General features: G+C 42.5%; 5 protein-coding genes and 2 non-coding genes across 14 annotated transcripts in view; 3 read left to right on the top strand and 4 right to left on the bottom strand.

Annotated features, from left to right (window-relative positions):
* Positions 1 to 14,268: 14,268 nt before the first annotated feature.
* On the bottom strand, positions 14,269 to 400,491 carry fhod1 (formin homology 2 domain containing 1). 5 transcript variants are annotated; one of them, XM_068049567.1, is made up of 24 exons: positions 400,058 to 400,491; positions 355,605 to 355,711; positions 319,144 to 319,208; positions 218,941 to 219,008; positions 193,234 to 193,339; positions 186,045 to 186,139; positions 181,559 to 181,670; positions 176,772 to 176,866; positions 147,275 to 147,418; positions 111,748 to 112,115; positions 82,164 to 82,268; positions 79,997 to 80,104; positions 77,087 to 77,193; positions 62,398 to 62,538; positions 60,705 to 61,633; positions 53,021 to 53,176; positions 50,699 to 50,881; positions 48,679 to 48,798; positions 48,421 to 48,582; positions 46,624 to 46,814; positions 43,203 to 43,395; positions 24,701 to 24,854; positions 23,320 to 23,496; positions 14,269 to 19,033 (listed from the first exon to the last, which is right to left on the bottom strand). In XM_068049567.1, exons 1-24 carry the CDS (start codon positions 400,220 to 400,222, stop codon positions 18,951 to 18,953), a joined length of 4,134 nt encoding a protein of 1,377 aa, XP_067905668.1. In that variant the 5' UTR covers positions 400,223 to 400,491; the 3' UTR covers positions 14,269 to 18,950. The 5 variants fall into 5 exon arrangements, with proteins under 5 accessions (XP_067905668.1, XP_067905670.1, XP_067905669.1 ...); XM_068049569.1 differs by lacking the exon at positions 400,058 to 400,491 and adding an exon at positions 386,011 to 386,112; XM_068049568.1 differs by lacking the exon at positions 82,164 to 82,268 and having other exon boundaries at positions 400,058 to 400,487.
* Positions 400,492 to 432,300: 31,809 nt separating this feature from the next.
* On the bottom strand, positions 432,301 to 462,444 carry tgm2l (transglutaminase 2, like). Its single transcript, XM_068049927.1, has 13 exons — positions 462,365 to 462,444; positions 461,965 to 462,144; positions 461,276 to 461,518; positions 454,473 to 454,591; positions 454,241 to 454,369; positions 452,563 to 452,740; positions 450,857 to 450,998; positions 449,890 to 449,993; positions 447,099 to 447,341; positions 444,891 to 445,157; positions 443,308 to 443,468; positions 440,898 to 441,034; positions 432,301 to 434,202 (listed from the first exon to the last, which is right to left on the bottom strand). The coding sequence occupies exons 1-13, from the start codon at positions 462,375 to 462,377 to the stop codon at positions 434,052 to 434,054; spliced, it is 2,067 nt and encodes a 688-aa protein (XP_067906028.1). The 5' UTR covers positions 462,378 to 462,444; the 3' UTR covers positions 432,301 to 434,051.
* Positions 462,445 to 464,470: 2,026 nt separating this feature from the next.
* On the bottom strand, positions 464,471 to 493,499 carry tmppe (transmembrane protein with metallophosphoesterase domain). Of its 2 annotated transcripts, none has more exons than XM_068049573.1 (5): positions 492,396 to 493,499; positions 479,283 to 479,393; positions 476,467 to 476,632; positions 474,268 to 474,407; positions 464,471 to 466,465 (listed from the first exon to the last, which is right to left on the bottom strand). In XM_068049573.1, exons 1-5 carry the CDS (start codon positions 493,099 to 493,101, stop codon positions 466,344 to 466,346), a joined length of 1,245 nt encoding a protein of 414 aa, XP_067905674.1. In that variant the 5' UTR covers positions 493,102 to 493,499; the 3' UTR covers positions 464,471 to 466,343. The 2 variants fall into 2 exon arrangements, with proteins under 2 accessions (XP_067905674.1, XP_067905673.1); XM_068049572.1 differs by having other exon boundaries at positions 464,471 to 466,534.
* A 303-nt stretch (positions 493,500 to 493,802) lies between these two features.
* On the top strand, positions 493,803 to 493,885 carry trnal-cag (transfer RNA leucine (anticodon CAG)). The gene has a single exon. It is a non-coding gene; the product is annotated as a tRNA-Leu (tRNA).
* Positions 493,886 to 513,745: 19,860 nt separating this feature from the next.
* trnal-cag (transfer RNA leucine (anticodon CAG)) lies at positions 513,746 to 513,828 on the bottom strand. The gene has a single exon. It is a non-coding gene; the product is annotated as a tRNA-Leu (tRNA).
* A 142-nt stretch (positions 513,829 to 513,970) lies between these two features.
* LOC137379000 (uncharacterized) lies at positions 513,971 to 539,296 on the top strand. Of its 2 annotated transcripts, XM_068049574.1 has the most exons (4): positions 513,986 to 514,740; positions 521,223 to 521,358; positions 527,927 to 528,056; positions 536,547 to 539,296. In XM_068049574.1, the coding sequence occupies exons 1-4, from the start codon at positions 514,097 to 514,099 to the stop codon at positions 536,630 to 536,632; spliced, it is 996 nt and encodes a 331-aa protein (XP_067905675.1). In that variant the 5' UTR covers positions 513,986 to 514,096; the 3' UTR covers positions 536,633 to 539,296. The 2 variants fall into 2 exon arrangements, with proteins under 2 accessions (XP_067905676.1, XP_067905675.1); XM_068049575.1 differs by lacking the exon at positions 536,547 to 539,296 and having other exon boundaries at positions 513,971 to 514,740; positions 521,223 to 521,366; positions 527,927 to 528,017.
* A 13,210-nt stretch (positions 539,297 to 552,506) lies between these two features.
* LOC137379001 (plasmolipin-like) overlaps positions 552,507 to 576,716 on the top strand; it is a 30,640-nt gene continuing 6,430 nt past the window's right edge. The window contains exons 1-2 of one of the 2 annotated variants that reach the window (XM_068049577.1): positions 552,507 to 552,796; positions 575,145 to 575,321. In XM_068049577.1, the coding sequence (XP_067905678.1) occupies positions 552,656 to 552,796; positions 575,145 to 575,321 (318 nt within the window). In that variant the 5' untranslated portion in view covers positions 552,507 to 552,655. The remainder of the gene's footprint in view (positions 552,797 to 575,144; positions 575,322 to 576,716) is intronic. The other variant, XM_068049576.1, reaches the window with a different exon arrangement.

Genomic DNA, 576,716 nt, shown 5'->3' on the forward strand with positions numbered 1-576,716 from the left:
CCTCTCCCTTTCCTTCAAGAATTAACAAGTATTTGGCCAAAGTATTTTTTGTAAAAAGATCTTGGCAGAGAAAACTTTTTTATTTTTTCTTTAATGTGTGTGTGTGAAAGAGAGAGAGATGTGTATGTCTAATTTTAAAAGGGAACTTTCATAGTTCAATCTGTGTGTTAATACTTTGCATCTTTACTGGATAAGTTTTGTCCTATAATAAATTAATAATTTTGTTGTTTATTAAAGAAACCTGGTTGGTCGATTTTGTTCTTAAATAAAAATAGAATATATAATTGGCTGAATCAGTAACTGGACAAAACATTTAAATATATGTTGTGACCCGTGGAGAAGTGGAACTAGAGAAAGAAAGTGCGTAACATATAACTGGGGGCTCTGTGTGGGATAACCCAAAGCTGATGACGTACAGTTGTAAGTGGGATAATAATAACCAAAAAGGGGAAATGTAAACACTAGGTTTCTTGTGCATTACAGTAAAGATTAGATTACTGGAATGGCTTTGTCAGTTGCTATGACCATTCCGGGGAGGGAGGACTTATCCCTGAGTGATTTGAAAAACTTAAACCAAGCCTTAACAAAAGGAATTGGCAGAAAAGTTGATGTTAGAGTTAAAACCATGGGCTAAAATAGCACACATAATTGAAGTAATATCACAGCATTTGAAATTGGAAGGATGAAAAGGCAAGCCAGATGATAATTCAGTTGAATTAGCTAGACGTCAGATGCAGGTAAAGCAGCTTGAACAGGGAAGAGAATTGGCAATGAAGAAACTTGAACTTGAAAGAGAGGAAAGGGCAAAAGAGAGAACATTTCAAAGTAAAAGGGAGAGGCAGGAGAAAGGGAGCGAGAAAGGGAATTTGAATTTAAAAAGCTGGAGCTAAAAACAAAAGGGTGGCATTGACTCCAGTGAAAATTCTAGTGAGGAAAGAGCTGACTCCAGCCCAGGACCCAGTGGAGAACTGTTTACATTTGTGCAAGCTCTCCTGAAGTTTGAGGAAAGGGACATCGAGGCATTTTTCATTTCTTTTGAAAAGATAGCTAGACAGGTGAAATGGCCGAAGTAAAGATGGACACTGCTTATGCAAAGCAGGTTGATGGGCAGAGCTCATGAAGTTTATGTCACGCTTTCTGAGGAGGCTTCTGCAGATTATGAGATGGCAAAAAAGGCTATTCTCGCTGCTTATGAGTTAGTCCCTGAAGCTTACAGGCAAAAATTTCGGAACCTCTGGAAACAGCCTGGGCAGACTTATATAGAATTTGAGAGGGTAAAGCAAATTAATTTTGATCATTGAACGCAGGCACTAAATGTAGAAGCCATGCATGAGACTTTAGGGAAATAATTCTCATGGAAGTATTTAAAAATTCACTCCCTCCAGAAGAGGGAAGAATCCATGTATAGAACCAAAAAGTTTCAACAGCCCGACAGGCAGCTGAGATCGCTGATGATTACGAGCTTGTTTACAAGCCTAAACACTTTGTCCATCACCCCACAAACCTGAGAAGGATAGAAGATGGGAGGGTGAAAGGAAGGCAAGTAGCCAGGCAACAAGAAGTGACAGCTGGGAATGCCCCGGGGTCTCCTCCTCAGGCCAGAAAGGAAGAGGCTGAGGGTGGAAGTGAGGTCCGAAAGCATAAGTGTTTCCATTGCCACAAGTTGGGACACCTTCGTGCAGAATGCTGGAAGATGCGGGGTAAACCCATGGGACTTATTGGAGTGCACAAGGCTAATGCAGAGAAAATGGCTCTGATTGAGAGTATGACAGATCAGGCTTAGCTCTAATTGCAGCTGTAAGGCCAAGTACAAAAACCGCTATGAGTGCAGGAGATATGAACGAGATACCTGAAAGTTATAGGGAATTCCTGTCAAAAGGAAAAGCAACTCCTTATCCCTCAAGTGAGGCAGGTAAACCTATAGTTATAATTAGGGATACAGGAACCCCCAAACTCTTCTGCTGGGGAAAGGCATAACTTTTCCACCAGAGAGCACATTGAATGCCAAGGTTTTAGTGAATGGTATTGGCGGGGAGTATAAACCTGTACCTTTGTATCGGGTGCACTTGGAGTGTGACCTAATCGCTGGAACAGTAACTGTAGGAGTTGCCCATAGTTTGCCTATAGACGGCGTTGACCTACTCCTGGGGAATGATTTGGCCAGAGCAAAGATAGTAGCTTCTCCAGTAGTCACGGAAAGACCAAGTGAAGTCAAAGAGGCAGAGCAGTTGCAGGAAAAGGTTCCAGGAATTTTTCCTTCATGTGTAGTGACCCGAGCAATGGCTAAACAAGTTCCATTGTTGGAGGTCACATTGGCACCACAGACAGATACCTGCATACCTGAAACTTTCTTTGGGGATTTGGATAATCCAAAGGAAATGGTCAGTAAGTCTTCTCTGATCAAGGTTCAGCAAGCCGATCCAGAGTTAAGTAAAGTGGCACAATCGGTTTTAACTGAAGCTGAAGCAAAGAGAGTTCCAGAAGGCTATTATATTAAAAATGGGATTCTGATGAGGAAGTGGAGACCTCCTCACAGACCTGCAGATGAAGAATGCAAGGTAGTTCACCAGATAGTGGTACTGCCCAAGTATTACTGGGAAATATTAAGAATACCCATGAAATTTTTATAGCGGGACATGTGGGGATCCAGAAGACCCAATCACGTATATGTTAACATTTTTACTGGCTCGTCTTTCCAAGGACATGGTGCAGTTTTGTAAAATGTGCCATATAAAGAACAAAGAAAAGAACAAAGAAAATTACAGCACAGGAACAGGCCCTTCGGCCCTCCAAGCCTGCGCCGATCCAGATCCTCTATCTAAACATGTCGCCTATTTTCTAAGGGTCTGTATCTCTTTGCTTCCTGCCCATTCATGTGTCTGTCTAGATACATCTTAAAAGACGCTATCATGCCCGCGTCTACCACCTCCGCTGGCAACGCGTTCCAGGCACCCACCACCCTCTGCGTAAAGAAATTTCCACGCATATCCCCCCTAAACTTTTCCCCTCTCATTTTGAACTCGTGACCCCTAGTATTTGAATCCCCCACTCTGAGAAAAAGCTTCTTGCTATATATGCCAGATTGTGGGAAAACTGCAACCTGCCATAAAACCAGCACCTTTAATTCTTATACCAGTTTTTGGGGAACCATTTAGTAGGGTGTGGGACCTTTACTAAAAGCAAAAGCAGGACATCAATATATACTCACTATCATGGATGTGGCTACTCAGTTCCCAGAGGCCATTCCCTTGAGAACAATTTCTGCTAAGCTAGTGCTAGAGAAGTTAACCCAGTTCTTCACTCAATATGGATTACTGATGGAGATTCAGTTGGATCAAGGTTCCAATTTAATGTCTAACATTTTCCTGGAAGATATGAGTAATCTGGGTATCACAGTGTTACGAAAGTGCCTCTTGTTTTGTTAAATATATTTTTTGAGGATTCATTTTTGAAAGATTGAAGGAATAGTAAACTTTGGAGTTTTCAAAGGGGGTCATGTAAAGGCCACTTGACTTTGAAAAACAGCCCCTGGAAATGTTTTTTTTAAAAAGAGGCACTGAGAGGTCTTGTGAGGAAAACATGCCTTTCTAGGAAACCACCTGACTTCCAGCAACAACAAACCTTTCCGCGAAGCCACCTGACTTCCAGCTCAATAAACAACAGAGAACTTTGGACACCTGGAGAAGTTGTTTACAAACAAGTGACAGGTCAGGATTAATGGAGGTCAAAAGGTTGACCTCCTGTTGTCGGTTTCGCTTTTGAATTGTTTTGAGTTAGGGTTGAACGACATAAAAAGGAAGAGAACTTCCGAGAGCAGAGAACTTCCAAGGAGAGAAGAGAATTCCCAAAGGACAGAAGACCACAACACAGCTCAGTTTTCCAGCACCTCTCTAAAAGACCCTGAGAAGTCCACTGTGTGAACTCATCTCGTCTCCTGTCTTTGAAGAAAAGCCTACTAAATGAATTCTCAATGCCGCCTGAAAGAACTGTTCTAAAAGATCCCAGTGACCTGTCTACGTGCACTCGGAGGCCAGACTGTATGCCAGTTTTGGAACATAACACATCTCACCTGTTGTTTCTTCAAAAATGAGCAAGTATTCAGCCCAAGTGTTTTATTGTCATAATAGAGCTCTAAAAACAAAAATCCCTTTATTTTTCCAGTTAACTGGTGTATGTGTGTGTATGTGTGTGTGTGTGAGAGAGTGTGAGGGGGTGAAGGTAAAAAGGGTACTTTAATATTTCAATCTGTGTGTTTATGCTTTACTTCATTCATCAGGCATACCTCAAAATGAGATGTCAGCCTGGTGAAACTACAACACAGGACTACTTAAATGCCAAACAGCAGAAACAGCATGTAATAGACAGGGCTAAGTGATCCCACAACTTACAGATCAGATCTAAGCTCTGCAGTCCTGCCACATCTGGTCATGAATGGTGGTGGACAATTAAACAACCAGCAGGAGGAGGAGGCTCCACAAACATTCCCATCCTCTATGACGGGGGAGCCAGCAGATCAGTGCAAAAGACAAGGCTGAAGCATTTGCATCCATCTTCATCCAGAAGTGCTCTGCTGAGGTCCCCAGCATCATAGATTCCTGTCTTCAGCCAATCCGATTCACACCATGTGATATCAAGAGATGTCTGAAGGCACTGGATACTGTAAAGGCTGCAGGCCCTGACAACATTCCGGCAATAATACTGAAGACATGTGCTCCAGAACTGGCCGTGCCCCTAGCCAAGCTGTTCCAGTACAGCTAAAACACTGGCATCTTCTGGATAATGTGGAAAATTGCCCAGGTATGACCTGTGCATAAAAAGCAGGACAAATCCAACCCAGTCAATTACCACCCTATCAGTCTACTCCCGATCATCAGCAAAGTGATGGAAGGGGTCGTCAACAGTGCTATCAAGCGGCACTTACTTAGCAATAAGCTGCTCACTGATACTCAATTTGGGTTCCGCCAGGGCCACTCAGCTCCTGACCTCATTACAGCCTTTGTCCAAACATGGACAAAAGAGCTGAACTCCAGAGGTGAGGTGAGAGTGACTGCCCTTGACAGCTAGACAGCATTTGACCGAGTATGGCATCAAGGAGCCCTAGCAAAACTGGAGTCAATGGGAATCAGGGGAAAATTCTCCACTGTCATACCTAGCACAAAGGAAGATGGTTGTGGTTGTTGGAGGTCAATTATCTCAGTCCCAGGACATGACTGCAGGAGTTCCTCAGGGTAGTGTCCTCGGCCCAACCATTTCAGCTGCTTCATCAGTGACCTTCACTCCATCATAAGGTCAGAAGTGGGGATGTTCGCTGATGATTGCACAATGTTCAGCACCACTCGTGACTCCTCAGATACTGCAGCAGCCCGTGTCCAAATGCAGAAAGACCTGGACAACATTCATGCTTGGGCTGATGTGGCAAGTAACATTCACGCCACACAAGTGCCAGGCAATGGCCATCTCCAACAAGAGAGAATCTCACCATCTCCCTTGTCGTTCAATGGCATTACCATCACTGAATCCCCCACTATCAACATCCTGGGGGTCACCATTGAACAGAAACTGAACAAGACCGGCCACAAAATGCTGTGGTGACAAGAGCAGGTCAGAGGCTGGGAATTTTGTGACAAGTAATTCACCTCCTTTCTACCATCTACAAGGCACAAGTCAGGAGTGTGATGGAATACTCTTCATTTGCCTGGATGGGTGCAGCTCCAACAACATTCAAGCAGCTCGACAGCATCCAGGATAAAGCAGCCCACTTAATTGGCACCCCATCCACCACCGACCCACAGTGGCAACAGTGCATCTACAAGATGCACTGCAGCAACTCACCAAGGATCCTTCGACAGCACCTTCCAAACCCGTGGCCTCTATCACCTAGAAGGACAAGGGCAGCAGATGCATGGGAACACCACCATCTGCAAGTTCCCCTCCAAGCCACACACCATCCTGACTTGGAACTATATCACTGTTCCTTCATTGTTGCTGGGTCAAGATCCCGGCAATTCCTTCCTAACAGAACAGTTGGTGTACCTACACCACATGGACTGCAGTGCTTCAAGAAGGCAGCTCACCACCACCTTCTCAAGGGCAATAAATGCTGGCCTAGCCAGTGACTCCCACTTCTCCTGAATGAATAATTAAAAAAAAAATCACACTATTAAATATTCCATCTGAAAAGTAAATGTCCTTTACTTCATGCATTGTCTCTAACCAATGAGTGTTCTCTTTCTGACTAATCATTTCACTTTTCATGTTAATACAATGCTCTCAATCTTTTTCAGCAACAGCAACTAACAGTATCATTAATGTGGAAGAAACAACCCAAAGCATTTTATCGAGCTGTGCTTCAGTAATAAACATGTTTCTATGAGTGTCTTCTCACTAATGTTTATTCCCTTTCACAAATCACCACATATTCCCTCATTATCAAATATTTTCCCTTTCTCAACTGCATGCTTTTCCAGCAATGAACATTTTTTCTCTTGCTGAATAAGAGAAACAGTAATTAAGTCTCAGTATAATTTCTCAGATACCAATAATTATTTTCTCATCATTTATAGAAGCTTAACTACCGAATCATCTTCATTACTTAAAATAAAGTTTATTAAATTAATAATCCATATTAAGGCACCCTGGCAGGCAAGTACAAAATTTTATATCTGTGCTGGGGCCAGGTAGACAAGACCCAGTGATTGGGGGATGGTAGGATGGGATGGGTCATCCCCTCCAGCAGTAGCATCAGGGCTACGGGGCCGGCCATTGCCACCGGGGGTCCATTCTTTGGGGCCTGGGGCCTCAGGAAAACAAGGTCCCCAGGAAAGCCGCCTTGATGCAGACTCCCCGCATGGCAGGGAGCTGTTCCGAAGCTGCTGGCAGCCTGGCAAAATAGATTAATTGGCGCCTCCTGCCGATCCACTGCCATTCCCACCGCTGGGAATATCCGCTGGCAGCAGGAACATGTTGCACTTCCCTCCTGGTGCCTTACGCCACCATTTTACCACCCCTCCCACCTCCCAGCCTGTCTCCAAAGCCCTGAGTAACTCCTGGCCGAGGACTCCGCATGTTCCACATGAAGACAATGAATGAAACCATCACAACAGCAGCACACAACTAATGAAGACAAAACACAGCATCAACTTGAAATAATAGCTGATTCATCTCCATAGAGCTCTTAGCAGAAACATAAAGAGCAGAGCCCTCAGAATAAGACCATTACACATTGTGTGGTGGAGATGGTGGTCGTGGTAATGTCACTGAACTAGTAGTCCAGAGTCACAAGCTAATGTTTTGGGGACATGGATTCAAATTCCACCATGGCAGCTGGTGGAATTTAAATTCAATTAAATTATAATTAATTGAAAGCTAGCCTCAGCAATGGTGCCACGAAACTATCTTTGATTGTTGTAAAAACCCATCTGGTTCACTAATATTTTTTAGGGAAGGAAATTTGCCATCCTTACCTGGTCTGCTACATGTGACTCCAGACCCACAGCAATGTGGTTGACTCTTAACTGCTCTCTGAAATGGCATTACAAGCCACTTAGTTGTCAAAGTGATTAGGGAGGGGCAACAAATGCTGACCTGAGCAATGACGGCCACATCCAATGAAAGAATTTTAATAAATCCTCCCCTACCCTCGAAAGATAAACTGAGTAAAATAACTGGCTCTTAAACGGATTGTTTCTTACAACTAGCAGAGGGAGAAAGTTGGATCTTAGGGGAGTTGGGAGCTGCCTGAAAGGTGAAGGAGAAACAGTAATTCTGAGGATCTAATCAAAGAAGGAAGAGACTGGAGAAAACTAATCTGTTGGAAAGTGTTTCGATAAAGGTTGATTATTGATTGTTTTGTTTTGTATTCTCACTTGTAGTAATTCTCTTCTGTTTTGGTGGTATTGTTGGTTGATTTGAGTATCCATGCCTGGTTAGTTAGAAGGGTTTGGGTCTGCAGGGGAGGAGCTATGTGGGCTGAAAGGATGGAGATGGGATTTAGTAATGTGATTGATGGAGAGATAATTGTTGGGTGGCACATACTTGGCAGAGTCTTCATTGTGATGTGATTGTGGTGTATTGCTCTCTGATGCAAAGCTATGGCAGGACAAGATTTCTTGCTTAAGTACAAACTGTGGTTTTATATTATGAAGTCACTTGTCTTTTCTATATTGTGCTGTCACAAATGAGAGTGATTTGTTAATGCAACCTGACCAGAAATAACTGCTGAAATATCAATGCAGTTCTACTGTTGTAATTCAAGGTCATCTCAGGGATAAAGTCTATGAAACCACCACTGCCCCCATGTGGATCAGCTATGTCAAAGTAATCAGAAACTGGATGAGCAGAAAGTAAAAACTTGAAACCTCATACATCTTTAACATCTGATATGTATCTGTAATTATACTGATTGCAATTAACTACATTTAATAATATACACATTGTCCCCAATATGTACCAAGAACACAAAGAAGTTCCATCAGGCGCATACTTTTCACTGGACTCATCTGCATGGACCGACCTTTTCTCTCCATGTCACTTGCAAGAGGCAAATACAGAGACTGCTAGCCAGTTCAGGAATCCTCTTGTCAAAAGTTTCTCTCTGATCCCACAAAGGCGATCATGCAATCCCAATAAGGCCCCAAACCTGTTACTTATTTCCAAGAATAATTTGTCTAGCTTTTCTTCCGCCATAATCAATCCTCTTTTTAAAAATATCTTGACACCTTCTTGAAGGATTGCAAGACGATAGTCCTCCCTCCACCTCCAGGTTCCTGTATCATAGGTTGACCCACTCTCTGAGAAAGGAAAGCTTCTGACAACAACTTCACTTTCAGCTTTCTCAATTAAAATGGTTGGCTGCTAGGCTTGTCTTGCTCCATCACCTCAAACATTCTATTTACTCATGTGCCCCAAAAAATATGAAAGTCTTGTTGGTTGAGGGCAAGCAGGGAGGCAGAGTTAACTAGTGAGTGTGGTCCTGCAAAGAACCCATACTGTATTCTAATTTCTGTGAAAACTTGGATATCCAAACCAACTGTAGGACGGGCATGAGAATAGGGTGCATAATGGATGCAGCAAAAGATTTGCAAAGGAGTTTAGATTGCCCAATTAGGCAGACACAGCGCAAATAAATTAATATTGATAAATGAGAAGTATCACATTTAGCCTGAAATAACGGAGGACAATTGTATACAATGAATTGAATTAACTCTGGGACACTTAGAAAGGGGCCAAGCAGTAATAATAAACAGGCCAATTTCAATACCAAGACAATGTGCCAAAGCAAGTTGAAAAGTGAAACAGAATTCTAGCCTATATGTAGCCAGGACAGTAAAATATAAATCTATAGAGGTTATGTTACAGCATACTGGACATGCCAGAAAAATAGTGAGGACACAGAAAAGAATAAGATGATTTTGTGTAAAGAGAATGAAAGATTAAAAGCTTAAGCAACCTCATTGATACATATAGAATCTGATTTTTTTTATACAGGAAGTGGTATCAGTAAAAACTTAATAATTCAGAGCAAAAAATGTTTGGAATAATCTACCAAGCAACAATGACAACTTATATAGCGCCTTTAATGTAAATTAAGCGTCTCAAGACACTTCACAAGAGCATTATAAAACAAAATATGACACCAAACCACATATGGAGATACTAGATCAGATGACTGAAAGCTTGGTCAAAGAGGTAGGTTTTAATGAGTGTCTTAAAAGAGCAAAGCGAGGTAGAGAGGTATAGGGAGGGAATTCCAGAGCTTAGGCTCCAGGTAATTGAAGGCATGCCCAGAAATGATGGAGTGATTAAAGTCAGGGATGCTCAAGAGGGTACAGTTTGATGAGTGCAGATATCTTGGGATGGTTGTGGATCTGGAGGAGATTACAGAGATAGGAAGGGGTGAGGCCTTGGAGGGATTTGAAATCAAGGATGAGAATTTTAAAATCAAGATGTTGCTTGACTGGAAACTAATGTAGGTCAGTGAGCATAGAGGTGATGGGTGAATGGAGCTTGGTGCAAGTTAGGACATGGGCAACAGAGTTTTGGATGACCTGAAGTTTAAAGAGGAGATAGCAATAGAGTCAAAAACATTGTGTTCTAAGTATAACTAGGTGCTTTTTTGGGAGAATTAATGAAGTAGAGGCAAAATCTTGAACAACCAAATGCCCGTTTCACATCCTTGGTTTTTCTTATGCTCTCATCATCCATTAATTACTTTGCTGAGACACCTGTCCTTGTTATTGGTGACTGTCAGCACACCTTGTTCTCTTTCTATCTCATTAAAAAATGTGTTAGTTTTGATCCTATTTCATTGTTAAACCCCTATTTACAGAAGTTAGTCAACAATAACAGCAATTGCTTATGATAGACTATTCCACATCCCTACCACAAGATAACTGAGTTTAATGTGTAAATCGTCCAGCAACTTGTGGCGAGGAAGAGATACCCTGTGAGTTGCAAATCACCACAAGTGGATAGCCCTGTGAAAATGTCAGCCTGCTCTCAACCTCACTGAGGGTTTCAACAAATTGCTCCATTTGTACCATAATTGACAATTAAACTTGCCACAGGAAGTTTGGGCTGCTATTTAAAAGCCTAAGTACTTTGTTAATGAGATATATGTTCCTGACCCAGAAATGGAACAAATTAAACTGGTGTCTAATTCCTTCAGGTCGTAAATTGTTGTTGGAAAGTTTTGAGATTTAAAATTTTGAAATTTATTTCTATCTCCATTTTCTCTCTCTCAATACAGTTTTTACTTCCATCTCTTACAGAACCTGATTTTACATGATTTACCCTATTTCCTTCTCTGTTTCACAAGACCACAAGAAATAGGAGCAGGAGTAGGCCATTAAGCCCCTCGAGCCTGCTCCGCCATTCAATGAGATCATGGCTAAACTTCTACTTCAACACCATTTACCTGCATTATCCCCATAAACCTTGATGTGTTCTTTCTCTATCCTTAAATTTCATTGCCTGTATCAGGCCTGTGTCCTCAGTACCTTGCTCTACGGCAGCGAGGCCTGGACAACGTATGCCAGCCAAGAGCGACGTCTCAATTCATTCCATCTTCGCTGCCTTCGGAGAATACTTGGCATCAGGTGGCAGGACTATATCTCCAACACAGAAGTCCTTGAAGCAGCCAACACCCCCAGCTTATACACACTACTGAGTCAGCGGCGCTTGAGATGGCTTGGCCATGTGAGCCGCATGGAAGATGGCAGGATCCCCAAAGACACATTGTACAGCGAGCTCGCCACTGGTATCAGACCCACCGGCCGTCCATGTCTCCGTTATAAAGACGTCTGCAAACGCGACATGAAATCGTGTGACATTGATCACAAGTCGTGGGAGTCAGTTGCCAGTATTCGCCAGAGCTGGCGGGCAGCCATAAAGACAGGGCTAAATTGTGGCGAGTCGAAGAGACTTAGTAGTTGGCAGGAAAAAAGACAGAGGCGCAAGGGGAGAGCCAACTGTGCAACAGCCCCAACAAACAAATTTCTCTGCAGCACCTGTGGAAGAGCCTGTCACTCCAGAATTGGCCTTTATAGCCACTCCAGGCGCTGCTTCACAAACCACTGACCACCTCCAGGCGCGTATCCATTGTCTCTTGAGATAAGGAAGCCCAAAAGAAAAGAAAGAAATTTCATTGGTTAAGGAGATAGGCTTTTGGTCCCATCGTTCACCAAAGTCCTAGATGTCCCATTGCCCTTCACCGTGCTGTTATCACAGCTTGAATTTCCAGCAACTTGCAAGGCAAAAAATTTTCAAGTTGAAGCTTGAGGCTCTCAGCATCCTATTCAACACAAAGCTGAGTTTCCAACCCAACATTTTTTCCATCACAAAATCCACCCTCCATAATACTGCCTGCCTCTGCTTCAGCCCATCTACTGCTGAAACACGTCTAAGCTTTGTCATCTCCAGACTCAACTATTCTAGTGCTCTCCTGGTTGGCCTCCCATCCTTCATGCTTTGTAAGCTACAGCTCATCCAAAATTCTGCTATTCATATTCTATCCTGCACAAATTGCAGACACCAATCTTGAGAACTTTACTGAATTTAAGAAGTCCCATTGGATTGAAAATAAGTCATTTCTATATTCAGAAAAGGTGATGTATTTAGTCGAGGAGATTGCAGAAACATTAGTTTTACACCAGTGATATTAAAGTAATGGAATCAATTATTAGGAGTAACCTGATTCTAGATACAACAACCACCTGGTAAATAGCAACCAAACTGCCTGACAAACACCATTGATTACTTTTTGAGGAGCTAACATTTCAATTAGGCTCGGTGCATTTGGACTACAGGAAAATATTTTTAATAAAACTCCCTATGAAGAAGTGCTACATAAGCTCAAAACTGAGCAACTTTAGAGTAAAACATTGAAATAAAAAAGAAACTTACTGAAGAAAAGGAAACAGATGGTATTTGTTAGGGAGGTAATCTTGGAGAGGGAGCATGGGGAAGGGCCGAGTTGAGTACCTCAGGGATTGGTGCTGGAACCAGTGTCGATTCTAATTTACACCAATGACTTGGATTCATAAACTGAAAGCAATTTGGCAGATTCGCTGAGCTGAGGTGGAGGCAGATACAGTCAGAGGATGAAGCCATGAATCAAAAAGGAGTTAAATAAAATCTATAAATGGTGAAATGAGAGGTTCGGCCCATCATAAGGAAATATGGACAGCATACATAATAAATGATGCAGAAATAGCTGAATATGAGGATGAAAGAGTTGTGGATGTTAACAGACTTGGCACTTAACACATCAAGTCATTGTGCAGTAGCAACCAACAAAGTATACAAAGTACTGAACTATACTGCCAAGTAAATAAAAGTTGAATCAGAAATTGTAATGGTCTGGTCAGACTGCACCTTAAGTATTGTTTTAGATTTGGCCACCAGGGCACAATTGAAGCATTCCAGTCCTGGAGGCAGTGCCGAGGATTGCTCGAAGACTGGCCCTGAACGACAGAGGACTGAACTCTGAGGAAAGACCCAAGAACTGAGGCTGGAAGGGTGATAAGGGGAACTTTACAAAAGTATGAGATATTAAATGGTATAGAAACAGTAAACCCAGGGCACTACTTCAAGGCTAATCATAACAGTCGGATAACGGAGCACAGGCTTAAAGAATTGAAGATTGAGTTTAAGGAAACAATGCATTTGTTATTATAGTGCTTTATACATTATCAGGATTTTGCAAGGTGCTTCAAAGCCAATTAATTACTTTGAAATGCAATCACTGTTACTTTGCAGGTAGATATATGGCTAATTTACACACAACAAAGCACCATAAACATGAATGAGATGAAACTCAATTCATACAAACATACTAAAATGAGAGACAGGGAATGACCAACTGGTTCATCAAGCCCGTCCCACACTAATGATGACTGAAGCATCCTGACCAGACACTTCCTATTCCTTTACAGTCACCTACTTTTGTTTGGTGATTTGAGATTCAATGATGAATATTGATAAGTGCTTTGGGAGAACTCTCTGATCTTCAAACAAGTATTATGGTACCTTTTATGTCCTCCCTTAAAAACAGATGAGTCCTCAATTTAATGCATCATCTGAAATATGGGAGCACCTCCAATTATTTAAGACTGATGTTGGGCAGATTGAAATGGACTTAAAATGGCGGTGGAGCCAAAAAGATTAGTTATTCAAGAGCAAGTTGGATGATATAATGGGAGGAGTCTTCAGTTTTTCTTTGTAGACAGATGGTTATCATGGGTTGAATGGCTTTCCTCATCTGAATTCACCTTGTGAAATAATTGTATATCTTTGGAATGTTTTTGCTTGTGCCAGAGTTCACTTTTACAGAAATACTGCTTTGTGTTTAATCACCTGCACAATGGATAGGAGATTGGTTTCTACTTGCAATTCTTCACACAATGGGATCACAGACTTAACCAAACTGTAAAGAAGCAGCTTAGAATGCATGTGTGGTACTCCCAAACCTGGAAGAAGTAGCCAGAGTTGCTTTTGTGTACCTGCTGAAGTTATCAGCAGTTGTCCAGCAGCAGGCTACTTGCCTATTCTCTGTGCAAGAATAATGTGTAGAGCATGGAGAACCTAACAGAGCAGAGAAAATGACAAAGATTTGAAGACAAGAGAAACACTTAAATTCCCTCAATCAACCAAAACCCTCCATTTCAAATATTTATACTCAAAGCATATGGAAGAGATGGCAAAATAAACTAATAGAATCACCAATTTTCATCAACTCCAGAGTTTACAAAAAAAAGCTGAGCAACACAAGAAAATTCTGAAACATTTAATTGCTGCAACAACCCTTATACAAACATTCAAAAAAACTAAATCTTATGGATAAAAATATAAAGTTTATGAAAATACATCACACAGTTCTGAAGGACCTTTGATCTTATAGTTTATTTTAAAAGTAGAATGGTATGTATTTGTAACACTTAGTATAACTGCTTATTTCTGCAGATTTCTTTAATTCAGCAACCTTGCGAACCATTTGAAGTAAGGTACTTTGAGATCTTTATACATCGTTGTTGGAACTACCCTTCAATTAATATATTGTTTGTGTTGCCAATTAGTGGTTTTTCAAAAGTGTAATCTTAATACTGACTCTACACAGTCATTTAAAAGATAAATGTGACACCCAGTGCAAATTTGTATTCATAATGTGAAACACACACAAATATGGTGGTTTCTCGATCTCTGCCAACAGTTGTTTACTATGCTGCATAAAGACAACTCCAAATATATTTTTGTCATAGTCTGACAAATTAATATACTTGATCTGCTTTTACTGCAATGTAGTCATCATTATTATTCATATCAATCCTCCACTCTGTCAGTTTAAGATATCTTTACAACATAGTTGTTATAAACCAGTAATTTTATATAATTTAAACACTTGTGGTTAAGGGGAACAGTGGTGTAGTGGTAATGTAACTGGACTAGTAATCCAGAGGCCCCAACTAATGCTCTAGGGACATGAGTTTAAATTCCACCACGGCAGCTGATGAAATTTAAATTAAATTAATTAATAAATCTGGAATTAAAAGCCAGTCTTAGTAATGGTAACCATGAAACTACCAAATTGTTGTAAAAACCCATCTGGTTCACTAATGTCCTTTAGGGAAGGAAATCTGCTGTCCTTACCTGGTCTGGCCTACATGCGACTCCAGACCCACAGCAATGTGGTTGACTCTTAACTGCCCTCTGAAATTGCCTAGCAAGCCACTCAGTTGTACCAAACCGCTACAGAAAAGTCGAATAAGAATAAAACTGGATGGACCACTTGGCATTGATCTAGGCACTGGAAACGACAATGGCAAACCCTGTCCTGCCAACCCTGCAAAGTCCTCCTCATGAAAATCTGGAGACTTGTACCAAAATTGGGAGAGCTGTCACACAGACTAGTCAAGCAAACAGCCTGACATTGTCATACTCACTGAATTGTACCTTACAGCCAATGTCCCAGACAACTCCCTCACTATACCTGGGTATGTCCTGTCCCACCGGTAGGGCAGATCCACCAGAGGTGGTGACACAGGTGGTGTAAAGTCAGGAGGGAGCTGCCCTGGGAGTCCTCAACATTGAGCCTGGACCCCATGAAGTCTCATGGCATGAGGTCAAACATGGGCAAGGAAACCTCCTGCTAATTATCACCTATCGCCCTCCCTCAGCTGATGAGTCAGTACTCCTCCTTATTGAACATCACTTGGAAGAAGCACTGAGGGTGACAAGGGCACAGAATGTACTCTGGTTAGGGGACTTCAAAGTCCATCGCCAAGAGTGGCTCGGTAGCACCACTACTGACCGAGCTGGCCGAATCCTGAAGGACATATCTGCCTGACTGAGCCTGCGGCAGGTGGTGAGGGAACCAACAAGAGGTTAAAAACCTGCTTGACCTCGCCTTCAGCAATCTACCTGTCACCGATGCATCTGTCCGTGACAGTATTGGTGGCAGTGATCACCACACAGTCCTTGTGAAGATGAAGACCCGACGTCACACTGAGGATAACGTCCATCGTGTTGTGTGGCACTACCACCATGCTAAATGGCATAGACTCAGAAAAAAATCTAGTAGCACAAAACTGGGCAACCATAAGGTGCTGTGGACCATTAGCAGCAGCAGAATTGTAACCTCATGGCCCAGCATATCCCTCATTCTACCATTACCATCAAGCCAGGGGATCAAACCTAGTTCAATGAGGAATGCAAGAGGGCATGCCAGGAGCAGCACCAGACATACATAAAAATGAGTTGCCAACCTGGCAGCACAGAACTACATGCATGCCAAACAGCAGAAGCAGCATGTGATAGAGCTAAGCGATCCCACACTCAACCAAAGTTCTGCAGTCCTGCCACATTCAGTCGTGAACAGTGGTGCACAATTAAACAACTAACTGAGGAAAAGGCTCCACAAACATCCCCATCCTTAATGATGAGGGAGCCCAGCACGTCAGTGCAAAAGACAAGGCTGAAGCATTTGCATCCATCTTCAGCCAGAAGTGCTGAGTGGATGATCAATCTTGGCCTCCTCCTGAGGTCCCCAGCATCACTGATGCAAATCTTCATCCAGTCTGATTCACTCCATGTGATATCAAGAAACAGCTGAAAGCACTGGATACTGCAAAGGCTACAGGCCCTGACAACATTCCGGCAATAATACTGAAGACTTGTGCTCCAGAACTAGTTGCACCCCAGCAAAGCTGTTCCAGTACAGCTACAACACTGTCATCTACCCGGCAATGTGATAAATTGCCCAGGTATGTCCTGTGCACAAAAAGCAGGACAAATCAAATTCGGCCAATTACTGCCCCATCAGTCTACTCTCTCATCACCGATGCTCAGTTTGGGTTCCGCCAGAGCCACTCGGCTCCAGGCCTCATTACAGCCTTGGTCCAAACATAGACAAAAGAGCTGAATTCAAGAGTGACGTGAGAGTGACTGCCCTTCACATCAAGGGAGAATTTGACCGAGTATGGCATCAAGGAGCCCTGGCAAAGCTGGAGTTAATGGGAATCAAGGGGAAAACACTCAGCTGGTTGGAGTCATACCTAGTACAAAGGAAAATAGTTGTGGTTGTTGGAAGCCAAACATCTAAGCCTCAGGACATCACTGCAGTAGTTCCTGAGGGTAGTGGCTAGGCCCAACCATCTTCAGCTGCTTCAACAATGACCTTCTCTCCATTATAAGGTCAGAAGTGGGGATGTTCACTGATGATTGCACAATGTTCAGCACCATTCGTGACTCCTCAGATACTGAGGCAGTCCGTGTACATATGCAACAAGACCTGGAGTACATCCAGGCTTGGGCTGATAAGTGGCAAGTAACATTCACGCAACACAAGTGCCAGACAATGACCATCTCCAACAAGAGAGAATCTAACCATCTCCCCTTGACATTCCATGGCATTACCATCACTGAATTCCCCACTATCAACATCCTGGGGGTTACCATTGACCAGAAACATCACTGGACTAGCCACAGAAATACTGTGGCTACATGTGCAGGTCAGAGGTTAGGAATTCTGCAGCAAGTAACTCACCTCCTGACTCCCCAAAGACTGTCCACCATCTACAAGGCACAAGTCAGGAGTGTGATCGAATACTGTCCACTTGTCTGGATGGGTGCAGCTCCAACAACATTCAAGAAGCTCGACACCATCCAGGACAAAGCAGCCCGTTTGATTGGCACCCCATCCACCAGTTTCAACATTTTGACTCCCTCCACCACCGACCCACAGTGGCAGCAGTGTGTACCATCTACAAGATGCACTGCAGCAATGCACCAAGGCTCCTTAGACAGCACCTTCCAAACCCATGACCTCTACCACCTAGAAAGACGAGGGCAGCAGATGCATGGGAACACCACCATCTGTAAGTTCCCCTCCAAGTCACACATCATCGTGACTTGGAACTATAATGCTGTTCCTTCACCGTCGCTGGGTCAAAAACCTGGAATTCCCTTCCTAACAGCACTGTGTGTGTACCTATACCAGATGGACTGCAGCGGTTCAAGAAGACTGTTCACCACCTTCTGAATAGCAGTTAGGGATGGGCAGCAAATGCTGGCCTTGCCATCAATGCTCACATCCCATGAAAGAATTAAAAATAAAGCATGACGGTTCCACTAAACCTATAGCTAGTTCATGTCATAGTATTTAAAGTAGTTCAGTGGCATCTCCTGTTGGCTCAGTGGGTAAATGCAGCGTGTGTGGGTGATCCAAATATGCCAGGGAAGTTCCAACGTCAATCCCTGGTCTGTAGTGAATTTGCTAACGACTGACATAGCACCAGTGGGGAGGGGTCTTAGTGTCTCCGGGTTGGGGGAAGTGAAAATTTGGCCAGTGCTTCCATATCTGATCACCAGCCATTAAATCCTCCTGGAAGTGCACATGCGCACCTTGGATGAGGACAGGGTCAAGTCCAGCTGTGAAGCCCTTCATGGTCTAGTAGCTTGCTGTCACTCACTGTCCCGTTCCACACTTGGGAATGGTATTGAAGGGTGAATGACACCCGCAGAACTGACATCCAGCAAGAGTCACTGCTTTCAAGAAAGGATTGGAGGAAATTTGTTGGGAAAGAAAACAGATCTGAGTTTTCAGTTGAATACTAGCAGGTTTGAGAGAAAACATCATTCAGCCTAAATGGAGAAGGGACATTTATGATTGTTTTGGCTGAACTCTTATCTGTCCTCGGAATCCATTATCTAGAATGAATTGAGCTGTCAGATTTAGTGAGCCCTTCTCAAATGGTTTCAGTTCAATACATGATTCCTTTCAACAATGTGCTGATACAAGGCCTAGGGCCACTGTAACAATTAAAAGTATTCGTGAAGTTCTGGAACTTGTCAGGAATCTGGAGGGATATGAAAAGTCTTTCTTTATTTTTCTGTGTTGTTAGCATAGATGTCTCAGATTGTTGATGGTCACTGAGCTTCGCTCGTATCCAAGCGTCTTATACTTCTACTTCTGGTGCTTTGGACAAACCCAAGGCTTGGACGACGTCAGGAGTCAGACCACTCTTCAGAGTTCTTCGCACTGCACAGAAAGAGCAATCGCCATTAGTACAGTTAAACAGAACACTACTATCTAATACATTAGTCACTCCAGCTGAACTGGTGCAGGATAAAATCTCATCCCAGTTCCTAATGGGATGTACCCATAGCATGGCACTACCCCTGATACGGTGCCAACTGGCACAGTACCATCTCATTCAGGGAGGCGGTGAATATGGCTGTTGAGGGAGGTATTATAATTCACACTGGGGCACTGGAAACTTTCTTCCCAGATGGTGAGAAAGACATGTCACTGGGACAGAACAGAGTAGCATTTACTCTGCGCCTAGTTGTTATAGAACAAAAGAAAGAACTTGTATTTATAGAGCATTTTTCACAACCTCAGTATGTCTCAAAGTGCTTTACAGCCAATGAAATACTTTTTGAAGTGTAGTCACTGTTGTAATGTAGGAAACACAGCAGCCAATTTGCACACAGCAAACTCCCACAACAGCAAAGTGATAATGACCAGATTGTCTGTGTTTTTTTGAATGAGGTTTTTTTGAGGGATAAATGTTGATCAGGACACCTGGGAGAACTCCCCTGCTCTTCTTCAAAATAGTGCCATGGGATCTTCTCCATCCACCTGAGAGGGCAGATGGGCCTTGGTTTAACGTCCCATCCAAAAGGCAGCATCTCCGAGAGTGCAGCATTCCCTCAGTATTACACTGGAGTGTCGGGCTTGATTTTGTGCTCAAGTCGCCGGAGTGAAACTTGAACCCAGAACCTTCTGACTCAGGGGTGAGAATGCTACCCACTGCACCACTGCTGACACCTAACCTGGCATGCTGGCACTTTGTAGGGAGGGTGGAGTCGGTGGGTGGGGGGGGGGGGGGGGGGGAGGGGTGGTGGTGATAAACTACAAAAAGTGTTCCAATCCCCATCACTGACTTTTCACTTAGCGCAATGATTACATTTACCTCCCTCCCCTCTAAATAAAAGATTTTTAATCAATCATGTAACATGAACTGTTGATGCAACAAGTTTAGCAACATGTACCACACTGACAATGAAAATACTAATGAAAACAGCTTCAAGTTCTTCCCCTGCCCACAAAACAGAGGCAATAGTCTTTTCAACAGCAGCTGAAAGTTAAGAGAAAATGTATAAATTGTAAGATCACATTCAGAGAGCAAATGAAGGGCACTGCCGGAAGACTTGCATTTTCATTGTTGCAACAAGTGTAAAAATAATTTATCTGAAATTTCATTTGGGCCCAACGAAAAAAAAGTCAAAGAAAAAGAAAACTAACAATCGCCAATGGCAGGGCTCTCCTGAATGATTATTTTGCAAATCAAATTACTAGTGTATCATTATTGTACATTAGATTAATTAAACAATCTTAAAATTGGTACAGCTCACCACTGAACTGTTTGGGCACAGTGAAATTTCAGTGAAATATTGAACACCAGCTTTGTTAAATTACACCGCAAGATCTCTTGCAGCATTGTCCATGGGTAATCTGGTCACGATGTTTAGCTGATAACCTGATCTGTCCTTCAAGGTCACTGCATTGGATGGGCAGAAGTTTTCACCGTTTAAATACTAGAAAGACCGAAGTCATTGCCTTCGATCCCCATCACAAACTCTATTGCTATATACCATCGCTCTCTTCGACTGATGTCAGAGGCTGAACCAGACCGTTCACAACCTTGGTAGCCTGACTGACCCCGAACTGAGCTTCCGACACCAAAAATTCTCCATCAGCAAAATCACCTTCTTCCACCTCCGTAGCATTGCCCAACTCCGTCCCTGTCTCAGTTCATCTGCTGCTGAAACCCTCATCCAACATTTTGGAAAAGCCAAGGCGAGATCTAACAATACCCTCCTGGTCAGCCTCCCTTCTTGCACCTGTCATAAACTTGAGCTCATCTGCTGCTCGTATTCTAACTTGTGCCAAGTCCTGTTCGCCCATTGCCCCTGTGCTTGCAGACCTATATTGGCAGCTGGTCTGGCAACACCTCAATTTTAAAATTCTCATCCTTGTTTTCAAATCCTTCTGTGGCCTCATCCCTCCCTATCTCTGAAACCTCTCCAGTCCTACAACCATCTGACATCTCTGCACTCCTCCAATTCTGGCCTCTTGTGTGCCTTCAGTCACCTAGGCCCTAAAGCTATGGAATTTCCTACCTAAACCTCGCTTCCTCTTTACCTCTCTCTCCTTCTTTAAGATGCTTCATAAAACCTACCTCTTTGATCACCTGTGATCTCCTTATGTGGTTCAGTGTCAAATTCTGTCTGATAATGTTCCTGTGAAGCACCTTGAGACATTTCACTACATTAAAGATGTTATATCAATGCAAGTTGATGTATACTGCTCTCTGAGGGAATTGCAGTTGTGTGTAAATTGCTTGGGTCTATTAGGAAATTTCTTATTAATGACAGGCTCAAGGTCAATGGTTGGCTTTCTTTCTTTGTAACAATGGTGCAGTTGCATTAAATATGTCAATTTCGGTTGGCAGTTTCAAACTGATAATGAATTGGCTTGCTCCAGCAGTCAGTATTATGTCACTCATTTTAAACAAGGCTTCTTTCAAAGAAAATTGTATCATTACAATGCAACTGATTTTTTGCGTGATAAAAGCAGCGAGTGTTGCACCCATAAAACTGAGGGGTGGTTGGCAAAAGGTCACTCGTATATTATCACCAAAAGCTAGACAAAGGTGTGAGCTAGTCACTGCATGCCATGGTACTTTTCATAATCCTGAGTGACACTTTTGTGTGCCCTGAGGAATTATAGCAATATGAATAATGCAATGTGTACGTACATTTTTCATTACAAAATGCCCCACTAGGTCAGAAACTTGGACAGTACAATATCACAACCAGTAAGCCAGCAGTTCAATTCCGAGAATTGCACATCACACCAGTTCACATGCGTCAGTGAAAGGAATTTTATCCATTCATAATCAGAATCGGGAAAAAATGGATGTTGAAAGGACATATTCCACTTTAAGGGAGAGAAGATGAATAAAACAATGCTATATTCTGCCTGAATTGTGTTTTCTGCAAAATGATCACCATGTCAGTAGATAGCAAGATATTTAATAGTGAGCTGCTTGCAAGCAGAGCAAATTAACAACCTTGAAAGGAGAAAAATAGGGGATATATTCAATAAACAGTAAAGTTTAGGTATGAACATTCAGCACATATTGCACACAGGTTAACACCTGTTTAAAAATCACCCACTGAGGAGTGTTGCATGAGTGCACTGAGTGTCTGTACCTGAATTTCACCCGTTCAAAAGGAGAGTGAGTGAGAATGCAACAAAGAGGCTGAAAGCTACAAAATTCAAGAGACACTTCCTTTTGCTGCAAATTGAGAGGCATCTTTGTAACTAATATAAGGAAAATCAAGTAACACAGTAATTTAATGCAATTACACATGGTCAGCTTACAGTTATCAAACTACAAATTTTCCTACACTTTGAAACATCTTAAATCTAAAGTTTTTCACGAAAAAATTCATCTGTGATAACAACCAAAGAACAAACATGAACAAGATTCTGTATCTGGGAACCACTTTTTGGAGTCTGTGAGAATTCAATATGATTGGTTGATCAGACTGCCTGCCCTGTTGCTGATTGCCACAGACCCTCATAAATGGTGCCAAATTCAAAGCAACATTGGAATAAAGGAAATCTACACTCTAGAGTTAGTTAAATCTTTCTGCGCAACTTTTCTCAAGGTCAGCAGTGAGTGCCAACCCTTCACCATTGACTGAAAACTCTAGGCCAATATTTTGCCGCAACTGATTTTCTTTTAACAACTTACATTTATATAGTGTAACTTGCAATGATATAGCACCTTTAACAAAGAAAAATATTACAAAGCATTGCACAGAGATATAATCAGGCATAGGTGGATACCGAGCCAAACATGGTGATACCAATAGGGGCAGGAAGAGAAGCCATTGCTGAAGATGCTGTGGCTATGGTTGGATAGATCAGTGTGGAAGAAGTTCTGACAGTCTAAAATAACAGAAAAAAAACTCCTGCATTAATTTTTTCTATATGGGATATTTCAATAAAAACAATTTAATAATTTATGGGTTCAAGAATGCTTACATGGAAGTATTACCATTATTACAAGAGGCTGTTCTTATATAGTCAGGATTCTGATGAAAACAGTCTCATCCTATAAGTAATCAATGGCACAAAAGGAGATTTGCTTCAATTTCATAGTCTTACAAAGTTTTGGGGAAACATAATCACTCCTTCCATAGCTGCTCCACCCCCCAGCCCCAATCATTAAGGATAAAGATACTCACAAGATTTCCTGTTCGCTCTTGATCTCTTGCGTTCCTTGGGGGTAGATGGCCTCTGATTGGGATTCTGTGTGACGGATTTTACCAGGCGGTCCATGATTTCATCAGTAGCATCATCAGCTGGACTTGCTGCTTCATCTTTAGGGCCAGAAGGATTTGGTGGACTAACCCTCCCAATAGCTGCAAGAACCAAAAGGGAAAAAATAAACAACAGTTATGTTAAAAACAGCTACTGTACTAGACTTTTGAAATGCATATTGTGACCAACATGATGGCAAAAGTACACTTCTGCTAATCTGGGTGTTTGTAGTAGTTGTATCTTGTATTTGTTGCAAGTATGCACAAGTTTGCACAAATCTAGTGAATCCAATAAACACCAAAACAAGATTCTCATCCCTCTATAATCATCAGAAATAAAGACTACTAGTGTTAAATGATTGTGGATTTTAAAAGCAATACTATCAATGTGATAGACACCCTGAGCCTTTCTTTGCCTCATACAGTCAAAGGATGGTTACCATATATCTAGCAATCGAACCTTTGTAGAATAATTGGCTCGTAATCTTTCCTAAAAATTGATTAGGAAAGATCCTGTTCAAAAACTTCTACAGGGAGAAACCCCCACCCCCCACAATGGTTCAGTTGGGAAGACAACTATTCAATATTGAGTTGACTGAAAATAAGGTAGCTTTATTTTTCATGCTCAGTCTGCTCAGAATTAGCAAATCTGAGCCAGGGTGGCAGTAAGGAGTTACCGTTGGCCTCAGGGCCCCTGTGCTATGGAAAAGAGAAAAGCCGGCCTAGGTTCCTGCCCCGATCGCTGTCCAAGCATCCCTGTTATGAAAGTACTTGTTTGTGAATGTCAGATGAGGGAAAGATCTAGTTAGGCGATGATGCCCACCATGATCAAATAGCCAGCTAATACTCATTATCTTGACTCGAAAATGAAAAAAAAAAGCAGCAACTGCACATGATACTGGAGGGTGACCATTGTCTTTGGATTGTTATCTCAGCATGGACCAGTATTATTAGGTGAGGAAGGCAAGAATTGAGGTCTGAGGAAAATTCTACAATTGCTTGTATAGTGTGGAACTTAAATTCTACAGCTGTCAATCCCAATGGATTTTAAACTGTTCCTTGTAAGAACCCAATAAGATGCAATAGAACAGTGCTAAATTCTGAAATAAATTTTGATGGATGTTTCCAAAGGATGGAAAGCTGGGGAGAATTTCACCTATATTCACACTGTAAGTTGATAAGTCTATTTGTGTTGGATTTATACAGACCAAGATGTGAAGAATGCTGAAATGCTCTGGCTAGACAAACTGAACAAAAGCAGCATGGACTGATCCCCTCCCAATGAAAAGGTGGAAACGGAGCTCACATCTATTGCCTCTGCTCCTTCGAGTCTGTGGCTCTGGTACAGTCAAAATATTTTTCATGTTCTCATGCTCCTCATCTGCTTGTAGCTGGTGATCTGTTGTTTCAGGAGCTGGGTTGCTCTCAGTACTACCAGCTGCGGTAGAGAATTTTGCTGTCTGCAATAATTTGCAAAGAGAAACATGCCTCAGTTAGACTGTTAACTTGCTGACTTTCAACATAAAATGGGTTTCTTTCCGCTCATCGAGGCCAAAATGCTTTGTTGTCTTCCTGTCACCCAAATTTACAATGGATTAATGGCTAAAATGTATATTATACATGTATATAAAATATCAATATTTAGGCTTTGAGACCCCATAGGCTTAAATGGATGCAATGTGCAAGGTTACTTGCCCCTTCATTCATAGGTGATTCACATAAAACAGGTCACTCTGCGTTTGGACCATACATTATGAATATACCAACATACATGCTTCTTTGTTGCTGTTTTAGTATGCTTTTACAGTGCTTTTTGAGGAAAACACTTGACACTCAATATGTTCAACCAATGCAAAGCAGCAACTGGCATAGGCAACATAGAATGCTTAACTATGTAGCTAAAACAGTAGACCACAAGTCAGAGGAGATTGTGATCAAACTGCAGTACTCTGGTCAGACTCCTGGTATCCTGTTCTGGTCACCAGGTCATATGAGAAACAATTGAGTCTTGGAGAAAGTACAGAGAAGGCAGATCATGTGCCAAAAAAAAAACCCTGGGCTTTTTGGCCTTAAAAGGAGGCAACTGAGCAGTGACCTTAGAGAGTTTTTTTTTAAAGATACTTACCAGTATGGAAAAGATAAACGAGAAAACTACTTTAACTGCAAGGGTTGGACTAGGGAACACAGGCTCAAACTAACAAAGGGAAATTTAACATATCAGGAATTTCTTCACATTCACCTCTCTCTCTCACACACACACACACACACACACATACACACACACAGAGTAATTAATACATGGGTGGAGTTGTGCTGGTAAAAAACTGAGTTCTTGCAAGCCAATTGGATAATGCAAAAGAGACACGTTAGGGCCTTTCTGGATGGATGTGCCACGATGGACCAAATTGTCTCCCTCATCTACAAGTCCTATGTGAACACTGAAAATTGAAACCTAATCGCCTCTGGGCTTTTCCCTCATCACATAACCAACATCCACACATCATGTTTTAATTCACTAACCTGTTTTTTTTTAACAAAGATGTTCAGTAATGAGACTGTGTCACTCTGCATTTAACATTGACAAATTTCCAGGAAAATGACATCATCACCATTTTACTTGGATGACGATGCTCTTTTAATCTGACAGACTGCACTATTACTAGTTGCAGGATGGTTGTAGTCAATAAAAGGAGAATGGAATAATCCATTAACTATTGAGGTGAATTGTGACCTCAGCACCCCCCGCAGAATGGGAGACCATTGGTCAATCAGTGCGACAATGTTGTAGCCGTTTTCTGACGAGTGCTTCTTGCACATGTCGTTTCCACTGGAAAGACACGACCCCATTTAGTCCCTTATATATATCCATTCTGTTGGGAAGAACTGAATATGTTTGCTGTACGGCTAATGTTTTCCACATATTTGCATTCATGATATACGACTAACCAAAGGGTCAGTGTGCAGTGGACAAATGCATTTGAAATAACTGAAGCAAATCAGAAGGTAAGAGTAATTCAAAAATAATCTTGCACTGAACTAAACTCAGCCATTTAGTCTTATAAAACAAACAAACAAACACTTTCTTTTAGGTCACACTGACCTCACCAGAGTAACCCAGCCTGGAGCCAAATGTTGAAACAGAGACGGACATTTTGCTATTTAGTATCTAATTAAAAAAAGAAATCAGACAGGGCATGTATTCTTCAGTTTTAGAGCCAGAAATCCCTTGAGTGCAGCAAGGAAAGTTCAAATCCTGTGCCTGTCACCCTGACCCACACACTTACTAAAGACCCAGTAGTTCTTGTTGATATTCTCTGGTATAAAATTTAAATTGTTCAAATGCCAAACTTAATTCAAATCACACATGACAGCTGAAAAGTTATGATCATTTCTTTGATTGAGTTCTGTTGGGTAACAGTGCACAGAGTAAGAAGAAACAACTGGGAGAAAAAGCAGATGCATCGGAGCCAGATGATGGGTTGAGTTTGGGGAGAGTTGATCAACCAGACCATGAGATGAGAGCTCCAAAGAAGGTTTTAACTTGCTCCACATCAAGTTGGGAGGGAAAAGCACACAATGAATTACACGACCAAATTGCTGGTCTCTCTAACTGCTCGCCTCAGTTTGTAAAACATCCACCTTGGTTTGTAGCCCACATTGTTCTCGTGATTGTAATCCCCCCGCAAACAATGAATGAGACTTGTTAACAACTATGTACTTGTAATTGAAGAGGTTTGCTACACAGTGTTGTAATGTTCCTGCAGATTTATAAAGTGTTTTGTACATTCTTCTCACATATAACAGCACTAGAAGCTTACAGGGTAAGTTAAAGCAGAAAAAAAAAGCTTATGACGATCACAAAAATTTGATACTTAAGAAAGCCTAGAGGAGTATAGAAAGTGCAGGGGTGAAGTAAAAAAGGATATTAGAAAAGCCAAGAGAGGACATGAAAAATTGGCAGGTAAAATCAAGGAAAACCCGAAGATGTTTTATCAGTACATTAAGAGCAAGAGGATAACTAAGGAAAGGGAAGGACCTATCAGAGATGTACAAGGGATCTTATGTGTGGATGCAGAAGATGTGGGCTGGGTTCTCAATGAGTTTTATGTCTCTGTCTTCACAAAGGAGAGGGTTGATGCAGACACTGTAGTTAAAGAGGAGGAGTGTGGAATATTAGATACAATAAGCATAATGAGAGAGGAAGTACTAGAGGGTCTGACATCCTTGAAAGTTGATAAATCGCCAGGGCCGGATGGATTGCATCCCAGGTTGTGAAAGGAAGCCAGGGAGGAAATAATGGATGCGCTGAGGATCATCTTCAAATCCTCACTAGATAGAGGTGAGATACCAGACGATTGGAGGTTTGCGAACGTTGTACCATTGCTTAAAAAGGGTGCAAGGGATAGGCCAAATAATTATAGGCCGGTCAGTCTGACCTCCGTGGTGGGTAAATTATTAGAATCAATTCTGAAGGACAGGATAAACTGCCACTTAGACAGGCATGGATTAATCAGGGATAGTCAGCATGGATTTGTTAAGGGAAGGTCATGTCTTACGAACTTGATTAAGTTTTTTGAGGAAGTAACAAGGAGGAATGATGAGGGTAGTGCAGTATTAGTGGTCTACATGGATTTTAATAAGGCATTTGACAAGGTCCCACATGGCAGACTGGTCAGTAAAGTGAAAGCCCATGGGACACAGGGGAATGTGGCAGGTTGGATCCAAAACTGGTTCAGTGATAGGAAGCAAAGGGGAGTAGTCGATGGATGTTTTTGAGAATGGAAAGTGGTTTCCAGTGGCATTCCACAGGGCTGAGTGTTGGATCCCTTGCTGTTTGTGGTATATATTAATGATTTGGACTTAAATGTGGGAGGCATGATTGGGAAATTTGCTGATGACACAAAAATTGGCCTTGTAGTTGATAGTGAAGAGGATTGCCGTAGACTCTAGAAAGATATCAATGGTTTGGTTGAATGGGCGGAAAAGTGGCAAATGGAATTCAATCCAGATAGCTGTGAGGTAATGCATTTGGGGAGGGCAAACAAAGTGAGTACACAATAAATGGGAGGATATTGAGAGGGGTAGAGGAAGTGAGAGACCTTGGAGTGCATGTCCACAGTTCCCTGAAGATGGCAAGACAGGTAGATAGAATGGTGAAGAAGGCATATGGAATGCTTTCCTTTATTGGCCGAGGTATAGAATTCAAAAGCAGGAATGTAATGCTGGAACTGTATAAAACGCTGGTTAGGCCACAGTTGGAGTATTGCATACACTTCTGTTCACCACATTACAGGAAGGACATAATTGCTCTGGACAGAGTACAGAAATTTACAAGAATGTTGCCAGGGCTTGAAAATTGCAGTTATGAGGAAAGATTGGACAGGCTAGGGTTGTTTTCCTTAGAACAAAGGAGGCTGAGCGGTGACTTAATTGATGTGTCCAAAATTATGAGGGGCCTCGATAGAGTAGACAGGAAGGACCTGTTTCCACGAGCGGAGAGGTCAATTACCAGGGGGCACAGATTTAAATTGATCGGTAGAAGGATCAGAGGGGGCATGAGGAAAAGCTTTTTCACCCACAGGGTGATGGGTGTCTGGAATTCACTGCCAGGAATGGTGGTGGAGGCAGAAACCCTCAATTCTTTTAAAAGGTACCTGGACATGCACCTGAAGTGCTGTAACCGGGCAAGCTATGGATCAAGTGCTGGAACGTGGGATTAGATTGGGCGGCTAGTTTTTTTCGTCCAGCACGGACACGATGGGCTGAGTGGCCTCCTTCTGTGCCATAATTTTTCTAGGATTCTAGAATTGGATATGGAATGATAGGCTAGAATGAGAAATTATTGTAATCGTTTTATAATTTTTGTATACGTAAATGCATGGCTAATGCTTACAAAAAAAGTACAGAGAGAAATGTTGTTCGAGGGAGTATTTTTGAGCTAGTTTGACACAGCACAGTATTGTGTCTAAGCTTGTGTATGAGCAAGTACAGTGTACACTCAACTCAGAGAAAAAAAACCAACCAATTCTGGGATACCACAAAAATTTGGAAGTCTTTTTTGTTCCCTGTTAGCAAAGTAGAAACCACGACTCCACCTTTAGTATAACAGGTCAGTTGCTAATAAATCTAATAGGCTTTCTAAGCTGAGAAGTTATTTTGTGGATGGTAGATAGAAAGATCTTGCAAACTAAGAAACCTAAATCAAAGGCCTGGCTAATCAATTGTTAATGTTAAACCATTCAAAATGAATGAGTTACTGTTGGTGTTTGGTTTGGAAAATCAGGTCTGATCATATAGGACACCAACAAGATTGAAATGAGTCAGGGAGAAAATGAGGTACGTCACAATGGAGTGTCTAGGCCATGCCGAGCTTGGTTTTTAAAAGCCTGTCAACTGTAGAGGTAGGGAAGATTGAGGGAGGTAAGGATATGAATATTTACAGGTTCTGGGAAAGAATAATTACTGTTCTTGGATTGCATCAGTGAGGATAGAAGAAGAGGATGTAGAACATGACGTGTGAAGCTTGGGATGATCAAGTGAAGAAAGCTCAGAACAATGAACACAATAGTATGAATACAATAGAGAAGCCTAGAAGGGCTGCAATAGAGGGAGTTATCTAATGACCATCTTTCTCTAGTACCTGAGTCAGAAGAGTTAGAGGGGTACTAGAAGATTAATCTTGGAAATGAAAGGAATACTTATGTGTTAGAATATGGAATTTACAAACATTTCTGAGTTGCTACATGGGAAAAGCATGAAAAAGAAAACTCCAGTTTGTTGGAGGCAGTTTCAGTATTGGAGATATATGTGATGGTACCAATTGAAGACAAGGACTGCTTTAAGGCTAGTCAGAGGTTGTGACTCAGGAATAACGATAATTTTCCAGCTCACAATATATGAAGCTGCTTACATTACTCTCCAGAGCACACAGGGACAGCTTTCAGCAGTTACCACTGCTTGCATAACTTAACTTCTAAATGATGTAGCAATGGTTGCCATAGTCTTGCTGTCACTGGCTGAAATTAATCATGATGAGAGTTTTTCGGTCTTTAATATTAGCAGCTGTGTTAGCTCAACATATTTTGGAAAACAAAAAACTTTTCACTGAAAAATTGTTAGCTGAGGCAGGTTTAAAAAATAAGCATAATAAATGAGTATTTGCACATCCACTGTTTCAATTAGATGGCCGTACCGATACCCTCAAAGCAGTCAACTGGGAGGTAATAGCATTGTAATTTATGTGACTTCCTTATCCTTAGTTTAAGTCACAAAATTAGTCTTAATTTCTGTGGAAGGCTTGGCACTGAGTGTGGACACTAATCTGAAACTAATTTTCTCTGATCTTTTATGTTTATGTTACAAAATAATAGGTGGACCTAGATCATGTTGCTTAGGTTTCCAGTTGTTGCATCTCAGTTCCCTCAGCTTCTTCTTGGTGTTTATCCAAGGAATATTTCAGACTTACTACAGTGATCCTATACCTAAACCAAAATTGGCACCGAGAGGTTCAGTTTTGATGGCGTCTTGGGAGAAAAAAATAGCTTGCAATCCAGTCACAACATTGCAGTCTATGCCAGAATCTCAGAATTTGTAATTATTACATATTCCTATGACATTAACTTGCCTTTCACTGACTTTTCAGTTACCAAGACATTATAATCTGATAAGGTAACCCTGGCCTCTTGAATATATATTCAAGCCCTCAAGAGAGGAAATACAAGCCCATAATTCACCACTTAGAAGCTCACTTTGATCTGCATTGCCAAGCTACTATGCAGACCTCCCCAGTGCACATCCAGAATGTCAGTGGTACTTGGGGACTCTAAAAGATGACTTCATGCAGACCAGGAGGCCAAAGCCCTTAGAAACAGAACACTTGCATAGGTCAGCCTCCCGCATTGCACATTCATTTCTTTCAATTGCTGTTAGATTACAAAACTTTCAGAGAACTTGTCAGCATTTCCACTACAGTGGTTCAATTAATTCCAGTTACTGACAGCTAGATTGACTTCTCCAAAATGGTAAAGATTCCTCAAATGGTACTGTTGATGCTAAACTTTTCCATTTAAAGCATAGATAGCAATGAACAGTGTGGTATCTCTTCATTCTGACCTAGCTGGGCTACAATACAAACTAAATTGCATCAACATTAAAACACTTTAGATAAAAATATCATACTTCTTGTTACAAAATGATTTGTACCAGTTTTACATTCCAAATCCCAAATTGTGTGCATTTATATTACATACATTTGATCCCTCGGACTTTTGCCTTCATCCAGTCTGCAACGCCTTGCAGAGATTCTTCCAGCATGTTTCAGTTCAGTGCCTCAAGGCTTAGCCTTGAAACATCCCGGGCTAGAAGAATTTCTACAAGGCTCTGGTGATAGAAATAATACAGGAGTCACTTAAAAACTTTTCAATAATAATACCCACATTGTCTCTTCACTGGGTCTTTACTGTCACTCATAAGAAAGGAAATCAAATACTTGGGGTAGGGACATTGTTGATGTTTACAGCTACTGAAAAATTTCCATTCCTAAACAACCATAGAGCAAAAAGCAATGAAACCAAGTGAATAAACTGATCTCTCAATGTATGGAATGCAGAATTTATTCCAACTGGTTGAGGATAACAGGACATCAATTCTGCAAGTGATAGCCCTGTGGTGGTGCCTAACAGCAAATAAAAACAGAAAATGCTGGAAATACTGGCAGCATCTGTGGAGAGAGGAAAACATAGATCATGCCACTTTGTTTTCAAGGGCAATAACCTTTCATCATTGACCTTAAACGTTAACTCTGTTTCTCGCTCCAAAGATGCTGCCAGACCTGCTGAGTATTTCCACCACTTTGTCTTTATTTCAGATTTCCATCATCCGCTTATATATTGATGCCTAACAATAACTGTTTTTGCCATGATATGTATTTTCCACTCTGAAAACTACTTTTAAGGATTAATTTTAATGGTGCTTATATTTTCAATATAATGACCATACATTCCTACTTCAATTAATTTTTTTTTAAATAGCACTGATCATTTCATCAACAGGGTGCAGGAATCGTGGTAAACACCTACTATCTGGAAGCTTTGTAGCCGATATTACACTTCGGGCCTGCCTCAGTGGACAAATGTCAACATAGAATATCATTTCTTTCTCTGTTCACATCACATCAAGCCAATGAACATAACCCTCAGTCCAGCTCCATCACTCATGGAAAAAGGATCTTGTTTCAGATAAATGTACGATTTTGCACCAATTTCACCAACAGAATTTTCAAGTTTGTTTTTATTCTTTTATGGGATGTGGGCGTCGCTGGCAAGGCCAGCATTTGTTGCCCATCCCTGATTGCCCTTGAAAACTAAGTGGCTTGGTGGGCCATTTCAGAGGGCAGTTAAGAGTCAATCACATTGCTTACGGTCAGGAGTCACATATAGGCCAGACCGATAAGGAAGGCAGATTTCCTTCCCTAAAGGACATTAGTGAACCAGTTGGGTTTTTACAACAATTTCAATTCCAGATTGAATTTAAATTCCACCAGCTGCCATAGTGGGATTCGAACCCATGTTCCCAGGACATTAACCTGGGCCTCTGGATTACTAGTCCAGTGACATTACCACTACGCCACTGTCTCTCCCAGAAGGTGGCCGACCATTTATTCTTGAAAAATGTTATTGTTTATCTCAGGTGAGCATAAAGAGTGTTACAGCTCTCACTGCAGGTAGAAGCCCAAATCCTCTCTGTGAGGTTACTCAATATTTTCTGAAAGGGCAGCTATGAAGTCAACACCAATCTGGAGACTTTATCTAGAAAGTGTGAAAGGAGTCTGGACTAATCTGCCCCTTAATTTCCCCTGCTGTTTATTTAGACCAGTCAAAACGTAGCATGTAGCTGTTGAAGAGGAATCAAACCTTAAATAATCACTCATAGTGAAATTGCATTTACAGAGGGAACAATCAAACAAAACTGTTTATTTCTTTAAAGTTCTATTTATCTTCCTCATCTATATGCTGTCCCTGTGACATTACCTGCTGGATTTAGTGAGCCCGTCGTGGGACCCAGTGGCGGACCTGGAAGTGGGCACCGTCCCCTCTTGTCATGTTTGCAGCTGGCCCATTGCAATCATGCGGTGAGTGGCCAATTATTATAATGGAGGCAAAAACAAGAAACGCTGGATTCACTCAGCAGGTCCGGCAGCATCTGCGGAAAGAGAAGCAGAGTCAACGCCTCGGGTCAGTGACCCTTCTTCGGAACTCTGAGTCGGAACTGAGTTCCGAAGAAGGGTCACTGACCCGAGGCGTTGACTCTGCTTCTCTTTCCGCAGATGCTGCCGGACCTGCTGAGTGAATCCAGCGTTTCTTGTTTTTGTTTCAGGTTTCCAGCATCCGCAGTATTTTGCTTTTATTATAATGGAGGCACAGGGTTCAGCCAATCACTCAGCGGGGGTGGATGCGAGATGCCAAATACAGCATCGGATGATGCCGGAACAGGTGCTGGCACCATATTTATTTTATTTTCATTTAGAGTTACAGCACTGAAACAGGCCCTTCGGCCCACCGAGTCTGTGCCGACCAACAACCACCCAGTTATACTAACACTACACTACCCTCATATTTTCTACCACATCCCCACCATTCTCCTACCACCTACCTACACGAGGGGCAATTTATAATGGCTAATTTACCTATCAACCTGCAAGTCTTTTGGAGGTGGGAGGAAACCGGAGCACCCGGCGGAAACCCACGCAGACACAGGGAGAACTTGCAAACTCTGCACAGGCAGTATCCAGAATCGAACCCGGGTCACTGGAGCTGTGAGGCTGCGGTGCTAACCACTGCGCCACTGTGCCGCCCATTTAAAGGCCTGTCAGCCCTACATTCACTCCTGCCTGGTGTAAAATAGTGCCTTCCTGAGTGCCCTCTGCTGCCTGATAGACAAGGAGCTGTACGTGAACCTGGAGCAACCATGGCTGAAGGAAGATGCTATGTAGCTCCACAGTTTAGCGCTGCCTCCCTTCAGATTCTCTTCCAGGCTGCAAGGGAAAGGCGGGAGGTCCTCTTCCCCATTGATGGCAAGAAGAGGTCCTCCTGCTTGACCAATCAAGCCTGGAGGGAGATCGCAGAGGTGGTCAGCAGCAATGGGGTCTCTCCCAGGACACGGGTAAAGCGCCACAAGGGGGCCAACAACCTCCTTCGTTCTGCCAAGGTGAGTTCTCCTTCTCTCCTTTTTGCATGGTGGCTACATAGGAGGGTGTGGGACATGAGGAGGGAGGCACCACAAAGATGCTGGCAAAGGGGGTTAAGCGTCATGACATCCTGCCAGATGCATGGCTGTATCTCGGCCACAGGCCACCATCTTTCACAGCTCACCCTCATTAACTCCCCTGAGAGCAGACAAGAGTGTGAACTATATGTGTTACCCCAATAGGGGACGAGGGGCTGCCACTAGCAGAACTGTCATGTTGATCGCTCTGCCAAGTATGACTATCTCCCTCTTTCCACTTGCATGAGAAGAGGGCCCATAACAACAGGGAGACATCCAGGACTGGCGGAGGCATCGCAGACATCAGGCCTCTCTCCATGGCTGAGGAGGAAGCACTTGAACTAGCGGCGACCCAGGGTGGCTGCACAATGGTGGATGGTGAGACTGGAGTCTCAGCACAAGAGAGTGAGGATTGTCTTCAATCGACAGACATATCACCTCTGGAGACCCCCATCACACATGGCTGACATGTTGAGATCTTAATCCTAACCCACACATTTGTTTTCTCTCATGCAGGTTGGGGTTCTCCAGGAGATGCTAGTAGAAGGGGGACATAATTCCACATCTAAAGAGAATCCAGAGTCAGAGGATGCACTGTCCCATGGCTCTCCTGCATCTTCCACCAGTGCAGATACTTTCATCTTGGTGGGTTTCCGTTCGGCTATAGAAGCAGGGTCACATGCTGGTGAGAGCACCGCACACGCGCAAGAGCAACTGGTTGATGCTGAAATAGCCGAGGCCGCTGACAGTCAGAGGACTGTGGATGGCCAGGCCTATGATGAGCCTCTGCTGTCGACAGCACAAGGTATGCTGGAGTTGCAGAGAGAGGTTAAACAACATCTAGCGGAGGTGCCAGAGGCAATGCTCAGCCATGAGCAGACGATGGAGGAGTCCATCCATGCCATGACTACTGCCTCGTCTCAGGCATGTGAGCACATGGATTCCTCCATCAAGAGGTTGGCAACCCTCATGGACAGCTGGATCCCATAAATGCGCGCAGACCTGCACACCATGAGCTCGATGCAGCAGTAGCAAGGTAAGAGGAGGATGCGATGCCTGGAGTCTTCTCCAGTTCCTCATCCTTCTCTGGTCAGCAGGGAGGTTCAAGTGAGCCTTGAAAAGGAGGAAGAGAGACTGACCTCCATATCTGGGGGCTCCCCTCAGTGTGGTCCAAGAGTGGACACTGGCTCCTTAGCCCCTCTGCCAGTGAGCCCAGCGCCAGTAGCCGCGATGCCAGAGGAGAGTCGTGTACCTATGCAGGAAACCCCCAGGCAGCTGGGGTCCTCCAGGCCTCAGGCAGCAGAGGACAGCTGCCAAAGTCATCAAAGGCCATTGGGCTGCTGAAGATGAGATTCCTGTGTCTCGATCGATCTGGTGGAGCCCTGCAGTATGCCCCTGCGAGGGTTTCGCGTATCGTGGTGGTCTGATCAGCAGCCTGCCTCCAGCCAAGCTGCTAGCAATAGGTTCACTCCTCATAGAAGCACTCGCAAACGTATAAAGAAAATTACCTGGAGATACTTGGGGTTTCACGGGTGTTTGACTTTTGACATTTGTTTTCTCATATAAAGTTCTTTTGCTTTTGAATTAACTTCCATAGTGGAAAATGATTATTCCATCATGCCTTAATTATGAGCTGTTGACTTCTCCCTTCCTCCTTACTGAATGCCAATATGGACACAGCCCTCATTTGATTAGCATCTCCCATGGGCCATAGTGTGTGGTTCAGCTGTGCACTACACATGGAAGACAAACAGAAAGGAGGTGACAGACTACATGTATTGAGGTGAGTCTTTATTGATTTTACTCTGAGAGGCCATCATGGTGGCTGAAAGCAGGTAAGTATGAGATTGTCTCTTACTTCCTTGGCCCATCGCTCAATGTGCCTGACCTAATCATGTCCTCATCATGCAAGGGCTTGCCTCTCTGCAGTTCTAGATTGTGCAGAGCACAGCAGACCACCACGATACACAAAACCCTCACTGGGGCATACTGCAGGGCTCCACCGGATTGATTGAGGCAGCGGAATCTCATCTTCAGAAGCCCAATGGCCTGCCTGATGGTCGCTTGGGTGGAGCCGAGACAAGTGTTGTACCTCTCCTTCGCTGCATTGCGAGGGTTCTTCACAGGCATCAGAAGCCATGTCTTCAACGGGTAGCCTTTGTCACTGAGAATCCAGCCCTGAAGATAAGTGGGAGGGCCTGAAAAGCTGTGGCACCAGGGACTGCCAGAGTATGTTGGCATCATGGCTGCTTCCCAGGAAGTGGGCACACACCTTCAGAAAATGCTTTCAGTGGTCACAGACCAGTTGAACATTGATGGATTGGAAGACCTGCCTGTCGATGAAGGCGGCTGGCTGCTCCGATGGAGCCTTAATGGCCACATACGTGTAATCTATCACACCTTGAACCTGAAGGAATCTAGCGATGGCCCCAAATCAGATGGTCCTCTTGGCCTGACTGTTAGGTAGCGCACATAGTTGTAGGCCCACTTGAAAGGGCATTGGTCATCTCCTTGATGCAGTGGTGAACTGATGCCTGAGAGGTACCACACATGGCCCCAGTGGATCCTTGGAATGATCTAAATGCGTAAAAGTTAAGTGCCATGGTGATGTTCAATGCCACGGGCATAGGGTGAGCACCAAATCCCATAGGTCGTAACTCGTCCTGCATATAAGACGGTGACGGCCTCCCTGGAGAGGCGTAGTCTTTGCTGACAATGATGCTCGGACATTTAGAGGTAGCTGACTCGAGTTCAGTACACATTCCGGTGTAGATGGGCCCTTCTTGGTGTGGCTGGTTGCTGCTGCTCTCGTCATGGAGCTTCACAGGCAGGCACAGCTGAACCCTGGCCCTCCCTCCAAAGGAGACGCTGCATCACGCCACGGGGGTCTAAAAAGGTAGGGTGTATGGAACCATGCCAGGTGATCTGTAGGCTTCCAGACCACTGTCCTTGGCAGCTTTCCCTTTGCTACTTCTCTTAGCAGACTCCCTGATGGGCCTCAGTGTCTACCCTTGCTGATAGTTGACCCTCTCACCCAGCAGTATTGGCATCCAACCCTCTCACTCAACAGTTTGGCCACCCAAAAGAGCCACCCAAAACCAAGCCCCCACTTTGCAGAGCATCCGAAACCCTGCTCACTCTTGCAGGGCACACAGCACTGTAGGCCAACAATGGTCTTCGCTCTCCCCTCTTCCCCTATGCAGTGCTGGTCAAGACTGCCTACACGTCGCAGCACTGAGGCCTCGCCAACTTTCAATGGCTGGGATTCTGAAGACACACGAGGGCCACTTAATACGAAGCCCCCCCACCCCCCCATTGAATCACTTACAATTACATGCTAATGTATTCAAACTAACTGTTCTACAGTTCAAATTACACTCCTGTCTTGTCAGGGCAGCGAGGTCACCTTGGTGCTTTCCCGCCGCTGACTAAATCCAGAACCAACGTCACAACTTTGGGTTTTTGGGCAGATGCATCCGATGCCATTCTCTGGCGCCCCATGCCTCCACTCGTATTCCAAACGGCCGCACTAAATTCAGCCCACGGAGTCATTTTCCATATATACCTTAGAAATATAGCACAACCTCTATAGCTGCTCATTTGACTGTCTCACTGCATCTGTATTGTCTGGTTGTTTCTCTGCCATCAGGTTTTGGATGAATCATGGAATTGTAGTATGGTTACATAGAAGGAGGCCATTCTATCCATCATGGCCATGCCAGTTCTCGGTGAGAGCAACTCAGCTAGTCCCACTCCCCTGCCCTTTCCCCGTGGCCCCGCAATTTTTTTCTCTTCAGATGCTTATCCAATTCCCTTTTGAAAACCAAGATTCGATCTCCTCATCTCTGGAACCATTCTTGCAAATCTTTTCTGCATCCTTTCTGAAGCCTTCATGTCCTTTCTAAAGTGTGGTATCCAAAACTGAACACAATACCTCAGTTGAGACCAAACCAGTGTTTTATAAAGGTTCATCATAACTTCCTTGCTTTTGTACTCTATGCCTCTATTTATAAAGCCCAGGATCCCATATGCCTTTTTGACCGCTTTCTCAACCTGCCCTGCCACCTTCAATGATTTACGGCACATATACCCCCAGGTTCCGCTGTTACTGCACCCCCTTTAAAATTGTACCCTTTATTTTATATTGCCTTTCCTCATTCGTCCTAGCAAAATGAATCACTTCACACTTCTCTGCATTAAACTTCATCTGTCCATCCATTTCACCAGCCTGTCTATGTCCTCTTGAAGTCTATCACTATCCTCCTCACAGTTCACAATACTTCCAAGTTTTGTGTCATCTGCAAATTTTGAAATTGTGCCCAGTACACCCAAGTAAATGTCATGAATATATATCAAGAAAAGCTGTGGTCCCAGTACCAATCCCTGGGGAACCCCAGAATATAATTTCCTCCAGTCCTAACAACCACCATTCACCACTACTCTCTGTTTCTTGTCACTCAACCAACTTCATATCCATGTTGCCACTGTGCCTTTTATGCCAAGGGCTTCAACTTTGCTGGCAAGCCTATTATGGATCAAACAGCTTTTTGAAGGCCATGTACACCACAGCAATCATATTTCCCTCATCAAGCCTCTCTGTTACCTTATGAAAAAACTCAATCAAGTTAGTTAAACACAATTTGCTTTAACAAATCTGTGTTGACTTTCCTTAATTAATCCATAGTTGTCCAAGTGACCATTAATTTTGTCCCACATTATTGTTTCTAAAACCTTTCCCACCAGCCAGTTACTGGGTTTATCCTTACAACCTCTTTTGAAGGGGTGTAACATTTGCAATTCTCCAGTCCTCTGGCACCACCCCTGTATCTGAGGAGGATTGGAAGATTATGGCCAGTAACTCTGCAATTTCCAGCATCCTCGCATGCATTCTATCCAGTCCTGCTAACTTATCAAATTTAAGGACAACCTGTCTCTTTATCAATATTTGCTCATCCAGTATCTCAACTACCTCCTCTTTCACAATGACTTTGGCAGCATCTTCTTCCTTGATAAAGACAGATGCAAAGTACAGTAAAAGTGTTGTTAACTGATATTTTACCTACCAGCAAGCACTATGATCTGGAATTCCCAAAATCTCCTACAGCTTTCCTGGGCCGAGTTTTTCCTAGTGCATTCTCACGTATATTACAGGTATATTGGTGCACCGACCCCAAAGGATTAAGGGAAAATAAAAAATTGGCTTTCCCAATGGGTACCCTTCGATCCTCTGGCAATAACTTTGGGACGGAAGGCCCGATCTCCATGCAGACAACGGCAGGTGATAGGGCTCGGTAAGGTGCGGCAGGCAGTACCAGTGCCCCATGGCTTCACCTCTGCTCGGTTGAGTGACAACAGGAAAGGCAGAGACTTTCCATCTCTTGAATCTGCAATGTTGAGGCTGACCTTCCCCGTGCGTTGGTTGTTGACATTAGAGCTCAAGGGGCATTCAATGGTACCAGAACCAACCTAGTCAGACAGCAGGAAGCTGCTTGGAAGACTTCACAATCTATCAGGTTGAACCACCAAAAATTCATGGGAATTAAGGTGGGTGGAAATGCTACCTTGCCTCAGTAACTGGTTCCCCATTCACTATAATGGGATTCTTGGTCCCTGTAGTCAGATGCGTTTTGCTCCCCGATTTCCGCGTACAACTCTTGATTAACTGGAATTTTTGATTATCCAGCACCTCTCAGGTCTAGCACATGCTGGATAACAAAACTTTTACTGTACTCATTTAGCATCTCAGCTTTTCCATGCATAGATCCCCTTTTCAGTTCTTAATTGGTCCTGCCTCTCCTCTTACTATCCTTCTACTATTTATATGTCTAAAGAAGACTTTTGGTTTCCCTTTTATGTTAGCTGCCAGTCTCTTCTCATACTCTGTCTTTGCCCCCTCTTATTTTCTTTTTCACTTCCTCTCTGAAGTTTCTATATTCAGCCTAGTTCTCACTTACATTATCAACCTGATATCTGTCATACACATGCTTTTTCTGCTTCATTTTACTCTCTATTTCTTTCACCATCCAGGGATCTCTGGCTTTGGTTGCCTTAGCTTTCCCCTCATGGGAATGTACCTCAACTGTAGCTGAACCATCTCCTCTTTAAAGGCAGCCCATCCTTCCGCTACAGTTTTGCTTGCCAATCTCCCATTTAAATTTACTTGGGACAGATCTGTTCTCAACCCACTGAAATTGGTCCTCCTTCAGTTAAGAATTTTGAGTCCAGATTGTTCCTTGTCTTTTTCCATAGCTAATCTAAATCTTATGATCCTATGATCACTGTCCACTAAATATTACCCGACTGACACATGATCCACTTCATTTCCCAGTACCAGATCCAGCAATGCCTCCTTCCTCGTTGGAGTGGAAACATACTGATCAAGATAATAACTCTTCCCCCTCTCTGTTCTTTACACAATTACTACCCCAGTCTATATTAGGATAACTAAAGTCCCTCATTATCACTACTCTATAGTTTTTGCATCTTTTTGTAATTTCCCTACAAATTTGCTCCTCTGTATCTTTGCCACCAGTTAGTGGCCTATAGTATACACCCAATGGTGTTATGGTACCTCTAATGTTTCTTAACTCTAACCAACAATTTCTGCCTATGATCCCTCCAGGACATCTCCTCTCTTCAGAATACTCTTCAGTATTCTGCCAATACTGCCACCCTTCCTCCTTTCTTTCCTTCCCTATCTTTCCTGAACACCCTGTATCCTGGAATATTTAGTAACTAGTCCTGTCCTTTCTTGTGCCAGTTCTCCATTATTGCCACAGCATCATATTCCCATGTGGCTCTCTGTACCTGCAGCTCACCAACCTTATTTATCATACTTCATGCATTTACATACGTGCACTGTAAACCTAATTTAGACCTTGTTGCATTCTCCCTTTGTCTGAACCAACCTAATATCTTACTATTTCTTGCTCTAGTGCTATCTGTCTCTCCCAATCCTTTGTGCACCTTGTTTCTCCTTTATAATGCTACATCCTGCTTCCCATCCCCCTACCAAGTTAGCTTAAACCCTCCCCAAAAGCACCAGCAGACTGCTCCATGAGGGTATTGGTAACTTCTCCGGCTAAGTATTAGGAAGACCAAAGTCTTACCATCAGTCCCCCTCCTTGCACATTATGTCAGGTTGAACCTGTTTGCAATTATGCTGGCCTATTCAATCCCCAAGCTAAGCTCCCAATATCTTTTGTCTACTTCTGGAACTTTGCCCACCTCTGTTCTACCTCAGCCCATACGTTTGAGAAAACTTTATTGATGCCTTTGTCAACTTAATTACACCAATGCTTTCTTGCCAACTTCCCTTTCTCCACCTTCCAGAAACATCAGCTCCTCCAAAACTCTGTTGTATGTATCCTATTAGGCACCAAATTTGATTCACCCACCACTGCTCCCAGTCCCCCAAAGGCACAATTTAAAAAAAAAAAATTCATTCTTAGGGTGCGGGTATCACTGTCAAGAGCAGCATTTATTGCTATCCCGAGTTGCCTTTGAGACCCTGCAGTCCTTGTGGTGTAGGTATACCCAGAGTGCCGTGAAGTACCTTCCAAACCCGCGACCTCTACCACCTAGAAGGACAAGGGCAGCCAATCATGGAAACACCACCACCTGCAAGTTCCCCTCCAAGCCACACACCATCCTGACTTTGAACTATATCGCCGTTCCATTACCCATGAAACAAATAAAAAAAAGATAGGGAGTTCCAGGATTTTGATCCAGCTGTGATGAACTAACTGTGTTTTGGAGGGGAACTTGGAGGTGGTGGTGTTACTGTGCATTTTCTGCCCTTGTTCTTCTAGTGGAGGTTACAGATTTGGGAGATGCTGTCAGAAAAGCCTTGGTGAGTAGCTGCAGTGTATCCTGTAGACAGTACACACTATAGCAACAATATGGTAGTGGTGGTGGAGGGAGTGAGTGTTTAAACTGGCAGATGAGGTGCTGATCAAACTGGCTGCTTTGTCCTGTATGGTGTTGAGCTTCTTAAGTGTTGTTTTTAGCTGCACCCAACCAGGCAAGAGAAGAGTATTTCATCACACTCCTGGCTTGTGCCTTGTAGATGGTAGAGAAAATTTGGGGAGTTAGGAGGTGAACCACTCACCACAGAACACCCAACCTCTGACCTGCACTTATGCAGCTGGTCCAGTTGAGTTTCGGGTCAATGATGAACTCCCCAGGACGTTAATGGTGGGGGACTTGCTAGTCTGATACAAATGAGGCCTGAAGTCCAACATCAAATAGGCATCAAACCTATCTGTTCTAGCACAGTGATTGGTTGCTTTTAGATTGAATTTGTCTGAACTCCATATGCCATCTTCCAGCATTTACATGACCAAATCCAGCTGTCTTATCCCAGTGGCAAACTAAGACCCATTGAATAACTGGGGAGAAAAAAGCCGGACATGTGCTAGAATTTCTGTTCAATGGATGAAAAACCTAGCCCTACAAATAATGCTGAGCTTTATTAAAACTGCATTAATTTGCAGAATCCATTGTAATACTGGAGATAGAAAGTTAATCCTCTTAAATAAACATACCTCTGTGATCATTTTGCCCCTTGTCTTGTTCCTCTCTCGATAGGCAGCTCGTTTCTGCTTCTGCTGTAGTACCCGTTCTCTGGTGGTTCGATACTCTAGTGCAAACTCGCTAATTATTTTACAGAACCTGGTAATTTTCAGCTCCCGGGCAGAGTTAGAAGGATGACCCAGGTACAACAGAAAAGAATGGAACCTGTAAGAGATGGTTTATGCTTATTAGGAATTTCTGTCTACAGCTGATATTACAAAGGCTTACTTGCATCACCTTTTGACTTAGTTATTGTAGTGATGGCATATGTGCTGTGAAATAGGGCCTTGGGGCCTCAAGCAAAGTGGTTTTGCTTTCAGTAATTAGGAATATAAGTAGCAACATTTACACATGTCAGATTCCTCCACAAGGGTGCACCAAAGAACAAGAATGCACGCTGACATTTTGTGTTGTGCTTGTGTTTTCTTAGACTGGTTTGACAGCAATGCTGATTAAGTAGGGATGTGTGTCAGGGACAGGAGTTTTTTGTGAAATAAATTGCTGACTGGCAATGGCTCTGCAATGCACTGGGGCCTAAGAGTCAGCGACCACAAGTTGTTTTTTGTAAAGCACTGGCCTTTGTTGAGTTTAATCTTCAGACTGTCAACAGTTCCAAACAATTCTGTCGTCACTGGGCTGCTCATAGTTTTTTTGTTGGAATTTTTTTTATCTTCTGCTATGATTCTGCAAACTCCACTCACTTTTTGAACCCTTTTTTTAGTTGTGGAAGAGGGGGCAAACATAGAGAATAACTGTGCTCACCAAGGTGAGGGATGTTAATGCTGACAAAAGGAACACTTTTATTTGCATTTCAGGCACTTTTCAGCTTTAAACCTTCCCCTGTCTGGACACCTGCTCTCGATACACTTTTCTGAGGTTGGGGCAGTGTTACATTTCTCAACTTTGGGCGAGATTGCAAAGTTAGTGCCAATTATTCCTGAATTTGGGGGCAGTTTTGTGCACACGGGCCCAAGCAGACTAGAAACTGGGGTGAGCATATTCAGGCTACTTTCACCTCGGACCTTTAGAAACTGCAGAGGTGCGATACTTTTCATCCCATGAGATTGGACTGGATTTTACCCAATGATATTTGGAAACATGTAGTATTAAAATATTTTTGAAAAGTTTAAAACTTTCTCTAATTCATAGAGAAATTCATTCCTCAGAAAAATTCCCCTCCTTCTGTAATTTTTGCTTCCTTTTTTACCCATCTGGCGTGCCTTATGGCTGCCGAGGTGGGCACAGAACTACCACAAATGATCTCTGTAATGGGCCACCAGAAGGTGCTAGGAAACCTCTACACATGCCTGGGAGGCACTGAAACCCTTTTGCCAATCAATACTGCTTGAAGGAGGCTCATCCCTTCCTGCCCCCGCTCCGCAGCACTGATTGTTAGTGCAGCAGCTGCATCATTCCCAAAAAAGCTTTTTATTCCCCAAAATGCAATCAAGTCTATATCTGGCTCATTGCAGAAGAATCAATAATGCCACAGAACCTCTTTCGAAAAGAAATTGCAAGAGTCTTAAAAAGGTGGTTTTAGAGCAAGTTTTCTTTTGGGCCTGGAAACCTCTGAATGAATTTGCTACATGCACACTCTCCTGAAATATCCTTAATTTCTTGGAAACTTATTGTGCTTGACATTTTCTTTGTTTTTATTCATTTACGGGATGTGGGTGTCGCTGGCGAGAATTTATTGCCCATCCCTAATTATCCTTGAGAAGGTGGTGGTGAGCTGCCTTCTTGAATAGTACTGAGTGGCTTGCTAGGCCATTTCAGAGGGCAGTTTAGAATCAACCACATTATTGTGGGTCCTCAGTCCAATGTAGGCCAGAGCAGGTAAAGGTGCCAGATTCAATTCCCTAAAGGATATTAGTGAAGCAGATAGGTTTTTACAACAATTAGTAGTTTCATGGTCACCATTACTGAAACTAGCCTTTTATTCCAGATTTATTTAATTAAATTTAAATTCCCCAGCTGCCCTGGTGGGATTTGAACTCCAGATCATTAGATTACTCTGGATTACTAGTCCAGTAACATAACCACTGTGCTACTGTACCCCACCCATTCACCATTATCTCTCCTCCTCTCCTAAAGACCTTGATTCTTTGCTGGGGTAGTTTCATGGATGCTGGTTGCCCTCCAGTGGCTCACCCAAATGACGAGCCTTGACAGGGAGTATCAGTGAGCTGTTCAAACTTGGGAGCATCACGGCTGCAATTCCAGTATGAATTGCTGGCCAGCGATCAAGGGTGGGAACTCTGGCTGATTTTCCTTTCTCTGAGCAATGCTTTATTGATTGTCGTGTCCGTACAACCACTCAGAGCAAGCTCAGCTGACTCAACATATTACCAGAGATCTCCCTGTTCTGTATGGCTCAGTTACTCACCATGTCCTTGATATTTGTTGTTAAATGATTGGAAGTGAACCTTTCAGGTTCGGCAGTATGGTTTCTGTACCACATCTAAAACGTTACAAGATAGCTACAAGCTTTTCTCTGTTTTTTACAACTGTATTGTACAACATCTGTTGCTCAGGAAAAAGCAAGAATGTCTCTTAATTCTTGAACGCACTCTTCGCAAGTCATAGGCATCAGAAACAAACAATACTTCTGTTGAGGATGGTTGTGGGGAGGGAGGGTGGGGGGGACGGTTGGTGGCTGTGAGAAGAAGGTTGGAATCAGCAATAGCTAAAAATAACATTTTATGGAAATGCTACAAGTACAGCCTGTGTATTTCTAAAACTAACACACTTGTTTGTGACTTAAATTATCAAAACAGATAAAATTACGTGCAGGCAGTGGGTTGAAGTTCTAATGCATCGTGGCACAGGATACTATGATGACTTTGTGCTCACTGAGCACTGAGCGGGGCTATGAACTGAGAGAGAGAGAGAGAGAGAGAGAGACATAAACAGAGACACGGAGAATCTGACCCCAGGCTTGAATTCAGGCTGCATTTCTTCACACAAAGCATAGTGGAAATCTGGAACTTTTTGCTCCGAAAGCTGTGGATCCTGCATCAATTGGAATTTAAGAGAGCAATCAATAGATTTTTATCAGGTAAGGATAGCAATGGATACGGAGCAAAGGTGGGAAAATAGAGTTGAGGTACAAATTAACCATGATCTAATTGAATTGAAGAGCAGGCCCAAGGAGCTAAATGGCCTACTCTGAATGTTTCTAGGCTACTCTGATACATATCGCAGCAGGAGGAAAGAAAAGCAACTGAGGAGAACAGAAGCAGCCTGTGGATAAACACTTCAGTGCTAGTTCATTGACGGATACTAACTGTATTTATAGAATGTGTTTTCATTTTGTACAGGAGTCTCACCAATATAGATTTTTGATTTTATAAATCCTGGCAAGCATACAGAATCTTGAGAATGAAGTCTGACCTGTTTATAATTCTACGATGTACCACTTTGAGGATTATGATCCTTTCTGTGCTGTCCTTCAGAAATTCAGTCATTTTATTTTTTAAAACAGGCTTTGTTTCATGCTTAGCTATCACCTTCAGGTGATCCCACGAAGCTTTGCATTTTCTCTCCAGCTGAACCAGACTTTCTGCTAGTTGATCAAAGTCAATCTGTGAACACAGACAAGAGCAGCCTAGAAACAGCTCCCCATCACAAATGACACCCATGCAGTTTAAAGCAGAAAAGAAACATAAATCGGCAGCGTAAGTTATGAATTGTAGCAGCTACTATCAAATTGGCCCATCCAGTAGATTTATTAAATTGTCAGTGTAAACAGAGAAAGCTTTAATTCTGTTCAAGTTGTCCCTCTGCACTTGTAAAGACCCAAAATATACAAGACAGTCCAACTTATCACCAATTCTATTTTGTTTTAAACCTGGAAAGATAAATTCTATTTTCTAATGGGTTGTTATCCTATGCTGTTTTTACACTGCAACAACACAGACCTTTTCTCACACTGGTTTTGCTGATCAACTAAAATTCAAATAGTTATGGGGATGTAGGGCTGATCTTATGAAGAAAGGTTGAACAGGTTGGGCCTATACCCATTAGAGTTTAGAAGAATGTGAGGTGATCTTACTGAAACATATAAGATCCTGAGGGAACTTGATCGAGTGGATACCAAAAGAATGTTTCCTCTTGTGGGAGAGATTAGATTGAAGTCTCCCTTTTAAGATGGAGATGAGGAGAATTTTCTTTTCTCAAAGGGTCGTTAGTTTGTGGAATTCTCTTTCCCAGAAAGCAGTGGAGGCTGGGTCATTGAATTTACTCAAGGCTGAGTTAGATGCATTTTTGATAGACAAGGAAGTCAAGGGTAATGCGGGGGACAGACAGGAAAGTGGAGTTGAGACCACAACCAGATCAGCCATGATCTTATCGAGGAGCCCAATGGCTCGAAGGGCTGAATGGCCTACTCCTGCTCCTAAGTCCTATAGGACTTTACAAAATCTTTAACAACAAGCAATTAGTCATTTTCATAAAATGGCATTTTAGCCTCAGCTCACCCATCTTGAGGCAGGAGGGAGATTTTGTTGCTTTCATGTTTGAGCTTGACCGGTTCTGCTTTAATTCTTCATTGTCGCCTTGTCAGAAGTATAGGAACACTAGGGGACATACCACATAGATGCAAGTCCAACTGCAGTATGTACTGATGAGCTGAGAATTGCAGCACTGGGACATGCACCAGCTGCAGTGCAGTGACAACAACAATTTGTGTTTATAAGGTGCCTTTAAAACATCCCGAGTGCTTTATTAGAGCATAATCAGGCAAAAATTGACATTGAGACAACGGGGGAGACATTAGGTGACCATCTACTTGGTCAAAGAGGTGTCTTAAGTGGTGTCTTTAAGGAGGACAGAGGTGGAGAGGCGAAAGGATTGGGGAGGGAATTCCAGAGCTTAGGACGGAGATGGCTGAAGGCACAGCCACCAATGGTAGGGCGAAGGAAGTAGGGGATGCACAAAAGGCCTTGACCACAAGGATCAATATGATTATAAATCAACTACCATGTTGGCCCAGCAGTGGATGTGCATCTGAGGTGGGATTAAACCACTGATGGAGGAGTGTGGCTGGAACCTACTGTTTACCTAACCTCTATGAATCATGTCTTGGGAACATTTGATGCCACTGAGTGCATGAAGGAGAAAAGAGCAAATTTCGCAGCATTGTCATCCTGCACCAAAACTCAGCATGATGTGTGCCTTCCTGGTACTTACCTTAGCAGATCGTGTGATTGCTGCAATTTCTGAATACACGTCTGTTGTGTCTGGGAAGTTCTCCACCACAAGGTTACACGTATGATACAGCAAAGATTGCCTCTGAATAGTATCTTTCACCTCAGACACTTTCTCCAGATAACTCAGTTCAAATCCTTTGGCCTAGGGGGAAAACATCCTAAAATGTAAACTGCAATCATGGAGTCTGAGGGTTTCAATCAGTAATACCATCACCATGAAAAGAAAATGTCATCTTACACTAGAATTGTTCAGAAAATTGCCAATTGCAAGTAGAGTTGCCAAAAGCGATTTAAAGGTTTTATTCTTTGCAAGCTGCTCCATTCCAAGCTTCAAATCAAACAACGGTTCTGCAATTTCCTACAACAAAAAAAAGTTAAAACTTTGATTTCAGAAGTTTAAGTGCAAATCTTCACTTTAGAGCCAATTTTGAAGAGAATTAGTCAGTAATGTATTAAGTGAGCAATATGAAACATTTGAAAGAATATAGATTTAACAAGTAGTTAGATTCACAATCTTTTTGAATTATAGTACCCAACTAAAAACATAAGCCTGATTGTCATGAACTTTAAAGTTGAACATCCAATTGGACAAATCAGCTGAACTCAAGAGGTGAGGTGAGAGTGACTGCCCTTGATATCAAGGCAGCATTTGACTGATGTGGCATCAAGGATCCCTAGCGAAACAGGAGTCAATGGGAATCAAGGGGAAAACTTTCACTGGTTGGAGTCATACCTAGTACAAAGGAAAATGGTTATGGTTGTTGGAGGTCAATCATCTCAGTCCCAGGACGTCGCTGGAGGAGTTCCTCAGGGTAGTGTCCTAGGACCAACCATCTTCAGCTGCTTCATCAATGACCTTCCTTCCATCATAAGGTCAGAAGTGGAGATATTCACTGATGATTGGACAATGTTCAGCACCATTTGCGATTCCTCAGATACTGAAGCAGTCCATGTCCAGATGCAGCAAGACCTGGACAACATCCAGGCTTGGGCTGATAAATGGCAAATCACAGTTGTGCCACACAGGTGCCAGGCAATGACCATCTCCAACAAGAGAGAATCTAACTGTCTCCCCTTGATATTCAATGGCACTACCATCGCTGAATCCCTCACTATCAACATCCTGGGGGATTACCATTGACCAGAAACTGAACTGGATCAGCCATATAAATACTGTGGCTACAAGAGCTGGTCAGAGGCTGGGATTTCTGCAGTGAGTATCTCACCTCCTGACTCCCCAAAGCCTATCCACCAGTGCCACAAGGCACCAGTCAGGGGTGTGATGGAATACTCACCTCTTGCCTGGATGGGTGCAGCTCCAATAGTACTCAAGAAGCTCAACGCCATCCAAGACATAGCAGCCTGCTTGATTGGCTCCCCATCCATCACCTTCAACATTCACTCCCTCCGCACACAGTGACAGCAGTGTGTACCATCTACAACTTGCACTGCAGCAACTCACCAAGGCTCCTTCGACAGCACCTTCCAAACCCACGACCTGTACCATCTAGAAGGACAAAGGCCAGCAGATGCATGGGAACACCACCAACGTACAAGATCCCCTCCAAGCCACACAACATCCTGATTTGGAACTATATCGCCGATCCTTCACGGTCGCTGGGTCAAAATCCTGGAACTCCCTTCCGAGCAGCACTGTGGGTGTACCTACCCCACATGGACTGCAGTGGTTCAAGAAGGCAGCTCACCACCATCTTCTTAAAGGCAATTAGAGATGGGCAATAAATGCTGGCCTAGCCAGTGATGACCCACATCCCGAGAAAGAATAAGATCCAACTGGCAGATCAAATATCATGTTCCATATGTACTTTGTGGACTCTTTTGGCATCACTGACTATCACATGCATGTCAATTCAAATATTTCAATGTTCCTCTTAAATGGCAAGTAAAAGTTTCAGCATCTAGGATATTGCCCATTATCTGCCCCACTATCCAGAACATACCAAGGTTTGGATCCTTCACTACTGCAAATTAATGTGAAGAAATTGCATTTCATTTTCCTGCTGTTAACTTTGAATCATATATTATATATATATATATATATATATATATATATTACACACAAACAAAATATGTATTTATTTGTCTTCCACGATGAAATGGTTTTCAATTCTATACACTGCACAAAATCCAGTCCACCTTGCAGAAAATCAAGTTGTTATATATTTGAGATTATATTTCTTTTAAAAGCTGTAACATGCCTTAGCCATGTACCACAAAGACTCTTTGACAATTCACACCTTTTCCATGAGCTCGTAGTCTAGTTTGAAAGCCCACAGCTGCAACCTGGCTGTGATCCCATTGATTGAGGACAAAGTTAAAAGGAACTGCTCGGCTGTACCCAGGGGAACATCAGGATTTGCCAGCTGAGCTTCTTGGATCTTCTGCTTCTCCTCTTCTGTGGGGACCATGGTCAAGATTTTCTGTTGGAAAACAGGATGGGGAGGTGATGGGGGTCATTAGTGGAAACCACAAACAGCATAATCATTTGACATGTTGACTAAAAACTATTAAACTATTCTGAAAATGTCATCCTTCAACTTATTGAAAATAGTAGGTTTGTTTTTTGAACATATTAATTTAAAATCAAGCTCCACTGTTCCAAAATGTTTTAATGCAAACTTGCATATCTTTTAATCTCCAAAATGAACCCCTACTAATTTAAACAAAGCTTATTTTTAACAAAAATAAGTTATATAAATTAAAATTTATATGATTTTTGTTAGGTAAGGGCATTATGGGATATGGAGCCAAGATGGGGAAATGAAGGTATCAATTGAATAATAGGCTTCAGGGATTGAATGGCCTACTCCTATTCCTATGTTCCCAAATGAGTGTATTTAATCAGAATTGTGTCAATGATGTATTATGTCCCCATTAAATCACATTCACTGTATACTTTGAGAATGAATTGATAACCAAAGTAACTAAGAGTCCCCAGCAGTACACTGTTGGAGGATCAGGGAAATCTAAAATCATTTGCAGTGAGCTGGTGTACCAGTATGATGATAATGTAATTTTATAAGAGCTTGTGATTGCTAACATGCCACACTCTTACTGTTGATGTCACACTTTATCGTAAATCTATGGAGACCCAGATTTTCATTGGTCACCAGAGCTGCCATTGGGTCTTGGTTTAAAGCTAAACACATGGAGATGGATTACCTCCCTTTTAGCCACGAGATGAACAGACCTCCAGTTTCCAACCAGCCTTCATCAGGAGTGACAGCACCAACTAAAATAGGCAAGGAAGAATGGCACTTGGAGGTGAACACCATTCTACTGATGATGAAAATATAAAAATATCTATAAACAGGGTATGAGGTTCTTCACTAAATGTTTGGTCTCAGTCAGATTACAGTGGCTCCCTAATGGATGGACCTCCCTTCCTCTGCAGGATAATGGAAATTAGTAGATAATTGAGTCTCCAATTTTGGCTGTACGTGTTTGATATGTGAGGTACAGGAATGAAGATAAGCACAATACAATCAACGTAAATTTAGTTTAATTTTTTTGGGCTGTAGGGTTGACTTGTGCCCAACAGGAAGAGATTGTTGTTGGCCGATTACATCTATGAGGCAAAGGCAAGACTTTGTCCTCCTAAGATTCTGCCAGATAATTGGTCTGGCAGATATACGGAACTAGAATCACGGAGGGTTCCCTGTATCGGGGTATATTCCCAGAGGGTAGTGAGAGAGGAAGAAAAAGGAAACCACTGATTGATCCAGTTAATCCTTACCATCTCCCAATGAGGAATGGTAAGTAATATGGGGGGAAATTTCCAAGGGCGAATTCTTTTTTAGCATAAACCAAAGGAAAACCACTAGGACTATGTTCATCCTGTTTTGCTCAGGGGACTATTAATTGGCTTGGCAGATTTTGATGTATTTTTTTAAATATAAATCAGCAGTGAAATTAGTTTTAATGCAAAAAAATAAACAATTTCTGGCTGAATTTCTCGCCAGCACACCATGTTTAGTCACATTTGTCTGTATTTTTTATTTTAAAAAACACATTGATTGTTTTCCACATAGTGCTGCCAGCTTGGTAACTGCCGCAGTAAATGTTCTGGAATTTCCAAGGCAACAGTAGATATTAGTTATAAAAACAACTGAGCGTCACACAGTAAAACTGGTGAAAATATGATTTTGCTGGAGAAGCGCTATAACGTTTAAACTTTATTTGATTTCTTTGCATTTAACTTTGTTAGTTTGATGTATGATTGAAACTTAGCATGTGCATTGCTGCAAGGGGTGCTTGTGTGCAACGAGGGAGTGTTTAGTCATGATGCTTTGGCCATCATGGTGTGGGGCAGGCTTGATGGATTAGATGTTTGTTCCTGCCCATCCATTTTGTGCGTCCATATAAAACATGAATTGAAGTACTAACTGATACATGACGACACTGAGAAGGGGTGGGGGGAGGAGGGTGGTGAACTAAAATTGTCTAAGTGGAGCAAGCAACTTTTATAACCTAATGTTCCCATTTCTGTTCTTGTCCATTTTCTAAATCCATGTACACATACTAACCTGAGGCTGCAGTTTCAAGTTTGGATCCCTTACCTCAATGCCTTCTTTGTTGATTGCATATTCATCAAAGTTGAGGATGGCATTTTTGATGATATGTACTGGTGGCAATACTGTAAGACCTATGTTAATCGCATTGCTCCTCTTTGGGTCCAGCACGATTAATCCTTGCCTCTTGGCATCTCCTCCTTTCTAAAAGTTAAAACAGCAACACCGTTTTGAAGTTAACTTGTGCCATTTAAAAAAAAAAATTGAAGCGCAATTGCTGTTGTACTTTTGGGCCACCCTTAAACTTATAGCTGCAAAATGGACTCACTGTTTGTGCTTACATTCGCCATCAATATCCACTATTGCTGAATAGATTCAAACAAAACAATTACAAGCTGCATTGTGGAGAGGATGCAGGTAGGCTCTCATCTCTCACAATTCCCTGCACATCAGTTTCCTTGGATTAGATTCTTTTTGCAGATTCTTGCAGATACAGCAAGCAATTAGGAAGGCAAATGGCATGTTGGCCTTTATTGCAAGGGGATTGGAGTACAAGAATAAGAACGTCTTGCTACAATTGTATAGGGCTTTGGTGACAGCTGGAGTGCTGTGTGCAGTTTTTGTCTCCATATTTAAGGAAGGATATATTTGCATTGGAGGCGGTACAGCAAAGGTTCATTAGATTAGTTCCTGAGATGAGGGGGTTGTCCTAAGATAAGAGGCTGAGTAAATTGGGCTTATATTCTCTGGAGTTTAGAAGAATGAGAGGTGATCTCATTGAAACATACAAGATTCTGAAGGGGCTGGATAGGGTAAACACTGAGAGATTGTTTCTGCTGATCTGGGAATCCAAAACACGGGGGCACATTCTCAGGATAAGGGGCTGATAATTTAGGACTAAGACGAGGAGAAATTACTTCACTCAACGGGTTGTGAATCTATGCAATTCTCTACCCCAGACAGTTGTGGATGCTCCATTGTTCAATACATTTAAGGCTGGGATAGAGAGATTTTTGGTCTCTAGGGAATCAAGAGATATGGCACATGAGCAGGAAAGTGGAGTTGAAGCCAAAGATCAGCCATAATCATATTGAATGGCAGAGCAGGCTCGATGGGCCATATGGTCGAATGCTGCTCCTATTTATTGTGTTCCTGTCTTCTTGTGGGACCATTCTAGGAACTAGGGAATTTCTAAATTATTTAAGTTTATTTATTATTTTGATATGGCTCTTTTAATTCGTTCGAGCACTATAAAAGATTAATTGGTTAACATTTAAAACAATTATAAAGTCTGGGAGTAATTATTATGACATCTTATTGCTTCCTTGAGCATACTTGGGACCAGAAATCATAGAATTTTAATTTCCTCCAGGGGCCTGAAATAATGCATCAGAAAGATCTCCATTCCATGTTGTGGCTTTAAAAACCTTTCCTAATATAAACAGGAAATGATTCAAACAATGAAGACGTATTTGCAGTGCAGTAATTGAAGTGTGTGCGTCAACGTGTAACCCAGTTTTCTTTCATTTTACTGACAAGTTCAGGAGGATACCTTTTAGGTAGTACTCGCTAATAATGCCAGCAAAATCACACAGCAGAAAATGCAGTCTTATTTTAATGTTAGCCAACATAGCACTTTGCTTTGTTTATTTAGTTATAATCTCCTCCCTGCTCAGGCAGTAGGATTATGGGCAGCTAACCTTAGCCAAGGCCTCTGCAACAAACCTCTCAAGGTTGACCACTGTTGCAGGGTGTTTGGGGAACTGCAGACCAGTGACTCACTCTAATGAAGAAGTTTTTGATCCCCATTTGGTACCTTCCCACAGCAGGATGGTTGAAATCAGCAGCTCACTGAATCAGCAATTGCAGGCTCACTGAACCTACACTGTGGTACAGCACACTGGCATCTGGGTATGATCTGGTGCCATGCTACTATTGTACATTGTTTTGTGATTTCAGTATGATGATTCAAATGTTTACGTACCATAAGATGCTGCAATTTCTTTGCAACACAGTATATTAAGCACACAGTCAGTAATGTTGTAACGAGGGAGAAATCAATGTACCAATTACAGTGGCGCAGTGGTTAGCACCGCAGCTTCACAGCTCCAGCGACCCGGGTTCAATTCTGGTGACTGCCTGTGTGGAGTTTGCAAGTTCTCCCTGTGTCTGCGTGGGTTTTCACCAGGTGCTCCGGTTTCCTCCCACCACCAAAAGACTTGCAGTTGATAGGTAAATTGGCCATTATAAGTTGCCCCTAGTAGAGGTAGGTGGTAGGGAAATATAGGGACAGGTGGGGATGTTGTAGGAATATGAGATTAGTGTAGGATTAGTATAAATGGGTGGTTGATGGTTGGCACAGACTCGGTGGGCCGAAGGGCCTGTTTCGGTGCTGTATCTCTAAATAAAATATTAAAAAAATACCATGTGTCAGCCATGGCTCAGTGGTAAAACTCTCGCCTCTGAGTCAGATGGTCATGGGTTCATGTCCCCAATCTAGAGATTTAAGCACATGATCTAGGTTCACATTTAAGTGCATCACTGATGGAGGTGACATCTTTCGGATGAGATATTAAATTGAGGCCTGCCCAACCTTTCAAGTTGACATAACAGATCCTGTGATGCAATCTGCAGAGCAGCAGAGGAGTTCTCCCTGGTGTTCCGGTCAATATTGATCCCTTAACCTACATCACCGAAACAGATTATCTGGTCATTATAAAATTAGTGTTTGTGAGACCTTGCTGTTTGCAAATTTGCTGCTGCATTTCCTCCAATACAACAGTAACTACGCTTGAAAAATACTTAATTGGTTGTAAAATGCTTTGGGACATACTGGGGTTGTGAAAAGTGCTACATAAATGCAAGCCTTTATTTTTTTCAGTCCACTAAAGGTGGCATTAAAACAAATGACATGAAAACTGTGTAAATTTAAAGGTACCTCACTCTTGCAATTTAAGAGATTAACTCACTGAATGTATGTAGGTCCACAATGGTTAAGGGAGCAAACCTGAAGTACAACATCTGCTGGGGATGCAGAAGGGGCAAGGATGTGCTAATGGTCTATCTCCTGAGTCCAGAAAACGCCTGGAAGAAAGCTGGGGGAGTGGGGGTGGGGGAGCCCTGGAATGGAGATTGGCATATTCAAATGGACAACCTTCATGAAGCTATTCTTCTGTGGCTATTCCCTGAGGATGTAGTCATTGATAAAGATACTCGTGCTGCTGCTGATCTTGGAGAAAACGAATGGCCCTACAGGCCCGGAAATCCGATAGCCCTTTAAGCAAATCAACTCAGTGTCAAACAATAGTAAGCTGAGCCTCCCACATCTAATGGGCCAGACAGAAAAATAAAAACAAAAGTGCAGGTTCCAGGGAGGTGTGTTGTAAGAGCAGAGAAACAGATACACAAAGGAAGCCCAAACAATTACTTGATTGAACAAGATCTCCCACGTCAATACAGATGAATCCAATCATTAGATGGTGCTTAGCGAAGAGGGAGGAAAAGAGAAAAAGGACAGGCATGTACAATGGTACTGAATTTTAGCATATCTGACTATAAATTTCTTATATTGCTGTTTGTGTCAATCTAATTTTTATTAACAGCACTCTGTTATGGAAATCACAATAGACCATAATTTGCTGTGGCAGGGCATGTAACAGTGTCTGCCGTTAGTCTTGTCCTTGTATGTTTAAGTTTTAAAATGTTTTGTGTGGCAACTTGCTGAAAGTGCGAGCTGGTGATGCTTCATTGAGGGAATCTGGGCATCTGGGTCCTGAGTGAACGGGGCAAGCAACAGTGTATCTCCTTAATAATCAGATTGAAGGATCGTGACACTAACACACCAAGGACTGAGTTGCATGTGTAAATTAAAGTGGGTGAATTCAATGTCAAATCAGGTTCAGAAAGAGAAATAAAGAGCGAGGGAAATAAATACTCATTCAAGAGAGAGATGGAGAGAAAAAGAGGGACAGAAAGGAAAAGTAAAATAAAGTTTTAATTTAAAAATTTTAAAATCTCAACAATTAATGTTCAGTGCCAATGAGGTTGACTGGCAGTAATTAACAATTAACATGTCAGTAAAAGGGTAATTAGACTGAAGTGGACAAAACTTAATTTTCCATGACGAGTTTAGTTCGTAATGACTGTGCAAGTACAGCAACTTCATGCCCTTCAAAGCAATTCAATGATAAGGCAGTAAACAAAATGCCATTTTTGCAAAGCTAATGGTGGAGCAGTGCATCTCAGACAACAACTTCTGAATTTCCATGTTTAATCTCATATCTGCCCTTGCGTGAAGTTGCTGTAGCATTTGCAGATTAATAATGGAGAGTGCCATTAGCAAGATGAATACTAGTACTGCAATTCCTTACAGTTAGAAATTTCATATTTAAAGGATGATACTTTGCAGAATTATAAAGGAAATAAAAAATTGGTATTGTTTTGAAAAGGTGAGCTTTATTGTGCCTGTCCTTGGTGTTAATTATATTTAATTCTATACAGCTGGTGGATTTTAACTGGGGATTCACTTGTGCTCCTATAAATAGGAACAGATTGAAACTGTGATTGTTTGATTCGCAGGTGCATGCTTGTACTGTGTTTCTTTGTAAATAAATGCTTGTAAAAGTGTAAAAAGATTGGCTCCAGTTCTGTCCTTCACCACCTGGCTTTCCAGAATATAACACTGGGTATGGGCAGAACAGACCATCCTTACTCAAGATGCAGTGACAACATTTTAGACATTTGTGTTAAAGGGCGACTACAGCCTTGTGGTTCTAAGTAACTACTGGAATACTAATACCAAAATTAGACTGAATACAAATTATTTCTGACCTTGGTGTCAAGTTGTAACCTTCATCCCAATTAATCTAAACTTGCATATAGTCTATTAAAAAAAAAGCATCAGAATGCCATTATACAGAAAAATATACACATATATTGCCAAAAAAATTAAGTAGCCAATTTTGTGGAATTATACTGTGAATTTATTCAGATGTTGACTCCCAGTTCCTCTGGTGGTAAATATAGAAGATAGACTACACTTTGCAATGCCCTTGGGTCTGAAAGAAATCTGGAGAGATTGCCCATGGTACAGCAGACTATAGGAAACGTGACTGAGATGAAGCAAGGCAAATTCAAGCACAACAATTACATCAGATTTGGTGAGGTTTGTACAAGGGAAATACTCTGAATAGAGACAACTCAAAATGATGCAATTTTTGAATTAACCCATCTGCTGGATTACTCAGAAATGTCAAACAGCAGGTAAGAAATATTAAGTTTTCTTACGAGAAAAATGCATTTTTTCCAACCATCACAATAAACCTTTCCAGACATGTTTTGAGAGAATACAGCTTGAACATCTCATATCACGATAACATAGTAATAAACCTGGCAATGCATTTGCACCAAGTGGAATAAGACTGGAAAAAGTCAGCAACTTTATCTGGATCAAGCACTGTATTGTCTTATTCATTGTTGAATCTTCATCAGCTGGCACTGGGCTCCATTCACGTGACCTAAATATGATAATTTCCTGTACTCTCAATGAAATACATGACAGTAGCATGGCATTGTTTTGGGCAGGAGAAAATTATTGATCTATCTAGCCCACTTTCATGAACTATCAGGTTCCTGAGCTGATTCTGGATGAATAGTGCTTCACAGGCAGGAATTAATCCTATCCTTTTTTTAACCCTGTCATGGTTTTCTATTCCACCATCCCTACTGGTAATTTTTCTGACAATCTAACACTATCCTACAAGGAAAAACAAGTTGCCTCAATTTCTTATTTTGCATTGGCATCCATAACTTTATACGACATGTCTTGTCTTTGAATCCTAACTATGAACTTTCTGGGATCTTTTTTGTGTGGATCTATACCAGTATAATTAACTGTATCAAGCGGCCCCTCATTCTCCCCCTTTCAAGAGAATAAAAACCTTGTGTGGACAATCTTTCCTCATTACTCAGCCCTCATAGACCTCATGTCGCATTTTGGGATTTTCAGCCAGTTTTCCCCAAGAAGGATTTGGATAAGATTAATTTTTTAAAAAACTTTAATATAAAAGTGTGTTCACCAAAGTTTAGAACTCTTGCTGGATGCTGGAACAGTTGGGACAAAGAGAGTATTGGTATGTTAATAAACAGTCATTGAAACACGTATCCATGAGGATTAAAAATAATGGGGAAGTTATTATCTTGTATCAGATGCTTTCAGTAAACAATTGTACCTTAGGGAGGTCGAATGTTCACTGTTATTGATCCTTGCATGAAGATGGTTTCAAAATGCAAGTTATATTGACAGCCCTACTGCCCAATCCCAAGTGAGGAGGTCAGCAATCAAGCCTCCACCTTCCTGCAGAATAGGGAGTAAGGAAAAAAGACACACATACTGAAGGTCCGTTGGTGAGATCTGCTGAGAGAGGCCCAAGCAGGTTACCTTAACAATAGAACCGACTAGGGTCAATGTACACCATGGTATGATTCAATGCTAAAACTGACCAAAACCAAGTATATTTAACCCACTAACCTGCAGACAGCATCATGGTTTGTTAATTATCTTATTTGCAAGGAGGGAGACAGGTTAAATTGGATCAAGTGAAATTTGCTGTAACTGTTGCTCGATATATTTACTTAGCAATTGCAAAATAAAACATCTTGGCAACTTGCATCAGGCCTCTTCTCACTTAATTGTATATCAGTCCACTTTCCAGAAGATTGGAGAAGTCCATAAGGCACACGAGGGATACAGAATCCAATTTGTGTAACGGGCGGATGCATTGTTACCCCCTTCCCCATTCCAGGATACAGTCATTTAAGAAGATATTGAACAGCGCTAGTAAATTCTGGAATGACCAGGGCCACTGAACCTGAGAGAATTTCTATAACAGACCCAAAACGTCTAACATCTCCCTCCAAAAATCTTGCATCCTTTCAATTATAGTGACAAAGTGGCAAAAATGAACAAAGTGCTTCAGATCTGGTCCCTCCAAGGCCACTATAACTTGGACATCACTCCCTGAGACTTATAAGATGCACCCTTAGCTATGCATCTCAACATTTTATTTACTTTATAAAAAAACTCCTGTGTAAGCCAAACAGTTTTAACAATATTAGGTCTCTTTCCTACTCTCTTACCTCAAGCACATTACCATATAACTTGTACTTCATATTTCCATCTAATCTCATATCTAACCTTGATTAGTGTTGAATTCCATTTGCCTTCCCTCTGTCCACTGTTGCAGTCTCTGGATTATTGCGCATTTGTTAGCATCTTGGGCACAGTATCCAACTTACTGTCACCTGTAAATTTAGGCCCGTGGCCAGTATTTCATTCTTTAAATCATTTATGAGACCATTGATCCCTGTGGACTTCGCTCTGACATCTCCCCCTCACAGTATCACCCTTTGCCGACCATCTTTCAGTCAAATACATTGCCATCTGTCCCATGGCCATGCATCTTGTGAATCAATCTATTATGAGAGACAGTGTCAAATGTCTTTCTGAAATCAAGGCAGTAAACATCTACTGACATCTCACCCATATCCAACAGACCTGTAACATCCTCAAAGAAATCCAATAAATTGGTCAGACATAACCTCCCTCAACAGAAAGCACATTCTCATTAAATTGGAACTGGTATTATAAATTAGTCATGCAATGCTTACATATGTAATAGGAGTAATTTCTTTCCTTAGTTCTTAAATGATCAATAGGCAAGTTAATCCTTACCTTTGCAGGTAATTCCTTAGCTTTGGATTCAAACAGATGTTCCAATTTAGTGGTATCCACAGTCACTTTATCTAGCGAAGCCCAGACAGTGCCCCGGCCAAATTTACAGCTCCTGAAAGGGCCCTCTGGCTGCTTCAGTTCCTTCCAGAAGAGCTTGACAGTCTTTCTCTTCTTTGCTAATGCAGAGTCTGCACCTTGGGAAGGTGACAGGTTAGCAGGCAGAGGTGGGGGAGGTACAGGAGGGCCAGAATGTTGTCCGAAAGGTGGTGGTGGTGGTGGTGGTGGTGGTGGAGGGGGGGGAGGTGGACATCCAGGCGGTGGAGGAGGTGGTGGGATAGATGGAACCATTGGACTACCAGGTGATGATGGAGGAGGAGGAGGAGAATGTTCATGTTTAACAGCTGTCTTGACCATGGAAGAGTCTACATCTAATACATCTATGTCCTCTTCCTCACGAAGATCTGTAAAGTCTAAGTCTTTGATCTTCAGCACTCTTGGACTTGCTTCTAGTTGATCCCACATGTGTTCAGAGTCTTTCTTCATTGGCGTAATTATGGCTGTTATTTCCGCATTCTTCTCATTTAGTTCAGCCTCAATGCTAAATTGTTCCTTCAAAGCCTTGATCTGAGGTTCAGCAAATTTCTCCAATGTGGCTTTTACATTCCCAGGGATGCTTTCAATTTCAGGTTTTCTTTGGCTTTCCTCATTCTGATGGCTGGCCTGCCTGGAAAAACGTTTGATCAGACTCTCCGTAGATTCCACAAAAGCCTCTTCTGTCAATTTCGTCTCACTTGCAGTAAGGCCCTCTTCCTTGGTTGCTTGGAAGCTGCTGACCTTGTTTTTTGCATAAAGCATGTCAAGCATGAACTTCTTGTCATTGGAGATGGCACTGCACTGATCCAAACTGGACTGGCGGCTGATGCACCGACCTGCACCCAAACAAAACATCAATACTTGAATAAAACTTAATAATGCCCTGTTCATGATTTAGTAAGCCAGTTAAATGATTGAACAATTTCTCAGCAACTATTTTCTTTAAATTAGCGTTTCAAATTGAAAGACAAAACCATGGTAACAGTAAAGCAATCTGCTTACTTCTGTGGTGTCCAACATTGGAACAAACCCCTGAGTTTCCGCAAGCCACCATTCTGAATTCGAGAAAGCAAAATGATGCTACTCATCAACACAGGGAAAGTGAACTTGAAGTTTTACTGCAAGTTTCACTCTGTGCACAGTGCTGTGCAACAAAGTGATCAGCAACTAAACAGGGTACAGCATTTGTTTTGCACCAAGCGAAGAACGTGACCATCTGATCTAAACAATTTACTTTTTTTTTTACATAAACTTCAAATTACAAGTAATTTACTCTCCCCAGGCAAGGGAGTAGAAACTAAGTGTGTAGTCTGGCAAGTAGCCCAGAGTTCTTTTGATCAGATCAAAAATCATCTGGATACTTTAAAAAGCAGCCAAGTGGATTCCAACACTTCTCTCCTTATTTAACAAAGGAAGTCAAGTCAGTTTTTCTGGTGGGGTGGGGGTAAACCACCATCTTATTTATCTTTTCAGAAATAACATTTCTCGCTGTTTAGTGAGGAATGTATATCCTTTCTGTTTGTAGCACTGCTATTAGCAGATGTTCCTACAGTTTGCTCTTGGGGAATGAACGGATACTAAAAGATGCAATCTTTCTTGCCTGTCCCATTATCGCCCGCCTGTCTGTCTCCCCTTTCTTCCCTCTCCAACGTACTGCTGGTTGACGAACTGCTGGAGGCTGAACATGGCTCTCTCTCATTTAATGCTTCATTCTGTTGCTCCTTTTCACTTAGCACCTCGACTGCAAGGAATGAGAATGATTCAATTTACAGAATATTTACATGCTAATTTGTATCTGGACATATTTTCATAAATAATCATACCAAAGTTAATAGTTTGGTAAAAATTCAATCATGAGAAACATATGCAAGTCAATATCCTGGTAAGAACTAAAATGCCCCAATGGTTTCTTCATTCCAAGAAGTAATAACTCAGAAATTATTCATCTTACCAATGACTAAAATAGCTACTGACTAATTCAATGTAAACTTCCTCAATTAATAATTGCAATGTCCAGCATGGTACTGGATCATACAAACCAACAAGTTCTCAAGCTCAATCACTGCTTTTGCTAAGTTAGTTAGTCTTAGCTGTGACTACAGTTTGAGTGTAACAATTGGTCTCAGCACTCGGATTTGGGTAAGATATCAATCAGGCTTAGTCTAACAGAGTTAGGAAAAAGGCAAGGAGAAACTCCTTGTTTGGAATGCTCTGCCACGGCGAGAAGTAGAAGCAGAGACCATAAAATCGTTTAATGGAAGAGCTGATAATCATTTGTAGCAGATGATGATATAAGGCCAAGGAGCTGGAAGAAATATGATAGGCCAAATGGCCTTCTTCTGTTTGGCCTTCTGTGCTGTAAAGTTAACATGATTCTGAGTCTTCTCCCGATTACTTGATGTGTACAAATCCATAATGATCTCATTCATTTTCGTGATACAATTCCACAACTTCTCAACAGCAGATTCCACTGATTGTTTTGAGTTAGAGACACACATTTTCCTATATTTGGTACTTCCTACAATTTCAATGTGAACAGTGAACAGAAAGATTCTTATTACAATGCTTATGATGTGTAAAATGTAAGAACATAAAGCGTACAATGATTAAAGGCCTGGCAGCACCTTAAACTCACTTGTTTCATGAAGCATGTGCAATCTATCCTATTATGTAATCAGCTCCAGTAAAGTCATACAGAATGTCTCCCTGAATTCCGTAAAGGTAACTGAGCAACCTTCCGGATATTTATAGTAAAAACAGAAAATGCTGGAAATACACCGAGAGTCTGTCTCCGTTTACAGAAGTTGACAGTTAATGTACCATTTTAGAATACCAATTCTTACACTTAACCTACTTTACATGCTTCCAAAAGCACAGGAACCATAAAGAATTTAACCAGCCCTGTTTGTACTTATTCCTCAGGTGTGCTATACCCATTGGAGGAGATGTGTCCTTAAGTTTCCTGCCCCGGTCATTGGCTTGGCTCAGGCACAGTTCTGGTGGAGGCCGGTCCTTTGGCTGGGTCTTATGCTGGTATCGAAGCCTTCTGGGTGCTGCTGGAAAGCAGGGTTCAAAAGGCTCCAAGGCCTGAAGATTAACTGGGTTTGGGCCAGAGGGTGGGGTGTTCAAAAGATTTTGCAGAAATCTTGAGAAGGTCCATTTCAGCCTGCCACAGACCCTCTGCCCTGTGAGGGTCCCAGTACAATCCCAAATACCAATTTATTTTTGGTGCAGCTCCATGTGAACACCCAAAGATATCTTAGGTATTCTTAAATTTGTAAAGAATGCTCTTCATTTCTATTGGCTAATCTGAGTGGCACTTGTTCAAAAGAGTTCATGTATCTTTCTAGTGTCAATCACCTTTCACAGTTTATTTCCCTCCAAACCAAAGAACGCCAAATTTAGACATCCAAGTCACTCGCTTCCTCCCTATATTCTCAGGTCCTTACTCACAAAGGGCCCCAACACAGGTCCAGTTAGGGAAGGACATCTGATAACTGACTCCATTTTGAGGACATATTGAAGGAAATTGTTGGGGCATTTTCCCTAGAATAGACCACACCCTTTGTTTACTTAATGGTAATCCAACTTAAAGTCACAGATGTAAACCTATACAGAAAGATCCTCAAAATAAATTTCAATTCTCTTTGTAGCTGCTCAAGTTGCAGTTTGTTCTGTTTATCATCAATTTCATCTTAAAACAGAATAAAACTTTATTATTTCTATGAGCATTGATATATAGCTAATTTTGAAAACTGCCTTGAACAAAGTTTATCGATTTGTTGTCATACTTGTTAGCACGTAGACTGTTTCACATTCAAAGCCATGATAAGGCCACCAAAACTGGCACGTCACCCTTTTCTGTTCTGCTTAATTTTACTCACCCAAGTAACGTTTCCGTTGTCAACACTTCCAAACTGGAGATAAAGCAGTTACATGGGTGTGGGAGGGGGAAGGGAGTAAGGTATGGCCATCTTGTATTTTTATTTTTGACTTATGATCTATTTCTGCCTCAGTTGCTGAATTTAATCAGTAGTAACTATTTAATTATTCCGCAATTCAGAATTCAGAAGTCAGTTATCTCCATGGACATCGGTGATGAACAATTACACTCACTGAATCAGGCTCACTAGATAATTTGCATAGTTCAGAACAAAATATACATCTTTTCCAAGGTTATAATTACAACTAATGCATCCCTCAGTATGTGGCATTCATAATGAGATTCCATTCAATCATTCTCCATGATATAGACAATTTCCAGCATAGATATTGCTCCAAAGGATGAAAGAATTTCTGTGTGTATATATGAGGCACCTTTCATGACCTCAGGTCATCCCAAAGTGCTTTGTAGCCAATGAAGTACTTTTGAAGTGTAGTCACTGTGGTCATGTGTTATGAACGCTGGACTTTGTAACGTGATTATGCTTTAAAAACTGAGATCTTCAAAAGTTTAAGATGGAGTCAGAGAAGTCAGGTGACCTCACATCAACTCTTCTTAAAGACAAGACAAAAATCTTGGTTACCTGGACAACAGAGAATACAGATCAAATACTTTTTTTTGAGAAAGCAGAATCTGCAGGGGTGTAACACCTGAGGAACAATGGGTTTCACCCTCCCAGACTTTCAGATCATAAACAAGGAGTCAGTGATTCTGAGGATGCAAATGGGCATAGCAGTTGCCAACACCTGGAAACAATGGAAGGGCTAGGTGGTGCTGCTGAAACCAGACTTCTGGATTTTGCATATTTTCCAGATAAATTTAACAGATTTTATGAAGGCATACAGGCTGTACAGAAGACTAGCAGTGACAGCCTCAGAGCAGGCCGTAAGGAAAACAATCAGTGGTGGTAGCCTCAAGAGAGAGAGAGAGGGAACATCTGCTCTCGGAAGACTGACACAGCGAAAGTCTGCAAAGACTTGAACCTGTTTTGAAAATTAAGGCCTGTGGAGAAGTAAAAGACCAACTGGATCACCAGGAATTGCCTTATTCAGAGATGTCCAGGCCAAAAGTGCTGAGGGAAGTGAGTGAAGAGGACATTGACTTTGAGAAAGGTCTGGGAGATCCAACCCATTGCAACTGGGAGGAGTTTGGGACTTTTCACCATCAAAAAGGACAGTTTAATGTATAAGTGTGGTGTGAGATTTTCAAGTGTTTTACTAAGTAAAGAAAATACCTTTCTTTGTAATTTGGGTATAAGCTACTTACAAAGTACTATTTAGTTAATGGGGGTTTCTGTTTAGTTGTTATAATAAAAGTCATAAAACATGAAATCTTGTCATGTAATTCTTTAAATTGGTCTGGGGACTTCATATCTCATGTTTTAATGTTAACAGTCTCACTGAGGTCCTAAGAAATGTAGGAAACACGGCAGATTATTTGCGCACAGCAAGCTCCCACAAACAGTAGTGTGATAATGACCAGATAATTTGTTTTAGGTGTTGGTTCAGGGATAAATATTGGCTCAGCCACTTGGGTGAACTCCCTTGCTGTTCAACACGAGCCTTGAGCTCCGGGATCTTTTCCTTCCACCTGGGAGGGCAGACAAGGCCTCGGTTCAACGTCTCATCGGAAAGATGAAAGCAATATTGAATGTAGGGATAATTGGGTTATGCAGCTAAACTCTCAGAACATTGGCCCCATTAGGCATTATATACAGATTTAAATCTCTGCCTCTCAATATGTTGTTGGGAGGGGGTGGAGAGTGGTACTCGGGCAAAAAATTGGGATTGTTTGTGCCCTTTTTTGGTCACTATGAGTGTCCTTAGAGCACACAAGACAATGTATCAGTGAGGGCATTGGCACACACAAAGTGAACATCTGCCAGAAGTATGCAGGGTAGGCAGATGGTGAAGTGATTCAGCACCAGCAGTGCCACATTTTAGCTGAATGCTCCAGCTAACGCCCTCTCTTAACCCCACACAGCTGAACATGTGTTCAGCAGCAGGAAGGGCCCCTCCCCCCACACTCCAGCAGTGCTATTTAAAAAAACACCCTGGTCCACTCCTCCAGTACCCCCACCACCTCGTCCCTGTCCTATGGCACCTTCCCCTGCAATCGCAGGAGGTGTAATACCTGCCCATTTACCTCCTCTCTCCTCACTATCCCAGGCCCCAAACACTCCTTTCAGGTGAAGCAGAGATTTACTTGTACTTCTTTCAATGTATTCAATGTACTGTATTCGCTGCTCACAGTGTGGTCTCCTCTACATTGGGGAGACCAAGCGCAGACTGGGTAACCGCTTTGCGGAACATCTCTGCTCAGTCCGCAAGCAGGACCCTGAGCTTCCGGTTGCTTGCCATTTCAACACTCCCCCCTGCTCTCATGCTCACATCTCTGTCCTGGGATTGCTGCAGTGTTCCAGTGAATATCAACGCAAGCTCGAGGAACAGCATCTCATCTACCGATTAGGCACACTACAGCCTGCCGGACTGAACGTTGAGTTCAATAATTTCAGAGCATGACAGCCCCCCATTTTACTTTCATTTTTAGTTATTTTTTCTTTTTCCTTTTTACATTTTTTACAATTTTTTTTCTTTTGTTTATTTCTTCCTTTTTTTTTTACATTCTTTTTTACATTTTTTACTATTTTTTTTTTACATTTATTTCATTTCATCTTAGTTTGTTCAGTTTGCTTACCCACTGTTTTTTTTCAGGTTTGCACTTGTTGCTGTTCAATATTCAGTGCATTAACACCTAATTTGTACTAATGCTTTGCCTTTCAACACACCATTAACATATTGTTTGCCTTTGCTCCGTGATCTTTTGGTCAGCTATGTGGCCTGGTCCAATCTAGACCTCCTTTGTTATCTCTTGCCCCACCCCCACCTCATTTGCTTATAACCTGTGACTTTTCTAATATTTGTCAGTTCTGATGAAGGGTCACTGACCCGAAACGTTAACTCTGCTTCTCTTTTCACAGATGCTGCCAGACCTGCTGACTGGTTCCAGCATTTCTTGTTTTTATTTCAGATTTCCAGCATCCGCAGTATTTTGCTTTTATTTTAGTTGTTGATAGATTGCTCCTGGCTGTTGTTTTGATTCTACAATTGTTTGGTGCTTCCTGTAGTTGTTTCAAGTTGCAAAAGTTGTCAGAGAGTGGTGTGGCAGATACTGAAGGACTTTTTGCTGACTTCAAGGCTCCTTCACAAACCAGTTGTTCCTAGGCATGGGTGCACTAGTAGGCACTCTCCTTGGAATATAACAGGACTTGGAGAGGCCACACAGAGCAGAACAAGCTGCTGGAAGAGGGTGTAGGAGAGTGAGAAGGGCTCTCAGAAAGAGGGCATTCTTCTATGTGAACCTATGAGGAATATCAGGCAATGTCTGCACTTCAGTAAGGATGGCCTCACTGAAATCTGTCACCTGCTGTAGCCACAACTGCAAGCTCAGAGTAATGTAAGGATGGCACTGCCAGTGGCTGTGAAGGTGACCACGGAGATGAACTTTTATGCATCTGGCTCCTTCCAGGCTGGTGCTGCAGATATTTACAACATCTCCCAGTTTGCCATTCACTGTTGTGTAAAGGAGGCCACTGAGGTTCTCTACTCAATAACTGCTAACTACATTTCATTCTCTCTTGAAAGAAACAAGCAGGTGAAGCAAGAATAAAAGCAAAATACAGCGGATGCTGGAAATCTGAAATAAAAACAAGAAATGCTGGAAATACTCAGGAGGTCTGGCAGCATTTGAAACAGAGTTAACGTTTCAGGTCAGTGACCCTTCTTCAGAACTGGCAGATATAAGAAATGTAAAAGATTTTAAGTAAGTAAAGCAGGGGTGGGGCAAGAGATAACAAAACAGACTGTGTTGATAGGACAAGGTCACAGAATAGCTGACCAGAAGGTCGTGGAGCAAAGGCAGACAATATGTTAATGGTGTGCTGAAAGACAAAGCATTAGTACAGATAGGGTGTTAATGGACTGAAAACTGAACAACCACAAGCACAAACATGAAATAAAACAGTGGGTAGGCACAGAAGAAACAAACTGAACAAACTAAAATAAAATAAGCACAAAAAATAAAAAAGAGAAAAAATAAAAAATAACTGAAAATAAAAGTAAAATGGGGGGTTCGTCATGCTCTGAAATTATTGAACTCAATGTTCAGTCCAGCAGCTATAGTGTGCCTAATCGGAAAATGAGATGCTGTTCCTCGTGCTTGCATTGATGTTCACTGGAACACTGCAGCAATTCCAGGACAGAGATGTGAGCATGAGAGCGGGGGGTGGAGCAAGAATGGGGCTTTGCTAGAATTTCAGGCTTTCCTATGTTGTAGAGTGCCATAAACTACACACACATCGCTTTGCCAAGGACAGCAAGTCAACTCCACCATGTGTTAGAACCGAAAGGGATTCCATTCCCTCAAAGTTCAGCTGGTGTCTGACCATTGACATCACATCAAGCAAGTCAATGCCTGGAATCCTGGCTGCAGTCATGATACCGTCATTCTGCTGCAGTCTGCTGTACCAGCTGCATTTGAGCCACCATGCAGAACCAAAGGGTGGCTACTGGGTGACAAGGGATATTGCTGACAACATGCTTCATGACTCCAGTGTGCAACCTATGCACATGTGCACAGCATGTATGCAACAAAAGCCATGCTGCCACATGAAACATGATAGAGCAGACCACTGGTGTACTGAAACAATGGGCTGGATTTTATTCCGGTTACAGTGGTCTCAGGGTGGGCCAGAAGGTGAGGGGAGACACTGCCTCGGCCCTCCGTCAGGCCCCTGGTGCTATTTCATTCCAGGCAGGCAGTTAACCGTCGGGGGATGAGTTCCCACCTCCAGAGCTGCTAGCCAATCGGAGGGCCAGTGGAAGCAGCGGCCACTGCCGGTATTGCAGGAGGCCCTGCAGGTAAGAGTGATGAAGACCCCAGGATAGGTGAGTGGGGTTGGGGTCACTGGGGCTATTCAGGCAGGCCCGGGCAAATGGGTGGGGGTGCTGAGGGTCTTCCAGGGTGGTTGGGGGGGGGGGGGGGGGGCGCTGTTGGCAATCGCCACAAGGGGCCCTGGATTGCCCCAAAGGAGAGACCCCCCTCCCAAACCCTGCTACGCATCTCTACGCGATGGCAGGCCCCTCTGCCTTCCATTAAATTGAGGTGGAAGCGGGAAGAGGCCTTTAAGGAGGGATTTACTTGCATTGGAAGCAGTTCAGAGAAGGTTCACTCGGTTGATTCCTGGAATTTCCTATGAGGAAAGGTTGAGCAGGTCGGGCCTATATTTATTGGTTTAAAAGAATGAGAGGTGATCATTCGTGGGGTAATCTAGGGAATTAAGATGAAAATGAAGAGGAATTTCTTCTTTCAGGGTCATTGGAATCTTTGGAATTCTCTTCCCCAGAGAGCAGTGGAGGCTGGGTCATTGAACATATTCAAAGCTGAGTTATAGATTTTTGATTGACAAGGGAGTCAAGGGTTATGGGAAGCAGGCAGAAAAGTGGAGTTAAATCCACAGACAGATCAGTCATGATCTTATTGAATGGCGGAGCAGGCTCGAGGGCCAAATGGCCTGCTCCTGTTAGCCACTTAACAGCCTCAAGTGGCCTAGGGTAGGGTGGCCATCCTCAGCTTTCCCCACCCCGGACTAAATTGAAAGGCATTGGGAATACGATAGGCACTCCATTCCCCGTCATCCCTCACATTTTTATGGGCCCCCCTGACTCCTTTCCCGTCCCCACAGGGCCCATAAAATTCAGCCCAACATTTCCGCTGCCTGGATCACTCTGGAGGACACCTGCAATACACGGCAGAGTAGTTGTTAAGATTCCAGGTGGTCTGTTGTATGATGCACAACCTCTCCATCATGAATGGACAGCCATTGTTACCAGCTATACAGTGAGCAGGAGCACGAGGAGGTGGAGGAAGGAGGAAGCAACCAAGACAGCCCCTTTCTGGCTGAGCTGCCTGAAAACTCAGCCAGGTACAATCCCAGTAACTGTAGCTCCAACTCCCAGTCACCAACAGTCCCACACCTTACCTGCCCTCTGTCACTGACCGTCACAGCATCTGCTTTGCCACAATACAAATATAAAAGCCAACACAAAATAATCATCACAAAATGAATTTATAAATGAAATCATCCCATATTGAATACAAAAGTCAACTAATCATCCTTGTGCATTCCCTTAGTGCCTGTCTTCCGTGAGCCTTTGCCTATCCCAGTGCCACTGAGTGGCTGCAGCACAGCTGGTGGAAGGCTGCTGACTTTCTCTGGGGGAGACTGGCGATGTCCTTGCAGGAAGCCCTGGCTGCGGAATGTACCATCTTGGTATAGGCTGCAGCAGTCTGGACTGGCTGGCTGACAGGCAACAGCAAGGGCACAGGTGGAGTGGCAGAAGTGGGAGGATGAATGTCATCTTCCTGAGAGAGGACAGCAGGTCTGTACTCCACGGAATCACTGCCATTCCCCCAGGACGGTGACTTGGTGGGTGGGTGGGGAGGGACACAGGCATAGGTAAGAGTTGCATGTTTACACCATCTGCAGCTTGTAGGAAGAGGGGGAGGTAGAAAGTGAGAAGGACGATTATGTATGAGGATACCATCATGTTCAATGGTTTCAATCCTACTGCTTGCCACGGCCTCAGCAAACACCATCCCAGTAATGGCAATCCGTCCCCCCCATGGGAATTAGAAGATGCAGGTGTGCCTGTCCTGCTCCAGTTACCTGCTGCTGCCTCTGGTTTAGCACCACCTTTCCTCTCTCTTGCAGGACAAGTAAGTCAGTGAGTGTTGTGTGGGTGATGTGACTGCCATGGATGAACAGCTGGCAATGTGTGCAATCCGTGGGTATGGGTATGAGGCTTGCAGCAATGCTAAGTGTGTGAGGGTGCAATGAAGCACATAAATGTCAGCTATGTGTCCTGATTGATAGAGATTGTTGCAAGGATGGGGCTGTGGTGAATGGAACAGTCTCTGAGGCTAGTGGTGCATTTGGTAGAATGTGGCATTTGAAGATGCATCCACTGACTTTGACCACTCATGTGAGGTCATTGAATTTCTTGCGGCACTCCTCAGGGCTTGACTCCTGGGGTTAACCTCCATGGCTATCTGCCCCCTCTGCCTTCTGCACGTGAGCCTAGAGAGCCTCTTGCAGATACAGGACATCCCTACTCCTTTCCAGTTCCTCCACCATGGCCTCCAGTGCAGTGTTAGAAAGCACTTGGAGCCCGCTCTCTCTGCCAAGTTGTGTCATTCTTCACTGTTTACCTGGTTAGATTCACTTCCTGCACAACTACCAGCATGTGCTCCAGCAGCAATGCACCTCCCCTGTAAGAGGTGCAGGCTAGCTTTAAGCAGTAGGGAGCTAGCTTCAAGTGGTGCTAACCAGTCAATATATTGGTCACCTGCTGATGCGTCCAGCCAATCAACAGCCCAGTTTGCGCTGGCTGGGCGCTGAAATGATTGAAATGAGGAGGCAGCGTGAAGTTGGTGTGCTATCTACATCGCAGTAAATGGGCGCAGATTAATCATGCATTGTGATCCCTGCACCCATTTTGGGAGCAATCCAATTTAGCCCCCTCCATTTTTTTTTCTTAAATTGAAAAATGGACTGCAGGACATAGAGTTTGAAAGGTGTAGGAAAGAAAATAAAATCAAGGAGTAGCATTTAGGTAACAGCCACATTAGCTTCTATAAGTCTACAGGTTGCAGGAAGAAGGGAAGGCTGAGGGAGATAGGGAGCTCCACAGTTTAGAAACCAGTCAGAATTTCAACTAATTGAGGATTTAGGGAGGAGGAAGAGCATACAGAATGATGCATTTGGTGGTTAGGAGTAGCAAGGGTAAGAAGCTCAGAAAACAATGACTGTTGCAGTTAATGTTAGAAGTTGACTCAAAAAAGCCCCGAACACATGATCTGAATCATGTGATGTGTCACAGTGAAATTCAACTTTGAAACATTACTTATTCTCATTATTAACGCTTCTACTTTCACTGTTTTTCACTATGCCTAGCTTAGGTTTGTTAATCTGATGCATACTTCTGACAGCAGCTTGGCACATGAAAAAAGTCGTTTTATGAAGGAGCTGAAGAATGAATTATGTTCTGCCTGATGCTTACTAATGGTTAGAATATCATCTGGCTTGTTGTCCAATGGATTTATTCTGTATGTAACATTCTTCAAGATTTTGGCTCACAAATCTTTTTCTAAATAAGATAAGATTCTGTGAAAAGCAGCAGAATAACTTACAAAGCACAAGGCAGTGGCATAATTGAACTCAAATATACTTAACACAGAGGAGGAGTAAGAGCATCCATGGAAGCAGAAAGTGTGCCATCTTTCTCTCTATGACACCACACTTTGAAATCAACCTCATTTGGCAGAGGGTTTTATTTATATGACAATAAAGACATTCAGTAAAAAAGGTAATGCCATCCATGATCAGCTAAGATTGATGAACAGTTTTTTTTTACAAACCCATTGATCGTTGCTGATGAGGCCTAATGTGACAATGCTCACACCCCTGTGCTGCTGTTAAATTATCCTGTCAGGCATTCCAAGGATTTGAGGATCCCAAGTAACAGCTTAAAAACTTCATGATGCGGTTAGCTATGATAGGCTTCTGATAGGTGCGGAAAACAATTTAGACTTTGAACAGGTTTCTAGCAATTAGACACTTGTGTATCCCAGTTTGATCTGAAATAGGAGGATGGAGCAAACAAAGCAAAGCTTCGAAAACTTAGTCAAAGTTAAAGTTGAATGTTTAAGTAAAATAAGTTAAAATAATATATGATGATGGAAAGAATACAGAATAATTACTGCTGCAGAATGAAACCTGCTCCTGACTTCAGATTAGATTAGATTAGAGATACAGCACTGAAACAGGCCCTTCGGCCCACCGAGTCTGTGCCGACCATCAACCACCCATTTATACTAATCCTACACTTATCCCATATTTCTACCAAACATCCCCACCTGTCCCTATATTTCCCTACCACCTACCTATACTAGTGACAATTTATAATGGCCAAGTTACCTATCAACCTGCATGTCTTTTTGGCTTGTGGGAGGAAACCGGAGCACCCGGAGAAAACCCACACAGACACAGGGAGAACTTGCAAACTCCACACAGGCAGTACCCAGAATCGAACCCGGGTCCCTGGAGCTGTGAGGCTGCGGTGCTAACCACTGCGCCACTGTGCCGCCCAGTGACATGTTAATCAGTGACATGATTAATAGTGGTGACATAGTATTTACAGTGCAGAAACAGGCCATTTGGTCCAACTGGTCCATGTTGGTGTTTATATTCCACATGAGCCTCCTCTCACCCTACTTCATCTCATTCCAACAACATATCCTTCTATTCCTTTCTCCCTCTTGGGCTGGATTTTACAGGCCCCCTCATGTCGGAGGTCGTAGCGGGGTGGGGGGAGGGGGGTTGGAGGGCGTGCTGGAAAATGCCTCCGGGAGAGGCCCATCATAGGCCTCAACACTGGGAAGGCCCAGCCCCTTATTGTCGTGGCAGCCCCAACATTAACATAATCAAAATTGCAAATCCATGAATGAAATACTAACCTGCTCCCACCGTTTGTTCCGTTGTCATATCGGTGGTGACAGCCAGCACTACCGCGCCTTCGGATCTCCGTTTGGAGATCCAATGCAGGACACTGGTGGTGAGGGGGGAGCAGGTAAAACTATTCTGCTTGTGGTGGGGGGGGGATGGTTAAGTACATAAGGTAAGTATTTTGGGGAGGTGAGAGGGCAAGGGATGAACTAAATGGATATTAGGGGTGGGTGGGAGAGGGGATGGAAACATTTATTTAATTTTTAAAATTAAAGCTAAAGTGCCTATTCCTTTAAAAATTAAAATTAAATGTAAGGGCTGAAAGCCCTTTAAAAATGGCATTGGCACCAGCAAACTGGCGCCGGACGCCGTTGCCAGGGATGGACCGCCCGCCCATTCCACATCATCGGGGTGGGACGGTCCACCTCAGCCATTTAAATGAGCCGTCGTGTTTAATAGCGTAGTGGCTCTGTGATGAGCAGTCTGTGCGTTCAGACCGACATTGTTTATCGGCGGCAGCAATGTAAAATCCAGGCTCATGTGTTTATCCAGCCTCCCCTTAAATGCATCAATGCAATTCGCCTCAACTGCTCCATGTGGTGGATAGTTCCTTTAGAAAAGATTCAATTAATTTGTACCAATGTAAATGCCATTGATATTTGACTCTTCAATATTTTTATTTTGCTGGAACTTTTGTGCTCATCAAACTGTGGCATACTGGCATGAGAGGGGTAAAGAGTTCTACAGAACTCCAGAGAGAGCAGAGAAAACAGACAGCAACCTGCCGTCACTTTGTACCTGGGCATGGGTTTGATGGGCACTGGTCCACCCTTCAGCACCTCAACTGAGGGGACACACTCCACAGGGAGCCCAGCTGGTGGAGCAGTGGCAGGCTACTTGACCACAGAGTGCATGACAGCCAATATTGAGATTTTAGTTCAGTATCACGGTGTGTAAGGTGTGATAAGTCACTTAACCTTCCTCTGCCACCTTCCTTGATTGCATAAGTGAAACTTGAAACTGGCCATACCACAAATATCCAGTGCCAACTTAATGTCTACCACATCAGAGCACATTGCAGTGGATGAGTACAGCGCATGTTGCAAACTGCATCACTTTCTCCCACGGAATTTTAATAAGCAACAAAGCATACTTGTCCAGATGGCTGTATAATTTATTCTGTCACCTAAATGCTCATAATGGCACATGCCCACCCAACCTCCACCCCCAAAGCTAAATATTTATATTTGGGGTACTGGATGGTGCAGTGCATTTGCACGTAGGCCCCGCCCCATTCTAATGCAGTTGGTCCAATCATGGATCTGCCATTATTGGAGTTTTCTCCCAAAGCTTCAGTTCATTATTCACAACAGGTTTCCACAGAAGACTGAACCAAAACCTGCATCCTTGTCTGCCACAGTAAATATACCCATTAGTTTGATTATAAATGAGGTTGAAGTCGGAGGTAAAATGATAGGGTGTAAGACAAATAAATTGGCACAGTTAAATGATATTTGTTCCAGAGTGTTGTGAGAAACTAATCTAGAGATTATCAAGTCATTGAAAATCATCATAAGACAGTCAAAAGGACACTGGATAAATACCAGTAGATTAGAATCAGGCTAACATGGATGGTCCTCATATATAAGAAACATGAAAAAACAGATACAGACCCATTGGTCTTACTTCAATTATCAGGATTATTAGAAGATCAACCAGCTAGTCAATATGGTTTCAGATGGGGAAGACTCTGCCTGATCAGCCTCTGCATTTCTTTGAGGAAGTGGCAACTCAAGTGGACTGTGGTAAACTATATGATGTTGTCTACTTAGACTTCAAAAGGCATTTGATAAAGTTTCACACAAAAAGATTACTAATTAACGCCAAAGCTGTGGAGATTCAGGGCAAAACTTATGTATGGAAAAGAAACTGGCTGAAGGGTATAAAACAATGGGTACTGGTAAAAGGGATAATATCAGGGTGTGTGGAGGGAAGTATTGAGTGAAATGCTTTAGGGTTCAGTGTTGAGACCACTGCAGTTTCTAATTTACATCAGTGACTTGGATTCTGAAACTCAATGCAAATGAACGAATGTGCAGATGATACCAAACTAGGAAGAGCAATGGAATTGAAGGAGCCTGCACAGGAACTATAGAATGTGATAAACAACATATGTAATTGGAAAGAGCAATGGCAGATGAAATTTAACATGCATCAAGGAAGGAAAAAATGGGCAACCTTATGAATGAAGATGAAATAGCTAAGTACGAAGCTAAGAGAAATCTAGAGGTCATAGTAGACCTAACATGTCCAATCAAGGCAGGAACAGCAAATTAACAAAGCCACATGTTGAATTGCATAGTAAACACAGTAAAATAGAAGACAATGGAAATTATGACTAAACTATGCAGTGCTCTGGTCAGACTACATCTTGAGTAGTGTGTCCAGTTCTGGTCACTGAGATACAAAGGAGGCATTCAATGACCAGAGGCAGTGCATGAGGCTAATTCCTGGTGCCAATAATCTGAGTGATGAGGAAAGACTGGAGAGACTTGGGCTTTTCATCTTGGGGAAAAAAGGCAGTTGAGGTGATATTCTAGAAGTCTATCAGATAGAATACAGCAAGGAAAATGGAGATATAAACTCTGGGACGATTTAAAAAACAAATTGATGCAGCCATAGGGAACGTGTAGAGTTGTTCTGGATGGATGTATTATGATGGGTTGAATGGCCCTCCTCATCCATAAGTATCTTATAAATGAGCAAAAAGGAACAACTTACCATCAGGGGGTCTGTCCGTGGGTATAGAGGCAATGTCTCTGGGTAAATTTGACTTGCTCAAATCCCTCTCCCTTTGCGAAGCAACAAGATTTTCTAAAAAGCGATTTCTGAAAGAGTTACAGCAAAGATACAGCATTATACTTCAAGCAATCCCAAAGCCATCTTGGCAATTTGGGCTCAACTGAGGTTCCAACAAACTGATATCCCACAGCACACCACACCGCACCATGCCAAACATGCAGTTAAACAAACCAATCATATCCCACAGTAAAGCATATTTTGTTGGGACATTTCAAATCCCAAAGCACTTTGCAACAATACTTGATTTTTTTTTTTAAAGCATTTTCCCCATTTTATTACCTCAGGTGCAAACAGCCCTGAAAAGCCAAAATCAATCTGGATCAAAGTGTAGTTCAGAATTCATCTCATTGAAGGAAAATATCATCCAATTTCCAAAAATAAGATAATCACCAGCAACACACTATCCCTGCCCAGCACCACGGCCAACCACCATTCCAAATTAAGATTCTCTACTTATTATAGGCCAGTCACTTTTAAAATTGAGCACATCTAAGTATCAGGTAGCAGGCTGCTCTCTCAAAACCCTATGGTTTATTTAAAAAAAAAAATAACCAGGAATTAAAATTCAGTTTGACAATATTTCACTCAAGGTGGACAATTGGCGATTGAGTTTTTAATGTGAATTGGAACTTGGTTTAATTATAACAAAGCTTTTTTTTGGAAAAAAGTCCAAAAGTGACCTTTGTTACTGGATTTAGATACAAACCACAAGCAAACTCTAGTTTTGAGGGGGACTTGACCAGCTACCAATAAGACAGTCTTTGTTGCTCAAATGCCCAAACAACCCTCAAGCTTGTATAGGCCTATAATAAAACCTGACTCCAAAACACAGGACCTGTACAGAAGAGAAAGATCACAAAGAAAACCCAGTAGAGTCATAGAGTCATATGCGGCACAGAAGGAGGCTAGTCGGCCCATCGATCACAGATCACACACAGTCAAAATTTCCATTCCACACCCAATACTTACTCATACTTTCTCAGAACTGGTTTATCGCTAACAGAAATTCTTTCAGCCCTGAGAAAAAGATCAATTTCAGTACAACAACAACTTGTATTTATATACTGCCTTTAATGTAGTAAAACATCCCAAACCCTTAAGATGATCATTAACAAACAGAATTTTACACCAAACCACATAAGGAGATAACCGGGCAGATGACCAAAAGCTTGGTCACAGAGGTATGTTTTGAGGAGCACCTTAAAGGAGAAAAGAGACTAACTATTTGTTCAGGCTGAACCCAACAGTGCACAAATTCAGTGTCCTATTCAACCCTGCATTGAGTTTCCAGCTCTGCATTTGGCTAATCACTAAGGCCACCAACTCCACCACTGTACTTCGCCTCCCTCCATCCCCATCTCACCCCACCACCAATGAAAATCCAGACTTGATTTCTCCCCACGCTCAACCCACTGGTTACTTGAACTCTGCTCTATGCAAACTCCAACTTACCCATAACTCTGCTTCCTTAAACCTGGCCTGTCCTTAGATCTGCTCACCTATCATCTCTCTAGTCACCACCACTCCCTCCACCCTTCCCTTCTGGCTCTCTCCCTCAGATTTACTATTGCTGGCATGATCTTCAATCATCCTGTTCCTTCTATCTTAAATTCCCTCACCCACCAATCCACCAGACTACAAAACATGTCAACTGTGCTCTACTTTTAATCGTGGAAAAGATTTTTAATCATTTAGTTACTGCAGAACATAAAGATTGATATTTATTTTAATTTCTGTAAGTTTACATACTGAGGTATTTTGTGAAGCCACTAGGCTTTTTGACTGCATAATGCTGAAAGGTGAAGGGAAGTTGCAGAGAGAAATTAGATACTTTTTGTTCAAAGTGTTTCCTTTTTTATAGAAGAAAATAATTGCCTCATTATAAATTGCTTGGACTATTTAAGTCAATTTTATTGCCCAAAATGGGAGCCATCATGAGTCATCCACTCTGCAAGGCTGCCTGGCGTTGTCAATGGAACTGGAGAAAAGATAAAAGAAAATGATGGTTTTGTTTGTAAAGATAGTGGATTCATAGCAATGAAAGGTTCGCATGAAATACAATAAATTGAAGGCAAAAGTAAGGACAGAGAAGCCAGTGAAGAGTTTAGTTTTAGGGTTCTTTGAGAACTTTTAAAACTGCAAACAGAATAATTATGACAACAGATCTTAAAGTTAACATTTAAAGCTACACTCAAGCTTGAACTACATTTAGATGGAGAAAAAGAATGTACATTACCTGAACTGGCAGCTAAAATGGTAAACTAAAATATGAAATTTATAATTGGTTATGTGCAATCAGAAAGTTCACAACAACTACTTGCATTTATATAGCGCCTTTAATGGAGTAAAACGCCCCAAGGCGCTTCACTGGGGTGTTACCAAACAAAGTTTGAGTAAATGAAAGTGTAGAATGGATGTAAACTGAAGCCTCAATGACCTGCATAATGAGAAGGATTCCCTCCAACGATTAATGGAATTTTGCTGGATAATTGTTAAGCTTCGAACTTTTGTCCAAAACACATAGTGTAACTGTTCCCTGGGTATCAAAATGAAGACCAGTACAATACAAATAACAAATGTAACATTATTGCAGCTTTATCTACCAAGAAAAAAAAAGACAAAATACAAATAAAAGCTGTGCAATGGCACAATATCTTACATAAAGTTTCATCCAGTAAAAATTCAGCCAGGTAATCAGAACGGCAGATAATAGAATTGTGAATATTTAAAGTTCCACCGTGACTCCACATATTCACTTCTATTCTTGTGCCAAAATGAACGTTCATGTAAAATCAAATAACCAAATTCTCTTTCACTGATCTAACTTACTTGAAAATACTTCTTTCTCCAGGGCCTGTTTTCATTGTTTTCTCCTCTGAAGATGTGCTCAGCAGATCTGGCTTACTAAATGATGAAAATATTTTTTTGGGAGCAAGGCTGTGGGCAGATAGAAGATAGATTTTTTTTTAAATCAGGTACACTGTAACAAGTGCTCTTTTAAAAAAACAGACAACAAAATGTATTAAGATGTCCCAAAGATCTCACAGAGAAGCCCCACAGTAATCTCTCCAGTTCTGCCAGATCCAGAAAACGTCCCAATGTCATCAGTGTCTGCAGATTTCACAACTCCCTGTCAGTCTCCAACCTTCAGTATCAGGCTGATACCCTCTGAATCACTGGGATATTACAACACGGAGGAACTTTTTTTCATTTGTGCAGGGAGGCAATTTCTATTTATGCCAGTGCACATTTATACACAGGCTTCAGAAAGCCTACCTCAAGTATAATTGTATTTTAATGTGTTGAAAAGAAAAACTCAAGAAAAACTTAAAACACCAGAATTTTGCGATATTATATATCATTTATCTGTAACACATGACCTACTAATATAGTAATATGACAAAAACCAATTCAATGCTTAACAGTTTTTTTCACTTTGGAGAGATACACATTTTAAGAATGCATGCTTTTAATCAGCACCTCAGAAAATCAATTTAACAAAGATGTCTAAAATAAGGAGGCCATGAAAATCAACTTACAGACAAGCAAATGTGTTAATCTCACAAAGGATTATAGGGCTAAAGTTTTGAAGTCAACAGTTCTACTGAAAAAATTGGCCGAAGAAAAATAACGTTTTGCATTCAGTGACTATTTCTGCAAAGATTGCTGACAGGTGTAATTCCATTTCCCCATATTGAGGTTGTCAAAAGAATGAGGTATGTAATTCCCAATCTATCTAATAAATGTTGCATTTTTCTTCTAATTCTACTACAGGAAGAGCATTCTTATTTCCTCAGTGTAGCTGCCATGTTGAATATAGACAGGCTAAGTGCACAATACCTTCTCATGTGCATCAGCACTCTGCCATTCTCTGGATAGGGAGCAGAGCACAGTGATAGATATGATGATAGGGAGACAGAGCTTAGAGCATGGAACCATCTGGAGTGAGGGAATCAAGTCTCTAGCTGCTGGAAAACCACAGGAAATGAGAAGCTGTTGAAACAACCTGCTGTCAAAACTGAAACCATTAAAGAAGATTAAGTAACCAAACTATTCCAAGGCATTTGATGGGGAAAATCTAAATTCAGTCCATTATCCACTGGCTGCTGGTTTATACTGCAAAAACCTCAAGCCTCTCCTCTTTAGACAATGCTTTGTAACTAAATACACAAGGAGTGCTAGTCAGCAGTTAAAAGTGACTCCTGACAATGCAGCCCAGCGCCGACGTCATCAGAGTGCTCCCAGCTTCGCACATGTGCAGAACAGATTCTTGCTGTCAGTATGGTGCTGCACATGTGCAGCCTACGTCAGCACCCGGCTTGTCAGGACTAATTTGTGCATGCGCACGAAAACGTCATCGCGTACTGCAACGTCTGCTCGCCGCTCACTCCCCGCTTCACCCCCCTGCCTACCTGTGGGCCACTCGCTCCTGGCCTCGCCACTTCCACCCCTCTGCTTCCCTGCTCCCTCTCACTTCTGCTCCCCTCTCCCTCCTGCGATCGCCGCCTTTCTTCCCTGCATGGATAGGTATGGGAGGGGAAGGAGACTGTGAGCGGGCAGCAAGTGGCCGAGTGCGGAGAAGTGGTGAGGCGTGGAGCAAGCGGCAAGCAGACAGGCACAGGAGGCAGTGGCGATGAGAAGCGCGATGGCAGGAGGGAGTGGGGTACTGTTGAGGTTGGATGGAGGCCGTGATCGCAGCCATTGTGGGCATTTGGGTTTCATTTGTTTTTGTGATAAATTCAGCAGCGCCATCTTTACCACTGGAGCTGCCAAAAACATCGCATACAGTGACATTTCAGTGCATGAGGCTGCATTTGCGTATGTGCACGTACTGCGTTGCGTTGTCAGCCAAAAAAAAATCAACCTTTCAGCCTGTGACTGACACATACTGAAATTGGAATATAAAACTCATTTCTGGAGGTAATAGAACACCCTGAACACACTGAAAATGAGATCTTGAAAATGTTCTACCCAACAATACAAAAGTAACACAAACCTGGAGGGGTTTAGGGAGCTCTCATCTGATGCTTGCTTTGCAAGCTTAGGTCTTGATGGAAAGGTGAAAGAGGTTGCTGCATAGTAGCTGGTGTAAGAAGGAGCCCTAGCAAAAAGACCAGAGCTGTAAGAAAAAGATCTGAACAAAGAGCAGCTGGAGAAAGACATCCACCAAACAAGTCATGCAATATTAATGTAAACTACATGCTAAACAAGCCACTAAGTTGTTAAATAGCTCAATGAAAAGCACGAGAGGCAGAGTAACTTATGTTCTTTAGTAATGCAAAGAATCTGCATTTCATGTAGACTGAAGACTTTAAGAAATGCAGCTGTAATTCATTTTCCGAATTGTAGTACAGAAGTTACATAGAAGAGTCCTTTTCATATCAGCAATAATAAAATAAATTTTAAGGCACAAGAGAGGAAATTGTTGTACAATTTGTGTGCAGGTAGGTTAATTTGTGTGGAGGTAGGTTAATTTGTGTGGAGGTAGGTAAAAGAGCATCTAGTCTTCAAAGGATTACAGTGATGAGATACAAGGGTGGATTATGTGGTTGGGCGCTCCCAGCATAGATTGAGACATTTACAGAAAAGCCTCATCAGAAAATCACAGCTCAGAGATGCCTGACCTTCTGTAATGAATGGAAACTGAGCCCACAATTTTCCAACCAATGCTCTCTGTGAGCAGCATGTGCACCCCGCTCTGGAATAAGCCTTACAGGCTTGAAAGGTAAAAGCTGCCAACCTCACCAATAATGTCAAGAGTACTGTCCCAGGGACCATCTTAAAATATTTTAATCTTGTGACCAGGAGAGAGATGATTTTAAAAGCATTTCAATTTTTATTTTGCCAAAGATCTCAAAGAAACCAGTGGTCAGTCACCATCTGAGATTTTGCTCATCTTCTCATCGTACAAATAATCTATTGAACGTGAAAAAGGCCAATTGGCCCATGAAGATCATTAGTTTAATGAACTAGAACTTCCTTCAGAACACTACTCATTATCTATTCCAGATTAACTACTTTGATGTTCTCTCTGGTACTGCATAGAGATCAGTTTTTTTTTAAAAAAAACCTTTCCACAGGGCTTCTGCATGGAGCATGGTTAAGAATTTTTGAAAGCTGATGTGGAGAAGACACCAGCCAAGAAGGTCCATTCAATGTGTCACTTTACGGAATGGGGAATGTAATGTGGGTGTTTCCTGGCTCTTGGGTGTATACCTGTTGCACAATCGCTTGCTGAAATGGACATCACAGGACTCCATGAATTATGCCACACGTGAAGACTTTTGGTTGAATCTCAACTACAATCCTGATTACCTGTTTGACCCACATTACCATCCAACAAAATTCTTAATATGAAAAGAGAGGGGCGGCAATATTTTGAACTTCAAACCGACAGTAGCTGGTTGTTATTTTCATGTTTTCACACTCTTCCCTAAGTGTGAAATTGTGGAATGATTAACAGGCAGACAGGCCACAATGTGATCACCCCTTCCACGGCTGTAACCAGCATTAAACCAGTTAGTGAGTTGGTTAGTTTTGTATAGCGGGAGCGACTTTCGGGCTGTCACCGTTGAAGAGGGGGAGCTATCTACATCAAGCAGACAGGAGCATCCCAGCTTGATGTTAACCTAGAATTCAGAGTGGAGCCCTGGTCTCCAGGACTGTCTGCAGAATGGTTTGAGCCCTGCACCTACTGACTCAGAGGTGGAATGCTACCACTAAGCCTCATTAGTTGGTGTACATCTATCACTTGATTTTATTGACAAACTGCCTGCACCTCAACAGTCATCAGAGAGATTAATTTGCACTAATAGCAATGCTTCCCAGTATATTTGTACATCATAGCTAGTGGACACCTCAGAAGTGATTTTGGTGAAGTAAGAGCTGGTATCTATCCAATACCTAAGATGGATACAAGGAGCCAAGGAGAGCACGCATATCTCTCCTACATGTGTGTATGCCAAAGTTACCTTTTATGCTGTATGGGTGTGTGTCGCTGAAGGTAAGCATGCAGGTGCAACAGGAGGTAAAAAGGGCAAATGGTACGTTGGCCTTCATAGCGAGAGGATTCGAGTACCGGGATGTCTTGCTGCAATTATACAGGGCCTTGGCGAGGCCACACATGGAATATTGTGTGCAGTTTTGGTCTCCTTATCTGAGGAAGGATGTTCTTGCTATAGAGGGAGTGCAGCAAAGGTTTACCAGACTGATTCCTGGGATGGCAGGACATGTATGAGGAGAGATTGAGTTGGTTAGGATTATATTCGCTGGAGTTCAGAAGAGTGAGGGGGGATCTCATTGAAACCTATAAAATTCTAACAGAACTTGACAGGGTAGATGCAAGAAGGATGTTCCCGATGGTGGGAGAGTCCAGAAACAGGGGTCATAGTCTAAGGATACGGGGTAAACCTTTCAGGACTGAGATGAGGAGAAATTTCTTCAACCAGAGAGTGGTGAGCCTGTGAAATTCGCTACCACAGAAAGCTGTTGAGGTCAAAACATTGTATGTTTTCAAGAAGGAGTTAGATGTAGCTCTTGGGTTTAAAGGGATCAAAGGAGAGGGGGCGAAAGCGGGAACAGGTTACTGAGTTGGATGATCAGCCATGATCATAATGAATGGCGGAGCAGGCTCAAAGGGCTGAATGGTCTACTCCTGCCCCTATTTTCTCTGTTTCTATGTATACCCTAGTTGCCGAATGACCTGAAGTCTCCTGTGATGAACAGCAGATAGAGTCTTTGCAGAGAATCGTGCAGATTTCTGCACTTCCAACAACACAGGCCCACATCCTGGTACAATGTGCATGTGAGAGCACCCTCATTTGTCTCTTTAGAAAACATTTTGTCAACAAAATTGGTCAACACGTTTGATAAATTCCAATCTATGGATAGAAACATCTCCCCTGAGCTCCTGCAACAGCCTCGAGAGTAAAGTTACAACCTGATAGAACATAAAGCCATAGAGATCAGCAGGTGTCAGGTTTGATTTTCAGTCTGCACTGAGGTAGCTGATCTCAGCTGGGGAAGCAGGAGATGGTCTGAGAGAACAGGAGATTACTTGGGGGAGGAAAACTGTCCCGAGTTCTGCAATGAATACACCTCATAGATTAACATTCTCCCAAGGACATTGCTGCAGGAGTTCCTCAGGGTAGTGTCCTAGGCCCAAACATCTTCAGCTGCTTCATCAATGATCTTCCCTCCATCATAAAGTCAGAAGTGGGGATGTTCGCTGATGATTGTATGATGTTCAGTACCATTCACAACTCCTCAGATACTGAAGTCACCTGTGTAGAAATGCAGCAAGACCTGGACAACATTCAGGTATGGACTGATAAGTGGCAAGTAACATTCAATCCATACAAGTGCCAGGCAATGACCATCTCCAACAAGAGGAATCTAACCATCTTCACTTGACATTCAACAGCATTATCATCACTGAATCTCCCACTATCAACATCCTGGGGATCACCATTGACCAGAAACTTAACTGGAGTGGCCACATAAATACTGTGGCTACAAGAGCAGGTCAGAGGCTGGGAATTCTGCGGCAAGTAACCCACCTCCTGACTCTCCAAAGCCTGTCCTCTATCTACAAGACACAAGGGAGGTGTGTGATGGAATACTCTCCACTTGCCTCGATGAATGCAACTCCAACAAACAGCTTGACACCATCCAGGACAAAGCAGCCCGCTTGATTGGCACCCCACCCATGACTTTAAACATTCATTCCCCTCACCACTGATGTACAGTGGCAGCAGTGTGTACCATCTACAAGATGCACTGCAGCAACTCACCACGCCTCCTTCGACAGCACTTTCCAAACCCGTAACCTCTTCCACCTAGAAGGACAAGGGCAGCAGACGCGTGGGAACACCACCCTCTGCAAGTTCCCCTCAAAGCCACACACCATCCTGACTTGGAACTATATCATTGTTCCTTCACTGTCACTGGGTCAAATTCCTGGAACTCCCTTCCTAACAGCACTGTAGGTGTGCCTGTACCAGATGGACTGCAGCGGTTCAAGAAGGCAGCTCACCATCTTCTCAAGGGCAATTAGGGATAGGCAACAAATGCTGACCTTACCAGCAACGCCCACAACCCATGGAACGCAAAAAACAAAATCAAGCTGAACTTTTACTGCACAAGCCCTTACCTGTGTCAGCTGTGGCTCAATAATTGCACTTCTGAGTCGGAAGGTGGTGGGTTCCCTTACTATTCACAAAATTTAGGCTGACACTTGAGTACAGCATAGCGGGAGTGTACAAAGGCAATCAAATTTTTTACAAAAATATTGTACTGATGCGTTTGTATTATAAATTGAATTGTATTGCTGCTTTTGAAAAAAAAAACACATTGGTCACCTAATTGATTTATGAGAATCCATATAAGTCACAACAGTTATGAATAATGTCAGAGGTGCTGTTTTTCATGCTCTTGCATGTACATTGTACTAGGAAGTGGGCCTGTATTGTTGCAAGTGCTGAAGTCTACATGATTCTCCATCAAGACTTTATCTGCTGCTCATCATAGGAAACTTCAGGTCATTTGACAGCTAGGATATACACGCACACATACACATACAGCATAAAAGGTAACATTGGCATACACACATTAAATCGAGACTCCATTTGCCCTTGGGTGGGCTTAAGATTCACGTGGAACCATTTTGAAGAAGAGCAGAGAAGTTCTGGCCAATATTTATCCCAAAACCATCATCACTATCTGTTCCTTATCACATTGCTGTTTGTGGGAGCTTGGAATGCACAAATTGGCTGCTGTGATTATGCTTTAAAAGTGCTTAATTGGTTGTCTAGCACTTTGGGTTGTTCAGAGGTGAAAGGTGTTATTCGAATACTAGTCTTTCTTTCTCATACTGTCAATGTGTAAAACACCACACATCATCCCTGGATAGAGTTAATAGAGACAAAGTGACTTCTAGTAAGAAGTATTAGCTACTGAATCAAGCAAAAGCCGAATTAAAGGCCTACATTTTTAATTGGAATTGAAGGAAAGAAAATCTTTCTGCCTTCCGTTACTGATTGCGTTGAAATGTTAGCCGATCATAGACACTTTGCTTGTTGTGGGGTGGGGTGGTGGGAGGGGGAAGGGGGTGGAATTTGCCTGCCTGCATAAACTTGATGATTGCTTATCTGCTTCCTAAGGTCCTGGGCTACAGGAAATGAATAGTATCATGATTGCAGCCCAAGAGGTTACCACTTAATCCTTTCACATCTAGAGTTTCGTGCATAATATGGATGGAAAATACAACCACTCATCACATCAACATAAAAATATGTACTTGATACTAACTTATTATAAGTCTAATGTAAACATGCAGCATGATCATACCTCAGCTCACTGATTCAGATCCTTTTGAAATTAACTGAATATTCCTCCCTCACAAAAGTTAGGGTAACCAATTCAATTAAAAATTAAAGATTTAACATTAAAAATCATCCAAACGTAGACGCGACTTTTGCCCTCTTAAGTAAAGGATCCTTTGACACTATTTTGAAAAAGAGCATGGGAGTTCTCTCTGGTGTCCTGACAAATATTTATCCATTAATCCATCAACTAATGTCACGAAAACAGATCATCTGGTCATTATCACATTGCTGTTCGTGGGAGCTTGCTGTGCACAAATTAGTTTCCTTAGTAGTACGTTACAGCATTGAGAACACTTCAAAAGTACTTAATTGGCTGTCTAGAGCTTTGGCATCCCCTGAGGTCATGAATGGCGCTATAGAAATGCAAGTCTTAATTTTGCTTTAACAAAGCTCACAACTCTCTCTTCTACGAAGAAACCACTGCACTAGCTCGTGAAAGTAATTATTTTCTGATAAATTGCTGAACAATACATTAAATCGACATTAATGACTAAACTAATAGTTGACAGAACACAATGAGGAACAAAGAATGCTTGTAATTGGCTCTCCATCACAAGTTGATCGATGAACTGGACTGTCTCTGAATACATCTCATCGGTGATTTCAGACAGATGGAGCATGGTTCTCCCTGTTTTTATTTTTCATAATATTCTTTGATCTTCTCTAATCTGTTGGAATGTTTTTGATAAGAGTATACAATAATTATGCTGAGAAACAATTAAAGAATCTCTGCATTATACCAATTTAATCACATCAGACACATGAGGGGGGAAATTTTATGCTCTCCCCCGCGTTTATTTGGAGGAGGGAGAGGATAAAATTGGGTGGGACAGCGGTGGGGGAGATTCTCGCCAAAATTTAGTCCAGGCCAGGAAGGCCTGTGAATGGCCTTCCCACTCCGCTGCCAATTGAGGCATTTAACTGGGCAATTAATCCCAATTAAGAGCTTCATCCTGCCACCGCTGCAATTAGTCCTGCGATGGGTGGTCCTGTCGCCGCATGGAAAGCATGGCATGAAAAACCGTGTGGGCTGCATCCTGGGTGGGGGTGGGGGCGCAGGAGTGATGGTCCCTTGTTAAAAGGCACTTAGTGTCTGAACGAGGGACCCGGCATCAGGTAATGGGGGGACCGCTGAGAGCCATCAGCCACCCACCCCTGCCCTTGCTAGCGACCCCCTCCCCTCACTCTCCTGCGCAAGACCCCTTACGCCCTGATCTACCTGTGGCCTGGGTCCAGCGCCACTCCTGGGCCTCCAGTAGGTGCTCCTCTGGCAGCAGCCACCACCTCCGCAGTGGGCGCTGCTCAGTGGAAAAACTGCCAGTCTCTGATTGGCTGGCAGCTCTCCAAGGGCGGGAATTCCGGTGGTGGGGTCCTTGATCCTATGGAAGGCCTGCCGCTGTCCATTTCAGTGCCTTATTGGCACTAGATTTATTTATTTTTAAATTTTATTTAGAGAAAGGTGGCCCTTTCGGCCCACCGAGTCTGTGCCGACCAACAACCACCCATTTATACTAACCTTACAATTATCCCATATTCCCTACCACCTATCTACACTGGGGGCAATTTACAATGGCCAATTTACCTATCACCTGCAAGTCTTTGGCTGTGGGAGGAAACCGGAGCACCCGGCGAAAACCCATGCGGTCACAGGGAGAACTTGCAAACTCCGCAAAGGCAGTACTCAGAATTGAACCCGGGTCCCTGGAGCTGTGAGGCTGCGGTGCTAACCACAGCGCCACTGTGCCGCCCTTGGCAGGCCTTCTGGAGAATAGGTGACACAGGGAAATCGGTGCCGCTTTTTCCAGATGTCGAGACACCCATCGCAAGAATAAAATCCTGGTCACAGCATTCTATTAACTAGGCCTTAAAAAGCCTTATTTTATATCGGATATAAATAACCAATAAATTAACCTCAGTGGGTTCAGGTCTGCTGTCAATTTATTAGTACAATTTATTAGTGCCAGTTCTGGCTCAACCTTATCTATTTTATCAGCTTTCAGAAGTCTTACAATGATTTTGTTTTAAGTAATCCTTTGCATGTTCAATTTCTAATTCTCCCTCCGAAGACAACAAAGTATATCACAATTAAATATTCAACATTTCTAATATCAAAAGCAGAAGTTAATTATTTTCTATGGTGATCTGTTTAGCTGTCAAATTATTAATGTTGCAAGCCCACTGCAGTTCCAAGCCAAAATTACAAGTTCCCTGATTTGCTACAACCCCTTGCAACATATTTTGATGGAAGCCAGAGTGACTTTTTCCCCCAATGATAATGAACAGATATTAGTAAAGCTTGCAGAAAATAGGGTGAGAATACTGGATGAAAGACTGGCTGCTGTATGTGACAACGTACATAATCTGGCACAGTGGCGCAGTGGTTAGCACTGCAGCCTCACAGCTCCAGTGACCCGGGTTCAATTCTGGGTACTGCCTGTGTGGAGTTTGCAAGTTCTCCCTGTGTCTGCGTGTGTTTCCTCTGGGTGCTCCGGTTTCCTCCCACATGCCAAAGACTTGCAGGTTGATAGGTAAATTGGCCATTAGCAATTGCTCCTAGTATAGGTAGCTGGTAGGGAAATATAGGGACAGGTGGGGATGTGATAGGAATATGGAATTAGTGTAGGATTAGTACAAATGGGTGGTCGATGGTCGGCACAGACTCAGTGGGCCGAAGGGCCTGTTTCAGTGCTGCATCACTAAACTAAACTAAAAATTTCAGTGCAATACTGAGGGAGTGCTGCACTGTTGGATGTGCCATCCTTTGTTGGGCCTTCCCCAGGGGAGGCAACGCGGGGCTCTCGGCGGCACTTTAGCCATTGGCCAAGAACCCCGTCACCCAGATAAAATCCCGGTCCTCATTACTGTTTGTCGTAATGAAAGCTTTCTTCGATAAGGGGTACCCTGGGGCATTTTGCTATGTTAAAGTTATTATAAAAATGCAAGTTGTTGTTGTTGTGTTGCAGCTGAATGAGCAACAGGGACAAATGACTGGGGCAGCACAGTGACGCAGTGGTTAGCACCGCAGCCTCACAGCTCCAGGGACCCGGGTTCGATTCTGGGTACTGCCTGTGCGGAGTTTGCAAGTTCTCCCTGTGACCGCGTGGGTTTTCGCCGGGTGCTCCAGTTTCCTCCCACAGCCAAAGACTTGCAGGTGATAGGTAAATTGGCCATTGTAAATTGCCCCTCATGTAGGTAGGTGGTAGGGAATATGGGATTACTGTAGCGTTAGTATAAATGGATGGTTGTTGGTCGGCACAGACTCGGTGGGCCGAAGGGCCTGTTTCAGTGCTGTATCTCTAAATAAAAAATAAAATAAAAAATTTTTTTAAAAATCACTAATCAGTAAGAGGCGCCCATCCCCACAACCATTTCTGCATTGTTCATTTTTAGACATCTGTTTATCAGATTTGTGTCCACTTGTGTAACTCTACTTTTTGAGCCATCTATGCAAAAGGACTCTTTAGTTTATTTTCATTGATTTCTAACGATTCAGAAACATCTTTTTCTTTGTCCATTTATTATCACTGTAAAGATTAATCGGTGTACACAAGAAGTGTAGTTTCCTGCTTGCTTCCAATTTGGGATTAGAGATAAATTTTGCTTCACAAAACATTGCTTTGAAGCAACTACCATTGACATTGTGTGTTGATGTATCATCTTCTATTAAAGTCAGTCCGGTAGGTCTTGACTTTGTGCGATAGTGTAAAACGGGTAATAGTGAATTGCCAGTCTGTTTTTCACCTCTCCCGATTATTTCAATTGAAGTCAACGGAAATAAAATTCAGGAGAGATGTGAAACAAGCAGCCAATTCGTTGTCACCAATTTTACAGTCTCTCATAAAGTCAAAATTACCTCCAGTGAATGAAAATGTGAGGGGGAAAGCACAAGAGGAAATTGCTCTTTCTAGCAGAATTTATAACACAATAGCCATCAAATATTATTCACAGACACAATAAATACTGCAGTGGAACAGCCAGCAACTAATTCTAGCTGGGGAGAAAGCAGAAAATAATGTGGTTCATGTACCAGGAACACAGAACTCCCAGCCTTTGTGCATGGCTTTAAGACTTTGAGCACCGAATGACCATTGTGATTTTTAACTTAAATGCCTTTTCCGATCCAACTACATTTATAGATGTGTACACAACCAAAAGAAACAATCTTACATCAGATACTTTTACATTTTGTACTCTGAACAATAACAGTGTATTGTACAACATTCAGGAAGATAATCCCTGCTACACAGAGTAAAATATGTATGGGGTCATGATGAAAACAAATTGCCATTGTCATTCAATCCTCAATAATTATTTTTCCATTAACTTTAGTGTTCTTTAAAAAAAAGAACATTCCCAATTAAAAGTTTTTAAATATAATTACACACAAAGTAATTTAGTTCATAATGTGACAGAATGTTTACTGCCTCAGGGCACAAGTTAAATTGCTCAAGAAGCATTTAAGGAAGCATTTAGTTTAGGAACATAACCCCATCCCTTCACTTTTTCCCATGAAAATATAAGGCAGTTAAATATCTTGCTATCCTTAACTAGAAATGCAGAGTATACAGAGTGCAGCGTATGCTACAAGTATTCAGAAATTGTGCTACAAAGGGGCCGGTTGGTGATAGAATTGAAGGAAAACAAAGTACATTGGTTAAGCTTCATCATGACAATGAACTGGCGTGGAAAAAAAGCTTCTGTGTTGTAAGAAATCAATGAAGTTAAACTAAAGTGACTTTTGTATTAGTGCTTCAGGTTGCAAAATGGGCAAAAGTCTGATCAATGCCAGTGTATTGTACAACATTCAGGAAGATAAGCCCTGCTACACTGAGATTAAAATATGAATGGGGACATGATGAGAGCATATTGGTCCAGAATCTTCTGAAGTGGGGCATCTCACAGTGAGCCCTGTTAGTTAGACTTGTTCCTGCGCCCTTCAGCTCAAAAGATTTCTATCCATAGAGTTGCAGGAAGTGCGAGCTGATAACGATACCATGACAGCATCTGGGACCTTGTTGAATAAGGGGACAAACAGTGTATCTCTTTAACCAATGAGATAAAGCATTGATAAATAGAGAAAAGACTGAGATGGAGGGTGAATTAGAGTGGGTGAATTCAATGTCAAATCAATGTCCAGCAACTTGTGGTGATTCAATATTCACAGGGTATCTCTTCCTCACCATAAATTGCTGACTGATTTACACATTAATAATGGTGTTCATCGTTAACACACCATAATTTTTTCAGCAAATTTCAGGTTGATATACAACAACATAACTTATATTTATATAGTGCCTTTAATGTAATAAAACATCCCAAGGTGCTTCACAGGGGCATTATAATCTAAATATGGCGAAGAGCCACATAGGACGATATTTGGGAAGATGACCAAAAGCTTGCTCAAAGAGGTAAGTTTTAAGGAGTATCTTAAAGGAGGAAAGTGAGGTAGAAAGGCAGAGAGGTTTAGGGAAAATATTCAAGAGCTTAGGACCCATGCAACTGAAGCAATGGCGGAGCAATTAAAATCAGGGATGCACAAGAGGCTAGAATTATACGAGTAAAGATTACTTGGAGGGTTGTGGGGTTGGAGGAGATTGCAGATATAGGGAGGGGCGAGCCTATGGAAGGATTTGAAAACAAGGATATAATTGTAAAATCGAGGCGTTGCTTAACCAGGAGCCAATGTAAGTCAGTGAGCACAGGGGTGATTAGTAAACGGGACTTGGTGCAAGTCAGGACACAGGCGGCAGAGTTTGGATGACCTCAGGTTCACGGAGGGTAGAACATGGGAGGTTAGCCAGGTGTACATTTGAATAGTCAAGTCTAGAGGTAACAAAGGATGAGGACTTCAGCAGCAGATGAGCTGAGGTGATGCTATGCAGGTGGAAATAGGGGTCCTTCAACCAAAAAGGTTTGAGAACCACTAACTTATATGAAGGACAAAGGATGCTCACGAGGACCTGCCGCAAATTACCATAGAACAATAACTTTCATTTTTGGTGTTATCTGAGTACAGCAATAGCTTGGAAAGACATGAAACCTGAATTAAGATCTCCAGATATGAAGAAATGGTGCTACATTACTTTCATGTTTTCACATTTGTTCTGTCTTCCTAACTACCATTAAGTTAACTTTCATCTTTCTGTAATCTGCTACATTAGCCCCCATGGGACTATTATTGTGCTGTGGATTGGCGAGATACTGGTTAGTAAACAGGAAAAAAAAATTTGAGCCACACAAAGGGTCAGAGTCAGTGTCAATGATAGGTCATGCCTTATCCGTACAACTCAGAGGCTATTCATGTTTAATGTGACATAGTATAAACTGGTTCATGATTCTCAAAGCATGGTTGAGCGTTGAGTTTTAACTAGTGGGCGTACAGCTGACAGTTGCTATCCCTGTGTACAATGTACTTTCTTAAAGTCTGTCTCAATTAGTTTCTTCAGATAACGTAAACAAACTGGAGCCAAACATAGAGCAGAACGAGATGGGTAGATTGAAATTTTCTTATTCCAAAAACAATCAACTTCAATGAACTTAGAACATTACAACTGGCAATTGCTTTAATGGTGAGCACATAACAATGCTCTTTATTTTGAAGGTACCAATTTGAAACTGGTCCTTGCTTTAGAGCAAGGGACATCCGCAGGACCAGGTCCTACTGCTATCTCTACATCATTCTCTATCCAAAGAGAAGCTCTGTTAAATACACAGATGGATCGCCACTCAGGTGAAATGTTTCAAGTTGGTAAGTAGCTGACTGTCCCATCAGTTCTTTAATAACATTAAAAACAATAGCAGTGAACTGCTTGGGAAATTTCCAAACTCTATTTAAAAGCCCAAAAAGGTTTCTTCAGGTTGGTTGTAGAGTAATCAGCAGTCAGTACAAAGATGAAGTACTGGGAGGGTCCCTCTCAAAATGATATTTACACTGCTCTGATGGGCTGAATTACACCAAGATTAATGTGGAGCTATGCTCCAGATTCCATATCAGCACAGAGGGAAAACCACAATTCCACATTATAGCTGCCTATAATTTGAAGCTGTAAAACTACAAATATCACTGCTCTTCCCAGACTGCACATTTTCAAGATTTAACGCTGTGAAGATGTTTTAGCTTCTCTCTGTAAAAAGCTGATAAGCCACTGCAGCGTTCAGAGCCTAATTATGAATAAGTTTTCTAATAGGCAGACCTGTGAGGATGAATTAAAACTAAATGCTCTTAACTACTGAATGCTAAAAAAAAAACAAGCAAACATGTTCTATCTTAGGATCACTGTCCGGATTTACCAATGATTCTAATAGTGGTAGAAGACAAGAAAAAAAGCGTGAAACAAAAATGTAGCAATGGCATTGAGTACACTCCTCACACTTCTACAGTCACTGACCCAAATCTGGAATGTTCCTTTATTTTTCTCATTTCTCATCTGAGACATTAACTCCAATGTGAGAATCAAGTAGCAGCAATAGACAGAGTTCATAGTCAGTATTAGTCTAAATCTACCAAAGGTATTCCACCAGGCTACCAATTAGTAAATGCAAATAGAGCAAAGCAGACTATAGCACAAACATTACTGGTTACAGCCTCTGACCTGTATATGAAAGAGAGCTCTTCATTTTCCTAAGGGTGGTTCATGTTAATTTGAACACTAAATTGAAGCTACAAATGATGATTGTTTAATAGTCTGACTGGCCAAAGTGGGGGAGGGACAGAGAATTGATTTCAGCCCATTGTTGCCTTTCACATCCAATTGATGGTATAAGCCTACTTGACATTTGTGCCAAACTGCAGGGGATTTGTTCCACACTTGTCTGGAGTGTATACCTGTCTGAAACTGTTCCATGTCCACCTTTTGTCCTTATTACCCCCTTATATTATTAACAGCATAGAGCTGAAGTCATCATTCAGTTGTGATAGAAGAGCAATTAGAAAGAACATGGGGAGAAATAGGTATGTTACATGTGTCAGAGTTATGATAGAAAGGCAGTATTCAAGAAACCATTCCCTCCACCCTTATTCCTGGCAAACATGTTCATGACTGAAGATGATGTCACACTTGGCTCAGTTGCTGGCGCACTCATTGCTGAGTCAGGAGGCTGTGGGCCCCAGCCGCACTGAAGAGACTTGAGCACATAATTGAGGCTGACTCTTTGGTGCAGAACTGTGCAGATTGCTGCACTCTCAGAGGTACCGTCTTTCAGCTGAGACATTAAACTGAGGCCCCATCTGCCCTCACCACTGGATGTAAAAGCTCGCATGGCACTACTGGAAGAAGAGCATGGGAGTTCTCCAAGTGACCTGGTTAATATTTATCCCCCAACCAATACCAAAAAGAGATGATCTGGTCATCTATTTCATTGCTGTGACCTCACTGTGTGTAAATTGACTGCTGTGTTTCCGACAACAGCGACTACACTTCAAAAGAGATTGGGAGTAAAGCACTGTGGGATGCCTCGGGTCATGAAAGGCAATGTATAAATGCAAGTCTTTCTTTTGTTTCTTAACTACGGGAGAAAGGTAATAACATAAGGAAGGGACCGATGATAAAATATTGCAGAACTATGTTGGTTATAATAGAAAGTGCGTTTGTGAAAACTATGAAGGGCAATCAGTACCAAATGGGTTAAAGCTTTGCTCTATTGGGTTTAGCCATCATTTTCTAACTACCAATCCGATAAACATGTGTGATGGCCAGATATAATAGCTTTAGACATTCACCATGGTTCCAGCTTAGTTTGGCACCACTGCAGTCTCCTCGTGTTTATTTATTCTTGGTGTTGAATAATTACTCACAACCTCACATACGCATACTCCAGACAAGTCTCGGGAACATTTGTTCTTCTGCAGCAGCAGCAAAACTACTTAACCAACTTGTCAAGCAAAACAGCAACATTTTAAAATAGTCTTCACCTCCTCAAATATATTTCAAAAAAGGTTCAATTTCACTTAATTAACATTATCACAAGAGCATGTTGCATTAATTGTTTTGGGGGGGGGGGGCGCGGGGGAGAGAAATAATGACCCATGAACACTTGAAGAAAATTTTTTGGAGGAAGCAGAAAAGTTTTTAACCACCATTGAAATAATGATAATCTGACTCATTCGATCACATGCTCAATTAGTTTCAAAAAAGCAGCTTTCTCCCCACTGAATTAGTTCCATTTCTATGAAGAGCTAGAGGGTCCAACATGACTTGTGCTATCTGTGCTGACTTGCTATATCACGATGTGTTAGTAACAGCATCTACTGAAATACGAGAGCAAAAACATAACATGGGAGACAGACAAGTACTCTGCCGGTGCACCATGGCTGCAGTGTGCACCCTCTAGAAGATGAACTGTAGTAACTCACCAAGGCGTTTGAGACAACACCTTCCAAACCTGTGACCTCTACCACCTTGAAGGATAAGGCAGTAAGCACATGGGAACACCATTCCCTTGAAGTTCCCCTTCAGGTCCCACACCATCCCACCTTGGAAATATATCACCATTCCTTCAATGTTGCTGGGTCAAAACCCTGGGTCTCCCTACCTAACAGCAATAAGGGTGCACCTAGAGACTGCAGCAGTTCAAACCAGCAGCTCACCACCACATTCTCAAGGGCTTTTTAAAATTTTTATTTGTTTCATAGGAAGTGAGCGTCACTGGCAAGGACAGCATTTGTTGCCCTAGTTGCCCTTGAATTCAGAGGGCAGTTGAGAGTCAACCACATTTCTGTGGGTCTGAAGTCACATGTAGTCCAGACCAGGTAAGGGCATTAAATTTCCTTCCCTTAAGGACATTAGTGAACAGATAGGTTTTTATGACAACTGATGGTGGTTTCATGGTCACCATTACTGAGACTAGGTTTCAATTCCAGAATGTTTTCTCATTAATTAATTGTATTTATTAATTATTGAATTTAAATTCAGAAGAAAAGGCAGTATTTCAATTCAAAATACTGGATATCTGCTACAAATTCACTTATGACCAGAGGTCCCGTGAACAAAATGTATCCCAAATTAGAGTACTCCTCCAATGGATCAAAAACTTCCAAGTAATGAGGTCTTGACTGGAGTTGGGAGAATGGCACTGCGTAATGGAGCTTATAAATGGAGAAATCTACCAACATCAACTTGTTACAATTAACCAAACCTGCAGCAGCTATCAGAAGAACCTTTATTGACATTACCTTTTTAAATACTGAGTTGTTACTCCTGAACTCACTGCAAGCCACCTTTCAGCTCAATTCACATTACCATTCACTTTTGAGTACACCTAGTTTTAAAGCTGCTGCTGCCTTAATTCCAGGAGTAGGCCTTAGGCACTCAATATTACACACTGATAAATTAATAAACTAACACAACCACAGATAAAATGGTGATACAGGTCAACCATATGTTCTGAGAAAAGAAACAAAGAACTTGCCCTTGATACGCTACTCAACACATCTCTCAGAAAAACCCAAAACACTTCATACACAATGAATTGTTTTGAAGTGCAGTGAGCTGGTATATTCAACAGCCATGTTATGCATGTGGTCTGAAAAAACAGTGGCGGGATACTTTTTCAGTGGTGCTGGTTCAACTACTGGGAAGTGAGCTACCATTCATATTGAGCTAACATTTGTAATTAGTTACTTCAATGTAAAAAGACATAACAGGCAAACATTAAGTTTGTCACCAATAGCAGAATTCTCCAGGCAACACTGAAGAAACAACTTGTATTTATATGGTATCTTTAACATAGAAAAACTTCCCACGGCACCTCACAAAAACATTATCAGATATAAATTGACACCAAGCCAAAGGAGACATTAGGATAGGTGACCAAAAGCTTGGCCAAAGAAATCCTTTTTAGGAACCCCTTAAAGATGGAGAGGTTTACAGAATAAAGGTGACGAAGAGCACAGCGCATAGAAGGTGCAAAGTGAGTCAGCCCCGAAAGGGACAGAAATGTGCTTTGTTATTATTTTCCACTCAATCTTTTGAATTGAATGAAGGGAAATTTGCTTTAACTGTTACACTGTAAGGTCACTTAATGTACATAAAATAAAGTGGGCTAAGGATTCTTAAATCTTTATAAATCACTGTTTAGGCCTCAGTCGAAGTATTGTGTGCAATTCTGGGCACCACACTTCAGGAAGAATGTCAAGGCCTTAGAGAGGGTGCAGAGGAGATTTACTAGAATGGTACCAGGGATGAGGGACTTCAGTTATATGGAGAGACTACAGAAGCTGGGTTTGTTTTCCTTACAGCAGATAATGTTAAGGGAAGATTTAATAGAAGTGTTCAAAATTATGTAGGGTTTTGATGGAGTAAATAAGGAGAAACTATTTCCAGTGGAACCAGAGGAGACAGATTTAATGTAATTGGCAAAGGATGAGGTAAAATCTTTTTAATGCAGTGAGTTATGATGATCTGGAATGCACTGCCTGAAAGGGCGATGCAAACAGATTCAGCAATAACTTTCAAAAGGGAACTGGATAAATACTTGAATGTGAAAAATTTACAGGGTTATGGGGAAAGAGCAGGGGAATGGAACTAATTGGATAACTAGCATGATGGGCTGAATGGCCTCCTTCTGTGCTGTATCGTTCTATGATTCTAAGTGCCTTATTTCATCAAGTGTTTCAATCTCCCTTCAGAAAGATTGAAGGAACATACATAAGGACATGGGTGAAAAACACGATGTTGAGTGTGGATCAAAAGGTATTGTTCCAGCCCCTGGTTACACTGTGGTTTGATTAGATATTGGGCACACTCCTGAGTGTAAGACGCTCAGACGACTTATTGGACTGACCAACACTGCTATAGTGCTTCGTTGTAAAAGTGATTATTACGTTTCACCTCCTGACCTCTACCTGTCTTCTCCCCTCTTGGTGTTGATCAGTCATATCAAAGTCATTTCTTCTTCCTCACCTTGTCAATGCTCATGAATGGTCCTTCCTGATCTACTAATCTCTCCTCTTCCAGATGCTGCCTGACCTGCTGCCCATTCCCAGAACTTTCTGCTCTGTTGCAAATTTCTATGTGCAAAGGAAGGAAAGACAAGCTACGGATTGACCGATTCCTACAAATATTTGGTAATCATAGCAAGTACATTTTAAAAGGTACCAGATTTCCAGTTTAGCCCTAGCTGAGGCCACAGTGATTGCATGTACTTGTCAATTTTTGAGTATACAATTTGATGAGTATAATTGGAATCACATTTCAATGCTCTCTGTCAACACACTGTATGTCATTTTATAATTCTGGGAGCCTTGTTCTGATCAGAAATACTACAATCTGGATTAAAATGTGCTGAGAAAGTGAATGAGGAGTTAAATATTTTTGTGGCATAAACCATTGACAACTTTTATATGCAACACTATTAACACAGCAGTGAAATTGTAATTGATTAAATATACAAGACACACTTAGAATGTCATGTCTGATGTAGATGGGGTCTAAGGGAAATGAATATTCACCTCTGTCCCCACAATTCCTCTATTATACTCGATCATTTCAAACTATAATCACTAGAAGAATGCACCATTCCCACTCCAAGAATGGGTATCTGGCAATTCAATGGTCATTGGTTCACCATTAACATCTACCTTCCCACTTACCATCTCTTCAAATTAGAATCAGACAGGGAGTCATGAAAATCTTAACTTTGGCTCCCTTTGGCTGAGGAAGTTTCAGATTCCAAAATTGATTAACCGTGTTTCAGGTGCACCAACTACCTTCCCTTCTTGATTTAACCACTTGCAACCTGAGCATTTCCTAACAGGAAAACTGAGAGCTCGGATGAAAGCTGTAAGTTTATCTGCAGTCCTAATCTGTATCATCTAAAAGTGAGAGTTCAAGCTCGCAAAACTGTTAAAAAGTATATGGGATGCTAGGTTTTATAAATGAGGGATAAATTACAAAAGCAAAAATATACCTTTTGATCTTAACACACACGCCTGGTGGAAACAAGGCCAGGTTTGGGAGTTGGGTGGCAGTTAAACTGGAGTGGGGTACTTAATCACTTCTTTTGCACCCTGATCTGGTTGCTTGCAATATTAAATTGCAGGTAGCAAAAACACTTGCCCAAGCCAGAGTGGGTGGGGAACATCCTCTTTAAATATGCAAATAGAGCTCCGGTGACATCACTGGGGCTTGAACTGCCATTTTGAGGGCTGAATGGCCCAAAGGAAGTTTTCAACCCTGAAAAACACACTTCTGGCTAAGCAGGGCCTGGTGATAGGGACATAGACCCAAACTAGAGACTCTCAATGAGAAAGAATATTAGCAACATGAACAATTATATCTCGTGAACAGGGTTTAAACTAGAGTGGCAGGGGGATGGGAATCGAGCAGTGAGACAGAGGAGAGGGAAACAAGGATAGAAATGAAAGACAGAAAGGTAAGAAGCAAAAGTGGAAGGCAGAGAAAGCAAGGGCGAGAAACAAATGGGGCCATAGTGCAAAATAAAGCTAAGATGACTAACCGTGTTAAAAAGACAAGTCTAAAGGCATTGTGTCTTAATGCACGGAGCATTCACAATAAGGTAGATAAACTAACAGCGCAAACAGATATAAACAGTTATGATATAGTAGTGTTTATGAAGACATGGCTGCAAGGTGACCAAGGATGGGAACTGAACATCCAGGGGTATTCAATAATTCAATATTTAGGAAGGACAGGCAAAAAGGGAAAGGAGGAGGGGTAGGTTGTTAGTAAAAGAGGAAATCAATGCAACAGTGAGGAAGGATATTGGCTCGGAAAATCATGATGGGTGGAGCTAAGAAACACCAAGGGGCAGAAAACGTTGGTGGGACTTGTTTATCGGCCCCCAAATGGTAGGGGAGATGTAAGGGATGGCATTAAGTGGGATATTAGAGACACATGCAATAAGTGTACAACTGTAATCATGGGTGACTTTAATGTACATGTAGATTGGTCAAACTAAATTAGCAATAATACTGTGGAGGAGGATTTCCTGGAGTGTACACGTGACAGTTTTTTAGACCAATACGTTGAGGAACCAACTAGAGAACAGGCTATCCTAGACTAGGTCTTGTGCAATGAGAAAGGATTAATTAACTATCTTGATGTGCGGGGTCCCTTGGGGAGGAGCGACCATAACATGATAGAATTCTTCATTAAGATGAAGAATGAAGTAGTTGAATCCAAAGCTAGGGTCCTGAATCTAAATAAAGGAAACTACGAAGGTATAAGGCGCGAGTTGGCTATGGTAGGTTGGGGAACTTTACTAAAAGGGTTGACGGTGGATAGGCAATGGATAATATTTAAAGAACGTGTGCATGAATTACAACAATTATTCATTCCTGTCTGGCGCAAAAATAAAACCGGAAAGGTGGCTCAACTGTGGCTTACGAAAGAAATTTGGGATTGTATTGGATCCAAAGAGGAGGCATATAAAATTGCCAGAAAAAGCAGCAGGTCTGAGGATTGGGAGCAGTTTAGAATTCAGTAAAGGAGGACAAAGAGGTTGATTAAGTGGGGGAAAATAGAGTATGAGAGTAAACTTGCAGGGAACATAAAAAATGACTGTAAAAGCTTCTATAAATATGTGAAGAGAAAAAGATTAGTGAAAACAAATGAAGGTCCCTTATAGTCAGGAACAGGGGAAATTTTAATGGGGAACAAAGAAATGGCGGAACAATTAAACACATACTTTGGTTCTGTCTTCACAAAGGAGGACACAAATAACTTCCCAGAAATGTTAGGGAACCAAGGATCTAATGAGAGGGAGGAACTGAAGGAAATCAGTATTAGTAAAAAAAAATAGTGCTAGGGAAATTAATGGGGTTAAAGGCTGACAAATTCCCAGGGCCTGATAATCTACATCTCAGAGTACGAAAGGAAGTGGCCCTGGAAATAGTGGATGCAATAGTGGTCATCTTCCAAAATTATCTGAATGATGATAGATTGGGAAAGGGGGAGGTGCAACTAGACCTGGGTGTCCTTGTACACCAGTCGCTGAAAGCAAGCATTCAGGTGCAGCAAGCAATTAGGAAGGTGAATGGTATGTTGGCCTTCATTGCAAGATTTGAGTACCGGTGCAAGGATGTCTTACTGGAGTTATACAGGGCCTTGGTGAGACCACATCTGGAATATTGTGTGCAGTTTTGGTCTCCTTATCTGATGTTCTTGCCATGGAGGGAGTGAAAAGAAGATTTACTAGGCTGATTCCTGGGATGGCAGGATTGACATATGAGGAGAGATTGGGTCGACTAGGCCTATATTCACTAGAGTTTAGAAGAATGAGAGGGGATCTCATAGAAACCTATAAAATTTTAACAGGACTAGACAGGCTAGATGCAGGAAGGATGTTCCCGATGGTTGGGAAGTCCAGAACCAGGGGTCACAGTCTCACAAAACAGGGTATGCCATTTAGAACTGAGATGAGGAGAAATTTCTTCACTCAGAGGGTGGTGAACCTATGGAATTCTCTACCGCAGAAGGCAGTGGAGGCCAAGTCATTAAATATATTCAAGAAAGAGATAGATATATTTCTCAATGCCAAAGGGATCAAGGGATAGTGGGAGATAGTGGGAGAAAGCGGGAACGGGGTACTGAATTAGACGATCAGCCATGATCTTTTTTGAATGGCAGAGCATGCCGAAGGGCCAAATGACCTACTCCTGCTCCTATTTTCTATGTTTCTATGTAAAAGATAGAGAGATGGCTTCTTTCTTCCAAGAGAAAGATAGTGGGACACTTTGCAGTTGAAATACTCTACCAGCCTTTCTTTCTCCTTTAAATAAGGCCATCAATCAAATCTCATGACAGACACAGGCCGGAATTTTACCCCACCCCAGCGGGTCGGATGGTGATGTGGGGGCGGCGTAAAATTGAGCGGCAGGCTCCAGGAGGCCTAACCGCCCCAATTCCGCATCCGACCAAGTTTACGGAGGGCTGGCAGGGGGTGGGTGGGGGGTGAGAAGCGGCCTGCCCGCCCAAGGCCAATTAAGACCCTTAAGTGGCCACTTAACGGCCCTCGCCCACCTCCACGGGTATTTTACCCAAGGCAAGCGGGTGCGCCGGGGAAGTGAAAGGCCACCCAGCTATAGCTGTCGGCCTTTCCACACCCCAGGGAGGGGGTGGCCTGGCAATCGGGCACAGGGTGATTCCCTCGGTGAGGATGCCTGAACTTACGTTCTGTCCCGGTTCCATTGCGTCCTCCTCCATTGGCTGGGCTGCAGTCTCAGCAGTGGCCACCGCTCCCAGTGGCGCTGCTGAGACTAAGAGCTGCCGGCCCGTTGATTGGCCGGCAGCTCACTGAGGCGGGACCTCCTCCCTCAAGTGAGTGGAAGTCCCGCCTCGGGCCAATTGAAGCCTGGGGATCCGTAAAATACGGGACGGATCCCCAGGCTGGGCGGGAGCGGGATCGGCACCGACATTTACGTCGTCATTGGGCCAGATTTGCAAAGCCCACTGGGAGCGGACATAGGTGCATCAACAATTTGAAAATCACACTCACGGAGATCGGTACTGGATCCTGCCGCCTCCGGAAAGCAAAGCTATTTTTAAATGGAAGCCGGGAGGGAGGGAATGGCAAGCCCGCACGCTTCCAATTCATTACCTGTTGGTCTCATTGTGGAGCTCATTAAAAGGCTTTTCAGGAGCAGTTTGTGATTTTCAAAGGAAGGGCATAGGGAGAACGCCATGTCTGGACCACAGCAGGGTGTAGAAGACGTGAACAATGTAGAGGGCCATGAGCGCTATGGGAAAGGCTGATTAACATGGTGCAGAGGTCCAAATAAAGCTCAGCTGCTCTGAACGTGCCACAGAGTAGCCATTGCTACAGCTATAAGACTTGCTTTTCTCAGTGGTGAGTGGTAGGACTCTGAAGAGGGATGCCAGCCTGCTGGCATCACTTGGGCAGCTGGGGTTAGCAGAGGAAGTCCTGGTGAATGCACAAAGCCCAGCTGAGGGAGTTCAGATGGGAACAGGCTACCCTGGCAGTGGACAGAGCAGCCCAGGATGAGCTTCAGTAGATGCAACCTTCTGGATAGCAGGAGGCCAGAGGAGCACAGTGGGGGGTTGCAAGGGGACGAAGGCCCTATCCAAGACATCAGTTCATAGAGTCATAGAGTTTTACAGCACAGAAACAGGCCCGTCGGCCCAACGAGCCTATGTGGACCATCAAGCGCCTGTCCTAACTAATCCCATTTCCCTGCACTTGGCCCGTAGCCTTATATGTTATGGCATTTCAAGTGCTCATTTAAATATTTCTTGAATGTCGTGAGTGTTCCTGCCTCTACCACCCCTTCAGGCAGTGTGTTCCAGATTCCAACCACCCTCTGGGTGAAAAGATTCCTCCTCAACTCCCCTCTAAACCTCCTGCCCCGTACCTTAAATCTATGCCCCCTAGTTATTGACCTCTCTGCTAAGGGAAAAAGTTTCTACCTATCTATCCTATCAATGCCCCTCACAATTTTGTACACCTCAATCAGGTCCCCCCTCAGCCTTCTCCACTCCAAGGAAAACAATTCCAGTCTATCCAGTCTGTCTTCATAGCTGAAATGCTCCAGCCCAGGCAACATCCTGGTGAATCACCTCTGCACCCTCTCCAGTGCAATCACGTCCTTCCTATAGTATGGCGACCAGAATTGTACACAATACTCCAACTGTGGCCTAACCAGCGTTTTATACAGCTCCATCATAACACCCCCACTCTTATATTCTATGCCTCGGCTAATAAAGGCAAGTATCCTGTATGCCTTCCTAACCACCTTATCTACCTATGCTGCTGCCTTCAGTGATCTATGAACAAGCACCCCAAGGTCCCTCTGACCCTCTGTACTCCCTAGGGTCCTCCCATCCATTGTATATTCCATTGCTTTGTTAGACCTCCCAAAGTACATCACCTCACACTTCTCAGGATTAAACTCCATTTGCCACTGCTCCGCCCATCTTACCAGCCCATCTATATCATCCTGTAGTCTAAGGCTTTCCTCCTCACTATTTACGACACCAATTTTTGTGTCAGCTGCGAACTTACTGATCGTACCTCCTATATTCACGTCTAAATCATTAATGTACACTACAAACGGTAAGGGTCCTAGCACCGATCCCTGCGGTAGACCACTGGTCATAGGCTTCCACTCGCGGAAACAACCCTTGACCATCACCCTCTGCCTCCTGCCAATAAGCCAATTTTGAATCCAATTTGCCAAATTACCCTGGATCCCATGGGCCTTTACTTTCTTAACCAATCTCCCATGCGGGACCTTATCAAAAGCCTTACTGAAGTCCATGTTGACTATCCAAGAGCCAGATACCTGCAAATGATAGCGTGCCTGTGCCGTAAGAGGTTTTGCCTATCCAGGCAGATGGACTTGGACCTTTGTGCTCTGATCCACAAAGACCTGAGGCTTCGCACCATGACAGCCCCATACTTGCAGCCGCAAAGGTCTCCATCGCCCTGAATTTCTATGCAACTGGGTCATTCCAGGGATCAGCTGTGGACCCAGGTGGCATCTCGCAGTAAGCAGCTCATCATGCTACCAGGCAGGTCAAGGATGCCATATTCAGGAGGTTAGGTGACTACATCCACTTTGAACAGATGGGCCTGCGCAGGTACAGCGGCCAATGGGTTTCACCTCCATCACTGGATTCCCCCAGATGCAGGGCATCATTGCTTGTGGCCATCAAAGCACCCAATGACCAGCCAGTAAGATCCACCAACAGGAACAGCTTCCACTCCCTCAAGGTCCTCCATGTATGGTCTCACTTTCCTGGCAGTTGTCAAGACACCTTCATCCTCCATCAGTCCAGACAACCTCAGGTCTTCACTCCATCCTCCAAAGAGTATGGATGGATCTAAGGGGACAAGGGAAATCCCTTGAGGAGGTGGCTACAGACTCCTCTATGGGAGCCCAAGACAGAGGCACATAGGTGATAGAACCAATGCCACCTGCTCAGTAGGCAAACCATTGAGCAGACCATCAGGTTTCTGAAGAAGTGATTCCAGTGCCTAGACTGGTCAGGTGGTGCCCTCCAATGTCCTCCTGCAATGGTCTCTGTCATTGTGGTGAGATGGAGGGTGATGACACTGAACAGAGAGGTGTCCCTACTGCCTGACGAGAAGGCAACCTTTGGTGCAGTGCAAGGTTTTGGCACAAACTGCTCCCTCAGGACAACCAGCAACCTCAGTGCTGGCTGCCGCGGGATGACTACATGAATTCCACACTTGATCTGACTCACCTCCATTCCCAGTCCCACTGGCTCTGAGTGGACTGGAAACCTGGCTCCATACCAACTAAGGGCTTACCCATTTGAAAATCTGAACCTGAATCAGTTTCCCAACAGAGGTGGGTTTCCAACCCAAAACCAGACCCAGCTCCTGTTTCCCAAGTTCGAGTTCCGAAGAAGGGTCACTGACCCGAAACGTTAACTCTGCTTCTCTTTCCACAGATGCTGCCAGACCTGCTGAGTGAATCCAGCATTTCTTGTTTTTGTTCCTGTTTCCCATCTCCGTAATGAAAATCCAGCCCATTTTGCCAGATAATTGTCTTGTGGTTATTTAAACCAGTGACTTACTTTTGCATTTCCTGGCCTTTCACCTGTTTGGACCTCATCCCATTCTTTCCTTAATGTTTTATTTGTGTATGTCCCCCCAAACACAGATTCAACACGCATATAACTTGCTTTAATAGGCATTTTGGCCAAGACCAAGCAATGTGGCATTATCATCTGCTGATATAAAAATCTCTGAGTCAAAAACTTCCAGGATTTTACTGTGTACGTGAAGTGATAAATGAGGTATTAGGCACCAGATTGTAGAGGAATGTGCTCTAACATTGTTTGGAGTCCAAAAAGTTTCCCCTTAATGGATATATAGATGTTATATATATTGCTTAACAATTGTCTAGTCACAGTTAGAAAGAGCAAAAATGCGTTGGTCTTAAAAACCTATTTCCTGTAAACTAGCATTCTTATCTACATCAAGTGGTGACTCATTTTCAATTAATCTACACTAAATAACGAATTCTGAGAGCAGCATTTATAACCTAATGCCCTTGTTCTAAATGGATAACTTCTAACACTTGCTAATGGATGCTTCATGCAGATAGGACTAACATGATAAAATGGTAGCAGATGCTTTACAGTTCTGTTTGCAGAATACAGTGCACAACAGTTCAATAATGAAACACCCCTCATTTAATACACCTCCAGCAGCAACCAGCCCTACATGTACAGATTAACATAGACCACGGAGCAAAAGATCTATCTCAGTATGGACATAGAATCACACAGCACAGATGATGACCATTTGGCCCATCATGCCTTTTTGTAAATGCTATCCAATTATTTCCATTCCCCTGCTCTTTCCCCATAGTGCTGCAAAATTTTCCTATTTTAAGTATATATTCCATGCCCTTTTGCAAGTTACTATTGAATCTACTTCCACCACCCTTTCAGGCAGTGTATTCCAGATCATCACAAATAGATCATCACAACTGTATGTACCCGTTTTGTCTTGATATTATATAGGTTTCATCAAATAAAGCAGAAAACCTCTTTTTTTTTAAATCATGAAAATCATCTAATTACAACTGCCACCATTGCTATGGTCTGATATTAGCTTTTCTCTGCCAGGAGTCAAAGTTCACAGAAGACCCATGCTATGGAATATTACATAAACTACCAAATCTTTAACATGACTGAAGAGTGGTGAGCCAAATTCTCAGCCAGCATTTTCATTACCAGTGGGGTTGGAAAGGGATGTGGGCGTGATTTGAAAACCACATTCACTGAGGATGACACTGGATCCCACTGCTTCCGGAACGCAATACAATTGTCAAAGGGAAGGCGGGAGGGCGAACGGGGAACCCGCTCACCTCGAATTAACGGCCCATTAAGCTCCTTGAGGAGCTTGCTAACAGGTCAGAGTTGAAAGTTGAAATTGCCAAACCCGAACAGTCTGGTGCACGTTAGTGCACAGCTGTCAGATTCAAAGTGGGAAGAAAGTAAAGTTTTTTTTTGATGTTGAAAAATTTCTGGAACTGGGGGATCTTGCGCCAAATCAAGTGCTTTACCTTCCACTTTACTCGGCTAAGCTGCTGGCCCTCCAAGGTGCTGCCTGCTCTCTTCTGAAAGGCAGCGGCAGGCCTCATCATGGCCTTTGGCGCTCATGTTGTCCAGACATCTCCCACCTCCTGGTTACTCTCGGTGCCACTAACTGGGTGCCGAGCTCATCACCGGCCCAATTAGGGCATTTACATTTCAAGACAGCGTCATGGTGTCGGGGCACAGAAATTATCCAGGTGTCAGGTTTCTGACCCTAATTTGAAAATCAGGCCCCTAGTGTCAGCTGGAGACTGTTACTAATGTAGTTTATTTAGAGCCGCACACAGGGCGGTGATGAGACCAATGTAAAATACAAATGGAAAGTTTTTAATTACAAGATAAAAATGTGAAAGACAAATATGTACCCAGAGTCATAAGAAGGGAGCGTGGTGAGAAAAAGCTACGGTGGCTGACTGTTTATGTACAAACACAAATAGGATGTTAACAGAAAAGTTTCTATAAATTAAAGGTATCTAATACTCTGCTAAAAAGAGTTGAGTATAAGGAATAGCTAAAGAAAATGAAGGCTGATATTAGGGCAGCTAAAAGGCTAATGGAAAAGAGGATTGTAGAAAATTGTGGAAGTAATAGGAAAAGCTTTTTCAATGATGTGAAGAGTCAGAGAACTGTCAAAGTCTGTAATGGGCCATTGAAGGATGTTCAAGGGCAGGCTGCAAAGGATTTACTGAGGATGGCAGGTGAGTACTTTGCATTGGTCCTCACTTTTGACGATGATGCGCAATTACTAAAATTGACCGATTTTAATTGCAAAACAAGTATTATTAAACTAGATAAAAATATTGCTTCAGATAGAATTAAGAACTTGACAATAGATAGTGCAGCCAGGCTGGATGATATCCACCATGGGCCCCCGGGGAAATGGGACACATTCTGTAGCAGCCCCGAGCCTGTATTTTTAATAGCTCGCTGCACTCTGGGGTGGTTCCCATAGACTTGAAGGAGGCTAATGTAATCCCCATCTTTAAAAAAGATGAGAAGACAAACCCAGGTAACTATAGGCCCAAAAGTGTGACATCATTAACAGGAAAAACGCTTGAGGGACTTGGATGATTACTTGGATAGAAGGGAGCATATTAGGGATCTCCAACATGGCCTCATGAAAAGGAGGTCACATCTTACAAATTTAACTATGAATATCGCTGAAAACAGAGATATTTTGTTGAAGCTTTTCATCTTGCATTCATCAGGACAATTCGCAAGAATACTAATGTAAGTGAAAAAACAAATTTATACTGTATGAGAAGAGAATGCTGGTTGGTTGGCAAGTGGATTCTGATTGGTAGAGGCGTTGCCATGGAGAATGCATCAGTTTATGGTGACTGAAAGTTAACTGGCAAGATTTGTTTGAAATTTAAACCAGGCAGCTTGACTCTGATTGGTCAAGGCACTGCCCTGAGGAATGAACCAGTGAATGGCTGTCACTTATTTTGTTTAGCTGAAACAGGTGCAATGTGTGTACATGTTCTTTCTGTCTGCAAAGAACAGGGTTCTGTGTATTAATACATGAAGCTTTCAGTATGTGCAAATGCGCCACACTGCGAGCCCGACTGACAATCCTCAACTGGTATTGGTTGTGAGCAGACTGAGGATTATTTAGCCCAATTGCAGAATCACATCTAATGTTGGACACTGTGTTTTGAGCTTGGGTTTTTATTTTGTTTACTGCCTCTCTCAGATCACATGGTTACGGGTGGGGTATATATAGTGATACAGAAAGTATCATAATTGTGTGGGGCAGGCTGGCTGGACCAGAAGGTCTTTACCTTTCCCTGTCATCATTCACATGTTCATAACAGATCAGAGGTTGAATTTGGTACCTTCCTGATCTGTGCAGTTCAAGTGGATAAACTGGGTGGACTGCTGCGGGAGTTAGGAATCTTCATGCATCACTACAGCGATTTATAGGCCTGTCTTTTTTTTAGTGCTTGCTTCAGTGCACTGTACTTTGTTTCCTTAATAAGTTTGGACAGTTACTGCATCTGCTTTACAGATACACAATTTTTAAAACTGATTTTCATTATTTCTGTGCTCTCTGCACCAACATGGTAAAATATGGGCACTTCAATAACGTTCAAATAATTGTGGTTCCCCATGAGCTAATCCCTCATCATCCTCTTTAAATCAGGAATGCCAAGCGCTGTGGACTTTTCTCTCTTTTTGAGAAAAAGCTGCTACATGGATGAGCTGGGCAGTGTAAATGATGCTACATGACATGCCATAGGAAGGTGAGTTGAAGTTGTCACAGCTGCGTAAAAACGCACACACACGTCTGTTTTTGTTTCTGTGTTGGATTCTGGGCAACAGAGCATGAGGCAAGTATACTCAGCTCTAAAATACCTGTCAACTCCAATATAAGTTGACAAAAGAGTACCCAATTCCTCTGCTTTCAACAGAGTAAGGTTTCCTGTTGGGCCAGCACCTAATTTACCACTTGCTGTTGGATATTGCAGAACAATGGCATGCTATGGTTAAACATGTAAGAGGCCAAATATTCCAAAATCAGCACAATCACTTTAGAGACTAACTGGGATAAAAACATGTTTGTACTGTCATACTATCTCAGGTTACGTCTCTGATGCTCCACATAAAACACAACTGAAACATAATAAGTCAGCCAGCCAGTGTCATGCATCATTCCACAAATTAAAGACTTATTGAATTCTTCTTAGCTGGTAATACAAAGGAAAATAATAGACTCCTCTCTTCTTTAAGTGGAACTAAATATGTATGAAAAATGTATGATGAGCACACATTTAAACATTAACAGCTACATTGAAAAGGCCAGCTGCAATCCGGTCTTTGAAAGGAAGAAAGAACTTGCATATGTAGCGTCTTCCATGACCGCAGGACATCCCAATGTGCTTTCCAGCCAATTAAGTACTTTCTTTTAAAAAGTGTAGTTATTTTTTATGTAGGAAATGCTTCAGTACACTTAATCATCTCAGCAAAAATACCTCTGTTCACATATTTGCTATTGTTGGACCTCATCACTGTCTTCATAGAATGAAAAATGACATTCATAACTGTACAGAAAAACATAATGCAGCATACCAGCTATCTCCTAGTATCCATTATAAAACAATTCATTAATATCATTCATTTTAAACTCAATGTAATAACTTACTCTGTTGAAGATTTTACTTGGTCTACAGTTGGTGAGTTCAAGTCACTTGCAGGAGGTACAGGTGTGGTTGAATGAACTGTAGAATGGCTTTGGGAGTCAGGTTGTACTGGGTGAATGGAAATCACCTTTGAACTCTTAACATCAAAACTTGTAGGACTGCCAGGGCTCAGTCTTCCAGGGGTTGGGCTGTGCGGTCTCACGTGTGCTGGGCTGGTTGGTCTAATCACTGCTGATACCTCAGCCATGTTTTGTCCTGAAGAACGCCTGTTTTTCCGTCCATCATCCCCATTTGGGGTCAGCTTCCTCCTGTCTCTACGTGCATTTGGCATTTGTCCGTCATCTTCACCATCTTCATGCTTCAGTGCATTCTGAGTATAGGAAAATCACAGTGAGATTTGGTATTTGCATTTCATTCAAGGGGTCTTCTGGTAACATAAACCTTTATACACAAAGGGATTGGAAACCTTGGAACAGTATTTCTGCTGTCAAACCCTATATGTGAGTGAAAACAGTACATTATTTTACAATCAGTACTAAGTATTATCACTTTGATATGAAGGGAAAATCACAGTCTAAACCAGTACAGCATCTAGGTAATTCCCCACTATTAATACATCAGGATGGAAGCTTTTAGCATTCTATACTTGCTTGGGATTAACTAACAGATGTGATCTTGTGCATGCCCATTTTCCATCACTCCACTATTGGTGGCTATGTCTTCACCTGCCTCAGCCTTAAGCTCTGGAATTCCCCTCCTTCAACCTCTCCATCTCTCTCTCCTCCTTTAAGGCACTCCTTAAAACCTACCACTTTGACCAAACTTTTGGTCACCTGTCCTAATTTTTGTTGCTCGGTGTCCAACTTTGTTTGATATTGTTTCTGTGCAGCCACTTGGGATGGTTTACTACTTTAAAGATGCTGTATAAATTGTAAGTTTTTAGGTAGAATAAAGATGAAAAATTGGAGTAGCAACAGTCTAGTAAACTCAATATAAATGTCTACAGTTCTTATAATGGATGCACTGGAATATAAGTAACGGGGAATATCTGCAGACTTAAGCTCTGCCAATAAAGTTGAAGAGTCAATTTTTACAATGCATTTTTGTGTTAATGGAATCAGAAACTTTTTCAAATTAAGCCAGGATGTCTATTCTTTTTACTGGACATTTTGCCAGGTTTCCACTACAGTAGGTTGTTTTGCCCTTTACGTGCATTGAGTATGCACACTGGAGTGGACAGGAGCATCTTAGTAAGTCAGCTCTAGCAGGCCTTGCTATAAAGACGATAATAAAGGAATGAATGGAAGGGGGAAAAGATCTATGGTGGAGGGTATGTGGAGAACAACAAAAAACAGTAACAGAGAAAAGCAGATGAAGAGCAAAGCAATAAATCTAAACATTCTATATACAATTTACTTGGCCTGTAAACTACACATTTTCCCAGTATTTTTTTGTTGATTACTCATTTCTACACAGACCAGGATAGCTTGACAACTTGTTTTCATATTTATTTTTGTAATTGTGTTTGCATAAATATGAAGGGAAAAAATCCATTTCAAAACATACTTTTTAAATTGTCGTTTATATGAAAATTCTGATCATGATCTGGAACAATGACAAAGCTGTATGATTATGGATGGACTCAGCATTACCTAATACTTTCTAAATGAACTTTTAAGAAAAAAAAACTGAGATCATTCTAGAAAACTCTAAAAATAACTCAGTTATGCCTTATAAGGAAGCAGAAATCCAAGTATTGCTACACAGTTAAACTGTCCATAGCCAAAACTTCAAAAACATATCACATTACACAAACGGACAGGTTTCCTATTTTGCGAGTCCCATCTGATTTTATGTGCACTTTCTGATTTATCTGTGGGATTTTACACCCGAGTTTTGTATGACACTGAGCAATGGAAACATAAATGGAGCAAGAGAGAAATATGGAAAATTTGAGGAGTGTTGAGCATGGAGTTAATGATGGAAAAGCACATGATTTATCAAACTCTACATGTAGGCAAATCAACACGAAAATATGAAAGGAATGAAGTGGTGTACGCATTTCAAAGTAAATGAACAGTCTCCTACAGCTAATAATGGCAAACTGCTTCATCTTTTTAAATGCCATCCATTCCAAGTAAAAAAAACTGCATGAAATCATTTGTTCTTTGCTATAGTAAATACATTCCTTTGTTAAAATTAATATGTGTGTGCATTTGCAGATTGAGTTTCTATTCACAAAGGGCAGAGCCTTTACCTTGCTGTAGCACCTGCTCAATTCTTGTGCCCATCCCAGATCAAAATAATTTTATTCAGTGCCAGGACTAACAGTATTTTTGTTTTATCTCCCCAAACCACATACTAGGGACTGAGTATTTCTGCCATGTAGGGAGTAAGACTATTTGCAAAGACGGCAGATTTTGGAGTTATGCTTTCAACAGAGGACCAAAGGCCTGTTTAGGTTAACATCAACAGCAAGCTTCATATATTTTTCTAGAAAGGATGTACTGACTCTTGTTGCCGAGATGACAGGAGTCCATGATGGTGTTTTCTTTCTTCTTTTACAATTTGAGAAAAGGACTATTCAGATGTTCAGCTATTAACCTTTAGTTTTACTTTCCATCAGGTGCCACTTTCATTATAGTCAGGAAACCAGAACTCAGCTTCTAATGGCAAATGGTCTAAATAGATTAATAGGTTTTAGTTTTTTTTAGGTTTAGAAAATGAACCGTACAGAACAAGAAAAAGTGGTAAATGACATTATAAAATGGAGGAGGAACTGATAGCGTACATTAAAATGAGTGTAAATTATATTAAAACTAGACACCAGCAGGAAAAGAGCGTCCAACTCCTGTACAAGAGGGAGTGGAAACCTCAGTTTACTGAAACCCTCCCCACCACCTCTCTACCCACTGAAGGAAGCTGCCATTGAGGTTTTAAGAGCGTGGTCACAGCAAGTGATTGAGCTACTTTGCCAACTATCTCCATGCATGCAGTGTAGCAACAGCAGCGCCATGTGCCATCATGTGATCACAACAGATCTATAGCAGATTTCATCACAAAATCCACAGGAAGACCTAAAAGACAATGGGCAAGATTTTACGCATAGAGCTGAGGAGTGGCCACCAGGGCTTTAAGCAGGTGGCACTGGCATTCCTGCCCCGATCCCCGATTGCACGGCTATCTCTCACTGGCTAGGCCCATTAACTGGCAGCAGGCGGGGGGCAAGGGGGGGCAGACCATTCCGGGGATGGAGGCAGGCAATGAAGCCGCAGCCACAATGTCAGCTGATGCCAATGGATGTGCTGATACCATCTTTAAAGGCTGCCAGCACTGGAATGCAGCTGAAGCCTTCCATGACTGAAGGCCTTCTTGAAGACCTAGCCAGCAGTCCAGGACTGCCGGTGTGAGTAGGTCTACTGGTCAGTGAAGCAGGCGTTGTGAAGGCCAGAGGAACAAGGCACTTGTTGGCATAGCGGAAGTAAGATTCTGAGTGGCCCTACAGTTCAGTGATGACTCTCTGCATGCTCTCCTCTAGGTGACTCGGGAAAGGCAGGAGGTCTAACAAAGCAGGCCTGGAGGGAGGTGACAGAGGAGGTCAGTAGCCTTGGGGTCATCCAAAGAACCTGACTGCAGAACTGCAAGCGCATGAATGAACCCCAGCGGTCCCCTTAGGGGTTAACAAATGGATATGTGCGAAGGTGCAGTTGTTGGGGAGGGAGAGCCCACTCAGTCGGTAACAATGGGGTCAGGCTGCAGCCGTTCCTATAAAAGGAATGGATGCAGCTCAGTCAACAGGTGCTAATCTGTGGCCAAATACTGGCACGCATTCGAGTGCCCCCAAAATTAACAGCTAGACTGCCACCCGCTTAGGTCTTGTGCATGTTACTGTGGGGCAACTAACATTCCTTTTCCTTGTTCCTGCAGGAGAAGAGAGCCCACAATGCCAAAGAGAGGGCCCAGACCAGCAGTAGGGTGCCATTTTTTGCTATCCTCATGCCATGAAAGAGGCAGCTCTGAAATTGGCAGGGCAGCATGGCAGCCGTTCCATCGTGGATGGCGATGCAGGAGTGCGGGCGCAAGAGGGTGAGTAGCCTCATGAGCGAGCGAGAAGGACCTTAGGTGAGCACGAGGGATGGTGTTTCTGTGCCCTCTGCTGAACCTACATCAATCTGAAGACCAGCCAATTCTGGAGGCTCACGTTTGGAAAGACAAAACACTTTGATCTTTCTAGAATCTTTCTGTTGCCTCACACAGGTCATCCACAAAAACAGAGAGTTGCCATCTCTGGGGCACAGCTGTCAGCCTCTGAGGAGGAGGTAGGTGCCTCAGAGAGTATAGCAGATACTTTTACGTTGGTGGATATGCGTTTGTGCCTGCCCACTGTGGCTGATGACAGGTCTTTGGAGTTGTCAGTAAGGTAGAAGATGCTGTACCTACAGTATGAGGTGCCTGAAGATCGGTGGAGATTCCAGAGGATATGAGCACCCTGGTTCAGACAGTGGAGGAGTCCATCCAGGTCATGAGTGCTGCCATTTCTCTCTCATCTGCATGTGTGGCCTCCTCCATTGAGAGATTGGCGACTCCCACAAGGAGAGCCAGATCCCGCAGACTAGTCGGTGGATGCCAGAGATGTGCGCAGACCTGCATGCCATTGCCTTGCCCATGAGCTCAATGGAGGAGTGGCAAGGTGAGAGTTGGATGAGACACCAGGAGTCTCCACCAGACAGCAGCTCATCAGCCGCTCTGCCTGTGACATCACTGCCTCAAGTTGCCATGATGAAAGGGAAGGCTCCTGCAACTGTGCAGGAGCCCCTCAGCATGCCGGGGCCCTCCAGGCCTCAGGTAGCCAGAGGACGACAACCAAGGTCATCCCAAGCCATGGGCCGGAAAGGTCGGCAGCCTACCTCCACCATAGCTGGCAGTGAAAGGGGAGCATTGCAGAGAAGCACTCACAGGAGAATTAAGAAAATCCACTCGGCTTCACGGGTGAATAGATTGTTACACTGCTTGTGTCTGCTTACATTTGTAACAAAGGTGTTATGCATTATGTCAACATTTCCATCTATTGCTGGAGGGTCCCTGGAAGTGTAGAAGCACCATGACTCACGCCAAGGACTGTTTGGGAGGGAGCAGAGTGCCTGTGTTTGTCATATTGACCATGCAGAAGCACCAGGTGACATTGGGCCCTGGAGGCCGAGCTTGCAACTGAGGTAAATGGTAACAGTGGAGGGTGAAGGTGGATCTTTATTTGATTGGAAGAATGACATTTAAGTGCCTCCCAAGCACCGATGTCATTGAACCTTCCATGCGGGTCCATCATGTCTTTCAGGATGCTGCAGCTGGTCATCAGCTTCCTCATCATCTGAGGATGCCTCGCGCTTCACTATATCCTCATTGGCCAGGGACTCCCCGTCTCTGCAGCGCCAGATTGCGCAAAGCGCAGCAGACCACCATGATCTGGGAGACCCTTGCTTTGGAATATTGAAATGTCCCTCTCGAACGATCCAGGCACCTGAATCTCATCTTCAGGAGACCTCTGGTGTGCTTGATGGTGGCTCATGTTGCCGCGTGGCTGGTGTTGTATCTCTCCTTTGCTTCCATTCTATGGTTGCCCACTGAAGTTAGTAGCCATCTCTTTAACAGGTAGCCCTTGGCGCCAAGAATCCAACCCTGAAGGCATGTGGGTGGACTGCAAAGCTCAGGCACCTGAGAGTTTCTGAGTATGTAGGTGTCGTGGCTGCTTCCAGAGTACCGAGCACATGCCTGCAGGATCCATTGGCGGTGTTCACAGACCAGCTGCATTTTGAGGGAATGGAATCCCTTCCTATTAATGGAGACCGCTGGCTGGCCTGTGGGAGCCTTGATGGCCACATGTGTTCAGTCTATCACACATTCACCTGGGGGAATACAGTGATGGCCCCAAATCCTATGGCTCTCTCAGACTGACTGTCTAGATCAGTGCAATAATGGATGTATTGGCTGGGCTCCCTGAAGAAGGCATAGATCACCACCTTGATGCAATGATGTGCCCCTGATTAGGAGATTCCACACATCTCTCCAGTGGACCCCTGGAATGAACCGGAGGTGTAGAAGTTGAGGGCCAAGATGACCTTCACCGGCACTGGCATTGGGTGACCACCAATACCAATGGGGCTCAACATGTCCCTCATCATGGTGCACAAAGATCTGTGACGGCCTCTTGGGAGAGGCACGGTATTTGGTGACACTGCCGCTCCGACATCTGGAGGTAGCTCATCCTCTGTCTGTATACCCTCGCTACAGGGTACCTTCTTCTGTGCTGGAGCCTGCTCGCAGTTCACTCTGCAACCTTCTCCTGCTTTCCCATGCGAGGCTGCCCCTGCAGGTGGCCATGAGGTTGCTGCTGTCTGGATCCCTCTGGCTGCAGCTCCCTCCCTATCAAATTCTCCTTTTTGCTGGAAAATCGGCCTCCTGAGTGGGTGATGGCATGTGGGCACTCATGGTCTCAAGGGCCACTCTCCCAATGCTTCCTCCAACCACCCCACCCACCCCCTCTCAGCCCCCTTTCAACTGCCATATGGCACTATGGAGGTTCAACCCCATATCCTGGCACCTGAACTTCCCCTCCTCGCTGCAATATGATATGGCCGTGCTGCCCCAGCCTTCCAGTGAAGGCATGCTGCCTCACCCAAAAGCTGCTGAATTCAACACTGACCTGACCTGTCGCCTCTTTGCTGCTGTGATATACCCGCCGGGGTTCTGACGCCCCGTGGCCCCCATTTACTTTGTACAAAATTGGAATGGGTCTGTAATTTCTCAGTCAATTGGCACTTTTAAGTGCTTTAAATACCTTGTTTTCAGATCCGCATGCCATTTCCACTGGACATGCCATCTGCCGCTCGTAAAATTGGTACTTGGTGTGCTGACACCACACGAAATTTTAAGCCCCCCACTGCTTCCAAGGCCGTCCACAAAGGAGCCAGAAAATCCTAGTCAATGAGTGGCTTCAGATCAACTGCAGGCTTGCTGATTTTCTTGAATTCTTCTAATGATGGGAGCCAGAATGATTGAACTTTGGAGTAAGATGATAAAACATGAAGAAAGCCATCAACTTCTCCTGCATTTTTCCAACATGAATTGAAAATCAAGAGTTCGAATGGCGTGCAGGCACTGAGGTAAAACTATGTGTTGCAACGTTTCCATTTGCATTATGATGCAGCCTGTTGCTACTTGGCTCATTGTAATCTTCTGGATAATTAGTTTCCATCCGCTAATCTGAAATAGTGATATTCAGTGCTCCTTCTCCTTTGGCCTCTCAAGGAATCAAGGGATATGGCAAATGGGCGGGAAAGTGGAGTTGAAGCAGATCAGCCATGATCGTATTGAATGGCGGAGCAGGCTTGAAGGACTGTATGGTCTCCTGCTCCTATTTCTTATGTTATGTTCTAAATTGGGCCGAAAGATAGATATAATATTGAATAGCATTCCCTCAATGGTTGAGCAAGTCATCCTAAGTCTCTTACACTTCTGCAAATAGAAAGTGCTCACATGCTGTTCCCACCTAGCAGGGAAAAGATTCTGTACTTCGTACACAATCATTTTACGTTGAATTCAGCAGGTGTCTGTTACTTAAGAATGGGACTTCATCATCAGCACTTTTCAGGACTAAACAGCCTGTGGTTTAATACCTTGCTTACCTTTATAATAAACAATACATGGATTGTTACCGCTGCTATGAAAGGTGGATAAGAAAGAAGTAGCTCAAAAACTAAGGTAAACGGTCAACATAGTTTATTTTTTGTCCATTTCTCTAAAAGCTGATGACATCATCCAGGAGATTCCCTGAACTTCAATGTATGAGGGAGCTGAATTGACACACAGTTAAGATGTCAAACTGCCGATGCAACCTGAGGGTCTGTACAAATTAATACACCTCCTGCAGAACCTCCTCTTTCAGACAAAGCTCCTCCAATTAAATTACCTGCTTTACACGATGTTTTAAAAATTTAACCAAAATAGACAAAAAGGGCAAAGATATGAAAAATGCTGCAAATGCACAAAACACAAGACTGAAAAAAATGATCGGTTGCTGTTTCAACTGAGAGCACCATTAGAGATGAGAACTGACACTGACCGACTTGTGGGGTGTATTTCAAGCATTTTTTCCTTTTAATCTCAGACTTTCCTATTTATCAAAAGCAGGTTAAAGTTAAACCCAAATCTTTTCAGAGTTGATATAAATTATGAGAATTTCTCTTTGATAAGAAATTGTACCACTGAAACATAGCTGCACACTGATGATACATGCACTATTCTTTCAAGGATGAAAGGGGCCCCATATAACTTAGAGGCAACATAGCTGTAATGAAATGTGTGGATGTTTTCCAAGGGTGAAAGAACAATCACAGCACATCAGCACCCGGTGTGAGATTCTATTTATATTCCACAGCCTCCTGGAGGTGGTTCAGGAGGTAAATGGTCCTAAAATATACTATACTTTGTTACAGCTGTGCAACATCTGTGTAGCAGGTGTGTATGTCATGCTTTGACATGTTTTCTTCCTGGCAAGTGTGGGTCAGTGCCTTGTATGCTGATGCGATCTGTACTCTGGAGTGATTGACTTCACTGCTTGAGGAAGGACACTGTTATTGATGAAACTGCAGGCCCTTTTATACAACAGGGAGAGCAGCCTCCAAGAGCTTTGTTTGTCCTGCAAATTTACACTGTACTGGTGTCACCTCTTTATTTATTTAGCAAATGCAAATTCCCGGAGTCAAGCGATAGCCTCCTCAGTTTAAGGTAAGTAGTCCTCAACTCTGTTGAGGGAACACTCCTCGGTAATGTACAGCATTGTTTGTGTCTCTCCACAAATGTATAAGAGTTTTGTACTGAGGCCACAGTGGTGGAGGTTGGCTGCACAGGGGTCCTGGCTTGTCCTGAACTGATTTAGCAAAGACCACTCTTGCCGTGGTAGTTCAAAGCCTGCCATTCAATAGATGGGGTTTGTCACAAGGAACTTGTTAATGACTTCCCGTGTTTCCCATTCCTTGATCCAAAGAAAGTCTACTTGCTTGCTCAGGAAGGTTGCTCCATAGTGGCTGCCGAGATGGAAGGTGGGCAGTAGGTGGATTGAACATGCCATTATGGAGTGATAAGTGAGGTGCAGCACGGATGGTTTCAACCAGCTTGTGGGTTTTTTTCAGTCGGCAGATGTGTGGGGGAGTGATATTTGCGAGGAGAGGAAGCCAGGGGAGGGGTGTTGAGCAGAGGGTTCCAGTTATGATGCGCATTGGTGCATTCAGTTGAGTTGAGTGTGTGTGTGAGATGACCTAGGTCAGACAGGTACACAGTACTCTGTTGCTGAGTATGATAGGGTAAGTGCTGAGGTCTGGAATATAATGGCAGCAGTGCCCCACATAGATCCAGCAAGTTTGGTTAATAGGTTGTTTCAGGTTTTGATCTTTTCTCCCTCTGATCCAGTGGCTTATGTGGCTAATTTATACTGACTGCTCCATGCATGCTACAAAATCAGAGGAAGTCTGGTGACACCAGTGCAGTGTAAATTTGGTCTAATGGAATACAGTTTTATTAGCTATACCTGGCTACCAGTTACGAGAAACCTGAGCAACAAGAGATGACAAACAAAGACGTATAGAAAAATGGCCAGTCCTCATCAGAGGATTGTGTATTGCTGGAGCAGCTCAAGCATTGGTAATTCAGTCCCAGAAATGTTAACAGAAACAAGATCAATCCGCAAAGTGAATGAAAGCAGAATACCACTTCAAACGAACACAAAATTATCTGTACACGATGGACGGGTTGCACCTGATCCAGAACGGGACCAGCATCCTTGCTGGGAGGTTTGCTAGTGCTGTTGGGGTGGGGTTTAAACTAATTTGGCAGGGGGATGGGATACAGAGTGGAAGCACAGTAGGGGGTGATGTACAATCAAATATAAATGTGAAGCTAAGTCAGTCCGGAGGACAGAGTAAAAGTAGATCTGTTAAGGCTCAGGCAAATAATGCAAGGCTAGATTGTATATATTTTAATGCAAGGAGTCTTACTAGTAAGGCAGATGAATTGAGGGCGTTGATTAACACATGGGAATATGATATTATTGCTATTACTGAGACATGGTTGAGGGAAGGGCAGGACTGGCAGCTTAATATCCCAGGCTATAGAATCTTCAGACGTGATAGGGGAGGGCGTAAAAGAGGTGGCATTGCACTGTTGATTAAACAGACAATTACTGCAGTAAGGAGGGATGATATCTTAGAAGGTTCCTTTAATGAGGCCATATGGGTAGAACTTAAAAACAAAAAGGGGGCTATTACTTGGCTGGGAGTGTACTCCAGGCCTCCAAACAGTCAGGCAGTGGTAGAGCAGCAGTATATGTTGGCAAATCTCAGAGAGGTGCAATAATAATAGGGTAATAATAGTAGGGGATTTCAACTTCCCCTATATTAGAGGGGATAGTATGAGTGCAAAAAGCTTAAAGGGGGCAGAATTCTTCAAGTGCATTCAGGAGAGCTTTTTGAGCCAGCACGTAGAGAGTCCTACAAAAGGAGGAGCAGTACTGGACTTAATGAAGCCGGACAAGTGGTAGAAGTGGCAGTGGGGGAGCATTTCGGCAATAGTGACCATAACTGTAAGATTTAAGATTGTTATGGAAAAGGACACAGAGGGATTGGAAATAAGAGTACTGAATTGGGGGAAGGCAGATTTCAATATGATAAAACAGGACCTCGCTAAAGTGAACTGGGAGCAGCTTCTTATAGGAAAGTCTACATCAGACCAGCGAGAGTCATTTAGAAGGGAAATTGTGAGGGTTCAGGTGCAGCATGTTCCTGTAAAGGTGAAGAGTAGGACCAACAGGTCAAGGGAACCCTGGATGTCAAGGGATATAGAGGATTGGATAAGGAAAAAAAAGGAGGCGTATGGCAGATTCAGAGCGCTGAAAACAGTGGAGGCCCTACAGGAGTATCAAAAGTGTAGGGGAGTACTTAACAAAGTAATTAGGAGAGCGAAGAGGGAGCATGAAAAATCACTGGCAGACAAGATAAAGGAAAATCCTAAGGCGTTTTATAAGTAGGTTAGGGGCAAGAGGATAACCAGGGAAAAAGTGGGGCCCATTAGGGATCAAAGAGGCAATCTGTGTGTGGAGCCAGAGGACATATGTGAGGTTTTGAACGATTATTTTTTATCTGTGTTCACTATGGAGAGGAACGATGTAGGTGTAGTGATCAAGGAAGGGGATTGCGATATACTAGATCAAATTAGCATTGAAAAGGAGGAAGTATTAGCTGTATTAGCGGGCTTGAAGGTGGATAAATCCCCAGGCCCAGATGAAATGTATCCCAGGCTGCTATGTGAGGCAAGGGAGGAGATAGCGGGGGCTCTGACACAAATTTTCAAATCCTCTCTGGCCACAGGAGAGGTACCAGAGGATTGGAGGACAGCAAATGTGTTACCATTATTCAAGAAGAGTAGCAGGGATAAACCAGATAATTACACGCTGGTGAGTCTAACATCAGTGGTAGGGAAATTATTGGAAAAAATTCTGAGAGACAGGATTAATCTCCACTTGGAGAGGCAGGGATTAATCAAGGATAGTCAGCATGGCTTTGTCAGGGGGCAATCGTGTCTAACAAGTTTGATTGAATTTTTCAAGCAGCTAACTAGAGGTGTAGATGAGGGTAAAGCATCTGATGTAGTCTACATGGACTTCAGTAAGTCTTTTGATAAGGTCACCCATGGGAGATTGGTTAAGAAAGTAAAGGCCCATGGGATCCATGGTAATTTGGATCCAAAATTGGCTTATTGGCAGGAGGCAGAGGGTGATGGTAGAGGGTTGTTTCTGCGAGTGGAAGCCTGTGACCAGTGGGGTACCGCAGGGATCGGTGCTAGGACCCTTACCGTTTGTAGTGCACATTAATGATTTAGACGTGACTATAGGAGGTACGATCAGTAAGTTCGCAGACGACACAAAAATTGGTGTCGTAAATAGTGAGGAGGAAAGCCTTAGACTATAGGATGATATAGATGGGCTGGTGAGATGGGCGGAGTCGTGGCAAATGGAGTTTAATACTGAGAAGTGTGAGGTGATGCACTTTGGGAGGTCTAACAAGGCAATGGAATATACCATGGATGGTAGGACCCTAGGGAGTACAGAGGATCAGAGAGACCTTGGTGTGCTTGTCCATAGATCACTGAAGGCAGCAGCACAGGTAGATAAGGTGGTTAGGAAGGCATACAGGATACTTTCCTTTATTAGCCGAGGCATAGAATATAAGAGCAGGGGGGTTATGATGGTGCTGTATAAAACACTGGTTCGGCCACAGTTGGAGTACTGTGTACAGTTCTGGTCGCCACACCATAGGAAGGATGCGATTGCACTGGAGAAGGTGCAGAGCAGATTCACCAGGATGTTGGCCTGGGCTGGAGCATTTCAGTTATGAGGACAGACTAGATAGGCTGGGTTTGTTTTCTTTGGAGCGGAGAAGGCTGAGGGGGGCATGACTGAGGAATACAAGATTACGAGGGGCATTGATAGGATCGATAGGAAGAGACTTTTTCCCTTAACGGAGAGATCAATAACTAGGTGGGATAGATTTAAGGTAAGGGGCAGGAGGTTTAGAGGGGAGTTGAGGAAGAATTCTTTCACCCAGAGGGTGGTTGGAATCTGGAACACACTGCCTGAAGGGGTGGTAGAGGCAGGAACCATCACAACATTCAAGAAATATTTAGAGGAGAACATGAAACGCCATAACATACAAGGCTACGGGTCAAGTGCAGGGAAATGGAATTTGTTAGGACGGGTGCCTGATGGTCGGCGCAGGCGCGTTGGGCCAAAGGGCCTGTTTCTGTGCTGTAAAACTCTATGACTCTAAAATCTCACCATACAGTCACTTCAGGAATCTTGCGAACAATAGATTCGGAGTCTGTGGAAGCCATTCATTTTGTTCTAAAGGGTACAACAGTCATTCCGTTTGGGTTATCCATGCTTTTGTTACTTCCAGTCCTGACCATTCCAATGCTTTCGTGGCCAGCCTCTCATCTTCCACCCTCCGTAAACTTAAGCTCATCTAAAATACTGCTGCCTGTATCCTAACCCGCACCAAGTCATGTTCACTATCACCCCTGTGTTCGCTGATCTACTTTAGCTCATGGTGCAGCAGCACCTCAGTTTTAAAATTCTCATCTTTGTTTTCAAATCCCTTCATGGTCTCACCCCTCACTGTCTCTGCAACCTCCTTAAGCCCTACAGCCCTTCGAGCTTCCCATGAGGGGGAAAGGTAGGGTAACCAAAGCGAGAGCTCATGGATGATGAAAGAGATAAAGAGTAAGATGAAGCAGAAAAAGGGTATGTGTGACAGATGTCAGGTTGATCATATGCGAGAACCAGGCTAAATATAAAAAGGTCAGAGAGGAAGTGAAAAGGGAAATAAGAGAGGCAAAGACAGAGTAAGAGAAAGGATAAGCAGCCAACATAAAAGGGAATTCAAAAGTGTTCGATAGGCATATAAATAGTAAAAGGGTAGTAAGAGGTGTGGGCCGATTCGGGACTAAAAAAGGGATCTATGCATAGAGGCAGAGGGCATGGCTGAGGTATTAGATGAGTACTTTGTATCTGCCTTTACAAAGGAAAAGGATGCTGAAGCCATAGTGAATGAGAAAGTAGTTGAGACACTGGATGGGCTAAAAATTGATAACGAGGAGGTATTCAAAAGGCTAGCTGTACATAAAGTGAGTAAGTCACCAGGACTGGATGGGATGCATCTGAGGATGCCAAGGGAAGTAAGGAAGGAAATTGTGGAGGTTCTGGCCTTAATCTTCCAATCTTCCTTAGATACAGGGGTGTTGCCAGAGGACTGGACAATTGCAAACGTTACACACTTGTTCGATAAAGGATTTAAAGATAAACCCAGCAACTACAGGCCAGTCGGTTTAACTCGATGGTGGAAAAGCTTTTAGAAATGATAATCCAGGACAAAATTATCACTTGGATAAATGTGGATTAATTAAGGAAAGCCAGCAGGGATTTGTTAAAGGCAAATTGTGTTTAACTAACTCGATTGAGTGGTTGATGTGGTGCACATGGACTTCCAAAAGGCATTTGATAAAGTGCCTCATAATTAGCTTGCCCGCAAAGTTGAAGTTTATGGAATAAAAGGGACAGTGGCAGCATGGATATGAAGTTGGCTAAGTACCAGGAAATAGAATAGGGGTGAACAGTTGTTTTTCAGACTGGAGGAAGGTATACAGTGGGGTTCTCCAGCGATTGGTACTAAGACCACTGCTTTTCATGACATATATTGATGAACTGCACTTGGGTGTATGTACAACTTGGGTTGTATTTCAAAATCGGCAAATGTCACAAAACTTGGAAGTATTGTGAATTGTGAGGAGGATAGTGATAGACTTCAAGAAGACATAGACGGGCTGGTGGAATGGGTGGACATGTTGCAGATGAAATTTAATGCAGAGAAGTGTGAAGTGATATATTTTGCTAGGAAGAACAGGAGAGGCAACATAGGGTGCAGGAGCCGAGAGACCTGGGGGTATACGTGCACAAATCATTGAAGGTTGCAGGGCAGGTTGAGAAAGTGGTTAAAAAGACATACAGGATCCTGGATTTTGTAAACAGAGGCATAAAGCACAAAAACAAGGAAGTTATGATGAACCTTTAGAAAACACTGGTTTGGCCTCAACTGGAGTCTTGTGTCCAATTCTAGGCACCACGCCAGGAAGGTTGTGGAAGCATTAGACAGGATGCAGAAAAGATTTGAGAATCGTTCCGGGGATGAGAGACTTCAGTTAATGTGGATAGATTAGAGAAGCTGGAGTTGTTTATTAATGGTAAGTTAATGTTGTTAAGATACACAGGTGAAGGACATTGTGTAATTAAACACTTAGAGTGGATATAAAGAGCAAAAGAACTAATGGCAACGTGAGGAAAAGCTTTTTTAGGCAGAGAATTGTTACGACCAGGTGAGAAAGGTGTCTGGGGGGTTCCCTCTCAGCCTTCACCTGGTCTTACTGTGACAGGGTTTAATTTTAAACACACTGTGTTTTTAGCTCCCCCTTGGTGAATCCGTGTTCACCGTTTTCCAATTATAAGGCAAAGAAACCAGCACGAACAGGTTTTCTTAGGTTTGAAGAAAAGTTGAAATTTATTAAACTTGAACTTAAACTCTAATTGGGTTGACGCCTACGGATACACGATGCACCCATGTTAGCATGCATTCGCAATACACACATGCACATAGAGTTAGAAAAGACGCTCTGTCATGGCCACTGCAATGATTGCCAGCACGGTCTCCTCCCTGGGGGTGAGGACATGCAGCCGTGCCTGTCCCCTGCTGGTTAGGTGCTGCTGCCTCTGATTATGCAATGCTTTGTCCTGCAAGAGAGAGGAGACTGTATCAGTGAGTGGACAATGTGTTTGGGTGAGATGCCTGTCACAGTTGAATAGCTGGCAGGCGTGTGCTGTGAGATGCGAGTGTGCCGCTTACAGCAGTGCTAAGTGCGTGAGGGTGCAGTGCAGCTATGAATATTGATAGAGTTGGTACAGTAGGTGAGTGAAGGGGGCGTGATGAATGAAGCAGTGGGCGAGACCAGTGGTTCATTTGTAAGGATATAGCATGTGAAGATGCATTTACTGATCCTGTCCACTCATGTGAGGTGTTACGACCAGGTGAGAAAGGGGTCTAGGGTTCCCTCTCAGCCTTCACCTGGTCTTACCGTAACAGGGTTTAATTTTAAACACACCATGTTTTTGGTACCCCTTTGGTGAATCCTTGTTCACTGCTTTCCAATTGTAAGACAAAGAAACCAGCCAAAGAGATTTTCTTAGTTTTAAAGAAGAAAAGTTGAAATTTATTAAACTTAAACTCTAATTCAGTTAATGCCTACGGATACATGACGCGCCCATGCTAGCATGCATACATGATAAACACACATGTAGATAGAGACAGAAAAGAGCAGAAGAAATAAAGTGGAAAAGTTTGAGGCAATATCTGAAGGTGGTTTTGGGTCCAGTATTCTTCTTAAGCCTTGTTTGATGTAGGAGACTTTTCTCTCTTGAGGTTCACATCTTCAGTGGATTTGGAGTTTATTTATTTATTTAGAGATACAGCACTGAAACAGGCCCTTCGGCCCACCGAGTCTGTGCCGACCATCAACCACCCATTTATACTAATCCTACATTAATTACATATTCCTACCACATCCCCACTTGTCCCTACATTCCCCGACCACCTGCCTATACTTGGAGCAATTTATAATGGCCAATTTACCTATCAACCTGCAAGTCTTTGGCTGTGGGAGGAAACCGGAGCACCCGGCGAAAACTCACGCGGTCACAGGGAGAACGTGCAAACTCCGCACAGGCAGTACCCAGAATTGAACCCGGGTCGCTGGAGCTGTGAGGCTGCGATGCCAACTACTGCGCCACTGTGCTGCCCCAGAGAGAGAGATGGGAGCAGACAGGAGAAGTTTTTACAGTCCTGGAGCAAAAAGTCTCTCTCTCTCAAACTCTCTGTACAATTCAAAAAAACTGAGGTTGCTCAGCAGGTTAGTCATGTGACTAGCTGGTTTGACCACATCTGAAGGTGGATTCGGTCATCTTAGCAGTCATCCTGGAATGTGAGTTTCCTCACCTTCAGTGTCTGGTGATCAAAGTCCATTGTGGGTTGAATGTGTCAGGGAATGGTCCTTTGTCTCCACAAACACTGGCTGTTCATCTGTAAATGCTTTTTCCAGCCACAGCTGATCTGTTTAACAAATCATTTCCTTGCTCCAGCAACAATTTAAAATCAATGTTCATATGACAAAATTAATTTGCCTCATTCTTGGCAGGTGGGGGGGTCTGCATGACAGAGGTCATTGAACTTTTTTGTGGCACTGCATCCAGGTCCTCGGAGCTAGACTGCTGGAATTGACCGTGACGTCTATCTTCTCCCACCGCCTGCATAACGGCTGTCAGAAAGGCTTCCTGGCCCCGAGGGGAGAGGAACTCTCTCCTCCTGTACACTTCCTGCATCAAGGCCTCCTGCAAGAACCTTGGAGCATGCTCTCTGGCTTGTTACAACACTTTCACTCCTCTTTCTGCTCTTCCCTGGCTACTTGCAGCACCTGCTGCAGCCAGAATGCAGCAAATCTTTCAGAGGTGCAATCTGGCAGGTGCAGTCTAGCTTTAAGTGGTGCAGGCTACCGTTACGTAGTGCTAGCCTCGCACAAACTTGTCCCTCTGTTCAGGCATGCAGCTTAGCTCTGGGCTGCATACCACTATCATTTAAATTAGCAGGCAGCATGAAGTTTGCATGCTGCCCACATCACTATGAACAGGCAGGGGTTAATCATGCATCACAATCCCCGAAACCGACTACTGGCTTGATTTAATTTATCCCCCTGCCTCTTTGACCAAGCTTTTGGCCACCTGTCCAACTATCTCATTATGCAGCTCAGCGTCAAATTCTGTTTGATAACATTCCTGAGAAGCATCTGGGGAGATTGTGCGATGTTAATGGCATTAGATAAATACAAGTTATTGTTGTTTACAGTCCGTGGCAGGGATTCCATTTGGTTTAGTGTTTGTGGCAGGGGCCGGAATTTTATTCTGGCAACGGGAGTCTCGACATCCGGAAAAAGCGACTCCGAGATCCCTGCGTTGCGTCTTCGCTGGAATTCCCTTCGAATCTAATGCAAATCAGGCACGTAAGTGGACAGCGATGGGCCTTCCACAGGATCAAAGACCCTGTCGCCGGAAATCCTGCCCTTGGAGAGCTTCCAGCCAATCAGAGGCTGGCAGCTGTAGAGCCACCGTGGAGGCAATGGCTGCTGCTGGAGGAGCACCTACCAGAGGCCGAAGAGTATTGCTGGACCCAGGCCACAGATAGGTCAGGGTGGGTAGGGTTTCACAGGTTGGGGGTCACGGGGGAGGAGGGTCACCAGCAAGGGCAGGGGGGGATGGCTGTCAGCTGCCACCCCTCCCCCATTTCCTGATAATGGGTCCCTCATGCAGGTACTAAGTGTCGTTTAACTAGGTTCCCATCACCTCGAAGCTGGGAAGCATCCTGCACCGTTTTCCGTGCTGTCCTTCTCGTGTGACGACAGGATGGGAAGAGGTCCTTAATTGGGGTGAATTGCTCAGTTAAGGTTCTCAATCGGCGGCAGGGCAGGAAGGCCGTTCACAGGCCTTCCCACTCCAGACTAAATATTGAGAGAGGCGGGATGGTGGCAGGAAACCCCCCGCCACCATCCCACCCGATTTTATGCTCTCCCACCTCCAAACCTGATGCGGAGGGAGCATAAATTTCCCCCCAGGAATTCCGTTTGGCTGAGAGTGAGCGACAGGGATTCCATTTTGTTGAGAGTGAGCGACAGGGATTCCGTTTATTACCCCCATACAACTTGATGAAATTATGTAATAATGCCAGCAAAATGAATGTCACATCAACAGGAGTGAGTGGCTTAATCAAATTGTCTGATAAACCACTGCTGTGTTATAGTCAGCACCATGGATAGGAATGAGCTGTAGGACAGAAATCTAACAAGTATATTTTTATACCGCTCATTATCTAAGTTCTTAAATTAAAATAGTGAAAACTTGCTATAAATGTTTATCTTTGAGTGCAAACTGTAAACTGACATGCAGATAGCAGATCCATTCCAGTAATATCACAGTGAAAGACTCTCTCCCCCTCACCCTGATGGCTGCTCTAACTTGTGATGCTATTTCCATGAAAATCCAAATGTAAGTAAAAGTGTTTCTTGTCAGTAACAGGTCTAGTTATTGGTCAAGTTACAAGCAATCATGGAACCAATCTCCACAATATTTAATCAGAAAAGTGAAACATTATGGATATTCAATATGCAGCTACCTGGGATCATCTTTACACTGCAGCTACCAGTTTCAGATTGTTACCTGCTTACAGAAACAAAATCAGTTGAAACAAGTTCTACTACTCAATCTGTATCACTCTCTGATCAGGGAAAATGAATCCATTTGCATATAGCCTGTGTGAATCTGAAGCGATGCAAGATTGTCTGATGCTAATTTTCTGAAGTAGATTTGGATGATTTCATATTCTAATCACACTGCTAGGTTTGTGTTAGTGCAAATTTGAAAATGTTCTGCATTATTGAAAGCAATACAGTATAAATAGTATATAGTATTCATATTGTTGCGACCGAGGCGGGAGTTATGCACTGTCAATTCGGATAGTTGGAGGTTCAATCTGAGGATTGTCTATGCCTCCTCCTGCCTCATCCTTTTCCTTCTTAACAGTCCCCATTTCCTGACATACCCGTACCGGCTTAACCTCCTCCCTACGATAATATTGCTTTAACATATTGACGTGACTCAACCGATTCTTCTTCCGGTGATCAGGGCTGTCAAACAAGTAATCTACCTTACCCACTCTTTTAATCACTTTATATGGCCACTGAATCGTGCTTTTAATGGTTCACCCTGTAATGGTAACAGTACCAATACCTCATACCCTGGTTGAAAATTGCAGGTCTTTGCATTCTTGTCTGTCCATTTTTTCATATTGGCTTGGGATGCTTTAAGGTGTTCCTGAGCCACACTGCAAGCTTTCGTGAGCCTTTCCCGGAACACAGATACATAAGTATCCGAAGATTCAATCCTTTGTTCGAAGAATCAGTCTCTGATGAGTTTTAGAGGACCTCTTACTTCATGTCCGTAAAATAATTCGAAAGGACTGAAACCTGTAGACTCATTTGGTGAATCTCTGGTGGCAAATAAAAGTAAGTCTAGCCCTTTATCCCAGCGGATATTCATGACAATATACTCTAATCATTGTTTTGAGAGTTTGATGGTACCTCTCTAAAGCTCCCTGTGACTGTGGGTGAAATACTGAAGATTTCAACTGTCTGATACCCAAATTGCCCATGACTTCTTGAAATATCTTAGACATTAAATTAGAACCTTGATCCGATTGGACTTCAAGTGGTAATCCCTATCTCGTAAAGAATTGTGTTAACTTTTCTACTACTATTCTAGCAGTAATTGTCCTCAAAGGAATGGCCTCTGGAAATCAAGTAGCCATATCCACGATAGTATGTATTGATGTCCCGCTTTTGTTTTTGGCAAAGGTCCTACACAGTCTACTAATACTCTGTAAAATGGTTCCTCAATTACTGATATGGGATTTAATGGTGCCAGATTTATGGTAGGTTGTGTTTTTCCCACCATTTGGCATGTATGGCATGTCCTACAAAATTGCCTCAGGTCCTTTGTAAGGCCTGGCCAGTAATAATGCTGACTTATACATGATTTAGTCTTCCGACTCCCCCTATGTCCTGCAAAAGGAATGTCATGTGCTAACCTTAATAATTCCTGGCAATAGTTAGGTGGTACCACTATCTGTTCAACAACTGTCCAGTCTTCCTCCGCAGGTCTATGAGGTGGTCTCCATTTCCTCCTCAAAATCCCATTTTTCATATAATAGCCTTCTGGAATTCCTTTCACCTCAGCTTCTGTCAGAGCTGACTGTGCTATTCCGTATAACTCTGGATCAGCTTGCTGTGCTGCAATTATAGAAGATCTGTTAAATATCTCATTTGGATTACCCAAATAAGGTTTCAGATACTCGGCTATCTGTTTGTGGTGCCAATTTTACCTCCAACAATGGATCATGTTTAGCCATTGCACAGGTTACTAAGCATGCATGAAATATTCCTGGAACTTTTTCCTGTAATTGTTCCGTTTCTTTAACTTCACTTGGTTTCTCTGTAATTATAGGAAAAACTGATACTTTTGATCCAGCCAAATCATTTCCTAGGAGTAGATGAATTCCCTCTACTGGCAAACTATGGACAACTCCTACAGTTACCATCCCAGATATTAGGTCATTCTCTCGGCAAACTTTATATAAAGGTACAGGTATATACTCCCCACCAATTCCATTAACTAAAAACTTAGCATTCAGGGCGCTCTCTGGTGGAAACATTATACCTTTCCCCAGAAAAAGTGTTTGGGTTGCTCCTGTATCTGCGAGTATAATAATAGGTTTTAGTGCCTCACTTAAAGGATATGGAATCACTTTTCCCTTTGATAAGAATTCATTATAACTTTTGGATATCTTATTCTTAACCTCTACACTCACTTTAGTTTTTGTGTCTGGTTTTACAGCTACTGTTAAATCTATAGCCTGGTCTACTGTATTCTCAGACAGAACTCCTTTCTCTGCATTAGCTTTGTGTACCCCAACAAGTCCTGTGGGTTTACCTCACAATTTCCAGAATTCTGAATGAAGATGACCCATCTTGTGGCAATGATAACACTTTGGCCTGTGGACATCACTTCTACCCTCAGCACCTTCCTTTCTGGCCTGAGGTGGTGATCCTGGGGCATTCCCAGCTGTTCCTTCTTGTCCCTGGCTACTTGCCTTCCTTTCACTCTCCCACTTTCTATCCTTCTTGGGTTTATGGGAGTGACGGACAAAAGGTTTTGGCTTATTCACAAACTCAAAATCATCAGCAATTTCCACTGTTTGCCTAGCTTTTAAAACTTCCAGGTTATCTACATGAGCTCTCACTACTGAAGGGATTGCATTTTTAAACTCTTCCAAGAGAATCAATTCTCTAAGATTCTCATATGTGATTTCTATCTTTACTGCCTGTATCCAACTGTCAAAATTAATTTGCATCACCCTCTCAAATTCTACATACATCTGCCCTGCCAATCTCCATAAGTTCCGAAACTTCTGACGGTAAGCCTCAGGGACTAACTCATATGCACCGAGAGCCTTTTTTGCCATCTCATAATCTGTAGAAGCCTCTTCAGGAAGCATGGCATAACGTCATGAGCTCTGCCCATCAACCTGCTTTGCATAAGCAGTGTCCAGCTTTCCTTCAGCCATTTCATTTGTTTGTCTATTTTTCAAAAGGTTTGAAAAATGCCTCTAGGCCCCTATCCTCAGACTTAGAGAGAGCTCGTATGAATTGAAACAGCTTTTTGCTGGGTTCTGGGCTGACTTCAGATTCTTCCTAACCAGGATTTTCCCTGGAGTCAAGACTATCCCTTTGTCTTAGTTCCATCTCTTTTAATCTAAATTCCCTCTCTTCTTTTTCACTTTTTCTCTGCAGTTCAAGTTTTCTTATTGCTATTTCTTTCTCCTGTTGAAGTCTAGGTTTTTCCATTCCTAGCTGAATCTTAGCCACATCCACTGCATCACCCAGTGACTTGCTATCTTCTTCTAATTTTAAATGTTGGGCTATTTTGTCAATTATCTCTGCTTTTTCAGCACTTGATTTCAACCCTAACCCCAATTTTGCTGCCAAATCTTCTGGTTTATTCTTAGTTAAAGTTGTCAGGTCACTGAGGGACACATTTTCCTTTCCCAGAAACTCTGCAGCAACTGCTAATGCCATTCTGATGATACAGCCTTTACCCTATTCAAGAAACCTGGTTCCTTTTATTTTTCTCTTTCAAATTAATACTCCCCTTATAATTCACATAATCGGCATTGGGTTTGGATCTCTAACGATCGAGCCCCTAATTAATGAGTTGCAACTGAGAGGGGAGTAATGCACTGCCAATTCAGTCCCATTACTCCACAGGTCACAGCATATTATTAAAGTTTCCCACCTACCAGAAATTAGCCAAATTAAACACTTTATTAACCCCCAGAGTAAAACACACCAAACCAGGTATCTTTAAACAACAAAAAATTAACTAATAAACTAAATCTTAAACAATACTGAGATAAATCTATATCTGAAAAGACTTTAGAACTTCTTATTCCTCCTAACCCTCATGCACACACACATATATTCAAAAAACAAGGGTTAACTGGTTCTAAAATTATGTTTTAAACTAGAGCTGTTTCTTAGGAGTAATAAAACAACTGGGTTGTAAGTCTTGGCAGGTTATGTTCCCGATTCGATGAGGTGTCCCAGAGTCAAATAGTCAGATGCCACTCGAAGTCTCCAGGCGTGTTTGATAAACAGTCTGTAATGGATAGGCAGTCACGTACTTCGGCTGCAGTAGGCATCACACAGATGTTTCAACAAGGAATTTAACAGCAGGTCTAATTAGATTTTTAAATTAGCAGTCTATCAGTAGAAACTTTACTGAGTTTCCAGAACTCCCAGAAACATGAAAGGCAACAGAAAGTCACTCCTGAGGTAGAGACTTCTCAAAGGCTGGAAGTAAAAAGAAATTTGCTACCTCCAATAATGCAAATATTCCTTTTCAGGGGTCTTTTCCTCTTTAGCCAAAACACAGCCTGTAGGCCAATGTTGATTTTATGCTGAGAAACAAATTCTTCCTTCAAAAGCACGCTTCGTCAGTCTGTCAGTTCAAACCGGTTCCAGTCAGTCTTTACACACAGTCAAACTGATACAATACAGCAAGTGACCTCTCTCTCTCTTACTGTTCCTTAGCAAACAGGCTTGCAGTTCGCACACACTCTCAATCTTAAAGGCACACAGACCCCGTTTAGGTTTTAAACAGAAAAAAAACTTCCATGGCAGTATATCAATAAAGAATTTCACCACTTGTAGCAGGTGCTTTGGTGTTAACTCGATTTGCCTATTATACATGGTGGGTTGTGAAACCAAAAAGATAAGTGATCAGTTTTTTTTAAAGGAGAACAGGAAATCTCACTTATCACCAGCCTCTCCAAATTGTTAGCAGAATCTCAACACTGAGGTAATAGCAATTTAGCAAGGTGGAAACAACTGACTGAAACAGCTTCAGAGTCGACTTTGCCTCAAATCAGCAAAGTCTTGGAAATTAGCAAGTACTTATTGAACTGCTTGAAACAACTGGTGTGGTTAATGGACTAAAATCTGCAGTAGCAGGGCATCTAATGTCCTCACTTTCCACCCCACCAGCCTCCACATCCAAAGGATCATCCTCCACCATTTCCGCCACGTCCAGCGTGATGCCACTATCAAACGCATCTTCCCCTCCCCTGTCAGCATTCCAAAGGGATCGTTCCCTCCGCGACACCCTAGTCCACTCCTCCATTACACCCAACACCTCATCCCCTTCCCACGGCACCTTCCCATGAAATCGCAGGAGGTGTAATACCTGCCCTTTTACCTCTTCTCTCCTCATTATCCAAGGCCCCAAAAACACTCCTTTCAGGTGAATCAGCAATTTACTTGTACCTCTTTCAATTTAGTATACTGTATTCGCTGTTCACAATGTGGTCTCCTCTACATTGGGGAGACCAAACGGAGATTGGGTGACCACTTTGCCGTACACCTCCGCTCAGTCCGAAAGCATGACCCTGAGCTTCCGGTTGCTTGCCATTTCAACACACCCCCCTGCTCTCATGCCCACATATCTGTCCTGGGCTTGCTGGAGTGTTCCAGTGAACATCAACACAAGCTCAAGGAACAGCATCTCATTTAACAATCAGGCACGCTATAGCCTGCCAGACCGAACATTGAGTTCAATAGTTTCAGAGCATAACTCCCCCCCCCTTTTTTTATTTGTAGTTCTTTTTTCTTTTTATTTTCTTTTAGTTTGTTTCATCATTTTTTTTTTACCATGTGCCTGTCCACTGTTTTATTTTTAATGTTTGTGCTTTGGGCCAGGGTTGTTCATTTTTCTGTCCATTAACACCCTCTCTGCACTAATGCTTTGTCTTTCAGCACACCATTAACATACCATTTGCCTTTGCTCCTTGACCTTCTTGTCAGTTATTCTCTGTGACACTGTCCTATCAACACCTTCCCTTTTGTTATCTCTTGCCCCACCCCCACTTCATTTGCTTAAAACCTATTACATTTCTAACCTTTGCTAGTTCTGATGAAAGGTCAGTGACCTGAAATGTTAACTCTGCTTCTCTCTCCACAGATGTTGCCAGACCTGCTGAGTATTTCCAGCATTTCTTGTGTTTATATCGAATGGTATCTGCTGTTCGTTAAACTGGCCCTTGCATGTTTAGGTATAAAATGTTTTTGCATCGCAACTTGCTAAAAGTGCAAGGTGATAACATTGCAGCAAGGGAAACCAAGCATCTGGGAACCGAGTGAACAGGGATAGCGACTGCTTATCTCATTAGCCAATCAGACAAAAGGATTGTGAATTGAACAGCGCAAGAACTGAGGAGGAAGTGTAAATTAGAGTGGGTGAATTCAATGTCAAATCAGGTACAGAAAGAGAAATAAAGAGAGGGAAAGAAAGATTGGACTAAGAAAATGAGAAAAAAGAGACAGAAAAGAAAAACAAACAAAAAAAATTATACACTAAAATAAAAGCAAAATACTGTGGATGCTTGAAATTGGAAATAAAAACAGCTGGAAATACGCAGCAGGTCTGGCTGCATCTGTGGAGAGGGAAACAGAGTTAATGTTTCAAGTTGGTGACCTTTTATCAAAGGCTCTGATGAAAGGTCATCGATCTGAAACATTAACTCTGATTCTTACCTTTCTGTGGTAAGTTTAGATCATATCTAGCATGCAAATACAGCAACTTCACACCGTTCAATTAACTTTTATGCTGAAGCAGCCAGCCAGATGTTCTTTCCGTGAAGATACTGGTGGAGCGGCGCAACTGGGGCAGCAAACTTTTGGATATTCACGTTTAATCTTGCATCTTCCCCTCACCTGAAGTTTCTATAGCATTTACGCATGAATAATGGCAAGAGCCAGTAGCCTCACCATTATACTGACAGCAAATTCTGGCCCAATATGTTATAAGCGATGCACTTCTAACTGACCCTTATGGTAATGGCAAATGGTTAGCACTGTTTGCCCGATATAGGCAGCTGATAAAGTTCATCCATCCGACTGATAGGAAAGTAATTGTGAGCGAAACTGAACTGAGCTGAACTACCAGACTGCAATAGCAAACCAGACAGATTAGAACTTTTAAAAGAACAATGACAACAGGAAAACCCAGTTGAAGGTGCCCCTTTAAAGGGATCAGTATGAATGCAACAATTAGTGTCTGGTTGTTAAATACAGCAGGCAAATTGGCTTCAGTAAAATGCACAAAATTAAAACCTTGAATGAAAATCAGGTTAGATAAATAGTGGCCAATTATTGGAGAAACCATTAATTGATGAGGGACACAGAGTAGAGCAGACAACATAAATCAGCACTGTTTACAGAATGCTATATCTGTTTTTTTCAAATCCTTACTCAATAGTTAATTTAAGTTCTTTAGGATAGTAGATCACTGTAGCACTAAACCATGGTTGGCACAGCATGAAAAAAAACAGCGCATTAGCAAGTCAGTATGAGAAGATGGCTGGATTGAAAGATGCTGGCAATATCACAATTCAAAAATAGCCAAATCAAACAAAAGTGTAGCATTTAGTGACTCCCAGCCAAGACCACAACTGGAGAAAATTTAGACAGTACAGTTACAGTATGGTTAAAATTCCTCTTTGTTGGCAATTTTACACAATTACAGAAATTCATATTCAAGTCTGCATATTTCATCATTCTGCCCCCTCACGTGGTGGGTGATTATAGCGATGGTAATGCCATTGAACGTCAAGGGGAGATTGTTACGAACAAGAGAGAATCTAACCATCTCCTCTTGACATTCAATGGCATTAACATTGCTGAATCCCCCACTATCAACATCCTGGGGGTCACCATTGATCAGAAACTGAACTGGAGTAGCCATATAAATAAAAGCAAAATACTGCGGATGCTGGAAATCTGAAACAAAAACAAGAAATGCTGGAACCACTCAGCAGGTCTGGCAGCATCTGTGAAAAGAGAAGCAGGGTTAACGTTTCGGGTCAGTGACCCTTCTTCGGAAGAAGGGTCACTGACCCGAAACATTAACTCTGCTTCGCTTTTCACAGATGCTGCCAGACCTGCTGAGTGGTTCCAGCATTTCTTGTTTTTGTAGCCATATAAATGCTGTGGCTACAAGAGTAGGTCAGAGGCTGGGAATTCTGCGGAGAGTAACTCACCTCCTGTCTCCCCAATGCCTGTCCACCATCGACAAGGCATAAGTCAGGAGTGTGATGAAATACTCCCCACTTGCCTGGATGGGTGCAGCTCCAACAACACTCAAGAAACTCAACATCATCCAGGACAAAGCAGCCCGCTTGATTGGCACCCCATCCACCACCTTCAACATTCACTCCCTCCACCACAGACGCACAGTTGCAGCAGTGTGTATTATCTTCAAGGTGCACTGCAGCAACTCACCAAAACTCCTTCGACAGCACCTTCCAAACCCACGACCTCTTCCACCTAGAAGGACAAGGGCAGCAGATTCATGGGAACACCACCACCTGCTAGTTCCCCTCCAAGCCGCATGCCATCCGGACTTGGATCTATATTGCCGTTCCTTCACTGTCGCTGGGTCAAATCCAGGAACTCCCTTCCTAACAGCCCTGTGGGTGTACCTACACCCCAAGGACTGCATTGTTTCAAGATGGCAGCTCGCCACCACCTTCTCAAGGGCAATTAGGGATGGGCAATAAATGCTGGCCAAGCCAGCGATACCCACATCCTCCAAATGAATAACAAAAAATTATAGTGGCATTGCAAAAGGTTCGCAAGAGAGTCACAAGAGTGATGCCCAGCTAAAAGCACCTTAGTTACTCAGATAGGCTTAAATGGCTGGATCTATTTACTTTCGAGCAGCATATACTTACAGGCAACCTGAGAGAGGTATATAAAATAATGGAAGAGATAGATTGCGTACCTTTGATGGATTATTTCAGTTTGACAGACTGGAGAGAATCAAAGATCATGCAGTTAAACTATAGAAGAGTAGGAGCAGGCCAGATGTTAGCTGGTTCTTCTTTTCCCAGAGTGTAGTGAGACTCTGAAATACATTGCTGGCTTGTGTGGTGTGTGCTGACTCTCTGCACACCTTCGAAAGGGAGCTGGACTGATCTTGGCAGGGGCAGAGATCATATTAAAAGGTGAGTGGTTTAACAGTTAGCACATACCCAGTCAATGTGATCTCCTGGACTGGTTTTGATTACACGAGGGGATGGGAGAGGAATTTTCCAGGTTCTCTTTCCTTTTTTAGCCTTGTTTCTTCTTTCTGTTTCTTTGCCTTTCCCAGGAGATTACCTGGCTGAGGCGTTTGGGAGGTTGGGTGGGGGATGAAAGTGTCTTGTTAGGATGCTCCAGGCATCATGCATGGTGGGTAGACTTGATGGACCAGCTGGTCTTTTCTTGCCTGGTATTTTTGTTGCTCAGATGTTTTAATTTTCTTCGATTCACAACATTGTACATAATCTACAGTTAGGCTGCCTTGACAACCTAACCAACAGTTACACAGGAGAGAAGAATAAGGATATGGTGTAACATCTTCACAAGAACAATGAGTAAAAACTGAAATGTACTTAAGGAAGACTATAACCAAGAAACTTATTGGCCGAGCATATTGGGAAAGATTGCCAGATGCAAAATTCTTTTCAATCAAGAACGTTTTACCAAATCTTGTTTAAATGCTCTCAACATTCAAAGAACAGAATCAATTCAAAACAAATATTTTTTAAATCTATTTCTGCAAAATGACCAGTGAAGTAGGGTAGCCAGGACATTCATGCTCTATTGTGATCTGCCAGTTTGTACCTTTGATACCTGCATGAGGAGATGGTGTCTCAGTTGGATTGAGCGAGTGAATTTGAGCTTAGCACTTCCCCAAAACAAATCAGAGGCCAAGTCAATTAGGATATCCAGCATTGATATCTCAACTTAAATCCCAATGCAGTGGACTTGAAGGAGTCAGGGATGATTGATGTGGTTTCATTTTGGTGCTACCCCAAGACTCCTACTTAGATCCTGCACTTGGATTCCTCTGACAATCACAAGTGTTCAACAGAAGAACATAAAAAAATAGGAGCAGGAGTAGACCATATGGCCCCTCGTGCCTGCACCGTCTTTCAATACGATCATGGCTGATCTTGGGCTTCAACTCCACTTTCCCAGCTCTCCCCGTATCCCTGAGAGACCAAAAATCTATCTCAGCCTTCAATATATTCAACAATGGAGCGTAGAGAATTCCAAAGATTCACAACGGGCTGAGTGAAGAAATTTCTTCTCATCTCAGTTCTAAATGATGAGCCCCTTATCCTGAAACTGTGCCCCCTTATTCTAGATTCCCCAGCCAAGAGAAAGAACGTCTCAGTATCTACCCTGTCAAGCCTCTTCATAATCTTGAATGTTTCAATGAAATCACCTCTCATTCTCCTAAACTCCAGAGACTATAGACCCAATTTACTCAACCTCTCATCATAGAACAACCCTCTCATCCCAGAAGCAATCCAGTGAACGTTCACTGAACTGCCTCCTATGCAAGTATATTCTTCCCTCGATATGGAGACCAAAATTGCACACAATATTCTAGATGTGGTCTCACCAAAGCCCCGTACAATTGTAGTGCAGCAAGACTGGTTTATTCTTATATTTCAATCCCCTTGCAATAAAGACCAGCATGCCATTTGCTTTCCTAATTGCTTGCTGTATCTGCATGCTAACCTCTCTGTTCCTTGTACAAGCACACCCAAGTCTCTCTGAACATCAACATTTGAAAGTTTCAAGCCTTTTAAAAAAATTCTGCTTTTCTATTCTTACTACCAAAGTAAATATCCTCACACTTCCGCATATTATACTCCATCTGCCACCTTGTTGCCCACTCACTTAACCTGTCTATATCTCTTTGCAGCCTCTTTGTGTCCTCCTCACAGCTTACATTCCCATCAAGCTTTGTATCATCAGCAAACTTGAATACATTACTCTATCTCTTCGTCTAAGTCATCAATATAGATTGTAAATAGCTGAGGCCTCAGCACTGATCCTTGTGGCACTCCACGAGTTACAACCTGCCCCATTTAACCCTACTTTCTGTTTCCTATCTGTAAATCAATCCCCTATCCATGCTAATATTACCCCCAACTCCATGAGCCTTTATCTTTTGTATTAACCTTTTGTGTGGCACCTTATCGAATGCCGTTTGGAAATCCAGGTATACTACATCTACTGGCTCCCATTTATCTACCCTACCAGTTACATCCTCAAAAACCTCCAGTAAATTTGTCAAACACAATTTCCCTTTCATAAAATCCTGTTTACTTGTTCTCATCATACTGTGCTTTTCTAAGTGCATTGTTAATACTTCCTTAACAATAGATTCCAGCACTTTCCTGATGTCTGATGATGCTAAATCAATACTTAGGGCACTGCTGTAAACCTCCAACATGTTAACGAAGAAGAAAAAAGGCCTGGAGGTGAACAGAGCTTCGGAAAGGGTCCATTTTAGTCCCCTAATGAAAGAATAAAAATAACAGGCACTGTGAGTCGTCAGCAACAAGGTTCTGTACCTCATGCTATGTATTCACGTTAAGTCAGTGGAATTATGTTTTCTATTTAGAATGTTCACCACTAGACAACTTATCAACAGCTGTAATTGTATTAAGTACTAAAAACAAAAATACAGAGAACGAGCAAGGGAAAAAAAGTAATTCATCAGCAGGCTTTTAAAACCAGCGTTGTTTTCTAGTTAATTCTCATCCTATCTAGATTTAATAGAGGTTTTCAAAATTATGAAGGACATTGATCGAATAACGAGAGACTTTTCCACCGCTGCAGACATGATGTGCCTAATGGCTTCCTTTTATGCTTTATAATTCTATTGTCATTCTAATATCACACTGGAGCACCAAGGTGTAGTGCACAGTAGTGGGAGACACAGGAGCAATGCCCTAGTTCATTGAGCCACCAACCTTTACCATACTGTGTGGAGGTACCAAGCAGGACAGTGACCAATGATCAGCTGAGTGCACCACTACCAGAGGCATTGGTTCAAGTTCCTGGACCAGATGCAAGAAAACATAATCTAATAAGCAATACTTATATTCTCTCTCAACTCTCTCTCCCACAGCCTCTGATCTACACTCCAAACTTTCTGGTCTCTCTCTACTTTACCCATAATACTGTGATCATTGTTTCTCTGAAAGTTGCTCATTCCTCCTGAACTTGATGTGCACCATCCTACATACTGCTGCCACACCGTCTTCTACTCCAATTCATTCGCATCAAGGACCTTCCTCACGTCTGGCACAAAAGGTGAAGTCACACGGGATCAGAGGTGAGCTGGCAAGATGGATACAGAACTGGCTCAGTCATAGAAGATAGAGGGTAGCAGTGGAAGGGTGCTTTTCTGAATGGAGGGCTGTGACTAGTGGTGTTCCGCAGGGATCAGTGCTGCGACCTTTGCTGTTTGTAGTATATATAAATGATTTGGAGGAAAATGTAGCTGGTCTGATTAGTAAGTTTGCGGACGACACAAAGGTTGGTGGAGTTGCGGATAGTGATGAGAATTGTCAGAGGATATAGATCGGTTGGAGACTTGGGCGGAGAAATGGCAGATGGAGTTTAATCCGGACAAATGTGAGGTAATGCATTTTGGAAGGTCTAATGCAGGTGGGAGGTATACAGTAAATGGCAGAACCCTTAGGAGTATTGACAGGCAGAGAGATCTGGGCGTACAGGTCTACAGGTCACTGAAAGTGACAGCGCAGGTGGATAAGGTAGTCAAGAAGGCATACGGCATGCTTGCCTTCATCGGTTGGGGCATAGAGTATAAAAATTGGCAAGTCATGCTGCAGCTGTACAGAACTTTAGTTAGGCCACACTTAGAATATTGCGTGCAATTCTGGTCGCCACACTACCAGAAGGACGTGGAGGCTTTGGAGAGGGTACAGAAGAGGTTTACTAGGATGTTGTCTGGTTTGGAGGGCATTAGCTATGAGGAGAGGTTGGATAAACTCGGATTGTTTTCACTGGAACGACAGAGGTGGAGGGGCGACATGATAGAGGTTTACAAAGTTATGAGTGGCATGGACAGAGTGGATAGTCAGAAGCTTTTTCCCAGGGTGTAAGAGTCAGTTACTAGGGGACATAGGTTTAAGGTGCGAGGGGCAATGTTTAGAGGGGATGTGCCAGGCAAGTTCTTTACACAGAGGATGGTGAGTGCCTGGAACTTGCTGCTGGGGGAGGTGGTGGAAGCAGGTACCATAGAGAAGTTTCAGAAGCATCTTGACAAATACATGAATAGGATGGGAATAGAGGGATACGGTCCCCGGAAGTGCAGAAGGTTTTAGTTTAGGCAGGCATCAAGATCGGCGCAGCTTGGAGGGCCGAATGGCCTGTTCCTGTGCTGTACTGTTCTTTGTTCTTTGTTCTCTCAGTCTTCTCCTCCAGCAATCTATATCAAGGGTGTCCAACTGTTTGGTCTGCAGCATAGGTACATATCATGGAACTTGAGGGGCCACAGATGGTACTACAGGCCAGAGTTTGGACAACAGTGACATACTTGCCATCACTAGTTCTGCATTCATTGTGCTATTTTAACCTTTGTGGTGTTCTGCAGTTGTGGGACTTGGGACTTGGCCTGGGTTTCTGAATTTAGAGGTCAGCTATCTTCCTGCATGTGCTGCACAGCCTGGGGAAGAGCAAGGTTACTGGGGAAGTAAAGAATGGGATTCAAACCCTGCATTTAAAAAAAACATTTGTTAACATTGCAGCAACTTGTTGAAAAAGAAGACTTTTAATAACGTAATTTAAAGCATCCACAAAAGATTATATACCTAACTTACAGGAATCAGGGTAAAAGAGAAAGAAAAGCAAATTAGTAAATTGCCTGACTGGAAATGCAAACTATTCAAAAGGGAGGGAGGGTGAACCACATCACTGATTATTCTCTGATTGTTCCTAGTTCTCTGAAGTTTTCGCCATGTGTTACTCATCAAAGCCAAGCTATATTACAGACACTCTGCCAGACCATAGACCTAAATATTGAGGCTTCTACTTGATTAATTCTGTTATCCATTTGATCTGGCTTAAAATAAACACTAATAAAGAGCAGGTTTATGGTTGCATCATGTGGGGCAAAATGTACTTCTTTCTTGTGGAAAATGAGAAGGCATGAAATTATATTACTTCAGCATTTTACTCACAATAGCAACTCGGGGGTAGTTATGAGGCCATGGACTCCTAGTATGCTGATACATTACAATCTGACCCTTATCTAGTTGCCTGGGGTGTCAGTGCCTATCAATTATTAAAATAAAATGCATACAGAACCTATCGATTGGCTTTACCATATTGTACAGATGCCATTAGTAATTAAAAACTTATGACTAACAAACAACATGCTTAATCTCACTATCTGAGGGTCAAAAAGCCACACATGGACAGAGAACACAAAAATATTCTACACCATACCTCCAATTTCTGAGTCAAAATCATTTATGTATATTGTTAACAACAGTGGTCCCAACACGGATTCCTGTGGAATACCACTTGCCACTTTCAGCCAGTCTGAGAAACTTCCTTTAACTCCTACCCTGTGTTTTCTGCTTCATAGCCATCCCTAATTCATTCGGCCACTGACTCCATACACCCTCACCTTTGTCATGAGTCTCTTTGGTGTACCTTAAAGACCTTCTGATGTATATTACATCCATTGCATTGTCTTTGTGTGCAATCCATTTGGACTCAGGATTTTGTCCTCCTTAAGTTTGGTTAGTTTGTCTAATGTCACCTTCCTTCCTATCTTAACTTTTATAATATCTCTTTTGACTTCTACTGTAGTTATTTCCACTTTGTTGGCATCTTCAGTGTAAACTGAGGCACAGTATTTATTCAGGATCCCTGTCACTTCAATATAATCTGAGAGTTTATCTTTCTTGACTCTTTGGGACTGTATTCCTATCTTAATACTTAATAGTACTATTACTTAAGTGACTATAGAATACTTAACTATTTCCTTTTATATTCTTTGATATTTTAACTTCATATTTCTTCTTTCTTTTCCAAATTCCTTTTAGCCTCCTTCCTTCTTCATATTTACTGTTGTCATATTTCTTTATTGATAAGTACGTTACATACGACTTTTCCTTTAGATTCAATTTTATTTTCATCATTAAATTTATCCATGGCATCTCATTCTTGGCTAGTTTGCTTTTATTATCCAATGGTATGTATTTTTCCTGACCTTAAATATTGCCCACTGTTGCTCTACGTCTTCGTCAATATTTTTCTCTAGTTCAGCTTCTTACCTTTCATAGCTCCATCATTTCTTTTGTAGTTTTTTTTCCCAAACCAGTACTTTGGTCTTTGAACTCTTTATATCACTCTCAATCATTATCTTAAACCTGATCATAATGTGATTACTACTCCCAGATAATTTCCCATGCCCAATTCTCATATCTGCTCTAGTTTGGTCAGAAAAGAGTCTTGTACACATTGTAGAAACTCCATCTCCTTCTCCCTTTTCATTCCCTCCCTCTGCCAATTTATTCGGGGACAGTTGAAATTCCCCATGATTATAATTCTTAAATTGTGTACTCATTTTGTAGATTTGCCTTCATAGATTTCTCAATCTACATCCTTTCCACTATTTGGCAGTCTGTAGTTTACCCCTAATTGTGTGACCGATCTCTTCCTGACCTTTATCCCAATCCATATGGATTCCTTTTCTACTTTTGCTGGATCTGTCCTTTCTTGCTACTGCCCTTACGTTATATCATATTAACATAACTACCCACTGCTCCTTCTTCCTTCCTTATCATTTCTGAATACATTATAGCCTGCAATATTTAACTGCCAACCCAGTCCTGTCTGCAGCCATCATTCATTTGATGAATACATGCTCTTACCGTACTTTGGGTGATGCTTCCAAGATCCTCCCGGCTGCCTGAAATGACTCAGTGCCATAAAAGTTAAGTACAGACATCACATCAGAGCCACTGACAGCGTAGTGTGGGCTGATGAGTGAGGTTGCAGATCTTCACAATGCAGGGGGCAGAATTCCCCTTGTGGCTCTTTGGGGAAACTTGTTTTTCAAATATACATCTCCTTATTAAATTCCTCATCAAGCCTGTGTTACCTGTATACTCTTTGGGGCAGTGGGTAATAGTTGGTAAGCGGCATGCTCCCTAAAAATGGCAACACTCTCCTTTCCTCCATCCTCTCCTGCTGCTGCTGCTCCTTAAGTGGGTAGGGAGACGATCAAAATCTCCTGGTGGTCTCGCACGATGACAAACAGTAATTGCTACTCAAACTTTCAGCAATCTTCAGACTCAAAAACTCTTCACTTTCATCAGTCTTAGCTGATCTTAGCAAGAGCTACAACTGATATTTTTCATTCTAACTTACCTCTAGTTCATCACAAATTCAGGGCTGCAATACCATTGGGCTTTAATATGCTTCTTTTTAGTGACGTCCCGAAGCAAAATCACATGCAAGATAATATATTTTAATGTTATTGGACACACTTCTGGTTCAATGACATTAATTGAACACATCAGCACAATCATCACCAATGACAAAACCAGGACCATTAATACTTCACCCTCATGTTCATGAGTTCAAAGTGCTCTGTCTAGACAACCCAGTCTTTGAAGGGAAAAATCTAATTGTGCTGCTGTTAAAGTGAAGATCTGATACAAAATCTCAAATCCATTAATTTTTCTTTTACTGAATTTTAATACCACTAATAATTGCACACATTTATCAATAAAACTGCACTTCTTCTCTTCCATTTGTATTTTAACAAGAAAACAATTTTACCTCATAAATGATAAACTGCTGCTTTAAGTCTGGGTCCGTTCCTTTATTATTCATGTGCCGTTGGATGATTTTTTCCATCCCTTGTTGCTCAAGACAGTCAGTAACATCATAGAATGAATCCTGGTCTGGAAGAGCTCCTAGCGTCTGTCAAAAAGAAAACAAACCTTTCAAATCATCTTTGAACTTAGAAAAGTAAGAAAAGCCATTCAACCCACCAAACCTTAACTCTCCAGTGCCCAGTTCTCCCCTTCAGTATCTGTTTAAAAATCTCTAATGTTTCACAACATAGGAAATAGGAGCAGAAGGAGACCATATGGTTCCTCGAGTCTGCTCCGCCATTCAACGTGATTATAGCTAATCCTTGGACTCAACTCCACTTTCCTGCCCGCTCCCCATATCCCTCGAATCCCTGAGACCAAAGATCTGTCTACCTCAGCCATAAATATGTTCGACAGTGGAGCATCCACAACCCTCTGGGTAGAGAATTCCAATGATTCACGACCAGTCCCTTATCCTGAGTCTGTGCCCCCTTGTTCTAGATTCCCCAGCCAGGGTAAATGACCTTTCAATGTCTACCCTATCCAGCCCCTTCAGAATCTTGTATGTTTCAATAAAGATCACCTCTCATTCTTCTAAACTCCAGACAGCATAGTCCAAGTTATTCAGCCTCTCATCATAGGACAACCCTCTCATCCCAGGAACTAACCTAGTTATATTCCATCTGGCACCCTGTTGCCCACTTAAACCGTCTATATCTTTTTGTAGCCACTTTGTGTCCTCCTCACCTTCACTGTACTGCTTCCAAGCCAAGTATATCCTTCCTTAAATATGGAAACCAAAATTGTGCATGGTACTCCAGATGTGGTCTCAGCAAACTGTAGCAATTGCAGCAAGACTTCCTTACTCTTTCACTCCAATCCCCTTGCAATAAAGGCCAACATGCCATTTGCCTTCCTAATTGCTTCCTGTACCTGCATGCTAACTTCTCTGTTCCTTGTACAAGCACACCCAAGTCTCTCCGAACATCAACATTTACAAGTTTCACACCTTTTAAAAAATATTCTGCTTTTCTATTCTTACTACCAAAGTGAATAACCTCAAATTGGGGACTGGTTAGCTCAGTTGGCTAGACGCTAGAGTGTGATGCAGAATAGATGCCAACAGCGTGGGTTCAATACTGGCTGTGCTTGAGGAGTCATGGCCCTCAAAGTATACATCACCAACTATCTCTCTAATGGGGAGAGATGCTGATGGTCCTTTGGGACTATGGCTAGAGCAAGAATAACCTCACACTTCCCACATTATATTCCATCTGGCACCCTGTTGCCCACTTAAACCGTCTATATCTTTTTGTAGCCACTTTGTGTCCTCCTCACATTCACATCTAGCTTTGTATTGTCAGCAAACTTGGAGACATTACTCTGTCTCTTTGTCCAAGTCATTAATATAGATTGTAAATAACTGATGCACCAGCACTGATCCTTGCGGCACTCCACTAGTCACAGCCTGCCAACTTGAAAATGCCCCTTTTTAAAAAATCATTCATGGGATGTGGGTGTCGCTGGCTATGTCAGCATTTATTGCCCATCCCTAATTGCCCTTGAGAAGGTGGTGGTGAGCAGCCTTTTTGAGGTAGGTACACCCACAGTGCTGTTTATCCCTATTCTATGCTTCTTGTCCATTAACCAATCCTCTATCCATGCAAATATATTATCTCCAACTCCATGAGCCCTGATCTTACATATTAACCTTTTGTGTGGCTTCTCATCAAAAGCCTTTTGGAAATTCAAGTATATTACATCTACTGGTTCCCCTTTATCTACCCTACTAGTTGCATCCTCAAAAAACTCGAATAAATTTGTCAAACGCAATTTTCCTTTCATAAAACCATGTTGACTTTGTCTCATTAGTCTATAATTTTCTAAGTATATTATCAAGACTTCCTTAATAATAGATTCCAGCATTTTCCCAATGACTGATGTCAGGCTAACTGGCCTGTAGTTCCCCGTTTTATCTCTCTCTCCTTTCTTGAATAGTGGTGTTAGATTTGCCAACTTCTGGGACCATTCTAGAATCTAGGGAATTTTGGAAAATCATAACCAGTGCGTCCACTATCTCTGCAGCTACCTACTTTAGATTCCTCGGCTATAGGCCATCAGCTCCTGGGAATTTGTTGGATTTTAGTGTCTTAAATTTCTCCAATGCCTTTTCTAAGCTGATATTAATTACCTAAGGTTTTCCCCTCTTATTAGCCCCTTGATTACCTTCTATTTCTGCTAATGAATTTGGGTCTTTTACAGTGAAGACAGACACAAAATATTTGTTCAATGTCTCTGCCATTTCCTCATTCCCATGATAATTTCTCCTGTTTCTGCCTCTTAAGGGACCAACTGTTAGTTTCGCTACTTCTTATATACTTGTAAAAGCTCTTACAATCTGTATTTATATTCCTGGTTAGTTTATTCTATTTTTCCCCTCTTATGAACTTTTTGGTTGCCCTTTGCTGGTTTCTAAAACACTCCCAATCTTCAGGCTTACTAGTATTATTTGCCACATTACAAGCCTCTTCTTTTAATCTAATACGATCCTTAACTTCCTTAGTAAGTTACATATGCATCTTTCAGGCTGAGTTTTTGATGTTTAATGGAATGTATTGTCATGCAGCACCACCCCTCCCGCCAAGAATGAGGCACATTAATTTTGCTACATGGACATTAAATTTCAAATTGTTGCTAGGAAGAAGAGAAGGCCTGTTACAAGGAATTGCCAGGCCCTGGCATCAAAGACATTTTTACATATTAGCAGACAGTGTTGGAACAAAGGAGCTATCCGTGCTCCCAATACACAGAACAGACATCGTCAGACCAATTTAGTCACATGACTAACTAGCTGTTGCACAGTTTTGAACTGAGTGTTTTAAATTGTAGAGACAGTGTTTGAACTGGCAGAAAGCTCTTGGCTCCAGGATTGAAAAGAGCCTCTCCTGTCTGCTCCCATCTCTTTCTCTCGGAACTCCAAAAACCCACTGAAGACACATGAACCCCAAGAGAGAAAAGTCTCCTACAGTGAACAAGGTTTAAGAAGAATAATGGGCCCCAACGAAAAGCAAGATCAACCTACAAAAGGACTCTACAGTGAGCTCGAAGAACCGTAACAAACTCTTCAGATATTGCCTCAAACCATTCCACCTTATTTTTCTTCTGCTCTTTTCTGTCTCTATTTGCATGTGTGTATCGCATGTGCATGTTAGCATGGGCGCATCGTGTATCCGTAAGCATCAACTGAATTAGAGTTTAAGTTTTAATAAAATTTCACCTTTCTTCTTTAAACCGAAAAAAGTCTGTTTGTGCTCGTTTCTTTACCTATAACAGGAAAGTGGTGAACAAGGATTCACCAAGGGGGTGCTCAAAACACAGTGTGTTTAAAATTAAACCCTGTTACAGTGAGACCAGGTGAAGGCTGAGAGGGAATCCTAGACCACTTGCTCACCTGGTCGTAACAGTATTTTTGTTGAACACTTTCAATTGTTTCTTTAAATGTTTCCCACTGTTCATTTAGCACTCTACCTTTTAGTCTATTTACCCAATTAAAAATTATAAACTCACTTTTCACCAATTCAAATGTATGTCCCTGGTCCTATTTGGCTTATTTTGACATTTAGCATATCTATGCCACTTAAGGCTTTGTACACCTCCATAAGGTTCCTTCCTTAACCATCTTCTTTCTACATTATAGAAGTTGAATTTCTGTCCATTCTTTTCTGATATTTGATCTTCACAGTTAGGATCTTCTCTACACCCATACCAATATGTACATATGATTTTGTAGCATGATGGCAAACAGATTTCCTTACCATATGTTCTGTTCCCTTATCACCGTTTCCATCCCCCTCCCTGCATACTGTTTTGGGATGAAAAAGAACGTACACAAAGTCAGCACCCTTTTTGACCCTGATCTGAGCCCATATAATCTCCATCAAAAAGACTGCCTACTTCCACCTCTGTAACATTGCCCATCTCCACCCCTGCACTAACCTATCTGCTGCTGAACCCATGAACCACACTTTTGTTACCTCTAGATTAGACTATTCCAATGCTCTCCTGGTCAGTCTCCCATCTTCCACCCTTCATATATTTGAGCTCATCCAAAACTCTGATGCCTATATCATCCCACTATCACCCCTGTACTCCTTGACCTACATTAACTCCTAGTCCATCAACACCTCCATTTTAAAATTCTCATCCTCATGCTTAAATCTCTTCATGGCCTCACCCATCCAAATCTCTGTAACCTCATTAATCCCATAAACCTCCAAGTTCCTCCATCTTTGGCCTATTGTGCATCCATTACTTCCTTCGCCCCCACCATTGATAGCTGGGTCTTCACCCATCTGTGCCCGAAAGTCTGGAATTCCTTTCATGGCTGAAGGAGTAGTGTGGGAAAAAGGGATTCCATTTCATGGGTCACTGGCATCAGTACTGGAGAGGAAGGAAATGTACTGTTGGGACAGGCTCCACCTGAGCCAGGCTGGGACCAGGGTCCTAGCAGAAAGGATAAATAGGGCAGTCACAAGAAATTTAAACTAGTAAGTATGGGGAGAGGGCTCAGGTGGAAAAGGTAGTATGAATAATAGTTCAAAAACAAACATAAGGGAAGAGAACAGACTAACAGTCAGAAATTGTGCTTTAGGGCACGGCAGGGAAAGGGAAAACTAAAAGATATAAAGTAATTAAACCAGGAGAGAGAAATAAGAAATGTATGATTAAAACATTACAGCAGAAGCACAGCTTAGGATGTGTGGTCCAAAGAAGTGTTCTTTATACAAAAGTACAGCGTACAAGGAACAAACTGAATAAATTACAGGCGCAAATTCAACTTGGAAGGTCTGACACGGTAGCCATTACAGAGACATGGCTGCAAGATGGTCAGGACTGAGAATATACCAGATTATAAGGTGTACATGAAAGATAAGGGAATGGCAGAGAGGGAAGAGTAGCCTTAGGTGATTAAGGATGGCATCACTTTAATGATGACAGGATATAACTAGAGTGGAGATTTCATAGGTAGAATTAAGAAATAGATTTAACACTGTAGTGGGAGTTATGCATAGGTCTCCTGATAGCAGTTGTGAAGTGGTAGATTGTATAAATGCAGAGATTAAACACACATGGAGCAAAGGAGAGTGGTGTTAATGGGGGATTTTAACTTTCATATAGATTGGGATAAGCAGACTAGCACATAAGAAAGGTAGTGAATTAATTGAGTGTGTCTGGGATAGTTTCCTGCAGCAATATGTTCAAGAGCCAACAAGGGGACATCCATATTAGATTTCGTAATGGGTAATGAGCCAGGTTTAGTTAAGAGCAGAGCTCTAGCAGAGCAAGACGACACCTTCTTCTGGCAGGGCAGGGATCCTGAAGAACCAAGACAGCATGGAGTGGGCTTCGCCATCAGAAACTCCTTGCTCAGCATGATAGAGCCTCCCTCAAATGGCTCGGAACGCATACTGTCCATCCGACTGCTCACCACCTCTGGCCCAGTACACCGACTCAGCATCTATGCTCCAACACTCTGCTCCCCACCTGAAGCTAAAGATCAGTTCTACGAGGAACTCCATAACATCATTAGCAGCATCCCCAACACCGAACACCTATTCCTGCTGGGGGACTTTAATGCCAGGGTTGGGGCCGACCATGACTCATGGCCCTCCTACCTTGGGCGCTATGGCGTTGGAAGGATGAATGAGAACGGGCAGAGACTGTTTGAGTTGTGTACCTATCATAACCTCTGCATCACCAACTCGTTCTTTCACAGTAAACCCTGTCACCAGGTTTCATGGAGGCACCCAAGATCACGTCGTTGGCACCAGCTAGACCTCATTGTCACAAGGCGAGCCGCCTTAAACAGTGTTCAAATCACACGCAGCTTCCACAGTGCGGACTGCAATACCGACCACTCCCTGGTGTGCAGCAAGGTTAGACTCAGACCAAAGAAGTTGCATCATTCCAAGCAGAAGGGCCACCCGCGCATCAACACGAGCAGAATTTCTCACCCACAGCTGTTACAAAAATTTCTAAATTCACTTGTAACAGCCCTTCAAAACACTCCCACAGGGGATGCTGAGACCAAGTGGGCCCACATCAGAGACGTCATCTATGAGTCAGCTTTGACCACCTACGGCAAAAGTGCGAAGAGTAACGCAGACTGGTTTCAATCTCATAATGAAGAGCTGGAACCGGTCATAGCCGCTAAGCACATTGCACTGTTGAACTACAAGAAAGCCCCCGGCGAGTTAACATCCGTAGCACTTAAAGCAGCCAGAAGAACTGCACAAAGAACAGCCAGGTGCTGCGCAAACGACTACTGGCAACACCTATGCAGTCATATTCAGCTGGCCTCAGACACCGGAAACATCAGAGGAATGTATGATGGCATTAAGAGAGCCCTTGGGCCAACCATCAAGAAGATCGCCCCTCTCAAATCTAAATCAGGGGACATAATCACTGACCAACGCAAACAAATGGACCGCTGGGTTGAGCACTACCTAGAACTGTACTCCAGGGAGAATGTTGTCACTGAGACTGCCCTCAATGCAGCCCAGCCACTACCAGTCATGGATGAGCTGGACATACAGCCAACCAAATCGGAACTCAGTGATGCCACTGATTCTCTAGCCAGTGGAAAAGCCCCTGGGAAGGACAGCATTACCCCTGAAATAATCAAGAGTGCCAAGCCTGCTATACTCTCAGCACTACATGAACTGCTATGCCTGTGCTGGGACGAGGGAGCAGTATCTCAGGACATGCACGATGTCAATATCACCACCCTCTATAAAAACAAAGGTGACCGAGGTGACTGCAACAACTACCGTGGAATCTCCCTGCTCAGCATAGTGGGGAAAGTGTTTGCTCGAGTCGCTCTAAACAGGCTCCAGAAGCTGGCCGAGCGTGTCTACCCTGAGGCACAGTGTGGCTTTCATGCAGAGAGATCGACCGTTGACATGCTGTTCTCCCTTCGTCAGATACAGGAGAAATGCCGCGAACAACAGATGCCCCTCTACATTGCTTTCATTGATCTCACCAAAGCCTTTGACCTCGTCAGCAGACGTGGTCTCTTCAGACTACTAGAAAAGATTGGATGCCCACCAAAGCTACTAAGTATCATCACCTCATTCCATGACAATATGAAAGGCACAATTCAACATGGTGGCTCCTCATCAGACCCCTTTCCTATCCTGAGTGGCGTGAAACAAGGCTGTGTTCTCGCACCCACACATTTTGGGATTTTCTTCTCCATGCTGCTTTCACATGTGTTCAAGTCCTCTGAAGAAGGAATTTTCCTCCATACAAGATCAGGAGGCAGGTTGTTCAACCTTGCCCGTCTGAGAGCTAAGTCCAAAGTACGGAAAGTCCTCATCAGGGAACTTCTCTTTGCTGACGATGCTGCTTTAACATCTCACATTGAAGAGTGTCTGCAGAGTCTCATCGACAGGTTTGCGGCTGCCTGCAATGAATTTGGCCTAACCATCAGCCTCAAGAAAACGAACATCATGGGGCAGGACGTCAGAAATACTCCATCCATCAATATTGGCGACCACGCCCTGGAAGTGGTTCAAGAGTTCACCTACCTAGGCTCAACTATCACCAGTAACCTGTCTCTAGATGCAGAAATCAACAAGCGCATGGGAAAGGCTTCCACTGCTATGTCCAGACTGGCCAAGAGAGTGTGGGAAAATGGCGCACTGACACGGAACACAACAGTCCGAGTGTATCAAGCCTGTGTCCTCAGTACCTTGCTCTATGGCAGCGAGGCCTGGACAACGTATGTCAGCCAAGAGCCACGTCTCAATTCATTTCACCTTCGCTGCCTCCGGAGAATACTTAGCATCAGGTGGCAGGACCGTATCTCCAATACAGAAGTCCTCGAGGCGGCCAACATCCCCAGCTTATACACACTACTGAGTCAGCGGCACCTGAGATGGCTTGGCCATGTGAGCCACATGGAAGATGGCAGGATCCCCAAAGACACATTGTGCAGCGAGCTTGCCACTGGTATCAGACCCACCGGCCGTCCATGTCTCCGCTTCAAAGACGTCTGCAAACGCGACATGAAATCCTGTGACATTGATCACAAGTCGTGGGAGTCAGTTGCCAGCGTTCGCCAGAGCTGGCGGACAGCAATAAAGGCGGGGCTAAAGTGTGGCGAGTCGAAGAGACTTAGCAGTTGGCAGGAAAAAAGACAGAGGCGCAAGCGGGGAGCCAACTGTGCAACAGCCCCGACAAACAAATTTTTCTGCAGCACCTGTGGAAGAGCCTGTCACTCTGGAACTGGCCTTTATAGCCACTCCAGGCGATGCTCCACACACCACTGACCACCTCCAGGCGCTTACCCATTGTCTCTCGAGGTAAGGAGGCCAAAGAAAAAAAAAATGAGCCAGGTTTAGTTAAGAGCCTAATGGTGCATACACATTCATCAAACAGCGATCATAATATGATTGAGTTCCACATAGTGTTTGAAAGGGAAAAACGTGAAACAGCTCAGATTCTACGGCCAGAATTTCATGATGTGGCAGTGGCCCTGCCCATTAGCTGGAAAGCCGCGGGCGAGCCTGCCTCCGCCAGCCCTGGAAACCACACTGCTGTTTTGCATGGCTCAGGCACTTAAGTGCCCGCAGTCATGGCTTCTGCCTCTCTGAGGCAGGACGTCCCATCTCCAAGAGCTGTCGGCCAATCAGAGGGCCAGCAGGTCTTCAGTCCCAACAGAGAGGAGAGGAACATGGACGATGGCCTCTGTAGAGGCGAGTGGGGTTGGCACTCGCTGTGTCCAATCAGTTAGGCTCCAGTGAGGGATGGGGGCTCGGAGTGTAGGGCAGGGCATGTTGTTTCAGCGGGGGCAGTTCTGCTGCTTGGAGGGACTCTCCATGGGCACAGGGTGCCCGATCAGCAGGGTCCCCCCAGCCTACAAGGAGGCCACCAGGTATTTCTAGGCAGCTTCCTCAGGTGGTGATGTGCCCATGCACCGCTGGTAAAATACCAGCAGCCACTTAGGGCCTCAATTTGCCTAGGGACGGATGGGCTGCCTGCCACCTCCCTGCTGCTGGTAAAATAGCAGCGGGGGTGGGTAGGCGACAGGCATAGTGCCACGCCATCCCACCCACCCCACCCCCACCTAGTCTCCTAGCTCGCTCCTGGGGTGGGGGGAGGGGCATAAAATTCCAGCCTAGATTTAGGCAAAGCTGACTTCAATGGGATGAGGCAGGGACTGTCCACAATAAAATGGACAAATTTGTTAATGGGTAAAATGACAGAAGGTCATTGGGAAGTGCTCAAAAAAGAATTTAATATGATCCAGAACCAGTTTGTATCCCTAAGGGCCAGAGTTCTACTTGCCAAAAAAAGACAACCATGGACAACTAAAGAGGTAAGAGACAACATAAAACTGAAAGAAAAAGCATACAAAAATGCAAAAAATAGCACAGATCCTGGTAAATGGGAAAGATACAAAGTGATGTAATATTGTCATGCCTGGATGAGTTCAGCTCCAGAAACACTCAAGAAGCTCAACACCATCCAGCACAAAGCAGGTCACTTGACTGGCACCCCATCCACAACCTTACACATTCACTCCCTCCACTACTGCTGCACAGTGACAGCAGTGTGTACCATCTCCAAGATGCAGTGCAGCAACTTGTCAAGCTTCAACAGCACCTTCCAAACCTGCGACCCCTACTACATAGAAGTACAAGGGCAGCAAATGCATGGAAACACCACCACTTGCAAGTTCCCCTCCAAGTCACACACCATCCTAACTTGGAACTATATCGCTGATCTTTTACTGTCGCTGGGCCAAAAACCTGGAACTCCCTCACTAACAGCACTGTGGGTGGACTTACACCAGATGGAGTGCAGTGGTTCAAGATGGTGGCTCACCACCACCTTCTCAAGGGCAATTTGGGATGAGCAACAAATGCTCGTGCCCTTGCCAGTGACACTCACATCCCATGGACAAATAAAAAAAAAGCAAAGGGTGACAAAACAGATAGTAAGAGCTACAAAAAAGGTGTATGAAAAGGAATTTACAAGGGATATCAAAATCAACACAAAATTTTCTTACAATTATATTCGGGAAAAAAAAGAGTGGTCAGGAGCAATTTGGGCCCCTTATAAACTGATAACACAGATCCTGACAATGAAAATAAGGAAATGGTGGATATGTTGAATAATTACTTTTGTCTGTTTTTACAGTAGAGGAAGAGGTCAGTATGCCAGACATCCCAAGGAAAGTAATATTGAATCAGAGACAGGGACTCACCAAAATTGTCAACAAAATAACACAAAATAACAGTATTGAAGAAAATAATGGCACTAAAGAGCGACAAACCCCCAGGACCAGATGGTTTCCCTCCCAGGAGGTGACAACACATTCAAGGACTTTGGAAAGGAAGATTGGGCAATAGTTTGCATAGAGGGATTGAAGGTGAATATATTGAGGAGGATATGATGATGGTGGTTTTGAAAGTGAGTCAGACAATTGCCTAAGGAGTGGGAGCCATTTACAATATCATTGAGCATGGGGTGCCAGGAAGATCATATACTGAAATCCTATTGTGGGGCTTGAACTCACAATCTTCTGAATCAGAGGTGAAGGGTGTTACAACTCACATAGCCAGTTGGTGACAGGTGGAACACCAGAGCCTAGTCTTCATAAACTTACAAGCTTTTATTTACAGACACATATTGTGCACCTCCAACCAGCAAACACCCTTTTAGCCTGCTCCTATATATATATATATATATATATGAGCACGTCAGTCCCCAATGAATACCCACCATCTGAATACAATTAACACCAAGTTGATTTCAATTAACAAGGGCTGCTGCCAACTGAGCCAAGCTGCTACCATTGCGTTTCAAGTGCTCATCTAAATATTTCTTAAATGTTGTGAGGGTTCCTGCCTCTACCACCCCTTCAGGCAGTGTGTTCCAGATTCCAACCACCCTCTGGGTGAAAATGTTAAGAGAAAATTAAAATTCACTCAATAGCAAATTAAGTTTTATGTAATAATGAAACATGAAAGGCAGTTACAGTTCTTTATGGTAACATTGCAACAACTGGTGCAACATTATAAGGAGAGCAAGTTTCAACTGCTTTCATAATTTAAAAAACCCATAAAATGTCATCACATGACTATAACTGCAAATTAGATGTTTGCACTAATGCTAAACAATTATACTTGAATTCCATACCTCTTCTTTTGCACCATGTTGGCGCCTGTATTTGGTTACATATCAGATTGAAACGTGGACACCCCTTCAGTCATTCTCTGTAGGTTCAATGGTTTAATCTCCAATTGAAAGGCCAGCAAGATTTACACAAAAAGTCAAAGAGTGTTTAATGTACACTTGCCAGCAGACTGCTGAAAGTCTGTCACTGCAGCCTAGCTTAAATATTTACACAATAGCTGGAGTTATACACTGTTTAAAAATAATCTCCATTTTAACAGGCCAATTTTTTATTAAATTATACTGCTGCCTAGTTTTCCTGATTTTCAGTGAGCATAAAAAGAACCCTGGTTTTATTACAGACCAGTAATGCAACATCGCATACCTTTAGGTTTACATCACTCTCATCGATAGTGCTCTATCACCTGGATCATTTGCAGACTTAGTTCCCACTGGTTAAAGAACAACACAACCAAAAACGGCCACATTACCAGTAAATGAAAACTACCTGGTACTCATATTAAAGATCTTTAAAGCAGTCAGCAGGTGTACAAGCTCTTCTAATATTGAAAGCTACTTAAGTATTGTCCTCATCAGTCATCAGCAATGCCTTGGAGTTCACTGTCTAGGTATAATCAGGATAACTTCTTTGAGGTCTTTAATAGAATGTGTGGACTTCAATGGAAAGATTACAAAGCCACAATCATTACTTCATTTCAAGAACACTGAATTAAAAATAGAAAACACTGTATGAAATATGATGTAGCTAATCTGAAATAAATCAGTCATCTAGAGCAGACAATGATTTTGTACTTTCACTCAACAATCTGATTCAACAACCAGCTAGCCACATTTAAACATGACCTCAAAACATAGAATAATTTTAGAAAACTTAAGTGGATTGGAATACTTCAACAAAGTGTCAGTTCAGCTCCTTCTGGATGACTCAAAAGCCAGGCTTCCCAGCCACTTCGAATGCATTCATCATCTCTAGCAGCAGTTTTGTTTGACTACATTATGATTGCTGATGACCAAATCATGATATTAATTTGATACGTAAAAGATGTTGTATGCTCCTCTACTCAACCTTAATACTATGATTTCATTAACCAAGAACTTCGGGATTAATTTTCTGTAAAATTGTGTTGTGCATTTGCGGTTGGCACATTTTAATTCATCATCTCAGGGATACCAAAATTCTCTACTCAAATCATAAAGTCACAAAAATCTAAAGAAATACGTTTCAGCAGATAAATTTTACTTTGCTGAATCGTCAAAGGAAATCACTGATAGAAAGAAACAAACAAAATTGACGGGCAGGAGAAACCAGCTGGTCCATCAAGTCTACCCCACACTCTTGACGGCAGGAGCACTGTGACTAGGCACCTCCTCCCACCCTATCTGACAGCCAAGTAATCTCCTGGAAGAGGCAAAAGAAAACAAGAAAAAAATACCTTGTTCAACTTTGCTAATGTTGTTAAATGTACTTTGTAAACTAGGTTAATAAAATCCATGTTACTTTGCCTTTTTGGGCAAGTTTACCCTAGGCTAAGTCATATTATAATAATGATGCGATAGGAGGCGTTCCAGATGCTGCAGATGCAGAATTGGATTAAAAGAACATAAGAACTAGGACCAGGAGTAGGCAATTCAGCCCCTTGAGCCTGCTCCGCCATTCAATACGATCATGGCTGACCTCATCTCGGCCTCAACTCCACTTTCCTGCCTGTTCTCCACAACCCTTCAACCCATTACTAATTAAAAATCTGTCTATCTCCTCCTTAAATTTACTCAATGTCCCGGTTTCCACCGCACTCTGGGGTAGAGATTTCCACAGACTCACGACCCTTTGAGAGAAGTAATTTCTCCTCATCTCTGTTTTAAATCTGCTACCCCTTATCCTAAAACTATGACCTCTTGTTCTAGATTGCCCCACCAGAGGAAAATCCTCTCTATGTCTACCTTGTCAATCCCCTTAATCATCTTATATACCTCAATTAGATCTCCTCTCATTCTTCTAAACTCTAGAGAGTAAAGACCTAAACTGCTCAATTTCTCTTCATAAGACAAACCCCTCATCTCTGGAATCAATCTAGTGAACCTCCTCTGAACTGCCTCCAATGCAACCACATCCCTCCTCAAGTAAGGGGACCAAAACTGTACGCAATACTCCAGGTGCGGTTTCACTAATGCCTTGTACAGTTGCAGCAACACTTCCCTACTTTTGTACTCTATTCCTTTAGCAATAAATGCCAAAATTCCATTTGCCTTCCTTATTACCTGCTGCACCTGCAAACTAGTTTTCTGCAATTCGTGCACAAGGACACCCAGATCCCTCTGCACCCAAGCACTCTGAACTTTCTCTCCATTTAGATAATAATTTGCCTTTCTGTTCTTCCAACCAAAATGGATAACCTCACACTTATCCACGTTAAACTCCATCTGCCAAATTTTGGCCCATTCACCTACCTATCCATATCCATTTGTAAATTTCTTATTTCTTTATTGCAGCTTACTATCCCACCTATTTTAGTGTCATCTGCAAATTTGGCTATAGTACCTTCTATCCCTGCATCCAAGTCATTAATATAGATTGTAAATAGTTGGGCCCCAAGGACCGAACCGTGTGGCACCCCACTATTCACATTTTGCCAACCAGAAAAGGACCCATTTATCCCGACTCTCTGTTGTCTGTTAGTTAGCCAATCCTCTATCCAAGCTAATAAATTGCCTCTAACCCCATGTGATCTTACCTTGTGTATTAACCTTTTGTGCAGTACCTTATCAAATGCCTTTGGAAGTCCAGATATACAACATCTACTGGATCCCCATTATCCTCTTTACTTGTTACAGCTTCAAAGAACTCTAGCAAATTAGTCAAACATGATTTACCCTTCATAAAACCATGCCGACTCTGATGGATTGCGTTTTGACTTTCTAAATGTCCTGTTATTACTTCCTTAATAATGGATTTTAACAGCACGACAAAAAAAGGAAAGAAGGTACCAGCCCTTCGTTTTGCAAGCTGGAATGTCAGAACTGTGTGTCCTGGTCTGTCGGAAGACCTTACACAAATCAACGATTCTCAGAAGATCGCTATCATTAACAACGAGCTCAGTAGACTCAATATGGACATTGCAGCACTTCAGGAGACACACCTCCCTGCGAGCGGATCACTAAGAGAGCAGGACTACACCTTCTACTGGCGGGGTAGGGATCTTGAAGAACCAAGACAGCATGGAGTGGGCTTCGCCATCAGAAACTCTTTGCTCAGCATGATAGAGCCACCTTCAAAAGGCTTGGAATGCATACTGTCCATCCGGCTGCTCACTGCCTCTGTAGACCTACTCAGCATCTATGCTCCAACACTCTGCTCCCCACCTGAAGTTAAAGACCTACGAGGAACTCCATAATATCTAGCAGCATTCCTAATATCGAACATTTGTTCCTGCTGGGAGACTTTAATGCCAGGGTTGGGCCGACCATGACGCATGGCCCTCCTGTCTCGGTCGCTATGGCATTGGAAGGATGAATGAGAACGGACGGAGACTGCTGGAGTTGTGTACCTATCACAACCTCTGCATCACCAACCCGTTCTTTCATACTAAACCCTGTCACCAGGTTTCATGGAGGCACTAAGATCACGTCGTTGGCACCAGCTGGACCTCATCGTCACAAGGCGAGCCTTTATAGACAGTGTACAAATCAGACGCAGCTACCACAGTGCGGACTGCAACAACGACCACTCCCTGGCGTGCAGCAAAGTTAGACTCAAACCAAAGAAGCTACATCACTCCAAGCAGAAGGGCCGCCCGAGCATCAGCACGAACAGAATTTCTTATCCACAGCTGTTACATAAGTTTCTAAATTCACTTGAAAAAGCCCTTCAAAACACTGCCACAGGGGATGCAGAGACGAAGTGGGCCCACATCAGAGACGCCCTCTATGACTCAGCAATGACCACCTTTGGCAAACGTGAGAAGCAGAATGCAGATTGGTTTCAATCTTACTTTGAAGAGCTGGCACCTGTCATAGCCGCTAAGCGCACTGCACTGTTGAACTACAAGAAAACCCCCAGCGAGTTAACATCCATAGCACTTAAAGTAGCCAGAAGCGCTGCACAAAGAACAGCCAGGTGCTGCGCAAATGACTACTGGCAACACCTAAGCAGTCGTATTCAGCTGGCCTCCGAAACCGGAAACATCAGAGGAATGTATGATGGCATTAAGAGAGCTTTTGGGCCAACCATCAAGAAGATCGCCCCCCTCAAGTCTAAATCAGGGGACACGATCACTGACCAACACAAGCAAATGGACCGCTGGGTGGAGCACTACCTAGAACTATACTCCAGGGAAAATGTTGTCACTGATACCGCCCTCAGTGCAGCCCAGTCTTTGCCAGTCATGGATGAGCTGGACGAACCATAATTCCGTAAGTTTTAAGGTACTTGTGGATAAGGACAAGAGTAGTCCTCGGGTGAAGGCGCTAAATTGGGGGAAGGCTAACTATAACAATATTAGGCAGGAACTGAAGAATTTAGATTGGGGCGGCTGTTTGAGGGTAAATCAACATCTGACATGTGGGAGTCTTTCAAACGTCAGTTGATTAGAATCTAGGACCAGCATGTTCTTGTGAGGAAGAAGGACAAGTTTGGCAAGTTTCGGGAACCTTGGATAACGAGGGATATCGTGAGCCTAGTCAAAAAGAAAAAGGAAGCATTCGTAAGGGCTGGAAGGCTGGGAACAGACGAAGCCCTTGAGGAATATAAAGAAACTAGGAAGGAACTTAAGCAAGGAGTCAGGAGGGATAAAAGGGGTCATGAAAAGTCATTGGCAAACAGGATTAAGGAGAATCCCAAGGCTTTTTATACGGATATAAAGAGCAAGAGGGTAACCAGGGAAAGGGTTGGCTCACTCAAGGACAGAGGAGGGAATCTAAGTGTGGAGCCAGAGGAAATGGGCGAGGTACTAAATGAGTACTTTGCATCAGTATTAGAGTCATAGAGTTATACAGCACAGAAACAGGCCCTTTGGCCCATCGTGTCTGTGCCGGCCATACAGCACCTACCTATTCTAATACCATATTCCTGCACTTGGCCTGTAGCCATGTAGGCGATGACGTTTCAAGTGCTCATCTAAATACTTCTTAAATGTTGTGAGGGTTCCTGTATCCACCACCTCTTCAGGCAGTGTGTTCCAGATTCCAACCACCATCTGGGTGAAAATTTTTTTCCTCAAATCCCCCTTAAACCTCCTGCCACTTACCCTAAATCTATGCCCCCTGGTTCTCGACCCCTCTGCTAAGGGAAAAAGTTTCCTCCTATCTAACCTATCAATGCCCCTCATAATCTTGTACACCTCAATCATGTCTCCCCTCAGCCTTCTCTGCTCCAAGGAAAACAACCCTAGCCTATCCAGTCTCTCTTCATAGCTGAAATGCTCCAGCCCAGGCAATATCCTGGTGAATCTCCTCTGCACCCTCTCCAGTGCAATCACATCCTTCCTATACTGTGGTGACCAGAACTGTACACAGTACTCCAGCTGTGGCCGAACTAGCATTTTATATAGCTCCCAGCTCTTATATTCTATGCCTCGGCTAATAAAGACAAGTATCCCATATGCCTTCCTAACCACCTTATCTACCTGTGCTGCTGCCTTCAGTGATCTATGGACAAGTACACCAAGGTCCTTCTGACTTTCTGTACTTCCTAGGGTCCTACCATCCATTGTGTATTCCCTTGCCTTGTTAGTCCTCCCAAAATGCATTACCTCACACTTTTCAGGATTAAATTCCATTTGCCACCTCTCCGCCCATCTTACCAGCCCATCTGGGGCAGCACAGTGGCGCAGTGGTTAGCACCACAGCCTCACAGCTCCAGCTACCCGGGTTCAATTCTGGGTACTGCCTGTGTGGAGTTTGCAAGTTCTCCCTGTGTTTGCGTGGGTTTCCTCCGGGTGCTCCGGTTTCCTCCCACAGCCAAAAGACTTGCAGGTTGATAGGTAAATTGGCCATTATAAACTGCCCCTAGTATAGGTAGGTGGTCGGGAAATATAAGGACAGGTGGGGATGTGGTAGGAATATGGGATTAGTGTAGGATTAGTATAAATGGGTGGTTAATGGTCAGCACAGACACGGTGGGCCGAAGGGCCTGTTTCTGTGCTGTATCTCTAAATAAAATAAAATAAAATAAAATAAAATCTATATCTTCCTGTAATCTAAGGATTTCCTCCTCACTATTTACAACACCACCAATTTCCGTGTCATCTGCAAACTTACTGATCATACCTCCTATATTCACAACTAAATCATTAATGTACACTGCAAACAGCAAGGGTCCCAGCACCAATCCCTGTGGTACACCACTGGTCACAGGCTTCCAATCGCAAAAACAGCCCTTGACCATTACCCTCTGCCTCCTGCCACTAAGCCAATTTTGGATCCAATTTGCTAAATTGCCTTGGATCCCATTGGCTCTTACTTTCTTAACCAATTTCCCATGCGGGACCTTATCAAAGCCTTACTGAAATCCATGCATACTACATCAACTGCTTTACCTTCATCGACACATCTAGTCACCTGCTCGAAAAATTCAATCAAGTTAGTTAGACACGATCTCCCCCTGACAAAGCCATGCTGACTATCCCGGATTAATTCCTTCCTCTCCAAGTGGAGATTAATCCTGTCCCTCAGAACTTTTTCCAGTATTTTCCCAACCATTGATGTTAGACTCACCAGCCTGTAGTTACCTAGTTTATCCCTACTACCCTTCTTGAATAATGGTACCACATTTGCTGTCTTCCAGTCCTTTGGCACCTCTCCCATGGCCAGAGAGGATATGAAAATTTGTGTCAAAGCCCCTGCTATCTCCTCCCTTGCCTCACATAACAACCTGGGATACATCTCATCTGAGTCTGAGGATTTATCCACTTTTAAGCCCGCTAAATCAGCTAATATTTCCTCCATTTCAATGCTAATATGTTCAAGTATATCACAATCCCCCTCCCTGATCTTTACACCTACATCGTCCTTCTCCATAGTGAACACCGATGAAAAGTAATCATTTAAAAACATGTGCTGAGTTAGCTCATTGCAGCTGAGTGGTAGACAGGGTGTGAAAATTGGCCAGTGTCCCTGAACTAGGGAGAGTAAAATCAGTGAGTTTCTGCTCCTAAATTCTGTCCAATCATCTCTGCTGGAAAGAAATACTGATAAAGGAGAAATAAACTGCAGGATTATGCAGGTTGCATATAGGTAATCTTTAGATCATTATATTTTACAATGTAGTTGACAGTTTTAAATTCAAATACACAATTATTGCTTTAAACATTTGAAGTGAATTTTATTATTTTAGTTTACATATTTTTCTGTAACAAATGGGCAGGATTGGTTGTCCAAGTCTCTAAATAAGATTAGGATTGCAAATGAAATGAAGAACTGAATTCATAATGGGGTCCTAAGTTTAGAATGCAAAAGAAAGCCCTGAAAATGGAGTTGACTCTTGTCTCTCAAATACATAAATAACTTCAGTTACTCACTGGACATACCAAATATTGTATTAACTTTACCTGAATGATATAGGTTCCTGCTCTGGCTAGGAAACGGAATAATCCATGTGAATCAGTCTTTGTTATAACTGGTGAAGCCTTATTCTTACTTTGGACAACCATGGCTAATTTATACTTGATAATCTGTTTTAATCCTTCAGGGAAACGTTTGACTGCGACTTGCCCACAAACACTAAAGCTGTGGAGCAAAGAAGAAACAATATAATATTTTGTTAAAGTCGAGTTTTCAAAGAGATACTTTTATTCTTTCGTGGGATGTGAGGATTGCTGGCAAGACCAGAATTTACTGCCCATCCCTAATTGCCCTTGAGAAGATGGTGGTGAGCAACCTTCTTGAACTGCTGCAGGCCATGTGGCGTATGTACACCCTTGCTGGAATGGAGGATTGTTCCAGGATTTTGGCCCAGCGACAGTGATGGAACGATGATACAGTCCAAATCAGGATGGCGTGACTTGGAGGGGAACTTGCAGGTGATGGTGTTCCCATGCATCTGCTCCCCTTGTCCGTGCAGGTGGTAGAAGTTACGGTTTGCAAGATGCTGTCAAAGAACCCTTGGCGAGTTGTTGCAGTGCATCTTGTAGATGGTATACACTGCTGCCACTGTGTGTCGATGGCAGAGGGAGTGAATGTTGAAGGTGGTAAATGGGGTGCCGATTAAGCGGGCTGCTTTGTCCTGAAAGGTGTCAACCTTCTTGAGTGTTGTTGCAGCTGCACTCATCCAGGAAAGTGGACAGTATTCCATCACACCCCTGACTTGTGCCTTGTAGATGGTGGACAGGCTTTGGGGAGTCAGGAGGTGAGTTACTTGCCTCAGTATTCCCAGCCTCTGACCTGCTCTTGTAGCGACAGTATTTATATGGCTGTTCCAGTTAAGTTTCTAGTCAATGGTAACCCCCAGAATGTTGATGGTGGGGGAATCTGCAATGGTAATGCTATTGAATGTTAAGGGACATTAGTTAGACTTTCTCTTGTTGGAGATGTTCTTTGCCTGGCATCTGTGTGGCACAAATGTTACTTGCCACTTATCCGCCCAAGCCTGAATGTTGTCCAGGTCTTGCTGAGTGTGGGCACAGACTGATTCAGCATCATAGTCGTCGTGAATTGTACTGAACATTGCGCAATTACCAGCAAACATCCCCACTTCTGACCTTATGATGGAGGGAAGGTCATTGATGAAGCTGCTGAAGATGGTTTGGGCTAGGACACTACCCTGAGGAACTCCTACAGTGTTTGGCCTCCAACAACCACGACCATCTTCTTTTGTGTTGGTTATGACTCCAACCAGTCGAGACTTTGCCCCCTGCTTCCCATTGACTTCAATTCTGTTGGGGCTCCTTGATGCCACACTCAGTTAAATGCTGCCTTGATGTCAAGGGCAGTCACTCTCACCTCTGGAATTCAGCCCTTTTGTTCATGTTTGGTCCAAAGTTGCAATAAGGTCTTGAGGCCCTTGGCAGAAGAAGTGCCTGCACCCAGTACCTTCAACCATTTCTTGATATCACGTGGAGTGAATCGAATTGGCTGCAGACTGGCCTCTGTGATGCTGAGGACCTCTGTAGGCAGCCGAGATGGATCATTCTGGCTGAAGGTGGTTGCAAATGCTTAAACCTTATCTACTGCACCGATGTGCTGGTCTCCCGATCATTGAGAATGGGGATGTTTGTGGAGCATCCTCTTCTGGTGATGTGTTTAATTGTCCACCACCATTCATGATTAGATGTGGCAGGACTGCAGAACTTTATTATGATCTGTTGGTTTTGGGATCGCTTTGCTCTATTGCAAATTGCTCCCACCGTTTAGCTTGCATACAGTCCGGTACTGTAGTTTCACCAGGTTGGCACCTCATTTTTAGGTATGCCTGGTGAAGAGAAGGACTTGGTGGATGATGAGTCTAGGGAAGGGAGTGTAGATAGTCTCGGTCATGTCGTTATCAAAAAGGAGGAGGTGTTGGGCGTCTTGCAAAGCATTAAGGTAGATAAGTCCCCAGTGCCTGATGGGATCTACCCCAGATTACTGAGGGAGGCAAGGGAGGAAATTGCTGGAGCCTTGACAGAAATCTTTGTTTCCTCATTGGCAACAGGTGAGTTCCCAGAGGACTGGAGAATAGCCAATGTTGTTCCTTTGTTTAAGAAGGGTAGCAAGGATAATCCAGGAAATTACAGGCAGGTGAGCCTTACGTCAGTGGCAGGGAAATTATTGGAGAGGATTCTTCGGGACAGGATTAACTCCCATTTGGAAACAAATGGACTTATTAGTGAGAGACAGCATGGTTTTGTGAAGAGGAGGTTGTGTCTCACTAACTTGATCGAGTTTTTTGAGGAAGTGACGAAGATGATTGATGAAGGAAGGGCAGTGGATGTTGTCTACATGGACTTCAGTAAAGCCTTTGACAAGGTCCCTCATGGCAGACTGGTATAAAAGATGAAGTCACACGGGATCAGAGGTGAGCTGGTAAGACGGATACAGAACTGGCTCGGTCATAGAAGACAGAGGGTAGCAGTGGAAGGGTGCTTTTCTGAATGGAGGGCTGTGACTAATGGTGTTCCGCAGGGATCAGTGCTGCGACCTTTGCTGTTTGTAGTATATATAAATGATTTGGAGGAAAATGTAGCTGGTCTGATTAATAAGTTTGCAGACGACACAAAGGTTGGTAGAGTTGCGGACAGTGATGAGGATTGTCAGAGGATACAGCAGGATATAGATCAGTTGGAGACTTGGGCGGAGAAATGGCAGATGGAGTTTAATCCGGACAAATGTGAGGTAATGCATTTTGGAAGGTCTAATGCAGGTGGGAAGTATACAGTAAATGGCAGAACCCTTAGGAGTATTGACAGGCAGAGAGATCTGGGCGTACAGGTCCACAGGTCACTGAAAGTGGCAACGCAGGTGGATAAGGTAGTCAATAAGGCATACGGCATGCTTGCCTTCATCGGTCGGGGCACAGAGTATAAAAATTGGCAAGTCATGCTGCAGCTGTACAGAACTTTAGTTAGGCCACACTTAGAATATTGCGTGCAATTCTGGTCGCCACACTACCAGAAGGACGTGGAGGCTTTGGAGAGGGTACAGAAGAGGTTTACCAGGATGTTGCCTGGTCTGGAGGGCATTAGCTATGAGGAGAGGTTGGATAAACCCGGATTGTTTTCACTGGAACGACAGAGGTGGAGGGGCGACATGATAGAGGTTTACAAAGTTATGAGTGGCATGGACAGAGTGGATAGTCAGAAGCTTTTTCCCAGGGTGTAAGAGTCAGTTACTAGGGGACATAGGTTTAAGGTGCGTGGGGCAAAGTTTAGAGGGGATGTGCGAGGCAAGTTCTTTACACAGAGGATGGTGAGTGCCTGGAACTTCCTGCCGGGGGAGATGGTGGAAGCAGGTACGATAGCGACGTTTAAGGGGCATCTTGACAAATACATGAATAGGATGGGAATAGAGGGATACGGTCCCCGGAAGTGCAGAGAGTTTTAGTTTAGACAGGCATCAAGATCGGCGCAGGCTTGGAGGGCCGAATGGCCTGTTACTGTGCTGTACTGTTCTTTGTTTATTTGAACAGTCAACAAAATCAGAACTCAGTGATGCCATTGATTCTCTAGCCAGTGGAAAAGCCTTTGGAAAGGACGGCATTACCCCTGAAATAATCAAGAGTGCCAAGCCTGCTATACTCTCAGCACTCCATGAACTGCTTTGCCTGTGCTGGAATGAAGGAGCAGTACCACAGGACATGCGTGTTGCCAATATCATCACCCTCTATAAGAACAAGGGTGACTGCGGTGACTGCAACAACTACCGTGGAATCTCCCTGCTCAGCATACTGGGGAAAGTCTTCGCTCGAGTTGTTTCAAACAGGCTCCAGAAGCTGGCTGAGTGTGTCCACCCGGAGGCACAGTGTGGCTTTCGAGCAGAGAGATCCACCATTGACATGTTGTTCCCCCTTCGCCAGCTCCAGGAGAAATGCCGTGAACAACAGATGCCCCTCTACGTTGCTTTCATTGATCTCACCAAAGCCTTTGACTACTAGCAAAGATTGGATGTCCACCAAAGCTACTAAGTATCATCACCTCATTCTATGACAATACTAAAGGCACAATTCAGCACAGCAGTGCCTCATCAAACCCCTTTCCTATCCTGAGTGGCGTGAAACAGCGGTGTGTTCTTGCACCTGCACTGTTTGGGATCTTCTTCTCACTGCTGCTCTCACATGCGTTCAAGTCTTCAGAAGAAGGAACTTTCCTCAACACAAGATCAGATGGCAGGTTGTTCAACCTTGCCCGTCTAAGAGCGAAGACCAAAGTACGGAAAGTCCTCATCAGGGAACTCCTCTTTGCTGACGATGCTGCATTAACAGCCCACACTGAAGAGTGTCTGCAGAGACTCATCGACAGGATTGCAGTTGCATGCAATGAATTTGGCCTAACCATCAGCCTCAAGAAAACAAACATCATGGGACAGGACATCAGAAATGCTCCATCCATCAATATCGGCGACCACGCTCTGGAAGTGGTTCAAGAGTTCACCTACCTAGGCTCAACTATCACCAGTAACCTGTCTCTCGATGCAGAAATCAACAAGTGCATGGGAAAGGCGTCCGCTGCTATGTCCAGACTGGCCAAGAGGGTGTGGAAAAATGGCGCACAGACAAGGAACACAAAAGTCCGAGTGTTTCAAGCCCGTGTCCTCAGTACCTTGCTCTACGGCAGCGAGGCCTGGACAATGTACGTCAGCTAAGAGCGACGTCTCAACTAATTCCATCTTCGCTGCCTCCGGAGAATCCTTGGCATCAGGTGGCAGGACCGTATCTCCAACGCAGAAGTTCTCCAGGCAGCCAACATCCCCAGCATATACACCCTACTGAGCCAGCGATGCTTGAGATGGCTTGGCCATGTGAGCCGCATGGAAGATGGCAGGATCCCCAATGACGCATTGTACAGCGAGCTCGCCACTGGTATCAGACCCACCGGCCGTCCATGTCTCCGCTTTAAAGATGCCTGCAAACGCGACATGAAGTCCTGTGATATTGACCACAAGTCGTGGGAGTCAGTTGCCAGTTATCGCCAGAGCTGGCGGACAGCCATAAAGGCGGAGCTAAAGTCTGGCAAGTCGAAAAGACTTAGCAGTTGGCAGGAAAAAAGACAGAAGTGCAAGGAAAGAGCCAACTGTGTAACAGCCCCAACAACCAATTTTATCTGCAGCTCCTGTGGAAGAGTCTGTCACTCTAGAATTGGCCTTTATAGCCACTCCAGGCGCTGCTCCACAAACCACTGACCACATCCAGGCGCTTGCCACTGTCTCTCGAGACAAGGAGGCCAAAGAAGAATAATGGTTTCTAACAATTTCCCAACGACAGATGTTAAACTAACTGATCTACAGTTTCCTACTTTCTGCCTCACTCCCTTTTTGAATAAGGGCGTTATATTAGCACTTTTCCAATCCACTGGAACCTTCCCCGCATCCAGGGAATTTTGGAATATTATAACCAATGGATCCACTATCTCCACTGCCACTTCCTTTAAGACCGTAGGGTGTAGGCCATCAGGCCCTGGGAACTTGTCTGCCTTCAATCCCAATAGTTTGTTCAGTACTTTTTCTCCAGTAATGATGATTGTTCTAAGTTCTTCCCTTTCTATTACCTCTGCATTACCTGTTAATATTGGGATGGTACTAGTGTCCTCCACCATGTCTCTGCCATTTCTGTGTTTGGGGTGCCCAGTGTATGCATACAAAAGTATAGAATGGTCATTCAGCCTTTAGTGACCATGCCAGCTCTCTGCAAGAGCAACTCAGCAAGTCCTACTCTCTTGTCTTTTCCCCAGAGACCTGCAACTTTTCTCTCTTCAGGTGCTTATTCAATTCCCTTTGGAAAGTCACAATTGAATCTACCTCCACCACACTTTCAGGCAGTGCATTCCAGACCCTAACCACTCGCTGTGTAAAAAAGTTTTATCCTCAATCACCATTGGTTTTTCTGCCATTCACCTTAAATCAGTGCCCTCTGGTTCTCAACCCTTCTACCAAAGGGAACTATTTCTCTCTATCTAGACTCCTTATGATTTTGAACACCTCTGTCAAATCTCCTCTCAATGGACAGAACGAACACCAGTTGCCAATACAATCTGCCTGTGCAGAGATGAGAAAATACTAGGTGCAGTGATCGACCGCTAGAAAGATAGAGGCACACTTCCCCTTGCCAGACATAGACAGACCCACTTACGTCCACAACTTCACCAAGTGAACAGGGTGATCTGAATGGCCCACTATAACATGTTGATATTGATGTTTATTGGGTTCTTGTGTACTGTACCGATTTCAAACTGTTCTACTGAGCCTGACAAAAGGTTAATCAAGCTTCAGACTAACTACTCGGTTGGGGAAATCTGGAATTTAGCATTTCAGTTTGGCTGCTTTGTACCCGGATGCTGAACTTATGCTTTATAATAAATGTTACACAGTTACAAAGCATCAGCTTTTTATATATAATATATATGGATTTTTATATATTTTTATATAATTTGTGCAATGGATTATAAACTGAAGGACGATTACTTTGTCACCTAGAGGGATTCCTGAAAGGTGAACAGGACTGTTTGCTCCTGCTGTAAAATCTGTTACTGTAATCGTCATAGCTTCGTATCTCTACTAATTAATTCAAACTGATTAAAAACACTGCATTTGTACAATATTATTTTGTACTAACTGGCTTTCTAAATAAGCTTTTGTGCAAGTAGTACATTAAAGGCATTTAACACCTCACCCTCACTATTGAAAGGGCACTCATGTAAATAACAGGGACCAATGGTTACTGAAATATAATAATTCACAGAGAAAATGTAATGAGAATGTAACTATTTCTTTTACAACAAAATAACCAACAGCGTTACCTGACAGCAAGAAAGTGAGAAAAAAGGATTCCAAGGACACTCGCAGAAATGACTGAAAAATGTAACATTTTTAATCTAAAAATCAATACACTGAAACTGGAATCAATTACTTCTGAACTGTCCTGCATGTCGGTCAATGCTATAAAGCAGGCAACATGACAGAATAAAATGCATTTTGGGAACTAAGATGAAAGATTTGATTTACATTCTTACGAAGGACTGGAAAGAATCAAATAACACGAATTTGTGATCAGAAGCTGGCTGGGGAATAGGAAGCAGCAGGTACAGGTTATGGGAAGTGATTTTGTTGGGGGAGGGGCAGAGAGAGAGAGCTAGATGGACTGCTAGGACCCCTCCTGTTTCCAATCTAAGTCAGTGACTTGGACACAGAAACGCTGTGTAAATTAGCCAAATTTGCACAACACTAAGCCTGATGGGGGAGAGAAATAAAGAGAGGAGGAAACAATGAAGTTTGATGAGGCATCGAAGGATCCACAAGAGAACGGGATAAAACCTACAATTGGGAAAAATAGAAGATGAAATTCAACACCGTTAACGCAAGGGATGCCACATCGGAAGAAAATAGGCAACACACATACTTTGTGTACGGTGTCAAACTAGCTGGAGTGAAGTTGAAAAAGATTTAGGGGAATAAGAAGGGCTCAGCATTTAACATACCCAATCATTTCAGGGCAGCAAACAACAAATAGAATCATATTGCCAAATCAGTAGAGTATAAACTGGAGAAGTCATGTTAGGGCTGTCGAGTGCTCTGCTCACACCTGACTATTGCATCCAGATTTTACCTCAGAAACACAAGGAAATGATTCAAAACCTGTAGACAGTATAGAGAAGAGCCACAAGCCTGAACTTTAGAGTAAGAGAATTAAATTATGAGCAAAGACGGCAAAACTTTGAAAGGAGGTGACCGAAAGGGGACTTTATAAAATGTGTACAAGATGATAAATTATATGGAAAAAGTAAATCCTGAACAGTACGGCAAGGAAACAGAAGTTCAAACTGGAGAATTTAGGATTGATGTCAGGAGGTTCATAATCGCCCAGAGTGATCAACACTTGGGATGACCATTCAGATGCAAAAACTTTGGAGTCACAATAAACGATTGGATGGTGGCTACGCTTTTCTGGAAGGATGAGCTAAGGTGGGCCATTAGCTTCATAGTTCATTATTTATCATGTGCAACCTGAAAACAATACTGAACTGCGACAGTTGATTGAAACCAGCGGTAGAATAAAATTTGGATACAGCCTTGGCCATAAAAGTAGTTTAACAAGCAACAGTCTAGAACGATTATGTTTTGGGGCGGGTGGGGGAGGGGGGTTGGGGGGGTGGAAAATCAGGTTTTCTGTTGTGCATTTGGATGTACTAAGCATTACAGAGCTAGGTTTTGCAGAATAAACACAGATTCCATGGTATTAGCATGATATTGCCAGTATTAATTGTAGGAAAAAATAAGTCAAACAGCTTGTGCCGTCATCAAAGAGATAATCACCCAGAATCTTAGCAAATTTGGTAAAATACGTTAGAAAGAAAGAAATTTTACATGCAGGTTAAGAGTCTGCAAAAGTGTATCCATTCCAAGGTGTCTGTGTTGGGACTGTTCTAAGTCATTTATGTACATAGTAAATAAGAATGTGAGTGAAGAACATTGAAAGTTACTGATTTCCCCAAATTGGGAGAATTAGCAAATTTAACAAGAACAGTGAAAGAGCACAGTGGCGCAGTGGTTAGCACAGCAGCCTCACAGCTCCAGGGACCCGGGTTCGATTCCGGGTACTGCCTGTGTGGAGTTTGCAAGTTCTCTCCGGGTGCTCCGGTTTCCTCCCACAAGCCAAAAGACTTGCAGGTTGATAGGTAAATTGGCCATTATAAATTGTCACCAGTATAGGTAGGTGGTAGGGAAATATAGGGACAGGTGGGGATGTTTGGTAGGAATATGGGATTAGTGTAGGATTAGTATAAATGGGTGGTTGATGGTCGGCATAGACTCGGTGGGCCGAAGGGCCTGTTTCAGTGCTGTATCTCTAATCTTTAAAAAAAAAAGTACTAGAAAACATAGATGCATTATCAGGACAGGTCGATAGTTGGCAGGCGCAGTTTATTGTAGAAAAATATAAAATAATGAAAAGAGCTACATCTTCAATGGTAGGATTTTAAATGGAGTAGAGGGCTTGATGTAACAGATAGCCAGGTCTATAAAGGTAGCATCACAAGTGGTTTTATATCTTAAACCACAGAATACAAAAGCAGGTAGATAATGTTGAACTTAGACATACTTAGGCTGCACATGGAGTATTATGTGCAATTTTAGACAATCCATTATATGAAAGGTATAAAAGCAATGGATAAACTGGAGTATACATTAACCAGAAGAGAGACTTGAGAAGTTGGTGTGTTCTTCACCATAGCAAAGAAGTTTAAGGGAGGACCCAATAGATGTTTTCAAAATTCTGAAAGATTGCGATGAGAAGTCATAGATTGTTTTCACTAGTCAGCAAGATTCCAATAAGAGGAAACAAACTTAAGATGATCACAAAAGGAATTAAACGTTATGGCATTTGTAGCAAAAATAAAGCACAAATTATATAAAATCTTGGGAATTGTCAGACTTGCATCTCAGCCAATATGAATCACATTTCCTACACAGGCATTTCGCACCTAGTTCTAGTCAATGTTCTAATTTATAGAAAATGCTTTAACGCAAAACAGACCTTGTGTAATTAGAGACTCTGAGTCCTTGTAAATTCATTATTAGTGATCTCTGACAATATTGCTCATGAGCTGACAGTCGATCTAAATAATTGTTTAGCAATACCCTTGTGTGACAAAACTTCAGTTCACATGTTTGACATTGCTCAGTGCTCTTTTAGTGATGGGAAGCTTACCAGCTTTGTGATAAATTGTTATAATTGTGCTTAAAAAGTAATTTGTTTTCCCAATGACCCCCTGAGTTTGTCTCGTAAGTAGTGGAGCCACAGAGACTAGAAAGGCCTAAAGTCCAATCCTCGTCTGTGCCAATTCAGCAACACTACAACTGGTCTCAGTGGCCCCCTGAGTTAGAGAGGAGAAAAATAAAGTCAGCCAACTATGCTGGAAGTGCATGTGTATGAACATGGGGTGAGGCCGGAATAGGACTGAATCGTTATTCTCCCTGCAGTTGAATAGCTTCCCAACACTCTCAGTGAAGTCTTGTACATGAATAACAGCTACTCTGTCGCACTAACAGAGGGTTCACTGGAATCAGAAAAAAAACATACCCAGCAAGGAATTAATTCCCAGAAAGGAATAAAATTGGCAAGAAAAAAAAAAATTGGTTTTTCTATCTATTGGCCTCGCACCTCCAGTTGTATCACCCCAAAGACACAATTTTCTAAAGCATTTTCACAGATTTCATTTGCTGTTGTGTGGACAGATATGGAGGATTACAACAGTGAGTACACCTCAAAATGTGCGTCATTGGCTGTAAAGCGATTTGGAATGTCTTGAGGTCATGAAAGGTGCTATATAAATTCAAGTTCTCGCTCTAAACATCAAATTTTCTCAGTAAGCCTACTGTTGTAAAAATATTGATTTGAAATTTATATTTGTTGCATTTTGATGATTTCTATATAAAAGGATACTAATTAACACAGTAAATAAATTGGATCTCAGAGAATTTGACCTGTAGGCTTGCATCTCAAAACAGGAGGCGAGAGTAACCATTGTTGTAGCAGCGAAATACAATTTCCAATCTTCCTTGATGGAGGTTGGATTCATGCAACAGGATCTCACAGGGTTAAATGAAGTTGCAAAAGAATCGTGAACAACTTTTACCTTATTAATAAGTGTCATAGTAAAAACAAGCAGCTCGGAATCAGCTCCATTCTTCTCCTCCAGAATTTCAACTAAATTCGTCCATGTCTTTGTGTCTGCAGAAAAAAAGGATTTTAAGATAGTTACATGTCAGACTAAAAAGCTAAAGAGAAATGTGATAAGCATGCTTTTTAATTTGATTATATCCAGCATATAATAAGTTACAACTGCATAGTTGGGAAGTTTAACTCATAAACTCTTATATAAACCAACAATTCGCAAGCTCAGATTAACATGTTAATACAAAGAAACACACAGCAAGTAAAGTGGCCATTCAGCCCATCATGCCTGTGCCAGAGCTATCTAATTAGTCCCACTCCCCTGCTCTTTCCCCACAGGACTGCAAACATTTCCGTTTCCAATTTCCTTTTGAAATTCTGAATCTGCTTCCACCTTTCAGGCAGTCCATTCCAGAGGATAACAGCTCGCTGTGTAAAAGAAATTCTCCTCGTCTCCCCCAATTCTTTTGGCTTCAACACACAAGCACAGTTCACCACATTAATATGAACCATCAGTACACAAGCACTGCTTACTGCACTAATATAAACAAAGTGCATTATTTACCCTGAAAGTCAGAGGGCCAGTCTCAGGATCAGATGTTATCCAACATTTGATTACTTGCATTTTTGTAACATTTGGCATACACATGTGATGCATAGCATTATCATAAGTACCTTATTTTATTTAATAGCAACAAGAATCCAAGTACACACAGAGCACAATTACTGTTAGGGAGATGGTGAGAACATGATTGGACAAGATCTGAACAGATCATCCATCCCCACCTTGCTTTGGATGCATTTCACATTTGCAGCATCATTTCACCATTTATACAAGGCACAAACAAACTCTTAGAATGCATTTCTTCCTTTTTAAAAAAAACTTTGAGTGATAAAGAATTAGATGGTGCAGTAATGCTGTACACGACTATTCCATCAGTCTGTGTGATAGAACAGTCAGACACAGATGTGTACCGATCATTCCTTGCACAAGAAGCATCAAATCTTTGCCATAAAGTCAAAAGGGAAATTAAACTTTTGCCTTGGGGTGGGGGGAAATAATCAGAAGGCAAACCATTTCTGGACATCCCTGCATGTCGCTCTCTGCTGGAGTATGATGTGTGGTGCAGGGCACCGAAACACAGGGGGACAGAGAGAGGAACAAGCAGCACTTCTGCAACATTGTTAGGTGACAGGATAGAGGTTGGAAGCTAATTTCACAGCCAGAAATTTTATCTTTGGCCATACTGCCACACGGGGAAAATGGGCAGCGGCTCAGGTCTTTCACACAGGGTGGGAAGTTAAGAACACGAGTCACTCTTGCCCATATTCTGGCAGCTGGCTCCAGAGTCGCATTTGCAGGGCAGTGAGTTCATCGCCTGCCCACCCTTTAGCCTGTCCTGGGAGTGAAAAAAGAAAAGCAACTCAAAAAGAGGACACAAAAAGGAAATTCGAGAAAATATTGGCTTAATGGGCATGCAGGTTCAGTAAACACTTGTTCATTTATAGACCTGAAGAAACGATGGGATTTTTGTACTTTCCTTTTGCAGAATTCAAGGAAAGGTGGATGAAAAAACAAGTTTGATATTACTGCATAAAACAGGGAAAAAACTGAATGGCAAAAATAACAGACAACTCGGGTGTTTCAAGTCAATTGATATAAAAACTAATGCTTTAAAACAAAAATACAACAGCTATTTCATTCTGTTAACACTTCACGACTTTTAGGTTTTCTGTTCAAATATTACTGACTGCAATAAACATACGTCTGAGTTTAGCATTTCTATGGGCTGGATTTTGGACCAGTTAGCAATCAGGAATAGAAGCAGAAGCATTTCCGGCCAACATTTACTCTTCATAATCATTGGTGAAGTAAAAATCAAATCAAAAATATAAACTGGTATCACTTTTTTAAAAATGTGAATGTTCTTGCTTTTGGGTTTGATTGCATTGCTTCTTTAATTTTGGAGCAGTAAATATTATCAATAGCAGCACAAGAGTCGACTCAGACTGCCCTCTTCACAAAACTGCACTTCAGTCCAAGGGCAAAGCAGAAGAAACAAATGACTCTGATTTAAAAAGAAATGCCCCTTTAGTGGGTTCATAGTCTGTGTTTGACTTTCTCTTCGTCACCATTACTGTGAAAATACAGTGAACGCCTGTTTTTAATGACTCTCCCAGCAGATTACATGGATGCTGGTGGTAGGAAGTGTCTAGTCAGGATGCTCCAGGTGCCACTAGTATGGGGCAGGCTTGATCGACCAGCTGGGCTTTTCCTGCCTATCATTTTCATATTTTGTAAAAAAAAAAATCACCTGGACAGAAAGCTGTCTGTCCTCTGCTCCAGGTTTTATCCTTTATTTTAGAGCAGTGCATGCTGAACACCTGCCTGATATACACCAGACTTCTGCCTGCCGTATACCAGTAGCTACATCCATCCCACGCTGATGACCTATCATCAAGTGCTGTCAGCACCAGCTGAGGAACAAAAGCTTCCATTAAAAAAAAAACTGTTGGTGGGCCCATGCAGGGAGACAGTTTTATCCGACCTTACCCTGTATCACTGCAAAGCCAAAACCACTCCACAGAAAGACAAAACACGTAGCACAACAGCGATCAAACCAAAGGATTGCAGAAATCCAGCACGATTACCAGAAGATGGGAGTAACTGCAATCAGTACGAAGCTCAATTGTTAAATTTTACAATTGAAGTTAAAAACATTTATTGGTGATCAGCTAATGTTGGTAACGGAGCAAACTAGCTTGTCAGCTCTTTACTAATGCTAAACATAGGAACAGGAGCAGGCCAATCAGCCCATCAAGCCTGTTATGCTATTCAATTAGATCATTGCTGATCTGCATCTTAACTCTATCCAACTGCCTTGGTTCCATATTCCTTAAAGCCCTTGCCTGACAAAAATCTATCAATGTGTTTTTTCATTGCATTCAGCTACCAGTCAGCAACACTCTCATCATCTATTTCAATTAACCCACGCAGTGATCCACTTCCCAACACCCCTCTCCCCACCGATCCCACCACCCACAATCCCGACAGTGGGCCATATAAGTCAGTGCTGCTGGCCCATATCACTCAAAATGTGACCTGCATTTTACAATGTACAGACCTCCTGTTGCCTGCCTGCACAGATTGTATTTGGATGCAGAGCATTTTAACAGCTGAACAGATAAACAAATATTGTAGTTGACAATAATTAAAGTGAGTCCAAGAGAGAGATCTAAAGGAAGTGGGACCAAGCATATGTAGAACTAGAATCTGCAGTTGTGGTTGGTTCTTACAATTTGTTAACTTTTAACCAAACTGACTGTACAAGTTCAGCATGGATGATGGGCCACAGATATTTTGAGGTTTATCCAGCTGAATTTAAAAAAAGTTGGTAACATATTTGTAAACTCCAGCAATTGGCATTGGATTAGTGACCCAACTGCGGCATTTAGTTTAGGTTCAAAGTGTTGGTTTGGTGGATGTGGCCATGTTTTCAGATCTGCACAGGAAGCACAACATTTATAACTAATTGCAGGAATGTTATAAATGATATAGCAGCACATCGAGTTCAAGAGGGTGCCTGTTAAATCAACGATACTGAGTTAGGTATTGTGAGAAGAGGTCACCCCTCATTCCTACTACACAACTTTCAAAATGGCAGTTCTGATAAACTCTGAGCAGCAGGATTTCCTTTTAAACCTTAGTCCTAAAAAAATGGTCAGTGTAATCGTGCTTCCCATCCCACCTTATTCTCCTCATATATTCATAACTTCTGTAACGGTAGATTTAAGACTGTGGAACCCTCAACTACTTTCCAGTGTCATTTTCCTCATCACGTTCTGCCTCATCAATTCTTTCTTTTCTCATTTAACTCTCTCATTAGTCATTTTTCATGTCCCACTAGTGGTTAGCAGATATCTGTAGGACCAGAATTCAGACACTTATGAGCTCCTTGTTACTTCAGCACTAAGGTCCAGTTGTCATATACCTAAAATTCTAGTGACCATGCAAGACAATTCAGCATTGTAATTCTTGCCACCAGTTTGATATTACAGTTGCACAGAAACCTGTTCATGTTGTTGAACATCACTTTTCCAATTGCTATCCTCTCACAGCTGTTATATTGACCCTTTTCTCTCCAAGAGGCACGATCATAGCAACTAGAGAAAAACTGCTTTTACACACAGCCGTTGTGTCCGCTGCTCGTTCCTCTTCACCTGCCTCAATCACAGGCCCCAAATCCAGGCTTCTTACCATTACACGGTTAGATGGGCTTCGACTGATTTAATTCTGGGTTATATGTGCAGTAAATCAATGGTCTGGTTTGTTTTGACCTTTTGCATTTTTGTGTCAGTTTAAAAACGTCATCACAAAGGCAATAAATTAGATTCACTTTTTGCTCCCAGTGGGGTCTCATCACAAGGGAATGCTCAGCTCTATATCTTGTCAGTCACAAAGCCCCAGGGCCAGCAGGACTGACGAGCAGAGATTAGTACCACAAATAAATCACACATTTCAACATGTTAATTCCAATTACAAAATACATTAAATTTGCTTAAAACCATTTGGCCAACTGCAAAAAAAAAGCACCACATTCACATAATTTGTAAGTACATTCGCACTTTTGGCAACATATTTACCGGCAATTTTGATTTTATTTCAATGTACATGCCTTTGATGTTGTGGCTTGAAAACTCACACTGCCAGGTTGTAACTCTCCCTAAACCCATTAGAATAGCACTTACTTCTTTTATCATCCACAATGTTGACAGCCTGAATCAGAAGAGCCACGTTGTTCTCTGTATATTCCACAAACACTAACAGGAGTTTCAGTGCAGTCTTCACCACCAAACGGTACTGGGAGTGAGAAACAGGAGAGCAGGCTGTGAGTAAATGTCAGATTTGCCAGCTAACAGTAAAGGGAGGGAGGGAAGTATTTCAGGCTGAACACTCTGACCTTTCCAGGAGGTGTCACTGTAGAGCAGTGAGAACTTGAATATAGTAACTGTTCATCTCTGCCCATTTTCCTTCAATTAACATGTTCATTTTTAATTGACGTTACCGTCTCTTATTTTAAAATTTATTCCAATTCTACCAAGTGTCACAAATGATACAATTATGTGCGGCTTCGCACAGATTGTTGATAAGCGGAATATATTTTTTGATTTTTTTTTTCTTTCAGAAAAGGGCATCTTTTATTAACATGTTAGACCTTGCACAAACACTTGTACTTGTATACTTTACACATTAAGAAAAGAGATCATCTACATTCAAAGGTTAACAACTGAACAACCACCACACGAAGATATGGGGTTTGATTTTCAAACCAGAGTCCGGAAGCCGACAGGATATTTCCAGATCCTGACCCCGTGTGGCATCTGTGTCAGTCACACGATGGAATTTTCAAATGTAGTTGTTCTAATTGGGCCAGTGGTGAGCTCGGTGCCCAATGAGTGGCACTGAGCTCTGTCAGGAGGTGGGAGCTGCGTGCTGAGCACCATCAACAGCAAATGGCAGCCATGACGGGGCCTACCATTGCCTTGTAGAGGAGAGCAGGGAGGATATCAGAGGGCCAGCACTCTCATTGGGCAGGGAAGTGGCCAAATAGCTAACTGAAAGATACTGTGTCCGATCTCACACAAAAACCCTGGTGGCAAAAATTTTTTCTCATTAAAAAAAAAGTAAGTGCTCCCCGCATTGAACCCAATAGTTGTGCAGTAATGTGCATCAGACTGTTCAGGTTTGGTGATTTGTGAATTGAGAATCACCTTCTGGCCCTCCCTGGCCCATTAACAAGCTCCTCAAGGAGCTTAGCAGGCCATTAATTGGAGGAAAGCGGGTTCCCAGCTCTCCCTCCTCACCCCTCCCCCACCCCCCTCCTCGCTTTGAAAATACTAGTGCACCCTGGAAGCGTCAGAACACTGACACACCATCCAAGATTATTTTTAAAAACACACTCCCGTTCTCGGCCCAACCTGCGACTGAAAATCCTAGCTATGGCGTCATGATAAATACGTAAACTGATCAGCACAAGTTATGCTCAATCTCTTGTTAGAGGGCGACTGGTATCAGGTAGTCTAAGGCCCTTTCTGATGGATATATGCTCCACATCCCTGTCCTCTCTCCCACCTCCGGAGGAGAATGCAGAAACGTGCAGGTGGGAAAAAAAAGTCAGCAACATCTGACCACCTGTGTTCCGACAGGAAAGGACTGAAATTCAAAAACAAGATTATATTAGACAGGACCCTTCATCTCCCCTGCCCCCATTTAACTGTGGCCCAGGGGCCTTGATTGAATAAACTGTCGCACCTCCAATTACTCTCAGCATCTGCCGAGCCATCCAATAGTGCACTAGTACCCTTCCCCAGAAGCGCCATGCAGTCATAGGTGTTTGGAAGTTAACTCTGCAGAAAACCTTTTTTTTTTAATTGGTGGAACAAACCTGTAAATTAAAATGGAATTTGAATACAAGAATGTGTTGTGTCGCTTTAATAAAACAACCAGATTATTTTAATTTAGTGCTGCATTTTTAAAACAAACTCTTTTTCTAATGAATCTAATTTAAAAAAAGAAGCCAGGATAGATTTTTCAACCAAGGAAAAAACTTCAGGTATCTCATCAAAATTGTTTGGATTTCTGTGAGTTCAACTGCTGTTTACAGCCAGGCTCTGCTATACTCTATCGACCCCTGCTGGCAGACTGAATGATAGCACTTTTCTAACGCACCGTGTTTGTTGATTAATTGTAAATAAGAGCACTGACACATCACTAAAAACAGCGTTGTTTGTTTATAGCTGCTGGAAGAAACGATGGCCTGCAATTTCCAGACCCTTTGAGGACTGGGTCGGAGGCAGGAAGGCTGGCAAAATGTCGTGGGAAGGCATTGGGTGGCATGACTGATACCATTTTGCCAACAGCGAGAAAGGTGGCAGAGGGCCCACCCATCTGCAGCCCAATTGAGCCACTTAAGTGGGGAATTGGGGGCCTCTTTCTGCCTCCACTGGCATTTTACCAGCAGCAGGGGCACCCTCTGCCGGGTGGGAAGAGCACCGGGTAAACACTGGCGGCCTCCCAGCGGGCTCCAGGATGGGGGGGGGGGGGGGCCTCCTTTGTGGACACTCTTTGGCCAACGAAGGGGCCCCCGGCAGCAATGGCCGCCCTCATGGCATTGATGCCGCCTGCCCTCAGTGTGGCGATGCTGAGGCTGCTGAGCTACCAGCCCTCAGATTGGGCTAGCAGCTCCTTGGGGAGGCGGGGGGGGTGGGAGGAGCTGGAAGGGAGGGTTATGAGTCGGCATCCTTAATTGGGCAGCTGGCCCGGTAGTGGCCACTTAATTGGCTGCCACCTGTAAAATGCAGCCCAGGGTCCCGCCACCTGCCCAAGTGAGGTCGCCCCTAGCTTCTGGCCCAGGACACCCTGCCGCCTTGGGAAAATCCCAGCCTAGAAGTAAATAAGTAATTTGGTGAAATGTGCTTTATAAATGGAAATGGTTGGTCCCAAAAAACAAATATCAATTTGTTCATCAATGTGGTAGTTATTCATTAAATTTCATAAAATTTATATTTTCAATCTCACTTGCTGATTGTTTTCTATTAATAACGAATATAAAAAGGAAATGCACAATAATTACTTCTGGCTCCTTCGCCACATCACACTTTTATTAAGTCTAAAGCAGGTGCTTAAAAGTCAGCACCTTGTAAACTACTCTATAAAAAGACACACACATGTAAGTTAAGATGAACCGGCTGCTTCCTGTTCAGCTGCATGCAGCTACACAACATAAAGAATCATATCTGCCAGTTCTACATTATAGCTAGAAATATTAATGCAAGTCAATGGATTGTTGGGGTTCTGGTGAAGTGAAAACAGATGCCTTTTGATTCACTCCACTTGTGGTTTAACCAATACAACATGTTTGAAGTTGCCAGGGGATATGGAGATTACAGGGGGCTCTGGTTTCCTATAACATTGTTCTTATTATTTACATCTTACCTTGACTACACTGGTAAAAAGATACATCAATTATTTGGATGTCATTCTCAATTTTGTTTCATAAAATTGAGGCTAATCAGGGTATAAGGTGTCCCAAGTATAAATGAGATTATCATTTCAAGAACTACAATAAACTGGTAGATCTCCAAGGCAGTGCTCATGGTAAGACATGGTAAATTGTTTTATAATGACAGGACCATCAACCTCATAGAGCTCCCTCTAATAATTCGACATTTTTCCTGTAGTATGTTGAACACAGTACTCTAGAAGCAGCCTTACCAAGGTAGATACACTTTAAAATCCCTTCCTTTGACTTTTGTCACACCTTCAACATACCTGCTAAATTTTATTTGCTTTCTTCATTGCCTGACAGGTTCGACAACCGATCCACCAAACACCCAGGCCTCTTTCCTGCTTAGTTACCTCAAATACTTTGCCATTTGATAGCGTTATCCACTTTCTCACTTCTTCAGCACAATTAAATGATTTTACGCTTATCCACAGTGGCTTTTATTGCAAGTCAGAAAAAATTCATGAGCGACTTGCCACATAAAACAACATCACATGCACTTTCTCCTAAATACCTGTGCAAGCACATTGCCCATTTGTTCTGTCACTGTGCTCCCTTACCACCTTTCTTTCCTCAAAATGTTAAGGAACCCAACGACCAGTCATGCTTTCTGAAATCACCCAGCAGCTGATGGTTATAGGTAAGATCAAGGATACCTTGTAACTGGAATAAAACTACTAAACCAAAGGCCTGATTCATTCAACAACCTCTAATCCCAGAGTAGAGAAATCAGTGGGAGGAAAGAGAACCCATGAAACCCAGTCCTGAATGTATAGACAAGCACTACAAATTTAAACTGTATATTATGAACAAATCCAAGTAATAGTACTAGGTGAGGAAACGCAAGTACCAACAGCATATCAACTGCTTTCAAGGAATCGTTCCATATGTGAGCATGAATTTTCAGCAGGCAATTCAACCATGGAGAGCATCACTGCCAAATCCCACACTCACTCGTTACCGAAGTGCATGCACTTTCTGGCCATGTTCCTTGGGAACTGCGAACTTGGACTAAGTTTTCCCTCTATCGCTTTGAGAACCAAGTCCAATTACTTCCCTACTGCTGTCTGGTGAACAGTAATCCAGCTTGGAAGCTTTCATTTAAGCTCATATGAAAATAAACATTTTCATAATTTAATATACATTTACAGGATTGTCAGATGACTCACCATGCTGCCGGTCAGAGTGTATAGCCACTGGACTGTCTCATTATGACCAATGACTCCATTCATTCCATCCACAAACAACATAATCTGGCTCAAAGCTGTAAATGCAATAAAAAGACTGTTAAATGTGTCCCTTTTATCTCAAAAAAATGGAAAAAGTACCATTCTGAAATTCAATGTTGATTCATTTGTAAATCTTGACATGGTGCTTTTAATGACCTTGCTCAAGTTTGGAGTTGATAATAAAAAACAAAATAACTGCAGATATTGGAAATCTGATACAAAAACAAAAAATGCAACAAATACTCCGCAAGTCATAGAGTTATACAACACAGAAACCGGCCCTTCGGCCCATCGTGTCCACGCTGGCCATCAAGCACCTATCTATTCTAATCCCATTTTCCAGCACTTGGCTCGTGGCATTTCAAGTGCTCATCTAAATACTTCTTAAATGTTGTGAGGGTACCTGCCTCTACCACCCCTTCAGGCAGTGTTTTCCAGATTCCAACCACCCTCTGGGTGAAAAGGTTTTTCCTTAAATCCCCTCTAAACCTCCTGGCCCTTACCTTAAATTTACGCCCTCTGGTTATTGACAGCTCTGCTGAGGGAAAAAGTTTCTTCCTATCTACCCTATAAATGCCCCTCTTAATTTTGTATACGTCAATCAGGTCCCCCCTCAGCCTTCTCCGCTCTAAGGAAAACAACCCTAGCCTATCCAGTCTGTCTTCATAACTGAAATGCTCCAGCCCAGGCAACAGCCTGGCGAATCTCCTCTGCATCCTCTCCAGTGCAATCACATCCTTCCTATGATGTGGCGGCCAGAACTGTACACAGTACTCCAGCTGTGGCCTAACTAGCATTTTATACAGCTCCATCATAACCTCCCTCCTCATATTCTATGCGTCGGCTGAAAGGCAAGTATCCCATATACCTTCCTAGCCACCTTATCTACCTGTGCTGCTGCCTTCAGTGATGTATAGGGAAAGCAGCAACAGCCAACTTCATGGCACCACGGAAGGGTGGCTTAACCGTGGCTTACAAAAGAAATTAGGGATAGTATTAGATCCAAGGGGAAGAAATATAAAGTGGCCAGAATTACAGCCAAGATGGCCACTGTAATTTACATTGGAAATACCAGGAGATTGAACTGGAGGCAAAAAGTCTAACAAGAAGTCCAGCCAGGACAATAGCTTGCTCTAAGTGATTGAAGTACCTAAAATGGCTTCATTAGCATGACAGTCAAGGCCATCCTCACATATTGACTTTGAAAGAGCCAACCCCCAAGTGTGAATGGACATCCTGGGGCATGTAGAACTTTGAATTTCATTAGAAGATTCCAGAAAGCCTCTTTAGAAACAAAGGGGATGAAGAAAACCAGGTGACCGTCTGTTCATCTCTGAAGAAACTGGGAGTTGTTGCACAAACAAGAGACAAGCAGTAACAGAGTGTGCCACAGCAAAAAGCGATATGCTTCCCTTTCTCTCTCTCCCCAGAAAACATCAAGTTTGAAAATCATCTGCAACTGGGGAATCCTCCAAGCCTGCAGACCACTACAGCCAGTGACAGGGGAAGAGAGCCAACTACAAATTCTGTCTTCAGGTAAACCCTGAGCACAGCAAGCCAGCCAAAATACACTTTGACCAACCAAGAACTTCAGGAATACAGCTTCAGCTGAGGACTACTGGATCATCCACTTTACAGACTGTATTTAAGTTCTATTTATTCTGGACTTTAAACCCAACCACCAAATCTATTTTTTTCCCTCCTGTAATCTATTTGTGTGTGTGATTTTTGTGTGAATGTGTAGCTTTTATTTTAGTATTTTTAAATCGGGTTAGAGTGTTAAGTATAATAAACTTAACTCCTACTTGTTTAAACTCAAGGATACTTGTCCGATTGGTTCTTTCACAATCACGGTAAAGGGTTAAACACAACCACTTTTAAAAAGGAAAAAACCCTGTTGCAGTCAAATAGGAGGAAGGGGCAAGTGGAGAGCCTGAGACCCCACCTCACCTGGTTATGACACTAATTTTATAGCACTGTTGAAGAAAGGGTTAAGCCAGGAATCTACAGGCCAGTCAGCTAAACACCAATGGTGAGGAAGTTATCATCAGGAATTGATTAATTAAGGAGAAGCAGCATGGTTTTGTTACAGACAAATCATTCTGACTAACTTGATTGAATTTGATGAGGTAACAGAGAAGGTTGATCAAGGTAGTGCAGCAGATGTTGTATGTATGGATTTTTGTAAGGCATTTGACAAAGTGCCACACTTAAAGGTCTATTAATTCTATGGTCTTCCATCTTAAGGTGTAAGGGGTAGCTACGAAATTAGCTCAATGACAGGAAGCAAAGGCTGGTGCTCGATGAATGTTTTTCAGATTGGGAGGCGGTTTGCTGTGGTGTTCCCCAAGGGTCAGTTTTGGACCCAATACCCTTTGGAATTTTTTTTAATGACCTAGTCCTTGGGTGTTGGGAACAGTATTATAAAGTTTGCAGATGATATGAAATTTGGGAAAGTAGTAGATAGTGATGAGGACTATTATAGGCTTCAGGATGACATAGACAGGATGGTGAAATGGGCAGAAGCTGTTAATTATGTGTCAATGGTTTGATTATATACAGGTGAAGGGTGTTAATTGGGGTTTTAGTTGAGCATTTATAAGCAGACACTCACTGAGTCTGGTGGAGGGTTTGAGCGAGGAGCTACATGTTTATAAATCTTTTTTCTCTGCAATAAATGTGAAACTGAGTAAATATAATCTCCAGCATTATCTTTCCATAACAAGCTTTTTGTAATTTAACAGAAACACGGCAGATGGAATTCAGTGTGGAGAAGTGTGAAGTGGTGCACTTTGGGAGGACTAATATGGAAAGCCAGTATACTATAAATGGCACAATTTTGAAGTGTAGATGAGCAGTGAGATCTTGGAGCCCAGATGCACAAATTCTTAAAGGTAACACAGCAAGTTAATGTGGTTAAAAAAAAGCATATGGGTTACCAGCATTTATAAATGCAGGAGTAGAATATAAAAGCAAATAAATCATTACAGAACTTTATAAATTGCTGCTTAGGCCTCAGCTGGTGCATTGTAGACAATTCTGGGCACCACACTTCAGGAAAGATATAAAGACCTTGGAAAGGATACAGAGGAGGTTTACCACGTTAACAGGGATCAGGGATTTCAGATTTGAGAAATTGGAAAAGTTTTAAGACTGTTCTTCTTGGAACAGAGAAGGTTAACAGGTGACCTATTAGAGATTTTTATGATGAGAGGTGATTGGGTCAATAACCAGAAATCATAGATTTAAAATCATTGGCAACAGATCTAGAGGAGAGACGAAGAGAATTTTTTTCACTCCGTTGTTGGGATCTGGAACATACTACATGAAAAGGTGGTGGAAGCTGATTCCATGGGCAGAATTTTTAGCCCCATATGTCCCAGGCCAATGGTGGGTAGCCAATTGAGCTAGGTCAGAGGCCAGTTGGCCTGCAGGCCCCCCCAAAGTGTCGGGGTCTAGGCCAGCTGCCCGGAAGTGGCCTCCAGGTGGCAGACGTAGGGGCCCAATACTCCAGGCAGTCTTTGAGGCCCTCACCACCTGTTTGGCTACAGCCACAGGCCACCTGTGGCAGGGCCCCACCCCACTCCACCAATGGTGAGCTGGCAGCTGATTCTATTTTTCAATTCACAAGTTTAAAATGTTGGAGAGAGGGAATCTCAAAATGGAGGTCCCCTATCTCTCACCTGACCTACAGGCTTCATCTCCTTTCGAGTTGGTGCACTTCTCATTAGGCCCCTAGCTTTGAGTGCCCACCCTGTGGCCACTAATTGGCCAATTTGGAGAAAATCATTGCCGGGTGACCGTTGCCCACACAGTGTAGGGTTGTGACTCCCATTTGACCCCAATATCAGGGTCCTGGCTCAAAAGGCATAATTGGCCCCATAAATAAGTTTAAAAGGGTGTTGGATAGGTACTTGAATTTACAGGATTACAGACAAAAATTGGTGATGTGACACTAAGCATAACTGTTCTTGCAAAGTGCCAGCAGGATAGTCCAAATATCCTCCTTCTAGCTGGAAGTTTTGAGTTCTATGATATTGTGAGATTGTTCTAGATGGCTGAACAGTAGAAAAAAAACAGTGGACAAAGTCTGTAGTATTATTAATGAGATATTAATAGTGGTAACAATAGAGGATTTTAGTTATACAAAAGTAGACTTGAACCGGAAAATGTTTCTGGTGAAAACATTACAATTTTTTTGCAGTGTTCAGCAAGGCTGTTTGAACACTCCGTATGTGGCTACGCTAACACAGAAGGAATCTCGACATAACCCAGTTCTGGATAAATGAGGTGGAGTGCATACATGATCCACGCCAATAGATTCAATGAGAAATAAAAATGGAAGACCGATATGTGAATCGGATGTAACAAATTCTAAGGAAAGATTAGCAAATGGAATTGTAGATTAGCAATGGGAAATATTTAACATGGAGTTGGGAAGATACAAATCTGATAAGCAGAAAAGGATGGAGATTCCTGGGTGAACAAGGAGGCCAAGTGGCCTCTTTCTGTGCCCTAAGCTTTTTATTGGCACATTCGTAGCTAAGGTGCGGAAGATCAGCAAAGAGGTGAGCTTGCACTCGAGGCTGAGGGAACGGCAGATTCTATTTATCAATGGTAATAAAATGGTAGAACACCAGAGGGAGCTGTAGAACTGTTATGGGAGGTTATTCAAAGACTACTGAAAAAAAACTTTTAAGCACTGGGACCTTCTGTTTACATCAGAGAAGCCTGGGTTGGGGGTGGGGGGGGGTGAACTAGGGAAGAAACAGGCTCTGACCATAATCTTCAAAATTATGTAGAAAAGAAAATTGTGCCAAGGAGACTGGCAACTATAATTAATTCGTTCATTGGTGTCATCGCCTTCCCAGAAGGTTTATTGCCATGGATCTCCACCTCTGTCCTGTGCTGTCCTTACACATTCCGCATAGGTCAACTACATCCAGTCCATTTTATCCGTCATCTCCTGTTTCCCTCTCCTATGATCTTTCCTTCCAATAATTATCTCTGTCTACCTTCTGCTCTAATTGTGATCGAAATATTGTTTGTTTTTTCTTTGTTATGCACTAATTTCCTCTTTTCTCCAGCACTTACTCATTGTTCTGTGTATCCTACACAAATACACAAAGACTATTCTCCTATGTCCACATTTCAAATGCATTCAGCTTATCAACAGTCTCTTGGTTTGTTGTCCATGTCTCCAAGGCATATAACATAATGACAATTATAAATATAATACACCTCTTCAAAAAGGGAGATGGGGAGAAGCCAGGGAATTATAGATACAAAGGAAAAACTGCAATGTGGGAAACCTGAAACAAAAGTTAGAAAATGCAGGAAATCTATAGCAGGTCAGTCAGCACCTTTGGAAAAAGAAAGACAGATTAAAGTTTCTTGCAGAACCCTTCTTCAGGCCTAAAGATAGAAATATAAGCAATCAGTTTTGTAAAGATTGATAGATTGGTTTAATAGCATTAGACAAAAAGGGGACAGTCCAAGCAGAGATGGAGTTCATGGGCTAATTGTTTTTTTTAATGTAAATCATCCCAGTCAAGCAATTGGAAGAAACGAAAGCTGCTAAAGTAACAGAACATGCAAGTAATCCACTCAAAGAAAAAAGCCAAAAAAAAAGTTTTAAAATACAACAGAAGTGTGAAAATGCATGACTAAAGTTAAAACAAAAAATATGGCAAAATACAGTGGTTCAAAAGTCCCGAAAAATAAAAAGCAGACCAATGCAAGGGATGCAGACCCCCGACAACACACTTTTCTGATAAAGGGTTGACTGATGTTGAAATGAACACTATAAATGAGAACAAGAATCAATTATACATAAAGAAAGAGAAACAATGATCAGGATACAGGCTTCATTGATGAAAAGGCTTTGATTTGTTGGGCCCAATACCTGTTCCCAAACTTAAAAATGGTCTTGGTCTCAGGAGAATCTAACTACACCTGAAATTCAGATTGACCTAACCCTACTACAAATGGTGAATATCAAATGCAGCAGAGGTTCATAGCTGGTGTTCCCTGATAAATGGATATGAACAGCAAACTTCAGAGACATACACAAGAGTAAATTTCTATCCATAGTTCTGCCACCTGGCCTCCAAATCCATTGAGGGGGATAAACCTAAATCTCGACAGTCATGAGTAAGATTGGAAAACCAAGAAAGAAAAAGCAAATAGATAATTCAGTTCCCCTTTGCAAACTATAAAGCTTCTGAATAAAGCTCGACTCTTTTCAAACAGAAAGCTCCTGCCAGCGTGAACTCCAGCTACAAAATCTGTACTGGTGAAAACAAAATGGCTGCCACCATCTCCAGTTACATGGTTCAAAGCAGGGTGAACTTAAACAAGCTTTCTCCTCTACCTAGATTTAAATCAGGAGGGCAAGCTGGAGATTTTCTTTTTAATATCTACTCATGCTTTTTATCACTCCTCAATTTGAGTACACCCAAAAAAATAGGCTGAATAAAGTTGGAAGCTGTTATTCTCATTGAACAGTTATGGAAGGAAGGTGGGCTACTAACTGGTTTTTTTTGATGAAATTGCTATATTTATCCCTTCTGTCACACAACCTGTCCCTGCAGAGCAGTTACGCCAATACTAGTTGCCTCCAAATGTTCAGATCTACCCGCTGGCTGTCGCTTGGAGCTTAAATCAGGAGGCATGAAGAAATGCTCTTATGAATTGAATGTGGTAGGTATATTTTGAATTTATTATTTAACATATAGAGCAGCACTGGATCTTGCTGTTCTGGATCTGAAACATGAATATACATTCTACTCAAATTTTGAATCTTCAACTAGCATTATAATTAAAACAAATAGGAGAAGGGCCCATTTAAATGACCACCAGCCGGGTCAAGCTCAGTTGGACAATCACCATCAGAGACATTGGGCTGGGATCACAGATGGTGGAGGGTACAATTCAGTTTACAACAGGTTAAGTGATAGTGCTTCAGACCCCTAAACAAGCATGGATAGTTCCAAAACTGAATCTGAATCCCTATTTGTGCTCAATTCTAAATCTCTCTTTTAAAAAAAAAATCTTAGAGCAAAAGTTTCCTGCAGCAAAAAGTAACGAGCAGCCCTCTTAGCTGTATTGAGGCAGAGTACTAACTAACCTCTCAGGATATAGTTCTGGTAGTTCTGGTCAGCTTCTGCTCCCACTTTGATTAGACATGTTAATCCTTCGGCATTTACAAACTCGGGCACCAGATCTTTGTCATCCTACAAAAGAAGATACACATTAGATCAGCGAGATGTGACTGGCAATGTACTTGTAGCAGTCACAGACAATTACTCACAACAATGCGACGAGTCTTTAGGATCTTACAGAAATTATACACAATCCCCCACCGCAAAAAGAAAACTGATGTATCATGGGTATGAGGCAGCTCAGTGCAACACCTCAATTAGCGCCCCATTGTTCTGTCCCATAGAGTGGCTCAACATGAACTCATCACTCTTGTTTTGCACATGGGCAGCTCAACTTTGCTCAATTTCTCAGCAAAGGCCAGGATCTGGAAGGAAAGCAAAGGGACAGGATGGAAAGAACTTGCATTTATGTAGCACCTTTCATAACCTCAGGGAGCCCTGAAGTGTTTTACAACTGACAAAGAAGCGCAGTCACTGCTGTAAGAAATAATGTAGTAAGATAAATTCATGTGGTGAATCAGGCCAGCAGCTAATACAGATGGGCTGACCATGAAACAGTACTGGGGGTAGTTTGGGATGAAGGCTACCAATCAGACTGGAACAAACGGGAGGAAATTAAAAATCGGAGCAAAAAAACAAAAGAAAAAGACAAGCAAGAGAAGGTGGGCAATGATATATGATAGCAGCAAGATTATTAAATTAGCTTTAAAATTATTTGCAGGAATATTTTTCATTTTTAAAAAATACAAAGGAAATTTTCAGGATCTGTTTTTCCAAAAAAAAAATCAAAAGAAGGTGCTATCCAGTATCTCCTTTCGGAAAGTGTGCATGTGTGTGCATCCACTAAGGACAGGATCCAGCCCAGCAGTGATGTCTTGCACAGCTGAATAGCCTGCCAACACTCACTGTCAAAGATGGAGAATGGTTCTGATGAAAGATGCTGCCTGACCAGTTATTTCCAACATTTTTTGTTTTTATTGATGGGAGGATAACCAATTGGGCAAGGTATCCAAAGGCTACTGGGAGCCATGGAATTGTAGCTCAGCATCAGTCAGCACCACAAGAACAAAAGGGAGGAGATGGGGCAGAAAAAACAGGATTAAAGTACCTTAGTGGGGCAGGAAGAGTGGGGAAATGAACAATATTGGCTGTCAGTACAGTTCATTTAGAGCAGCTGAACAGAGCTCCACTTCAAGGCTTCACTGCCATGGGAAATAGAAGCTACGGCATCTGAGATACCACACTGATCGAAACAGCAGGCAGCCGAGGGACTGAAATTTCAGTTGCGTGGGCTGACATCCTGGTTTCTAAAAAGATCAAAGTTACTGAAACTGTACAATACAACAGCAGAGCCCAGGGGACAGGAAGAGAAGCAGGGCAGGGCTTACAAATAAAGCCAAAAAGTTAACTGTTATATAATAGTCATTTGCAACAGTTAAGACTGTACAGGCATGCAATAAAACACTTTTTCTGATTTATGAACTTATGCACGCCTCACTTACTTAGGGAGAAGGAATTAAAATGTATAAACTAAAAGAAAAAGAACAATTTTCATTTATATGGCATTTTACCTCATTTCTTGGAAATGACTCAAACCGCTTCAGACACTTTGAAATGCAATGAATGATGAACAGGCAAATGCAGCAGCCATTTTGTACACCCCAATATCTTACATACAGCAGAGAGATGGAAGCACTTCAGACAATGCAACAGTCCCTCAGTACCATACCAGAGTGTCAGCCTAGACTATGTACTTAAATCTTGCACCCAAATTTGTCTTTTTATTTGTTCATTGGATGTGGGCATCACTGACATTTATTACCCATCTCTAATTGCCCTTCAGAAGGTGGTGGTGAGCCTCTTTCTTGAACCGCTGCAGTCCATCTGGTGTAGGTACACCCACAGTGCTGTTAGGGAGGGAGTTCCAGGACTTTGACCAGTGACAGTGAAGGAACAGCGATATAGTTCCAAGTCAGAACGGTGTGTGGCTTTGAGTTTGTGGGGGGGGAAATCTTGTAGGTGATGAGGTTTCCATGATCTGCTGCCCTTCTTCTTGGTGGTAAAGGTCACGGGTTTGGAAGGTGCTGTTGAAGGACACTTCATATATACATTTCTTGAACATCAATACAATTTATGATACATGCTTCAAGTACATTAATATTACATGGGCTTAATGTAATAAAGGATGACACAATTGGTGTAAATCAAGAAACTTTAATTGGTGAGCAAGTTTTGCTCAGTTCATGCATTTAAAGTTGACCTACATTTACAACAAATAATTCAGCAAAAGAATCTTGCATAAAGTATAACAGTATATTTGATATATGCATATACTGAGATTCTCAATGCTGTGCAAACAGAACATTATCACTAGGTGGCACTCCAAATTCATCTTCCACAAGTCCGGTGAAATTGGATTCCCTCGAAACATGGGACCTAACTGCAAATGCAATAATTAGCTTGTTTCTTTTAAAGACGCTGCACATATTTTTTAAACCAGTGTTTTTTTTTCAAAGAGAAGAGTTTTTGAGCGGGCTCAGTTCCTGCAAAGTTTCTAAACTTTCAGCCACTTTTACGTATTCAATCACAGTTAATTTCTTCAACAGAAGTGCAGCTCTGAACCTGTTAACAAGTTGCTACAGTAACTGGAGTATGTTAGATCTGTTGAATGCAAACCCATCCACTGCAATAATGACATCAGGCTTTTGATATATTTAATCAAAAATATGACATGGATAATGTGCCTGGGTTAGTGTTTGGGCCTATTCTGTACTTATTCTCTGGGATCTGACTCCCTGTCCCCACTGAACACTGACATGTTCCGTTTACTGGGATGGATAGTGTTGAAGTGGGACATCTCACAGTGCATGTTGTTAGCTAGACTTTTTCCTGCACATGTCCTTCAGGAAAAGGGGCAAGATGACGCTTGCATGTCATATAAAAAAAATTAAACTATTATTGACAAGATTTATAATTTGTTAATAATAATTCAAAGCTTTAAGTGAGATTTCTTCAGACAAGAATTTTTTTTTTAGAAAATGTGAGTTCAACTGACAGGATAACAAGCAGCCTGACCAGAGAACAGTGAGTTTCTAATCTTTGTTATAGCACTGGGGAGGAGCTGACTGTAATTCACTTCCCGATAGTGAAAGAGGAATGGAATCATCAGGTCAGTCAAAGTTCAGAATGACCCACTGAAACATAGCTCTGCTAAAAGTCAGGGACGGGAACAGGCTTATAACCCACCTTCTAGATTAGGAAATAATAAAGGACTTGGAGGGTGCATAGCAAATCAAAAATCCCTTCCAATAAAATGGCAGAAACAAGGTGGTCAATACCAAACACCTCATCAAAGGGCCATTTCTCTTCCCATCTCCATTTTAATTCACAAAGATATACAAAGTCTGTGCCTTTAAGATTCAGGAAGCATCTGATTTGCCAAAATTCAGATTTGAAAAGCGATCAATTTTCCGCATTTTCTAGTTTGGTTTTTTTTGCATGTGGAAAATATCCTGAACTAGGTTGCCATTTACAATGTGATCTGTACCAATAATTTCATCCATCAAAGAGCTGGAAACTGAAGTATAGGCCAGTAGCTTTAAAAGAAACAGCCCGACTCAGGCATAGTGTGTGTGTGTATAAATACATATACATAAAAAGTATCTTGTGCCTGCAGCTCTCAAAAAAGATTTATAGAAGACATATTCCTGATTAATTTTCAAAACAATTAAATTAATTTATAACTTTAATTGAACAGAAGTAGAAATAGAATTAAAAGGCATTGATCTGCCATTACTCTATTAAAATTACTGCTTCACATTTAGTGAGACTGCTATTCTTTTGCATTTACTGAAGTAACGAAAAATCAGTTAATATTCCAAAATATTATGATTTGAAAAAAATTCTTTATTTTGTTCAATCCATACCTTGTGTAGACTGACTGTGCCACAGGTAGATTTATAGTGCACTAATGTACTGCACCACTTATTGACTAACTGTGCACTCTGTACTGTTGGTAGACTGATAATTCACTAATACACTGGGTAGACTGAGGGTGCATTAATACAATGAGTTAGAAATTTGCCTCAGGTGGTGGTGCAAAACAGCAGTAATGGATCGGCAGCCCGTTATACACAGTGCCTTGTATTCAGCTCCATTGAAGTCAATGGAATTAAATTATCAGGTGCTGCATGGAACAGGCAGCTGATCCGATATTGCCTGTTTTTTGTCACAGCCCAAAAACAATTTCCATGCCACTATGTCATGCATGCACAGACTGATGGTGCACAATGCAGTATGTAGTAAGGTGTTCAATGGTGCACCAGCACACTTATGCATGATATGGGAAGCCAAGCATTCTGCTATGAAGAACAAACACAAAAAAGTTTCCCACTGACAGCCAATGAGGCTGAGTGGATCTGAGGTCCATTCCTGAGAGATAGCAGGCGAATAAGAGACAAAACGGAGTTCTGGTAAAGGGTTGGAACTTAAATTCTTAACCTAACATAACTCTTTCTAGATGCTGATGGACTTGCTGTGTTTCTCCAATATTTCCTATTTTTATATCATCAGTCAGAGCTATGCATCTCCTGGCAGGAGTTAGCAACTTGAGAATAAGTTACTTGCCTCTCCTTTTGGTTGGAAAAGTTCATGGAAGTTGCTAAAGGAGAAGAACATAAAACAAAATTGATGGAGGAATAGAAGTAAATTTCTCCAGGACATGTGATATAATGTCCTTCATTTACTGTAAATAACAAGCTTCATTACATAATCAAATTAATAAGCTCCACATGTTCCAGCCAGCAACTGCAAAATACAGGGTCAGAACACTTTCTCAACATGTTATTCTACCTTCCCTAAAACTCAACAAACAGGAAGAGGTGGAAGTAGGCCCAAATGAGTACCAGATGAATATTGAACCTGCTGTTCTTGTGTGGATATTTATGATTCCTGGAAGATATGGGGAAAGAAGGAAGGATGGAAGGAGAGAAAGAACTTACATTTATGTAGGATATTTCATGACCCCAGGATGTCCCAAAGCAAAAAGACAGACAGACTTGCATTTATATCGCGCTTTTCATGACCAGACCTTTGAAGTGCAGTCACTGTTGTAATGTAGGAAACACAGCAGCCAGTTTGCACACAGCAAACTGCCACAAACAGCAATGTGATAATGACGGCATAATCTGTTTTTTTATGTTGATTGAGCGATAAACATTGGCCAGAGCACCCAGGATAATTCCCCTGCTCTTCTTCGGAATAATGCCATGGGATCTTTTACATCCGCCCAAGCAGGCAGAAAGGGCCTTGGAATAACATCTCATCTGAAAGACAATACCTTCGACAGTGCAGCACTCCCTCAGCACTGCACTGCAGTGTCAGCTTTGATTTTTGTTCTCAAGCCCTGGAGTGGGACTTGAACCTGGAACCTTGTGACTCAGAGGTGACAGTGCTATCAACTGACACATCACAGTTACTGAAGTATTTTTGAAGTATAGTCACTGTTGTCTTTTCTTTTGGGCCTCCTTATCTCGAGAGACAATGGATACGCGCCTGGAGGTGGTCAGTGGTTTGTGAAGCAGCGCCTGGAGTGGCTATAAAGGCCAATTCTGGAGTGGCAGGCTCTTCCACAGGTGCTGCAGAGAAATTTGTTTGTCGGGGCTGTTGCACAGTTGGCTCTCCCCTTGCGCCTCTGTCTTTTTTCCTGCCAACTAATGTAGAGAGAATATAACAGCTAATTTGTGCTCAGCAAGGTTCCACAAACAGCACTGAGATAAATGATCTGATCATTTAGTTTTGCTGGTGTGGGTTGAGGCGTAAATGATGAACGAGAGAACCTGCCTGTTCTTGCTCAAAATGTGACGTGCAAACTTTTATGTTTCCCTCGAGGGTCAAGACTGTATTAATGTCTCATCTGAATGACAGAAGCACCTTATGTTGTGCCAACTGTACAGTCAACTTAAAACATGCGGTTCACCTGACATTTCTATTCAGTGAATGGTGATCAATTAGTTAGGAGTTAGCTAAGGAATTCATTATAAACACCCGACTACATATTTATAACATTTAATGGAGCCAAGGCCACTATCTGTAGTTTAAATCTTGCCATTCAGTTCCACAAGCTCAACATGGGAACCTGCTGTCTGCAACAGCACTCACTGGTGACAAAAACAAAACACACACTCAGAATGAAATTTAAGCAGAGATTGATCATCCTCTCCCTGCTCAGCAACTCCATCAGAACATGTTAGGACAAAAGACTCTCTGTTCTGAGATTATCTCAGCCCCTTCAGGTGCTGACTTATTACACAGTTCAGCTTTTACTTTATTAGACATGTGCTAGAAATAGTTGTCAAACGGGTTGAGAAGGTGAGTGTCTCAAAGTGATCACTCCTTCAATCCGTGCATGAAACATCATTGCTCATTGATGATGGAGATGACAATATGCCACATCACTGCAGTCCTATTTGTGACAGTGGCAAAGTCTCCATACCTGCAGTATCTGTCAAGTTGGCCATCATTAATTCAAATAGAAGTGATGGCACAAAATTTGGCTGATTAATTTGGAAAAAAATCAGGTCGGCAAGTTGAATACCGGACTATACAAAAGCAATAGTAGACCTGTTTCACATACACAGGGTAAATGAGCAGTGTTACATCTATAAAATATCCTGGGAGGTGGCGCTCCATTATGTTCCACCTGCTTGGTTTTCTAAACATGGCAGAAAGTTGAGCTAGCAAAGTAACCAGGTAACCAGGCACAGTGGCAAGCTGAAAACACAGAAACTGGGACAAGCTGAGGGGAGAAATATAGGGAGGAGTGAGAGAAAGAGAGTGCATGAGGGGTAGAAGGGAGAAGAGGAGAGACACAGGGGGAGAAATCCATTCGTGTAGCACCGCTGCCAGCGGCCTGCACAGCATTCTTCACTTCAGAACATTGTGCGGGCCATGCAGGTAAAAGCTCAAAGCGCTACACAGCAAATCTCTCCCCACCACCCCCCCACCATAGTGTGGAGGAAGAGAAGATAAGAGGGTAAAAGCAAGAGGAGAGCGAAGAATAAATAGCAGGAAAGGGCATCACAGGATGGCAATGAGAGAACAATCACAGCAGAACAGGGCCGGGGAAGAGCGTCGGCGGGAAGAGGGCCGGGGAAGAGGGCCAGGGAAGAGAGTCGGTGAAAAGAGGGCCCGGGAAGAGAGTTGGCGAAAAGAGGGCCGAGAAAGAGCACCGGCGAGAAGAGGGCCGGGGAAGAGAGTCGGAGAGCAGAGGGCCGAGGAAGAGCACCGGCGAGAAGAGGGCCGGGGAAGAGAGTTGGCGAAAAGAGGGCCGAGAAAGAGCACCGGTGAGAAGAGGGCCGGGGAAGAGAGTCGGAGAGAAGAGGGCCGAGGAACAACGTCGGCGGGAAGAGGGCCGGGGAAGAGAGTCGGCGAGAAGAGGGCCGGGGAAGAGAGTTGGAGAGAAGAGGGCCGGGGAAGAGAGTCGGAGAGAAGAGGGCTGGGGAAGAGAGTCGGAGAGAAGAGGGCCGGGGAAGAGAGTCGGAGAGAAGAGAGCCGGGGAAGAGAGTCGGAGAGAAGAGGGCCGGGGAAGAGAGTCGGAGAGAAGAGGGCCGAGAAAGAGCACCAGCGAGAAGAGGGCCGGGGAAGAGAGCCGGAGAGAAGAGGGCCGGGGAAGAGAGCCGGAGAGAAGAGGGCCGGGGAAGAGAGTCGGAGAGAAGAGGGCCGGGGAAGAGAGTCTGCGAGAAGAGGGCCGGGGAAGAGAGTCGGCGAGAAGAGGGCCGGGGAAGAGAGTCGGAGAGAAGAGGGCCGGGGAAGAGAGTCGGCGAGAAGAGGGCCGGGGAAGAGAGTCGGAGAGAAGAGGGCCGGGGAAGAGAGTCGGAGAGAAGAGGGCCGGGGAAGAGTCGGAGAGAAGAGGGCCGGGGAAGAGAGTCGGAGAGAAGAGGGCCGGGGAAGAGAGTCGGAGAGAAGAGATCGGGGAAGAGAGTCGGAGAGAAGAGGGCCGGGGAAGAGAGTCGGAGAGAAGAGGGCCGGGGAAGAGAGTCGGAGAGAAGAGGGCCGGGGAAGAGAGTCGGAGAGAAGAGGGCCGTGGAAGAGAGTCGGAGAGAAGAGGGCCGGGGAAGAGAGTCGGCGAGAAGAGGGCCGGGGAAGAGAGTCGGCGAGAAGAGGGCCGGGGAAGAGAGTCGGCGAGAAGAGGCCGGGGGAAGAGCGTCGGCGGGAAGAGGGCCGGGGAAGAGAGTCGACGAGAAGAGGGCCGGGGAAGAGAGTCGACGAGAAGAGGGCCGGGGAAGCGAGTCGGCGAGAAGAGGCCGAGGAACAACGTCGGCGGGAAGAGGGCCGGGGAAGAGAGTCGGTGAGAAGAGGCCGAGGAACAACGTCGGCGAGAAGAGGGCCGGGGAAGAGAGTCAGCGAGAAGAGGCCGAGGAACAACGTCGGCGAGAAGAGGGCCGGGGAAGAGAGTCGGCGGGAAGAGGGTCGGGGAAGAGAGTCGGTGAGGAGAGGCCGAGGAACAACGTCGGCGGGAAGAGTGTCGGCGGGAAGAGGGCCGTAAAAGAGCACCGGCGAGAAGAGCGCCGGGGAAGAGCGTCGGAGAGATGAGGGCCGGGGAAGAGAGTCGGAGAGAAGAGGGCCGAGAAAGAGCACCGGCGAGAAGAGGGCCGGGGAAGAAAGTCGGCGGGAAGAGGGCCGGGGAAGAGAGTCGGAGAGAAGAGGGCCGAGAAAGAGCACCAGCGAGAAGAGGGCCGGGGAAGAGAGTCGGCGAGAAGAGGGCCGGGGTAGAGAGTCGGCGAGAAGAGGGCCGGGGAAGAGAGTCGGCGAGAAGAGGGCCGGGGAAGAGAGTCGGCGAGAAGAGGACCGGGGAAGAGAGTCGGCGGGAAGAGGACCGGGGAAGAGAGTCGGTGAGGAGAGGCCGAGGAACAACGTCAGCGGGAAGAGGACCGGGGAAGAGCGTCAGAGAGAAGAGGGCCGGGGAACAGCGTCGGCGGGAAGAGCGTCGGAGAGAAGAGGGCCGAGAAAGAGCGCCGGGGAAGAGCGTCGGAGAAGAGGGCCGTGGAAGAGAGTCGGAGAGAAGAGGGCCGTGGAAGAGAGTCGGAGAGAAGAGGGCCGTGGAAGAGAGTCGGAGAGAAGAGGGCCGTGGAAGAGAGTCGGAGAGAAGAGGGCCGGGGAAGAGAGTCGGAGAGAAGAGGGCCGGGGAAGAGAGTCGGAGAGAAGAGGGCCGGGGAAGAGAGTCGGAGAGAAGAGGGCCGGGGAAGAGAGTCGGAGAGAAGAGGGCCGGGGAAGAGAGTCGGAGAAGAGGGCCGGGGAAGAGAGTCGGAGAGAAGAGGGCCGGGGAAGAGAGTCGGAGAGAAGAGGGCCGAGAAAGAGCACCAGCGAGAAGAGGGCCGGGGAAGAAAGTCGGCGGGAAGAGGGCAGGGGAAGAGAGTCGGAGATAAGAGGGCCGAGAAAGAGCGCCGGGGAAGAGCGTCGGAGAAGAGGGCCGGGGAAGAGCGTCGGAGAGAAGAGGGCCGGGGAAGAGAGTCGGAGAGAAGAGGGCCGGGGAAGAGAGTCGGAGATAAGAGGGCCGAGAAAGAGCGCCGGGGAAGAGCGTCGGAGAAGAGGGCCGAGAAAGAGCACCGGCGAGAAGAGGGCCGGGGAAGAAAGTCGGCGGGAAGAGGGCAGGGGAAGAGCGTCGGCGGGAGGAGGGCCGGGGAAGAGAGTCGGCGGGAAGAGGGCCGGGGAAGAGAGTCGGAGAGAAGAGGGCCAAGAAAGAGCACCAGCGAGAAGAGGGCCGGGGAAGAGAGTCGGAGAGAAGAGGGCCGGGGAAGAGCGTCGGCGGGAAGAGGGCCGCGGAAGAGAGTTGGAGAGAAGAGGGCCGGGGAAGAGAGTCGGAGAGAAGAGGGCCGGGGAAGAGAGTCGGAGAGAAGAGGGCCGGGGAAGAGAGTCGGAGAGAAGAGGGCCGGGGAAGAGCGTCGGCGGGAAGAGGGCCGCGGAAGAGAGTTGGAGAGAAGAGGGCCGGGGAAGAGAGTCGGAGAGAAGAGGGCCGAGAAAGAGCACCAGCGAGAAGAGGGCCGGGGAACAGCGTCGGCGAGAAGAGGGCCGGGGAAGAGAGTCGGCGAGAAGAGGGCGAGGAACAACGTCGGCGGGAAGAGGGCCGGGGAAGAGCGTCGGCGGGAAGAGGGCCGGGGAAGAGTGTCGGTGAGAAGAGGGCCGTGGAAGAGCGTCGGTGAGAAGAGGGCCGTGGAAGAGCGTCGGAGAGAAGAGGGCCGGGGAAGAGAGTCGGAGAGAAGAGGGCCGAGAAAGAGCACCGGCGAGAAGAGGGCCGGGGAAGAAAGTCGGCGGGAAGAGGGCAGGGGAAGAGCGTCGGCGGGAAGAGGGCCGGGGAAGAGAGTCGGCGGGAAGAGGGCCGGGGAAGAGAGTCGGAGAGAAGAGGGCCGAGAAAGAGCGCCGGGGAAGAGCGTCGGAGAGAAGAGGGCCGGGGAAGAGAGTCGGAGAGAAGAGGGCCGGAGAAGAGGGCCGGGGAAGAGAGTCGGAGAGAAGAGGGCCGGGGAAGAGAGTCGGAGAGAAGAGGGCCGGGGAAGAGAGTCGGAGAGAAGAGGGCCGGGGAAGAGAGTCGGAGAGAAGAGGGCCGAGAAAGGGCACGAGCGAGAAGAGGGCCGGGGAAGAGAGTCGGAGAGAAGAGGGCCGGGGAAGAGCGTCGGCAGGAAGAGGGCCGGGGAAGAGAGTCGGAGAGAAGAGGGCCGGGGAAGAGAGTCGGAGAGAAGGGGGCCGGGGAAGAGAGTCGGAGAGAAGAGGGCCGGGGAAGAGAGTCGGAGAGAAGAGGGCCGGGGAAGAGAGTCGGCAAGAAGAGGGCCGGGGAAGAGAGTCGGCGAGAAGAGGGCCGGGGAAGAGAGTCGGCGAGAAGAGGGCCGGGGAAGAGAGTCGGCGAGAAGAGGGCCGGGGAAGAGAGTCGGCGAGAAGAGGGCCGGGGAAGAGAGTCGGCGAGAAGAGGGCCGGGGAAGAGAGTCGGCGAGAAGAGGGCCGGGGAAGAGAGTCGGCGAGAAGAGGGCCGGGGAAGAGAGTCGGCGAGAAGAGGGCCGGGGAAGAGAGTCGGCGAGAAGAGGGCCGGGGAAGAGAGTCGGCGAGAAGAGGGCCGGGGAAGAGAGTCGGCAAGAAGAGGGCCGGGGAAGAGAGTCGGCAAGAAGAGGCCGGGGGAAGAGCGTCGGCGGGAAGAGGGCCGGGGAAGAGAGTCGGCGAGAAGAGGGCCGGGGAAGAGCGTCGGCGAGAAGAGGGCCGGGGAAGAGAGTCGGCGAGAAGAGGGCCGGGGAAGAGAGTCGGCGAGAAGAGGCCGAGGAACAACGTCGGCGAGAAGAGGGCCGGGGAAGAGCGTCGGCGGGAAGAGGGTCGGGGAAGGGAGTCGGTGAGGAGAGGCCGAGGAACAACGTCAGCGGGAAGAGGGCCGGGGAAGAGCATCGGCGGGAAGAGGGCCGGGGAAGAGCGTCAGAGAGAAGAGGGCCGGGGAAGAGAGTCGGAGAGAAGAGGGCCGGGGAAGAGAGTCGGCGAGAAGAGGCCGAGGAACAACGTCGGCGAGAAGAGGGCCGGGGAAGAGCGTCGGCGGGAAGAGTGTCGGGGAAGAGAGTCGGTGAGGAGAGGCCGAGGAACAACGTCAGCGGGAAGAGGGCCGGGGAAGAGCATCGGCGGGAAGAGGGCCGGGGAAGAGCGTCAGAGAGAAGAGGGCCGAGAAAGAGCCCCGGGGAAGAGCGTTGGAGAGAAGAGGGCCGGGGAAGAGAGTCGGAGAGAAGAGGGCCGGGGAAGAGAGTCGGAGAGAAGAGGGCCGAGAAAGAGCACCGGCGAGAAGAGGGTCGGGGAAGAGAGTCGGCGAGAAGAGGCCAAGGAACAATGTCAGCGGGAAGAGGGCAGAGGAAGAGCGTCGGCGGGAAGAGGGCCGGGGAAGAGCATCGGCGGGAAGAGGGCCGGGGAAGAGAGTCGGAGAGAAGAGGGCCGAGAAAGAGCACCGGCAAGAAGAGCGGCGGGGAAGAGCGTCGGAGAGAAGAGGGCCGGGGAAGAGAGTCGGCGAGAAGAGGGCCGGGGAAGAGAGTCGGAGAGAAGAGGCCGAGGAACAACGTCGGAAGAGGGCCGGGGAAGAGCGTCGGCGGGAAGAGGGCTGGGGAAGAGTGTCGGTGAGAAGAGGGCCGTGGAAGAGCGTCGGTGAGAAGAGGGCCGGGGAAGAGCGTCAGTGAGAAGAGGGCCGGGGAAGAGTGTCGGGCCGGGGAAGAGAGTCGGGCCGGGGAAGAGAGTCGGGCCGGGGAAGAGAGTCGGGCCGGGGAAGAGCGTCGGCGAGAAGAGGGCCGGGGAAGAGCGTCGGTGAGAAGAGGGCCGGGGAAGAGAGTCGGCGAGAAGAGGGCCGGGGAAGAGCGTCAGCGAGAAGAGGGCCGGGGAAGAGAGTCGGTGAGAAGAGGGCCGGGGAAGAGAGTCCGCGAGAAGAGGCCGAGGAACAACGTCGGCGGGAAGAGGGCCGGGGAAGAGCGTCGGCGGGAAGAGGGCCGGGGAAGAGCGTCGGCGGTAAGAGGGCCGGGGAAGAGCGTCAGTGAGAAGAGGCCCGGGGAAGAGAGTCGGCGGGAAGAGGGCCAGGGAAGAGAGTCGGCGGGAAGAGGGCCGGGGAAGAGCGTCGGTGAGAAGAGGGCCGGGGAAGAGCGTCGGTGGGAAGAGGTCCGGGGAAGAGAATCGGCGAGAAGAGGCCCGGGGAAGAGAGTCGGCGAGAAGAGGGCCGGGAAAGAGAGTCAGTGGTAAGAGGGCTGTGAAACAGAGCCAGTGAGACTGATGCTGGACTTGAGATGATGAGGCCTGAGTGCTAAATTAGGGGCAGGCTTGAGGTTTAGGCCCATAGATTGATATTGTCCCAATTAAATTCAGATCATCCCTTTACAGCCAATAGAAACATTCATTGCAATATCGAGGGACTGATTTAGAACTCAAGACCCACAGGTGAAAGGCACCCGCCTAACCCACTTATGTCCCCCTGAAGGGGTTCTTAATGGTGCTTGTCACAAGCTGTGACTGGGTGTTGCATATCGCATGGTCTTACTTTCAACAGTTTCTAACCAGGGTCACAATCCCAAGCGACAAGCTGCTGAAGGGCCACTCGCAGCAATGTTTCAATTCCTTACCCCATAGAGAGTTGGGCAGAGGTCTGTACTCAACAGTGCCTGATGGCAAATCAAATGTAGCACCCTGGGTAGTTACCAAGGCACTTAATCACACTTGTATATGTGTAGTGCCTTTTCACATCACAATCTCTCAAAGTACAGACTGTTATGTTGGCACTTGCCCAAAGAAATGGATTGTAACAGGCACTACAAGGAGAGAGCTGGACAAATATTTGACACAGGAAATATTTGGGGGACATAACACATAGTGACTTATGATCTTTTCTGGACTTTAGGACCAGTTTGCTCGTCATGCGCATTCTGCATACTGCAGTCAACATAGAATAATAATTCCACACAATTAGACTGCACAGAAATCTCAAAGACAATGCTGTAAATTAACTTATATATGTACATAATAAAGGTCAATTCCAGAGAATGGGCTGGGAACTAGGGTTAGCTCTCAATTGTTCTGAACTGTAGCTTCGCAGACAATTCCTATGCAGCTTCTTAAGTGCTCAGGATAAAGTTCTGTGTCCAGCTGCACACATAAAAAGTAACCAGACACAGCTGGCTGCCTTAGGGAACCTGGCTTCAATCCTGATGCAACATGGTGAATCAGTCCCACAGACCAAAGATATTGTACTACCTCTCTGCAACATCCTATTTTAAAATAGTTAAAAGCGGAAATTAGATGCAGGAGGAATAAAATAAATAACATATATGAAACTGAATGAAGAAATGGTAAACCATTTAGTTCACAGCAAAGTCTCAGGTTCAACTCTGAGTGTGCTGGGTTAGCTGATCTCAGGCAGGGTGGCTGCAATCAGCCATAATTCTCATTCCTCATCAATAACCAGTGCCCACTGCAGAAAATAGTACCTGTGTGGAAAAGTGCTGAAGACTGAATTCAAACTTCATTGTGATGGCCTCGTTGCTGGAATAACTTTCCAGTATTCACTGGTTACACTCACTGATAAAGAATGGTCACTTGTGTAAGGTAGCAGAAGACAGGCAGCATCCATGACACTGTGCCCCATTGTGCACAGGTTTAGCATCATGAGAAGACAGGAGGGAAAACAGAGCGAGCAACACACAGCAAATTCCAGCTGTGAGGTTTACAGTTCCAAACCGTATGTCCGAGGAGCTGATTTGCACCAAAAACTCAAACATGGTTAAAAATGGCAAGCTGTGCCCAATGCAAAAAGCCAATCAGGTTGTTCACTAATTATCCACTTTTTTTCCAAATAAAAAGTATAATTGAAGAATTTAGTCTGAAAATTTAAATATTGTTATCCAAAATCTGGTGAACAAGCACGGAGATTGATCTCTTGGCACATGGACCACCATACTTCACTTGACAGTCCATGTAAATGCAACTGTAATAACCTGGACCCTGACCCACCAGCCAACATCAAGTTATCATTTCCAAGACTGTCACTGATTTCATCTTCTCTCCACAGCCTCCAATCTCATAGTCTCCCCCTTCTGAACAGCCTGCTTCTACCTGCCTCCCAAATCTGCAAAACAGATCTGCCCTGGTAGGCCCATCGTTTCAGCCTGTTCTTGCCCATGGCACTGTTTTCTTCCTATCTCAACTCTATTTTTTCTCTCCTTATCCAGTATTCCTACCTACGTTCATAACTTTTCCAATACTCTCCGTCACTTTAGCAGTCTCCAGTTTCCTGATCCTGACCATCTCCTTTTCACTACGGATGTCTTACACCTCCATCCCCAGGATGGCGTTAGGGCCCTCCACTTCTTCTTTGAACAGAAGTCCAAGTAGTTCCCATCTACCACCACCCTTCTCCACCTGCTTGAACCTGTTCTCATATTGAACAATTTCCCCTTTGACTCCATTCAATTCCTCCAAATAAAAGGTGTTGCTTAGGGAAGTCATATGGGTCCTAGCCAACTCTGCATTTTTGTGGTATTTCATTCTTTGTTCCAGTCCTACTTGGGTCCCTTCCATCACCTCTTTTTCCAGTACATTGATGACTATATTAGTGTTGTCTCGTACTCTCGCCGTGAACTGGAAAATTTCATTGACTTTTCTTCCAATTTTCACCCTTCCCTTCACACAGTCTATCTCCAACTCCTCCCTTCCCTTCCTTAAATTTTCTGTCTCCATTTCTGGGGATAGGTTATCGACCAATGTTCACTAAAAGCCCAAAGACTCCCACAGATACCTTGACGACACTTCCTCACACCCTGCATCCTGTAAGGACTCTATTCCATTCTCCCAGTTTTTGTGCCTCTATCACATCTGTTCTAAAGATGCCACCTTCCAAGCAACTTCCGGTATCTCTTCCATTTTCTCCAAAAAAGGACTCCGCTCCACCATGGTTGACAGGGCCCTCAAATGTGTCTGTTACATCTCCGTCAATTCTGCTCTCACCCTTTCCACTCTATCCCAGAACCACAATAGGGTTCCCCTTGACCTCACCTTCCACCCCACCAGCTTCCAACATTCAACGGATCATCCTCCGCCATCTCCACCATGATGCCACCACCAAGCACATCTTCCCTTCCTCTTTCAGCATTCTGAAGGGACCGTTCCCTCTGCAATGATTTCGGAGAGAGGCTCTGGGCTCAGTCTCAGTGAATGCACTCAGATGAATTCCAAAGTTGTCCCACATATATTGACAGGGTGGGGGAAGCAAGTCCTCCCATCACCTCAGTGGGATGCTACAATTATAGGAGAAAGCTCCAGAATGTATATCCAGGCATGGGGGAAGAACACAGGGAACCCTACAAGGCAGTGTACTGAATCTGGTTTGATTGAGAACAGTGTGGAATACTTTGTGACATTCAAGGAGCTGTGCAACAGCTAGCTGTTACCGTGTGTTAGATAATTAGTTGTAAATCGTGCACTGCAGACTCTGCCAAAAGGACTGGATCTTTGCGCACGACCAGCTGTTCAAGATTACATCTTCTCTGCCGCAGCACGTTGCTGGGCTGTCAGAGCCAGCTGGGCAGAGGGAGAGGTGATGCCAATGTTTATCCGCCTTTCTTTTCATTTAATGCAGGCCAAGACTGCACGAAGGCTCACTGGCGAATTCCCCTCCATCATCAGTCAGAGTTCACTCAAGACTTTGCCCATCTCTTTTGTTGTATTTCTACTTCCTCAGCACAATGAAATAAAGATTTCATGCCCTCAGCGATTACACAATCACCTGATTTACACAACATTCTTCCAGAGGAAAGAATGGCACAGCTAAGTGATAAAAAAAGAGAAATATTAAATGGAGAGGAAGTTTGAGATGCACAAGCCTCTTTTTCCCTCCCCCTCCCACATACCCCTCTCCAATAAACTGGGAAATGTATGTAATAAGAGCAAAGTACTGCGGATGCTGGAACTCTGAGATGAGAGCACAAAGTGCTGGAAATTCTCAGCAGGTCTGGCAGCATCTGTGTAGAGAGAAAGAGAGTTAATGTTTCAAGTCTGTGACCCTTCACGAAATGTTAACTGGGATATGTACATGTTAGATATGTAAATAAATCTTAAGTTCTCCCTTCTTTTACCTTAGTGCAATTCAGGACTACAGCTTGGCTCAGTCTCCCAGTGAATGAATCCCTTTCATGTTCTGTAGCTTAACTCCCAGCTACCATCACTACCACAGCAGCAGGTAAAAACACACGTGTGAATGTGACTATTGGTCGTTTATATACTTCTTGTCTTGGCTTTACTTCATAAAAACAAGAAGATCCGCTGTGGTGTTGCCTCCAGCGAGTTGCAGAACACAATTGAAGTTTGAGAGAGATATGGTCAGACACCGTGAATTAAGTGGACAGAGAGACTTAATTAGGTTCGGGGAAATTTAAGCATATCAGAAAACTGTGACAGATCCTTTTGTGCTATGAACATATATAAAGTATGATGCATGCTTACATAAGACTTATATCATACTCAATGCTGTGAAAGAACAAAGTCATATCAGGGTACAGACTCACTGAATTTTAAAGCCAGTCTTCAAGTTGATGAAGCCTCTAAAGAAATGAAGACAAATCTAAGTTTTATTACAAGTATCGAATATAACGGCCAAAAGGTAATGATGAGCCTATAGAAACCCTTAAAAAGACCTCAGTTAGACTATTACAGGAAGCATATTGAAGCTTAAGAGAGTGTGTAACAGGGATTCACTAAGGAAAACCTCATTCGTGATAATACAAATATGAAGATTTGAACAATGACAGCTTATTTCATTAGAATAATGCAGATTATGGGGCAATAAAATAGACATATTTAACATTGTGAAAGGATGGGAGAAAGTAGATAGAAGCAGATTGTTTCCAGTAGTTGAAGAGTCTAGAATGGGGAGCTATAGATAAAATAGTAAATGCAAGAGATTTAGAACAAAGAGCAGGAAAAACTTCTTTACACAATGAGTTGCGAGGCTGTTCAATTCATTCCAGAGTTAGTGATTGAGGAAAAAACTACATCAACGTTCCAGTTCAATTTGGACAGACCATGTCCACATGCAGCAAGACCTGAACAACATTCAGGCTTGGGCTGGTAAGTGCCAAGTAACATTCACACCACACAGGTGACAGGCAATGACTATCTCCAATGAGAGAGAGTCAACACCTCGCTTGATATTCAATGGCATTACCATCATCAAATCCCCCACCATCAACATCCTGGGGATTACCACTGACCAGAAACTGAACTGGAGCAGCCACATAAATACTGTGACTACAAGAGCAGGTCAGAGGCTGGGAATTTCTTTAGTGAGTGACTCACCTCCTGACTCCCCAAAGCCCGTTCACCATCTAAAAGGCACAAGTCAGGAATGTGATGGAATACTCTCCACTTGCCTGGATGAATGCAGGTCCAACAGCACTCGAAAAGCTCAACACCATCCAGGACAAAGCAACCTGCGTGATTGGCATCCCATCCACCAACTTAAGCATTCACTCCCTCCACCACAGGTGCACCATATCTATGGTGTGTACCATCTACAAGATGCACACAGGCTTCTTCCATATCACCTCCCAAACCTGTGATCTCTACCACCTAGAAGGACAAGGACAGCAGACATATGGAAACACGACCATCTGGTAGTCACACAGCACCCTGACTTGAAAATAATCACTATTCCTTCATTGTCGCTAGGTCAAAATCCCAGAACTTCCTTTCTAACATACAGTGGGTGTACCCACACCACATGAAATGCAGCAGCTCAGCAGCTCCTTCTTGAGGGCAATCAGGGATGGACAAAAAGGTGCTGGCCTTGTCAGCAACACCCACATCCCATGAATGATTTTTAAAAATGAAGGAGACGGGGATAGAGAGACTGGGAAACAGTGTGGGTAAATAGGATTATTTGCTCACATAAGAACATACGAATTAGGAGTAAGAGTAGGCCACTCGGTCCCTCGGGCCTGCTCCGCCATTCAACAAGATCATGGCTGATCTGATTGTAACCTTAACTCCACAATCCCACCTACCCCCAATAACCTTTCACCCCCTTGCTTATCCAGAATCTATCTACCTCTGCCTTAAAAATATTCAAAGACTTTGCTTCCACCGCCTTTTGAGGAAGAGAGTGCCAAAGACTCACGACCCTCTGAGAGAAAAACATTTCTTCTCATCTCTGTCTTAAATGGGCGACCCCTTATTTTTAAATAGTGACCCCTAGTTCTAGATTCTCCCACAAGAGGAAAAATCCTTTCCACATCCACCCTGTCAAGACCCCTCAGGATCTTATATGTTTCAATCAAGTCACCTCTTACTCTTCTAAATTCCAGCGGATACAAGCCTAGACTGGCCAACCTTTCCTCATAAGACAACCTGCCCATTCCAGGTATTAGTCTAGTAGAAAAAAGAGCAGACTACAGCAGATGCTGGAACTCTGAAATGAGAACAGAAAGTGCTGGAAATACTCAGCAGGTCTGGCAGCATCTGTGTAGAGAGAAAGAGTTAATATTTCAGGTCTCTGACCCTTCATCGGAACTAGCAAAAGTTAGAAATGTAACAGTCTTTGAGCAAGTGTAGGGGGGTGGGGGTGGAGAACAACAAGGGAGGAAGGACTGTGATAGGATGGAGAAGGGAGAGATTAAATGACAGAGATGTCATGGAACAGAATGCAAATGGAGTGCTAAATAATTGTAGCAAAAGACAAAGCATTGAGTCCAGAGGGAATGCTAATGGCAGAATAATGAACAGTTCGGTACAAAGGCAAAAACATGAAAAATAAGTTTAAGACTTAAGTTGTGGTCAAATCTGCTGACAAGGGTGGTGCTGTTGTTGTCTGGCGCACCGACCTCTACTTTGCAGATGCTGAGCACCAACTCTCAGACACTTCTTCCTACCTCCACCTGGACCATGACCCCAACACCGAACATCAAGCCACTGTCTCCGGGACTGTCACTGGCCTCATCTCCTCTGGAGATCTTCCCTGTACAACTTCCCAACTCATAGTCCCGCAACCCCAGACAGCCTGTTTCTATCTTCTTCCCAAAATCCACAAACAGGACTGTACCAGTAGACCCATCGTTTCAGCCTGTTCCTGCCCCACTGAACTTAATTCCTCCTATCTTGATTCTAATTTTTCTTCCTTTGTCCCATCTCTTTCAATCGACATCCATGACTCTTCTGACGTCCTATGTCACTATGACAGTTTCCAGTTTCCTGGCCCTAACCGCCTCCTCTTTGCTATGGACGTCCAATCTCTCTACACCTCCATCCCTCACCAAGATGGTCTGAGGGCTGGCCACTTTTTCCTTAAACAGAGGCCCAATCAGTCTCCATCCACCACCACCCTCCTCTGCCTGGCTGAACTTGTTCTCACATTAAACAACATCTCCTTCAACTCCTCTCACTTCCTCCAAATAAAAGGTGTTGCTACGGGTACCAGTATGGGTCCTAGTTATGCCTGTCATTTTGTGGGGTGTGTCGACCATTCCTTGTTCCAGTTCTACTCAGGCCCCCTCCCCTAATTCTTATTCCAGTACATTGATGACTGTATCAGTGCTGCTTCCTGCTCTCGCCCCGAACTGGAAAATTTAATCAATTTTGCTTCCAATTTCCACCCTTCTCTCACCTTTACATGGTCCATCTCTGACACTTCCCTTCCTTTCCTCGACTTCTCTGTCTCCATCTCTGGGGATAGGCTGTCTACTAATATTCATTATAAGCCCACCGACTTCCACGGCTACCTCGACTACACTTCCTGACACCCCGTTTCCTGTAATGATTCCATTCCATTCTCCCAGTTTCTCCGTCTCCAACACATCTGTTCTGATGATGCAAACTTCCACAACATCACTTCTGATATGTCTTCCTTTTTCCTCAACCGAGGATTCCACTGCACTTGGTTGACAGGGCCCTCACCGTGTCCGACCCATTTCCCGCACTTCTGCCCTCATCCCTTCCCCTCCCTCCCAGAAGTGCGACAGGTTTCCCCTTGTCCTGACTTTCCACCCCACAACCCTCCACATCCAAAGGATCATCCTCTGCCTTTTCTGCCACCTCCAGCATGATGCCACCATCAAACATATCTGCCCCTCCCCTCCCGTTAGCATTCCAGAGGGACCATTCCCTCCATGACACACTGGTCCAGTCCTCCATCGCCCCCGACACCTCATCCCTATCCCATGGCACCTCCCCATGCAATCGCAGGTGGTGTAATACCTGCCCTTTTACCTCCTCTCTCCTCACCATCCAAGGCCCCAAACACTCCTTTCAGGTGAAGCAGCGATTTACTTGTATTTCTTTCAATTTAGTATACTGTATTCGCTGCTCACAATGTGGTCTCCTCTATATTGGTGAGACCAAATGCAGATTGGGTGACCGCTTTGCGGAACACCTCTGCTTGGCCCGCAAGTATGATCTCAAGCTTCCGATTGCTTGCCATTTTAATTTACCATCTTGTTCTCATGCCCACATTTCTGTCTTCGGCCTGCTGCAGTGTTCCAGTGAAACTGAACGAAAGCTCAAGGAACAGAAACTTGTCTTCCGATTAGGTACTTTGCAGCCTTCCGGACTCAACATTGAGTTCGATAATTTCAGACCATGAGCCCCATTATTTTCTTATCTATTTAAAAAAAAATCTTTTTTATGTATAAATTTTCTTTTCTTAATGATTTATCTTTTAACCATGTGCTAGTCTTAAACTTATTTTTCATGTTTTTGCTTTCATTATATGTTCATTATTCTGCCATTAGCACTCTCTCTCTGGATTCATGCTTTGTCTTTTGCGACAACTACTTCGCACTCCATTTGCATTCTGTTTCATGACATCTCTGTCATTTGATCTCTACCTCCTCTGTCCTATCACAGTCCTTCCTTCTTCTTGTTTCCTCCCCCCCACCCCCCTTTCACTTGCTCAAAGACTGTGACATTTCTAACTTTTGCCAGTTCTGATGAAGGGTCAGAGACCTGAAATATTATCTCTATTTCTCTCTGCACAGATGTTGCCAGACCTGTTGAGTATTTCCGGCACTTTCTGTTCTCATTTCATTACTTTAGTGAACCTTCTCGGAATTGCTTCCAACGCATCTGCATCCTTTATTAAATAAGGAGACCAATACTGTACATAATACTCCACATGTAATCTTACCAATGCCCTGTATAACTGAAGTATAATATTTCCGAATTACTTGCTGTACCTGTATACTAACATTTTGCAATTCATGCACGAGGACACCCAGATCCCTCTGCATCAATCTCTCACCATTTAGATAATATGCTCCTTTTTTATTCTTCCTGCCAAAATGGACAACATCACATTTTCCCCACATTATACTCTATTCGCCAGATCTTTGCCCACTCACTTAGCCTATCTATATCGCTTTGGAGCCTCCTTATGTCCTCTTCACAAGTTACTTTCCTACCTATTTTTGTGTCATCAGCAAATTTAGCAATCATACCTTCGGTCCCTTCATCCAAGTCATTTATATAAATTGTAAAAGTTGAGGCCCCAGCACAGATCTCTGTGGCACACCACTCGTTACATCTTGCCAACCAGAAAATGACCCATTTATGCCTATTCTCTGTTTCTTGTTAGTTAGCCAATCTGCTATCCATGCCAATATGTTACCCCTTACACAATGAGATTTTATTTTGTGCAATAACGTTTGATGATAGATAAGGAAGATAAGGCAGAAGCATTTGTAACAATCTTCAGCCAAAAGTGCCGAGTTGATGATCTATCTCGGCCTCCTCCTGAAGTCCCCAGCATCACAGATGCCACACTTTTGCCAATTCAATTCACTCCGCGTAATATCAACAAACAACTGAAGGCACTGGATACTGCAAAGGCTATGGGCCCTGACAATATTCCGGCAATAGTACTGAAAACCTGTGCTCCAAAACTAGCCACGCCCCTAGCCAAGCTGTTCCAGTACAGCTACAACACTGGCATCTACCCGGCAATGTGCAAAATTGGCCAGGTATGTCCTGTACACAAAAAGCAGGACACGTCCAACCCAGTCAATTACTGCCCCATCAGTCTACTCTCAATCATCAGTAAAGTGATGGAAGGAATCATTGACAATGCTATCAAGCAGCACTTGCTCAGTAATAACCTGCTCAGTGATGCTCAGTTTGGGTTCTGCCAGGGCCACTCAGCTCCTGACCTCATTACAGCCTTGGTTCAAACATGGACAAAAAGAGCTGAACTCAAGAGGTGAGGTGAGAGTGACTGCCCTTGACATCAAGGCAGAATTTGACCGAGTATGGCACCAATGAGCACTAGCAAAACTGGAGTCAATGGGAATCAGGGGGGAAACTCTCTGCTGGTTGGAGTCATACCTAGCACAAAGGAAGATGGTTGTGGTTGTTGGAGGTCAATCATCTGAGCTCCAGGACATCACTGCAGGAGTTCCTCAGGCTAGTGTCCTAGGCCCAACCATCTTCAGCTGCTTCATCAATAACCTTCCTTCAATCATAAGGTCAGAAGTGGGGATGTTCGCTGATGATTGCACAATGTTCAGCACCATTCGCGACTCCTCAGATACTGAAGCAGACGATGTAGAAATGCAGCAAGACCTGGACAATATCCAGGCTTGGGCTGATAACGGGCAAATAACATTCGCGCCACACAAGTGCCAGGCAATGACCATCTCCAACAAGAGAGAATCTAACCATCTCCCTTTGACATTCAATGGCACTACCATCACTGAATCCCCCATTATCAACATCCTAGGGGCTACCATTGACCAGAAACTGAACTGGAGTAGCCATATAAATACTGTGGCTACAAGAGCAGGTCAGAGGCTAGGAATCCTGTGGCGAGTAACTCACCTCCTGACTCCCCAAAGACTGTCCACCATCTACAAGGCACAAATCAGGAGTGTGATGGAATACTCTCCACTTGCCTGGATGGGTGCAGCTCCAACAACACTCAAGAAGCTCAACACCACCCAGGACAAAGCAGCCCACTTGATTGTTTGTGGATGGGGTGCCATTCACTCACTCCACCACCGATGTACAGAGGCAGCAGTGTGCACCATCTACAAGATACACTGCAGCATTGCATCAAGGCTCCTTCGACAGCACCTTCCAAACCCACGACCTCTACCAACCAGAAGGACAAGGGCAGCAAATGCAAGGGAACACCACCACCTGGAAGTTCCCCTCCAAGTCACACACCATCCTGACTTGGAACTATATCGCCGTTCCTTCACCGTCGTTGGGTCAAAATCCTGGAACTCCCTTCCTAACAACACTGTGTGTATACCTGCCTCACATGGACTGCAGCAGTTCAAGAAGGCAGCTCACCACCACCTTCTCAAGGGCAATTAGGGATAGGCAATAAATGCTGGCCTAGCCAGCGACGCCCACATCCCTTGAATGAATAAAAAATGTAGCACCTTATCAAATGCCTTTTGGAAATTTAAGTACAGTACATCCACCTGTTCCCTTTTAGCCACTGCACATGTTACTTCTACAAAGAATTCCAATAAATTGGTTGACACGATTTCTCTTTCCCAAAACCATGTTGACTCTGCCTGATTACCTTGAATTTTTCTAACTGCCCTACTATAACATCTTTAATAATAGCTTCTAACATTTTCCCTTTGACAGATGTTAAGCTAACTGACCTGTAGTTTCCTGCTTGCTGTCTCCCTCCCTTTTTAAATACATTCGCTATTTTCCAATCTAATGAAACCTTCCCAGAATCTAGGGAATTTTGGAAAATTAAAATCAACGCATCAACTATATCACTAACCACTTCTTTTAAGACCCTAGGATGAAGTCCATCAGGGCCTTGTCAGCCCGCAGCTCCAACAATTTGCTCAGTACCACTTCCCTGGTGATTGTAATTGTCTTGGGTTCCTCCCTCCCTTCCATTTCCTGATTTACAGCTATTGATGGGATGTTACTTGTATCCGCTATAGTGAAGACCAATGTAAAATACCTGCTCAATTCATCTCCCACCTCCTTATTTTCCATTATTAATTCCACAGACTCATTCTCTTTGGGACCAACGCTCACTTTGTTAACTTTTCTTTTTTAAATATCTATCGAAACTCTTACTATCTGTCTTTATATTCCTGGCCAGCTTTCTCTCGCACCTTAATTTTTCCCTCCTTATTAATATTCTTGTTATTCTTTGTTTTTTTTAAATATTCTGTCCAATCTTCTGACCTGCCACTCATCTTTGCACAATTATATGCGTTTTCTTTAAGTTTGATACTATCTTTAATTTTTTTTAGTTAACCACAGATGGTGGGTCCTCCCCTGGAATTTTTCTCTCTTGTTGGAATGTATTTATTCTGTGTATTCTGAAATATCCCCTTAAATGTCTGCCATTGCACCTCTATTGAGGGACCCCTTAACCTAATTTGCCATTTACTTTTGCTAGCTCTGCTTTCATGCCCTCATAATTGCCCTTATTTAAGTTTACAATAATAGTCTTTGACTCACTCTTCTCTCCCTCAAACTGAATGCAAAATTCAATCATATTATGATCACTGCTGCCTAGGGGCGCCTTCACTATGAGGTCATCAATTAATCCTATCTCGTTGCACAATACCAGGTCTGGTATAGCCTGCTCTCTGGTTGGCTCCAGAATGTGCTATTCTAAGAAACTATCTCAAAAACATTCTGTGAACTCCTCATCTAGGCTACCTTTGCCCATCTGATTCTTCCAGTCTATATGTAGATTCAAATCCCCCGTGATTATCACTGTACCTTGCTGACAAGCTCCCATTATTTCCTCCTTTTCTACCCCATCCTACCATGTGGTTATTGTTAGGGGACCTGTACACCACTTCCACAAGTGACTTCTTGCCATTATCATTTCTCATCTCTAACTAAACCGCTTCTATATTCTGGTTTCCTGAACTTAAGTCATCCCTCTCTATTATGCTAATGTCATCATTAATTAACAGAACCACAGCTCCATCTTTTCCTAGCTTCCTGTCCTTCCTAAATGTCATGTACCCTTCAATATTCAGCTTCCAATCTACATCATCCTGCAGCCATGTCTCTGTAATGGCTATCAGACATAGAGGATAAACACTGACATTGCCTAGCTGGGCCTAATGGCCTGTTTCATTGTTGTAATTTCTGTGTAAATACTAATACTAATACACAGATTTGTTTCAAATATTGGACTGTTACAGTACCTGGAATAGTTGTTTCAAAGAGAAAAGTGATCTTCTTAAATCAGGGCCTGTAGAGTTGTACAGCTTTTCTGTGAATGAAATTAATAAATGTTAATATATAGCAATAAATAGCTTTATAATTCTGAAGCATAATTAAGTCATAAAATCAAAAGGAGGTTGCAAATTGAAAAAAAAAGTAACCACCCCTCCCCCACCAAAGAGAGTCACCCAAGTGTTGCAATTGTTACAAGCCTACATCAGAAAATACAACCAGACTAAGTGGTGGTCATGGCAGTGTTTTCAATAACAGACTCCATGAGAAACAACTATGAGAAACACCCTGCTCTGCTCCCTAAATTGCTGTCACTGCCATTCCTGACTCTGAGATTGAACTCTGCTACATGCTGCAGGTGGGTGGGAATTCCTGATCTCATGAGCAGCGGCATTGGATTCACTGGAGCAGCAGGTATATTGGATAGAAAACAGGAGGGCCAGCAACAGGCAAGGCCGGCTCCATGAATTGCTGGGGGGGTGGGGGGGGGGGGTGGCAGGGAGGGGTGAAGAATGCCTGCATAATATTTAAAGGAGTTACAATATACCTTTTTAAATAAGATTTATAGAAATCAAACATTATGTGTGCAAATTTATTAACAGCTCCAGACTAAGCAATTGTTTGGATTGCTACTGTACAGTGACACAGCCAAGAGCCACTGCACAATTAATTTTTGTTGGATGCATTTCAGTTATGTGAATTTTTATGCACACTCCCCTCAATGCACAGCGCAGGCCAACAGGAATGCACAATTTCTTATGTTCTGAAATAAATTTTTTTTAAAAACGACACCATTGTGATGATTTGCATCCCAGTAATTACAAGCTAAAATTTCTTTCACATCCAGTATATTTAAACAACACATGCTTCACTGTACTAGTGGTTTCCTCAAAAAGAAAGAATGGTTTAAAGTAGAGGCGTCCAAACAATAGCCTTGGGCTCTTTGTGACTCAAGAAGCCCGTAGCACCATGAGTACTGGCAGTGTGGTTCTGTTTCCACTTTTATGATTAATGAAAGGTCATTGTCCTGAACTGCTAAACCCGGTTTATCTCAGATGCTGTCTGAACTGCTGACAGGTGAATTTCAAGAAGCTGTTTCAGAAAGTTTGGAAAGGGCGGTCCTCAGGTGCTGGAAAAACCCTAAATTAGCAGCTTAAAATAAATGCACTTTAATGGGAACCTGGAATTAAACTTTAGATGCTGCCCACAAAGCCCCATAGTTTGCATCCATGTGACACGCAAAGCTGTAAAGGTTGTGCAATCTATGGGAAAAAATGAGCGGCCCACTTCAGATCATTAAGTTATAAGAAGTTGCTGTAGATCACAGAATCTCCACCACGAGAAGCATTCATCTGGTCCATCAGTCCCATGCCAGTGCTTGTTCCACATTGGAGCGATTTAATCTGATTTTCATACTCTTTACCCACGATTGATTTCACAGGATCAATTAATATTTAGACTGAACAACATTGGCAGCCTTTTGAACCTTGAGCTGAGATCATGTCCCATTTCCAGGCCAATTCCAAGAATCTTTTCTGTCCTCTCTGGAACTATCATCCTGTCCTTCATTCAATGCTGCTGAAATCCTAACCCATAACGTCGTCACCTCAAAGACTGATTTCTCCAATACTCTCATAAGCCTCCAATTAAACCTCCAACTCTTAAACTTCACTCAGCTCTACTGACTCCATATACCTCCCAGAATCAATGCATCATCTTCTACTTCAAATCCCTTCAACAGTCTCCTTCTACACGAGCCAAATTATCCTCCCTAACCATCACATTTCCAAACCTCAGGTACCAAATTACTGCCGATTACTTCCATTGCTGTTGTGTCCTTCTGGAGTTCTCTCCCAAAATATTTGTCTTTGCCACCTCCCTGTCCATCTTCAAAAGTTTCCTTAAAACCCATGTATTCAACCATTGCCCAAAATGGTTAATTTTCGCTTGGTTCCTCCTATTTATTTATTTATTTATTTAGAGATACAGCACTGAAACAGGCCCTTCGGCCCACCGAGTATATGCCGACCAACAAGCACCCATTTATATTAACCCTACAGTAATCCCATATTCCCTACCACCTACCTACACTAGGGGCAATTTACAACAGTCAATTTACCTATCACCTGCAAGTCTTTGGCGGTGGGAGGAAACCGGAGCACCCGGCGAAAACCCACGCAGTCACAGGGAGAATCTTTCCTGCCTAGAGGCCAGCTTGTCCATTGTATATTCCAGTCAAAAAAAATTTCTTTTGTGAGGACCTCTGTAAAAGTTGGTATCTTTGGAAGAACACAGGGAATGGAAGCACGCACATGGATCCACATACTTAATAATATGTGCAGGTGTGTCAGAACACACATATAGTTCAGAGTAGTTAATTCAAGAAAGGAGGGAGACAGAAAGCAGGAAACTATAGGTCACTTAGCCAAACATCTGTCATAGGGAAATTACTAGAATCCATAATTAAGTGGGTTATAGCAGGATACTAAGAAAATCGTAATGGGATCAGGCAGAGTCAACATGGTTTTGTGAAAGGGAAATAGTGTTTAATTAATTTATTAGAGTTCTTTGAGGAAGTAACAAGCAAGGTGGATAAAGGGGAACTTGTAGATGTGGTGTACTTGGATTTTCAAAAGGCATTTGATAAGGTGCCACATCAAAGGTTCATACACAAAATAAAAGCTCATGGTGTCAGAGGTAACATATTAGTATGGATAAAGGACTGGTTAGCTAATAGGAGCAGAGAGTAGGGATAAATGGGTCTTTTTCGGGTTGACAAGCTGTAACTAGTGGAGTGCCACAGGGATCAGTGCTGAGACCGCAACAATTTACAGTTTATATAAATGACTTGGATGCAGAGACTGAATGTACAGTAGCTAAATTTGCTGATGACTCCAAGATAGGTGGGAAAGTAAGTTGCCAAGAGGAGGTAAACAGTCTACAAAATGATAGACAAGGTTAAGTGAGTGGGCAAAAATTTAGCAGATGGATTATGTGGGAAAATGTGAATTTGTCCACTTTGGCAGGAAGAATAGAAAAACTGTGTAATATTTAAATGGAGAGAGATTGCAGAGCTTGGTGGTACAGAGGGATCTGGGTGTCCTGCTACATGAATCACAAAAGGTTAGTATGCAAGACAGCAAGTGATTAGGAAGGCAAATGGGATGTTGGCATTTATTGCAAGGGGATTGAATATAAAAGTAGGGAAGTTTTACTGCAGCTGTGCAGGGCCTTGGTGAGACCACATCTGGAGTAATGTGTACAGTTTTGGTCTCCTTACTTGAAAAAGGATATAACTGAGTTAGAGGCAGTTCAGAGAAGGTTCACTCGACTCATTCCTGGGATGAAGAACTTATCTTATGAGGAAAGGTTGAACAGGTTGGGCCTTTACCCACTGGAGTTTAGAAGAATGAGAGGTGATCTTATTGAAGCATACAAGATCCTGAGGGGGCTTGATAGAGTGGATACCAGGGAATTGTTTCCTCTTGTGGAATATATTCACAATATATATTAATGATTTAGATGAGGGAACTAAATGTAATATCTCCAAATTTGCAGATGACACAAAACTGGGAGGGAGGGTGATCTGTGAGGAGGATGCAGAGAGGCTTCAGGGTGATTTGGACAAGTTGAGTGAGTGGGCTAATGCATGGCAGATGCAGTAAAATGTGGATAAATGTGAGGTTATCCACTTTGGTAGCAAAAACAGGAAGGCAGATTATCTGAACGGCTATAAACTGAGAGAGGGAAATATGCAGCGAGACCTGGGTGTTCTCGGACATCAGTCGCTGAAGGTAAGCATGCAGGTGCAACAGACAGTAAAAAAAAAGGCAAATGATATGTTGGCCTTCATAGCGAGAGGATTCGAGTACAGGAGCAGGGATGTCTTGCTGCAATTATACAGGGCCTTGGTGAGGCCACACCTGGAATATTGTGAGCAGTTTTGGTCTTCTTATCTGAGGAGGGATGTTCTTGCTATAGAGGAAGTGCAGTGAAGGTTTACCAGACTGATTCCTGGGATGGCAGGACTGACGTATGAGGAGAGATTGAGTCAGTTAGGATTATATTCGCTGAAGTTCAGAAGTGTGAGGGGGGATCTCATAGAAACCTACAAAATTCTAACAGGACTTGACAGGGTAGATGCAGGAAGGATGTTCCCGATGGTGGGGGAGTCTAGAACCAGGGGTCATAGTCTAAGGATACGGGGTAAACCTTTCAGAACTGAGATGAGGAGAAATTTCTTCACCCAGAGAGTGGTAAGCCTGTGGAATTCATTACCACAGAAAGCAGTTGAGGCCAAAACATTGTATGTTTTCAAGAAGGAGTTAGATATAGCTCTTGGGTCTAAAGGGATCAAATGGTATGGGGTGAAAGCAGGAACAGGTTACTGAGCTGAATGATCAGCCATGATCATGATGAATGGCAGAGCAGGCTCGAAGGGCCAAATGGCCTACTCCTGCCCCTATGGTGGAGACGAGAACTAGGGGCAGTTTAAAAATAAGAGGTTTCCCTTTTAAGACGGAGATGAGGAGGAAAATTTTCTCTGAGGGTCATTAGTCTGTGCAATTCTGTTCCCAGGAAACAGTGGAGGCTGGGTCAGATAGATTTTTGATAGACAAGGGAGTCAAGGGTTATGGGGGCACACAGGAAAGTGGAGTTGAGACCACAATCAGATCAACCATGAACTTATCAAATGGTGGAGCAGGCTTGAAGGGCCAAATGGCCTACTCATGTTCCTACGTTCCTAGTATACTGACTGCTAGTTGTGCAGCAGACATACCAGGACCTTTGTGTGATGTAGACCAGGACTGCAGGAACATTTAGAAAGATTCAATTGCGCCAATAGCTGTCACAGGTGACCTGCTGGAAGGTCATTGGGAACAGTGATAAACTCAAACAATGCAGTTATTTCAATTATTTTCAATGGTCCAAATCAAGTACCAACTCCATCTCTCCACATTATGTAAAGTTTCCTGACGAATGGCTTACAGCTGCAAGTTGCAGAGGGAAAGACAATGCAATGAAGTAAAAGTCAACCCAGCAGAGCCAATGGTAATGGATCAACTTGGACTGTTGTGGTGAATGAAGCTGAAACTTCGATGCATCGTTGTACGCTATGTAGAGGAACAACATTGCTCAGGGACATAGTAACCGAATCTAAAAGTCTGCACTGGTAAATACTACTCTAAAATGAAGCTTATGATTTGCATGTGAATTGAAGATTCCCCACCACCATCCCAACCCAAGTTTCCAGTTACATTATTCCAATGTCATAGATTCGAATTAAAGAATAAACTGATGTGCCATCTCATACAGCCTGCCCAAGCCCCAGGACTCGAGAGGCCTACAATCAAACTACATTTTATCACAGTCTATAGTAGCTCTGACTGAGTGAGTAGGTCAGTGTTTTCTCTCACAATAGAAGAACACCTGCCAATTTGGAGATAGATTCTACTTTTACAACTAATTAAACACATGCAGAGGAACACACTATGGTATGGACTCAACATGTGCTCATAGGACTAGAGAAGCTGACAGCACAGGAGGAGGTCTTTCAGACCATTGTGTTTGTGCTAGCTCTTTGCTAGAGTAATCCAAAACTAATCCTACTGCCCTGCATCTTCCTCTGCTTTAAATGTTCATCCATTTTTTTTTTCTTGAGATGCAATAGCATCCCTTCAACCACTCCCTGTGACAATGCATTCCATGGCCCAACAACTCTGAATAAAGACATTTCTCCTAACCTCTCTCCTCGTTCATAGTGATAATCTTAAACTGAAAACCTCTTCTCAGCATTGCCCAAACCAAAGGAACTAGTCTTTCTCTCTGCAGTCTAAAAACAAGGTTAGAGATTAGAAAAACTGTTGCGTCTGTCCCCCACATCAACATCTTCCCTACCCAACCCCCAATAGAGGATATGGAGCAAAAAGCCTTTATTTCACTTCATAACATCACCTTATTGGATTTTGAGTTATGGAAATATTAACTGAAATTAAGGTTGTGAGTGGTAAACTATTGACCAGAGTGTTCGAAAAGTGAATAAAAGCTCAAATGTTCAAAGCCAAAGGTTACCTGCATTATTATAAACTCAAGATGACTGCTGGAATCAGGTAGAGGTTGTGGGGAGAAAAGGGAGAGAAGAGCAGTAAGAGACTTGTGCTCTTTGTAAACAGCATATTCATCTGTATCCCTTTTATTCTCTAATTATTCCTACTGTGCAGTAAAATTCTAAGTACTTATCCTGACTCCTCAGTGGTTAATCAACAGTGGGCCACACTGCAATATTTAAAGTATAAACATTCTTATAGCTGCTCATGCTCAGTATACACGTCCAAAAATACCACAGGAAAACTGGCAGCAATTCGACAAGGTGCTTCCTCTCATTAGTGAGAAACAGTGTGCACTGACATCAATTAGTGAAAATGGCTTTCTCACACATCATAGTTCTTCTGAAAAATTGCAATTACCATATCTGTCTACAGGTAAAATCAACTGACAATGAATACGAGGCTCCAATCTAATTACAAAACTGTACAACCTCTAAAAAAGCAGAAGCCAAGGCTGAGGTCATTCGTTACCATCAGCTGAGCTGTGAGTTCACACTGAGCCTTATAAACACTGTGGGGACTTTTGGCAGTGCAGATGGCAATGTCTAGTAGGCATGCGGTGTGCCATTAACGTGTGGTGGTCTCCACTGGGGCATTAATGATTCTGACACAATCACTGCAGCTTTATTGCACAGTAATTTTCAGAGGTTTAACGCCAAACAAGATGGTCATAAGATCATAAGAACTAGGAGCAGGAGTAGGCCGTCCGGCCCCTCGAGCCTGCTCCGCCATTCAATAAGATCATGGCTGATCTTTTCGTGGACTCAGATCCACTTACCCGCGCTCTCACCGTATCCCTTAATTCCTTTATTGTTCAAAAAGATATCTACCTTAGCTTTAAAAACGTTTACTGAAGAAGCGTCAACTACTTCACTGGGCAAGGAATTCCATAGATTAACAACCCTCTGGGTGAAGAAGTTCCTTCTTAATTCAGTCCTAAATCTGCTCCCTCTAATCTTGAGGCTATGCCCTCTTGTCCTAGCTTCACCTGCCAGTGGAAACATCCTCTCTACTTGTATCTTATCTATTCCCTTCATAATTTTATATGTTTCTATAAGATCCCCCCTCATTCTTCTGAATTCCAATGAATATAATCCCAATCTACTCAGTCTCTCCTCATAAGCCAACCCCCTCAACTCCGGAATCAACCTAGTGAACCTCCTCTGCACCCCCTCCAGTGCCAGTGCATCCTTTCTCAAGTAAGGAGACCAAAACTGCACACAGTACTCCAGGTGCGGCCTCACCAGTACCTTATACAGCTGCAACATAACCTCTCTGCTTTTAAACTCAATCCCTTTAGCAATGAAGGACAAAATTCCATTCACCTTCCGAATTACTTGCTGTACCTGCAGACCAACCTTCTGCGATTCATGCACAAGGACACCCACGTCCCTCTGCATAGCAGCATGCTGCAACTTTTTACCATTCAAGTAATAATCCTTTTTACTGTTACTCCTACCGAAATGAATGACTTCACATTTATTAACATTGTATTCCATCTGCCAGACCTTTGCCCACTCAATGTATCTATGTTCCTCTGCAAGTTTCACAGTCATCTGCACACTTTGCTCTGCCACTCATCTTAGTGTCATCTGCAAACTTTGACACCCTACACGTGGTCCCCAACTCCAAATCATCTATATAAATTGTAAATAATTGCAGTCCCAACACCGATCCCTGAGGCACCACACTAGTGACTGATTGCCAACCAGAATAGCACTCATTTATCCCCACTCTCTGCTTCCTGTTAGTCAACCAATCCTCTATCCATGCTAATACTTTACCCCTAACACCATGCATCCTTATCTTATGCAGCAGCCTCTTGTGCGGCACCTTGTCGAAGGCCTTTTGGAAATCTAGGTACACCACATCCACTGGGTCCCCATTGTCCACCTTGCTCGTAATGTCATCATAGAATTCCAAAAGATTTGTCAAGCATGACCTGCCCTTCATGAACCCATGCTGCGTCTGCCCAACGGGACAATTTCTATCGAGATGCCCTGCTATTTCTTCCTTGATAATAGACTCAAGCATCTTCCCCACTACAGAGGTTAAGCTAATCGGTCTATAATTCCCCATCTTTTGTCTACCTCCCTTTTTAAACAGTGGCGTCACATCTGCTGTTTTCCAATCTGCCCCAGAGTCCAGCGAATTTTGGAAAATTACCGCCAGTGCACCTGCTATTTCTCCTGCCATCTCCTTTAGTACCCTGGATGCATTCCATCAGGGCCAGGAGACTTATCAATCCTTAGCTCCATTAGCTTGCCCAACACTACCTCTTCCGTAATAATGATTGTTTCCAGGTCCTCACCTACGTTGGTCTCTTTGTCAATTACTGGCGTGTTATTAATGTCCTCCACTGAGAAGACCGATACAAAATACCTGTTCAATGCCTCGGCCATTTCATCATATCCCATAACTAAATTCCCCTTCTCATCCTCTAAAGGACCAACGTTTATTTTAGCCACTCTTTTTCGTTTTATATATTTATAGAAACTTTTGCTATCTGTCTTTATATTCTGTGCTAGTTTTTTCTCATGTTCCATCTTACTTTTCTTTATAGCTCTTTTTGTGGCTTTCTGTTGACCTTTAAAGTTTTCCCAATCTTCTAGTTTCATGCTGCTTTTGGCCACTTTGTATGCCTTCTCTTTCAATTTGATAGCCTCCCTTATTTCCTTAGACACCCATGACAGATTACCCCTTTTCTTCCAGTCCTTCCTTTTCACTTTGAAAAATTGCTTTGAAAGTCCTCCACTGCTCGTCAACTGTCCCACCATAAAATCTTTGTTTCAGTCTACTTTAGCCAAGTCCTCCCTCATTCTATTGTAGTCCCCCTTGTTCAAGCGCAGGACCCTGGTATTGGATTTTATCTTCACACACTCCATCTGTATTCTAAATTCAACCATACTGTGATCACTCCTTCCAAGAGGATCCCTCACTATGAGGTCATTAATTATTCCTGTCTCATTACACAGGACTAGATCTAGGATAGCTTGCTCCCTCGTTGGTTCCATTACATACTGTTCAAGAAAACTATCACGGATACACTCAACGAATTCCTCCTCAAGGCTACCCTGACTGAGCTGGTTCGACCAATCTACATGTAGATTAAAATCCCCCATGATAATTGCCGTACCATTTTTACAGGCATTAGTTATTTCTTTGTTTATTGCCCACCCCAATGTGATGTTATTATTTGGTGGCCTATAGACTACGCCTATCAATGACTTTTTCTTCTTAGAGTTTCTAATTTCCACCCAAATGGATTCAACCTCATTCTCCATAGAACCTATATCATCTCTCAGCACCGCCCTGATGTCGTCCTTGAATATCAGAGCTACACCACCTCCCTTACCTTCCTGTCTGTCCTTCCGAATAGTCTGGTACCCCTGGATATTTAACTCCCAGTCGTGACCAACCTGTAACCATGTCTCCGTAATGGCTACCAAATCATATTCATTCGCGATGATTTGTGCCGTTAACTCATCAACCTTGTTACGAATGCTACGAGCATTCAGGTAAAGTGCCTTTATGCTAGCTTTCTTACCCTCATGATTTCCAACATCTCTAATAATAACTCCTGAATTATCCTTCCTTTCTGCTTCTTTCATAGTCTGCCTTGAACTTAAACCCTCCTGCACACATGTTAACCTGCTGCTTACCTTTTTATTTACCATCATACTCCCTGTCGTTTTCCCTTTCCCTTCCCCCGACTCACTAGTTTAAAGTCCTAGAGACCACCCTATTTATCCGTTTCGCTAGAACACTGGTTCCAGATCGGTTCAGGTGCAGACCGTCCTATCGGTACAGATCCCCCCGGTTCCAAAACTGATGCCAATGCCTCATGAAATGGAACCCCTCTTTCCCACACCATTCCCTTAGCCACGTGTTTACTTCCCTAATATTCTTATCCCTAAGCCAATTTGCACGTGGCTCGGGCAGTAATCCGGAGATTATATTTATTCTTGATGCAGAGTATTTAATTGTGGGAGAAGTTCTTGGGTTATGAGGTGCTTTCCCATGGTTCAAAAGCTGCTGCATCTTGGCCATGTTCTAGGTTATAGATCAGCTGACATCCCTGACCCAGAGGTGAGTCACTCACCAAAGCATATTGAGAACTTTTCGTGCTAGCTTTAGATATACAGCTGTGCAAGTCCTTATAAGGCAAATTCACTAAACTAGATCATTGCAACATTAGCATGGATTGCACTTCAAAAAAGCAAACAACACATTCCTACATATGCTGCCAGGCGTAATCTTGCCATCTGGATAATTTACAGTACAAACAGCTCGTTGATTATAATGCCATAGTGCCCAGTTAACACAAACTGGCATTTTATTTTAACATGGCTGTGTCATTAAAGCTGACAATTCCCCTTTTCATTTCCTCTCCATGGTAACCATACAACAACTCATTTGGTTTACAGCATTGGCAATCGTAGCAAAGCCCTGGGGTTGTTGCGGGGAGGTGGGGAGGGGAGGGGGGTGTTGTGGCCCAACTCCTCTTCAGCAAACCTGCTGCTCCATCATATGTGTCTAAGCCTCAACTCACAGTCAACAAGAACAGCACCTTTAACATTGTAAAACATCCCCAAGGTGCTTCACAGGAGTGGCGTCGGACAGATGACCAAAAGGTAGAGAGACGGAGGGAGGGAACTCCAGAGCTTTGGACCTTGGCAACTGAAAGGCCAACCACCAATGGTGGAGTCATTAAAATCTCTGAGACAGGATATCGCACACCTACATGATGGACGTACTTTCCAAAATGGGGTTTGGGGAGGGAATCTGCAATTGGATCCAACTGCTCTACACAAACATCAGTAGCGCAGTCTCAATCAACGGGTGGGAATCGGAAAGTTTCCCGATCAAATCTGGAGTCAGACAGGGCTGTCCTCTCTCCCCGGTCTTGTTTGTTTGCTGTATTGAACCCTTTGCTGAGTCTATTAGGAAGGATGTGAGCATAAGAGGGGTGACAATCCCAGGGAGCGGAGGACCTCAGGTTAAAACCTCCCTGTACATGGATGACGTCGCCGTCTTCTGCTCAGATCCGCTATCCGTGTGCAGACTGATGAGCATCTGCGACCAGTTCGAACTGGCATCGGGAGCCAAAGTTAACCACGGCAAGAGCGAGGCCATGTTCTTTGGGAACTGGGCTGACCGATCCTTTGTCCCCTTCACCATCAGGTCAGATTACCTGAAGGTACTGGGGATATGGTTCGGAAGGGCCGGGGCGTGCACCAAAACTGGGAGGAGCAAGTAGCCATAGTACAACAAAAGTTGAGCATGTGGGGGCAGTGATCTCTCTCCATTGTGGGTAAGAACCTGGTCATCAGGTGCGAGGCGCTCACGTTGTTGCTGTATGTAGCGCAGGTCTGGCCCATACCCCACTCCAGCGCTGTGGCGATCACCCGAGCCATTTTCCGCTTCATCTGGGGATCTAAAATGGACCGGGTCCGGAGGGACACGATGTTCAAATCTCTGGATAAGGGCGGGAAAAATGTACCCAATGTGGCCCTCATCCTGATGACCACCTTCGTGTGCGGCTGCATCAAGCTGTGTGCAGTCCTCCAGTACGCAAACTCCAAGTGTCACTGCGTGCTGACGTTCTATCTGTCCCCGGTGTTGCGAAGGATGGGCCTGGTCACATTGCCGCGGAACGCTCCATGCAGTAGGGCCGTGCCGTACCACCTATCCTTCATGGAGCAGTTTCTGCGGGAAAACACCTTTGACCACCGGTCCATCAGGCAGTGGTCTGCACAGAATGTCCTCAAGGCCCTACGGGAAAAGGAGACGGGGGATCCTGTCGGATGGTTCCCCGAGCAGACCGCCAAAGTCATTTGGCGGAATGCCTCATCACCAGAACTCTCAAACAAGCACCAAGATGTAGCTTGGCTGGTGGTGAGAAGGGCCCTCCCCGTCAGATCCTTCATGCACGCCCGAAGTCTCGCCCCCTCTGCACAATGCCCCCGCGGTGGCTGTGGTGGGGAAGAGATGGTTGCCCACCTCCTCCTGGAATGTGTCTTTGCAAAGAGATGCAGTGGTTTTTGTCAAGGTTCATCCCAAGCAGCTCTGTAACACAGGAGTCTGTGCTCTACAGGCTGTTCCCAGGGACGCACACCAAGACAAACATCAACTGCTGCTGGAGGACTATCAATTCGGTGAAAGACGCCCTTTGGTCTGCCCGAAACTTGCTGGTCTTCCAGCGCGAAGAGTTGTCCACCACCGAATGTTGCAGACTGGCACATTCCAAGGTCCAGGACTACGTGCTGAGGGACGCACTAAAGCTTGGGGCAGCCGCAGCAAAGGTTCAATGGGGAAAGACCACAGTGTAAGGTCCCCCCACCAAGCTGAACTGAGGGGCTGGATCCATGGGAAACCCCTCGAACTGTATCGGGAAAATTTTGTGTGCTGTAAATATAAAAATGTATATGGCATGACAATGAAATGGAAGGGTTGTGAGGCAACTCATGATTGTATTGAAGGAAACTGATCATCTTTGCACTGTTTGTATCTTTTGACTTGATGCTGTTTTAAACTGTTTGGGAATGTAATTTTTACAGATTTTTATGAATAAAGTATATTTTGAAAATAAAAAAAAATTAAAATCTCTGATGTGCAAGAGGCCAGAATTGGAGGAGAGCAGTTATCACAGAGGGTTGTGGGGCTGGAGGAAATTACAGAGATAGAAAGGGAGCGAGGCCACGGAGGGAATTTAAAACAAGGGTGAGAATTTTAAAATCAAGATGTTTAAAGTCAAGGCAAGTAGTTCTGGAGTGTCATTTGAACAAGGATTCGGCAGGGGGTGGGGGGGCAGCCAACAGAAGGAAAAAAAGTGCTCTACTTAATGGAGGAGTTGGGGGGGGACAGCAGATGGAGCTGTTTTACCATCAGTTTGTCAGAATGGTTCTTGAGCAAGTAGCTGCACTGCATTCTGTCTCTCGACAAAAATATAATGATTGCACATCTTAAAAAACACTCTATCTGGCCCTACTGCTGATCGTGGCAAGTCATTACCACAGTCAATAAACCAATTCCACCATACAACATATTAGAGCCCCAAAGAAAAAATGTAAAGACCGTTATGATAACTACCGCAAAACATTTTATGATAAGTCAAATATCGCCCAAGAGTGCTTTATGATGATCATGTGACAAAGTTCAGTTCCTGAAGGGAAGAGAGACTTGGCCTTGTGATCCCTGCAGTAACTAATGATTATCGTAGGAACAGGTCTTCATGGATGGCTGCTTCCTTTCACTAACTCAGCTTTCCACAGCACAAACAGCAATTTATAGAAACAGTCATGTCTCTAATTATTTCTGCTCTGCGTAAATACAAAGCCAAATATATATTAAAAAGATAATTCTATCACACCTATCCCCTTAAAAGAGTTTTTTTTTAAAAAAGTGTCCACCAAAATAGTGGAAAAGGCACCAAATAAGATGCGACAAATCAACACTTTCTGGGAGTGGGATATGAGATGCCTTCCCTGCACATCTAGAAAATAAATTTCACAGCTTCAGCTACTTTCAATTGCCATCAAAAGTTTCTAGATCTGCAGCTGGACATGGTGAAGATTAACAAAATTAGTCAGGTTCCTAATTATTTGGTTTTTTTTTTAAAGAGGAACAAGGATTAACTTAATAAATAGAGGCTTAAGCCATGAAATTCTTTCAAAGATGACAAGAAACATACTTTTCTGAATGACATTTTCTTTACTAACTGTTTTTTTTTTTGGAAAGGCAGTGTTAAGAAGTATAATTTTGAACACAAAACATTCTGTTCCTTAAGTATGTAGAAATAATTACCTGCCCCAAACCATCTGGCTCGGTTGGTGAAGCAGTGAGTGAGTAACTAGACCAGGGAGACAGGAGATTCCCAGTTCAATTCATAGGCTGTGCTCTCAGCTGATTTCAGAGTGCTGCTAGATAGCCAAAGGTGCTGGACACACTGACTGAATTTGTATTTCCCTATTTTACCTACCCCAAATTCTGACTTAATAAAATAATGCCCTTGGAGTATACAGTATGGACTGATCAGTACACATTATACCTTGACCAGATACTTACCATATTCTCATAATTTATACAATCCTCCCACATTGTATCCTCCCCCCAAAAGACATTCAAATATACTGATAATATTGTAGCAGTCAATAAAGGATAAAATTTTAATTTTTCCCTCTAAACCCATCAATTCCACAAGAAAACAATAAAGAATTATTTTCGGTTGGGAAAGAGTTACCAAAAATGAAGAATCCTGTTTATGTAATGCAAGCTACAATAAAAGTTCAGTCCTGTAAAAGCTATAAATTGTCTTTCACAAAAGTCTCCCACGGGAAAAGTTGTGACCTTGGCATGTATTCAGCACTTTCCACAGTGCCATACCTTCAGACATCAGAACTGGGCCAATTTAAACATCTTTCCAATATATTTATTGTGGTCTTTCATGTTAAAAAAAAACACAATTTGCATTCTCTACTACTCCAAAAAAAGGACTTTTCCCCCCAAAATCAAATCAACTTTTCATGTACAATCTTGACAACGAATTGCTGCTGTACTGTGGAAATGGAAAATTATGTGATTTCCAAATAAATAACCCTTCTCCAACTGTTTGATAGTTCAATAAAAGCAAAATACTGCGGATGCTGGAAATCTGAAATAAAGAATTATTTTTGGTTGGGAAAGAGTTACCAAAAATGAAATCTGCTTCTCTTTTCACAGATGCTGCCAGACCTGCTGAGTGGTTCCAGCATTTCTTGTTTTTATTTAAGTTTGATAGTTCATTTTTATTTTAAACTGCAGTCAACTTTCAGTGACCCAAAGAAATCCAGAGGTTTGGTAGTTCTTCCCAGAAACATCAGAGTTTTCAAATCCCACTTATAGCCAATACTGCACTAAAATCTTGCTATAATTTTATATATATAATTATTATATGTTAGACTCAGATAAAAGGCTACAAAATCACCTGAAAAAAGGGTTAATAATTGAGGCAATGGAAGAGATTTAACATACCTGTATAATCACCTGAAATCAAGGTCCATTAATTTTTAAGATAGCAAATTCCACCTGAACTATTGAATTGGACAATCCTGATACTAAAACACACAAAGTAAGTAAGCACTTTTACAACAAGGCAAACATGAACATTAAATTACTGTTGGCTCTGTGGCTAAATACACTTTGTGATGTGGTGTTGAGCCAGTTAAGGAAAAAGACCAACATTCAATTAGTGGGCTTAATGAGCCAAATGAACTTCTCTCAATCCATGCTTTCCAACGTTTCTTATGCAACATGTCACGAGCAATAAATGTATACTCTATCATTACAACATGATAGACTGGCAATTATTCAGAGGCCTCAGAATTTAATATCCCGCCTCTTAACATCAATTTCACAGCCATCAGTATTTAAAGTGCACCTCTGAACATCAACTTCATTTAAAAACAGGATATTTTCTTTAAGTCACCCTTAAGCTGAGGACTGCTCCTACTCAATGATTTACTGGGGTTAGCTTCAAAGTTGACTCACTGAAATTCAATGCCCAGTTCTACTGGAGCCCAAAATAAAAATCTGGCAGCACATCATCATTCCAGATATGAAGTAAAACATGCAGCACATGGCTATTCCCAGTGGGATAATATTTGGAATCAATGCAGTGTAGGAAAGAAAGCCTCATCAAAGGAAAATACAGCTTCTCATCGAAGGCATAAATAAATATAAATATCAGGAATATACTTATGGGACTGCCATAAGAAGAGTATTCTCATAACTTTTAAGATATTACTGCCAGAATGTTCCCTTAAATACTTTATATGACCTATGGTAAAGCAAGAAGAAAAGGGAGCAATTAGTTAATTTGTTAACCCATTTACAATACCTGGGAAAGCAAAATAATCACACACAAAACACTTGCATCAACATATTTAATATATACACAGACATACACGCATACACACTCATGCCATAAACACAGCCCTGCTGCCACCTAATACTGTGAAACATGGACACAAGTAAAAAGACTTCAAAAAACAAAATGGTGCAGCAGCATAGTGGTTTTGCTACTGGACTAGTAATCCAGAAAATGTGAGTTCAAATCTCACCATGTCTGTTTGAGAATTAGAATACAGTCCAAATAAAAATCTGGAACTTAACAATACATTTACATCAGTAAAAGTGGCCATCAAGCTATTGGATTGTCATAAAAACCCAACTGGTTCCCGAATGTCCTTTTATGAAGGAAACCTGTTGTTCTTAACCTGTCTGACACCAGTCCCACAGCAGTGTGGTTGAATTTTAACTGGCCCTCTGAAGGTACGCTCAATAAATGCCACGTTCCAAGAATTTTTTTCTTGAGCTCTATCTCAGGTCTATGGAAATCGTATTAGTGCCACTTTGATCAATGGAGTATTGCTGATAAAGCTGATTTTACCTGCTGAGGTTCTTGGAAAAATTTAATGCAGGTGTCCCGAGCACCGTCCATGCAATGATTTGTACTCCAAAGCTGGATGACACCAACTGTCACCAAAGTTTTAGGCCAGTGCTGCAGGAAGTTGCACAAGTCATAGAGGATGAAAATGATTCCTCTGCAGTAAATTCTAAATGTGACTTCTGATGAGAGATAAACTCTAGGTCTGTCTCTTTGTGCTGCATTCTGCTCTCCATTTTACCCAGAGTGAGTCCCTGTATTTCATAGAAGAGCTGGAATGTGAGGACTTGATCATGAATTGAGAGATGAGTAAAGCTTCAAGATCGCTTTCCAGTGAATCAAATAAATAAGTTGTGCACTGTTGTTTAATCTGGAGCAAAGTGTGTGTGTGTGTCTCTGGCAGATGTGTAAAATTGCCAAGACAAAGCAGGCATCAATCATGAGTATCTGTCCTAAGGGCCAAATGGAGGGTGTTCAAGTCATGAACTTCGACTGCAACATCATTTGAAACTGACAGCTCGGAAAGATTTGGCCGACTGAACATCACTGCTTATGTTCACTGAAGTACAAAAGAAACACATAAAATCTACAGCAAGACCCAGAGGTGACACTGGTGCTGATGACTACACAGAAATTACAAAAATACTTAAATAGCACTTTACAAAAATGAGAACTTTGGCATAAAATAAGCAGCTATTAAAACATAAGCTAATATTGGAAGGAATGAATGAGTCAATTAACTTTGTTACAGGAGATAAACAGTCATCAACACCGAGGTAATCCTTTGTTTGCGGCTGGGATTCAGAAGGCCATGCAACCACATGCCTATATAGAGACACTGAAGTCAAGGGGATCATTTCCAATTGGCTTTCACTCATTGATCTGTCATTTGTATTTGTGATTGAAAATGAATTCACTGTTCTTTGATCCTTATATTTCAAGTAATATCAGCCAAGTAACAAAAACAAAGAGTATTACAATTAGTATTGCTTTTCTTGACTTTCAAAACAAAAGTTGAGATAACAGCAGACTTGAAGGAATCAGTAAACTAACACTGAAAGTACACTACACATATACATGTTGAAATTACAATTGCCAACAATTTCTAGATTAATGGTTTGGCTCAGTTTGTGTCTAGGTTGTCTCTATCTCAGCAGATTATGGGTTCAAGCCCCACTCCAGAGACTTGAGCACATAATCCAAGCTGACACTTCTATCCAAAGGCAAGGGAGGTGCCACTTGTCAGATGAGGGGATAAACCAATTCTGCACGTTCTGATGATACAAAAGAACCCCTGGTACTATCGAAACTAACCAGATCAACATTTATCACTTGTCAACATCACCAAAACAGATTAAGTAATTATTCATCTCATTAGCCATTTGCGGGCCCTTACCATTCATAAATTAGCCATCACATGTGCCTACAAAACACAGTGACTAACTTCAAAAGTAATCCAGTGACTGTGGAATGTTTTGGAAAATTCTGAGATCATGAAAGGTGCTATATAAAAGCAAATACTTCCAATAGTACCAATTCCTGACAACATCCTGGCAGTTATCCTGAAGACATGCATACCAGAACAAGCCGACTTATGGCCAGATTACTCCAGTGCTGATTAACCACTGGCATTGACCTGACAACATGGAAAATTGCCCAGGTAGGTCCCACCCACAAAACACAGGGCAAATCTTATGCAGCTGCATACTGCCTTAACAGCCTCCTCCTAGTAAAGCAGTCATCAATAATGCCATCAAAGCAAAATCTATCCACCAATAACCTGCTTGCCAATGCTCATCTTTGGTTCTGCTCCAGGTCAGCTCCAGACCCTACCACAGCTTTCTTCCAGGACTGGACAATCCTCCCATTGACTGGAATCACACTGACACAAACAATGATGGTCATAGTTGTTGATTGCCATTATCACAGTTCCATGCCATTTGCTGCAGAGTTCCTCAAATGAACAATCTTTGGCAAACTTCATCAATGACCTTCCCTCCATTATAAGATCAGGAATGAGGCAGCTTATTGATGATTCCACACTGTTCAGCTTTTTCAGAACTCATCCAATAATGAAACAGGGCCCGGATAACATCCAATCTCGGGCTTCCAAACCTGCAACCTCTACCGCCTAGAAGGACAAGGTCAGCAGACACATGGGAACACCACCCACCACCTGCAAATTCCCCTTCAAGTCACACACCATCCTGACTTGGAACTATATCGCCGTTCCGTCACAGTCACTAGGTCAAAATCCTGGAACTCCCTTCCTACAGGACTGTTGGTGTAACTGCAACCCAAGGACTGCAGCGGTTCAAGAAGGCAGTTCACCATCGGGGCAATTAGGGATGGGCAATAAATGCTGGCCTAGCCAGTGATGCCCACATTCCCTGAACAAATAAATAACAATTAAGGAAACAATTTTAGAGATGGAAGGTTTCTGAATCTCTACAGTTAGTTCTTCAGGTGAAGGGGGGGGGGAAAAGTCCCTTCAGAGATTTCTGTTTTGACAGCAGTTGCATTGTGTGAACCTCAACTACTTAATGGATCTATCAGCTGTAATGGAAATTGCTGATCTCTTTCCTCATCACTCCTTCTCTGCCCAGGTGATTGGCAAGCAGCCTACTCCAAGACCTCTGCTCCTGGACTGGCCAGGATGGCTGCAGAGGTTTACAAGGAAGTTAATTCATTTCCTTTCTTTCTCCCTTCCCCCTCTCTATGGGAAAGTGCCCAGCCTCTGCTTGGCACTTCCCTGTTCATGATAGAGCTGAGCTTAGGAAAAGGCCCTGAAGGAGTTGGGGGGGTTGAACACGTGGTCTGTTACAGCCATTTGATACACAACCAACGGGGCCATCCCATCATTGGTATCCCTTCTAAAAAAAACAAAGGCTTTCAAAAGGTTGTTTTTTAAAAATCTTCAATTTACATTTTTTTCCTCATCTGCTGGTGTGGAATTTTAGTGTTTAAATAGTGAGTGCTGAGCACATCATCAACCATGTGAAGGAGCCTATGGGCTTTTTTTTTAAAATCAGAATGTGGGTAACTGTGGCATTTATTTGCCCTAAGAAGTTGGTGGTGTGCCTGCTATGTGAACTGCTGGATTACATTTGGTGATGGTATTCCCAGTAATGTTATTTAGAGAATTCCAGGATATTGTCTCAGTGACGATGAAGGAACGGTGACATATGTGACCAAGTCAGGCTGGTGTGTGATTTGGAGGGGAACTTGAAGTGTTGATGTTTCCATGATCTTAGCGGCTCTTGATCTTTCTAATGGTAGAGTTCATGGTGCAGGGAGGTACTGTTGGGAGTAAGTTTGGTGAGTTGCTGGAGTGCATCCTGTAGCAAATACATACCCAAAGTGTGCCAATGGTGGAAAGGGTGGATATTCAGGCTAGTGGCAAGGGCACCAGTCAAGTCGACTGCTCTGTCCAGAATGGTGCTAAGCTTCTAGAGTATTGCAGCTGCACCCATTCAGGCAAGTACTGAGTATCTCATCACCTTGGATATGGTAGGGAGGCTTTGAGGTGCCAGGAAGGGAGACACTGTTGTAGTGTGTGTACCCAGCTTCTGGCCTTGCTCTTGTAGCTATGTTGTTGATATGGTTGTTCCAGATAAGCATCTGGTTCATGGTGATTTCTGGCATGTTGACGGTGGAGGACTCGACGATGGTAATGCTGAAGTTCAGGGGAGTTGTTTGGGCCTTTTCTTGTTGAAGATGGCCATTATCTAGTACTTACATGACATCAATGTTACCATTTTCATCCGTTCATAGGATATGAGAGCGTCGCTGGCAAGGCCAGCATTTATTGCTCATCCCTATTTTCCCTTGAGAAAATTGATAAGCCGCCACCTTGAACCGCTGCAATCTGTGTGGTGTAGGTACACCCACTGTATTGTTAGGTAGGTAGGAGGTTCTGGGACTTTGACCCAGTGACAGTGAAGGAACAGCGATATTCAACTGCCGCACTTGTCCTTCTAGGTGGTAGAGGTCGCGGCTTTGGACGGTGCTGTCGAAGCAACCTTGGCGAATTGCTGCAGTGCATCTTGCAGATGGTACATACACACTGCTGCCACTGTGAGTCAGTGATGGGGGAGTGTTTTGTCCAGAATGGTGTCGCGCCTCTTGAGTGATGTTGGAGCTGCACCCATCCAGACAAGTGGAGAGTATTCCATCACATTCCTGACTTGTGCCTAGTAGAAGGTGGACAGGCTTTGGGAAGATAGGAGGTGAGTTACTTGCCGCAGAATTCCCAGCCTCTGACCTGCTCTTGTAGTCATAGCATTTATGTGGCTGATCCAGTTTAGCTTCTGGTCAATGGTGATAGTGGGGGATTCAGTGACGGTAATGCCATTGAACGTCAAGGGGAGATGGTTAGATTCTCTCTGCTGAATTGGATGCACTAATAACATGCTGATTTCTTGCAGTGTAAAAACACTTTTAAAAAGTGACTAGAAATAGCTTCAATTATTACAAAAATTTAAATTAATATGTTCCAAGTAATTTCAATTTGAGATCCAGCACTGTATATTCTACTGCTTCCTTTGCTCATTCCCTACACTACTACGGTGAAGCTCCATTACCACTAAAGTGTTGTGAGATTAATAGTGCTGAGTTGGTCCCTTGATCACAGGACTCCAGAAGTCACTACAGCCCCAGTTTTACCGCACATGCCATGATTGGTACACAATGTTACCAGATGTGCAGTGTGACATTGGTGGTACCCATGAAGCGAGCTGCAGGCGGAAATGATGAGCTTGCACCACTTACATTGCACATCACACAACGTAGCTGCAGCTGCTGGGAAGTCCTCCAGTACCTTGCTGTATTACTGTTAACTTTCCAGTGGTAGAGGTCTGTGGACTCTGCTGCGGGCCTTTTCAACCATTGGAAATTTCACTGGCAACCAGACCTACATAGATCCAAAGTTACATTTACATGATAACTGTAGCATAGTTTCGAAGCTGTTGTGCTTCACATCAATGATGTAATTACATTGTAAATGCAGCCTGAATCCCAGTTAAAGTTCTGGAAGATGTAGTCTCATTCTGCTCCACTTCAAAAGTCTGTTCATACCTAAAATATCTACAAAGCTGAAACACACATACCTTTGCTAAACTGGTACTGTAAATATACCTGAAGTACATGCTTCCCTGAATAAACAGCAACAATGAATGGGCAGTATAACTACTCCTACCTACTCTCACCACTCTTAAAAAATGCACTCAATTCTGCACCATAAACCTGCATCTATAAATGCTATTTTGTTGGATGTGTGAATGAACTGCACGAGTACACGGGCATTGACCACAACCTGCTATTACAATGTAGCTGTGCTCATTTGTTTTGGGTAATATATTGTTAGAAGAGCTTTCGAATAATCTACGCTGTGTTTTATGTCGACCAATTTAAACCTAATACACAAACTAGGTACGTCAAAGTATGATTAATGGAACGCAGAGCTTGGAGCTTGTAAACCTGATGATTTATTATATCAATGATGACAGCATTTTAGTAGGAACAGAGTTCCTGGAGCACAAAAATGTGGACTTCATGAAACATTATAATAGCACTTACGAAAGCTTACACATAATAAATATGAAGCAAATGAGGCAGGTATGGGCACTGTAATATTACTCATACCATGTACACCATTTTACATTGAAAATCAGTCTAAATGCAGGTACACTTAGTATTCTTTGTACAAATATATAAAGTGTGGAGATTGAGATATTCAGTTTGTGATTAAGAATAGGAAAATTCAACTCCTTGCATTCACTGTCAGTCAGTCTCATGAATCAATGCGCATTGGAACAGTCGGGTTCACACAGACCATGGCGTTTTCCACTAAGAAAAGATATACAACTCTCTCCAAGTTTCCCCATGACACACGACAGTTGTTCCAATAAAGATTGTGTAAGATATGGCAGGTTGAGTTGTTCTGCCTGTGCTGTAAACTAAACTGCTACGGCTTTATTCCACATTGTAGCATGTGATGGAATAGAGGTATAATAGGCTTAATTAAGTAGAATTTGGAAATAGTTACTGTATTATGCCTTTTAGAATTATGGATTGAATGGATGATCAGTTTTCAGAACTCACTGAAATTCCCCTTTAAGAAGTTAGAAAATTTCAAGGTCCCTATTATTAACAAGTTGTGTTTCTGTTGCCAGGGAATTGGAAGATAAACACACACATTGAAATATCCTGTGTGACATCAGTAAGAGGTAGCAATAAACTTAATTAGTTTATGAGGTTGTTGATGAAGACAAATCGGCTCCAGAGGTTGCTTTAAGGTACCATAAAAAGGCAATTATAGAAAATGGACTAACAGGAACAAGAGGTCAAGTAAACACAATTATATACATGTTGACCAGATAAAGGCTTACAACTTCAGAAAACAGGGGGTTTCCAGTAAAACATTAAGTGGAGAGTTAGTATTTTAAAAGGAACACAGGAAGGTCACATAAATGCTGAAAGTCAGATGACACCTTAGAAATAGTATAAAAATGAGAGGTTTTGAAAGCAAAGTTTAGGGGTGTGTATCCTCAAACAATACTTCTCATCCCATGCCTTGCTTGGGGGATTTAAGGTAAAAAGTTTACTTTAAATTTTGATGAATATTCTGGATAGTCTAAGATAATTTTGCTGTAACATTAGCAAGGTTAAACTTTTGGATTCTATGTTAGAAATAAGAATATGTGTTACATCTCTCAGTAATATTTGATATTGTGATATACTTATCCACTTAAGAAGTTTATTGTATGTTAAATTCTTTAATAAATCTATAAAGGTTAATAAATCGTCTCATGTAGTATTCTGTATACAACTACATGAACCCCCTCTCTGTGTCTCTTGAACTGGAGAGCTACACATTGAAGGTTTCCCAGACCCTTATAATATCTGGGATATTTATGACTTAGCCATAAATATTTAAAATAGGCTATCCGAAAGATGGTAATATTCTCTGTTGGTTTTCTTTCTTTGAGGGAAAGCTAGTATAAGTCTTTGGACCCAAGTAAGTGTCTGAGAATTTGTCTGATTTGAACTTGATTAAAGGAGATTTCTAGGGATGTACTCCTGATTTGGTTTCGTCCCTATAAGGGGTTAATGTCATAAATCACTTCAAGCACAGGCAAGCTGTGAAGAAGTCCACAGTACAAAAAAAGAATTACTCTTACTGGGGAAGTGACAGGTAAACCAATAACTATACTAAACTTGATGCATGCTGAGATAATTGCAATGAATGATTTTACAATAATGAAACAGCATGAAACACCATCTGATTTTACAAAGTAGTATTGTGTAACCTTTCTCTGACATAACAATGTAATTAAAAATGTCACAAACAACTCACTGCCTCCAACTATCACAAATTCATTATAGAATAGAAAAACCTCAGTCAGTCGTACTTTTGAAGACTAATAACCAATTTCCGTTTCTTGACCCTCCCACAACCGCTCTCAAGGCCCAATGCTAATCTTCTCCAATTTGCTGGCCAACATTGGAAAGTTTTTCCTTTTAAGACACTAACTATTAATTATGAAACACAAGATTGCTTAAAAAAATCAGAAAGCATCATTTTTAAAGTAAAACTTCAACATTTCCCAGGCGTGCACGTCCCAGACCTCCCCAAGAAGAAACCATCGGTTTTGTGCCTTCAGTACTTGGATTTTCATTTCAGACTTTCATGTATTATTGTTTCCATTCCTCCTCTGATACAAGTGAAGGAATAGTCAGTAAAGCTATTACTTAAGGCATACGCCAAAGTAACGATTTATTTTCACATCAGGGCCAGTCTAGGATTGTCAGCTTTTCTGCAGCTGTTGCTCAGTTTTTTCTTGTTTGCTAAGTTAGTATGGTGTAAATTTCTTTCAAACACAGACGATAGTCATTCCTAAAAAAAAACAGCATTTCAATTGTTTTTTTTGAAGAGTGCCTGAAATTATTGCAGCTTTTGAAAGATCAGCCAATCTCTTCTGAGAGACTCAAATGGAAAATAATGATAATTCGGTCTTCTGTCCCCACACAACCCAAAGCTCAGTGTGTCCCAGTTATGAAACTGCCACAAGGGGAACAATGATAAGATTACCATCAAGAAATGAATAATGACCAATGTCGCTCAATAGCTTACTAGCTGGCCCGCAGGAAAAGGAATAACTCAGTGAACAGGCTAGGGAAGGACGTAAAAAATCCATAACAAAGTATTCAATTGGAATCTAATGCATCTCTCTTCTCCCCCACAAAAGACAGTGACAACCATTAGTAAATTACAAGGGCTGTGATTCTTTTGAAGCCAGATTTGATATATCTTTAACACTAAGGCAATAAGGTACCCTTGCTCTCTCTTCACACCACCATTCCAACACCCTCTTTCCCTCAAACACAAACAACAGCAGTGGAGAGAATGTAGGGACACAAGGCGCACTCAGTCATCATCCCAACTTTTTTTCCTCATGGTTCAGCTTTTGTGCCAAGATGTCACGAGGCGATCAGTTGCTGCCCTGGGGCAACCACAGACCTAAATAGAGGCCTTTTGGATGAGAATGTAGTATAAGGATTGTAGGGATGGTTGTTCTGTAATTCGGAAGCTATACTTCACTTTGTTACTAATTCATAGATCCCATGACACTATTTGAAGAGCAGGAAGTTTCCCTCAAGTTCCTGGCCAATATTTATCCCTGTACCACCACCACCAAAAAACAGATTAACTGGTTGCTTATCTCATTGTGGTTTGTGAGGGTATTTTGTTGTGCACAAATTGGCCACTGCACTTCCCCATATCACAATAATATTTACACTCCAAAAACATTTCATTCACTGGGAAGCGCTTTGGCATGTCTCAACATTATAAAATGCAACATATAAATGCAAGTTTGTTCTTTAATCAACAGACTACTTATGTTTAATACTAATTAAATCCATCTCTTTCCCATTATTTTTATTTCATGCTTCTTTTTCTGACTGTAGTAAGAAACTATAGTTATACAATTTGATTATTTGAAGTAGATGCACAATTTAATCTTTAAGCAAAGCACTGAAATAGGGCCTAATAGTAAATGTGATTTGTCAAGAAATTTTGTTCCATAATAGCTTTCCCAGTAAACAATTTCTACACAAAAGTTTACTTTACTTTGAAGCTAGCTAGGAATGGACAATAAGTGCTGGCCTTGCCAGCAACACCCACATTCCGTGAATGAATAAATTAAAAAAAATTCAGCCATCATGTTGGTTGCTGCTGTAGTTTATATTTTTGACTCAGCAGCTGGAGTCTAAAAACTTTCCTCCTGTCCCTGGTGATTCTTCAACTTCTAGCAAGATAAGCTCAGTAACAATCAGTTGTTGGAAACAATTGTCTTCAAATAGGATATTTAGCACTCAAAAGGGTTAACAGGTTATACTTCAGATTCTTTGTAATGCATCCTGCATCTACAATGTTATTCAAATACATTTTCTGATTGTCAAGAGTCCAAATACTAATTTAGCTCAGTTTAATGAGAGGAAATGGGAGCTGAGGCGATGCCATGCGACTAATGTAACAGTTAATGTTGGACACCATGATTCTGTTTACTGTTTCATACCAAGCTGGAACAATGCTCAAAAGACAAATTGGTATCAGACTGTGCTCAGGATTCGCAAACGTTGGGCAAACTAAGAAAGAGAATCATTTCATTAATAATGTACAGCATCATTAACAACATGTAAATGTATTTTGGTGTATGAGTCATTTATGGGCATTGTCTCTGCACTGTAGAAATCTAACATGCAGTACATTCTGCTTTGGTTAAAAATGCCTTAACCTGGCAAGTGGGGTCCTCTATGCTAATTGTTTTTAATCTTTCTACAACAACTCATTTCTCCATCATCCGAATGAGTAATGGATGAGTAGTATGCAACAGAATGTCAAGACAAACATCATCTCTTTCACAAGAATCCTTCCTTCAGTAAACAGCTGCCCTCCAGCGAAAAGCCTCTTTAGTGAATTGTGGACTCATATACCATTTATGTTTACATGCCAGCCAACTGGTCTGTGAGACTTCCTTCTCACGAAGAGCTAGTCACACTGCTCTCACAAGAGCAATTTGCCTCAGGACCTTCCCATAATAAAACAAGAATCAGTTCTCTTTCAGACAGTTTGATTTCAGAAGCAGGGCTGCTGAAGCTCAGGTCAGGAGCCACTAGACAGGGAGCATTTCATTGTGCAGCAGATGTAATAATCCTTGCGTTTTTTGTCATCAGGCATCAATGACACAACAAACACCGAGTGACATAACTACCACTGGAAACTTTATCAAGTGCCTAATCTACAATGCCTGTAAAAGGCAGCATCACAACGACAATATCATCTGATCATCAGTTGGGTTTAAGGTGGCAAAACATTTAAAATCAAGACCATGGGCTGGATTTTATTCCGGCGACGGAGGTCCCAATGGTGGGCTTGAAGGTGGGAGGAGAATTCCCCTCAGCCCTCCACTGGATCCCTGTTGCAATTGAATGTGGGCAGCCAATTAGCTGCCAACTGTCGGGGACAAATCCCTTTAAGGGACGAGCACCCACCTCCAAAGCTGCTGGTCAATCAGAGGGCTGGCAATTCTGCAGTACCAGCAGCGCCACCAGGAGGCCTGCAGTACCGAGGACGTCGGAGACCCCGGAACAGATGAGTGGGGTCGGGGTCACCAGGGCCAGTCAGGCAGGCCCCGGCAAAGAGTGGGGGCAGAGGTCTTCCTGGGCTTGAGTGGGGGGGTCCTTTGCCGTTATGGGTCCTTCCAGGTGCAATGGATTACCCCCAAAAGAGCAACCCCCACCACCTCCCCAACCCCACTAGGTGGCCCCAGGCTCTCCATGTGGCAGAGGGCCTCTCGCCTCCATCCTCCACAAAATTGGAGTGGAGGCGGGAAGAGGCCCTGGGCCACTTAAGGAGCTCAATTGGCCTGTGGTGGGAAGACAGTCCTTGGCTTTCCCCACCCTGGACAAAATGGCAGAAGCATGGACAACGTTGGGAACGGCACCCCTTGCCATTTTGTTTGCCCCTACCTGCCTTCGTTCCGGTCTCCAATGACAGGTTAAAATCCTGCCCTGTGTTATAATAGGAAAACCAGGTTACCGGTTTCCACTGTAGTTTCTCTTCCATCTGTAGATGGAAGATTTCCCTGCAGCCAGCTTCAGTGTGTTATAAGCATTTACAGAGCAAACCAACCAAAGTAATCAGCTTCCACTGATTGAGCACCAGTGGCCTCAGTACAATTACAGCTAAATGTTCCACTTTATAGGACCGCTGCTGTCATGTGGAGAAAGAGCGGAGAAAAGTTGTGCGGCATGATGTGACACGAAGAACGAACACACACACACACACACACACACACACACACACACACACACACACACACACACACACACACACACACACACACACACACACACACACACACACAACACAAAGGGCTGTATTTTCTTTCAGCAGTGGCGACCACGTTGGTGGGCCAGAAACGGTGGGGGTGGCGGAGGGGGTGACCCATCTCAGCCTATTATTGTAAAGGCCTGCTATCCGACCCGAACCCGAAGGGTCCTGACATCATGTGTCGGGTTCGGGTCAGGTTGGGTCGCTCTTCCGGGTCCGGCTGTCGGGCTCGGGTCGGACATACACAGTAGGTATTGCATTTTGCTCTGCTGGTAAGTATCAAAAGTTGATAAGCCTACCCGAGTTGGGAGTCCGGGACGTCAAGGACAGAAACTCCGAGTCTGCTCAGTGAGCGAGTGAGCGTCTCTATGATGTCATCACGCTCATGCTGCAACTTCCTGCAAATTCAGAATCGAAAGCTAGGTAAAGTGAACATTCCGGTGGTTGGGTCGACTCGGGAAAAAATGGAGGGACTCGGGCCGAGTCGGGGTCGGGTCCGATGTGGTTCTGTTGGGTTCGGGTCGGGTTTTTTTTCCTGACCTGAGCAGGCCTTTACTTTATTGGACCCCCAGCCTTTAAGGGACAAGAATCCCCCCAAAGAGCTGCCAGTCAATCAGAGGGCTGGCAGCTCAGCAGTGCCAAACAAGAGTGGTGGTCACTGCTGGTACTGCAGGAGCAGCAGCCACAGAGGAGGCCCCAGAAGACAGGTGAGTGGGGTAGGGCTTGCTGAGGCCACTCAAGCAAGTCTCGGTGAGCGGAAAGGGGGAGTCTTTACGGAGGGTGGTGGGGGGGGGGGGGGGGTTCTCTCACCACCGCAGCGGCCCTCCGTAGGCCATAGGATGCCTGATCAGGAAAATCCCCACCCCTGAGCCTGCTCAGAGTCTGTCACATCTGAGGCATAAAAGATCTTGTAACCTGTGGTTATCCTGTCTCAGCTTTCCAGCCCTCCCAGAATGACTGATGAGCTAGCTAACAAGTATTGGATTTTAAAGAAAAGGAGGCAAAATCTATTTTAACTTTGGTTACATTCTGCAATGAGTGTCTCACCTGTCAACTCCCAAAACCTCTCTACAACCTGCAAGGCAAAAGGAATATTCTTCACTTGTCTAGATGGGCGTAGCTGCTACAACATTGGAAGATCGACATCATCCACAACAAAGCAGTCCACTAAATTAGCACCCCATCCACCACTTCAAACATCCACTCCCTCCACTGCTGTGGCACAATGGCTGCCGTGTGTACTATCTTCAAGATGCACTGCAGCATCTCATCAAGGCTCCTTCAACAGCACCTCCCAAACCAGTGACTTCTAAGGGCAGCAGGTGAATAGGAACACCACCACTTCCAAATTCCATTCCAAGTCGCACACCATCCTGACTTGCACATAATAGCATCGTTCCCTCATAGTCACTGGTGCAAAATCCTGGAACTCCCTTCCTATTAGCACTGTGGGTGTACCTACACCACATTGACTGAAGTGGTTGAAGAAGACAGCTCACCAGCACCTTCTTAAGGGCAACTAGGGATGGGCAATAAATGCTGGCCTTGTAAGCAATGCCGATATCACAAAAATAAACTTTTAAAGAAAGATTCTAAAAATGTATCACATTGCACCAGGATATAGTCCATTATTTGGCATAGATACATAAATTTAAAGTGACAACAGCGAAATGGCTTGGTTTATATTTTGTAGGTTGAGCTATATACACAAGGTAATATATTGCATGCTTACAATGCATGTTAATTACTGTGACTGGATGTGCTGTGCCTGTAATATTGACCCTACGTGACAAGATAAGCAGGGCGGATACATAGTTCAAATTCTTCAAATTACTCCAACTTAGTTGACTTGCCAGTGTTTATCTCTAAAATTATGAGCTTTACCAGACATACAAGGAAAAAGAAAATCGTTGACTGCAGTTAAGTCTTGGCTAGATGTTGCAAGGAAAAAAAGTAGAATTTCTTTGATTTCCTCATAGTGGAGGTAGATCAATCGAGCTGGGGAGGAAAAGAGTGGGTTCAGTGGTTCTCTCTGTATTATTCTGTTGCCTTTTTAATAGAAAAAAAATCAAAAACTCTACCCTCTGTAAATACAAACTGCACGATCCTGAACCAGTGATCCAGTGCAGGCAACGGGGTCTTCAAAAAATGGTTTGGGCAATAGGAGGAGGCGGAAAGATGAGCTCAGGTAAGAAACTGGGAGATTCAATTTTTGGAATACTGTGCTTTCATGCTCAGAATTTGACTTTGAAACCAGCAGAGACTGAGGGGTTGAAAAGTTTCCATCTTCTGAAAAGCACTAAATGTGACCCAAGTTTGATCTCACCCAGTTCCTAATGGCCAACATAACACTTCATGCATATCAATATCATGTCACATCTTGCTCAGCAAGGACACAGAACTAAGTTGTAGAAAGTAGAAAAGTCACATTGATGTAAAAGTTGATGTGTTTCTGAATAAGAACTCTGCTGGGGTAGGATAGAGGGTGATTTACTCTACATCAAACCATGCTATGTCTAAGAGGGACACTGGGTGTCAAAAATAGAAATTTTAATTTCCCAATACGGAGATCCCTTTAACTAACAAACACAAGGGTTTACCAATCTCATAAAAATATTTTATTGACCATGAAAAGGTAAATATGTACCACGCTGAAAATCCGTTAGAGAAGTCCATGGTTTCGTCATATAGTATTCAGGGCGGCGTAGATTCATTCACATTCTTTGGCCCAGTGCCAACATTGCACTCATACTCTATGTGGCAACGGACAGCACCAATGATGTCATTGTCTGATAATGAAGCATATTAAATGCAGTTCCTTTCTTTCTTAAATAGGTTCGACCTCCAAACAACTATAGAATTCCTGCTTTCCTGTTCAGAGAACCAATGTGTTCGTGCCATCCATCCAATTGTAAAATTTACATTTGTTAAAATCAGCAAATACTTCATTGTTAATTTTCTGCCCTGGTCTATGAAAAGCATCAACTGATACAAGGCACCAGTCTTCTCTCTGATATCTCGAACAAGCGAAACACAGGAGCTTCAAACCCAGACTTCATAGTTTGATCCCATCCTCACCCAATGTCCACACACAGACATATCCAGCAGAGTTTGTTAGATCATGATCAGGAATTCTGTCCCAGTTTTCCTCTCACTAAATGAGGGAAATTGAGTTCAACTGCAGCAAACATTACCAATTCCTCAGCTAGAGATCAACTGACTCAACACAAATCGTAGCTGGAACCTTCTGGTCTGGATAGTCAATGTACCTTTTAATCACTCATTTGAAAATAGATAGTACATTAAAATAGTACATTAAATTAAATGAATCTGAAGTGCACATTTGCCTCTGGATATAATCACCTCCAGTAAACCTTGTTCTCTCTGCCACCCAATACAGAAGACGCCAGATTCAAATCAAATCAAATCTTTCTTTGGCTTCTGCTTTATGAATGGCATAAGGATATGGGGAGTTATAAAGTTGATACATGAAAGTGAAGTTGCACTAGACAGGCCATTTTCAAGCTGAAGGATCTCTTAAAGGGGATAGCCTTCCTCACAAAAATAATTTCCTAAGTGCATTTTCCTAACCATTATTTAGGGAGAACTGTGCACTATTTCCATCATGTTGACATCACATTCAAGTGATCCACTTTGTGTTTCAATAGAATTTACTCCCTCATGTTCTGTGTTTAAACATAAACAATTCATCAAATATGACAATGAAGGCAATGCCCCTTTTAGTTTTCCCATTAATTCTTTTGGGCCTCCTTATCTCGAGAGACAATGGATACGCGCCTGGAGGTGGTCAGTGGTTTGTGAAGCAGCGCCTGGAGTGGCTATAAAGGCCAATTCTGGAGTGACAGGCTCTTCCACAGGTGCTGCAGAGAAATTTGTTTGTTGGGGCTGTTGCACAGTTGGCTCCCATTAATAGGGCAAACAATAATAGCCCTGTTTGGGGGTGGGGAGAGGGAAAGCATCCTCAACTGTGAAATGATTCATTTTTAAAAAGAGATAAATCAACAAGCCTGAATTCGACTGTTAACATCCACTTTCTGTCCCAAATTCAGAGGCAGGATCTGAGGGCGGGGGGGACGGGTGTGGTGGCAGGGGATGTTAATGAAAAGTTGAGCTCAGTGTTCATAAACTGCACTGGTGGTTTTAATCCACAAAACCAACAAGTGAAGCTCATTAAAACCTAGTTAACTCTAGACTCAACTATTCCAATATAAAATAAAAGCAAATACTGCAGATGCTGGAAATCTGAAATAAAAACAGAAAGTGCTGGAAATACTCGGCAGGTCTGACAGCATCTGTGGAGAGAGAAGCAGAGTTAATGTTTCAGGTCTGTGAACTTTCATCAGAACTATTCCAATGTCCTTCTGACCGACCTCCCATGTTCTACCCTCTGTAAACTTGAGGTCACCCAAAGCTTTGCAACCCGTGTCCTCATTTGCACTATGTCCCATTCACCCATCATCCCTGTCCTCACTAATTTACATTGGTGCCCGGTTCAGCAACACTTCAATTTTGTAAAATCTCATCCTAGTTTTCAAATCCCTATGGCCTTGCCCCTCCTTATCTTGCAATCCTCTGTGAACTCCTCCAGGCCTGTAACCCCGAGATATCTACGCTCCTCGAATTCTGGTCTCCAGCGCATTCCTGATTTTAATTGCACCACAACTGGTCATTGTGCCTTCAGCTGCCAATGCCCTAAGTTCTGGAATTCTCTCCCTAAACTCTACATCTCTCAGCCTCTCTTTTCTCCTTTAAGATGTTCCTTCAAACCTGGCTCTTTGACCAAGCTTTTGGTCATTTGCCCTATTATTTTCTTATGCGAGTTGGTATCAAATTTTGTTTAATAATGCACCTTGAGCCATTTTACTACGTTAAAAGGTTTTATGTAAATATAAATGGCCAGTGCTAAAAGAAGAGTTTCCTCGTGCTGCCCCCTCTGGCCAGGCACAAAGATCATTTTGTCCAGCGAACCCCAGGTTCAATTGCTGCAAATAGTTTGCCAACTGCAAGATACAGGAAATATCTCCAGAAGTGGCAAGTTAATTAACAATTAGCTGAGAAAGTGGAAAGACTAATCCTATCTTGTTGCCATGCAGGACTTATTAACATACATTAAAAAGACAAAACAAGCTTTTAGAAAAACATAGATGTAACAATATTCCAGGTGTTGACAAATCTGCCATTTCCAGGCTACTTGTGTAGAAAATGCAAATCCTTAGCCCATATAGGCTTCACTGACAGCCAGTGCATTGACTACAATACTGAACCAAGACTGACAGCCAGTGCATTGACTACAATACTGAACCAAGACTGACAGCCAGTGCATTGACTACAATACTGAACCAAGACTGACAGCCAGTGCATTGACTACAATACTGAACCAAGACTGACAGCCAGTGCATTGACTACAATACTGAACCAAGACTGACAGCCAGCGCATTGACTACAATACTGAACTAAACACAGCCACACACAGAGCCATAGAATCTTACCAGTTGTTTTCTCAAAGGCAGAATATAAAGTCCTTGGATTTGCATTATTTATTTTGCTACCTATACAAAAAGTGTTACGAGAAGTTCAGTAACGTTCAGCATTCACACAAGTCTAATCTCAGCTGCTATTCAAATAGGGCTTGAACAACTCGATGTTGCCAGCATTATTGCTTGTGAAAAGTGCTAGCACCTGTACCCCTTCATCAACAGACACTATCCAATTGTGAAACTCGTATAATTAAAATATTTATAATGGAGCCTCAATTATTCACTACCCCCTCTGGGGTTAATGGAAATTAGTGGATCGTTGAGATTCTCCCATACATCGTCTGGCACTATGTGTTTGCTTTGATCATTCTATTTAGATTACCTAATCAAGTTGTCAACATGTGCAGATAAGACCCAGATTCTCCATTTTAAAATGAAGCTATTCTTGAAATAACGGTGACAACCCAACTCCTACTGTTCCATTGAGTCCAAGCTCTCAACATCCATTGGTGTGCTGACCTGAAGCTAAATGCAAAAGCTGCACATATAGCTTACCTGCTGGATTAGAAACTGTGTGAAATATCCATTTGAAACTCCCCATTGCATTCTACATTGTCCATTAAAAATAAGCCCCAAATTCCAACAATATTCTGGCAGATAATGGAGGACATTTTTAACTGGAGTGTAGATAATTGAAATCATTCATATTTCATTTATGTATAAGTTATTATAACATCTAACCAGTTATCAATGTATTCTACTTTCTGTGTGGCACATCTGACTTCTGTTCTCTGTTGGGGATGATCTCTCTCAAGAATTACGCTACCCACTTTTCAAAGCTAGCCAACTGTACTACAACTGAACATAAATCATTGTCTGCATTCAACCTTTGCTCCTTTTCCAAGACCCATTAGACACACATAGACCTAAAGCACCAGGACTGAATAAAATGGTCCAGGAACAAATGGTGTCAAAACGTCATGTAACTATATACTTTATCTGGAGTTCTGCACACTTCCCTCAAGCAACTCAAGCTCACAAATACACAAGAGATCAGGCCATGTGATCTATAATTTTATAAAAGCCTATTGAGTTTTAAACTTCAAATTTTATGGATATTCAATCCAAACTTCCTGGGGTTATCTTTTTTTTAAAATGAACACAATGTATTCTGAGTATTATGCTCAAAACTTAAATGTTTTTGGCTTCACTTCTTTTAAGTACATATCCCAAAACAATGGAATGGCTGTAAACAGGAACTTTTTGAAAGTATTGCAAAAATATAATGGATGCAAAGATTTGACTAAAATATATGGGAAGAGAGCTAGAGTCAAGTGTACTCTTCAAAATATCCGGCCCCAGAGTTACTTTTCCTGTTAAGAGATGACTTGTATTCATTCTCACAATACAGCTTATACCTCATAGAAACATGGAAAATGTATGGCAAAGAAGGAGGCCATCTGACCCATCGTATCTGTGCCAGGCGAAAGGAGGAGAGCTTTCCAGACTAATCCCAATTTCCAGCTCTTATTCCATAGCCCTATAGGTTTCAGCACTTCAAGTGCTTATCCAAGTAGTTTTTAAATGCAATGAGGGTTTCTGCCTCTGCTATCCTTTCAGGCAGAGAGTTCCAGACCCCACCTCCCCCGGATGAAAAAATACTCCTCAATTGCCAGTTATTTGAAATCTGTTTCTGAGCATCTGCATTTCTGCACATTATCATAATGAATCTATTCTTGCGATTACTGAAACACTATGGTCTTGCCATTCAATGTCACCTTTAACCTCAGCCATTTTGAAGGAAAAAACTAATGCCTGGCCTGAAGGAGGAAGAAAAATTAGAGGGAAACTCATCAACGACTGCAGTTGTGTGTCTCCTGCAGGCTGGTTCAAAGACTCATTGGTCATGCCCTGAAAACAAGGTGACCTGCCCTTGTTTGTATACAGTGTGCGACTCCAAATGACCTTATATTGGGGCCTCCTCCTCCTGCCCCCCACCCCCACCCAAATTACATCTTTTTTTTAAAGTTAGTTTGAGTGATTTCAGTGATGGAGCTCTCTTCTGTTTGTTTTACTCAACTTGTATCCTCATCTATTCACATTTCATCAGCTTCAATCTCACTCTTCCCTTTTATCCGCAGCAGCGGACAGTACAGCAATGAAGGTACTGCATGCTACATGGCTATATGGCTATTTGTAGTCAAGTGATACCTCATTAGCAATAACGGAATCTTCCTAATTACCAATAGAAATTAAATTGCCTTCCCATTACTTAGGGCCGAGTCAGAACCAGGTCATTACTAAGCAAATTGTTATTCCTTGATTACGGCACTCTTAGTAATTGAGAGGCAGGGCTCATTACAAGCCATTCAGATGACTGTTGAGATTGAGATATTGTATTGTGGGTGGGAGACGATCAGGGTGTGCAAATAATTGTATAATAATCAATATGCTAATAGTCGCCTTGGGTGTTACTATGTAATCTATCCTTTTATCACACAACCAGTTACCACAACATGAAGTCATTTTTTTCAATTTTTATTATAAGGCTCACAGAATGAAGAATGCACATACAGTTTAACTTGTAAAACTGTAAACATTTCATTTACATCCAGTATTAGTAATCTTAAAATTTAACTTAAAATGACTAAACGCAGGCAAGCTTTTGAAAATAACACTATTTGTACATGTCATTGTATAAGAACTCATATTTAGAAATATATTTATTTCAGAGCAAGATTAACGTTTTATAAAAACTTTTGCCACCTTGCATATTCCTCCTTGTTCTGTTGGTCTGTTTCACAGCTGTGGTCAACGCTGTGAAACAGCCAAGTTAGGTGGTAGATTGTGTGATTTTTAATCCTGAGAAACGGACACTAGATTTTGCAAATGGACCTCCTGGGCTTTGGCCTCTTAAATGGAACAGGTGACGATGGTATGCAGCCCAATTTGAAAAGCTGGATTTGCAAACTGCTCAAGTCAACTTACAGTCAAGTGCTGCTACCAGGCTAACCCTAGGCCCACTATTTGCCAACTGATGTGAAAAAGCTGCATGTACATATGGTCACTAGGTACTTATGGTAATATCATTTCTGGCGAAACGCCTAGACAATGCAATATTCAGGGGAAGCTAGATAAGCATATGAGGGAGAAGGGAAAAGAGGGTTATGCTGATAGAGTTTGATGAGGAAGGATGGGAGGAGGCTCGACTGGAGCATAAAAACCAGTATGAACTGGTTGGGCTGAATGGCCTCTTTTTGTGCTGCATATTCTATGTAATATTCTCATAAGCAATCCAAAATCTTCCAACATGTATTAGCACTGAACTACTGTTTAGGCGAGATCCCACTTCCAAATAAAACTGTAATCAGACTGTAGGCTGCACCGCAGGATTCTACCTTGAAATATGTTGGTATTCTACTCATGCACAACGGTCTTTTTTCTCTCCTTCAGTCTCTTGCACAAACAGCCAATCTGTTCTCAGGTCTTTGCATACACACCACTCTGAATCCATCACATGGGGCTAGATTTTTGCTCCCGGAGTCCCAATCCGAGATGAAATGAGGGTTGGGAACCCGGAAATGCCGGTGGTCGGACACCAAGGGAGATTTTCTGGAAGGCGGTCAATTAAGAGTCCGTCTCTGGGAGCCCCGTCCAATTAAGGATGGCAGACAGGCTCCACAGCCAGGAGAGCCAGTGGAGCACCCAAGACTCTGGATGGCCGGCAGCCTCACTGGGAGAGGTGGGACTGCTGATGTAGGTGCGAGAACAAGAGGGTGCCTCAAGATAGAGGTACCCTTTGAAGGCTGTAGAAAGTTTAAAAACAAAATATGGCACAGCTGCCAGGCCAGCATTGTGGTGGGGAGGAGAAGCCCCTCCACTGGCAGGCCTGTGACTGCAGCTGTAGCACTCTGACAATCGTGTCTGTGGGGAGCAGGGGGGGGTGGGGGTGTAAGTTAAATGAGGCATCACTGACCCCCTGGCCTGCTGCCAGGAGGCTGCCTGCATCCATCCAACAGGCTTCAGCCTCAACGAGGGGCCCATCTGCCCATGGAAACTTCCAGATAGTGTGTGAAGAGTATCTCAATGCATACTTAATTGGCCTAATTGGCTACTCATGGTGGCAGGTGGGTAACAATCATCCCAGGAAGCAGCCTCCCTCAAAAGTAGGCCAGAGGCGGGAACATGCCAGCAGACCAGCATGCCGACCAACAGCGCGAACTTGCCAGCACGCCTGTCTCCAAACCCGCCACCTTTGCTGAATGAAAATTTAGCCCATAGAGTGTTCACAAGATATCCTGATGACCTGTTACGTGCACATCAGCAAGACAACTGTGACAGTGCAAACACACACACACACAAACAAACTGACCAACAGCTTCAGAAAAGTTGACTCAATCCCCAAGAAGTGGATAAAACTTAAGAGCAATTCTGATTAGAAGCAGATGAAAACAAGTAGCTCCACAGACTTTGTAATTTATGTAATTTGTAATAATGTAGGAAATGCAACATTCTAGCCTGTAATGGCAAGTGTAGTGCAGTACCTCATATAATTTATTGAAAACAAGTGAACTGTATTGCACTTTATGTATTGCCAAATTTGAACTGTTATGCAATGTACTTTATTCATAAAAGTTGTAAGTATATTTTTTGGAAAAAAAATTCTTTTACAAGTGTTGTGGCTGGGAGGCAGGAGGGAGGGAATCAACCTATGGCCTGGATTTTGTTGTCCTGCCACCAGGAGCGGCAGCAGGTGCTGAAAATGGCAGCCGCCTCATACAGGACCCACGCCATTGCAATTACGCGGCGGGCGGCCACATTACAAATTGACGGCGGCCAACCCCACCCCACCCCACCCCCCACCCCAATCACTTCGTGGGGGCAGCACTGGCGATGCCAATCACAGGCGTCACCTGATGCAGGAGCAAGTGCTGGTGCCATTTTTAACAGGCTGCCAGCCCTGCACACAGTTTGATTTTATTTTGATTTGATTTAGAGATACAGCACTGAAACAGGCCCTTCGGCCCACCAAGTCTGTGCCGACCATTAACCATCCATTTATACTAATCCTACACTAATCCCATATTCCTACCACATCCTCACCTGCCCCTATATTCCCCTACCACCTACCTACACCAGGGGCAATTTATAATGGCCAATTTATCTATCAACCTGCAAGTCTTTTGGCTGTGGGAGGAAACCGGAGCACCCGGAGGAAACCCATGCATACACAGGGAGAATTTGCAAACTCCACACAGGCAGTACGCAGAATTGAACCCGGGTCGCTGGAGCTGTGAGGCTGCGGTGCTAACCACTGCGCCACTGTGTTCTAAATAATGCAGAGTTGACCTTTTCCCCACCTCACTGGCGCCAGCTTCTCCTGGACGGGAAGTGCCGGCACGGAGTGCCGCACAACATGCTCAAGATTAGGAACTGAAGGGAATTAAATTTAAATTTATGCAGAGAGGTATTTTAAATATGTAAAGTAGGATCCCATCGCAGACCGGCAGAGGTGCCGCCAAGGAGCCTCGCCGCTGCCGGGAAGATCGGGCCGGCAATCCCGGCGTCGGGCTCCGCGGCAGCTGCTGCTGTTCCGATTCTCTGCGCACCCCACCCCCCGCACCACAAAACTCGACCTCCGGCTGAGAACAAAATCCAGCCCTATGTGAAACAAAGTATGAGGGGTGGAGTCCAAAGGTTGAAAGTGCAAAATTGGTCACTGCATTTCTAAGGGGGCAGGGGGTTCTGGGAGAATGTGGAAAATGTTGAAATTTTACATTAAAATTATCCATTCTGATTAACTTTAAGCACTTTTAATTCTTCATAAGTGATAGAGTTTTAAACTTAAAAAAGGAAAATCAAACAGTATTTAGATTTAAGAAACCCACCGTCATTTCCACTTTACCTCAACTGTCAATCTCCCACTGGTTCACAGAGTTTTCGATTCTACTAAGTTATGTATAAATTGCACATTCAACCTGCTCCCAGTCCCAGTCCACATATATTTTCTAACCCCACATTTCAACTCAGCCCTCTTCTCTGTCATACCCTCCATTATACCCCCCCACATTAATACTGGCACTCTCTTTCCTCCCGCGCTCTAAAGCACCGCTCCCTGCTTCTAACCTCTTCCTTCCATTGCCATCTATTTGCTCCCTTCCCTGCAATTCATTCCCTCTCCGCTGAATGCCTCTCCTACCAAGGTCCTGCTGCAAACGCACCAGCACGGGCAGGGTAACAAACACACCACGTAGAGAATTATAGTTGTCAATCAGTACCCTACAGGTACGTGGAAAATGCACAGCAGCAACACATGGAGTGAATGCACTGACTAATCCCTGACATCTTAATCTGCAGTCTGTTCCACTTATCCAACATATTTGATTATATCTCCACTATTGTTCAACTAATGTCAACAGCTGAGTGAAAAATTATCAAAGGATGACGAATCACCTTTCAAGATTTACAAAAATAGAATTCCAGAGGGAAGATTGGTTACGTCAAGTCGAACATTTTGGGAAATATCCAGCAATCTTTTTTATCTGCCTCTTCTGGCTAGTATTCAAAACACCATCATATTTAATACAGGTTTGTTTCTATCCATTTTAAGCTATATAAAAAGCATATTCTTCTAACAATAAGTGCACATCATAAGATCATAAGAACTAGGAGCAGGAGTAGGCCGTCCAGCCCCTCGAGCCTGCTCCGCCATTCAATAAGATCACGGCTGATCTTTTCGTGGACTCAGATCCACTTACCCGCGCTCCCACCGTATCCCTTAATTCCTTTATTGTTCAAAAAGACATCTACCTTAGCTTCAAAGACGTTTACTGAAGAAGCATCAACTACTTCACTGGGCAAGGATTAACAACCCTCTGGGTGAAGATGTTCCTTCTTAATTCAGTCCTAAACCTGCTCCCTTTAATCTTGAGGCTATGCCCTCTTGTTCTAGCTTCACCTGCCAGTGTAAACATCCTTTCTACTTGTATCTTATCTATTCCCTTCATGATTTTATATGTTTCTATAAGATCCCCCCCTCATTCTTCTGAACTCCAATGAATATAATCCCAATCTACTCAGTCTCTCCTCATAAGCCAACCCCCTCAACTCCGGAATCAACCCAGTGAACCTCCTCTGCACCCTCTCCAGTGCCAGTATATCCTTTCTCAAGTAAGGAGACCAAAACTGCACACAGTACTCCAGGTGCGGCCTCACCAGTACCTTATACAGCTGCAACATATCATCATAGAATTCCAAATGATTTGTCAAGCATGACCTGCCCTTCATGAACCCATGCTGTGTCTGCCCAACGGGACAATTTCTATCGAGATGCCCTGCTATTTCTTCCTTGATAATAGACTCAAGCATCTTTCCCACTACAGAGGTTAAGCTAATCGGTCTACAATTCCCCATCTTTTGTCTACCTGCCTTTTTAAACAGTGGCGTCACATCTGCTGTTTTCCAATCAACTGGGACTACCCCAGAGTCCAGCGAATTTTGGAAAATTACCGTCAGTGCACCTGCTATTTCTCCCGCCATCTCTTTTAGTACCCTGGGATGCATTCCATCAGGGCCAGGAGACTTATCAATCCTTAGCTCCATTAGCTTGCCCAACACTACCTCTTCCATAATAATGATTGTTCCCAGGTCCTCACCTACGTTCGTCTCTTTGTCAATTACTGGCATGTTATTAATGTCCTCCACTGAGAAGACCGATACAAAATACCTGTTCAATGCCTCGGCCATTTCATCATATCCCATAACTAAATTCCCCTTCTCATCCTCTGAAGGACCAACGTTTACTTTGGCCACTCTTTTTCATTTTATATATTTATAGAAACTTTTGCTATCTGTCTTTATATTCTGTACTAGTTTTTTCTCATGTTCCATCTTACTTTTCTTTATAGCTCTTTTTGTGGCTTTCTGTTGACCTTTAAAGTTTTCCCAATCTTCTAGTTTCATGCTGCTTTTGGCCACTTTGTATGCCTTCTCTTTCAATTTGATAGCCTCCCTTATTTCCTTAGACACCCATGGCAGATTACCCCTTTTCTTCCAGTCCTTCCTTTTCACTGGAATATACTTTTGCTGAGCACTTTGAAAAATTGCTTTGAAAGTCCTCCACTGCTCGTCAACTGTCCCACCGTAAAATCTTTGTTTCCAGTCCACTTTCGCCAAGTCCTCCGTCATTCTATTGTAGTCCCCCTTGTTCAAGCGCAGGACCCTGGTATTGGATTTTATCTTCACACTTTCCATCTGTATTCTAAATTCAACCATACTGTGATCACTCCTTCCAAGAGGATCCCTCACTATGAGGTCATTAATTATTCCTGTCTCATTACACAGGACTAGATCTAGGATAGCTTGCTCCCTCGTTGGTTCCATTACATACTGTTCAAGAAAACTATCACGGATACACTCAACGAATTCCTCCTCAAGGCTACCCTGACTGAGCTGGTTCGACCAATCTACATGTAGATTAAAATCCCCCATGATAATTGCCGTACCATTTTTACAGGCATTAGTTATTTCTTTGTTTATTGCCCGCCCCAATGTGATGTTATTATTTGGTGGCCTATAGACTACGCCTATCAATGACTTTTTCTTCTTCGAGTTTCTAATTTCCACCCAAATGGATTCAACCTCATTCTCCATAGAACCTATATCATCTCTCAGCACCGCCCTGATGTCGTCCTTGAAAATCAGAGCTACACCACCTCCCTTACCTTCCCGTCTGTCCTTCCGAATAGTCTGGTACCCCTGGATATTTAACTCCCAGTCGTGACCAACCTGTAACCATGTCTCCGTAATGGCTACCAAATCATATTCATTCACGATGATTTGTGCCGTTAACTCATCAACCTTGTTACGAATGCTACGAGCATTCAGGTAAAGTGCCTTTATGCTAGCTTTCTTACCCTCATGATTCCCAACATCTCTAATAATATCTCCTGAGTTATCCTTCCTTTCTGCTTCTTTCATAGTCTGCCTTGAACTTAAACCCTCCTGCACACATGTTAGCCTGCTGCTTACCTTTTTATTTATCATACTCCCTGTCGTTTTCCCTTTCCCTTCCCCCCGAGTCACTAGTTTAAAGTCCTCGAGACCACCCTATTTATCCGTTTCACTAGATCACTGGTTCCAGATCGGTTCAGGTGGAGACCGTCCCATCGGTACAGATCCCCCCGGTTCCAAAACTGATGCCAATGTCCCATGAAATGGAACCCCTCTTTCCCACACCACTCCCTTAGCCACGTGTTTACTTCCCTAATATTCTTATCCCTATGCCAATTTGCACGTGGCTCGGGCAGTAATCCGGAGATTATGACCCTCGAGGACCTGTTCCTTAATTTTGTTCCTAGTGCTTTATAATCCCCAAACAGGTCCTCCATCCTAGCCTTGCCTATGTTGTTAGTCCCAACGTGGACCACAACAACTGGATCCTCCCCCTCCCGCTCCAATATCCTTTCAAGCCGGTCAGAGATGTCCTGCACCCTGGCACCGGGCAAGCAACACACCATGCGGGACTCCCGATCCGGCTTGCAAAGGATACTATCTATCCCCCTAATTATAGAATCCCCTATAACTACCACTTGTCTTTTTGCTCCCCCCTCTTGAATGGCCTTCTGCACCACGGTGCCATGGTCAGTTGGCTCATCCTCCCAGCAGCCCTTTTCCTCATCCACACAGGGAGCAAGTATCTCGTACCTGTTGGATACAAGTTAACAGCAAGAATGTATCAACTTAAAGATCGGCCACTCCCCTTTGAGAATTATATAGCACTGTACTGTAATACTATATTCCAGAGCCGTGTTAACTAGCAGTCATGGTGTGAAATTCTACTCCCAGTTTTAGTTTCTTCTCATGCCACACTCATGACCAATTAGGTAGGCCGGCGACTAACCACAAGGAGATGCACAGCACTGGCACAAGTTGCTTTGCCTTCTGGTACATCGGAAAAAACTACCTGTCTCAACAAAGTAATGACTCTCACATTTTTCTGCCTTCCATAATCATCACCTTGGATCCAAGTATTTTAATGTTCAATTCTTTTCCCAGCTGTCTTTGTATATTTGCAGTGTGCATATTCATGAAAACAAACTCACTTGATGAAGAGTTGAGTAGAGTCATTGAATTGTTTGGGAAGGTCACACAGAAAGCCACCATCAAGTCTGTTACCACGCCCCCTTCCAAGAGGCTAAAAGCAGTCTTGATCTGCAGCCTTGACAATGCAGCCCATTAAATCCTGCATGAATCTCTACAGTACTACCCATGGACGGGCTCTCCAAAATGGGGTTTGGGGAGGAAATCCGCAATTGGATCCAACTGCTCTACACAAACATCATTAGTGCAGTCTCAATTAATGGGTAGGAATTGGAAGGTTTTCCGATCAAATCTGGAGTCAGGCAGGACTGTCCTGTCTCCCCTGTTTTGTTTGTTTTCTTGCTGTATCGATCCTTTTGCTGAGTCCATCAGAAAGGATGCGGGCATAAGATGGTGACAATACCAGGCAGCGGAGGCACTCAGGTCAAAGGCTTCCGGTACATGGAAGACGTCACCATCTTTTGCTTGGATCCGCTGTCAGTTCGCAGACTGATGAGCATCTGCGACCCCCAATTCGAACTGGCCTCAGGCGCCAAAATAAGTCATGGCATGAGTGAGGCTATGTTCTTTGGGAACTAGGCCGACTGATCCTTTGCTCCCTTCACCACCAGGACAGACTACCTGAAGTTACTGGGCATATAGTTCGGAGGGGCTGGGGCATGCACCAAAACCTGGAAGGAGCGTGTAGCCATGGTGAAACAGAAACTGGGCATGTGGGAGTGACACTCCCTCTCCATTGCAGGTAAGAACCTGGTCATCAGGTGCGAGGTGCTCCCGTTGTTACTGTACATAGCGCAGGTCTAGCCCATACCCCACTCTTGCGCAGTGGCGGTTGCCAAGCCATCATCCACTTTATCTGGAGATCGAAAATGGACCATGTCCGCAGGGACATGATGTTCAAATCTCTAGATAAAGGGGGGAAAAGCGTACCCAATTTTGCCCTCATCCTGATGGCCACCTTTGTGTGGCTGCATCAAGCTGTGCGTAGACCCCCAATATGCAAACAGGAGGATAGGTCTGGCCGCATTGCCGCAGAATGCTCATTCAGTTGGACCGTGCCGTACCACCTATCCTTCGTGGAGAAATTTGTGCAGAAAAACACCTTTGACCACAAGTTCATCAGGCAGAGGTCTGAACATAATGTCCTCGATGCCCTGCGGGAAAAGGAGATGGTGGATCCTGTCAGATGGTTCCCCGAGCAGACTGTCAATGTAATTTGCCAGAATGCCTCATCATCACAATTTTCAAACAAGCACCAAGAGGTAGCTTGGCTGGTGGTGAGAAGGGCCCTCCCCGTCAGATTCTTCCTGCACGCCCGGAGTCTCAGCGCCTCCGCATGCTGCTGATGAGGTGGCTGTGGTGGGGAAGAGACTATCGTCCACCTCCTTCTGGAATGTGACTTTGCAAAGCAGGTCTGGAAAGAGATGCAGTGGTTTTTGTAGAGCTTCACCCCGAGCAGCTCTGTAACACAGGACTCTGCGTTCTACGGTCTGTTCCCAGGGACACACATCGAGGTAAATATCAACTGCTGCTGGAGGACCATCGACTCTGTGAAAGACACTCTTTTGTCTGCCCAAAATTCGCTGGTCTTCCAGTGCAAAGAGTTGTCCACAACCGAGTGCTGCAGACTGGCACATTGCATTTTCCAGGACTATGTGCTGGGGGACGCACAAAAACTTGGGGCAGCCGCTACAAAGACTCAATGGGGAAAGGCCACTGTGTAAGGTCCTCCCGACACAGTGAACTAAGGGGAAAACCCATGGGAAAACCCACAGACTGTTTCCACCAAAAAATTATTTTTGATATGTAATGCAAATGTACACTGCATATAAAATGGAATGTAAAGAGTAGTGAGGCACCTTATGTTCTGAATCAAAGGAATCTGATCTCTACTGCACTTTCTGAAATGTCAAATTTGAACTGTTTTGTAATTTTTTTTACAAACTTTTATGAATAAAGTTTTTTTTCCAAAAGCAACTAGCCATTTAGTGTTACTGGCAGCAGTTAATTTCCTTATATTATACAGCACCATGTGAAGAACCAGACTGATTCAGTATCATGTTGCCCAGTGGATGTGCTGTTGGTCAGGAGAGAAGATCACACTGTGGGAAAAAGACAATCATTTCACTGACGCAACAGACCTCAGTTGATAAATCTACCTGGCTTTTGAACCACAACAGAGTAATTGTCTTGTCTTTGAACGCTATCTGAGATCACCTACCTGTCAATATATAGGGGGAAAAAAAACACGTGGCATCTATTTTAAAGCTCATCTGTTTAAATGCATTTACACTACATAATACACTGCTTAATAAAGTGGACAAGGAAATACCCTGACTGGAACTGGTAAGACACTCTGCAAGAAATCATAGGTATTAATGTGACTCTGCTCGTTTAGTATTGAGCCACCAATGCATATTTGAATGTTTATATTCCAGCAGGTTTCAAATTGGTAAAAGAAAGACAGGCATTTATGCAGCACCTTTCATGACATCAGGATGTTCCAAATGAAGTACTTTTTAAAGTGTCACTGTTATAATCTAGAAAATGTGTCAGATTGCACACAGCAATTTCCCATAAACTGCAATGTGATAATGCTCAGATAATCTATTTTAGTGATATTGTCTAGGGCACCAGGTAAGTTGCCTTTTCAACATATAGCTGAAGTATTGTACAACCTAAGCCTACTGAAATGCATTATGACATGTGGAGAGAAGCAAGCCATCAGTAGAGTAATCGTTCAACAGTTCAATTCATAGTAATTTACTGAAGAAAGAGAAACATATTTCGCTATACATATCATTTATAGCAGGTTGTAGCTAGCTATTAAGTCTTTGAATGTTATGTCCATAGTATCCAAGATGAGCTGTGTACAATGCACTTGTGTCCACAACAGCTGCTGAAATAATGCACTGGCTGCTGATATGCTTCATCCTGCAACTTCAGTGCAGTAAGCTTCGTCTGAAAGTCCTCATGCCATTTATGAGAACAGATGCTATTTTGTTTACACAGAAAAGAAAAACAGCCAATACAAATCGGAAAAAGCTAGAGCCTGGCCAAGTGTGTCCAGTAATTAAAGCACTTCACTACCCGTAAAGGCTTATCATCTCAAATCTCAAATCTACATTAAACTTAACAGCTTAGAGAAGTACAGTTCCAGAACCAGCATTCCACATCAATGGAATTAGAGAGATCCAGATACGTGGCTGAAAAAATGTCAACTGTGCTATTCCAAGAGATTCTGTTTTGTTTTTCAAACTCACTTTCAAAATAGCCATCAAGAGCTTTAATAACCAAGATTATTCCTGGCATCACAAGACACACAAATATCCAGTTTAGAAAGAGAAAAAGGGTAAACATTGAAAGGATGTATAAAGGGCAAAGAAAAGGAAACCAACACAAGATCCTGTGCTGTGGGGGGTGGCCTAGCATGCAGCCACTGATTCCAATGGATAAGAAATCACAAGAAATGCATCCACCATATTGTGATTCACACTGGCTGTAAAGCTCAACCAGTATGATGAGGTCTCGAAAAATTTTCCAAATAGAATTGTTGCATTTTTCCAATTTTTAAAAAAAGATTTTTTCAGATACAACAGGAGTGCCCGTGATATGACCTTGATCACTTTTATGTGGATATTGTGCACTCCTATAAGGTGTTCTCACAAAAACCAGCAGAGCTTAAAATTACCTCACTTGTGGCTCTCTATTCAATGCAGTTGCGCAACATACAAACAAATTGATATCAAAATTACAAGATAAAATCAACAGACCAAAGGATTAAAACTAAAACAATGATCATCTTTCCTCACAGTTAAAGATATTATGGTACAGAACATTAAGGTGAATAATTAACATACTATGTATATATACTATAAGCTTCAAGGAAAGTTCGAATTTAGAAAACGACTGCCTACCACTCCATTGGATACTGGACAAATGGAACAGACCTCCCATAAGATATGCATTTCAAGCAGAATTGGCGCTTTTAAATATACTTCAGAAGGAGAATTGAGAATTCTAGTGATACTAATAGTAGCCAGATAGATCACTGGTGAACTCTGCATACATTGGTACCATATGCCTGCTTAGTCTTTGGTTTTATAATAGCGACAATTGAAATATATGGATGTGAGAATAAATATCTTGTTGGTTCTAGTATCTCCTTTTGATACCAAGGTGTCAGATTCATGGCCCCTATAGCAGCACAGTGCTGCAATTTGCAGAACACGTTGTCCTAAGTATTATAAACGCTGGACTTTGTAAAATAATTTTGTTGCTAAAACTGTGATTTTTAAAAGTTTTAGATGGAGTCAGACAAGTCAGGTGACCTCACATCAACTATGCTTAAAGACAAGACAAAAGTCTTGGTGACCAAGACAATACAGAACATAGATCAAAGACCTTTTTTTGAAAAACCGAGACTGCAGGTGTATAACACCTGAAGAACAATGGGTTTCACCCTCCCAAACTTTCAGATCATAAACAAGGAGTCATTGATTCTGAAGATGCAAATGTTCCTGGCAGCTTCTAACACTTGGAAACAATGGGCAGCTGGGTGATTCTGCTGAAACCAGACTTCTGGACTTTGCATATTGAAAAAGGGCAATGAGCTACTGACTTTTGATTCCAGATACATTTAACAAATTTTCTGAAGGAGGCAGGCTGTAAGAAAGGAAACCAGAGGTTGCAGCCTCACACCATGCTGTAAGAAAGGAAGACAACCAGAGGTTGCAGCCTCACACCATGCTGTGAGAAAGGAAGACAACCAGTGGTGGCAGGCTCAAGGCAGAGAGAGAGGGAACATCTACTCTCAGAGAAGACAGATACAGCGAAAGGCTGCGAAAACTTGAAGCTGTTTTGAAAGTTATATACGAACATATGAATTAGGAGCAGGAGTAGGCCTCTCGGCCCGTCGAGCCTGCTCCGCCATTCAATAAGTTCATGGCTGAACTGATTACTCCACATTTCTACCTACTCCCGATAACCTTCCACCCCCTTGCTTATCAAGAATCTATCTACCTCTGCCTTAAAAATATTCAAGGACTCTGTTTCCACCGCCTTTTGAGGAAGAGAATTCCAAAGACTCACAACCCTCTGAGAGAAAAAATTTCTCCTCATCTTAAATGGGCGACCCCTTATTTTTAAACAGTGACCCTTAGTTCTAGATTCTCCCACAAGGGGAAGCATCCTTTCCCATCCACACTGTCAAGACCCCTCAGGATCTTATATGTTTCAATCAAGTCACCTTTTACTCTTCTAAGTTTCAGCGGATACAAGCCTAGCCTGTCCAATCTTTCCTCATAATACAGCCCACCTATTCCAGGTACTAGTCCAGTAAACCTTCTCTGTACTGCCTCCAATGCATTTACATCCTTCCTTAAATAAGGAGGCCAGTACTGTACACAGTACTCCAGATGTGGTCTCACCAATGCCCTGTATAGCTGAAGCATAACCTCCTTACTTTTGTATTCGATTCCCCTCACGATAAACGAAAACATTCTATTAGCTTTCCTAATTACTTGCTGTACCTGCTTTTGCGATTCATGCACTAGGACACTCAGATTCCTCTGCATCTCAGAGCTCTGCAAACTCTCACCATTTAGATAATATGCTTCTTTGTTATTCTTCCTGCCAAAGTGGACAATTTCACACTTTCCCACATTATACTCCATTTGCCAGGTCTTTGTCCACTCACTTAATTAAATTATCTATATCCCTTTGTAGCCTCCTTATGTCCTCTTCACAACCTACTTTCTTACCTATCTTTGTGTCATCAGCAAATTTAGCAACCATACCTTAGGTCCCTTCATCCAAGTCATTTATATAAATTGTAAAAAGTTGAGGCCCCAGCACAGATCTCTGTGGCACACCACTCATTACATCCTGCCAACCAGAAAATGACCCATTTATGCCTACTCTCTATTTCCTGTTGCCAACCAATCTTCTATCCATGCCAATAGGTTACCCCCTACACCATGAGCTTTTATTTTCTGCAATAACCTTTGATGTGGCACCTTATCAAATGCCTTCTGGAAATCTAAGTACAATACATCCACTGGTTCCCCTTTATCCACAGCACATGCAACTCCCTCAAAGAACTCCAATAAATTGGTTAAACATGGTTTCCCTTTCACAAAACCATGTTGACACTGCCAGATTACCTTGAATTTTTCTAGATACCCAGCTATAACATCTTTAATAATAGCTTCTAACATTTTCCCTAAGACAGATGTTATGCTAACTGGCCTGTAGTTTCCCGCTTTCTGTTTCCCTCCCATTTTGAATAAAGGAGTTACATTTGCCATTTTCCAATCTAATGGAACCTTCCCCGAATCTAGAGAATTTTGGAAAATTAAAACTAACACATTAACTATCTCACTAACCACTTCTTTTAAAACCCTAGGATGAAGTCCATCAGGACCCGGGAACTTGTCAGCCCACAGCTCCAATAATTTGTTCAGTACCACTTCCCTGGTGATTGTAATTTTATAAGTTGAAGATTGCAAAGAAGGAAAAGACCAACAAGATCATTTGGAATCACCTTATTCACAGACTTCCAGATCAAAAGTGCTCGGAGAAGTGAACGAAGACGACATTAACTTTGAGAAAGGTCTGGGAGATCCAACCCATTGCAGCTGGGAGGAGTGTGGGACCTTTAACCACAGAGATTTTGCCATTAAAGAGGACAGTGTGAGGTATAAGTGTGGTGTGAGGTTTTCAAGTGTTTTAGTAAGTAAATAAAATGCCTTTCTTTGTAATTTGGGTGTATCAGCTACTTACAATGTGCTATTTAGTTAATGGAGATTTTTGTTAGTTTAGTTGTTATAATAAAAGTCATAAAACATGAAATCTCATTGTGTAATTCTTTAAATTGGTCTGGAGGTTCATAGCTCGTATTTTTAACGTTAACGGTTTTACTGAGATCTTGGCATAAGGATCAAGTTGTAACAATGATGTGGGTACTCACATTCAGAATATTCTTCTGAATAAGGACAAGATGCTGAGGGTGAAAATGCCAGTTCTCGGAAACGAGGTGTATAACCGTACTGAGCAGACCCCTGTAAGCTGATTTCACAGCAGATTGCCTCCAATGGAAACTGAAAATCCCACCTCCACTGCCATGTTTGTGCCACAGGCACGTCAATAGCAAATTCAATGCAGCAAAAATTCAGCAGTGCCTTTAAATAAAAAGGTACAACTGGAAGGTCGTAGGTCAAGACGTAGACATATAGCTGTTTCTTCCCACACAGGTGAACACCCCCTGGATGCTGACACAGCAGCGAAGAAGAAGAAGACCCTAGTGCCTTTTGTCATTATTTGACAGCTAATTAAATGAAAATATCAGAAACTGAAGAGGGTTGATATTCTAGAATCTATGACAGTTATCAACTGTTTTGTTTATAAGAAAAAAGCTGGAGAATTTTCTGAACCAGTGACCTGGGCGAGAACTGCCAGTATAATAATAAAAAAAAGCACATTGTGATAGTCTTTCACACAGCGGCAATAGTACTCAAGGATGCTGTATGTTTCCCTGAAATATGTATGAGTGCAAGAAACAATGGGCCAAGATTTTACAGTCAGTCATCTTCTTAACTAGTGAATTTTCCATCTCAAAGATAAGGTTGCAACCTCATAAGCAGAGTCAGATTTTATAAGAATCAGTGAAGGATAAAATCCAAAGCAAAGTATAGCTTAGTGACTGATCTCTCTCCAAATAGCCTGGAGAGATTACCGTTAAGATTCCTAAATGTCTAACTAGATTAATCATCTGCCTTAGCTGTGCGAGTACCAGCCCGGTTATATTTCTAAGATTAAGTATTAATCCAAGGTGCGTGGAGAAAAAACCCCTTAACTGCAGATCTGAAGTGCTATATAAGCATGGATATTCATGCAGTATTATTGTATCAAAATGGCCATGATTTGAGAGCTGTCTTTCAATGAGGTCTGTTAATTGAAAACATCTTCACATATTGATAATATTGCACTGAGAGTGTCCCAATTCCTGCAGAAATTGTTTCCTAAGTAGGGAACTCCAGTACAAAACAGTACTCAATGGAATCCGAGGAGCGATCATGAATTTTACCTGGAATTTGAACATGCACTCCTCTAGTTTGCGAATCCATGTTCTGGGAAAACAGCTAGTGGATGGTCTTCCTTCATCCATGATTAAACACCGATTTAAGGTGATTGGCAAAAAAACCAGAGCTGACATGAGGAAAAACTTTTTTTTTTTTGCAGTAAGTGGTTATGATCTGGAATGCACTGCCTCAGTGTGGTGGAGGTAGATTCAATCATGGCTTTCAAAAGGGAATTGGATAAGCAGCTTAGGAGAAAAACATTTGCAGGGGCTATGGGGAAAAAGCAGGGGAGTGGGACTGGCTGAGTCTGTGCTGCAACTATGCTATGAATCTACGATTCCATAAAATTTTAGATTTCAAGTAAGGATGAGTACAGCTTTATCGGAGGCTGTATATTAGTTTAGCTGTATAGTTATCTCAATATTCAAGTTGTTACCATTTATCATTATCTATATTTGCTTCTCACAAAAGCAGGGATTCACTCAAATGTTTTCAAATCTCATTTCCAGCTAATTTATCCACGAACATCATCAAATTGAATGATATTTCTTGCAATCTTATTTGGTTATTTCATCTCAGTCTTTTTAAAAGCAGCAATATGTCAATCGAATGGGCTTCTGAAGTAGTGAAAATCGACAGCTCAAAAGTTTTCCACGAAAAACACAGCTACAAAGAAGTTAAAATAAAGACTAAGACGATCAAGGAATTGCACTCCAGGTTTCTTTTTAATTCACTCAGACCCTACTTTCCTCTCTGGGTTACAAAAATCAACAAGTGGTATATTTCAGTTGTTGCTGGGTTCACTTTACTTTGATATATAAAATGTATGCACACATTATGTATATTATTTTGACTTGTAAATATCATAATTTGCTGATAATACAAAAAGCAGGGCGTTTGTCAAAAAAGGTCAGGGACCGTAGACAGGTTAGTGGACTGGGCAGACTGGTAGCAGATGCATAAAAGCAAAATACTGCAGATGCTGGAAATCTGAAATAAAAACAAGAAATGCTGGAAATACTCAGCATGTCTGGCAGCATCTGTGAAAAGAGAAGTAGAGTTAACATTTCAGGTCAGTGACCCTTCATCATGCAGTTTGGGAAGAAAACAAGTACTCAATAAAAAGGTGCTAAAGGGTCTGGGAAACAGTAATTTCAGGATTCAAATATATCAGTCCTTGAATATACAAGTACAGGTATGTAAAGTCATCAAAAAACAAATACCACTGAATTTTACACATAGGGGAAACATAGGAATAGAAGTAGACTATTCAACCCCTGGGGCCATCTAATTAGATCATGGCTGATCAGTATGTCAACTTCATTTACCCACCTTTGATCCATATCCCTCAATACCTTTACCTACCAAAAATCATCCAGTCTCAGTCTGGAAACATAGGACAAGATCAAGGACACATGATATATCTGTTCAAGGCAATGGTTATGTCACTAAGAGTACTGCACATAGTTTTGGGCATCCTCAAAAAAACATAAAGCACACCGATTCAACTAGGATAGGGGAGAGGCACAAGATATTATGTCTTGTGGCTCCAAGAGCTCTGATATAACACACTTTTTGTAACAGATACTAGAGCTTGCATCTCTTATATTTTACACATCTCTACATGTGTGGCAGAATGATTATAATATGTGTTTGGTACACAGACTGTAATGCAGTCGTGACTGATGTGGTATTATGGATATAGAGGTATACACATGCATGAACAATATAGCCCCTAAATCAGTTTGGGATAATATAGCATCCCTTTTTCTTTAAAATTGCAATGCCCTTTCCTATCAGCATAACTTTTCCAAACATTAATTTTTTTCTGGCTACTAAAGAAAATTTACAATCAACTTTTACAATTAAATTTATAATCTGAACACCTTAAAATTCTTAAATAAAAGCAAAATACTGTGGATGCTGGAAATCTGAAATAAAAACTTAAAGTGCTGGAAAAACTCAGCAGGTCTGGAAGCATCTGTGGAGAGAGAAGCAGAGTTAACGTTTCAGGTCAGCGACCCTTCTTCAGAACTGGCAGATATAAGAAATATAAAAGATTTTAAGCAAGTAAAGTGGGGGTGTGACAAGAGATAACAAAGGAGAAGGTATTGATAGGACAAGGTCACAGAATAGCTGACCAGAAGGTCATGGAGCAAAGGCAAACAATATGTTAATGGTGTGCTGAAAGACAAAGCATGAGTACAGATAGGGTGTTAATGGACTGAAACTGAACAGCCACAAGCTCAAACATGAAAAAAACAGTGGGTAGGCACAGTAGAAACAAACTGAACAAACTAAAATAAAATAAATTAACACAAAAAAGAAAAGAAAAAAGAAAAAATAACTAAAGATAAATGTAAAACGGGGGGGCCCCATCATGCTCTGAAATTATCGAACTCAATGTTCAGTCCAGCAGGCTCTGGCGTGCCTAATCGGTAAATGAGATGCTGTTCCTTGAGCTTGCGTTGATGTTCACTGGAACACTCCAGCAATCCCAAGACAGAGATGTGAGCATGAGAGCAGGGGGGTGTGTTGAAATGGACAGCAACCGGAAGCTCAGGGTCATGCTTTCAGACTGAGCGGAGGTGTTCCACAAAGCAGTCACCCCAGTGTAGAGGAAACCACATTGTGAGCAGTGAATACAGTATACTACATTGAAAGAAGTACAAGTAAATCGCTGCTTCAACTGGAAGGAGTTTTTGGGGCCTTGGATAGTGAGGAGAGAGGAGGTAAATGGGCAGGTTTTACACCTCCTGCGCTTGCAGGGGAAGGTGCCGTGGGAAGGGGACGAGGTGGTGGGGGTAATGGAGGAGTGGACGAGGGTGTCGCGGAGGGAACAATCCCTTCGGAATGCTGACGGGAGGGGAGGGGTCTAACCCCGACATTGTCATTAAATCTGCAGACAAGAGTGGTGCTGTTGTTGTGCGGCGCATCTACCTCTACCTTGTAGAGGCTCAGCGCCAACTCTCAGACACTTCTTCCTACTTCCGCCTGGACCACGACCCCAACACCGAACATCAAGCTATTGTCCACAGGACTGTCACTGACCTCATCTCCTCTGGAGATCTCCCTTCTACAGCTTCCAACCTCATAGTCCCACAAACCCAGACAGCCCGCTTCTGCCTCCTTCCCAAAATCCACAAACAGGACCGTCCTGGCAGACCCATTGTTTCAGCCTGTTCTCCGCTGGTCCAGTCTCTTCCCACCTACATCCGTGACTCTTCGGACACCCTATTTCATTTTGACAATTTCCGGTTTCCTGGCCCCAACCACCTTCTCTTCACGATGGATGTCCAATCTCTCGACATTTCCATCCCCCACCAGGACGGTCTGAGGGCTCTCCGCTTCTTCCTTGAGCAGGGGCCCAACCAGTCCCCATCTGCCTGGCTGAACTTGTTCTCACATTGAACAACTTTTCCTTCAACTCCACACTTCCTTCAAGTAAAAGGTGTTGCTATGGGTACCCGCATGGGCCCTAGTTATGCGGTTTTTTTGTGGGATATGTCGAACATTCCTTGTTCCAGTCCTACTCAGGCCCCCTCTCCCAACTCTTTTTCCGGTACATCGATGACTGTATCGGTGCCGTTTCCTGCTCCCGCCCCAAACTGGAAAACTTTATCAACTTTGCTTCTAATTTCCACCCTTCTCTCACCTTTACATGGTCCATCTCCAACACATCCCTTCCCTTCCTCGACTTCTCTGTCTCCATCTCTGGGGGTGGGCTGTATACTGATATTCATTATAAGCCCACGACTCTCAAAGATACCTCGACTACACTTCTTCACACCCTGTCTCCTGTAAGGACACCATTCCATTCTCCCAGTTTCTCTGTCTCCGATGCATCTGCTCTGATGATGCTACCTTCTATAACAGCGCTTCTGATATGTCTTCCTTTTTCCTCAACCGAGGATTCCCCCCCACTGTGGTTGACAGGGCCCCCAACCATGTCTGGCCCATTGCCCGCAACGCTACCCTCACCCCTTCCCCTCCCTCCCTGAACTGCGACAGAGTTCCCCTTGTCCTCACTTTCCACCCCATCAGCCTCCATATCCAAAGGATCATCCTCCGCCATTTCCGCCACCTCCAGTGTGATGCCACTACCAAAGGCATCTTCCCCTCCCTCCCCGTCAGCATTCCAAAGGGATCATTCCCTCTGTGACACCCTCGTCCACACCTCCATTAGCCCCACCACCTCGTCCCCTTCCCGTGGCACCTTCCCCTGCAAGCGCAGGAGGTGTAATACCTGCCCATTTATGTCTTCTCTCCTCACTATCCAAGGCCCCAAACACTCCTTCCAGATGAAGCAGTAATTTACTTGCACTTCTTTCAACGTAGTATACTGTATTCGCTGCTCACAATGTGGTCTCCTCTACACTGGGGAGACCAAACGGAGACTGGGTGACCACTTTGTGGAACACCTCCGTTCAGTCCGAAAACATGACCCGAGCTTCCAGTTGCTTGCCATTTCAACACAGTCCCCTGCTCTCATGCTCAGATCTTTTGTCTTGGGATTGTTGGAGTGTTCCAGTAAACATCAATGCAAGCTCGAGGAACAGCATCTCATTTACCAATTAGGCATGCTGCAGCCTGCCGGACTGAACATTGAGTTCAATAATTTCAGAGCATGATGGGGCCCCCCCATTTTACTTTTATCTTTAGTTATTTTTTCTTTTCTTTTTTGTGTTAATTTATTTTATTTTAGTTTGTTCAGTTTGTTTCTACTGTGCCTACCCACTGTTTTTTTCATGTTTGTGCTTGTGGCTGTTCAGTTTTCAGTCCATTAACACCCTATCTGTACTAATGCTTTGTCTTTCAGCACACCATTAACATATTGTTTGTCTTGCTCCATGACCTTCTGGTCAGCTATTCTGTGACCTTGTCCAATCAATACCTTCTCCTTTGTTATCTCTTGTCACACCCCCAACTTTACTTGCTGAAAATCTTTTACATTTCTTATATCTGCCAGTTCTGATGAAGGGTCACTGACCTGAAACGTTACCTCTGCTTCTCTCTCCACAGATGCTTCCAGACCTGCTGAGTATTTCCAGCACTTTCAGTTTTTATTACCTTAAAATGCTCATAGGGCTCATTTTCTTTCAAAGCATTATTCACATCATCATTCTGGTGCTAAGATGTGTCTCCATCTCAGGGATTTGGTTGTCGTCAACCCTCTCTGCAATGAGTTGGCGTGCTGTACTGGCAATGCTGTACGTGTTTCTCCTGTTGTTGCAGAAGTTGTGCTTGATGTTGTGCCACTCGCTAGTGATGTTGCTAATTTTGCACCACTTGTTGGTGATGTTACTGATGACCTTCTCTGCTTTACTAGTTCCAGTATAGGCTGAATATGGACTGTGCTCTTTCTCACCTGCTTACCGGTTTCAGTCTCGCTGAATTATCATCTTGGAGTCTCAGCTTTACCAACAGCTTTTGCTGGGTTTCAGATTTTCTGGATTGGATCCTGTACGTACACAATTTTTCCTCTCAATAACTCAGGCAATGATTTGGGATGTTCGTTTAAGTACTGATTTCTTTCTACCTGTATACCAGTGATTTGGAGTCTTATTTCTTCATGGTCATTTGGAGGATGTATCTTGCTTGGGAGAGTTGTCTTGTATTTTCTCCCATTCAGTAGCTCTGCAGGCAATTTCATGTCAGCCTCGAGAGGTGTAGCTCAGAGTGACAATAAGGCAAGGTTTGGGTCTTCCTTTGTCTCTCACCATTTTATGAGGGTTTTCTTGACTGTCTCGATGTGTTTTTCTATAAAACCCTTGTGTGATGTGGTGATGAGATGGTGTGGATGACTTTAAGGGCCTTCTCAGGTATAAAAGTGAAACCCAACCAGGGCCCGACCCGACCCGGGCCAGAGTCCTTTAATTTTTTTTCGCACCCGACCCGACATGAACATCAGTCATCCATTCCGGCAGCAGGCTATTCCTGCAGATGGAGATGTGGGGAATCGTGGGTGAGCCTGATCCCATGAGTTCCCGGAGGCAGCACTGTCCAGCCCGACCCGACCCAAGCCCGAATGCTGGACTCGGAATATAGACCCAACATTAGCCCGATGCGTGTATTCAGGTCTAGTCGGGTTCAGGTCAGGTAGCCAGACTTTAGGTGACTTCCACCTTTCATCTTTCAAAAAAAAAAATCTGCAGTCAGTTGAGAAGTGTTTTAGTCCTTGAGTGTTTTAAGAGTCAAATAAACAGACCAACAACAGGTTTCCTCATAGTTTTAAAAAGAAAGCTAACTATTTAATAAATAATCCGCCAAAATGTTTGCAATCTCACCCACTCACATAGTCACACACATGTACACACACAAGAAAAGACAGAGATTAGAGGATAGCATGCATTTAAGTCTGATTGTTGTGAAAGGAGTTCACCTTGAAACCTCTGGTTATCCAGCAGGAGTTCTTAAAGTTTTGAAGGCCTGTTTCTCCTTTTCTTAGTTCACTAAGTATTGCAGATTCCTTTGTTGAAGACTCAGTCAAAGTTAATGGACAATCTTATTAAAATTTCTCAGGTGGAGAGTTTTCAAGGTCACCTCTAGGAATATAGGAACAGGAGTAGGCCATTCAGCCCCTCGGGCCTGTCCCGCCATTCAAAGAGATCATGGCTGATCCGCGGCTTAACTCCATATATCTGCCTTTGGTCCATATCCCTTAATATCTTTGCTTAACTAAAATCTATCTCAGATTTTAAATTAGCAACTGTTCTAGCTTCAACTGCTGTTTGTGGCAGAGAGTTCCAAACCTCTACCACCCTTTGCGTGAAGAGGTGTTTCCTAACATCTCTCTTGAATGGTCTGCTCTTAATTTTTAGACTATGCCCCCTAGTTTTAGAATCTCCAACCAGTGGAAATAGTTTATCTTTATCTAGCCTGTCTTTTCCTGTTAATATCTTGAAGACTTCGATCAGATCACCCCTTAACCTTCTAAATTCTAGCGAAAACCGGCCTAATTTGTGTAATCTCTCCTCATAACATAACTCCTGTAGTCCAGGTATCATTCTTGTAAACCTACGTAGCACTCCCTCCAGGCCAATATATTCTTTCTAAGGTGTGGTGCCCAGAACTGCTCACAGTACTCCAAGTGGGGTCTAACCAGGGTTTTGTACAGCTGCAGCATAACCTCTGTCTTTATACTCCAATCCTCTAGATATAAAGGCTAGCATTCCATTAGCCTTTTTGATTATTTTCTGCACTTGCTCGTGGCATTTTAAAGATCTATGCACCTGAATCCCCAAGTTTCTTTGGACATTCACTGTACTTAACCTCTTCCCATTTAGAAAGTACCCTGCTCTATCCTTTTTTGGTCCAAAATGGATAACCTCACACTTGCCCGCATTGAATTCCATCTGCCACAGTTTTGCCCACTCACCTAGTCTGTCAATATCTCTTTGCAATTTTATGCTATCATCTAGACTGTCTACAATGCCACCTAACTTTGTATCATCAGCAAATTTGGATATATGACTTACTATGCCATCATCCAAGTCGTTAATTAATAATATGAATAATTGAAGCCCCAACACAGATCCCTGCGGGACACCACTAGTTACAACCTGCCAATCGGAATACTTACCCATTATCCCCACTCTCTGTCGCCTACCACTCAACCAACTTTCTAACCATGTCAATAATTTGCCCTCAACTCCATGGGCTTCTACCTTAGTTAACAGTCTCTTATGTGGGACTTTATCAAATGCCTTCTGGAAGTCCATATAAATAACATCCATAGACATTCCCCTGTCCACTACCTTAGTCACCTGTTCAAAAAATTCAATGAGATTTGTCAGGCATGACCTTCCCGTCATGAATCCACGCTGGCTGTCCCTGATTAACTGAAATTTTTCTAGGTGTTCAGTCATCCGATCCTTGATTATAGACTCCAGCAACTTCCCCACCACAGATATCAGGCTAACTGGTCTGTAATTTCCTTGGTTCCCCCCTTCACCCTTCTTAAAAATGTGGAGTGACATGTGCAACTTTCCAATCCAGCGGGACCACTCCTGAATCTAGGGAACTCTGAAAGACTATAGTTAGGGCATCTACAATGTGCTCCCCTACTTCCTTTAACACCCTCGGATGGAAACCATCAGGTCCTGGGGATTTCTCACTCTTTAGTTCCATTAATTTCCTTGTAACTGATGATTTGCTTAATGTTAATTGTATTACGTCCCTGTCCCCTATCGGCTATTAAATTTTTTGGGACTTCCGGCAAGTTATCCTCCTTTTCAACTGTAAATACTGAAGCAAAGTAATTGTTCAACAAGTCTGCCATTTCCCCATTATCAATGACAATATCTCCATTTTCAGCTTTTAGTGGGCCTACATTGCTCTTGATCACCCATTTTCCCTTTATGTAACCATAAAATTTCTTCTTCTTGATTTTGATGTCCCTTGCAAGTTTCCTTTCATAATCTCTTTTAGTAGCTCTTATAAGCTGCTTTGTGACCCGATGCTGGTCTTTGTATCGATCCCATTCAGCCGGATCTGTGCTGCGTTTTGCATTTTTGTAAGCCATTTCTTTTTGTTTTATGCTATCCCTAATCTCTTTAGTTGTCCATGGCTGTTTTTTCTGGGAAGTGGAGCTTTTTCCTCTCAGGGGTATATACTCACTCTGTATTTCGTTAAATATTTCTTTAAATATTCTCCACTGTTCTTCAGTCGTTTGGCCCATTAACAGATCTTCCCAGTTTACTGTGAACAGTCTCTGTCTCATCCCGGTATAGTCAGCCTTACCCAAGTCTAAAATTCTAGTAGCTGATTCGTGCTTTTCACTTTCAAACGCCACCTTGAATTCGATCATGTTGTGATCACTATTTGATAAATGTTCACGCACAGACAGGCTACTAATTAAATTTGGCTCATTACTCATAACTAAATCTAATATTGCCTGTCCCCTTCTTACAACTAGGACATATTGCTGTAGACCTTTGCAGTCTCTGCTCAGTGGCTTCAAGGAGGTTACAGGCAGGGTCTTATTCTTGGCTGGAATAGATCTCTCAGCTGCTAGCTTTCTCTCTCCCTCTCTCTGTCTTTTCAGAGAAATCCCTTTTTTAAAAAAAGGAAAACCTTTATCAAGTTTGGTTTAAGTCAGGTGATCATAGTTCATACAGTGTATTTGAACGTGGGGCCATTGCTACACAATGGCGTTTGAATGTGGCTTAACTTGATAAAGTGGTGTTATGCCCCACTTATTACCTTGGCTTTGAATCTGGAGTCACTACGTCTGTGAAGGTCTTGTCAACCCAATTCTCGAAGATAGGAGCCATTTAGCAGACGTAATGTACAAAAATGCTCCGTTCAAGTTAATCAACGTGCACGAACTGGTCCAATACACTGAGCTGCTGACTGTCCTCCAGCAGCTCCCACTGCTGCTGGCCATGTCCAGGCCGGTCATTCTAGGCAGTGACTTCAGCTGCATCATCAATGTAGCTAAATGATCCAGCAGGACCGACAGCCAAATGGACACCAGTCCAGACTCCTGATGGAAACAGTAAAATATGCCAAACTGTACGATGTCTTCAGCAACCCTGCAGACAGAGTGCAGAGTAGATACACCTGGTCGAGGTCAGATGGGTCTGTCCATTTCAGGATTGACTTCATGTTTGTGTCCCGTGCTTTCACAGTCAGATTCAGTGACATCAAGCCAGTGTTCTTCTCTGACCACTGCCTCCTACTGGCCAACTGTCATCTACAGGATGACCAGAGGGTTGGCAGGGGGACATGGAAGCTGAAGGTAAAACTGCTGACCCCAGAGAACATTGAGGAACTCAAAGGGGATTATATCAGCGTAGACCAGGAGAAGGCCTTTGATAGGTTTTCTCAGACCTACATGACTGACGTGCTCTCCAAAATGGGGTTTGAGGCGGGAATACGCAATTGGATCCAACTGCTGTACACAAATATCAGTAGCATAGTTCAAATCAATTGGTGGGAATCACAAAGTTTTCCGATCAAGTCTGGAGTCAGGCTGTGCTCTCTCCTCTGTCTTGTTTGTTTGCTGTATCGAACCTTTTGCAGAGTCCATCAGGAAGGATGTGGGCATCAGTGTTCAAAACCTCGCTGTACACGGATGACATCGCTCGGATCTGCTGTCAGTTCGCAGACTGATGAGCATCTGTGACCAGTTCAAATTGACCTCAGGAGTCAAAGTAAATCACAAGAGTGAGGCCATGTTCTTTGGGAACCAGGTCGATCGATCCTTTGTCCTCTTCACCATCAGGTCAGACTACCTGAAGGTGCTGGGGATATGGTTCGGAGGGGCATGTGCCAAAAACTGGAAGGAGCGAGCAGGCATGGTGAAACGGAAACTGGTCATGTTGGAGCAGCATTCTCTCTCTATTTCGGGTAAGAACCTGGTCATCAGGTGTGAGGTGCTCACGGTGTTGCTGTATGTGCCACAGGTCTGGCCCATACCCCACCGCTGCGCTGTGGCGGTTACCCGAGCCATCTTCTGTTTTATCTGGAGATGAAAAATGGATGGTGTCTACAGGGACACAATGTTCAAACCTCTAGACAAAGGGGAAAAATCGTACCCAACGTTGCCCTCATCTTAATGGCCACCTTTGTCTGTGGCTGCATCAAGCTGTGCGTAGACCCCCGATACACAGACACCAAGTGTCACGACATGCTGATGTTCTATCTGTCCCCGGTGTTGTGAAGAATGGGTCTGACCACATTGCTGCAGAACACTCCATTCAGTATGTGAATGCACGGAGTGTGGTTAATAAGACTGGTGAGGTACAGGCGTAGATTGCCATGTGGAAATATGACATTGTGGCTATAACAGAGATTGGCTCAAAGAAAGGCAGGACTGAGTGTTAAATATTCCTGGATACAAGGTGTTCAGGAAAGAGAAAAAAGCGGAGGGGGGTGGGGGGTAGCGGTAGGAAGGAGAGCATTTCAGTGCTGGAGCAAAAGAATGTCCCAGAGGGGTCGAGGACAGAATCAATATGGCTAGAGCTAAGGAACAAAAAAGGTGCAGTTACATTGCTTGGTGTTGTCTACAGGCCACTAGATAGTGGGAAGGACATGGAAGAACAAATTTGCAAGGAAATTACAAATTATAGGGTAGTTATAATGGGAGACTTTAATTATCCAAACATAGACTGGGATAATAGTAGTGTAAAGGGCAGTGAGGGGCAAGAGTTCCGACAGTGTGTTCAGGAAAATTTTCCACAGCAGTGTGTTGCTAGTCCAATGAGAAAGGAGGCAGTGCTAGACCTGGTTCTTGGGAATGAGGTGGGCCAAGTGGATCAAGTATCAGGAGGAGAGCATTTAGCGGATAGTGATCATTGTATCATAAAGTTTAGGCTGACTATGGAAAAGGACAAGGAGCAATCCAAGGTAAGAATAATTAACTGGGTGAAGGCCAACTTCAATGGGATAATAATGGAGCTGGGGTGAATAAATTGGAGTCAAAAGCTGGCAGGAAAACCAGTAGATGAACAATGGGCTACCTTCAAAGAGATAGTTCTGGGGCAGTCAAGGTATGTTCCCTCAAAGGGGAAAAGTAGAGCAAACAAATCCAGAGTTCCCTGGATGACAAAAGAGGTAGAGATCAAGATAAAGAAGAAAAAGTGTGCTTATGACAGATGCCGGGTAGAAAATAATATTGAGAACCAGGCTGAATATAGAAGGTCCAGTGGGGAAGTGAAAAAGCAAAAAAAGAGAAGCACAGAGAGAGCATGAAAAGAGACTGGCAGCTAGTATTAAAGGAAATACCAAAGGTTTCTATAGGTACATAAATAGTAAAAGGGTGGTAAGAGGAGGAGAGGGGCTGATTAGGGACCAGAAAGGGGATTTACACATGGAGGCAGAGAGTTTAGCTGAGGTATTAAATTAATACTTTGCATCTGTCTTTACCAAGGAAGAAGATGAAACCCAGGCAATGTTGAAAGAGGAGGTAAGTCAGACACTAGAGGGGTTTAAAATTGATAAAGAGGAAGTATTAGATAGGCTGTCTGTACTTAAACTGGATAAAGCACCAAGGCTGGATGAGATGCATCCAAGGATATTGAGAGAAGTGAGGGTGGAAATCGCAGAGGCACTGGCCATAATTTTTCAGTCTTCCTTAGACTCAGGGGTGGTGCCAGAGGGTGTAAAGATAGATAAACTCAGCAACTACAGGCCAGTTAGTTTAACTTTAGTGGTGGGAAAACTTCTAGAAAAAATAATTTGGGACAAAATCAATAGTCACATGGACAAATGTGAGTTAATTAAGGAAAGCCAGCATGGATTTCTTAAGGGAAAATCATGTTTAACTAACTTGCTGGAGTTTTTCGAGGAGGTAACAGAGAGGGTCGATGAGGGCAATGCTGTTGATGTGGTCTAGATGGACTTTCAAAAGGCATTTGATACAGTTCCACACAACAGACTTGTGAGCAAACTTGTAGCTCATGGAATAAAAGGGACGGTAGCAACATGGATACAAAATTGCCTGAGTGACAGGAAACAAAGAGTAGTGGTTAATGGATGTTTTTCGGGCTGGAGGAAGGATTATAGTAGAGTCCCCTGAGGGTCAATGTTGGGACCTTTGCTTTTCCTGATATATATTAATTACCTAGACTTTGGTGTACAGGGTACAATTTCAAAGTTTTCAGATGATACGAAACTTGGAAGCATTGTGAACTGTGAGGAGGATAATGTAGAACTTCAAAAGGACATAGACAGGTTGGTGGAATGGTCAGACAGGTGGCAGATACAGTTCAATGCAGAGAAATGTGAAGTGATTCATTTTGGTAGGATGAACATGGAGAGACAATATAGAATAAAGGGTGCAATTCTAAAGGGGGTGCAGGAGCAGAGGGACCTGGGTGTATATGTACATAAGTCATTGAATGTGGCAGGACGGGTTGAGAGCACAGTTAATAATGCATACAGTATCCTGGGCTTTATTAATAGGGGCATAGAGTATAAGAGCAAGAAAGTTATGTTAGAACTTGTATAAGACACTAGTTCGGCCTCAGCTGGACTACTGCATCCAATTCTGGGCGCTGCACTTGTGAAAAGACGTGAGGGCATTGGAGAGAGTATAGAAGAGATTCATGAGAATGGTTCCAGGCATGAAGAATTTCAGTTATGAAGATAGACTGGAGAAGTTAGGACTGTTTTCCTTGAAGAGAAGGCTGAGAGGTGATTTGATAGAGATATTCAAAATCATGAAGGGTCTGGACAGAGTAGATAGAAAGAAACTGCTCCCACTCGTGAAAGGATCGAGAATGAGAAGGCACAGATTTAAAGTGTTTGGTAAGAGAAACAAAAGTGACATGAGGAAAAACTTTTTCACGCAGTGAGTGGTTAAGGTCTGGAATGCACTGGCAGAGAACGTGGTGGAGGCAGGTTCAATTGAAGCATTCAGAAGGGAATTAGATAGTTATATGGAAGGGAAGAATGTGCAGGGTTATGGGGAGAAGGCAGGGGAATAGAACTGAGGGAGTTGCTCTTTCAGAGACCCAGTTCGGACACGATGGGCCGAAAGGCCTCCTTCTGCGCTGTAACAGTTCTGTGATTCTGTGAATTCTGCACCACCTGTTCCTCATGGAAAAGTTTGTGCAGAAAAACACCTTTGACCACGGTCCATCAGGCAGAGGTCTGCACGTAACGTACTTGAGGGCCTGCAGGAAAAGCAGATGGTGGATCCTGTCAGATGTTGCCCTGAGCAGACTGTCAAACCCATTTGGCAGAATGGCTCATCACCAGAACTTTCAAACAAGCATCAAGACATAACTTGGCTGGTGGTGAGAAGGACCCTCCCTGCCAGATCTTTCATGCACAGCCGGAGTTTCACTCCCTCCGCACTCTGCCCTGAGGTGGCTGCAGTGGGGAAGAGACCGTACCCCACCTCCTTCTGGAATGCAAAGCAGGTCTGGAAAGAGATGCAGTGGTTTTTGTTGAGGCTCATCCTGAGTAGCTCTGTAACGCAGGACTCTGTACTCTACGGGCTGTTCCCAGGGACGCACACAAAGATAAACGTCAACTGCTCCTGGAGGACCAGCAACTCGGTGCTTTTTGGTCTGCCTGAAACTTGCTGGTCTTCCAGTGCAAAGAGTTATCCATAACCAAGTGTTGCAGACTGGCACATTCCAAGGTCCAGGACTACATGCTGAGGGACAGACTACAGCTTGGGGCAGCCGCCGCAAAGGCTCAATGGGGAAAGGTCACTGCTTAAGGTCCTCCCGCCATAGTATACCGAGGGAATTGTAAATTTTACCTGGAATGGCAAGTGTAATGATTAGTGATGCACCTCATGGACTGTATTGAAAGAAACTGATCTTTATTGCCCAATTTGAATTATTTTGCAATTTATTTTTACAAATTTTTATGAATAAAGTAGAAGTGCTATACTTCAAAAGAGTACTTCACTGGCTGTGAAGTACTTTTGGGATATGAAGTCATGAGAGGTGCTATATAAATGCAAGTTCTTTCACTGTATCAAAATGAATAGGAAAACTGGGCTATCACATTCTCAGTGTTTCTTACATAATGCCATTTACTGATTAAACCAAATTAAAACACCCAATCTCTTCATACCAGTAACATTATTTAAATTTACTATGATCCCCAAATACAAACAAGGCATCACAGCTCTTAAACATACTTTTGAACCAAAAACCTAACATCACGTGTGCTGAAGTAAAACCTGCTGAAATATTTTTAGCCCTGTCAAATTCCAATGCATCAAGTAAACATTACACTTGCTATAACAAGGTCAGCAAGTGCTGGAAATAAGGGAGAACGCTTAATATTTGGGCTGTAATGTCAGTGCTGGCTTCCAAGCTGTATCTCCCTCTCTCCTATACATCTCGTGTTTCTATATTTCCATCATTATTGTTTTATCAATAAATTTATGTCATTCTATACAAAAAGAGTATTTTAAAAACCATTTTTCGTTGTTGTAAAACATATTCTCACAAATGTATCAGTGAACTGAAAACTGAAAATAAATTTACTTGGATTTTAAACATGTGGCCTAAACATTGAATGTCTGCCAGTAATTGTTCATATTTCAATCGGAAAATATGGATTTCATCTTGCACTTCATTTTCATAGAAAAGTTGAAGTGATTATTTCAGACAGCCTCGGCTGGTTGCCAGTTGTGTAACTATTGTTCAAAACACCTTGGAGTCGCTTTGCTTTAGTATGTCTGCAACATAATACAGATCCATGCTGAAAGGATTTTTAAAAAACTGACTCTTCAATATATTCATGTATAGCTTTGCTTGAAGTGTGTTTGAAACTGAAGAAACAGCATGATGCAAGCAGTCTTGGAAATAAGTTGCTGTTTATCTTAGGAGAACATTCCATCTAATTAGTTAATTCAATTCTGCAGTTAGGACCTGAAAAAAAAATCTACCTCCTAATTTCATAGGGATACATGCGCTATTTCTATCACTAGATACTTCCTTCCTCTCAGAGTACAAGCAAACGGGACTGGTAATCTTCATTGCCTTTTTGTTTTAAACTTCCTGTTATACATACCACAGGCTTCCTCTACACATCACATCACAATATTATAATAACTTCGATCCAGCTACAGTCATGATAATAATTGTTTCTATATCATGTACCATGAGTTTATCGAATGTTTAGAAACCTAACATTACTGCACGATACAGTTTGCGGGAGTGAAACTAGTGCAAAGCAAACTGTTGTGTTATTAAAACTACAGAGTGGCGCATCAGGTTGCACTTTGCATTTGTTGGGCAGCGATAAATGTCATCCAGTGCTCCAAGCAGAAAAGTCTGCTTCAGTCCAATTCATGAAGATTACCCTCTTGCTGATACATAACAATTGCACAGATTTAAAAATAAACTTTTGACATTTCAATGTATTTCTGCTTCAAACAATGGCATCTATTGAAAATGGGGCTCCAATCTGCCAAGCATCAAATGGTGGGGTATGAGACAAGCCCCCATGGTTCTCCACTATCTCAGTAAAGGGGTGGGATCATTTTAATATTATGTACTGATCATGATCACATTTTCTGCCACAAGGTTCATACCCAACAAGAAATGTTAATTGGAGAGAAACAAACTATGTAAACCTTTAAAATTGTTGTTCTAGCTGTTGAACCAAAGGACCATAGGCATCTCTCTCCATTAGAGAGACAGAGACAGCTGGTAATGTATAGTTTGAGAGTCACCACTCCTCAAGCATGGGGCAAGGTGAGAAGGCAGGCCTCCATGAATTACCACAGCCAGTATGGGGACTGAACCCACATTGTTGGCATCTTGCTACATCACACTCTAGGTGTCCAGCCAACTGAACTAACCGATCCACAAGCCTTTGAAAGTAATTTAGATAAAAACACATACTTCCCTGTTATCATTCCTACTTGACACAGCATGCAATTTAGTTCAATTAGAGCTAGTTGATTTTACTAATTATTTCAGTGCAACAGAAAAGCCATCTAGTAAAAGTTGCATTAATTTCTATGGTTTAAAGAGTTTAAAATGTGTTCCAACGTCAAGTTTTTGTGATCCCGTTTGCACAGAATATTGGAAAATATGGAGAACAAAAGTTCTAATCTTCATTCATTTCAGTGAAAAGAGGCAGAAACAAAAAAAAGGGACATTCTACGTGAAGGAGTCATTGCAGAAATGTCACGGTGACAAAATGACAGGCGGTCTTCTAACTTCCTTTTAATTCTTTCTTCAATACAAGCAACACAGAATTCACACACTCTCCATGGTCGTTGACAGAGTTGTTGAAGCAGATCAGTGTGTTGGACTTGGGCTTAACGTAGCCATAGCAACTTGGCAAAATCCATAATTTTGGATAAACTGAAAATCAACTGTTCTTTCTTAGCAAGTACTTGTGCCAAAATCACATGGTCTATAAAAGAATCAAAAACTACAAGGTATGTATGGTGTGTCACTCATGATGCTCCAATGTAATGAGGCTTTGAGCATTGGGGCGTGGGGGCAGGCGTGTGGCTCCCCCACAGTAAATTCACCATCTCAGCTCATGCAGTTGAGAAACCCCCACCCCCATCACAGCTCCTCATAGCAACAAGTCGCTGGGTCACAATGTCAGAGGCTTTATAGGTAACAGCACATGTGAAGAGGGAGTCATTTTTTTAATTATGAAAAGGGCAGCACGGAAAATGCTTTCATCTTATTCGTTTTCAGGATATTAAAATAACTAGTGTGAAGTGCAGTGCATATTTATTTGGAAATCTCTACCATATGCAACTACCTCATCAAAATGCTCCTGTATGATTAGCATGAAAATAATGCTCATGTTACACTGGATAATTCGAGTTCAGATGAAGTGATATATATTTACAACAAAAGCAAAATATTGCAGATGCTCGAGATTTGGAATAAAACCAGAAAATGCTGGAAACACTCAGCAGGGCAGGTAGCACCTGCGGAGAGGGAAACAAAAGCCGGAATTTTAACAGCTCTCTGGAGACGGGCTGGGAGACAATGGCAGCAGCCGTGGCTCCGATGCCACCACTGGAGGGTTTAGCTCTCCGATCGCCAGGGCCTGCCTGCCTGGCCCCACCCCATTAAGAAAAATCCTTACCTGCCCTCCGGGGGTGCCTCAGCATGGAGAGACCCTCTCCTTCTCCCTGCAGCAACTACCTCAATTGGTGGCACTGCCGAGGCTGCCAGGCAACAGCTCCGAGAGACAGGCCACCATCCTTCATTGGACGCCTGTCCTGGTGGCAGCCTCTTAATTGCTGTCTCCCCCCACCCTCCCCTCCCCTCAACTGAGTCCCATCTCAGGAGCTGCTTTCAGTCCTACCTTTTGGTAAAAATCCAGCCCAAAGTTAATGTTTCAGGTTTGATAATCTTTCATCACAACAGTTCTGATGGAAAGGTCAACAAACCATTAACACATATTTATCATGTCTGAATGAACAGAAGGCAGCCAGCTGAGGGGAGGGCAAATTTCCCATTCTCTATCAGAATCTAGTTAGCTCCAACAATCTGCATATTTTCTCCCAAATGGGAGCATGCTGTTTGTCCCCCCCATCCAAAAAGGTTTGGCCATAAAACTCAGCACTCTCAGCTTCTACCATTATGTAAATGGAGGTGGTATGGTACTTAAAAACTACAGCATTATGGAGTGGGATATTTGATGTGCCCACAGTTTATCACCATTTCTAATAATTCACAGCTCAACTTTAAGCTCAATAACTTTAAATTATTAGCCCACAAAGGGTTTACAGTTAATGCATGTTTATATGGCTGTACTTAATTACGAACAGACATCAGCAAAATGTTTCTTCAAACATTTCACACTGGTCTTTTTCCCAAGAACAATGAGCTGGAAACTACTCACATTTAGCAAACATGTTTTGACTACCTAGCTAAATACACTATACGTTATAAACGAAATCATTAAGGGTGAAGGACTGTGAAAACTACAATTGAAACAATAAATTTACATCCCAAAGCAGCATTCTTGGGATTTTAGAAAGGCCTCCTGGCACTTCAGGGAGTATGTGCACTATCTTGGGTGAAGTATTGGGTGATACCTGATTTCCAGGACTCGACTTGTCTCTCACAACCCAGTTCTTCGTGTCCTGCCTGCCTCCCTAGCCTGATTCTTGGCACTCCACCTAACTCCCACACTCAATTCCCAACACTTGCCCGGGTGCTCTGTCTGCCCCCACTCCCTGCCTCCCTTTCTTTGGTTGTCTTTATTGACTCCCCACATCCACAGTTGTTGAAACCTCCTGTGCAATAATTGGGGCGGGCTCATTGTTTAAATCTGCCCTTTCACAGCAAGTTAATGCAACTGATTAAAGTTTCAATCCTAAAAGGCACAACAGCCTCCTGGAGTAGGAAATTTGAATGGCAGCCAGCAGAGAGAGAGCGTGTGAGAGACAGACAGACAATCAACCCACTAGCCAGCAAAGAGCGTGCTAAGCAAAGGGAGCCATCTCAGGCCTGAATCCTTGGTCCAGGGTAGAGGTGAAAACAATGTATGCTGAGGCCATCAATGAGATTTTGGATTTAAACTGAGTCTCAGTCCCAGGGAGCAAAGTTCTGAACAGCACATCCAGCTTTATCCTCACAAGTGCTAGGCACTGGATGGGTGGGGAGACATCCCAGATCTGTGCAGTTACAATTACTTGAACAATCAAAAACTTGTTTACAAAACTCAATCTTATCCTCTCATGCAACTTCTAACAATCATCATGAGAGTTATTGCATGATAACTGTTTTTCCTGAACAGATATCAGCTTTCTAAGCTACATGATCACCAAGTTCACCTCCCCCCCCACCCATCACACGGACCCCCCCCCCGCCGCACCCCCCCCCCTCCCCATCTCAATTAAGTACTGGAAAATGAAGGGATGATGTGAGGGAGGAAATTCTAGCTCCAGTTACCAAAAGCTGGGGTTGCCTTTGCTCCAGGATTGTTCTGGAATCTCCAGAAATACCGGATTAATAACTGCTGCAAGCAACCCAGGAGAAATAACATAGGGACATTTTTACTCCATTTTCTTTGAACACTTTCATTTATTAGAAAAATCTTGGAGACAGGGTAAAAAGGCTGCTTGAGCGACTGCCAAACTGTATCCAATCAGGTGACGAAGAGCCCGTTTGCTTTCCAAATGGCGTTGGAAGGTGCTGTGTGGATGGACATGTCGGACAACCAATGGCGGAAGCACGACTGCGGAGCACTTGGAGTCCGGAAGTTGCGTGATGAAACCTCTGGAAATACCTCCAACCATAGCTGGCAACCCTATGCTGGACTAAAAACAAATTCAAAACAAAAGTATATCATTACAACATGAGAAAATGTATCATTACATGAACACGTTTTTTGCTCCAGATTCCAGCTGAGTTTGAATGTGGGCATGTCTGGATCATTTCAGAGAGTGGAGGCAGTGTTGGCACTGCATTCCTGAAATGGGTTTTGCTGCATTGAACTTTCCGTGCTTAAGAAGCAGTATTGCAACAATCTTGAAAGTCATAAAAGTCACCCTGATAGCTGACAGAATTGACAGAGCCTAATTAAAGCCCAGATATGATAAGGAAACGGGAAAATGAACTTCAAAAGAATTTAACAATGCAGTGTAAGCACAATGTGGCAAAACCAACTCCAATTAGCCAAAAAAAAAGTTTAACAATGAATTTAGATGTGACATGTTCAATTGAAGTCTCATTGCTTGAAGAAATTAAGCACAGACAAAGAGACTCCAGGAGTAGCCAAACGGTCTGAAGGTTTTCTGATCACTTCTTCTGTAGGACTACTTAAAAGGCAGCTCTGCCTCTTTATTTTTTTTATTCATTCATGGGATGTGGGCATTGCTGGCCAGGCCAGCATTTATTGCCCATCCCTAATTGTCCTTGAGAAGGTGGTGGTGAGCTGCCTTCTTGAACCACTGCAGTCCATGTGGGGAAGGTATACCCACAGTGTTGTTAGGAAGGGAGTTCCAGGATTTTGACCTAGCGACAGTGAAGGAACGGTGATATAGTTCCAAGTCAGGATGGCGTGTGACTTGGAGGGGAACTTGCAGGTGGTGGTGTTCCCATGTATTTGCTGCCCTTGTTCTTCTAGTTGGTAGAGGTCACGGGTTTGGAAGGTGCTGTTTAAGCAGCGTTGGTACATTGCTGCAGTGCATCTTGTAGATGGTACACACTGCTGCCACAGTGCGTTGGTGGTGGAGGGAGTGAATATTTGTAGATGGGGTGCCAGTCAAATGGGCTGCTTTGTCCTGGATGGTGTTGAGCTTCTTGAGTGTTGTTGGAGCTGCACCCATCCAGGTAAGTGGAGAGTATTCCATCACATTCCTGACTTGTGCCTTGTAGATGGTGGACAGGCTTTGGGGAGTCAGGAGGTGAGTTACTCGCCGCAGGAGTCCAAGCCTCTGACCTGCTCTTGTAGCCACGGTATTTATATGGCTACTCCAGTTCAGTTTCTGGTCAATGGTAACCCCTAGGATGTTGATAGTGGGGGATTCAGCGACATTCAGCCGTTGAATGTCAAGGGGAGATGGTTAGATTCTCTCTTGTTGGAGATGATCATTGCCTGGCACTTGTGTGGCGCGTATGTTACTTGCCACTTATCAGCCCAAGCCTGGATATTGTCCAGGTCTTGCTGCATTTCTACGTGGACTGCTTCAGTATCTGAGAAGTAGCGAATGGTGTTGAACATTGTGCAATCATCAGCGAACATCCCCACTTCTGACCTTATGATTGAAGGAAGGTCATTGATGAAGCAGCTGAAGATGGTTGGGCCTAGGACACTACCCTGAGGAACTCCTGCAGTGATGTCCTGGAGCTCAGATGATTGACCTCCAACAACCACAACCATCTTCCTTTGTGCTAGGTATGACTCCAGCCAGCGGAGGGTTTTTCCCGATTCCCATTGACCTCAGCTTTGCTAGGGCTCCTTGATGCCATACTCGGTCAAATGCTGCCTTGATGTCAAGGGCAGTCACTCTCACCTCACCTCGAGTTCAGCTCTTTTGTCCATGTTTGAATCAAGGCTGTAATGAGGTCAGGAGCTGAGTGGCCCTGGCGGAACCCAAACTGAGCATCAGTGAGCAGGTTATTGCTAAGCAAGTGCTGCTTGATGGCACTGTTGATGACACCTTCCATCACTTTACTGATGATTGAGAGTAGGCTGATGGGGCGGTAATTGGCCGGGTTGGACTTGTCCTGCTTTTTGTGTACAGGACATACCTGGGAAATTTTCCACATTGCCGGGTAGATGCCAGCATTGTAGCTTGGCTAGGGGCGCGGCAAGTTTTGGAGCACAGGTCTTCAGTACTATTGCCGGAATATTGTCAGGGCCCATAGCTGTTGCAGTATCCAGTGCCTTTAGTCGTTTCTTGATATCACGTGGAGTGAATCGAATTGGCATCTGTGATTCTGGGGACTTCAGGAGGAGGCCAAGATGGATCATCAACTCAGCACTTCTGGCTGAAGATTGTTGCAAATGCTTCAGCCTTATCTTTCGCACTGATGTGCTGGGCTCCCCCATCATTGAGGATGGGGATATTTGTGGAGCCACCTCCTCCAGTTAGTTGTTTAATTGTCCACCACCATTCACGGCTGGATGTGGCAGGACTGCAGAGCTTAGATCTGACCCGTTGGTTATGGGATCGCTTAGCTCTGTCTATCGCATGCTCCTGGGTTGTAGCTTCACCAGGTTGACACCTCATTTTGAGGTATGCCTGGTTCTGCTCCTGGCATGCCCTCCTGCACTCTTCATTGAACCAGGGTTGGTCTCCTGGCTTGATGGTAATGGTAGAGTGGGGGATATGCCGGGCCATGAGGTTACAGATTGTGGTTGAGTACAATTCTCCTGCTGCTGATGGCCCACAGCGCCTCATGGGTGCCCAGTTTTGCATTGCTAGATCTGTTCAAAATCTATCCCATTTAGCATGGTGATAGTGCCACACAACACGATGGACAGTATCCTCAATGTGAAGGCGGGACTTCGTCTCTACAAGGACTGTGCCATGGTCACTTCTACCAATACAGTCATGGACAGAAGCATCTGCGGCAGACAGATTGGTGAGGATGAGGTAAAGTATGTTTTTCCCTCGTGTTGGTTCCCCCACCACCTGCCGCAGACCCAGTCTAGCAGCTATGTCCTTTAGGACTCGGCCAGCTCAGTCAGTAACATTGTTATGTTAAATATTAATTTACCAGTAACCCTACCAATACTCATGTAAATTCTTGTTTGTGCCTTCATAACTTTTCTATGTTTTTGCTTTAGAGGGTAATTTTAAATGTCAATAAATCTGGTCTATAGTTTAACACGTACAAAGTGGTCTAACAGTGTGATATTTTCCAATGTCTGAACTGGCAGGAGGCATAGTGGGCACCCGATGTATTCACAGTAGGCAATTTATAGTGATTGCTATGGCAACACAACACAGCAGAGAATAACGATGCAAGTTTCTGTTCGTAGTCGACTAATTATGGAAATTATTGCCCTTTACAAGAGAAAATAGCTGCTGGGAAGAAGCCCAAATTCTAACCACTGCAAGCTATGCCTAGTTTTGATAGCCTTGACCAAATTTCATCTCCTTCTGTCATCAGAAAATGCGACAGCCAGAGGTGTTGCCCATTCAGTGTAGTTAAAAGCAGGATTAAATTTGCATCTTCCTACTGTATGCTACTAAGCACTAGCGCCTTAAGCACCACCAGGCCATATTTTTAATTTCCCATTGCCATCACTTCCAATTTACTAAATGGGATTACACGTAAATGCATACAGAAAACAGCATCAAAAATGCATTGAATTTACAGGCTTTTTCAAAATTGACCATTGTGTGAAGTTCAGCTGAGATTGTACTACACCTCAGTTCTCTCTGTTCGCCTGTGCCAATTTATGAAGACTCTTAAGCACATAGCTTTTTATTTAAGTTCACATCTTTTGATAAAGATATGTGCTGAAAGTAAGGGACATAGGAATCATTGTTACGTGATTGTTCACAGTTAGCCCCAATCCCAGATTAGGTAGAGTGAAGCTCCTTGTGCTCTATCCCCACAATATGCATTCGCCCCAACCTCAGGACAGCATCCCTTATTGCACCCCACTTCCCATGCCAGTGACTCTTGTGCCAATCTGCTCCAGTTTACTCATTTATCCTGAACTGAGAATTTGCATCCAGTTGGAACATGAGGGGGGGGAAATTTGACCTGTCAGTGCATGCTACAGTCAAACCCAGGACACAGAAGTGGAAACAACAGGGTGATTTGGATAAATAGATAAATCATACCCAATTAGTGATGCCTTTTAGTTTCTGCCACTTATGAGGAACAGAGCTTTTGGAATGCTCAATACCCTCTTTGTCTGGTGTAACCAGGCATGCCTTGTGTGCAGGTGCACAAACAAATCCAGCCTCCCTATTAATACCAATGCCAAAATGTATTATGATAAGACCCTTTTCTGCCCAGACATGACTTCATCTCCTGCTAGAGAAAGGCCCAAGGATAGCCAAAGCATTGATTATAAAAATTGCATTTATTTTTATTAGAAGGATATTCAAGAAAATAGTGTAATGTATACATAAACTATGCAACCGGACAATCATTAGTTTAAAGAAAAATAATTTCAGTACACATTCTGGGGTTAAAATACACTTAAGCCTGAACCATACATTTGAATCAACATGCAATCAGATAAAAGTAAACTTGTAGCAATTTCTTCCTGCATCTAAGTTGTTACTGTCTCAATTTTGATCTTTTCATAAACACAATATAATTACAGTTATACATAAATGTACACATTTGTCTGCCCTGGCCATTTAACTTTACACATGGATTCAGTATCTAACAAAATGGAGACAGAGATTAGGTCCATCCAGCCCATTCCTTTGTGATCTAGACTTCTGGACTCATGAAGATCAGATCCAATTTTGAAGTCACCTTTGGATTCTGACCTTCCTATTGTGTTCTTCTGGACTGCTCATACACAATAATTTTACAAGATTTGTTCTGCAGCAGATGTTGACTGATGCAGTCGTGTCAGACACTCCCTTAAGTGGTCCGCTCGCTTGCTTATGAGAGTTTACTCCAACTGCCCTATGTCTACAGCATAGTACCAGAAATGTAACAATGAAACTCCCTTGGGCACTGGGCCAGATCAATGCACCTTATTGAAATAGGTTCCTTCAATCTCGTCAAAGGCAGACAAGAGTTAACACCGGGCTCGGAAACTGCTTTATTCCATAGTTGACAAAATATACAGATCAAATACGAAAAGGTACATTTAGCACAAGCAAGATAACTTCAAGCACCATACTATTCAAAAATAAATAAAGAACAGATGCATGCTAACCTGTTCCAGTTATTCATCTAATTCAACTTAAAAGTACAATCACTTTGTACCTTCACAGCGTTCTGCTATTCTACCCCTCCTGGTGCCAGTGCTCATTCACAGCCCACAAAGAGATCACGAAAGATTTCCAGCACCAAAGTATGGACTGTCTTCCACGTAACCAGACAGGCTAAAGAATTGGCCATTGTTTGGATCTCATATTGTAAGTACCATTCATCACCCATCTAACATTGTAGTTACCATCCATCTGCCCATTGATCCACAACTCAGCATAGTGTCTTCTTGGGAAGTTCAACCCTTTTAGACAAGATTTTGCTGAAACCTAAATTTTAAAGTAGTTCCCATGTAGGCTTTTTCTGTGCAAAAATGGTCAACCAATCACAAACCATGACAATATTTCACTGACTTCTGTATTAAGCTTTGGCTCCTTCGGACATCAGAAATTTCCTTCAACAAAATATTGGGAAGACAGAAGCCGTTGTATTTGACCCCTGCCACAAACTCCCTTGCTACAAACTCGAAGGCCAGAATTTTACACCTTGCCCCCCCCAACTCCCGGAATGGGCTGGGAGGCGGAGGGGGGTGTAAAATCGAGAGGGAGGCAGGGGTGCCGTTCCCATCACCTACCCGCCCCCGCTGCTATTCTGCCAACAGCGGGGAAGGTGGCAAACAGCCCACCCACCCCAGGCCAATTGAAGCCCTTAAGTGGTCAATAGCCACTTAAGGGCCTCCTCCCACTGCCGATATATAGCAGTGGCGGATGGGCACTTCAGCACCTGAGAAGGTGGTGCAGTAATACTGGGTGGCCACCTTGCGGGTTGGAGGACCCCTCCTGAACAGGCATCCTGTGACCTACGGAGGGCCCCCCCCCCACCCAGCAGCACAGGCCGCCCCCGCTAAAATGACCCCCCCGCCCTAGACTCTGAACCCCAGCCCTCACCAGGGTTCAGCCTATTGCCCCCAGTGAGGCCCAATCCCCACATAGCTTTTTGGAGGCTGGCGTCCATCCTCCTCTTCTGGCTGGGTGCAGTCCCAACAGTGGCCACCGCTCCTGGTGGTGCTGCTGGGAGTGAGGAGCTGCCAGCTCTCTGATTGACCAGCAGCTCTGGGAGGCAGAACTTCCTGCCTCGGGGTGGGGGTGGTGAATTCCCGAGCAAGAAAAATTAAGGGCCTGGGCCACGTAAAATTGCAGCCTGGTTTCCAGGCCCAGCGGAGGCGGGCTCTCCCCGATTTTTCAGACAGTTGGTGGGGCCACTGCCTGAATGTAAAATTCCAGCCGAACTGTCTGAGACTAACCCAGTCTGTTTGCAACCTTGGCGTCAAATATGACCTCGAAGTGAACATCCAACCACATATCCACATTATCACTGTCTGCCTATTTCCACCTCCATAACATCGCCCGACTCCAGCCCTGACTCAGTTCAACAGCTGTAGAAATCCTCATCCAAGACTTTGGTACCTCTAGGCTTGACTAGTTCAATGCACTTCTGGCCAGCCTCCCACATTCTACCCTCCTTAAACTTGAGATCATCCAAAACTCTGCTGCCTGTGTCCTCACTCACACCAAGTCCCCTTTGCTCGCTGACTTACATTGGCTCAGAAATGTGTTCCTCAAATTTTGGCTTCCTGAGCATCCCCGATTTTAACTGCTCTACCAATGGCATCTGGGCTTTCAGTTGCCAAGGCCCTAAGCTCTGGAATTCCCTCCCTAAAACTCTCCTTCCTCCTTCAAGACACAAAAAAATCAAAACTTCTCAAGAACAACTCAAAATTTTTTCAGACATTCATAAAAATAGGGCGGCACAGTGGCACAGTGGTTAGCACCGCAGCCTCACAGCTCCAGCGACCTGGGTTCAATTCTGGGTACTGCCTGTGTGGAGTTTGCAAGTTCTCCCTGTGTCTGCGTGGGTTTCCTCCAGGTGCTCCGGTATCCTCCCACAAGCCAAAAGACTTGCAGGTTGGTAGGTAAATTGGCCATTATAAATTGCCCCTAGTATAGGTAGGTGGTAGGGAAATATAGGGACAGGTGGGGATGTGGTAGGAATATGGGATTAGTGTAGGATTAGTATAAATGGGTGGTTGATGGTCGGCACAGACTCAGTGGGCCGAAGGGCCTGTTTCAGTGCTGTATCTCTAAACTAAACTAAAATAGAACATGAAAGAAAATGTTTTAACACAGTAAGATGAGCACTTCAAGTTCAACTCCAAGTCCAATGCCATCCTGATTGGTGATATATATTGTTCAGTCATTGTCCTGTAATTTCCGATCCAACACCATCAGCACGAGGAAGCAGCAGTGCAAGAAGACAGCCCCCTACCACCACCATCACAGGGCAAAAAGGGACGGGCAATAAAGGGGGCTTTGCCAGCATTCCAAGAGCAAAGTTTTTAAAAATCCTAAGCACATGCCGTTCTGTACTTCTCAGTTAGTCATGGTCCAGAAACCATGATTGCAGGTATTTCCATTCCCACCCCTGCCATTTCTGGCACTGAATTACGATACCATACAAGAATCCCATTGAGATGGGGGCATTGTAATATCATACACTTGCAACAATACATCTAAAATACTTTCAATGAAGTTCAAATGAAAATAATCTTTAGAAAGGTTTGATTTTAATACAAAGTCTCTCTGTTTAGCCACAACAGTCCCGAGTTTTCTGGGAAAGTAGGCTCAACTAGATGCCAATGCCCTATAAAAACCAAACTGGGGCCTCAACTATTTATAATCTATAATAATAACTTGGCTGCATGGACCGAGTGTATCGTAGCCAAATTTTGCTGATGATACAAAGATAGATTGAAAAGCAAATTGTCAGAAGGACGCAGAGAGTCTGCAAAGAGATATAGATAGGTTAAGTGAGTGGGCAAAAAATTGCAGATGGAGTATAATATGAAATGTGAAGTTATCCATTTTTGCAGGAAGAATAGAAAAGCAGATTATTTAAATGGAGAGAGACTACAGAATGCTGCGGTGCAGAGCGATCTGGGTGTCCTTGTACATGAATCACAAAAAGTTTGCGTGCAGGTACAGCAAGTATTTAAAGAGGCAAATGGAATATTGTGCTTTATTACATGGGGGATGGAGTATAAAAGTAGGGAAGTCTTGCTGCAGCTGTAGGTGAGACCACATCTAGAGTACTGTGTACAATTTTGGTCTTGTTATTTAAGGAGGGATATATTTACATTGGAGGCAGTTCAGAGAAGGTTCACTAGGTTGCTTCCTGGGATGAAGAGGTTGATTTATGGAAAAGGTTGAGCAGGTTGGGTCTATACTCATTGGGGTTTAGAAGAATGAGAGGTGATCTTATTGAAACATACAAGATTCTGAGGGGGATTGACAAGGTAGATGCTGAGAGGATGTTTCCCCTTGTGGGGGAATCTAGAACTAGGGGGCACAGTTTCAGAATTAGAGGTCTTCCATTTAACACCGAAATGATGAGGAATTTCTTCTCTCAGAGGTTGTTAATCTTTGGAATTCTATACCCCAGAGAGCAGTGGAGGCTGGGTCATTGAATAGATTCAAGGCTGAGTTAGACAGATTGTTGATCTACAAGGGTTTTATGGGGGACAGGCAGGAAAGTGGAGTTGAGGCCATGACTAGATCAGCCATGATCTTACTGAACGGCGGAGCAGGCTCAAGGGCAAAATGGCTGACTCCTGCTCCTATTTCGTATGTTCTTATGTACAGTGAGGCCTGTATAGCTACTGAGACAGGTTCTTTTCAAATACTAAGCCCATTGCTTTCCAATGTACTCAACTTCATTTGCAGAAGTCAGCACCAGTGAATGGCAATGAGCACCTATGAGGATAAAGTGATAAGTCCTAAACATACCTGCATGCCCTGCTGACATTGCACTAGATGAGGGTAAGACTACAATAAAGTTTAGAACCTTTGCCTTGAATATTTTGAGAAATCAACCAGGGTTGAATTATTGCTCTGTTTGATGCAATTGTAGTTTGATTACCATCAGGTTTTCTCCCCATATACAAACTAACCAGTTATCAAACTAAACTGAATGCACATTCGCAGATACACGTAGCCGAGCAATTTAGTAGCATCACAGGAAATTATCTATTTGGTTTAATTGCTTTCATAAATTTGTTTTTGCACTAAGTTAATTACTTTAATAACACTTAAATCAATAAGCTGAGCAAATGTTTTATCCCAGAGGATAACATGGTCACATTACCAAAACCAATGGAGTACATGATTTTCTTCCTCAGTACAGGACATGCTGTGATTGTAGAGGGGAAATAAAAACAAATGTAATGGGTGGGGGAAAGAGACACTGAACAGTTGGCAGATTATAATACAGAACTCTGTCCTGCTCTATTATAATGCTATTTACAAATATGGTTACGACTGAGGCAGGAGGAGTACACTGTTTATTCTAGTTCCACTTCTCCACAGGTCACAACATGCATTTTAAATTTTTCCCACTTATTGATACGGTCAATCATAGACTCTATATTTATCCCAGAATAAAATACACCAACCAGGTTTATTTAATAAACAACAAAATTATCAGTTTATTATAAAGCAAGTCTTAACCAGTAATGAAGCAAAGCAGAAACACATAGATCGAAATATAAAAGTTCACTTTTTATCTTAGCACCTCACACTCGCACACACATACTGGTTAACTGGAAAAATAAAGGGATTTGCGTTTTAGAGCTCTATTACAAAAAAAGGACAAAAAAACACGGGTTAAATACTTGCTAATTCTTGAAAAAGAAAGAGAAGATATGGAAAGATGTCCTTTGTTTTAGTTTGGTGTCCCAAATGCGTATAGATGTCTGGCATTGGGATCTTCCTAGAACAGTTCTTTTCAGGCGACGTTGAAGATCAGTTTGGGTAGGCTTCCAGGAAATGCAACAACAGAAGTTTCAGACACAGGCTTTTAGGAAGAAGGCAGCCATAGTTTCAGTCTGCTTCTTACACTTGCTTTTCAGTTCCTTGAGATATGGAAAACTGGCAGGCTTTTTCCAAACTGCTGGAACACAGTGAGTTAGGGCTGTTTTTCTTGGCAAGTTTTCTCCAACTGTCTTTTCAAACCATTATCCATATCCCAATCCACAGTCCAAAGTGAATGTCACAATGTCACAAGAATCAAGCCTCCTGACCCCTATAAATCTCAACCTGTCACTTCTCCGTAAACATCTTCCCTCAGTCAAAAACAACCCCTGCTGGGTAATTATTTGAGAACAGGTGCCTTTCAGTAATCGCTTGTTTTCAAAGCCAGACCCTGGTGAAAACCCATCCATGGAGTCATTTCACTTTTCCCAAAATAAACCAATGTCCAGCTTGAAAACACATGAGCCCTCAAAAAAAACTTAAAAATATAGAAGCACTGGTAACAATATTCAGTAACACAAGAGACAATATAACTGTCAACATTTCTGCAATTTAATCAAACTTTTGACTAATTATGCTACCACAATGAAACAAGGACAGGAGGTGGTAGTTCCTAATGTTATGCTTCATTCCTTTTATTTAATTCTGCATCTGCACTAATGTTTTCATGTTTACTACAATAATCATATCAGCACTAAAAGTAAATAAAGAACCGTAGAGTGCCCACCCCATCTCTCAATCTGGGTAAATCAAAGAATCATAGAAATTTACAAAGGAGGATATTAGGCCCATGCCGGCCGGAAGAGTGTTATCCAGCCTAATCCCACTTTGCAGCTCTTGGTCTGCACTCTTGTAAGATATGCCACTTCAAGTGTACATCCAAGTATTTTTTTAAATGTTATGAGGGTTTCTGCCTCTACCACTCTTTCAGGCAGCGAGTTCCAGATCCCCACCATTCTCTGGGTGAAAAAAAATTCTCAACTTCCCTCCAATCCTTCCACCAATTACTTTCAATCTACATCCCCCAGTTATTGACCTCTCCGTTAATGGAAATAGGTCCTCCCCATCCACTCTATCCAGACCCCTCATAATTTTATACACCTAATTTAAATCTCCCATTAGTCTCCTCTGTTCCAAAGAAAACAATCCCAGCCTATCCAATCTTTCTTCATAGCTAGAATTCTCCAATCCTGGCAACTTTCTTATAAGTCTCCTTTGTATCCTTTCTAGTGCAATCACATCCTTCCTGTAATGAGATGACAAGAACTCTACACAGTATTCTCGCTGTGCCTTAATTATTGTCTTATACAGTTCTAACAAAATCTCCCTGCTCTTGTATTCTAATCCTCGACTAATAAAGGAAAGTGTCCCGTATGTCTTCTGAACCACCTTACCTACCTGTTCTGCTACATTCAGGGATCTGTGGACATGCACTCCAAGGTCCCTCTATTCCCTTATACTTTTCAATATCCTACCATTTATTGTGTATTCCCTTGCCTTGTTTGCCCTCCTCAAATGCATTACCTCACACTTCTCCGGATTGAATTTTGTTTGACACTTCTCTGTCCACCTGACCAGTCCATTGATATCTTCCTGCAGTCTACAGCTTTCCTCTTCATTAACTACCACACAATCAATTTCTGCATCATCTGCAAACTTTGTACTCATGACCCCTACATTTGTCTACATCATAGATACTGTCACAAGAGTTGTGTTTTTTTATTTTGAAAGCTTGGAGTTGTGTGTGTTTTGAAGGCTGAGAAAAAGGATTTTTCTCTGTGAACACTGAATGCTGAAACTTGGTGATTGAACTGAGTGGGACAGACTGCAAGACACCTGTTCCAAAAAACAGAAAGGGAAATGACAGGTCACATGACTTGATTGTTAGAGTTTCAATTTCACTTTTGGCTTTGTGAAAGACCAGTAAGCTGGACAGGTAGGAGGCAGAACAAACTGGCTAGAACGTGCTTTTGCAGACCAGAGAAAAGACCTCTCCCTGAAAAAAGACTTGCATCTCTCTTGGAAAGAAATTCTACATTTGAGGTGGTGGCTGTGGTCTGCCTGGAGAGAGAAAAAGACCCCTGAAGAGGAAAAGACACAGGAAAAGAGGAGCTACTGCTCTCTGTGGAGAAAGGCTCCTTTGCTGAGAGGAAGCCCTGCATTTTAAAAGGTAGCAAATTCCATAGTCTCCAGTCTCTGAAAAATCTCTGCCTCAGGAGTGATTCCTGTTGCCTATGTTTTGGGAGATCCTGAAAGCTCAAGAAAGCTTCTATTGCTAGACTGCTATTTCAAAACTCAAGTAGACCTGTTGTTACACCTTTTGCTGAAAGATTTGTGTGATGCCTGCTGCAAGCGAAGTGTGGTGAACACCTACCCATCACAAACTGTTCATCAACCTTGCCTGGAGAGACTTTGAGTGGAATCCGACTATTCGACTCTGGGACACCGCACCAACCTGGAAATATCCTACCAGAACAGGACAACCTAATTATTTTATTATTCCTAAGTAACAGCTGTAATCCAAAAACATACTTTTAAAAAACGGTTACCTTTTTTAATGTATGCATATGTGCATGAGGGTTAGGAAGAATAAGAAGTGTTAAAAGAATCTTTTTCACACATAGAGTTATCTCATTATTGCTTAAGACTTAATTTATTAATAGTTAATTTTGTTGTTTAAAGAAACCTGGTTTGGTGTGCTTTATTCTGGGGCATAAATAGTGTGTTTAATTTGGCCATTTTCCGGTAGGTGGGGAACTTTACTAATATGTTGTGACCAGTGAGGTAGTGGGACTGAATTAACAGTGCATTACTCCCGTCTTGGTCATAACAATACATATGATGAAAAGCAAGGGAACTAGCACAGAGCCCTGTGAAACCTCACTCGAAACAACCTCCCAGTAATAAAAAAACACCCATTGACCTTAACCCATTGCTTCCTACCACTGAACAAATTTTGTATCCAACTTGCCACTTTCCCTTGGACTCCATGGGATTTCCTGACCAGTCTGCCATGTGCCCTCATCGATCCTCTTCATTACATCCTCAAAAAATTGAATCAAGTTAATCAGACATGACCTTCCCTTAACAAATCTGTCCTTGGTTAATTTGTGCCTTTCTAAATGACGATTAATAATACTGTCCCTCGGAACTTTTTCCAATAATTTGCCCGCCACTGAGGTTAGACTGACTGGCCTGTAATTATTTGGGCTATCCCTTCCTTCCTTTTTAAACAGTACAACATTAGCAGTCCTCCAGTCCTCTGGCACCACACTTGTAGCCAGAGAGGATTGGAAAATCTTAAGCACCAAAGCCATTGTCACTCTATATGTTCTGTGGCATGACTTCCAGTGTTTCATTCCCAGTTGTCTCACTGAATACAATGCCTTGAAATACTCTGGGGATTGCTCTGTGGCTTTGAGAAAATTGAGCAGCATTTTTTTTAAGCTATTAGTAGAAACTTTGGAATGTCTGCTGTGACCTTATTAACAATCTCCAGCAAATCAGCTTTTGACCTTAATACTCTGACAGCTACTTGGCAATGCTCAGGATAGCTCCCCCAATGCCTAAGTAGATTAGTGTGATTCTGAGGCATGCAGAGCAGGAAGGTCCCAGCTTTGATTCCTGGCCACTGCTGAACCATCTTATCTCAGCTAGGTTAGCAGTAAGGATGCTACAATTAGCATTTGTTCTCCTGAGCCAGGGATGGTTACAAAAAAAAGCAGACGAAATCAGCGTTTCTACTCCCAATTAGTATTCAGTGATCACTTCTGGGAAGTATGTGCACACGATTATCGGTGGAGAACAGGATTGGGCTTGGTTGTAACACTGCTGCAGGCAAATCGCCAGCCACATTCACATATGAAGAATGGGCACGGTAAGTTGTGGAGGCCTGTCAGCTTTGTACTTCCAACAAGAGCCAGCAAATTCAGGAGATGAAAGAAAGAGAATGGTGAAAAAATGCTCAAGATAATGATAGCCAAGAATTGGAATCGTGAAAACAGGATCAGTCGATAACAGAGGGAACTTAATTCAAAATGTCGTCATTGAATGTTTATGTGTCAACTTTTTGTTTCTTTCATTTCAACACAGAAAGATTCCCGTGCAACTTAGGAGGTTGGGGGAATCAGCATCTGTTGATCATTAAGGATTAAGGATGAGGTCTTGGAAAGAAAGTTCATAACCAATACTGGTGCCTCACATATCAAACAGAAGTGCTAAGTAAACAGTGTGTATGCTACTCACTCTGGCAACTACTGTATTCCCACAACAACTTCCAGTTTATGTATAGATTTAGTGAGAGCACTCTTTCCCTCAGTTCAATCAATTCATTAACACTAATTTTGTATTAAGCATTTTTCATTCAAAGTATATTCAACTTTGAAATTTATATTTTATTGATTCAATTTCATCTTCCTTTAAAAAAAATCAGTATGCCAAACTATCATTCCTCTTCCTTCCAAGCCAGCAGAGAGATTGTGTGAATGGCAATCACGAGAGGGAGCTAAACCTGTGTTTCTCACAGTTTCTCTTTTCAGCAGTGGCACCAGAAGCCCACAGCTTACCCATTAAAGCAAAGCTTACAGTTTGCATACTACAAAAACCTATGTAATAGACGTACCAGAAATTTTGAATACAATATTTTTAAAAAGTGCCCCTGAACTGAAGCAGTTCTCATGTTTTTGGCATCCTCCAAATAGATTAAGTTGTGAAGCCACTCAAAGCCAGATTTGGCATTTTACTGCAAAGTTCTTGAATGCACTGGGGAATGAGAAGCATAAGGCACTTCATTTTTATATCATAAACAGTCAACAAAAGTTTTCACCGACTGAGCACTTGAGATGTTGTTTGTTGTCTCATGTGTGATAGTTGTGATTGAAGTTGCAAAGTCTGAGATCCAAAGTTTTACCTTTATTGTCTTCTTGCAACAGCTAAAGACTGAGCATCTTTTTTGGAAGCAACAGTAAAAGGGAAGTAGGCAATTTTGCGTGCAGTCTCCAAACAAGTCAAAAGTTTAATTTCCACTGCAAACCACAGTACTTTATTATGTGTCAAAAACAGTCTCAAGACCATGAAGGAAAAAAAGCAAAAGAATTTTTTTGAAAGTACAAAATGAAACAAACAGGAAGTATTGACTGAAATGCAGAGGACAGACCAGCGGTGCTAATGGGAGAACGGTCTATTATGTCCTTACTGGTTTGGTGCCAAGTTCCTCAGCAACACTGCTTCTCCTGGTAATTTTCAATCAAGCATGCATCTGTAATGCAGACCCCCTCCTGCCAAGAATGAGGCATATTAATTTTGCCATACGGACATTAAATTTCAAATTGTTGCTGAGAAGAAAAGGCCTGTTACAAGGGCTGCCAGACACTTGGATGGAGGACATTTGCATACCAATGGAGAGAAGAGAGGTTACTTCCCATATCCATGTAACCTAAAATGAACTTTGATCACTGGGTATTGTGTGTAAGAAGAGACATTTCAGGGTCTGCTAGGACAAGAGAATCCACAAACACAGAAGTGGTTAAACCAGTTGGTCACATGACTAACTTGCTGGCCAACTTGGGAGTTTTTGAATTGTGCACAGACAGTTTTTGAACTCAGAAAGACTGTTCACTCCTGGACTGAGAAGACCTCTCCTGTCTGCTCCCATGTCTCTCTCACAAGCCTCTGGACCCACTGAGGACATATGAACCTCAAGAGAGAAAAATCTCCTACATCGAACAAGGTTTAAGAAGAATAGTGGGTCCCAACAAAAAGCAAGACCTAACTACAATCAAGGACTCTACAGCGAGCTTGAAGAACCAGAACCAAAACCATCTTCAGATATTGCCTCAAACTTTTCCACTTTGTTTCTTCTGCTCTCTTCTGTCTCTATCTCGTGTGTATGCTAGCGTGGACATGTTATGTATCCATAGGTGTTAATCGAATTAGAGTTAAGTTTAATAAATTTCAACCTTTCTTCTTTAAACCTAAGAAAACCTGTTTAGCTGGTTTCTTTGCTTTACAATTGGAAAGCAGTGAACAAGGATTCACCAAGGGGGGGGAGCTAAAAACACTGTGTGTTTAAAATTAAACCCTGTTACGGTAAGACCAGGTGAAGGCTGAGAGGGAACCCTAGACCCCTTCTCATCTGGTCATAAAAATTCATTAAACCAAATAGCATATTGTACTTATTATTCACTGCTTTCTTTTCATTTTTCCCCTTCTGCCAACTCGAGTCTATAAATAATTTCAAATATTTTTAATGTAAAAATTTAATTATTCAATCATTTACATTAAACAATGTAAATAATACAGTAAAATGGGAATTTAGTGCTAAAAGCAGAACTGCCAGATAATCATGAATTATGCAACTTTGAAATTGGAGAGATGGTCTTACGTTGTAATTACTTGGTACCATGTCTACATGAGGTACACCCTGTTGAATTGGAAGCTCTGGCTCTAACATTCAAAAAGAGCACCCTTGGGCTAGAAGCCTTTTTAATAAATATATGTATGCACTAACTTTACAAGTGAAAACTTCACATAGAGCCTTACAGCAGAAAAGGAGGTCATTGGCCCAACATGCCTGTGCAAGCTCTTTGAAACAATTAGCCAATTAGTCCCACTCCGCTGTTCTTACAACAATAACTTGTATTTATATAGTGCCTTTAATGTAGTGAAACATCCCAAGGCACTTTACAGGAGCAGTATCAAACAAAATTTGACACTGAGCAACATAACGAAATATTAGGGCAGATTGATCAACAGCTTGGTCAAAGAGGTAGATATTAAGGAGTGTCTTAAAGAAGGAAAGAGAAGTTTTACCATAGCCCTGCAATTTTCTCCCCTTCAAGTATTTATCAAATTCCATTTTGAAAGTTACCACTGAATCTGCTCCCAACAACCTTTAGGCAATGTATTCCAGATCAAGTGGCTGCGTAAAAACAAAACTCATCTCACCTCTGGTTCTTTGGCCAATTTCCTTAAATCTGTGTCCTCTGGTTACTGACCTCCTGCCAGTTGTTACAGTTTTTCTTTATTTATTCTATCAAACCCTTCATCATTTTAAATGCTTCTATTATATCTTCCTTTAACCTCTCTGCTCAAAGGAGAACAATCCCAATTGAGTTGATATTGTCAGTATAATGTGAAAACCAACAAAGCAAACTGCAGAAATGGCTTTCACCTTTTTCATGTGACTGGACCTGATGGGGAGTCACACTTGAAATGTTAACCTCCCTGATACCTTGGTCATATATTGACTAACCCTGTCAATCATCAGTATTTTGTTTCAGAATCGCAGTACTTCAAAAATAATTCTGCTGAATTGATTTTACATTAGTTGTCCAAAGAAGTTTTATTTAATATCCCAAGAATGACACTTTGGGAAAAAGGTGTAGAATTCTAATTAACAGTATTCACCCAGCTATTAGTTCAAACCCAGGCTACTTGCGTAACACAATATTTTTCCATTGCCTTAAGTTCTGAACTACACCTTTGCAATTTGCATTTATTAAATAACTATCATTTGAGCAATTTAAAACTTACAGCTCAGAGACAATTTAATATGTTTTAGTAAAATAGAAATAGCTTCAGTAAAATCTTAGTTGGCTCTTTGGAAATTGTGCACACTTTGTACCATAAATATCAATACACAAGGTTGGGATAAATGCACTTTATTTCTTTATCTGATTTATTCAACCACTGGAGACTGTGGCTACTGTCCAATAGCAGTCTCCATCCAGAAAATGCTCCATTCACAGCTGTAATACCAGAAACCTGTCATACTCTGTTCCCAGATTATTTAAAATATCCAACTCTGACTGATCTGGATTATCAACATTACCAAACCAAAGCCTAAAAGCACCAACAAAAAAGTGTCTCCCGCTTAATTCTCTCTTTGGGAGGGTGCAGTGCGTGTGCTGAATGTGAAAGTAGGAAAATAAATTCCTGACTTCAGATCACCGTGTGCATTCTTGGGCTGCTGTGTCAATTCTACCTTCTCAACTCCAACAAGCTTTTGGTTTCACCTTGAGAAGGTTTTTTGTGTTTGGTTTAGTGATGTGATGTCAGTTTATATGAAACAAGTACTGTACACCCAAGTAGGATGGATATTTTCTGTTCCCTCTCCTCAGATGCTGCCTGGCCTGCTCACTATTTCTGTCACTTTGCTGTTTTTGTTTCGGTTTTTCTGCCATGGAAGCATTTTGATTTAAGGATCGTGCTGCAGTCTTCAACGTGTTTCTAGGTAGGAATTTAAAAACTCCTTCATTATTCTTGTCTGCAATGTGCATGGAGATTCTGTCCACCAAGGGTAGTCAAGTTGCCCATCTTAAATGCTGCCCAGATAGCAGCCCCCTTCTATAATAAAGGCTTAGGGAGCTACACAAAAATGTAGGTTAAAGTGACAGAAAAGCATATGGAAAAAGAGTTTTGTTTGTTTTCTCAAGCAATGATGTAGCTATAAATAATGCACATTAAACCAGGCCTCATAACATACTAGCCATTCTGATCATGCTGTCAAGTTCACCCTGTAGGCTGGTGTGGGTTTGACTCTAGCAAACTGACACCATAAACGTGGCCAAATTAGGTAGAGAACTCGAGAGGTAGGTTTCATGCTATAAATGCCCAGAGCACGTCTCGATTTCATAAATGACCAAGTAATCCGACCCCGTTGGATAAATTACTCTCCTCCCAATAAAGACGCAAAGGACATGGAGCCTGCCATTTAATTTTGCCTTTGAGACCTGCAATAGACCAAAGTACTTTTACTCTGGGCACAAGCATGAAGAGTTGACTGAAGAATAATATTAGACTGTCAAACTGTTATGACCAGTAAAGACATATCATGCCCCTAACTTTTAAGATACAAACTTTATTCAATGTGGATTCTTTGACATTGACTTTTCTTTTTAAAAAGTGGACAATGTGCTTCAAAGATGGCCACGGAAGGTTAGATGACCTGGCCTGTGTATTCAAAAGCTGCCTCACTATCTTGAAATGACAAAAGGATACATTCCAGACTAAGAGGTGTCAACTACACCCATCCTGAAACCATCAAGAGACATTCTTGAATTGAATGAGTTTCTTCTGAGACAAAGAAGGCGTGAAGTAGCATATAACAGAATTATAACAGAATGGTACCCATCCAGACATCAATAGGTAGCCACGGTTTCCATATCCTGGTCAACTATGTGGTCACACCAGGGGAGAAGGCCATGTGTCAACTAACAGAAACTCTAAAAGATGAATTTTGACCTTAAAAGGTAGCCCTCTGGAGAGAGAGGGGAGATCCAGCAAACACCTACAGAAAGTAGTCCAGCCAGGTAAGGAACGAGCCCTGCTGCTGATTCTACACTTCAACTTGCTGCAGCAGAGAGCTTAAAGTGACCACCACCTCCAGTCTGAAGCCTTAACCACCAGAAATCTACAACACCTCAACATGTTCAAGACTACAAACACCCAAGCCTGCAACTTTAAAACATACTGTCCTTCCAAGAAGATTCAACAGGTTTACCATAAACCACAAACACCTACCTCACTTTGAATAACATCCTACCCTTTTCACTCTATCAATCTATTCTTGTGTGTGTGGGTGAGTGAATGTGTGTGAGAATGAAGTTGCAACCATTTCAGGGATCGTGTAAAAGTAGATATTTTTAAAAAACCTACAAGAAAACCTGGTCATTTGTCTGCTTATTTGACCCTAATAAAAAACCTCAGGGCCTATCTCATCATTTTAAACAAAACATGACTGCAGTCAGTTGGGAAGGGAATAGTGGGAACCATCCACATCCCTGACCACCTGTCCGTAACACAAATAATGTATGGAAAGGTACCCAAATATGATTTTTGTTAGCAAATAATTTAATGCTTCTTCTAAGTAATTCAATGCCACACCAATTATCAGACTGATAATTAGTAAAATCTGTTCATTGTATATTAATTGTGCTTAATCATATGCAAGAAGCAGGCATTAATTGGGGTTTCCTTTGAGCACACATAAAGAGACACTGATTGAAATTGTGGTGTGGTTGAGTCAGGAGGTATATGCTTGTAATGTTTAACTCTGTAAATAAATGTAAGACTGTGTAAAGATTAGCTCCAGTACTATCCTTCACCAACTGGCTTTCCGGATTAGAACATGGTAACAGAGGATGGTTGTCCAAAGTTGAAGAAATGGTAGAAAGCAAGTGTAAATTGTCAGGGTATGATACCCTCAGATGTTCTCGGAGTCTGAACCATATAACCAGTGGGAGAATGAAGTGGATATGTGAACTCTGGTTACATTCCTACCAAAAAGGAAACAAGGTTTGGCCTTGACTCTTTTTCCGGTACATTGACGACTGTATCGGTGCTGTTTCCTGCTCCCGCCCCGAACTGGAAAACTTTATCAACTTTACTTCCAATTTCCACCCTTCTCTCACCTTTACATGGTCCATCTCCAACACATCCCTTCCCTTCCTCGACTTCTCTGTCTCCATCTCTGGGGATAGGTTGACTACTAATATCCATGATAAGCCCACCGACTCCCACAGCTACCTCGACTACACTTCTTCACACCCTACCTCCTGTAAGGACTCCATTCCATTCTCCCAGTTTCTCCGTCTCTGACGCATCTGCTCTGATGATGCTACCTTCCATGACGGTACTTCTGATATGACTTCCTTTTTCCTCAACCGAGGATTTCCCCCCACTGTGGTTGACAGGGCCCTCAACCGTGTCCGGCCCATTCCCCGCACCTCTACCCTCACCCCTTCCCTTCCCCTCCCTCCCAGAACCGTGACAGGGTTCCCCTTGTCCTCACTTTCCACCCCATCAGCCTCCATATCCAAAGGATCATCCTCCGCCATTTCCGCCACCTCCAGCGTGATGCGACTACCAGTCGCATCTTCCCCTCCCTTCCCCTGTCAGCATTCCGAAGGGATCGTTCCCTCCACGACACCCTGGTCCACTCCTCCATTACCCCCACCACCTCATCCCCGTCCCATGGCACCTTCCCCTGCGATCGCAGGAGGTGTAATACTTGCCCATTTACCTCCTCTCTCCTCACTATCCCAGGCCCCAAACACTCCTTTCAGGTGAAGCAGCGATTTACTTGTACTTCTTTCAATGTAGTATACTGTATTCGCTGCTCACAGTGTGGTCTCCTCTACATTGGGGAGACCAAGCGCAGACTGGGTGACCGCTTTGCAGAACATCTCCACTCAGTCCGCAAGCAGGACCTGTCCTGGGATTGCTGCAGTGTTCCAGTGAACATCAACGCAAGCTCGAGGAACAGCATCTCATCTACCGATTAGGCACACTACAGCCTGCCGGACTGAACATTGAGTTCAATAATTTCAGAGCATGACAGCCCCCCATTTTACTTTCATTTTTAGTTATTTTTTCTTTTTTTTTACATTTTTTACATTTATATCATTTCATCTTAGGTTGTTTAGTTTGCTTACCCACTGTTTTTTTTTCAGGTTTGTACTTGCTGTTATTCAATATTCAGTGCATTAACACCTGATCTGTACTAATGCTTTGTCTTTCAACACACCATTAACATATTGTTTGCCTTTGCTCCGTGACCTTTAGGTCAGCTATGTGGCCTGGTCCAATCTACACCTCCTTTGTTATCTCTTGGCCCACCCCCACCTCACTTGCTTATAACCTGTGACTTTTCTAATATTTGTCAGTTCCGAAGAAGAGTCACTGACCCAAAATGTTAACTCTGCTTCTCTTTTCACAGATGCTGCCAGTCCTGCTGAGTGGTTCCAGCATTTCTTGTTTTTATTTTGGCCTTGACATTGTTGCTTCCTACCAGAAGTAAAATCAGAAGTATTTTGTGAGCTGGATGCCCATCAGTTGGACACTGAAGAAGATTTGGATCTTCTATTAGAATTCCTGGATGAAATTTACAAAAAAGATGATCTGTTAAATGCCTATGAGGCCTAATCAAACTTCAATAGAGTTTGGAAAGCAGATGGTTATTCAATGGAGGAATATATCATGGATTTTAACAGATTGTATAAAAGATTGGGGTAATTCAAATTAGAGATCCCTGGTTCAGTGCTAGCAATTAAATTGCTAGATTATGCTAAGGTATTGCATATTGACAGGCTCTTGGTTCTAACTGGTGTTTGGTTCTTGGTTTTTTTGGTTTACTGTAGCTACTGCTATCACAGAGTTAAAGCATACTGTTACTGTTTTATCAGTACATTAAAAGCAAGAGGATAACTAAGGAAAGGGTAGGGCCTATCAGAGATGTACAAGGGAACTTACACGTAGATGCAGATGATGTAGGCAGGGTTCTTAATGGGTTTTTTGCCTCTGTCTTCACAAAGGAGAGGGATGATGCAGACATAGTAAAAGAGAAGGAGTGTGAAATATTAGATACGATTAGCGTAATGAGAGAGGAAGTACTCGAGGATCTGACATCCTTGAAAGTGGATAAATCGCCAGGGTTGGATGGATTGCATCCCAGGTTGTTAAAGGAAGCCAGGGAGGAAATAGCGGATGCGCTGAGGATCATTTTCAAATCCTCGCTGGATATGGGTGAGGTTCCAGAGGATTGGAGGTCTGCTAATCTTATACCATTGTTTAAAAAGGGTGCGAGGGACAGGCCAAATAATTATAGGCCGGTCAGTCTGACCTCGGTGGTGGGTAAATTATTAGAATCAATTCTGCGGGGACAGGATAAACTGCCACTTCAAAATGATTAGGGCGGCACAGTGGCGCAGTGGTTAGCACCGCAGCCTCACAGCTCCAGGGACCCGGGTTCGATTCCGGGTACTGCCTGTGTGGAGTTTGCAAGTTCTCCCTGTGTCTGCGTGGGTTTTCTCCGGGTGCTCCGGTTTCCTCCCACAAGCCAAAAGACTTGCAGGTTGATGGGTAAATTGGCCATTATAAATTGTCACTAGTATAGGTAGGTGGTAGGGAAATATAGGGACAGGTGGGGATGATTGTTGGGAATATGGGATTAGTGTAGGATTAGTATAAAATGGGTGGTTGATGTTCGGCACAGACTCGGTGGGCCGAAGGGCCTGTTTCAGTGCTGTATCTCTAATCTAATCGAAAAGGCATGGATTAATCAGGGATAGTCAGCATGGATTTGTTAAGGGAAGATCAAGTCTTACTAACTTAAATGAATTCTTTGAGGAAGTAACAAGGCTGATAGATGAAAGCAGTGCAGTGGATGTGGTCTACATGGATTTTAGTAAGGCATTTGACAAGGTCCTGCATGGCAGACTGGTCAGTAAAATGAAAGCCCATGGGATACAGGGGAATGTGGCAGATTGGATCCAAAATTGGCTCAACGACAGGAAGCAAAGGCTAGTAGACGGATGTTTTTGCGAATGGAAAACTCTTTCCAGTGGCGTTCCACAGGGCTCATTGTTGGGTCACTTGCTGTTTGTGGTATAGATTAATGATTTGGACTTAAATGTGGGAGGCATGATTGGGAAATTTGCAGATGACACACAAATTGGTCGTGTAGTTGATGGTGAAGAGGATAGCTGTAGACTCCAGAATGATATCAATGGTTTGGTTGAGTGGGTGGAAAAGTGGCAAATGGAATTCAATCCGGAGAAGTATGAGGTAATGCATTTGGGGAAGGCAAATAAAGCGAGGGAATACACAAAGAACGGTGGGATAGTGAGCGGGGTAGAAGGGAGAGACCTTGGAGTGCATGTCCACAGGTCTGTAAAGGTGGCAGGACAGGTAGATAAAATGAAGGAGGAATATGGAATGCTTTTCTCTATTGGCCAAGGTATAAAATACAAAAGCAGGGATGTAATGCTGGAACTGTATAAAACGCTGGTTAGGCCACAGTTGGACACAGTTCTGGTCACCACATTACAGGAAGGACAAAGATGCTCTGGAGAGAGTGCAGAGGAGATTTACAAGAATGTTGCCAGGGCTTGAAAGATGCAGCTATGAGGAAAGATTGGATAGACTAGGGTTATTTTCCTTAGAACAGAGGAGGCTGAAGGGTGACTTAATTGAGGTGTAAAAAATTATGAGGGTCTAGATAGACGGGAAGGACCCGTTTCTCCTAGCGGAGAGGTCAATTACCAAGGGGCACAGATTTAACATGATTGGTGAAAGGATTAGAGGGGACATGAGGAAAAACCTTTTCACGCAGAGGGTGGTGAGTGTCTGGAATTCACTGCCAGGAATGGTGGTAGAGGCAGAAACGCTCAATTCTTTTAAAAAGGTACCTGGACATGCACCTGAAGTGCTGTAACATGCAAAGCTATGGACCAGGTGCTGGAAGGCGGGATTAGATTGGGCGGCTAGTTTTTTCGGCCGACACGGACATGACGCGCTGAATGGCCTCCTTCTGTGCTGTAATTGTTGTATGGTTCTATTTAATTTTCACATCAAATCAGACAGTAGCACATTTCAGATCAAACATACAGTTGACTGCACTGGAAGTCTGCTGCCAAAAACAAACATGTGCTGCTCTTACCTGCCATAAGCAATATTCAAATTAAGAAACATGTTTCAATAAATATTGAATGTCACCATGGTAGCACCAGAGGACTTATTTCAGGATGCAAATAATGGGATTCCATGCTCAAGTGAAACCCAATAATCCATCAGAGCCAATACAATATTATAATTAATCTGTATATATCACCCTTCCCAGTAATCTTCCGAGTTCCCTTCTCTCCCAGGTTGGAAGTCAAGCAAGTGACTTGCCACAAGTTTTCTGTCAATGCCATTCCAACTGGTCACGAGGTGTCCAACACTGAATCTTTCCTTGTTCCTATTAATATACTGGCAGAAATCCTCAACTCATTTAATAGGTGTCTGTATATGCACCTCAAGTGCCATAACCTGCAGGGCTACAGACCAAATGCTGGAAGACGGGTTTGGACTCAGTGGCTTCGTTTTCGGTCGGCGCAGACCCAATAGGCCAAGTGGCCTTTTTCTGTGCCATAAACTTGCTATGATTCTATGATCCAGAAAGCACATTACAAAAGCCCATTGTCTTTTTCTCCACTTCAAGTACTGTTACTCTTATTGAATTGTCATTGTTATGAAAGTACTCCTTTATTTAAAAAATTTTTTTGCGGACTTGCATTTTAGAATTATGGACATTGGTTCATTTGGGAAAACTGAAAAGATTCCATGGATGTTTTTTTTTTAAACAAGAGTCAATGAGAGGCCTTGTTTGAAAACAAACCTTTACTGGATGTCACATACCTTAAGCTCAATAAACAACAGAAACCTTGGTGACTTGGGGAAGATGTTTATAGAGAAGTGACATGTCAAGATTTATGGTGGTCAAGAGGTTTCATTTCTGGGATACTGTTTTGGTTCAGTTAGGGTGTGGACTGTTTTGAAGGCAGTTGAGTTTGTAGCCTGCTGAAAAGCAACACCCAGCTCCTCTTTCTCTACCTCTTTGAAAAAACTCTGCGAATCCATTGTGTGAGAGCTAAGAATCCATTGTGAGAGCTAAAAGCCCTGATGCTGCATTTCTCCTGAGAAGCACCTGGAAAGCTTGCCAGATTACTTGTCGACACCGCCTGAAAAGAACTGCTCCAGAAAAAATCCCAGTGACCTGCCTACGTGTACTCAGACACCAGACTGTATGCCATTTTTGGGACACAACAGGATGGATTTTACCAGCCCTCTGACATCAAGAGATGTGGTAGGGGGGGCCCAGAAATTGGCTCTGGGAGAGGCCTGCCACGGGCCTCAACGCCAAGAAGGCCTGGCCCCACATTGCCAGCGGTGGCAAGGCCTCGTGGAGCGCCACCCACACCCCCCCCCCCCCAACCTGCCGCCCAACAGCAGCATCAGAATTTGAATATGTAAATGTATTTAGATTAATGAATTAAGTACTTACCCACTCCCGCTGTCGGTCCTGGTGCCATACTGGTGCCAGCGGCTGGTTGCTGGGGGAGCAGGTAAGCTTTCAGGGCAGGGGCGGAACGGGGTTAAACATTTTCGATTGGTCTTGGGGGTGGTGGGCAGGGGTAAAGTCCATAGTTTATTAACTTCGGGGGAGAAAGATCTGGAGCACAAAGTAAGGTTTTTTTGGGTGGGGGGGGAAGAGGGCAAATAATAAATTTGATGGTAATTGGGGGGGGGGGGGTCAGGATAACTTTATTTAATTTTTAACACTCTTGTAACTTTAAAAATTTAAATTAAATGTAAAGAAGCCCTTGAAAAATGGAGTTGGTGCCTGCACAGTTGCAACGGACGCCATTGCCGGGGATGGAACGCCTGCCCCCTCCACGTCATCGGTGGGGGGGGGGGGGGTGGGGGGAGCGCTCTGCTCAAGCCTTGTACATGAGCTGCCATGTTTAATCTCGCGGCGGATCTAAGGAGTAAAGCTCATGCATGCGGGTCGCCATCTTTGAAGCTTGCTGCTGAGATGGGCAGCGAGCTTGTAAAAAATGCAGCCCAACATATCTCATTCTTTTTCTTCATGAATAAGCAAGTATTTGGCCAAAGTATTATTCTTCTGTCCTTTTTTTTTGTGAAAGACCTCTGCAGAGAGAGAATTTCTTTTTTTTTCTTTGACCAGTGTGTGTGTCTGTTGGGATTTCAAAAGGGAACTTTCATTTTTCAATCTGTGTGTTAATGCTTTGCTTCGTTACCTGATAAGACTTGTTTTATAATAAACTGATAATTTTCTTGTTTATTAAAGAAACCTGGTTGGTGTTTTTATTCTGGGATAAAAAGTAGAGTAAATGATTGACCGTATCGGTAACTGGGTAAACATTTAAATATATGTTGTGACCCGTGGAGAAGTGGAACTAGAGAAAGACAGTGCACTCCTCCCGCCTCGGTCGTAACATCATCAACCTCTTGGATTTAATTTATGTAAAAAAAAGGTGGAACTTTACAATTAAATTTGGAGTCAGCTTTATATTTCCCCTATTGAAGCAAAAGCACGTCAGAGAAAATCAGCCCAATTTACAGATGTAATTTATACATACTTTATTCAATTTTAAAGAAAAATATAAATCAATATGCGCTTTTATATGTCAACAGTTTCCTTCAGCCAATTATTCACTGACTCATACGATGAAATAAAGCAGAGAAGACAGTTTGCCAATTATATTGCTAACCAAATGCAAACAACGTACTCCCAAGCTTAAATGGGAGAATCGTTTCTGATTGTTACAGGTTATTTGGTAAGTCATGCTAACCAATAGGAAAGAAAAACAATTCTTAGAAATTTACTAAACTCATCATAGCCACGGCAACAGAAAGAATTCTACATTTTAGCCTCAATATTCCTGGTTTAGTGAAGAAGGGAAAAATAAAATCAGCTGGGGTTTCCAGTTCTGATTGTCATGAAGTGACTTTGCTGGAAAGTGCATGTGGGTGGGTATTGCACGACAATATGATCAAGCTTGGCTCCAACACCATTTATGGGTAAATCCTATTGTAACACTGACTGTCTGGGGTCATAACTGAAAAATAACAACTGGGCTGTTAGCCGTGGCTCACTGGGTAACTCTCTCGCCTCAGAATCAGAAGGTTGTGGGTTCAAGTCACACGCCAGAGGTTTGAGCACAAAATCTAGGTTGACGTTCCAGTGCAGTACTGAGGGAGTGCCACTGTGTTGGATATACCGTCTTTCAGATGAGATGTTAAAATAAAGCCCTGACTGACATCTCAGGTGGACGTAAAAGATCTCATGGCATTATTTCGATGAAGAGCAAGGGATTTCTCCTGGCGCCCTGGTCAATATTTATTCCTCAATCAACAATGCTAAAACAGATTAACTGACCTTTATCTCACTACTGTTTGTAGGACCTTGCTTCAAGACCTGCTCGGATCTGCAAATGAAACCCGACCCGAGCCCGACAGAACCACATCCGACCCGGCCCGAGTTCCTCCATTTTTTCCCGTGCCCGACCCGACCACCGGAATGAAGTTCATTATATTAAAGAGGTTGTGCTCGACCTCAGATGGAATCGCTCACTGCAGACTAGTGTGGAGTGTTTCCTGCCTCGACATCCTGGCTGTCACCGTGTCTGACCCGGCCCGACCTGACCTGACCCGAGCCGAGCCGGAATGCCAGTCCCGGAAGAGCGACCTGAACCCGACACGTCATCGGGTCCCGTCGGGTTTGGGTCGGGTAGCCATGCTCGAACGTTGCAGTCCACATATTGGCTGCCGCATTTCCTACATTACCGCAGTGACTACACCTCAAAAGTAAAGGCTGTAAAGCACTTAGGGATGTCCTGCGGTTGTGAAAGACGCAAATAAACATAAGTCTTTCTTTTAAAGTACTGGTGAGTTGTTGTTGAACTGTGCCCCAGCAACTACCAGTGCCTTTAGAAGAGAAGGGGGAGAAAATTGGAGAAACTTTCAGAAAAAACCATGAAAGTTAAATTGCATTCTTTTATTGGCATACCAAGTTGGCATATATTCAGGGGAATGAGTTTCATCTGTGGCAATTGATAAATGGGACCAAGAAGCAAGACCCCAGCTGTGTTTACTGGATACAGGCAGCAGAAGCAATGAAGACAAAAAGCCAATCTGGGAAAATGGAAAAACACAACCACTCTACATAAACAGCAATATGTTACATGCCAAGAAAACATAATAATGCATAATCTTAGCCCTCAAAAGTAACATTGTGCCTGCCATTGGCATTGCAACAAGATCTATGAAGCATAACGATGCCAGTACATTATAACAAACAGCCATATCAGAACCAGCTGCCGGATAAGTTATAGATACCAAAATAACTAATTTGAATGGTTACTCTATTAAGGTACGAAGGGTTTCAGTCAAAAATGTCCTTACAGCTACATACTATCCAAGAGTTACCAAATATTCTGGGAGAAGGGAAATCTAATTCAGAATACTATGATTTTTCTTTTAATTTAAATACAAAAGAAGAATTACATCACTGAAGGATTTTACATAGGTGGATCATATTTCTTTCATAAGCTCCAACACCTGCAGAAGTAGAATATTCCACTCACCTATAATGGCATGAACTCTTACTGACAGCTGGGTCCGAAGGATTAGCGTAGGTCGTCTCCCTTTGCTGAGTGAAAAAGAAATGCTTCATTAGTAACTAGATGCTTTTTGCCACTTCCTTCTAGTGTACAGTACTAGCATTAACTCCTCTGTAGTGAAAACATGCACGAGTTTAGCAGCAAATGTACGTTAGTATGACTGGAGGCTATCAAGAGACAAGAAATTGTTACAAATACCTTTGCTGAGTACCGCTTTCAAACAGAAGAAGTGATATTAATGAGGCCTGGTGGTTCTACCAAACATCAGAGACTCATTACTCTCAGTATGTTCCGCGCTACCCATGGGTTTCATAGGAAAATAACGATTTCTGAAATTTCAAGAGGATTTCTGCAACGAGGCTACAAGTTTTTGGAATTATAACTCTTTCGACCTTCTTGCCATGAAGACACCCAGGATCTAGCAGCCATTAAAATGTCAGCATAGAAAAGCCACGACACATGTTCCGAGAACTTTTCATCATGTTTTCTTCACCAAACACTTTGGAATTAAACTATGTTTATACGTTGTGTTTTAAAATAGCGAAGCCGCATAAGCCTTAAAACAAGCCCAGGCTGTGGGAATTTGGAGATGATGATGATCAGGAAGAAGAAAGACTAGTTGCCTCATCTCAGGTGTTTTCAGTAAACATGCCCAACTCAGGGGTTTGCGACGTCCCTTCCTGTGGCATTTAATTTTGATTGGCGGGGTGCACAGAGGCGGTCTTGATCAGCAGCTCTTCTGGGCAACCCCCAACTTCCAGTTGAACAGGACGTAAAGTCCCAAATAGTGACAGTTAGGCCCAGCAAAGGCTGGAAAACTAGTCAGTTTTACAAATAGTCATTTGGTAGTACAGAACTTGAGAATTGCTGAAAATAGAGACATGTAGTCGAAGCTTTTCGTCTTGCACTCATCAGGACAATACACAAGAATAAACAATGTAAGGGAAAACAACAACTTATACTGCATGAGAAGAGAATGCTGATTGGTTGACAAGTGAACTCTGATTGATAGAGGCGTTGCCATGGAGAATGCACCAGTTTAAGGTGACTGACAGTTAATTGCCGAGCTTTGTTTGAAATTTAAACCTGGCAGCTTGACTCTGATTGAGCAAGGCATTGCCCTGAGGAATTAACCAGTGAATGGCTGTCACTTATTTTGTTCAGCTGAAACAGGCGCAATGTGTGTACATGTTCTTTCTGTCTGTAAAGAACAGGGCCCTGTGTATTAATATATGTAGCTTCTAGTATGCACAAATGCGCCAAACTGCGAGCTCTGCTGACAATCTTAAATTGGTTGTCAACATAAATCGTAGCACACTGTGCATTATTTAGCAAATGTTGTCCAGTCACGGAATCACATCTAATGTTGGACACTGTGTTTTGAGTTTTGCAAGCACAGGCTGGTTGGGTACAGCCTGTACCTTGCCCATTGTGAACAGCAAAAGGGACATGTTGTTTGATACAATCCACCAGTCTTTGGGACATATGGCCTAGATAGCTAGCATCACACTGGCATTGAAATTCATTTATCACATTACTCATTTGTGTGATAGGCAGGACATCTTTTTGGCTTGATGACAGTTAGTGGCAAATACCAAGCTGCATAGTAGCAGCGTGAAACAGCTAGCTTTATCTGTTGCTCAAATTTTTTGAGAAACATTACCCTTCCAGGGTAATTTGAGGTAGACTGAGCACTTTTCAGGGCCGAAAATGACGGTCTTTGGCCCACCATGTCCGCGCTGGCCATCAACCCAGTCTATTCTAATCCCATTTTCCAGCACTTGGCCCAGAGCCTTGTATGCTATGGCATTTCACGTGCTCATCTAAATACTTCTTAAATGTTGTGAGGGTTCCTGCCTCTATAACCCCTTCAGGCAGTGTGTTCCAGATTCCAACCAAGGTGGTTGGAAAAATTGTTTCCTCAAATCCCCTCTAAACCTCCTGCCCCTTACCTTAAATCTATTCCCCTGGTTATTGACCCCTCCAATAAAGGAAAACGTTTCTTCCCATCTCCCCTATCTATGCCCCTCATAATTTTGTATACCTCAATCAGGTCCCCCCTCAGCCTTCTCTGCTCTAAGGAAAACAACCCTAGCCTATCCAATCTCTCTTCATAGCTGAAACGCTCCAGCCCAGGCAACATCCTGGTGAATCTCCTCTGCACCCTCTCCAGAGCAATCACATCCTTCCTATAGTGTGGCGATCAGAACTGTACACAGTACTCCAGCTGTGGCCAATCTAGTGTTTTATACAGCTCCATCATAACCCCCCTGCTCTTATATTCTACGCCTCGGCTAATAAAGGCAAGTATTCCATATGCCTTCCTAACCATCTTATCTACCTGTGCTGCTGCCTTCAGTGATCTATCGACTAGTACATCAAGGTCCCTCTGTACTTCCTAGGGTCCTACCATTCATTGTATATTCCCTTGCCTTGTTAGTCCTCCCAAAATGCATCACCTCTCACTTTCCAGGTTTGAATTCCATTTGCCACTGCTCCGTCCATCTTACCAGCCCATCTATATTGTCCTGTAATCTAAGGCTTTCCTCCTCACTATTTATAACACTACCAATTTTCGTGTCATCTGCGAACTTACTGATCATACCTCCTATATTCACGTCTGAATCATTGACCACCTCCAGGCGCTTACCCATTGTCTCCCGAGACAAGGAGGCCAAAGAAGAAGAAATCATTAATGTACACTATAAACAGCAAGGGTCCCAGAATCGATCCCTGCGGTACACCACTGGTCACAGACTTCCAATCGCAAAAACAATCCTTGACCATCACCCTCTGTTTCCTGCCACTAAGCCAATTTTGGAAATAATTTGCCAAATTGCCCTGGATCCCATGGGCTCTTACCTTTTTGACCAATCTCCCATATGGGACCTTATCAAAGCCTTACTGAAGTCCATGTAGACTACACCAACTGCTGTACCCTCATCTACACATCTAGTCACCTCCTCGAAAAATTCAATCAAATTTGTTAGACATGATCTCCCCTTGACAAAGCCATGCTGACTATCCTTGATTAATCCCTGCCTCTCCATGTGGAGATTAATCCTGTCCCTCAGAAATTTTTTCCAATAGTTTCCCTACCACTGATTTTAGACTCACTGGCCTGTAATTACTTGGTTTATCCCTACTACCCTTCTTGAATAATGGTACCACATTCGCTGTCCTCCAGTCGCCTGACACCTCTCCTGTGGCCAGAGAGCATTTGAAAATTTGTCAGAGCCCCTGCAATCACCTCCCTTGCCTCACATAGCAGCCTGGGATACATCTCTTCTGGGCCTGGGGATTTATCCACTTTTAAGCCCACTAATACCTCCTCCCTTTCAATGCTAATTTGTTCAAGTATATCACAATCCCCCTCCCTGATCTCTACACCTACATCGTCCTTCTGATCAAGGTAGCCATTGTCTTGCAGGATATCTTTGATTCACCCTATTTCAGCATCAAGCTTGCATGGTGAGCAAATGGCTCAGGTCCTATTTACGAGGTTGCCAATAAGGCCAATCATATAGCATGTGGAACTGTAAGAATCCCAACGCGTGTATTGACCAGTGAAGGTAGATTTGCACTAGACCGTGGTAGAGAACTCCTTAACAGATTTCTCAACTAGTACCTCAAGGTAAGGGAGCTCATTTGACTGCTCCATTTCAAAGGTGAATTTGAGTGCAGGATGGAGCCCATTAAGACATGTATGGAAATTGTTACATGCAGCTGCGGCTTCAAATATAGTAAACATATCATCTACATATTGGAAATACGCAAGCGGTAGGTGGTTAGGTGTCATTCCCTCAAAGACCGGTTTCTCATGGAACCCAACAATGTTTGCAAGAGCTGGGCCTGGAGGGGAGCCCATGGCAATACCATCTTTTTGGGCAAACATGATGTCGTTAAAACTGAACTCAACTGCGCGAGTTGTCGAGTTCACAAGTTTAATGAATACTGATTCACGCAATGGTGGGGAATCTAGATCGCCATGACATAGTGCTGTAGCGCAAATATCTATGGCTTCCTTAAGTGGTACATTGGTGAATAGGCTAGTAATGTCAAATGAGCACATGGACATGGTATTACTATCGATATGCAAGTCCTGTATGGTTTTCGCAAATGTGAAGGAATGCTTCACCGTGTATATGGGGAACTTGCTCAAAACTGGTTGTAACAATTCGCCCAACAGTTTGGCCAATTCATGTTACGCAGAACCAGTCAAAGATAAGATAGGGCGTAGAGGGACATCACTTTTGAGTTTCTTGGGCAGCCCCTACATATGCGGATGCAGCGAGCCATGAGGATGAACCCTGTCATATATAGCACCTGGCAGCTCATTGTTTTTATGCAAGTCCAGCAAGTGTTTTGAAAGCTTAATTTCGAGCAAGACTGTCCTGTCATGTTGAGCAGCAGGTCCAATGGATACGAATTTGGACCCATCATTAAGAATGGAGTGCATTTTGTTGATATAGTCATGCTTGTTAAGGATGACGAATACCGTCCCTTTGTCAGGTTTACTGATGTGTACGTCCAGGTTGATCTTAAGGCCTTGCAACGCTTAGCTTGTCTTAGCTTGGCAGCTGTCAGTCACCGTAAACTGGTGCATTCTCCATGGCAATGCCTCTACCAATCAGAGGTCACTTGTCAACCAATCAGCACTCTCTTCTCATACAGTATAAATTATTGTTTTCCCTTACATTGGTTATTCTTGCTATTGTCCTGATGAGTGCAAGACGAAAAGCTTCAACAACATGTCTCTATTTTCAGCAATTCACAAGTCAGGTTTTAAATAGAATTTCAATGGCAAGCTTCAACCTGGCTCAGAAATAGAATGCAGGAGAGTGTTTGTTTATGAGTTATTATCGAAGTCAAGCAAGACTACCCACTGATGTGGGGAAGTAAGACATGTTCATTATTTTGAATTATTATGGGAAGCCAAATCTTACTGATTGTAACTGTTTTCTTCATGTTAATTTGCTGATATAAAGCAGCTAAAAGTTTATATCTGGCCTCATCTGACCAACTGTTTTCGCTTTCAAAGTGTTTGGAGATGCAGATGGGACCACATGAAAGACATGTCTATCTGGTTGTATTGTTACACTCTCTGTTCATTATTACATAGCAGACCCATTCACCCGCCTCCAGCATTCTCCCTCTACCTGGACCCCTCCCCCTGGCCTCTTACCCGCTCTTGATCTCTTCATTGAAAACTGTCGGCGAGACATTGGTCATCTCAATTTCTCTGCCCCCCTCACTCACTCTAACCTGCCCCCCTCTGAACTTGAGGCACTCTGTTCTCTCAGGTCTAACCCCGACATGGTCATCAAATCTGCAGGTGGTGCTGTTGTTGTATGGCATACCAACCTCTACCTTGCAGAAGCTCAATGCCAACTCAGACACTTCTTCCTACCTCCCTCTGGACCAGGACCCCACCACCGAACATCAAGCCACTGTCCAAAGGACTGTCACTGACCTCATCTCCTCTGGAGATCTTCCCTCTACAGCTTCCAACCTCATAGTCCCACAACCCCGGACAGCCCACTTCTACCTCCTTCCCAAAATCCACAAACGGGACTGTCCCGGCAGACCCATTGTGTCAGCCTGCTCCTGCCCCACTGAACTCATTTCTTCCTATCTTGACTCTATCCTTTCTCCGCTGGTCCAGTCTCTTCCCACCTACATCCGTGACTCTTCTGACGCCCTATGTCATTTTGACAATTTCCAGTTTCCTGGTCCCAACCGCCTCTTCTTCACTATGGACGTCCAATCGCTCTACACCTCTATCCGCCACCAGGATGGTTTAAGGGCTCTCCGCTTCTTCCTGGAACAGAGGCCCAACCAGTACCCATCCACCACCACCCTCCTCCGCCTGGCTGAACTTGTTCTCACATTGAACAACTTCTCCTTCAACTCCGCTCACTTCCTTCAAGTAAAAGGTGTTGCTATGGGTACCCGCATGGTCCATCTCTGACACTTCCCTTCCCTTCCTCGACTTCTCTGTCTCCATCTCTGGGGATAGGTTGACTACTAATATCCATTATAAGCCCACCGACTCCCACAGCTACCTCGACTACACTTCTTCACACCCTACCTCCTGTAAGGACTCCATTCCATTCTCCCAGTTTCTCCGTCTCCGCGCATCTGCTCTGATGATGCCACCTTCCATGACGGTGCTTCTGATATGACCTTTTTCCTCAACCGAGGATTCCCCCCCACTGTTGTTGACAGGGCCCTCAACCGTGTCCGGCCCATTTCCCGCACCTCTACCCTCACCCCTTCCCCTCCCTGCCAGAACCGTGACAGGGTTCTCCTTGTCCTCACTTTCCACCCCACCAGCCTCCATATCCAAAGGATCATCCTCCGCCATTTCCGCCACCTCCAGCGTGATGCCACTACCAAACGCATCTTCCCCTCCCTTTCCGTCAGCATTCCGAAGGGATCTTTCCCTCCGCGACACCCTGGTCCACTCCTCCATTACCCCCACCACCTCATCCCCATCCCATGGCACCTTCCCCTGCAATCGCAGAAGGTGTAATTAATACCTGCCCATTTACCTCCTCTCTCCTCACTGTCCCAGGCCCCAAACACTCCTTTCAGGTGAAGCAGCGATTTACTTGTACTTCTTTCAATGTAGTATACTGTATTCGCTGCTCACAATGTGTTCTCCTCTACATTGGGGAGACCAAACGCAGACTGGGTGACCGCTTTGCAGAACACCTCCGCTCAGTCCGCAAGCAGGACCCCGAGCTTCCGGCTGCTTGCCATTTCAACACTCCCCCCTGCTCTCATGCTCACATCTCTATCCTGGGCTTACTGCAGTGTACCACTAAACATCAACGCAAGCTCGAGGAACAGCATCTCATTTTCCGATTAGGCACACTACAGCCTGCCGGACTGAATATTGAGTTCAATAATTTCAGAGCATGACGGGCCCCCCATTTTACTTTTATTTTTAGTTATTTTTTCTTTTTCCTTTTTACATTTTTTACAATTTTTTTTCTTTTGTTTATTTCATTTCATCGTAGTTTGTTCAGTTTGCTTACCCACTGTTTTTTCATGTTTGCACTTGCTGCTGTTCAATCTTCAGTCCGTTAACACCCTATATGTACCAATGCTTTGTCTTTCAACACACCATTAACATATTGTTTGTCTTTGCTCCATGACCTCTTAGTCAGCTATGTGGCCTTGTCCAATCTACACCTCCTTTGTTATCTCTTGCCCCACCCCCGGCTCACTTGCTTATAACCTTTGACATTTCTAATATTTGCTAGTTCCGAAGAAAGGTCACTGACCCGAAATGTTAACTCTGCTTCTCTTTCCACAGATGCTGCCAGACCTGCTGAGTGGTTCCAGCATTTCTTGTTTTTGTTTCAGATTTCCAGCATCTGCAGTATTTTGCTTTTATTACATAGTTGGATATTGGGCAGTACAGGTAACCCCTAAATTCAAGATGCTCAGAACACTTATAGGAATCACTAGCACCATTGCACTTGAAGGAGGATCTAAAGAAATGCACTGAACATGTTTCATTATGTTTAAAGATTGTGCCTCGAATAGTCAGTAATACTAAAACATAAATCTGCAGGCAGCTTCTTAAATACAATTTAAGCCTCTTGCATCTGAAGTCATGTGTTGCCTTTAAAAATCAGCACTGAAAGATCTTGATTAAATTCTACATTTTCCTTGGTGTTATTTCTCCTGTTTCCATAGCCCCCACCCGAATATAGGTAAGATTCCTTCTAATTGTGCGAGAAGGAAATCTGAACCCAGGGCAGATCCAGCCTGTAGATCACAGAGTAAACTTTCGGCTTTGGTTGCAATCAATGGGCATATTGCACCAAGAATTACACTAGTCTTTATAAGTGTTTATTCTCCCAAGTTTCCATTTACTTATTTGCATATCGTCAAATGCAGAATCTGCCATGAAGTGGACAATCGGGCAATGTTTTAAAATGTGTTTTTCTTTTCAAAGATAATTTGCTTTAAAACTATTCCTTGATATATTTAAGAGTGGTAACTTGGCGCAGTTTGGATATCACAGCAGAAAATGGGTTTATCAAAAATAAAGCATTATAATCAGTGTCAATCCACCTGCTGTGAGCAACCTGATATTAAATAATTGAAAATGACTTTTAAAACATATACAGAATTATATGCTGGTTTAATTGCTGTATGGTAGTTAGATTTTTAGTCAATTAAAAAAATAATTACATTCAAAAGATTTTAAAAGATGCCAATTAGTCTTTGCATCCAAAAGAACCAGTTCAATTTTTAGACCATCTTGAAGGCTCGTAAATGGGCACAATTAGCAGAAACTTGCCATGGTGATTAATTTGATCTGGGGGTGTGGCCAGGGAGGATTTCGGGGCAGTTTTTTTTTTTGCAGAAACTGGAGTTGTGATGAATCTAATTTGCCCTTAAAATTCTGTGATCTTTTGCACCGGTTTTGCTGATTTCAGGTGAACTGCACTGAAAAAAACAAGCCGAAGCATGCAGAAACTTCAGGACTCTGTGTTCAGTGCTCCTGATGTGCAAACAGCTGGGAAATGGCGGGTTGCTGCACTCAATTTTCCAATAATGCACACCTGGTGAGTGATGGCCTGCGGAGAAAAATTTAACCTTAAATACTTTTTTCATCGGGCTCCACTTGTCCGAAATCAACAGTTCAGAATAGAGGTTTCACTAAGCTATTAGTCTGAAAACAGCCAGGATGGAAAATGCGCTATTGGAATGACAAAAAAGGGTGCTTCTCCTCAAAGTGATTGGTGTTGGCACCATTCAATAATATGCTTAATATTCTGTTGCAACCAGGTGAGAAAGGGGTCTAGGGTTCCCTTTCAGTCTTCATCCTATCTTACCATCACAGGGTTTAATTTTTTAAAACCACCATGTTTTTAGCTCCCCTTGGGTAAATCCTTGCTCACCGCTTTCTAATTATAAGGCAAAGAAACTAACCAAACAGGTTTTCCTAGGTTTAGTGAAAGATGAACTTTATTAAACTTAAACCTAGACTCTAATTTGGTTAACGCCTACGGATACACAACGCGCCCACGCTAGCATGCATATGCGATACACACATGCAGATAGAGACAGAACAGAGTAGAAGAAATAAAGTGGAAAAGTTTGAGACAATCTCTGAAGAGGGTTTTTGTTACGGATCTTCGAGCTCACGGTAGAGTCCTTGATTGTAAGTAGATCTTGCTTTTTGTTGGAGCCCAGTATTCTTCTTAAACCTTGTTTGCTGTAGGAGACTTTTCTCTCTTGGGGTTCATGTGTCTTCAGTGGATTTGGAGTTCCACGAGAAGGAGATGGGAGCAGACAGGAGAGGCTGTGGCGAGCCAGCCAGGAGAGGTCTTTTCAGTCCAGGAGCAAACAGACACTCTGAGTTCAAACTGTTTGTCCAATTTAGAAAAACCCAGGTTGCCAAGCAGGTTAGTCATGTGACTAGCTGGTCTGACCACGTCTGTTTGTGGGTTCTCTGGTCTTAGCCAACCCTGGAATGTCTCTTCTTACACAATACCTGCTGCTCAAAATCCATTGTGGGTTAATTTGGATAAGGAAAGTAACTGCTTTGTCTCCAAAAGCACTGTCTGTTAATATGCCAATGTCTTTCCAGCCAAGGGCTTGGTGATTTTTTTTAAACAAGTCCTTTCTTCATTTCAACAACAGTTTCCAAATCAATGTTCATATGACAAAATTAATGTGCCTTGTTCTTGGCAGGTGCGGGCGTCTGTATGACAATTCTGTGGTAAGCTCTTTCATTGAGCTGGAAATTGTAATGCAGCATGAAATTTCCAATAGGAACACCTCTCTAAATGAAGAATGGAAATTCAAGCAACTTTCTCCCAAGTCAATGCCTTCTACACAACCTGGGACTTTGTTCTTAAACTAACGTGAAAATAGTTGATGCAAGCTGGCTAGAAAAAGACAATCAGCTCTCTTCCAATCATGTAGCCTTCAGTGATACTGTAAAAGACACAGCATTCTCAGTATAAAAGAAAACTGTCGTCATTTGCCTGTAGGTTTTATATCAGGGTGTTCTGCATACTCCATAATATAATTGAATGTTCCTTTAACACTCTGGCACGTGTCTTGATCTTGTTGTTTTTTTGTGGGGGGGGAAATATGCAGTGTTATCAGTACTGCTTTAAGATCGGAAGTTACCAAGGAAAGTGCATCTTGGTTGCCTCTCCGTAACATATTAATTGCTGGCTTGTCCAGGATCGAATCATATTTTTAATTAGGCAGCTCATGTCTGGGATCAGAATCAGATGAGTTGAAGGGCTCGCATTTGGAATCATATTAATTACTTATCTCTGAGATAACATATTTAAATTGGGGTCTTGCATCTGGCATCATATTTAATTGCTCTCACATTTGGGATCATATCGACTAGAAACTCAATTGTTGGGATCTAGATCTAAATCTAATGTCAATTACAAGAAATAAAAAGAACCAGGTCTCTTGTATAATCAGGTACAGGCTATACCATTGTAATGGTATTAGCGGTTGCAGCAGAATTTTTGGGTAAGCAGAATGTTTCCCTGAGTGACTTGATAACTTTAACTCAGAACAAATTTTAAAAAATGGCAGTGAAATTGGGGTGAGAATTGAAATTAGGTGACAAAAAAGCAGAGATAATTGACATAATAGCCCAACATCTAAAATTAGAAGAGGAGGATGAAGGGAAATACAAGGAACAAGGAAGTAGTAGGTCAGAGAGTGATGCAGTAGTATTGTCTAGGATTCAGTTAGAAGTGAAAAAACCGGAACCAGAAAAAGAAAAAGCAATAGAATTGGAAAGACTTAGACTTGAATCTCAGAGAGAAAGTGAAAAAGCAAGGGAATTTAGGTTAAAAGAGATGGAACTGAGACAAAGAGGTAGTCTTGAATCTAGGGAAAATTTGGGTCAGGAAGAATCGTTTAAATTTATACAAGCTCTCCCTAAGTTTGAGGAAAGGAACGTACAGGCATTTTTCATATCTTTTGAAAAAATAACCAAAAAGATGAAATGACCAAAAGAAAGCTGGACTCTGCTTATGCAGGGTAGGTTGGTAGGCAGAGCTCATGAAGCTTATGCCATGCTTCTGAAGAGGCTTCTGCAGATTATGAGATGGCAAAAAAGGCTGTTCTTGCTGTGTATGAATTAGTCCCTGAAGCTTACTGTCAGAAGTTGAGGAATTTATGGAGATTGGCTGGGCAGTCATATTTAGAATTTAAGAGGGCAAAGCAAATTACTTTTGATTGTTGGATACAGGCATCAAAGATAAAAACCACAAACAAGAACCTTCGAGAATTGATTCTCTTAGAAGAGTTTAAAAACTCCATTCCTTCAGTAGCAAGAGCTCACACAGATAACCCAAAAGTTTTGAAAGCTAGGCAAGCAGCGGAAATTGCTGATGATTTTGAGCTTGTGAAAAAGCCAAAACCTTTTGTCCATCACCCCTATAAACCTGAGAAGGATAGTAAGTGGGAGTGTGAAAGAAAAGCAAGTAGCCGGGGACAAGAAGGAACAGCTGGAAATGCCGCAGGATCACCTCCTCAGGTCAGAAAGGAAGGTGCTTAGGGTAGAAGTGAGGTTCACAAACCAAAGTGTTATCATTGCCATAAAACGGGTCATCCACATTCAGAGTGCTGGAAATTGCAAGGTAAACCCACAGGACCTATTGGGGTACGCAAAGCTAGTGCAGAAGACTCTGACTTTAACGGCAGCTATGAAACCAGATACTGAAACTAAAAGGAGTATAGAGGTTAAGAATAAAATACTTGAGAGTTATAATGAACTTCTGTCAAAGGGGAGAGTAACTCCATATCCTTTAAGTGAGGCAGGAAAACTCATTATACCCAGGGACACAGGAGCAACCCAAACACTCTTGCTGGGGTAAGATATAAGGTTTCCATCAGAGAGCACCTTGAATGCTAAAGTTTTAGTTAATGGAATTGGCAGGGTGTATATTCCCATATCTTTGTATAATGTATGCCTAGAGAGTGACTTAATATCTGGGATAGTAACTGGAGGAGTTGTCCACAGTTTGCCAGTAAAGGGAATTGATCTACTCCTAGGAAATGATTTGGCTGGATCAAAAGTATCAGTTTCTCCTATAATTACAGAGGAACCAAGTGAAATTAAGGAAATGGAGCAATTACAGGAACAAGTTCCGGGAATATTTCCTGTATGCGTAGTCATCCAAGCAATGACTACACAGGATCCATTGTCGGAGGTAAAAGGGGCACCGCAAATAGATAGCCAAGTATCTGAAACTTTATTTGGGGATTTAGATAATCCAAATGAGTTGTTTAACAGATCGTCTATCATTGCAGCACTGCAAGCTGATCCAGAGATATACCGAATAGTACAGATGGCGCTGACAGAAGCGGAGGCGAAAGGAGTTCTGGAAGGCTATTATATGGCAAACGGGATTTTGAGGAGGAAATGGAGATTGCCTCATAGACCTGCCGATGAAAACTGGACAGCAGTTGAACAGATAATGGAACCACCTAAATATCGCCAGGGATTATTAAGGTGTTAGCACACAAAATTCCTTTTGTAGGACATGGGGGAATTTGGAAGACTAAATCATGCATAAGGAAACATAATTACTGGCCAGGTCTTACAAAGGATGAGAGAGAATTTTGTAGGACATGCCATACCTGTCAAATGGTGGGAAAACCACAACCTACCATAAAACCAGGGGATGAAGTATTAGTGTTGTTATCATTACAGGGAGAACCATGAAAAGCGTGGTTCAGTGGCCCATATAGAGTGATCAAAAGAGTGGGTAAAGTAGATTACTTGAATGACACCCCTGATCGCCGAAAGAACCATCGGTTGTGTCACATCGATATGTTAAAGCAATATTACCACAGGGAGGAGGATAAGCCAGTACAGGTATGTCAGGTAATGGGGACTGAGGAGAAGGAAAAGGATAGTGAGGATGAGGCAAAAGCAGGCCTAGGAAATTCTCAGATTGAACTCCAACTATCAGATTAGAGAATACAGAATGGCTAGGAAAACTTGACAATGTGCTTTTACACTTAGAGGCAAAACAGCATGAAGACCTAACCAGGCTTTTCACAACATTTCAAAGAGTTTGTAGGGATAAGCCAGGATGTACAATCTTAGCCACACATTATGTGGGTATGGGGGGGGACCATTCCTTTAAAACAACATCCTTGCCGCTTAAGTCCAGACAGACCCAAGTGGATGCAGAGGTACAATGCATGCTGAAGGGCAGCTCAAGAAACTTCTCAGGGAATAGGAAACCCAGTACTGGTCAGTGCTCCTAGCTGTACAGTTCACCTGGCTGAGGTTATGAACAATAGGGACACTTGGAGGGAAAACACAAAACAACTGGAAGACTCTTCTTGGAAATTTGAAGTGGGTTAATTGAGACACCCTTTTGAAAATTTAAAGCTGGAAATGTTCTGGTGGAACTTGTTGCTGTAGTCATACCACTTTTTGAAAAATTATATAGCTAAATACAGGAAAAAAATGTTAGCCTTTTTTTTCAATTTGTATTTTTTTACATTATAATGAAACGCATTTCGGGAATGGCATTCCATTCCGCCAGGGGCAGAGGTGTCATGATCCTATTTTTTCTTTAGGAAATATGCGGTGTGTCTTTAAGACAGCAAAGGATCAGTACTGCTTTAAGATAGCAAGATCAGAAGTTACCAAGGAAAGTGCATCTTGGTTGCCCCAGATACAGCCATTCAGAGACCAAGGACAGGATATACAATGTTGCATTGTAACTTTGAAACTAGTTGAAAAACTGGCTTTTGCAGAGACAGTTGAGACAGACACAGACGGGCCAACATGAACTGAAGCGATCTCAGTCAATTTAAACTGAAGGAAGTGAATTTAGACTGATTATTTTTACCCCTCAAAATTTTAAAAGTTAAGACAGATTGATTCTTTTGAAAGTGGTTGCGAGTTGTTGATCTGCTGTGGTCATCGCTGTAAGGAAGGGAAGTTTGAAGCTTTGGATGTTGGACTGGATTTCCTTACCTCATTGGACCCTGAAGATTGCGAGTGGACTTTGAATCAGAGGACTGATTGTCAGGAAGCGTAAATCTGCAAGGACTTGTTATTGATATTGTTATTACTATTTATAAATATCATTTTATCTTATTAGTGTTTAAGATTTTTTAGTTTTTTTCTAATAAACCGTTAATTTGTTAATATCTAAAGATACCTGGTTTGGTTTGCCTCATTCAGGGATTAATAGATTGTTCAATTTGGCTGTGGTTTTCTTTGATTTGGGAAGGCTTCAAGTGATATGTTATGTGATCTGTGGAGTGACAGGACTGAATTGACAGTGCGTTGCTCCCACCGCAATCTAGAATCATATATTTTGATTGGGGGCTGTGCCTTGAGTGGTCATGTCGTAACACATAGTATTCTGATGCAAATATGTTTTGGTGGGGATCGTGGCGGAGGGGTGCGGGGAGGGGTGTGAAATGAGGAGAAGAGATCCAATACTCACTAATGATCACAGACTCTTGTAGCACATTCAGCCCATCGTGCCTGTCCTGGATCATTGAAACAGCTAACCAATTAGTTCTACTTTCATGTTCTTTCCCCATGTAATAGTAGGAAGGATTGGTACTTCCCATTTTGGGGACCCAGTGAAGTTTTCCCAGCTTAGTTAAAGCAGCAGTCACATTCCCCATCTCAATTGCTTGTTTCAGAACTAGTTTCAATGAGAAGTTTTAATTTCATTTGGCTGTCAAGTGAGGAGGAGAAATTCAATCAGCCTGGGTCCTTGTTCCTGATCATCAACCAATGGCTCCAGTTGGGAAATATTGCCCGTGGAGGTTGAAGACTGAACTCAGCAAGGTTTTGGAGAATCTGCAGCATCACAGCTATCCGTGACCAGCTAAGCATAGACGTAAAGAGTGGCCAGTTGAACTGCTAGAACCCATGGAAATATAACCCAGCATGACTCAACACTTCAAGCAGGAAAGAAAATCTCAAAATAATTGCTTTGTAAAATTGCACATACGCCAAGCAACTGCTTAAGGATCAGTGCTGGGCCTTATTCTGGAGTATGCTGTATAATTCAGAATTATAATCAAAGCTTGGTTTATTTACTCAGACTGTGTGACAGATCACATGCAGAAATGAACAATCCCCATATGACTTGGCTGATGTAACTTTAGCCACACAATAGTTTTCCGACTTCCTTGTCAAACCCTGAAAAATGTGCTTGTACAGCATCACGTCTGGCAACATATGGTATTTTAAGTCTCCAGTCTCCTCTTTGTGGTAGCATTTCATACCATTATCCAATCCTGTCATTATCATCAATCTTTTTACAATTATACCTACACACATAACCAAACTATTCCAGTTTAAGATATTTTGCTGCCTCGTTCCAAATTTGCACACAAACATTGCAGATGCAGGTTAAGAATCATTTATTTGATTTTCCAACGCTGTCTACTGGTTACCATTTAATTTTGCTCGAGTCAGAAGTTTCAAAAAATGTCAATTTGATCTGTTTGAAGCAGGAGTGCCAACCATGCTGCACTTTGAACTCTGTACTTCTGCACAGCGAGGCCTTTTGACTACATGTTGTCTCCACAATAATTCTAACTTAGTAAATCAGTCAATTCTTAAAGCTTGCTCCCTAATCCCCTTAAAAGGCAACACGAATTAATCAGGAGTTGCAGGCCAGTGTATGTTGTCAAATGCAATATTGGCATATCTAGACAATTACAATACTTTTATACTCCAGGTATTTGGATGATAACTACCTACAGCCGCACAAAGCCAGCACAACTGTGCTGTGCCGCCAGTTTGGTATGGATCTCTCGCCAGGCAAAGCTCAACTCACTGCCACACCAATGGCAGTTGCCATTTTAACGTTACTGTGGGGTAATGGGAAGGTTGGTTCTTTATCAATAATGGAAAGGCCAAAATGAAGTCTAGAAGTTCCAGGTGGTCCTTTTTTGAAAAATCCACTTTTCACCAAGAACTGGAGTTTATGTACCCGCCGCCGGAAGCAGTGGTAGGCAAAAAGGTGCAGCCATGCTGCTGCGATTTTTCTCGTGGCAGCGCATGCTAATGACCCGGTTGGGCTGCACCCCCCACCCCAATCGCATGGAGGGGGCGGACTCACGACGCCAGCAATGTTGTCAGCTGCCTGTGCATAGGCACTAGCACCATTCTTAAAGCCCTGCTGACTAATTTAAATTTTTAAAGTTAACCCCCGCCCCCCCACCCCCACTGTACTGATTAAAAATCTGCTGGCCCTTTCTCACACTCCAATAACAATTAAATTCATTATTTTCCCTCTTCCCTTCCCAAAACACTTGACTCCCCTCCCCCTACCAAGCATCTCCTACACTAATGATGTAAATTTGGCCCCATTTCCCCCACCCATCCTCACATTAAAAATCTTAAGTTCCCCCCTTCCCAACCACTGCGACGCCCGTTTTCCCCAGATAGGAAAGTGAAGGCGCGAGTGCCAGCCGCCACTCAGCAGATCACAGCTCGACAGTAAGATTGGAATCAATTTTATTTAAATGTCTGCATTATGCTACTTTGAATATTTTAATCCTGGTCCCATCGCCCAGCAGCGCGGGGGACCACCACGGAGCCTTGCCACCACTGGGAAGACAGGCCCGGCCCTCCCAGTATCATACTCCGTGGTGGGCCGCTGCCAGAACGATCTTCTGGCACACACCCCCTATGCGCCACGGAGCCCAATGCCAGGAGCTCTGTAAAATCCCAGCCCAGTTGTGAGTATTCTCCAAGTGGTGTGAAACAGAAGTAATGTGAGACAAACTCTTCGAGCAGCTCTTGTACAACATCAGAATCCAGTTAAGAGGAAACAGTGGAGGTGAATGTTACGTGTAAAGTCAAGAAAGAGCTGGTGGTGTTGTTAAACATTGGAACCAACCAGATGTACCAGAATGGTCTTTTCTGGTGTGGTTTGTTCCTATGCAACCCTGGTGACTTTGCTCCTCGGTTATCATTGTTTTGTATCAATGCAAAATGGCCACTTGTCAAATGCCCTATTTGGCATGTGGGTGATGTTATGTGACATTGTTATATTGAATCACTGATATTGTCAGTCTCCACTGTTTGGTGAACAGTTGATTTTTAATTAACTGTAGCAATTTGTATTTGATCAGCTACAGTGTGAACTTCCAGCAATAACCAAAATGGCCGACTGTGACACAGCTGCTTAAAACATTTAAATAAAAGCAAAATACTGCGGATGCTGGAAATCTGAAACAAAAACAAGAAATGCTGGATTCACTCAGCAGGTCTGGCAGCATCTGTGGAAAGAGAAGCAGAGTTAACGTTTCGGTCACTGACCCGAAACGTTAACTCTGCTTCTCGTTCCACAGATGCTGCCAGACCTGCTGAGTGAATCCAGCATTTCTTGTTTTTGTTGCTTAAAACATTTCTCCTGCTTGAAAACTCCAATACAGTAAAAACTGCATTTCAGAAGCTGAGTTCATTATTGCCAATGCAGACCAATGACATGGAAACGTGTGTGTTTTATTTGAGGGGGTGGGGTGAAAATAAAGATATTTTTAACAAAAGTCAAATCACCAATGTCAAAAAAGTGCACAATGCTCACAAAAAAGTCAACAAAAAGACTTTATTCTTAGAAGTCACCATCATTTAAAAAGCAGACCAACATAATCAAGCTTGGCTGACAGAGGCAGTTCAAAATTCTTTAATTGTATTTCTCAATGTTTGTACCCCCCCCCCCCCCCCCACCCCCACCCCCACCCCACCACCACCTCGGAATGCAGTCTAAAATGTCAAAATGATCATGTAGGTAATGCATTTGGGGAGGACAAACAAGGTAAGGAAATACACAATAAATGATAAGATTCTGAGAAGTGTAGAAGAACAGAGGGACCTTAAAGTGCATGTCCACAGAACCCTGAAGGTGGCTGGACAGGTAAATAAGGTGGTCAAGAAGGCATATGGGATATTTGACTTTTATTAGCCAAAGCATAGAATATAAGAGCTGGGAAGTTATTCTGGAAACATATAAAACACTGGTTAGCCACAGCTGGAGTACTGCGTGCAGTTCTGGTCATAGGAAAGATGTAATTGCGCTAGAGATATTATGGAGGAGATTTATGGGGATATTACCTGGATTGGAGAATTTTAGTTATGAGGAAAGATTGGATTGGCTAGTGTTGTTCCTTTGCAACAGAAGAGGCTGAGGGGAGACCTAATTGAAGTGTATAAAATTATGAGGGGTCTAGATAGAGTGGATAGGAAGGCCCTATTCCCCTTGGTTCAGGGGTCCATAACCAAGGGGCACAAATTTAGGGTAAGAGATAGGAGGTTTAGAGGGGATTAACGGGGAAATCTTTTCACCCAGAGGATGGTAGGGATCTGGAACACTCTGCCTGAAAGGGTGGTAGAGGCAGAAACTCTCAACATTTAAAAAGTACTTGGATATGCACTTGAAATGCCTTAACCTACACGGCTACGGACCAAGAGCTGGAAAGTGGGATGAGGCTGGATGGCTACTGGTCAGCCAGCATGAAGACAATGAGCCAAAAGGCCTCCTTCTGTGCTGTAAATTTCTAGGACTCTATGACTATGATGTGGGAATGATTTGGATTGCTGACAACTATTAAACGATACAAGTTTACACTTTAATTTATTTTTCCAAGCAGCTGACCCAGCAGGAGCAGACAGAAGTGCAGGACTAGAAAAGGCTCAGGTGTCTGTTTGGATCATGCTACTTTAGACACTAGCAGTGGGCATGTTAGGATTACTTCCAGTCACATATTGAATCCCTGACCACAACTGGGCTAGATGGAGACATTAGGCCTGATTGTATTTAACTGGTGGCTGCCAAGTTACATAAAATGTGGGTTTATTTAAATCTGATCCAGTTTTGGTACATTAGCATTTATTTTCAGTTTTGGTAGTTTCTTTTCCTATTCCTTGATGTACCCCTTCGCTCCAAATCAAAGAATAAGGATAATCCTAAATTATTTGTTCTACTGTCTCGATTTAGAAATCGTGAAGGAGGATGTAGATTGGCGGAATGTGCAAAATAAATTAAATGGGTAGCACTGATCACACAGCTAAATGCCCTTGATATATTTTCCCAGCCCATTTTCTTCCCTTTCCGTATAAGTGTGGATTATGAACTTCCACTGAAGTCATTGAAAAATCAGATGGCATCCAGAAAAAAAAACATATTTACCTTGTGTACCTCCAGTCACTAAAAAGAACAGGAGATATGGATGTTTGCTTCATTTAACACCAAACAAAACCTTTGTTTTCTTTGGCTAGTATTGAGTATATGTAAACTATGCCAGCCAGTCTCATCTCATTGTGGTGGCAGTTCAATTATTCACAAGTACACAGATTGTACCAGCAGATTCTCTCAACACTGCCCTTTACAACAGGCACAGAAGTTGCAATTTGTTGCCGCACAGTGACATGGCCACAACTCGCGCCCAAACTGAGAGGCCCAAGACCAGCCTGAAGTTGGGTCTTCAGCCTCATCTATATACTCCAGATGGCACCTGTCACACCTTCACTGGTGGCATGCCCGGCTGATGAAATGAATTTTGGGCAATCTATCCTGCCAGCAGTAGCCCTCAGGTAAGTCCTGGTTGTTGCGGGGGTGGTGAGGGGTGGAAAGGAGAGCTGATTGCAGGCTGGCAGCGTCCTCAGGAGAGCTGTGGAACTGGGAGAACACACTTGCTCCTCCTGGCTCCACACAATCTTTTTCTTTAAAATAAGCTTTTTAAACGAACTTTTAATCATCATCCCAAGGCAGTTTACACAGTGTAAAGATAATTCTGCAAAAACGCAGGTATGCTGCGACACTTAGAGCAAATGCTCAAATAAATCATTCTTGCTGATGCACACATCACACCTTCAGCTTTGAAAGTCAGAAAAGCTGCAGGAAAATATCGCTCCTGCACTGAACTCCACGTTGAATCCCTCCATTACGTTTCCACTCAGCCACAGTAGCAAAAAGCGCTCATCAATGACACAAATGACATCCTATGTGACTGTGAAAAAGGTAACTATCCCTTCTTGATCTGTCTGCAGCCTTTGGCACAGTTGACCACACCATCCTCCTCCAACGTCTCTCAACTCATTCAGCTGGGTGGAACTGCTCTCACCTGGTTCCATTCTAATCTCACTAATCGAATCCAGAGAATCATAATCAATGGCTTGTCTTCCTGCTCCTGCACGGTTACCTCTGGTGTCCCCCAAGGATCTATCCTTGGCCCCCTATTTCTCATTTACATACCACCCTTCGGCAACATCATCTGAAAACACATCAGTTTTCACATTGTTACGAGGATTTTTTTGTATTAAAACTTCGGATTCTGGGTTTTAAAAATTGAAAAGGATTTCAGTGGACATTGAGACATCTGAAAAAAGCTGAGCAATATGGATGTTTTGAAAGGAAGTTCAACAAAAGCTGAACTGGTAAACAAGGACTGGAATGCAGGTAATTTCAAAGAAACCAGCAGGGGGTTGACCTCAGAGCTGCCTTCTGTTATGACAAGAGAGAGAATTTATGACCAGGCATATGACTTGTTTATGGAAGGTTTTGGTTTCATTTTTGAACTTTAAAAGCCAGTGGGTTTGTACTCAAAGCAAGCATTTGAAATTTTATTTTGACCTGCCTGGCGATCAGAAGACAACCCAGAAAAAGTATTACCTCTCTGTAAAGAATCCCTGCATCAAACGTAGTGCTTGTTACCTCCTGTGTTTTAAAAAATCCTGAATATGGGGAAAAAACTTTTACTGCTATAATGCTGCTGTAAAACCTAAGATGATCCTTGTTGCTGCACATCTGAAGGAAGACCTTAAATGAAACCTTCTACTGTTGAAGTTCTTTGAACGCCCACCCATCACAGACTGATCATCAACCTCGCCTGGAAAGACTTCGAGTGGCATCTAACTATTTGACTTTGGGACACCTTGCCAAACCGAAGAATTTCCTTCCAGATCATGACAGTCTAAGTTTTTTCTATTCCTTTCATTCCTATGAAACAGCTGTAAACCAAAATCTTTTTTTCCTGGTTAACCAGTTTTTGGATATATGTGCGTGAGGGCTAGGAAAAATAAGGAGCTTTACTATCTCAATTCATATATAGATTTATTTTATTATTGGTTAAGACGTGGTTTTATAATAAACGGTTAACTTTGTTGTTGATTAGAGAAACCTGGTTGGTGTGCTTTATTCTGGGGACAAATAGAGTATCTAATTGGCTGTTTCAGTAAGTGGGAAAATTTGATATGCTGTGACCTGTGGAGAAGTGGGACTAAATTAACAAGATACGCCTCCCACCTTGGTCATAACATATTAATTGGGGGCTCTTGTCGGGATTAAATCCAACACCGATAACGTTTAATTGTAAGGGGAGGAATCATAACTGAAAGAGGAAAATAAAAGAATCAGGTTTCTTGTGTAATAGGGTAAAGTCTATACCATCGGAATGTCCGTAGCAGCTGCAGACACTTTTCTGGGAAGGAAGTATCGGTGACTTGCGAATCTTAACTAAGGTTAAACTAAGAGATTTGGCAGCACAATTGGGGTTAGAATTGAAATCAGGTGCTAAAAAGGCAGAGATAATTCAAGTCATGGCCCAATATTTAAAATTGAAAGACGATGACAGTAAGTCAGAGGGTAATGCAGTTGAAATAGCTCAAATTCAGTTACAACTCAAACAACTTGAGCAGGAACAAGAAATAGCAATAAGAAAACTTGAGGCTGAAAAAGAATTGAAAAAACTTGAATTTGAAAAGGAGGGAAGGGAGAAAGAGAGAGGATTTCAGAGAGAAAGTGAAAGGGAAGCAAGGGAATTCAAATTGAGAGAGATGGAACTAAGGCAAAAGGGTGGTCTTGACTCCAGGAAAAATTCTGGTCAGGAAGAATCTGAATTCAGCCCAGGACCCAGTGAAAATTTGCTTAAATTTATACAAGCTCTCCCTAAGTTTCAGGAAAGGGTTGTAGAGGCATTTTTCATTTCTTTTGAAAAAATAGCCAAACAAATGAAAAGGCCAAAGGAAAGCTGGACATTGCTTACGCAAAGCAGGTTGATGGACAGAGCTCATGAAGTTTACCCCATGCTTTCTCAGGAAGCTTCTGCAGATTATGAGATAGCAAAAAAGGCTATTCTCACTGCATATGAGTTAGTCCCTGAAGCTTACTGCCAGAAGCTTCAGAACCTACAGAAATTGGCTGGGCAGACTTATGTAGAATTTGAGAGGGTAAAGCAAATTAATTTTGGTCTTTGGGTCTGGGCACTAAAGATGGAAGCCACGTATGAGAACCTTAGAGAACTGATTCTCCTGGAAGAATTTAAAAATTCACTCCCTTCAGTAGAGAACCAAAAGTTTTCAAGGACCAGACAAGCAGTGGAAATCGCTGATGATTTTGAGCTTGAGTATAAGCCCAAACCCTTTGTCCGTCACCCCCACAAACCAGAGAAGGATTGAAGGTGGGAGAATGAAAGGAAGGCAAGTAGCCGGGGACAAAAAGGAACAGCTAGAAACGCCCCAGAATCCGCTCCTCAGGCCAGGAAAGAAGATGCTGAAGGTGGAAGTGAGATCGTGAGCCGAAGTGTTACCAGTGTCACAAGGTGGGACATCTTCGTTCAGGATGCTGGAAGTTGTGAGGTAAACCCATGGGACTTGTTGGGGTATACAAAGTCAATGCAGAGAAAGGGGTTCTGACAGAGTACAGCAGATCAGGCTGTTGCTTTGATGGTAGTTGTAAAACCAGATACAAAAACAAATATGAGTGTAGGGGTTGAGAATATGATACCTGAAAGTTATCGGGAATTCTTGTCGAAAGGAAAAGTAACTCCTTATCCCTCAAGTGAAGCAGGCAAAACTATAGTTATACTTGGGAATACAGAAGCCACCAAAACTCTTTTGCTGGAGAAAGGTATAACATTTTTACCAGAGAGCGCACTGAATGCTAAAGTTTTAGTGAATGGTATTGGCGGGGAGTATATACCAGTACCTTTGTATCTAGTGCACCCAGAGCGTGACCTAATGCCTGGGATGGTAACTGTACGAGTTGTCCATAGTTTGCCGGTAGAGGGAATTAACCTACTCCTAGGGAATTATTTGGCCAGGGCAAAAGTATTAGTTTTTCCCATAGTTACCAAGCCAAGTTAAAGAATCAGAACAATTACAGGGAAAAGTTCCAGGAATATTTTCTTTGTGTGTAATAACCCAAGCAATAGTTAAACAAGTTCCATTGTTGGAGGTAAAATTGGCACCACAGACAGATAGTTGAATATCTGAAACTTGCCTTGGGAATTTAGATAATCCAAATGAGATGTTTCACAAATTTTCTCTGATCACAGCTCAGCAAGCTGATCCAGACTTAAATAAAATGGCACAATCAGTTCTGACAGAAGCTGAGGCAAAAGGAATTCCAGAAGGCTATTATGTTAAAGATGGGGTTCTGATGAAGAAATGGAGACTGCCTCACAGACCTGTGGACGAAGAATGAACGGTTGTTCAACAGGTAGCGGTACAACCTAAGTATCGCCAGGAATTATTAAGGTTAGTGCATGAAATTCCAATAGCAGGACATATGGGGATCTGGAGGACCAAATCATGTATAAATCAACATTACTACTGGCCGGGTCTTTCAAAGGACATGGTGCAGTTTTATAAAACATGCCATACATGCCAAATGGTGGGAAAACCACAACCTGCCATAAAACCGGCACCTCTACTTTCCATAGCAGTTATTGGAGAACCATTCAGGAGGGTATTGGTAGACTGTGTAGGACCCTTGCTGAAAACAAAAGCGGGACACCAATATACACTCACCATCATGGATATGGCTACTCTATTCCCAGACGTAAGGCAGTAGTACAGAAGTTAACCCAATTCTTCACCGATATGGATTACCAATTGAAGTTTAATCGGATCAAGGTTCCAATCTTATGTCTAAGATATTTCAAGAGGTTATGGGTAATTTGGGTATAATACTGTTAAAGTCTTCAGCATATCACCCAAAGACAAAGGGAGCTTTAGAAAGGTACCATCAAACCCTCAAAGCAATGATTTGGGCATAATGTCATGAATATTCCCATGATTGGGATAAAGGGCTAGACTTTCTTTTATTTGCCACTCAAGATTCACTAAATGAGTCTATAGGTTTTAGTCCTTTTCAATTAGTTTACGGATATGAGATAAGAGGTCCTCTAAAACTAATCAAAGAAGGGTTTTTAGAACAGAGGAATGAATATTTGATTGATATTAGACTATGTATCAGTGTTCTGGGAAAGGCTCACAAAGCTTGCAATGTGGCTCAGAAACACCTTAAAGCATCCCAAACCACTATGAAAAAATGGGCAGACAAGCATGCAAAGACCCAAACATTTCAACCAGGGGATGAAGTATTACTACCTTTATAGGGTGAACCATGAAAAGCACAATTCAGTGGTCCAATGGTCAAAAGAATTGGTAAGGTAAATTAGTTGATAGACACCCCAGATTGCCGGAAAAAGAGTCGACTGTCTCACACAGGGAGGAGGATAAGCAAGTACAGGTATGTCAGGTAATAGGGACAGTTAAGAATGCAAGGGATAATGAGGATGAGGCAGAAGGAGGTCTAGACAATTCTCAAATTGAACCCCCTACTATCCGGTTAACTAATATGGAATTTCTAGGAACATTGGACACTATACTTAGGTATTTAGATGCAGAACAATGAGAAGACCTATCAAGGCTACTCATAGCATTTACAAGAGTCTGTAGGGATAAGCCAGGATGTACAACCTTAGTCACACATGATGTAGATGTAGGGGAATCCGTTCCTATAAAACAGCATCCTTACCACTTAAGTCCAGACAAACAGGGCCAAGTAAAAGCAGAAATCCAATACATGCTGGCAAACAACCTTATTGAACCTGGCCAAAGCTGCTGGAGTTCACCAATAGTGTTAGTGACTAAACCTGATGGGTCAACCAGACTTTGCATAGACTACAGAAAAGTTAGTGCAGTAACAAAGGCAGACTACTACTCAATTGCTCACTTGGGAAGACTGTATTGACAGAATAGGTAGTGCCATGTTTCTTACAAAGATAGATTTGTTAAAGGGATACTGGCAAGTTCTTTCAACATACTCAGCTAACGAAATATCAGCTTTTGTCACACCAGATGGTCTTTACCAGTGCTGAGTGATGCCATTCAGGCTAAAAACTGCCCCAGCAACCTTTCAGAGACTAATGAATCAAGTGGTAGCCAGTGTTCCTAACTGTGTAGTGTATCTTGATAATGTGCTAATATACAGTAACTCTTGGAAGGAACACTTGAAACAGCTAGAAACTTTGTTTACAAAATTACAAGCAGCTGTTTTGGTGGTAAATCTGGCAAAAAGCAAATTCGCAAAAGTGAGAGTGACCTACCTCGGGCATACAGGGGGGCAAGGACAAGTGTTGCCAAGAACAGTGAAAATACAAGCCTTGGTGGCATTTCCCATCCCTATGACTAAACGTGAAATCATGAGGTTTTTGGGGATATTTGGTTTCTACAGAAAGTTTGGATAAAATTTCAGTACTGTAGCTGATCCACCAACAGATTTGTTACAGAAAAAGAAAACCAAGGTAGTGGGGTCAGGGGAGTGCCAGGCATCTTTTGAAGCTAAAGGCCATTTTGACTAATGAACCAGGGTTGGCTGCTCCAAATTTTACTAAGCCCTTCAAGGTAGCGATTGATGCTCGTGACCTGGGGGTAGGTGCAGTCCTGTTACAAGATGAAGAATCGGGCATACAGAAACCAGTGGAAAACTTTCCAAAAAACCTGAATCTCCACCAAGAAAAGAATTCATTGTGGAAAAAGAACTATGTTAGATTTATTATTGGCTATTAAACATTTTGAAGTATATGTCCACCACGACTACAGAGAAACACTGATATATACTGACCATAACCCATTAACCTTTGTGGAAAAATTTAAAACCCAGAATGCCAGAATATTCCAGTGCAGTTTACTGTTACAGCCTTATCATCTAAAGATTGTCCATATTTCGGGAAAAAATAATGTTATCGCGATGCTTTGTCGCAAATTTAACTTTGTTGTGTTATATGAGTAAAGATGGTACAAAGCAAAACTGCGTTAACCGCAAGTAGAGTGAATGGGGGCATGAGTGCGAGGATGTGTTTAAAATGTTTTCAACTTCTGTTTTTGTTACATTTAATGAAACACATTCAAAAATGGAGTTTCATTTCGCCAAGGGCAGAGATGTTAAGAGGATTTTTGATTTGAAACTTAGGATTCTGTGTTTTTAAAAACTGTAAAGGATTTCAGTGGACATTGAGACATCTGGAAATAGCTGAGCTTTATGGATGTTTTAAAAGGAAGTTCAAAAAAAGCTGAACTGGTACAAAAGGACTGGAATACAGGTAATTTCAAGGAAACCAGCAGGGGGTTGACCTCAGAGCTACCCTCGGTTATGGTGAGGGAGAATTTATGACCAGTCATATGACTAGTTTATGGAAGGTTTTGGTTTCATTTTTGAATTTTAAAAGCCAGTGGGTTTGGACAAAAATCAGACATTTGAAATTTGATTTTGACCTGCCTGGAGATCATAAGATGACCCAGAAAAAGTATGACTGCTCTGTAAAGAATCCCTGCATCAAATGTAGTTCCTGTTGCCTCCTGTATTTTTTAAGAAATCCTGAATATTGGAAGAAATCTTTTACTGCTATACTGCTGCTGTAAGACCAAAGAACATTCTTGTTGCTGCACGCCTGGTAGAAGACCTTATGTGAAGCCTTCCACAGTTGAAATTCTTTGAACGCCCACCCATCACAGACTGTTCATTAACCTCGCCTGGAAAGACTTCGAGTGACATCTAACTATTCGACTTTGGGACACCTCGCCAAACCAAAGAACTTCCATATCGTGACAGTCTAAGTTTTTTAATTCCTTTCATCCCTATGAAACAGCTGTAAACCAAAATATTTTTTTCCCCCGGTTAACAGGTTTTTGGATGTATGTGCGTGTGCATGAGGGTTAGGAAAATAAGGAACTTTAATATCTCAATTCGTATATAGATTTACTTCATTATTTATTAAGACTTGGTTTTATAATAAACAGTTAATTTTATTGTTGATTAAAGAAATCTGGTTGGTGTGCTTTATTCTGGGGACAAAAAGAGTATCTAAATGGCTAATTTCGGTAAGTGGGAAAATGTATTGATATGTTGTGACCTGTGGAGAAGTGGGACTAAATTAACAGCGCACTCCTCTCACTGCAGTCGTAACAACATGTACACTGAAGATACCCAGTTCTACCTCGCCACCACCTCTTGCCCCCTTCAGGACCTCTGATTTGTCAGACTGCTTGTCTGATATCCAGTATTGAATCAGCAGAAAGTTCCTTCAACTAAATATTGGGAAGACCTGAGGACATTGTCTTTGGACCCCACCACAAACTCCGCCCCTAGCCACCTCCATCCCTCTCCCTGGCAACAGTCTGAGGCTGAATCAGACTGTTTGCAACCTTGGTGTCATATTTGACCTGAAGATGAGCTTTCAACCACATGATCTGCACCAAGACCAACTATTTCTACCTCTGCAACAATCGTCCTACTCTGTCCCTGCCTCAACTCATCTGCTGCTGAAATTCATGGCTTTGTTACCTCCAGACTTGACTACTCTAATGCACTCCTGGCCAGCCTCCCACATTTAACCCTCTGTAAACACGAGGTCATCCAAAACTCAGCTGCCTGTGTCTTAACTCACACCAAATGCTGTTCAACCATCACCCCTGTGTTTGCTGACCTCCCCTAGCTCCTGGTTAAGCAATGCCTCAATTTTAAAGTTATCTTTATTTTCAAATTCCTCCATGGCCTCACCCCTCCTCATCTCTGTAATCTCCTCCAGCTCCACAACCCTCCAAGAAATCTGCGCTCCTCTAATTCCGGCCTGATGAGCATCCCCAATTTTAATTGCTCCACCATTGATGGTCAGGCCTTCAGCTGCCTAGGCCCCAAGCTCTGGAATACCCTCACCACACCTCTCTATCTCTTTAACTCGCTTTCTTCCTTTAAGACACTCCTTAAAGCCTACCTCTTTGACCAAGCTTTTGATAATCCTCCCTAATATCCCCTTATGTAGCTTGGTGTCAAATTTTGTTTTATAATGCCCCTGTAAAATGCCTTGGGATGTTTTATTACATCAAAGGCATTATATAAATAGAAGCTGTTATTGAGTCAGTTGGCTCAATTTTCAACTTGTCACGAGTGTAACACTGCTGTTGCAGGTTAATTACTCATATAGACAACGCCTAAATTTCATTTCCATTGACTTCAAATGGAAGTTCAAAATCCACCCTTCAAAAAAGGGAAGGGAAGAAATTAGGCTAGGGAAATAAATTGAGGATATTGAACTATGTGATCAATGTTACCAATTAATTATTTTACAGTCTGCATTCTCTTTCTCCATATGTATGTAGAGACAGAAGAACAATTTAGGAGAGTCCTTAGTGTTCAGATTGGGAGGGGGGGGGGGGGGTGGTGGCGCAGGAAGAGGATAAGAAACAACGAATGCTGAAAATAAATGCTGATGTGCAAAACTGCATCATGTTTAAATAAACCCACATTTTATGCAACTTAGCAACCACCATTAAAATACAACCAGCTCTAAAGTCTCTTCATCTGGCCCAGTTGTGGTTAGGGATTCAATATGTGACTGGAAGTAGTCCTAACATGCCCACTGCTAATGTCTAAAGTAGCCAGTTTCATTACTTTTAAATTAGTTACACAATCTTTGGCACTTAAATCTATAGTTTGAGATATAAAAAGTATTTCCACTGCCTTTTGAAAGAAATTTTGCAACACAAAAAGGCCCAGTCAGTTTTCCTCTCAGTGTTGCAGTTCACCAGGGCAATGAATTTTCTTTACAAGCTAGTATTTAGTTGTATTATTGTTGCAATTGATTACACAGGGATTTAGTTAAACAGAAATCACTGCACAAGTACACTGAACTCAACTATGTAAAGAGCTGGGCAAGGATTTTTGCTTTGCATTCCTAACTCGTGTCGATGGAAGCACTATTCACGCAGAGCTTGTACAGATGCCCCACTGTTTCCTGCAACCCACAGCCATAGGCTATATAATGGGCAAGGCAAGCACCACATCCTATTATCTACACTTATTGTGCGTTATCAGAGTATCAATTTTACAGGTAGCAGCTATTGTAAAAGTGTTGAGACAGTGAAAATGGTAGCAACAAAATAGGTTAACACCAACAACTTACATTTATATAGCACCCTTAAGGTAATAAAACATCCCAAGGAGCTTCACAGGAGCATTATAAAACAAAGTATGGCACTGAGCCACAGAAGGAGATATTAGGTCAGATGGCCAAAAGATTAGTCAAAGGAGTAGGTTTTATGGAGTGTCTTAAAGGAAGAAAGTGAGGCAGAGAGGTTTAGGGAGGGAATTCCAGAGCTTGGAGCCTAGGCAATTGAAGGCATGGCCACAAATGGTGCAGCGATTAAAATCAGGAGATCATGAAGCCAGAACTAGAGAAGCGCAGATATCTTGGAGGGTTGTGGAGTTGGATGAGATTACAGAGATAGGGAGGGGCCATGGAAGCATTTGAAAACAAGGATGAAAATTTTAAAATCAAAGCATTGCTTGGCCAGGAACTAGTGTAGGTCAGCGAGCACAGGGGTGAGAGAAGAATAGGACTTGGTGCGAGTTTAAGACACGAGCAGCAGGGTTTTGGATGACCTCAAGTTTACGGACAGTAGAATGTGGGAGATCAGCCAGGAATAGTCAAATCTAGAGGTAACGAAGGACTGAATGAAAGTTTCAGTAGTAGATGAGCTGAGATAGAGGCGAAGTCAGGCGATATTACGGAGGTGGAAATAGGCAGTCTTAGTGATAGCGTGATCATCATAGTAAATAGTTGTTTTCAGACTGGAGGATGGAAGACAGCGGTGTTTCCGACGGTGGAACCGGAAGTTGGCACAACCTCCACTGCTGCCCATGTTCCCGTTTCCCATGCAATTTTACATGCAAATTAACGGTGCAGCAACGGGCAAGGGAGACACGTGTGCTAATGTAGCAAGGACGGACTTTCATTGGTGGAACCCACTGTTACTCTGTGAAGCACCATGAAACACACATCAATAAATCACTCTGTGTTGCAAGCCACAAGTGTCAGCAGCCTTCAGGAGCATATGCTGATTGTGGCCACAGAATAAGTTTACTACAATTTGTTCTTGGTTTACCTTTATTTTCAGTTTGAACCCAAGCACCACCTCCCCCTCACTTTTTTGCTTGCGACCTTTCCCTCTGCCAGCCAGTACCCTGATTTTGCCTCACAGGACCCCGACATTGACAGCACTCATCCCTCCCTTTAGGCCCCTCATGACCATCAATTTACTGTAATGCACACATGAACCTATCACCCCCTGCAACCGCCCACAGCCAGCTTCAGCATCAATAATACCTGCTATTCACCCTGAACGCTGCCCTCCTCACTCCCCGCTCCTCCATGAACCACCCACATCCCCCATGCCTTCCCCGCCATCACCCGAGAAGATTCTCCCTTGCTGGTGCCAAACATCTATTCCAATGTTGATCTTCCTTGTGCCAATGAGATCAAGACTTGAAACCACTGACCTCAGACACAACTGCACAAAGCCTACTGGTGTACACCATGTTTAAACAAACATTTTTTTTTATTCATTCATGGGATGTGGGCATCACTGGCCAGGCCAGCATTTATTGCCCATCCCTAATTGCCGTTGAGAAGGTGGTGGTGAGCTGCCTTCTTGAACCGCTGCAGTCCATTTGGGGTAGGTATACCTACAGTGCTGTTAGGAAGGGAGTTCCAGGATTTTGACCCAGCGACAGTAAAGGAAAGGCGATATAGTCCCAAGTCAGGATGGTGTGTGACTTGGAGGGGAACTTGCAGGTGGTGATGTTCCCATGTATTTGCTGCCCTTGTCCTTCTAGTTGGTAGAAGTCGTAGGTTTGGAAGGTGCTGTCTAAGGAGCCTTGGTGCATTGCTGCAGTGCATCTTGTAGATGGTACACACTGCTGCCACTGTGTGTCAGTGGTGGAAGGAGTGAATGTTTGTAGATGGGGTGCCAATTAAGTGGGCTGCTTTGTCCTGGATGGTGTCAAACTTCTTGAGTGTTGTTGGAGCTGCACCCATCCAGGCAGGTGGAGAGTATTCCATCACACTCCTGACTTGTGCCTTGTAGATGGTGGACAGGCTTTGGGGAGTCAGGAGGTGAGTTACTCGCCACAGGATTCCTAGCCTCTGACCTGCTCTTGTAGCCACGGTATTTATATGGCTACTCCAGTTCAGTTTCTAGTCAATGGTAGCCCCCAGGATGTTGATAGTGGGGGATTTAGCGATGGTAATGCCGTTGAATGTCAAGGGGAGATGGCTAGATTCTCTCTTGTTGGAGATGGTCATTGCCTGGCACTTGTGTGGCGTGACCATGAACCAGGTGGCATGGAAAAACTATTCACCGCTAACTTCATCTGGCAGGCAGGACTTCATCTGAACTAAGTGTAGGGTAATGTGTATTCATGGTAAGGAATTGAATGCAAAGCTGCAACCCACCACCGTGTGGGGGTGAACCCAGGACCGCCGCTGACTTAATTGCAATGAAAAAAACACTTACACCTAATTAAATCACCCGCCCACCACCAAAGCCACTCCTGTGAGGCCCATAAAATTCCCCCATGTGGTATTCGTCAGGAATCAGTACTCAAGACCACTGCTTTTTTGACTTAGATATTGGAATACAGAGCAAAATATCAAATTTGCTGATGATACCAAACCTGAAGGCATGGGAAACAGTGAGGATGATACACATCAGCTACAACAGGACATGGTTAAGCTATCAGAATAGGCAGACAAGTGGCAAGTGGAATTTAATACTGACAAGTGTGAAGTAATGCATTTTGGCAGAAGGAATAGGGAGAGGTGATATATACTTAATGGCACAGTTCTAAAGAGTGTGCAGGGAAAGAGTGATCTTTGAAGGTGGCAGAACATATTGAGAAAGTAGTTAGAAAAGCATATGGCATTTTGGGCTTCACAAATAGAGGTATTGAGTACAAAAGCAGGAAAGTTATGCTGAACCTTTAGCTACAAGGTTCGGTTGGAAAAGCTGAGGTTGTTCTCCTTAGAGAAAAGTAGTTTAAGGGAGACTTGATAGAGGTGTACAAGATTGACAAGTTTAAACAAGGTAGACAAAGAAAAGCTTTTCCCATTAGTTGATGGTACAAGGGCTAGGGGACAGATTTAAGGTTTTGGGCAAGAAATACAGAAAGGGAGGCATTCAAAAGCGAGATACTATAGGCACAGTACAGGCATGTCCCCACAAAGATAAAGGGTGGTACTGCCAAATCTAGAGCCCACTGGTTATTTAGAAGCTTACAGGGTAAGTTAAAGCAGAAAAAGAAAGCTTATGAGGATCACAAAATTCTGAATACTTTAGAAAGCCTAGAGGAGTATAGAAAGTGCTGGGGTGAAGTAAAAAGGTAAATTAGAAAAGCCAAGAGAGGACATGAAAAATTATTGGCAGGTAAAATTAAGGAAAACTCGAAGATGTTTAATCAGTACATTAAGAGCAAGAGGAAAACTAAGGAAATGGCGAGGCCTATCAGAGATGTACAAGGGAACTTGTGCGTTAATGCAGAAGATATGGGCAGGGTTCTCAATAAGTTTTTTGTCTCTGGCTTCACAAAGGAGAGGGTTGATGCAGACATTATAGTTAAAGAGGAGGAGTGTGAAATATTAGATATGATAAGCATAATGAGAGAGGAAGTACTAGAGGGTCTGACATCCTTGAAAGTGGATAAATCGCCAGGGCCGGATGGATTGCATCCCAGGTTGTTAAAGGAAGCCAGGGAGGAAATAGCAGATGCGCTGAGGATCAACTTCAGATTCTCACTAGATACAGGCAAGGTACCAGATGATTGGAGGTCTGCAAACGTTGTACCATTGTTTAAAAAGGGTGCGAGGGATAGGTCAAATAATTATAGGCCGGTCAGTCTGACCTCGGTGGTGGGTAAATTATTAGAATCAATTCTGAGGGACAGGATAAACTGCCATTTAGAAAGGCATGGATTAATCAGGGATAGTCAGCATGGATTTGTTAGGGGAAGGTCATGTCTTACTAACTTAATTGAGTTTTTTTGAGGAAGTAACAAGAAGGATTGACAAGAGTAGTGCAGTGGATATGGTCTACATGGATTTTAATAAGGCATTTAACAAGGTCCCACATGGCAGACTGGTCAGTAAAATGAAAGCCCATGGGATACAGGGGGAACGTGGCAGGTTGGATCCAAAATTGGCTCAGTGACAGGAAACAAAGGGTAGTAGTCAATGGATGTTTGTGTGAATGGAAAGCTGTTTCCAGTGGCGTTCCACAGGGCTCATTGTTGGGTCCCTTGCTGTTTGTGGTATATATTAATGATTTGGACTTAAATGTGGGAGGCATGATTGGGAAATTTGCTGATGACACAAAAACTGGACATGTAGTTGATGGTGAAGAGGATCGATGTAGACTCCAGAATTATATCAATGGTTTGGTTGAGTGGGCGAAAAAGTGGCAAATGGAATTAAATCCAGAGAAGTGTGAGATAATGCATTTGGGCAGAGCAAATAAAGCAAGGGAATACACAATAAATGGGAGAATATTGAGAGGGTAGAAGAAGTGAGTGACCTTGGAGTTCATGTCCACAAGTCCCTGAAGGTAGCAGGACAGGTAGATATAGTGTTGAAGAGGGCATAGGGAATGCTTTCCTTTATTGGCCAAGGTATCGAATACAAAAGCAGGAATGTAATGCTGGATAAAATGCTGGTTAGGCCACAGCTGGAATATTGTGTACAGTTCTGGTCACCACATTACAGGAAGGACATAATTGCTCTGGAGAGAGTACAGAGGAGATTTACAAGAATGGTGCCAGGGCTTGAAAGTTGCAGCTATGAGGAAAGATTGGATAGGCTAGGGTTGTTTTCCTTAGAACAGAGGAAGCTGAGGGCTGACTTAATTGACATGTACAAAATTATGAGGGGCCTAGATAGAGTAGACAGAAAGGACCTGTTTCCCCAGGAGGCACAGATTTAAGGTGGAAGGATTAGAGGGGACATGAGGAAAAACTTTTTCACCCAAAGGGTGGTGGGTGTCTGGAATTCACTGGCAGGAACGGTGGTGGAGGTATAAACTCTCAATTCTTTTCAAAGGTACCTGGACATGCAGCTGAAGTGCTGTAACCTGCAAGGCTATGGACCAGGTGCTGGAAGATGGGATTAGATTGGGCAGCTAGTTTTTTCAGCTGGCAAGGACACAACTGGCTGAATGGCCTCCTTCTGTTCCGTACTTTTTCTATGGTTCTATGGATGTAAGGAAGAGCTTTTTTTCACCCAGCGAGTGGTAGTGACCTGGAATTTACTGCCTATGAGGGTGGTGGAAGAGGAAACAATGAATGATTTCAAGAAGAAATTGGATAGGCACATGAGTGAAATAAACTTGCAGAGCTAAGGGGATTGAGTGGGGGAATGGGACTGACTGGATTGCTCCACAGAGAGCCAGCATGGAATTGATGGGCCGAATGGCCTCCTTCTGTGCCATTATAACTCTGTTTCCATCCATGTGGTCACTTCCAGATCCCAACTATGCTGCTCTGAGCCACTGCTGTTGAGAAGCGGAGGGCAACACCTCAGAAAGAGGGTAAAGGGGAGTCGAGGTGGGGGGCGGGTGGGCGGGGAATAAAAGGTCCATCTCTTTAAGATGCTGTGCCATAACCTCCAGCAGCCAGCTGCAAGTTCGCCTGACGGTCTCTGGATTTTGCTCTCAGTCGGAGTAGGTCCATGCTGTAGGGAGATTGTTGAAGGGAAATCAGAAAGGTAAAAATAAACCATAAATTTACTCAAATCTCACTAAATCTTATGCGAGAAGAGAGAAAATTGAAAATACCACAAGTTTAGAAAATAAATACTGCAATGAATCTCTGTTATGGGCAATAGATGAAGACTGGCTGAAAATTTGCATATAGCCTGGCTTGCGTACAACAGGTTGGTTATATCAGCATTCATCCAAAAGGGGAAACTCAGGCCTTCTAACCATTAGGCTGCAACAAGGATTTGCTATCCATCATGCATATTTGATTTTAATCCCGACATTTAAGTTTCATCAGTGGACTGCTGAAAAAGCCACATTCAAGTCGTTCCCATATGTTGGAATATTTTGTTACTGTAGCAACTGCAACATATAATAACCCAGCACGATTTAAAAATACAATTCCATTTGAATGAAAAGCAGAAACCAGAGACCACTGCAGAAAGTTTGGCAATGGATGCATTCTCAAGCTCAATTGGTAGCGTATCAAACCTTCGCATTCTGCTTCACTTGCACTTTTGTAAATGTCAGCAATCCCAATTGAACTGCAGCCTCATTAACTTCCCTTTGCCAACTTTTATATTGGACAGTGAAATGCATCATTAAAGCAGTCTCTCCATCCCTTCTTTGTTAGGTCCACAGCCTGGCATTCCCTACCAAACACCATTTTGGGAGCACCATCAGTTCAAGGAGAAGGCACATCCTTGCCCGCATTGTCTTCATCCCAAAAGCCAATAAATAAAATTAAATCCGGACTTACATGGCTTTCTACTGTCCAATTTCAGCTCCATAACTTGGACAAATTGATCACAGGCATCATCACAATGTACTTCCACTGTGTGTGATGAGACAACTATTTTCACATGTGCCTATCAAACCAATTCAATACAACACAGAAACTACAAGAAAGTAGCTCTGATCCTGTACAGGACAAACAAAATTGTTGCGTTTAGTGAGTCTCAGAATCAGAGCATCATTACGGCACAGAAGGAGCCCATTCAGCCCATCGAGTCTATGCTGGTTCTAAAACAATATGCAGTTGTTATATGACCAATATTATTTCTTATTAAAAAAATACACAACTTATTTTCTGCAGTCACGAGTGAGAACTTCTCCACATTATTGCTGTTGCAAGACTTCAGTGCGCCAAGTTGCGATATTTCAAACAGGCAAGGGTGTCATTAATGCAGTATTATGAGGGAATAGTCAGTCATTTCAGGGGAATTCCTCATAAAATCACATTGAGCTGAATCTCAATGGAAGTAAAATTTGCCACCAGTTCATCATTGCTCTTCAAAAATGAGAATATTAACAGATTTGTCAGATGCAACCATAACCAACTTCTAAATACTCTGAATGATTATCTTATTAAACAAGTAAACTTATGGTACAACAGAAAAAATGTCAAACTCTCACTTGATATTGGATTTCCCTTGAGTGATCAAATATCAAGCAGAATTGCAGATGTGCCGAACACTCATTAGTGAAATGTTGGATCCTATTAATCTGGTCATTTATTTTCATGTATGACACTTCAGTGTTTCCTTACCCAACTTCTTCATAGAATCCTTCAAGGTCATCCCTCTGTTCATCCAGTGACAATTCCAGATCCAAATAATTTCCATTCGGAGCTATCTGTAGTGCACAGTCTTCCAACTGGACAGAAATGAGAAATATAAAAAATTTTAATATTTTATTTTTGTGGTCAGAAACTTCACAATTAAAGGAAAATTTGCATTTATTTAGCATCTTTCACGACCTCGGGGCATCCCAAAGGGCTTAAAAGCCAATGAAATATTTATGAAATAAAACCAAAAAGTGCTGGAAATACTCAGCAGGTCTGGCAGCATCTGAGGAGAGAGAAGCAAAGTTAACGTTTCAGGTCAGTGACCTTTCATCAGAACTGGCAAAGGTTAGAAATAGGTTTTAAGCAAATAAAGTGGGGTGGGGCAAAAGAGAACAAATGGGAAGGTGTTGATAGGACAGAGGGTCACAGAGAATAACTGACAATGAGGTCATGGGGCAAAGGCAAAGAATGTGTTAATGGTGTGGTGAAATACAAAGCGTTAGTGCAGAGAGGGTGTTAATGGACAGAATAATGAAAGCCCTAGCCAAAAGCAAAACATGAAAACAAAAGTGGTCAGGCGCATGGTAAAAAAGCGTAAATGACGAAACAAACTAAAATAAAATGAAATAAAAATAAAATATACAAAGTAAAACTAAAAAAAAAAGGTAAAATTAAAAGAAAAAGGGGGGGGGGGTACTCGTCATGCTCTGAAATTATTGAACTCAGTGTTCAATCTGGCAGGCTGCAGCATGCCTAATCGGTAAATGAGGTGCTGTTCCTCGAGCTTGAGTTGATGTTCACTGGAAGACTGCAGCAATCCCAGGACAGAGATGTGGGCATGAGAGCAGGGGAATGCGTTGAAATGGCAAGCGACAGGAAGTACTTATGAAATATAGTCACTGTTGTCATGTAGGAAAGAAATGTGGCAGACTATTGGCACAAACAAGCTCCCACAACAGCAATGTGACAATAAGCAGATAATCTGTTTTAATGATGCTGGTTGAGGGATAAATATTGGCCAGCACACCGGGCAGAACACCTCTGCTCTTCTTCAAATAATGTTGTGAGATCTTTTACGCCCATCTCAGAGAACAGACAGAGCATCTGTTTAGTGTCTCATCAGAAAGACAGCCCCTCAGATAGTGCAGTATTCCCTCAGTACTGTACTGGCCTAGATTATCCTGCTTAAGACCTGGAGTGGGACTTGAACTCACAGCCTTCTGACTCAGAGGTAAGACTGCTACCAACTGAACCGTGGCTGGCTGAGAAGACTTGTGCTGGGCTACAGTCAAAGTAGATTTGGTGAGAGCAGGCTATTAGTTAAAAAGAAGAATTGAGAGGTCAGAACTTCAGCAATACAGAGGTGATCAATTCATTTTAACCAGGCTGTGACTGCCTGTAGTGTTTGATCCCTTGGGCATTCATTACGTACAATTTAGAATTGAATATTTTCCTAAAAACATGCTGTCCCAGATTATCACAGTATCAAAAGGTTCAGGTCCCAAGAGTTTCCGAATCAATTTGCTGTTATATTGTCACAGTACACAATTTGACACACTGGGTTTCGCAATAGCATGATGAAACAATCCCATGGAGTTTACGGGAGTGTGGATGTACAACAGAGCATTAAAAATAGAACAAGGTCATGAACTAAAAAGATGAAATGCTGGAATTACTCAGCAGGTCTGGGTGCATCAGTGGAGAGAGAAGCAGAGTTAACATTTCAGGTCAGTGACCTTGCATCAGAACTGGCAAAGATTAGAAATGCAATAGGTTTTAAGGAAATAAAGTGGGGCTGGGGAAGGGAAGGTCTTGATAGGACAGAATCACAGAGAATAACTGACCAGAAGGTCATGGAGCAAAGGCAAACGGTATGTTAATGGTGTGCTGAAAGACAAAACGTTAGTGCAGAGAGGGTGTTAATTGATAGAAAAATGAACAGCCCTGGTCCAAAGCACAAACATGAAAAAACAGTGGTAAAAATATGAATGATGAAACAAACTAAAATAAAACAAATAAAGAAGAAAAGAATACCTACAAATAAAGAGGACCCATTATGCTCTGAAATTTTTGAACTCAATGTTCAGTCCAACAGGCTGTAGTGTGCCCAATTGATAAACGAGATGCTGTTCCTCGAGCTTGCATTGGAAAACGGCAGCAAGCCCAGGACAGATACGTGGGCATGAGAGCAGGGGGTGGGGGGGGCTGTTGAAATGGCAAGCAACTGGAAGCTCGGAGTCATGCTTTCAGACTGAGCGGAGGTGTTCCGCAAAGCGGTCACCCAATCTACACCCCAGTGCAGAGGAGACCACATTATGAGCAATGAATACAGTATACTAGATTGAAAGAAGTCCAAGTAAATCGCTGCTTCACCTGAAAGGAGTGTTTGGGGCCTTGGATAGTGAGGAGAGAGGAGGTAAATACACCTCCTGCAATTGCATGGGACGGTGCTATGGGAAGGAGATGAGGTGTTGGGGGTAATGGAAGAGTGGATCAGGGTGTCGTGGAGGGAATGATCCCTTCGGAATGCTGACAGGGGAGGGGAGGGGAAGATGTGTTTGGTAGTGGCATCACGCTGGATCTGGCGGAAATGGCAGAGGATAATCCATTGGATGTTTAGGCTGGTGGGGTGGAAAGTGAAGACAAGGGGAACCCTGTCGCGGTTCTGGGAGGGAGGGAGAAGGGGTGAGGGTAGAGGTGCGGGAAATGGGCCTGACAAGGTTAAGGGCCCTGTCAACCACAGTGGGGGGAATCTCAGTTGAGGAAAAATGAAGACATATCAGAAGCACTGTCGTGGATGGTTGCATCATCAGAGCAGATGCATTGGAGATGGAGAAACTGGGAGAATAGAATGGAGTCCTTACAGGAGGCAGGGTGTGAAGAAGTGTAGTCGAGGTAGCTGTGAGAGTCAGTGGGCTTATAATGAATATTAGCAGACAGCATATCCCCAGAGATGGAGACAGAGAAGTCGAGGAAGGGAAGGGATGTGTTGAAGATGGACCGTGTAAAGGTGAGAGAAGGGTGGAAATTGGAAGCAAAGTTGATAAAGATTTCCAGTTCAGGACGGAAGCAGGAAATGGCATCAATACAGTCATCAATGTATCGGAAAACGAGTTGGGGGAGGGGGCCTGAGTAGGAATGTGCGACATATCCCACAAAAAGATAGGCATAACTAGGACCCATGCGGGTACCCATAGCAACACCTTTTACTTGAAGGAAGTGAGTGGAGTTGAAGGAGAAGTTGTTCAATGTGAGAACAAGTTCAGCCAGGAGGAGGAGAGTGGTGGTGGATGGGGACATGGGCTGGGCTTATCTGTTCTGGGCTTGCTGCAGTGTTTCAGTGAACATCAATGCAAGCTTGAGGAACAGCATCTCTTTTACCGATTAGGCATGCTACAGCCTGCTGGACTGAACATCGAGTTCAATAATTTCAGAACATGACAGGCACCCCTTTTTATTTTCAGTTATTTGTTTATTTGTCTATTTTATTTTAGTTTGTTTCATCATTTTTTTTAACCACTTTTTTTTCATGTTTGTGCTTTGGGCCAGGGCTGTTCATTTTTCTGTCAATTACCACCCTCTCTGCACAAAAGCTTTGTCTTTCAGCACACCATTAACATACCGTTTGCCTTTTCTCCATGACCTTCTGGTTAGTTATTCTCTGTGACCCTGCCCTATCAACATCTTCCCTTTTGTTATATCTTGCCCCACCCCTGCTTTATTTCCTTAAAACCTATTACAATGGATGATAGGACCCTAGGAAGTACAGAGGGTCAGAGGGACCTTGGTGTACTTGTCCACAGATCACTGAAGGCAGCAGCACAGGTAGATAAGGTGGTTAGGAAGTCATATTGGATACTTGCCTTTATTAACCGAGGCACAGAATACAAGAGCAGGGAGGTTATGATGGAGCTGTATAAAACGCTAGTTAGGCCAAAGCTGGAGTACTGTGTACAGTTCCGGTCGCCACACTAGAGGAAGGATGCGATTGCACAGGAGAGGGTGCAGAGGAGATTCACCAGGATGTTGCCTGGGCTGGAACATTTCCACTATGAGGAGAGACTGGATAGGTTAGGGTTGTTTTCCTTGGAGCAGAGATGGTGGAGGGGGGGACCTGATTGGGTTATACAAAATTATGAGGGGCTTAGATAGGAAGAAACTTTTTCCCTTAGCGGAGGTGTCAATAACCAGGGGGAATAGATTTAAGGTAAGGGGTAGGAGGTTTAGAGGGGATTTGAGGAAAAGATCTTTCACCCAGAGGGTGATTGGAATCTGGAGCACACTGCCTGAAGGGGTGGTAAAGGGAGGAACCCTCAACATTTAAGAAGTATTTAGATGAGCACTTGAAATGCCATAGCATACAAGGCTATGGGCCAAGTGCTGGAAAATGGGATTAGGATAGGTGTTTGATGGCTGGCATGGACACGATGGGCCAAAGGGCCTGTTTCTGTGCTGTATAACTCTATGACTCTACATTTCTAACCCTTGCCAGTTCTGATGAAAGGTCACAGACCTGAAACGTTAACTCTGCTTCTCTCTCCACAGATGCTGCCAGACCCGCTGAGTACTTCCAGCATTTCTTGTTTTTATTTCAGATTTCCAGCATCTGCAGTATTTTGCTTTTATTTTAAGGTCATGGACCAGTTGCCCATGTCCAAAGGACGTTAAAAGACCTAATTCAAAAATAGTTCATTCGTGGGCTGCTCTTAAATGTTGCAATGTATTAATTGTTACATTTTCTTTCCCCTTAATAAACTTAAGAAGTTGTCTTCAAGTTAAGAAAAGTCCAGTGAAAACAATTTAGGAGTGAAATTATAATGGGAAGAAAGGATAGAGAATTAGAATATGAGAATAACCTTCATTTTAACTTCCATTTTGTCCCACAAAGATACAGATGACTGACTAGCTCTGGAGCTCTATCTTGTTCCCATCCAAATAAAATTATTTTCAGCATCATCAGAGCCAGCTCACTTAGAGAGAAGAAATTGGAATATTGCTTAAGCCTACACACCTTTGACAAGGTAATGCTTATATGCAAACCATGACTAACAGTTATGAGACAGCAGCACCGTTAGGAATGGAAACTTACCCAAGCCTCTCACTGCCCCTGCAGGGAGTAGCAATTAAGTAATTCCAGGCTAACTTGCAGATCATAGGTAAAAGAGAAGACTTAAGGAAGCCCTGGGATGCTGAGTGGGAAGAAAACAGTGGAATGAGTCAGGATTTTAACAGAGTAAGGATGAAGAGTTGTGGGGAGATGAGTGAAACAAGAGAAGTTAGTTTAGAAAAGCACTGACAGCAGTAGGGATAAAATGGAGACAAGAAGAAAGTAGCAGCCTGAGAAAACTACATGCCAACTGCTGGTAAGTAGTAGTCTGTGTCCACTTGTTTGTGTTTGCTCAATGCTGCTCCTGGCTTCGGCCCTGCTTCCCAACAATGCTGCTATACTCCAGGATATGGAGTTTTGCTGCCTGCTGCAGATGGGACATTCAGGAACTTTTCCCATGAAGCAGATTTCCACCACTGGGGGAAGCAGTATCTGGCAAGAGCCAGGATCAGCACTAATGAGGGGAGAAGGATGCCAGTACGAACAGGTGGGAGAGAGGGAAAGGAGTATGCTAGTGTGAATTGATGGAGAAAGGAGATGTGTGCCAGTCTAAAGTAATGTAGGTGAGGAAAGGAGAAGGGAGAAGAAAGTGTTATGAACTGATCGGGGAGAAAAGAGTGCCAGCCAGCATGACTTACAAGATCCTGATGCTTGTTGAGAAATGTATAATTTAATGGTCTTCGAAAGACCATTACTGTAACTGTGGTGTTTGGATTGGAAATTACTCACACGGAAACCCTACTTAATTCGGCCATGTTGTTTCACTCCTTTATTCATATCTACTCCCAACAGAGAAGGCAGTATTGCAATATGATCAGCTCTTACAATATACTACACTCCCTCCCCCTGTAAACAATGATAACCACACAATACAACAATATCTACAATTTAACAGGTTGGGTTGCATTTTTGTTTTCCTTATAATCACAGTCAACACATATATGATCAGTACAATCAATGTAAATTACATGTAAAAAAATTCTTCTGCCTCAACACCAGAATGTGTAATAAAAATCATCATTTGACAAGAAATAACGAAAAGAACAACTTCTTTCCCGAAATAACACTGCAATATGTATTTTATCTTGTGTTTTGTGTATCATTTGCATACACACAGTAACTAACTGCACTATTTCAAATATTTCATCATACCATTTAGATGAAAGGCCTTTTATTTGACAAAACAATAAAAAATACTTAACTCTCTTGGAGGAGTAGGCTTATATTTACAATTTCCTAATTCCTCTTTAACTTCTTGCTTCTTTATTCGTAGATGCTCTCAATTAACTTATCTGGCTTCTTTCTCTTTCTGTTTGGGTATCTTCTCCCATTTCCATGAGCTTGACTCTGCTCTCTCAACATCTCTGTCAAACCTGAACTTGGACTTTGACAACCAACTCAATTTTATGCTTGGGACTCTGACATTGACTGGTTAGTCTTAATCAAAGCCCCTGGTTCACTTTGCTCTAATGGTGGATTCTTTGTGACTTTCTGTTTCTTCCCAACTTCTACTTTGGACTGTTGGAGAATTTGGACTTTAGGAGGGTTATCATGTTCTCCAAATCAACCAGACTCTTTACAGCAACTCTAAACAAACACATACTTCTTCCCTTCACCATGACCTTCTGACCAGCACTGAACTCTAAGTTTTAGTCCTGGTATATCATGACTCATCTTCACATTGTCTTGCCTTTTCTCATTCTTTGCTATTGATGTCAGGCTTAAGCAAACTAAACCTTGTCCTAGGAGTGTGTTTAAACAATAACTCATAAGGTGAGCAACCAGTTGTAGACTGTGGGTTGATTCTGTAAAGAGAACAGAAAATTGTCTAGCCTGTGTCAAAGGGAAACGTGGACCTCGCACATACTTTTGCAAAGGCCTTTTCACAATCTGCACACTCATTTCTGTAGCACCATTCAATGCTTGGTGATATGGCGGTACCAGAGTGTGTTTGACTCCAATCTTACTCAAATATTTCAAACTATTCTGACATAAACTGTGTGCCGTTATCTGAAACTAACACCTCTGGCAACCCATAAATTGCAAAACATCTTCTCAAAACCTCAATAGTTTTGGCCTGTGGTATTCGACATAAACTCACCATTTATCCATTTGCTATAGCTATCGACCAAAACAAAATACTGTTTTCCTTCTGCTTCAAAGAAATCGACATGTACTCGCTCCCATGGTTTCCTTGCATATGACCATAGAATGAAAGGAACTTTGTGTGGATCATTTCTCATTCTGAGACACACTTCACAACTTTTCACTAATTCTTTAATATCTTTGCCTACCTTTGAATACCAAAAATAGTTTCTCGCTACTGCTTTCTAACAATCTCTCTCCAATGACTCTTAAATCCCAAAGGAGACAGCCTTAATCTACACTCGGTTCATTTCTATGTCTGCAATATTCCTGTCGTTTCTCACCATCACACCGTTTAAGCCAGCCATTCATGACATAATTTAGCTCATTACTGAGCACCACATCCCTACGAGTTTCTTCACTAACTTCTCTGGTAGACACTGGCATGTCATTTGCATATGTAAAGTAATTCAAAAGTAACTCGGTGGATAAGAATGAATGAATCTTCTTGGGAAATCTGGAATGAATATCCACATTAACATGATCTGCTGACTTACGATATTTAGTATCATACTGATGGATCATCAAAATCAATGCCCACCTCTGAAGCCGTGCTGCAGCTAGGGATGGTATCCCCTTTTTTGAACCAAATATGATTGTATGGGCTTGGTGGTCAGTTAACAAAGTTAATTTCCTATCATACTGGTACTTGTGGAACTTTGTAATACCATATATGATAGTTAACTGCTCTTTCTCAATTTGCGAGCAATTTTGCTCTGACTTCGTTAACATACCTGAAGCATATGCTACAGGCCTCTCCATACCATCTTCCATTATGTGAGATAACACTGCAGCTAAATACTGTGGTGAGGCATAACATGCTAAAACCAGATGTTTCTTGGAATCATAGTGGGCCAAAACAGCATCACTAGTCAGTACTTCCTGCACTTCTTCAAAGGCCATCGGCATTCTACAGACCACTTCCAAGCAATTCCTGTTTTTGAGCAGTTCATACAGTGAGGTGAATGTGTTAGCTAAGTATGGGATGAACTCAGAATAATACACAACAATCCCTATGAATGTTCCAAGTTGTTCTTTGTCGCTGGTCTCTGCTTTCAAAATCCCCTCTATCTTCTCCTGCATTGGGTGGATACTTTCACCGTCTATTTGGTGACCCAGGTATGTTACTCTTGACACTTTAAAGCAACACTTATGCTTTTTTGCCTTTGGTGCCATACTCTTGAAGTTGATCTACGACTTTGTTCAACCTTACAATGTGCGTTTCCTCTATCTTAGTGCTAGTTCAAATGTCATCTAAGAAGCAGCACACTTCCTACTCAGTACCTGATCTGAAAAACTACAGATCATCCCAAATGGTAACCGTTCATACTGGTACAATCCTTTGTGAATAAATGGTTAGCAATTCCTTGCTCTTGTCAGTTAATTCTAATTGCAAGTATGCATTTGACAGATACATCTTACTGAACACCTGCCCATTGGCTAAATTATTTATTTTATTTATTGTTTGCTTATAATCTCCACAAATCCGAACAGACCCATCTGCTTTCTTATCTACCACAATGGGTGCAGCATAGTCACTGCTCTTGACCTTGTTAATTGGTCCTGATCATTCTAATCTATCCAACCCTTCATTTACTGCTTCTGAGCATAAGGCACTGGCCTAGCCTTACAAAATGTCGACTGTACATTGTCCTTTATCTTGACTTCAGCTTTGTGATGCCTAATTTTATCATTTAGTTCTCCCTGCGCAAAAATCAGTTTGTGCTCTCTTTGCACTCTCTCAATATCAGACGTGCTCTTACTGATCCCTACTGTAAATAACTCAGCCCAGTTGAACGATATCTTCTTAAGCCAATTCAATCCCATTTGGGAGACTTTGTTCCCTCCAACTACTACCAATGGATGCATCATCATATTCCACCCCAACACTAACTTGACCTAGCATTGGGATACTGTCAGTGGAATAACTAGTCAGTTTCACACCATTTTTGCATTAGAGATTTCTTGTACTCTCCGTCTGAGAAAGCAGACACTGTTGCAGCTGTATCAACAATGAAACTAAATTGTGTACCTTCTGCTTTTATTTCTACTGTGGGAACTGGAATTATATCTTCAGCCCTATTACACTCACCTTCTGTGTGTTATTTATGTTGTCTTCTGATTGAGTGCAACTCAATCTCTCTGCTCGATAACATTATCTTCTGTTTCCAAATCGATCATATGTGCATTCAAGGACTTCCAGGCTCCTGAACTAGCGTTTTTACCTACCCTGACCTGGTGCTTGACTGTGAACTGACGCTTGGCTCCAACATGGTACTTGACCACATTACTGCTTCCTCTATTCCTGCATGCTGTCTGGATATGACCAACATTCCCACTGGTATAGCACTTTGACTGGAAAAGGAGACATTGAGATGGTTTGTGGCTACCATGGCAATGCTAACATCTGAACTTCTGACTCGGAAACTGTGGACTTGGCTGCATGGTCTGGATGCCGCTGAAATCCAGTGGACTTCACCTGCCGGCTTGAAAAAAAGAACTCCCTTGCAATTTGCAACTATCTCTTTCTGCCTTTTCCATGGCCATGACTTCAACACTCCCTCCACATCAGCTTATTTCCTTTACTCAACAGCTTGGCCTGAATTTTATCATTTTTTCAAGCATCCTTTGAAATTGTACCTAAAGTTGATCTCTAAGTTTGCACCATACCCAGTGGCAGGAGAGTTTCTTTAACTGAAGAATGTAATCTGCTACAGACTCACTTGACAAACTGTTTCCTTTGACGGAATGCAACTCTCAGTGTGATTTCATTCTTAGTTGTGCCACAACAGGAATCTAGAATCTCATAGTACTGGGGTCTGGCAGGCCAACACTGGTTAGACACTACATCAAAGGCACCTGGCCCCATCATGGTGAGGAAGACATTAACTTTATCTTCACTGCCTGTTTTATTTGCTTCATGCAAATGTTACACCTTCGTTCATAATTACTCCAGTCTTCTTTGTCAAGGTTGAATTCCCTCATTGACCCCAAATAAGCTTTTTGGGCCATTTTTTCATGCACCTACATACAGTCTAAATCGTATCTGCTCACAGTTCATATCTCCTATGGTGCAAAAGAAAAATGATAGCCTCCACCCTACATATCATACGCTAGCTGACTGAGCTGTGCAGGGGCATGACATGTACACACGGAGCAATCTTTCTAAACTGCTCAAACTCCCTCAAATTTAACTTCAGGGGTTCCAAAAATTGTCACAATGTTCTCCGGACCTCGATTATTCCAAGGAATTGTAAAAAAAAATCCATCCCTTCCTTGTCGCCATCTTTCTGTGGTGTTTGGACTGGAAATAAATCACACACACAGAGATTCTACTTAATCGGCCATGTTGACTTCCTCTTTTATTCATATCTCCTCCTAGCAGAGAGGCCAGTATTACAATATGATCAACTCTTACCATATAGTACAGTAACAAAGTGCCAGTATTATCAGTATATTTATCCCATCCTCTGGAAATCCGCTCCTTTTAGTTTGGTGCAGCTCTATGCATTTAGTTGTTTTCTTTGTTTATTCTCCCATATGACAGAATTAGCAATCATTCAGTACAGCAGTTATGGAAACAAAGCTCATGAAAAGGCAAGCAACTGGTTTTCAAATCATGCCGCCCAGGTATATTAAGATTCTGAAATCATTGGGATTAGGAATCCCAGTATTGATTCTGCCAATTGAACAAGATCATAGAATCATTGAATGCTTATAGCACAGAAGGCCATTCAGCCCATCATGTCTGTGCCAGCTCTCTGCAAGAGCAACTCACCTAGTCCCACTCCCTGCCTTTTGCCAGTAACCTTGCAATTTTTTCTTTTCAGATACAGCAGTACAGAATGAAATGTTAATTTTTTTTTTAATTACTCAAGCTGTGATTAACTACATTCTGCACCACTTCAGTAATCTGTTATTCACTTGTAAGGTGTAATTCCCTTGCTGGATGTACTGGTGAGGTATGAGTCAGTAGATCAATACATCCATGACTTTGATCAGTTCTTGGACTGCACTGTAAGCCATCCATGAGAATACAGCAACAGAAATAGACCACTTAGTCCATGCAGCCTGTTCCACCATTCAATTACATCATGGCTTATCTATGCCTCAAATCCAGAGGTACTCACATTGGATCCATAACCCTTGATACCCTTACCTAACAAAAGATAATCTATCTCCGTCTTTAAAATTCCAATTGATCCAGCATTCATGCATTTTGGGAGAAAAGTATTTCCCCTGATTTCACTCTTGAATGATCCAGCTCTAATTCGAAGATTGTGGTCCCTTCTTCTGGATTTTCCCACCAGAGGGAATAATTTTTTACATAGCTACCCTATCAAATCCCTTACTTATTTTGAACCTCTTAATTAGACCACCTTTGAACCTTCTAAATTCAAGAGAATATAAGCTGCGTTTATGCAACCTGTCCTCATATTTTAACACCTTTTGCCCTGGTATAATTTTGATGAACCTGCACTGTACCCACTACAACCCAATAATCCCATGATGTCATTCTAATGAGTCTGCGCTGCACTTGCTAAGTTGTGGTACCCAAAACTAAACACAATACTCCAGATGGGGTCTGACCAAGGCACTGTACAACTGAAACAGCACTTCCTCCCCTTTGTGTTCCAACCCCCTTAAAATAAAGGCCAGCATTCCATTAGAAGCTGGATTACTTTCTGTACCTGTCTGATAGCTTTTAGTGATTTGGACTCCCAAATCACCTTGCCCCTCCACAGTTTCTAGTCTCTCACCATCCAGAAAATATTCCAAATTGTTTTTGGATCCAAAGTGGGTGACCTCACACTTTCCCATATTGAACTCCACCTGCCACAGTTTTGCCCACTCACTTAATCTATGTCCCTTTAGAACTTCCTCCTCCCATCTACACAACTAACTGCCCCTCCTAACTTAGTGTAATTTGCAAACTTGGATATACAACTCTCTTCCTTCATCTGCAGTTCAAATTCTCGCTCCTGCCCACCAGCCAGCTAGTGAATCTGGCGTCTGTCAGACAGGAATCCAGGAATTTTATTTAAATAAGGCCCTGCTGTTAAGATCACTGGACCTCCATGTTGCCTAACTCTCTGGATACACTGCCCACTACCCAACTCATGCACATCCTTCCCGCCACCAACCCCCACCTGAAAAATCAAGGCCAGCATATCTAACTACAGCGAATTATGTATTTTGTCAAGAACTCTCCTTTCCTCTCTTGCTGATTTTGTCATTACTTTAGCTCCCTTTATATTTTATCTGATGAAGCTACTCATGGTTTTTCCCTATTGCCCCAAGTTGAGATGGCATCACATTTTGAATCATTAATAAGCATGTAACTGATGTGCCTTTCCTTTGATCTTTCAAATAATCCTTGATCCGGCTTTCACTTCTAATTGTGTTTGAGTCTCAGTCCATTAGCTATGCCATCCTTTCTGAATTTCCCCTCTCATTCAGATGGGCAAGACCCCCAAACTCCTTTCTTCATAGTGGTGGCCTCAATGTCCAGCTGATAAGTCTTCTGCCCATGGCAATATTAATGGGACTATTCTTGAACTAATCTGAAACCAATTACAGTGTAACTAATCACAGGTACAATTAATATTCTCGACTGGGCAGAATTCACAATCGGTGCGAAAATTGAAGAAAAATTAGAAATTGGAAGAAATTTGCTGCTCCCATTGTCTGTTCGCAAATTGACTGAAATGTTCAATTTGAAAGTCATCAAACTGCATAGCGACCATAAAATAAAACTTCTTCCCAGACAAAATTGCTATCCTTCCTGGAGAAATTCTCAATTCTGTTTTGTAAATTGTAAACTTTGAAATAAAATCACTGATTGCAGCAGACACAAATGTTAGAGCCACACAAGCCACTGGACTAGATAGGTTACAAAAGCCAATGGCTATTTTTATGAATGATTTTAGGGTTTCATTAACATATATTGAAACAGATGTGCAAAAATGACCATCAGTTTTGTCTTGAATTTGATTAATTCCACATGACTTTGGTACAACCAAGTCAACAGAGTGAACTTCAATAATTCCATTCCAGCATTATTAAAATACTCCACTATCTTGTGGCTTGTTCATCACCTTTACTAATTGCTAATTGCTCTCAGAAAAAAAAAAATCCAACTTACTCATCTCCCATTTGAGAGCTATTTTTTTGTTCAGTCTCACGCAGTTCTCCATCCCTGGGGTCTCTGTCCTCCCCCATCATTTCACCAACTCTTGTTGCAAGACCAGCTACTACCTTCAAAACATAATAAATGGGAAACAGGTCCAGTACTGGAGTGTACTAACACACTGATAGGCTGTTCCTGCAGTATGTTCTATCCTTGCAATTTCTCCAGGAATTTTCCTCGTCTCTATCATGGTCATTGGAAGAGACAGAGAGGGAGTGGAGTTGCTGAGGAAGTTGAGAAACATATCCTTAAAAAGATCAGAAGGTATGTCACTCCAATAAGTTTTCTTCTCCAGCCCCTCCTTTGGAGGTTAGTCATAGCTCAGTGGCAGCATCTTGGCCAGAGTCAGTTTCTCGGTGGATTCAGGTTCCACTCCAGAGACCTGAGCACAAATCTAGACTGACACTCCAGTGCAATACTGAGGGAGTGCTGCATTGTCTGAAGTGGCATTTTTCGGATGAGATGCTAAACGGAGGCTCTGACTGCCCTCTCAGGTTGGCATAAAAGATTCCATGGCATTACTTGAAGAGGAGCTGTTCCTCCTAGTGTCCTGGCCAATATTTACCCCACAACCAACATTATTGAGAGAGATTATCTGGTCATTATCACATTGATATCTGTGGGAGCTTGCTGTATACAAATTGGTTGCTGCACTTCCTACATCAGCAGTTCTTAACCAGGGATCCGTAGCCCTCTAGAGGTCTGCGGATATATTTCAAGGGGTCCGCCAAATCTTCAAATTGTTTCTAAAATGATTTCACGTTGACTTCCTATTGTTTTATATTCGACGATCACTGGGGGTATTACTGTTCGAGACCCAGTTCCTAGAACCAATTATCTTTCTGTATCAAATGGGGGGGGGTTAAAGGATTGACAACCCCCCTCTTAAGGACGAAGGTCTCAGCCAGATTTTAGCATGTGTATATAGAAGAGACAAAGAGGCAAGGCAGCCTATTGGTAAAGGACATGATGTTATCGGTCCAGCCATGCCATTGCCTTTCAGCATCCCATGATCCTGTGATACAGACTTTGGGTGGCAGTGACTGTCGCACTTGTAACTAGCTTATTAAACAAAATGATTAATTCTTGACTGTGTCAGAGCGATGCAAAGGGAATCACAGAGCATCTTATTCTGACATGTGCCGTAATGATTGTTTGTGTGTGAGGTTTTGCAATACTTTTCATTTGAATTCTACACACTAGCCTAAAGCCCATGAAATGATTTACCAGTCAGCCTGTGTAATATGATAGTGAGCTGTCTGGCTTTAAACAGGATTGCAATGCCAGAGGTGTTGATTTTCATGCAGACACCTTGATAGGCACTGAAGTACAATCTGTTCGGAGATTCAACTGATGTAAAAATATGTTTCATATGGAATAATGACTGCGCCTTTCTTGATACTATGAACATTGATTCCTACTTAAATGAGCAAGAGGGCTGAAAACATTAAACTTTAATTTTCTGCTTTAAAGCCACTAACAGCTCCTCAAATGGTCAATCCTACTTTTGTGTTGCCCTGTTTAGTTCTCAAATATTAAAATTGAACTTTGAGATATGAAGTTTAACTGTTTTGGTGTTTTCAGCAAGTTTTCAGGCACAAGAAGTGGAATCCTAATTTATCATCGTGAGATGACAGCAAAGTGTGGAAATTTAAATATTTATCTAATTGGGGAAAAATGATTTGACAGTTGTATGGCAGTTATCAACCATTTTAAAGGTGCAGATTACTAATACACATAATGTACCCAGTTTATCTTAACACTAGTGTAGTTAAATTTACAAAGCCCAGTGAACACATTAAAGACATCAGTTGTTTGCTTGCTATATTTTCAGTAAATAAACACTTCCATTAAGTATCCTGCCAAACATGTTAACACAACTCTTTGCTTCTAACACAGAGTTGTCAGTAAAACATGTGAATTTTAAGAATTTTAGGACCGCAAACATGATAAATATGGTTAAATGACTGTGCTACAGGTCAATCTTCCTTCCAGGTGAACCGTTTGAAGGATGATACCATTTGTACTCAGACTGTACAAAAGTGATGGATCATCTTTCACAGAATCATACAGCAGAGAAGGGGGCCAATCAGCCCATCATTTCTGTGCCAGCTCTTTGTTTAATTGCAGAACTAATTTTTATATAGAGAAAAAAAATTTGTCTTACGGGGGAGTCCTTGGAATTTTTATAACTGGGGGGAGGCTCAGAAGCAAACAAGTTGAGAATTCCTGCCCTCTATTACAACAGTGACTGCAATTCAAAGGTAATTCATTGTCTGTAAAGTGTTTGGATATATCCTGAGGTTGTGAATGGCACTGTTTAAATGCAAGTTTTTTCAAGCTTTCTTTAATCTTCACTGCTGACTCACTCACTCAAGTACTTCAGAAGTGCCTTGGGATGTTTTATTACATTAAAGGCACTATGTAAGCATATTATGTTGTTGTTGCTGTACAGTTTCATGGGCAACAGTCACCCTCCAGTATTCAGCTAAGCAACCACTAATTACTTACTAACCAGCAAGCCATCGTGGATTGCAGCCAAGCCCTGGCTTGTGATCACCCAGTATCCATGTATGAGCATTTTCAGTAGAAGTTTGTGGAATTGCACTCAGGAATACAAACCCTGATTAATTATTTATTTCCTAATTCATTTGTTCCTCAGGCAATTGTAGCACTGCAGTTGGGTCCCAATTCGCAACAGCTAACTGGGCACAGACCAGTCACTGAACAGGGACTTCCTGACCTTCAAGGCTCAGCAATATGAGTTTCATCTCTCCTATAGACCAGTTTACAACGCCATGGGAAGGATTCAGAAAAGATGCCTCTGTATTCTTCTCATCAGAAAGACAATGCCAGACAGCAATGAGCATTTAACAGGGAAATAAAAACTACATTCTGTAAACCAAGCAATTTTATCAGATGGATGCCTAAATATGATTGAGTTACAAAATAAAATCTGACTATCTTTGTGAAGTCTACCTTAATTTCTCTTAGCAATATATATTAAGTTTTATCCATCTGTAAATATACCACAATGTATATATATATATATTTATACATACACATATAGAATAGGGATGATTTGAACAGCTTATGCCACGTACTGTGTTATTAAAGGTTTGCCTCGAAGTCAAACGCTGCAGTGAGTCAGCTGTTGCCATTACTAAAACTAATATGATGGGAAAATTAGTTTGGGCGATAAATGCAGTATCACCTGCATTTCAAGCACAAGAAAACGCAACATTAAAGTGTAAAAACCAAAACAATTTGCTAATTTATATAAACTCTCATATTTGTTAAAACACAAATGTTAAATACACTTTGGTGTATTATACAAGTATTGTAGCAAGTTCCATTGAGCACAGAAATGCATTTGGACAGCTACTGCTCTGGGCACACAACAGCTCCAAATAGATGTTACAATAAAGCCATTCATAGAGAAAAACAATAGGTTTCCTAGTTGTTCCATCAATATCTTATTTTAGTGAATGCTTTTTTCAAAAGCTTTTCTTTTTTATCTTCCTTCTGGTATTTTACAGTCAAAGAGAAAGGCGCGTGGTCTACCAGGTCTTTGGTGAAGCAGGTAAGAGATGTGTTGCTATAGAACAGGAAGGTTCTAAATTCTGTTTCCTAGTCTATGCTGAATAGACCAATCTCATTTGGGTGGCATTTAAAGTGATACAATTGTTGTCATCCTCCTTGGATTGGGGAAATGGGGTGGGGAAGTGAAGAGAGGCCAGGATTCTCATTCCCAGTTGCTACTCTGGCCCCCTAGCTGGAGATGTGCCTAAATGGAGAAGACAACACTGACCTCTGCTGCGATGCACCCTGCTATTGAAAAGGCTACAAACTCTTACTGGCAAGCCTCACACATGAAAAACATGAACAGGGAGCTCGTGGCCTCAGAGAGGAGGGGAGGGAAGAAAATCATCAAGAAATAAAGCGGAGTGGCAGGATGTGGATTTTGTACTCCAAGAGAGGTGAGTGGGCATATGACATTTTGGATTATTATATAATGGTCCACATTACCTGCTTGTGCCTCTGTTATACTGCACTTGCCCGGATGGAAAGGATACACTGATATCAAGTCCAACAATTAAGATGTTTACAGATTTCAGCCCAATTTCTTTTCATCCTGCCAAACTCAATAAGCCAATACAAAACAGAAGTGACCCCATTTCTACCTAATACATTACACAAGTTAAACTTGATAAAGATGAACGCACATTAGATTTTGCATGAGAAGTGACTGCAATTTATATCCAGAATAACGTACACTTACGACATTACCTTGCATATTTGATTGAGTTTAATTATTAAATATTACAAATAACCAGAATAATATTTACTAGATAAATATTCTACAAGATAGAGTTCACCATATAACAGTCAAAGACTTTTACTGGCCCACTAAACAACTAAATGGAACAACTCAAAAGGGTACAGCTCATATATAACCATTAACATTTCATTGTCCATTCAAACCATACTGCTTTCAGCATATACTCTTAACAGCTTAATGGCATAGTTAATAAAAACAGAAAATGCTGGACATACTGAATGAAAGGTCAGCGATCTGAAACACTGGGCTGGATTTTGTGCTGGAGGCAGGGCTCCCAGTGCAGGCCGAATAGACGGAGGAAACCCCGTCTCTGCCTTTTCGCCCTCCTGCACCCCGCCGGAGTGATCCTCGAGTCTTTTTAAATCAAAGTTTCAGGAGGCGGGATCCCCATCCCTTTAAAGGCAGGGATCCCGCCTCCATGAGCTGCTGGCCAACCAAAGGGCTGGCAGCTCAGCAGTGTCACAAGGAGCAGTGGCCACTGCAGGCCCAGCACTGGAACCCCAGACAAGAGGTAGGTGAGGTGGGGTCACCGGGGCCAGTTTGGAAGGTGGTCTTACAGTTCAGGGGCTAGGAGGGTCCCGGGGGTGGGTTCAATTGGTTCCCGGTGGGGGTCCTCTGTGGGCCACAAATTGCCCACGGAGGAGAAACCTGCCCCAAGCCTGCAAAAAGGGCACCTCGTGTTATAAGGCGTCCTTCCCTGCATAGCGAAGGCCCGACCTGCTGCTAGTAAGATCCTAGCGGCGGCAGGGAGAGGCCCATATTTGGCCTCAATTGGCCTCTGGACGGGAAAGCCATCATCGGCCTATCCCATTCCGGGAAGATTACTTGGCAACAGGGAGGCGACAGCCCCTCCGCCCCGCCAGTGTCCCGCCATAAGTTACGATACCTTGTGCCCCCGTTTCCGACAAAGCCTCATGGGCCACACAAAATCCAGCCCATTAATTGTTTCTGTCTCCACAGATGTGTCAGACCTGTTGAGTACTTCGAGCATTTTCTGTTTTTATTTCAGATTTCCAGCATCCACAGTATTTTGCTTTTATAATGGCATAATAAAGTTGCTTTTACACTATGGTATACCCCTTCTGGAATCACTGGTTTCGGACACATGGGTTTGATGCAGCTGGGTAGTAAATCCACAGGAATTTGTTAAGGCTATGTCTCCTAAAACTTCCCTGAAACCAATATATCTCAGGTCAACATCAAACAGAAACTGACTTACCATAGCTGATCGAGAGCAATTATTACTGAATCAGGTCAGATCCCTTGTGAAGGGAGAGGGAAATGTGCAGAAAGAAGTCTTTTTTAACCTATCCACCTAATAAGCACTTGGGACAAGTAAAGCAGATTAAATAATTACATTGCAGGCGAGTGCTGCACTGCTAAAGTTATTTCTAGAAATTAAAGTACTTTACTGATAAAAGGAATGTTTAATGAGTTGATTTGCAATCACATTCCTTAAAGTTCAGAGGTCACAAGAGAGACAGAAAGACTGACTAACTGAGACTGGATACTGTCCATTTTTTTGTAATTTTCTGGTATAATGCTCCTGTTAAGTGTCTAGATTTATTACCTCTACTACTTATTTAATCAGGTCAGTCAATAGTGGGATTCAAACTCCAATCTCTTAGTTGAAACCCCAGTTACTATAGTAACCAGTCTGGCTGAATATGGCCTTAATTAGAATTTCAGCAAATAGCAGAAATAATGAAAATTAAGAAGAGCAATTAAACTGACACACATGTGAGTGACTGCACAACAACCTATGGATCTTAAAATCCCAAATTATGGTAAAGCAGTGTTAACTACAAAACCCACAACCTTAACGAGTAAATTGCACCATTTGCTGCACTACATAAGAGTCCAGTATTTGTGAGTGTTACTGTAAAATTTTCATTTCTAAACTCACACTTCCTGCAGTTTAAAATCAACACAGAAGGTGTTAACACTGGGCAGTCTCATCAAATGACTACACCTGTATCAGCTTTACAGGGTGCAGGTGAATGCTGTGCTACAGATCAGTTTTACAAAAGGAATTAACAAACAACATGTACATGGTTAAGTAAGACTACAACTGAAGTCATCTACTTTGATATTTTTCTCTGCCTTAAGCAAATTAATTAAAATGCATCAAAAAAGGTTCAAACACAGTTCTGATATTGTATGTACTCGACTCCCTGCTTACTGTCACTTAGATAAAACACTAATTAAACTCTTTGGGATTGTATTTAAATCCCTACATATACACTGCTTTATTTTACAATCCCAAAGTTTGTTCTAAGTTATTAAGCCTTCATCAGGATTGAGAAATAACACAACTAAAGAAAATCACAGTCAGTGTTGTTACCTCACAACTTAAAAGTGTGGAAAATTTGTAACTGGATATTGATTCCGAAGCAAAGAAAACTTTGAGAGACATGGGGGAAGGGAGAAAGAAAATATCTTAAATCACCCAGCACCTCTTTCTGTGAAAATCTGTTTCCTTGTGATTCTATCCAGAATTGTTTCATGAAGATTCCAAGCTACTTCAACATTAGGATTTAACCACAAGCTGCCCTCCCAGCACAGTTACTTATTAATGTGTGAAATCTGTGCATAGAATGAGGCAAGTTCACTGGTAGACGAATTGACTCATATAAGTGAGCTAAACTAGGCTCGTTATTTTCAAGCATTTCAGAAACAAACTGTAGGAACGCAGAGCAAAACTGATAAATTTCCTTTTTAAAAAAATTATCCATGTATAATATTGTAGCCAAAATCAGGTTTGAAAAAAAACGTGGCCTCTGCATTTAACTCTGTAGTTTCGATCTGGATTCTAGTTTTGTGGTAGCAGAAACCAGAGGAGCATAAAAAAGACTTGCATTTATATAACACCTTTCTCAACCTCAGGGCATCCCAAAGTACAGCCACTTAAGTACTTCTGAAATATAGACACTGTTGTATTGTAGGAAACATGGCAGCCAATTTGCACACAGCATAAATGTTGTGAGTTATTTTCTTAAGGGGCTGATAGATCATAAAAGTTTTTAGTTCAAGTCACAGACTGTACTACAATAGCCACTACCAGCAAGTCCATTACAATTGGTGCCATCGCCTGTGTGTAGGAGGGGAGAAGTCATAGTGTCATTATGGCATAGAAGGAGGCCATTTGGCCAGTCAAGTCTATGCCAGCTCTCCGTACATCAATCCAGTTTGTCCCATTCCCCCACTCTACCCTCGTAGCCCAAAAAGTTAATTTCCTTCAAGTGCCCATCCAATTTCCCTCGAGATCATTCATGATCTCTATTTCCACCATCCTCTTAGGCAGTGTTCCAGGTCATTACCACTCTGCATAAAAAAATTCTTCCTCACATCTCCTCTGCATCTCTTGCCCAAAACCTTTAATCTGTGCCCCCTAGTCCATGTATTATCAGCTAATGGGAACAGCTTTTTTGTCTACCTTATCTAAACCAGTCATAATCTTGTACACTTCTATCAAATCTCTCCTCAACCTCCTTTGCTCCAAGAAGAATAACCCCAGCTTCTCCAACCTAACCTTGTAGCTAAAATCCCTCATCCCTGGAATAATTCCGGTATATCTGCTCTGCACCCTCTCAAGGGCCCTCACATCCTTCCTAAAGTGCGGTGGCCAGAACTGAAGGCAATACTCTAGTTGGGGTCTAACCAGAGCTTTATAAAGATTCATTATAATTTCCCTATTTTTGTACTCAATACCTCTATTATGAAGCCTAAGATCCCTTACGCTTTGCTAACTACTCTCTCAATATATCCTGCCACCTTCAAAGATCTATGCACATGCACACACAGGTCCCTCTGTCCCTGCACACTCTTTAGAATTGCGCCATTAAGTCTATATTGCCTTTCCCTAACCCTTCTGCCAAAATGCATCACCTCACACTTCTCTGTATTTAATTCCATTTGCCTGCCCACCTGTTAGCCTATCTATGTCCTGTTTCAGTCAAATTGTATCATCTTCACTGTTTGCCACTCCTCCAACTTTGGTATCATGGTTAAATATTAAAATTTTACTCTGTATTCCAATATCCAAGTCATATAGAAATATATATATTATCAATGAAAAAAGCAGTGGTTCTGGCACTTATCCTTGGGGAGCAAGTCTACAATCCTCCAGTCTGAAAAATAACCACTTACCATGACTGGCTCTTTTCTATCCTTAAGCCAATTTTTTTTTACCCAAGTTGTCACAGACCTTCCTATTCCATTGTTAATTTTGTTAACAAACTTTTTATGTGGTACTTTGTGAAACACTTTCTTAAAATCAATGTAACCAATGCATTCCCTTCATCCCTCTTCCCTGTTACTTCCAAAAAGTTCAATTATATTAAGATTGGATTAGATTAAGCATGATCTCCCTTTCACAAATCTGTTCTGGCTCTCCTTAATTAACTCAAACCTCTCCAATGCCTGTTAATTTTTTCCCTGATTATTGTTTCTAAAACCTTACCCACCACTGATCTTAAACTGACTGGTCTATAGTTAATAAGAATGTGCTTACACATTTTGTTGAATAAGCGTGTCACATTTACCACTAGCCAATCCTCCGGAACCTCCCCGTATCTAGGGAACATTGGAAGATTATGGCAAGCCCTTTTGCTATCTCCACCCCAATTTCCTTTCGTTACTTGGGATGCAAGCCATCCAGACCAGACAACTCATCCACTCTAAGCATAACCAAGCTTTCTAGTATATCCTGCCTATCAATTTTCACCCCATCTATTACCTCTACCATCTTTGCTTCTACTGATACTTTGTCAGCATCCTCCTCCTTAGTAAACACCAATACGAAGTAATCATTAAGTATTCTAGCCTTGCCCTGTGCCTCAAAGAACATATCACCCTCTTTGTCCCCAATAGGCCCCATGCAGCCTCTTTGTACTCGTTTATTATTTACATGCCGGTAGAAGATTTTTGGGGAATCTTTTATGTTAACTGCCATTCCATTCTCATATTTTCTTTGTTAGTCTTATTTTCCTCTTCGCTTCCCCTCTTAACTTATTGTATTGCACCTGGTTCTCGCTTGAAGAATTCACTCAGCATATATCATACACCCTCTTTTTTTGTTTCATGATATTCTCTATCTCCCTCATCATCCAAGGAGCCCTGTCTTTCGTTCCCCTACCTTTCACCCTTGCTGGAATGTACCTAGCCTGTACTTGAAACACCTCCTCCTTAAAGATCACCCATTGTTCTGTTACAGTTTTTCCGGTCAGTCTTTGGTTCCATTTTACCCTGACTAGATCCCTTCTCAACCCATCGAAGTTACTTTACATTGTTCCTTGCTGTTCTCCATTACTGGTCTAAACTTTATGATATGATGATCACTCTTACCCAAGTGCTCCCCGGCAGTCCACTTGGCCCGCCTTACTCCCCAGCACCAGCTCCAGCAAAGTCTCCATCCCAGTTGGACCAAGAACATACTTATCAAGGAAGTTCTCCTGAACACACTTCAGAAATTCCTCCTACTCCTTTCCCTTTTCTCTAACACTATCTCAATCGATATTTGGGTAATTAACTGGGTAATCATTCTCTCGCTATTTGAAGGCCAATAGAATATCCTCAGTAGTGTGATCATACTCTTTTTATCAACTCTAACCAAATGTATTCTGTTCTTGCCCCCTCAAGGATATCTTCTCTTTACAATACCTTTCTTAATCAGTACTGCCACCCCACCTCCCTTTTTTCTTTCCCTATCTTTTCTGTACACTTTGCATCCTCGAATATTAAGTGCCCAGTCCTCACCGTTTTTAACTAGAAATGCTGGAAATACTCAGCAGGTCTCGCAGTATCTGTGGAGAGAGAAGCAGAGTTAACGTTTCAGGTCAGTGACCCTTCTTCTTCACTGACCTGAAACGTTAACTCTGCTTCTTTCTCCACAGATGCTGCCACACCTGCTAAGTATTTCCAGCATTTCTTGTTTTTATTTCAGATTTCCAGATCCGCAGTACGTTGCTTTTATCTCACCATTTTTAAGCCACGTTTCCATAATTGCCACTACATCATATTCTCACACAGCTATTTGTGCTTGTAACTCACCAACTTTAATCACCACACTTTGTGCATTTACATACATGCATTCTAAACCTGTCTTTGTATTACTCATAGTCCTCTTAGTCCACTCCCATCTATGGTACTACTTCCTTCTCTGGTACTATCTGACAATCTCACTTTATTTACCTTACTCCTCTTTTCTACTTCTATATACTGGTGCCCACTCCCCTGCCAATTTAGTTGAAACCTTCCTCAACAACACTAGTGAACATCCCCACAGGGACATTGGCCCCAGTCCTGTTGAGGTGCAACCCGTCCCTTTAAATAGGTGCCTCCTTCCCCAGAACTGGTCCCAATACCCCAAGAATCTGAAGCCCTCCCTCCTGCACTATGCCTCAAGCTAGGCATTAATTCTCCCTATCTTCCTATTTCTACTCTCGCTAGCCTGTGGCACTGGCAGTAATCCAGAGATTACTACCTTAAAGAGCCTACTTTTTAGCTTCCTCCCTAGCTCCTGAAAATCCGATCTTCGGACCTCATTACCAGCTCTCTCTATGTTTTTGGTACTGGCGTGTAGCACATCTTCTGGCTCACCCCCCTGCAGAATATTCTGCACCCTCTCAGTGCTATCCTTTACCCTGGCACCAGGGAGGCAACACACCATGCAGGACTAGGGATGGCAGTTACAGAAATGCCTGATTGTTCCCCTAACTATGGAATCTCCTATAACTGCATTTCTACTCTGTTTTTCTTTCCTGTACAGTCCCTTTCCCATTAGTGCCATGGTCTGAATTGCAGTCCTTCAAGGTGTCATCACTCCCAGCAGTCTCCAATGCTGAATACTGGTTTGACAGTGGCACACAGCCTGAAGACTCCTGCACTTCCCTGCCTCTTCCTACTCTTCCAGATGGCCACCCGTCTATTATCCTGAACTCTTACTGCCTGTGGTTTGACCATCTCCTGGAACTTACGATCCAGGAAACTCTCATCTTTCCTGATGCTCCACAGTGACTCCAGCTGTCCCTCAAGCTCAAGCAACATTTCCTCCACATGCGGTTCCCCCAAGGTGTCCTAAAGTTCCCACATGATGCAGGAATTGCAAGCAACAGGTCTTAGCTGCCCATCCATGATCTGAAAAACCCTCTATTCCCTCTTTTAGAATCTAGTTAGTACCTTGTTGAAACTATTAATTTTAATTAATACCTCTAGGCCGGCTGTGCTAACATACTTATTAATTCACTTACTGTTATACTTAACCTGATTGAAATTTTTAATTTCTCAGCTCCTAGTTTGAATGAATGCCATAGTTTAGGGAGAGAAAGAAATACACACCAACCAATCACTTACCTGTTTTCCTGTGACATCACACAGATTTTTTTTCGAACGCAGTCAGTCTGCTCTGAACCCCCTTGCTCTTTATCCTCTTCACCGGTCTTTCTGTGCTCTCGGTGCTGCTGAGATGTAAGTTAGCAGAGTCTCCAGATAGATAGCTATCTGGTAAACCTTCTTGGAACAAATGTCTGGCTAAAGCAGAGTACCCTTGAAAGACTAGTTACTGAAAGAAGTCAGGGAAAGGTTTTCACAACTGATGGTGATGTAAGCACTGTTTCATTTCTTACGAACATGTGAGAAATGAATGATCCACTGATGGTGGGGTACAGGTTAACTGTGTTATCAACTGGCCTTCACTCACCTCCTGCCTAAACAGTTGCAGCAGAGAAAGACCTCCTTTCAAAATCGTGCCAATGGAAATGAGAATACTTTATGGTACAGGATGAGTGGATGCCAAACCAAGAATATTTTCTTAAAGCGGAAGGAAATGTATACAATCTTAAATGTAAAAAAAGTGTTTGGTCATCTAAAATTTACCCAAATCAAAGAAAAGAAGAAACTTGATTGTGTCAGTTTTCGACAAATTATTCATCGTAATTCTACTATTCTAACTTCTTTCTTGATTAACAAAATTTAAAGTCTCAAACAGAAAGGCATAAAGCCACAGGTGGTGAGAATTGGGCTCCACTCCTTCTGCTTCAATCCCTCTGCAGATAAATAGCCCATTAAGAGTCTCTGCCCAAGCTTACATAGTTGAATGACCATCTGAGCAAGACACTGAGGAAAATAAGTTTCATCTTCTTCAAGTCTGCCCACACCAAACATTAACCTCACCAAGACAACAGGCTCTTCTGACACGGCTTTAGAAAACAGTCAACACTACACAGATGAACTGATCATTCCTTTCACTGACATTTGTGGAATCTTCCTGTATGGAAAATATGTGCTGCATTTAACTACATCACAGTCACTGCACATCAAAGGAACTCAGCATATGTGAACCCCAGACATTTGATATGATGCACCACAATTATAATTCTCTTTTCCTTTCAGAGGACAATGTACAAGCGCCCGTGTTCCTCTTATTTATTTCAATTGGCAGCATTCAAAAATCTGAGCCAATAGGTTAAACATTCAAGTCCCACTCCTGCAGAAATTGAGTACATAATCTAGGTGGACATTTCAATCAATCAGGAGATAATGTATTGTTACAAGTATGGTCTTTCAGATGAGACATTAAAAAGAGGCCACGTCTGCTTGTCTAGTGAGACACCAAATATCCCTTACCACTGTTAAACAGCATAGAAGGCTGCCCTTGTCCTGACCAACATCCCCTCCCTTCAAATCAATACCCCCAAAAACGTGACCAACCGTTCATCCTATTTGCTGCTCATGAGAACTTGCTGTACACAAATTAAACTGCTGCGCTTGACTACATAACAACAGTGACTACACTTCGTAAGTGAACTTATTGATTATTTTTGTGACATCCTGAGTATGTGATAAAGCACTGTATAACTGTGGGTGCTTACTATTTTATTCCCTGAATGAGTTTCTATACTGCAGGCAAGTGGAAGTAATGTTCTCATAATTTGGGTAGTTGGAGTTCCGAGGCGTGACATTGGTGGGGAGGGGGGAGGAGTGAAATTATCAGGGTGGGGATTGTGGGGGGGGAAATGGGGAAAACCTTTTTTATTGATTGTGGGGATGTTGGGAAGGGGTTTAGGGTCAAAGGGAATAAAGTTTAGGGGGAAAGGTCATGAGTGAAAACTCACTTTGATGGGGGAGTAGGACAAAAATAAATCAACAGATTATTCATTGGGAGGGTGGAGGGGGGTGCATTGGAAAGGTTAATAAAATGTTATTTCGCCTTTTTCACAACTCTGTCTCTTTAAACATTCAAATGGCACTGAAGGGCTTGACTCCCTTTAAAAATGCGCCAGACGCCATTGCTGTGGACGGAACAGCAGCCCTCTCTGCATCATCAGGGGTGGCCCCTCTGCCCCCTCCATTTAAGCGTGCCCCCGTGCGAAATATTGCGGGGGCTCAGTGGCAGCGCTTCCGTGTCAGAAGGCCGCTAAGTTCAAAGCGAGCCACCGCGATGTGGGCACGCCAATAACATTCAGCCCTATAGAATATAACAGAACCTTTGTAGCAAAGGTATCATTATTGTGCAACACTACAACAAAGGCATCATTCTGCTTTATCCCTAGATAGTTATCTAAAGAGATTCTGTGTGTCCGAGGATGTATTTTGGATGATCATCTGCAGCTCTGCAAACACATGCCACTCAAAAGTCCCCATTAGTTAGGACTTTGAACTTCCTGCCTCCCAGATTTTTTTTCCTTTCCAGCCAACTGGATGGGACTGCACTCACCTGGGTCCAGTCGTAGCCAGAGAATCAGCTGCAATGGCTTATCTTCCCATACCCGTCACATTACCTCTGGTGTGCCCAAAGGTCTATCCTTGGCCCCTTCCTATTCCTCATCTCCTTGGTGCCCCTCAGTGATATTATCTGAAAACAAAATGGCAGATTCCACACGTCTGCTGAAAACACTCAGTTCTACCTCAACGCCACCTCTTGTGACCCCTCCACTGTCCCTGATCTGTATACTGCTTGTCTGACATCCAGTACTGGACAAACAGAAATTTCCTCGAATTAAATATTGTGTAGACCAAAGTCATTGACTTCAGCTCCAATCACAAATGCCGTTCCCTAGTCACCATCCCAATCGCTCTCCATGGCAACTGTCTGAGGCTGACCTAGGCCATTCACAACCTTGGTGTTGTATTTGACCCCGGGGTGAGCTTGCAACCACACATCTGCAAAATCACCAAGAAAGTCTACTGTCTGTTCCACTCCTACCTCAGTTCATCTGCTGCTGAAACCCTTATCCATGCCTTTGTTACCTTTTGACTGAACTACTGCAATGGTCTCCTGGTTGGCCTCCTAATTCCATCCTCCATAAACCTGAGCTCATCGAAAGCTCTGCTACTCATATCCTAAACCGCCCCCAAGCCCTGTTCACACGTCATCCCTGTGCTCACTGACCTACACTGGCTTCTGGTTAAGCAACGCCCCAATTTTAAAATTCTCATCCTCATTTTCAAATTCCCTCCATGGCCCCACCCCTCCTTATCCCTGCAGCATCCCCCAATTCTACAACCCGCTGAGATCTCTGCGCATTTCAATTCTGGCCACTTGCGCATCTCCCATTTTAACAGTTAAACCATTGGCGACCGTCCCATCAGCTGCCAAAGCTCTCTGCTCTGGAATTCTCTCCCTTCTATCTCCCTCTCTCCTAATTTTAAGACGGTCCTTAAAACCCACCTCCCTGACCAAGCCTTTGGTGGTCTATCCTAAATAGCTCCTTACATGGCTGAGTGTCAAATTTTGTTTGATAATACTCCTGTGAAGCACTTTGGGACATTTTACTAGGTTAAAGACACTATCTAAATGCAAGCTGTTGTTGTTTCCATTGAATACAGTGTTATAAATTTCACCACCATTGTGTATTTTTGTTTGAAGTTGGAGATAACGTCTGAAGGACAATGGTTCTGCAATTCATTAGTCTGATTGACAGCAGTACTAAATCACTGCTGAATGGTAGATCTCTATCCTGGACTTGTTCTGTTTGAGTAACTCATTTTGGCAAAAGAGACACACAACAACACAACTGTTAACATTCTGAAAACTTTGTAGTGCATTAGTTTAGTTTTAGTTTAGTTTAGAGATACAGCACTTTAACAGGCCCTTCGGCCCACCGAGTCTGTGCCGACCATCAACCACCCATTTATACTAATCCTACACTAATCCCGTATTCCTATCACATCCCCACCTGTCCCTATATATTTCCCTACCACCTACCTATACTAGGGGCAATTTATGATGGCCAATTAACCTATCAACCTGCAAGTCTTTGGCATGTGGGAGGAAACCGGAGCACCCGGAGGAAACCCACGCAGACACAGGGAGAACTTGCAAACTCCGCACAGGCAGTACCCAGAATCGAACCCGGGTCCCTGGAGCTGTGAGGCTGCAGTGCTAACCACTGCGCCACTGTGCCGCCCAATTAATACATTTTACATGCCATTTCTTTGTGTGATATTTCTTCTTCTTCTTCTTTGGCCTCCTTGTCTCGAGAGACAATGGGTAAGCGCCTAGAGGTGGTCAGTGGTGTCAGTCGCTGTGAGGCAACTATGGAGTGACCTCTCCATGGCGCATGCCTTACTGTTATTAAATCTTATTACAGATTATCAGTTGCTGACTAAACGATCACATTTACACACAAAATCAGTGATTACCCTTCAAACATAATTCATTTCCTGTGACGCATTGAGGGAATCCCAATTATGTGAATGATGCAAATGGAAATTCTTTCTTTGATTACCTTTGAAAGGCAGGGAGGAATTTCACAAGGGCTTTATCTTTGGTTGGGTACCTCCCTTGGGAGGTTGAATGGACTGGGTCCAATTATATTTCACCCTTAGATGGAACAGATTTAATGGGCCAGCAGACTCATAACATTTCAAAATTTCTTCTGCTCCCAAATATTCCCAGAGGATTGGCCCCTCAGAGAACTGAAAGTTTTAGGAGAGGCTCGCTTCCAGGAAAATTCTCCTAAAAAACATTGACTGCTGTACGAGACCCCAGGAACTGTTCACACAACAACAAATGCTACACCTGCAGGAGAAGGAGCTTTTTACAAAAGGAGCTGTCACATATTTAGCAGCTTCACTGATCTCCATCGTCACACCCTTCACTGTGTAAAACATTTTCTTCAATTCAATTAAACAAGGAATGCGAGACACAAAATTAGAAGTGGATTCTTGGGAGAAACGTATTCCAGCACAAAGCCTGTTTTTACATGTGTTACGGAACTTCAGCAGTGAGCTTTCACAAAATCTAAACAAGGTGTCAGGTCAAAACGGGTTATTGAAAGTGCACATGTACATATTCAACAATTCCACTGCGGCCCCAAACCTTTTGTTAAAACTTTAAATATTTTGATAAAGTCCCAACAAACTTTGAGAAAGCAGCTGATTGTGTCAGAGACTAATGTTTACAGAGAGGATTTGATTCACATGTTTGATGTCTCTCTCTCTCTCTCTCTCTAGAGAATATCACTGATTCAAATACTGCGACCGTGTGTTAAAAACACCAGGATGGGAAAAAAAATACATTGAACGATAGTTGCCAGAATTGATGCATATGTTTCCTTAAAAAAAATTACCTAAATACTATACACCTTTTAATTTGAATTACCTGGTAACTTTTTTGAAGCATTCAATTCCACTTTGTTGTGCCATTTGTATTGCTATGCCCAAGGATAAAGCTAAAGCCCATCCCTCAGAGTCCTTTGTTACTCGTCTATCTCAGTCATTAACCCTCCCCTATAGAATCAGGTTTTCCCGAGAGGCAGGAACTGAATAGCTGCAATCACAGTATCTCCAGGATGTGATGTCATATACTGGCAAATCAGAAGTCCAGCAAGCACATCACCCAGCTCTTGTTTGCTGCTGGGAACGTTACAAATTCCAAGAATCTGACACACAAGAAAAGCCTACCTTTGTGGCTGGATTTTTTTTTAAAGGCGTGGGTTTTAATCCTTTGTTTCCTGGCACTCTCCATAGTATCCGTTCAAAGTGAACATTTCTTTTTCAACTCCAAGGTTTTCCACAGGTACAATGTCGATATACAAGAGACGTATGATCGACCCAATGATTACCAAACAACACTGCAGTGAGAGTCAAAACTTAAACAGCAAAATACTTTCTAAATCAAAATAAAGCAACACTGTGTGAAAATTGTACGGGAGCTGTGGAATACAAAATTAAACAGCTGGGTATGCAATTCTTTGTAACTAGGGTGTAGGTGGATCACCACAGCTTTAATAATAAAAAAATAATAATTTACCACATTGCACAACCAAATGCAAGTTACACATTGAGAGCCTCTCACTGAGATGGTGGTGCCGTGGTACTGTCACTGAGCTACTAATCCAGAGGCCCAGGCTAATGTGCCAGGGACATGGGTTCAAATCCCACCATGACAGTTGGTGGAATTAAAATTCAATTAATTAATTAAAATCTGGAATTGAAAGCTAGTCCCAGTAAAGGTGCAATAAAACTACCATTGAATGTCGTAGAAACACATTTGGTTTGCTACCATCTATTAGGGAAGGAAATCTGCCACCTTTACCTGGTCTGGCCTACATGTGACTCCGACCTACAGCAATGTGGTTGACTCTTAACTGCCCTCTGAAATGGCCTTGCAAGCCACTCAGTCGAAGGGTAGTTAGTGATGGGCAACAAATGCTGGCCTTGCCAGCGATGCTCACATCCCATGAAAGAGTAGAAACAATCTGCTGTAGCATTTTTGCACCGGAGCCAAAAGTCTAGCTATCATAAAGTAGTGAGTTGTTACGTGCTCTTTATGTTTTTTGCCACTGTAATCTGTGAAAATGTGGTATTACAGGTTGTTCCACATTATAATGGAGGACATTATTACAAGGAAAGAGAAATGGTTCGACAATGAAAGGACTGAATGCCATTTTGTAAAAAAATGAGACATAAACAGCTTTCAGCAAACTAGCACAATGAAGTCAAATAACAGGTGCAGTCAATGTTAATTTGAGATTTTGCCCCGATCTCACAGCAGCCCTGCATTTAAACACTACACCTGACACTACCTAAATCAATAAGTAGATCTGTTCATCACCACAGTGTTGATTTAATACTGTGTATTTTGTTGTTGATATCCTGATTTTCTTCTCTTTTCTCCTCTCCTGAAGGTGCTGATTCCGCCCCCCCCCCCCCAAGAGTGCAGTTTCACAGGTGCTGGCTTCTGTCCAATAATGAGCCCCAAGTGGCCAATCTTCATGTATCCTGTCCTCCTTCCAACATTCACAAATGCATATTTTCCAGCCAAGGTAAATCAGAAACTGGAAGTGAGACAGACCTTTCCCTTTCATAATTTAAAGGGCCAAAGCATGCCTTTCAACCTCCAATAGAGATCAATTAACTCAGCACAGACCTGGGATCTTCCTGTCTGTATAACACAGCATACACCAAGTGATGTATTTACCATAATGGGAACTGTGTATAGGCTTTTTCATGTTAAAAGATTTGTACATTCAGGATTTAGTATTTTGTGAGGGTTCTCTAGTTAAAACTATAGGATCATCATGGGGATGAACCGCAAACCAGATCTTCATTTTCTAACTATATTTCTAACTTCCAGCAGGTATCTGTGTAATTTGAAGACTTATCCACACACAAGGCAGACAAGAATTTCATACATATAGTAATCCACGAAGAGATCCACACGATTTGATCTTGATGTTGAACTTGTCTCGGTTTTCTATTCTGACTGAGATGTAATCCACCCACTGTTACACAATTCACACGTGCATTTCTCTTTCCTTGTTAACTTGTATGTGTGGTCACAAGCTTTGGTTTTTGGTCAGTAACCATCGCTATACTTTCTTTGACTCAGTGTCATATTCTTTGCAGACCTGTCAGTCAGTTGTTGCCTTTGTTTATCCCTACTACTCTCACTGTCTTGCCAATCACTCCTGCAATTGCTGGGGTACTGCTGCAGAATAACAAAGGAACAAAGGATAATCTCGAGATCACAAATAATTACAAATGAAGGTGGCCATTTTGCTTATCTTCGCTCATCTGCCCTGGATAACACTAAAGTCCTTTCATTGTTGAACCTAATGGTTATTTAATGGGATGAATTTTATTTTGGTGATGGGCCAGATGGTTGGTGGGTGGGGGGTGAACCCCACATTGGCCCTCTGTTGGACTCCCAGCTAAATTCAACAGTGGGCAGATAATTAACTGCCCACCGTTGGGGTTGCTGATCCCTTTAAGGGACAAGAGGGGCGGGGAGGTGGGGGGGGGGGGGGTGGCCCTTTATTGGACCACTTAAGTGGCTTATTTGGCCTTCCAGCAGACTTCCCATTTACCACAGTGCCCGTGGCGGCAAAATGGCACGGGGACAGGACATCAGCCCGATGTTTCAGGTTTCTCATTTGCATTCCAAAGATTGCAGATGTGTGTCCTTCCTAACTCATGCCCTGAATTTGCTTTTTACTATTTCAAACACGTCACCTTGTCCTAGGCTTGCAATTTAGTTTGAAGTATTTTTTAAAAACTTTCCTTTTCCAGTCCCTTAACCATTTTCTATATCTCTGCAAAATCACCTCTTGATCACCTCCTTTCAAGACTGAGCTCAGTTTTCTAACATACAAATGAGGAGGAGTAGGCCACTCAGCCCCTCGAACCTGCTCCGCCATTTAATAAGTTCATGGCTAAAATGATTGCTCCACATTACCAACTACCCCGATAACCTTTCACCCCCTTGCTCATCAAGAATCTGTCTACTTCTGCCTTAAACAACTTCAAAGACTCTGCTTCCAGCACCTTTTTTGAGGAAGATAATTCCAAAGACTCACGACCCTCAGAGAAAAAACTTCTCCTCAGCTCTGTTTTAAATGGGCGACCCCTTATTTTTAAACAGTGACTCCCCCCCCGGTTCTAGATTCTCCCAAAAGGGGAAACATCCTTTCCACATCCACCCTGTCAAGACCCCTCAGGATCTTGTATGTTTCAATCATTTCTCCTTTTACTCCTCTAAATTCCAGCAGATACAAGCCTAGCCTGTCCAATCTTTCCTCATAAGCTAGCCCGCCCATTCCAGGTATTAGTCTAGTAAACCTTCTCTGAACTGCTTCCAATGCATCTACATCCTTTCTTAAATAAGGAGACCAATACTGTGCACAGTACTCCAGATGTGGTCTCACCAATGCCCTGTATAACTGGAGCATAACCTCCCTACTTTTGCATTCAATTCCCCTCAGAACAGACGATAACATTCTACTAGCTTTCCTAACTACATGCTGTACCGGCATACTAACCTTTTGTGATTCATGCACTAGGACACCCAGATCCCTCTGCATCTCAGAGCTCTGCAATCTCACACCATTTAGATAATATGCTTCTTTGGCAGCTTCCTGCCAAAATGGATAACTTTGCATTTTCCCATATTATACTCCATCTGCCAGACTTTTGCCCACTCACTTCACCTATCTATATCCCTTTGTAGCCTCCTTATGTCCTCTTCACAACCTACTTTCTTACCTATCTTTATATCATCAGCAAATTTAGCAACCATACCTTCGGTCCCTTCATCCAAGTCATTTATATAAACTGTAAAAAGTTGAGGCCCCAGCACCGATCCTTGTGGCACACCACTCGTTACATCTTGCCAACCAGAAAATGACCCACTTATGCCTACTCTCTGTTTTCTGTTAGCTAGCCAATCTTCTATCCATGCCAGTATGTTACCCCCTACACCATGAGCTTCAATTCTTTGCAATAACCTTTGATGCACATCTTATCGAATGGCTTCTGGAAATTTAAGTACAATACGTCCACTGGTTCCCCTTTATCCACAGCACATGTAACTCCCTCAAGGAACTCTAAGAAATTGGTTAAACATGATTTCCCTTTCACAAAACCATGTTGACTCTGCCTGATTACCTTGAATATTTCTAAGTGCCCTGCTATAACATCTTTAATAATAGTTTCTAACACTTTCCTTATGACAGATGTTAAGCTGATTGGCCTGTAGTTTCCTGCTTTCTGTCTCCCTTTTTGAATAAAGGAGTTACATTCGCTATTTTCCAGTCTAGTGAAACATTCCCCGAATCTAAGGAATTAAAACTAACGGATCAACTATCTCACTAGCCACTTTTTTTTTTTTAAGACCTTAGGATGAAGTCCATCAGAGCCCGGGGACTTGTCAGCCCACAGCTCCAACAATTTGTTCAGTAACACTTCCCTGGTGATTGTAAATTTTTTTGAGTTCCTCCCTCCCTTCCACTTCCTGATTTATAGCTAATTCTGGGATGTTACTTGTATCCTCTATAGTGAAGACCAATGCAAAATACCTGTTCAATTCACCTGCCATTTCCTTATTATCCAGACTTACTTTCTATAGGACCAACGTTCACTTTGTTAACTCTTTTCTTTTTTAAAATATCTATAGAAACTCTTACTATCTGATTTTACGTTTCTAGCTAGCTTTCTCTCGTACTCTAATTTTACCTTCCTTATCAATCTTTTAGTCAATCTTTGCTGTTTTTTATATTCTGTCCAACCTTCTGACCTGTCTTCCATCTTTGCGCAACTATATGCTTTTTCTTTCAGTTTGATACTATTTTTAACTGTTTTAGTTAACCACGGATGGAGAGTCCCACCCCGCCTTGGAATTTTTTCTCTTGTTGAAATGTATCTAATTCTGTGTATTCTGAAACATCCCCTTAAATGTCTGCCACTGCGTCTCTATTGACCTATCCCATAAGCTAATTTGCCAGTTTACTTTAGCTGGCTCTGCTTTCATGCCCTCATAATTCCCCTTATTTAAGTTTAAAATACTGGTCTTGGACCCACTCTTCTCTCCCTCAAACTGAATGTAAAATTCAATCATATTATGTGATGGTATTTAAAGAAAAAGACTTTTATTTATATCACACCTTTCACAACCTCTGGACATCCTAAAATGCTTTACAGCCAATTAAGAGGATTTTGAAAGGTAGTCACTGTTACAATGAAAGAAACGCAGCAGCCAATTTGGACACAGCAAGATCCCACAAACAGTAATGTGATAATGACCAGATATATTGAATTTGCAATGTTGGTTGAGGGATAAATGTTGGCCAGGATCCTGCCGAGAACTTCCCTGCTTGTCTTTGTATAGTGCCATGGGACTTTTACATCCATCCGAGAGGGCATACAGAGCCTCGGTTCTAACGTCTAATCTGAAAGACAGCAGCTCCGACAGCACAACATTCCAACACTCTATATTTTGTGCTTGCACAGGTGTCTGGAATGAAACTTGAACCTACAACTTTCAGACTCAGAGACAAGAGTACTGCCACTTAGTCATAGTTGACAGCTAGAATCAATACCTCCTGCTACATTGTTCAGAATTGGTAGACAACAAAGCACACAACCTGTAAAAGTCCTCCTGGCAGGGTATTTTTCAAATTGAGGGTAATTGGTGTCACCTATCTTATCATTTTTGTTCTACCAGGTAGGAGGAGGAAAATAAATGGTCTTGGTTTTCTGTAATTCAGCCATTGGTAAAAGATACTCTCATGTTATGAAACTTGGGCGTATTCATCATACAAACTTGGCAAAGCATTACCAAGAAATCTTCCTTATGCGAGAAAAAAGACAAAATGCCTGGCTCCCAATACGATTTCTGTTATACAAAGTACCACAGTAGTGCTGTATTTTAACATTCCAATCATGATGACAGTTATTTTTTTTAGAGGTCAGGCAGGAATGCACCTTTAACACAATATTAGAAGGAATTTATAGTGTCCTGAACTCACCCCAACCACAGCAGATGATTTTGCCTTTTTCTCTTTATTTTTATTTGACCACCTCCAGCAATGAGAAAAGAACCTCAAACAACAACTTATATTTATATAGCATCTGAAACGTAATAAAATGTCCCAAGGTGCTTCACAGGAGCATTATAAAACAAAGTAGGACACCAAGCAAAAAAAAGGAGATATTAGGTCAGATGACCAAAAGTTTGATCAAAGCAAATAGTTTTAAGGAGCGTCTTAAAGGATGAAAGTGAGGTGGAGAGAGGTGTGGGGAGGATGTTCCAGAGCTTTGGGCCTCGGAAACTGAGGTCCTGGCTACCAATGGTGGAGCGATTAAAATCAGGGATGCACAAGAGGCCAGAATTAGAGGAGCGCCAATATCTTGGAGGATTGTGGGACTGGACGTAATTACAGTGATAGGGAGGGGCGAGGCCATGGAAGGATTTCAAAACAAGGATGAGAATTTTAAAATCAAGATGTTGCTTGACCAGGAGCCTGTGTAGTTCAGCGAGCACAGGGGTGATAAGGGAACGGGACATTGGCAGCAGAGTTTTGGATGACCTCAAGTTTACAGAGAGTAGAATGTGATCGAGCAGCCAGGAGTGCATTGGAATAGTCAAGTCTTGAGGTAAAAAAGGCACTAATGAGGGTTTCAGCAGCAGATGAGCTGAGACAGGGGTGGCTGGGTGATGTTACAGAGCTGGAAGTAGGCGGTCTTAGTGGTGGCATGAATAGGAGGTCAAAAGCTCATCTCGGGGTCAAATGTGACACCAAGGTTGCAAACAGACTGGCTTAATCTCAGAGTGTTGCCAGAGAGAGGGATGCAGTCAGTAGCTAGTGTTACCACCAGGTGATAAAGGTGTCTCGGGGTCTTTTACTGTCATCACCTGGTCTTATTGTAACAGGATTTAATTTTAAACACATTGTGTTCTGAGCTCCCCCTTTGGTGAATCCTTGTTCACAGCTTTCCAATTATGGCAAAGAAGTGAGCACACCAGGTTTTCTGAGGTTTAAAGAAGAAAAGTGAAATTTATTAAACCTTAAACTTAAACTCCAATTTGGTTAACGCCTACAGATACACACCCCTCCCCATGCTAGCATGCACACATGATACGTACATGCGAATACAGATAGAAAAGAGAAGAAAAATAAAATGGAGAGGTTTGAGGCAATCCCTGAAGAGAGTTTTTTTTTTAAACTGTGCTTCAAGATTGCTGTAGGGTCCTTGATTGTAGGTAGTCTTGCTTTTCGTTGGGCCCAGTATTCTTCTTAAACCTTGTTCACAGTAGGAGACTTTTCTCTCTTGGGTTCATATGTCTTCAATGGTGTCTGAAGCTGGTGAGAGCGAGATGAGAGAAGACAGGGGAGAGGTCTTTTCCAGTCCAGGAGCAAACAGCTTTTTGATTTCAAACTCCTTGTTGGAAGTTCAAATTCAAAAAACTCCAACAGTTAGTCATGTGTCCCAAACCAGGGTCCGACCACATCTGTTTGTGTATTCAGTCGTCTTAGCAGATAACCTGGAATGCTAGCCTTTCCAGCTTCAACGTCTGGTAATCAAAAGTCCATTGTGGATTAAATTGGAGCAGGGAATTGTCCCTTTGTCCTTTGAAGTACTGTCAGTTTACATGCTAATGTCTCGCTCCAGCCAAAGTCTCCAATTGTTTTTTAAAGCAAGTTCTTTCTTCACCAACAACAGTCCAAAATCAATGTTCACGTGGCAAAATTAATTTTCCTCATTCTTGGCAGGTGCAGGGCTTGCCTGACACTAGGGAAACAGAGTTTGGAACAGAGACCAAAAACAATAGCTTCAGTCTTCCCAATATTTAATTGAGGACATTTCTGGATGTCGGATAAGCAGTCTGACAATTTAGCAACAGTGAAGGCGTTGAGAGCAATGGTGGTCAGGTAGAGCTGAGTGTCATCAGCATACACGTGAAAACTAACACTGTGCTTTCAGATGATGTCGCCAAGGGGCAGCAAATAGATAAGAAATAGGAGGGGGCCAAGGATAGATTCTTGGGGGACACCGCAGCGCGGGAGCAGGAAAAGAATCCATTGTCACAGTCACATAGGATGCCATTTGTGATTTGATAAGAGCTGCTTTGGCACTGAGGCAGGGCGGAAATCTGATTGCAGGAATTCAAACATGAGCTTCGGGAAAGATGGGAATGTATATGGAAGGCAACAACACATTTAAGGACTTTGGAGAGGGAAGTGAGGTTAGAGATGGGATGGTAGTTTGCAAGGGTGGGAGATTTAAAGAAGACAGGGACAATACCTGAAGAGAGAGGCAAAAAAGGAAGGTGTGTGATAGGGCAGAGGCCAGGAGAGATTAAATAACAAAGCTGTCATGGGACAAAGGCAAAGAGTGTGTTAATGTTTGTGGTGAAAGACAAAACATTAATCCAGAGACAGTGCTAATAGCAGAGTAATGAGTAACTCTGTCCACATGAAAAAACAGGCACATAGTTAAAAACATAAAATAAAATAAAAAAGAAAAATATATTAAAAAAGCCAGTTATGCTCGGAAATTGTTGAACTCAAGGTAGGGTCAGTGAGACTGTAGAGTGTCTAATCGAAAGATCAGGTGCTGCTCCTCGAGCTTGTGTTGATGTTCACTGGAACACTGCAGCAGGCCAAGGACAGAAATGGGGACATGACAGCAGGGGGCTGTATTGAAATGGTAGGCAACCTGAAGCTCAAGGTCATGCTTTCGGACTGAGTGGAGGTGTTCTAAAAAGCTGTCACCCAATCTGCGTTTGGTCTCCCCAATGTAGAGGAGACCACATTGTGAGCAGCGAATACAGTATACTAAATTGAAGGAAGTACAAGTAAATCACTGTTTCACCTGGAAGTAGTGTTTGGGGCCTTGAATGGTAAGGAAAGAGGAGGTAAAAGGGCAGGTATTACACCTCCTGTGATTGCATGGGAAGGTACCGTGGGAAGGGGACGAGGTGTCAGGAATGATGGAGGAGTGGACCAGAGTGTCGCGGAGCGAACAATCCTGTTGGAATGCTGACAGGGGACGGGAAGGGAAGATGTGTTTGGCGGTGGCATCACGCTGGAGGTGGCAGAAATGGCGGAGGATGATCCTTTGGATGTGTAAGCTGGTGGGGTGGTAAGTGAGGACAAGTGTCGCAGTTCTGCGAGGGAGGGAAAGGGGTGAGGGCAGAAGTGCGGGAAATAGGTCGGACACAGCTGAGGGCCCTGTCAACCACAGTGGGGAGGGGGGGATCCTTGATTGAGGAAAAAGGAGGACATGTCAGAAGTGCAGTCGTGGAAGGTTGCATCATCAGAACAGATGCATCAGAGACGGAGAAACTGGGAGAATGGGATGGAGTTCTTACAGGAAATGGGGTGTCAGGAAGTGTAGTCAAGGTAGTCGTGGAAGTTGGTGGGCTTATAATGGATATTAGTAGACAACCTATCCCCAGAGATGGAGACAGAGAAGTCAAGGAAGGGAAGGGAATTGTTGGAGATAGACCATGTATAGGTGAGAGAAGGGTGGAAATTGGAAGCAAAGTTGATGAAGTTTTCCAGTTCGGGCGAGAGCAGGAAGCAGCACCAATAGTTATCAATGTACTGGAAAAAGAGGTGAGGGAGGGCCCCCCCCCCCTCCCAGAGTAGGACTGGAACGAGGAATATTTAGTATGCTGTTTTCGCTGCTCACAACGTGGTCTCCTCTACATTGGGGAGACCAAACGCAGATCAGGTGACCGCTTTGCAGAACACATCCGCTCAGTCTGAAAGCATGACCCCAAGCTTCCAGTTGCTGGCCATTTCAACACAGACTCCTGCTCACATATCTGTCCTGGGATTGCTGCAGTGTTCCAGTGAACATCAACGCAAGCTCGAGGAACAGCATCTCATTTACCGATTAGGCACACTACAGCCTGTTGGACTGAACATTGAGCTCAATCATTTCAGAGCATGATGGGGCCCCCCCCCCCATTTTATTTTTAGTTTTTAAAAAATTTTAATTTGTTTATTTTATTTTAATTTGTTTCATCATTTTTTTTTACCATGTGCCTACCCACTGTTTCTTTTCATGTTTGTGCTTTGGACCAGGGCTGTTCATTGTTCTGTCAATTAACACCCTCTCTGCACTAACACTTTGTCTTTCAGCACACCATTAACATATCGTTTGCCTTTGCTTCATGACCTTCTTGTCAGTTATTCTCTGTGACCCTGTCCTATCAACACCTTGCCTTTTGTTATTTCTTGCCCCAACCCTGCTTTATTTGCTTAAAACCTACTACATTCCTAACATTTGCTAGTTCTGATGAAGGGTCACTGACCTGCTTCTCTCTCCACAGATGCTGCCAGACCTGCTGAGTATTTCCAGCATTTCTTGTTTTTAATTTAAAATCAATGTTCATGACAAAATTAATGTGCCTCCTTCTTGGCAGGTGGGGACTAGCATGACACACCTAACTTAAGTGAATATTTATTAAATAAGTATTGCTAAAGTAAACTTCAGAATGTAACTACAAACTTTGATTCAAGTTTGTGAACTTATTGACTTAGTGGAGAGTATATTTTAGGGAGACTGAGGGCTTAGATCTGTTCCATCACATGGCTGACTCAATTCTAGATCTCAGTCGTCACCACTTGCATCATTTCAGAGATCCCTCCACAAATGGCAGCATCAACTGAGTAAATCATATCTTCCACGTGCTGGGATTTGGTTTCACCCCATATATCCAAACATTGAACAGGGACTATGGGCTAGAAGATGGCTGGCGAGATTTTCCCTTCCTTATTTCAGGGAGGCAGGGGCCAACTGTACCACTCCCACTGGCGTTGATTAACTCACCACAGGTCAGTGATTGAAGCCAAGACTTTTCTGGCCTTTTCTGGACGATTTCTAGCAGAGCACTCTAAAGAGCTTCTAAGGAACTAATCAGATCATCACTAACTGATACTCAGTTCTCAGTACACACGTTAGACACAATGAAGAGGGTGGGAAGATATAATCAATTTGGTGAAAATATCACTAATTTAATGAGGGAATCATTTTGTGGGTAGATTTGTCGACAATTTCCAGAAGAGCTTGGTTGAAGCACTTCATTTCAGATGCCAATTTGCAACTGGGTACCCACCTCCCTGAGCAGAGAGGTCAATACATTTGCCTAATTCAAAAATATTTGGTAGAAGGATTAGAGGAGAGTTGAGGAGAAATATTTTCACCCAGAGGGTGGTGGGGTTATGAACACACTGCCTGAAAGGGTTGTAGAGGCAGAAACCCTCACTGTATTTTAAAAGTACTTGTGTATGCACTTGAAGCGCTAAAACAACAACTTATATTTATAAAGTGCCTTTAACGTAATAAAATGTCCCAAGGTGCTTCACAGAAGCATTGCAAAACAAAATATGACAGGGCCTGTAACCTACAAGGCTATTGGACGCAAGAGCTGGAAAGCAAAATTAGGTTGGATAGTTCTTTTTTTGGCCAGCACAGGCACAATGGGCCAGGTTGCCTCCTTCTGTGCTGTAAATTTTCTGTTTCTGTGTTTCTTAAAGTCAATACAGAACTTTACTAACTCTGTGCTCTCCTCTGGTCATGGGACAGTAGAGGCCAGCATGCACGTTTAAACACACACCCTTTGGCCTCTAACTACCAGTGACAGAACAGTCAGCTCTTTTCTAACTTTAGAAATTTAAAGGCAGTTCATTTAGCTTTATAGTGGTTACAATGATACCAAAGTCGAGGCTATCGCCTCTGGGTATGTTCACATTTATCGTGTCTGACTCCAGTTATACTGACCAACTTACATCAGCGTAACATAGAAACCACTTAGCTGCAATACAAGGCGTAAACTGTGTGAAGGTTATAAATTAGTCTTGAGGACACTGTTTATGGATTCACAAACATACTGATGTTACAGAGTAGCTAATTATAGAGGAGAACTAATGACAGAAAGTCACTGGTCAGGGATTGAAAAGGGGTGGGCAGAAAAGCAAAAGGTATTATATCAGGAGACAAAGCACTGCATCATATAGTTGAGGGACACGTAATCACACTTCACAGCAAGTCTACATACGCAACCATTTTATCATGGGAAGGTACCATGAACCACACGTATTCTCAGGAGGTGAGTGAGGGGAGTCACCTTGGCTATTCCCAATTACCTCCTACGTACTGAACAAAACTGTCAAAAGCCTGGAAGCCGGTGATATTCTCTCCTCCAGTACAGTGCACAGAGACCTATAGACATGAAAAAGACTTAAATTTATACAGTGCATTTCATGACCACAGGATGTCCCAAAGTGCTTTACAGCCAATGAAGTACTTTCTAAGCAGTCACCATTATTATGTCAGAAATGCAGCAGCCAATTTGCACTCAGCAAGGTCCCAGAAATAGCAATGAACAGATAAACTGTTTTCGTGACATTGGTTGAGTGATAAATATCGGCCCGGACACTGGGAAACTCCACTCCTAGTCTCCAAATAGTGTCTTGGGATCTTTTACGTCCATCCGAGAGGACAGACGGGGCTTCGGTTTAACATGTCACCTGAACAACACCTCTGACAGAGCTGCCAGCTGAGAATATGTGCTCAAGTCTCTAGAGTGGGACTAGAACTCACAACCTTCTGACTCAGAGGCACGAGTGCTACCAATGAGCCACAAAACCTAACAAAGCATTTTAAAATCAGGGAGAATGCTTTAGAGCAAGAGCTTAAAAGGGCCAGCAGCATGGAAGCGAATTTACAGGAAAGCAATGGTTTTCCCACCAATGTCATTCACTTGACAACACTGCCTGTAGGGTAATGTGGTTACAGTAGATTACAATATGTGCCAAACTGCCCAAATGTTCACTATATGGTTATCATACATATTCCTGTCCTGCATATCAGCATTGAGCCAGGAAGTGACCAATCTAGCCCTGCCACTCAAACGGAAAATAAAACATTGGTGTGGAACTGGAGTCACCAGGAAAGGACAGCAGGCTTCCTTCCTGAAAAGGACATTAGCAAAAAAGTTGGGATTTTACAACAATTCAACAGCTTCATGGTCAATTTTATGGATAACAAAATGAATTTAAATTCAGGCATGAGGCATGGTGCAATCCAACATCCTACTGTCCCATGCGCTATTCTAGTCCATAGTTTCAACAACACATACACAGGATCTTAAATGCTAATTATTACCAGAAAGTTTAAGTGACATTAGCAAGTTGGTGCTGACGTCACAAGGAGACAATTCCAACTATCACTACTGGGGGGACATTTGATTTCAGCGATCAGTCCTCAATGTACAAACGTTAATATGTTTTTAAAAAGTTACACAATCATCTTGGAGAGCAAAAAATCCTTCAAATGACACAACAAAGCCATACATTCCAACATGGCCCATGGGAGAAATTGTAAAAGAATTGAGGTCCCCCACAGTCGCCACAAGAATACCCTTTGAATAGCTTGAAAGATGTTGTTTGCTGGCACCTTTGAAATGGTAATTACACATTCCTGTGTCCCCAATCTATTTTAAATGTCTGAGGAGGGGACAAGGTCCCTTTAATGTCTCAAGTGTTTATGGACATTGGGGCTACTTTATTGTTCAAAAGAACTGATGAGAGGAAGTCACTTTTGAAATTCAAATCGGATGACATATTTTTCACATTATTTGAGGATGTACGACTTTTGGTTTTGTTCTCGGATTGACAGCGAAAGAACCTCAGTCAGAAAGTTGAGCCCCCTGAGGCTAGGATTAGGCCCCTTTCCCCCAGCCAGGCACACCTGTGGGGAAGAGCAGTTTTACTGCAACACTATATTAGCTGGGGAAGAGGAATGCAATTTTTAAAACGTCGTTAAACAGTTTGGATTTTTATCTAACAAAAACAGGAACACCAACCATGAGACAGCTTCTCGCCTCAGGCAATGAAGTAGCTGAAAAGACTTACCTTCAGTGGGGAGTCCAGCAGCTTGTGAACTCCTGCCACTTGGGCTATTAAAGGGATAGTTTCATAGAAGTTATAAGTCGGCGGTCTCCTGGGCTCGGGAAAGTTGGTGCAAACGAACGGGTCCATGTCATCCAGATACTGCACTCTGCACGTTATAGTCGCCATGGTTCCGAACTCAGAATCCTGCTCCTCTTCACACAGCAAAGAAAACAAGTTGTAAAAGTGCACACACTTGGAGAAAAGTTGTTGGCGAGTGGCAGTGCCGAGGTTAAGCTGAAGTTGACGTGATTCCACGCTGTATCCCTGAAGCAGATGTTACATTCAGACTCAAACTTCGACGCAACCAGGAAGTAGAGTGAGTCAGCCAGCAGCTTAAAGGGGGAATGGCTGGCAGTACATGTGTGTCACCGGCTCTACTCAACCTCTTACAACTCAGGAATCTGCCAGATGCTATTTTTAATTTCTTTAGCTTGTTGCTATTATGGTCGTTAGTCTGAAAATAAACAACAACCTGTTGTGTTCCCAGCACTGGCGTAAATATTGAATCATGGGCAGCAGAGAGATCTGAAGAATATCCCCGCAAGGCGGTTACATTTATTTGCATTTAAGCTCTATTTCGTAATTGAAACTTCACTTGGTGCTGAGTGAGTCCTGCATTCTCCGGGGTGCGATCTATCAAATGAGACAATGACATTGCAGGTTAGAGTGAGCGGAGTGGATGTACAATAGGAAGAGATGTTGGGAATTCTCCTCGTATCCTGCCCAACATTCCCCCCCCCTTAACCAACAGTACCAAAAACAGTTAAGAAGGGTCACTGACCCGAAACGTTAACTCTGCTTCTCTTTCCACAGATGCTGCCAGACCTGCTGAGTGAATCCAGCATTTCTTGTTTTTGTACCAAAAACAGATTCACTGATCATCCACCTATTGATCTCTGTGGGATCTTACTCTGTACACAATATTTCCCCACGTAACTGCGTCTAAAAGTAATTTGATGTATATGAAGCACCCTGTGAGATTTCGAAGACATGATGGGGAGCTAGAGAAATTCAACTTTTTTCAGTTTCGTACTATTTTTAAGTAGATATCAATATAGAGACTATGATGAGAATGCCGCTGCTTTGGATATTTATTGTCAGATATCCCGCCTTTCACCTCTCTCCAGAAATGACTGGTCATCTTTATATGTCCATTATGAAAATAAATTTAAAATTTAAGCACAATGGCCCTCCACACCTCTTCCCCCCAAGAATATTTAACGCTGATTACTGGTATTTATCACAGAGCTCATTTAAGCTTCAAACTCCACGACTTTTAAGTTTTTTTAAAAAAGGTAACCATCATGGGTTTGGAGCCTTACTGCCACATTTTGTTTTATTTCCAAAATATACTTTATTCATAAAAATCTGTAAAAAAAAATACATTACCAAACAGTTTCAAACAGCACCAAGTCAAAAAATACAAACAGTGCAAAGGAGGTCCGTTTGCTTCATTACAATCATGAGTTGCCTCACAACCCTTCCATTTCATATTTGTCATGCCAATTACATTTTTACATTTTACAGCAAATGAAAATTTTCCCGATACAGTTCGAGGGGTTTCTCATGGATCCAGCCCCTCAGTTCAGCTTGGTGGGGGGACCTTACACAGTGGTCTTTCCCCATTGAGCCTCTGCTGTCAAAATGTCCTGTTCATGACACACAGCAGCCTTGGTTGTCCCGCTGAATACGAGTCATTACTGGGAAGGTCTTATAGTTTCAAGAATGCAAATATATTCTCCACAGAATCCTACTCAGCCTAATGTCCTTCTCAGCAAGGGCACCACCCACTCCTACTCAGTCTAATCTATGTGACTCTACTTCACACCATGTGGTTGACACTTGAAGCACTTGAGCAAGATAATCAGTTGTAAAAACAATGATGTAAGAAGGTCCTTCACCACCTTCTCAAGGCAATGTGATGGCTAATAAATGAAGTACTGCTAGTGTCACCCACATTCTGAGAACAATTTTTGCTTTAAAAATGCCACTGGTTGGTCATCCCCTCAGAAAATTGATTATAAGCTGGTAGAGTTCAGGGATTCTGCAATGGCTTAGAAGGTTTATCCATAAATTGGAGATTAGGAATGTCCCAGCTGTCTGTGCTAACCACAGCCTCAGCACCTCTGGGTGAGCTGGGCCAAATTGCCTGGAGTTTCTGTGGTAGCTAGTGACCCCTGCTGGGAGGGTGTTTGTGTGGCCATCAGCCAAGGAAAGGGTTTGACTTGACTGTAATGCCCCTTCTGCTCAAATAGCCTGCAGAAACTCACTGTAAAGGAGATGGTCTCAATAACAGTCACTTATACAAGGTACCAGAGGGTGACTGGCGCACAAGCAACAGTAAAGAAAGAAATTACCTTTATATAGCACCTTTCATGACCTCAGCCAAATGAAGTACTTTTTGAAGTGTATTAATATTACTAGTAATGTTAACAGTCATAATGTAGGGAAAAACAGCAGCCAATTTTCACACAGCAAGGTCCCACAAGCAGCAACAAAATAAATAAGCAGATAAACTGTTTTAGTTTTGTTGGTTGAAGGATAAATGCTGGCTAGAACACTAGTAGTCCTCGGTTCTACTTTAAATAGCGCTGTGCAATCTTTTGCATCAATTTGAGAAAACAAATGTATTCGGCTGAAGTGTCAGCCTAGATCTTGTGCTCAAAGGTCTGGAATGAGGCTAGCGCCCATAATCATCTGACTTTGTGGCAAAATTGGTAACTATCATCTGGGGCCCTTTTGTGAGCATTGGATCTGTGACTTTACCTTCATTTTTCCTTCCTGACTGTACCTGAGCATAAGTCTGAGCCTCAAGGAGAAGAGGAAGAGAAGGAAGAAAGATGACAGCAAAAAAAGGTTAAAATGAGTTCTCAACAGGTCAAGCTGGAGTTCGCCTGATGACTAGGCAGGTAAATGCAATGCTCAGTGTGAATCTGAGCCACACGTACAAGGAGGTTTCAGGCTCAATCCCTGGTGTGTGCTGATTATTGAGAAGGCCACCACAGTTAATTCAAGCAACCCTAAGCTGTGGCTCAGTGGTAGCACTCTCAGCTCTGATTAAATGATTGTGGATTCAAGTCCCACTGCAGAGGCTTGAGCATAAGATCTTGGCTGACCCTTCAGTGCAGTATGAGGGGAGTGCTGCACTGTTAGAGGTGCTGTCTTTTGGATGAGATGTTAATCCAAAGCCCCGCATGCCCTCTCATGTTGGCATAAAAGGTACAATGGCATGATTTGAAGAGTGGAGGGATTGGAAGATGGGGAGGGGTGGGGGTTGGTTCTCCCCAGTGTCCTGGCCAACATTTATCCCTCGACGAATATCAATAAAACAGATTCTCTGGTCATTATCTCATTGCTGTTTGTGGAAACTTACTATGTGGAAATTGGCTGCCACGTGTCCTACATTACAACAGTGACTACACTTCAAATGTATTTCATTGCCTGTAAAGCGATTTGGGACATCCTGAGGTCATGAAAGACAATAAAGGCAAATCTTTTGCTTTCTTTCTTTAGGCTAGGCCTGAGAAATGTCAGCCAGAGTTTTTGTTCCTGCATGTATCCATTGATGCCTCCTGGTCAGTGCGCATGTGTAACATCAGGTGAGAACGCCATCCCACTCAATTGAAATGCTCTGAACATTTGAATAAACAGCCAACATTATCTGCTTGGGTTCACACAGGATGCCCACATGGATGAGGTAACACTGGATTTCAAGCACACTGCAGTATGAGTCATCGCTGACAGGAAAAGAGAGGAAAAAAACAAAAAAAAGTATTAAAAAAAAAATCAGGAAGGAAATATTTAAAAATAGGACAATTTACTGATCCTAAAGTTAAAACAGGGAGATCAGTGAATTGACACACTGCCTACAATACACTGAGTGGTGATTTAGGGGGACTTGAATTATTCAAGTATCAATTTGGATAATGTTAGAGTAAAGGGAAAGAAGTAGGAGGAAGTTCTGAAATGCATTCAGAAGAACTGCCTTGACCAGTATGTTCTTGGTCCAACCAGGAAGGAGGCATTGCTGGATCTGGTGCTGGGGAATGAGGTAGGTCAAGTGGAGTAAGTGTTTGTGGGGAACACTTGGATAAGAATGATCATCGTACCATAAAGTTTAGATTAGTAATGAAGAAGAGCAAGGAACAATCTAAATTAGAACTTCTTGGGTGGCACAGTGGTTAGCACCGCAGCCTCACAGCTCCAGGGACTCGGGTTCAATTCTGGGTACTGCCTGTGTGGAGTTTGCAAGTTCTCCCTGTGACCGCGTGGGTTTTCGCCGGGTGCTCTGGTTTCCTCCCACCACCAAAGACTTGCAGGTGATAGGTAAATTGGCCATTGTAAATTGCCCCTAGTGTAGGTAGGTGGTAGGGAATATGGGATTACTGTAGGATTAGTATAAATGGGTGGTTGCTGGTCGGCACAGATCGGTGGGCCGAAGGGCCTGTTTCAGTGCTGTATCTCTAAATAAAAAAATAAAGTAAATTGGAAGAGGACTAACTTCAATGGGATGAAAGGGAATCCTGCCAGGGCAAAATGGAACCAAAGTTTGACAGGAAAAGCTGTAACAGAACAATGAGGAGACGTTTCAGGTACAGGCTATGTACATTCCAACAAGAGGAAAAGGCAGGGGAACCGAAACCAAGCCTCCTTGGATGACGAGGGAGGTAGAGAATATGATGAAACAAAAAAAGAGGGTGTATGATGCATGTGAGGTGAATTCTTCAAGCGAGAACCAGGCTAAATACAGTACTTGAGAGGGAAAGTGAAGAGGAAATAGACTGCAAAGGGAGAATATGAGAATAGAATGGCAGTGAACATAAAAAGTAATCCAAAAATCATCTACAGCATGTAAATAGTAACATAGAAAACAGGAGTGGGAGTAGGCCATTCGGTCCTTCGGGCCTACTCCGTCACTCAAAAACAGATCATGGCTGATGTTGAATTCAGTACCTTGTTCCCACCTTCTCCCCATATCTCTTGATCCCTTTGACGTTAAGAAATATATCTATCTCCTTCTTGAATATATTTAATGACTTGGCCTCCACTGCCTTCTGCAGTAGAGAATTCTACAGGTTCAGCACCCTCAGAATGAAGAAATTTCTCCTCATCTCGGTTCTAAATGGCATACCCTGTATCCTGAGACTGTGACCCCTGATTCTGGACTCCACAGCCATCGGGAACATCGTCCCTGCATCTAGCCTGTCTAGTCCTGTTAGAATTTTATAGGTTTCTATGAGACGCCCTCTCGTTCTAAACTCTAGTGAATATAGGCCTAGTCGACCCAATCTCTCCTCATAAATCAATCCTGCCATCCCAAGAATCAGCCCAGTAAGTCTTTTTTGCACTCCCTCCATGGCAAGAACATCCTTCCTCAGATAAGGAGACCAAAACTGAATAGAATACTCCTGATATGGTCTCACCAAGGCTCTGTATAACTGCAGTAAGACATCCTTGCTCCTGTACTCAAATCCTCTTGCAATGAAGGCCAACATACCATTCGCCTTCCTAACTGTTTACTGCACCTGAATGCTTGCTTTCAGCGACTGGTGTACAAGGACACCCAGGTCTCATTGCACCTCCCCCTTTCCCAATCTATCACCATTCAGATAATAATTTGCCTTTCTGTTTTTACAACCAATGTGGATAACCTCACATTTAATCCACGTTATACTGCATCTGCCATGCATTTGCCCACTCACTTGTCCAAATCACATTGCAGCCTCTTTGCATCCTCCTCACAGCTCACATTCACCCCCAGCTTTGTGTCATCTGCAAACTTGGAAATGTTACATTTAATTCCCTCACCCAAGTCATTAATATATATTGTGAATAGCTGGGGCCCAAACACCGATCCCTGCGGTACTCCACTAGTCACTGCCTGCCACCCGGAAAAAGACCTATTTATTCCGACTCTCTGTTTCCTGTGTCAACCATTCTCAATTCGTGCCAGTATATTACCCCCAATCCCATGTGCTTTAATTTTGCACACTAACCTCTTATGTGGCACCTTACCAAAAGCCTTCTGAAAATCCAAATACACCACATCCACTGGTTCTCCCTTATCTATTCTACTCGTTACATCTCAAAAAAACTCCAGTAGATTTGTTAAGCATGACTTCCCTTTCGTAACCCCATGCTGACTTTGTCCAATCCTGTTTATGCTTTCTAGGTGTTCTGCTGTCACATCCTTTATAATAGACTCTAGCATTTCCCCCACTACTGATGTCAGGCTAACTGGTCTGTAGTTCCCTTTTTTTTTCTCCCTCCTTTTTTAAATAATGGGTTACATTTGCCACCCTCCAATCTGTAGGAACTGCTCCAGAGTCTATAGAATTTCAGAAGATGACCACTATTGCATCCACTATTTCCAGGGCCACTTCCTTTAGTACTCTGGGATGTAGATTATCAGGCCCTGGGGATTTGTCAGCCTTTAACCTCATTCATTTCCCTAGCACTATTTTTTTTTATTAATACTGATTTCCTTCAGTTCCTCCTTAGACCCTTGGTTCCCTAACATTTCTGGGAGGTTATTTGTGTTCTCCTTTGTGAAGACAGAACCAAATTATGTGTTTAATTGTTCTGCCATTCTTTGTTCCCCATTATAATTTCCCCTGTTTCTGACTGTAAGGGACCTACATTTGTTTTCACTAATCTTTTTGTCTTCACATATTTATAGAAGTTTTTACAGTCAGTTTTTATGTTCCCCGCAAGTTTACTCTCATACTCTATTTTCCCTGTTTAATCAACCTCTTTGTCCTCCTCTGATGAATTCTAAACTGCTCCCAATCCTCAGACTTGCTGCTTTTTCTGGAAATTTTATATGCCTCCTCTTTGGATCTAATACGATCCCTAATTTCTTTTGTAAGCCACGGTTGAGCCACCTTTCTGATGAAAGTCAACTGATAGTAAGTGTTTATTAAGAGGCAGATGAGGGTATTGGAGACAAGGAAGGTGATATATGCTTACCAGCATAGGACAAAGCTAGAATACTCAATGCGTACTTTTTATCGGTGTTTTCTAAGGAAGATGATGCTCTCAACATATCGGTAGAAGCGGAGATGGTAGAGATGATGGATGGGGGTGAAAATTGATCGACAAGATGTACTGGAAAGATTGGCTATGCTTAGAGTGGTTAAGTCACCTGGTCTGGATGGTTTGCGTCCCAGGTTGCTAACAGAAGTGAGGCTGGAGATAGCGGAAGGGCTTGCCATAATCGTCCAATCTTCACTAGATACGGGGGAGGTGCCAGAGGATTGGAAGGTGGTAAATGTGACATATTTGTTCAAGAAATGGTGTAAGGACATTCTTAGTAATTACAGGACAGACAGTTTAACATCAGTGGTGGGTAAGGTTTAGAAACAATAATCAGGGAAAAAATGAACAGGCAAGGTTTGAGTTAATTAAGGAGAGGCAGCATGGATTGTAAAAGGCAGATCATGTTTGACTAATCTAATTGAATTTTTTGATGAAGTAACAGAGAAGGCTGATCAGGGGAATGCAGTGGATGTTGTCTATATAGATTTTAAGAAAGTATTTGACAAAGAACTAGATAAAAGGCAGGTTAACAAAATTAAGGCTCAAGGGAAAGGAGTATCAAAGCCTGTTTGGATAAAAAAAATTGGCTTAAAGGACAGAAAACAGTGAGTCATGGTAATTTATGTTCAGACTGGAGGGTGGTAGTTAGCAGTATTCCCCAAGGGTCAGTGCTAGGACCACTGCTTTTTTGATTTATATAAATAACTTGGATCTTGGAATACAGAGTAAAATATGCCAATGCTACCAGACTTGGAGGTATGGCAAACAGTGAGGATGATACCAATCGACTGCAACAGGTCATAGATAGGCTAGCAAAATGGGAAGACAAGTGGCAGATGGAATTTAATACAGAGAAGTGTGAGGTGATGTATTTTGACAGAAAATATAGGGAAAGGTAATATATACTTCATGGCATAGTTCTAGAGACAGAGGGACCTGGGTTCATGTGCATAGATCTTTGAAGATGGCAGGACTTATTGAGAGAGTTAGTTAGCAAAGCGTATAGGATCTTGGGCTTCATAAATAAATGTATTGAGTACAAAAGCACAAAGTTATTCTGCATTTTTATAAAGCTCTGGTTGGACCACAACTAGAGTATTGCATCCAGTTCTGGTCACCACACTTTAGGAACGTCGTGAATGTCCTTGAGAGGGTACAGAGGAGATTTACCATAATAGTTCCATGGATGAGGGAATTTATCTACAAGATTAGGTTGGAGAAGCTGGGGAGGGTGTTCTTCTGGGAGCAAAGGAGGTTGACAAGAGATCTGATAGAGGTGTACAACATTATGACAGGTTTAGATAAGTAGGCAAAGAAAAGTTGTTCCCATAAACTGATGGTACAAGGACTAGGGGACATAGATTTAAGGTTTTGGGGAAGAGTTGCAGGGGGAATGTGAAGAAGAACTTTTTTATGCAGCGAATGGTAATGACCTGGAACTAGCTACCTACGAGAGTGGTGGAAGTGGAGACTGTTGTATGATCTCTTTTAGACTAATACAAACAAAGCTGAAGGGCAGGCATAATGGTTTGAACACAGAACTTTAATGGAGACTTACTGTTGCTTCAGCTAACACGTGCTAACTGACTATACTGGAGACCTGAATCATGTGATATTGCATCACTTTCTGTGATGACATACATATCAGCAAAAACATATATTGAAATGATTATATTTAACATACTAACAAATACACTATCACAACATCCCCCTTCCCTTAAATGACAACCCTATATAGTATAACATGAATATGTACATGACTAAGCAACCCTTATGAGATAAGAAACTTGACAACAATAACACTGTTTACATAAAACAGTCAACTGTAACAATAACATTTGGAATATTCCTCTCCAAGGTGTTGTCTACATTTGGAACCATACTGGTCATTGGTTGGCTTGACCAGACCTTGTGACAATGACATGTGGGTGTGTTCTCGAACTGTCCGTCCTCCTGATATTTGTGTTTGGGAGGATTGTCCTCAGTTGTCGGTGTGTTGCTTGTTGTCTCTTCACCTGCAAAATGTACGCGAGTATGAGTAAGCAATGCTGGTTGGTCACCTTGTGCATGGCTAGCAGTGTCCCCTGAGATGAGATTAATTCCTTTGCAGTACTGCACCATTTGCTGTTGTCACCACATATGAACGTGGTTCTTTGCACACCTTGGACACCTCTGCTGGAATACATGTCTGTTCTTGCAGGTGAAGGACCTTCATTTTCTGGCCAATGTACAGTGGTGGTAATTCTGCACATACATGCACATCATGTACATCTTTCGTCTTATCTAGTTTCTAACGTAACCAGTCTGTGTGCAAGGATGACTTGGTTGGATAATAACTTGGTAGTGTGGTTCTCACCGGTCAACCAAACAGAATCTCAGCAATCTGAAGTCTAATGACATTGTGCACAGATACAATAATGCAACTTGGATATCTTGCCCAGTTTCTGAACACTTTTTGATTGGCGATTTGACTGTCCTGACCATACATTCAGCCATCCCATTCGAACGCGGATATCTGGGTGATGATATGACACGGTTGATGGACCATCGTTCACACATATCCTGGAACGGTTTTCCAGTGTATTGTGGGCCGTTGTCAGACACCACTTCGACCAGGGCACCAAAAAGACTAAAGATGTCACTAACAATGTTGGCCACTGCTGTACTCGATGTGTCTAGAAGCTTCTGCACAATAGGAAATTTGGAGTGATAAACAGTCACTAGCAGATAGTCTTCTCTGCCCACAGAGCACTGCTATCTTTATTCATGGTGATGAAGGTATGGAGAGGCATGTGGTTGGAGAGGCTCTTTTTGTTGACTAGCCTGGTGTTCCTGACACGTATCACAAGATCTCACCAACTGGTCAATGTCCTTACTGATGCTGGGCCAGAACACTGACTCACAGGCGAGTCATCTCATTCTTTCTATTCCCATGTGTTCTTTGTGGAGCTGTCCAAGTATGTCAGACAGACATGTCGCTGGTATGAGTACTTGGCATCCTTTGAATAATATTCCATTGCATAGACTGATTTTGTCTCTGTATGGCCAATATGTTCTCAGATCAATAGGGATCCCCTGAATGGTCTCAGGCCAGTCCTCTATAACGATCTGCCATAGAGCTCGGAGTTTGTGTTCTTGAGAAGTTTCCCTCTGAAGCTCCTCTCTCCTGTTTTGATTGAAGCACATGAGAGCTATGCCGTAGACATCCTCCAAGCTTGCACAGACTTTGTCCACCTGAAAGTTGAGTGGGATGTCTCGCACCTTCCCAGGTTGGGCAGTCTACTTAGAGTGTCTGATAGGACCATTTGACTACCAGGTTTGTATCTGACATCACAGTTATAGCACTGAATCTTGATGAGTAACAGCTGGAGTCAAGGAGGTGAACTCATGACTGGTTTTCTTCAGATCATCTTCAGCGGCATATGATCTGTCTTGACCATGAAGCCTTTCCCAAATAAGTATGTGTGGAACCTGGTGATCCTGAAGACAAGAGTGAGAGTTTATTGTTTGATATTGGAGTAATTTGCTTGTGCTGGTGGCAGACTTTTTGAACCAAATGCGACAGGCTTGTCGTCTTCAAGAAGACATGCACCGAGACCTTTCTGTGATGTGTCCACTTCTAATGTTGTTGCCTTCCGAGGGCCATAGTATTGAAGCCATGACTTGGCTGACAGTGCTTGTTTCAATGCATTGAATGCATATTGGTGATCGTCCTGCTATAGGAATGGCGTATCTTTCTTCAGCAATTCTCTTAGTGGAGATGCCTTCTCTGAGAAACTCGGTATGCATGCGCAAGGAAGTTGAATAGATCTAGACACCTCTGGAGGTCATCCTTGTCTTGCTGTGTCGGCATCGACTGGGTGTCTTCAATCTTCCCAAGATCCAGGTGATACCTGAATTTGAGTATATGGCACCAAAGAAATTTATGTGATCTCTCTTAATGGAGCACTTTTTGCTGTTGAAAACTAAACCTTTGTATCTGGCGGTCTCCATTAGTAAGTGTAGGTTTCTGTCAGGCACTTTTTCTGTATCTTGCGACCCTCTCCAAAAGTGTACGGACCAATATCTGTTTTTGGGTCTAATTTGAAAAAGTGTTTCGCTCCAAAAAACATTGGGTTTAACTCTTATAGCATTGGTATCTTATGAGGACATCTCTTGAAGGCTTTATTTAGCCACCTTGGATCTAAACATAGTTGAATTGAACCATCCTTCTTGATTGCGGTAGTGATGGAGCTGCACCAGTCCGTGTGATGTTGCACTTGTTGAAGGATGCCTTGTTTTTCCATTCCACTCAGTGCCATCTTCAACATTTCTCACATGTATACACTGCATTTTTGCGGCAGGTCAATTGACAGTGTTGCACCTTCTTTAAAGTGTAGGATTGTGTCCCCATGGAAATTCCCAACTGTGTCAAACCAGTCTGAGTACAACCTCTGTGCACACCCAGTGTATGTGCACCTATTTTTACTGCTGTGGCCTTCTGACTGTGTCAGCACGTGAATGGTGACCATGTTAAGTTTGTTGCATTGTGGTAACCCTGCTCCTGCTGGTCCTGACACATTCACTATGTCGAATATCTGTGTAGACCATGTTGACTCTTTGTACCTGCACTACCAGGTCTAGGGAACCTAGGTACTTTATTGTTGAGCCATTGTGTGCTGTAAGCTTCATGCTTGTGGGTTGGACCACAGGCTTCCATGTGTCATAGTACACGTCCTTGAGGATGTAGAAAGGTAGAGTGTTGGCATTTGCACCTAGCTCAATCTTCACTCTCAGTCAATGCTGTCCAGCCTTAGTGGGGCAGGTGATCTGGAGTGTTACAAAAGCTTCCATTTTGTTAACGGAATGAACCTATTCCACTAAGGTGATGGCATGAAAAAGACGTTCACCTGTAGTGTCTTCACCTCGATCCACCTCATCCATTTTGGTCAGGCGTTTCCCCCATTTTGTTGACGGGTCTGTGCTTTTGGCAATTCCTGCAAGTGTCTCGCCTTATTTTGCCTGTGTGGCGTAATTCTGTGGTATGAACGCTGCCCGCCCTGGCTTCTTCCCACGTTCCTGCTGCTGGACCTTCTGCAAAGTTTGGCTCAGTGCCCTCGAAGCCCGCATGCCACGTGACTGCGTATGCTAGACATCTATGCGGCTGGTGGGAGAGCCCGCAGTTAATGCGCACCTTGTTCTACCTGAATGCCTTGGATATTGTACCGACAGGCATTTTGGATCCTAAGGCTTGCAAGCACTGCGATAAGTGCCTTGTACCTGCTTCCGCCCTGGAGCATACTCTCCACGATGTGTCCCTTCAGCTTTTCCGGGAGGTCTTTCTGGAACACCTCAATAGAAGTGGAGGTGATAACCAACTCCATAATTTATTCCACAAGTTCAGTATCAGAGAAGTTGCATTCTTTTGCTTTCTCTCTGCATCAGTTAACACAGTCGTCCAAGGTCTCGTTGGTTTTCTGTCTGTACCGCATGAGTTTCAGGCGGTGTACTCTGAAATTGACTTTAATCCTTAGCTGACTTTCTAGTGTTGCCCATAGCTTTGCTGGATCCATCTGGTCAGCATCAGATAAACCAGAAGTATTGATTCTATGCAGTCCTTCATTTCCTATTGCGATCATAATTTTTATAGCCTGCTTCTTTGCGTCCACAACTTTATGTCCTAGGAAGTATAGCTCAATCCTCTGTTCAAACAGTTTGAACTCACCTGGAACATCAGATGCTTTCCAGTCCATCTCTGGAAATCTGGCTGCCAGTGCCTGAGCCTTCTACTTTTTTCTCCCCCTGAGGAGCAAACCTTGCTTTAAAAGTTGCAGCAAGCTGCGATGTCTGCAGAACTGAACAGTAGCAATGCCCTGAGCTGTGTTGCTGCAGTACGGGCTTGTTAGCTTGTAGGCAGGACAGGTCCTGGCTTCAGGGTCGGCTAATGGCATGCAAGTGCGGCGATGACGGGAAGGGATCCACACCAAAACACGGCACAATACTGATCTCTGCAGCTGAAATGACCTATAGTTTTCTTGACAACTCAGGGCAAAACTGGGAGCACGCCCAATTCACTTCAATCTCTACTCACACCGTTGCTCTCCTGATGTGAGGGCTGTGATCCAGTTGTAATGCTTCAGGCAGGGCTTCTGTTATGAATTGTCATTTTCAGCTGCTGATCAATACTCTTGACTCACTATCACTGCCACCATATTGTATTATCTCTTTTGGACTAATACAAATGAAGCTGAAGGACAGGCACAAAAGTTTGAATGCAGAGCTTTACTGGAGACTCACTGTCACTTCAGCTTACCCGTGCTAACTGACTGTGCAGGAGAACTGAATCACGTGGTATTGCATCACTTCCTGTGATGATATACATATTAGCATAAACATATATTTAAATAATTATATTTAACATACCAACAAATACACTATCACAACAGAGACAATCCATGATTTCAAAAAGGAAATTGGATGGATACTTGAACAAAATAAACTTGGAGGGCTGAGGATAGAGCGGGGGAATTGGATGGACTGGATTGCTCTACAGAGAGTCAGCATGGATTCATTGAGCCGAATGGTCTCCTTCTGTGCCATAGTGACTCTATGACTCTAAGGCACACTCACAATTGACATTACAGAGTGGTAGCTCCATCTTCACCCTTATGCTTCCTTCAAGCACTGTTGAAGAAACTGTAGTAAAATAATCAGACTTGGCACGGGGAGTACTCGCAACTGACTTTTATTAACTTGTGCACAAGGAGAACAAACACAGTAGAACTCACATTGAGACTCAGTGCGATGTTCTGAAGAATTTCAGTAAAACAATGGCAATTATACTATTCTGCAACCAATAATCTTACAACAATAGTTCAATCCTTAATTTGCATTCTAAAGCACCAATAATATTACAATTCAGTTTTTGCTCTAAACGAGTAAGATACAGTAATTTTCAATCCTTCGTTTACATATCTATCTCACTATTGGCCTTGCAGCTGGTACAGCGCAATAACAGAAAGAGACATTATGCTTCAACAAGACTCTTCTTATCTCATCACCCAGACATGACACATTCCTAAGGAACAGTTAGTGTGAGAAATATACTGACCAGGCAAACTCACATCCCTTGTCCGAGGGTGGCTCACCTCAGGTTCCAGAGCACCAGCCTTGGGATTGATGAATTTACCTTATTACCTCGTGGTAATACAATCTATGCTATTAATTCACCAATTATCAAGTTAATCTCAAGTGTGCAGTACTGGGAATGGGGTTGGAGTGTGCACTTACAGGGAGTGATGAGATTGTGTGCAGTTACTGAGAAGGTTGGGATGTGTGCAATTATTGTGAGGGGTTGGAGACACCAAACACTACTAATGCAAAGAAAGTCCACATCTCACTTGTTCCATAGCACTTGGAGTCTGGGTAAAAAGAGATTTGATTTTTTTAAAATGCAAAATCAGGAGGAATTCTTCAAAATCTGCCCCCAATATTTCCCAATTAGCAGAGGTTGGTTGGTTCGCACATCAGCACCAGCTTCCACGGCAAGAATCTGGATCATGATCCACCCCACCCAAGCAGCATAACAATCCTGGTGGCACAATTAAAACCCACCAACCAGGTGGAGGTGGAAGGTGCAGGGGTCCACTCTAGACCCAGTTCCACCACCTGGGTTATCCACAGTCCCAGTCATTCAACAAAATTCATTGTACCGTGTATTATCAATGTAAATTATGCCAACTCATTCTAAGCAAAGAAAGACTGCAATATGATTTAAAGAGGGCTGGTCACAGCAAAGATATACCATTTAATAAAATGATATATGCAAGTACAATATCTCCTGCACCATCTGAACATCATGGCTGGTTACTGCAAAGAAATTTAACATCTCATGGAAGAGTAGGTTTTATTTATGGAACTTGGTCTCTGTTGTGTAAAATGTTTGTTCTCTAACCTTCAATGTTGTTTTCAGGATCCTGTCATTGTTATTTATCCTGGGAAATCTCTTTGGGAACAGCGGCAGTGTCCAGTGTCTGGAACGTACCCAAATCACTTCAGACTTATTCTGGAAATTTTCTTTTTAAATCTGTTGCTTCCCCTTTAGACATTTACTCGTATTAGAGGAGAGTTCTATGGGTGCTGGCTGACCTTTTGATTGCTGTCTGGGCAGTAAGAGTTGACAGGCTATATGGCCATGGGGAACATTAATGCTGAGCCTACTCAGTAATTTGCTCTTTCGGAGAGCCAGCTCTAACAATTCTGTGATTCTTTGAAAGCTGATATTTGCACAATGTGCACTTTCCAGCAAGAGACTGGACTGGATAAACCTTATTTTATTTTTGCTCGCTTCCCTAATCCAGGGCTACCAAACCATTTGTGGTACCCCCACCAAATCATTTGAAGTACCCCCACTACAGATGAGGAGTCCAGCCTGTGGCCTTCCTGATTGGAATAGCTCAGGGCCACACTGCTTTTACTGATTCACAAACTAAGCTGTTAGGGTAAATGTCCGAGGGGCATTTCATGTTGAGTGAAGGCTTTAAAGAATGCAGACTGACAATAGATAGGTACTACCATCTTTGCGGCTGCCTGCAATGAATTTGGCCTAACCATCAGCCTCAAGAAAATGAACATCATGGGACAGGACATCAGAAATGCTCCATCCATCAATATCGGCGACCACGCTCTGGAAGTGGTTCAAGAGTTCACCTACCTAGGCTCAACTATCACCAGTAACCTGTCTCTCGATGCAGAAATCAACAAGCGCATGGGAAAGGCTTCCACTGCTATGTCCAGACTGGCCAAGAGAGTGTGAGAAAATGGCGCACTGACACGGAAGACAAAAGTCCGAGTGCATCAAGCCTGTGTCCTCAGTACCTTGCTCGATGTCAGCGAGGCCTGGACAACGTATGTCAGCCAAGAGCGACGTCTCAATTCATTCCATCTTCGCTGCTTCTGGAGAATCCTTGGCATCAGGTGGCAGGACCGTATCTCCAACACAGAAGTCCTCGAGCATCTGTGGAAAGAGAAGCAGAGTTAACGTTTCGGGTCAGTGACCCTTCATCGGAACGTTCCGATGAAGGGTCACTGACCCGAAACGTTAACTCTGCTTCTCTTTCCACAGATGCTGCCAGACCTGCTGAGTGGTTCCAGCATTTCTTGTTTTTATTTCAGATTTCCAGCATCCGCAGTATTTTGCTTTTATTACAGAAGTCCTCGAGGCAGCCAACATCCCCAGCTTATACACACTACTGAGTCAGCGGCGCTTGAGATGGCTTGGCCATGTGAGCCGCATGGAAGATGGCAGGATCCCCAAAGACACATTGTATAGCAAGCTCGTCACTGGTATCAGACCCACCGGCTGTCCATGTCTCCGCTTTAAAGATGTCTGCAAATGCGACATGAAGTCCTGTGACATTGATCACAAGTCGTGGGAGTCAGTTGCCAGTGATCGCCAGAGCTGGCAGGCAGCCATAAAGGCGGGGCTAAAGTGTGGCGAGTCGAAGAGACTTAGCAGTTGGCAGGAAAAAAGACAGAAGCGCAAGGGACGAGCCAACTGTGTAAGAGCCCCGACAAACAATTTTTTCTGCAGCACCTGTGGAACAGTCTGTCTCTCTAATATTGGCCTTTATAACCACTCTAGGCGCTGCTCCACACACCACTGACCACCTCCAGGCGCTTACCCATTATTTCTTGAGACAAGGAGGCCAAAGAAGAAGAAGACCATCTTAGAGGAATACAGCATCATGCTTGATGTGAAATTTAACTTAACATCTAATATTGGGAGGAATTGGCCAGTCAACAACCAGTGGGTTTGAACACACTTAGAGGTTTGTTAAGTGTAGCAACAGACCAAAAGCCCCATTCCAGTCAATTTGAAAAAAAAGCTCAATTAGGAATGCAGTCAGAATTCTGGTGCCTTTCACGTCCTCAGGTAACTCACAGCCAATGAATCACTTTTGAAGTGTAATCGTTATTGTTATGCAGACAAAAAGGGCCACAAAATCTTACAAACATTAATGACATGAATGATTGGTTGATCTATTTTACTGGTAAAGTTTGAGGAATAAATGTTCCCCAAATCACTGGGAGAACTCCTTTGTTGCTCTTAAAAATAATGCCATGGCACTTTTTATAGCTATCTGAACAGGCAGGTTAGGCTTCTGTTTAACATCTCATCCAAAAGACAGCACCGCTAACAATGCAGCACTCGCAGCCTAGATTATGGGCTTAAGTCCTGCGGTGGAGCTTGAACCCTACCTTAGAATTGAAAATTTTGTCACTGAGCCAACGTGCAATGGTTTGATACCTAAAAGCAATTAGAATTGCTCTCAAAATCGCCAGACTTGTGAGGACACAACAATCAGGAAAGATTGAGCAGGTTGGAGCTCTTTTCTCTGGAAAAGAGATTAAGAGGAGACGTAATAGAGGTCTTTAAAATTACGAAGGAATACATCTAGGCCTCCTCCTGAGGTTTTTTTAGTTTAGTTTAGTTTAGAGATACAGCACTGAAACAGGCCCTTCGGCCCACCGAGTCTGTGCCGACCATCAACCACCCATTTATACTAATCCTACACTAATTCCATATTCCTACCACATCCCCACCTGTCCCTATATTTCCCTACCACCTACCTATACTAGGGGCAATTTATAATGGCCAATTTACCTATCAACCTGCAAGTCTTTGGCATGTGGGAGGAAACCGGAGCACCCGGAGGAAACCCACGCAGACACAAGGAGAACTTGCAAACTCCACACAGGCCGTACCCAGAATTGAACCCGGGTCGCTGGAGCTGTGAGGCTGCGGTGCTAACCACTGCGCCACTGTGCCGCCTAAAGGTCTCCAGCATCACAGATGCCAGTCTTCAGCCAATCCGATTTACTCCATGTGATATCAAGAAACAACTGAAGGCACTGGATACTACAAAGGCTATGGGCCCTGACAACATTCCAGCAATACTACTAATGACTTGTGCTCCAGAACTAGTCGCACCCCTAGCCAAGCTGTTCCAGTGCAGCTACAACACTGACACTACCTGGCAATGTGGAAAATTGCCCAGGTATTTCCTGTACACAAAAAGCAGGACAAATCCAACCTGGCCAATTACCACCCTATCAGTCTACTCCCGATCAACAGCAAAGTGATGGAAGGGGTCGTCGATAGTGCTATCAAGCGGCACTTGCTCAGTTTAGCTTCTGCCAGGGCCACTCAGCTCCTGACCTCACTACAGCCTTGGTCTAAACATGGACAAAGAAGCTGAACTCAAGAGGTGAGGTGAGAGTGAGTGCCCTTGACATCAAGGCACCATTTGACCGAGTATGGCATCAAGGAGCCCTAGCAAAACTGGAGTCAATGGGAATCAGGAGGAAAACTCTCTGCTGGTTGGATTCGTACCTAGCACAAAAGAAGATGGTTGTGGTTTTTGGAGGTCAATCATCTCAGTCCCAGGACATCACTGCAGGAGTTCCTCAGGGTAGTATCCTAGGCCCAAGCATCTTCAGCTGCTTCATCAATGACCTTGCTTCAATCATAAGGTCAGAAGTGGGAATGTTCGCTGATGATTACACAATGTTCAGCACCATTCATGACTCCTCAGATACTGAAGCAGCCCTTGTCAATATGTAGCAAGACCTGGACAATATCCAGGCTTGGGCTGATAAGTGACAAGTAACATTCGCGCCACACAAGTGCCAGACAAGGACCATCTCACACAAGAGAGAATTTAACCATCTTCCCTTGCCATTCAATGGCATTACCATCGCTAAATCCCCCACTATCAACATCCTAGGGGTCACCATTTACCAGAAACTGAACTGGACCAGCCACATAAATGCCGTGGCTACAAGAGCAGGTCAGAGGCTAGGAATCCTGTGGCGAGTAACTCATTGCCTGACTCCCCAAAGCCTGTCCACCATCTACAGGCACAAGTCAGGCGTGTGATGGAATACTCTCCACTTGCCTGGATGGGTGCAGCTCCAACACCACTCAAGAACCTCGACACAATCCAGGACAAAGCAGCCCACTAGACTGGCATCCCATCCACCATCTTCAATATTCACTCCTTCCACCACCGACATACAGTGGTAGCAGTGTGTACCATATACAAGATGCACTGCAGCAGCTCATAAAGGCTCCTTCGACAGCACCTTCCAAACCCGTGATCTCTTCCACCTAGAAGGACAAGGGCAGCAGATGCATGAGAACACTACCACCTGCACCAGTTTACGGTGACTGACAGTTTAGCTAAATGAAATAAGTGACAGCCATTCGCTGGTTCATTCCTCAGGACAATACTTTGACCAGAGTCAAGCTGCCTGGTTTAAATTTCGAACAAAGCTTGGCAATTAACTGTCAGTCACCGCAAACTGGTGCATTCTCCATGGCAACGCTCTACCAATCAGAGTTCACTTACCAACCAATCAGCACTCCCTTCTCATACAGTATAAAGTTGTTGTTTTCCCTTACATTGGTATTCTTGCAGATTGTCCTGTTGAGTGCAAGACAAAAACTTCGACAACGTATCTCTATTTTCAGCAATACTCAATCTGAACTGAACTGCACTTTATGTATTGTCAAATTTGAACTGTTTTGTAATGTACTTCTACAACTTTTACAAATAAAGTAAATTTTTGAAAAGAAAATTAAGATCAAATAAAGAATATAAGAAGAATTTCTTTATACAGTGTGTGGTGCGAGTATGAAACTCACTGTCGCACAGAGTGGTTGAAGTAGATTGCATTTATACATTTAAGAGGAGGCTTGATGCATTTACAAAGGAGCAGAAAATAGAGAGGGATACAGGGGGCAGAGTCACAATAGATAATCAGATTGGGAGGAGGTTCATATGGAGCATAAGCACTGGCATTGACCATTTGGGTTGAAAGACCTGTTTCTGTCCTATGGTTTTTATGTAATTCCATGTACAAAATACTTACAGGTGAGGAAAACCATTCAGCCTATCTGAATTCCTCCACCTAGAACTACCATGTACTGCCCATTGCTGCATCTAATTGTTTGTTAGATGATTCCTGGGCTTTGACCTGCAACACTCTGCCTTGTTGTAGCAGATGTTACCATTAAAATGGAATTTCCTTCTCCCTTTTCACCCATAAATAGTTCCACAACATTATCCCACTCCCTCAACCAGGCTGCAATAGTTCATTAGGGAGAGAGGGGAAAAAAGATTAACTGTGATTGTTGTTCCTGATAGCAAATCCTATAGGCCCTGAAAGCTATACCTAGTGGCTAATACAGGTGTGCGGTTGTCAGGTGAGGTTAGGATTTGAATTGCTTACTAATAGACAGAGGGGCACTTTATACACTGGACACTGAGGCAAAATATCAGATAAGTACATGGAAATGTTGTCTGAATTCCCCTGGTCCTCTTAGATATATGGATCTTTTTGTCCACCTGAGAGGGTAGACAGGGACTCAGATTAACATCGCTTCCAATGATGGCATCTCCAACAGTGCAGCACTCTCTCAGTTTTGCACGGAGTTGTCAGCCTGGATTATACATTCAAGTCTCTGGGATAGGATTTGAACCCACTGTCTTCTAGCTGAGAGAGAAGGGTGTTACCACTGAACCAAAGCTAACAATGAGTGAGCACCATTACTGTGTGTGACTGTCCTGAAATGGGTAGATCAGGGAAATCACTGCCGAATGAATGTTTATTTCAAATATGAAATTCAACACTTCAAATCACTGAAAAGGAATCACTATAACAAATTGCAGTGAATCTTTGTTCAATAAGTCATCACTTAAGGATTGTGTATGATTGTATTTCATGAAATCTATAGAATTCCAACCAGAGATTTGCTGCCACCTGTTGAATGAAAAGTGCAAAGTGCGACAGAAGCTAAACAGGTTTGTTAGTGTGCAGACACTCTGTACCACAATGTGGCAAGGTGCAAGATTACCTCGTACATGGATGACATCATTATCTTCTGCACAGATCCCCTGTTGGTCTGCAGATTGATGAGCCTCTGCAGCTAGTTTGAACTGGCCTCGGGAGTCTGTATAAATCGCAGCAAAAAGGAGGCCATGTTTCTTGGGGACGCCTGATCCTTTGACCCTTTCACTAGGAATATGGTTTAGAGGGGCCGGGGTGTGCACTGAGAACTGGGAAGAGCCTGTTGTTGTATGTTTGGTTTGAACGCTGCAACCTTAATATACTTAGTTAGTCCAGCTTAGAGAGATTCCTGAGTCTTCAGTACTTTGAACATTAACTATGTACAGCTTCACACCAGTTTGTATGACTCCTCTGAAGCTACAATGCATCTCCCTCCAAGTCTCTCTCACATGTGATCTCTTGCATCATCATGGTGAGAAATATTTTTTACACTTTCTCAACATTAATCCTTTCAGAGCCTTATACTCCACCTATATGTAAATCAAGCAGAAACTGGGAATAAGGGAAGAAGATCCCTCTCTATTGTGGGCAAAAACTTGGTCATCAGCTACAAGATGCTCTTGGTATTGCTCTATGTGGTGCAGGTCTGGTCCATAGCCCCCGTCTGTGCCTCAACAATCACCCAAGCCATCTTCCACTTTGTTTGGAAAATTAATCATGTCCATAGGGACATGATATACAAATCTCCAGATAAATGTACCCAACATTGCCTTCTTCCTGATGGCCACCTTTCTGTGTGGCTGGATCAAGCTATGCATGGACTCTCGGTGTGCAAACACCAAGTGTCAATACGTGCTGAGGTTCGATCTGTTCTCACTATTGTGAAGGATGGATTTGGCCACCTTGCCGCTGAACGCTCCATTCAGTTGGACAATGAGTACCTTCTGTCCCTGGAAGAAAAGTTTGTGCAGAGAAACACCTTTGATCACAAGTTGATTAGGCAGTGCACACATGCACCACACATAAAGTCCTCAAGGCCCTGTGGGAAAAGGAGCTGGTGGATCCTGTCAGATGGTCCCAAGTAGACTGTCAAAGTCACTTGACAGAACAGCTCATCGCCAGAACTTTCAAACAAGAACTGAGACGTAGCTTGGCTGATGATGAGAAGGCATTGCTCTGTCCGATCCTCCATGCGCACCCGGAGTCTCACCGCCTCCGCATGCTGCCCTCAAGGTGGCTGTGGTGGGGAAGAGACCGTCACCCACCTCCTCCTGGAATGTGCATTTGAAAAGCAGGTCTAGAAAGAGATGCAGTGATTTTTATCGAGGGTCATCCCGAGCAGCTCTGTAACTCAGGACTCTGAGCTCTACGGGCTGTTCCCTGGGGCACATACCAAGACAAACATCAACTGCTGCTGGAGGACCATCAACTCAGTGAAAGATGCTCTTTGATCTGTCTGAAAATTGCTGGTCTTCCAGTGCACCAATCTGTCCACGACATAGTATTGCAGACTAGCACATTCCAAGGTCCAGGATTATGTGCTGAGGAACACTCTGAAGCTTGGGGCAAACGCTGCGAAGTTTCAATGGGGAAAGACCACAGTTTCGAGTCCTCCTGCCATAGCACACCAAGTGGCTGGAACCTGTGTAAAATCCCTCAGGCTGCTTGGCCTGTAATGTTTAATGCAATGTAACCTAACTGATTTGTATTGCACTATGCAAAGTGTGACATCTGAATTGTACCGTAATTTTTTTTTTGACAAAATTTATGTATGAATAAAGTATATATTTTGGGATTTTTTTGTGATTTCTCGAACTTGGTCAATGGTACCCGGGGGAGCTGCCAAATGGAGATATAGCACTTCCTCTCAGAAACAGGACAAACAGAATGAGGCAGCCCACATCACCATTTTAAAGCTACCTGCAGCAAAATCAATCACAGCAATATCACAGAACACAATATCCCTCACCCACCTGCCTCGAGTGCAGAGAATGCACTTTATGCCTCACTTTGTGCTTAAACAAACCACAGATTAAATTTGCTAACAAAATCCGTGATAGCTTGCAAAACATTATACTGAGGCAAACTGTAGTTACTGGCTTGTCACTGAATAGAAAAGGGAGCAGTTATTCGATCAGTCCTGTAGATCAATAGCCAGTTCATACACCGTTGCAATGATTTGTATCTCAACAGCTACATGGGGCCAGCTGAAGATATTCTTTGTTACTTTTAAATAACTGCTGAAACATTTTGGCTCTTGGTGTGGTTAATAAGGTTCTAGTTCTTTGGGGCCTGGTGTACCAAACAGCAAGCCTGTGGCTATTTAAATCATGCTTCTTCAGAGGTTGTTGATAGGAGCTGCTCTGTGACTTTCTCTTGGTTTGCCTTTTCTGAGTTACCATTGAATGCTTCATGATCAAACAAACCCACAATGGCTCAAAAGACATGATTAACGTATTGCTCATTTCCTGACTATTAGGGTTGTGACCTCCATCTCTCTCACCCAGTACAAAACAATGAATAATTCACAATGTTGCTTCAACACTGACATTAGAGGCAAGGTAAGCGAGGCAGCATTAGTGCTGCTCGAGGCAGTGTATCACCAAAAGAGATAGAGCTATCTACTGGTCCTGACAGTAATGCATTGTCAACAGCAACATAAATGATTGCCGTTGTAGGCAGACATGTTTTCTGCCACAACCATTTGGCGGAATGCCTCATCACCAGAACTTTCAAACAAGCACCAAGATGTAGCTTGGCTGGTGGTGAGAAGAGCCCTCCCCATCAGATCCTTCCTGCATGCCCAAAGTCTCGCCCTCTCCGCGCAATGCCCCCGCGGTGGCTATGGTGGGGAAGAGACGGTCGCCCACCTCCTCCTGGAATGTGTCTTTGCAAAGCAGGTGTGGAAAGAGATGCAGTGGTTTTTGTCGAGGTTCATCCCAAGCAGCTCTGTAACACAGGAGTCTGTGCTCTACGGGCTGTTCCCAGGGACGCACACCGAGACAAACATCAACTGCTGCTGGAGGACTATCAATTCGGTGAAAGACGCCCTTTGGTCTGCCCGAAACTTGCTGGTCTTCCAGCGCAAAGAGTTGTCCACCACCGAATGTTGCAGACTGGCACATTCCAAGGTCCAGGACTACGTGCTGAGGGACGCACTAAAGCTTGGGGCAGCCGCAGAAAAGGCTCAATGGGGAAAGTCCACTGTGTAAGGTCCCCCCACCAAGCTGAACTGAGGGGCTGGATCCATGGGAAACCCCTCGAACTGTAACGGGAGAATTTTCATTTGCTGTAAAATGTAAAAATGTAATTGGCATGACAAATGTGAAATGGAAGGGTTGTGAGGCAACTCATGATTGTAATGAAGCAAACGGACCTCCTTTGCACTGTTTGTATTTTTTGACTTGGTGCTGTTTGAAACTGGTAATGTAATTTTTACAGATTTTTATGAATAAAGTATATTTTGGAAATTTAAAAAAAATGTTTTCTGCCACAACTGATGATCGGGGCTCTGAATCCTGGGACACACAGGCCAGTGAAGTGATTTAATTCTTGCTGCACAGAGGAAAATCTATTGCATAAATGCCCCAGTACCAAAGGCATTGAAACTTTCCTCAGAACAGTGGTTTTGCAGGCCATCTCCAATGGAACTGTTTAATAAAATGATTGTAAACTTGACTGAATTTGAAAGTAACAAATTCTCATAGTAACCCTTAATGTCTGGATTGAGCTGGGGAAAGGTGGACTGCAGTAAAATCTACAACATGCTGCACTTGGACTTACAAAAGACATTTGATAAAGTTCCACATGAAAGGCAATTGGTTAAATTTGAAGCAAGCGGGAAGTCAGGGTAAATCTTGGGAATGGATAAGAAACTGGTTGAAAGGTAGAAAACAACTAGCGCTTATTGAAATTGGAGAGAGACACTAAATAGCATACTCTAGGGATCAGTGCTAGGTTCTCTCCTGTTTCCAATTTACATCAATAACTTGGATTCAATGGAAATTGATTACATTTGAGGATGATATCAAATTCGGAAGAACAGTAGAATCAAAGGAGACAGCTCAGAAATTACAATTAGCTCAATAAAATGTATAAGTGGGAAGAACAATTGCAGATGACATTTAATGCAGTGCAAACATTACACAAAGAAAGGAAAAACCAGTGACACACATCTAAGAATGGTGCTGAAATAGTTAAGGGATGAAGTTGAAACAGACCAAGAAGTCTTAATAGAATCAACATGTCCAGCCAATGACAGCAGCAATTGACATAGCCAAATCAATATCAAGCAAGTCAGGGGAAGTCATGATCAAACTGTATAGTGCTTTGTTCAGACCACAGCTTGAGTACTGTGTCCAGCTCTGGGCACCAGCACACAAAGGAGATGTTGAAGGACTGGAGGCAGTGCTGAGAAGCAGCATGAGATTGGTTCCTCATATCAGAAGTCTGAGATATGAGGAAAGATTGGAGAAACCTGGGCTTTGCAGCTTTCAACATGTCTGAGAAATGATCATATAGAAGTATACAAGATAGCTCTCAGTATGGAAAAAGCTAATCCAGAAAATTCATTTGAAGTGAATTGTGTAAGGTAAGGGGACATAGGTTCAAAATTGAGGATAATACTAGGAAGTTTTGATCGCACAAAGAGCGACCCATATATGCAATGCATTTCCCAATAACTACAGTACTAGGGTCCTACCAAATTCACGGTCAAATTTTACATATTCCACAGTAACGGCATTTTAAGAATTGAGAATTTCCTGATTTCACACATTTAAATTGTAAATTTCACGGTGTTTCAAAAAACTATGAAAATTATCTATTTAAAACAAAAAAAAAGACAAAGGAGGTTTCTGGTTTCAAATGGCATTTATTCTATACTCAATACTGTAAAAAGCTGACTACAAGCAGGTCATATTCTTTACTCATTGAAGTCAGTGGTTGAATGTGAGCATGGAGCAACTTGTAACTGTATCTTTCTTCATTCCCTGTCTCTGTGCTGTGAACACAGCTCTCTCCGCATCCACAGAGTTTGTTGGAACTGTCAGACTGCTCCGCGCTAGCCTTGCAAGGTGGGCGATTCTGCATTCCGGAGAGTTCCAAAACTGCAGCACAGGCAAGGTACAATCTGCTCTTTTGCAATGCTTTTATAACCAGGAATCTTCAGCCTACAGTTCTTGTCAAAGCCAGGAATTACATCAAATGAGTTTAAATTCACCATCAACAGGTACATTTGTGGAGGGTCAAAGATACGCACAGGTTTTGAGAATGCCACAGAAGGTTGTTGAAATTTCTGAGCCATTTTTTCTTCACCTCTTGACTCTTCCCCATAGCAGTAATATTGGCTTCCAAATTCTTTCACTCAATGTGCTGCAGTAATGGTTGTGGTCATTTTTGATTTGCTCATTCTGGCATTCTCACTTATCTGTTAATACTGGAGACTGCTTCTCTCAAACCTACACCGGAAGACCTATCTCATCTACCAATCAGCAAGTTGAGCCCTGTGTCAATCAATAAAATACACTATATTTGCAACATGTCCAGCAATCAGCGAGGTGAGTCTTGTTTCCATCAGTAATATGTGTGAACCTCACAAATGGCCCATTTCACAGAGGATCTGTGATTTCACGGCCCATGCAGCATTTATCACGGCCATGAATTTGGTAGGGCTCAACTGATAACCATTGTTACCAACCACCCACTCTTTGTACGGACATCACATTTCTAGCCCCCATTTGCACTTTGTTTGGAGTCTGAAAAACACCCGATTCCGAATCAGCTCAAGTTGTCCCATAATGTAACATGCGCCACCTCTTCTGCACATATGCAACCTTTGAGGGATGTGCAGATATGTGACTCATGATCCACTATGAGACAACTTAAGCTGTCCCAAAACCAGCTGTTTCTTGGTAGTATGACCAGCTATTTTGTGAAAAGACAAGTGAGTCAGAGTACATTTGGTTTACACACAAGAATCTCAACACTGCTTCAGTGTGCATATCAAATTGCTCACATCCACAAAATGATTCATGTTACGGATAATTGTGAGGCAACTTTATATGTGAAAGTAATTAAAAGATTCATTTTCAGTGTAGCTTGGATGTCTAATTGCATAGCAGTGTAAGTGATAAAAGCACAGTCAGTACTTTATCACATTTTAATTGTGAAAATAACTTCATACTTAGGGCAGCTCATAAGCTGTTTGTTTTGTGCTTGCTTGATATTGACACCACCGCAAATGGCTTCAACATCTCCAAATGAGTGTTCATCTGCAAATAATCTGGAGAAGAGCTTTTGGAATTTACCAGAAACTCTATTGTAATTAATGAGGCATTTCTCACGAGTGGCAGTAATTCATTAAATGTTGATTTTCTGTCAAAAGGAATTATAAATTGCCATTCTGAATGGATTTAAATTGTTGTTGGACATTGCAACAAGCTATTATACAAACTAACTATTAAACTTTTAAATTGGTTGCCAAAAAGTTTATGTACCTTATATGAACAGAAGGATTAACTGAATTTTGAAGCTTGTGTTTATGTTATAATGTAATTATTTTCTGTCACATAATAGAGGTAGCAGCATTTGTTGAAGCTTTTTCTGACTCATCATAATGAATTGAATTACCATGTAAAGGAAAATACTGTGTGTATATATATCCAGAAAAATTTCCCAAATTAAAAGATGGAATCTTTAGAAACCACTTTAAGTTCTTTAATTCATTTATTTTTATTATTTATTCTTAGAATATGGGCATCACTGGCAAGGCAGTCATTTGTTGCCCATATCTAGTTGTCTTGGGTTTAATACAATGAAGTGACTTGCTAGGCCACTTCAAAGGGCAGGTATGAGTCACAACATTTGTGTACGCCTGGAGACACATATAGGCAAGACCAGATAATGTGCCTAAAGGACAGAGAATTTATTGGAATTTTATGACAATTCAAGAGCTTGGTGATCATATTTTACTGATACCAGCTGTTAACTTCCAAATTTTTCTTTTAAGCTGCAGTCGAATTCTCAAATAGCCATGGTGGAGTTTGAGCTGGTGCTCTCCAAATTATTACTCCAGTAACATAACCACTATGTTATTGAACCTGGTGTTGGATGTTTTCTCGGTCTTCTTTTGTGCATTTGAAGACCTTAGAGGAAAAATTTATAAGTGTAACCATTATGAAGTGACAATCAAACAAAATCTTTTTTATTTAAATTTAAGAACTGTGATTCTACAGGATGAAAATGTTTAAAGTTATTGGTGTTTCAGGGCAGAGGCCATTAGTAACAAGTGATGCAGCCCATTTTATTGGTGCTACAAGTGCCATTTTGTCTCCAAAATGCTGTCCACACACATATTTCTGGTGCTAGCTGTGCTGGATGCTATTTTGGTGAGGGCATTAGCAGGCATACAGGGAGTATCCACTGGAGTGGGCTGACTGTGATATTAATCAACTTGTAAAGCTGCTTTGATGCCAGCGCTGACAATTTGGAGCTCAACACTCCAGCCAAAGCCACCTTTAAACACACACACAGCAGCAGCAAAGTCTGCTGACCAGCACTATATAAAAGGAATCATCAGCTACTTTCAGATTACTTGCCGATTGACTTCTACGGGCTGTTGCTGCAATTGTAGAAGTATTTGGTGGTTTCTAGAGCATGACAGCCCCCCACTTTACTTTCATTTTCAGTCATTTTTAGTTATTTTTTCTTCCTTTTTTTTTTTGGCATTCCTTTTTACATTTTTTACAATCTTTTTTTGTATTTATTTCAGTTCATCTCAGTTTGTTCAGTTTGCTCACCCACTGTTTTTTTTCAGGTTGCTTTTCTTCAGGTTTGCACTTGCTGATGTTCAATATTCAGTATATTCACACCTAATCTGTACTAATGCTTTGTCTTTCAACACACCATTAACATATTGTTTGCCTTTGCTCCGTGACCTTTTGGTCAGCTATGTGGCCTGGTCCAATCTGCACCTTCTCCTTTGTTATCTCTTGCCCAACCCCCACCTCACTTGTTTATAATCTGTGACTTTTCTAATATTTGTCAGTTCCGAAGAAGGGTCACTGACCCGAAACGTTAACTCTGCTTCTCTTTCCACAGATGCTGCCAGACCTGCTGAGTGAATCCAGCATTTCTTGTTTTTGTTGGTGGTTTCTAGAGTTGTTTAAAGTTGCTAAAGTCTACAGGGAGTGGTATGGCACTGGAAGAAGGACTTTGTCTTGACTTCAAGTATTCTGCACAAACCACTTGTTCCCAAACATGGGTGCAGTAGTTTGCCTTCCCTCTGGTCTACAGCATGACAGGAAGATGCGACACAAAACAGGACAAACTGCTGGAAGAGGGAGGAGGAGAGTGGCAAGGGGTGGGGTTAGTTGAACAGGTCCCAGTAGGAGACTATATCTGCCCAGGATGTTCAGGGAGCAATTCTCCTACCTGAACCTCTGTGAGGAACAGATGTCCTCGTCACATTACTTATGGCACGGTGTCACGATGAACAATCCATTTAATAAGTATTTTCATGATAAGGCTTTCGTATTTGGTGCTTGTATTGGTCACATTTAGTTAAGAAGTCAGCTTATTATGAAAACATTACAAGAAAATTTGATTCATGCTTGAATAATTAAAGCTTCCCATTCTATTGAGAAACAATACTAATAACAAAATATGAAAGGAAAACATTTGCAGGACTACGGGGAAAGGTTGGGAGTGGGACTAGCTAAATTACGCTTGCAGAGCTGACATGGATTTGACAGGCTGAATGGCCTCCTTATATGCTGTAACCATTCTATGATTCTATGTCTATGGCTATATAGCCAATGTTGTTCCTTTGTTTAAGAAGGGTAGCAAGGATAATCCAGGAAATTATAGGCCGGTGAGCCTTACGTCAGTGGTAGGGAAATTATTAGAGAGGATTCTTCGGGACAGGATTTACTCCCATTTGGAAACAAACAAACTTACTAGCGAGAGACAGCATGGTTTTGTGAAGGGGAGGCCGTGTCTCACTAATTTGATTGAGTTTTTTGAGGAAGTGACAAAGATGATTGATGAAGGAAGGGCAGTGGAATTTATCTATATGGACTTCAGTAAAGCCTTTGACAAGGTCCCTCATGGCAGACTGGTACAAAAGGTGAAGTCACACGTGATCAGAGGTGAGCTGGCAAGATGGATACAGAACTGGCTCGGTCACAGAAGACAGAGGGAAGCTGTGGAAGGGTGCTATTCTGAATGGAGGGATGTGACTAGTGGTGTTCCGCAGGGATCAGTGCTGGGACCTTTGCTGTTTGTAGTATATATAAATGATTTGGAGGAAAGTGTAGCTGGTCTGATTAGTAAGTTTGCGGACGACACAAAGGTTGGTGGAGTTGCGGATAGTGATGAGGATTGTCAGAGGATACAGCAGGATATAATCGATTGGAGACTTGGGCGGAGAAATGGCAGATGGAGTTTAATCCGGACAAATGTGAGGTAATGCATTTTGGAAGATCTAATGCAGGTGGGAAGTATACAGTAAATGGCAGAACCCTTAGGAATATTGACAGGCAGAGAGATCTGGGCATACAGGTCCACAGGTCACTGAAAGTGGCAACACAGGTGGATAAGGTAGTCAAGAAGGCATACGGCATGCTTGCCTTCATCAGTCGGGGCATAGAGTATAAAAATTGGCAAGTCATGCCGCAGCTGTACAGAACTTTAGTTAGGCCACACTTAGAATATTGCGTGCAATTCTGGTTGTCACACTACCAGAAGGACGTGGAGACTTTGGAGAGGGTACAGAGGAGGTTTACCAGTATGTTGCCTGGTCTGGAGGGCATTAGCTATGAGGAGAGGATGGATAAACTCGGATTGTTTTCACTGGAACGACAGAGGTGGAGGGGCGACATGATAGAGGTTTACAAAGTTATGAGCGGCATGGACAGAGTGGATAGTCAGAAGCTTTTTCCCAGGGTGGAAGAGTCAGTTACTAGGGGACATAGGTTTAAGGTGCGAGGGGAAAGTTTAGAGGGGATGTGCGAGGCAAGTTCTTTACACAGAGGGTGGTGAGTGCCTGGAACTTGCTGCCGGGGGAGGTGGTGGAAGCAGGTACGATAGGGACGTTTAAGAGGCATCTTGACAAATACATGAATAGGATGGGAATAGAGGGATACGGACCCTGGAAGTGCAGAACGTTTTAGTTTAAGCAGGCATCAAGATCGGCGCAGGCTTGGAGAGCCGAATGGCCTGTTCCTGTGCTGTACTGTTCTTTGTTCTTTGTTTCTGTTATATTCACAAAAACTTTTAACATGGGAGTGAGACTTGGCTCATCAGTAACATTCTCACCCCTGAGTCAGAGACTGTGGGTTTGACTCCACTCCAGACAGCAAGCAGAGACACAGGTTCAGGTCTCAGAATACTGGGCTGCATCCACTGGGTTACTTGCCTCTCAGGGGAGCAGAGTAGCATCGCATCTAGACAATTATCCTGCTAGGAAGTTGTTGGTGAGACTAATGGCCTGTCCACTTAAAATGTCTTTGTTACAGCAACAACCCAGGCCATGAGTTGCCAGATGTAAAAGCAATGGAAGAAATAGGTTGCCACTAGGAACAGAAGAGAAAGAATAATAAGGTCTTTTAATATGAAGTATTTTGATTGTTTTTGGATAAAAGATGCAAAAATGACAGAACTGCTCAACTCCACACCCCACAAGGCTTCTTATTACAGCAACTGTAAACCAACGACACTCTTTACCCCCAACCCCCAGTTGGGCCTTTGCCAGTTCTCCTCTAGGTTGTTGGATGGGGTGTGAGTTTGGGGAGACCTGTCAGCACAGGCAGATCTCCCATCACCTAATCAGCACATGTGACCATAGAGCCTCTTCTCTCCTGGCTTAAGGAGAAAGCAAGAAAACAAATAAAAAAGGAAAACATCCTTATTGGAGCAAAACACGACCACAGAAATAAAATCTTTATCTACTTTTCCATTAATATGCACAAACAGGTTTCTTTATAAAGAGGAACCTGATAATTATTAACTCTTAGCTTCTTCATTCACATGCTTACATATCTTTCCCAAGATTCACAAGGGAAGGAAAGTCCAAAACTGTCACAGTTGAACTCGTTACTTAACTAACATTCATCAAAATTTAAATAAAAACAGTAAGTACTGGAAATATTCAGCAGATCTGGCAGCATCTGTGGAAAGAGAAGCAGGGTTAACGATTCAGGTCAGTGACCCTTCATCCATTCTGATGAAAGGTCACGGACCTGAAACGTTAACTCTGCTTCTCCCTCTCCACTGATGTTGCCAGACCTGCTGAATATTTCCAGTACTTTCTGTTTTTATTTCAGATTTCCAGCATCTGCAATATTTTGCTTTTACTTATCAAACTTTGTTACTCTGTAACAGGTTGCAGCCTGTCCTTGGCCTTGATGATGTGTAGTGACTTTCCACTCTCTACCCAAGAGAATCAGACTCAAAAATGTCAGAAGGAAGCTTATTATCTGCTTTTACTACTCTTTACATCAATGCTCTTTGGTAGCTTTAAGTAAACACAATTATATAATAATTCGGGACCAAATGAATAGTCACATGGACAAATGTGAGTTAATTAAGGAAAGGCAGCATGGATTCATTAAGGGAACAACATGTTTAACTAACTTGTTGGAGTTTTATGAAGAGGTAACAGAGAGGGTTGATGAGGGCAATGCTGTTGCTGTGGTGTACATGGACTTTTAAAAGGCATTTGATAAAGTGCCACACAACAGACTCGTGAGCAAAGTTATAGCTCATGGAATATATGGGACAGTAGCAACATGGATACAAAATTGGCTGAGTGACGAAATAAAGAGTAGTGGTTAATGGATGTTTTTAGGACTAGAGGAAGGTTTATAGTGGAGTCCCCCAAGGATCCGTGTTGGGACCCTTGCTCTTCCTGATGTATATTAAAGACCTAGACCTTGGTGTACAGGGCACAATTTCAAAAATTATGGATGATATGAAACTTGGAACAATTGTGAACTGTGGGGAGGATAGTGTAGAACTTCAAAAGGACATAGTCAAGTTGGTGGAATGGGCAGACAAGTGGTAGATGAAGTTCAATGCAGAGAAATGTGAAGTGATTAATTTTGGTAGGAAGAACATGGGGAGACAATATAACATAAAGGGTACAATTCTAAAGGGGGCGCAGGAGCAGGGGGATCTGGGTGCATATGTGCATAAGTCATTGAAGGTGGCAGGGCAGGTTGAGAGAGCAGTTAATAAAGCAGACAGTATCCTGGGCTTTATTAATAGGGGCACAGAGTACAAGAGCAAGGAAGCTATGTTGAACTTCTATAAGACACCAGTTCGGCCTCAGCTGGAGTAACGTGTCCAGTTCTGGGCACTGCACTTTAGGAAAGATGTGAGGGCATTGGAAAACATACAGAAAAGATTCACAAGAATGGTCCAGGGATGACAAACTTCAGGTATGAAGACAGATTGGGGAATTTGGGACTGTTTTCCTTGAAGAAAAGGCTGAGAGGTGATTTGAGAGAGGCATTCAAAATCATGAGGGGTCTGGACAGAGCGAATAGGAAAAAACTGTTCCCACTCGTGAAAGGATCGAGAATGAGAGGGCACAGATTTAAACTGATTGGCAAAAGCACAAGGGATATGAGGAAAAACTTCTTCATGCAGCAAGAGGTTAGGATCTGGAATGTACTGCCTGAGAGTGTGGTGCAGGCAGGTTCAATTGAGGCATTCAGACTGTTATCTGAAAAGGAAGAATGTGCAGGATTAAGGGGAGAAGGCGGGGGAATGACATTAGGTGAATTGCTCATTTGGAAAGCTGGTGCAGACACAATGGGCTGAATGGCCTCCTTCTGCACTGTAACAATAGTGTGATTCTGTGATATGCATGTGGCGTGGTAACTGTTTTGTGCCTTAATACAATAAAGCCAGCGCACTGTTGGGTAGCCAAGTACTAGTGACTATAGTAAATATCCTTCCAGTACAAAATATACTATCAACATATGAATTCAGCAACCAAATGTTCTATTGCACTAAATCAAGATTCCTAGCCGATTCCTCTATGGATTAAAATACTTAATAAAATACCAGCGATCGTTTGCTAAGCCCGCCTGACAATAATGTTGGTGGAACCTTTAACATCGCGGAGTCTGTTGCTGTCGAAATCCACCATCAGTTTCCGTAAACCAGTCTTGCTTGGTGTGAAGGATACATTCACCACAACGTCTTGTCCAGGATGGATTGCTGCAGTACTTTATTTATTTAGGAAAAAAATCAGAAACACAAGAAATGTAAAAGGGGTTTCTTCTAATATGTGGTGCTATTAGAATTAAAATCATGTAGGATAACCAAATAGACCACATCTGATCCGCAAAGATTTATATATGTGAGAGTGCAGGAAGGGGCGGCACAGTGGCGCAGTGGTTAGCACCGCAGCCTCACAGCTCCAGGGACCCAGGTTCGATTCCGGGTACTGCCTGTGTGGAGTTTGCAAGTTCTCCCTGTGTCTGCGTGGGTTTTCTCCGGGTGCTCCGGTTTCCTCCCACAAGCCAAAAGACTTGCAGGTTGATAGGTAAATTGGCCATTATAAATTGTCACTAGTATAGGTAGGTGGTAGGGAAATATAGGGACAGGTGGGGATGTTTGGTACGAATATGGGATTAGCGTAGGATTAGTATAAATGGGTGGTTGATGTTCGGCACAGACTCGGTGGGCCGAAGGGCCTGTTTCAGTGCTGTATCTCTAATCTAATCTAAACCCATGCAACCCTGTGCAGAACTTCCTGCAATTATCATTACATTGGAAACATGCAGTTTTCATCCAAAATGTGTAGCAGGAAATAGTGAGAATAATAACCCACAGAGCAAGTGGCCTCTCTCCAAACTCCTTTTGAAAGTCTATGGGCAGTATTTTATGCTCACCCCCATGGTGAGTTTGGAGGCAGGAAGGGCATTTAATTGGGCAGGATGGGGACCCCGCCATCTTCCCGCCTCCACCCTGATTAAGTCCGTGGCAGGAAGGCCTGTGGACGGCCTTCCCACCCCACTGCCAATTGAGGCCCTTAAGGGGCAATTAATGCCCAATTAAGGGCCTCTTCCCACCGCCACTGGTATTCACCGAGCGGCAGGCAGGCAGGGCTGTCGCCACGCGGGGAGCACGACTTGCAAACCCGTGCTGGATCTCCCAGGGGAGTTCCATCGTTCAAAGACACTATGTGCCTGATTGAATGGCCCGGCATTGGGAAGTGGGGGCCCGCCGAGAGCCACTCTCCTGCCCTTGCTGCCGACTCCCCCTAAACACCCCCGCCCTCGTGACCCCCACTTACCTTTAGCTTGGGTCGTTCCACAATCCTGAGCCTCCATTTGGCAGCAGCCATCGCCTCCCCAGTGACGCTACCGAGCAGAAGAGCTACAAGCCTCCGATTGGCCGGCAGCATTTAGTGGGCAGGATTTTCCATTCCCGGGATCCTGATCCGGGGAAAGGCCCACCGGTAGCCTCTCAAGTGCCCGAGTGCTTCGTAATATGGTGGGCATTGCCCAAAGGAGACAACATGGGTCTCTTGCTGGTTCTCCAGCCAGTGGCCGAGATCCCTGTCACCTCCATAAAATTCCCCCCAATTAGTGTAGCATTCCTGGTGGAAGCTGAAAGTAAACAACCTCGAGTGAAACTGTTCCAGTATCTGATGTATACTGATTTAAATTGGCTTTTCACATTGACAAGAATTGTCTCATTCTTAAGCTTCTAAAATTATGTGTTATTTTAATTCTATCATGGCCCAAGAAGTATTGAAGCCATCAGTACGGTACTGAATGCTGGCTTTTGTTTGGCAGTCTTCAAAGACAGAATGGAGGGGGAGGGGGTGGTCGATGGGATCTCGATTGAAGGCGTATCAGTTGAATCAGAAATAAAGATGGTGAATAAATAAATAAATAGTATCAAAGGATACTTTGGCCTTTCTCGCTCATTTCTGGTGCACTTACTGTTCTTTTGCTGGGGACTGTGGGTGGCAATCTACTGAGTCTGACCTGAGAGTAAAAGCTGGGCAAGCTGTGTTTGCAGGGCTCATTAAATAACAGAGTAAGGCGATATGATCAAGTTATTCAACTACTTTGGATTCTTGCTGTGCTTGGCCCTTAGATTTCAAATGTAATTATGCTGCAGCAGTTCTTCCCTCACAACTTGGACATTGTTCTTTGTGACAAGAAGCAAATATAAAAAAAATGGTGGAAATCTTCAATTGGATTGTGAAAACAGCCCAAATAAAATGTGAACCTTTCTCAGAGTGTCACCAGCATAGGCTGGCATAGGGTTTCAGTACCCTGTTCCAATATGTGTGGCAGAGTCTTAGTGCTCCACTACAATGTGTGCAGAAAAATGCCACCAGCCCAGGGTCTCGAAGCTCCACTGCAATGTTTGTAGCAGATTGAAGATGGCTCTGGTATTCAGTGCCTCATTGCAAGGAGGGTGGCAAGATATAGATGTCACAGGGCCTTGGGCGCTCTGGTGCCATGCGATGTGACAGGTATTATGGTGAATTCTCAATCTCAACTAAACTATCACAGCAGCAAGTGGTCAGCACTTCCCTACAGCAACAAAAAATAATGTATTCTGTATTCTGTGAATCGAACCATGATAATGCTGTATGAAGGTGCAGCATGATGTAACTGAAGAATAATTAAAGACAATAGTCAAAATATGTGGAGAATGACTCACTCCAGGACACAGACACACAGCTTCTAGAGGCCAAGCACAGAACATTACTGACAGATGCCAGGGGATAAGTAATCCATTTAAGAAAGGTAATTTTAAAGATACATAGGACCAGGACAGCGGGAGGGTAAAAGTAACTTCCATCACACCTATCTCACCTGGATTTGAGCCTGAGTTCCAGAGGTAAAAGTAGAGTGTCCAACCCACTGCACTAAGTAGTCATATTTAAAATTTAAACTTTTTATCAATATCTTTTAAGCACATATATATATGACTGGTGATCCAGTGACATATCACCGTTCCTACTGCTTGAAATCTATTATTTCGAAAACTACCGATATAAACTGTGACTCATTTATTAGCACACATATTTCCCTTTAACTTAATATTTCCAAAACTATCTCCATTATGTCACCATAGCACACTTGAATATTGATGATGCACATATTCTTTTTGGCAATCAAATCTCATTGAACTTTCAGTTTCTGAGGAAATGGCCTGCAGATGGCAATGTTAACTTGCACTATCTCTGAATCATACAAGAACCCGTGACCAGCAACATCCCAGAGTCACACAGGGACCGTTATAGAGTCATAGAGCACAGAAACAGGCCCTTCGGCCCATCGCGTCTGTGCCAGCCATCAAGCACCTACCTATTCTAATCCCATTTTCCAGCACTTGGCCCGTAGCCTTGTATGCTATGGCATTTCAAGTGCTCATCTAAATACTTCTTAAATGTTGTGATGGTTCCTGCCTCTACCACCTCATCAGGCAGTGCGTTCCAGATTCCAACCACCCTCTGGGTGAAAATTTTTTCCTCAAATCCCCTCTAAACCTACTGCCCCTTACCTTAAATCTATGCCCCCTAGTTATTGATCCCTCTACTAAGGGAATAAGTTTCTTCCTATCTAATCTATCAATGCCCCTCATAATTTTGTATACCTCAATCATGTCCCCCCTCAGCCTTCTCTGCTCTAAGGAAAACAACCTTAGCCTTTTCAGTCTCCCTTCATAGCTGAAACGCTCCAGCCCAGGTAACATCCTGGTGAGTCTCCTCTGCACCCTCTCCAGTGCAATCACATCCTCCCTCTAGTGTGGTGCCCAGAACTGTACACAGTACTCCAGCTGTGGCTTAATGAGCGTTTTATACAGCTCCATCATAACCTCCCTGCTCTTATATTCTATGCCTCGGCTAATAAAGGCAAGTATCCCATATGCCTTCCTAACCACCTTATGTACCTGTGCTGCTGCCTTCAGTGATCTATGGACAAGTACACCAAGGTCCCTCTGACCTTCTGTACTTCCTAGGGTCCTACCATCCATTGCATACTCCCTTGCCTTGTTAGTCCTCCCAAAATGCATTACCTCACACTTCTCAGGATTAAATTCCATTTGCCACTGCTCTGCCCATCTATATCGTCCTGTAATCTAAGGTTTTCCTCCCCACTATTTACGATACCACCAATTTTCGTTTCATCTACAAACTTACTGATCATACCTCCTATATTCATGTCTAAATCATTAATGTACACTACAAACGGCAAGGGTCCCAGCACCGATCCCTGCGGTACACCACTGGTCACAGGCTTCCACTCGCAGAAACAACCCTTGACCATTACCCTCTCCCTCCTGCCACTGAGCTAATTTTGGATCCAATTTGCCAAATTGCCCTGGATCCCATGGGCTCTTACCTTCGTGACCAATCTCCCATGCGGGACCTTATCAAAAGCCTTATTGAAATCCATGTATACTACATCAATTGCTTTACCCTCATCGATACATCTGGTCACCTCCTTGAAAAATTCAATCAAGTTAGTTAAACACGATCTCCCCCTGACAAAGCCATGCTGACTATCCCTGATTAATCCCTGCCTCTCCAAGTGGAGATTAATCCTGTCCATCAGAATTTTTTCCAATAGTTTCCCACTACTGATGTTAGACTCACCGGCTTGTAATTACCTGGTTTATCCTTGCTACCCGCCTGAATAATGGTACCACATTCGCTGTCCTCCAGTCCTCTGGCACCTCTCCTGTGGCCAGAGAGGATTTGAAAATTTGTGTCAGAGCCCCGCTATCTCCTCCCTTGCCTCACATAACAGCCTGGGGTACATCTCATCTGGGCCTGGGGATTTATCCACTTTTAAGCCCGCTAAAACAGCTAATACTACCTCCCTTTCAATGTTAATATGTTCAAGTATATCACAATTTCCCTCCCTGATCTCTACACCTACTTCGTCTTTCTCCATGGTGAACACAGATGAAAAGTAATCATTTAAAGCCTCACCTATATCTTCCGGATTGCCACTTTAATCCCTAATGGGCCCTACTCTTTCCCTGCTTATCCTCTTGCCCTTAATATACTTATAAAATGCCTTAGGATTTTCTTTTATCATGCCTGCCAGTATTTTTTCATGTCCCCTCTTTGCTCTCCTTACTTTTTAAAGTACCCCCCCCCCCCCCCCCCCACACTTTCTATACTCCTCTAGGGCCTCCGTTGTTTTCAGCACTCTGAATCTGCCATAAGCCTCCTTTTTTTCCTGTTCCAATCCTCTATACCCCTTGACATCCAGGGTTCCCTGGACTTGTTGGTAAACCCTTCACCTTAACGGGTACATATTGGCCCTGAACTCTCACTATTTCCTTTTTGAATGACTCCCACCGGTCTGATGTAGACTTTCCTCCCAGTCCACTTTGGCCAGATCCTGTTTTATCATACTGAAATCGGCCTTGCCCCAATTCAGTACCTTTATTTCCAGTCCATCTTTGTCCTTTTACATAATTACAGAGTTATGGTTACTATCCCCGAAATGCTCCCCCACTGACACTTCTACCACTTGTCCAGCTTAATTCCCAAGGATTAGGTCCAGTACTGCCCCTTCTCTTGTAGGACTTTCTACATACTGGCTCAAAAAGCTCTCCTGTATGCACTTTAAGAATTCCGCCCCCTTTAAGCCTTTTGCACTAAGACTATCCCAGTTGATATTGGGGAAGTTGAAATCCCCTATTATTTTTACACTTCTCTGAGATTTGCCTACATATCTGCTCCTCTATCTCTCCCTGACTGTAGTGCACTCCCAGCCAAGTGATTACCCCTTTTTATTTTTAAGTTCTACCCATATGGTCTCATTTGAGGAACCTCTTAAGACATCATCCCTCCTTACTGCAGTAATTGACTCCTTGATCAACAGTGCAATATCACCTCCTCTTTTATCCCCTCCTCTGTCACGCCTGAAAATTCTATACCCTGGAATATTGAGCTGCCAGTCCTACCCCTCCCTCAACCATATCTCTGTGATAGCACTAATATCATAATCCCATGTGCTAATCAATGCCTTCAATTCTTCTGCCCTATTAGTAAGATTCCTTGCATTAAAGTAAATGCAATTCAGCCTTGCATTTTTCACTTGTGCCTTAACAGGTCTATATTTGCTCTGCCTTCCAGACTGACTCTGTTTCTCTTCTATATTTGATTGTGCATCACCCCCTACCGTACCTCCACTCTGTATCCCCCCCCACCCCCTCCCCACCACCGCAACAGCAAACCTCCCAGCAAGGATGATGATCCCATTCCGGTTCAGGTGCAACCCGTCCAACTTGTACAGATCCCACCTTTGCCAGAAACAGCCCCAGGGATCCAGGAAACTAAAGCCCTCCCTCCTGCACCATCCCCTCAGCCATGTATTCATCTGCTCGATCCTCCTATTCCTATACTCACTAGCACGTGGCACCGGGAGTAATCCAGAGATTACAACTTTTGAGGTCCTGCTTTTTAATCTGTTACCTAGTTCCCTAAATTCTTGTGGCAGGACCTCATCCCTCTTTCGACCTATGTCACTGGTACCGATGCGAACCACGACCTCTGACTGTTCACCCTCCCCCTTTAGAATGTCCTGCAGTTGCTCCGTGACATTCTTGACCCTAGCACCAGGGAGGCAACATACCATCCTGGAGTCACATTAACTTGCAACATCCCAGAGTCACAGGGACTGTTAACCTGCAACATCCCAGAGTCACAGGGACTGTTAACCTGCAACATCCCAGAGCTGTAAGATGTTTTGAACTGTTTGACTGATATGAAGAAGGAAAGCCTTTGAAAATAGTCTTTTCCTTAACTAAACATTAGCAACATCAGTAGCAAACTGCAAGCATCTGACCATATATAGTTATTGCACAATATCCAACATTCATGTTCTGTAACATCTCTTTCATTTACTGAAATGTTAAAGATGTCACTTACGGAGATTTAATTTCCTGTAGATCCGTGAGTCCAGTGCCTTCCACACTGAAGATGCCTCTCGTTAATGTGATGGGAAGAGGATTTGCAAACTTTATTTGGACAGTTAGCTCTCTGTACAGGATTGGTTCACCAACCACCTAGATTGAGCAAAGACTGTAACTTGCATAGATAGTGCATTCAGACATATTAATCCATTTCACTTGAATATTACATTTTTAAAACCATGTCTGATTTTAACATATAATTATGAAGTTTCAAAATCAATTAATAAGTTCCTGAATTTTTTTGTGTATGAATTGGTAAAAAAACAATTTCTTCCCAAATTTGAAAAAAAAATCCTTACTTTTATCTTATTTTTCTGATCAGAAATCAGGTTTCCATATGCACATTCATAATGTGATGTACATTAAAGATCCTTGATAGTGACTGCAGCTAAATCGGAGTGCGCCAAGCTGCGCACATGCGCAGCTACATCTTGCCAGGACTAAGTGGCGCGTGCACGGGATGACATCATTGCGCAGCATCAATGTCATTGTGTCTCCGCGCCTGGTTCATCTTCGCGCATGTGTGATAAAGCGTCATTGGATATCCAGCCCCCCACTCGGCTGGAGGAAGCAGCTGAATGGGAGACTGAGAGGCTGGAGACCTCTCCCCTCGGCAACTCGCTCTAGGCCGTGATGCTTCGTCCCCTCAGTTGCTCACTCCAGGCATCACTGCTCCCTCCCCACTCCTCTGGACGATTGTTCCCTGCTCTCGCCACCCTGCTCTCTGGCCGCTCGCTCCCCACTTCCCCGCACCCCCCTCCAGCCGCTAGCTCCATCTGGGTTTGGGTGAAATCAATCCTGGTCAGTCATATAAATGAATCACAATAACAAATTGGCAGCACATTTTATACTCTACCCGATTTTCGATCGGGGTGACAATTCATTATCTGCCAATGGAAATTCAATCATAAAATTCTTTTGTAATTAATAGGATTACTCAAATATTAAATGGATCTGAAAATTACAGTTAATATCCTATAATTACATAGTAGCATATTACTGGGCTTCCATCCAAGTTAATGGAAGGTTAGTTTGCTGGAACAATCTAGCCATAAGCATTTCCTGTGAGAAATTGAGCAGCGCCACCTTTAATCCTGGCAGCTGCCTGAACGTCGCAGACACTGATGTTCCAGTTGAAGAGCCTGCATTTGCGTATGTGCAAGTACTGCACCACCTAGTAGTTGTGTAGTCAGCAAAAGCAGACTATAATTTTTTCTCTGAATTTTCTCCAAGTTTTTAAATGCTAAAGATAAAACGTGGAAAACACCTGAAAAAACCCAGGATATTAAAATCAACAACAACTACTGACTTCAAAAGTCCTTTCATATAATGGACCTGACTTTACTATTACAGAACACAAGGAAGGATCAAATGGCCTTTTTTTTTTAAAATAGAAATTAATAAACTGCTAACAAAATTGCAGAACAAACTTTTTGAAAGCTGTGAATCTAATGAATATTACTTAATTATTAGAAAAAATAGCTTACAGTGGGATCATTACCTTCTTACCATTTCTCAAGAAGAATATGATCACTTAACTGCTATAAATAAATCTCCCAGAATTCATTAGTTTTGCCATGTGTTGGGCAATATTTGTGACAAACAGTTCAACAAAAATTCATAAGCTTCGATTTAGCCAGTAGGCCCTGCGTGTGTATTTTTGACGTTGATTTTAAAAGTGCTGGTTTTAGGCTTTCCAAAAAACCAATGCATAATACAATCCTCTGTAGGCATCATTAGTGCCTTCTTTCTCTTTTATAATACTCCTGAAATTTAATCAGCTACTATTAAGACCTAGCAACATATAGCCTTGACTGGAGGTCTTCTACGACTTTTATTTTACTAACTTAAACTCATGGGCGAAATGGATGCTGATGCTTCTTCACATTAAATGCATCAATCTACTATGTGTTTTCTTTCGCTTTGAACTCTTGATCAGATGGAAGTCCTGTTTAAAGTAACTTAAATTTGCAATAATTTAATGTTTTCAGATATGTCTGAAGATAGAACATTTTGTTACTGTTCTTATCTTCCGCCTGAACAGTTGTACTTGCACCAGGGGAACAAGTAAATGAAAAGAAGGTGGAGTCGAGTCAGGCACTCAAAGCACTGACACTGCTCTAATCCGATTCTGCAAAACTGGATTACACAGGTAGAAGGAAAGCCCACTAGTCAATGCCAAGCCTCAATCTGTGTGCGGGTACTGTTGCAAACAGGATGCTGTCTGTGAGTCCAAGGGGAAAAATGTGTCCACCGCTCGGTTTAAACATCAAAAATCATATTTCAAAACCAAAGTTCACTTTTTCATTTCCTTCAAAGACTAAGTACAACTGTTTTTCTCAACAACTGAGGGCTCTTGCATTTACCTTCACAGTGAGCTGAGGCAGGTTCAGAAAAACGTCACGCTCCTTAAGACTCACATCAGATGTGCCTTTAGATATAAGCATGGCCGTCAGTCGAATTAAGTTGTGCTCAGAGAGATGTTCACCATAGTCTTTGTATTTCAGTCTCAGAACTTCTTTCTGCACTAATAGAAGCAAAAACGTAGAAACACAGCTTGTTTAAACAGAATCACTTTAGCTTTCTTTTGAAGCAACTGGATGTAGTAAAAATGAGTTACAAATAAATCAGAGCAAAAAATAAAATTAAGCACAATTTTGATGGTATTCCTATGCTGAAAGGGGTGTGTTTGTGTGTGGGTAGATGGGGGGGGGGGGGGGGAAAGAGGATGAATTGTGGCTGTGGGTGGCCAGTTTTGAAGTTAGGAGATGGGAGGTATACCAAAGCAGCCTAGATTAACACTGCCACCTTCTCCAATGTGGAGAACTGTCTGGCCTCGTCTCAGTAGAACTCATGGTACCACTGCCACGTGGTACCACTCTGGCACAATTCACTGTGATACGTGCACAGCTAGACATTGTTCCATCTGTTGCTTTTTCAAGAGTCAGTGATAACGCATATTGATCACATCTAACAGTTCACTGGACAACTTATGGAGATTGGATCGCAGAAAGAAAACAGTCCATTCAAGCCCTTACTTATAGCTTAGAGGATGAAGTATGCTTTTAGCATCAGAGAATATAAATTTTCACATTTTCAAAAAAATCTCATTTGCCTCATAATGCTCAAAAAGGTCACCAGTAGCTTCCTCAGGATACTCTTAATTCTCAATCTTGTTTTAACCTAATAGTAAATCAGCATTTGTTTAAACCAATGATTGGGTGATCCGGTACTAAGCTGTATTCAGGTTCGATACTTAGCCCAGGTGTGTTACAATTGGGCCTAGCATCTCCAGGCTAGGGAAGGTTAAAAAAAAAAGTCCCAAGTCTTGTTGTAAGACCTGAAAAGGATCACAAAAACATTTTTTCTTATTAAACTCCTTCTCCAATTTCTCCCTAGTAGCCATCCTCTCCTGAAGGAAGTCACTCATGATGGGCCTGGGGTTTTGGCAACCCAAGGTGCATTCTTCATGTGTGAAGTTAGACAGTGATGGTCAGTAGATTATTCAACCATGCACCATTTTTACATTAATTGTCAAATATAAGCAAGCTTCATTGCAGACTGATAAAAAGTATTCTACCCATGTAATTGGCACAGAGGCACAGCAATTATGTCACAGAGTGGCAAGGTTCAGCTTTAGACTAGAAATGGCACTCAATACTTTAATTCCAGGTCAGCACCAGCTTCAGAACTGCCTTTTACAAGGTGCAAGAGAATAGCTAGTGTGCCTTGTCCTTCCAATTCTTCCCTTTCTCCCTGTGTGGATGCATTGGCCACTGCTCATTACCTCTCTGGCACAATAAGAATTGGAAACTCACCAAAGCTAGAGTCTTCCAATCTTGCAGGACCTCAAGGTGGTGCTCTAACCCATGACACCAAAGTGATTTAACCATTTTACTTTCATGAACCAACATGTAGCCATTAACATTTTGCAGAAAACTGCAATTACCTGTGGCAGCTTTTAACATAAATGTAGTTGACCTCTTGTTGAATTCCGTTAAAATGACCCCATTGTATGTTATAGTGGTTGCAGATAGCGTTAAATGGATATCTTTGTCCATAAAACCATGATTCGCAACATTGAAATAGACATCAAAATCACTTCCAAGGATTGGTTGAGCATATTTAATACTGATCTTTAAATCTTTCTGCTGTGCGTTGGTGGATCTGATTTTCATTCCTGCTTTGCTGTAGACTTCCCGTTCCTTCGTAGAACCTGTGAAAAGGACCATATTGATACTGTTGGATAATGGGATATGGAGTGTTGGCGGGCACGGTGGTGGGCAAGATAAAGAGCTTTTGTGATGGAAGCAGTCCTTACATCACTTAAATAAGGTGCATTGTCAACATTGTTCGGGAGACAATGATACTAAGACCCTGTAATCCCAAAATGTGCACTTGTTTGCAAATTTGAAGTGCACTAAGAAACAACAACATGCATAATTACAGCTAGTGAGCAATCATCACGAAACAGTTTAACGTGCAACTCCAGTTGTTTCAAATCATCTTGGCCTAATTGATCAGATGCGACAATAATTTCCATAATATTCTGCTCCTGTCATTTTGTGTTTTACTCCTTTTAGCCTTGTGCAAGACAACTAGCGTTGATCCAAGATGAACACTGGTGATTAAATCTTGCATTTAAAAAACAAATCCAGAAAAATGAGAGAAGATATTCATTTGAATGTTGTCAGATTAACTTTTTGAACAGAGCCCGTTCCCCCAGTTTCCATCGAAGTGAAGGTATCACACACTCATACTGTTATTAAAATATATGAATAAAGAATTATGGACAATGGTATCCATTAAAATGGTTATCTGATTTGGATGGAACAACAACTTAACTTTATGTAGCACATTTAACAAATTGAGGTGTTGTCAGACAGGGAGCCAGTGTAGGTCAACGGGCACAGAGGTGATGGGTGAATAAGGCTTGGAGCAATTTAAGGGATGAGCAGCAGAGTTTTGGATGAGTACAAATTTATGTAGGGTGGAAGACAGGAGACTAGCCAGGAGAGCATTAGTATAGTCAAATGTAATCAATATAGTATACAAGAATGGTCAATCGCAATTATCCAGTCAAACTGAAGAGAGCTAACGTCCTGAACAGAGGTGAAAGTCGCTAACCTGTCTGAAAACATGATAAAGCTGGACTATGCTAAGTTAAAAAAAAATCTCATCCATTTTTATTTATTTTCTGCTTTGAAGACAGATAGAATTGCAGAACACAGAATGAAAAAAATCGTTATCCAATCTGGCAGCTGGGTGGATTGATCCACCATTTGGTGTGCACCTGGCCTACAAAGACAAGGGATGTTCTTGATTTGATTTCTAGTCTGGGCTGATTAAGTCTCAATCTCATACCGGGTAGCTCAACATTGGTCTCAGTGTCTTGGAAGTTTTGCTGATTGCTATTGAAAGTGGACACGTGAAGTTCATGTGAGGATTGGACTTGACTGCTGCTAAGTCCAATAACCCACTCTCTAGGCTCATACTTGGGCAAAGGAGGCCGGCATTAGTTATGGTACCTTGTCCATCATAATATTGGACCTATAGGAAAAAACTGGTAAGTGGTAAATTTGATTGAGAAAAGATTGAGAAGTACAGTTTAAGAACTGTGTGCATTTGTTGGGACTTCACACAGGGAAAATGGAGGCAATTTTAACCTAGTTCAGCTGTTGGGAAACCGACGGGATTGGGTGCAATTCTAGTTTTAAACGCCGTTTGGTTTTACTCCTCATCTTGGTCAATGGAGTGTAATATTGGATGGGATGTAAACCAGTATTCCACCTCATCCCATGGGCTTCCCACCCAGTGAGTTAGTTTCAAATTAGCCCCGAATGTCTCTCATTCAGTGTCCCAGTTGAGCAATGGCTCAGGGCACAGCCTTCACCACATGGAAGGTATGGAAAAAAGGCCAGTGCTTCCTTACTGGGAAAAGAAAAAGCAATCCAGAGGTAAAGTCATTGTTGAGCCCCAATTCTCGATGTCCTCTAATCAAGGTTCAGAATAACATTACCAAATCTCTGGAACATGTTGGCTAATGTATGTGGCTGTGGTGGCAGAAATGAAGGACAAAAAAAAACTGAATGTGCATTAAACATTGACATATAAAACTTCCATTTTATTATTAATGGGAGCAGTTAAAATCCCCTACCCTCTGGATATTTATAATCATGTGTTAAATCCTCTTTTTCATCTGTGTAGGCACTTTTTGTGATGATCTGTTTTCCCACTTGGTGCTGTTTGACTCCAAGCTCTTTTCGCGACCCATCTTTATTTACCAACCAGTAAACTACATCTGCATTGACTTCAGCAAAGATGAACACAGCATCATATTTCACATCCACATGACCTTCCTTTATTGCTTTGACAGGGCAAGGACCGCAGCTGTATATGCCTGATGAGACAAGAACACACTGTAAGATACAGGAGGAATGTTTTCTTGGCTCTTTTGTAACTTTTGTCCTGCTCCTCTCCTGAAGACAGTGACTGGTAATGAAGTTTGCCTTCCACTGCCTCCCCCGAGTGGCCATTCTTCATGGTCGGTCCTAGACTGTTAATTTGATAGTTTGAGTTAAGCCCAAAAGTATCCACATCCGACTTCCACACATGAGTATTTTCAAGCAGTGGTTGCTATAGAGATGAGGAATAGGAACTCATGCTGATTACCCGTCCCACCCCGCAATCCAGGGACTATATGGAATCCCAACTGCGGCACAGAGCTCATACATAAAGAAAGGTCAATTGGTAAGATACTAGAGTGCTGCTGATGTCCGTGGACCTGTACCCAGTGCGTATCTTCAGGAGGAAGGAGAAAATGGACATAAAAATCCTAACCTGTGAACATTAATACCTCAAACTTAAAACATAAAATACAACATTCGGCACAATTTCAAGTAGTTGAATCATATGTAGTTACCTCATACTCTAACAGAAGTGTAGAAAATTATGAAAATGTTTGAAAGGTCAAATCAGAGAATTGTTACAGCTCAGAAGGAGGCCATTCAGACCATCGTGGCTGCACCGGCTCTCCGAATGAGCAATTCACCTAATGTCATTCCCCTACCTTCTCCCTATAACCCTGCACATTTTTCCTTTTCAAACAAACAAACAGTCTAATTCCCTTTCGAATGCCTCAATTGAACCTGCCTCCACCACACTCTCAGGCAGTGCATTCCAATAGTGAAATATAATTTCTAATGGTAGGCAAGAAAGGGCATATGCAATAAATGTACTAACACAAAAGAGAGACTAGAAGTCTATTTATTGCAGTATGGGATTTACCATAAGTGGCTAGTTAAGTCAAGGCAATCATAACACTCAAGGGAAAATACTTAAAGGTACAAGAAAAGAGCAGCTAACTGTGACGTGATATGGGCTGATGACCCAAATGGCAGCTTCTCTGCTAAAATTTCTATGATTCTGTAATCCAAACTGCGACCTCTACCATCTAGAAGAACAAGGGCAGCAGGCATCTGGGAACACCACTATCTGTAAGTTCTTCTCCAAGTCGCACACCATCCTGACTTGGAAATATATCACAGTTCCATCATTGTTGGTCAAATCCCAGAACTCCCTCCCTAGCACCACATGGACTGCAGCAGTTCAAGGCGGTGGATCATCACCACCTTCTCAAGGGCAATAATGGATGGACAATAAATGCTAGCCTTACCAGTGACGTCCACATCTCACGAATGAATAAAAAATATTTATTTTTGGTGGGCAAGTGCCTCCTCTTCTACACTTATCACTGCGGACATACTGAGGCACTTCCCAAGAGGTGGGAGAATTACTTCAAGCTGAGTATTTTAACTAATTTCAGGCCACTGATTTTAGATCACAGCACTTCAAATAAAATAACATAAATATATTGCTATCTGGACCCCAGGTGAATTTCCTCAATAGGTAGAGCAGCCTTTAAGTTTCAGTTCGATGACCAATATCAATTCAGTGCCCCTGTGCTAGGGAGGAACGGGAGAAAAAAAAATCATCCAGAGTTTCAGCTGCTGCTTGGTCTCTAGTGAACATTGCTGGGAAAGCACACGTGCAGATGTCTGAAGAGCGACAGGATTGGTTTAGTTCAGATTCTTGGAGCCGGATGATGGTCAATATCTAGGTTCATACTTGAAAACTGACTTTTTAGGCAAGGTGAACCACTGGTCTACGTGAACACACCCCCAGCATCGGTCAGTGCCTTCAGCAGATGGGGAGCAGAAAATTGGAGAGATATTTAAATTTTTAATGCTCAAACTGCAATATGTGGTGTAGAGCAGATTCACCAGATTGATACTGAAGATAAAAGGGTTAAGTTCTGAGGACAGGTTGTATAGACTAGGCTTGTACTCCCTCAAGCACAGAATATTAAAGGGGTAATCTAATTGAGGAGCTCAAGATAATTACAGGATGTGGTAGGGTAGATAGAGAGAAATGATTTCCTCTGGTGGGGAGTCCAGAAACAAGAGGGCATAGCCTTAAAATTAGAGCTACGCCATGCAGCAGTAAAGCGTAATGGAAATCTGGAACTCTTTCCCAAGAAGCTATTGTGGATGGGAGTCAATTGAAAATGTCAAAACTGGGTTGATAAAATTTTATTAGGAAATGGTATTAAGGATTATGGAACCAAGGCAGATAGATGGAGTTAAGTTACAGATCAGCCATGATCTAACTGAATGGTGGAACAAGCTCAAGGGGCTGAATGGCCTACTCCCGTTCCTATGTTTCTAATATCTTGAGTGATAGGCTGCAGGTGCAGAATGGATCCATGCACAGGTTGAAGAATGGTGTCGCACTATCAAGGTGTTTTACTTGAATATCACATTTAGAGATAAAGCAGGAATCAGGGCTCTGCGTCCGCTCTGGTGGAGCACTATCTTCTTCTGATCCAAATCAAACTATATATACATATAAATATATATTAAAAAATTATAGTTCAGTTCTAATGTTACCGTCACTCCGTTCTTGTGGAGTAGGATCCAAGACTTGCCATCCATCATAGCCAGGGGGAAGGTCAGGACGGGTCATCCATGATTCCAGCCAGCTATGGTAGTTCCTGTGTGCAACAGTATTAATGTGAAATAGTTGCAATAAAACTGCTCAACCTGGTTAACCAGATATATACCAATGAGGCTGGAGGCATCCTGGCAGTTATTAGCTGTCAAAATATTAACACGTGACCCAAAATCAAACAATAAAGAACGTTGATTCAGGCTTCTGGTGTTGCAGATTTGAGATCTGGATCAGTCTTCTTACAGTAGCGTTATAAAGGTAGGTTTCTTTTTTTTTTTAAAAGACAGGGTGCAAGCATGGGTTGTCCCAACAGAGACATCATTCTCCAGCATTAAAGCCAAAGGAAGCTTCCCCTACACCAAGGTTAGACATCAATCTAACATGAAGGTGGTGGTGGGGTCTCTCCAATGTCAAGGTGAGAGGTGGGGTGGGAAGACTCCCCTACATCAAGTTTAGAGGGAGTCTCTCAAATAAAGGTGAGAGAGGCTGAAGTCTCTCGTTTGCCAAGGTCAGAGGGAGTCACTCCAATAGGAAGGCAGGGGCTGGTGGGTGAAATTTCTCCAACACTAAAACCAGAGGATGTCTCTTTCTGATGCCAAGGCCAGAGGGCATCTCACTCACTATTGTAATTTGGGGTAAGGCAGCTACTCTTACCTGTTCAATCCTCAACAATTGCTCTTTTAAAGACCATGGAAGAGACCACAGACTAGAAATTGTGACACAAGGGGAAGAGTAGGAAAAAAGGAAATGAGATAAAGTAATTATTATTCAGACTCAAAAAAACCAAACCACACAATACTGTGGACATTTGCACTAAATGTATGTTCTTTCAGAGCTGTGTCACAGCCATAGGTATATGTAATGTCCATGAACAAGCACTGGAAGGGAATAATTCCCAGTACATACCACACCATATCTTTCCTTTTTGAAGGCATGCGTGAGTAATCGTCACTACTATAATACTGGTCCACTTTGAGATTGCCATCAGTGTCATGAGCAGAGGAATAGTTTGTAACACAACGACTTGGGATCCCCAAGCACCTCAGAACTGGAAAATAAATATAAGTAGGGTCATGAATTTCAAATTAGCAATTCAAGGCACTGCCAAGTTGTAAGTGTTTATCAGGATTTCCCCCCTTACTCATTCGGTAAAGCCATTGCCAGTGAGCAACTCAGGCATAAAGTCCAGGGAGGCCCAATGTTTGATCCCTGGACTGGGCATTTCTTGCTGATCTCAACTGGAGTGACTGTAGGGATACTACAAGTTGGTCTTAGCTACCTTGGGATTAGGAAGGGGAGAATTAAGCCAGGGTTCCTGTACCTGATGGCTATTGATTTGAGCTCCCTCAGGAGAAAGCCCACATGCAGATGCTGTGTAGGACAGGACTGGACTCTTAACATTGATCTGATTATTTTAATAGCTGCAATAAAAATTTTTTGCACGAATGTGCCATGTGGCAATGAGGCCAGTTAGATTCGGGCAAGCACTTTCCTACAGCGTCATACAAGTAACAAATCCTGGGAATTTCGACACTGACTCTGTTTAGTCAGAGGACAGTAACTCCATGTGAAAAAAATACTCAACTAGGCAGAACATGATGATGCCTGAACGGATCCAAACAATTGCTCGTCAATTGCCATGCTTATGGGGCGGGGGCGGGGTAGAAATTTGCCTTGGGTGGTAGTGCAAGACAGCTGGTATTCCATGGGCTGCCTGTTATACTCCCTGTTCATTATTCAGTTCCATTGACTCCACAGAACTGAATACCAGGCAAGGCTTATAAACAATCGGCCAGTGTGATTGCACCTGTTTTACACTAGCGCCCAAGACAGATTTCTACTCCATGATCTACATGAATGAGGTGAGTAACACCAGGTACAATAGCATAGTAGTTATGTTACTGGACTAGTAATCCACAAGCCTAGGCCAATAATAGAGACACGAGTTCAAATTCTACCACAAAAACTGTGGAATTTACATAGTTAATTAAATAAATCTGGAGTAAAAATACAGCAATAAGCATGAGCATGTAATTCCCAGATTGTTGTAAAAACCCAGCTGGTTCACTCCTGTCCTTTATGGAAGGAAATCTGCTGTCCTTATCCAGTTTGGTCTGTGTGTAATTCCAGACCCACAGTACTGTGGTTGACTCTTAACTGCCCTCTGAAATGGCCTAGCAAGCCACTCAGTTGGGCAATTAGAGATAGGCAATAAATTCTGGCTTTGTTAGTGATGTCCACATCTCGTGAATGAATTAAAAAAAACACAGGGCAAATAGTATCACCGCAAATCTATGCAGTGCGTCATTTGATTTAAATGGTTGTGTCAGGATGCTAACTAAACTAAGCTAAACGGGAAGAACAAAACAAAAATCTTGATGCAGAGCTATTATGGGGTTCTATCTGTTTAATACGTTCCACACACTGCTTTAGTTCTTACTTGTGAAGTTCCTTGAGGAGGAGGAAGAGAATTGTCATCTTCTCTGATTGTGTCGAAGCGAACAAATGCCTCCAACAGCAACAAACACAGCTGAGAATTATACAGAATCTTTAATATAGAGAAACAACCCAGCATGCTTTGCATAGGTGTGAGGGAGCTAGCAGGATCTTACCTGTGCAAGCTACAGCAGCAAAGACCCAGCACTGCCCGTATCGTACATTATCAGCCCCAGAACTGCTCCACAGGCGTAAAATCGGGAGACTCCCAATCCATCTGGTGGGGGCAATTCCATTGGAGTAATTACCATCCCACCTTCCCAAAAGCACACCTTTATCATCATTTGCATTCACCTTTGGAGAGGAAAATAAAACATCTAATCTTCCCTTCATTAAAATCAACAAATACATAGAAGTATACACATAATATTTTGTCAAAGAACAGGTCTCTTGAAGAAGACAGGGCTTTAGTTAAGCAAACTTAATATCCAAATCACTTTGACAAAGAGGCAGTTTGGATAAAGGGAACCAGAAATGGGTTACATTATATATCTTTTAAAAATGTTTAATAATGCAGGTAACTTTTACCTATTAACAAGGAAAGCTAAACTTGCCTGGCTTGTACTACACTGTGAAGGGCAATATCGAAGGTCATCTTCTGTTGGCTCCAGTCAGTCTCAGATTGTGTACAGTTTGTATTACATGCCAAACAGCTGGTAGGCCCTTTGGAGTCATTAAAAAGGACCTTTTCATGCTTAAAGACTTTGGCTTTTCACTTCTGTATAAATTTACATGGTGGTTAACGATTGAGAATAGGTTGTAAATTCTAGCGTTGAGTTAAACAATCCTCATCTTAGTTTACAGCTGGTCTAGTGAATAATTGACTGGCTACCTGGCTTGTGATTGATATAAATAAGGGACAAACTTTCCTCTGTGCATTATTTTTAGTGAAGTGATTCCTCTGTATGTTAGATTTAATGTTACAAACAGGATTAAAATGAAAACACAGAGGAAACGATCAGGGATAACAGTCAAAGGAACAGAGCAAAAATAAACTATGCTTTCATTAGCTTCAGGAACAAGGAATATTTGTTCACTATGGTCCTGTGCTACAGTGATGAGGTTTATGCTGGTAATTTCACAAGACAGAGGTTCATCTCTCAGCCATGCCATTGGGAGGTGGTGACTATAGTGAACAGGCAATTCATAATAGGGATAGGGGGAAAAAATAAACAGATTTGACAAGCCGGTCACCGTGTGCAGACAATTGTGGCTTGGCAACGGCAAATGCCTCTTTGATTAGGTTAGCTGCTGAGGAATGGAATGTAGCATCCTGACTTAGAACTATATCGCCGTTCCTTCACTGTCGCTGGGTCAAAATCCTGGAACTCCCTTCCTAACAGCACTGTGGGTGTACCTACCCTACCTGAACTGCAGCAGTTCAAGAAGGCAGCTCACCATCACCTTCTCAAGGGCAATTAGGGGATGGGCAATAAACGCTGGCCTAGCCAGTGACGCCCACACCCCATGAATGAACAAAAAGTGCTGGTTGCTGGTCTGGGGGTGGGGGGGTGAGGGGTGGGTGGTTGGTGAGGAAAAGAAACCAAAAATGGGTGAGGGGCAGAGGAATTGTTCACCAGAAGTACCCAGCCCCTAACCAAATTTAATTTACATTTTACTAATGTCAGAGCAATTGTTTTGTGCAGTTGGTTTAAAATAAAGATTATATCTATTGAGATGGATTGAATGAGATGTGTTGCACTATGAACAGACTTCATCTAAAGTGACTTGCAACGCCCCCTTAAGACAAAAAAATACATTTACATCAAAAATCTCAGACATCTCCAAGCTCACCATAGCAGTCACTATTCTGCTGATATATATAGGATCACTTCTCCTTAGAGCATCAGCCAATGGATTTTTAAGAGCAGATGGACTGTTGTCCAAAATTTGAAAGCAAATATCGATTACATCTTTTTCAAACTGTAAGATAAAACACAAAATGACACCAATTCTTGGAACAAAAGTACTAAAAATGGAATAAACAATGGCGGGTAGATTGTGAAAACTTAAAAGGTTATATTACTTGTCCAAAATTCCACGGTAGTGAGTAGATGTTGGCATATGAGCCGTGATAGAGCAGTCCGTTCTCGTTCAGAATGTACTCCTGCAGTAAGTCCTCATCAGGCAGGTACACAGCATCCTCTGAGGGGAAAGGTAACTTAAATTCCAAGCAATCTTTTTAGGTGCTTCACTTCATTTGTACTTTATTGTGCACAAACACATGTTAGAAGTATGCTCACAGACCAGCTCCCCAGTGGCTCAGAACCCCCCACCCACCCCCACCCAATATTCAATCAGGCTCAATCTCTAGTCTGTACTGAGTTAGCTCATCCCCTGGTTACCATAGGAAGGTGCTACATTCAAATGAAGCATTCCCTGGGCTGGATGGAGGAAATGGAATCAGCAGCGTTCCTGTATTTGATTGCTATAGTAGCTCAATCTGGAAAGTGTGCCTGTCACTCAGTGCATTTATTTTAAGATCCTCATCTTTGTTTTGCAAAATCCTCCTTGCTCTCACTTCACCCTGCTGCTAAAAACTCTTCCTGACTTATTTTGGTCTTACAAATCCTCCCTCCTTCCCCATTACCATTGGTGACAGAGCCTTCAGCTATCTCACCTCACACATTCAAACTCCCTCCCTAAACCCCTCCGATTCCCACCTTGCTGGATGTCGCCCCACCTTCAAATGCCTCCTTAAAACCTGCCTCTTCTTCTGTGCTTTAAACTATTTCTGCTAATTATTCTCCTATTTCAGCTCAGGTTCATCTTCCACTTTGTCAAATATCGTGGGAAAGATACTACATTAGAGGGGATATGCAAGTATAACTTGCTGTTGTTGTGGTCTCATAGAATGTGTTAGCTTCGCAAAACGTTGCAAGTTTCCCAGTTTTTAATGCCCAATAAATGCTGACTGTTTGAAATAAACAATTCCTCCTCAGGTTAGTAGTTTATTACTGCACTCTGTATTTGCAAATTTATATACAACACATCTGTTGAATATGAAATCTTGCTTCCCCCATTCAGCAAGTCAACATGCTGTTTTATAGCACTGATGACATAACGGCTTTGCTATATCCCAAAATGGCAGAGTTGCTTAATTTAATAGAATCTGTGCCTGAATGATTCACATTTTACTCCACTAATGGCAACCATTTACCACACAGTTAAACACATGATCAGGAAATGCAATGTGGCATTAGTACCATCAAACTGGTCTTTAATGCCAAGATTCATTGCTTTTCTGGCATTAGGACAGTAAAAACACTTGAAAAATAAGGCCCTTAAATCACTTGAGGACTACAAGGTACTCGTCACTCACAAATAGTCTCATTATTCCACTGTTCCCTGTTGCATATATTTTCTTATATAAGAGATAGTAAAATGAAAAAACTAGGTCATGATCTTGGCATGGCCGGATGATTTTTTTTCATGAATGAAATGTTCAGAAAGACTTTTTTTTTTAAATAGAGAGCTGCAACATATGAAAGAGTTTGCTGTGTAGGTTTGATAGTGGGTACTTTTAGAATCTAGTATATTCCCACAGACAGTAAAGCTCTGTCTAATGGCCTAGATATGTTTTCCAGAGCCATTTAACAGCACACAGTGAACACTGCACTTGCATTCTCTGAAGATATGCATATAGATGCCAAATAACTGAACTGCATAACTCTTGTTTCAGTAATTTAATCAATGAAGAAAATAAGCTCCAACACTCTCTTATGCAGTTCTCATGAAACTAAATGGGCCTGTGAAAGTTAGTTTCACACAGCAATAGAGGTCACTCTGGCAAATATGTAACAAGATTTATATATTTTCCCTACTTTCAAGCAACTTTTCTATGGCTCTATCTTATTTATAGGATAGGCTCAAAGAGTTGGGAGTCAGCACTGAGAGAAGCATAGACTTAGGAGGAAATAGAATGTATTTGTGCAGACAGTTTGCTTGAATTAAATAGATTATGAAGGACCAAGGGTCACTATGTCAAGTTATGCAAGACCAAAACTAGGTTAGATGTTAAGGCATGGTTCTTTTCCTACAGACCAGGCTGGATAGACTAGTGGGTCTTTTCCTATGATTGTTCATATGCTTATGTGTCTTACGTATTTATTAAAGGGAATCCAAAGACAAGAGAACACTCCAATAACAAATGAGCCGTGTGCTTTTTGGGGGAAGGAGAATGCTGGTTATGTTACAAGCCATATGAACATTATTTGAATATCAAGTATGTGCTACAGCTTCTGACAGATTCACAACATTATTTAATTCCAGTCCTGTGACATGGCACACGGAGTCAAGACCAAGAGTAGTCTCAAGTGAATTAGGGCTACAGGCTGAGGATTAGACCAGTGCATGGAGACATAACTCAGTTCCCACTTTAAAGATCTACGTTGTCATTTTTATATTTCCGTATAAATTCCTATGTCCACATTTATAATGGAAACTATCCATGTAAATTTGTGTTATAAATACATCCTCCCACCAGTGGTGGTACTGCAGTGCACCAACAAAGGTGGGGTGCTCAGAGTGTAATTACAGTGTGACAAGATATTACAGTTCCCATTCGAAAAGTGAATGTATAACTTAATTATGAAGATGACAGGAAATCTACACAAATATAAGTTTTTACTAATAATAAAACATGATAAGATCTCTCCTGTCATTGCACATGAAGAGGCAACACCAGGAACCAAATTTGAGGTATGATTGTGCAGAAGACCCAGAGAGACAGTGACAGGACAGTCCAGGAAATATGATGGGTGGACCAAGCACATTATAGAAGATGTGGTGACATCATAATTATCAGCACTGAAGCCCCAAAGGGTAGGCCTACAGCGCAAAACGATTTGGATGGATTTCGAATAGGAGTTGGACAAAAATTATTTCTGCTTTTTAGTTTAGAGATACAGCACTGAAACAGGCCCTTCGGCCCACCGAGTCTGTGCCGACCATCAACCACCCATTTATACTAATCCTACACTAATCCCATATTCCTACCACATCCCCACCTGTCCCTATATTTCCCTACCACCTACCTATACTAGGGGCAATTTATAATGGCCAATTTACTTACCAACCTGCAAGTCTTTTGGCTGTGGGAGGAAAACGGAGCACCCGGAGAAAACCCACGCAGACACAGGGAGAACTTGCAAACTCCACACAGGCAGTACCCAGAATTGAACCCGGGTCGCTGGAGCTGAGAGGCTGCGGTGCTAACCGCTATATGTTTCTTATCTGATGGATTGTATTTTTCAAGTTTGTGGTTGTTGGATCAAGAAACAAAATGGCCAAAAGAATGAGAAAAAAATTATTTAGATGATTTGATTGGACAGCTATGTGGCACATGCTCACCACCACCTTCTCATGGGCAATAAATGCTGGCCTGGCCAGCGACGCCCACATCCCATGAAACAAATACCAAAAAAATACTGGTTCAAGAACAGTAATAATGGTTGAAAAAAAATAAATCAAGGATCTGATTGCTTGATTTTCCAGTTATTCATTCCTCACTGGTACTTTTTACTATTTTCAATTTGATCATATTTAGTCACAGATGGGGAATGGATTACTTGGCAGAAGAGTGTTTCTTTGAGTCAATTACCATTTTTGCTGTACAGATATCTAACACTTTGGAAATGTCTCTCCATAAACATAGTTAAGGCAAAGACTTTTAATTATATAGATGCTCAAGTCTTTCCTTTTTTCTTATTGGTGAACTTTCTCATTTGGAGTCTGCAAAATAAGTTTTTTTTTACTTTCTTCAATATCATCCTACAGGAAAAGGGTGTTTTATTGAAACAAATTCAGTATTATTGTTTTACTGATTCAGATCTTTCAGGGGCCACACATTCACAGAGCACGCCATACGCATCACAGAAATTTCACTGTGAACTCCTCCCATTTCAAATTGCCACCAAAATTTCCATATCATCTCCAGAAGTCAATTCTTCATTTCTAAAGTTTTCCAGTTAAAAGCTTGTTTACTTGAGAAGAAACTCAGGCAAAAATATGGAAGCTCTGTTTTGCAAAGCCTGTTATGAATGTGCTGGGCATTTTAGTCATGCAATACATACTGGATCTTTAAAGTAAAGAAGTGTGACAGGGTTATTTATAAAGATTTTCTTATAATTATGCAATAATAAGACAGTGAACATTACCATGCAACTATTAATGCTGACTAGCCTATATTTCCAAACCAGTTGACAATGTCAATTGGTCTTAACTGGTCTTTTCTGGTCTCAACTACAAGTAAGTGGTCTCAATTGGTGTTGTCTCAATACAGCTGGAATAACTGGCAATCATTTGGTATTCCCAGTCACCCAGTCGATTTTAACTCAAACCATTTGGGCTCATCTGGTACCAGTTGGCTTGCTGACTGTTTCATCTGGAACCAGTTGAAATTAAGTGGAGCTAGCAGGCAGAATCTTTAAACTGGAAAATATTACTGGATATTCAAACCAGTTGAATCCCACTGAATTAACTTAAATCAAACCAGCAAGACTGCCTGCAGCTTTTAAAAAAAAAAACACCCGTGTCTTCTTTGGTTCATGGGACCCTGCTTTTGCATTTTTTTCCCCCCAGAGCTACCTACTCAATTTCCATTGAATTGGACTGTATTCTGCATTGCTGCACCTTGTTCTCTAATATAGCTATCAGAAAGTATAAAACATATTTAAATTTATGTTTTGCATGGAAAGACTGTAAAATATGTTTAGAGTCATTTCTGAAAAGGTTTCTATTGAAAGGATTGTTGTATTAGTAGTTTTAAAGATGTTGTTTTATGTAAGTTCTGTTGCAACAAATGGTGCCATTAAGTCTGGGGTGAGACAGGAGAAGCCAATCAGGTTAGGGAAAAAAGTATTAATTGTTATAAAGGTCAGGAAGGGCAAGCTGCACAGAATTTGCAATTTGGCACATAGGCAGCTCTGGAAAAAAAACAACAGCAGGGACCTAAGAACAACAGAACAGACAGAGACATAGCAAGAACCACAAAAGACTCATACAGAAAAGGGCAGAGAAGAAGACATCAGAGAAGGACCTGTGTCTAGGCAGCTTCGAGAAGCAAGGATCGAAAGCGGCTTGTCCACTATTGCCTATTGTTAAGTATTTTGTTTAAGCATTTATTCAGTTGACTTGTTGTACCAAAATTATTGTCTGTTGCCCTTTTGTTCTTGTCCAAGAACTCGGCAGAGACCTTTACAGCTCTGTCTGATCGGAAACAGACGATGGAGTAAATTGGAATTGCGCAAATGGCCTTCCAACTCTGATTTATGAATGATGCCAATTATTTTTCCTTGCGTTGCAGCAAGAGAATCAGAGATGCATAGGTATGGTGGTGCACCCCAAAAATACACAAGCGGACAAACAGTGTTGGATATGTCTTCACCCCCAGCACCAACCAGGTAGAGTCGACAAGCTCCAATTCTTATGGAACATTAAGCGGCCATGCAACGAGCTGTTGTGTATTGCAATTGATGACAAGGTAATTATTCTTAATTAATTTTCAAAACATCAGATAATCATTGTTAGTTTCAGCAGAAGGTGATGGATCATTATGACATTTGGTGCAGTTCTAAACTTGCCTCCATAATGACTTAAGTTATTCAGTGGGACTGAACCATTGTAGAGTCTGCAGTTAATTAATTAGTTCATAGAGTTCAGAACATCACAAATCTCTCTCAACAGGAGCTCGGCAGGGAGGCCTCTATCACCTGTTTTGAAAGTCTGTGACTATCTTTTTCTCTTATTTGCAGCATGCTTCCCACATCACCTCCAAACCCAGGGGCTGAATAAGGAATCTGTCAAGAGCAAGATGAACAATTACAATTCCGAGAAAATACAAGACTTCAATAGAAGACCAAAATCCAGTGAACTGTCAAACGTCTAAATGTAATTATTGTTTAAGTTTTGTATTTTGATTACAGCTGTAATTTAATTTTTTGCACTTTAACTGCTGTGTCCACTTATTTCTTGATTTCTGCACTGTGTTTAATTTGGTTTTTGCTAGTTAACTATGTTTTGTGTTTTTCGGCAGCACAATAAAATTTGAAATGAACAGTGCAGTCAAGTGTTTTTAGCTTCACTGCAATGACCACAGCACACACCGCATCGGTATTTTTCACTTGTTCGTGGTACTTATATGAACACTTTTCACAAGTTAATATTCTGGTCTCAAATTGAACGAGTTGAGCCAGAAACCAGTCTAACTGGTCTCAATTGGAGCCAATATAATTTTCAACTGGAACAAGTACAAATGGTCAACTAGAACCAGTACAACTATTACAATGGTTCAAGTGCACCAGTTACAACTGGTTTGGATTTATGGGAATGTAAACATTCAGTAAGAATAACATTTACATTTTGATATTTACTCTTACTAGATACTAAAAAAGTAAGAGACTAAAATAGAACGACACAACTCAAGGTCATAGGCTTTCAAAGAGACAGTGGGGTTCAGAGAGTCTGCAAGATCCAGCTTCTGTCCACATGGGAAAAGCAATATTCTATTCGAAGCACAATGTTTGGAGAATTCTGTATTCTATATTATTCGGCAGTTCCGAAGATCGGTCGGGGGTTCTTAGGAGCGGGTGGATATTTGGACGGGTTCCCGGGAATGTGTCAATATCTGAAGGGTGAGGGGTGGTGTCCCAGAAAGTGTCAATATATTTGGGGCTGCCTCCTCTAACACAGAAGAAAATGAAATGAAAACTGCTGATGTAATAGTCATCTTAAGTGTACACTTAACATAGGAGTATTCCTTTGAGATAAATAAGATTTAACAGATGTGCACGCATGTATACTTCATGTAAAGGCGAAGCAGGCAGTTACCTTTACACCAGGGGTTGAAGAGAAGGTGAAAATCTCCTGCAGTAATCTGTTGAATAGATTCGCTTCCACTCGGGTAGAGTATCAGATAGATTTTATAGCAACCGGTGCAGGCAGTGGGCGGACTGTGCACGGCCAGCTGAATATGTCCGGGAGTGGGCTGGAGGCTGAATGTCCATTTATCCCACTTCACCCTGGAGTTGAGCACCTTAATTCGAGTCCCGTCGGCTTCTGATGGTGCGGGTCCTGTACAGATAATCACATATTTTACTGAAATTACACTTGCAACAGAATCCCCCGAACTCGGGAGATAAAATGAGCGTGAAAACTTTACTCTGAAAGTTAATCAAATCTAGATTTTCAAAATTGATTGGAAATTAAATTGGATTTTAATGATTTGATTTGCATACTTTTCACGTGTGTGTGTATGGTTCAATAAATCCATCCTCCAATTCTCACTGTTCACAAGAATTGCTAAGTCTGCCTTTAAACCGAATTACTATCGAGTGGGAGAGATGGTTCCAAAACACTGATTAAACTATCAGTAACGCCTTTCTTAAACCTACCCAGAAATAAATCACTGGCAAGCTTGAAACTCGAAGTTAAAGGGAAAGGTATGCTGTTTAACATTGAGTTTTAAACGGTGCAAAAGCCTGAAAAAGTTAGTCCTGTGATGTAATTTCATCACAAACCTGTGTCCACAAGGACTGCGAGCTGGTCTTCAGCCTCCAGGAATGCTCGGTGTTTAAATTCCACATGCAGGCGGAATTCTTGCCCTCTCCGGACCAGGAGCCTGTCCGTGTCAATTTCGATGGTGTGATGTTCAGTGTTATTGGCCTCACACCGCAAGTCCACCGCCCCCAAGTACAGGTCTGCTATCGGAAAACATTCAATATGTAGACTCAACAATTCCATTTATATCCATTCATTCGTAGGAATGGTTGCAGAATAATAAAACGCCATCTAAGTGTTTCATTTAAAACGAATTACTGCTAATCTTTAATAAATCGAATTATTCACAAATCGTTTTCCTCTTACAAATAACTAATTTAAAAATGTGTTCTGTGACGGAGTCGTATTTTAAAGTCTTACCGTTTGTTGCCATATTTAAGCTCTCTTCGCTCTGTAGGATAACTTGATGCTCTTCACTTTCCAAGTGGGGGAAGAGACTGCAGTTTCAAGTCCAGCAATGTATTAATATATGACCTCCAGTGACAACGTCCTCAAAATATATGCCCATATACTTTCACGTGTGTACAAAGGGGCCTATAGTAATCATTACCTCATTGACTAACACAGGAATTCCCCCAGGGAAAAAGAAAGCTAATGCAATTCCAGTCTTTCCAAACTCAATTCAAAATCAACAGTGGGAGCCAATGAGGATGGAATAACACAGCATTGAGAAAGAGAAACATCCACACACAAAAGAAGTGTTGATGGGCTGGGTATTCTCCTGGCATGTGGTAGGGGGAGACTTACTGAGCAATCCTTCCACTTTCTGTACGAATAGCAGCCTTCATCTGGAAGGAGACATTGCCAGATGGAGGAAAGGATGAACAGCTTATCCTGACAAAGCACCCAGTAAATCAAATAATATTTGAAAAGCAATTATCCATTTGTGTTTGATATAAATAGAGACAAGAGAATGTGAAGTACAAGGGAATCTCATTTATGGAACTGTAATGAGACAGCTATCTGATTTTGTAATGCTTTCTGAAACATCATAATCCAGCGGTGCAAACTGCAGCTTGAAAGTTAGTTTTGTGTATTGCACTCTTAAATGACATGAGTATTTACTCCCCATCCTACATTGTTCCTAGCCAATAGGGCAGGTGGAAAGGCAGTCTACTTGCAGCTTTTGGCTGGGAGTACAAGTGTTGAAGCATTAGCAGAGCTGCTTACCTCTCCCTGAAATCCCTCCCCCTATTCCTGTGGCAAAGCAACTGCCCTCTTCTTTGTCTCTCTCCCACATCCTTCCCCCACCCTCCCTCAGTCACTTCAACACTGCACACAACAAACAAAGTGAATAAACCTCAGGTTCACTTTAGGTAATGAAGGCTATGTTTACACAGTGGTCAACAGATCTGTACTCTGAGTTTGAATCTCCCAAGGTGGTGGGGGAAGAGAATGAAAGAAAGCTTTGCTTGAGTTTTCATTGCAACAGGGAATCAGATTGACAATGTGACTCTGCGTTTACAGTGAAACTGCTTCACTGTAAGGCCGAAGCTGGTGTGTTAATGCATCCTTACTGGACGCTGTTTGGGAAATAAGAGCGAGACCATAGGAAAGAGTAGCTGCAACTCACTCCGACTATTGATCTGGAATTGTTACCCTGCTGGGACAGCAGGATTATCCCTTTGTGTCCCAAACCCTTGGTATTCAGTCATTTATTCTGGCAAATTAACACTAGAAACTGCAGGATGAGAACCTACATACAAATTAGGAGCAGGAGTAGGCCATTCAGCCCCTTGAACCTGCTCCGCCATTTGATAAGATCATGGCTGATTAGATTGCAGCCTCAACTCTACTTTCCTGTCAACTTGCTATAACCTTTGACTCTGTTGTTGGTCAAGAATCCATCTAACTTAGCCTTAAAAATATTCAATGACGCTGCCTCCACTACTCTCTGGGGAAGAGAACTCCACACACTAACAACCCTCTGAGAGGAAGAATTTCTCCTCATCTCTGTTTTAGATGGGAGACCTTTAATTTTTTTTAAACTGTGTCTGCTAGTTCTAATCTCTCTCATAAGGGGAAACTTCCTCTCAGCATCCACCCTGTCAAATCCCCTCAGGATCTTATGTTTCAAAAAGATCATCTCTTATTCTTCTAAACTTCAATGGACACAGGCACAACCTATCCAAACTTTCCTTATAAGATAACCTTTATCCCGGGAATCAGTCAAGTGAACCTTCTCAACTGCTTCTAATGTAGGTATATCCTTTCTTAAGTAAAGAGACCAAAATTGTACACAGTACTCCATATGTGGTCTCACCAATGCTCTGTACAACTGAAATTCTCCAGACAGTCAGTAATGCCACATTAAATATCACTGCTCTCTTAAAATGTCCTTCACTCCTCTTTTAAGAGTATCAGTTAAAACACCGTCAATGTTTCCTTATTATCACCGAGCATTTGACTTTATTAACATCTTAACTCAGCAAAATGGCTAAATGGAAGACACTTTTGGTTTGGTTCAATAAAATTTATTAATCTTTGAACAGAAAAGGAAAAGATTCCACAGGATAAAATGACCACAAAGTTCAAAAGTTGTGGTAATCATATCTAGTTCACTGTTAAGCTTCACAGCATTTCAGGACCAGCATTTACATCCAATCAACCCGACATTGTCTTTCTAAAAGAAATACTGCAATTTGCCACATATTTGCTATTCCCAAATATTAGATTAAGTCTGCTTATTCTGCTTTCCCCAGGATGCACAAAAGATGGTCTGTGTTCTGTACCTAATTGGGGATGATTAACAGCAAAAACATTTGATTTAAAAACAAAGTGTCTCTTCCGAAAAGTGACTGGCTTCTGGTGAAAGGTGCAATATCTAAAATATTCACCCATCTTTTCACTTTCACTTGCTGTGAATTTCCAGCATTTGCTGTTTCATTTCAAGTTTACATTTTTTTTTAAAAAGTAGGCTTTTCCTCCCCCATTCCTTCTGTTGTTTGATTAAGCTGTTGAAAATTAATAAAAGCGTAAGTCCACTTTTAATTCAAAGTTGCATCCTTGACATTAGCTGACAATTAAATTTTTCTGGCACTAATTTCTTATGTTTACTTGCTAAATTCAAATTATTGGATAATTCAAGTTTTAAGCACAAAAAAAAAATCTGAGTGCCCAGGATTAGCTTTCTTTTAATTTTGTTTTCTATGGCTTGGCCTGGTTGCCTACAGCTTTTTGTTTGGATATAAAACATCCAGTCAGATTTTCACAGACTTACTGCTGATTGGTGCAGGAGACAAGCAACTGCAAACTCCATCAGGCGCCAAAAGAGATAAGCATTTGGTAACCTACCGTAGACAAATTTAACTATGACCAACAAAAGTGGAAAACACTATAATTACAGAGCCTACCTTTCTCAAAGTGAACTGCATGACAAAAATCCTCTTTAAAGATGCAACGATAATACAGTATTAACAGATTTTAACTTCAGGAAGCATGGTATGAATTATAAACTGTGGTTAAATTGCAAAGTATTTCTCAGAGATTGTAATACATTCACAGGTATAAAGTCAAGACAGATAATTAGAAATCACATCAATAGAAGAACAGTCTGTCTAAGATTTACATACCAACTGTTGAACAATGCAGTAGTTAACGTCACATCATGTTGAGGAATTCATTAAATTACCAGTAATTTTGGCCATTAATAAACTGCAGTAACAATTGTGGTAATTTTGACAAATGACAAATTTGAACAAAAAATGAATATACAAAACTAGGGAACAACATGCTTTCAGTTTAATTTGGAGTTTAATGGAGGTCAGCAAAGTGAGAATAAAAAAATGTGTAGTTGGATTACATTTTGTAATAGGCATTGAAAACAGTCCAATTATTTGTGTACACTGTGTCAACGCCATGGATTGGCGAGACATGGGTTTGCACCCAGTAGCTGCCACTCATTGAGTTGCTGGACTCAGCATGCTGCTGTGAGTTGGCACTGAGTGGATGGAGACTGGAGACTCATTCACAGGCCGTGCTGAATCAATCCCCAAGTGATATTATAGGAGGCCAGGAGCCACCCTCTCAAACACAGGTTATCCATATCACCCGGAGACCACCGAAAGGATGCAAATGTAATACTATAAGCAGTGCTGCATATTTCCCCCCCAGTCCCACATTGATTCCTTTATAAGACTGCAGTTACAATCTCAGTGACAATTATGCAGTCATTGGCAAAACGTGTATAGATCTGCTCAAAAACAAGTAACTCGGGTGATCTATTAGTTATCATACAAGCAGATTACCGACTTATTTTTGAACTCATTGCCCAAAATACATCAGCGTGTGTGTAACATTCATGGTTCATAAAAGGAGGGCCTGCAGCATGATAACCAGTTCATCCAGTCTTAAAAATGATTTCTGTTATTTCCGCTCTGCTTCCAAGTCTCATTGGAATCCCATTGTAAATTGTCCCAGGAGTTACGTACACTAAACTGTTCTCACCAGCTTTGTAAAGACCTTCAAAATAAGGATTCAAAAAATAAGCACCAATTGCCAGAGGAAAAATCTGTCCAGCATGGGTATGGCCTGTTGAAAGGAAGAATAAAAACAAATGAGATATTACATTTGTACTAATAAATCTAACGATGAAGATTTTGTGAATTAAAATAATTTAAATCAAAGTGGTGAAATACATGCTCACAACATCAATGATACACAGATCTTTCACAGATAGAATGCATAATCAGCCTTGTGGATTCAAAATGTTTTAGTTTCTTCCCACGCAAGAGATGCACTTGTAATCAATCACATCTATACTCACTGAGTCAACATGCATCTGCATTTCATGCAATCACTCCATCACCACATTTACAAGGGAGCTGAACTCATAACTATGAGGCAAACCACACATCAGTAGTAAGGAAAATGTTAGAATCTGTTCTAAAGGATGTGATAAATGGATACTTGGATAATAATGATTTATGACCGGGAAATCATGTTTGACGAAGCTGTTGGAGTTTTTTGAGGATGCTACTGACAGAATTGATAAAGGGGAGTCAGTGGACGTAGTATACTTGGATTTTCAGAAGGCTTTTGATAAAGTCCCCCAGAGGAGGTTAGTTAGCAAAATTAAAGCACATGGGATAGGAGATAATATACTGGCATGGATTAAGGATTGGTTAGCGGGCAGAAAACAGAGAGTAGGAATAAACGGGTCATTCTCACGTTGGCAGGCTGTGACTAGTGGGGTACCGCAAGGATCAGTTCTTGGGTCCCAGCTGTTCACAATAAAAATGGCTTGGATGTGGGGACCAAATGTAATATTTCCAAGTTCACAGATGACACAAAACTAGGTGGGAATGTGTGTTGTGAGGAAGATGCAAAGAGGCTTCAAGGGGATTTGGACAGACTTAGTGAGTGGGCAAGAACGTGGCAGATGGAGTATAATGTGGAAAAGTGTGAGGTTATCCACTTTGGTAGGAGGAACAGACCTTCACCATTGCTTCTCTACGGATAGAAAGTATGCAAGACTGGCGTTCCTCTGATATCAACTTCCTCCTTATACAAAGTGCCTGCTCACATCAGCAGTCTAGATCTGGAAATCACTGGGGAAATAGGGTGCAAACCTGTTTCCCACCAATCCATGACACAAATCTATAGCCAACAAGCTGCCCATAATTCAGAAGCATTAGATTTTCTGCACTAACGGCACAATGACACAGCGAAGTATTGTTTCCAAGTTAACAATCTTTATATTACATGGTAAGATGTTAATTAAATAACAGATCTTCAGTTGCATAGATTAGTTAGCAATAGTGGAAACATAACTATAGCCTTTAATAATAGGCTGGGCGGGTGGGCAAGATTGCAGGTCTTCAATACATTTTTAGCTTATTAGTCACTTGATGCTCATGTCTGACTGCTGAAAACTATAGTGAAGTCATTATGTCAGCATGTGTGAAATAAGTGTGAGGAATAGATCCTCAAACCAGCCCCACATAAGCAGCAGTATGTAATCCGCCATAGTTTCTGTCACATTTCAGTGCATAGAAATATTCTGACATTATTAAATTCTATTATTAAACATGAGGCCACCACCAGTCAGGCTGTCAGACAGTAAAGCAACATCCTGAAGTGTCCAGACAGCAAATCCAGAAATCTGGTATAGCCAGCATCAGCATTTTGAGTGGAAGGCAATTGGAGATAGTGGGGAGAATTGAAGAGATACAGGAGACAATTTTAATTAATTTGGCCCGTTTGTGGACTGGCCTGCAATGATCTGGGCTGCTGGTTACACTGCTTCACAGCAGGGACAAATGGCAGGGCATGTGTGATGCACATCCGCTGATTGGTCCTAATAAAGCTCTCACTTAATTCAGGCAGCAGCATGGCCACCAATTTTGAAGCCCGCTAGAAAATTAAGTCAGATGAGCCTTGGGTAGCCAATGAACAAGTCTTGGGACAGGATTTTGTTTTTTTTGAGTTCGGACCCTGACATCGGGGTCAAATGGGGTCATGACCCTGCACTGTGTGTGGAGAAGTCATTAGGTAGTGATTTTACCTGAATTGGTCAATTTGTAGCCAGAGGGCGCTCTTGCAGTCTAATTAAGGATGTAACTTTTAACATTTAACAGTTAACTTTTTTAAAAAAATTTTCAATTAAAAAACGGCCACAGCTGACAGACAGGCTGCCATCCTGGAGGGACAATCTATGACTCGGTAGGTGGGGAGGGTGGAGCGCCTCAAAGCCTGCCTGGAGCGCTAGCCCCCAATTCCAGCTGGCATCTGATAATTGACCTGTTGACTACCTTAATTGGCTACTCGCTGCTTGCGGACAGTTAGCCCTTCTGCCTCCGATACCACTTCCGGGAAAATGGCCTTGGGGCAGGATGGTGCCAGCAAAATGGCTTAGCTGCCAGCAGTGCAAAATTACACGCCCGCCCGCCTCTGTCCTTGTCCCCATATCAGGGCGAAATTCAGCCCTTGGTTTTAAAATAATATTTATCTGCCTACTGTTCCATTCTCCAGTGCAACTAGGCAATGGGCTTACAAATATCACCCACATAAAGTCAGATTTTCAGAATAAAGCTCATTATTAACAGCAGATCCTCCTCTCTATTTTAAATTTCAAATACTATATTCTAGTACAACTCATTCTTTCCCAGAAATTTGAAATGTGTAAGTCCCTGCCTCCTTCAGTCTTTCCTTTATCCTAAAATCGACTTTTAAAAACCCAAACTTAGCATCTTTCAACCAATACTTAAACAGTTATTTTGTTTTCTCTCCTAATCTTTCTATCTTTGATGTACTGCACCATGGGTCTTGCCCCCTAACTCAGGTTTTTCAAAAATAGTCTCTTTGCTACTGAAATGAATGAGCAATATTTCATTTTAAAATAAAGCAGTTCAGACCTGTTTACAGTCTTTCTCTCCCCTCCCCATTCTTTCCGAACTGCCACTGGCTCAATATTAATATTTCTAAATTCAATGAATGACTTACAGTGGCAAATAGTATCTTTGTGAAATAAAACAACTGACCCTCCCTCTTTGCAAGAGTGACCACACCAGCAGAAAATGCTTATGGATTTTTGCTCTGAAAGTTTAATAAGCAGTCTTCAGAGTGTAGCCTATCTCTGACCAGCTGCCTTAACATTCATCACAACATTGTTCTGGGGACAGCAAATTGAAGCTGATTATTATGATTGCCTTTCCATTTTTATATCAATTCAAAGACTGAGCAAGAGCTCTGGGTTTTTCATTATTCTTACTGCCTGGTTGTATCTCACCAGTATTGCTGAATATCTGGAAAAATCCAAACTGATCAATGATCACCAATACAATAGTGGATGTCGCCAGAAGTGGCATCTCACTCCACAACTTTAAACTCCATATTCACAAGAAAAGCAGTGTTCAAGTTGCTGCATGATGTAGTCAAAACTGGAAAGTGAGTGGTCAACTGGGGCATTATCTTCACCATTGAAAAGTCAGTCATGAACCAGGAACTGCAACATTGCCCACCCGCCTGTAAATCACAAGGCACACAAACTCTTCTGTTAGAGGCCCCCAGCCCCTTGACTTGGTAATCACATCAAACTTAATTGGAGGTAAACAAGTTGCAAAGATGACTGGAGGAGGAGTCAGCAAGCCATTAACTGAGCACTCCAACGTTCTACACAGCTTATATCTGCTCTGGGTTAGAACTTTAGTCCTACTTGCCAGCCTGCATCTTAAATCCATCTGTTTCTTCAGAACTCAGTGTAGTGCTAAGCCATACAGAAGTGTGGATTCAGTGAGGACCCCCACTCCATTCTCTCCAACACTAAACAGATGTGGCTCTGGGCAGCACAGCAAGAGTTGCTAACATTTGAATTAGATGTTCCTGCAAATACCAGGAACACAAGAGTTGTTGGACCTCTATCGCAACAATGTGCCAGAGTAAAGCAAAATTTCACACACTGAGTGTCGCCGGCTGCATTAAACAGGGCAGTAGGTAGTGACCTGACACTGGCATTGGGACCATTACCACCATTTATACTGTGCTGCTCTGACTGCCACCATCTTGGGTAAGAGCCTGAGAAAAGTGGCTAAATGCCCACTTGTTTTGGGGAGGGAATACCACTTGTAATATTAAAATCAGGGTCATTAGACGCCAATTGCAATCTTAAGGTACAAATAGGTGAAGCAAGCACCACCAATCCTCCAACCATTTGTAATGATGTTGAGTTGCACCCTTAAATAGACTGCTGGAGGCTGCTCAAAAAATGGTCACTGATATTTTTAGCTTGTACTTTTGGGGGGGCATGGCAGGAAGAGCAGGAGAGACTACAAAAAAACTACATCCCACTGACAGCCTGTGTGAAGCCTCCACCCATAATCATCTTCCACCCCCAAACAACTTTCCATCCACCCCAACCAGTGCGCTGCCCGGAAGCGTTGGTTTGGCATAGACAGCTCACCCTCAGCATGTAAAGGAGGCCTGGGCTTCACAGCAATAACAATGAGTGGGCAGCAGGAATGTTCCACCCACAGTGCATTGAGAGTTAGAATCAGCTCAGTCATCTTTCTTCGCTGTGGAACACTTCCCAGACAGCATCATTGCCTAAACCTGTTCCTACTAAAGTTGGCCCCAGCTCTAACCTGATGTAATGCCACCCGATAATAAAATGTTGTAGTAATCTCAGTTAATGCCAGCTTCAGGGCACAGCTTGTTGCAATCTAGATATAAAAAGTATTGAAAAACTGGCATGAATGCAAGAGAAGGAGTTTGCCTGAAAGAACAACGGCCTGGACTTTGCGGTCAGTGGCAAAGGAATGGCGCTCACCATTCATCAGGTTTATAGATCCCCACAGACTTTTGTGGGCTTTTGAGCAGCCAAGGATCTCCTAGAGATCCTTTTCAGCATGACACCCTCTACAGGGCATCTGTAGTGTGTAAGAGTAGGGAAAGCAACTGTGTGCCTCTTCAACCATTCACACTGAACAATCCTCACTGAGCCACGCAGTGTCTAAATCAGGAAGTATAAATTAGAATATTTAATTCATTGTAAAATCATGCACAGAAAGTGAAATAAAGGGAGGGAAAGAAAGTTGGAAAGAAGTACACTCCTGTGAAGTGCTTTGGGACATTTTATTAAATGAAAGATCCTATATAAATACAAGTTATAGTTGTTGTTGAGAGAGAGATAAGAGCCAGAGAGAAAGTTAAATTTAAAAAAAAATCTCCAACGATAATTAAATTCTGAAGGCATGAGACTTTGCACTGCTAAAAGTAAATTTTCAGTACCAGAGAGGTTGTTTGGCAGCAATTTAAACTTATCATACTATTAAAAATTTACTTATGTATGAATGCATCAGTCCTAACTTTTTCTGGCGTGTTTAGTGGATAACTAGTGGGTAAGTGCTGCAATTTCCTGCATTTCCAACAACACTCAAGAAGCTTGGCACCATCCAGGAAAAAGCAGCCTGCTTGATTGGCACCCCATCTACAAACATTCACTCCCTCCACCACCGACGCACAGTGGCAGCAGTGTGTACCATCTACAAGATGCACTGCAGCAACGCACCAAGGCTCCTTCAACAGCACCTTCCAAGCCCGTGACCTCTACCACCTAGAAGGGCAAGGGCAGCAAATACATGGGAACACCACCACCTGCAAGTTCCCCTCCAAGTCACATACCATCCTGACTTGGAACTATATTGCTGTTCCTTCACTGTTGCAGGGTCAAAACCCTGGAACTCCCTTCCTAACAGCACTGTGGGTGTACCTACCTCACATGGACTGCAGCGGTTCAAGAAGGCAGCTCACCACCACCTTCTCAAGGGCAATTAGGGATGGGCAATAAATGCTGGCCTGGCCAGCGACGCCCACATCCCATGAATGAATAAAATTTTTTTTTAAATTACACAGATTTCAATCCTGAGTCTACTGGCAAGGTACTGGTGTAGCAAAGCTTGTGGAAGAGCAGGCCAACTCACACTGCAGCTTCCTGATTTCCATGTTTAACTGCACATGTACAGACTCCGGAAGTTGCTATTTGATTTACTTCTGAACAACGGTGGAGTGCTGATAGTCTCACTATTATTCACAATAGTAAATCTGGGCCATAGATTTTCTATCTACGAACAACATTTCAGGAATAAGATTGCACTCGAGCAGACAGCTTGACAAACAGAGGTAGACTCAACATGTCCTATAGCATAACTTCAGCTTCAAAACAATAAAAATCCAAACAAAGACAAATTGCGTGTGAAGAAAGCACATCCTACTTAAGTGACCAGCATTAACAACTTTAAAGGGCCAAAAGTAAATTTAAGTGCCAAAGTCTTTGGTCTTGGTCTCAATGTTTATGTAGAATGACAACATGGTCAGAGGTCATACAGAACTCTTTCTTAAGGCGTTTTGCCTTAAAGTAACGTTATTGGAAGCAGAAAGAAAAAAATCACTGCATTCAAAATGGCCACTAAACGCATTCCTGTAAGGTAAAGATTAATGTTGAGCGGTACCTCGAATTAACAACACAATTTTATTTTTTTAAATATTCGTTCGGCTGATGTGGGAGTCGCTGGCTAGCCCAGCATTTATTGCCCATCCCTAATTGCCCTTGAGAAAGTAATGGTGAGCTGCCATCCTTGGGGCATAGGTACATACACAGTGCTGTTAGGAAGGGAGTTCCAGGATTCTGACCTAGTGAAAGTGAAGGAACGGCAATATAGCTCCAAGTCAGGATGGTGTGTGGCTTGGAGGGGAACTTGCAGGTGGTGGTATTCCCATGCATTTGCTGCCCTTGTCCTTCTAGGTAGTAGAGGTTGCGGATTTGGAAGGTGCTGTCGAAGGAGCCTTGGTGCAATGCTGCAGTGCATCTTGTAGATGGTACACACTGCTACCACTGTACATTAGTGGTGGAAGGAGTGAATGTTTAAGGTGTGCCAATCAAGCGGGCTGCTTTGTCCTGGATGGTGTCGAGCTTCTTGAGTGTTGTTGGAGCTGCACCCATCCAGGCAAGTGGAATGTTCCATCACATTCCTGACGTGCCTTGTAGGTGGTGGACAGGCTTTGGGGAGACAGGAGGTGAGTTACTCACCGCAGAATTCCCAGACTCTGACCTGCTCTTGTAGTCACAGCATTTATACAGGTTGTCCAGTTCAGTTTCTAGTCAATGTTGACACCCAAGATGTTGATAGTGGGGGATTCAGCGATGGTAATGCCATTGAACATCAAGGGGAGATGGTTAGATTCTTTCTTGTTTGAGATAGTCATTGCCTGGCATTTGTGTAGCGCGAATGTTATTTGCCACTTATCAGCCTAAGGCTGGTTGTTGTCCAGGTCTTGCTGCATATGGACATGGCTGCTGCAGTATCTGAGGAGTCGCGAATGATGAACATCGTGCGATCATCAGCAAACATCCCCACTTCTGGCCTTATGATGGAGGGAAGGTCATTGATGAAGCAGCTGAAGACAGTTTGGCCTAGGACACTACCCTGAGGAACTCCTGCATGATGCCCTGGGACTGAGATGTTTGACCTCCAAAAACCACACCATCTTCCTTTGCACTAGGTACGACTCCAACCAGTGGACAGTTTTCCCCCTGATTCCCATTGACTCCAGTTTTGCTAAGTTCTCCTTGATGCCATACTCGGTCAAATGATGCCTTGATGTCAAGGGCAGTCACTCGCACCTCACCTCTGCAGTTCAGCTTCTTTGTCCATGTTTGGACCAAGGCTGTAATGAGGGGTTACTTTAACAAGTTCCTTTTGTTATGGTCAGCTATTTCTTTCATTGAAGGACAAAATTAAACAGGTAATAATGGAGGATGTCCATACCTGAGAGAATCAGGCTGATGTCCGGCCTGCTTTGTAGGGCACGTTTAGCAGCTACTGGCTGGTGTGCCAGCAACACTATAGCATCTTTGGTACTGCAGCCATCCAATGCTTTCTTTAAGTCCATACCATGTCCAGGATACCTACACAGAAAACAGCAACAGTGAGGCCATGAGATTATAGGAAAGTGGTCAATATTACCTGGGTAGGGTTATCTGGCCAGCTCTTCTTGTGTTCCTGCTTCTGCATTAGGGCGTACAGAGAGGGCTTGTTCATTGCCGCTCAGCTCTTTTGGAGCCAGTTTCATGTTCTCCAGTTCTTTTGAAATACTATCCTTTGTTTAAACTTTAAAAATTTGCCGCAAGAATATTACCGATGTAGATCACTGATTGGTCCAGAAGAGAGCAAGGACTTTCTCCTGGTATCTTGTTATTCAATAGCTTTCCTAACCATTTGCGAACTTTTTTTTAAAAAAGCACATTAGAGCCTTCTGTGAAGGCCAAACAACATGTTCTTAGTCCGACATTAATTATTTATTACCTTCGCATTTTCCTTCCCTCTGATTTCTTCCCCCCACCCCTGACAAACAAATCAGATGTGGAACTAAGAAGACTGACAATCTGCCACAAACCAATATCATTGCTGCTCCAAAGAGGGGATTTACACAATACAGAGGTGATATGTCATGCTCTCCCAAGCCACTGTTTAATGCCATGGCTGAGATAAGATACTCAACAAGCTAGGGCAATCAAACCTGCAATCACATATCTCATAGCGATTGAAGCACTTTGGCACTACAATACATAGCCCTATGATGCAGATCGGATTTCCATGTTTTATGAAATGCTATCACATGGTTTCAGAAGTGAGCTGATATGCATAGAATTCTTTTACATACAAACTAGCAGCAGGAGTAGGCTGCTCAGCTTCCTGAGCTTGCTCCGCCATTCAATAAGATCATGGCTGATCTGATTGTAACCTCGACATCACATTTCCACCTACCCCCAATAACCTTTCACCCCCTTGCTTATCAAGAATCTATCTACCTCTGCTTTAAAAATATTCAAAGACTCTGCTTCCACCGCCTTTTGAGGAAGAGAATTCCAAAGACTCACGATCCTCTGAGAGAAAAAAATTCTCATCTCTGTCTTAAATGGGTGACCCCTTATTTTTAAACAAACAGTGATTCTCCCACAAGAAGAAATATCCTTTCCACATCCACCTTGTCAACACCCCTCGGAATCTTACATGTTTCAATCAAAGCGCCTCTTACTCTTCTAAACTCCAGTGGATACAAACCTAGCCTGTCCAACCCTTCCTCATAAGACAACACCCCCATTCCAGGTATTAGTCTAGTAAACCTTCTCTGAACGCATTTACGTTCCTTCCTTAAATAAGGAGGCCAATCAATTATAAGTTTAAATATATAAACTTAAACTTACTTTTAGTTACATTATTTTCAATGTTAACACACTGGGTTTTCAAAATTCCCAACCATTTTTGGGTCAAATTTTGAACTAAAACATCAGCTGTATCTACACAAGACCTTCCTCGAGTTGAATCAGCTCCAAATTCCTTCAGACTCAAAGCAACCTCACACACTCTGAATGGGGTACAGTGTAGCCTCATTTGAAGAGGCCAACACCAGCCATGGGTGCAGCTATACTCTGAGTCTCATTGTTACCTGACAATTTGTGGCCTCTGCTTTTTCATTTCATTATTTCCACTGCAACCTGTGGGTTAATAGCACTATGTCTGTCCCCTTAACCATTCTCTCACAGGAACAATGTACTATAAGCAGAACCCCTAAAGTTGTGTATTATTTTTGCAATGCTTACCTTTGTTTAAAATTAAGACATAAAGAGGTCTGAATCATATAGTAATGTGTGGCTTAAACCTCAAAGGTCAGGAAAAGAAAGGCCACAAAGTTCCACTTTTACAAAATCTGTGGTGATTGGCCTTACACAATCCTGCACTGAGATTCAGTGAACGATTCACGGATTACTGGTCAAAGGGAAAATGTTAAAAACTTCCCATTTGCTTTTTGAAAGTTACTCTTTGATTAATCTGAGGAGGGGGAAGGCCAGCTACAAAGTGCCAGAGTGTTTGACTTTCTCAGAAAAGCTGTTGCATTCCAAGCCTTTGGAACACATTCCACAAGGGCGGAGTACACAGTGTCAAGATGGAAAATGAAGAACTTACCGTAACATCTCTGCTTCGATGTCATCAACTCCAGCCAGACAGAACCAGTCCTTGTTCTCACTGGGGCTGTAAATCTTGACGTGCTCATTGTGCAGCGGCTGGATTTTTAACGTCTGCAGATGCTTAAACCAGTTGGTGATGTCAACACTGTAATAGTCGTGGTTACCTGGGAGCCACAGAAAGATGGTGCACATGTTACTATTGCTTGTTTAGCCACACTTCCATCAACTGCCTCAAACTAACTAGGTCAGAATGCCAGAGAAAAAAAGGGGGTGAAATAATAGAAAAAGGCTGGGAATCCCTAACACTGGGTATATTCTAAATGTGGCAATCCCTGTAGCACTGGCTGTAAACTAAACATGGGAATCCCTGTAACACTGGGTATAAACTGAACACATAGCATTAGGAAAAAAAAAACGGGGCAGGTTAAGCATTTTGAATGGGACCAGTCATCTGTTCTGTTAAAGGTTTCCATCTGAAATGTTAACTCCTGCAGATGCTGACTGACCTGCTGTGTATATCCAGCATTTTTTCTGCTTTTATAATAAATTGAAAACATTAACTTCTAATACCGGACAGGTACACTAAGCTCCAGTATTAAGCCAATGCTACGGAGATCTATGGAATTATTGTTCAGTATAAACCCTGTGCTACAGGGATTTACATATTCAGCATACATGGTATTCCCAGATCCACAGGGATTCATACGTTTAGTATACACCCAGAGCTGCGCATGGAGATTCCCACATTTAGTATAAACCCAGTGCTATGGAGATTCCCACGTTTAATATACACCCAGAGCTACAGGGATTCCCACAGTTTAGTATATACTTCGTGCTATGGAGATTCATAAGTTTAGCATTTAACCATTGCTATATGGATCTTGTGGGAATTTATATGTTTAACAAGAAATGCATGGCAAATAGGGATACAGACAAAATGCCAAACCCTGCTAATTTGTGACATGATGCACCATCTCATTACCTCCCAATAACCCAGAAATGAAAGCAAGCATGAGTAAGAGGAAGAGACAATGGCCAGACAATGGCCAGACAATGCCCACTGGCCAGTTTCAGGTCATTGCATAACCATCTCTATCCAACAGTTTTATCATTCAATAACTACTTTTCAAATGAAGAGGGAAATATAATTATAGGAAGAAGCAATTGAGAAAAGAAGGACCTGCAATAATTTCAATTAAAAAAATGAAGCATTTCCATTTAGTTTAATCAGCAAGGTTCTTCTGCTCTTTCCAGGTAGATTTGCAATAAAGTGCTGTCCTTTATTTTTAAAGTGAAGCTTAAAAAGGAACTTTTATGTCAAGTTGACAAAATGCAGAACTAAGCCTGTCAGCTCTTTGTGAGAAATCCATTATTATTATTATGAATCATTATTATTAATAATAATAAATGGAGCTGATAATAGAAGACAACAGGAAAGCGAACTCCAGTGAGTTGAACTGTGATTTGCAAAATTGATAGGCTTATTTAAAGTTGCAGTCATAGTCTCATTTCTACATTGAGGCAAAGTGGTTTTGGGTACACATCATTGCAAAAGCGTCTGCATAATCAGACTCTACCACAGTACTAAAGCACTGAGCAGTGACATTCCCTCCAGGAGTTTTCAAAGCTTGCAGCGTATATCCAGCCTAACAGTTAATTACTGCAGTTGGAGTTCCATGAATCTGCCACCTAGTGTGGTACATTAGGCACTAACCCACATGTGGGCTCACTGGGAATCCTGATACGGCGAACTGCATTTCTGATCAGGGAATAAAAAATGAATAATAGGCATCGTCCTTAGGCATGTGATCTCAATACTCATTCACATGATATATCCATGGGAGTTTAAAGTTCACAAAAAAACATGCTAGTAAAATGGTGAGATGAAAAGCAGTGTTTTTTCATTATTGTGAGCACTTTATTTCCATACAGCTACACAGCAGCATTTAACCCAATATTCATCCCTATCTTGCTCAAGCTGTCTGTTTTTGCAGAGATATCTCTCTGGCTTTCAGCTCCTTCCCGTCTCTCTTCTGCCTACAAATTCACTATAGCCCCCTGTACCAATTAACCCATAACACTCAATAAGTTTTAATTTATTTTGTAATAGTCAGGTAAGTGGAATATTTTTAGATCAGGTTAGAAGGGTCGCTAATCCCATGGAACTATCTGCATGAAAATAGGTTGATTTAGATAGTCAAGTGTAGGAAGCAAGCCAGTTCATATCCATGCTGATCGATATTAACTAGAAGAAGCCCAAAATTACATTTGCAAGCTTGCATGGCCACTTTCATGGCCGCAATTAGGATACAGAAGCAGTAATCCAACAGAAAAGTGCAAAACCATAACTACACTAACAGTGGGAACATTGTGGCCTGTGTGGTTTTTATTAACTTTATTTTTCTGGGTGAAAGCTTCCTCCAAATGTCAACCACCTTCTACTGATAATCTTTCTTGCTTAGTTGTAATTAACACTAGTCATCTGCACTATAGGTATAAGAATTAAGCTGCAGCATCCATACTATAAGTTTCAATTTTAACAACCAGTATGGAAAAATGCTTTACAAATCACTCACTGATCTGTTAATAGGGCTTTTTTATTGTTTAAAAAAAGTATGTTTAACTGTTGGACTGTTCGCAGGTTCAGTGCGAGTCCTGTCTTCCTGGACGAACTGATTTTGCAAGTTTTCATCTTGCATACTGTGACAATGAAAATAATAATCCATATGTTTAATTTCTACAATTCCCAAAGATTCATTTTTATCAAGTTTACATATGCGTGGTGACAATGCTGACACTTATTAAATATTTTACCTGTAACAAAATATGTCCCCAGTTTTGGCATCAGCTGTCGTAGTGGCTCTGTGGCTTTTCGGAGGTTGACTACTTGAGAGTCTGAGAGGTCACCAACAATCACAATGATATCTGAAAATCATGCAGTTATTTAGATAATGTTTGCTTTATCAACAAGTGTAAAATCAATAATGGCACAATCTAAATAATACTCCATTTACAGAAAAAATGTCAGAAAACAGGACACCATCATTATTTTCATTTTACTTTAACTTTCCAGTAATACACAGAAATTGCAACAATGAAGCAGGCCAGTCGATCCAACCAGTCCATGTTGACATTTACCCATTCCCCACAAGAAAATAGTCCTAATCACAATTACCCACCCTTTTCCCATATCGCTTCACTCAACCATTCAATCTAATCTTGATTGTTGACATAGTTTCTGCCTCAACCATTAACCCTAGAGGTGAATTCTACAGCCTCACTACTCTCTGTGCAAAGAAGTTTATCCTGCCCTCTGTTCTAAATCAGAGAAGAACTGTATCATTCAGGCCGGGATAGTCTCATTTTAATCCCTGATCTGTGTTGAGTTAGTTGATCTCAACTAGAGCCAGAACAGGAGCATGGCAATTAGCTGCAGTGCACTGCAACAATGAGGAAAGGCAAAAAACATCCCAAAATGCATGTGTGGAGATAACAGGTGGGGGCAGGGTTATTTGGTTTCTGATATTCCCTGACATCCCCCCCTCCCCCCAAACCCTGTTGAATAGCCTAATCCCCATCTAGAGTTACATATGAAGAGGGTACAGTCCTAAATTGAAACTCAACCAATAGCCCCCCAACCAGGTAGACTGTAAGTAGTGATCAAGAGGGACACAAAACAGCAAGCTGCCAGTGGCCATGGTGAAGGAAGAGGACGCTTAACATCCTATGTCACAAGAACATAAAAAATAGCAACAGAAGTAGACCATATGGCCCCTTGAGCCTGCTCTGCCATTCAATATGATCATGGCTGATCTTGGCTTCAACTCCACTTTCCCGCCTGTTTCTCATACCCCTTGATTCCCTGAGCCCAAAAATTGCCTATCTCAGCCTTAAATATACCCCACGATGGAGCATCCACTACCCTCTGGGGTAGAGAATTCCAAAGATTCACAACCCTCTGAGTGAAGAAATTTCTCCTCATCTCAGTCCTAAATGATTGACCCCTTATCCTGAGACTGTTCAAGATTCCCCAGCCAGGGGAAACATCCTCTCAGTGTCTATCCTGTCAAGCCCCTTCAGAATCTTGCATTGTTCAATGAGATCGCCTCTCATTCTTCTAAGCTCTAGAGAGTATAGGCCCAATTTACTCAGCCTTTCATCATAGGGCAAGCTTCTCATCCCAGGGACCAATCTAGTGAACATTCGCTGTACTGCCTCCAAGGCAAGCATATCCTTCCTTAGCAATGGGGACCAAAAGTGCACACTGTATTCCAGGTGTGGTCTCATCAAAGCCCTATACAACTGTAGCAAGATTTATTTATTCTTTACTCCAATTCCCTTGTCAAATGTGATTTGCCTTCCCGATTGCTTACTGTACCTATATGCTAACAAAGTCTCTCTGAACATCAACATTTACAAGTTTCACATCTTTTAAAAAATGGTCTCCTTTTCTATTCTTACTACTGAAGCAAACAACCTCACATTTCTCCACATTATACTCCATCTGCCATCTTGTTACTCACTCACATAACCTGTCTATACCTCTTTACAACCTCTGTGCCCTCCTCACAGCTTACATTCCCAGCTTGCTTTACTTCGGCAGCAATCTTAGGTACATTACTCTCTGTCTCTTCGCCCAAGTCATTAATATAGATTGTAAATAGCTGAAGCCCCTGCACTAATCCTTATGGCACTCCACTAGTCACAGCCCGCCAACTTGAAAACGCCCCGTTTTTCCCTATTCTCTGCTTCCTGTCTGCTCACCAATCTTCCATCCATGCTGATATATTACCCCCAACGCCATGAGCCCTTATCTTGTGTATTAACCTTTTTGTGAGGCACCTTATTGAATACTTTTTGGAAGTTCAAGTATACTACATCTACTGGCTCCCCTCTGTCTACACTACTAGTTACATCCAGAAAAAGCTCTAAAACATGGTTTGACTCTGTCTGATCAAAATATGAGTGCATCAATAAGACTTACTGAATAACAGATTACAGCTCTTTGGTTACCCTCTATTTCTGGTATGTAATTTGTGTCTTCGGCTGTGACGCCAGACACAAAATATTTGTTCAACGCCCCTGCCATTTCCTCACCCCATGATAATTTCTCCTGTCTCTATCTCTAAAGGACCAATGTTTACTTTAGCTACTCTCCTTTTTATATACTTGTCAAAGCTCTTACAATCTGTTTTTATATTCCTGGTTATTTTACTCCCATTTATTTTTTCTCTTTTTACCAATTTTTGGTTGCTCTTTACTGGTTTCTAAAATTCTCCCAATTCTTAGGCTTACTATTATTATTTGCAACATTATATGTCTCCTCTTTTATTCTAATACTATCCTCAACTTCCCTACTAAGCCAGCGATAGTCCTTTCTAGCAGAGGGTTTGTTTTTTTAATGGAATGCGTTTTTATTGAATATTTTGAATTGTTTCCATGTTTCCCACTGTTTATTTACTGCCACACACTTTCAGTATATTTACCGAATCAACCTTATTCAGCTCTCCCCTCAGACCTGTGTAATTGGCTTTGTTCAAGCTTCTTGTTTGAGATTGATTGGCACATACCCAATCAAACACAAGGGGCAGAGGTAGCAATGGAAGGTGATCAGGTTAACTGTTGTATGATCGTTTTAAATGTAATGTCCCTTTAAGAACTCAGTATGCTAATGAGCTAAGTACCAGGATATAGTCATGGGACTAGAAGCCACAGTTAATCTGCACTGTAACACTCTGGACAAAGGTTCCATATACAGTTTGCTCTGAATTGTGTGTATTAGTTTTAGCTGTTAATAAACCTTCTAGAGATCTTTAGGAAACTGGAATCCATATACCTCATTGTATTCCTTACGATAACACAAAAGAAACGCAGGACATGGTGGCAGCAGTGCTATACAGCGGTGATTGCTTGAAGACCATGGGTAAAACAGCAAACCAGATGTAAAAGCAGTACAGAAAACAGAAGAGAAAATTTGAAAAAACAAGTGAAGGAACTTCAAAACAATCACCCACGTACCTTCGAAGGCCGAGAAAAGCTCCATAGAACGGAAGCATGGCTGAAAAGCAAGCAGTTATTGTGGTGACAATCGAGAAATCCTGGTTTAAAAAAAAGTTTTTTTTTTGAATGAGTTTTTAAAAAATTCATTTTCTAAAGATTCCATGTGAGCAAGAGAAATAAAAAGAGGAAAACCCTGAAAAGCACGTGAACTGAACAAAAACAAAGTCCGATAGTGAAAAAAAAGCTTAGGAACCCCCCCCCCCCCCCCCCACACACACAGCAGAGTCTCCATTAAAGCAGTCAAGCTGTAAAAAGTATTAAACCAGTCAAGTGTGATGATGATAACTCAACTTTAGCAAAAGAAAGCAAAGGGGAAAACCCTTGAACTGCCTTATCTAACAGCTGTGAAAACATACAAGCCAAGTGCTGAAAGAGAAAAAGAACAGAGAACACTGTCAAGCACCTGTTACACTCCGTCAAAGCAGCTAGCCTGAAAAAATGAATTTCTTAAAGGGGTAACAGTGCAGAGTTAATAGAACAAGTTTTAAAACATGTTTTAAGCCACAAATTGAAAAGTCATACTTAGTACAGTGCTAAAGGCACACACAGAGCTGAAAAAAGTTAAATATAAGTCAGAAAGCAAAAAGAACAGCAGAAGGATGGATACCAAATTTCTCAGCATGAACTGGAAAGCCATGATATCCTATCTGAGTTCAAACTCTTTAAACAAAGAATGCAGTTATGCTTCGTAGACCAAGCTGTCACAGAACCAGGGAAGCAGGCTGTGAACCTACTGATTGTAGTTGAAATGAAGGGTTATACAGAATCAATACCTCTGGCTTATCTGAAGAGGACCAGAAAGATCCCGCAAAGATATGGAAAGTGCTAGATGATCAGCTTAGTAAGAGTGAATTTTAGAATTCATCACCTGGAATTGATGTCCAACAGGCAACAGCCACAGCGATCAATAGATCAATTCTTCAGTAGATGCCGTAGTAAGGGCAAAAAATGCGATTTTTCAGAAACTGAATTATCGGAGCAAATAAAGGAGCTGGTGATTGTCTCACAACTATTGAAGCCTTTGAAAAAGATCTCTTGGGGGGAAAAAGGTCACAGCATTGATGCGCTGCTAGAAGATGGTAGGAAATACAAAGCCATTGTAGCCAGACAACAGAATCTGCAAGCACTAGTAGCAGCCGACAGTATCGGCACGGTAGCCAGGTCACAAAAAGCAAGCAAGCTGTGTGGTTTGTCCGCTAAGTTATCCCGCATTTCAAGATCTGTGCAAGGTATGCGGTGTAAAAGGGCACTGGGCCCGCCTATGTAAGAAATCTGGCTCCAAAGACGCTGCCAGAAGTCACAATAGGACACAAACAAACAGAAGACAGGCATAGCAGCATGGCAACAACAGCAAAGAGAGCACCAGAGACCTGCGTAAACGCAAGCTGATACAAGAACTCCACAGCGAAACAGACCTGAGACAAGACTCAGAGCGGAGCGATTTTCAGCCACAGGATGAACCTGACACATTGTGATGAAGTCAAACAACTGGACTATTAATATCACGTGCCCAAAGAAAGTTGGCAAACACATACTCAGGCCTAAGATTGATATGGGAGCTAGTGCAAATATCCTAGCAGTCCGAATCCTGAAGGATATGTAGTGGGGTCATTGGAAATTAATGACACAACCAACAAGTGCAAAGTTAACTGCATATAACGGGTCACCCATCCCTTGCAGTGGCACACTAACAATGCAATGTAGCTATGGCAAGTCTGCATGGAAACCACAAATATTTTACCTGGTAGACACAAGCAGACCAGCAGTGGTAGGCCTACCAACGTGTATGGACCTCAGGAGCGCAGGAGTAGACCAAATGGCCCATCGACCTGCTCCACCATTCAAAACGATCATGGCTGATCTTAGGATTCAACTCCACTTTCCCACCTGCTCATCACACCCTTTGACTCCGAGACACCAAAGATCTGTCTATCTGAGCCTTAAATATATTCAACGATGGAGCATCCACAACCCTCTGGGATACAGGATTCCAAAGATTCACAACCCTTTGAGTGAAGTAATTTCTCCTCATCTCAGTCCTAAATGATCGGCCCCTTATCCCGAGACTGTGTTTTAGATTCCCCAACCAGCGAAAATAATCTCTCAGTGTCTACCCTATCCAGCCCCTTTAGAATTTTATAGGTTTCAATGAGATCACCTCTCATTCTTCTAAACTCCAGAGAATACAGGCCCAATTTACTTAGTCTCTCATCATAAGACAACCCCCTCATCCCAGGGACCAAACTAGTGGACCTTTGCTGCAGTGCCTCCAATGCAAGTATAACCTTTCTTTAATGTGGAGACCAAAACTGCACACAATATTCCCGATGTGGTCTTACCAAAACCCTGTACAATTGTAGCAATACTTCCTTATTCCTGTACTCCAATCCTCTTGCAATAAAGGCCAACATGCCATTTACTTCCCTAATTGCTTGTTGTACCTGCATGTTAACTTTCTGCGTTCCTTGTACAAGCTCACACAAGTCTCTGTGAACATTGACGCTTACAAGTTGCACACCTTTTAAAAAATATTCTGCTTTTCTATTCTGTCATCTCGTTGCCCATTCACTTAACCTGTCTATATCTCAATGCAGCCTCTCGTGTCCTCCCCACAGCTTACCTTTCCACCTACCTTTGTATCATCAGCAAACTTGGATACATTACTCTCTGTCATTAATAGAGATTGTAAATAGCTGAGGCCCCAGCACTGCCCCCTAGTGTAGGTAGGTGGTAGGAGAATTGAGGGAAGGTGGGGATGTGGTAGGGAATATGGGATTAATGTAGGATTAGTATAAAATGGGTGGTTGATGGTCGGCACAGACTCGGTGGGCCGAAGGGCCTGTTTCAGTGCTGTATCTCTCTATGACTCTAATCCTTGTGGCACTCTGCTATTTACTGCCAGTCAATGTAAAAATGCCCCGTTTATGCCCACTTGTTCCTTCCTGTCTGTTAACCAATCCTCTATCCATGCTAACATATTACCCCCAACTCCATGAGCCCTTATCTTGCCTATTAACCTTAGGTGTGGCACCTTACTGAATGCCTTTTGGAAATCCAGGTATACTACATCTACTGGTTCCCCTTTATCTACTCTACTAGTTACCTCCTCAAAAAACTCAAAATATATTTGTCAAACAGGATTTCCCTTCAGTAAAACCATGTTGACTTGTTCTAATCATACTGTGCTTTTCTAAGTGCATTGTTAAGACTTCCTTAGTAATAGATTCCAGTATTTTTTCAACGATTAATGTTAGACTAACAGGCCTACAGTTCCCTGTTTTCTCTCTCTCTCCTTTCTTGAAAAGCGGAGTACATTTGCGAACTTCCAATCTGATGGGACCATTCCCAAATCTAAGGAATTTTATGAAAATCATAGCTAGCACATCCACTATATCTGCAGCTCTCTCTTTTGAAACCCTAGGATGTAGGCCATCAGGTCCTGGAGATTTGTCAGATTTTAGTCCCTTATATCTCTCCAATACTTTTTCTCTGCTGATATGAATTCCCTTAACTTCCTCGCTCTTTTTAGCCCCACGTTACTGCCTATTTCTGGTATGGAACTTATGTCTTCCACTGTGAAGACAGACAAAATATTTGTTCAATGCCTCTGCCATTTCCTCATTCCCCACGATAATTTCTCCTGTCTCTGTTTCTAAGGGACTCATGTTTACTTTAGCTACTCTTCCTTTTGATATATCTATAAAAGCTCTTACAATCTGTTTTCATGTTACTGGCTAGTTTATACTCATTCTATTTGTTCCTTTTTAATCAACTTTTTGCTGACCCTTTGCTGGTTTCTAAAACACTCCTAATCCTCAGACTTGCTACTCTTTTTTGCAACACTGTAAGCCTTTTCTTTTAATCTAATACAATCCTTAACTTGCTGAGTGAGCCAGTCTTTCTGGCTGAGATTTTGTTTTTCAAAGGAATGTGTTTTTGTTGAACATTTTGAATTGTTTCTTTCAAGGTTTCCCACTGTTCATTTACCACCATACCTTTTAGTCTATTTACCCAATTTACCTTAGCCAGTTCTCCCCTCATGCCTACATAATTGGCTTTATTTAAGTTTAAGATTCTTCTTTGCGATTGGAGCATGTCACTTTCAAACTTAACATGAAATTCAATGGGATCATGATCACTATTATCCAGTGGATCTTTTACTATGACACTGCTTATTAACCCAGCTTCATTACACAATACTAGATCTAAGATAGCTTTATCCCTAGTTGGCTCCACAATGTATTCCTCCAAGAAACTGTCCTGAGCCTCTAGACCACTTCTAGACCACTCCTTCTTCTAGACTACTCCTTCCAATTTCATCGTCCCAGTCTATATGAAGATTAAAGTCCCCCACAATTATTACATTGCCTTTGTTACAAGCTCCAATAATTTCTTGTTTAATGCTCTGTCCAACAGTATAACTACTGTTAGGGGGCCTGTAAACGACTCCCACCAGTGTTTTCTGATTCTTGTTATTCCTTATTTCCAACCATACTGATTCTACTTCATGATCTGCTGAGGCCAGATCGTTCCTCATTAATGCCCTTATGTCATCCTTTACCACCAGTGCTACCCCTCCTCCTTTGCTATTCTGCCTGTCTTTCTGAAATATTGTGTACCCTGGGATATTTATTTCCCAACCTTGATTGCCATGTAACCATATCTCTGTGATGATTAGATCTAATTCATGTACCTCTATTTGTGCCACAAGTTCATCTATCTTATTGCAGATGCTTCACCCATTCAGATATAGAATATTTAATTTCATTTTTTTGCTTCTATTCCCTTCAATGACCTTATCTGAAGATGTACAATTTCTGTTAAACTCTCTGTCCCGGTCCCATTTTGCTTGTCTTTACCCACAATACCATACTGTTCCGATACCTTGGCCTTTCTCTTTGGATTTCTAAATCTCACCTCTCCCTTACCCTCCCCCAACTCTTAGTTCACAACCTCTAGTCTTATCTGCTAGCTCACTTGAGTTTGTACACACTGTCCCTTCCTGTCACACCCTGATTAACATTATCCTTTTTGTTATTTTGCTCTCTTGCCTTCTCCTCTCTCTTTAAATTAGCACGTCTTCACTCACTTGGTCCCTTGCCCCCACTATTTAGTTTAAAGCACTCTCTACTGCCCTAGTTATACAACTCACCAGAACACTCGCCGCAGCATGGTTCAGGTGTAGACTGTCCCAACGGTACAGCTCCCACTTTCCCCAGTACTGGCATCAATGCCCCATGAATCGAAACCCATTTCTCCCACACCAATCTTTAAGCCATGTATTTAACTGTCTAATCTCATTTACCCTACTCCAATTTGCTCAGGGCTCAGGTTAATAATCCAGTGATTATTACCTGTGAGGTTCTGCTTTTTAAATTTAGCCCCTAGCTGCTCATACTCCCTATGCAGAACCTCTTTCCTAGTCCTATCTATGTCATTAGTACCCATGTGGACTATGACAACTGGATCCTCCCCCTCCCACTGCAAGTTTCTCTCCAGCCCCGAGCAGATGTCCCTTACCCTGGCACTGAGTAGGAAACAAAGCCTTCTGAACTCTCGCTCTTGGCTACAGAGAATGATGTCTATCCCTCTGACTATACTGCCCCCTATGACCACTACATTCCGATTTACTCACCACACTTGAATGGCTTCCTGTGCCATGGTTAGTTTGCTCATCCTCCCTGTAGCCCTTGCTGTCATTCATACAACTGGAAGAACCTCAAACCTGTTGGACAATTGCAAGGGCTGAGCCTGCTCCTCCTCTGTCTTCTCGATCCTCTTACCTGCCTTACTCGCAGTCACATCCTTCTGTCCCTGATCACTGACCAAATCAGAAGACCCTATTCTATGGGGTGTGACTGCCTCCTGGAACAAAGTGTCCAGGTAACTTTCCCACTTCCTGATGCATCGCAGTGTCTGTAGCTTGGCCTCCAGCTTACTGACTCTGAGCCGAAGCTCTTCAAGCTGCAGACACTTACTGCAGACATGTTTGCCACGATCACACTGGCATCCACCAGCTCTCACATACTGCAGCTGCAACACATCACCTGCCCTGCCATCTAGATTGTGTTTTAAATAACTAATTATTTACTTAATTAATTAATAGAAAATATTCACCACCAATCTATTAAGCTTAACTGTTATTAGTAAATAAAACCTTACAATTAGTAAAATTACCCAAGTTTTGAAAGATAAATGAGAAAAAAACTCAAACCAAATCAACTACCTGTTTTCCTGTGACGTCACACTTGGATTTTTTTTTCTCCTCAGAATCAGGTCGGTCCACTCTGGTGGCCTACACTGGCTAGCTGCTTTACACTGCTCGCTGTTCCCGCCCGCTCGATCTCTCTCTCTCTCTCTCTCTCACTCAATTAATTTAAATTGATTTTGCTTAATTAGTTTATAGTTCCCCTCCTCACTGAACTCCCTCACTTACCAAACATCCTTCCTCACATTCTGTGCACTCAAGCAGCACACTGTGACTATCCACAAGATCACCATGGTAGCCATTACAGCAGAAGAGATCAAGGGTACCTGCATTGTGTCAGTCCAGGGCTTACAACAAACGTACCTGGACAGGTTTGACACCATGGGAGATTTCAAAGGTGATGCCGTACTGCACCTCAGAGAGGATGCACTCCCTGTGTCTGAGATTGAGTCACAGTTCTCCCAGGATATCAGTGGTTCTGGTTTGGAGAGTATCAGCCCCTCCTCAGAGACGCCACACCAAGAGAATGAGGAACCAAGTTCAGATGATGCAAGTTCTTTGTCGACAGGCGGTGTTTCTTTGCACTCCAGCAACGAAGAGATTGATGGTGTAACCACTGAGAAGCAAAGGCTAGCAGTGGGGAGCATTGCCAAGGGGAAATCTCCAAGAGCCAGAACCCGCTCGCAGACTCTGGCCAGCATCAAACGAGACAGTCTGGAAATCCAGCAGCAGCACAACTATGCCGCACCCTCACCTCTGCTCTCGCGAGAACTGCCAGCACCAAAACGAGCCAAAATGGACAGGTACTTCTATGACGCCAAGTATTCCTCCCCCAACAAGTCCTCAACCTTGAGCCCCAAGCCTTCAGACGCAGGGGATGAGGACAGGCGAAGGACACACAATGTCCTGAAGAGGCAGAGGAGGAATGAGTTGACTCTTTGAGATGAGGTGCCGGAACTTGCCAAGAATGACAAGGCCTCAAAAGCAGTCATCCTACAAAAAGCAACAGAGTATATTAGCAGGCTGAAGACAGAGCAACAGAAACTGAATGCAGAGAGGGAGAAACTTCAGAAGGAACACATAATTCACCGAGGTGCAGGAGACACTGCTCGAAAAACAAGGATGAAATCCACATCCCCAGAAGGTTAGATCGTAACAAGAACTGGAAGAATTGTCAAACCACCAAAATTATATATGGACACAAGCTTCTGCAGTCATAAATTTCACAATCACTATCCTTATACTTGCAAATTTTATAATCTCTATCCCTGTATAACTATATTATCCAATTTTATGTGTTCTTACTTGTATCGTACGAGACTTATCCTTGGAAAGAAAGGGGATGTTGTATGATTGCCTTAAGAGTGAAGTCCTTTTAAGAACTCAGTATGCTAATAAGCTAAGTACCAGGATATAGTCATGTGCCTCAAAGCCATAGTCACTCTGCACTGTAATACCCTGGACAAAGGTTCTGTACTTAGTTTGCTCTGTATTGTGTGTATTAGTTTTAGTTGTTAGTAAACCTTCTAGAGATCTTCAAGAAACTGGAATCCACATACCTCACTGTGTTGCTTAAGATAACACAAAGAAATGCATGACAGTACAAACACAAAGGGAGGTCACGTCAAAGAGAGGCGCAGAACCTCCACAAAGTGGACATTCCTTGAGAAATGGCACTGAAGTAAACAACAATCACAGTCACAGAATTGTTACAGTGCAGGAGGCTATTCGGCCAGTCATGTGCACAACAGCTCTCCGAAAGAACAATTCACTTAGTGCCATTCCCCTGCCTTCTCCCCATAACTCTGCACATTATTCCTTCTCATAACAGTCTAATTCCCATTTGAATTCTTCAATTGAACCTGCCTCCACCACATTCTCAGGCAGTGCATACCAAACCTTAACCACTCGCTGCGTGAAAAAGTTTTTCTTCATGTCATTTTTGCTTCTTTAATTAATTACTTTAAATCTGTGCCCTCTCATTCTCGATCCTTTCACAGGTGGCAACAGTTTCTCTCGATCTACTCTGTCCAGACTCCTCATGATTTTGAATACCTCTATCAACTCACCTCTCAGCCTTCTCTTCTCCAAGGAAAACAGTCCTAACTTCTCCAATCTATCTTCATAACTGAAATTCCTCATCCCAGGAACCATTCTCGTGAATCGTTTCTGCATTCTCTCCAATGCCCTCACATCTTTCCTAAAGTTCAGCGTCCAGAACTGGACTCAATACTCCAGCTGAGGCCAAACTAGTGTCTTATACAAGTTCAACATAACTTCCTTGCTCTTGTACTCTATGCCCCTATTAATAAAGCCCAGTATACTGTATGCTTTATTAACCGCTCTCTCAACCTGTCCTGCCACCTTAAATGACTTATGCACATATACACCCAGATCACTCTGCTCCTGTACCCGCTTTAGAATTGTGCCCTTTATGTACCAGTGTTCTTCCTACCAAAATGAATCATTTCATATTTCTTTGCATTGAACTTCATCTGCCACCTGTCTGCCCATTCCTGTCTATGTCCTTTTGAAGTTCTAAACTATCCTCACAATTCACAATGCTTCCAAGTTTCATATCATCTACAAACTTTGAAATTGAGCCCTTTACACCAAGGTCTAGGTCATTAATACATATCAGGAAAAGCAAGGGTCCCAACACTGACATCTGGGGAACTCCACTACAAGCCTTCCTCCAGCCCGAAAAACATTCATTAACCACCACTCTGTGTTTCCTGTCAATCAGCTAATTCAGTATCCATGTTGCTACCGTCTCTTTTATTCCATGAGCTATAACTTTGCTCACAAGTCGATTACTTACTGATCTTCTGAGCCAAGGTCCTTTCTAACTACTGTCCTTATGTCATCCTTTATTATCAGGGCTCCTCCTCCTTTTTTTCTATTCTTCCTGTTTTTCGAAATGTTGTGTACCCTGGAATATTCATTTACCAACCCTTGTCATCTTAGAACCATGTCTCTGTAATGACGATTAGATCTAAACTATTTATTTCTATTTATGCTGCTTGTTCATCTATCTTATTACAAATGCTTTCCGCATTCAGAAATAGAGATTAAAATTTATTTTTACTACTATTCTTTGCATGGACCTTATTCACTGATGCACTATTACCATTAAACTTTCTGTCCCTTTGTGCCCCACTCTGCTGGTCTTTACCCAAATCGTTACAAGTCTCTACTGCCTCAAAGTTTCTCTTTAGATTTCTACATCTTCCTTCACCCTCCCCCCCCATCCACCTTTTAGTTTAAAGCCTTATCCACAGCCCTGGTTATATGATTCACCAGGACACTGACCCCTGCCAGGTTTAAGTAGAGCCCACCCCAACGGAACAGCTCCCTCTTTCCCCAGTACTAGTCCCAGTGCCTTGTGAATCGAAACCTCTTCTTCCCTCACACCTCTCTTTGAGCCACATGTTGAATTCTCTAATCCACTTGACCCTATGCCAATTGGCGCATGGCTCAGGTCACCATGCAGAGATTATTACCTCTGAGAATCTGAGTTTTAATTTGGACCCTAACTCCTTAAATTCTCTCAGCATATTAACCAGGATTCTGGGGCAGATGATGGACAAGTGAGGCTTTGCCTCCTTTGGATCGATTCTTGTAGAAGCTTAAAAGGCTTGGTCGCTTATGCAGCCTACCTGGGTTTAGTTCATTAACCATCATCACAACCATTTCAAGTTTGGTCCTTCCTACTGTAGGCCCTAAGTGAATGTCAGCCAATAAAACCACCCTCAAATTCTGGAATGACTGCGGTAGCTTGTGGACAGGTATTTCCACCCGTTTGATCAGAGGAGGTTGGAGTGCATTGTGGAGCCCCACAACAGTACAACTAACAGTGAACAGGAGGGCCAGGAGCACTTTAACCACATTCCGATTGTGACTGGGCGCCGCCCGGGTGAATGGGACCAGCTTCTGGGCCTGTTCCAGAAGCCCTAAAACAAGGAGAATGAAAATGAGGAAAATGTACATTCCTAGGCAGGTGTAGGAGACCAGGGAAAAGATGTGAGGTTCTTCTGACACCAGAGTGAGCAGAGAAAAGAAACTGGAATGAGCCAAAAACAGAAAAAGCAAAACAGTGATCTTCCAGCCAGTGAAGCACTTGGAGCCCTTGCAGGAAGCTGGACATGAAGTCTGCAGGCTGGACACAGTCCTTTTCCAGATGTACCGCGACCCGATTGACATGAGGCAGTTGATAAACAGCAGGAACTGCACACGGAATAACTGCACCAGAGTCGGCTGATCAAAGTAGTCTCTCAAACTCCTGGAAATGACCATGGAGCAAAGCACAGCAGCAGCGCCCAGCGACACCCGGATCTCCCAGGGCAACCTGGCCCAAATCAACATCTTGCAATCCCCACTTTTCAGTTTGTTTCTTCTTCTTTAAATGTCCCCGGCCGATTGCACAAGTCTGGTCCGTATGTGTGGGGAGGGGTTGGTTTTTTGACGACTATGTAACTGGACAAATCCAGCAGACGGCTACTTCCTCATTCAAAGACCTGCATTTATACAGCGCCTGTCATGGCTTCGGGATTTTACAGCCAATGAGGTGCCTGTCTGGCCGGCCGCTCCGATACAAAGTAACAATGGAGGATTCCATTCGAACGTTGTCCTAGAGATCTCACGTTCCAAACGCCGCCTGTCACCGTTCCAACACACAATGCACCGGCTCCCTGAAGCAGAACCTCTCCCACCGCCCTGCCCTTTCCAACAGCACTGCAAACAACAGAAACCTGGTGCTGGAACTCTCACCAGACACCCCAAATATAGAATGGCAGATGCTCTTCACTGTTCCAAAGGACTCATGAAAATAAGCATGTACACAGTGGAAACATGACTCAGGAAGTTACGTAATTTCAAAAGGATTTAAGGACTACAAACAGATAACATGAAATTTAGCATGTTTTTTAATAGTCGAGAATCAGCGGTCGAGAGAGGTTATGCTGCTTTGGAAATCGTTCTGGTTTTGCCATTAGTTCCAAAAAAAAATCTTTGCAATAGTTCCTACTGGTTTTTTCAATTGATTTCGAAAGAATTGTTAATCGTCAGTCAGGATGGCCGAGCGGTCTAAGGCGCTGCGTTCAGGTCGCAGTCTCCTCTGGAGGCGTGGGTTCGAATCCCACTCCTGACATTTTTTTTCTATCTTAAGTCAAACGGAGTTAATAGAGTCACAATTAATTTATATATAAAATCTAGGAGATGTAATTCCTGTATTTTCTTTTTGAAATACTCTCTCGTTTGCCCTTTCCCCTCTGTCAAGTTCTTTCATTGTCAATTCTCTTTGCTGTTCAAGCTTAAATTTTTACAATTGCAACTGAATCCTAGCTAATTCAACTGCACTACCATCTAGTTTGCCTTTTCCTTCTTTCAATTTCAAATGGTGTGCTATTACCTCAATTATAACTGCTTTCTTAGCCCCTGGCTTTAACTCTAACACCAACTTTTCTGCCAATTCCTTTAGCCTAACCTTGGTTAAGTTTCTCAAATCACTCAGGGATACATCCTCCTTCTCCAGAAAGGTCATAACAACTGACAAAGACATTCCGATAGTGTACTTTAATGCACAAGAAACCTGTTTTTTTTTTACTTTTCCTCTTTTCAATTAGTATTACCCCACTTACAATTGCATATTGTCGGCTTTGGGTATCCCGGATGATGAGGCCCTAATTATATGTTAACGACTGAGGCGGGAGGAGTGCAGTGTCTTTTCTAGTTCCACTTCTCCATAGGTCACAACATATATTTAAACGTTTACCCAGTTACCAATACAGCCAATCATATACTCTATTTTTTTTAATCCCATAATTAAATACACCAACCAGGTTTCTTTAATAAACAACAAAACTATCAGTTTATTATGAAACAAGACTTAACCAGTAATGAAGCAAAGCATTAACACACAGATTGAAATATGAAAGTTCCCTTTTTAAATTCCCCAATTACACTCACACACACACTGGAAAAAATACAGAAATTCTCTCTGCAGAGGTCTGTAACAAGACAAAAAGATTACTTTGGACACATACTTGCTAATTCTAAAAAACAGAAGATATGGAAGGGATGTCAGTTGTCCCTTTTTTGGTCTGGCGTTCAGATACATGGAGATGGGTCACTGGGATCGTTTCAGAAGCAGTCCGTTCTGGAGATATCGAGAATTATTCTAGTTGGCTATTGAGGAGAAATGTGGCATCAGGGTTTTCTGCCACTTGAATCGCAGGATCTTCTTCAGCTTCTCGGGAACTATGCAGCACCAGGGATTTTAGCTCTCCCACACTGGATCTTTGCAGGATTTCTTCAAAGAGGTAGTGAAGGAGGTGAACTGGGTGGTTTCTTTTTTCCTTGGCAGGAAAACACCAACTATCTTCAAGCAGTTCACACCCAACTAAACTGAAAATAATGTCCAAACCCCAAACAGAGATTCCACCTCCTGACCTCCATCAACCTTGACATGTGGCTTCTGTGTAAGCACTTTCCCCAGGTCACCAAGGGTTCTGTTGTTTACTGAGCTCAAAGCACAGGTGGTTTCCAGCACAGGTGGTTTTCAAACAACATCTTAAGTGTCCTTCCGGTGAACTTGGTAAAAAAAAACACATCCATGGAATCTTTTCAGTCCTCAAAAAAAAGGATACTAAAAAAAATGGAAGCAGAATGGATTGTTGATTCTCTTCCCCTGGTTGCTGGCTGTAGCGTTCTGTAGGCTTGGGAATCTCCTCTTGATATTTTCTGGGGAGAGAGAGAGAGAAGAGCAGCCACCTGCTTCGTTGCTGTCTTTTCAGTTACTGCCTGTCTGCTGTCTGTTTGACAAAACTTCCAGTTTCTTCAGAGCTGCGCAAGCAGTCACATGGTTCTAACAAACCCCTTTGTTTTTAATGAGTTTTTTTCTGGGATCTTCTAATGAAATTCAAGGTGCTAGGTACATGCCCCAAGATGTCCATCCATACTTGGAGGGGGTTGCCTCTTTCAAATTCAATGGGCGAGAATGGCCTTGACGACTGTGCTGATAAAGCCATTCTATGTAATTCAATCACTTAGAGTAAGCCATTTTTTCTGGCTGTGCTTTGTTAGTCTTTATGTCTTCAGTTCAATCTCCCCATCTTTCAAATGTAAATTGCAGTGGCCATCTTGGCTGCTAGGTTTTTAAAAGTTAACTTGTAGAATTTTTCCATTGAAAGTCTAATGTAAGTTTCCAACCAATGAAATGAATATGTCCCACTTGGCATATAGGGTTTTCCTGACATTGTCCAAAGCTCTGCGGCCTGTGTCTTAACTCACACCAAGTCCCATTCACCTATCACCCCTGTGCTTGCTTGAAGTGATTTATGACTTTAACCCCTTATAAGGACTAAACCATATCAAGCGTAGACCCCTATGAATCTCCTTTAATTAAGTTCAAACCAGACAAATTCTTATATTCACTTATTTGGGTCCAAAGAACTGAACTAGTCTTCCCTCAAAGAAAGAAAACTAATAGAGAATATTATCATCTTTCGAATAGCCTATTTTTAAAAATATTTATGGCTAAGACATAAATATCCCAGATATTATAAGAGTCTGGGAAACGCTCTTCAATACATATATCTTCACTTAAAGAGACACAGAGAGGGGGTTCTTGTAGTTGTATACAGAATGCTACATGAGACAATTTGTAAACTTTTATATACTTATTAAAGAATTGAACATGCAATACACTTTAAGTGGATAAGTATACCACAATATCAAAGAATACTAAGAGATGTAACATATAATCTTAGTTCTAAAATATAATCCAAAAGTTCAACCTTGATATTGTTACAGCAAAATATCTTAGAATATCCATCAAAATTTAAACTAAACTTTTACCTTAAATTCCCCAAGTAAGCCAATAGGTTGAGAAGCATTGATGAGGAATTCAATACTTCTAGTTTTTGCTTCAAAAACCCTCATGTTTATACTGTTTCCAAACTATCATCTGACCTTTTAGCATATAGGTGTTTCCTTTCTTTGTGTATTTTTCCTGCTTTTGAGATCCATATATTGTAATATCATTAGCTACCATCCTCACTTAATGTTTTTGCTGGAAATCCCCTGCTCTTGAATTGTGAGCATTTATCTGGTCAAATTGTTTATAATTGGGTTTACTTGGCATCTGTTCCTTGAAGTACCAGTCCATTTTGTTATCTATTATTGTCTTTTTGTGATACCTTGAACTCTTCTTTTGAGTCAATCTATCTACAGTACCAACACCATCAACTAATTAAGTTTATAGCTACCTCTTACTGATGTCACACAGGATGTTTCAATGTGTGTTTATCCTCCAATTCCCTGCCAACAGAGACTCTGAAATGGATTTCTCAACTTAAAAGGTGTTTCTCGTTCACATTCAATTGTAACAGGGACCTTGGAAGACCTTGACATTTTTAACTCTACCTTCTTATAGGGGAGTTTCAGTGAGTCTTGAAAACTGACCATTTATTCAATCTTTAATTCTAAAAGGTATAATATATTAACTATATCTAAATTCTACCTAATTAAGCCAATTATACCTATGTTTCATCACATGCTGATCTACATTGGTTCCCAGTCAAGCAACGTCTTGATTTTAAAATTCTGCCTTGCCCCTTCCTATCTCTGTGAACTCCTCCAGCCCCACAACCTTCTGAGATATCTGCGCTCATCTAATTCTGGCCTCCTGAGCATCCCCGATTTTAATTGCTCCGCCATTGGTGGCAGTGTCTTCAGCTGCCTAGGCCCTAACCTGTGGAATTCCCTCCCTACACCTCTCTGCCTCTCTACCTCACTTTCCTCCTTTAAGACACTCCTTAAAACCTACATAGGGTACAGGGATAGGCACTGACATGTTGCACATGGACATTTGACAAAATTATTGACTCAGCCACGGACATTGGGGCAATTAAGCTGTATATAAAGTGTATAGCCAATCTAATGCCATCAAAACACATTTCTCCCTATAAATAAAGTAGCTAATCATACAAACATCAATGGAGAGCAGCACAACTATATTAGCTAGCCAGCAAGCAAAATAGTATGTAATGCCAATGCAAATTACTTTTGTTGACAGAACAGAGTTAGCTACATCATGTCACGGGGTGGTAGATGGATCTTATCGGATGACCTCTGTGGATTCACACTGTATCAGGAGTGCAAATTCACCCAATAATCATGAAACTCAAAGAGAGGATTGTTATTGTGGTCATAGAGGTAAGGCAGTAGAAAAATCAGCAATAGGAAGACGGACCATTTCTCACACTGCTGTTGTCACAAGGCAAATTTAATTCGTGATGGTCTCTGTTTGTGCAACTTCCGCACCTGCTTGTAATATGTATCTGAAGACAGGACAGCCAACAAAAGGACTGTGATCTCCAAATCAGGAGAATTTTATAGGGTGAAGCAAATAGTCATGTAAAACAGAAAAGCAGAGTGGGACAGGAACGGACAGAGAGATTAATGGTAGGGAGCCAAGAATAGTTTATTTATCTTGACAGGCTGTGCAACCAGGTCCTGGATTCGAAAATGCAGAAACAACAGAATCTCTCATGGACAAAATGTCATTTGCTCACCCAAGCTAGTGACAAAATTAGATAAACACAATTACAAATAAAGGGTACCGTTCAATTCCTCCAATAAAGGGCGTCCATCCATACTTGGAGAGGATTGCCTCTTTCAAAGTCAATGGGTGGGAATGGCCTTGATGACCGTGCTGATAAAGCCATTCTGGGTAATTCAATCATTTAGAACACCCATTTTTCTGGCTGTGCTTTTTTTAGTCTTTCTGCCTCCAGTTCAATCATAAATTCACCTATGTCTATATCTCAGTCTATAACTGTTGATTCCGATTCAGCTCTGACAAGATAATTATTAACAAAAAGCTTTTCTGCAAAATATTGAGTGATTGTTACTGCATGTATTATTCAGTTTCAAAATGTTTAGTCAATATCTGTAAGATTGTACTCTAGACTAACCAATTTATGTTCAAGCCAAATCTATTACCGGTTAGCAAAGGTGCACTTTTAACTTATCGTCAGGCTTTTTTAAAAAAAGGAACCCGCCGGAAAAACCCAAACTTCTCCGAATTGGAAGCTACTGTTTCTGTTCAAGCACCTGAAGTGTGAAAGTGATGGCTGTGATTTATTTTTAAAAGTTGGGCTAGTTTAGAAGAAGAAGTCAATGGGAAATTTCTCATCCCTGAAATGACCAGTCATGGACACCAAAATCTTTTACCACTTTTACAACGCAGGCGAGAGGAGTGCACTGTTAATTCAGTCCCACTTCTCCACAGGTCACAAATTGTATTTAAATTTTCCTACTTACCAAAACAGTCAATCAAATACTCTATTTTCCCCCAGAATAAAGCACAACAACCAGGTTTCTTTAATAAACAACAAAATTATCAGTTTATTATAAACCAAGTTTTAACCAATAAGGAAGTAAATATACACGTGAATTGAAATAGTAAAGTCCTTCCCCTTATTTATCCTAGTCCTCACGCACACACATACACAACCGGTTAACTGGAAAAAAATTTATTTTTGTTTACAGCTGTTACAAATAAATAGAAGGAGAAAAAAAAACACTTAGGCTGAAAAGAAGGTATGGAAGTCCTTTGTTTTGGCAAGTTGGGCCAAAGGCAAATTGGCGGCTGTCAATGGGATCTTCCTAGAACAGTTCTTTTCAGGTGATGTTGATGATCAGTTTGGGTAGGCTTCCACGAGGGGCAGCTGCAGAAGGTTTCAGCCAGGTTGCAGCTACAGTAGGCTCGAGATAAGTCTTACAGCAGGGAGGCAGCAACAAGGGTTTCAGCTGCACACATTTGATATGCAAATTCTTTAATCATGCAGGCTTTCTTCAAATATAGGAGGAAATAGGAACACCCTTGATGCAGGATTCTTTTTCAAGAGAAAGAGGTGAGCGGTCTTCTCCTGGCAAGTCAGGAAGCAAACTTTTTCTGTTTTTCATGCCAAACACCAACTGGCTTTTTTAACAGTTCAAAGTGAAACCAAAACTTTCCAGAGGTAAGTCCTGTGACATCTATAAATCTCAGCTTGACACCTCTCTTCAAACATTTCTTCCCAAGTCAAAAGCACAACCCCTGCTGGGTTATTTGGACACAGGTGCCTTCCAGTCTATTTACATTTCACTCAGTCCCAAACCTTCTGTTGACCTTCCATTTTTTTTAAAACAACACAAAGTTCAGCAATCTCCAGATGAATCAATGTCCAGATTTCAACTATAAGTTCTTTAGAACATATTTTCCTAAAGAAACAGAAGAAATCTCATAACACTTCCACCCTTGGAGAAATGAAATGCCATTTTTGAATGTATTTCCTTACAATGTAGAAAAAAAGCCAGTTGAAACATTTTAAAACACATTCTCACACTCACCCCCATTCACTCTTTACCTGTAGTTATTACAATTATGCTTGTACCATCTTTGCACTCATACAACTCAAACAAAGTCAAACTCTCAATAAAGTATCTGCAATAGCATTATTTTTGCCCACAATGTGGATAATCTTTAAGTGATATGGTTGTAATAGTAAACTTCACCGGAATGTTCTGGCATTCTGGGTGTTAAAATTTTCCAGAAAGGTTAGGGGATTTGATCAGTATATACCAGTGTCTCTCTGTAGTCATGGCAGACTAGACTTCAAAATGTTTAAGAGCCAATAATAAACCTAAGGTTTCTTTCTCCACTGTGGAATATCATTTTTCATGTCGACTTTGTTTTTTTGAAAAGTATCCCACTGGTCTTGCAACAGGACTGCACTGACCCCCAGGTCGCATGCATCAAATGCTACTTTGGAGGGTTTGAAAATTTGAAGCAGCCAACATTGGGTCATTGATCAAAATAGCCTTCAGCTTTTCAAAAGATGCCTGGAACTCCCCTTGGTTTTCTTTTTCTGTAGCAAATCTGTTAGTGGAGCAGCTACAGTGCTGAAATTTGGTACAAACTTCCTGTAGAAACCACACATCCCCAAAAAGCTCATGATCTCTCGTTTAGTCTTAGGGGTAGGAACCCCACCAATGCTTGTATTTTCACCATTCCTGACAACACTTGTCCTTACCCTACTATATGCCCTAGGTAGGTCACTCTCACTTTTCCGAATTAGCTTTTGGCCAAATTTACTACTAAATTAGCTGCTTTTCATTTTTTAACCAGAGCTTTTAGTTGCTTCAAGTGGTTCTTCCAAGTGTCACTGTATACCAGCACATCATCAAGGTAAACTACACAGTTAGGAACATTGGCTACCACTTGATTCATTAGTCTCTGAAAGGTTGCTGGGGCATCTTTTAGCCTGAATGGCATCATTCAGCACTGGAAAAGACCGGTGTGACAAAAGCTGATATTTCTTTAGCTCAGGGTATTAAAGGAACTTGCCACTTTCCCTTTAACTTATCTATCTTTGTAAGAAACATGGCATTGTCACTCTGTCAATACAGTCTTCCAAGCGAGGAATTGGGTATGAGTCTGCCTTTGTTACTGCATTAACTTTTCTGTAGTCTATGCAAAGTCTAGTTGAACCGTCAGGTTTAGGCACTAATACTATTGGTGAACTCCAGCTGCTTTGACTAAGTTCAATTAGGTGGTTTTCCAGCATGTATTGGATTTCTTTTTTTACCTGGGCCTGTTTGTCTGGACTTAAGTGGTAAGGATGCTGTTTTATAGGAATGGATTCCCCTACATCCACATCATGTGTGGCTAAGGTTGTACATCCCAGCTTATTACTACAGACTCTTTTAAATGCTGTGAGTAGCCTTGTTAGGTCTTCTCATTGTTCTGCAACTAAATATGAAAGCATAGTTTCAAATCTCCCTAAAAATTCAGTATTAGCTAAACGGATAGTAGGAGGTTTAATTTGAGAATTGTCTAGGCCTCCTTCTGCCTCATCCTCACTATCCCTTTCATTCTTCACTATCCCTACTACCTGACATACCTGTGCTTGCTTATCTTCCTCTCGGCGATAGTATTGTATTCACATATTGATATGACACAGTCGATTCTTTTTCCGGCGATCTGGGGTGTCAATCAAATCATTTACCTTACTAATTCTATAGACCACTTTATACAGACCACTGACCCATGCTTTTAATGGTTCACCCTGTAAAGGTAATAATACTAACACTTCATCCCCTGGTTGAAATGTTTGGGTCTTTGGATGCTTGTCTGCCCATTTTTTCATATTGGCTTGGGATGCTTTAAGGTGTTCCTGAGCCACATTGCAAGCTTTCATGAGTCATTCCCAAACACAGATACATAATCTAGTACAGAAGATTCATCCCTCTATTCTTAAAACCTTTCTTTGCTTAGTTTTAGAGGACCTCTTATCTCATGTCCGTAAACGAATTCAAAAGGACGAAAATCTGGAGACTCATTAGGTGAATCTGGAGTGGCAAATAAAAGAAAGTCTAGTCCTTTATCCCAATCATGGGATATTCATGACAGTATTCCCTGGTCATTGTTTTGAGGGTCCGATGGTACCTTCCTAAATCTCCCTGTGTCTGTGGGTGGTATGCTGAAAAATTTAACTGTGTTATAACCAAATTACTCATAACTTCTTGAAATATTTTAGATATAAAGCTAAGGAACAAAAAAGGTATGGTTACATTGCTCGGTGTTGTCTATAGGCCACCAGCAAGTGGGAAGGACATGAAGGAAAAAATTTGCAAGGAAATTACAGAAAGGTGCAAAAATTATAGGGTAGCTATAATGGGGGACTTTAATTATCCAAACATAGATTGGGACAATAGTAGTGTAAAGGGCAGCGAGGGGCAAGAGTTCCTACAGTGTGTTCAGGAAAATTTTCTACAACAGTATGTTGCTAGTCCAACGAGAAAGGAGGCACTGCTAGACCTGGTTCTTGGGAATGAGGTGGGCCAAGTGGATCAAGTATCAGGTGGAGAGCATTTCAGACATAGTGATCATTGTATCATAAGGTTTAGGCTGCCTATGGAAAAGGACAAATAGCAATCCAGGGTAAGAATAATTAACTGGGGAAAGGCCAACTTCAATGGGGTAAGAAAGGAACTGGGGCAAATATATTGGAGTTAAAAGCTGGCAGGAAAACTGGTGGATGAACAATGAGCTACCTTCAAAGAAGAGATAGTTCAGGCACAGTCAAGGTATGTTCCCTCAAAGGGGAACAGTAAGGCAAACAAATACAATGCTTCCTGGATGACAAAAGAGGTAGAGATTAAGATAAAGAAGAAAAAGTGTGCTTATGACAGATGCCAGGTAGAAAATACTATTGAGAACCAGGCTGAATATAGAAGGTCCAGAGGGGAAGTGAAAAAGCAAATAAGAGAAGCAAAGAGAGAGCATGAAAAGAGACTGGCAGCTAGTATTAAAGGAAATCGCAAAGTTTTCTATAAACATATAAATAGTAAAAGGGTGGTAAAAGGAGGAATGGGGCTGATTTGGGACCAGAAAGGAGATTTAAACATGGAGGCAGAGGGTATAGCTGAGGTAGCAAATGAATACTTTGCATCTGTGTTTACTAATGAAGAAGATGCAACCCAGGCAATGTTGAAAGGGGAGGTAAGTCAGACACTAGAGGAGTTTAAAATTGATAAAGAGGAAGTATTAGATAAGCTGTCTGTACTTAAAGTGGATAAAGCACCAAGGCTGGATGAGATGCATCCAAGGATACTGAGGGAAGTGAGGGTGGAAATCGCAGAGGCACTGGCCATAATATTTCAGTCTTCCTTAGATTCGGGTGGTGCCAGAGGACTGGAGAATTGCAAAGGGTGTAAAGATAAGCCCAGCAACTACAGGCCAGTCATTTTAACTTGGGTGGTGGGAAAACTTATAGAAAAAATAAGTAGGGACAAAATCAATAGTCACATGGACAAATGTGAGTTAATTAAGGAAAGCCAGCATGGATTTCTTGAGGGAAAATCATGTTTGACTAACTTGCTGGAATTTTTTGAGGAGGTAACAGAAAGGGTTGATGTGGGCAATGCTGTTGCTGTGGTGTACATGGACTTTCAAAAGGCATTTGATACAGTGCCACACAACAGACTTGTGATCAAACTTGTAGCTCATGGAATAAAAGAGATGGTAGCAACATGTAAACAAAATTGCCTGAGTGACAGGAAACAAAGAGTAGTGGTTAACAGATGTTTTTTGGGCTGGAGGAAGGTTTGCAGTGGAGTTCCCCAGGGGTCAGTGTTGGGACCCTTGCTTTTCTTGATATAAATTAATGACCTAGACCTTGGTGTACAGGGCACAATTTCAAAGTTTGCAGATGATACAAAACTTGGAAGCAGTGTGGACTGTGAGGAGGATAGTGTAGAACTTCAAAAGGACACAGACAAGTTGGTGGAATGGGCAGACAGGTGGCAAATGATGTTCAGTGCAGAATAATGGAAGTGATTGATTTTGGTAGGAAGATCATGGAGAGACAATATAGAATAAAGGGTACAATTCTAAAGGGGGTGCAGGAGCAGAGGGACCTAGATGTATTTGCACATAAGTCATTGAAGGTGGCAACACAGGTTGAGAGCATGGTTAATAAAGCATACAGTATCCTGGGCTTTATTAATAGGGGCATAGAGTACAAGAGCAAGGAAGTTATGTTGAACTTGTATAAGACACTAGTTCGACTTCAGCTGGAGTATTATATCCAATTCTGGGTGCCACACTTGAGGAAAGATGTGAGGGCATTGGAGAGTACAGAAAAGATTCACGAGAATAGTTCCAGGGATGAGGAATTTCAGTTATGAAGATAGACTGGAGAAGTTAGGACAGTTTTCCTTGGAGAAGAGATGGCTGAGAGGTGATTTGATAGAGTTATTCAAAATCATGAGATGTCTAGACAGAGTAGATAGAGAGAAACTGTTCCCACTTGTGAAAGGATTGAGAATGAAAGGGCACAGATTTAATGTATTTGGTAAGAGAAACAAAAATGACATAAGGAAAAACATTTTCATGCAGCGAGTGGTTAAGGTCTGGAATGCGCTGCCTGAGAACGTGGTGGAGGCAGGTTCAATTGAAGCATTCAAAAGGGAATTAGACATTTATATGAAAAGAAAAAATGTGCAGGGTTATGGGGAGAAGACAGGGGAATGGAACTAAGGGAGTTGCTCTTTCAGAGAGCCAGTGCAAACACGATGGGCTGAATGGCCTCCTTCTGCACTGTAACGATTCTGTGATTCTGTGAAAATTGTAACCTGACTGAATTTCAATCAGTAATCCATATCGAGTGAAGAATTGGGTTAACTTCTCTACCATTTTCTTCGCAGTAATTGTCCTCAAGGGAATGGCCTCTGGGAATCGAGTAGCCATGTCCATGATAGTGAGTATATATTGGTGTCCCGCTTTTGTTTTCAGTAACGGTCCTACACAGTCTACCAACACCTACGAAATTGTTTTCCAATAACTGGTATGAGAATTAGAGGTACCAGTTTTATGGCAGGTTGTGGTTTTCCCACAATCTGGGACGTACAGCATATTTTACAAAACTGCACCACATCCTTGGAAAGACCTGGCCAGTAATAATATTGATTTATACATGATTTGTTCTTCCGGATCCCCACATGTCCCTCTATATGAATTTTATGCGTTAACTTGACTAATTCCCAGCAAAACTTAGGCGGTACCACTATCTGTTGAACAACCGTCCATTTTCGTCTGCAGGTCTGTGAGGAGGTCTCCACTTCCTCATCAGAACCCCATCTTTAATATAATAGCCTTCTGGAACTCCTTTTGCCTCAGCTTCTTTTAGAGCTGATTGTGCCACTTTATTTAACTCTGGATCAGCTTGCTGAGCCATGATCAGAGAAGATGTATTAAACATTTCCTTTGGATTATCTAAATCCCCAAAGAAAGTTTCAGATATTCAGCTATCTGTCTGTGGTGCCAATTTTACATCTAACAATCGAATTTGTTTAGCCGTTTTTCGGGTTACTACTCATGAAGGAAAAATTCCTGGAACCTTTTCCTGTAACTGTTCTGTCTCTTTAACTTCCCTTGGTTTTACCGAGACTACTGGAGAAGCGACTACTTTTGCTCTGGCCAAAACATTCCTCAGGAGTAGGTCAACTGCATCTACCGGCAAACTATGGACAACTCCTACAGTTACCGTCCCAGACATTAAGTCACACTCTAGGTGCACCCGATACAAAGGTACAGGTATATACTCCCCGCCAATACCGTTCACTAAAACTTTGGTATTCAGTGCGCTCTCTGGTGGAAATGTTATGCCTTTCCCCGGCAAAAGAGTTTGGGTGTCTCCTGTATCCCTAAGTATAACTAAAGATTTGCCTGCCTCACTTGAGAGATAACAAGTTACTTTTCCTTTCTACAGAATTCCCTATTAATTTCAGGTATTTTATTCTCAACCCCTACACTCACATTGGTTTTTATATTTGGCTTTACAGCTGCCAACAAAGCTACAGTCTGATCTATTGTACTCTCAGTCAGGGCCCCTTTTTCTGCATTGACTTTGTGTACCCCAACAAGTCCCATGGGTTTACCTGCAACTTCCAGCATTCTGCACGAAGATGTCCCACCTTGTGACAATGATACTTAGACTTGTAAACCTCACTTCCATCCTCAGCACCCTCCTTTCGGGCCTGAAGAAGAGATCCTGGGGCGTTTGCAGCAGTCCCTTCTTGTCCCCGGCTACTTGCCTTCCTTTCATCCTCCCACCTTCTATCCTTCTCGGGTTTGTCGGGGTGATGGACAAAGGGTTTGGGCTTATACAGAAGCTCATAATCATCAGTGATTTTCGCTGCTTGTCTGGCTGTTGAAACATTCTGGTTCTCTACATGAGTTCTTACCAATGGAGGGAGTGAATTATTAAAATTCTTCCAGGAAAATTAGTTCCCTAAGGTCCTAATACGTGTCTTCCAACCATCAAAATTAATTTGCTTTACCCTCTCATATTCTACATAAGTCTGCCCTGACAATCTCCGGAGGTTCCAAAATTTCTGTCGGTAAGCTTCAGGGACTAATGCATACGCAGTGAGAATAGCCTTTTTTGCCATCTTATAATCTGCAGAAGCCTCCTGAGAAAGCATGGCATAAACTTCATGAGCTCTGCTCATCAACCTGCTTTGCATCAACAGTGTCCAGCTTCCCTTTGGCCATTTCATTTGTTTGGCTATCTTTTCAAAAGAAATTTAAAATGCCTCTACGTCTCTTTCTTCAAACTTAGGGTGGGCTTTCACAAATTTAAACAGCTCTCCACTAGATCCTGGACTGGAATCAGATCTTTCCCCACCATAACTTTCACTGGACTCAAGACCACCCCTTTGTCTTAGTTCCATCTTTTTAAAATTCGAATTCACTTCCTTCTCGTTCACTTTCTCTTTGAAATTCAAACTTTAGTCTTTCCAATTCTGTTTTTCTTGTTGAAGCTCAAGTTTTCTTTTTTCTTTTTCTTTTGCCTGTTGAAGCTTAAGTTTTTCCATTGCGAATTGAATTGTAGCTAATTCAACTGCACTACCCTCTGGTTTACTTTCTTGCTCTTCCAATTTCAAATGTTGGGCTATTACTTCAATTATCTCTGCTTTTTTAGCTCCTGATTTTAATTCTAACCCCAATTGTATTACCAAATCCTTTAGTTTAACCTTGGTTAAGTTCTGCAAGTCACTCAGGGGTACATCCTTCTTCCCCAGAAAAGTTTCAGCAATTGATAAAGACATGTCAGTGGTGTAGACTTAACTCTATTGCACAAGAAACCTAGTTCTTTTGTTTTCCCTTTTCAATTATTATTACCCCACTTACTATGTAATGTTGTTGGAGTTGGGTTTAATCCCAACAAGAGCCTCCAATTATAATGTTACAACCGAGGCAGGAGGAGGACACTGTTAATTCAGTCCCACTTCTCCACAGGTCACTACATATATTTAAGTTTTCCCACTTACTGAAACAGTCAATCAGATACTCTAATTTTCTGCAGAATAAAGCACACCAACCAGGTTTCTTTAATAAACAACAAAATTATCAGTTTATTATAAACCAAGTTTTAACCACTAAGGACATAAATATTCATGCGGATTGAAATATTAAAGCCCCTTATTTATCCTAGCCCTCATGCACACACACATACATATACAACTGGTTAGCTGGAGAAAAAATTGATTTTTGTTTACAGCTGTTACAAAAAAAAGGGGGGAAAACACTTAGGCTGAAAAGAAGGGATGGAAGTCCTTTGTTTTGGTGAGGTGCCCCAAAGGCAAAGCGGCGGCTGTCAATGGGATCTTCCTAGAACAGTTCTTTTCAGGTGATGTTGATGATCAGTTTGGGTAGGCTTCCAAGAGAGGCAGCTACAGAAGGTTTCAGTCAGGTTGCAGCTACAGTAGGCTCGAGATAAGTCTTACAGCAGGGAGGCAGCAACAAGGGTTTCAGTTGCACACATTTGACATGCAAATTCTTTAATCGTGCAGGTTTTCTTCAAATACAGGAGGAAATAGGAACACCTTTGATGCAGGATTCCTTTTCAAGAGAAAGAGGTGAGCCGTCTTCTCCTGGAAGTCAGGAAGCAAACTTCTTCTGTTTTTCATGCCAAACACCAACTGGCTTTTTCAACAGTTCAAAATGAAACCAAAGCTTTCCAGAAGTAAGTCCTGTGACATCTATAAATCTTGACTTGTCACCTCTCTTCAAACATTTCTTCCCAAGTCAAAAGCACAACCCCTGCTGGGTTATTTGGACACAGGTGCCTTCCAGTCTATTTACATTTCACTCAGTCCCAAACCTTCTATTGACCTTCCATTTTTTTTAAAAAACACAAAGTTCAGCAATCTCCAGATGAATCAGTGTCCAGAATTCAACTATAAATTCTTTAAAACATATTTTCCAAAAGAAACAGAAGAAATCTCATCACACCCGCGGACACTGGTGTCCGTGTACGGGCACGTTGCCGACCCCTGTTAGGGTACAATATCAGTTGCTGTTGTTGTTGACATTTTGAGTAACTAACAAGGAGGGTTGACGATGGTAGCTCATTTTGTGTAGTCTTCATGGATTTTAGCAAGGCTTTTGACAAGGTCCCACATGGCAAACTGGTCAGACAAGCAAACCCCATGGGATCCAAGGGAAAGTGGCAAGTTGGATCCAAAATTGGCTCAGTGGCAGGATGCAAAGGATTCTAGTTGACAGGTGTTTTTGTGACTGGAAGGCTGTTTCCAGTGGGGCTGTGCAGGGCTCCGTACTGGGTCCCTTGCAGTTCGTGGTATATATATTAATGATTAAGACTAAAATGCAAGGGGCAAGATTAAGAAGTTTACGTATGATATGAAAATTGGTTTTGTGGTTGATAATTTAGAAGAAAGCTGTAGATTGCAGAAAGATATCAATGGACTGGTCAGTTGGACCTAAAATTGGCAAATGGAATTCAATCCTCAGATGTGTGAAGTACTGCATTTTGGAGGACAAACAAGCCAAGGGAATGCACAACAAATGGTAGGGTCTGAGAAATGTAGAGTTACAGAGGGACCTTGAAGTGCATGCCCACAGAAGGTAGCAAGATGGATAGATAAGGTGGTTAAGAAGGCATACGGGATATTTTCCTATATTGGTCGAGGCCTAGAGTTTTGGAGCAAGGAGGTTATCCTAAAACTGTATAAAACACTAGTTAGGCCACAGCTAGAGTATTGCACACAGTTCTGGTCACCACATTACAGGAAGGATGTGATTGTACTAGAGAGGGTACAGAGGAGAGTGTTGCCAGGAATGGAGAATTTCAGCTTTTGATTGGATAGACTGGTATTGCTTTCTTTACAACAGGAGAGGCTGAGGGGAGATTTAATTGAGGTGTATAAAATTAAGAGGGGCTTCGATAGAGTGGATAGGAAGGACCTATTTCCCTTAGCAGAAAAATAATTAACTAGGGTCAACAGATTTAAAGTAATTGCTAGGAGGATTAGAAGGGAGTTGAGGAGTAATTTTTTCACCCGGAGGGTGATGGGGATCTGGAACTCACTGCCTGAAATGGTTGCAGAGACAGAAACCATCATCACATTTAAAAAACACTTGGATATGCACTTGAAGTGCTGGAACGTACAGAGCTACGGAACAAGAGCTAGAAGGTGGGATTAGACCAGATAGCTCTTTTTCAACCAGCAATGGACACAATGGGCTGAATGGCCTCCTTCTGTGCTGTAAATCTTTCTATGATTACCCTTTCAGACAGTGCATTGTGGTTCATAACAACTTGCTGCATTAAATAAATTCTCCTCATCTCTTTATTCATAAAACCAACGAGATATATATTTATGGACTAAGTTTAAAAATAGACCAACTTAGAATGGCAGAATTGAGGTTCATGTGTATGGTTTCTCACTGCTTAGAGTGAGACCTCGAAGAACATACCTCTGAAAACATTTAACAATGTGAAATGTGGTGTGAGTTTATGAATTTGCTGCGCCCATTCAATCACAGAGAGGATTATATTACAAGGCTCAACTGAGCCAGTAGCACTAAACTCTGTACACCATTAGATGCTGTGGCCATCATCAGCAGCAGAATTGTACTCAACCACAATCTGTAACCTCATGGCCCGCCATATCACCCACTCTACCAGTATCTTCTAAGCCAGGGGACCAACCCTGGTTCAATGAAGAGTGCAGGAGGGCATGCCAGGAGCAGCAGCAGGCATATCGCAAAATGAAGTGTCAACCTGGTGAAGCTACAAGCTAGGGCTACTTGCATGTCAAACTGCATAAGCAGCATGAGATAGACAGAGCTAAGCGATCCCATAACCAATGGATCAGATCTAAGCTCTGCAGTCCTGCCACATCCAGTCGTGAATGATGGTTCACAATTAAGCAACAAACTGGAGGAGGTGGCTCCACAAATATCCCCATCCTCAATGATGGGGCAGCCCAGCACATCAGTGCAAAAGATAAGGCTGAAGTCCCAGTATCACAGATGTCAGTCTTCAGCCAAATCAATTCACTCCGCGTGATATCAAGAAACGACTGAAAGCACTGAATACTGCAAAGGCAATGGGCCCTGACAACATTCCAGCAATAGTACGGAAGACCTCTGCTCCAGAACTATCCGCACCCCTAGCCAAGCTATTCCAGTATAACTACAACATTGGTATCTGCCCGGCAATGTAGAAAATTGCCCAGATATATCCTGTACACAAAAAGCAGGACAAATCCAACCCGGCCAATTACCGTCCCATCAGTCTCCTCTCAATCATCAGTAAAGTGATGGAAGGTGTCGTCCACAGTGCTATCAAGTGGCACTTGCTTAGCGACAACCTGCTCAGTGATGCTCAGTTTGGCTTCCGCCAGGGCCACTCAGCTCCTGACCTCATTACAGCTTTGGTTCAAAAGAGCTGAACTCAAGCGATGAGGTGAGAGTGACTGTCCTTGACATCAAGGCATCATTTGACCGAGTATGGCATCAAGGAGCCCTAGCAAAACTGAAGTCAATGGGAATCAGGGGGAAAACTCTCTGCTCATTGGAGTCATACCTAGTGCAAAAGAAGATGGTTGTGGTTGTTGCAGGTCAGTCATATCAGCTCCAGGACATCACTGCAGGAGTTCCTCAGGGTAGTGTCGTAGGCCCAACCATCTTCAGTTGCTTCATCAATGACATTCCTTCAATCATAAGGTCAGAAGTGGGGATGTTCGCTGATGATTGCACAATGTTCAGCACCATTTGCGACTCCTCAGATACTGATACAGTCTGTGTAGAAATGCAGCAAGACCTGGACAATATTCAGGCTTAGGCTGATAAGTGGAAGTAACATTCGCGCCACACAAGTGCCAGGCAATGACCATCTCCAACAAGAGAGAACCTAACCATCTATCCTTGATGTTCAATGGTATTACCATTGCTGAATCCCCTTCTATCAACATCCTGGGGGTTACCATTGACCAGAAACTGAACTGGAGTAGCCATACAAATACTGCGGCTACAAGAGCAGGTCAGAGGCTAAGAATACTGTGGTGAGTAACTCACCTCCTGACTCCCCAAAACCTGCCCACCATCTGCAAGGCACAAGTCAGGAGTGTGATGGAATACTCTCCACTTGCCTGGATGGATGCAGCTCCAACAACACTCAAGGAGTTTGACACCATCCAAGACAAAGCAGCCCACTTGATTGGCACCCCATTCACAAACATTCACTCCCTCCACCACCGACGCACAGTGGCAGCAGTGTGTACCATCTACAAGATGCACTGCAGCAATGTACCAAGGTTCCTTAGACAGCACCTTCCAAACCCGCGACCTCTACCACCTAGAAGGACAAGGGCAGCAAATGCATGGGAACATCACCACCTGCAAGTTCCCCTCCAAGTCACACACCATCCTGACTTGGAACTATATCACCGTTCCTTCACTGTCGCTGGGTGAAAATCCTGGAACTCCCTTCCTAACAGCCCTGTACCTACCTCACCTGGACTGCAGCAGTTCAAGAAGGCAGCTCGCCACCACCTTCTCAAGGGCAATTAAGCATGGGCAACAAATGCTGGCCTAGCCAGTGACGCCCACATCCCATGAATGAATAAAAAAAAGTTTATTGTTGGCGGTGGCGGGGGTGTAGTTCCGACATGTTCTGTGGATGAACAGGTCTGATGGGCCTTGTGGCCTTCTTTCATACTTTTTTACATTCATGCAAACTTGATTACAAAGTAGATTACATTTCTAAACAGGTACATTGACTGAAGATGCAGATGTTGGACTGCTTTCTTGTTCTAATTCATTTCGTTACTTTAAACATTGGAGTAAACATGCACCAGTTGTACCAATGCAGATTCAGGTGTTTAAATGGACATTACACTTCACAATCCAGTATGAGTACTCAAATCTTTAATGACATATCATACAACACAATCCAGTATGTGTGCTCAGTTCCATCACACTTCACGATTCCAGTGCAAGTACTCGGTACTTTGTTGAACTCATAGCTCACAATCCAGTATGAATGCTCAGGTCTGGATCCTTGCTGACCACAGGGTCATTCTGAAGTGTTTTTTCAGGAACACAGTAACAGGAGTAGGCCATTCAGCCTCATGAGCCTGTTCCACTATTCAATAAAATCATAGCTGGTCTGTATCCTAACCCCATCCACCTGACTTAGCTCCATATGCCTTCATACCATTGGCTAGCAGAAATCTATCAATCTCAGATATAAAAATGATTAATTGATCTGGAATCTACTGCTTTTCGTGGGAAAGAGTACCACACTTCTACCACCATTTGGAAGAAGTCATATAGAATCATAGAATGATAGAGTACTGAAGGAGGCCATTTGGCCCATCATGCCTGTGCCAGCTCTTTGAAAGAGCTTTTCAATTAGTCCTGCTCCCTGCTCTTTCCCCATAGCCTTGCAAATATTTTCTTTTCAAGTCTTTACCTGATGCCCTTTTGAAAGCTATTATTGAATCTGCTTTAAACACCCTTTCAGGTAATGGATTTCAGATCATAACAAGTAGTTGCATTAAAAAAATTCCCTATGTCAGTACCTCTGGTTCTTTTGCCATTCACCTTAAATCTGCCTTTTTTGTTTATAGTTTCTGATGAAGGGTCACTGACCTGAAATGTTAACTCTGCTTCTCTCTCCACAGATGTTGCCAGAGCTGCTGAGTATTTCCAACGTTTCTTGTTTTTATTTCAGATTTCCAGCATCTGCAGTATTTTGCTTTTATTATTATAGAAATAGTTTATTTCTAATTACTCCATCAAAGCCCCTTATGATTTTGAATTCCTCTATAAACCCTCCCCCTTACCTTTTCTACTCTAAGGAAGGCTTTTTTTGGTCTCTTGTTGCTAGGGACTGCATTACTCTGGCTGGACAATTAGAAAAATTTTCAAAGGTGGAATGTAGGAAAATGAAGTTTTCGTTGCTCCCTCTGCCATGAGCATGATTTGTAAATAATGACATTGAAATGAGAAGCTACAGAATTCGAGCAGTATTGCTGTAGAAATTACCGTTACATTTCCAGAACACGAGACTTGATAGTTGTGAGTTTATATATATTCCTATCTGATCTTATTGAATGTTCGTTGTACGGGGCAAAAATACAATGTCAGAAGTGGGATTCGAACCCACGCCTCCAGAGGAGACTGCGACCTGAACGCAGCGCCTTAGACCGCTCGGCCATCCTGACTGTGATGCAAACTTGCCGTTGTGTTTTTCATCCGACTGATGGCTCAAAGTATGATTGACAGGTGTTAAATATCTGCAATCATTTCCCTGCTCCGGGAGGGTGGCTGTGATCATTGTGCATAAACGATAAATGATTTTGCATTAGAGGATTGAATGTAAATCCGAACAGAAAGCCCGTGGACCCAGCGCTTTCCGTGCATCCATCGTGATTGGATTATTTTTGTTTTGCATACAGCTGCGGGTGAACTTTGACCCGCGCTGTCAGCGACATGGCGGCGGTTCAGAAGCTGAGTCGGGAAGAGGTTGGGGAGGTGGTCGCTCTGGCCTTGCGTTCAGGCCTCACCGAGCGGGACATTGCGCGGTTGCCGTCGGTGCACAAGCTACTGCTGGGCAGGTCCCGAACACCCCGCGGCGGGTTGCGGGGTTCCGCCGCCCTCGCACTGCTTCTCCTCCTCCTGCTGCTGCTCCTACTCTGCGCCCCGCTCCGCCAGCCGGCGCTGCGCCTCTGGTTCTGGCTCCGCGGCCTCTCGGTGGAGAGCCAGCTGTGTGTACTCGAGTTCCCCGACTTGCACAATCCCTTCCGGCGGCCCTTGGACTGTCAATTCTGCCACAACATCACCGCCATCGACAGGAAGAGTAACCTGAGCCATGAGGAGTTCCTGCGGGCCTACGCCTACTCCATGCAGCCAGTGGTGGTGGAGGACGGCCAGAGGAACTGGTCGGCCAGGGAGGTGTTCAGCTTCGAGTTCTTCACGCAGATCTACGACAACGACAGCCGAGCCCTGGACAATAGCGGCAGCGAGTGCCAGTTCTTCCCCTACGACACCGAGTTTCTGAACTTGGGGGATGTTTTCAGTATGGAGGCTGGCCGTGCTGGCATGCACAGCAATGCCAAGCCTTGGTATATTGGATGGTGTGTGTGACAATTTAGCAATTTCATTTTTCTTGCATGGTCGGGGAGAATTACACATAAATGGTGACAGATTAGGAGGACAGTGGATTGCAAGTCAGTAATCAGTTTTTTTTTCAGTGAGGGGGGAAAAACCAAAAAAAGTGCCAAGGGCCAAGATAGCGTATGAAAGAGAAGTCATGATTTGGTGGTATCAGACTTGGATTTTAAAGGCTGTAGATTGTAGGAGGGTGGAGAGCAATGAATGAACAGGGCCTTGGAGAGCCTTCCATTTAAAAGCAAAAAGGCAGGTTAAATCATCAACCACAACATAGATTGGAGTGATTGTAGAGGAAATTGTTTGGCCAGCATTGAATATTAGTTTTAGTGAGAGGCCATCTGATGGCAAGTTGTTTGGGAATGCAGAGTATGGCCAGTGATTCAGCAAAAATGTATAGGTATGCCTACTGATGATACAAACATATGAATTAGGAGCAGGAGTAGGCCACTTGCCCCCTCGAGCCTACTCCGCCATTCAATAAGTTCATGGCTGAACTGATTACTCCACATTTCCACCTACCCCTGATAACCTTCCACCCCCTTGCTTATCAAGAATCTATCCATCTCTGCCTTAAAAATATTCAAAGACTCTTGAGGAACTGCCTTTTGAGGAAGAGAATTCCAGAGACTAATGACCCTCCTGAGAGAAAAAATTTCTCCTCATCTCTGTCTGAAATGGGCGACCCCTTATTTTTAAACATTGACCCCTAGTTTGAGATTCTCCACAAGGGGAAACATCCTTTCCACATTCACCTTGTAAAGAACCATCAGAATCTTGTATGTTTCAATCAAGTCGCCTCTTGTCGCCTCTTACTCTTCTAAATCCCAGTGGATACACGCCTGTCCAATCTTTCCTCATAAGACAGGCCACCCATTCCAGGTATTTGTCTAGTAAACCTTCTCTGTACTGCCTCCAACGCATTTACATCCTTCCTTAAATAAGGAGATCAGTACTGTACATAGTACTCCAGATGCAGTCTCACCAATGCCCTGTATAACTGAAGCATAACCTCCCTACTTTTATATTCAATTCCCCTTGCAATAAATGATAACATTCTATTAGCTTTCCTAATTAGATGCTGTACCTGCATACTAACCTTTTGCGATTCATGCACTAGGACAGCCAGATCCCTCTGCATCTCAGAGCTCTGCAATCTCTCAACATTTAGATAATGATGGTGGATTATATTAAAACTTTCAAGCTGATGACTTGAAAGTTAGAAAGTTTCCATAGCTTCAGAAAGTATGAAATGCAAGTGCAATAGGACAGTCTTTTGAAAGTTGGAGATTATCTTGGGGATTGGATGAATACAAGCACATTTAAATTGCAAAAGGATGGTGGATTGGGAGTGAGAGATTTTAGAAACAACATTAGAAAATGATAAGTTTAGAGGACAAGTTTTAAGTTTAGGGATAGATAACATAAAGCCAATGTTCTGACCATGGTCCATAAAGTAGTGGACTCAGTCTGTTGATATCAATCATGGAGGAGCAGAATCAACAGGGCAGATTCTTTATCAGATCATTGAGATTAGAGTTAGTCGAGAAATTTGCCCTAAAAGAACATTCAGGACTGAAGCGAGATGAAAAGAAGATTTCACACAAGTTAGTAGGGACAGCTTTAGAAGTGATCTAAAGGAGCAATGATTGGCAGGCAGGAAGACAACAGTTAACACTTGAAAAAACATTTAGCAACAGAATAGAAACACAACCTGTAATCTGCCAACCATTCAAGAATTTTTATATTGCATGAATGACATTGGTTTTGAGTTCATGGCAGACCTTGCTTTTGGTAGAGTGGACTCATTATTCTGAAAGGTGAGTTACAGAGGAATATTCTGTATAATCTTGTACTAAATGTGGTTATGAGTCATGTTTTGGGGGCAGTGCATACTCCAATTTACTGGCTGGACAGGAAATCAGAGCTCAGACCTGCCTTTGAACATAAAACTCCGTTTTGATGTTGCATCTGGCTCTGATTCAATTTCATTAGTGTTGCCTGTTTATTGAACAGCAGGTGATCAGGATTTCAAATGTTATATTGTTGGCACCTGTACTCACTATGCAAGGTCAAAGCAGTTTCTGCTGTGTTTTCCCCTAGCAAGCTGTTTTGTATAATTTTGTTTTCCTGGCCTCAGCATTGAAAAAGGGCCAATGTAATATGTAGGTAAGTGGAATAAAAACAGAAAACGCTGGAAACACTCAGGAGGTCAGGCAGCCTCCGGGGAGAGAAAAACAGTTAACATTTCAGGCCGATGACCTTACATGGTCATGAGAACCTATGCTAAAATCTATAGTGGGGATCATGGATTAGGGCAGAACTTAGAAGTTCCAGGTGGTTATTCACAGCAAATAAGTTGGCACTGCAATGTATAGGCAAAATTACTTTTCAAACTATTCAGATAATGGAGGAAATCTGTCTATTCCACATCAGTCCCTTCCAAGTTGAAACACAGAATCTGTGATAGTGGCAAAATTGAACACCTCCAGTAGCTCCAGTTGTCCAAAACAGGGCATGTTACATCAAGAATCTGATTGTTGGTCTCTCGGATATGTTACTCGCAGTAAATGTTGTGTCTTTGTAGTCTATAATGCAGATGTAATTTACATGGGGCGTAGTTTAATTTCGATGAAAGATTTTGATACAACTCCAATTTGCTGCATATAATGCTACACAGTGATCGAAGCATAGTTTGGACTGAAAATGTGAACAGTATACAGACAAACTGTTACTGTTATATGAATTGGATGTTTAATTGTATTCAGGCGGTGGGCATTACATGAGGATTCACTTGTGCTCCTATCTATCGTAGTATACTGAAACTGTGTTGGTTGGGTTTTGGAGTGGCATGTTTGTAATGTGTGAGTCTTTACATAAAAACTTGTGTGTAAAGACTAGTTCAGTCCTTCAACACCTGGCTATCTTTAGTATAATACAAACAACAGCCATAATCTTGGCAGAATTATGACAAGATTACAAGATTTTAGAATACAGCAAAGGAGGACGAAGAAACTGATAATGGGAGAATAGAATATGAATGTAAGCTAGCCAGAAATATAAAAGCTTCTACAGGTACCTAAAAAGGAAACGTTTGGCTAAGACAAATGTGGGTCCATTACTGGCAGAGTCAGGAGAATTTATAATGGGGAATAGAGAAATGGCAGAGATGCTAACTGATTACTTTGTGTCTGTTTTCACTGAGGAAGGTATAAGAAATCTCCCAGAATTAAGGATATAAGTGATTAGGGGAAATGAGGAATTGAAGGGAATTAGTATGAGTAAGTTTGTATTGGAGAAATTATTGGGACTGAAAGTTGATAAGTTCCCAGGATCTGATATTCTACATCCCAGAATGTTGCTATGGAGATTATGGATGCATTAGTGATCATCTTCCAAAATTCTATAGCTTCTGGAGCAGTTCCTGCAGATCGGAAGGTCGCAAATGTGACCCACTATTTAAGAAGGGAGGGAGAAAGAAAACAGGGATTACAGACCTGTTAGCCTTACGTCAGCCGTTGGGAAGACACTAGAATCTATTCTAAAGGATGTGACAAATGGACACTTGGATAATAATGATCTGATTGGGCACAGTCAACATGGATTTATGAATGGGAAATCATGTTTGACGAACCTGTTGGAGTTTTTTGAGAATGTTACTAACAAAATTGATTAAGGGGAGTCGGTGGACATGGTATACTTGGATTTTCAGAAGGCTTTTGATAAAGTCCCCCACAGGAGGTTGGTTAGCAAAATTAAAGCACGTGGGATCGGAGGTAATATACTGGCATGAATTAAGGATTGGTTAACAGGCAGAAAGCAGAGAGTAGGAATAAATGGGTCATTCTCGCATTGGCAGGCTGTGACTAGTGGGGTACTGCAAGGATCAGTTTTTGGGCCCCAGCTGTTCACAATATACATCAATGATTTGGATGTGGGGATCAAATGTAGTATTTCCAATTTTGTGGATGACACAAAACTAGGTGGGAATGTGTGTTGTGAGGAAGATGCAAAGCGGCTTCAAGGGGATTTGGACAAACTTGGTGAGTAGGCAAGAACGTGGCAGATGGAATAAAATGTGGAAAAATGTGAGGTTATCCACTTTGGTAGGAGGAACAGATGTGCAGGGTATTTCTTAAATGGTAACAGATTAGAAAGTGTACATGTACAAAGACACCAGGGTGTCCTTGTAAATAAGTCACTGGGACCACTGTTGTTTGTGATATACATAAATGATTTGGAGGAAAGTATAGGTGGTCTGATTAGCAAGTTTGCAGACGACACTAAGATTGGTGGAGTAGCAGATAGTGAAGGGGACTGTCAGAGAATACAGCAGAATATAGATAGATTGGAGAGTTGGGCAGAGAAATGGCAGATGGAGTTCAATCCGGGCAAATGCGAGGTGATGCATTTTGGAAGATCCAATTCAAGAGTGAACTATACAATAAATGGAAAAGTCCTGGGGAAAATTGATGTACAGAGAGATTTGGGTGTTCAGGTCCATTGTTCCCTGAAGGTGGCAACGCAGGTCAATAGAGTGGTCAAGAAGGCATACGGCATGCTTTCCTTCATCGGACGGGGTATTGAGTACAAGAGTTGGCAGGTCATGTTACAGTTGTATAAGACTTTGGTTCGGCCACATTTGGAATACTGCGTGCAGTTCTGGTCGCCACATTACCAAAAGGATGTAGATGCTTTGGAGAGGGTGCAGAGGAGGTTCAGCAGGATGTTGCCTGGTATGGAGGGCGCTAACTATGAAGAGAGGTTGAGTAGATTAGGATTATTTTCATTAGAAAGACGGAGGTTGAGGGGGGACCTGATTGAGGTGTACAAAATCATGAGAGGTATTGACAGGTTGGATAGCAAGAAGCTTTTTCCCAGAGTGGGGGATTCAATTACTAGGGGTCACGAGTTCAAAGTGAGAGGGGAAAAGTTTAGGGGGGATATGCGTGGAAAGTTCTTTACGCAGAGGGTGGTGGGTGCCTGGAACGCGTTGCCAGCGGAGGTGGTAGACGCGGGCACGATAGCGTCTTTTAAGATGTATCTAGACAGATACATGAATGGGCAGGAAGCAAAGAGATACAGACCCTTAGAAAATAGGCGACATGTTTAGATAGAGGATCTGGATCGGCGCAGGCTTGGAGGGCCGAAGGGCCTGTTCCTGTGCTGTAATTTTCTTCTTTGTTCTTTTGAAAGTTAACATGCAAGTGCAGCAAGCAATTAGGAAGGCTAATGGTATGTTAGTCTTTATCGTAAGAGCATTTGAGTACAGGAGTAGAGAAATCTTGCTTCAGTTTTATAGAACCTTGATTAGACAGCACTTGAAGTACTTTGTGCAGTTTTGGTCCCCTTACCTTAGGAAGGATATTATTGTCATAGAGGGAGTGCAACGAAGGTTCACCAGACTTGTTCCCGGGATGGCGGGACTGTTCTATGAAGAGAGATTGGGGAAACTGGGCCTGTATTCTCTAGAGTTTCGAAGAATGAGAGGTGATCTTATTGAAACCTACAAAATACTTATAGGGATAGACAGGGTAGATGCAGGTAAGATGTTTCCCCTTGTTGGGAGTCTAGAACAGGGGACACCATTTCAAAATATGGGGGAAGCCACTTAGGACAGAGATGAGGAGAAATTTCTTTACTCAGAGGGTTGTGAATCTTTAGAATTATCTACCCCAGAGGGTTGTGGAAGCTCAGTCATTGAGTATGTTTAAAGCAGAGATTGACAGGTTTCTAAATGCAAATGACAAGGGGATATGAGGATAGTGTGGGGAAAAAGGCATTGAAGTGGAGAATCAGCCATGATCATATTGAATGGCGGGGTAGGCTCGATGGGCTGAATGGTCTACTCCTCCTATGTTCCTATAAGTTTGTAATGACTGGATCGCAGTTATTAATCCTTCAATGGGAATGTTCTCATACATAAACTATTGAGCACATGATTAATTTTTTAATGAAAGTTATTCCCCCCCCCCCCTCCCAGTCTAAACCTAGAAATCTTTTAAAGAAAATAGCAGGCAAGTGAGAATACCTTTGCTCAAGGGGTTGACAGTTATGTGCTTCTAGCTTTGTCACTCATGAGTTATCCAGTTCCTCTCACTAGGCAGATTGCACAAGCAGCATCACCTCTACAGTGATCATAACTGAGGATTCATCGCACTGTATAGCAGGATGCACCATATAACTGGCATTGATCCTGTATGTACTGACAGCTGGGGTCAGGGGATAGTGCTGCCTGCCCCCAGAGTTTGTCACTGCCCAGTATGGGAAAGTTATTGGTGGCAAATGTAGAGAAATCTGTTTGCTAGGCTTTCCTGCTCCCTCAGTTACAGGTGTACCTATTTGTAAGCAGCCGGTAAGAATGTGTTTGGGGGTGGGTGGCGGGTGCAGCAAGAGGGAGGGAAGCTGGTTCCATTTGATAACTGTTAACTCTGCTTTAATTTCACAGGAGTAACTGTGATTCCAGTGCAGCAAGTATCCTGAGGCAGCACTACAAGCGACCATATTTTATCCCAGCCATTTCTGAATCCAGTAAAATGGACTGGATATTCATGGGAGTACCAGGACATGGAGCCTACATGCACGTAAGAATGTAATTAAGCTGTGATCGTTCATTTATTCGATCAAGTTGCCCCATAATCTCTCAATGCTATAAAGTAAAATGTCTATGCAAGCTGGGACATCTCCCAGTCACCTTGCAGCTGCATCTTGGCTTTAGAATTACAGGTTAGAGGCAGTCTGGAAACATTTTGTGTTGTGAAATCCTGAATAGGAACAGCTTGCTATGGGCCACCATTCCCAGTTGTGTAGTCACATTTTGAAGAAAGTAAACCCACTCTGATGCATCTTGTCATGCCATCAATCCAGCTGTAAAGCAGGAAATTTGTCGTCTTGTCAAAAGTTACTGTACTTTTCAGTAATTCACTGTGGGTGAAGAACTAAGGCGTTTGAGATATCTAGAGCATTATATAATACACATTTTTCTTTTGTGAAAACATATACGATTAGGAGACACCAATAACTAAAGGAATTCAAGAATTATGGTGAAATTTTACAGAACACACTTCCCTTTAATACTTAAAAAGCAGAAAGCATCTGGTTTTGATTTAAAAAATTTGTTCCAATTTAATGCTATTTATTTAAGCATTTTTCTTTGCTATACCTATTGCATGTCTTCAGGATAGCAATGTAGTAGATTATATAGCAATTATATGCTGTTATTGGCATAGTGTGAGGATTGCCACTGGCAAAAAGGTCAGTACTCTCAAATGCACACATCAGCTTGGCTCAGTTGTTAGCATCCTTACAGTCAAACCCAGTCCAGGGCTTCAGCCTGTAAATCTGGCCACACTCGAATAGGTAAGAGTAAAACAAAATGAAGGCAGACCCATTGAGCTGGGCAGTGAGGACATGCATTGGAGAAGACTGGTCTTGTCGACTGAGTCAAAGGCTACAGAGAGGCTGAGGAGGGCAAGAGGGGACAATGCATCATGGTTACAGTCACAGGATGTCATTTGTTACTTTTGAATAGGTTCATTTCCACGTTTTATCGGGGATGGAAACCTGATTGGACAAAAATAAGGAGTTGCAGGAAAGGTGGTGACAACACTTCCATTCATGTAGGAGAGGAAAGGGAGGTTGGAAGATAGGGCAATAGTTTAAGGACAGGAGCCAAGGGTTGTGGGGGGGGGGTGGGTGGGTGATGGCAGTTTTGAAAAAGAGGGGCACAGTATCAAAGGAAAGAACAGCATTTGCAATGTCAATCAGTATGGGGGCTAGGAAGGGAAGTTGGATGATTGGTATTTTAATGAGAATGAGATATAGGGAGCAGGAAGTGAATCTCGTGGACAAATTGAGCTCAGCAAAAGAATGATGCAAGAAAGGAGAGAAGCTAGAGAAAGACACAGATTCAGAACTAGAGCCTGGGAGCGCTTTCACTGATGGGCACGGGAAAGTGGAGAGGTAGCAGAGGCAGCTTAACAGATCATTTGAATCTTAATGACAAAACAGTCCATGTGGGGCCAAGGGTGGAACATAAAAGGTGCCCCGTAAAAGGTCACTACACAAGAGAAGAGCTCATTGTGTTGGGGTAATATGTTAGCGTGGATAGAGGATTGGCTAACTAACAGGAAACAGCGTCTCGGGATAAATTGGTCATTTTCACGTTGGCAAACTGTAACTAGTGGAGTGCCACAGGGATCAGTGCTGGGGCCTCAATCTATATTAGAGACTTGGATAAAGGGATAGAGTGTATTGTAGCCAAATTTGCTGACGATACAAAGATAGGTCAGAAAGCAGGTTGTGAAGAAGACACAGAGTCTGCAAAGGGATATAACTAAGTTAAGCAAGTGGGCAAAAATTTGACAGATGGAGGAAAATGTTGGAAAATCTGAGGTTATCCACTTTGGTAGGAAGAATAGAAAGGTGTTTTTCATCTGTTTGATTGTTTGTTGCAGCTCTCCCATCGATGGTGATTCACCCATGGATTCTACCACACTGGGGTATAGTCTGGAGAGAACACCTCCGCTCAGTCCGCAAGCAGGACCCTGAGCTTCCGATTGCTTGCCATTTCAACGCTCCCCCTGCTCTCATGCTCACATCTCTATCCTTTGCTCCAGTGTTCCACTGAACATCAACGCAAGCTCGAGGAACAGCATCTCATTTTCCGATTAGGCACACTACAGCCTGCCGGACTGAACATTGAGTTCAATCATTTCAGAGCATGGCAGGCCCCCCATTTGACTTTTATTTTTAGTTCTTTTTTTCTTTTTTACATTTTTTTACAATTTTTTTTTTCTTTTGTTTATTTCATTTCATCGTAGTTTGTTCAGTTTGCTTACCCACTGTTTTTTTCATGTTTGTACTTGCTGCTGTTCAATCTTCAGTTCGTTAACACCCTATCTGTACTAATGCTTTGTCTTTCAACACACCATTAACATTGTTTGCCCTTGCTCCATGACCTCTTGGTCAGCTATGTGGCCTTGTCCAATCTACACCTTCTCCTTTGTTATCTCTTGCCCCACCCCTGGCTCACTTGCTTATAACCTTGGACATTTCTAATATTTGCTAGTTCCGAAGAAGGGTCACTGACCTGAAACATTAACTCTGCTTCTCTTTCCACAGATGCTGCCAGATCTGCTGAGTGGTTCCAGCATTTCTTGTTTTTATTTATTATAGTCTGGAGAGTATCAGCTGCCACTGTGGATTCACGGTTGAGGAGTTGTTGAAAATGTTCTTTCCAGCATTGACGGATGGCATTGTCATCCTTAAGAAGAGAGAGACAATCCTCTGAGTGAAGGGGATTTGTCCATTTGACCTTGGTATGTAGATGGCCTGATGGCTTCAAAAAAGCTTTGCATGCCATGATGATATTGTGGGATCTCTTGGGCTTTTTCTTCCTGCCACTTGTCTTTTATCTTCCGGATTTGTCTTTGGGAGTCAGTCTTGAACTGTTGGAATGTTGCCTTCTTGACTTGCGACCTTGCATTGTTCTGCCAGGCAATGAAAGCTGCTCATTTTTGTTCCAAGAGGTCACATATTTCAGCATTGTTTTCATCGAACCAGTCCAGGTGACGGCGATGCTCGAACCCAATGGTCTGGACACAGGAGTCTGGTAGAGCTGACTTTATTTGTTCCCACTGTTCTGAAATTGCGTTGGATGCATGGAGATTTTCCAGATTGGTTGTGAGCTGCACTTGGAATTCCTTTCTTCAGTTGGGCTGCTTTAGGACTGAGACATTGATCTTTTTCCTCTTGGATTTTGTGGTCTTGCGATATCTGGGTGCTGGGTGAATGTTCATCACAGGTGGAACAGTCGATGATCTGTCCAGCAGGCATCAGTTCCCTCCATAGATCAAGTGATGCATCAATTAGATCTTTGACTCGAACAATTACATAATACAGGAGGTGCCAGTGCTTTGATCTAGGATACCTCCATGTAGTTTTGCATTTGCCCTTCTAGTGGAAGAGGGTGTTTCTTATAATGAGGCTGTGATAAGTACACTTTTTCAGCTGGACAACACCATTTGCATTGGCTTTTCCTACCCGTTTTTCCCAGTGGTTTCTCTCCAGACATCTGAGTCACCGCCTACCCTGGCATTAAATTCCCTCCGTCTGTGGCCCTGATGGTATTCCAGCTGAGGTCTTCAAAGCTGGTAGGCCTTTGCTGACATCAAGACTCCTTGCACTCATCCTACAGATTTGGGAGGTCAAAGAACTGTGCCCCCTCCACCCCCCTCCCCCCAGCACCCCACATCCCGACTTCAGGAATGCAACAATTGTTAGTATCTTCAGAAAGGGAGATAAATCATGCTGTGGAAACTATTGATGTATTTCCTCCTTGTCCCTAGCAGGGAAATTCCTGAGCTGCATTCTCCTGAATTGCCCACTTCCTATGGCTGAGGAAACCCTCCTAGAGAAAACAGTGTGGCTTTAGACCTTCCAAAGGGACCTCCGACATAGTCTTTGTTGCCTGACAAATCCAGGAAAAATGTTGAGAACAGCACCAGGAACACTTCATTGCATTCATTGATCTGACCAAAGCATTTGACTCAGTAAATCTCGAGGCTCTGTGCATTGTGCTCCAGAGATTTGGATGTGCAAGATCATCACAATCCTGCAGTTGCTCCATGATGATGTGACTACAACTGTCTTGAGCGGGAGTTCTGAAACAGACGCCTTCAAAATCTGGATCAGTATCAATGCAAGGCTGTGTGATAGCCCTCATAATATTTACAATCTACCTGACAGTGGCTATTCTTCATGAAAGATCAGCTGCCCCCTGGTGTGAGTATTAAATATTGCCTTGCTGGAAAACTCTTTAACCTCAGTCACCACCATGCCAAAACTAAACTGACCACCATACATGATCTACTGTTTGCAGATGACTGCAGTGTCGTTGCCTACTCTGCACCAAATTTACAAGAGAGAGCTGAATCTATTTCTACAATATTTAATTAATTTCTTAAGATTTTATAAGGTCATTTAGACAGCCATCTCTTACAATGCTGGGGGATTCAGCGATGGTGGTGCTATTGAATGTCGAAGGGATGTGGTTAGACTCTCTTGTTGGAAATGGTCATTGCTTGGAACTTGCATGGTATGAATGTTACTTGCCAATTATCAATCAAGCCTGAATAATGTCCATGTCTTGCTGCTTGTGGATGTGGTTTGCACATTCCTCCAAATGGTGTTCAACATGGAGGAGCACTGATTCATCAGCTGAGGGAGGGCGTTTGGTTGTAATCGGCAAGATGTTTCCCTGTTCATGTTTGAACTGCGGCAAGAGACTTCATGGGGTCTGGAGTCAATGTTGAAGATTACTAGGGCTATTCCCTCCCAACTCTATAACTGCTGTGCTACTACCTCTTGTGGGTCTGTCCTGCTGGTGGAACTTGTACTGAAGAGGAATCCAAAATATACAGGGAGTCTTGTGTGCTCATTGGAAAGAACATCTCTAAACATGTGGCATGGAGATCATCTCTGCTGTGTCTTCCATTTCACTATGTAGTTAAGCCAGTTCTTCTATCATGTCATTGTCACTCCATATTCTAATAAAAGCAATTTTTAAAAATAAAGAATTGTTAAATCAACAAAGACTAAAATAAAAAAGAATGTCAATCATATTTAATAAATTGACAGTGCAAAAGAAAGATTTGGCTCAGTGTGACCTCTGCAGTGGAAGCTATTTTCTCTAATCCTATTTCTCTTCCCTTTTTCCTGCATCCTTTTATAATTTTCCATTTCAAGTACTGTCAGTTTACCTTTCATATGGTATTGTAGTCCCTGCTTCAATAGCCATTTGCTCTATATTTTCATAGCCCCCTCTATATGTGCAAAACATTCTAATTTTCCTCTTCATTCTTCTCATGATAATCGTGAGTCTGTGTTGCCTTGTTGATGCGTCAAGCAGTGGAAACTGTTTTCTGCTGCCTTCTCAAAACCTTTCATGATTTTGGAAACCATTGTTGGATCCCCTCTTAACCTTTTTTTGTCCCAATGAAAAAAGCCACAATTCTTAGAACGTTTCTTCATAATATAACATTTAATTCCTGATAATCTGGTGATTTATCACTATCCTTTCCATAGCTGAAATATCCTCCTGCACACAAGGGCCTAGCCCAAGCCTTGTACAAATTCAGCATCGTTTCCCTATTTTTATATTCAGTGTCTATTTATTTTACGTAGTGGTTCCCGTTGAAACAAACTGTTAATTCAGTGACAGTAACTCTGCTTATGATGCTTGCGTGAGTGGTTGTTATAATAACAAACTTTATTATACGGACCGATTTGGTTTTCCATTTATAGTTAATGTGCAAATAATACAACCAGGTTCCCAAGCTCCAACTACCTCGAGAGCATGCTTTGATCCTGGAGAACAACAAAAGTCCTGGAGTAACCAGTTCCCACCCTCCAGGCCTTCCCCGTGGTTTCATAGTTCCAGACCTTGGGAATGCTTTGACTTAACGGGGAAATAGGTTCTACTCTTATAATACAACCTTGGCCTATATAGGTACAAATACATAGATTCCACATTCAGCTGAGGATGCATTTTTAGGTGTTTACCTAGCTTCTAATTCTTTCAGTCTTTGTGTTACACATTTTGTTTATAATACACTAGGTGCTTAGGTCAAATGTTTACCCTGTTCTCAAGACCATTCTCTGCACTTGTGTTTCTAACTATCTATTGTTCATATAGAGACAGGTTTAAGATTTTCCTTTCTCTCATATTTGCGCTACCACTAAAAATGCTAAAAATAAGAATGCTGGGATTAATGCTTTTAAATCACAAAATATTCTAATAGTTCCCCTTTATAAAGCCCATATAATAATATTTGTGGTTTTAAGAGTGGGATGTGACTCCTTAAAACTTCTACCATATTTTAAGAGCAGAAGGAAAGTGAATTGAAGTTTGAGCTCCGGCAAGGTTAAATGGAAAGAATTTCATCTTGAAGGGAAATATGCACCAATTATTTTATTCTGTTTAGTGAATGAGTTTTAATGGTGCATTTACATTACAGCTGTTGGTCTGAAGCAATTATGTTGTTGAGCTATCCGACCTGTTACCTTTTACAGATCACAGCCTTTGGGCTTTAGGCATTTGTGTTCCTTACACTTGATCTTAAAATGATTTTGTAACTTGTTTTTCTTTAGATTGATGACGTAGGTAATCCCTCATGGCAGGCCCAAATCAGGGGCATCAAACACTGGAAACTGGAACCCCCTGCAGAATGCTACTATGAATGCTCTTCTCTGGAAGCCATTGTGTACCCTGGGCAGATCAGTAAGTACAATGGTACTGTGCATACTTCCCATGAGCACCCTTGCAACTCTCCCAACCATCATTTAAAACATTGGAAAGAAGTTATGACTCCTGAACTTATTTACCCCTGTAATTTACTGTCTTACCATGATTATACCTGTGTCCAGGGTTCCCACAGGCCTATACTTGTTTCTGATCGCATTAAACAGTTCAGGCATGTCACCATACACCCCACACTGCCTGGAAACAGAACAATGCAGTTTATTATTATGCATTCATTTGTCAGTTGGAGATTAATTTGCACGCTGACTTTTGATTGGCTGTGTCCCAGGCCTCGTTTCAATAATGGTTGTACCTCTACCTCCATTGAGATCCAGCCCATTGAGCTGTTGAAGTGCAATACTGGATAATTCACTTTGTACAACAAAGATAAAGGCAGTCTGTCAGTGAGTGTTAGCTGGTCCTGAATGCAGTATTATATTTGAATTAGTCATTTATTGGTTGGTTTGGAGATCAAATAACCACAACAGACAGGAGGTCTGATTGTGTGTGCACAGAGTTGTTCCGGATAGGTTTTAAACAGTGGAATCAATTTATACCATCTTCTTCTGAAAGAGAGTAGTGTTTTGAAGTAAATTTTACAGATGAATACCCAGCTCAGCAGGCCATATTTTCCAGAACCTTGTACAGAGTGACTGAAGAGAGGAAATAAAGAATCTCTGTGATCTTAAATGTAGAACAAATTCCATTTTAGATTTTTCTCTATTTAAAATGTACTTCACCAGTTTTTGGAAGAACATCATCAAATGAGATGTGGAGCTCCGATGGCTCTTGCACCATGATAGAATGTCCTGGAAACCCTTTGCTAAATTAGCTGATTTCAGCTTGGTGACTGGGCAAAATGAGGAGGGAAGAAATAAAAGCAGCCAAGATTCCCACTGTCCATCATTGTGTAGTGACCCTGTAGTGAATGATGGGTCAGGTGTTAGGGAGTTTGAAAGTATGGGGAGATCTTTTTCCTAGGAACTGGACTTAGAAGGAGGTAGGGGAATGTGGGTGGCGAGGAATACAAGGAAATGGTTGGAGATATTCTTGTGCTTCACCCCTGCTTAAAAAAGTGCATGAATAGGAATAGCGGATGAGTAGGAATGTTCTGTGCCATGATGCACCATATGGTGGAATAGTCTATTACCTCTCACTGTCTAGTTGCACACGTGAGCAATGGGTGACGGGCTATAGGGACTACAGCAACAATAGCCCAGTGAGAGATCCTGCTTTAGTAGCGGAGGGGACAAAATTGAGAGATGGAAGTAGCAACATATTTAAATAATTTATAGTCATCTAGATGGATCCTATAAATGGTTAAACAGTGAATCTCATTAGCACAAACAGCAAAGGATTCCTGCTGGTCAGGGATTTAGCTTATTAACTGTAGTGGAATTGCAGCCTAGAGTTTGTTAGTGCATAAGTTGTAGTAATGGTATTAATTTTTTTTTTAGTATTAAGTGGATATTTCTCTGCTTATTAAAAATAGTACTGTTTTAAAAGCCACAGACACCTGCCAAGTGCTGCACTGTTACTGTTGTAAGATAGCATATTACTGACTAGCCACAAAACTATGTCCTTCCAAGCGTTTCATGCAAAGTAATGGCACCAATAGCATGACAGATGCTGAAGCACTCGGTCCCAGGACACTACCATTATTTATAGAAGGCACGTGAAAAATGCAACTTAAATAGCTTAAACTATTGTTTCTTTATGTATATCCACAAATCATGGAACTTTCACACCATTTGCAAAATAAACAGTGATGTACTGCTGCCATAAACATAGACTTATTAGAGAAATAAAGAATTGCATTTCTACAAGAACCTGTCTTGTGTACAGGCTCCAGTGAGGCTGAACAATATAAATTGTGTATAAAAAAAAATGTCCAACAGAGCAACACCAAGAGTTGCTTTGAATACCAAGTAAATTGTTTATAAATTATGGGTTTTTCAAAAAATAAAGAAATCATTGATGTGATTGGTAATTGCAAGCTTTTTAGAGCCTGTAAATGGTACCTGTGAGAACTTTGTCAAATTACTTCAGTGCAACCCGGAGTGCAGTATTCTGTATGTTGTACTGCACTAGAGTGTGTTTCATTTTTTGTTACGTGGGAACAAAAAAATGGCAGAAAAAGTCCAGCTGGCCCATCAAGGTTGACCTATCTCAACATGATTCAACCTACACATAAATCAACCCAGCCTCGGAGATGCACAATCTCCTGGGAGAGGCGAAAAGCCAGAGTTAAAACCTTGCACCAATGCAGGAAAAAGCCTTTGGGAAATTCCTCTCTGACACAAAGTGCAGTCAAATATGCCACAGGAGCCTATGGTGACTGATATTGCCCATCTTCTTGTTTAGATCCCCTTTAAAGGCTTGTAGTGAATCCATATTCATCACAAATATAGGCAACCTATTCCAAAGCTCTCTATTTCTTTGGGTAGTATTACTTCCTGGCACTTAGCCTAATTCTACACTTTCATAACTTGTACTGATCACAGCCTCATAGCACAGAAGGTGGCCATTTGGCTTGTCATGCCTGTACTGGGTCTTTGAAAGAGCTGTCCAATTTAATTCCATAACTCTGAAAATTAGTTCTCTTCATGTATATGTTCTCTTCTTGCACTTACTTCAAAATAGCACGTTCTGCCTCTTCATGCTGTTGCTCTCAAAGTGTGTTCAGTTGCATTTGTCATGTGTCTGCCCATTTCAGTCTATGTCCTTCTGAAGTCTGCTACTATCCTGCTCATTATTTACCACATTGCCAAGTTTTGTAAAATTCTATCACCCGCAGACATCAAAATTGTGCCCTCTCAAAACCTTTCATGAGTTTGAAAATCATTGTTCGATTTCCCCTGCGCGGCCCCCCACCCCCCCCAAAATCGCCTTTGTCCCAATGAAAAAAGCCACAATTCTTCGAGCCTTTCTTCATAATATAACACTTAATTTCTGGTATTAATCTGTTGATTTATTATTCTATCCTTTGCTTGGCTAAAATATCCTCCTGTACACAATGCACCATTCTGTGTCCTAACCAATTCCTTGTACAAATTGAACATCACTTCCCTATTCAGTACCTATTAATTTTACATAGTGGTTACTGTCGCAACAAACCATTGTTAATTCAGTGACAGTAACTGCTTATGATGCATGCATGAGTGATTTTTATAATAACAAACTATAATACTGACCGATTTGGATTTCCATTTATATTTAATATACAAATAATACAACCTGGATTGCAGGCTTCAACTACTTCGAGAACATACTGCAATCTAAGAGAACAACAGAAGTCCTACAGTAACCATTCCCACTCTCCAGGCCTTTCCTGTGGCCGCATAGCTCCAGACCTCGAGAATGCTTTGCCTTAAAGGGAAAACAAGTTCTACTCTTATAATGCAACCTTGTCCTGTGCTTACATAAATATGTAGGTACAAATACATAGGTTGCACATTTAACTGAGTCCAGGTCATTTATATAAATGAACAGCAATGGTCCTAATACCAACCCTGGGGAGCCCCACTGCATACTTCTCTCCAGTAGAAAAACATCTGTTCACCACTACTTTGTGCCTCCAATCCCAGTCTGGATATGCGTTGATTTTAAAATTCTCATCCGTGTGTTCAAATCCCTCCACGGCCTTGTCCCTCCCCATCTCCTGCAGCACTACCACCCTTCAAGATCTCTATGCTCCTGCAGTTCTGGCCTGTTCCACATCCCCAATTTCTATTGTTCCACCATTGGCAGTGGTGCCTTCAGCTGCCTAGGCCCTAACCTGTGGAACTCTCTCTTGTCTTTTAAGTGGCTTCTTAAAACTACTCCTCTGACCAAGCTTTTGGTCACCTGTCCTAATATCTCTATGCGGCTCAGTATCAAATTTTCTCTGATAACACCCCTGCGAAGCACCTTGGGGCATTTTTCTATGTTAAAGGTGCTTTATAAATGCAAGTTGTAGTTCTTAGAGGTGACATCTTTCAAATGAAATGTTAAACTGAGGCCCCATCTGCCCACTCAAGTGGGCCTAAAAGATACTGTGGCACTATTCGAAGAACAGGGTAGCTCACCTGGTGTCCTGGCTAATATTTATCCCTGAACCAGTAAGTTTGTGTTGCCATGTTTCCTACATTACAACAGTGACTACCCTTCCGAAGTACTTAATTGGCTGAAAAGAGCTTTACAGTGTCCTGACGTTATGAAAAGAGCTATATAAATGCAAGTTCGTTCTTTTTGAAATTATGGAATTTATTGTTAATGCCTTTTGGCATTGCTCTTCCTTTTTAAAGCCTGTGGTGGGGGTAAGAGGAGGCTGAATAGTCAGGGTTCCAATTTACAATAGCTATCTAAAGACCCTCTGCAATGTACCTGTGATGCACCCATGGTCGAATAGCCTGTCGGCACTCATTTGATGTGCTGAGACATTTACTTACTGTTATACAATGTGTTCTACGGTTTCAACTAATATAACAACTTATTGTTGCTGGGCGTCTTGTACCAAACTGCATACTTAGAAAAACATTATTTGCATCACAGCTGCGGACTTCCTTTTCTAAGAATGATTTGCATCATAACTGAGAAATACCAATTAAAAGAAGTTACAACTAGAATGGTGTTAACGGAAGTCACAAGGAGCTTAATATACTACCAGGCCTTAGCCAGAAGTCTCTACTGAACAAACATTTTGTGTTGCTCAGTTACAGGTGCAAGGCCACTTCACAGTGAACTCCTTTTCATGTTGATAACACATCAAAAAGAAAAACCCAAAGAAAGCTGTGCCTTACAGTTCTGCAATGATGCCTCTATTCACTACAGGTGTTTCCAGTAGCAGTTGTATCAAAATGACCCCCTCACTCCCTGCCCGTATCAGATCTGTGCCGTGATATAATTTATCAGGTTTGCAAGCAGGAAAATCAGTAGTTAGATAATTCAGTAACCGCACAGTGTTTTATTATTCTCAGCAATAGATTTCTGAAGTCCCACATTACTTTGAGTAAAACATTCCACAGTAGATTTCCCAGCAACACTAATTTTGTGCAACATTTCATTTCTCGAAATTGTTGCAGTTAGCCTGAGTGAAGTAGTTGAAATTATTTAATATGTCCACCCAGAAACCAGCACGGCTGTAAATGTGCTAATGACTGAAAACTTACTAACTTTAATTATCTTAGCTGTTTATTCCTGTTAGCACAAGTGAATACACGATAGCTGGAGGAAGCATGTTATGTGAGATTTGGGTTTCTAATCACTTAAATATTAGGTGGTCACTGATGCACTTTTATTGATGAGTTGTAACAGAATGGAGAGTAATATGGAGGAACAAAGAACTATACAGAGCTGCTGATCTCCGTGCTCAATCTTGAACTCGGGGCAAGTGGCTTTTAGAGCAAAACATTAGAATAGATTTACCTTCAATTAGGTTACTTGGTCTTTAAAAAGGGACATCTTGCATAAGAATCAAGATGTTTGATTATATATTCAACAATACTACAAGTTAACCTGTGTACAAGTGCATGCAAGACAGTTCACGCATACAAATTAGGAGCAAGAGTAGGTCATTTGGCCCCTTGAGCCTGCTCTGCCATTCAATAAATTAAGGATGATCTGATTGTAATCTCAACTCCACATTCCCACCTACCCCCAATAACCTTTCACCCCCTATCAAGAATCTGTCTACCTCTGCCTTAAAAATATTCAAAGAGACTGCTTTCACCACCTTTTGAGAGTTCCAAAGACACATGACTCTCAGAAAAAATTTCTCTTCATCTCGGTCTTAAAGGGACGACCCCTTATTTTTAAACAGTGACCCTGGTTCTAGATTCTTCCACAAGCGGAAACAGCCTTTCCACATCCACCTGTCAAGACCCCTCAGGATCTTGTATGTTTCAATCAAGTCGCCTCTTACTCTTCGAAACTCCAGTGGATACAAGCCTAGCCTGTCCAACCTTTCCTCATAAGACAACTCGCCCATTCCAGTTATTAGTCTGGTAAACCTTCTCTGAACTGCTTCCAATGCATTTACATCCTTCCTTAAATAAGGAGACCAATATTGTACACAGTACTCCAGATGTGGTCTCACCAATGCCCTTTATGAACTGAAGCAAAATCTCCCTACTTTTGTATTCAGTTCCCCTCACAATAAATGACATTCATTTATCTTTCCTAATTACTTGTTGTACCTGCATATTAACCTTTTGCGATTCATGCACTAGGACACCCAGATCCTCTGCATCTCAGAGCTCTGCAATCTCTCACCATTTAGATAATATAAAAGCAAAATACTGCAGATGCTGGAAATCTGAAATAAAAGCAGAAAGTGGTGGAAATACTCAGCAGGTCAGGCAGCACCTGTGGAGAGAGAAACAGAGTTAATGTTTCAGGTCTGTGACCTTTCATCAGAATTGGCAAAGGTTAGAAAAGCTTTTAAGCAAGTGAAGTGAAGATGATGTGCTTTTTTATTTTTCCTGCCAAAATGAACAATTTCACATTTTCCCACTGTTACGACCAGGTGAGAAAGAGGTCTAGGGTTCCCTTTCAGCCTTCGCCAGGTCTTACCATTACAGCATTTTATTTTTAACCACACTGTTTTTAGCTTCCCCTTGGTGAATCCTTGTTCACAGTTTTCCAAATTTAAGGCAAAGAAACCAGCACAAGCAGACTTTCTTAGGTTTAAAGAAGAGTTGAAATTTATTAAACGTAAACTCTAATTCGGTTAACGCCTACGGATACACAATGCACCCACACTAGCATGCATATGCAATACACACATGCAAATAGAGACAGAAAGAAAACAGAAGAAATAAGGTGGAAAGGTTTGAGGCAATATCTGAGGAGGTTTTTTGTGATACAGTTCTTTGGGCTCACTATAGTGTCCTTTATTGTAGGTAGATCTTGCTTTTTGTTGGGGCCCAGTATTCTTCTTAAACCTTGTTTGCTGGAGGAGACTTTTCTCTCTTGGCTTCATGTGTCTTCAGTGGATTCAGAGGCTTGTGAGAAAGAGATGGGAGCAGGCAGACAGGAGAGATCTTCTCAGTCCGGGAGCATTCTGCTTTCTGCTCAATCTGTTTGTACAAATTCAAAAAGCTCAGGTTGCCCAGCAGGTTAGTCATGTGACTAGCTGGTTTGACCATGTCCGTTTGTGTATTCGGCCATCTTAGGCAACCTGGAATGCGAGCTCCCCCACCTTCAACGTCTGGTGATCAAAAGTCCATTGTGGGTTTAATGTGTCAGGGAATGGTTCTTTGTCCTTTCCAAGAATTGTCTGTTAATATGCAAATGTCTTTCCAGCCAAGATCTGGCAATTTTCATGTGTCCTTTCTTCACTTCAACAACAGTTTGAAATTTAATGTCTATATGGCAAAATTAGTATGCCTCATTCTTGGCAGGTGGGGGCCTGAATGACACCACATTATACTCCATTTGCCAGATCTTTGCCTATCTATATCCCTTTGTAGTCGTCTTATGCACTCTTCACAACTTACTTTCCTACCTATCTTTGAGTCATCAGCAAATTTAGCAACATGCTTTCGGTCCCTTCATCCAAGTCATTTATATAAATGGTAAAAAGTTGAGGCCCCAGCACGGATCCCTTTGGCACACCACTTGTTACATCTTTCACAAACTATGTTGACCCTGCCTGATTACCTTGAATTTTTCTAAGTGCCCTGCTATAATGTCTTTAATAATAGCTTCTAACATTTTCTCTGTGACATGTTAAGATAACAGACCTGTAATTTCCTGATTTCTGTCTTTCCCTTTTTGAATAAAAGAGTTGCATTTGCTATTTTCCAACCTAATGAAACCTTCCTCAAATCTAGGGAATTTTGGACAATCAAAACCAACACATCAACTATTTCACTAGCGACTTTTTTTAAGACCCTAGGATGAAGTCCATCAGGACCCGTGGACCTGTCAGCCTGCAGTTCCAACAATTTGCTCAGTGCTACTTCCCTAGTGATTGTAATTTTCTTGAGTTCCTCCCTCCCTTCCATTTCCTGATTTACAGCTATTTCTGGGATGTTGCTTGTATCCTCTATAGTGAAGACCGATTGCAAAGTCATCTGCCACCTCCTTATTTTCTGTTATTAATTCCCCAGATTCACTTTCTATAGGACCAATACTCACTTTGTTAACTCTTTTTTTAAAATATGAGTAGAAACTCTATTTCAAGCTCCTGTTTATTGTAGGGAGGATCAGGCAGTATACAGAGTGAGATGCTTTGTATTTTGTTGCTCCTCCTTCAGGGGCTTGGCTGCAGTTGATCTGTGTTGCAGGTGAGAAGTTGCAACTTTTGCTGGAGCCCCTGCACGCACATATCTAATGTTCCGCAGATCTTGCACGCTGGACAGCAACCCCAGGGTCTGGAGAAGCTGTGGGGCTGTTCTAACCCTTAACCTGCTATATAAGTAAGTTAGTAATATATACTGAAGTAGCTAGGCCATGCTGCACTAACTTTGTTTACCTCCCTTTTAGTTGTGCTGGACACTAATAAATGGTTTCACGAAACGCACATTTTGGGAGAAGAGCTCAGTATTACTATCGGTTCGGAATATGACTAAGCTCCACCAGGCCTTAACTTCTGGAAATAAAACACAACACATTGTTATGGCATCAAAAGAAGAATGGAGAATGGCTACAGGATTGGTTACTGACTCCATTCTAGTTTTGGTATAATCCCAGCTCTCTGCATTGGAGGACAATTCCGTACAACCTTAAACAATGCTCAGCTGAAGGGACTGTTGAGACTTTATATCTGTCAACTGGCAGACATATAAAGCTTCATTTAAGAATGTTAATTATTGTTTGGTATTTCTGAACGTTGAAACCAGAGCTAGAGGTAAATGGAACTCTTTAATATGCACTTTCTGTCACTTTTTTAAAACAACTTTTTCTGTAGGGATATCGCACTTTTTTCCTTTGGATTGCGGTCTTTCAGAAAATAGGACTCGGAGTGGGGGTGCTCAGAAGTGTGTGAATATTGAGTTAATTAATAAAAATCCAGAATTAGAATTAAATGTCTCCGTAATGGTGCCATGAATCTATCATTGATTGTCGTAAAAACCCACCTGGTTCATTAATACCCTTTAGGGAAGGAAATCTGCTGTCCTTACTTGGTCTGGCCTATGTGTGACTCCAGAGCCACAGCAATGTGGTTGACTCCTAACTGTCCTCTGAAATGGCTTAGCAAGACATTCAGTTGTCAAGAGCATTAGGGATGGGCAACAAATGCAGGCCTTGTCAGTGACGCCCACATCCCATGAAAGAATAAAAAAGAACTTTAAAGACTTCTATCAGGTCTCCTCAGTCTTCTCTTTTCTAAAGAAAAAAGCCCCCACCTATTCAGTCATTCCTGATAACTATAATTTCTGTTCTGATAAATCTTTTTTGCACTTTTCTTCAGTGCTTCTATTTCATTTTTATAGTGTGGAGACCAGAACTGTGCACAGTACTCGGGTACAGCCTGACCAGGATCCTATACAAGTTTAACATAACTTCACTATCAATTCTGTGCCCCTAGAATTAAATCACAGTGCTTTGTTTGCATTTTTGCTAACCTGTGATGCTGCTTTTAATTTGTTCACTTGTATCCCTTTGCTCCTCCTCCCCATTCAGTTTCTTATTTTGTAAGATGTTGATTCTGTTTTTCCTACCGAATTGCCTCACCTCACATTTATCTATGTTGCTGCTCATTTGTCTCATAACAGCCCAGTCTGCAAGTAGTCTAATGTTGCCTTGAATTATGTTGTATTCTTCCTCAGTGTTAGCTATATCGACCCACCCAGTTAGGTAACATCTGCAAATTTTGATATTTATTTGTTCCTAAGTTCAAATCATTAATGTAAATTATGAGTAAAAGTGGTCCCAGCACTGATCCTGTGGAACATTGCTTTCTACCTTACACAAATCTGAATAACTACTTTTTACCCCTACTCTGCTTTTTTTAAAGCCAATTTTCTAGTTATTCAGCTGACGCCACATAACCTAACCTTTGTCATGAGCCTATCATGTGGTACCTTATCATAGGCCTTTTGAAAATCCAAGTATATGACATCTTCTGCATTATACTTGTCTACTCTTTCCATTACCTCTTCAAAACAATTCTACAAGGCTAGTTAAGCATGACTTAGCCTTTCAGAATCCATGCTGACTTTTTTATTTTCTGTCTCTCCAACACTTTTAGTATAGGTTCCCAGTATCCTTTCTACCACTGACATCGATCTGACTGGTCTATAGTTCCAAGGTTTTGTTCTGTCTACAGGTCCTCTGGCACTATCCCCTTTTCTACAAATATGGCTATATATATATAATATGTATATCTAGTGAGTCGAAGAGACTTAGCAGTTGGCAGGAAAAAAGACAGAAGCGCAAGGGGAGAGCCAACTATGTAACAGCCCCGACAAACAATTTTTTCTGCAGCACCTGTGGAAGAGTCTGTCACTCTAATATTGGCCTTTATAGCCACTCCAGGCGTTGCTCCACAAACCACTGACCACCTCCAGGCGCTTACCCATTGTCTCTCGAGACAAGGAGGCCAAAGAAGAAGAAGATGTATATCTAGTGCCTCTATCTCCTCCCTAGTTTCCTTGACTCTATGTGAGTGTGCACCATCCAGAACTGGGGTTTTATCCTTTTTTTAGTTTTGCCAGTTTGTCAATTATTTTCTCCCTTTCTATCCCAACTCTTAGTATTTTTAAGAGTATCCTCCAGTGAATTGTCTATTTTGTAATTAAAATTTAGCTTGGCTGAAGAGGGAAAAAATGATCTAAAAGAATTTACTGGCACCCACTGCAATGAAGGGAAGTACAATGGTAAGTCAGCAGGAGTTAGTAAGTCAGAATACAAATTGTTCCATATTTCAACTCTAAAGCAGGTGAGCTTTTATCCACCATTGTGTTTAGACGTCGCATTCTAAGCAGTGCACGCCAAGCTGTTTTGAAATGCAAAGTTCAGCATATTACACGTAGCAGCTGTTAACTTCAGTTACGCATTTGTCTCAATTCCTTGGCCATGCTTGTTTACAGTGATGACACTTCTGTGACTGCAGTGTTAGTAATGTATAATGTCCTTAATATGTAGTTTAACGATCTTTTAGTTTTGTAATATTTACTGTCCTGTGGACACCTTGTGTCAAAATTTCTCAAGTTACTTGATGTAACCCATATGTGACATTTATATGGAAATAAAGCATTTCTGTGATAATGGGTTTGTTATACTTACTATTCTCTTTATTGATGGCGTTTGAAATGAAGTTTAAACTCCTCATTATAATCTGCAGTGTTGATCTGCTTCCAGAGACAATTTTTGATGAGGTTAAAACTCCAGGAGAAATTTACCATGCTCAGCACCATTCCAACAACTTCCACCTGTATATCATCTTTTAATGTTGTAAACTGACCCAAGATGCTTCACTTGGAATACAATTACCTGAGCAGGAGTTCAAGAATTGGGAGAGAAGAAAAAAGGTTGATTCCAAGGGTGTGGACCCCTTTTCTTCCACGGTGTTCCAACAAGGAGCCTCCAGCACAAGTACCCACCCATACCCACTACCGTCTGAACACAGTGCTGGCAGGGTGGAAAGTCACAGCTATGTTTTTATCTGCAGAAAATGGTGCCGTCCTCATGAAAATTATTTCCTCAGCTTAGAAGTCCTGCTTCGTAAGCTGTTGCCTTCTTTAACCCTCTGAACCATTTCCAGATTTGTCCGGGCCCCCCTCAACTCCTGTTGACAAAACTCATCTGGTTTTGGTGTCAAAAGCACATTTAATTTTTTTCATTCTGATACTTAACCAATCAACCTTTATTGCAAGGATTCTTTTTTTTCCTTCAATTCCTTCGGCATATGCTAAGGAAGCATGATGAGCAAATTGTAATTACTTGATTGGAAGCATAGTTGTTTGTCATTTGGTAATTCCTTTTGTTATGGTCCCAAATCACAGCAGCAAAACAGTATAAGGCAAGGGTGGTTTTCTACTTGGTCAGCCTAGGTACTACTTTTTAAACAGGTAGTCTTAACTGTCCATTCACCATAGATGAGCCTGAGCTGATTTAGCTTTGGCCACTAATTGGAACCAGCTACTATCTGAAAGGATCTTTGTTCTGTGACTGCTCTGGTGCTTAGCAATAACTCATCTTCAGGACACCCAGCTGGCCATCTTTAATTTGTAAACCAATGCAGTGTGTGTGTTAGGATACAACAGCCAAGCTTGATGGCGTCTCCAGTCAGAATTGACACCCTTCCTCTTTACACAGTACTGCAGGAGTCTCTGGATAGGAGACAGAAGTTAGAGCCCTGACTGACATTTCTTTCCTGAACCCAGGGGACAGTGATGCCAGAATTGGAGCACTCCAATAGTCCCCTGCCCAAAAGCAGGTGACTCAGCACAGACTAAGAATCAAATTTGTGACCCAATGGCTCAGTTTTTACATACAACATGTAACCGAATCAGTGGGGGAAGTGTGTCACGGTAGTTTGAGTGAAATTGTCTTCCAACTGTAAAAGTAATTAATTTGAAATTATTTCAGTGAATTGTTTACTTTGAATGTTTTACTTAAGTCAATCACATCTATGAAAAAAAAATTCTAGAAAGGTTCGTTTCCCCCACCTTTAGCCTGACAGGTTATGAAGAGGTAGCTGTCTTTGATTTACTGTATCACAGTGCAATCTGTGTGATTAAAGAGTCAGTGGCTGGAATTTCATGAGGAGGCAATGACCCAGTCCACTTTTGTGGCTAAGGCAATTAATCGTGGCTTCCGCTCTCATGAGGCAGGATGCCCCGCCTCCAAGAGCTGCTGGTCAGAAGTCCGGCGGCTCTTCAGTCTGAGCAGCACCACCGGGACTCTAGCAGGCCCCAGACCCAGCCAGCAATGGAGCCAGAGAAAAAGCTAAGTGTTCCTGGCAAACCCTGACTCCAATCAGCCAGGCCTTGGCAAGGGGGAGGTGGGTCGATCAAGAGGGTGTTCCAGCAGGGGCGGCACTCCGTGGGGCACAGGATGCCGATCAGGAGGGCTCCCTCAGCCTACAAGCAGTTCGCCTGATCTTACCAGGTGGTCACCCCAACTGAAGTGCCCATCCGCCACTGGTAAAATACCAGCGGTAGTGGGAAGAGGCCCTTAGTTGGCTATTTAAGGGCCTCAAGTGGCCTAAGGGCAGGCTGCCTCTCTTGCCACTGGTAAGATACTAGCAAGGGCGGGTAGATGATGGGCACGGTCCCCACCCCTGCCATCCCAACCGATTTTATGCCCCCTGCCTCCTGGCGCACTCCCAGGGTGGGGCAGGCTTGGGGAGTGTAAAATTCCAGCCATTGGTTTCATTCGTGTTTGTCAAACTTTCAGTTGTTGGGGATAGAAGTTGCCTCATTTGTTACCACGTGCACCTGATTAAACGCGAAGAGGAATTACACAATTTACTGTCAAACTTGTTGAAAATATATTTTCCATGGAGGTTTCCATTTTAGTATGGTGAAACTGACCTTTCTAACTTATTTTGCAAGGTTTTTCCCAATACGTAAATCAGACAGTAAATCATGCAAATTTAAACATCACCCTACTGAAAAGCTCAATGCCTTAGTCGTGACCCTGAAGAGGTTTCGATAAACGGCATAATAAATAAGGTGCAGTCAGGACGTTAATGATACTGCTTGATTGAACCATACAAGAAAGAACATACATTTTTTAAATTCATTCATAGGATGTGGGTATCGCTGGCTAGGCCAGCATTTATTGCCCATCGCTAATTGCCCTTGAGAAGTTGGTGGTGAGCCTCTTTCTTGAACCGCTGCAGTCCATGTGGGGTAGGTACACCCATAGTGCTGTTAGGAAAGGAGTTCCAGGATTTTGACCCAGTGACAGTGAAGGAACGGTGATATAATTCCAAGTCAGGATGGTGTGTGAATTGGAGGGGAATTTGCAGGTGGTGGTGTTCCCATGCATCTGCTGCCTTTGTCCTTCTAGGTGGTAGAGGTCGCGGGTGTGGAAGGTGTTGTCGAAGGAACCTTGGTGTGTTGCTGCAGTGCATCTTGTAGATGGTACACACTGCTGTCACTGTGTGTCGGTGGTGGAGGGAGTGAATGTTTGTGGATGGGGTGCCAATCAAGCGGGCTGCTTTGTCCTGGATCATGTCGAGCTTCTTGAGTGTTGTTGGAGCTACACCCATCCAGGCAAGTGGAGAGTATTCCATCACACTCCTGACTTGTGTCGTGTAGATGGTGGACAGGCTTTGGAGAATCAGGAGGTGAATTATTCACCACTGGATTCCTAACCTCTGACCTGCTCTTGTAGCCACAGTATTTGTATGACATTTATGCAGTGCCTGCCATGTCATCAGGGTATACCAATGTACTTTACAGCCAATGAAGTACTTTTAAATTGTATTCACCGGTGTAACATAGGGAAGCACTGCAATCATTTAGAGGTTGGTTGAGGGATAAATATGGGCTAGGACACCAGGAGAACTCCTCTACTGGTCTTCAAGTGGTGCTGTAGGATCTTTTATATCCACATAAGAGGGAAGGTGGGCCCTTGGTTTAATGTCTCATTCAAAAGACTACACCTCTGACAATGCCGTTCTTCCGCAGTAACTGCAGCAAAGTGTCATTATGTGCTCAAGTCTGTGAAGTGGGGCTTGGACCCACAGCCTTCTGACTCAGGTGAGAGAGTTATCACTCAGCTACAGCTGACCCTGAAATCAAGCCATTTATCTGTCTCTAACCTTTGCCAGTTCTGAAGAAAGATCACTGACCTGAAACGTTAACTCTGCTGCCAGACCTGCTGAGTATTTCCAGCATTTCTTGTTTTAATTTCAGATTTCCAGCAGCTACAGTATTTTGCTTTCATTTATCAGTCTCTATTGGTTTATGGCTGGGATTCTGAATCTTTTTGCTTCTGAGACCCCCCTCCTCTGTTATAAAAATTCCACAGACACCCGTGACACGACAATTCAAAAATATCTTCTGAATTTGTTATTGTCTTCAGCTCTTTGCAAAACAAAATGTTTTATTTTATTTCCTTATTCGACACATACCGCACATAGGTGAATAAATGGGATATTTTAGAAATGTTTGTGGATTCATTAAGTTGTGTAGCAAAGGCATTTTCATGCAGCCAACCGATGCATTTGACATTAAATCAATCCATTTTTTGACAGTGCCATTTGACATTGCTAATTTTTCCAGTTCCTTGGCCTTCTCCTGTCCAAACATTTCCCATATAATTTCAGTGGCACGAGACATTATCAGCAACTGGATGCAATTTTTTTGCTTTGGTAGTTATCTTTTTACTCTTTCATGGAATGTGGGCGTCACTGGCGAGGCCAGCATTTGTTGCCCTAATTGCCCTTGACAACTGTGTGTCTTTCTAGGCCATTTCAGAGGACAGTTAAGAGTCGACCACATTGCTGTGGCTCTGGAATCACCTGTAGGCCAGACCAAGTAAGGATGGCAGATTTCCTTCCCTAAAAGGCATTAGTGAACAGGTGGGGTTTTATGACAATCAATGATAGATTCATAGTACCATTACTGAGACATTCAATTCTGGATTTTTATTAATTAACTGAGTTTATTAATTAACTGAATTTAAATTCCACCAGCTACTGTGGGCTTGTGCCTCTGGATTACTAGTTCAGTGACATTACCACTATGCCACTGTCTGTGCCACTATGTAGGATAAGACGACAAGCATTTATCAGTGGTAGTTGTGGATTTCATTGTAGCTTTTTACTACCAACCAGTTCCTTAGCCTTTCGCTCAAAAAACATTGTTTGTTCTTATATGTTTCATGCTTGGTAATTAAATGTCTCTGTAATGTGGAGGGTTTTTAAGATTCTTTGGACAGTACTTGTCATTGAGTCATTTACAGCACAGGAAGGACGCCATTCGGCCCATCAAGTCCAGGCCTGGTCTCTGCGGAGCTATGCTGTCAGTTGCACTCCCCGGCTCGATCCCTGTAGCCCTGCAAGTCTATTTCTCCCAAGTGGCCATCCAACTTCCTCTTGAAGTTAGTGATTGTCTCTGGTTCCACCACCCCTGTAGGCAACGAGTTCCAGGTCATTACCACCCGCTGGGTAAAAAAGTTCTTCCTCATATTCCCCCTGCATCCTTTGCCCAAAACATTCAATCTGTATCCCCTAGTCCTTGCACCATTTGTTAATGGGAACAGTTTTCCTTGACTAACTTAGCTAAGCCTGTCATAATCTTGTACACTTATATTAAATCTCCCCTCAAACTCCTTTGTTCTAAGGAGAACAAATCCAACTTTTCCAACCTAACCTTGTAACTAAAATCCTCCATCCCTGGAACCATTCTAGTAAATCTCCTCTGCACCTTTTCAGGGACCCTTACATCCTTCCTGAAGTGTGGTGACCGGAACTGGAACCAGAGCTTTATAAAGGTTCAAGCATAACTTACTTGCTTTTGTACTCAATGCCTCAATTTATGAATCCCAAGATCCCATATGCTTTACTAACCACTCTCTCAATATGTCCTGCCACCTTCAAAGATCTATGCACATGCACACCCAGGTCCCTCTGTTCCTGCACACTCTTTAGAACTGTACCATTAAGTATCTATTGCCTCTCCCCATTCCTTCTGCCAAAATGCATTACCTCACATTTGTCAGTATCAAATTCCATCTGCCACCTCTCTGCCCATTCTGCTAGCCTATCTTTGTCCTGTTGATATCATATCATCATCACAGTTTGCTGCACCTCCAAGTTTGGTGTTGTCCACAAATTTTGAGATTCTACTCTGTATTCCAAGATCCAAGTCATTTATATGTATCAAAAAAGCAGTGGTGCCAGCACTGACCCTTGGGGAACACCATTGTCTACCATCCTCCAGTCTGAAAAACAACCATTTACTACGACTTGCTGCTTTCTGTTCATAAGCCAATTTTAAAAAATCCAATTGGACACTGACCCTCCTATTCCATGAGCTTCAATTTTGTTAACCAGCCTTTTATGCGGTACCTTTTCAAATGCTTTCTTAAAATCCATATAAACAACATCCACCCTTCATCAACCTTCTCTGTTACTTCATCAAAAAATTCAATTAGATTTGTCAAGCACGATCTGCCTTTTACAAATCCATAATAAAAATAGAAAATGCTGGAAATACTCAGCAGGTCTGGCAGCAGCTGTGGAGAGAGAAACAGAGTTAACGTTTCAGGTCTGTGACCAGATGCTGCCAGACCTGCTGAGTATTTCAAACACTTTTTGTTTTTATTTCAGATTTCCAGCATCCGCAGTATTTTACTTTTACAAATCCATGCTGTCAATCCTTAATTAACTTGAACCTCTCTAAGTGTCCGTTGATATATTCCCTGATTATAGTTTCTAAAATCTTACCCACTACTGATGTTAAACTAACTGGCCTGTAGTTGCTAGGATTGTCCTTACACCCTTTCTTGAATTAGGGTGTCACATTTCCCACTCTCCAATCCTGTGGCACCTCCCCCATATCCAGGGAAGATTGGAAGATTATGGCAAACACTTCCGCTGTCTCCATCCCCACGTCCTTTAGCAACCTGGGATGCAAACCATCTGGATCAGGTGACTTAGCTACTCTAAGCATAGCCAACCTTTTTAGTACCTCCCCCATCGCAATTTTTATCCTATCCATTGCCTCTACTCTCTCTGCTTCTACCGATATTTTGTCATCCTCCATTTCCTTAGTGAACACTCATACAAAGTACTCATTAAGTATATTAGCCTTGCCCTGCACCTACCTCTCAGCATATATTTCCCTCTTTGTCCCTAATGGGCCTCACTCCTCCTCTTACTATTTGCGTACTATTTATATGCTGGTAGAAGATCTTTGGGTTCCTTTTTATGTTGACTGCCGTTCTACTTTCATATTCTCTCTTTTCCAGTCTTATTTTCCTCTTCACCTCCCCTCTCAGCTTTTTGTATGTGGCCTGGTTCTCACTTGATGAGCTCATCTGACATGCATCATCACCTCTATCTCCCTCATCAACCAAGGAGCCCTGTTCTTGGTTCCCCTACCTTTCACCCATGTTGGAATGTTCCTAGCCTGTACCTGAAGCATCTCTTCTTTGAAGCTAACCCTTTGTTCCAAAACAGCTCTTACTGCCGGTCTTTGGTTCCATTCTACCGTGGCGAGATCCCTTCTCATTGAATTGAAATTAACCCTCTTCCAATCTAGACATTCTACCTTATTTTGTTCCTTGTTTTTCTGCATTACTAGTCTAAACCTAATGATCCCTCTTAACCAAGTGCTCCCCAATAGGCACTTGGCCCACCTCATTTCCCAATACCAGATCCAGCAACACCTCTTTCTAGTTGGGCTGAGAACATACTGATCAAGGAAATTATCCTGAACACATTTTAGAAATTCCACCCCCTCCTTACCCTTTGCTCTAAAATAATCCCAATCGATATTGGGTAATTAAAGTCCCCATATATTGCCACTCTATTACTATTGCACATGTCTGTGATTTCCCTGCAGAATTGCTCCTCAATCTCTCTTTCTCACTATTTGGAGGCCTATAGAATACCCCTAGTCGCATGATTATATCCTTTTTGCTCCTCAACTCTAACCAAATGGATTCTGTCCTTGCCCTTCAAGGATCTCTTCCCTTTCCAGCATTGCAATGCCTTCCCTAATCAGGACGGCTACCCCACCTCATTTTTTTCCTTCTCTATCTTTTCTGACACTTTATATCCTTGTATATTAAGCACCCAGTCCTCACCGTTTTTAAACTATGTTTCCATTATTGCCACTACATCATATTCCTGTACTGCCATTTGTACTTGCAGCTCATCAACCTTATTCACCACTCTTTGTGCGTTTACACACGTGCATTGTAATCCTCTCTTTGCATTCCTCATAGTCCTTCTCAGCCCACTCCCATCTAATACTGAACTACTCCATTCTTGAGTATTGTTTAACACTCTCACTCTGACCCCACCTAATACTTTGCTATTTCCTACTCTAGTGCTATCTGTCTCTTCCAACTCTTTATGTACCTTCGTGTTCCTCTCTTGTATTATCTCCTGGTTCTCACACCCCTGCCAAGTTAGTTTGCAGATGACACTAAGATGAGTGGCAGAGCAAAGTGTGCAGATGACTGTGAAACTATGCAGAGGAACATAGATACATTGAGTGAGTGGGCAAATGTCTGGCAGATGGAATACAATGTTAATAAATGTGAAGTCATTCATTTCGGTAGGAGTAACAGGAAAAAGGATTATTACTTGAATGGTAAAAAGTTGCAGCATGCTGCGATGCAGAGGGACCTAGGTGTCCTTGTGCATGAATCGCAGAAGGTTAGTCTGCAGGTACAGCAAGTAATTAGGAAGGCAAATGGAATTTTGTCCTTCATTGCTAAAGGGATTGAGTTTAAAAGCAGAGAGGTTATGTTGCAGCTGTATAAGGTACTGGTGAGGCCGCACCTGGAGTACTGTGTGCAGTTTTGGTCTCCTTACTTGAGAAAGGATATACTGGCACTGGAGAGGGTGCAGAGGAGGTTCACTAGGTTGATTCCGGAGTTGAGGGGGTTGGCTTATGAGGAGAGACTGAGTAGATTGGGATTATATTCATTGGAGTTCAGAAGAATGAAGGGGGATCTTATAGAAACATATAAAATTATGAAGGGAATAGATCAGATACAAGTAGAGAGGATGTTTCCACTGGCAGGTGAAGCTAGAACAAGAGGGCATAGCCTCAAGATTAGAGGGAGCAGGTTTAGGACTGAATTAAAAAGGAACTTCTTCACCCAGAGGGTTGTTAATCTATGGAATTCCTTGCCCAGTGAAGTAGTTGATGCTTCTTCAGTAAACGTCTTTAAAGCTAAGGTAGATATCTTTTTGGACAATAAAGGAATTAAGGGATACGTTGGGAGCACGGGTAAGTGGATCTGAATCCACGAAAAGATCAGCCATGATCTTATTGAATGGCGGAGCAGGCTCGAGGGGCCAGACGGCCTACTCCTGCTCCTAGTTCTTATGAAACCCTCACCAATAGCACTAGCAAATCATCCCACAATAAATTTGTCCCACCTCTGTTCAGGTGCAACCTGTCTGACCTGTACAGGTCCTAACTTCTCCAGAACTAGTCCCAGTGCTCCAGGAATCTAAAGCCCTCCATCCTGCACCATCTTTCTAGCCACGTATTCATATGCACGATCCTTCTATTTCTATACTCGCTTGCGCGTGGTACTGGAAGTAATCTGGAGATTACTACTTTTGAGTCCTGCTTGCTAATTTCTTACCTAGTTCTTTCTGCAGGACCACATCCCTCTTCCTACCTATGTCATTGGTACCAATGTGGACCATGACTGCTGGCTGTTCACCCTCCCCCCTCAGGGTGCTCTACAGCCGTTCGGTGACATCCTGGACCCTGGCACCAGGGAGGCAACACACCATCCTGGACTCATGTCTGCAGCCACAGAAGTGCCTGTCTGTTCCCCTGACTATCAAATCTCCTATCACTATCGCTCGTTCAGTCTTCCTTGTATCCCCCTGTACAGCTGAGCCACCTGTGGTGCCATGGCCTTGGCTCTGGCTGCACTCCCCAGATGAACCATCACTTTCCTTGGTATTCAGAACTGAATACCTGTTGGAGAGTGAGACGCACTCAGGGTTTTCCTGCACTACCTGCCTGTTCCTCTTTGACTGCCTGGTGGTCACCCATTCCTTCTCTCCCTGCAAACTGTTGAGCTGTGGGGTGATCAAAGTATACCCTGTGGGTCTGGTATATCTCTGCTTTCTGTATAAATAAAACCAAAATTCAAGTAGCTGTCTTCATATTTCCTTAATTTTGCAGGATTAATGGTAGATTTGTGTTTTTTACACACATCGCCACTTCCTCAGTGTTCTTCAGCCCTTGCGGTTAAACTTGATGAAGGAAATTTTGTATCACTGCTCCATGGGTTTTATTGTTTTGAAGATAATGGTCATATTAAAAGTTCTCCATGTCTGGTATTTGTTGTGTGTGTTTACAATTTTTTTTTTGTTCTTTGCAATTTATCTTGGTCCCACTGAAATAGCTCTATTAAACCTTTCGTAAAGAAGAATCTGTAAGTCCTAAATTTGCATCATGTGCCCATTTCGGCCCAAGGACTGCTCCACCCCATCAACCATTTGCTTAAATAAAAACAAGAAATGCTGGAAATGCTCAGCAGGTCTGGCAGCATCTGTGGAGAGAGAAGCAGAGTTAACGTTTCAGGTCTGTGACCCTTCACCATTTGCTTAACTGGAAATGAACCAGAAGCAACAAGTGCAGTGCTCACTGCAGGCTCGTCATGAGCACACTCGGTCTGACTGGACTTAAATTCCAGGTCCATGTCCTCCATTTTGAAAACAGAACTTCTGTCTTATTTCGATGCCTCACCCCAAAATGACAGAGAAAGCCAATGACTTGAATTAACAGTACTAGTACTGGTGGAGTAGGTGGGCACATGAGAGAAATGAAGGAATTAACAGGTCCGAAGCAACTTTACCTAGCTGACTACATTGGCAGAAAACATTTAGTGATAAAGCCAGCCCCTTTCTTTCCTCCTCCTCAACTCCTTTACAAATAGCCGGCAGTATTGATTCAGTATTGAGTGCCCAGACTAAGCCTATCCATCCGTCAGAGAAGTTCATGGCCATGAATATAAAGCTCCACAGTCTGAGGTATGTGGAAAATCATGATAATGCCTTAAGCTATTTTATTCATTCAGATTGAAGAAGCGGGTCCCACTGATTGGCATCCTTACAGCTACGAAAGATGATGGACACTGTTATGACTGAGGTGGGAGGAGTGCACTGTCTTTTCTAGTTCCCCTTCTCCACAGGTCACAACATATATTTAAATGTTCACCCAGCTACCGATACAGTCAATCATGTACTCTACTTTTTATCCCAGAATAAAATACATCAACCAGATTTCTTTAATAAACAACAAAATTATCAGTTTATTATAAAATAAGACATAACCAGTAATGAGGCAAAGCATTAACACACAGAGTGAAATATGAAAGTTCCCTTTTACCTTAGCCCGCACACACACACACCAGTTAACCAGAAAATAGAGATTCTCTCTTTAGAGCTCTGTTACAAAAACAAAGACAAAAAAGAATACTTTGGTCAAATACTTGCTAATTCTTGAAGAAAAAAAGAGAAGATATGGAAAGATGTCAGTTGTCCCTTTTTGGGTTGGCGTCCCAACTACGCATAGACAGCTGTCACTGGGATCTCTACAACAGCTCTTTTCAGGCGATGTTGAAGATCAGTTTAGCAGGCCTTCCGGGAGAAATGTGGCAACAGGGGTTTCTGGCAGGCTTTAAGGAGAAATGCAGCATCAGTTTCTGTATTTCTTACACTTGGTTCTCAGAAAGTTCTCAAAGAGATCGAAAAGGGTGCTGATGGTGACTGCTCTCTTGGCTGGTTTTCTCCAACTGCCTTCAAAACAGTTCACACCCCAACACACTGTCCAAAGTGAAACCCAAAACAATATCTCAAGAGTCAAGCCACCTGACCCCTATAAATCGTGACCAGTCACTTCTCTGTAAACATCTCCCCCAAGTCAAAAAGCCCCCGCTCGGTATTTACCGAAGACAGATGACTTCTAGTAAATGTTGCTTTCAAACAAGACCTCTCAGTGTTCTTTCAATGACCCTAGTGAAAAAACATCCATGGAATCCTTTTCAGTTTCCCAAATAAAACAATGTCCATAATTCTAAAATACATGAGTCTGCAAACAAAAAAAAACACTTAAAAAATATAGAAGCACTGTCATAACACCTCCATCCTTGGAGGGATGAAATGCAATTTTCAAATGCGTTTCATTACAAAGAATGGGGAAAAAACAGATGAAAAACATTTTAAAACACATTTTCACACCCATACCCATTCACTCTTTACCTGTAGCCAATTGAGTTCTGCTTTGCACCATCTTTGCACTCAGATAACTCAAATCAAAGTTAAATCCTAGACAAAGCATTTGCAATTACATTATGTTTTCCTGCAATGTGGTTAATCTTTAAGTGATAAGGTTGCAATAGTAAACTCCATTGGAATAGTCTGGCATTCTGGTTTTTGAATTTTTCCACAAAGGCTAGGGAGTTATGAGCACTATATACCCGTGTCTCTCTGTAGTTGTGTGGACATAGACCTCAAAATGCTTAAGAGCTAGTAATAAGCCCAGGGTTTCTTTTTCCACTGTTGAATATCATTTTTGGTGTTGATTTAGCTTTTTGGAAAACTATCCCACTGGCCTTTCTATGCCTGATTCGTCTTGTAACAGGACTGCACCGAGCCCCCCCACCCCCAGGTCACTAGCATCAATTGCTACCTTGAAGGGCTTAGTGAAGTTTGGAGCGGCTGACACCGGTTCATTAATCAAAATGGCTTTCAGCCTCTCAAAAGATGCTTGGCATTCCCCTGACCATACTACTTTTTTTTGTAGCGAATCTGACAGTGGAGCAGCTATAGTACTAAAATTTGGTACAAATTTGTGGTAGAAACCACATATCCATAAAAACCTCATAATTTCTTGTTTAGGGTAGGGAAATACACAAATGCTTGTGCTTTTGCTGTTCTTGGCAACACTTGTCCTTACCCTCCTATATGTCCGAGGTAGGTTACTCTGGCTTTTGCAAATTCACTTTTGGCATGGTTTATCATTAAATCAGCCGATTGTAGTTTTCTAAACAGAGCTTTTAGTTGTTCCAAGTGGTCCTTCCAAGTGTCACTGTATACCAGCACATTGTCAAGGTAAACCATACAGTTAGGAGCACTGGCTACCACTTGGTTCATTAGTCTCTGAAGACTTCTATTATAGACTACAGATGGCACAAACCAGACTGACCCCTGAAATCTTCTCATGGACCACTAATTGAGAACCCCTAGTTCAATGTATTTCTTCATGGGTCATAGACTCCAGTATAACTGCAAAGGCACCAACGTGGGAATAAGGTCCATGCATTGGAAGTGGTGAAACTATATATTTCTGTCTGTGACTAAGGACAACCCCAGTTCTTTAGAAGTCTTTCCCTTTCAATATTAGCTTATCTTTTTACGGCTGTCAATGACGTATATTTGCAACTTTTTTTAAATCCCAGTTCGGGTTGAATTTACCAAAAGGGTAATAAGAGAAAACATTGCATTGGAGCAAGACCTGAGTAATATTGGTTTACAGGATCCCCTGGCAAGGATTTCACTGTCAGTTCAACCAGCGACCTCATAAAGATGGGCAAAATAAAAAGAGGGGAAATAGTGCCGGTGCGTGAACTAAATGACTGGAATTCAACCCAGCAGTTCATATAAAGCACATATCACAAGCCTGAAATGCAGGATGGAAATCGATATCAAGCATCATCTGATCAAACACCATTTGCCGAAAGCAACTGGAACAAAGCAACGATTGGACGGCAAATAACTGACAGGAGGATGGATGTATTTTGTTTAGCAGCCAAATGGTATCAATGTTTAACTCTAGTTAACGCCCTCAGTCGTCACTCAGGCAGGTTTCTGGCGGAGTCACGGGCTGTTATCTCCTCTCCGGACCAGTGAAGAGGATGAAGTTTAGCAGCATTGCGCTGACTTTACTTTCAGAAGTTTGTAGCCGCTGAGCTCCTGTTTCATTATGGCAGAGTTTCCAGGTAAAGTCAACACTCAAACCAGTACGAGGACTCACAGCAACACTGTTAGTCCCAGGTTCTCCCCAATCGGAGTGGATATCTATTTCCTCAAATCCTCCATTGGAATATTGATGATCGTGGAATTAGTAAGTTTACTCATTTCATATCTTGTTTTCCTGTAATTATATATGGTCGTTTTAAAGGGAAATGCTCGCTAAATGTTGATAGCTAGAGTTAACCTTTTGTTTTTATGTATTTTGAATTTCCGTTTATGTTCCTATTGCTGGACAATTTGCCGAATGAGTTCACAATCGTACAGTAACTGGAGTTCAGTATCAAATAACAGTGCGGGAGGGTGTCTCAGTCTGTGGCAAAATTGCATTTTTAAACATTGTTAAAAGTGCTTTTCTCTTGGACAGTTATTGTTAAGTCATAGGAGCAAAAGGTGCTGTAGATAATGCATTGTGGATAGACTAAAGATTTAAAGGAAAGAGCTTTAAATGATCACGTACTGGAATACAGTGAGAGGATAGATCTTACTATATGTAAACAATCCGAACAGGACAATTTCACATGTGAGCAAGCATAAAGTACAACACTCGAGGGAAGCGCTACAACAGTGCATACTCTGTTTGAAACCTGTCTATCCTTCAACAACTCTGAACATAGGTAAATCTTCTCAATACTGAAGCGAAACTGTGCCTCAGGAAGCAGAGACACAGGGATGCAGATTCTACACATTCAGATCAATGGAGGCTGGGGTGGGGTGAGTTCTAAAGCTGTTATAGAAGACCCTTCTACAGATAGTGGTGTGGATTGGGCTGGGATGGGCTTTCCATGTCAGGTGACGGTAGGTATTCCGGACTTGCTGGTCATGAGGAGTTCTGAAGATTTTAAAAGAAAATGGCAAGGTGGAGGGATCCTGTGAGGGAGTTCCAGAGGGCAGAGGTGCAATGGCTACAAAAGCAATCTCCAGTGTTTCAGCGACATGTGCAAGAAGTAAGCAGCACCTGGTATCAGGGAAGTGGATGGTGCATGCTGGGTCATCTGGTTGGAGGAGATAGCTAAATTAGGTGAGGCCTTGACGTCACTAAGGCTGAGTTATCATTTCACGTAGATGTAAATAATTCCTTGCTCAAAGAGCAGAGGCGGAAACTAGGCATGGAGCATTGCACTCATCAATATTTCCAACAGCACCTCATCATTTCTGGATACAGTTTTTCTAATGTAATTAGGGTTCAGATAGATAAATAACAGGAACATTACACCACATTAGAAAGAGACATAGATGTATACTCATTTCTTTTCATGGCCCCAGGGTATCCCAAAAACTGCATCCATCCAGTGAATTACTTTTGAAGTGTAGTCATGTTATCTTTGTAGATAAACACAACAGTCAATTTGCACAAAACTCCCACAAACAGCAATGAGATGAATACCTGTTAAAATTTGCAGGGAAAGGACAGGGGAGTGCCCTGTTTGCAGAGAGCCAGCAAAGGCCAGACTGGCTGAATGGCTGCCATTCTATGATTAATCAGTGTTTTTTGGTTTTAAGGGGTAAGTATTGGAACTAGAAGAACTCCCTACTCTTCAAAAAGTGCCAAGGAATCTTTTACCTCCACCCAAGACGGCCTCCAAATTATTGTCTCATCCAAAAGGCAACACCTCTAACTATACAACATTCCCTCATTACTGCACTGAATTGTAAACTTAGATTATATACTAAAGTCTTACAGTGGAGTTTTAATCAATGACCTTTGACTCTGGGGCAAGAGTACCAATAATTAAGTGAGCTGTGGATCTGTTAAAGGTAGTGCAAGATTTATTAAGCGAGTACTTCATATCCATTTTCACAGTGGAGGAAAGGTTAAAATCCAGTGATAGGGAAATTAAGGATAGGTCAAGAGAAAATATTGGATTCAATACAAGCTTTTTTTTAAAAAAGGCATTAGAAAAAATAATGGGACTTAGGATAGATAAATCTCCAGGACCTGATTATTTCCACCCCAGAATGTTGAAAAGGAATAAGTGAGGAAATTGCAGATGCTTTAGTCATGATCTTCAATAACTCTTGATTCAGGAATTGCCCCCATGGATTGGAAAATTACCAATGCCACTTCATTTCTTTAAAGAAGAGTGGGAGAGAGAAACCAGATAAATATAGGCCTGTCAGTTTATCATCAGTAGTGGAGAAGCTACTAGAATCTGTCATTACGGATACAGTGACTGAGCGATTAGCTCATATTTGTTCAATCTGAGAGAACCAGCATGGCTTTAAGGATATGTCATGTCTAGTTGAATTTTTTGAGGAGATCACTAATACAGTGGATAAGGGAGTGTCTATGGATGCTATTTATATGGACTTCCAGAAGGAATTCTTCGGGTTCCACATGAAATTAACAAAAAATGAGATTGCTTAGAATTGGAGGTTGCCTTTTGACTTGGGTTGGAAATTGTTTGGGAGGTTGGAGACAGAGAGTAGAAATAACAGGTATATATGCTGGTTCCATGTGACAAGTAGCGTTTGTGCCCCAGGGATCTATTCTGGAGCCTCACCCTTCCACCATATTTATTAATGACTTGGATAAAGCAATACAGAGTTGTATATTCAAATTTACAGATGACACTAAATTAGGAGGGACATTAAATAGTGCAGATGGAGACAAACAGATTAAGTGAATAGGAAAAACTATGGAAAATGGAGTTCAATGTGGGCAAGAATGAGGTTATCTGTTTCGGACTCAAGATAAATTGGAGTATTTACTAAATGTCCGAATCTAGTAACTGTGGAGGAGCAAATCTTTGGGAGTCTAAGTATGCAAGTAATTAAAAGCTAGTGTGCAGATACAAAAAGCAATCAAAGCTAGTGGAAAGTTTAAGATGAGTTTGGAGTGCATGTACATAAATGAATGGAGTGTAGTAAATAAGGTTGGTGGGCTGCAGTCCCAAGTTGTCATGTTGAACTATGAAATAGTGGCAATAATGGAAACCTAGTTCAAAGAAGGGGAGGATTGGGAACTTAATATTCCTGGCTACAAGTTTTTCAGGAAAAAAAAGTGTCTGTCTCGGAAGGGGGGAGGGGTGGGAGGGTGGGGGAGCATAGTGGCAGTATAGATTAAAGAAACTAATATAGCACTGGCGAGGGATGATCCAGTTAAGGGGCCAAAGACAGAGTCCTTGGTTAGAATTGAGGAGCTATTACGCTACTGGGTGCATACCATAGACTACCAAAGGAATGAGATAGAGGAGCAACTTAAGACAGTTTCCCTATCGCTGTGTTTTAACCTTTCCTCTACTGTGAATGATGTAAGAACTGCAGAGTAGTGAAAATGGGAGACTTCAGTTATCAACTGGGATACTAACAGTGTAAAGGGCAAAGAGAGGGAGGAATTCCTGAAATGTGTACAAGAGAACTTTCTTGATTAATGTGTTTCTAGCCCAATGAGGAAGGAAGCAGAAATAAAAATGGAAAATGCTGGAATTACTCAGCAGTTCTGGCAGCACCTGTGGAGAGAAACTGAGCTAACATTTTGGGTCGATGACCTTTCATCAGAACTGGAAAAAGTTTAGAGATGTAACAGGTTTTAAGCAAGAAAGGAAGAAGTGCTGGATCTAGTTCTGGGGAATGCAGTGAGCAAGCAGAGCATGTTTCAGTGAGAGAGCATTTGAGGAACAGTTTAATATCAGGTTTAGAATAGTTATGGAAAAGAATGAGGTACAATCGAGCATAAAAATACTTAACTGCAGGAGGGTTAACTTCAGTGAGTTGAAAAGGGAACTGACCCAGGTGGTTTGCAATCAAAAATTGGTCAGATAAGCAGAAGTTGAGCAATGAGAAGCCTTCAAAAAGTAATGGTTCAGGTACAGAGTAGATACATTCCCATGATGGGAAAAGGAAGGGTATCCAAAGCTAGAGTGTCTAGGTTGACTAAAGTACAGAGATTAAAATGAAACAGAAAAAGGAGGCTTATGGTAATTTAAGGTTCATCACACAGTAGAGAACAAGTTGCATATAGAAAGTGCAGAGGATATCTAAAAGGGGGAATAAGAGGACCAGAGAGAGTATAATAATAGATTAGTGGCTAACATAAAATGGAAGCCAAAAGTCTTTTATAAACACACATAGCAAACGGGTAGTCTAAGGAACGTTGGGGCTGATAAGGGACCAAAAATGAGATCTTGTGGAGGCAGAGGGTATGGCTGAGGTACTACCTCATCAGGGAAGAGGATGCTGTCAATATAGCAGTAAAGGAGAGGCAGTGGTGGTATTAGATCAAATAAAGAGGGAGGTACTTAAAATGTTGGCAGTCCTTGAAGTAGAAAAGTCACCCACTCTGGATGGGATTCATCCTAGGTTGCTGAAAGAAATAAGGGTTGAAATTGCAGAGGTCTGGTCAGTCTCTTTTAATCCTTCGATATGAGGACTTGAGGTTTGCAAATGTTATACCCCTGTTCAAAAAGGGAAGAAGGATAAACCTGGCAACTTGAGCCCATTCAGTCTGATGGTGGTGGTGGGGAAATTTTTGGAGACAATAATCCTGGACAGAATTAATTGGCACTTAGAAAAATAAAAGCAAAAGTCAGCATGGATTTGTTAAAGGCAAATTGTGTTTGACTAACTTGATTGAGTTCGTTGATGATGTAGTGGAGAGGGTTGCTGAGAGTAGTGCAGTTGATATGTACATAGACTTTCAAAAGGCATTTGATAAGGTACCACATCAATTTTGTTAGATTTATTTTTAAAGGAGCAGTGCTGTGTAGATATGACATTGGCTAATGGACAGAAAGCAGACAGTAGTGGTGAATGGTTGCTTTTCAGACTGGAATGCAGTATAGGGTAATGTATGCCAGGGGTCGGCATTAGAATCACTGTTGTCTTTAATATATTAATGACCTAAACTTGAGTAAACAGCGCATCATATCAAAGTTTACAGAAGACAAATTCAGGAATGCTGTTAACAGTGAGAAGGATAGAAATGGGCTTAAGGACATAGACTAGTGAAATGGACAAACACATGGTAGATCCAATTTAATGCAGAGAAGTGCGAAGTGATTCCTTTAGGTAGGAAGAATGAGGAGATGCAATATAAACTAAATAGTACAATTTTAAAGAGGTTGCAGTAACAGAGACCTGGGGCTGGCAGGGCAAGTCATGAAGGCTGATTTTTTTTTAAAACTGGCTTTATAAATAGAGGTATAGAGTACAGAAGCAATGAAGTTATGCTAAATCTATGTAAGAAACTGGTTAAACCCTGGGCTGAAGTAATGTTTAATTCTGAGTACTAGATTTAGACAGGATGCCAAGGCCTTGGAGAGGGTGCAGAGGACATTTACTAGAATGATATTAAGGACATGGAACTTCAGTTATGCGGTGAGACTACAGAAACTGGTGGTGTTTTCCTTGGAGCAGAGCAGGTTAAGGAGAGTTTTGGTAGAGGTGTTTAAAATCATGAAGGGTTTTGATAAAGTAATTCAGGAGAAACTGTTTCCATTGGCAGAAGGGTCGGTAATAAAGAACACAGATTTAAGGTAATTGGCAAAAGAACCAGAGGCGACATGAGGATTTTTTTTTTAATGCAGCATGTTGTGATGATCTGGAATGCATTGCTTGAAAGGATAGTGGAAACCTATTCAGTAGTAACTTTCAAAAGGGAATTGGATAAATACTTGAAAGGTAGAAAATCTCAGGACCATGGGGAAAGAACAGGGGTGTGTAGGACTAATTGGATAGCTCTTTCAAAGAGCCAACACTGGTACAATTGGCCAAATGGCCTCCTCTATATCATTCTATGATTCTATAAATGTAGCTTGAGTGGTAATCTGATGTATGGTGTTTAAAATGTTAAAAGGATGTGATTGGGAAGGTACATATATTTCCTCTTGTAGGGAATTAGGAACAGGGGACATAATCTTAAAATTAGTGCTAGGCCATTCAGGAGCAAAATCAGGGCATGCCTTTTCCACACAGTGCCGTAGAAATTTGGAACTCTTTTTTTTTTCCCCTTCCCCTCCCCTCCCCTCTTTCCCCCACCCCAGGGTTCTGGATCCTGAGTCCATTGAAAGTTTCAAGACACAGATTATTTATCAAGGGATTTGGTGCACAAGTAGGTAAATTAAGTCATGGTTCAGATCTGCCATGACCTGACTGGTGAAACAGGCTTGAGCTGCTGAATGGCCTACCCCTGTTCCTAAGGTTCTCATATACCCTAGATACCAATTTTATTCGACTTTCATATTGTTCACTTGATAGTCATTTTTTTGGGAGATCCTTTTTTTATGACTACATTAATTTGCTTATTTTAGTATTCATTTTCAATCCATAAGCCAGCTGACCTGATTTATTGTCATTACTCTGATTGCACTTGCCTGTGTCTGCGTGGGTTTCCTCCGGGTGCTCCGGTTTCCTCCCACATGCCAAAGACTTGCAGGTTGATAGGTAAATTGGCCATTATAAATTGTCACTAGTATAGGTAGGTGGTAGGGAAATATAGGGACAGGTGGGGATGTTTGGTGGGAATATGAGATTAGTGTAGGATTAGTCTAAATGGGTGGTTGATGTTCAGCACAGACTCGGTGGGCCGAAGGGCCTGTTTCAGTGCTGTATCTCTAATCTAATCTAATCTATAATTCTGTGAATCAGCAGATGTACACCTCTTCAAAACTGAGTGCTTGAGACAGCACACCTATATGGTGACTGAGTTAAATACCCAGAGCACAACAGTTGTTCAACAGAAGCTTACGCTTTGGCCTAAATGAGTCAGGATGTAAAATTAAATAGCAGAACTTGTTAGAGTTATCAGTTAACAAAGGTGTGTCATACACCTTTCCTACAGTACACTCCATTCTAGTATGGACTTTGAAACCAGTTGCATAAAGTTCAAAGTAGCACCTTTTGTCTGGAAGCCAGTAAACTTGCTTGCAATGCATACACTGTATTACAAGATAGCCTAAAGCTTCTGCTAAGTAGCTTCGTGTGTACAAGGGCAATAGTTTTATTTGTGAAGAATTTAATCTCTTGTCCTTCTGAGCACACATCAGTTTTGTAATCTTATTTGATGACCAAGAGTGTAGAAAAGAGATCTATTCCCTTGCCCTGGAATATACTACTTTTGTTAACTGCCTTCTGGGAGGTGTAAGCAATGATTCAAAGTTAAAGTAGTTACAGCAGGAAACAGGCCATTCAACCCAACAGATCCATGCCAGCTCCACATGTGTTTCCTCCCACCCCTCTTCATCTAACCCATTAATAAAACCTTATATTCTTTTCTCCCTCATGTGCTTATCTAGCTTCCCCTTTAATGCATCTGTGCTATTTGCATCAACTGCTCCCTGTGGTAATGCGTTCCACATTCTAACCATGATCTGGGTAAAGAAGTTACTTCTGAATTCCCTATTAGATTTATTAGTGACTATCTTACATTTATCGTCCTTCCTTCTGGTCTTGCCTGCAAGTGGAAACATCTTCTCTATGTCTACCCTATCAAACCCATTCACAATTTTGAAAGTCTCCACCATGTCTTCCCAGTCTTAGAGAAAAGAGCCCCAGCCTGTTTAATCTTTCCTGATAGGTATAACCTCTCAGTTCTGGTATCATTCTAATAAATCTGGTATCATTCTTTTGCATCTTCTCCAGTTACTCTACATCTTTTATAATATAGAGATCAGAACTATTCACAGTACAAATGTGGTCTATACCAAGGCTCCAAGATTCTATACAAGTTTAACATTACTTTTCAATTATTCCCTCTAGAAATGGACCCCAGTGCTTCATTTGCTTTTTAATGGCCTAATTAACCTGTGACGCTACTTTTTAGTGATCTGTGTATCTTTACTGACCACCGTCTGCTATCTGTTTTCTGTTTTGTAACCAGCTTGCTATCCATTTTTCTAATTGTCCCTTGACTCCACATGTTCTGATTTTATTTTCGGTTTCTAGTTTTTCTATTACATCTTTGAAGGATTCCATTTTTCCTACCGCAGACAAGTTAATTGGTCCATAGTTCCGTCTATCTCCTTTTTAGATATAGGAATCGCGTTAGCTGCCGCTGTGATTTTTTCTTTTTTCTTTTTAGTTTTTGGGTGATGGCATTTTTTCCTCAGCTGCCCTCATTTCCCAGCAAGCTTTCTTTGTGCTGCATGATGCCATCATGATGGCAGCTCTCCCCCACACCACTGGAGCTACAGCACTCCCAATGTAAACATGCACCTCATGCCACCATTTTTCTCATCGATAGATGCTGCCATTGCTTCACTGCCATGGACGACAACAACTTGCATTTATCATATGCCTTTACAAACTGTACCAAGCTGTTTCACGGGACTGTTATCAAACAAAATTTGACACCGAGCCATATAAAGAGATATTGGGACAGGTGACTAATGGCTTGGTCAAATAGCTTTAAGGAGTGTCTTAAGGAAGGAGGGGCTTAGGGATGGAATTCCAGAACTTAAGGCCTAGACAGTTGAAGACCCAGTGTCAATGTTGAAGCATTGAAAATCAGAAATGTGCAAGAGGTCAGAATTGGAGGACAAGCCTTCTGTGGCCACAGAAAGTAAACAATCACAAAAACTAAAGTTACCATTAAAATGCAGGAATATTTGTGTCGCAACCAGTGCTCTAACACTGCCCTACTACATGGGAGACTTTCGCATTAGAAAAGCGATCGCAGGAAACTGCTCCACTATTTGCTTTTTCCCTGCTCCAGGTCCAAATCAAGACCACAGAGCTACAATTCCCATTGCTAAAAGGGAGAGAATCCAGCTCAACATTTTTGGTTTTAACTAAAGACCCGAAGACAGTTGGGAAGATAACACCAGGAACAGCACTTCATCTTTTGATTTAGGCACTTTACAGCCTTCTGGACTCAACATTGAGTTCAACAATTTCAAACCATGAATCCATTTTGATTTTTTTTTAAACCATGTGCTCGTCTTAAACTTGTTTTTCATGTTTTTGCTTTTGGACAGAGCTGTTCATTATTCTGCCACTAACACTCTCTCTGAATAAGTGCTTTGTCTTTTACTACAATGATTATTACTCCCTTTGTCTTTTATTCCATGACATCTTTGTTATTTAATCTCTCCCGTCCTCTATCATATCACAGTCCTTCCCTTTTGTTCTTCCTCCCCCTCACTTTCAACAGCATAAAACCCATTGTTTCTACATTCCTTCGGTTCTGAAGAAGGGTCCTATCCGACTCGTACGTTAACTCTGTTTCTGTCTCTATGGATGCTGCCAGACATGCTGATTATTTCCAGCACTTTCTGTTTTTATATCATTACAAAAAATGATCTTTATATTAAAGAGTGCCATCCGCCACATAAGCACTTTATTTGGCTCTCGGGATGTGGGTAACACCACAATTATTGGCCAATCCTAGTTCCCTTGGAGCTTCCCATGTCACTTCATTTAGCATTAAAAGTCAGCCATATAGTATGGGATTGGAGTTGCGTATAAGCCAGACCAAGTATGAGATGGCAGGTTGCTTTCTCCATAGTAATCCAGGTGCTTATATAGTTTTTTTTTTTCTGGTGCCAATCCACAAATTATCAGATTTGTTAACTTTTTTGCAGCTTACTGTGAGGGGGAATTTTCCATCTCTGGGTTGTTGGTCTAGTACCATTTCTATTCTACCTATCCATAAATCATCTACATAAAAACTATGTGAAGTGGGTGAGCTGCCTTCATCACACTGCACTGCAAAATTTATTAATTGTGTGAAACACTTTCAAATGTCCATGAAACTGCATTCACGTGTGATCTGAGTAGAGAAAGAATCTGATGTTAAAAGACAATGTCCCGTTAAGAATACAAATTTTAAATACAATGAGGAGAAGGCTCATAAAACCCTACCGATGAGTCTTATTCTGGTATGAGAACAGAAAGTGCTGGAAATACTCAACAGATCTGTAGCGAGAAACTGAGTTAACGTTTCAGGTCTGTGGTCTGAAAGAAACGTTAACTCTGTTTCTCTCTAGTATTTCCGGCACTTTCTGTTCTCATTTTAGAGTTCCAGCATCTGCAGTATTTTGCTGCTGCTCTTATTCTGGTATTTGATGCATTTGAAAGTAAAACAATTGGGTTTAAACTTACCCCCTAAAAATATGAAATTTAATTGAGAAGTGTGAAGAGGTACATTTTAGTAGGATGAATGAGGGGAGGCAATATAAAATAAAGGATACTGTTCTAAATAGGGTGCAGGAACAGATGCACCTAGGGGTATACGTGCACAAATCATTGAAGGTAGTAGGGCAGGTTGAGAAAGTAGTTAAAAAGGCATATGGGATCCTGGGCTTTATAAATGGAGTCATAAGAGTACAAAAGCAAGGAAGTTCTGATAAAGAAGAAAAGAAAGATTTGCATTTATATAATGCCTTTCGTGACCACAAGTTGTCTCAAAGCACTTTACAGCCAATGAAGTACCTTTTGAAGTGTTGTAATATAGGAAACGCAGCAGCCAATTTGTGCACAGCAAGCTTCCACAAACAGCAATGTGATAATGACCAGATAATCTGTTTTTGTGATGTTGATTAGGGATAAATATGGCCAGGACACTGGGGATAGCTCCACTGCTTTTCTTCAAAGTAGTGCCGTGGAATTTTTTATGCCCATCTGAGAGGGCAGACAGGGCTTCGGTTTAATGACTCATCCAAAAGATGGCACCTCAGGCATGCAGCACTCCTTCAGCATTGCACTGGAGTATCAGCCTTGATTTTTGTGCTCCAGTTCTGCAGTGAGATTTGAATCTGAAACCTTCTAATGCAGAGGCAAGAGTGCTACCAACTGAGCCATGAATGACACTAGGATGAATCTTTATAAAACTCTGGTTTGATCTCAGCTGGAGTATTGTGTCCAATTTTGGGTACCACACTTTTGGAAGCATGTGAAGATTTTAGAGAGGGTATAGAAAAGATTTTCAAGAATTTTCCAGGGATGAGGGACTTCACTTACATGGATATATTGGAGAAGCTGGGGTTGTTCTTGAAGAGAAGGTTGAGGGGAGATTTGATGGTGTTCAATATCATGAGGAGTCTAGACAGAATGGATAGAGAAACTGTTCCCATTGGCGGTAGGGTCAAGAACCAGAGGACACTGATTTAAGGTAATTGGCAAAAGAACCAACAGCGAAAAGAGGAAAACTTTTTTACGCAGCGAGTGTTTAGGATCGGGAATACACTGCCTGAGTGTGGTGGAGGCAGATTCAATCGTGGCTTTCAAAAGGGAATTGGATAATTATCTGAAGAGGGAAAATTTACAGGGATATGGGGAAGGGTGGTGTAGTGGGACTAGCTGAATTGCCTCCTTCTGTACTTTAACTATTCTATGATTATGATATGACACTGGTCTCCTTCCAAAATTGAAACTTCTTGGCTGCCACAGAAAATATTATAGACCACACACCAACACAACCTGTTCTCATGACGAGTACGTGATAATTTAGCAGCTTGCTACAGGACTCTAATCATTTTAAAGTTCATCAGTAATGAGATGTGACTTCCCCAAACAACCAGCACAATTAGAAAAACTTGTTAGGTGCATTGCAGAACAAAATCGAGAGCAAGTGGAGAATGAATACAAGAAAAGAGCAGAATGAAATGCACATAGTTGTTCTCTCCCCTTTCCTGAAGGGACAAACTCCTTGCTTGGGTATAGTGCCCTCTACTACTTCATCCAAATGGCCATTATATATACGTAAACCTAGATATTGGAATGCTGGCAAATGGTTTGATCAAAGGGGACATCACTTCGAGTCACATTCTGTCCTCCGCACTATCCATGCCCTGGCATTTTCTAGCAGGGATGGCAAATGGGAAACCTGGCTGACTTTTTACCTTCTATTATCCCATAAATGCCACGACCAATTGTAATGCCCGATACTGTTATCCTAACTGAGATAACAGATTGGAAACCAAAAGCGAGAACATGGTTTCACTTCACTTTACCAGCTGATTCTGTTGCAGTCCGAGGAACAACAACAATACCTCGATGACATAGGATTACGTTTCAAGAGACTTTTTGTAGCAACAAGGAAAGCTTATTGAAGCACATCAGGCACTATGACAACACATTACAAGCCTAATGAAAATTGCAACACTGAGGCCATTGTATTCACTGCAGTGGTTTGACAATGAGAATGGGAGCCATGAGGAGAGGATCAGCCTTTTTAAAAAAAAAAAAAGGCTCCATGATCAACTACATACAATTCATTCCGATCAAGGATTTGCAAACTCCAAATGCCTCATGTAGGGCATTTTTAAAAAAGTTTCTTCTTGCTTCTGTTGAAGACCGTTCCATAGGTGCTGGCAGCTATAAGCATCAATAGACTATTTGGGCTGGGAGAAGTGGGTATTGGCAGCATTACAAGAGATGCTGTCCTTGCCTCACATCCACACATACCAGTTGTGTCACTGAACAGTGATCTAGAACAATGGCTTATTTTCCTAGCCTGGGGGGATTGAAGCCAATTGTAACTCTTAGTGCAGCTGTGGCTGAAATCAGCTACCTCAGGCCAAACCAGGGATTGAACTTGGGACCTCAACCTACACATCTGAGTGTTAAATCAGGCTATGTATTATTCCTCTGAGCCACCAGAGGAACTACTTCGAGCTCATACAGTCTAATGGTGTAACAGAAATCTTTAAACCACCACCACTGAAATAATGAGTTATAAAGAATCGCCAACTATTCCAACATCAATAGCATTTGAACACAGATGTGACCTCAATTTAAGAGAACACATACAAATGAATGCTTTATATTTATGGACAAACTGCTCACCTAAATCAAGGCTGACACTCCAGTGCAGTGCTGAGGGAGTGCTGCACTGTTGGAGGTGCCATCTTCCAGATGAGATGTTAACCCATGGCCCATCTGCTCGGCTGGTTGTAAAAGATTCCATGGCACTTTTTTTGAAAAAGAGCAGGGAGTTATTCCTGCTATCCTGGCAATATTTATCCCTCAATCAGCATCACAAAAAACAAATTATCTGGGTCATTATTACATTGCTGTTTGTGGGAGCTTGCTGTTTGCAAATTGGCTGCCATGTTTCCTTCATTATAACAGTGACGACACTTCAAAAAGTATTTAATTGGCTGCAAAGCACTTTGAGACGTCCAGTGGTCATGAAAGACGCTATATAAATGCAAGTCTTTTTCTTTCTTTGGTCCTACTTGCTATGTTTCTGGGTGAAGGCCATGTTTAAATTCGTGAAAAATAAATTTTAAACACATTCGAAAGAATTTCCCTGCTCGGTGATATTTTGCACTCATCTGCTGGCTGGGATGGCAGTGAGAGAATTGTTAATGCTGTCCCAAAATTAAACTGGATGTTATGACAGTGGAGTTCGTTTTGATGATACATCCCTGTTCTTTATTTTTCTTATGTTCTTACAGAAAAATATTGAGTACAACCTAACACCTACTTGACTCTATACCATACATAGGGCCCCAAGCCATAACAGATTCAGCAGGGTCAAAAGATTACTGGTGCAGACTCACCTAGGCAGCCAACTTGTAGAATGTTATCGGGCAGAAACAAGCCATTTGGTCCATTAAGATTATACCAGTGTTTTTCTCCACATGAGCTACCTAGTTTAAATCCTCACTCTCCACTTCCTTTTTTCTAAAAACTTTTTATGGGCCCTGCTTCAAAATCTAATCAGCTTCTCACTTCCCCTTTTTATTGTTACAATTCTCTTCAATTTGTGCCCTCGTTACCATCTCACTGAACAGTGGAAATAATCTAAAATTCACCTCATCATAACCCTTTAACCTTCTCAACTCAAGTGAAACAACAGCAACGGCTCAAGTCTCTTCAGAGTTGTAAATCCTCATCCCTGGGAACATCCAACTGCACCTTGTCCATTACTTTTATATCCTTCCTCTAATGTGGTGCCAAAACGGCACATATTCCAGCTTCAAGCTGATTGAAGACCTGGAAACATTCAACATTACCTCCTGGCTTTTTGTTTCCCTGCAACTAAATTTAAAACTATTTCCCCTTTTGATGGCCTTATCTAGCTGGAGTATTGCATCCTATTCTGGGCACCACACTTTAGGAAAGATATGAAGGCATTGGAGAGAGTACAGAGGAGATTTGCAAGAATGGTTCCAGGGATGAGGAACCTCAGTTATGAAGATAGTCCCAACTTCTCCAAACTATTTCCTTAGAGAAAAGATGGGTGAGAGGTGATTTTACAGAGCTATTCAAAATTGAGTGGTCTGGACAGAGTATATAGGGAAACTCTGAAATGATCGAGAACGAGAGGGCACAGATTTAAAGTGATTGGCAAAAAAGCAACTTGAGGAAAAATTTCTTCACACAACGAGTGGTTAGGATCTGGAATGCACTGCCTGAGAGTGTGGTGGAGGCAGATTCAATCGAGGCATTCAAGAGGGAATTAGACTGTTATCTAAAAAGGAAGAATGTGCAGGGTTATGGGGAAAAGTGGAGGGGAATGGCATTCAGTGAATTGCTCATTTGGAGAGCCAGTGCAGACACGATGGGCCAAATGCCGCCTCCTGCGCTGTAACAATTCTGTGATCTACCTGTGCTGCTTTCCTTAATGACTTGTGTATCTGCATGCTAAGGTGTCTCAGTCCCTCTATCCCTGGTCTGCTTATCTAAGGAAGGATATACTTGCCATAGAGGGAGTGCAATGGAGGTTCACCAGATTAATCCCTGGGATAATGGCATTGTTTTGAGGAGAGATTGCAGAAACTGGACCTGTATTCTCTAGAGTTTCAAAGAGGTGACTTCATTGAAACTTACAAACTTTTTACGGGGCTTGACAGGGTAGATGTGAATTGGATGTTTCCCTAGGCTGGTGAGTCTAGAACAAGGGGACGGAGTCTCAGAATAAGGGATAGGCCATTTAAGACTGAGATGAAGAGGCTGTTTGAGGGTAAATCAACATCTGACATGTGGGAGTCTTTCAAACGTCAGTTGATTAGAATCTAGGACCGGCATGTTCCTGTGAGGAAGAAGGATAAGTTTGGCAAGTTTCGGGAACCTTGGATAACGAGGGATATTGTGAGCCTAGTCAAAAAGAAAAAGGAAGCCTTCGTAAAGGCTAGAAGGCTGGGAACGGACGAAGCCCTTGAGGAATATAAAGTAGGAAGGAACTTAAACAAGGGGTCAGGAGGGCTAAAAGGGGTCATGAAAAGTCATTGGCAAACAGGATTAAGGAAAATCCCAAGGCTTTTTATACGTATATAAAGAGCAAGAGGGTAACCAGGGAAAGGGTTGGCTCACTCAAGGACAGAGGAGGGAATCTATGTGTGGAGCCAGAGGAAATTGGCGAGATACTAAATGAGTACTTTGCATCAGTATTCACCAAAGAGAAGGACTTGGTGGATGATGAGTCTAGGGAAGGGAGTGTAGATAGTCTCGGTCATGTCGTTATCAAAAAGGAGGAGGTGTTGGGTGTCTTAAGGTAGATAAGTCCCCAGGGCCTGATGGGATCTACCCAGAATACTGGGGGAGGCAAGGGAAGAAATTGCTGGGGCCTTGACAGAAATCTTTGTATCCTCATTGACTACAGGTGAGGTCCCAGACGACTGGAGAATAGCCAATGTTGTTCCTTTGTTTAAGAAGGGTAGCAAGGATAATCCAGAAAATTATAGGCCGGTGAGCCTTACGTCAGTGGTAGGGAAATTATTAGAGAGGATTCTTTAGGACAGGATTTACTCCCATTTGGAAACAAATGAACTTATTAGCGAGAGGTAGCAATGGTTTTGTGAAGGGGAGGTCATGTCTCACTAAGTTGATTGAGTTTTTTGAGGAAGTGACGAAGATGATTGATGAAGGAAGGGTAGTGGATGTTTTATTTATTTTTTATTTAGAGATACAGCACTGAAACAGGCCCTTCGGCCCACTGAGTCTGTGCCGACCGGCAACCACCCATTTATACTAACCCTACAGTAATCCCATATTCCCTACCACCTACCACTACGGGCAATTTATAATGGCCAATTTACCTATCACCTGCAAGTCTTTGGCTGTGGGAGGAAGCCGGAGCACCCGGCGAAAACCCACGCGGTCACGGAGAACTTGCAAACTCCGCACAGGCAGTACCCAGAATTGAACCCGGGTCCCTGGAGCTGTGAGGCTGCGGTGCTAACCACTGCACCACTGCCGCCCGTCGTCTATATGGACTTCAGTAAAGCCTTTGACAAGGTCCCTCATGGCAGACTGGTACAAAAGGTGAAGTCACAGGGGATCAGAGGTGAGCTGGCAAGATGGATACAGAACTGGCTCGGTCATAGAAGACAGAGGGTAGCAGTGGAAGGGTGCTTTTCTGAATGGAGGGCTGTAACTAGTGGTGTTCCGCAGGGATCAGTGCTGGGACCTTTGCTGTTTATAGTATATATAAATGATTTGGAGGAAAATGTAGTTGGTAAGTTTGCGGACGACACAAAGGTTGGTGGAGTTGCGGATAGTGATGAAGATTGTCAGAGGATACAGCAGGATATAGATCGGTTGGAGACTTGGGTGGAGAAATGGCAGATGGAGTTTAATCCGGACAAATGTGAGGTAATGCATTTTGGAAGATCTAATGCAGGTGGGAAGTATACAGTAAATGGCAGAACCCTTAGGAGTATTGACAGGCAGAGAGATCTGGGCATACAGGTCCACAGGTCACAAAGTGGCAACACATGTGAATAAGGTAGTCAAGAAGGCATATAGCATGCTTGCCTTCATCGGTCGGGGCACAGAGTATAAAAATTGGCAAGTCATGCTGCAGCTGTACAGAACCTTAGTTAGGCCACACTTGGAATATTGCTTGCAATTCTGGTCGCCACACTACCAAAAGGACATGGAGGCTTTGGAGAGGGTACAGAAGAGGTTTAACAGGATGTTGCCTGGTCTGGAGGGCATTAGCTATGAGGAGAGGTTGGATAAACTCGGATTGTTTTCACTGGAACGACGGAGGTGGAGGGGCGACATGATAGAGGTTTACAAAGTTATGAGCGGCATGGACAGAGTGGATAGTCAGAAGCTTTTTCCCAGGGTGTAAGAGTCAGTTACTAGTAGGCATAGGTTTAAGGTGCGAGGGGCAAAGTTTAGAGGGGATATGCGAGGCAAGTTCTTTACACAGAGGGTGGTGAGTGCCTGGAACTTGCTGCCAGGGGAGGTGGTGGAAGCAGGTACGATAGCGACGTTTAAGAGGCATCTTGACAAATACATGAATAGGATGGGAATAGAGGGATACGGTCCCCGGAAGTGCAAAAGGTTTTGGTTTAGACAGGCATCAAGATCGGTGTAGGCTTGGAGGGCCGAATGGCCTGTTCCTGTGCTGTACTGTTCTTTGTTCTTCTTTGTTCTTTGAATTTCTTTACTCAGAGGATGGTGAATCTGTGAAATTCTCTACCCCAGATGGCTGTGGAAGCTCAATCATTAAGGATGTTCAAGACAGAAATCGATAGTTTTCTGGATACTAATGACCTCAAGGGATATGGGGATAGTAGGGGGAAAATGGCGTAGAGGTAATGAGCCATGATCTGTTTGAATGGTGGAGCAGGTTCGACGAGCCAAATGGACGACGACTGCTCCTACTTCCTATGATTCTATTCCATTTACAATTTTGCTGTTCAAGGTGTATATCCACTATTTTATTTTTCTGCACAAGAGGGAATGATTAAACGTGTAATACATGGCATTATTTTTTAAATTTAGTTTGATACACTTTGTCCATATTGAGTTGCACTAATTTCATTATGTTGCACAAAGTCCTAAACTCAAGGCACTCGCCTCTGCACTTGTTCTTCAGGCAGAGTCAATGTGGTTTTGTGAAAAGGAAATCATGCTTAACCAATTTATTGGAGTTCTTTGAAGATGTAACATATATGCTGTGGATAAAGGGGAAACTGGTGGATATACTGTACTTAGATTTCCAGAAGGCATTTGATAAGATACCACATCAAAGGTTATTGGCAAGATGTGTGCCACAAGGATCAGTGATGGGGAGCTTTTTACAATTTACATAAATAACTTGGATGAAGGGACCGACGGTATGGTTGCTAAGTTTGCTGATGAGGCAAAGATAGGTAGGAAAGTAAGCTGTGAAGAGGACGTAAGGAGGTTACAAAGGGAGATAGATAGGTTAAGTGAGTGGGCAAAGATGGGCAAATACTCCACATGGAGTATAATGTGGGAAAATGTGAAATTGTCTATTTTGGCAGGTAGGAAAAAGAAGCATGTTATCTAAATGGTGAGAGATTGCAGAGCTCTGAGATGCAGAGGGATCTGGGTGTCCTAGTGCATGAATTGCAAAAAGTTAGTATGCAGGTTTGGCAAGTAATTAGGAAAGCTAATAGAATGTTATCGTCTATTCTGAGGGAAATTGAATGCAAAAGTAGGGAGGTTATGCTCCAGTTATACAGGGCATTGGTGAGACCACATCTGGAGTACTGTGTACAGTATTGGTCTCCTTATTTAAGGAAGGACGTAAATGTGTTGGAAGCAATTCAGAGAAGGTTTACTGGACTAATACCTGGGATCGGCTTGTATCTGCTGGAATTTAGAAGAGTAAAAGGCAACTTGATTGAAACATATAAGATCCTGAGGGGTCTTGACAGGGTGGATGTGGAAAGGATGTTCTCCCATGTAGGAAAATATAGAACTAGGGTTTGCCCATTTAAGAGAGAGATGAGGAGAATTTTTTTTCCTGTCAGAGGGTTGTGAGTCTTTGGAACTCTCTCTTCCTCAAAAGGCAGTGGAAGCAGAGTCTTTGAATATTTTTAAGGCAGAGGTAGATAGATTCTTGATCAGAAAGGGGCTGAACTGTTATTGGGGGTGGGCAGGAATGTGAAGTTGAGGTTACAATCAGATCAGCCATGATCATCTTGAATGGTGGAGCAGGCTCGAGGGGCCGAGTGGCCTACTGCTGCTCCTAACTTGTATGTTTTTTTAATACTTTCAATGGATGTGGGCGTCATTGGCAAGGCCAGCATTTGTTGTCCATCCCTAATTTCCCTCAAAGGTGGTAGTGAGCCACTTTCTTGAACTGCTGCAGTCCATCTGGTATAGATACACTCAGTGTATTCTAGGAAGAGAGTTTCTGGTTTTTGATCCAGCGACAGTGAATGAATGGTGATATAGTTCCAAGTCCGGATGGTGTATGTTGGAGAGGAATTTTCAGATAGTGGTGCTCCCCATGAGTTTGCTGCCCTTGTCCTTCTCCAAGGTAGAGGTCGCAGTTCTGGAATGTGCTGTCGAAGGAGGGTTGGCGAATTTGAGGTTCTTTTAAGGCTGAATGTTGGAAGCTGGTCTCTGTGCTGGAGTGCTCTGTTGTCTCATCTGTGACCTTGAGTGCAAACATGGGAATGGACTGCTTGCATTTACTACACAGAAATCAACTGTCCTAATCTGCAGGGACATTTGAGACTTTTTTTCAAATGTACAATTCCATTGACTCCCAGAACCCCAGTTGCTTAAAAGCTGCTTTTAGTTGATATTGCCACCAGCTCCTGATGTACAGCCCAATGGCAAACTCAGAGTAATGTTGCCATATTCACCAGGACTTGCCACTGAGGTGAACTTTGCAGGAAAAAGCATGGGTAGTCTTTGTACTTCTTGCAAGTCGACTTTGGGGTTTCCATCAGTTGTGCAAGGCTGGGACAAGAGTTAGCAGATCAAAAAACAATATAAGCTCTCACTCTTCTCCGCCTTAGTGCTGAGTGTCAGCCATGGTTCAGTGGTAACACTGTCACCTCTTGAGTTTAGAAGGCAGCAGATTCAAACCCATTGCAGAGACTTGAGCACATAATCCTGGCTGATGTCCCAGTGCAGTACTGAGGCAGTGCTGCACTGTTGGTGTTGTCTTTCAGATAGATATAAACAATCCAGGCGCTGCTGCACAAACCACTGACCACCTCCTGGCGCTTACCCATTGTCTCTCGAAACAAGGAGGCCGAAGAAGAAGAAACAATCTCATGACACTGCTTTGAAGAAGAGCAGGGGGATTTCTTTCCAGTGTCCTGGCCAATATTTATGCATCAACCAACATCTATAAAATAGGTTTTATTATCTGGTCATTATCTCATTGTGGCTTGCGGAACTTCACTGCACACAAATTGGCTGTTGCGTTTCCTACATTACAACAGTGACTACACTTAAAGTACTTCAGTGGCTGTAAAGCACTTTGGCACAGTCTGAGGCCAGAAAAGGTGCCTTTTTAAATGCAAGTTTGTACATTTTAAAAAAAAAATGTACAAATTACTTTACACGATAGTATGCAACTGACTTATAAGGAGAAAGTAATCTTTGCCTCCCGTTATAGTGCAAAAGCACACAAGATAGCAATAGAAACAAATTAAATGCATACGTTTTAAAGGACAGTCTGAAGACTTGTCTAATTGAAAAATTAACCACCAAGCAATAAAAGAACCATTAAAAATCCAACAAAATTCCCTTGTAATCAAGTAAGTGGAAATCTAATTTGCATACTAATTGATCAAAGGCGTAATCAAATTGAATCAAATACCTTGTTGCTGCATATTTACATTGAGGGTATTTCAGCTAACTCGGCCCCAGGCTCCATAATGTCTCCCCTCCCCACCCCCAAAAAAAACAATTCCACCTCCTGTAAGGCCCTGTTTAAAACCCATCTCTTTTGCCAACCATCTGGTCTTCCCTCCTAATACTGCCTTCATTGGCTTAGCTTCATATTTTGCCTGCCTTGGAACATTTTTCTACATTTTAAGTAAGGTTTTATATTACATAGCACAAGCTCACTTTCTCCAAAAATCAGCCTAACTGTGCCAATTGCTATCTTACAAAGCTAAATGAGTCTGGGCAATGAAAAACAATTTCACAAGTTGCTTATTAAACAATAAGTATCCCACTTCTCCTTTTGTTTTTCCTTTTATAAGGGAATAACATGTACTTCCAGGCATACATTTATGGCTGGCAAACTAGAAATTGCTGACATAACAAACTACCCTGACAATAATAACCCTCTAAAGAGGCACTGTGAATTGTTTTAATATTGATTTTAAAGGGTGAATGAAGCTCCTTCTATGGGTCAGTTGCTGAACAGCATGGAGATGAAGCTATCAATCAGCAGGACACAGGTTTAACTTCTGGTCTGTGCTGAGTTACTTCATGCAATTTAGCCTCAATGCCTTAGATTCTGGATGGAAAATTGACTGGTGGAGGGGACTATAAGTCAGAGTTCCCACTGCTAATGACTTTAAAAAAAAAAAAAATTATTTCTGGTGAAGGGCCATTGACTCTGCTTCTCTCTCCACAGATGCTGCCAGACCTGCTGAGTATTTCCGGCATTTCTTTTTATTTCAGATTTCCAGCATCTGCAGTATTTTTCTTTTACTTTTTAAAATTATTTGTTTCATGAGATGTGGGCATCGCTGGCTAGGCCAGCATTTGTTGCCCATCCCTAAATTGCCCTTGAGAAGGTTGTGGTGAGCTGCCTTCTTGGACTGCTGCAGTCATGTCGGATGACCACATGTAGATCTCATACAAGGACAGGATTGGCTATGGTGCTCCTCACAAAATAATCTGCCAATACCCAATGTGTAGGCTTATACACTAATGATGACGCATTTCTTTGAGACACTAGAGGGAACCCCTGGAACTGTACTCCAACCACATCAATGTCTTCAAGAGAGGGGGAGAGGAAATCAACAACAGAAAAAGCCCCATCTAGTGTAATACTGAACCATGCAGACCAGGAAGGTCCTGGGTCCAGTTCTCAATGTGTGATCTCAGCTAGGGTAACAGTCCGAGCACTACAGCTGTATTAGAGAACAAATTGCAAATTGAACTAGGAATTTTCCTGGTCTCTGCTTCAGCTCCACATTGGCCAGTGCCAACTGAGGTGTTCGAGGAGGCTAGGCTCTGCGCTTGAATATCTTCATTTTCTGGATCTCCTTAGTCAACAGGGAATGAAAAGTTAGAAAAACATTGCAAGTTCTTAACATTAGCCATCTCTAATCAAGGATCAATTTTGGTTAAGGAGAAGGCCCATCTTTGGATAAGGACAAAGAATGGAACGCTGAAGGATTGGAGATGGAGAAGGCAGTGCACTGATGTTAACTGATGTTATTTGCAAGTTGGCCTAATCAAAGTCAGTCGTGGCTCAGTGGTAGCACTCTTGTCTCTGAGGCAGAAGATTGCAGTTCAAATCGCTCCACAGACTTGAGAACATAATCTAGGCTGCCATTTCAGTACTGTGGGAGTGCTGCACTATTGTTAAAACAAAGCACCCTCTGCCCCCTTAAATGGATATAAAAGATCTCTGTGCACTATTTGAAGAAGAGGAAGGGATTAACAACATCACGAAAACAGATTATCTGGACATTATCTCATTTGTGGGAGCTTGCTGTGTTATTAAATTGGCTGCTGCATTTGCTACAACAGTGACTACATTTCAAAAAAAATACTTAATTGACTGTGAAGCTTTAGGGGCATCCTGAGTGAAAGGCGTTATATAAATGCAAGTTCTTTCTAATGTTTTGTTTTATTCTGTGCAGGTATTTGGTTTGTTGGTGTGGGCGCTGATTGCTGGCTCAAGAATCCGGAGTGGTGATGCTGCATTTGGATGGGTGATCTTTGTGGCCATCTTCCTGTGGATCCTCACCATTATTATCTTTATCTTCTTCCTGCTGAGCCTGACTCCTAAACTCCCAATGGTACCTTGGGCTCGCCTGGTAGGTTTCATTAAAAAAGATCTTGGTGGGATCTCCAATGTTTCCAGTGCGGGCAGGATGGTCCGAATTGCCTCCTGCTGCAGTGTAACAATTCTGTGATTCTGCAAAAGCAGCAAATCCGTCTGGTTCTGCAGGTGTAAGTGACACCCCAGAAATAAATGGGATTCGTGGCTACAGTGAACAGGCAGCAAATCGGCCAGCAATTTACATCACAGTCCTTCAATTAATCAGTTCTCAAGATTCAAACATTCATACCACTATACAAGTTATCCTGAAACTCCACAAAGGGTTAGTGCAATGGCTCTGGCCCGAAATACTATTCATTTCACATTACTGCTGTCTATTTGCTTTCTTTCCTGATTTTAAGGTAATTAGCAGAAGAGTCAGAGGTGATATGAGGAGAGATTTTTGTTATGCAGTGGGTTATTATGATCTGGGATGCACTGCCTGAAATTGTGATGGAAGCAGATTCAATAGTAACTTTCAAGGGGAAATTGGATCGATGGTTGAAGAAGAGAAAATTCAGGGTTATGTGGAAAGAACAGGACAGTGGGACTAATTGGATAGCTCTTTCAAAGAGCCAGTGCAGGCACAATGGGCTGAATTGGTGTCTTCTGTGCTGTAAGTTTCTATGATTCTAAATTATTTTATTTTCTGTACTCCGGTTTATCATTATGGTACCTGAAAAGCCAGGTTAAATTTGTTTTTATTGTATTATAGAGCTCAATACTCTTCGAGGTTTCTAGTCTTGCAGTGAATAGAGCAGAATTTGGTGGAGCCTGCTCATCTCAACTGTGGTTGTTTTCCTTTTCAAATTGTAGTTTCTGTCAACACAGGCCATCTTTGACTGAGGGAGCAGCTGGAGAACTGCACCACAACCTGATGGTTGTCTTTATTATAGCAATTGTCCTTGGTTATAGGTTAAAACACTTTTTGTAGCATGGAATACGAGGTGGGCTGTACATAGCACAGAGTGATGGTGAGTGAACTTTACAAAGCAGGTATTAGGATTCAATCTCCAGGACCACTCGAGTGATGGCAGTGTTAGGCTTTTATAATATAAAATAAAAACAAGAAATGCTGGAAATACTCAGCAGGTCTGGCAGCATCTGTGGAGAGAGAAGCAGAGTTAACGTTTCAGGTCAGTGACCTTTCATCAGAACAGGTGGTTTACCTTTTCAAAATTCTATAGATTCTTGAAAGGTTCCTGCAGACTGGAAAGTAGCAAATGTAACCCCACTATTTAAGAAAGGAGGGAGAGAGAAAATGGGGAACTACAGACCTGTTAGTTTGACGTCCGTAGTAGGGAAAATGTTAGAATCTATTTTAAAGGATGTGATAACTAGACACTTAGAAAATAATCATAAAATTGGGCAGAGTCAACATGGATTTATG

Source organism: Heterodontus francisci, chromosome 17, assembly GCF_036365525.1.
Source record: "Heterodontus francisci isolate sHetFra1 chromosome 17, sHetFra1.hap1, whole genome shotgun sequence".
Classification (NCBI taxonomy): domain Eukaryota; kingdom Metazoa; phylum Chordata; class Chondrichthyes; order Heterodontiformes; family Heterodontidae; genus Heterodontus; species Heterodontus francisci.

Coding starts and splice junctions, on each gene's coding strand:
- tmppe (XM_068049572.1), bottom strand. CDS start 493,101: ATGTTGATTTGGGCCAGGTTGCCCTGGGAGATCCGGGTGTCGCTGGGC. Junction 476,633..479,282: donor GGGGACATATTTTGTTACAG/GTAAAATATTTA, acceptor TGTGGCTCCCAG/GTAACCACGACTATTACAGT. Junction 474,408..476,466: donor ATCGAAGCAGAGATGTTACG/GTAAGTTCTTCA, acceptor TTTTCTGTGTAG/GTATCCTGGACATGGTATGG.
- fhod1 (XM_068049567.1), bottom strand. CDS start 400,222: ATGGCGACTATAACGTGCAGAGTGCAGTATCTGGATGACATGGACCCG. Junction 147,419..176,771: donor CTATGACACTTATTAATAAG/GTAAAAGTTGTT, acceptor TCTTTTTGACAG/ACGCTAGGAGCTCTTCCAGA. Junction 53,177..60,704: donor CTAAGGAATTACCTGCAAAG/GTAAGGATTAAC, acceptor TTTAACTTTTAG/AAAGGAGGAGATGCCAAGAG.
- tgm2l (XM_068049927.1), bottom strand. Junction 461,519..461,964: donor CGCAGTCCTTGTGGACACAG/GTTTGTGATGAA, acceptor TTATCTGTACAG/GACCCGCACCATCAGAAGCC. Junction 441,035..443,307: donor TGCCTCAGCTCACTGTGAAG/GTAAATGCAAGA, acceptor TGCTCAATCTAG/GTGGTTGGTGAACCAATCCT.
- LOC137379000 (XM_068049574.1), top strand. CDS start 514,097: ATGGCGGCGGTTCAGAAGCTGAGTCGGGAAGAGGTTGGGGAGGTGGTC. Junction 514,741..521,222: donor AAGCCTTGGTATATTGGATG/GTGTGTGTGACA, acceptor TTAATTTCACAG/GAGTAACTGTGATTCCAGTG. Junction 521,359..527,926: donor GACATGGAGCCTACATGCAC/GTAAGAATGTAA, acceptor GTTTTTCTTTAG/ATTGATGACGTAGGTAATCC.